Source organism: Drosophila subobscura, chromosome E (assembly GCF_008121235.1).
Source record: "Drosophila subobscura isolate 14011-0131.10 chromosome E, UCBerk_Dsub_1.0, whole genome shotgun sequence".
NCBI classification, from domain to species: Eukaryota; Metazoa; Arthropoda; class Insecta; order Diptera; family Drosophilidae; genus Drosophila; species Drosophila subobscura.
This window is the reverse complement of record NC_048531.1, coordinates 2,510,611-3,035,625: the sequence shown is the minus strand read 5'-3', so window position 1 is coordinate 3,035,625 and position 525,015 is coordinate 2,510,611. Positions and strand designations below refer to the sequence as shown.

General features: G+C 46.3%; 89 protein-coding genes across 139 annotated transcripts; 38 read left to right on the top strand and 51 right to left on the bottom strand.

The window, feature by feature from the left end:
- Positions 1-13,402: 13,402 nt before the first annotated feature.
- LOC117891171 (protein scabrous) lies at positions 13,403-27,131 on the bottom strand. Its single transcript, XM_034796493.1, has 4 exons — positions 26,156-27,131; positions 23,119-23,515; positions 15,408-15,953; positions 13,403-15,299 (listed from the first exon to the last, which is right to left on the bottom strand). The coding sequence occupies exons 1-4, from the start codon at positions 26,638-26,640 to the stop codon at positions 14,379-14,381; spliced, it is 2,349 nt and encodes a 782-aa protein (XP_034652384.1). The 5' UTR covers positions 26,641-27,131; the 3' UTR covers positions 13,403-14,378.
- A 15,845-nt stretch (positions 27,132-42,976) lies between these two features.
- Positions 42,977-44,564, bottom strand: LOC117891179 (zinc carboxypeptidase). Its single transcript, XM_034796505.1, has 4 exons — positions 44,355-44,564; positions 44,161-44,297; positions 43,335-44,107; positions 42,977-43,269 (listed from the first exon to the last, which is right to left on the bottom strand). The coding sequence occupies exons 1-4, from the start codon at positions 44,520-44,522 to the stop codon at positions 43,073-43,075; spliced, it is 1,275 nt and encodes a 424-aa protein (XP_034652396.1). The 5' UTR covers positions 44,523-44,564; the 3' UTR covers positions 42,977-43,072.
- Positions 44,565-45,719: 1,155 nt separating this feature from the next.
- LOC117889761 (mitochondrial folate transporter/carrier) lies at positions 45,720-50,927 on the top strand. The gene is made up of 5 exons (XM_034794208.1): positions 45,720-46,554; positions 48,495-48,648; positions 48,727-49,081; positions 49,288-49,433; positions 50,471-50,927. The coding sequence occupies exons 1-5, from the start codon at positions 46,401-46,403 to the stop codon at positions 50,634-50,636; spliced, it is 975 nt and encodes a 324-aa protein (XP_034650099.1). The 5' UTR covers positions 45,720-46,400; the 3' UTR covers positions 50,637-50,927.
- Positions 50,928-51,241: 314 nt separating this feature from the next.
- Positions 51,242-59,649, top strand: LOC117889760 (ras-related protein Rab-32). 2 transcript variants are annotated; one of them, XM_034794207.1, is made up of 4 exons: positions 51,242-52,504; positions 58,235-58,630; positions 58,704-58,847; positions 58,912-59,649. In XM_034794207.1, exons 1-4 carry the CDS (start codon positions 51,995-51,997, stop codon positions 59,023-59,025), a joined length of 1,164 nt encoding a protein of 387 aa, XP_034650098.1. In that variant the 5' UTR covers positions 51,242-51,994; the 3' UTR covers positions 59,026-59,649. The 2 variants fall into 2 exon arrangements, with proteins under 2 accessions (XP_034650098.1, XP_034650097.1); XM_034794206.1 differs by lacking the exon at positions 51,242-52,504 and adding an exon at positions 56,127-57,868.
- A 1,096-nt stretch (positions 59,650-60,745) lies between these two features.
- On the top strand, positions 60,746-70,154 carry LOC117889982 (dnaJ homolog subfamily C member 13). Of its 2 annotated transcripts, none has more exons than XM_034794564.1 (22): positions 60,746-60,874; positions 61,211-61,461; positions 61,518-61,658; positions 61,717-61,861; positions 62,019-62,217; positions 62,286-62,790; positions 62,855-63,033; positions 63,102-63,309; positions 63,372-63,782; positions 63,849-64,190; positions 64,249-64,457; positions 64,518-64,686; positions 64,746-65,513; positions 65,573-66,151; positions 66,211-66,322; positions 66,386-67,559; positions 67,628-68,171; positions 68,230-68,723; positions 68,784-69,159; positions 69,221-69,343; positions 69,412-69,670; positions 69,727-70,154. In XM_034794564.1, exons 2-22 carry the CDS (start codon positions 61,270-61,272, stop codon positions 69,840-69,842), a joined length of 7,245 nt encoding a protein of 2,414 aa, XP_034650455.1. In that variant the 5' UTR covers positions 60,746-60,874; positions 61,211-61,269; the 3' UTR covers positions 69,843-70,154. The 2 variants fall into 2 exon arrangements, with proteins under 2 accessions (XP_034650455.1, XP_034650454.1); XM_034794563.1 differs by having other exon boundaries at positions 62,016-62,217.
- Positions 70,155-71,159: 1,005 nt separating this feature from the next.
- LOC117891204 (ADP-ribose glycohydrolase OARD1-like) lies at positions 71,160-71,635 on the top strand (the record flags this gene model as incomplete). Its single annotated transcript, XM_034796542.1, has 2 exons — positions 71,160-71,366; positions 71,430-71,635. Coding segments are annotated over 2 exons (363 nt in total), but the record flags the coding sequence as incomplete, so codon positions are not given.
- A 2,271-nt stretch (positions 71,636-73,906) lies between these two features.
- LOC117891308 lies at positions 73,907-77,071 on the bottom strand. 3 transcript variants are annotated; one of them, XM_034796718.1, is made up of 6 exons: positions 76,926-77,021; positions 76,095-76,111; positions 75,489-75,561; positions 74,996-75,302; positions 74,338-74,930; positions 73,907-74,266 (listed from the first exon to the last, which is right to left on the bottom strand). In XM_034796718.1, exons 4-6 carry the CDS (start codon positions 75,123-75,125, stop codon positions 74,072-74,074), a joined length of 918 nt encoding a protein of 305 aa, XP_034652609.1. In that variant the 5' UTR covers positions 75,126-75,302; positions 75,489-75,561; positions 76,095-76,111; positions 76,926-77,021; the 3' UTR covers positions 73,907-74,071. The 3 variants fall into 3 exon arrangements, with proteins under 3 accessions (XP_034652609.1, XP_034652607.1, XP_034652606.1); XM_034796716.1 differs by having other exon boundaries at positions 75,489-76,111; positions 76,926-77,053; XM_034796715.1 differs by lacking the exons at positions 75,489-75,561; positions 76,095-76,111 and having other exon boundaries at positions 76,926-77,071.
- Positions 77,072-77,620: 549 nt separating this feature from the next.
- Positions 77,621-78,284, top strand: LOC117891362. Its single transcript, XM_034796798.1, has 2 exons — positions 77,621-77,747; positions 77,808-78,284. Exons 1-2 carry the CDS (start codon positions 77,668-77,670, stop codon positions 78,253-78,255), a joined length of 528 nt encoding a protein of 175 aa, XP_034652689.1. The 5' UTR covers positions 77,621-77,667; the 3' UTR covers positions 78,256-78,284.
- LOC117891361 (DNA repair protein RAD51 homolog 4) lies at positions 78,225-79,427 on the bottom strand. The gene is made up of 3 exons (XM_034796797.1): positions 79,171-79,427; positions 78,600-79,117; positions 78,225-78,529 (listed from the first exon to the last, which is right to left on the bottom strand). The coding sequence occupies exons 1-3, from the start codon at positions 79,425-79,427 to the stop codon at positions 78,252-78,254; spliced, it is 1,053 nt and encodes a 350-aa protein (XP_034652688.1). The 3' UTR covers positions 78,225-78,251.
- A 2,587-nt stretch (positions 79,428-82,014) lies between these two features.
- LOC117890107 (neogenin) lies at positions 82,015-118,429 on the bottom strand. Of its 4 annotated transcripts, none has more exons than XM_034794773.1 (10): positions 117,636-118,429; positions 87,546-88,742; positions 86,112-86,892; positions 85,709-85,991; positions 85,435-85,644; positions 84,031-85,367; positions 83,720-83,973; positions 83,476-83,662; positions 82,671-82,804; positions 82,015-82,602 (listed from the first exon to the last, which is right to left on the bottom strand). In XM_034794773.1, exons 1-10 carry the CDS (start codon positions 117,718-117,720, stop codon positions 82,373-82,375), a joined length of 4,698 nt encoding a protein of 1,565 aa, XP_034650664.1. In that variant the 5' UTR covers positions 117,721-118,429; the 3' UTR covers positions 82,015-82,372. The 4 variants fall into 4 exon arrangements, with proteins under 4 accessions (XP_034650664.1, XP_034650666.1, XP_034650665.1 ...); XM_034794775.1 differs by having other exon boundaries at positions 86,112-86,331; XM_034794774.1 differs by having other exon boundaries at positions 82,373-82,602; positions 83,476-83,659.
- LOC117890109 lies at positions 82,901-83,440 on the bottom strand. Its single transcript, XM_034794777.1, has one exon. The coding sequence runs from the start codon at positions 83,321-83,323 to the stop codon at positions 82,916-82,918; it is 408 nt and encodes a 135-aa protein (XP_034650668.1). The 5' UTR covers positions 83,324-83,440; the 3' UTR covers positions 82,901-82,915.
- On the bottom strand, positions 100,130-100,731 carry LOC117892443. Its single transcript, XM_034798685.1, has 2 exons — positions 100,360-100,731; positions 100,130-100,306 (listed from the first exon to the last, which is right to left on the bottom strand). Exons 1-2 carry the CDS (start codon positions 100,729-100,731, stop codon positions 100,130-100,132), a joined length of 549 nt encoding a protein of 182 aa, XP_034654576.1.
- Positions 101,201-101,814, bottom strand: LOC117892442. Its single transcript, XM_034798684.1, is given in 1 exon segment — positions 101,201-101,814. A coding segment is annotated over 1 exon segment (612 nt). The 5' UTR covers positions 101,813-101,814.
- Positions 118,430-121,102: 2,673 nt separating the features above from the next.
- On the bottom strand, positions 121,103-121,739 carry LOC117892559. Its single transcript, XM_034798878.1, has 3 exons — positions 121,713-121,739; positions 121,303-121,620; positions 121,103-121,249 (listed from the first exon to the last, which is right to left on the bottom strand). Exons 1-3 carry the CDS (start codon positions 121,737-121,739, stop codon positions 121,103-121,105), a joined length of 492 nt encoding a protein of 163 aa, XP_034654769.1.
- Positions 121,740-124,092: 2,353 nt separating this feature from the next.
- Positions 124,093-127,894, bottom strand: LOC117891378. Of its 2 annotated transcripts, XR_004648622.1 has the most exons (4): positions 127,480-127,894; positions 126,655-126,877; positions 126,328-126,582; positions 124,093-124,103 (listed from the first exon to the last, which is right to left on the bottom strand). XR_004648622.1 is itself a non-coding variant. In XM_034796814.1 (3 exons), exons 1-3 carry the CDS (start codon positions 127,745-127,747, stop codon positions 126,480-126,482), a joined length of 594 nt encoding a protein of 197 aa, XP_034652705.1. In that variant the 5' UTR covers positions 127,748-127,894; the 3' UTR covers positions 126,314-126,479. The 2 variants fall into 2 exon arrangements, 1 of the variants encoding a protein (XP_034652705.1); XM_034796814.1 differs by lacking the exon at positions 124,093-124,103 and having other exon boundaries at positions 126,314-126,582.
- Positions 127,895-129,335: 1,441 nt separating this feature from the next.
- Positions 129,336-134,901, bottom strand: LOC117890431 (sister chromatid cohesion protein PDS5 homolog B). Its single transcript, XM_034795260.1, has 14 exons — positions 134,654-134,901; positions 134,206-134,332; positions 133,761-134,146; positions 133,496-133,703; positions 133,256-133,424; positions 132,452-133,193; positions 132,126-132,389; positions 131,970-132,063; positions 131,072-131,911; positions 130,878-131,014; positions 130,731-130,810; positions 130,387-130,652; positions 130,018-130,305; positions 129,336-129,948 (listed from the first exon to the last, which is right to left on the bottom strand). The coding sequence occupies exons 2-14, from the start codon at positions 134,284-134,286 to the stop codon at positions 129,856-129,858; spliced, it is 3,648 nt and encodes a 1,215-aa protein (XP_034651151.1). The 5' UTR covers positions 134,287-134,332; positions 134,654-134,901; the 3' UTR covers positions 129,336-129,855.
- Positions 134,902-135,695: 794 nt separating this feature from the next.
- Positions 135,696-137,843, top strand: LOC117890510 (metallophosphoesterase 1). Of its 3 annotated transcripts, none has more exons than XM_034795412.1 (6): positions 135,696-136,102; positions 136,323-136,446; positions 136,521-136,630; positions 136,705-136,967; positions 137,017-137,524; positions 137,600-137,843. In XM_034795412.1, the coding sequence occupies exons 2-6, from the start codon at positions 136,421-136,423 to the stop codon at positions 137,785-137,787; spliced, it is 1,095 nt and encodes a 364-aa protein (XP_034651303.1). In that variant the 5' UTR covers positions 135,696-136,102; positions 136,323-136,420; the 3' UTR covers positions 137,788-137,843. The 3 variants fall into 3 exon arrangements, with proteins under 3 accessions (XP_034651303.1, XP_034651302.1, XP_034651304.1); XM_034795411.1 differs by having other exon boundaries at positions 136,163-136,446; XM_034795413.1 differs by having other exon boundaries at positions 135,701-136,102; positions 136,163-136,446; positions 137,044-137,524.
- Positions 137,844-138,057: 214 nt separating this feature from the next.
- Positions 138,058-140,082, top strand: LOC117890509 (tyrosine-protein kinase-like otk). The gene is made up of 3 exons (XM_034795409.1): positions 138,058-138,615; positions 138,682-139,175; positions 139,237-140,082. Exons 1-3 carry the CDS (start codon positions 138,555-138,557, stop codon positions 139,969-139,971), a joined length of 1,290 nt encoding a protein of 429 aa, XP_034651300.1. The 5' UTR covers positions 138,058-138,554; the 3' UTR covers positions 139,972-140,082.
- A 3,677-nt stretch (positions 140,083-143,759) lies between these two features.
- LOC117890504 (tyrosine-protein kinase-like otk) lies at positions 143,760-159,124 on the top strand. The gene is made up of 7 exons (XM_034795399.1): positions 143,760-144,585; positions 148,464-148,604; positions 148,675-148,836; positions 155,023-155,909; positions 156,398-157,845; positions 157,915-158,251; positions 158,324-159,124. Exons 1-7 carry the CDS (start codon positions 144,525-144,527, stop codon positions 158,417-158,419), a joined length of 3,132 nt encoding a protein of 1,043 aa, XP_034651290.1. The 5' UTR covers positions 143,760-144,524; the 3' UTR covers positions 158,420-159,124.
- A 1,905-nt stretch (positions 159,125-161,029) lies between these two features.
- On the bottom strand, positions 161,030-161,461 carry LOC117890512. The gene is made up of 2 exons (XM_034795415.1): positions 161,333-161,461; positions 161,030-161,265 (listed from the first exon to the last, which is right to left on the bottom strand). Exons 1-2 carry the CDS (start codon positions 161,439-161,441, stop codon positions 161,066-161,068), a joined length of 309 nt encoding a protein of 102 aa, XP_034651306.1. The 5' UTR covers positions 161,442-161,461; the 3' UTR covers positions 161,030-161,065.
- Positions 161,462-168,709: 7,248 nt separating this feature from the next.
- LOC117890507 (glycerol kinase) lies at positions 168,710-171,334 on the bottom strand. The gene is made up of 4 exons (XM_034795407.1): positions 171,125-171,334; positions 170,875-171,003; positions 169,440-170,805; positions 168,710-169,376 (listed from the first exon to the last, which is right to left on the bottom strand). Exons 1-4 carry the CDS (start codon positions 171,200-171,202, stop codon positions 169,159-169,161), a joined length of 1,791 nt encoding a protein of 596 aa, XP_034651298.1. The 5' UTR covers positions 171,203-171,334; the 3' UTR covers positions 168,710-169,158.
- Positions 171,335-172,293: 959 nt separating this feature from the next.
- Positions 172,294-174,321, top strand: LOC117890511. Its single transcript, XM_034795414.1, has 3 exons — positions 172,294-172,601; positions 172,810-172,935; positions 173,019-174,321. The coding sequence occupies exons 1-3, from the start codon at positions 172,529-172,531 to the stop codon at positions 173,825-173,827; spliced, it is 1,008 nt and encodes a 335-aa protein (XP_034651305.1). The 5' UTR covers positions 172,294-172,528; the 3' UTR covers positions 173,828-174,321.
- Positions 174,322-174,399: 78 nt separating this feature from the next.
- Positions 174,400-178,669, bottom strand: LOC117890505 (heat shock factor protein). 4 transcript variants are annotated; one of them, XM_034795400.1, is made up of 8 exons: positions 178,437-178,669; positions 177,889-178,114; positions 177,173-177,281; positions 175,950-177,097; positions 175,385-175,894; positions 175,214-175,267; positions 175,039-175,114; positions 174,400-174,974 (listed from the first exon to the last, which is right to left on the bottom strand). In XM_034795400.1, exons 2-8 carry the CDS (start codon positions 178,096-178,098, stop codon positions 174,817-174,819), a joined length of 2,265 nt encoding a protein of 754 aa, XP_034651291.1. In that variant the 5' UTR covers positions 178,099-178,114; positions 178,437-178,669; the 3' UTR covers positions 174,400-174,816. The 4 variants fall into 4 exon arrangements, with proteins under 4 accessions (XP_034651291.1, XP_034651294.1, XP_034651295.1 ...); XM_034795403.1 differs by lacking the exon at positions 178,437-178,669 and having other exon boundaries at positions 175,385-175,490; positions 175,572-175,894; positions 177,889-178,098; XM_034795404.1 differs by lacking the exons at positions 175,214-175,267; positions 178,437-178,669 and having other exon boundaries at positions 175,385-175,490; positions 175,572-175,894; positions 177,889-178,098.
- Positions 178,670-178,951: 282 nt separating this feature from the next.
- On the top strand, positions 178,952-183,609 carry LOC117890503 (polycomb protein Pcl). 2 transcript variants are annotated; one of them, XM_034795398.1, is made up of 5 exons: positions 178,952-179,125; positions 179,386-180,938; positions 180,995-181,167; positions 181,235-182,312; positions 182,380-183,609. In XM_034795398.1, the coding sequence occupies exons 2-5, from the start codon at positions 179,427-179,429 to the stop codon at positions 182,767-182,769; spliced, it is 3,153 nt and encodes a 1,050-aa protein (XP_034651289.1). In that variant the 5' UTR covers positions 178,952-179,125; positions 179,386-179,426; the 3' UTR covers positions 182,770-183,609. The 2 variants fall into 2 exon arrangements, with proteins under 2 accessions (XP_034651289.1, XP_034651288.1); XM_034795397.1 differs by having other exon boundaries at positions 179,381-180,938.
- A 1,860-nt stretch (positions 183,610-185,469) lies between these two features.
- LOC117890506 (polyadenylate-binding protein) lies at positions 185,470-191,362 on the top strand. Of its 2 annotated transcripts, none has more exons than XM_034795405.1 (6): positions 185,470-185,625; positions 186,170-186,354; positions 188,517-188,989; positions 189,052-190,081; positions 190,152-190,461; positions 190,526-191,362. In XM_034795405.1, exons 2-5 carry the CDS (start codon positions 186,189-186,191, stop codon positions 190,403-190,405), a joined length of 1,923 nt encoding a protein of 640 aa, XP_034651296.1. In that variant the 5' UTR covers positions 185,470-185,625; positions 186,170-186,188; the 3' UTR covers positions 190,406-190,461; positions 190,526-191,362. The 2 variants fall into 2 exon arrangements, with proteins under 2 accessions (XP_034651296.1, XP_034651297.1); XM_034795406.1 differs by lacking the exon at positions 185,470-185,625 and adding an exon at positions 185,999-186,102.
- A 1,201-nt stretch (positions 191,363-192,563) lies between these two features.
- Positions 192,564-193,243, bottom strand: LOC117890513 (essential MCU regulator, mitochondrial). The gene has a single exon (XM_034795416.1). It carries the CDS (start codon positions 193,149-193,151, stop codon positions 192,861-192,863), a length of 291 nt encoding a protein of 96 aa, XP_034651307.1. The 5' UTR covers positions 193,152-193,243; the 3' UTR covers positions 192,564-192,860.
- Positions 193,244-193,817: 574 nt separating this feature from the next.
- LOC117890508 (ankyrin repeat domain-containing protein 13C) lies at positions 193,818-196,707 on the bottom strand. Its single transcript, XM_034795408.1, has 2 exons — positions 194,414-196,707; positions 193,818-194,382 (listed from the first exon to the last, which is right to left on the bottom strand). The coding sequence occupies exon 1, from the start codon at positions 196,641-196,643 to the stop codon at positions 195,039-195,041; it is 1,605 nt and encodes a 534-aa protein (XP_034651299.1). The 5' UTR covers positions 196,644-196,707; the 3' UTR covers positions 193,818-194,382; positions 194,414-195,038.
- A 372-nt stretch (positions 196,708-197,079) lies between these two features.
- Positions 197,080-199,401, top strand: LOC117890319 (WD and tetratricopeptide repeats protein 1). 3 transcript variants are annotated; one of them, XM_034795107.1, is made up of 3 exons: positions 197,080-197,161; positions 197,233-198,004; positions 198,070-199,401. In XM_034795107.1, exons 2-3 carry the CDS (start codon positions 197,236-197,238, stop codon positions 199,206-199,208), a joined length of 1,908 nt encoding a protein of 635 aa, XP_034650998.1. In that variant the 5' UTR covers positions 197,080-197,161; positions 197,233-197,235; the 3' UTR covers positions 199,209-199,401. The 3 variants fall into 3 exon arrangements, with proteins under 3 accessions (XP_034650998.1, XP_034650997.1, XP_034650995.1); XM_034795106.1 differs by having other exon boundaries at positions 197,095-197,160; positions 197,224-198,004; XM_034795104.1 differs by lacking the exon at positions 197,080-197,161 and having other exon boundaries at positions 197,181-198,004.
- A 446-nt stretch (positions 199,402-199,847) lies between these two features.
- Positions 199,848-203,476, bottom strand: LOC117890320 (longitudinals lacking protein-like). The gene is made up of 4 exons (XM_034795108.1): positions 203,384-203,476; positions 201,230-201,496; positions 200,879-200,965; positions 199,848-200,812 (listed from the first exon to the last, which is right to left on the bottom strand). Exons 2-4 carry the CDS (start codon positions 201,329-201,331, stop codon positions 200,618-200,620), a joined length of 384 nt encoding a protein of 127 aa, XP_034650999.1. The 5' UTR covers positions 201,332-201,496; positions 203,384-203,476; the 3' UTR covers positions 199,848-200,617.
- Positions 203,477-203,977: 501 nt separating this feature from the next.
- On the top strand, positions 203,978-205,910 carry LOC117891258 (nitric oxide-associated protein 1). Its single transcript, XM_034796630.1, has one exon. It carries the CDS (start codon positions 204,009-204,011, stop codon positions 205,890-205,892), a length of 1,884 nt encoding a protein of 627 aa, XP_034652521.1. The 5' UTR covers positions 203,978-204,008; the 3' UTR covers positions 205,893-205,910.
- A 163-nt stretch (positions 205,911-206,073) lies between these two features.
- LOC117890029 (uncharacterized protein CG10915) lies at positions 206,074-210,090 on the top strand. 2 transcript variants are annotated; one of them, XM_034794645.1, is made up of 5 exons: positions 206,074-207,184; positions 207,249-207,435; positions 207,504-207,637; positions 207,778-207,816; positions 208,205-208,323. In XM_034794645.1, the coding sequence occupies exons 1-4, from the start codon at positions 206,311-206,313 to the stop codon at positions 207,792-207,794; spliced, it is 1,212 nt and encodes a 403-aa protein (XP_034650536.1). In that variant the 5' UTR covers positions 206,074-206,310; the 3' UTR covers positions 207,795-207,816; positions 208,205-208,323. The 2 variants fall into 2 exon arrangements, with proteins under 2 accessions (XP_034650536.1, XP_034650535.1); XM_034794644.1 differs by lacking the exon at positions 207,778-207,816 and having other exon boundaries at positions 208,205-210,090.
- A 49-nt stretch (positions 210,091-210,139) lies between these two features.
- LOC117890028 (nuclear pore complex protein Nup75) lies at positions 210,140-212,626 on the bottom strand. The gene is made up of 6 exons (XM_034794643.1): positions 212,493-212,626; positions 211,273-212,435; positions 210,862-211,207; positions 210,608-210,798; positions 210,401-210,548; positions 210,140-210,344 (listed from the first exon to the last, which is right to left on the bottom strand). Exons 1-6 carry the CDS (start codon positions 212,517-212,519, stop codon positions 210,216-210,218), a joined length of 2,004 nt encoding a protein of 667 aa, XP_034650534.1. The 5' UTR covers positions 212,520-212,626; the 3' UTR covers positions 210,140-210,215.
- A 115-nt stretch (positions 212,627-212,741) lies between these two features.
- Positions 212,742-215,136, top strand: LOC117890027. The gene is made up of 2 exons (XM_034794642.1): positions 212,742-214,155; positions 214,216-215,136. The coding sequence occupies exons 1-2, from the start codon at positions 212,814-212,816 to the stop codon at positions 214,905-214,907; spliced, it is 2,034 nt and encodes a 677-aa protein (XP_034650533.1). The 5' UTR covers positions 212,742-212,813; the 3' UTR covers positions 214,908-215,136.
- An 855-nt stretch (positions 215,137-215,991) lies between these two features.
- LOC117891617 lies at positions 215,992-216,705 on the bottom strand. Its single transcript, XM_034797153.1, has 2 exons — positions 216,486-216,705; positions 215,992-216,429 (listed from the first exon to the last, which is right to left on the bottom strand). The coding sequence occupies exons 1-2, from the start codon at positions 216,659-216,661 to the stop codon at positions 216,177-216,179; spliced, it is 429 nt and encodes a 142-aa protein (XP_034653044.1). The 5' UTR covers positions 216,662-216,705; the 3' UTR covers positions 215,992-216,176.
- A 1,519-nt stretch (positions 216,706-218,224) lies between these two features.
- On the top strand, positions 218,225-219,222 carry LOC117891616 (thyrotroph embryonic factor). Its single transcript, XM_034797152.1, has one exon. The coding sequence runs from the start codon at positions 218,464-218,466 to the stop codon at positions 219,112-219,114; it is 651 nt and encodes a 216-aa protein (XP_034653043.1). The 5' UTR covers positions 218,225-218,463; the 3' UTR covers positions 219,115-219,222.
- Positions 219,223-219,776: 554 nt separating this feature from the next.
- LOC117891801 lies at positions 219,777-220,680 on the bottom strand. Its single transcript, XM_034797476.1, has 4 exons — positions 220,436-220,680; positions 220,290-220,381; positions 220,069-220,231; positions 219,777-220,005 (listed from the first exon to the last, which is right to left on the bottom strand). The coding sequence occupies exons 1-4, from the start codon at positions 220,542-220,544 to the stop codon at positions 219,932-219,934; spliced, it is 438 nt and encodes a 145-aa protein (XP_034653367.1). The 5' UTR covers positions 220,545-220,680; the 3' UTR covers positions 219,777-219,931.
- Positions 220,681-220,786: 106 nt separating this feature from the next.
- On the bottom strand, positions 220,787-222,412 carry LOC117891796 (aquaporin-11). 2 transcript variants are annotated; one of them, XM_034797470.1, is made up of 4 exons: positions 222,302-222,412; positions 221,733-221,913; positions 221,238-221,651; positions 220,787-221,179 (listed from the first exon to the last, which is right to left on the bottom strand). In XM_034797470.1, the coding sequence occupies exons 2-4, from the start codon at positions 221,908-221,910 to the stop codon at positions 220,950-220,952; spliced, it is 822 nt and encodes a 273-aa protein (XP_034653361.1). In that variant the 5' UTR covers positions 221,911-221,913; positions 222,302-222,412; the 3' UTR covers positions 220,787-220,949. The 2 variants fall into 2 exon arrangements, with proteins under 2 accessions (XP_034653361.1, XP_034653362.1); XM_034797471.1 differs by having other exon boundaries at positions 220,787-221,149.
- A 133-nt stretch (positions 222,413-222,545) lies between these two features.
- On the top strand, positions 222,546-223,405 carry LOC117891799 (transmembrane protein 186). Its single transcript, XM_034797473.1, has 2 exons — positions 222,546-222,621; positions 222,680-223,405. Coding segments are annotated over exons 1-2 (618 nt in total). The 5' UTR covers positions 222,546-222,620; the 3' UTR covers positions 223,297-223,405.
- LOC117891793 (organic cation transporter protein) lies at positions 223,330-226,769 on the bottom strand. The gene is made up of 8 exons (XM_034797465.1): positions 226,582-226,769; positions 225,093-225,773; positions 224,330-225,035; positions 224,167-224,260; positions 223,840-223,940; positions 223,703-223,783; positions 223,536-223,646; positions 223,330-223,475 (listed from the first exon to the last, which is right to left on the bottom strand). Exons 2-8 carry the CDS (start codon positions 225,632-225,634, stop codon positions 223,446-223,448), a joined length of 1,665 nt encoding a protein of 554 aa, XP_034653356.1. The 5' UTR covers positions 225,635-225,773; positions 226,582-226,769; the 3' UTR covers positions 223,330-223,445.
- A 259-nt stretch (positions 226,770-227,028) lies between these two features.
- On the bottom strand, positions 227,029-227,704 carry LOC117891800 (UPF0587 protein GA18326). Its single transcript, XM_034797474.1, has 2 exons — positions 227,392-227,704; positions 227,029-227,338 (listed from the first exon to the last, which is right to left on the bottom strand). Exons 1-2 carry the CDS (start codon positions 227,642-227,644, stop codon positions 227,100-227,102), a joined length of 492 nt encoding a protein of 163 aa, XP_034653365.1. The 5' UTR covers positions 227,645-227,704; the 3' UTR covers positions 227,029-227,099.
- A 240-nt stretch (positions 227,705-227,944) lies between these two features.
- On the top strand, positions 227,945-228,433 carry LOC117891802 (COP9 signalosome complex subunit 9 homolog). Its single transcript, XM_034797477.1, has 2 exons — positions 227,945-228,105; positions 228,191-228,433. Exons 1-2 carry the CDS (start codon positions 228,028-228,030, stop codon positions 228,335-228,337), a joined length of 225 nt encoding a protein of 74 aa, XP_034653368.1. The 5' UTR covers positions 227,945-228,027; the 3' UTR covers positions 228,338-228,433.
- LOC117891798 (F-box/SPRY domain-containing protein 1) lies at positions 228,425-229,925 on the bottom strand. The gene is made up of 3 exons (XM_034797472.1): positions 229,405-229,925; positions 228,969-229,333; positions 228,425-228,896 (listed from the first exon to the last, which is right to left on the bottom strand). Exons 1-3 carry the CDS (start codon positions 229,710-229,712, stop codon positions 228,802-228,804), a joined length of 768 nt encoding a protein of 255 aa, XP_034653363.1. The 5' UTR covers positions 229,713-229,925; the 3' UTR covers positions 228,425-228,801.
- Positions 229,926-230,041: 116 nt separating this feature from the next.
- LOC117891794 (transcription factor Dp) lies at positions 230,042-235,528 on the top strand. 3 transcript variants are annotated; one of them, XM_034797468.1, is made up of 10 exons: positions 230,042-230,862; positions 233,140-233,294; positions 233,355-233,397; positions 233,492-233,556; positions 233,625-233,683; positions 233,751-234,084; positions 234,156-234,391; positions 234,467-234,549; positions 234,610-234,693; positions 234,760-235,528. In XM_034797468.1, exons 1-10 carry the CDS (start codon positions 230,781-230,783, stop codon positions 234,915-234,917), a joined length of 1,299 nt encoding a protein of 432 aa, XP_034653359.1. In that variant the 5' UTR covers positions 230,042-230,780; the 3' UTR covers positions 234,918-235,528. The 3 variants fall into 3 exon arrangements, with proteins under 3 accessions (XP_034653359.1, XP_034653357.1, XP_034653358.1); XM_034797466.1 differs by having other exon boundaries at positions 230,043-230,862; positions 233,355-233,421; XM_034797467.1 differs by having other exon boundaries at positions 230,044-230,862; positions 233,355-233,421; positions 233,754-234,084.
- Positions 235,529-235,678: 150 nt separating this feature from the next.
- LOC117891795 (probable peroxisomal membrane protein PEX13) lies at positions 235,679-238,163 on the bottom strand. Its single transcript, XM_034797469.1, has 3 exons — positions 237,289-238,163; positions 236,769-236,998; positions 235,679-236,620 (listed from the first exon to the last, which is right to left on the bottom strand). The coding sequence occupies exons 1-3, from the start codon at positions 237,924-237,926 to the stop codon at positions 236,193-236,195; spliced, it is 1,296 nt and encodes a 431-aa protein (XP_034653360.1). The 5' UTR covers positions 237,927-238,163; the 3' UTR covers positions 235,679-236,192.
- Positions 238,164-238,270: 107 nt separating this feature from the next.
- Positions 238,271-241,098, top strand: LOC117891792 (WD repeat-containing protein CG11141). The gene is made up of 4 exons (XM_034797464.1): positions 238,271-238,569; positions 238,691-238,975; positions 239,035-240,116; positions 240,179-241,098. The coding sequence occupies exons 1-4, from the start codon at positions 238,351-238,353 to the stop codon at positions 240,705-240,707; spliced, it is 2,115 nt and encodes a 704-aa protein (XP_034653355.1). The 5' UTR covers positions 238,271-238,350; the 3' UTR covers positions 240,708-241,098.
- Positions 241,099-242,347: 1,249 nt separating this feature from the next.
- Positions 242,348-246,110, top strand: LOC117890897 (inositol-3-phosphate synthase). Its single transcript, XM_034795991.1, has 5 exons — positions 242,348-242,704; positions 244,156-244,854; positions 244,932-245,174; positions 245,238-245,705; positions 245,782-246,110. The coding sequence occupies exons 1-5, from the start codon at positions 242,576-242,578 to the stop codon at positions 245,935-245,937; spliced, it is 1,695 nt and encodes a 564-aa protein (XP_034651882.1). The 5' UTR covers positions 242,348-242,575; the 3' UTR covers positions 245,938-246,110.
- A 1,756-nt stretch (positions 246,111-247,866) lies between these two features.
- On the top strand, positions 247,867-252,857 carry LOC117890641 (dihydroceramide fatty acyl 2-hydroxylase FAH2). The gene is made up of 4 exons (XM_034795593.1): positions 247,867-248,005; positions 249,340-249,719; positions 251,979-252,206; positions 252,268-252,857. Exons 2-4 carry the CDS (start codon positions 249,366-249,368, stop codon positions 252,754-252,756), a joined length of 1,071 nt encoding a protein of 356 aa, XP_034651484.1. The 5' UTR covers positions 247,867-248,005; positions 249,340-249,365; the 3' UTR covers positions 252,757-252,857.
- On the bottom strand, positions 249,740-251,416 carry LOC117890640. The gene is made up of 5 exons (XM_034795591.1): positions 251,249-251,416; positions 250,711-251,161; positions 250,353-250,651; positions 250,135-250,293; positions 249,740-250,074 (listed from the first exon to the last, which is right to left on the bottom strand). Exons 1-5 carry the CDS (start codon positions 251,304-251,306, stop codon positions 249,908-249,910), a joined length of 1,134 nt encoding a protein of 377 aa, XP_034651482.1. The 5' UTR covers positions 251,307-251,416; the 3' UTR covers positions 249,740-249,907.
- Positions 252,858-253,537: 680 nt separating the features above from the next.
- Positions 253,538-256,282, bottom strand: LOC117890639 (NF-kappa-B inhibitor-interacting Ras-like protein). The gene is made up of 2 exons (XM_034795590.1): positions 256,127-256,282; positions 253,538-254,258 (listed from the first exon to the last, which is right to left on the bottom strand). Exons 1-2 carry the CDS (start codon positions 256,238-256,240, stop codon positions 253,746-253,748), a joined length of 627 nt encoding a protein of 208 aa, XP_034651481.1. The 5' UTR covers positions 256,241-256,282; the 3' UTR covers positions 253,538-253,745.
- Positions 256,283-256,560: 278 nt separating this feature from the next.
- LOC117890913 (60S ribosomal protein L11) lies at positions 256,561-257,768 on the top strand. The gene is made up of 4 exons (XM_034796028.1): positions 256,561-256,671; positions 256,847-256,978; positions 257,049-257,346; positions 257,568-257,768. Exons 1-4 carry the CDS (start codon positions 256,666-256,668, stop codon positions 257,696-257,698), a joined length of 567 nt encoding a protein of 188 aa, XP_034651919.1. The 5' UTR covers positions 256,561-256,665; the 3' UTR covers positions 257,699-257,768.
- Positions 257,769-257,939: 171 nt separating this feature from the next.
- LOC117890912 (ADP-ribosylation factor-like protein 6) lies at positions 257,940-259,038 on the top strand. Its single transcript, XM_034796027.1, has 4 exons — positions 257,940-258,341; positions 258,422-258,553; positions 258,620-258,748; positions 258,808-259,038. The coding sequence occupies exons 1-4, from the start codon at positions 258,062-258,064 to the stop codon at positions 258,972-258,974; spliced, it is 708 nt and encodes a 235-aa protein (XP_034651918.1). The 5' UTR covers positions 257,940-258,061; the 3' UTR covers positions 258,975-259,038.
- Positions 259,039-259,041: 3 nt separating this feature from the next.
- On the bottom strand, positions 259,042-259,951 carry LOC117890914 (elongin-C). Of its 2 annotated transcripts, XM_034796030.1 has the most exons (3): positions 259,933-259,951; positions 259,654-259,865; positions 259,042-259,336 (listed from the first exon to the last, which is right to left on the bottom strand). In XM_034796030.1, exons 2-3 carry the CDS (start codon positions 259,863-259,865, stop codon positions 259,195-259,197), a joined length of 354 nt encoding a protein of 117 aa, XP_034651921.1. In that variant the 5' UTR covers positions 259,933-259,951; the 3' UTR covers positions 259,042-259,194. The 2 variants fall into 2 exon arrangements, with proteins under 2 accessions (XP_034651921.1, XP_034651920.1); XM_034796029.1 differs by lacking the exon at positions 259,933-259,951 and having other exon boundaries at positions 259,654-259,922.
- A 929-nt stretch (positions 259,952-260,880) lies between these two features.
- Positions 260,881-263,538, bottom strand: LOC117891074 (solute carrier family 35 member F5). Its single transcript, XM_034796251.1, has 7 exons — positions 263,365-263,538; positions 262,450-262,793; positions 262,251-262,391; positions 262,143-262,196; positions 261,485-262,082; positions 261,002-261,413; positions 260,881-260,941 (listed from the first exon to the last, which is right to left on the bottom strand). The coding sequence occupies exons 2-7, from the start codon at positions 262,582-262,584 to the stop codon at positions 260,893-260,895; spliced, it is 1,389 nt and encodes a 462-aa protein (XP_034652142.1). The 5' UTR covers positions 262,585-262,793; positions 263,365-263,538; the 3' UTR covers positions 260,881-260,892.
- A 13,256-nt stretch (positions 263,539-276,794) lies between these two features.
- LOC117890593 lies at positions 276,795-308,562 on the top strand. Of its 2 annotated transcripts, XM_034795531.1 has the most exons (6): positions 276,795-277,179; positions 277,210-278,348; positions 289,395-290,273; positions 303,166-303,818; positions 303,892-304,049; positions 304,121-308,562. In XM_034795531.1, exons 1-6 carry the CDS (start codon positions 276,978-276,980, stop codon positions 305,233-305,235), a joined length of 4,146 nt encoding a protein of 1,381 aa, XP_034651422.1. In that variant the 5' UTR covers positions 276,795-276,977; the 3' UTR covers positions 305,236-308,562. The 2 variants fall into 2 exon arrangements, with proteins under 2 accessions (XP_034651422.1, XP_034651421.1); XM_034795530.1 differs by having other exon boundaries at positions 276,795-278,348.
- A 2,711-nt stretch (positions 308,563-311,273) lies between these two features.
- LOC117890274 (beta-galactoside alpha-2,6-sialyltransferase 1) lies at positions 311,274-313,229 on the top strand. The gene is made up of 6 exons (XM_034795033.1): positions 311,274-311,488; positions 311,550-312,086; positions 312,213-312,310; positions 312,445-312,724; positions 312,781-312,878; positions 312,965-313,229. The coding sequence occupies exons 1-6, from the start codon at positions 311,320-311,322 to the stop codon at positions 313,127-313,129; spliced, it is 1,347 nt and encodes a 448-aa protein (XP_034650924.1). The 5' UTR covers positions 311,274-311,319; the 3' UTR covers positions 313,130-313,229.
- Positions 313,230-317,498: 4,269 nt separating this feature from the next.
- Positions 317,499-347,848, top strand: LOC117890916 (matrix metalloproteinase-14). Of its 8 annotated transcripts, XM_034796040.1 has the most exons (8): positions 319,805-320,283; positions 322,898-323,133; positions 329,714-330,117; positions 330,182-331,103; positions 331,164-331,335; positions 334,426-334,608; positions 347,492-347,502; positions 347,836-347,848. In XM_034796040.1, the coding sequence occupies exons 2-6, from the start codon at positions 322,963-322,965 to the stop codon at positions 334,587-334,589; spliced, it is 1,833 nt and encodes a 610-aa protein (XP_034651931.1). In that variant the 5' UTR covers positions 319,805-320,283; positions 322,898-322,962; the 3' UTR covers positions 334,590-334,608; positions 347,492-347,502; positions 347,836-347,848. The 8 variants fall into 8 exon arrangements, with proteins under 8 accessions (XP_034651930.1, XP_034651931.1, XP_034651934.1 ...); XM_034796039.1 differs by lacking the exons at positions 319,805-320,283; positions 347,492-347,502; positions 347,836-347,848 and adding an exon at positions 317,499-317,680 and having other exon boundaries at positions 334,426-335,098; XM_034796043.1 differs by lacking the exons at positions 347,492-347,502; positions 347,836-347,848 and having other exon boundaries at positions 331,164-331,242; positions 334,429-335,098.
- Positions 335,128-337,393, bottom strand: LOC117890919 (protein painting of fourth). 2 transcript variants are annotated; one of them, XM_034796047.1, is made up of 4 exons: positions 337,054-337,393; positions 336,093-336,989; positions 335,823-336,017; positions 335,128-335,763 (listed from the first exon to the last, which is right to left on the bottom strand). In XM_034796047.1, the coding sequence occupies exons 1-4, from the start codon at positions 337,319-337,321 to the stop codon at positions 335,606-335,608; spliced, it is 1,518 nt and encodes a 505-aa protein (XP_034651938.1). In that variant the 5' UTR covers positions 337,322-337,393; the 3' UTR covers positions 335,128-335,605. The 2 variants fall into 2 exon arrangements, with proteins under 2 accessions (XP_034651938.1, XP_034651939.1); XM_034796048.1 differs by having other exon boundaries at positions 335,128-335,733.
- Positions 337,677-338,567, top strand: LOC117890922. Its single transcript, XM_034796052.1, has 3 exons — positions 337,677-337,821; positions 337,883-338,245; positions 338,309-338,567. The coding sequence occupies exons 1-3, from the start codon at positions 337,745-337,747 to the stop codon at positions 338,505-338,507; spliced, it is 639 nt and encodes a 212-aa protein (XP_034651943.1). The 5' UTR covers positions 337,677-337,744; the 3' UTR covers positions 338,508-338,567.
- Positions 341,337-342,981, bottom strand: LOC117890921. Its single transcript, XM_034796051.1, has 2 exons — positions 342,657-342,981; positions 341,337-342,536 (listed from the first exon to the last, which is right to left on the bottom strand). The coding sequence occupies exons 1-2, from the start codon at positions 342,823-342,825 to the stop codon at positions 341,656-341,658; spliced, it is 1,050 nt and encodes a 349-aa protein (XP_034651942.1). The 5' UTR covers positions 342,826-342,981; the 3' UTR covers positions 341,337-341,655.
- Positions 347,849-354,232: 6,384 nt separating the features above from the next.
- On the top strand, positions 354,233-355,764 carry LOC117890920 (odorant receptor 45b). The gene is made up of 6 exons (XM_034796050.1): positions 354,233-354,795; positions 354,851-355,038; positions 355,109-355,284; positions 355,345-355,443; positions 355,504-355,656; positions 355,714-355,764. The coding sequence occupies exons 1-6, from the start codon at positions 354,266-354,268 to the stop codon at positions 355,762-355,764; spliced, it is 1,197 nt and encodes a 398-aa protein (XP_034651941.1). The 5' UTR covers positions 354,233-354,265.
- A 530-nt stretch (positions 355,765-356,294) lies between these two features.
- On the top strand, positions 356,295-358,162 carry LOC117890918 (membrane-bound alkaline phosphatase). Its single transcript, XM_034796046.1, has 3 exons — positions 356,295-356,449; positions 356,545-357,698; positions 357,764-358,162. Exons 1-3 carry the CDS (start codon positions 356,374-356,376, stop codon positions 358,097-358,099), a joined length of 1,566 nt encoding a protein of 521 aa, XP_034651937.1. The 5' UTR covers positions 356,295-356,373; the 3' UTR covers positions 358,100-358,162.
- A 4,136-nt stretch (positions 358,163-362,298) lies between these two features.
- LOC117890915 (CCR4-NOT transcription complex subunit 1) lies at positions 362,299-373,060 on the bottom strand. 5 transcript variants are annotated; one of them, XM_034796035.1, is made up of 11 exons: positions 372,313-373,060; positions 370,968-371,174; positions 370,360-370,905; positions 369,816-370,299; positions 368,729-369,738; positions 368,479-368,626; positions 367,572-368,384; positions 364,884-367,510; positions 363,640-364,811; positions 363,207-363,566; positions 362,299-362,779 (listed from the first exon to the last, which is right to left on the bottom strand). In XM_034796035.1, the coding sequence occupies exons 1-11, from the start codon at positions 372,415-372,417 to the stop codon at positions 362,671-362,673; spliced, it is 7,581 nt and encodes a 2,526-aa protein (XP_034651926.1). In that variant the 5' UTR covers positions 372,418-373,060; the 3' UTR covers positions 362,299-362,670. The 5 variants fall into 5 exon arrangements, with proteins under 5 accessions (XP_034651926.1, XP_034651922.1, XP_034651923.1 ...); XM_034796031.1 differs by having other exon boundaries at positions 368,479-369,738; XM_034796032.1 differs by having other exon boundaries at positions 367,572-368,360; positions 368,479-369,738; positions 372,313-373,059.
- A 3,502-nt stretch (positions 373,061-376,562) lies between these two features.
- On the top strand, positions 376,563-378,258 carry LOC117890834. 2 transcript variants are annotated; one of them, XM_034795917.1, is made up of 2 exons: positions 376,563-376,704; positions 376,783-378,258. In XM_034795917.1, the coding sequence occupies exon 2, from the start codon at positions 376,797-376,799 to the stop codon at positions 378,102-378,104; it is 1,308 nt and encodes a 435-aa protein (XP_034651808.1). In that variant the 5' UTR covers positions 376,563-376,704; positions 376,783-376,796; the 3' UTR covers positions 378,105-378,258. The 2 variants fall into 2 exon arrangements, with proteins under 2 accessions (XP_034651808.1, XP_034651809.1); XM_034795918.1 differs by having other exon boundaries at positions 376,623-376,708.
- On the bottom strand, positions 378,206-379,872 carry LOC117890836 (NSFL1 cofactor p47). Its single transcript, XM_034795919.1, has 5 exons — positions 379,699-379,872; positions 379,443-379,627; positions 378,949-379,374; positions 378,535-378,882; positions 378,206-378,466 (listed from the first exon to the last, which is right to left on the bottom strand). Exons 1-5 carry the CDS (start codon positions 379,798-379,800, stop codon positions 378,334-378,336), a joined length of 1,194 nt encoding a protein of 397 aa, XP_034651810.1. The 5' UTR covers positions 379,801-379,872; the 3' UTR covers positions 378,206-378,333.
- An 821-nt stretch (positions 379,873-380,693) lies between these two features.
- LOC117890448 (aldehyde dehydrogenase, dimeric NADP-preferring) lies at positions 380,694-388,507 on the bottom strand. Of its 7 annotated transcripts, none has more exons than XM_034795282.1 (13): positions 388,416-388,505; positions 388,319-388,357; positions 386,282-386,376; positions 385,919-385,977; positions 384,307-384,487; positions 384,025-384,246; positions 383,807-383,970; positions 383,507-383,737; positions 383,247-383,444; positions 382,200-382,315; positions 381,571-381,706; positions 381,343-381,502; positions 380,694-380,859 (listed from the first exon to the last, which is right to left on the bottom strand). In XM_034795282.1, the coding sequence occupies exons 1-13, from the start codon at positions 388,468-388,470 to the stop codon at positions 380,842-380,844; spliced, it is 1,674 nt and encodes a 557-aa protein (XP_034651173.1). In that variant the 5' UTR covers positions 388,471-388,505; the 3' UTR covers positions 380,694-380,841. The 7 variants fall into 7 exon arrangements, with proteins under 7 accessions (XP_034651173.1, XP_034651177.1, XP_034651176.1 ...); XM_034795286.1 differs by lacking the exon at positions 382,200-382,315 and adding an exon at positions 382,958-383,073 and having other exon boundaries at positions 380,704-380,859; positions 381,352-381,502; positions 388,416-388,506; XM_034795285.1 differs by having other exon boundaries at positions 380,705-380,859; positions 381,352-381,502; positions 388,416-388,503.
- A 7,417-nt stretch (positions 388,508-395,924) lies between these two features.
- LOC117890063 (protein wech) lies at positions 395,925-398,923 on the bottom strand. The gene is made up of 4 exons (XM_034794701.1): positions 398,611-398,923; positions 396,546-398,550; positions 396,332-396,484; positions 395,925-396,250 (listed from the first exon to the last, which is right to left on the bottom strand). The coding sequence occupies exons 1-4, from the start codon at positions 398,823-398,825 to the stop codon at positions 396,080-396,082; spliced, it is 2,544 nt and encodes an 847-aa protein (XP_034650592.1). The 5' UTR covers positions 398,826-398,923; the 3' UTR covers positions 395,925-396,079.
- Positions 398,924-403,343: 4,420 nt separating this feature from the next.
- On the bottom strand, positions 403,344-405,304 carry LOC117890954. Its single transcript, XM_034796095.1, has 2 exons — positions 404,694-405,304; positions 403,344-404,435 (listed from the first exon to the last, which is right to left on the bottom strand). Exons 1-2 carry the CDS (start codon positions 405,172-405,174, stop codon positions 403,594-403,596), a joined length of 1,323 nt encoding a protein of 440 aa, XP_034651986.1. The 5' UTR covers positions 405,175-405,304; the 3' UTR covers positions 403,344-403,593.
- A 723-nt stretch (positions 405,305-406,027) lies between these two features.
- LOC117890956 (mesoderm induction early response protein 1) lies at positions 406,028-408,485 on the bottom strand. Its single transcript, XM_034796097.1, has 3 exons — positions 407,550-408,485; positions 406,904-407,478; positions 406,028-406,844 (listed from the first exon to the last, which is right to left on the bottom strand). The coding sequence occupies exons 1-3, from the start codon at positions 408,313-408,315 to the stop codon at positions 406,422-406,424; spliced, it is 1,764 nt and encodes a 587-aa protein (XP_034651988.1). The 5' UTR covers positions 408,316-408,485; the 3' UTR covers positions 406,028-406,421.
- A 199-nt stretch (positions 408,486-408,684) lies between these two features.
- On the bottom strand, positions 408,685-411,816 carry LOC117890951 (DNA replication licensing factor MCM4). Its single transcript, XM_034796092.1, has 7 exons — positions 411,681-411,816; positions 411,298-411,608; positions 410,311-411,233; positions 409,868-410,239; positions 409,436-409,802; positions 408,913-409,365; positions 408,685-408,855 (listed from the first exon to the last, which is right to left on the bottom strand). The coding sequence occupies exons 1-7, from the start codon at positions 411,757-411,759 to the stop codon at positions 408,760-408,762; spliced, it is 2,601 nt and encodes an 866-aa protein (XP_034651983.1). The 5' UTR covers positions 411,760-411,816; the 3' UTR covers positions 408,685-408,759.
- Positions 411,817-411,820: 4 nt separating this feature from the next.
- On the top strand, positions 411,821-420,270 carry LOC117890948 (unconventional myosin-Va). Of its 5 annotated transcripts, XM_034796087.1 has the most exons (19): positions 412,134-412,332; positions 412,401-412,531; positions 413,050-413,863; positions 413,928-414,166; positions 414,227-414,715; positions 414,803-414,896; positions 414,967-415,193; positions 415,342-415,365; positions 415,649-415,762; positions 415,826-416,712; positions 416,776-417,305; positions 417,367-417,502; positions 417,656-417,753; positions 417,840-418,020; positions 418,090-418,602; positions 418,661-418,792; positions 418,858-419,386; positions 419,442-419,666; positions 419,721-420,270. In XM_034796087.1, exons 2-19 carry the CDS (start codon positions 412,502-412,504, stop codon positions 419,862-419,864), a joined length of 5,406 nt encoding a protein of 1,801 aa, XP_034651978.1. In that variant the 5' UTR covers positions 412,134-412,332; positions 412,401-412,501; the 3' UTR covers positions 419,865-420,270. The 5 variants fall into 5 exon arrangements, with proteins under 5 accessions (XP_034651976.1, XP_034651977.1, XP_034651980.1 ...); XM_034796085.1 differs by lacking the exons at positions 412,134-412,332; positions 412,401-412,531 and adding an exon at positions 411,821-411,907; XM_034796086.1 differs by lacking the exons at positions 412,134-412,332; positions 412,401-412,531; positions 415,342-415,365 and adding an exon at positions 411,821-411,907.
- Positions 420,271-420,489: 219 nt separating this feature from the next.
- Positions 420,490-422,206, bottom strand: LOC117890957 (elongation factor Tu). The gene is made up of 3 exons (XM_034796098.1): positions 421,746-422,206; positions 420,919-421,684; positions 420,490-420,841 (listed from the first exon to the last, which is right to left on the bottom strand). The coding sequence occupies exons 1-3, from the start codon at positions 422,151-422,153 to the stop codon at positions 420,642-420,644; spliced, it is 1,374 nt and encodes a 457-aa protein (XP_034651989.1). The 5' UTR covers positions 422,154-422,206; the 3' UTR covers positions 420,490-420,641.
- Positions 422,207-422,278: 72 nt separating this feature from the next.
- Positions 422,279-424,243, bottom strand: LOC117890955 (zinc finger protein 615). The gene is given in 4 exon segments (XM_034796096.1): positions 422,279-422,736; positions 422,738-423,322; positions 423,382-423,744; positions 423,812-424,243. Coding segments are annotated over 4 exon segments (1,767 nt in total). The 5' UTR covers positions 424,193-424,243; the 3' UTR covers positions 422,279-422,298.
- A 39-nt stretch (positions 424,244-424,282) lies between these two features.
- Positions 424,283-426,548, bottom strand: LOC117890952 (zinc finger protein 69 homolog). The gene is made up of 4 exons (XM_034796093.1): positions 426,071-426,548; positions 425,761-426,012; positions 425,337-425,702; positions 424,283-425,268 (listed from the first exon to the last, which is right to left on the bottom strand). The coding sequence occupies exons 1-4, from the start codon at positions 426,404-426,406 to the stop codon at positions 424,420-424,422; spliced, it is 1,803 nt and encodes a 600-aa protein (XP_034651984.1). The 5' UTR covers positions 426,407-426,548; the 3' UTR covers positions 424,283-424,419.
- Positions 426,549-426,564: 16 nt separating this feature from the next.
- LOC117890953 (gastrula zinc finger protein XlCGF48.2) lies at positions 426,565-428,661 on the bottom strand. The gene is made up of 3 exons (XM_034796094.1): positions 428,121-428,661; positions 427,705-428,058; positions 426,565-427,645 (listed from the first exon to the last, which is right to left on the bottom strand). Exons 1-3 carry the CDS (start codon positions 428,610-428,612, stop codon positions 426,689-426,691), a joined length of 1,803 nt encoding a protein of 600 aa, XP_034651985.1. The 5' UTR covers positions 428,613-428,661; the 3' UTR covers positions 426,565-426,688.
- Positions 428,662-428,697: 36 nt separating this feature from the next.
- LOC117890950 (GPI ethanolamine phosphate transferase 2) lies at positions 428,698-432,059 on the top strand. Its single transcript, XM_034796091.1, has 8 exons — positions 428,698-428,943; positions 429,010-429,388; positions 429,444-429,623; positions 429,684-429,814; positions 429,877-430,091; positions 430,144-430,358; positions 430,414-431,144; positions 431,208-432,059. Exons 1-8 carry the CDS (start codon positions 428,780-428,782, stop codon positions 431,989-431,991), a joined length of 2,799 nt encoding a protein of 932 aa, XP_034651982.1. The 5' UTR covers positions 428,698-428,779; the 3' UTR covers positions 431,992-432,059.
- LOC117890949 (origin recognition complex subunit 1) lies at positions 431,929-435,220 on the bottom strand. The gene is made up of 3 exons (XM_034796090.1): positions 433,753-435,220; positions 432,799-433,689; positions 431,929-432,727 (listed from the first exon to the last, which is right to left on the bottom strand). Exons 1-3 carry the CDS (start codon positions 435,077-435,079, stop codon positions 432,132-432,134), a joined length of 2,814 nt encoding a protein of 937 aa, XP_034651981.1. The 5' UTR covers positions 435,080-435,220; the 3' UTR covers positions 431,929-432,131.
- A 189-nt stretch (positions 435,221-435,409) lies between these two features.
- On the bottom strand, positions 435,410-436,646 carry LOC117890594. Its single transcript, XM_034795532.1, has 4 exons — positions 436,483-436,646; positions 436,305-436,430; positions 436,104-436,253; positions 435,410-436,048 (listed from the first exon to the last, which is right to left on the bottom strand). Exons 1-4 carry the CDS (start codon positions 436,561-436,563, stop codon positions 435,536-435,538), a joined length of 870 nt encoding a protein of 289 aa, XP_034651423.1. The 5' UTR covers positions 436,564-436,646; the 3' UTR covers positions 435,410-435,535.
- A 506-nt stretch (positions 436,647-437,152) lies between these two features.
- Positions 437,153-445,217, bottom strand: LOC117890878 (zinc-type alcohol dehydrogenase-like protein C1773.06c). Of its 2 annotated transcripts, XM_034795970.1 has the most exons (4): positions 442,981-442,995; positions 441,514-441,616; positions 438,176-438,997; positions 437,153-438,100 (listed from the first exon to the last, which is right to left on the bottom strand). In XM_034795970.1, exons 2-4 carry the CDS (start codon positions 441,561-441,563, stop codon positions 437,683-437,685), a joined length of 1,290 nt encoding a protein of 429 aa, XP_034651861.1. In that variant the 5' UTR covers positions 441,564-441,616; positions 442,981-442,995; the 3' UTR covers positions 437,153-437,682. The 2 variants fall into 2 exon arrangements, with proteins under 2 accessions (XP_034651861.1, XP_034651862.1); XM_034795971.1 differs by lacking the exons at positions 441,514-441,616; positions 442,981-442,995 and adding an exon at positions 445,038-445,217.
- Positions 445,218-449,855: 4,638 nt separating this feature from the next.
- On the top strand, positions 449,856-451,705 carry LOC117890335 (cytochrome b5). Its single transcript, XM_034795127.1, has 2 exons — positions 449,856-450,028; positions 451,040-451,705. The coding sequence occupies exons 1-2, from the start codon at positions 449,909-449,911 to the stop codon at positions 451,325-451,327; spliced, it is 408 nt and encodes a 135-aa protein (XP_034651018.1). The 5' UTR covers positions 449,856-449,908; the 3' UTR covers positions 451,328-451,705.
- A 117-nt stretch (positions 451,706-451,822) lies between these two features.
- On the top strand, positions 451,823-454,104 carry LOC117890333 (glycerol-3-phosphate dehydrogenase, mitochondrial). Its single transcript, XM_034795124.1, has one exon. It carries the CDS (start codon positions 451,843-451,845, stop codon positions 453,997-453,999), a length of 2,157 nt encoding a protein of 718 aa, XP_034651015.1. The 5' UTR covers positions 451,823-451,842; the 3' UTR covers positions 454,000-454,104.
- Positions 454,041-455,448, bottom strand: LOC117890334 (ATPase ASNA1 homolog). Its single transcript, XM_034795126.1, has 4 exons — positions 455,265-455,448; positions 455,056-455,173; positions 454,539-454,979; positions 454,041-454,479 (listed from the first exon to the last, which is right to left on the bottom strand). Exons 1-4 carry the CDS (start codon positions 455,375-455,377, stop codon positions 454,141-454,143), a joined length of 1,011 nt encoding a protein of 336 aa, XP_034651017.1. The 5' UTR covers positions 455,378-455,448; the 3' UTR covers positions 454,041-454,140.
- A 6,610-nt stretch (positions 455,449-462,058) lies between these two features.
- LOC117890424 lies at positions 462,059-479,433 on the top strand. The gene is made up of 14 exons (XM_034795244.1): positions 462,059-462,193; positions 470,406-470,510; positions 470,591-470,822; positions 472,480-474,043; positions 474,103-474,272; positions 474,333-474,662; positions 474,722-474,819; positions 474,890-475,290; positions 475,351-475,677; positions 475,745-475,928; positions 475,992-476,151; positions 476,229-476,355; positions 476,430-476,575; positions 476,627-479,433. Exons 2-14 carry the CDS (start codon positions 470,422-470,424, stop codon positions 476,936-476,938), a joined length of 4,140 nt encoding a protein of 1,379 aa, XP_034651135.1. The 5' UTR covers positions 462,059-462,193; positions 470,406-470,421; the 3' UTR covers positions 476,939-479,433.
- Positions 479,434-480,430: 997 nt separating this feature from the next.
- Positions 480,431-481,429, bottom strand: LOC117890425 (ribulose-phosphate 3-epimerase). Its single transcript, XM_034795245.1, has 3 exons — positions 481,137-481,429; positions 480,887-481,069; positions 480,431-480,813 (listed from the first exon to the last, which is right to left on the bottom strand). The coding sequence occupies exons 1-3, from the start codon at positions 481,320-481,322 to the stop codon at positions 480,517-480,519; spliced, it is 666 nt and encodes a 221-aa protein (XP_034651136.1). The 5' UTR covers positions 481,323-481,429; the 3' UTR covers positions 480,431-480,516.
- Positions 481,430-482,049: 620 nt separating this feature from the next.
- On the bottom strand, positions 482,050-482,811 carry LOC117890101 (LDLR chaperone boca). The gene is made up of 2 exons (XM_034794765.1): positions 482,602-482,811; positions 482,050-482,543 (listed from the first exon to the last, which is right to left on the bottom strand). Exons 1-2 carry the CDS (start codon positions 482,749-482,751, stop codon positions 482,154-482,156), a joined length of 540 nt encoding a protein of 179 aa, XP_034650656.1. The 5' UTR covers positions 482,752-482,811; the 3' UTR covers positions 482,050-482,153.
- A 1,102-nt stretch (positions 482,812-483,913) lies between these two features.
- LOC117891972 (vacuolar protein sorting-associated protein 13) lies at positions 483,914-498,327 on the top strand. Of its 2 annotated transcripts, none has more exons than XM_034797845.1 (29): positions 483,914-483,929; positions 484,252-484,503; positions 486,529-486,615; positions 486,674-486,871; positions 486,934-487,512; positions 487,583-487,719; positions 487,792-488,020; positions 488,089-489,610; positions 489,682-490,330; positions 490,411-490,566; positions 490,633-490,975; positions 491,036-491,181; positions 491,253-491,511; positions 491,578-491,850; positions 491,922-492,128; positions 492,190-492,296; positions 492,365-492,961; positions 493,028-493,591; positions 493,670-493,828; positions 493,891-494,478; positions 494,553-494,680; positions 494,740-495,582; positions 495,644-496,016; positions 496,091-496,912; positions 496,971-497,071; positions 497,137-497,275; positions 497,341-497,624; positions 497,689-497,827; positions 497,892-498,327. In XM_034797845.1, exons 2-29 carry the CDS (start codon positions 484,404-484,406, stop codon positions 498,141-498,143), a joined length of 9,981 nt encoding a protein of 3,326 aa, XP_034653736.1. In that variant the 5' UTR covers positions 483,914-483,929; positions 484,252-484,403; the 3' UTR covers positions 498,144-498,327. The 2 variants fall into 2 exon arrangements, with proteins under 2 accessions (XP_034653736.1, XP_034653735.1); XM_034797844.1 differs by lacking the exon at positions 483,914-483,929 and adding an exon at positions 484,030-484,047.
- Positions 498,328-504,129, bottom strand: LOC117891974. 2 transcript variants are annotated; one of them, XM_034797847.1, is made up of 4 exons: positions 503,997-504,129; positions 502,150-502,414; positions 500,199-500,507; positions 498,328-500,130 (listed from the first exon to the last, which is right to left on the bottom strand). In XM_034797847.1, the coding sequence occupies exons 2-4, from the start codon at positions 502,199-502,201 to the stop codon at positions 498,482-498,484; spliced, it is 2,010 nt and encodes a 669-aa protein (XP_034653738.1). In that variant the 5' UTR covers positions 502,202-502,414; positions 503,997-504,129; the 3' UTR covers positions 498,328-498,481. The 2 variants fall into 2 exon arrangements, with proteins under 2 accessions (XP_034653738.1, XP_034653737.1); XM_034797846.1 differs by having other exon boundaries at positions 503,906-504,127.
- A 959-nt stretch (positions 504,130-505,088) lies between these two features.
- Positions 505,089-506,477, bottom strand: LOC117891975. Its single transcript, XM_034797848.1, has 4 exons — positions 506,321-506,477; positions 506,059-506,155; positions 505,733-506,000; positions 505,089-505,669 (listed from the first exon to the last, which is right to left on the bottom strand). Exons 2-4 carry the CDS (start codon positions 506,151-506,153, stop codon positions 505,220-505,222), a joined length of 813 nt encoding a protein of 270 aa, XP_034653739.1. The 5' UTR covers positions 506,154-506,155; positions 506,321-506,477; the 3' UTR covers positions 505,089-505,219.
- A 919-nt stretch (positions 506,478-507,396) lies between these two features.
- LOC117889872 (anillin) lies at positions 507,397-512,930 on the top strand. 2 transcript variants are annotated; one of them, XM_034794381.1, is made up of 12 exons: positions 507,398-507,622; positions 507,707-508,024; positions 508,177-508,653; positions 508,735-509,098; positions 509,162-509,536; positions 509,603-509,774; positions 509,981-510,119; positions 510,190-510,381; positions 510,441-510,662; positions 510,735-511,122; positions 511,198-511,496; positions 511,561-512,930. In XM_034794381.1, the coding sequence occupies exons 1-12, from the start codon at positions 507,605-507,607 to the stop codon at positions 512,278-512,280; spliced, it is 3,684 nt and encodes a 1,227-aa protein (XP_034650272.1). In that variant the 5' UTR covers positions 507,398-507,604; the 3' UTR covers positions 512,281-512,930. The 2 variants fall into 2 exon arrangements, with proteins under 2 accessions (XP_034650271.1, XP_034650272.1); XM_034794380.1 differs by having other exon boundaries at positions 507,397-507,622; positions 508,177-509,098.
- A 132-nt stretch (positions 512,931-513,062) lies between these two features.
- Positions 513,063-523,865, bottom strand: LOC117889873 (feline leukemia virus subgroup C receptor-related protein 2). The gene is made up of 10 exons (XM_034794382.1): positions 523,534-523,865; positions 521,595-521,896; positions 520,515-520,626; positions 520,076-520,178; positions 519,765-519,989; positions 515,173-515,314; positions 514,911-515,107; positions 514,729-514,853; positions 514,419-514,529; positions 513,063-514,365 (listed from the first exon to the last, which is right to left on the bottom strand). The coding sequence occupies exons 2-10, from the start codon at positions 521,758-521,760 to the stop codon at positions 514,083-514,085; spliced, it is 1,464 nt and encodes a 487-aa protein (XP_034650273.1). The 5' UTR covers positions 521,761-521,896; positions 523,534-523,865; the 3' UTR covers positions 513,063-514,082.
- Positions 523,866-525,015: the final 1,150 nt, after the last annotated feature.

The following is a 525,015-nucleotide window of genomic DNA, read 5'->3' as shown; positions in this document are numbered from 1 at the left end:
CCGGCGGCCGTCATAAATCAGCCGCTGCCTGTCTGCCTGGCAGACACGATGTTGTAGTACACGATGGGCAACAAATTGTCGGTTTCTGCGGCAAGTTGATAAATTTGCTCGACAAACTGCAGGGAGATCCTCACCCGTCTTGGGCACGACCACTGGTACCTCAGCCGCCTTAATTATGGCCAACTTACCGGCATTTGTAAACTCAACCCCATTGTGGGTTTTCCAAGAATTGTCTTAGACGCACGGAGAACATCTCTAGACTTTCACCTGAGAGAAGGCTATCTAAAGTCACGAGCATAGCCCACAGTCGAGCGGAAGTGCTACTCTTTTTCGCTCACCCATCTGCAAACTAATACTAATGCCAGCGGAAGTGAGCAAGACAGGCTGATAGACAGACGGAAACATAAATTCGGTCAGGTTCGCCATGAAAAAGCACTCCAAAAGGCGGACAGAAACTTTGAATTAGTGCGAAAATCGTTGAGGGGCATTTCGAGCGCAGTCCGGCTGCAGGGGAAATAAGGAAAGTGGAAAGCAGACTCCAAGTGCCACAGTGGCATTGAAAATTATGCAGTAAAGATGAAAGAAAAAATGCATTTTTTTTTCATTTTGTGGCGATGGAGCTGTTGGAGAGCAAAAGCCAGGGGGGGGGGAGGGTGTATTTGGGGATGAGAGAAGTGATCTTCTTGTGCCCTCTCGATTCGAGTGCTAATTGCCGGAAATAAAAATGAAAATCGCATCCTGTGCTTCAGCTGGCGGAAACGACGACAGCCGCCGCGCCATCCACATCATCATCATCCTCGTCCTCATCGCTGTCGTAGCAGTCCTTTCTGCGAATGAATTTTCAATGCGTTGCGAATGAATTTTCCTTTCTTTTTCCATTGGTTCTTGTTGCTGGTTTGCTGGGTGCAGGCTTTCATCCATTTGTTGTGCAGTTTTCCGCTACGTTTGCGACGGCATTCGCAGTGCATAATACAAATAAAAAAAATAATAATAATAATAGTCGGAGGTCTGCCGCAATGGGGTTGAGTGGTCGGGTAAAGCCCTTTAGTTATGTATTTCTCGTTCTCGTATTTGTGACTGCTGCCTCTCATTGCTGTCGCCTAATTTATTTCGCTCGTGCTGACTGCCATCCGCCCATTCCCCAGCCCAGTGCTTTTCGTCTTTCCTGCAGGATTTCGTTCCATTTTCCAATGTAAAAGCAAAGCCTGCCACTCTCATTTGGATATGCAGAACACACAATATTTTCAGGCATTATTGCCGCACGCATAAATGAATCCCGAAAAGCAGTGAAGTAAAGAAGTGTATGCACGTAGACCGAAACATGAAATACCTTTTGATGAATGAATTCTGAAGGTTTACGCTTTTTGCTCTAATAAAACCTAATTGGAAACAAAAATAAGTCTTCGTCATTTATGTTATTAAATGATTTACAATTTTTTATTTAGGAAAATGTTCTATCGAATTGTAAATGAATACAAATTAGTTTAGGTCTTAAATTAGCTATCGAATGAGCGTAGTTTCATGGCCGTAATGCACTTCTTGCTACCCTCTCTTCGTTACATCCACGCCCCAACCCAACACCACACCCAGCTCAAAATTGCGTACACGCCGCGTTGCCCAATCCTTTTGGCAATCGACTCTCCATTTGCGATTGCTGTCTGGGTTCTGTTCTGTGTTTACTCATTGCCTAATTGCATGAATATTGTTGTGCATGGGCGCCATTCGTGTATTATTATTATTATTATTATTTGTAGCGTTTCTGTTGTTGTTGACTTTCGTCCAAAAATACTATTCACAGGCCGAATACCAACAAATAAATTGTGCGTCAATTTGAAATTGCAATTCAGTTAAATATTTACACTTCATTTGGCTCACTGTTTGCTGTTAATTAAATACACATAGCGCCATCAGCCGCTAGCCGTCTGCCGTCTAATGAAAAGAATGAATAAAATTGTGCAACTGGTTCCGAGCTCCTAAATTGTAAGTTGATGACATGTCCCTTTGTGCCTATCTGGGCCAATCATTTTAATACCAGCTCCTGTTATTATGGCAGAGTAGGAGTAGAAAGAGACGCTGGGTAAAGATGGACCCCGGCTTGTTGACAGCCTTTGAGCTCAAGTAGAGCGGACACCTAAGTGGCCTTTGCCTCTGCCTGCCTCTGTTAGTCACCAGCTCTGCCATCGACAGCTGGAGAGTGTCACTCTCGACCTCCGGCTGTGCTTTCCCCTGTCCATCTCCCTCCACGTTTCCATCTATTTTATATTTCCTTGTGGACTGGAAAGTGCATTTTCCTCGCAGAAACACTGAACCGCATGGACTTTGCTTAACTCACTCGTGGCCCTGTTGGCTGGGGGCAACAAATTGCTTCTGATTTCTTATTTGGCTCCTCTTTCACTTGTATTTTGTATTTTTATACGGACCATCTTCTGGCTGTCAGTAGGTGCGTCTGTATGTGTGTGTGGTATTTTATTTAAATTAATGCCATTATAGTGTTAAAAGCATTTCTAAATTGTTGGCACGTGCACTGGCAAAAATTTGTTATAGAATTAACAGTGCATGAGATGATTTCTGCTTGCCAGCCAAAAAGTAAAAAATAAATAAAATGCCGCACGTATTTAAGCTAATTTATAATCGTTTTTGTGGCATATAACCTCATTAGAGCGTGCATGTGTTCCATAAAATTCAGTTTTCGGGTCGGGTCGGTACTTTTAATGACCTTTTTTTGTGTGCGTGGGCGCGTGTGTGTGAGGAATTACAGGAACAATTAAATGATGATGCTGGAAATGAGGCTGAAAAGTGATGTTCCCAGTCCTTGCCTCAGTTCCAGCCCCAGCCTCAGGGGCCATGGCAATGTCATTTAATTGTTTTTTATACTTTCCTTTTTCATTCCGCATCTGATCAGCATTCTCACTTAATTTAACCTCGAGTTGAACATTTTTATGGTATACTTTTCAGGGCGAATTTAAGCAGCAATAAAAAGACAGAGGATAAAGAATTTCTTTGTACAAATGTGTGCGTATGTGTGCTCCAACATGATGTGAAGCTGTCTCCGTGGCAAGAAACGTGTCAGCTATTCACATTTGTCTACTTGTATGTGTACATGCATACATACATTTTTATATATGGCCTGTTCGAAGACGTCCTCGTGTCTGTGTCAAGACAAAGCCATGCATAAAATATATATGGTAGAAAAAACCTTCCAACGGGATGGACTGCTTGGACGCTTAAAATACCCTTTAAAACAGAGGATACAGGAAATGATTTTCGAAGCATATGCTCAGAAATGTATAGAATATAGTAGCCTGGCAAAGCAAAGAGAGAATAGCGAAAGAGAGTGAGATAGTGAGAAACAGGGATCATCAAAATTGCGTCGTTTTAATTGCTCAGCATAGGAAGGTGGAGACCCTAATGGAGTTCGAGTGGGTGCCTTCATTTTGAACCGATATGCATAAAGTTTCAGATATATTTTCAGTGGATAAAAATATATAAATCAACACACTGACAGAGTTAGATTTCCTCGTTATATTTTCAACTTTTTCGTGTGCTGCAAGCTACTAGTTAAATTTAGAATACACCCCAAATGGGCCAGGATATGTAAATATGTACATAAATATGCGTGGGAAAATTTCAAGTACTTGTAGATATACATAAGTACATAGACACTCATATAATGCATTACATGATGCTTTGGTCTACGAAGCACTTTCCCTCGCGCTTTCACTCTCGGAATTGTCCCCTGAGTGGCTTCACCAGATGCATATCATATTATTTTATATTATAACTCCCACACACTTACATGGTTTTTGATTTTCGCCTCTTCAACATTTCCTTCCACTCGTCCTTCTTCATTTGTAGCTGTTTAATCTGAAAATATTAAATGGTTGACTGTTTACTTTTCCTGTTTTTTTTTTGTGTTTGTTTTTCTTTTTTGCAACATTTCACGGCTGGGCCCGTGTTGAGTTGAGGCTTTAAGTCCGGGAGCAAACAAAAAAGCAAGTCGAAAAAGTTTCTCGCTGCTCAATGTCAGGGACTAATTGGGCATCTTACGAGTGGGTTGGCCGCTGTTCCTGTTTACGAGTTGGCTACATTTTTTGGACTCATTACGAACGTTAATTCAACAGAAGTGACTACATTGTGTTCCGCCCCAAACCGACGCTGCCTGTCGACTAATTAAGCTTCGATTAACTTTGCCACGAGAACAATAGAGCACTCTGACAGCAGCAGGTTCCCCTTCCTCGCCACAATCCTTGCTCTAGCACATCCCTCTCATTCCCAGCCAGGGTTATGGCCTAAGGAACATTTCTAGCCAGGCAGAGTACGTAAGGAATCCCAATTTGAATCGCTTTGTATACATAATATAATCGAAATAAGGATGAGAAACATTTCAAGTGCTTTTGGCCAGAAGTTTCCCCTCAACATCAGCCACAAGATGCGGTATCATTTCAGTTGAAACTATGGAACCATAGAGTAATGGTTATAGCCCCGAGTGTTCAAAAGTTCAAGATTTTGCACAATTTCAACAATGGAATAAAAGTTTTCATGTTGAATGGGAATTAGAGTAGCGTAGAAGCCTCGAAAATGTTTACGCCGTGGGCCAAGTCAATGAAAATTTCAGTATGGATCAAATATTGAAGCAAGGTTTATGTATGGCTGAAACCAAATAAGTGTAGAGTACAGTTGGCTCCAGGGTGGGGCGGAGATGGGTATTAAATTGCATGCATTTTCACTTAAACTATTGGGGAAATTATTCTGTGAATTTCGCAAAACCACAAAAATCTCGACAGAGTTTCAACGAAAATTAAAGGCATTCACCAATATCAAGTGTTGACTGTACCATATAAGTTTGTTTAAAAAATCATGACCCATTTATATGTTGTTGGTTGAGGCAGACGAGGCATCGCTGCGGGGGATTTCCGATCGTTTTGTCAGCGACACCGATGCCAATTTCAATCAATTCAATTAATGCCTCAATTCATGGTTTTATCGCCCAGCTCTCTGTCTGTGTAATGCCAGTGAATCCAAAAAAATATAAAGCAGAGCAGAGCAAAAGAATACTGAACGGAAATCCCGAAACAAACCGCACTGGCCGTCAGCAGACAATGCAAATTGTTTGAGTGCTGCTCTGCCCCTCTCCTTCACTCTCACTCTCACTCTTCGGCATCCGTATCTGTTTTGTAGCTGGCATATCTGTGCTGTATCTGTGCTGTATCTGTAACTGCGGTTTCCGTTTTGGCCTTCTTTTTGTGTTTGCGATTTTATTTGCATGTGAAGTATTTGGAGTATTTGCGTACTACGCTCGAGTGTATTCATTCTCTTTGGGTCGGTTTTTGGGTCGAAGTGCACAGAAGAGGGGAGGGTGAATTTAATGTACTTGCAGTTCATTCCGTATTCATGCACTTTACAATTTCTTGTTTCCGGAGCAACGGCTGGCCACACTGGTCGACCAGGGGATGCAGAAGGACGTTCCTCATTCATTCGGTGTCGTGTGGGGCAATCATCTGCTCTTGAGTGCATGAGTATTCTTTAAGCTATCCTGCATGCAGATGATGGAGTGAGCCTTGAGTGGGTGGAGGGAAGACTCCCTCCTCGGGTAGCTGCAGCTATAAGCTTGATTTATGTGCGCATCTTCTCATGCGGCCAACGAAGCAAAGAATTGGTTTTCTTCTGATCCAAATTTAAGCACAGCTTTAAGCGAATGTGTATGCAAAATCCACACCCACCCGATGAAGATGGAACAATGCATCCACACATCGAAGCGGAAACACGTGCAGCCTGGCGACAATCATTACAAGGACGATGAGCATAGGCGACACAACAGAAACATCATGGCGGACGGAAGCGCAAGCACAGCACACAGCAATGAACTGTCATCGGTGTTTTGTCTGTGTGTGTGTGTGTGCGGCATTTACATACCACAGTACGTGTCACGTGTATGTGTGTCACAATTCATAAAGAGGTCGGACACATACGACAGAAAAATCTCTCCCATTATGTCAAACATTTTGTTTATCTTTTATGGAACATGTTCTCCCCCGCCGAATGACTACCCACTGCTGCAACTACGTGGACATACGTGCCTGTTGAATTGGCAGCGCCACGACTCCGATTTAGTTCACATTTTTACGGGGCAATCGAGCACAAATTAAACCCGGATCAAAGGCTTGAGAGTTCCACAAAGCCACTCCACTCCATTCCCCAAGCACTTTGGGCGATTTTTTTCCACTCGAACTTCATTCTCTTTCTCTCTCTGGCTGAACTTGCAGCCAAAGTTTTTCCTGTGTCCGTCCGGAAAGTAGTGGGAGCCAAGTAAGTAAAAGAAGTGAGCACAATTAGGTCAATACTCTGCCAAATTGTTTGTGCACGAGCAGGGTCGATGGTGCTGGAACCAAAAGGCAGCCAACTAATCCCAGTCCGGTCGGAGCTCTTAAAGCTGTTCAACTTGAACATTAAGTCTTGTCTTTGTCTTGGGCCATAATTAATACACGGAAAATAGTTATTGTTCATCCATAGAGCTGGTCCACACTCACACACACGGCCGCTCCATTGTTCGGGAGTGTAATAAGCCTATTATTATGGGAATCCCCTCTGCGCTGCCATCAATTATACTCGAACTAATAATGTTATCTCAATAGTACTCATACGCAGTGTTAGCTGCAGCAAATCGAAGCTCGCAAATTGCCGTTTCCTACACATACAAGCGTACCACGGGGTTGCAGATATCTACAGAGGCGTACAGGGGCCTTACCTTAAATAGTAAAGAAATCCAAGGCAAGTCTGTTCCACTTTGGGACAGGCATGTACAAGCAACAAATATATTTTTAAGCTTATTTTTAAGGCCAAAAACTTCTGCCAGACAGTCCTGTCCCCGAAGCAGCAGCCCTGTTGATGGCAATAAATCCTGAAGTTCATTAAAAAGTATATTTAGATTTTAGCGTGCTGCGCGGCAAGTGTCATGAAAAGAAGAGCCCAGGATTGCCGACAAATTTTTGTTTGGCTTGACCTTGACGTATGACAGCTCATAATAAGGCAATTGAAGAAAGTTGTCCCTAAGAAACGTTAACGTTTCGGCAGAGTGGAAGTTGCCTTACAGCTTAAAGATAAGATAATCGAGCAGAGGTCGATGGGGGGAAGATATTTGTGCGAGTAGCCAACATTATTATGCAGCTGTTGGCAAACAACCTTCGATGAAATTTCCTGAAAAACAAACTCCAGGCAAAGGTACACAGCTTCTACACTTTGTTAATTAATACAGGAATAAGATACGACAAAAACAACATCGAGAGCGTCAACTGTGGCCAAATATGTAGGAAAATGTACACACATATCCATTCACTGACTTCATCCAACTAAAAAGTGGATCCCCATTGAAGAGTCAGCCAGAGCGACATCAAAAGGAAGCGCTCCAATAAATGTGAATAGCGTCACGATGAACACGAACCATGCACATACCCATGTATGTGTGTGCGTGTGTTTTCTTTATTGTATATTTTATTTGCATGTATAGCCACCCGACTGTGCTTGTATTAAACTTTTAGCCACAACATTCTGCAGTCAGCTCGGGCTTTGATTGATGTTCTGCAGGGACATGAGAGTGCAAATTGACTGATAACATAAAAATGCAAATGGTTAAAGCCTCAATGGTAATGGCCCCTTTGGTCAATTGCAAAATGATAATTTAATGAAATATTTTCTTGTTGTCAAGCAATTCATCGCAGTTCATGCAAGCCTCTTTCATGCCCCACTCATGCCTCACTCGTGCAGCTGTGAAGCACAGAGGACTCGAGTCAATTAAACATCAATGAACAAGTATCTGGGCACTCACCCAATACTGATTGGCTCCATTAGCTCTGTAGATTATGTAGAAAACCAATAAGGACATATAGATGATGATTATGAGCAGCAGCAGAATGATATAAACGATTTTCCAGCGTTGATCGATCTTGTGGCGCTCCAAGCTGATATTGCGGCGGGGAAACATCTGAACTGCATTCGATTTGACACACAATATATACACTCTATATATAGAGGAAACTTCTTTAGCTGATGGATATTAATCTTTGGCTTCAGCTTGAACTTTGTGGCTAAAATCTTGCTTTGGAATCTGTTCGTTAATTGATTAGATTGTCTCGGCCAACCCGGACGAGCAGGCAAAACAACAGAATGTTAACATTTTATTGAAATTACTTAACCATTCCTCGTCTCGCAGCCAGATTCAACTCAACGGCAAAAGTTTTGGCTAATTATTTAAGTTAATTGCCCTTTGTCCGCAAAGAGCCGCCAGCTGGGCTGCCATTTGGAGTTGGGGGTCAGGCCTAAAATATTTGCTAAGAGCCCACAAAATGTCTCGCAAATTTGTTCAAATTACTTCAAACACACAACAAGAGTTGCCACAACTCAACGACATCCTGACGGGCGGGCCAGAAGTCGGCAGCAAGCCGGCATCAGCAGCAGCAGCATCAAAATTTCATGCATAAATAAAGACATCTTCATGGCCCACTCGGAGAGTGTTGATGGCAGAGGAGATTGCTGTGGAGTGTGAAGTGAAGTCCATGGAATGGACTTTTGTTTGCGGTTGAGAGATGAAAAGTCATTTCTCTCCATTATTTGGGAACTAATTGGTTGTAGGAGTTTTCTGAAATGGACAGACTGCCCACAGAATCTGGTATTTCCTGGAGGTGCTAAATTGGTCGGCACTCTTGTTTGTGGTCTGGCTATCCTGCTGCTCCTGCTGCTGCCGCTGCGTCAATTATATGCAAATGGCCCAAATGAAGAATGCAACTTATTAAGGCAGATTCGAGTGACTGCCACATTAAGTGATACTCGAAGTACACAACACAACTGAGTGGCTGACTGGCTGCCTGACTCCGTGGCGTGGGTGGAATTTTGATTGAACGAAAGATTGAGGTTTTGGGGCCTTGTATGTATCCCTTGTGGCTTGGCGCGTCTCTTTCTGTTGCCGCTTCAATTTCAGTTTCTGTTTGATGTTAATGAAAGTTTCCGTCATGCAAATAGGGCCAAAAGCATGGAAATCAGTGAAACAAATTGCAATCTGCTTTTTATCGCCTTTCGCTGCATGACAAGGAGCGAAAGGCTGCCGACTGCTTCCTTGGGCCATCATCGATTGCCCTTGCTCTGGCACTCTGGCACGAGTTTTTTGTATCCTGCGTTCATTCCTTCCTTTCGCTGGGCAGGCTATTGACTTGCTCATTATGGCCCAGGCCTGATGCTGACTGCTCTTCCTCCAGCTCCTGACTGTCTGTCCTGACTGTCTGTCCTGAGTCTCGCTGTCTCTCTGTTCGGTTCGCCTCGGTTCGGTTCGCTTCACATGGCTTCGTTTCATTTTCGATTCATTTTCAATTTGCTGCGAAGCACAGCACTATCCATTCCGCATACGTACCGTGGCAATCAGAATCAGAGACCATAAATTGTTAAAATATCTTAACGGATATTCAATTTCCCGTGGCTCGGCGTAGTGGCCCAAAATACATTAAAATCATAACAAAAGCTAAGCCGCCGTCGCCTCAGCCCGACAGTCCGATCCCACTAAAGATGCCAGAGAACTGCTCCGCTCGAGCATTCTATTATTAAAAATTCAAAGTCGTTATAGAATGGCAAACTTTCTCAGACGATGGCCCTCCGCACATAATAATAATACAGTAAAGGCCAAAAAAAGAAGAAATAATATAGCGAGAAAAGTCAAGGCAGGGACAGCAAGGAGACAGCTACTGCACAACTATCTACTCGTACTATGAGCCATAGCTATGAAGAACTGAAGAAGAGATGGCAGAAGAGCTCGGCAGCTCAGGGGGAAACTAAGAAACTGCGAAACTGAGAAGTTGAGCGACTGCGAGGGAGCGAAAGAGACTCAACTATGCCCAAGTTGGCTGTCCAACTGTTTATTTTCTGTAGAGTTCGCCTTCCACTGGCTTCAGCCCTATTACGCTTGGTGGCGCAACCCATTATCTGCATGGCTAGCGGGTGGATAGGTGGATGGATGGGCTCGGGGGCAGCCGTAGGAGGTAAGTTGTCAACCAACTTTGCAACAATAATCGCCAACGCCAGGGAGGCAGCAACATTGGCAGAAGGACCAGCTGAAGGAGCATCACAGCAATGACAGAACTGAAATAGCAAGTCCATAGATAAAAACAATAGCTCTACCAATCTACATTCTCGACCAGAGAATACCTTGGTATAACCTGTATACCCTGTACCCTTTTTTCGCTTCAGTAAGTAATAATTTAAATGGAAATTGACACATCTGCTAAACGCACACAAAGTGCAGTGGCTGCAAAGTCTTAATGAGATTAAATCTGAGCCCACGAAAATAATATACACCTGTTGTACCCTAAGTGTAAAGTGGGCCTGGCCAGGAAACAATAGGACTTTAGGCTGAATTTCATTCTGCCCTAGACTGCGACTTTCAGCAATGTTTCACCAAAATAAAAAATAAAACAAAAAAACAAAAGCAGAAAGGTCCTCCTGAAAGGAGCAAAAGGCTGAGCATATTGGCTGAGCCGAAGCCAAGGATCTCTTCAGAATTTCAAGTGGGCCTGCACAAAGGCGTGTGATTACTTTCCTTTGTGTTTGGCCAGAGAGAAAGGCAAGTGGTGGCAGGGGAGGGGATGTGAGTGCATATGACATAGTTGGGATACCAGGAAAAGAGAGCGCAGGAAGCCAAGTTCCGGGATGAGATTACTTATGAAACTTAATCGTATTTGAAGATTATTATCAACCGACAACTTTTAGGTTTAATGAACTCTTCGATTGGCACTTCAAATGTCATCCTTTGTCTTTGTGTTTGCCCTTTCCCCACCACCACAAGAGACACAAACATGGCAGCCAGAGATAGTGTGTGAGTGGCATATGTAGGTTTCATGCTAATTAAAATTAGCATATTTCCCCTACGTATTTTCCCAAACTCTGCACAGCAAGAGCAGGGTCTGGTGTGGTTGGGTTGTGCTCCACAGTCACATTATCTGGCTCCAGCCACACGAAGACGGGGCAAAACTACGCGCCGAAAGCTGATTAAAAGAGAAGGCTAACAAGCGTTCCACAGCCACAAGCCCCATATGTCGCCTCGTGCCATTTGTGTTCGGGTCCCATCTCTGCCATTAGCTGCTGTGCCATTCTGGGCACTGCCTTAAAGCCGTAAAAATGTATTAGAACTTTTTTGTTGCTGAGCTGTAGAGCTCAAAAGGCATTATGCCTTTTAATTAAATCGTTGAGACGTGTGTCAGACATTAAATAAAATGGAATTAGCTATGTACATATGTATGTATGTATGTGTGTATTTAAATATATATTTAAATTGAACATATCTGCCCTGAAGGGGAAGGTTTGATTACATGATTTTATTTTAAACATCATATTTATGTGCAAGCCTTTGGTGCTGACGCTGTAATTGCTCTTACGCCGCGCTGCACATTTATTATGAAAAGTGCAGGGAACCCGAAAGGCAGAACAATGGGAAAACAGCGATAATTTCATAATAAAAAAACAATTAAATATTATACAAGTTACAATAAAAGCGCAAACATTTTCCATTGAGCATCAGCCAGGGCTTACATCATTTCGGAGCTTCCATTCCGCTTGGCTTGTTTTTGGAGGATGCATTGTCCTTGGCCAAGTCAAGTGGAGTCCGAGTCCGAATCAGAGCCCGAGTACTGCCTCGAGCCCTTTCTTAATTGCCGGAAATGCAAATGGTAGTGGTGGGGCAGCCATTTCGACCATAAATGATTCCCATTTTAAATGCGTGGGAAACGCTTTTCCTTTTTCCATTTATTTACTTTTGGAGGTGAGCGGTCTTCCGTTTTGGTCCCACTTTGTACGCAATTTCCTTTCCATTCTCTTTGCCACTTTTCACATCCTTAAATAGGGTCTTATGATTTCGAGCAGATGTTTGTAACGATTTAAATTTTGAATTTCAGATTATTACCTGGCTGTTTCTGCAAGTTTTAATTAATTAGCTGCCATGGTATCAATCGGTTGAGAAATTGCTGAAGCAACTATAGGATAGAGAGGATGGACAGAATGTCTCTGGAAATGATCCAAAAAGTTATAGAGATAATGGCTGTGCAAGTGTATCTAAAGCTTCGGTCCTTAGGACGGCTTTAGATTCTTTTTTTGTGGGTTGGTGGTGGAGAGTTCTCACTCCAAATTTGATTTTATTCGCAAGACGCTCTTAGGTTAAATGGAGCAGAAACTCCTGTTGACTGTCTGAAAAGCCGCCGAACCCAAGTAACATCTCGAAATGAATTTAAAAGCCACTTCTCGGGGCACCACTCACCCAAGGAGCAGAGCCAGAGACTCATTCGTTTGTTGTCTGTCTAGAAATAAATGTCGCAAATCTAACATTTCAATTCAAATGCCCAACGTACACTGCGTATCCTGTCAATTTGTATGCTCTCTGGCACATTTGCATAACAAAATTGCCATGCATTTCTCATCCGGCCACGATTTTTTCGAATATATATGTTCGCTTTGAACTTTACCGGATTCCGGAGTCGAAAGCCGAGATGGAGTCGCCGTCACAGTCACAGTTATCCATTTGCAGCTTTGGCGAGTTTTGACTGCAGAGTGTCAACAAAATAAATGCATAAATAAGAAGATCAGCGTGTCAGGCCATGGCCCCAGGCTCCATGCCCCCTCAAAGCGGATTCAATATAACGAGAAGATGAAAAATGTCAGAGCTTTGCATTATTAAAGTTCAGCTTGGCTGGTGGAAGTTGGCTGGCAACTTTTCCCGTGCTGATAAATGGCCCCAAGCTATACGAAAGAAAACTATTCCATCTTACTCCTTCAATTGAAATATATCTTCCATTTTACGTACATATATGGGGATGTGTATGTGTGCGTGTGCATGACTAGGCGAAGCTCTCCAGCGTAGCATAAGAATAGTGATTGAAAGTCGATGGTCGGGGCAAATGGAACCCCATGCCTCAGAGTCGATTACTTAGACTCTGCTCGGATTGAGTTCTTTCTGCCAGTTTAATTAATTACATGCTCACGAAGTCTCTCCATCCGCTTGCTCCCCGCTCTACTCTTAAATTAAAACTCACAAAATATTTATTCTGTTCTTTTTTTGTGTGTTTTTTTTCAGCGAGTTTTTTTCGTTCACATCAATTCATTTATTTGTAAAATAGGGCCGTGCCTTGTGTGTGTTTTAGTTTCGAATTTAAGTTTCCTAATGTACAGGACATAAAGTTAAGGTATACAATTATTGTATACATATGTACATATATGTCTGTATATGTATACATAATATAGTTCATAACTTATATTCTAAATGCATGTTTTTAGCTCGTATGTTTCGCCCTTCCATCCATCCTTCCTTCCTTCCGTTCACTTCATTTGTTCTGTTTTTGGTATATGCAAAACTGCAGAAAATAGTTTTTATTTTTTACGTTTTCGTTCTTTCGTTTTTATTTCGTTTTGTGTGTATAAATTTGCATACTTTTGTAGGTGTTTTCGGTAACTATTTCTGACTTGATCTCTTTGGCATGCGACTCCGTTGGTTGGTTGGTTGGTTTGCTTAGGGGCGGGGGCTTGGTTTGGTTGTTCGATTGGGGGGGATTACAACTCTGAAGCAGACACTTAGTAAGCATTAATGGGGGGTAGGGGTGGGAGCTATATATGTAAGACCCAACATTATACATATGTTACAACAATTACAATTACAAGTACAATTACCAACGCTATATCTAGATATCTTTACTGTTTATGACTGATATGGGGGGCCCTAAGCTAGATCCTTAAACTGACGCTGAAAGTACATGTTTTCCATGTCCATTTCCATATTCTGTATATTTATTATTTGTCTGAGATGAGCCTTAGCCTAGAATAGGTCGATAGCTGCTGCTCTTAAAGGTAAGAACTAAGTTACGTGGGATGGGGCAGGGGTGGACTATGTCTAGACATTCACTCCACTCGGCTTCTTCTCATATGATATTCCCGCTCTCACCCTCCCTCGAGAGCTGTGTGGGACTTAAGCCTCTATGAGATCTGCTTGAAAGACCAAAGAATTGAATATTTATACGTTTTGCTTGGGTTTACGACGACACAACTGATGGATCGACACTTTGACTACGCGCACACACGTCTCTAGGGAAAGCTCCATTTGACAGATTAATGCTACAACTTAGGGCTGTTTAGACTATGTACAAGGACTGTGCGTCCACTTTACACTAACATAATTAGGATTAGGATTAGGGATCTTTTAGAGCTCCACTTCCACCATCCACACTCCATTTCCGCCAGCACTCCCACAAACGATCAGTGCACTCCCAACTATAGTAGGCCTGGCTCTGGTGGTTCACTGTAGCCGTTCCCTGTACCCGTTGCCCGCTTCACGGGTCTGGGGGTGGGTGTTTACAGCTCACTTACGCCTGTCCGGCGGCAATGAACTGCACCACAGTACTGGGCGTACTGGTGGATGCCGCCAATGCCACCGACACCGCCTCTGGGTTTGTGGTTGAGGTTGCACTTGTCGCAAACGGCGCAGCGCCCGCAGCGCTTGTTGCTGCCGCCTGACACTCGGCGGCAGGTACGCGCTTCACCAGCATCCGACTGGACTTGACCGCTATCCATTCGTTGCGGGCGGCGTCGAACCAAGTCAGCCCCAGATTGTAGCGCCCATTCAGATTGGCGTGCTGGCAATGAGAGAACCACCAGCCCCCCTCATAGTTGGCAGCGCAGTGCGTCTGTGAGATGTCGCGGTCGTCGTCGATGGCCGAGAACTGCATACCCTGCTGGTAGTTGAGTGCATCGGACGCATTCCCGCTATACTCCCCGATCTGCAGGCGGAAGCCATCGGCACGCGACGAGATGTAGAATCGGGCATACTCGGCCACCCACACGTTGTCGTAGATGTCCTGCATCTGCACCCTCAGGCGGCTGCAATTGTCCAGCGTGAGGTGATGCAGCTGCTCGTTGCCGATCCAGAATTCGCCGCCGGGCGTGCCGAAGCCATGGGCATAGTCCGCCCAAGTGCGATTGAAGTCGGCACTGCCGTCGAAGCGTCGCTGCACCGTGGTCCATCCATCCGCGGTGCAGTGCGACATCAGGGGGTGGTGCTGGCCGGCGGGCGCAATCAGATGCAGGCCATCCGCCTGTGTGTGCACCTCGCTGCAGTCGTGTGGCAGCTTGTTGATGATGGCCTCGTACTGTGCCTCGACATTCTCCAGTTCGCTCACGAGGGTCTCTGCCAGGGCCGAGTCGATGCTGGCCTCCTGTTGCAGCTGCTGTTGCTGCTGCTGCAGCTGATGGTGCGGACGCTTGTGGGGCTTGTTCAGGTGGGAGAGCTGCAGGAGACGACATAAAGGAAAAAGAGGGAAAAGGATATATAGAATGTGTGCAAGGAATTTCGATCAATCTGCATCAAAGAGATCGGTAGGAGGAGCGGGACCTACCTTGTTCTTCAGTTCATCGTTCACCAGCGACTGCAGCCTGTCCACGTTCGTCTGCAGGCTCTCCACTGTGCTCACGAGCTTCCGTATGCCATTGCGCTCGTCCTGCAGCACGCTGACGCTGACGGCCATGGCCTGGAGGGAGCGAGCCGCGTTCTTGCCCTCCTCCCGCACCAGGCTCTGCTCCGAGGTGATCTGGGCGTTGGCAAACTCCAGCTTGGAGATCTCATGCCGCAGCTCCGGTATACTCTTGTCCATCTTCGTCTGCAGCCCCTCCACGTCCTCGAGCAGCTCCAGCATGGAGGTGTGCAGCTTGTCCAGCGACGCGATTTGGCTGCTCAGATTGAAGTTGGCATTGGCAATGCGATGCTGCTCCACCTCCAGGCCGCGCACCCGCTCATCAATGTGATGGAATCGCAGCTCATTCACCTGCCGCCGAAGTCCACGATGGGCCTGCTGCAGTGCGTGGATCTGTTGGCTCTGGAAGCGGCAGTGACGGCGTTTGTGGTCGGCCAGAGCGACGTTGGAGCTGGAACTGGAGCCAGAGAGCTGTAAAGAAAGGAGAAAAGGGGTTACATATGGAGATTAGGAGGAGCTTGCAAGAACCAAATGCTTTTTATAGTATCTAAAGAGTACTCCAAAGCTCCACGAGATTCTTTTGTTGTATGTGTCGTGCGCTGGGATTATGTGCTGGGAATTGAATGCTAAATCCATTTATTATAAATGCATTTCATAACCAGGCAAAAGCCGCGGCAGTGTGACATGAGGTTTGTGTAGGTGTGGGTGTGGGTGTGGGTAGGAGGTTGCAAGATGGAGACTGAAAAGCTTGCAACAATAATGTCAGCACCAGCCACAGCCACGCCAAAAGCGTGTAAATCCCCGAAGCTTCCGCTGCTGCTGCTGCTGCTGCTCTCAACCCTCTAAGGGAAAAAAGAAGCTGCATAAATTTCCACACACCCACAATATGCATAGAAATAATTTCGCAGAGTGACAGCCTCGCGAGCAGCTGTAAGCTAAAGGTAATGCCATTTGGGTCACATTCATCTACCGTCTCCGAGCAACTATCTGCGGAGTGCAGTGAATGGATTTGCATGGCCGTGATATCTATGTGTACGAGTATCTACGCCCTCTCACTCGTTTCGTTATGTTTTCCTTTCATTAGATGGTTACTTTTGCTCCGCTGCCATCATTCATAGAAAAGTCTCTCGTAATTGACTAATAAAGGACGACGCTGCTGGGGACAAAACTCGACTGAAAATGTGCTGCTAATGAATGCAATGAATGTGTCAACCCAGAAGGAGGTCCTGCCTGGGGCAAAATTATGATATATGTACTTGGAGTATCTGCTTTAAAAAGGGTCGAAATCAAGAGAAAAACGAATACCATTTCGTGTTCCATTTAAGGATTTTCCCTGCTTTCACTTTGATGATTTTTTTTCTGCATTGCCAACTTTTTTATGTTCTTTAAGGGGGTTATCTCTGGGACACCAATACGTACAGAAAATAAATGTAATTTCTCTCGTCTTTACATTTCATACGCCAAAAAAGTGAAACCCAAATAATATGAGTTTTTTCAGACTCCATTGAAAGCTTTTATTTAACCACAGAACAGAGATTTGCACATTGAAAATCACTAAAATATTTTAAATTCAAATAAAATGCGGACAGTTCTTTATGGGAAAGCCCTTTGCATCGAAGAATATAACTGAAACTCATTTTACCTTCTCCTTTTATTCAATTATTACAACAAAATGTGAAAACATATTGCTCCACTGGCTTTATAATTTTCTTGTTTTAAATAACAATAAATCTGTGCAAAAACATTCATTAAATATTGGGCCATCCCTTTTAATTGACAGACTGTTTGACTTTTTCCCGAAAGATATACAAAGTCGGTCTTTTAACAATTAATTTATTTTCCGTAATTTGAAGGAATTTCTCTCCTCGAATTCAATTAGTCGCCGGGAAGTGAAAACAAACAGAAAGCCAACAGTAAAAACAATATGGAAAATGTGTACGAATTCATGAATATTTATGCCAAAGTTGCGTTTGGGCCTCATCGAGGTTCGAATGGTTCGGAGCGGGCACATTGCTGCCACTCTTACTCCCGCAGCGTAGGGAGTTCCTTCCTCTCTCTCGCACGCTCTATCGCTGTTTGCTTTGCCCTCACGCACGTGCCGCAGTGTGGTGCGGCAGTGGTGCTGCACTCGCTGCTGTGGGTTGTGGGCGGCACCGACGTTGTTTTATGCGAAAGGTCACGAACGCAGCTAATACGACACGTTCGCGTTTTATATGAACTCTGGACGAGACGCGAGACGGGGAAGCGGCCATCAAAAAAGGAGAATTTCCTCAATATATATTTGTCCGTGTCGGTGAGGTGGCATATAAATTCCGGCCATCAGCGCAATAATTAAATGTGATTTATGCAGCTAAAATATCTTGTCTGCCCCGAAATGAAAATGATTTCTTTACGGGGATGGCTCGCCGATGGCCGCGTTAATTGAAATCGAAATTAAAGCATAAATATTTGAAATGGATAACGGATCCCGAGAAGAGTGGCAGGGCAGGAGGAGCAGTCAACTAATTAATTTCCAGACACACACAGACACCGCGCAGGGTGAGTGGAGCGAGAGGCTGCAGCATCCAAAATCCCCAGCTTCTTTCGTGGGTTTGTTCAAGGATTAAAAGTGAAAATTTTACATGTTGTACTTAAGTGAAAGCTAACAAGGATTTGCTATTAGCGTGACAGCTATTCCAGAGGGCCAGGGGGGGTGAAGATTGTTGCATTGCAAAGGGAAAAAGAGCAAAAATCTGCTGCTGCTGCCACTCCATCAGGACCTGCTTCAGCTTGTGCTTTTGCTCTACGGCGAATTGTCGTAAAAATGTAATAGGACTTTTGTGCGATGCTTGAAAAAGTTACGCTCAGTCGGAGGGGGTGGCGGATTGGTGGAAGACTCCTAGGGAAGCGGGCGCCACAAAATGCCATTAAGTTAATGCGCATTTGGGGGCCCGGCCCGGTGTTAGGGCGACCTCAACCTCCAGCCTGAACCCAAAGGCAACGTCAACGTCAACCTTATCCTTGGCGAACAAAAAATAAAACTGGCAGACGTGTGCATAATTTCCTACTAGAATTATTCCCACAAATATTCCGCCGAAAAGCACATTTAATTTTCTTGTGTAAAGCACAAAGAGCACAGCTCTGGCATTTTCAATGCATAAAAAACTCTTTTTGAAATTGAAAAGCAATTCGAGTCATGCAGATCCGCTCTCCCCCATCCCCCCAGCTAGTATCAAATTGCCATTCAAGCAGAACCGATTCCGATTCCGATCCCAGCCCCAATCATGTCTCAAGTGCATGCCAAAAGTTTCAATAAAGATAATTCGACTCATGAAATAAATATCAAGTATGTACAGCTGTAGGTATTACTCTTATAAACATACACATAAATACATATGTACAGGAGTGGGAGGTGGTGTGGGGCACCTTAGGAGCAGCAGCAGCAGTAACAACAACCTCTAGAACAATCAAACAAATTGCCAGCAACAACAGCAGCGGCAGCAGCAGAAGAAACAACAGCAGAAACAGAAACAATAGAGGGCCAAGCAGTGACAGGACGGCTACACTGAGAGAAACTAGCGATGCAAGTTTCCGTGCCATAAGAGAGACCTTACAATCAAACAGATTATAAATCCTTTCTTAAGTGAGCGGACTGGGAGATTTCAGTATTCTCAGATTGAAGAATGGATTGGAACACTCTTCGGCTTAAGGGTGAATATTTGCTCGCAGTGTAGCGACCAGGGAGAGAATGGAACGTAACATGAAACAAAAGCAAAACAAATATCAACATAAATAAGGTAAAAATGCCTGAGAACGGAGTGTGGTGTATGTTATGGGGGCGGGGGAGCAAACGCCGAAATGCCTGCCGTGTCTCAGGCCTGCTCATGGGGCTCGTTCCTTTTGTCTCGTTCTGCTCCTTCCTGTTTCTGCTTTAGGATGCTGCTGCTGCTGCTGCCTCTATATACACACACACATGTACATATGTATATACATACATATATCTGTCTATCTGTCGTGTTTGTCTGTCTGTCTGCCGGCCGCGCATTTGTTTGCTTTGCTAATTTAACAGCAAGCCCCTCATATGAGCTTGAGCATGTACCAGATTCCATTCTTTCCGACTCCTTGTGGCAGTTATGGTAGCATCAATAACCAATGATAAACATTTGCCTTTTCCTTTCTTTTTTTTTGTGTCTTCTTTTGGGCAGGAGTTTGCCTCTCTCTCTCGACAACTGTTGCCAGTGACAGCTTTCATCAACGCGTTTTGTTGTATAACATATGTACATACATACATATGTATGTATGTATGTGTATGCATATGGGCATGTTCTGGTGCCTGTGCTTAGACATATCTTTGGCAGAAATTTGCAATTAGAGTTGTCAGATTATAGCCAATGCCATGCTGTCACAGGCAGATGTGCCCTTTGTTCAGACGCCGACGACCCCTGACCAGGGGAATCGATTAGAGCTCAAACGACAGCACCTCTGATGGGTAAGTGGGTATACGGTTACGAGAACGAAAGCGAGAACGAGAACGAGGTCGAGGAGTAGTATGTATGTACAAAGTCTTAGATTAGGGCCAATAAGGGTACCTATGCCCTGGTACATACCCAACAAAGGAGTTGACTGCCATCGAAAGAGCAACCACAACCAATTTAAGAGGAATTTCATTTAATTAATTATTTACTCGAACGCTTCGTAATCTGACCCTTGGGTTAAGAGTTTAGGTTCGCTTTAATCTGCAGAGCTTTAAATGGTTCCCTTTTTATTTTTTGAGATGCTATGTACACAGTTTCTGTAAATTATTTTTACATATTTCTATTATTTATTGCGCATTTCCATTTATGGATTTTCTCCTTAGCATTTGACTCTGTCCTTTCCCAGAATTTTTGCCACAATTTGCCGCCCAATCCAAAAAGGTTCTCTCTGGTCATTTTTCTGCATATTTCTTTTAATTTTCCTAATTTTGTCTACTTTCCTTCCCACACATTTCCCTTAATTTCTCTCTCTCTTTGCCACATTTTCCATGTAATCAAATAAAGAAAAGTTGATTAAATTTATCCAGACACACAACGAATTTTGAGCTTTTTCCCAGCCACCTGTACAATTTTATTGTTGTTGTTTTATATTATTTTTATTTATTTTGCTGGTGGTTCTCCTTGAGCTGCTTTCGGTTCCCCAGCTGCCATCCCATCCTCTTCTCTGCTCTCAGTTCTCGGTCCTCTCTGTGTGCTGTTGCCTGCTCTTTGTTCTAATTTAACCTAATTTCTGCTTTGTTGCGCTTTTATAATAACAGTTTCCAAAAAATTGCTCGTGGTTCTTGTCTGTGTCTTATGGGAAAGTTTCAGGAACAGGTTTCGATGTTCATGTCCGTCCTGCTCACCTCCAACGATTCCCCGTCTGTCTGTCAGTCGGTGGGAAGCAGGTAATGTTGGTTAACATCGAAAACCGAAGCTATTGATACACTTCATTCATTATGCATTACTTTGCAGGCAGATCAATAAAGTGCAATCGAGTTCTAGCTTGTGTTCTAGCTTTATGTAAATCGGAAAGTAATATTCCTCATGGGATCTGCGTGGTTGCTCCAAGTATTTCTTCCGAATCATAGTACCCTTTGCTGCCCATTAGAGTACTTTCCTCATAATGGAAAGGATCAAATCAACAGAGAATGAAAGGACGGGGGCAGAAAAGGAAGCCAGGCAGCAAGGGAGAAAACTGATTATCGAGACACTTGAGAGCATCTGCCGTTGCTGCTAGCCCTCCTCGCTCTCTCTCTCTCTCTCTCTTTCAGCTGTCTGACTCTCCTTTTTTTTGCTACTCCCTGTCCCTCTCCCACTCCTTCGGTTGACTCTGCCAAAAGTTGGTAAGACAAAAGGCGGCAACGACAAGAGTCCGTCCCTCAGAAGCCAGTTTCTGAAGCAGCTGGCCGCTGGACCACTTGCCACTGACCAGCGGGAGGGGAGGGAACCTCCGACTCTGTGTTTCCCCCTCTGTGTTGCTCCCTGCTCATCCTAGCCATTCCCATTGAAGGCGATTAAAAGGTGATTTCCTGCTTTTTGTTTTGCAATTTTCAGCAATTTCGTTATATATTTTTGGCAGAGAGCACCCCTGCTCCCATCCCATTAATAATACGAGTATATAGACACACACACATGCATCCTGGCACACACATAGGTTAACATTAACACACACACACACACACACATAGATGGAGGCCTCATTGATGCTTGCGTGTGCGTTGAAGGTCCGGCGAAAGCCGCTTAAGCAGCCTGGCTGAGCATTTAATCCCCCATTTGATATACCCCGTGCACGAGGAGATCCAGGGTATATGGGGTTATGAAATGATGTGAAGGGATAGACGTGCCTTCTTTTGTGCCAGAAGATCATCCTTCATCAATTTATCTAGGGTTCTGCCTAGCTTCGGATCCAATTTCGATTGGATAAGGATTATTTTCATTGGAGTTAACGGGTAAGCCAAGGTTGGGATGTGCACCAAAAGTGTTCCATTTTGTTGTTTCCTTATGATTTAGCTTGAAAATTCTATTTCGCCTTTCATTCACGGGTAATTGCTTTGGCTCAATGAAATTTCTTGGCTTTTGTGTGTGGCGTACACAAAGGAAGACAAAGTATTCGTCTAAGCAAACAAATTTCGTTCAAGCTGAACTTCAAAGTGGGGCACGCCAAGAGCAAGGGAATGGGTGGGGACAGCAGCAGCAGCAGCAGAAGCGATGCCAACAGAACAGGTGGTGGCAGATAAACCAGTTTTAAGCTTTTCCCCAAGGGAAAAGGGCGCCACTGACATATTTTGCTGACGGTCGTTCGACGCAGCGGCATCCTCATATTGGGGCTGACCGACGCGCATAATCCTTTTAATGAAGCAACTTGGGGAGCTTGTTGCCCCGTTGCCCCGAAACCGGTGCACACCAACAGCAACAGCAGCCCGGCAGCCCTGCTTTTTGGTTGCCTCTTTACCTGTTGGCAGCTGCTTTTGTTTTTTGCCATTATTGTTGCCTCCTTCACTGTCCTGTCTGTGGTCGATGCTGCTGCTGCTGCTGCTGCTGCTTCTCCTGATGTTCTCCTGAATTAACAAGGTGCAAGGAAATCGACTGTCTGAAAATTCCAGCTTCATCGACCCTAGATTTTCAGTTGCATCGATTCCCCCATTCAGGATTCGTTCTCTGCCTGCCATACTCCCCCTAGAAAGTGAAAGATCCTCAATTTCAGTCATCTCTCCAAATGATTCACATGGCCAATAAGGGCTTCATTGGCTTAGAGGGGGTCGCTGAGTGCCACGCATTAAATATTAAATACGACTACGTCCTGCGGTGCGTATGAGTAATTTGGGCAACGTATGTGGCACTGCCACAGCCAGGCCATTAAAACAAGAGGCAGAGGGCTGGGCCTCGGCTCTCGACCCGTCTCAACGCGACTCGTTAGCACATCGTGCCGCATGATGATGGGACACGCCACAGGCCACCCGCTCCACCCCATCCGAGCTGGCTTCGAGTATAAAATAAGGCATAAAACGGCCAGATAATGCCCCACCAGGTTGGTGGCGGCTTTATGGGGCCCGCACTTAAAGCGAGGCCCTAAACCAGGGTCCTCCACCTGGACGGGCCCTGCGTGCTTATCTGATCATTAGCATAAAGTGTGCACCCACCTCCTGGCTGCTGCCGCTGCTGCTGCTGCTACTCTCCTCCTCGATGCTGGCAGAGTTTGGCTGGGGGTTTACCTTCTGCTGGCGGGAAAGGGCGTGCTGGTAGTCCTCTTCCTGCTGGAGCATCTCCTCGCGCAGCTCTTGGACGAGCACCTCGGTCTGTTGCTGTCGCTCGTGCTGGGCGGCCAGCTCTAGCTTGATCTGCTGGAAATCGTTGCGGATTGTTGCCAGATCCTCGTAGCCGGCGCTGCGCTGCTGCACGTCCTTGGCCACGGTGCCGGCAGTATGCTGCAGCTCTGCCAGCTGTTTGCGTATCTCGGATATGGCCTGCTGCAGCCACTCGACGGTGAGGCGCTCCTTGTTGCTGCCCTGGGAGCCGCGCAGACTAGCCACCTCCTCTCTGTGGAATGCACAAAATCGAAATTCAAGTATTAAAATCTCTCTCTATCTATCGGAAAGTACGTTTAATTAGCAGCGTAGGGAGCGGCAGGAGCACGATGCCTGTGCGTAACATTATAATTGCGGCTCTGTCTGGCCCCACGCCCGGGAATCTAATTTAAATTGACAATTTCAAGCGGACAGGCGACCTAATTGCCTGTGGTCCGCTAATGGGATTTTAGCCGCCATATAATCAAGCTCCACCGCCCCGCTAAAACCACTCCGACTCCGAACTCCCCCCGATCATTGCGCATTTTCTATTTTCAATTTTCGGAATAACTCCAGTCATAGCCAGACGGCGCCCGACATCCGTTTGCAAATGGAAATCACAGAAGTCATATAACAGAAAATATCGCTAGCAAACACAAAACAAAACAAAACAAAACGAACTTTAACCAAAAATCCAAAACACGAGATGAGAGTGGCAGCCACAAACAGCAGCAAAGTGGTGGGTAAAACGATGTTTAAATGTTGAAAGCGAAAATGTTGTAGCACTTGTGGCAGCTATTGGCGAAGAACGAAGAGCTTGAGCGCATTTTTGTGGCAATTCAGACAATTAAAGAAGTCAGCTGGAAGGAAACGGAAGTGGAAGTGGAGGCAGAACCAGCAGGAGCGGCAGCAACAGAACAATTCTAGAGTGTAGGTAAAAAGTTTTGTTTTTGGTGGCTTTGCTGCAGCTGCCTTTCCGGCCTGCTCTGTCTTTCCTGCTGCTCCTCCTTTTCCTGTTTCTGGTTCCCTCTGTCAAAGGAGCAAAGCCACATGAAATTTTCATCAAGAAAGTCACGACACAAAAAGAAAATTCGGGTAGCACTGTTCTTCGCTTCTTTTCTCTGGCTTGCACATACATAATATTTGGTTGAGTTTTTATTTCCGCCTGCGTATACGCAATATTTAAAATTGTTTCCATGCGTGTGTGTGTGTTAATTTTATGACTTTGAAAACTTTTGCTACCCATGTGGTAAAAGTTCTGTTGCTGCTGGCGAAGCTTTCACAATACAATTTTTATCATAATTATTTTAATATTTAATTAAAAAAGCGGGGGAGGGCTGTTGCTGGGCATGGTCCAGTGTTGGGTGTCCGAAACTTTTTCGGGAGTTTCCCAATGGATTTCCCAATGTTTAGCAAAGTAAACCAAAAAAAAGAGTTGCCTTTTAGTCCTTTCAGTATTTGAAAACAAAGGATGGAAGGGTGGAGTGATGGAGTGGCGGAAGCACCCTTACGTCTGGAAACTGTTGTAATGTCAAACAAATTGGAACATGTATTGGGTTTTTCGCTCGACTGCCACACGGAGTTTCCATCAGCCATAAGACGATGTAGAAAAAAACACAGCCAAACAGGGCATGCCATTCAGGTGAAAATTGAAAATGCTGTCAATGACAAGCGAGCAAATTGAAAACGCAACATGCACTGCTTGGCTGACTGCAGCTGGAGCTGCGAATGATTTGACGATGGCTGATGGTATCGACCGCCACATCCACATCCACAGCCACAGCCACATTGGATTTCGCATCAGCCTCGCGATTACTGGTCACAATTTAATTACCAAAATTGGGGGCCCAACTCCGCTGCAGGTCTCCAATCGGGCAACTGCGAAACCTATCAAATGTAACCAAATCTACTCAACAGAAGAGCTCAGGACAGGACACAGGGCGCACATCATAAAGGACGCACCACACAGTCGCATCAGATAATGATGTGGGGCTGTGGCACTGTACAACAGCTACTGGGAACTGGCTTAGTGTGTGGCCAGTGTATCACACAAACCACAGTTGACATGACGTTTGACTGGCGGTTGTCCTGAGAGCTCCTTCCCTGCCTCTACATGGCACATACGAGCCATACGAGTGCGTTCCGTGTGCGTGTGCGCGTGTCCTGAATTATTTACGGTGTCACTGACAAAGTTTACGATGTCCACGACAGCAACAACCACGGACTAACCTTGGCTATTTGTACAGTAAATTAAGAGTGTGCCATCTTTCGTATTTTTTACTCCGGATACGGACACGGATACGCTACGGCCAAGGGAACGGAGGCAGCCCAAGGAGAGATGGGGCACTGATGTATGTGTGTTCTGCTCGATGAGACAATCATTATTAGTCAGCCTCAGTCCCCGGACAACAAAACAAATCACGAATACTACGCAAACTTGGGCAGGGCAGCACTGAGCTGGGCTGGGCTGGGCTGGGCTCATGGACAGACGAATGGGCTCCTTGCTCGTTGTGGCTCAGCTCTGATTAGATTTCTCAGCTCCTTCCCCCCTGTCAAGATTTGTTTGCATTAGCAGGAGACAATCCTGGCATTCCATTCGCATTTTGCACACCAAAACTTGGGCAACTGGAAAAATTTAAAGTCAGCGTAACGTGAAAACTGTTGCCTACTTTGGAGGGAGACTAATTTCCCAACTAGACGATTCAGGTGGGGAAAAAGTTGCACGACAAAGTTCTACGTGACTCGGGGCAAGTTGGTTCAGAGTTCTCCCTGCGGTCCACAAATTAATGGCAAAGACATTGAGCAACTGCACGGACTACTAATTAAAAATTCAAATGCAACTCGGAGTTATCCTGATTAATGTCTTGGCTGTACATAAAGATATTGTATGTACCTGAGTTTGTTCAGTTCAGTCCGCATATCGGCATCAGCGCTGGCCGCGTCCGTTGTGAGCCTTAGGGACTTGCGTAGATTGTGCTCGAGCATCTCGTAATCCTCGCGGCGGCGCATTATGAGGGCATTTAGCTGCTTGGAGAGCAGGCGCACCTGATCGTCCAGCTTGAAGGAGGCGGTGGTATGCTGGGCAGGCTGGGGCAGGGTCTGTCCGCTGGAGAGCATTTCCAGGGAGCTGAGGCTCTCGTCCTCGCTCTCTACGCCCTCCTCGGCGTCCTCCACAAAGCGCAGCAGTTCCACACTGGAGGGCACTGTCTGCTCCTTCCTGTCCTTCGCTTTCTGCGGGTTCTCCGAAGTGGTACGGGCGGCGTCACGCAACATGTTGTTCACGTCGCTGAGCACCACGCCGGCGGTGGCAGCTGCAACAACGGTACGGCTCAATGCCGCCGCCAATAGAATTAGCCGCAAAATGTTGGTGGCAGGCATTGTTGCAGGGGCAATTTAAATGCTTATTTATGCGAAACTTTCTCTTGCTTTTTTTCTGGTTTCTGAAATGTCTGGCAATTTCTCATTCACACCGCGGAAAAGAACTCGAAGTCAGACGTGGAATTTATGCAAATGGCTCTCACGCATGCCGACACAAACGACTTTCGGTTGGGGTAGGAGGCGATGGGGGAAGGGCGTGAAAGTTAAACACCCTATAAAGGCGCTGGCAAACAATGTTACAATTATTTCTGCCGCCAAACACCGCACTTGTTTCCTTCTGTTTCCCTCTTTTTCGCTCTGCTCTGCTCTGCTGTGCACTTTTTGGCCACCCGAATCGAGGCACAACGAAGTCCACTAAAAACCAAATAAATGTACTCTTCACTCGCTTCACTCTTAATACGTTTGGTGTATGGTATGGTGGAGTCGATTAGCTCCAAGGCAAACGAACTAGTCAGCGCGGCGGTCGTCACAGGACTTGGGCGCCGCGTCGTCGGATCTTCCTTTTATACGCGGCCGGTTCGTGCCCGAAGCCAGGCTTCGGCTGGTGTGCTAAGAGAGCCGCACACGAGAGAGAAGTGATGGCTGAAGAGCATGCAACAAGCAGCAGCACAGCAGCACAGCAGCAGCAGCCGTTCGTTTCGTGCCAAGGTGTATTTAATCAAGGGCTGGCCTTTGCAGAGAGCTCTCATCACAGCTCAATGACAATGGGCCACTGGAAGAGCGGAAATACACCTTTTAGGCCTGCGTTCCTGAGCAAGCAACTTCACGAAGCGTGGGCGAAGAGAGCCAGCTGCTGGCACACTTAAGGGAGAGCGCCTAACTAAACAAAAAGAGCAAAGCAATCCAACTGCGAAATAGAGGCTAGGTCTCGCCTCCTCAACTCTATGAAGATCTGTAGAGTATGTTTCGTTCCGGATTTAGCTTGAAGACTTCCTTTCAGTCAGAGACCCAGCGAAAGTAAGCAAAAATGGCGAATGCATATGGTCGTTGCTGGTCGTCCTGCTGCTGCTGCTCCTGCTTCTGACACATGGCGCGCTTGCGGTGAATCAACATTCAGACAGGACAACAACTCCAGCCGCAGCAACGAACGGCAGATGTTAGGCCACGGCTGCTGCCCCATAGGCAGACGTAAAAGTGCGAAAACATGTTGAAGTGCTCCTTTGGAGTGCGAGTGGGACACGGGGGAAGCGGGAATGCTCTGGCTGGAAATACAGTGTGAAATGATAGCACGAAATGCCAGGTTGTGGCTGGAATGGAATTAAGATTTGCTTGGATGGGGGAAGAACATTTACAACAGAGCATCCTGGATGTGTCTATGGTTCCTATACCTGCATCTAACTTTCTCTGTTGGTGCTGTTAAAGAATCTATTTATACTTCAGAAGTTTTTTCATTGAAACTCCGCAATCGAAAGGTATCTCAATAATCCTCTATTTATTTCCATCCCATAACTTGTGTCTCCAGTTTTGACAGGGAACACTTCGGATATGCCCCAGGTTATCTTCCATTCTACCAGCAATCTCTATTATTCTGGCTTCTGTTTTTTTTTTTTTTGTAGTTGTCAGAATGGATTGTTATCCTCGCAAGGATTAGCTGATGGCCAGATGTTCCCTTTTCGTAGCCAATGGTCTGATATTCTGCAGCCATAAAAGCCGGAAAAGCTTTAAAGTGGAAATGGGAGTGCAGCTGAAGTCATTCGACAAAAACACCAAAATGATAGGCCCGTGGCTGCAGAATTTTTGTTGCAATGGAGCTGTAGTTGGAGTGGAATGTGGAGAGCTGAGTTTGGAGTTTGGATTGTTGCAAAAACTATGACAGAAATGGTGCCTTACGCACTGTAAAAACGTTACAGGCCATGCATTCTTTTATTGCTCGTACCTATGCATAAATGTGGCTGGAATTGTGGTGTGGTGTGGGGTGGGGTCAGCTGAATGGAATCCGCGCATCGCTGAGCACAGATAGGAGTCGACTGGCCATTGTTGCCACTTGCATGAGCTGCAATGCAATTTGCAATATTTTTTCGGTTTCGTTTTTACTTTTTAATGTACTTGTATGGGTCATGGAATAGGGTAGAGTCGGGTTATGGGGTACGTGCTCTTAGAGAATACAAACCCCTTTTTGTGGTGGCCATCACCAATGGATGCATAATCAACTGCTGGCCACATGGCTATCTGGTTTCCACCCTTCGGGTACTTCGGAGCTGTTTGTACATATATTTTGAGTGGACGCAGTTTAGTTTTTAATTTGATGCCTTTGTTTACTGTCATTCTGTTCTAGCTTGTTGCACACTGCCGCTGCTACCACTGCCACTGCCACTGGCAGGTTGCAACAGGGTGGTTCACCTGGGAGTGGTTGTTGCGCGCCATTTGCATGGCTCCCTCCCCTCGCTGACCATTGCCCCTACCCCGTTCACATTTGTTTCATTGTCGCCCGTTAGTGCTGGCTCTTATGCTCTTACTCCCTACAGCTCTCGCCTGCCTGGGAATGGCTCGCTTTATGGTCAGCACATTAAGGTAATGGCCTGGAAAGTCAGACTGGTCAGTTGGCGTCCCCAGTCGCGTCCCTAGAATGGAGTTCAAATTTCGTTTGTATTCATATTCAATGGGGGACTCAGTGCAACCTCATCCCAATGGCATGGCACAGGGCACATTTAATGCCGGTTCTACAATCAATGCCGACTCAATGTCGAAGCGACAGTGGGGGCAGCAGGTGTCTGTGGCCGCTGACAACCCATTCCATTCCATTTCACGTTTCTTTCCCTCTCTGATGATGAGGGCTCATCAGGCGGCCCAGAGGCATTGTCAGTCAAGCTGCACACACGAGCCGAGCCGAGCTGAGGACAGGCTCCGGTTCTGTGGCATGCAAGCAAAACTCAAAATCGAGCACGCGATATTACTTAGTCCAGCGACAGTTTTGTTAAAGCAAAAATATACGTGTGCACTGAGAAAAACCATTGTTGAAATCAAAGAGAAGCCCTAAAATGTTCTGGTTTTAATCTGTTCTTTTAACCCCATCATTAGCTCTCTAAGTGGGTCGCACTACCCTAATGGATGTAGTTTTAGTTATATATCCTTTTGTTTGGTTTTTTTCTGTCAGTGCACCAAAAAAAACATACGAAAAGAAAAGAAAGAAAACGTGCATGTCTCCCATAAAGGAGCCTCGAGAACGCTGCGCAGGCGCAGTTCCAGGCTGCGCACTAATCATCTGGCTGACAACTGCAACAACAACAGCATCAGTCTTGAGGCAAGCAACAGCTGAGGATGAGGCAAACGCAAACCGGCTGCCGCTATTGCTGCTGCTGCTGCTGCTGCTGACGGCAGCAGACTAACGGCAGGTGCAAAACATTTACCACTCGAACGAAAATTTCCTACCTGATTTAATCTGCTGTTGTTGCCGCTTCTCGCCTTGCCCTAGTGTTCTCCTTGCCTTCTTCTTGTTCCTCCTTTGCGTTCATTTTACTGTTCCAGGCTGTTGCTGTTCCTTGCATTTGCTGTTGTGGCTGTTGTCTGCGCTGGCAGGGCTTCGTTACGTGCTGTTTCAACTAGCACTCGGGGCATGGCATATCGTGGCATGTTGCTCCATGCTCCACTGATCACACACATGCACACACACACACACACACACACGCGTCAGAACAGGCACGGACACGTTGCTATCACTCAAGGCTGTTGCTGTTGATGCATTGCACGGCTGCCTTCACTTTACGCCGTTTCTCTCCCACTTTGGCTTCTCTTTACGCTTGCGTTTGACTTTACCCAACAGCAACAAACAAAATAGCGAAGAGCGGCATAGATGGCATTCCAACTACAACTGTACGCTCTAGTTGAGAACTGCATTCGATTCACTCCATGCAGTATACCCTTTTAGTTAACGAGTACGGGGTACAAGAACGCATCAGAGGCAGGAGGAGCGCAGTCTGTGGTCTCTTTGGTTTTGCTTTCTGCGCTCTTTTTTTGCGAGGAGAGAGAGAGATAGCGACATCCAGCGGACACGCATTGACGTGCAATAAAAACAATCCCCTAGGAGCCGTTATCGAACAGTGGGAGGGGGCTAATGCTGACCAACAAAACGACACAAAAAAACCATTGAAGATGAAGCAGAAGAAGGAGAAAGACAATTGGAAGAAGCGACATCTGCAACGACAACCGTGTACATCTGCATCCCGCAAGCAGAGCAGCCGACCAGAGCAGTGCAGCGCGGAACGAAACGGAACGGAACGAAACGGGATAGACAGAGCATCAGGCAAGCATGTTTTGTGTCGTCGCAGCTGTCCTTCCCCCGTCCTAACCAACACTCTTGTGACCATTCAACAGATTTTCGGTTTTCGGATTACGTATCTCAGCCGGTGCAGCATCTACTGCTGCTTTGCAATGCTTTCAAATTGGTTAATAGACAGGCCGAAGGACAGCAGAGCGCTCAGCACGAGACTGTGCCGTGCCTTGCCCTTCTCCTCTCCACCACCGACTGCAGGACAAACAATGTAGGAGGCATATGAGTGAATGTGCGTGGTACCATATAAGGTGTCAGAACGTGCAGCTGTCAATTCCTGCACCCCTCAGGGGTTCGGTTCTCGTACTCATTTGGAGCTACGACAGACACTAATATCGAATTCTGAGACGTGTCAGATTTGCGAATGATGGCGCGCTCAAAGGCAGCCAGGGCTCAGTCCATTCAGGCAGGCCTAGTTTTGGATCCAATTCAGAGGTAGAACTTGCCGTCAAATAGGACCAATGGACGTTGTTTCAACTTTTTCAGTACCGTTTTGTATTAGTAATTTGAGGATCTAGTACTAAATATGTACATATGTACATATGTATGTATGTATATGTCATTTATTGTCTGTTATTATTTTACCGAATACTTTAAGATCCATAACAAATCTCACAAAATTCGTAAAATATGTACTTATAGAGAGAAAATACCACTACAGATATTCGCTTTGGGTTTCCTTTGTTGTCGCCGCTGCATATTTCAAATTGATTTTAGCTTTTTTTTAAAGCGTTTCCCATTTACATTCTTGAAGGTACGGGACCTTCATCTATAACCTTCAATTAGAGTCAAGTCGAGTCCAATGATACAGCGCTTAAAGCCTTCAGCTATTCTGGTTCACATTCTGTAACAACAGAAGCAGCGAGGGGCTCATTGAGAGTAAAGGGAGGTCAGATTCCGGGCATTTAAGCAATTAGCACTTTTACAGCTCTTTCCATTTAAATCACGAACCTCGCTGCTACATCTGCCGTCAGCCGAAAACGAACAACATTTCGAAAGAGTTAATAACAAGCTGTAAACAATGCCAAGTCCCTCGGCCCCCCAGCGCACCACTTCAGAATCCCTGCAATCGTCGTCGAAATATTGAAAAAAAAGAGCAAAGAAAAACAGAAAAAAGCGTCCCTGTTGCTGCTCCTGATGCTGTGTGCAATGCACAGATGTCGCTCAGATTACGAACTTAATTGCCCCAGTGCAGGATATGAAAGCCCCAGCGCCAACCCCAACCCCAACAACAGTCCACGTCCCGATCCCAGTCCCGTTCACAGTCCCTGAAACAGAGCAAACCCATTGCAAAAGCAGGGCAGCCAGAAGAGAACAAAAAAACAGTGCTTGGCTAGCCCAAAGCTGCAGGCCAGACCAACAACAATCTGTCCAAAATGTCAGGGGCCAACCATTGAATGTGAAACATTTCAGTTCGAAGAGAAATAGTGAAAAGCCTGCGTTAGGAGTTCCCTTAAAAAATCCAATGTATGTATGTACTTATGAGCGTGTTTGTGTGGAAAGCGGCTTTTGCATTTTTTATGGAGCAGCTTAAAGTTATTTAGATCGGGGCAATACATTTGAGGCTATATGAGCAGCACTTAACTCGCTGCTATATGTATGATACATATGTATGTACATTGTACATACATACATATGTGGTTAAAGCTAGAAAATAAACATGTTAAATGCATTCTGCAATCTCCTCCAGAGCATATGCAAATGCAACTACAAGTAGTGTGCGCTTCAAACAGAATTTCAAGGTCTTCTAAGAACATATTCCTCGAACGCCTAAAAAGGAAACCTACAAAAACTCCGTTAAAAAAATGAAACCCACTCGCTGTGATTTTCAAGAACAATGTCACATATTTACCAACATTTGTAAATATGTACGCACATATATCGTTTACATTCGCTGCAGATATTTCTGGCATATTCAAGGGCCGTGAATGTCCTCTATCGTTATTGACTTTAGCTCACAAAAAAACACACAAATGTAAGTACATGCCATGTATGTACATATGCCATGCTTGAAGCTACTTGTGAATTTAAAGTCCTTTATTTTGTGGGGGTCTTATCGGCATTTGAGTCAAGTGGTTGAGTGGTTGAGTGGTTGAGTGGTTGAATGGTTCCTTTGCAATGGAGCCAAGCCTGCATTTATCCTTTGTTTCGCCTGCCATTCGGTGCACGTAAATCTTTTCAATTTGAATCAGCCGAAGCGTTTGTCATTTTGACTAATGGCTTATCAAACAAACACAAACAAACGGGCCCGAAGCCGAAAAGATGTTTGACAAAATTTATTGTATCGTAAATTACGTACAAGAAAAAGAAGCGGGCCAAAAGTGAGGCAGACCAAACGGAAAGTGAAAACTTTTCTGGCTTACAGCTCGTAAATTCTTTTGGAAAATGTATGCAAACTTTTCTGTTACGGCTGGTTTTCCTTTGGCGCCTGCCCAGGACGATTGTTGGACCCTTTCTGGCTTACGCTCAGCTTCTTCAGGTGACTCCCTGGATGTGCCTCGACATGCAAGAATGCTTCAACTCCAGTCGTCTGCAATCTAATGACCGGCAGCAGGACTCGGAGCAGGACCTGGAGTATCACTTGGTGCTGGACAGGTCATGCCCCCGCCCCAGGAGACTGTGTTTGGAACCTTTTTCGGTTGTCATTATAAATTAACAATGGGTCTGAGACCAGAGCAGCGCAAATATTTCAGCGTGCAACGACTCCAGACACGCTCCGTTCAACATTCTCGCCCACCAAATGGTGGAGCATTCACCATTTACCGCTGCAGGAACAATAAAAGTCGCAGGAGACGAAGACTAAGGAGATGCTGGCCTAAGGATGACAAAAGTTTCCGTAGTTGTTTGTTCGTTCATTCATTCGTTTGGCGGCATCTACTACACTGCTCAAAAGTTTCCACCTACACAATATCCAACTAAAGGCAGGAAATCGTTTATCCTATTGCATGTGTACATCGTATACACATGTATGTACAGTGAAAGCTCTTCTGGGGCACTGCGAACCCATTTCTAGTTCCTATTAATTTATAATGAGCAGCTTATAAGCTCCCTTCGAGAGACATGCCTCTTGTCAATCTTGAGAACCTAATAGGACGAGGAATTAACTGATGGAAACGAGTTGCCATGTTCAGATTTGATAGAATTACAAATGATTCGGTTATTCTCTCTTATAAGCAATAATTCTCTTCTAACAGAATTTCTTATAAGGAACTTCCCTCAAGCTTATTGCAATCTTTTCTTTGAGTGTACCCTCGTCCACCTTGTTGCTGCATTGTGTCAACTGGTCTCTCCACTTAGTCCCGCGCCGCAGCCCTGCCCCTGCTGTGCCTTCCACCCCTACCTACCCCTACCTCGTGGGCATATGAAACATTTTCTTTGGGACAAGGAAATATGAATTGCGTGCCGAAGAACAAAAAGCAGCTAAGGAGGAAAGAAAAGTTTCGCTTTTGTTTTGTTCGTTTCAGTTCTGTTTTCTGCTGCCTTCTTTTTTGTCTTTTTTTTGTTTGCTCTCTTTATTTTCTTTTTGTACGGGATACCCGGTAATCGTACAGGATAAGGGTATCCTTTGTTGGTGGAAATCGTAAAGGAAGCCAACCTGCCACTCGGAGGCTAAATGAGTGAATGAATTCATATCCAAATGAATTGGATGGTGTCCGACTACAGAGTATCCTTTTGTCGGAATGTCGACTGTCCCGCGTTGTTGTTTGTGTTTTATTATTTTTGGTTTCCTTTTTCGCTCTTGTTGCTGCTGCCGCTTTTTTTCGTGTGCTATTTTTGTGTTTTTCTGCTGGCGCTGCTTGTTGTTTGTGATTTATTTATTTTGTTGTTTGCCGCTTTGTTGTCACTTTACGCTTTTATTGTGCCACCACCCCTCAGCCCAAGAACCATTCATCCACCAACCGCCCACCTTCCAGTAGGATCCACAGCCGCAGCGAGTATACGCCTCGTTGTGCTTTGCTCTAAGCCAGAAATCATAAAGTTAAACTTTGCTGATTACCCCTGCTCCTGCCCCCGTCATCTAAGCCGTAAGTATAATGGGTTGTTGCCGGGACACCGGGCTCAAGCTCGGTGCCGTGCCGCTGGATAAGCTGGTAACCAGATAACCCCAACCCCATCCCCGGTCGCAGGCCATGCCCAGAAGCAAAAGGCAGAAGCAGGCATCAATTGAAAGTCAAATCATAAGCCGGAAATCGTTATACATATCACCTGCTGCTGGTGCTGCTGCTGCTGCTGCTGCCACAAAAGAGAAGGAAACAAATGCCAGGATCAGAGCGAAATGTGTTTTTGCTTGGGGTTTCCTGCACATCCGTTCGATTTTGCTTAAAAGAAATGCGGTCGGGGCATAACGACTCTCGACTGTCAGCTGCCGCTGCCGAGTATCTCGTTTCCGCTTGCAAATAAAACATATGCTGGCTCAATGATTCCGATTCCTGACTCTCTCTCCCCCAATTTTAAATGTGAATAAAATTTCAGGTAAGGCCACTCACAATCTCAACACTCAGCCTTTACATATGTAGTTGTATTGGTGTCGTTTCATCTCCACTTTCATAGAGCGTGCTCCCTTGTGTGCGGGGTTCCTCAATCATTTCGATTCTGCATATTTTCCGTATTTATTTCCGTAGCTTAAAGGCAATGGGATGAGCATCCCGCCCACCTGAGTTCCGTCCAAGTGGCTTGATTTTTATTTATTTTTAATTATGCAACATTTTAAGGAAAATATTGCCGTGTTCAAAATAAACAGAGAAGGGAATGGAGGGGCAGAGAGAGAGAGAGAGAGAGAGACAGCGAGAAATGACACAGAAATCACATATTTGTTGACTCTGAACTTTTGATTTATGCGCTCGAGGCAGAGCCTGTAGGGGGGGTTGTGTTGGGTAGTGGTAACTTCATCAGTTGGCATCCGAGTGTGGCAGCCACTCCACACACCCTCCCCCCATCCATCCAGCCACCGCAGGCACTGCTGAGCATGCAAAGGATGCAGTCAGGAGGCAGACGGGCACTCGCTTACCGCATTGTCCTGTCAGCGTCATTGAGAATGAAATATGAACAGGAGCAGAAGCGTTGGTTAGAGGAGGGGCTATAGCCAGAGCCGGTGCCGGAGCCATGTGAAAAGTGCGGACATTGAACGGCAGTCTCTGTTGTTGTTCATTTTCAGGATTGCCACAAACACAGTGGCCATTCCTCACTATTTCCCCACTCTTTTTTGGCCGGTATTCACTGTGTTTGTGTGCCTGGCCAGAAGGTGGCACTGCAAGCGGCAAATTGCATGCGGTGCCAGGCATGGAAATCATTTCAAATGTTGCATCCGAAATGAATGGAGCCCACCGCACGGGCAGTCTGGCTCCGACCCGCCGCCACCCACTCATTTGTTTTCTCCACCGCAATTTAAACGTTGACAGCGGTCAGAGCACACGGAGCCCGAAGCCTGAAGCCAGGAGTCAGGAGCAAGGAAAAACCAGGAAATTATGGTATGAGCGAACAGTGTAAATCGCCATTTAGCTCTGGCTTCAATTAAGCAGCTGAAAATCCCGACCAGAGATGATGCTCCAGGCAGGGGAGGAGTGAGGTGCGGCGTGGTTTCGCTTTCAGGTCGGTGGATACATGTATACTATTTTTTTTGCTTATTATATTTCATTTTTTGCTTTCCTTTACATTTTATTGCTGGCCACACGCAAAAGTTCCACTTCGTTAAGCAAAAAAACGGCCAAGCGAACATTTTATTGGGGTGCCAAAAGGACTCTTGACTCGACTTGTCATGTCCGCTCGCGTAGAAGCGGACAAGCGGAGAGGCAGAGAGACTCACTCACGGACACGCTCAGGCACGCTCAGGCACGCAGACAGCGTAACTTTGGCATTGGCATTGGTCTAGCTACCAGTACAGTCAATTTCTTGTTTGGCCTTCTGCCACCACTCCCACACTCTGCCACTCCTCCACTTCTCTGTTGTGCCACTCATCTTTTGGCGTTATGTTTGCTTTAGGAAAAGGAAAGAATGAAGCGAATTGGTGGAGGCGGCAGGGATTGGAGTGGATGGATACTCTGCTATGTATATAAATTCCATAAAATTGTAACAAAATAAAATCAATACAATGGGGCAGTAATGCCCATCAAATTTAAAGAGCTTGTTATTCAATTTGTTTCATTCTGCCGATGAATGATGGATTGAAATTAATTTGAAATTGGATAAATGGAAATATTTGTGGAGTAGCTTGCACTCATGATTGAAAAATTCAATTTGATTTAGTGAATCCACTTCCCTTTTGCTTTAATGAATGATTTAAATGCTTTCTACTCTTTGCTTTCTATACATAAATGATACATGGGTAAACCACACTCCAATCCGACTTTCTGTTTAGTTGTTGTCTCAAACTCTTTGGATCCAATTATCGTGATAATCCTCCTCCCTTTGCTTCTGTCTTTGCATCTGCTTTAAATTGTGTTTCAGCTGGCTGCAAAATCATTCCCGATCATCTTTTTGGAGGCATGCTCTCAGATGTCTATCGCAGACAACACACATTTTGCCGCATTCAGCGGGTATTCAATTAAAATGGATGAAAAAAGTAGCCCTTGACTGGCAGATCGCATAACCAGAGGAGCACAGGAGCACAGGAGCAACGGAGCAACCCCTAAGCGAGAAAAGGGAGAGCAGCTGCTCCCCGTGGCATTGCTTTGGTCCTGCTTGAATCCGTACAACAGTGTTGTGGGGACTGTCGACCCTACTTGGCAGATGCGGCAGGAGCTTCATTAAAATTAACAAAACTTAATTGCAGCTTTCGTGGCACGTCGCATGTTGCAAATGCGTGTTCCAATCTGTTGGATGGGCTGCCCCGTCGAGGGAGCCCAGCACCTGCTGACGATCGGCCAAGCTGCCAAAGAATTTTGATATATTGCTATTGGGGTTGATCCTTAATACTGGGATCCTGGCTGATTGCAGCTGCAAGCGCTTGGGGCAGCATTAGTCGGGCCTCGACAGCACACAGCCAGTCACTGCTTGTAGCTCTGAAATGGAAATTTGTGAACTTTGGCATGTCATTTGACATTTGCATGCCACACAGACCTCCAACACTGGTGGCCCTGGCAACCGTGGTAATCCGAACCGCCCCCAAACAATTACCCAAAAGTGTACCAAAAGTTCATTGTGCCTTCGGCGTTTATTCAATTCCTTTCAGCTCGGACATTTGTCTGGCTTTTTTGCGCCTGCCCCCCGAACAACTTTCCAAAAACTGCCATCAATTTCTGTGTCCAGGCTGGTCATTAATTGAATGCCCCATGTCCAGCGCTGCAGTGCCCTGAATAGCCAGCCGCCTGCTGTTGTGCCTCGGCCTCGGCCTCCCCTTGTGAAATCATATCCATAAATTGTCAGCTCACACTTGTGGCCAACTATTTAACATAGCTGGCCGCATATGGCGGAGTGAGTCGCCACCAACGCGGCCAACGTCGCTCTGTGTGTGTGTGTGGTCGGTGGTCTGTGGTATCGATGTCCTGGCAGCAGCTCCAACATCAGCAGCAACAGCAGCACCGACAACAGCAGGAGAGCGGCAGTTGTGGCTGGTGTGGCAGTTGTTTGAAGTGTGCCTCGATAAGCGGCCAGTTGGTCAGCAGCACAATCGAGCGATCCGGTTTCAAAACAAAAGTTTATGGTTACACCCAAAGCGCACCCATGTGGATGATGATTAAATGTTGGAGGGAGCCAGAGATGCAAGAGGCAGAGGGAAAGAAGGCCACTCTGCCGCGCTGCCTCTGCCACTCTGCCGCGCTGCCTCTGCCACTCTGCCGCGCTGCCTCTGCCACTCTGCCGCTCTGCCACACCCCATTGTCTTACGACTCGTATAATTCCCGCATTAATGACGTCGATTTCAATAAAAACAGCCAACATTTTATGCCTGAGCGAGCGCGTTTTAATGCGAAAGTCAAACAGACACGAGATAAAATAAATATAACTCATACGCCCCGTCTGCAGCAGGAGCTACCATGCATAAGCCATGCGGCACCAGGAGCCAGGGCCAGGGCCAGGGGCCAGGGGCCAGGGGCCAAAGCAGCCGCAGAAAGAGCAACAGAAAGAGCAGCTGCCCAACTATATATGCATATTTCCGGTCCCAAACGGAGCTGTGCGTGACCAATGTGCAAGGGCCTGGCCACATTTGCTGACCAACTCCCAGGGAACTGCAGCAACTGCAAAAAAGCCAGGGGAATGCACTTGCAGAAATAGTTAAGCTGCAGACAGGTAAATAACTTTATTCGATCTGCAGTCCGATGATTTTCCATCAGTTCAAACAGCACACAATACCAGTTACCTCTTGATATACAAATATTTTAATTATTAATCGCACTTTAAACTACTTCCCCGTACAGTGTTAAACTATCTCACAGTGCAGCAAAAGGATAGGGGGCAAGGATAGTGAAAAAGTCCGTTGAGTCCATTACAATAAAAGCGGTAAACTATGTTGCATACGCTCTCTCTCTCACACACTCTCACTCTGTCGCTTCTCATGCGCTTGGGACAGGACAGGGAAGACCGTTGAATACTTGTGAGTCGCGTTTTTGCATGGAGCATAATTTACAGGAGCTACGGGTGTAGGGGGTTCTCGGCTATATGTAATTTAGATCTGCAGATAAACAGAACTAGAGTAAACTAATTAAGGATTAAATGCTGCCCTGGTATTCGTTCGAATACATACTCGTAGTTCGTGTATGTACTGACGGATGAATATTAATGGCCATTTTTCTGCTGCTCTGGCTGCTGTTCAGACAACAACCCATCCATCAATCAATCAATCAATCGGATTCGATCAATTAATGGCCATCAAATGAGCATTAATCATGAGCGCACAAACCCAAGCTCGCCAAATGCAGCGCACTATAACCTTATTGTTCCGATAATTAAAATTCAATGGACTCGAGAGCAAAGAACTCTGTGCTGAGGCAAGCTGCGCATAAATGTTGCAGCACTCGTGCATGCAGCATGTTTGTGGTCTATACCGTGGCCTAAAGTACGAGTTTTACACTTTTCAGTAGATATTTTCAATGCAGAAAAGCTGCTTGCAAAATAAAATAAAACCTTTCCTTTCGATGTAGATTGGTTCAGCGTTTAATGTATATTTTTTTAGAATCATTCTATTGCTCCTAAAGGTAATGATTAAGAACTTATTACCCAATTAAAGATATACAAGGGATTTAATGCCTACTGCCAGATACATATGATAGCCATTATTCCGTGCTGACATTTGTCCACTCTGCACTCTGCATGGTGCGGCCTCTCCTCCGTGGGTAGCTGTAAATCAAACAGTTTCCACCCCATGCCCACACACCGCCAACCCAGCCAGCGCGTGTGTCCCTTCGGTCTGGTCTGGTGTGGCCTTTTGCATAAGCAAATACGCGCAATTCACAAACACGTGACGCCGCTCTGCCTGCCACTCTTTTTCCATCTCTCTCTTTGTCAACCGACTGGCTGCATGAAGGAGTAGTAGTCGGATGGTTGGGCGTGTGGATGAGTGAGTGACTGAGCGATGGCGATGGCGACCAGTTCATGGTTCAATGACAAGCAACTTTTCGTTGGTGCTGGTTCTGGCTCTGGCTCTGGCCATTCCTCTCCCGTGTCCCCCCCCCTTCACTCTTTAGCACTGTTTTGCTTTGTTTTGCGTGTGCTAACTGGCGGAACTCTCCACTCCCACTCCGTCTGTGTGTCCTGCCATCGGCTATTTGCCTGCGGTTTGACACTCCCCATACTGCCACGCCCACATGCATACGCCCGACGGCCTCTTGTTACATTTCTTTCTGTCTTTCTTTCTCTATTTTTTTTTTTGCTTGCGGCTTTTGTCTGGACAATTGTTTAATTATGTACAACATTTGGGCGGTTTGGGGGTTGGGCAGGTGGGGATTATATGCATAAGTATGGGTATCGTTGGGCAGGAGAGCACTTTAAGTACAGTACATACATACATATGCACATATATTTATATCCGTCTGTTTTTGATATACTTTTGAGTGGAAATATGAGCCAAGAACACATCTCATAATTGTTTGCCTCACTTTGTGGTTGTCTTGTTAAATACCGTTATTATCCGACAGATTTACTGACCAAGAGCAGGTTTGCATAACGCCAGTTGGCTTTGTTTAATTGTATTTGAAGATAAGTTATATTAAATTGAGTATCTACAGCCCAGAACTAGACAGCACAGATGAATAATCCTCCTATCACACGAGAGCCACTTGCGCATGGGCCAGCCATCAATGGCCATTAAAATCTAATCTGAATTAAGGGGGTGTGGCTGGGGGAAATCAAGGATTAAATGTGCTATCAGTAATATTTTTGGCATGAAATCAGTGTTCGCTGAGCTTAAATACCGACTGAATATAATAATATCGCGCCAGTCAATTACACAACTTTCGATAGCATTTGAATCACCCATTCAATCTAATCTGAAGAGCATTTATAACCAATATTGACCCGCAATTAGGCGCAAAGTAGTTTCCCCTACCCCCAATCCTCCTCCTATCACCACCACCACCACCGACACCGACATTTCCAATTACGATTTTGATATGAGTTGAACACGCCAAGTTTCCAACTTCAACATTGATTTGTGCCCCGTGGGACTGGACAGGACAGAACAGTAGAGGGATATGGAATATGGTATATGGGATAGGGGGAGGTGGCGCACAGAATATTTTTGGAATTGGATCATAGCATAAACATAACACTACCGATTCATGGTCGAAGGTCGAGGCTATTGCACTGCGCTCCTGCCAGAATAAACATTTGCATAACGAGCCGGCCATTTTATGAGCCATATAACCCCCAAACGATTTCCCGCTTTTCCGGCCATTCCGCTTGCCACGTGACAGCAAAGCGTTAAAGGCCATAAAGGACTCTGAGTGCTGTGGGGCAAAGGGGTGACTGCCAGTCGAGAGTTAATTGAAAATGGCGATGGAAAACAGCAAATGGAAGAAGCTGTTTAGCTGCGTTAAAGCTTAAGCAGCAGCACCTTTGGAGTTTTATTTGCTTGGCATATTTGATTACAGGCTCCGCTCTCACACATACACGGAGTAAGTACTGGGAATATCGGGTGTCAAAGCTATTTCCTGGCGCACATTTTAGCAGCATTTCCATGTCAAAGCATTCAAGCAGTGAGTGGAGCAAAGGAAACCATTGAGACATACATCGTTTGCTGATGCTGCATCAGTTTACTCAGAGAAATGCATCTTCCAGCCTTAGTGTCTGCCGTGGAATGGGAGTGGAGGTCCCGGCAGGTCGCGTTTCTGTGGCGGACACGTGAAGCCATCATCAATCTAGGAGCACTGGCAACGACACTTTTAACGACTTCTTGTGGATTACTTCAAACAAAATAACCACTTTGTAGTAGGAAATTTTATGTTGCCCCGGTTGGTGTCGATGGCTTTCGGCTTTCGGCATCAGCCACGTCTACGGCCACGGCTTTGGCTTTGGCTTGGGCTCTGGATATTTCACTGCATTTTGGCCAAAGTTTTGCTGCGTGCCCCGAAAGTTTACCCTTTACCCCACCTCCCCCCACACATTGTACACACTCGTATCTCCGTGTCAGTCGGCAGCCGCAGTGCAAATTGTTGGACTCAGCCGCCTGGCTTAAAGGAGCAACAGCCGCAGAAGGCGGTGGAGATAAATATTTATTGATACTGCAGCAACGTGGCGTAATTTGCGTGCAGTTATCGTCCACTTAGATGCAGTAATTCTGGTCTTCTGCTGTCTTCTACCGAAAACTGCAACGAGCGGCGCATTTGTTTTATGTGCAGAAAGTTTGTGTGTCCAAAAAGGTGCAATGCAGCTGAATACATATAAACTCTTACAACATTCTGCCGAGTGGCTGTAACTTCATGCCTAAATTATTAATAAGTTTATCATCAATTTTCGCACGTTAGTACTTGTGGCAGGTGCTACGGAACAGTGCAAGAAATCTATATGGTAGCTTCATCCATTTTTGCAACCCGCTTGGCGTCCAAAGCTCTACCGCAGGAGCTTTCTGCCTTTTAGTGCAGGGAGCTTTCGAAACCCGTTAACCTTTGAAAGGGATCGATTGAAGCATTTCAGGCATCGTTTTGAATGTTCATCGGAATAAATATAAATGCATATATTTATTATTTTCTATAGCAGCCTATAAGCAGAGGTTTTCCATCGCCCGGACTGATCTTTTTAGTCGAAGATACCTTCCTCGGCTGCCTTGTTGACGAGTCCCTTCAGACCGGCCGTAACCTCGACGCCGACCTCTGTGATCTGGTTGGAGGGCAGGAAGAAGCCGAAGGTGCCCTTGTCGCGCAGCTCCACGGTGCAGGTGAAGGGAATGTTCTTCACACCGTAAGCCCAATCCTTGGCAGCGCCAGAGACGACATCTGAAGGGGAGTGAAGTGATGCCATTAGTTGAGAAATCAGTGGGGAAATCACTCGTAAAACTCACAGTTGAGCAGACCGCTGGCACCGTAGGTGAATGCAGAGCCGTAGGGCTCGGACGCAGCATCGGAGAAGGCGGCGGCGATACGCTTCATCTGCTCATAGTTGGGGGGGAACTCGGTGTTGCTGTGGCCATAGGGCAGGAGCACATACTGGCCATAGGCGTGGAAGGCCATGTAGGAACGGATGTAGCCATCGTCGAAGGAGCTGACGAAGGACTGCAGGGCGAGGATCTCGATTTCGGTATTGGGCTCGTCGCCGCCGAACCAGTGGTCGCAGGGCTCATCGATGTTCCAGCCAGCTCCGCCCCAGTGGTAGTCGAAGTTGCGGTTCATGTCGATGCCATAGCAGAGGCCGGAGGAGTTGGTGGCGCCATTGGGGCGGCGGTTCTTGCGCCACAGCCGCTCCACCTCGTGGGTGTAGACGAACCCATCGGGGTTGACCATGGGAACCACAATCCAGTCGTACTCCTCGCTGAGGCGCTGCATCTCGGGGTCCTCGGAGTTGATCAGCTGGTTGAGCAGGAAGGTGACGGTGGCCGAGGAGATCCACTCCATGGCGTGGATATTGCCCTCAAGGAGGATGGCCTTGTTGCCCTCGCGCTTCGACAGCCTGATGCTCTTGATGTCGCGTCCCTCGTACGACTGGCCAATCACCTTGCACTCCAGATAGTCGTGGGCGGCGCACTCCTTGTCCACCCAGTCGTAGATCGTGTCCAGGGTGTGATACGACTCCCACTCCATCTCCGTGTCCTTGTCCACAGCTGACTTATCCAGCAATCTGAGTAATGGAATTTTTAGATGCGATCTATTGATCAGTTCCGTGCCACTTACTTTTGCAGATCATCGACAATCACTTTGTAGACTATCTCCAAGTACTCCAATTTACTCTCCACGTACTTCTGCAGCAGGGGACCCACAATGATGTTGTAACTGTTACCAGGGCCAGCCAGTTCGTTGAGGAAGTGCACCTGAAATGAGTTACGGATTGCACCTGTTGCCCTACAGAAGATTTTTGTGTCTCTTACGGATATTTCCTGGCTGATCTTCTTTAGCTCCTCCATCTGATCTTCGTTCTCAATGAACAAACTGTAGATCTTGAAGTTGTCGTAGCGAACGGCATAACGGCCCACGGCCGACTTGGGCGCGGCCAAGGCCAGCGGCAGGATGGCAAGGAGGAGGAAGAGCAGTCTCATTTTGGTGTCTTGAACGATCGAACGTTCACTGTGTCGCCAGTGGATACGGACAGGGCTTTTATTAGTCTCAGGAGTGGCCACTCCAGATGGTGTCGTTATCTAATGCAACGCTGATAGTATATATTGCATGTGGGAATAGAGGAAACAATTGATCAGTCATCTGGCGTGTGTCTTTCCTTTGCTTATCGGTACCTATCCAACCTACCACAAAGTAAAGAGCGAAGTGAACTTTGCTACTCCCGGATCAACACTTAGAAAACTGCGTGCTCCGCATCGATGACGATATGGTTCTATCGACAAAGTCAAGTTTAGGAAAATAATGAAATTAATGCACCAAGCGGGAAGACAGACACTCTTGTTATCAGGAAGTGCCACTCGTCGCCAAATATGCCAATTTAATTGGCAACCGTCTGCGCGTGAAAGAGCACTTCTCAGGGAATGCACTCGGCACCTAGGGAATGCGAGAGTTTATTTATTCATTTAATCATCATTGCAGTTGTTTATGAAATATTTAAGTGCATCTTATCACTAGCTTGATAATCAATGCAGGCCATTTCCTTCATTTGAAATTGTCTTTTCAACGCGCCAATTGCGGCCAATGCGGCCACACTTAATGGTGATGCACACAGGGTTGGAGCACCCCAAAACGAATTCATTTTCTCAACTGACCGTTTGCCATGAAAAAGAGTTAACAAACTTAGAGTAATTAATGTTTTAGTTCAGCAGTATTACATTTCTACCTCGCTATATTACGAAAATCAGAAGGTACATTTGAGCGGGTCAGATGGGTATATTTTCTCGTAAAATCCGCGGTCACACTAAAACGAGCGTGTAGGTAATAAGTATGTCAACTACTTAGCAAAAGTGTAGTTATCGTGTAGTAACCATGTACAAAAGTAAACATTTGTGTTGAGCAGTTTTGAATAGGCCTTATTTTCTTAATGATCCATTAAAAAGCTGTCGTTAAAATTCGCTTATCTAGTAGAAATATAATATATTAAGTGAATGAAATTACATTTCCACTGATGAAAGACCGAACTAGCTTGTAAAATTAAATGGAATCTGAAAATTGAGGAATATAATTTTCATCAGTATATTTTCGGTATATTTTAAAAATTATGTGGTATATTTCCGATGGCCAGGCGGTATAAATTATCGATAAGTCAGCCTTCACAACAGCTGTTCGTTCATGTGTATTGATAGGCCGCCCATACAATTTCGTTTTTTCGCTCAGCTCGCGCGCTAGAAAAGTCTTTAATAGCTAATCGCTCCCACACGTGCCCAACTATAATTTGCAGTGAGATAATACATTACTTGAGCTTGGCAGAGTCTACAAGAGAACGGCACAATCTCCGGAAGAGAGATATGCATTTGACATTACATAAGCAGCGATGAGCGAATACAATTGAGAATCGGAAGAAAATTGAAAGCAGCGCTAGCGAACGCTGCCCGTACACACAATTGAAGATATTTCATCAGCAAATAAGGAGCGCAGCCACAGCAAGAGTTTCAAAGTGAAGAAAAATCTTGTGGAATTGGAAACAAAGCAAGAGAAAATATGTGCTGGGCAACAATAAAGCAAAGGCAGGAGTGTATCAACTGTAGCAGCAGTGACGCCGCCAACAACAGCAACAGTAACAACAACAACAAAAAGAGCAGCAACCAGAACCGCAGAGAATTTGCGCCTAGCAACAAGATCGATTTGGCGAGCGAATTTCTTTGATTTGCGCCCATTTGTTCGCAGAAATTTTCAAGCCAAAGAGTGTAAATAGTAGTACATAGTACATAGTAGTTATAGCACAATTCAGTGAACGCCGCAGAAAGAAGAACTTACGATTATAGCAGTAATACAAAGATACAATAGAGATCGATCCCAAAATGAATACCAGCGCAGTAGCAGCCAAGGGCAGTCCCAAGAAATTCAATGTGTTCTCCCACTTCAAGTACGAGCATCTGGTGGCCGGAATATCCGGAGGTGTAGCGTCCACAATTATACTCCATCCACTGGACCTCATCAAGATTCGATTTGCTGGTGAGTAACATTTCATTCACTTTACGCTGATTCGTTTCCACTGTGCCTGGGCCCGCCAGCTGTTGATAGTGGACGCCACGGCACGTGCAGACGCTTCTACAGCGTCGCCAGCTTGGCTGGAGATTGCAATGTGCATCGCGCCTACCCCCCCCCTTCGCTTGTGGTTGCGCAGTGCAATTGGAAAATTTCCATGGAAAATTTGAGGCCTGCAGAAAAGCTTCGTCCCTCCGTAAAGTAAGACGATGACGGCCTGGGATGATTCTCATTTTGTGTGTGGTTCCTTTTTTTGCTGACTCGTCCGATAGCTGGTCGAAATTTATTGATTTGTTGACAACTCTGTATGACTGATTATGCTCCACTCCATTGCTGGCTAAATTTACTCTAATCTAGAATTCTCGAGAAAGAAATAAAAACACGCCCTCAAATGGTTTTCGTTTGCCGTACAAAGATCGATATTAGCTGTTAACCTGCCATCAACAGTTACAATTGCAGAGAAAACGAACAGCTGATTGTCATTCTTTATCAGCTGATATTCGCTGTTTTCTGTTTGTTTTGTGGAAAAACATTCAATGAATCATATCCCCAACATACAAGTATAAATGTAGTTGGCCTCGTTTGCGCTGCATGCGCAAAATATGTGTACACGAGCAATATTTCCGTATAGTCGGGTTCAAAATAACAACAACAGGAGCGGGTTTATTAAATATTATTGTTGTATTGCTGCTTGCTGCTTGAGATCAGCGCTAAAAGGCGACCAGCGTAAGAGTCAATATGTAAATTCAGCAGAAAAAATGTTGAGTAAACAACAACAACAATGGGAGTCCCAGCAAATTAGGTTGTTTATGCGAATAAAAATCACACCATGCAAAATTTCGTAAACTGATAAAGCAGCTCAAAGACCCAGACGGTCTACGGTACGGGTAGATAGCAGCCCAGCTTTCAGCTCTCAGTTCTTCTATTTCTATGTGCTTAGTATCTCCGAGTAATATAATTCCAGTACGTAAAGCTTATCCAGTTTTTAACAGCTGTTTTCTATTGCTTGCGCAAGGCCTTCCACTTTTCTGCGGTGACGCATTTGCCTCAGAGACACTCACAAAACTTGTTTGGTTTTGCTCTTTTGCTCACGTGACCACGCTGCTGCTGTTCCTGCAGCTGCTGACTGTACATTCGCTTTGTTAACGGCAACTTTCGGGCGCTGACAGACGAGCTTTGGGCAGTGTCCGGTTTATGTGGCACAAGCAGCCGCAAAACGAGTTCCAGCCTGTTGCCAAGCGGGAAGCTCGCTGAATCAGCACCACCACTTGATGTGACCTTATCGGGTGCGCTGCTATCGAGTGCACCATCAAAAACTCATTACTTTGGCCCAAAACTCGATTGTGGCAGTAGATATGTGGCTTTGTGATTTATAGATCATCATCCGGACATGCTGCAGAGCAGCAGTAGCCAGTTAGTGCCATCGCTCAAGGTCACTCGTGGGGCAACTAAAAATAGCTAAGAAATACAAAAATTGAGAATACTGAAAGATCTGACGACAGACGAGCCCCCTTTCTGGCTTGTGGCGCTGTTGTCAGGCCAGCTTGGCCCCCACTGTGGTCGTACATACATATTTTCATATTAATAGATGCTAATGGACGCGTAAACATGTAGAGCTCATTTCGACTCTCCCTTCTTATCGCATCCGCTGGCAATTAACGCTATCTGTTTGGCGAAAACAACTTTGGCCAGGGCCCGTTGGAGTCAACAACTGATTTGCCGTCCGTTCCGGGCCGTGCTGTACCCAGCCGAGGGCCGTACAGTTGCCTACGGTAAAGAAAAACACAACCACCGGAATGACGTATCCTCGCCTTACCGCTCTGCCCAATTATCCAACATGATCACACGATTTCTATTGCACTGTCTAGACGTATTTATCACTAACGGTTTGCTTTGTCTACTTTCAGTTAACGATGGACGGACAGCAGCGGTTCCCCAGTATCGGGGACTGGGCAGTGCCTTTACCACCATTTTCCGGCAAGAGGGCTTCCGAGGCCTTTACAAGGGGGTCACACCCAATATCTGGGGATCGGGCTCCTCCTGGGGGCTCTACTTCATGTTGTAAGTCGCTCAAAACTCCCAATTGGCTCGAAGAACTAAACGATTAACACTTGTCCTTGTCTCCCTTGTCTTTTGCAGCTACAACACCATCAAGACATTCATCCAGGGCGGCAACACAACGATGCCCCTGGGTCCCGCCATGCACATGCTGGCAGCCGCCGAGTCTGGAGCCCTCACCCTGCTCTTAACCAACCCCATTTGGGTGGTGAAGACGCGCCTTTGTCTGCAGTATGACTCCTCGGCCAGTGCCGAGTATCGGGGAATGGTGAATGCCCTGAGCCAGATCTACAAGGAGGAGGGTATCCGCGGATTGTACCGAGGGTTCGTGCCCGGCATGCTGGGCGTCTCGCACGGAGCCATTCAGTTTATGACCTACGAGGAGTTGAAGAATGCGTACAACGAATACCGCAAGCTGCCCATCGATACGAAACTGGTGTGTATACAAATCAGTGGGGAACAGCATCACATGACCAGGTTGCTCGTGCCGTTGCCATCTCATTTAATACATATTCAGATATAGGCACTTCCATATCTGTATATATCTGGCTGCGGCCGGTATTTGGTGACGTCTGAGTTATTTGGCAGCTGTCCAAGAAAATTCATTCGCATTTCTAACCGTTGCTCGTTTTCCTTCCACAGGCCACCACCGAGTACTTGGCCTTTGCGGCCGTCTCCAAGCTGATTGCCGCTGCAGCCACATACCCGTACCAGGTGGTGCGTGCCCGCCTGCAGGATCACCACCACCGCTACAACGGCACCTGGGACTGCATCAAACAGACTTGGAGGTACGAACGCATGCGCGGTTTCTATAAGGGACTTGTGCCGTACCTGGTCCACGTCACCCCCAACATCTGCATGGTCATGCTGATTTGGGAGAAGCTGACCAGCTAGATAGAGTATTAACCAGAACCCAAAATCTAGCATCTAGCATCTAGAATCTGGAACAGAATTTAAGCACCTAGAATACACGAATCTTTCTAGTTTCCTCCAATGTGCAGCAATCAGCAATGAGCAGCAAAAAAATGACAACATGTTTTGTATTATTGTTATAATTCGATTAAGTGCTAGCCCTAAGTTAATTCCATAATTAGTTTATTTTACATACTGCGCCGCTTCACTTTTAAAGTAATTGTTGTGATGGTCTGTAAATTGAATGAAATGATGCATTTCTTGCACACTTCACCGAAGCAACACACACACACAAACACACATGCTTACACCCACATTTAGTTGGTAGTTTAGTTAAATTATTTATTTTGTAATGGATTGGAATTGTAAACGCAGCTGAAACCAGTTTCTAGTTTAGTTGAGACAAAATTTCGTTTTGGCAAAAAGATTCTTCATAGTTTCGCAAATGGTTTATAATCTTAAGGATGAAATGAACCTTGACACTTATGTAAATAAGCATAAAACGCATTGTGAACCACCAACTAAGCTACTGAAGCAGAACAATCCCAATCAAATCATACAACCAAGAGAAGAAAATACAAAATTAGTTACTTACCTACCTACATTAAAATGCCATGATGGGCAATCCATAAGGAACAAGAAAAACTAAGAAAAACCAGAAAAACTATAAACCAGAATGTCTCGGGTCCAACCAGAGTCTTTTAATTTGAACAAGGGCTATGGGCTTCGGCTTCAGCTTCAGCCGTACGCTGTGTTGTAAGTAGTCCGTGCACCTTCCTCTCTCTTTCCCATTCTCGTAACTTGTGGAGAATCTCTTTGCTAAACTGAAACAGCCAACTCGTTGTACTGTAAGTAATTGTAGCCACCTCATCACAGTCACTAACCCCCCTATCCATGCTTCGTTTCATTGCAGATTCGAGGGCGGAAGGGGCTTCTACAAGGGACTGCAGGCCAACCTCACGCGTGTGATACCCGCTTGCATGATCACGTTCCTGGTGTACGAGAACGTTTCGCATTACATGCTGGCCAAACGGAAAAGGGCCGAGGCCGAGGCTGAGGCTGAGAAGGACGACCATTAAAACAAGCTTGCAGATACTTACGATTCAGGATTCCTCTAGTTAATAGTTGAAGAAGTGTACCTCTATATCGCATTACATTGTATCAGGAGTCGCAGGACAGCTGCGCACGTGTTGAGCACGGGAAGGTGTTCTTTGTTCTGAGGCTGTTGAGCGATGCTTTAGTCTATAAGTGGCTGGTTTTACAACACAAAAAACATCAAATTTTGTTCCTATGGTGTTTAGCCACCCAATTAAATTTATTGTGTAGTCCATTATTTAAATGTCAATAAATTTTGGACTAAGTTAAAAATACTTGCAAAAACAGCCTCCATCAGGCATCGTACATTGTCAGGGGAAGCTTATAAAAAGCACTAGTGGTTGGGTGAATAACTAAATCATTAACAATGGTTTATTTCAAAGAAAATTTTGCCCGTTTTCGAGCTTCAATCGATAGCTTGTTGGAATCAATACAGACCCCAAATTAATCGCTAATTGCGATTTCCAATCGCTATCAAATTGGAGGCTGTTCAACGGTTGTTTGCGCAGTGCTTACGAAAGCTTCGGGCGAAAGCTTTGCCTCTGCTTTCGTTTTCATTGCTTTGCCTTGCTTAACCGTTCGCCCGGTTCATTTTTACCGTAAAACTCGTCAAAGGCGGACGTTGACACGCTGCACTGCTTTTGTTGTTATGTTCGTCGCTGTTTGTTTGCGTATGTCGTTCGTGTGTGAATTCCATTACATTTCGTGATATAGAATTAGCGCCAAGAGCCCCATCCCATAGCACAATCCGAGCAAAATCGAAGCCGTTTAAGCTTATGCAATAAACTCGGTGGTGACCACCAAAACCAAAGTGATCCACTTCTTCCATTTGCATCGTAAACGAAACCAGTTTCGGCTGCACTCACGCCAAATACACAAGCAAATTGTCCAAAAAGTGCACAGTCGAGTTCAATAAACCTCCCCCTGCAGCGATAACGACAACCTCTGGCCCCCATCACCATCAGGCCCCGAAATTGCAGTGAAATCGAGTATAAATACTTGATAATTCTGATAAGTTCAAGTGCAGACATAGAACTTTGTTTACCGTTGTCACAGAAGCGAAGCTTGCGAACAAAGCGCGAGCGAGCAGGAGGCGAAGAGCAATTAGAGCTGGGAGAACAGAACCACATGTTGCCGACAGCTACGTGATATGTACGAGTGTGAGTGCGCGACAAACAAACCATCGAAAATCCACTGAAGACAGACAAAGACCAAGCATAGATAGAACGTGTGTGAGTGTGCAGAGCGACCTTGACCTCTGAGGGAGTTGGATAAAAGAGCAAAAGAGTCAGCCCGCTCGTTTTACAAAGTCTAAAGAGCATTTATCCGCATCTGGAGTTGCATGGCAACCAGCGTCATACGGAGCAGCGTTGTCTCAACATCCGCCGGACGCCGCAACATCTGCGACTGCCTGGCCAAAGAGTCCTCCGGTCTTGTGAGTCTTGAACCCAAGTCCCAATCGTACAGCAATCTCAGTGGGTGTGCCTGTCTGCGGTGCCACTATCTGGCCAGGAAGGTAATCGAGACCACAACCTCTTCTGACGACACGTTGCCCGTGGAGCATAAACATCATCCCCTCAGTGCCATTTCCTTGGGCACCCTGAGCGCCAAGGAGTCGCCCATCTTTGTGCGCCGCCAGCACTTGATCTTGCCACAGGAGGAGCAGCAGCCACCGCCGCCTGTACTCTACTCCCCGCCGTTCTCTCTGCGCAGTGCGTCCCCCTCGTACATAGAGCGCCAGCCGGAGATCGATCGCTGCGCCGTCGAGGCGCTTCCCCTCGCACCGGACATGCCCGCAGCCACACGTACCAGCATGGACATCAACCGAAACAACGGCTACCTGCACAACGGAGTGAGTATCTCGATCAGTAGTACACAACAGTAGTCATTCGAACACACATGTAAAACGCAAGCTTAAGCCAGGTATTGTGAAATAGGGGGATTGCCAAAAAAAACCTTTACCAAGTTTAGCAATGATTTGCGTTTTGTTTGGCTACGCAACTGATGGCTTGTAGATTACCCTCATTTGGCAGTTAGTAGTCATGGAGAACTCGGTAAACTCGTTAGCTGCCCCCAGCTGGGTTTTGTAACTGAAACAGATGCCTAGAATAGGAGGGCGTCATCGTGGAATTTCCCGCAGCTTAAGGGAACTCAAGTGCTGCTTACAGTACAACAAGTTTATACCCGGCAAGTGTAGCAAATATCTGATATCTCATAGCTGAAATTCTAGACTACAGACTGTGCAAAATGATGCCAAAATATTCACCCCCTCGGCTCTAATTTATGGTCCTCGTTTTCGCAATCGCTTTGTGTCTTATCTTGGCCAATATAAATGCCGTTTGCCCCTGCCATTAACCGACCAATTAAATGGAAATGAAATTAAATTGAATTCGTTGCCACATTTGAGACCGAACGCGGTATATATGTACATATGTATGTATGTATGTATAAGCAATGCGATGAAATCAAAACAATAGCAAGCTGAAATTTGTCGCCAGTACTAAACGGCGACCGACCACAAAAGGGGGCACCACAAAAATTTCACTCTCGTCACGGCATGCCCCCCATACGCAACATCGACGGACAAGCTGTCACAGCGACAGACTCGAAGACAGAGAAGACTCGGATGGAATAGTCGGGGGCACACCATGTGGGTGTGCCCTGCTACTTAAGTGATTGCTGGCTATAGCTAGACATAGACATGGATATAGATATCCGCTGGCTGCTGATGGGAAATCGGAACGAGAATGGGAAATGGGAAGGGCCATGTAATGTCTATGAGAATGAGTTGCTACCGTTTTGCATATTGTCACGTTTTAAGGTCAATTAATTATTGAACGAAGAAAGCGAGAGTGTGGAGGCGGAATCGCACGTGGAAGCAGCCAGTATCTGTGGGGGAGAGTCTTAATTAATGCAAGACATTCAAATAGCTTCAATTACGAATAACATCCAGTCAATGAATCACAAGGTTGCAATGCATTTTCGGTACAATCTAATCAAACGTTGCTCATATTTTTGCTGGTGACTCCTCCTCCGCCTGCCAGTGATAAGATATGAGCTGGCTGGCACACCACTCCAACTGCGATGGGAGCGGTGGAGCGGGGGCTTTACTCTGCGTGTGCAGAGTCCATTGAGGAATGGGGTGGACGCGTGGTGTCCGGGGAGATATCATCTCCCTTATGTAATCTCCCTCACTCTGGCCCGCTGGCTAAGGCAATGCACTTTCTGTTGTGATGCGCTGCTGTTGTTGCGGGCTGATTTTATTTACATGACAATTGCCAGAGCAATCGCGCCTGATAAGCAGCCTCGTATAAAATCCATAATGGTGGAGAGTCACATAAATATGTGTGCCCTGAAATCACGCAAGGTGAAACGCGCATTCGAAGCTATCTTTATAATAAGTATCATTGGGTAAAGCCATACAGCAATTGTGAGATGCAGTTAGCCTAGAGGTGTTAAGCCAGCAACAAACTAAAGTGGCCAAACAGAAATAGCTCTCGCTTATCGCCGGTCTATATGGTATTTATAAGACTTTTATTATCCAAAAATCTGGTGGTAACTTTTTCAGCTAGTGAGCTATTACAAGATCATGAACCCGCCACTCCCCCGCATGCCGAGGGAGAATTTCATAATTATAACAATCGCATTAGCCTCACCCGAACTGCATCACAAAACGAAGAAAATATCATAGCATAAATTCAGGGTAAAAATCTGTGTTGAATTCATGTAGAATACATGTACTTTTTCCAATAGGTTAGGGTTTTATGATTGTCTCCTTTTATTCGAAAACACACAACAAAATATTTGAAAAGAGCGTAAACGACATGGGAGAAGAGATTGTATCTTTATTGATAATTATATTACGTGAAGGCAACACATTTGTTGTCTTATTTGCAAGGATTTACTATTAACAAACTATTTTAATAGTGTAAATTTAAATAAAAGTAGGAACAGAGTTAAACTATAAACCAGTTCACGTGTCGTGTGTCGTGTGGCATGCAACTGCCACCCCATCCAGAGACTTGTCCACGTGCTTAGTGTTCCTGTTTTATAACACACAAAACACAAAACATTTGATGGCTGAAGCCTAGGGGCGGAAACTTCTTGCATGGCGTTTATTTCTCAACGTTTAGCAGAGCTCCACGCCCATCCATCGCCTGTGGCATCCGTGCGGCTTTTATGCGGAATGGGGTCGTTGGGGTAATTGCAGACTCCGCACATGCCTGTGCCCTGCTCCTGGTGCGGCTGTCGATTGCGTGCAAACATTTGCATGGACAAAAGGGGATTGCATGCCGATCCCTTCTCGTCCTTCGACATTTATGTGGAAAGTGAATTTCTAATGCTTCTGCTTTTGCTTTTTTGCCTTCCATGGCCTGAAAAGCTGTAAAGAGGTGCCTTCCTCGACTTGAGGTTTTCTGTAATCTCCCATAAATTATGTAAGCTGTGTGCGAGATTCGAGTGTTGAAATAGTTGTCCCCGATTTCCATATGTGCATATCGAGAAGGCACAAATCGTCCTCCCCCCAGTGAATACCTAATGTAACCGCAGAGGTTTGCCAATATGCGACAGAAGGCTCCTCCCGCAATATAAGGAAATGTAAATGAAGCAAGCCAGTCCCAAGTTCCGTATGTCTGTCCGAGATCTATCTCGATATGTGCCATTCAGTGTTCGCTTATGGGTTTATACTTGTGTAATCTTTCTTATATACTTACTTATGTCGCCTCTCTGCCTCTGCCTCTGCCTCTGCCTCTGGCTGCTCCATGCATTGCGGCTAACCACGTTTTGTAATAAGCGTAATTCTATATACTCACGTTGCAGCAACAGCAATCATTCAAAGACACCATCAGCACCACACCCACCCACTTCATTGATGTGTCTCGCACTTAAGTTAATGCTGAGCGACTCTTTTGGGGCAAGTTGATGCGGCAAATCCTCAACTTAAAGGAAGCCACCAAAGTGCGTGAATGAACACCTCTCATACGTGGGCCTGGGCCTGGGGCTAGGTCAGGTACGTCCACTCCAGAGCAGACCATTCCATTTCGGCCCAGATATGGACAGTACGCTTGATCGACTGTGTCGACTTATCAGTCAGTTGCACATCCGACGATAGAGTCGATTGATTCGGGAGCAGGGCCAGCCGGTGGACAGACAGGCTGATCCATTCAGTCGGGCATTTGGCTGAGACGGACACAGACCTGGCTTTGTCCGAGGATTGCTAGATAAGCGGCTGCCCCAGACCCAATCGCGGCATTCAAAAGCCGCCGCTCTTCTCACGATCATTTCGCAATATTTCGACTGTGCCGGATCAGTGTTGGTAAGCGCAACAAGTGCTGCACTGTTTTGTGTAACTGTAATGTAAAACCAACCACAAGAGGAGTGGGTGCTGCCGGGGGAACGGGGACAGGGGACCCACAGACGACTGGGCTTGATGTAAATTTATAAAAGGCTAGACGTCAACAAATTTGATTTCAGTGCGCGATTGTTTTGGCTGCACTGCAGTTGCTCAATTCGCTCAGGAGATCGAGTTGAGAGTCCTTGCAGGATCGCAGGATAGACAGGATAGGATATAGTACCCGACACGACCCCATGGAAGAAGTTTAGCCACGAGCTGGTACCAGGTTTAGCGCTAGGTGAAAATATGCAACACGTTGAACAGCAGCGGGGAAAAGTCAAACAAAAAGTGGAACCCGAGCCCGAAACAGAAGCAGAACGATTGCCAGCGGAGAGGGAGAATTTGGTGTTAGGAAAGGACAGGGAGGAGGCAAAGGAGCAGGAGGAGGAGAAGGAGAAGGAGGAGGAGGACACCAGCTCCAAGATCAAGACCCGTTCACGCTTCTCGGCCGCCTTTCGCAGCCTCTCCAAGCCAAAGGCCAAGAAACAGAAGGAGCAAGAAGCCAAGAGCGAGGAGGAACCCACCGCCACGCAGCTGGAGGACGTGGACAGCACTGACAGTGGAGCCGCTGGGAAGACGCTTAAGAAGAAAAGTCTGACCCGCCGCCTGCTGCTGGGCGGTTTAAAGAAGACCCCAAAGGCTCGACCGCATAGCCTGGCCACCAGCGATGAGATTAGCGTGCTAGACAGCAGCCTCGAGCGGGTGGAGACAGCCCCAGACCCAGACCAAGATCCGGACACCCCAGACACCAATGCACCATCCGCCAGCAGCAGCGCCACCCTCCTCCAGATAACCATAAGCGGGAAGAAAGTCGAGCCGGCCAAAGGCAAGAGCCGCAGCAGCAAGAGTCGCACCAAGAGCTCAGCCAGCGAGACGGATTACCTGACACCAGCGGCAGAGGCGTCGGCGGGGAGGGGGGCTACAGCGGGCGGGAAGAAGAAGCCGACCACGACCACAACGGTGACGACCAAAGACACGAGCAGCACTCGGACGACAAAGCTGATTGTGGCCAAGAAGAAGCAACAGTCGACCCCCAAGCCAGCAGAAGCAGCGACACCCAAAGCGGCGGCAGAACGACTCGCGACGGCAGCAGAGACTGGAGGGAAAATCGCTGTCACCGAGAGCACACGAGATACGCCGCCCAGAGAGCGGGCCCCGGCCAAGCCGAGTCGCGTTCAGGTTCAGTCTGCCAGCAGCACCGGAGCCGTTCGCAAGTCATCCGCCAGCAAGAAGTTGGAATTGCTGCAACAACAGCAGCAGCGCGGACACCGCCTTTCCCGACAAGTCGCCAGCAACGCCACAACGGTGGCCACCCCAGAGAGCAACCAAGTGCCGGCCCTAGAGGCGCCACCCAGTCCAGAGCCGGAGCCCAGTCCGCCCACGTGTCCGCCCCCACCCCCGCCAGTCGAGGACGAGCAGGCTGCTGACGACGCCGTGTCCTCAGCGGAGAGTGCCCAGAGAGAGAGTGCCAGTCCATCGCCCGTTGTCCGTTTCGCCGTTGGCAGCGCCGTGCGCAGTCCGCTCAGTGCCTACGAGGCTGCCTTGGCCGCGTTAGCCAATCAGCCGCCCAGCTCCAGCGAGGAGCCCAGCGACTCCAGCCTCCGGCGCCTCAGCTTTGCCCAGCAGCAGCTCGTTCTGAGCGACCACGACAGCATCGAGGGCAGGCGGGAGACCCTGCACTATCACTCCGTGGCCAGCGAGTACTCGAACGAGGACGAGGCCGCCGTGTCCGAGGACAGCGAGGAGCAGTCCGTGAAAGATCCAGCCACTGCGAACCCCATGCCGGCCTTTGGTGACCTGACCATGGATCAGGAAATGGAACCGGTAAGGTGTCGCCCAACTGTTTACCTCGCTGATTTACCACCGAAGCCGCATAAGTGTCGTGTTGCTTCTGTGTGCCTGTGTTGTGGCCTGCCCTCGACGGCTGTTCATGTTCATCGGCCGCCCCCCAACCACCCTTTACGTGGGAGGCTCTCTCTGTGTGTGTGTGTGTGTTTGTGTGCGTGTGCGTGTCATTCAACCGCTGCGGATGAGGGCTCTAGACAATCGACTATTCAATCACAGTCTTCATTTGAACGATAGACAATCCGCACAGCATAGCCAAGAGGTTCGGATTGAAGTGCGGACATAGATTAATACAAACTACTGAGATTCCCTTGACTAAAGTGCATTTAATTTGAATATTTGCAGGCCATCATGACGTCCACCAGCGAGAAACGGGAACATCTGTACAAAATTCTAGTCATCGGTGAGCTAGGCACAGGGAAGACGTCCTTCATCAAGCGCTACGTGCACCAGTTCTTCAGCCAAAACTATCGGGCCACCATTGGCGTGGACTTTGCCCTGAAGGTGCTCCAGTGGGATGGCAACACGATAGTGCGCCTCCAGCTGTGGGACATTGCCGGCCAGGAGCGGTTCGGCAACATGACGCGGGTCTACTACAAGGAAGCGGTTGGAGCGTTCATCGTGTTCGACGTCACGCGCAGCGGAACCTTCGACTGTGTGAGCAAGTGGAAGGAGGATCTGGACTCGAAGGTGCAGCTGCCAGACGGGAGTCCCATACCCTGCATACTGCTGGCCAATAAGGTGAGCAGAAAGCGTGGCTCTAGTTGCTCAAGAGAGTTTCCTGATTGATACCTTTTCTTTGCTGTTTTTGCAGTGTGATCAGGAGAAGCAGGGCATCGTCACGAATCCGGAGAAAATGGATGAGTATGTGAGGGAGAACGGGTTCGCCGGCTGGTTCGAGACATCCGCCAAGGAGAATATCAACATCGATGAAGCCTCCCGCGCTCTTGTGAATAAGGTAAGAGAGACCCCAGCTAATGGATAACCATCTCTTGACTAATGTGTTCGTATGTCTGGTACAGATACTCATCAACGATAAGCTGATAAGTGGCGACCTGGCCGATGGTGACAAGTTCAACCTGAACAACACCAGCGATGCAACTGGCACGGAAACCAAGAACAAGTGCTCCTGCTGAAAGCAGAGGCCCGGACAGCCATCTGTTATATTCCAACAATCACTCCACCACTTTCCTCTCCCAGTCTGCGCAGCAGTTCTAAAGCTAAACTGGAATATGTCTATGTTCATTCCATTACGACGATCACTATGCTTAGGGTTTCAACTTAACATTTGTCTAAGACTTAGCATCCTCATCGCCCTATCCTCGTGTTTGTTTGCACCGACACCGACCGACCCTGGCTGGCAGCACATGTGCCCGTAAATTCTGGATAAGACCACATTGTTGCCGCGAGATCGGGGTCAGTGCGTGAATTTATATGGCAGCACCTTGTCCACACATACATACCATTATCATAAACATTATCTAAGCTACTTGGCAGCATCCATGCTGCCCATGCCCGTACCCACCCCATTTTTGGGTCTACATTTGTGTAAAATACGAATCGTTGTCTCGTTTTCTCGTTATTCTGTTTGCCTTATTTGCTTTTGTGGGCGAGATTGTTTTATCTTGGAATTCTTATACAGATATACATACACACACACACACACACATTTTGCCATCTTTATTTGCATTTAATTTAGATAAAAATACGCTCTATGCAATACGAAATGAAAAATAAAGTTTTAATTGTAGTTAAGCCAAGTGAGGAAGTGTTTTATTGTGATCATAGAACGGACCGACAGTGCTCCCTCTCCTTGTTGTGATAACGCATAACGATTGGGTTTGAATTTCCCGCAATCTAATTGTAGGTACTGTAAAGTGTTTCTTTATTTACTGGAACCACAGCTGAACAGAACTATGTTATTACACTGTTAAGTGAGGCAAAACAATACTTTCCAGCACTGTTGATGTTTTGAACAATTTTAAAAGTTGAAAACGCGTACAAAGTCGGAAAAAGTATTAAAAGTATTTATTTTTGAGTATTTATTTTAAAGTACTTGGCGGGAAATAGGAAGAATCTTAAATATTAAGATCTTTAAAACAATACGTACTTGATTTAAAGCAATACACTTGAGAGGGAAATGGCATAAAGCTATCGCCTTCAGGACAATAAACGAAATAAGCGACGACAACTTTGATTAAACCCATATCTGCAGGAAAGAAACCAGGACGGTCGTTGTCCATTTTTGAGTATCAATCATATTTATCATATAAATATGTGTTCATCGAAAACCCATGAAACGATACTCTTTGCATATTCCGCAGTTTGAAAATATTATCGTCAGACTTTCTAGATTTTTTCGGCCTGTTTTTTTGTCGATCTGAGTACTGCCACTAACCAAATAGTATACTATTATACTATTTGGTTAGTGGTACTAGGCTTTAAATCGAGAAACATGATTTCAGACTATGGTATATTTTCGGTATATTTTAAATTTTCAAAGATAAATTTCAGTATATTTTTGAGGGTCTGTCGGTATATTCTATCGATAGTTCCGCGGTCACACTGTTCGTTACCCATAAATTGTTTATTGCAATAATCCGAAAAGTATCTGCAAAAGGAGATTTTTAAACATTACAAAAAAAGGATGTCGTGAAAACTAACCAATCTTGTGGAGATTTGATTGATAAATTATAGTTTTAGCGCTGAGACTCCTAAATAGCTAGTAAAATCAAATAGAACATCAAAATCTAGGAATGGCATTTAAGACTACGGTATATTTACAGTATATTTGTACAAGGAAAGGTATATTTCGGTATATTTCCGAGGGTCTGTCGGTATATTCTATCGATAGTTCCGCGGTCACACTGTACGTTACCGATAAATTGTTTATTGCAAAAATCCAAAAAAAAAAACTGCAAAAGGAGTGATAGTTCAACATTTAATTGGTTTTTGCAAATAGGGGAAATGTGCTAGATGTTTAAGGTGAGCTGCAAACCATCCGGTCGCACTCCAGAGCGCCTGCTTCACTGGATGAGATCCATTTTCGTGGGGCATCTCGTGTTACTTGTCACGTTAACTCCCCCTTTTCGGGTCTTTGTTGTGTGCTACGCGGCGTTGGCACTTCTGCTGGCTGATAAGTGCCAGGGCGAGACGCAGTCAACTTAATTAATCAGTGCCCCAGCAGTGGGCAAGTCAATTGGATATTTTGGACGCCGACCCGACCCGAGAATCAGCTGAGCGTCGCCGCGCACCGACCGTCTGCAAGAAATTCCAATTAAGACAATTTTCCCACACTCTCTCTCTATCTCTCTGTCGCAGTTGTTGCATAGTTGGAATTTAGTTGGATTCACTGGCGAGACAGCTACAAGACAGACACGATGTTGGCGCAGCGGGAAAACGTCGACCTGGAGTGCTTCCTGGTGACCAAGCACTCCTGGAAGGGCAAGTACAAGCGGATCCTCTCTATCGGCACAGCCGGCATCTCCACCTACAATCCAGATAGATTCGATCTCACGAACCGCTGGACCTACTCGGACATTGTGGCGGCAGCCCCCACCAAAACATCAAATGTAAGCGATGATTGGCTTTTCTGCGAATTTAAATAATTAAATTCCATCTCTTTCAGATACCCAATGAGTTTGTGCTGACCATCAAGAAAGATAAGAAACTGGATACGATCAAATTGTCTTCCGAATACCGCAATGACATTCTCAGTTCTATACTCAAGTACTACAAAGAGTTTGCCGATAAGCCGAAAAACACTCAGGTTTGCCCAAAAATCCGTTGATGAGTCATGGAATCGTATGGTAAATGTTTGTTTGCAGCGCTTCAGTGCGTACAAGTACCACTGGTCGGGCATCAGCCTGCCCACTGTGCTGGAGGTGACGCCGTGTTCGCTGGACCAGCTGGACCCCACCACCAACGATGTGCTCGCCAGCTACATGTACAAGGACATTGAGGGAATAATAGGTAGCTATAAAGACTCGGCTCGCTTGCATCAGATATTGTGCACTGTTCGTTTTGTCGCCATGTTTCACAATTTTAATTCAATGTGTACGCTTTATTTTCGTCTGCTCTGGCACTCATCTTTATGGTCTTTGTTTACGTTTGCGCACGTTTTAAGCAGGCATCTCGGACTATGAGGGCGGCATTGTGATGGCCTACGGCGGCTTCAGTCGCCTGCACTTGTTCAAAGCCTTGAATCACCACGAGATCGTGCAGAACATTGCCCAGAGGTCGGCCCAGTTCCTGGGCATCGAAACCAAAATACTCAAGAGCCAGATAACACTCGAGCAGTTCGAGAGGCAGCGATTTGGCAAGTTCAGGTTAGACAGCGAATGGAGAAAGTGTTTGTTCTTTGCAGTAAAGAAAGATTCTTCTGTTTCATCCGCAGTGACGATCAATTTCAAACGTCGATGACCGAGTTCACTGTGCAAAAGATAACGCACCGCCATCCGGATCCAGTGAAGCGCATACTCTGCCTTACCGAAGTGACGCTGCTGGAGAGGGATCCCCAGACGTACAGTGTCTGCACCTTGCGCCCACTCACCGATGTGTTTGCTCTGGTTCGCGACAAGGACAGTCTGCAACGGTTCAGCATCGAGTACAAGAACGGAGTCGTGCGCAGTTATAGTACCAACGACAGGGACTCCCTGCTGGCCACTCTGCTGGATGCGGTGCGCTCCAGCGGCAATCAGGATGTGCACATACGCATCGGCAACACACCCAGAGGCAAGAGATACGTACCCCTGAGCAGCTCCGTGGACGAGGAGACGGAGGCCAACTTGTTGCGCTTGGTAATCAACAATTTCCAGAATCCCTCCAAGCGCTACGAGATCCTGGAGCGTTTCAATGCCAATGTGCCGCACAGTGGACTCAACTACAGTGTGACGCAGGACGTGAGTAGCCCCAAAATAGTCATTTGATCACCACTCGCTACATTCATTTAATTGCCCACTTCAGAGCCTGTTTGCTGAGAACAAGGAGAAGCTCATATTGAGTGCCCTGCAGGCATTGGCACAAAAGGAGCTGGACAGCCCCACAGCTCAGCTGAGCAACCTGGAGCTGGAGGCTATATTCCACGCCCTAACTCGCCTCCTGGCCAGCAAAGTGGGCTATGCTGCCTTCACCAATCTCACGGGGTAAGCATTCCACCTGGAAAGTCTTTCATCTTCAGCTTTAATTTTATTCCCCTTGGATGCGTTTTTAGATTTCGTGAGATTATTGGTACCAAGGTTGTGGCTGCTTTGCGGCGCAAGGATCTGGCTGTTACATACTCTGCTATCGACATGATCAACTCGCTGATGCATTCGGTGAACACTGACCATGACTTGAAGCAGGAGCAGCTGAATAAATCCTCCATACTATCATCGAAATCATTTCTGGAAACACTGCTCAATATGTGGACAACGCATGTGGTAAGTGCAGCAAAACGATTCGAAACTTAAAGGAATTTTTCATGAACCCGTTTACTTTGCAGAGCCATGGCAGTGGGGCCCTTGTTCTGTCGGCCATGCTGGACTTCATGACCTTTGCCTTATGCGTGCCTTACAGCGAGACCACCGACGGCAAGCAGTTCGATACACTCCTGGAGCTGGTCGCCGATCGTGGTCGCTACTTGTACAAATTGTTTCAGCACCCCTCGCTGGCGATCGTTAAGGGAGCCGGCCTGGTCTTGCGAGCCATCATCGAGGAAGGGGAGCTGCCGGTGGCTCAGCAAATGCAGGCTCTAGCCCTGGATGAGGCGGCCTTGTGCCGGCACTTGCTGGTGGCGCTGTACACTCCATCCAATGATCCCACGCTGACGACTCATCGCCAGCTGTCACGCCATCTGATTGGCCTGTGGCTGACGGACAGCGAAGAGGCCCTGGAGCTGTTCAAGCGCATTTTCGTGAGTTGCTCTCTTCTGCCAGGAGAGTTCGGCCAGAAAGATTTACATTTAACTTTATTTGCCTAGCCCGCTGGCCTCTTGACCTTCCTGGAGTCCGAGGACGGCGTGCCGGAGACAGATGTGGAGGAGGACAAGCTCAATTTCCGCGATAACCTCAAGTTTGCAATACAACATTCCAACAAAACTCGCAAGAATGTGATAGAGAAGCATTTGCAAGGCATCAAGCATTGGGGCATGAACCTGATCGAGCAGCAGGATGGTGCAGCGCAGGCCCTGAAGAATCGTCCAGTGGTTCTGCGCAATCGGCGGCAGAAGAAAAAGACCTCCGATGCCATTGTGAATTTGCCGTACTTCTTCTACAGCTTTGCCAAAGATCACAGTCTGCCAAATCTCATCTGGAACCACAAGGTGAGAGGAACACCAAGCACTCAAGCACACTTTTACACATCTGTATCCTTTTTTTCAGACGCGAGAGGAGCTGCGCATGTGCTTGGAAAATGAGCTAAGGCAGTTCCTTAACGATCGGGACTTGGCTGGCCAGATGATTGTGGCCTGGAACTACCAGGAATTCGAGGTGGCCTATCAATGTCTGGCAGATGAAATCAAAATTGGCGATTACTACATACGCCTGATACTGGAGAAGGACGACTGGCCGCAGAATTTGGTGAAGGATCCGTGAGTGCACATCAATCAGGGATCAGGATTGGCTTCTGAGTCTCATTTCTCTTCTTGTAGGATTGAGCTGTTCAATGCTTTGTATCGGCGTGTTCTGTGCCGACAGCGAGTGAACGACGATCAGATGACCGTGTTCTCTCTGCAGGCGCTGGCTAAGGTCTACAGGCGCTACCACCAAGATATTGGCAAGTTCAACGACATGTCATACATTCTGCAACTCAGCGACAGAGTAAGTAAACTGAATATTCATTTGGTTAGAGTCTCTCTCACTGGTTACCTCCACTTTAGTGCCTTTCCCCGTCAATGCGCGATGCACTGATAAACCTGATTTCCTGCCTGGTGCTGGAGAAATCCAATTGCCGGGCCCTCATCGATCACGTACAGTGCCTGGTGGATCTCATCACCCTCGCCCACCTGCACAAGGGTCGAGCCCAGCTGAATACGAAAACAAATGTCATTGAGGCCGGACCAAACATGGCGGCTTACGAAGAGAAGGATTGGTATTACAACATCGAGAAGGATGGCCAGAAACCGGAGCGACAGGGACCCATCACGTACTCGGAGCTGAAGGAGCTCTGGCACAAGGGACTGATCACACCGAAGACACGTTGCTGGGCCATTGGCATGGATGGCTGGCGGTCTCTGCAGCAAATCCCACAGCTCAAGTGGTGCCTCATAGCCAAGGGCACGCCGCTCTACGACGAAACGGAGCTATCCTCCAAGATACTCGACATACTGATCAAGTGCACCAGCTTCTTCCCCAGCCGCACCCAGAACGGTGTGGCTGTGCTCATTCCAGGACCAAAGCTGTCGCGAAAGCTCTCAGAGTTCATTTGCCTACCTCACGTGGTCCAAGTTTGTCTCACCCACGACCCCGGACTGCTGGAGCGTGTGGCCACGCTGCTGTGCCAGATAATGGAGGACAATCCCGAGATGCCCAAGGTCTATTTGACCGGCGTCTTTTACTTTATGCTCATGTACACTGGCAGCAACATTCTGCCCATCACGAGATTCCTCAAGATGACTCACATGAAGCAGGGATTCCGCAGCGAGGAGGTAAGAACAAAGTTGCTAACTTTTGTTCGAATTAAACCAATTAAAATTCTGATTCGCAGACTTCGCAGTCGGGCATTATGCACCGCAGCATTCTGGGGCAGCTGCTGCCCGAAGCTATGGTCTGTTTCCTGGAGAACTACAGCGCCGAAAAGTTTGCCGAAATCTTCCTCGGGGAGTTCGACACACCCGAGGTGATCTGGAGTTCAGAGATGCGTCGGCTGCTCATTGAGAAGATTGCAGCACACATTGCAGATTTTACACCGCGTCTGCGAGGCCATACGATGGCCAGATATCCCTACCTGGCCATACCAGTCATCAGCTATCCGCAGCTGGAGAACGAGCTCTTCTGCCACATCTACTATCTGCGGCACCTGTGCGACACCCGCAAGTTCCCCAATTGGCCCATCTCGGACCCGGTGCAGCTTCTAAAGCACACCCTCGATGCCTGGCGCAAGGAAGTTGAGAAGAAGCCTCCTCAGATGACAATCCAGCAGGCATACCTGGATCTTGGCATTGACCTCACCAAGACTGAAAAGCCCGACGAGAGCATGATACGAAAGAGCTACTACAAGCTGGCCCAGATGTACCATCCGGACAAGAATCCCAATGGCCGCGAGATATTCGAGAAAGTCAATCAGGTAAGACTCGAGGGAATCTAAATGAAATCTTAATCCTAATTGCTTTGCTTCCACAACAGGCCTATGAATTTCTTTGCTCCCGAAACGTATGGAGTTCGGGCGGACCGGATCCCAATAACATTGTGCTGATCCTGCGCACACAAAGCATTCTCTTCGAACGTTATCCGGATGGTGAGGGCTCCCAAGTCCCCAGGCTTTCAGGGATACATTATCTCATCTGATCATCTCTTTTAGTTCTGAGGCCGTACAAGTATGCTGGCTATCCGCAGCTCATCAAGACAATTCGGATGGAAACGCGCGACGATGAGCTCTTCTCCAAGGAGGCCCAGCTGCTGACAGCTGCCTCAGAGCTGTGCTACCACACGGTCCACTGCTCCGCCCTGAATGCCGAGGAGCTACGACGGGAGGAGGGCATTGAGGCTCTGCTGGAAGCCTACACGCGCTGCGTGTCCATACTGGGAGTCGACTCAAAGCCGGAATCGTTGCACTATCAGGTCATATCGAACGTGACGCGCTGCTTCGAGGTGGCGTGCAACTTTGAAAAGTGCAAACAGAAGATCATTCAGCTGCCGCAGCTGCTGTCCGACGTGTGCCGCGTGGTGTACTTCAAGCACACGCTGTCCGTGAGCCTGGTGACCAGTCTGGCGGCCAATAACTACGACCTGCAGTGCAATCTGTCGCGGAACGGCGTCCTCTGGTCGCTGCTGCTCTTCATCTTCGAGTATGACTTCACGCTGGACGAGAGTGGCGTGGAGGTGAGTGACCAGTCCAATCAGCAGCAGTTGGCCAACAATCTGGCCAAGATGGCTGTCCTGGGATGCATCTCCCTGGCCGGATACAGCATGGAGCTGCGCCAGAAACCCATCACAGGCAGTGAGTCAAACTCGCCAGCTGCCAAGCCCCCACCAGCCATCAAGCCCAAGCCAGTTGGTGGCGCCGGTGCAACCAACTCGGCCTACACCCAGAACGCGCATAATCCGCTGCAGAGCAAGCAGCTGGCTATCACAGGCGGCAAGGAGAAGGAGCCAGACAGCTCATCCGGCAGCAGCGACACCTCCAGTTCCACGCCCACCGACAGCGAGCAGCAGAACCCGACCAAGAGCAGCTCCAGTGCCATTCAGCAGAAGTACATCGTGACGGGCGAGGCCAAGAATTCATTGGTTAAGCAGGTCCTGGACCGCCTACTCACCCGCTACATTGCCAACCAGCTTGCCACTGCTCGAGACAGTGACGTGCTCAAGCTGCTCACGGCGAACACGAGGAATCCCTACCTAATCTGGGACAATGGCACTCGAGCTCAGCTCAAAGACTTTCTCGAGCAGCAGCGCACATCCTCCGCCCGAGAGACCCATGAGGACATTGCCCAGGTCTACGAGCTCGTTTCCAGCTTTGAGTTCGATGCCCACAAGTGAGTCCCACCACTACCAACTGGAGGAAAGAAGCTTTCCTTTAACCATTTTTGTGTTCCTTATTTAGGGAGGAACTGCAGATTGGCGGAATATTCATACGCATCTACAACGACATGCCCACCCACCCGATTGCGCAGCCCAAGCTGTTCATTATGGATCTGCTTGAGTACTTAAAACACGCGTATCAGTTTCTGCAATGCAAGAGGAATCCGGAAGCGGCCGCCGCCGCCGCTATGGCTCCTGCTGCCGCACCCAAAATGGGCAGCGATGGCATTCTGACCCCAACCCTAGCGCCTAATCATCCGCAGCTGCAGCAACAGCAGCAGCAGCAGGCGATGGCCAATCCGGGCAGCACCTTTGACGATGTTCTGAATGCCTATAATCGTTCGAAGAGCCGGAAGAAGCTCGAAACCGATGCCCAGACGGAGCAGAAGCTCGCTCTCCAGCAGAGCAAATATGACTTTGCCAGTGATGGGAAACTAGAGATGCACATAACAATGGTGCTAAGGGCATTGATAGCAGTAATCAAGGCGAATGCCGAGGTGGAGATCCAGTGCATTGGCAACTTCGATATGATCTTCGGCTTCCTGGCCAACAACATATTCTCCGATGTAAGTGAAGCGCTTGGATATCCCCAAAGCAAATGTAAATCTTAATATTTTCTTACAGAGCTCCACGGTTAAGTCGGTTGCCCTCGAGGTCGTCGCCTTGGTCTCGCGTAACAAGGAGTGCGTTTCAGAAGTGGCCTCCTGCGAGATTCTGGGCAACTATCTGGTGGCTCTCAAGGACCCAGAGCTGCGTGCCAGCCAGGTGAAGGTGCTGGAAACACTCTCGGGTCTGATGAATGTCCAGGAGATGATCAAGGAGGCCCAGGCCAAGGGCGCAGCCATTTATCTCCTGGACATGTTCTGCAACTCGCGAAATCCGCAAATCCGGGAGATGTGCGCCGAGATTCTGGCCAAGATGACAGCAGATCGTTTGAGTGGTCCGAAAGTACGCATTACCATATCGAAATTCCTCCCCACATTGTTTATCGATGCAATGGTGGAATCACCGGCCACATCCGTGCAGCTCTTTGAGTCCATACACGAGCATCCAGAGCTCATTTGGAACGACAATACTCGATCAATTGTGTGCGAAGCGGTCGCGGAAGCCTGCGACAGGTGAGTGGCAGTGGAAAGTCTCAGCTTTCGAGTTATACTGATTTACCAATGGGCTTGCAGATTTTACCAGCTGCAAAAAGCGAATGCTAGGCATGTGTGGAAGGACCCTGAAATACTTAAGGACATCGTCTCCAATGAAATTGTTGTGGCAGGCGTTTACCTCCGCCTGTTTGTCAGCAATCCCGCTTGGACGCTGCGCAAGCCGAAGCAGTTCCTGTCCGATCTCCTGGACTTTGTTGTCGAGCAGATAAGTAAGAGCTCCTCCGAGCAAGATGTCCTCGATCTGTCCACCACCGCGCTCGTGGAGTTGCTGCGCTCGCAGCCGAATCTGGCAGACGACATACCAGTGCTTGGCCACATACCAAAGCTGTTCAATCTACTCTCGGTGCAGCCAAAGAACACGCTATCAGTATTACATCAGCTCTCGCTGTCTGAGGTTAGTTCGGTGATGCGGGAATACATCACACAAGCTTATCTGATCCCCCATTCCATTGCAGTTCTGTGTAAGTGCCATCTCGCAGACAGAGTGCGTGGCGCCGTTGAAGAAGTGCATGGAACACAATCGGGATTGCATTGAAAAGGCCTGTGAGGCGCTTAGTCGTCTTTTCAAACATCAGCACGTGAGTATTTGAATCACCATTAGTCATTCCGCCAGCTTCTTAAATTCATTCACTGTATGTATTCCCAGGACTCATTGATCAGCCAGTCCTTGGAGGTGGGACTGATACCGTTTTTGCTTGGTCTGCTGGACAGTCGACTGGAATTTGTTGACAATCCATCTGCGGTTAAAGCACAAATCGTTGCGGCCCTCAAAGGGATGACGCACAATCTCAATTATGGCGACCGGGTCACGCAAATCCTGCTCAAGCATCCTGTCTGGGCAGAGTTCAAGGATCAGCGCCACGATCTTTTCATTGCCGACACTAACATACGGGGCTATCTGACGGGTAAGTAAAGTGTCTCAACATACGAATCGCAGATCTCAAGTGACTTTCCATTCCAGGCATCAATCCAACGGCTGGTTACCTGACGGCAGGACCTGCGCAAAGCGTGGAAGTGCTCACCTCGCCCCCGCCCATTGATCGGGACGATCCTTCGGCTCGTCCTCCCATAGACTAGCGAGCTTTCGGCATGGTTTCGCTTATCCCAGCTTTCGATTCGCAAATGGACACGGATGACCATGCACGGGGAACTACCCAATTATTGTATTAAACTTTTGCATATTTTGTACACACGCAGCAGGGCGCGTTCTGGCTGTCCCCAGCCGACATATTAACGAACTGTAACAAAGTTTCATTTTTTTATATTTATAAAAGCTGTATAAATAATTAGAAAATAGTTTATATACATACATATATACACAACCAACACCCAACCTAACTAGAGCATGCATAAAGTGATTATAAATATATTATGGAATGAAGCATTAAAGATTCATTAAAAATGAATAGTCAGTCTTAAATATTAGTTTGTTTACTTGTGGCACTAACCAAATAGTATAGTAGAAATCCAGCTTAGAAGAAGCAAAACGTCACCGCTAAATGTGAACTGCTGAACTGCGATGGAACGAAAATTCGTTTTGATGATTTGATTTTGTTTTCGGGGCTTGGCGTATGAACCTGACCTGCCGCAACATGTGCAGAGTGAGGGGTTGGTGGCCAGACCCTTGGGGGTTGGAAAAAAATAAATATACCAATAAAAGTTGTTATTTTATTTAAATGCTGTAATTGTTTTAAATGCAGATTTTATACTGCTTTATTCAAAATTGTATGTATATTATGGAAACGCCGTCGCTTCTCGACTTCGTTGCTTCCGTATTATCAACATTGTTACCAAATCCATATTTTACAGACAAATCTTAATGTTAATGTTTGAAACCTTTTGCATTTTTATACCCGGTACTCGAAGAGTAAATAGGATATATTGTATTTGTGCGAATAACGGTTGTATGTAACGCACAGAAGTAAACGTTTCCGACCCCATAAAGTAAATATATTCTTGATCAGCATCAATAGCCGAGTCGATTGAGCCATGTCTGCCTGTCCGTCCGTTCGTCCGTCCGTCTTGTTTGTCGGCTAGTTCTCAGAGACTATAAGAGCTAGAGCCACCAAATTTTGGCACCAGACTGCTGTATGCTCACACTGAAACCAGGGTATTTCAAAAATGGGCCCAGCCTTCCGCCACCGCAAAAGGCGAAAACCTCCCAAATCTACAATTTTGAAGATAACAGAAAACTAAAAACGCCATTCCGTAGGGAATGACCATATCTATCAGATCACCAAATTGGGATCCGATTGGATCATTATTATAGCCACAATGATAACTGGTGATCTATGCGCGCTATTTTTCAAATTTTTCAATATTATCACTTAATAAACATTTCTCTCTTAATAATTTACATACATTTACATACTGTAGACAAAGTCTACTGACTTGGCCATGGGCGCAGGCATAGCCGTGAAGTTCAAGGAGGTCTACGGCAAGGTCGATGAGCTGCGTGCCCAGAAGGCGGCCAGCGGTGATGTGGCTGTGCTCAAGGATAATGATCGCTACATTTACTATCTGGTGACGAAGCCACAAAGCTGGGGAAAACCAACATACGAGTCGCTGCAGTCATCTCTGGAGCAGATGCGCGAACACATGGTGAGTGGCTTGCGCTAACTTTTAGATCAATTCTTTGCCTATGCATTTCGAACCTTTTCGCAGCGCAAGAACATCGTTAAGCAGCTGGCCATACCGCGCATCGGTTGCGGTATTGATGGCTTGGAATGGGACAAAGTCAGTGGCGTTCTGGAGTACGTGTTCGGGCAGGAGCAGCTGGAGATTGTCTTCTACCACTTTGTGCCTCCACCAAGCAATTAAGAATCAATTCTAGGCGAAGATATCAAATAAAAGAAGTATACATATACATACATATACCTAACATCCATTGTATTTATTATGGGAATGGGAAATATGTGCAATTGAATCCTTAATCCTTGATGTCCTTGAAGCGATAGAGATTGAAAAGGATCGGGGAAGTTGTCCTGATTACGAAAAGGTGTGGCACATTCTGATCGGCCCACAAATATAGGAGAAAAGAAGAAAACAAAACTGTTCTGTCGTTGTTCTCAAAATTTGTTGTAAAAAAAAAAACTTGTACATCAAAAGATGTTTTGTTATTGTTGTACAACAAACACTTTCTTTGTAGTGAACCAACCACGTAGTTAGCACAGTGGCGTCCGCGATCACGACGGCCATTTCTTAAACTAAAAAGGCGTTCGCACAGTGGCGCCACCGTGATTATTACGGCCATTTATGGAACTAAAATATCGTAGTTCGAGAGTTGGCCGCTCTGTGTTGGGGCGCCACTGTGAAATTTTGAAATTGGTCCACTGAAATGGCCGAAAACAGGAAAATTTTCAGACAAAGTACCAGGCGAACAGAAGTCAGCAGAAGGTAACTGGTTTTCATGTTTTTTCACTGTGTCAAAATCTGGATTGACATCTGGATCTGGTCTGAAAATGTTCCAGTTGTTGGCCATTTCAGTGAAGCAATTTTAAAAAGTTCACAGTGGCGTCCCAACACAGATCGGCCAATTCTCGAACTACGTTATTTTAGTTCCATAAATGACCGTCTTCATCGCGTGGGCTCCACTGTGCAAAGAGGTGACTGTCAAAATTTGACAAAAATAACAGGAGAGAGTTGTTTTGTTGTTTTCTCCTTTATTTGTAGTCCGTCCAGGATGTGCCACGCCCCCTCGTGATCGGCACAATGTCCTGGATCCTTTGCGACCAGTTAGGGTGCAAGGACATTAAGGATAATGCCATTTTCATGTTGTTTTTTCTTTTTAATCTCTACAAGGCTATAGCTCAGCTGTTTCCTGTCGAAAAAGGACATGTCACGCCTCCTCGGGATCGGGAAAATGTCCCGGATCACTTCGGGTGCTAGGACATTAAGGATAATGCCATTTGAATATTGTTTTTCTATATAATCCCCTTCAACGCTATAACTCGGCTGTTTCTTGTCGGATCAGGACATGGCATGCCTCCTGGCGAAGGTACGAGTCTCCTGTATCGCTCGAGTCCATCAAGGACCAGAAGGACTGCAGGATATGGCTGTCCTACGCTATTTTGTAATTGGGAACTTTTCAGCCTGAAAGTATGCTATACTTTTGAGAACAAAAGCAGCCCCCAAAAGATACTTCAGTTTATTGGCCTCTGCCCCTGACACGTCTCTGCCGCTGCCTCTGCCCAAACTCTGCAGTGTGTGTTTCTAGGGGAGGGTGGCGAGCTAAAGGAGCGTGTTGGCGTGAGTAGTGTTTGTTGATGTAGATAACAGATGAAGTAAAAATGTAAAATTTGACAAATAACCGCTAAGTTGCAGATGTAGTAATGAGTGCCGGGTATAAAGCGTAAGAAGCGTCTCACACGTCCCTTCTCGTTTTTGTTGCTTGTGAGCTCACATACCATTCAAAATGAAAACCCTCAAGACTATGAAAAAGATTGCCCCTCAATATCAAAATAAATTTATTTTTTGTGATCTTTATATGCTTTATATAATTTAGGATGAAAGGGGTAACGGACATAAACATCTGAATGTGTATACAAATAATGAATTACGGCAATTGACTTTGCGTTGCAGATATTTTTCATTAGAGTATTCAGAGTCACGGTGTGAACAAGCATGGAGCTTTGACGGCACGGGACATGGAGACATGTTTGCTGGCAAGGCGGCTGCCTTGCACATGTACACACACCATCGGCAAATCGAGATTTGGACAACTGACCTCAAATTTGATGCCCAAGCATGGCACTAAAATCAGCATAGACCCACCGCGTACCTATTTTTTTGTTTTATTTGTGTACATAATTTACATATATATTGTAGTATTAATAGTAATAGATCAATAATATATATATACTATATTACTACTATTACTATCAGAGGTGTTGCCCTTGCCCAGCACCTCGACGCCGGGCAGAAACTTGAGACTGTCTGGATTCGGTGTGTCCAAATTCAAATTGTAGCAGAGAGTGTACGCCAAATATGTGTTTGATCCTCCACCTAAAATGAAGTAAAATGCGACAAAATGGAAACTATTGAATGCACCTTGCACGCTGGAAGAGCTTACAGAAGACAGAGATTAAATTCAAAATTTCACGTTCAATATTGGCTATTGAAATTATTACTTAAAAAAAAAAAGTTATAATTATGCTGTGGTCCTGGTGTGTCTTGTGCAAAGCTAAAAATTGATGGTCGCAGAGTGTTGTTAGGATTTGTAGGATCTGCTGAGAGTGGATACACTTTGAATGAATAAAATGTGAACTTGCTATACATAATTGTTAGTCTGATTGATGTGATGTTGCTCAATACTCTTCATATTTGAAATTGGTACAGAACAATGTGTTGCAAACATTGACGGCCACATTGCGACGTGCGATTTTCTTCGAGCGCCCATTGGCCGTGAACTCCTGGTTGTCAACAATCACGCCAAGACACTGGGGCACGTTGGGCTTGTCGCCAGCGTTGCCATAGTCCACATACGCAATGCCAGGACGCATCTAAAAAAGGTAACAAAAGGGAACATTTGTCAGTCGAGTTGGACAACGAACACTGATCTCAGTGAACTTACAATGCAGAGCAATGTGGCTGGGTGCATGGTATCCCAATTGGGTGGTAGTTCGGCACGCACTGGCGGCTTCTTCGGCTCCTTGGGCACGACAGGAGTTGCTGCATTGGTGTCTCCCTGCTGCGGCTGTGCATTTGCCGATGGATGCATTTCGGGCACAACGTAACCATCACGCTCCCACTTGCTGAACAACTTATAAATGGCAAACGATGCCAAATTGAGCATTGGCAATTCATCTTCGGGTGACTCAGTGTCGCTGCTATTGGTGTCCATGGGTTCGGGGGCAGTCGATGGCTGTGTCTCCTCAACGCTAGTCTTTGCCTTGCGCGGCTTTGGCTTCATTTTGGCTATGATATAATCACGCAGAGCATGCTCACAGGCCAGATTTTTGGCTGACATCTTGGACAGCCCCTTGCCCTGGTATTGGTTCGAATTGACCGTGACTATGGCCGTGAATCCGCCATCAGGATTGCTATTGATGGTAAAATCACTGATATTAACGCCCTTGAGTTCGTTGAGTGCCATCAAGGCATTTTTCGGCAACATCGACTTGCGCAGCTGTCGATTCTGGCGCTGCTTCTTGTCGCGAGTGCGTTCTGTCAAGTGCAAAGAGCTTTAGAAATGGCAAAAGGTTTGAGTATCTGTGATTCTGGATGCTTACCCGATGACTTCTTGCGCTTCTGGAATATCTTCTTGAAGGGTATCTTTCCCCCATTGCCATTCTCGTTGCTAATGTCAATGTAAAAGCCTTCGCTCGCGCTCTCGACGGGCGACGACTTGTCCTCGATCATCGCATCGGGATCTTCCTTGTCAGATATTGGATGTGGCAGGCCACAAACTGCTGGCAGTGCCTTTATCTGCACTGGAGCCGGTACTGGAATCGGAGCTGGCGCCGGCACGACTGGCGCTTGCACCAGAATGTTTACTGGCGGTTGAATCAAGGGTTTTTTATCCGTGGCATTCGGATTCTAAATTAGGAAAAAAGTTCATTAGTCATCAATACGATACAACAATGGGTAGCTGATTTGTTTATTTTCTTTTGTTTTGAGGTTTGTTCTTCTAAGAACGAGTGGAGTAGATAGATATCCAGTGAGTGCCTGAGCCTGAGCATAAAAAAAAACAAAAAACTTTTACCAATCAAAAAATCATCTTACATGCCAGTCAATCAATCGATCTACTACATCAGAAGTGGGTGGCTTGCGGGAGGCTCACGGGAGCTCGGTCCTACTAAAAACCATAGTTCAGGAATTAGCCATGACCATTCCTGCAACCAAACTGACCCAAAACGAGACTCTGCCTCAGCGAAAGCGTGTGACCAACCAAAACCAATGGACCCCAACGCTGGCGTTCGGTGTGACCGACCGCCATGTTGGCTCGTGCCTGGCCCCTTGGCTACTGGTGTTTCGTGTTTCGTTTTGGGTGCCATCAGTGGAGTAAATGAGCATTGCTATCTAGCGCAAAACTAATAATTTTAAGTTACAATTTCGTGTGATTGAATTTTCAGTAGCCATAAAAGTCTGCGAAAACCGCAAGTCCAGTTCTAACTCGTACTTGCTGGCCACTTTCTGTACACATACATATGTATGTATGTATGTATGTATGTATGTATTCACTAATGCGTCGAATGCAGCACCGAACACCAGCTGATAGGGAAAGAATGGGATGCTGGATACAACTCGGATACCGGGTGCCTGCACTTTCGATTAACACGCTTTTATGGCTATTGCAAATAAAATCGCAATTGGGGGCTGAACACACACATTTTTCATATTGTGCGCTGCAAATTATATAAATAAAAAACAGAAATACAGTTATTACAGTAAATGTTTGCTTGAGTTGTTCTTAAAAGGAATTCAACGGAATTATTTATGTGTGTATGTTTTAGTGTGTGTGTGTTTATATGCGTATGTATTTGCGTGTGTATTTAAATATGAATATTGGAGTAGGTTTTTGTGTTTTCGTTTTACCGCTTGTTTACCACGAGTGTCACTTTTACGGTTAGGTATGTACATATGTACACACATGCATTTTTAATGCATTCTTTCCTCGCTTTCCTGCTACTGTCTAGGCAGACGTGGGCTTAATTTTTTGTACCTCTCAAATGAAGAGACGCAGCATCTTATTATCTGTTTAGTATGCCAATTCAGCAGTTTCCAGCCCCAGAACGATTTGCACTGATTTGATGTATGTGTGTATGTACATATGTATTGTATTACATGTTGTTGCCTGGCTGCTGCTGTCCCGTTAAAACGGACATTTTCTACCGTATTTATACAAGAAATATATACATTTGTATGTATGAAAGATGCTGCCCTCTTTAAACGACTGCCAATTGTTGTTTTGATACATATACATATGTATGTATGCATGTTTCATGATGCCACGACGCTATTAAGCATGGAGCAGCGGTGGGCACGATTTTTGGGATCAGAACTCAGTCCAAGAACAGAACAAATAGGCCCATGAGCAAGTCACAAACTGTATTTCTATTTCACAACAATCCAAGTGGCGTTTTTGCGACTTTGTTCGTCCCTGCCCACCGCTGAACCGGAGCATACGATTCATTAAATTTAATATTTAGGCAAACTTACATAGACTCCTCCGGAAACAAATGGCTTGTTCATAGCAGTGGTTGCTCGGCGTGAACGATTCATACTTTTACTGTATTTTATACTGATAGCCCCAGCGAATTTTTCAAAATGAGTCAATTTTTGGTTGTTATGGATTTTTGTCAAATGAAGAGTGTGACCGCGGTATTATCGATCAAATATTCCGCAAAACCTTTAAAAATATACCCAAATATACCTTCTCAGTTTAAAAATATACCCTTAACTTAGATCAAGTTCCTCGATTTTAATGTTCCATTTGAAATTACTTGCTAGCTAGGAGCACTAACCAAATAGTATAGTATATATACTATACTATACTATACTATACTATACTATACTATTTGGTATATATACTATACTATACTATACTATACTATTTGGTTAGTGCTTGTGGTAAGCTTCTTCCGTAACCCTACCTAATTAGTTATTCCTTGACACAAATTTATCGATAGATGTATTCAAAAAAAATCATAAACAATGAATGGAACCTTTCACAAACCCAATAAAAGCGATTCTTTAAAGCTATCCAATCTTCCAAAAAATTGACTCTTCTATCCTATTTAATTATATAATCAGCGCAGAGAGTCTGAGCTGGCTAGTAATATTAAACAGAATCGAGGAATTTGACTTCCAATCATCGATAGTATATTTCCGATATTTAGTATCACTTTTGTTTGCATGTATGTCGTGTATATCGATATATATTAAACAAAAAACATAAACAATGTCGCTTGTGGCGGATTATAGCGATTCCTCCGAGTCAGATGATAGCAGTAAAAAATCCGAAAACGAAGAGATAAATGGGTAAGTAAGCACATTTGATAATCCATGTGTGAAAAGAAATATATAAGGCCTCGTTCACAGGCCGCCGCCACCCGAAAAGGTGTCACCAAAACTGCCGAGCGCGAGCCAGGCGCTGGGTAATGCTGGAGCTAAGAAGACGGGCGAGGTCTTCTCCAATCCATTTCTAGAGGCGGAGCTGCACAAGACTGCGTCTTTGGAACGGCATGTTAAAATGGTCAACAACGACACGCATTTGCAGCTGAAGAATGGCCGCAAGATCTGCTGGAACTTTAGAAAAGGACGCTGTCGTTTTGGAACCAGCTGCCAATACGCTCACGACTCCGATTTGGCGATGACCGAAACGATTGCCCCTAAAAATAGTTTTGAGGCGCCAGTACAAGCTGTGCAGGCGGTGAAAGATTCTGGAAAATCCAACTCACGCAAGCGGCCCGGCCTGGGCGATGGCTTGGAGCCGGGAAAACGGGTAATGAAGTCGTACCAGCAGCAACATGTATCTAGCCGTCGTTAAACCATCCCAGCATCTGTGATCTGCAGCAAGCACGTGTCTCCGTCGGGACCGTAGCTGTTCGTCAGTACATTTACCATTCGGAGGCCGTCGTCCTGGCTTTCATTGTATACAATGCCATCGTCGCTGTCGCCGCAATCTGTAATCTCTGGTATCTCCAGCGACAATCTCAGCGTGCACACTGAACTCCAATAGGCGCCTAGCGTTGGTTCAATCTGTTGTCGGGTAGACTGCTCATCACTGTTGCCATCCTCCACGCCGTCATCGTCAGAATGATCTGAAAGTAGAACAAACGAAGTAAATAGAGTTATGTACATAAATAAATAGTCCTATAATATAAATTATACCTGCATCCTGGTCCGCGAACGATACGTTGCCGATGACAAAAGCTACGCCCCTCACAGCTAGCTTTCTCACTCTGCATGCGACCTCTGTCAGCATGCAGTCCCTCATCATTCGCATATCGCTGCTCCCGCGAAGATCAACAAAGCAAGCGGCCAGAGAGTCGACTACCACGACTCTTGTCTGCAGTGCAGCTTGGACGCCATCGGCCATTTGCCGATCAAACTCTTTTAGTACTTCAATAAGCTTGTTAGCCGTGAGTACTTCTACCACTTGAATGTCCGCCATTGCCTTCTCACTTGTCTCCTGATCCACTTTACGCTCCAGCAGCATGTCTTGTATCCGTTTGGTGGAGAAGTCTTGCTTGCTATCAATGAAGAGCACTTGCCGTTTGTGTTTCCATACAAAATTGAGTGCCAAAGTGTACAGTAGTTGGGTCTTCCCCGCGCCAGTCTCTCCACAAAGTTCCCAGACTCTTCCTCTCCTGAACGGCTGCCCAATGGCGTTCAAGAGCTTATCCAATCTGAAACAAGTCAGTCAGTATTTACAACTCTGAATATTTGGCATTTGACCTACTCTTCTATGCCTGTTTCAAAGTCCGACTCGTAAACTGTTTCCACAATTGTCTCCGAATCCCTGTGCAGCAGCGCCAGCTCATTCTTTATCTTCACCACTGATTCCAGTTTGATGGCCAGCAACTTGTGCAGTTGCTGATCCTTCGCATTGTGGAAGTCGAGCATTGTCTCAATATGGTTTTTGGTCAGTAAATTCAACTGATACTCGGACAATAATTCTTTTCCCGTGGAAGTCTGCAAAATTTTCTTAAGATCCATGTAGTTGATGGGAAGAACACAACAATCTATAGATTCATGTATGTATGTATGTATTGAAAGTACAGAAGAAGCGGCCGGCGACGAACAAAACGACCAGCTGTCTGGTCTGCGTCTGAGAGTGTGTGAGTGTGTGAAGAAGTGATATTCTTCGATTTTAGTCTTCGGTTTAAGAGTAACAGCTAGCCATGACTTTCAGCACCGTAAACATAATTTTATCAGATATATGTATTCATTTGCTACAAGATGGGGTAGTTTTAATGACTCCTTTTTATTGGATTTGTTGGAAAATTAGGTTTAGACAGATAACATCAAAAGACGTTAGTGGGAATAGAATGTAACGCGAGAATGAATTGGGCGCGTTCGTCGCAGCGACGTAGTAAAAACCATCGGCTCCGAATCGTTTGCAAATCATCTCTGTCCACCGCCGCCACTATTCCTAGTCATATCAAATTCGAACATTTTTTCCATAAAAACTAAGTATTTAGCGGAATTTCTGACTATATTTTTAAAATATGTCTTTGTTAGCGTTCTTCATCTTATGCGTGCTGATGTCGTTAAATCAGCTGCATCCTCTGGACACCTGTGCTTATTGGCTGCCGAGATATCTGAGCATGTTCTGCAAGGATGCATTTGTTGCGCAGAGAAAGTCTGACCATGTGTTGAAGATCCTCATAGATACCGGCGGCGAGCGGGACTTCTTACGGCTTCTGGGCTACGATTACGATCCACTTCAAGCAGCGGAAGCTGAACCGCCAGATAATACTCTACTACACCATTCAGACAGACAGTGAACGCCAGGAAACAATAATATTAGTCATGTTATGAGACGTTTTATAGAAATAAAAGATGTAGCATACTTTCGGGATGATCTGATACCACCGTCAAATTTATAAAGTAACTTTTGGGGGCTGGTTTTGTTCAAATAAGAATGGCATCCTTTCAGGCTGAATCAATCCCTATTACAAAATAGCGTAAAAGAGCCAGATCCTGCACTCCTAAATGTCCTTGCATCCGAAGTGATTGCAAGCGATCCGGGACATTGTTCCGATCACGAGTAGGTGTGGCATGTCCACAAATTAAGGAGACAACAACAACACAAATCAGTCTTGTTGTTGTTGTCAATTTATGTTGTAGTTGAATAAACGCAACCCCCAAAAGATACATCCATCTTTAACCTAAAGGGAGCCATAGGCCAAGGCCAGCCCCAACAGTTGACTTCCAGAATCAGTCCCAACTGATTTTTGTAAACCCGCACTTCTGCCATACGTTGAGGATCTTGATCACATAGGACAACGTGCTCTGCGCAACCATGTAGAATCATTGTAGAAAATGCTCAGACAACTCTATAGCCAATTGGAATTTGTTGGGAGCGGTTGTAGTTGCGTTTATGGCATTGCAGCCAAGACGGGATCCCTTTAGAGGGTGAGCGGAACAGCTCATGCGAAGTTCCGACTCATTTCATTCACTCATTTGCATGCCATCCAAATTTGCCAGGAGGCATCATCTATTTTAGCCTACTCATCCACACATAAATATATCAGCGGAAGGGTGCGGCTCAATGTCTGTTCCGGATCGCCCTAGAGGCCAATTGTAGATAGCTATTTGTGAACCAATCTGGTCGTGCTAAATCTTTCCCAGTGGAGTGGTAACATTCACCGCAATGGCTGAGGTCGTTTCTTTTCTACCCTGAACTTTATAGAACTTTCCTTCTTCAAAAGTAAGAGCCAGAGCTCAGATTATGTTCCACAATTTGGTCATATATTTATCAATTTCACTTTTGATTACAAAGATTTACGTTCAATACATGACAAATTTCACAATTTTAAAATGTTTTTCTTGTGCATTTTGCATTTTTTGCTTTGTAGTTTTGGTTTTGATGCATATATTTTCTCTTTCTTTTTGTCGATTTCGCCATTATATTTCCAATGAGATTATAGTGTGAATTGAAATGTTGAATACAATTTAGTGAACAATAAATAAAACCACGCACATAACTTTTTAGGCAATACGCATTTTGAACATATCAAAATCTCCTAAAAGACAGTGTGTTAGACATATGTATATAAATGCTATCAATAGTACAGTTGAAATCGTAAATGCTTTACTGGCTTACAGTTTAAATCTATGTAGATCTTAACCTTATAGCTTAAGTAGGGGTGTGTAGGGAGAGGCGACAAATCAATAAATGGCACGTTTCCAACTTTATGCAAAAGTTGAAGCTAAGAGGATAAAATACAGAAGACACTTTAAGATACAAATTGATTTCGAATGTTTTGATTGTGTTTGTGAGTGTAATACATATGTACGAATATTAGCATAAAAGTTACGTTCTTAGGGTACGCATTAATAGTATGAAAGTTAGCTTAGACGTATGTATGTATATAGATGCAGATGCATATGTATCTAGAATGGCATATGTACTATACGTGTGTATGTATATGATTAAACCGAATCTGCATGCGTATGAAATGAAGATGCTGCAGTGTGATAAATATGTTATGTCATATGATAAGTGGGCTATAGGGTCAGGGTCAGTCAATCCTGCCACACAATGAACGCACTTCTGCTCTGGCTTTTGCTTTTTTGCTTTTTACACAGTTGCTGTTGTTGCTTAATGGCTAACTAACTATGCTAGAATGCTATTTATAGTTATGAATGTGTGTATCTAGACTTAAACGTATATATGGCGGCGTCGTTCGTATTTACAGTTTTCATCATTCGATCGTTTCATTCGTTTGTATCGCACATGGTTTGTAACTAAAACTAAATGCAGACCTGGCCAATGCTCAAACCAACTCGATTGCTGCCAGCGGATGTGTGGTTTGAGGTTGCTTGTTAATCGATAATAAAACAGAAACTAAAAAACAAGTAACATAAACTGTTCTGTCGACTAATACTTGTGCAGTGGGCGGGGCGGGGCGGGAGTTGCAGTAGCAGCTTCACTGTTAACACTCAAATTCGTTGGCCGTGATGGCGCTCAGATCCTTCATGAGACCCTCCAGATTGGCCATCTCCTGGTTGAGCTCCTCGGTGGATGTGCTCGGTGCCAGTCTCTGGATCTCATCGGTTGAGTGTGCCACCGATCCACCGCCCTGCAAGCGATTGGGCGTGGCGGCCGAGAACGATGGCTTCTTGTAGGGTGACTGATTCTGTGGACGAATTGTTACGGCAGGAGCTGAAATCGAGAAAGGTGGCACAAGCGTCAGTCCGGACACAAGATACAATTGCATACCAAATACTCACTGTGCTTATTAATGGGCGTGGCTACCCCGGTGGGCGGTGGCCCTGGCACACTGAAACTCTTGAGCGGATGCCCGCGTTTGGCACTCTCGATGGTGGACACACAGCCATTGCCAGCAGCTCCATTGCCGGCATTGCTGCACAATTTTGTTGGAGAGGGAGAAAGCAAAGACAAAGATTTAGATCTAGTTAAAATCAAGTTATTTTTTCTATTTCTAACAAATTTATAAAATCATTCGAGCGTTTGCTCAGTTTTGAGCCAGGGCCCTGCTGGGGACTATTCGACTAACGCTGTTGCCCTGAAAGTAGAGTTTGCGCGCATTCTGAATCTCCCGGGCTTTCATGGCCAGACGAGTGTAGGGCAGACGATCGCTAGCAGACATGATTTTCCACGTGTAGCAGGCCAGCTCCGTAACGGTGGCCGAGTCGCGCATGCTGAACACCCCACGGGCCTGATGATTGATCAGAATCTCGTCCAGGCGGAACTTGTTCATGAAGTTGACAAACGGCACTGGAGAAGACATCAGCATCAGCTGATGATCCACGCGTCGCTCCAGTGTCCGTCGATTCAGCTTCATAACACCCATCGATGGCTCTCGCACCAGATTGACCGTCACACGGGCATCAATCCGTCCCCATCGCGATCTTGAGCCCATGCCTGTGCTTCAATTATTATTATTTCCCAAAACAGGGGACGCAAAAACTGTTTCGAATTTAGCTGATAATTTTGTGGTGCTACTCTGAACAAACTCGGATTGAAGGGCAGTCAGGGATATGGATACTAGATCTAGCCAGGAACTAAACTTACCAGAAGTTGGCATCGTAGCCCCCATAGGGGTGCTCGGGCGTCTGGGCCAGCGAGCCATTCTGATTCGGCTGCGAGAGACTCTGCTGCGAGAGGCCCGTCTCCATGGTCATGTGCGAGCGGTTCTGGTGGTTGTACTGGGTCCTCGGATACTGCGGACGCTCCATCGTAGAGTTCATCGAAGTGGCTGCTGGGGGGGAACGGCATTTGATGAGTCTAACCAAGGACAAAGGGTTGAGCTACTCACTCATATAGCCGGGCACATAGGAGCGCTTGTCCAGCGAGTTGGTCACATGTCCCGGTACTCCGCCAGGCGTCTCCACCTCGTACTCGCTGTGGACCACCGAACGGGGCAGGGTCAGTGCACCGCTACTGGAGGCACCATCGCTGCAGACGGGCGTAACTGTGTGCAGACCCTTGTCAATGTTCTTCAGCTCCATTTGGTCGTGATGTATCCATAGATCTGGAGGCTTTGGCACTCCCACGTTGTTCTTTTGATAGCTGCAGAAAAAACACAATTAAAAAGTGGCACAGGGACATGAGACACTAAGACTTTACCTCTTCTTTGTGTGCTCTGGTGAGGATTGGGGCTTGCGGCGACACAGAAGCAGTATGCCAAAGAGGACAACCAGCAGCACCACGGCCGTGACTCCGATGATGATGTACAGCAGCTTCTCGTTGTCGATGCCCTTGGCAATGGTGTCCGCCTCCTGCATGATCACCGCGGCGGTTGTTGTGTAGGACACCAAGGCGGAGAAGGGAGCATTGTTGTTGCCCTGCTGCTTGGTGGTGCGCGCCTGCACCTTGAAGTAGTACGTGGTGTAGGGCTTCAGGTTGGACAGCATCAGCATGGTCTCCTCGCCGGCAAAGGCCTCAATGGACCAGTCCCGATCCCGCTTCGTAGTGTCCGTTGTGTAGTAAATGTTGTAGCCGGTGATCTGGCCAACTGTGTGCTTCGGCGGCATCCACTGGATGATCACCGTGGGCGGGTTCTCCTCATCCAGGCGTACGGTCACCTCGCGTGGTGGCGTCACTGGCACATTCTGATAGGTGCTGTTCAGCACGGACATGGACCAGGCTGACTCGCGGCGGCCCTTCACCACTTTGACGGCGAACTCGTACTGGGTGTTCGGACGCAGGTCGTTGATCATGCAGTTGAGATCGGTGGTGTTGTGGTAGCGGTAGCGGCTGGATCCCGTGATGCCATAGCTGATCGTGTAGTGGCGGTTGTCGGTCACGTGCTGGTTCTTGTTCAGCATCGTGTCGATCCAGTAGACAACGATGGAGGAGCTCGACATGGTGATGGCCCGCAGGCCCACGGGCACCTCCAGCGGCACGGGCACATCGATGGGCTCCTCGTCGCGCGTCTTGATGTTGTCGTATATCGGCGGACCGTCGCCCTTCACATTGCGCGCCCTCAAGGACACGACGTACTCCGTGTTGGACTCGAGATTCTTGAGCACGTGGTAGCGTTCGGTCTCCTTCAGCTCGATGGTGTTCTCATCGGGTATGCCCCGTCCCCAGCCCAGCACGTAGTTGCGTATCTTGATCTCCGGCTGCTGCGGCGGACCCCAGTGCAGACCAATGTTCTCCGCTCCGGGCTGTATGTTGATCCAAATCGGTTTACCCGGCACCTGCGTCTCGTCCAGATCGTTCTCCAGCGTATTCACGCGATACCACTCCGTGAACGGTCCCGATCCATTCACCGTCATGGCCGCAATCTTCACCTGATACTCGGCACTACGATCCAGTCCGCTCAGCTCGAAGTAGCGGATATTTGCCGGCGTGCTCTTCACCTGCGGTGCATCCTTGAGCTTTCGGTAGCGTATCTTGTAGCCAGTTATCTGGCCATTGCGATCCTCCTCTGCGGGTGGCTCCCAGTGCACGGTAATGGACTGCAATGGCAAGCATGAAATTGTTAAAGCGCTCTTCATACACTCTAAATCCAAGGGGGATACTTACACTGGAACTGGTCACCTCCAGGGTCACATTATTGGGCGGCTCTGACGGCGTTGAGGAGTATGTCTTCACCTTGATCTCGGCCGAGGGATCGCCCATGCCGTTCCGATTGAAGGGCACCACACTGATCACGTAGTCCGTGTAGGCACGCAGCTCGGTGAGCAGAGCATCCATGGTGGTGCTGTCGTGGTACAAATCGGCCCCGCTTTCATTCTGGAATTGAATTATGGGATTGCTTTAGCTGTGGCTTAGCTGTGGCTTTGTGTCCGTGTCCTACCTCCGAGTAGTAGACGCGATACTTGAGTATCTCCCCATTCGTCACTGCTGGCTCTTCCCAGCGCACATAGATCTCGCTGTGACTGCGCGCATGTCCCTCAAAGTTGCGCGGGGGTCCGGCTATGTTCACCTCCGGCTGGGTGCTGACCTCCAGCGGGGCAGAGGACTCGCCGCTGCCAAAGTTCGTGCTGGCCACCACGCGGAACTGGTAGGTCCTGCCGGGCAGCAGCGATTGAATGTTCACCTGCAGGTCGTCATGTGACTTCGTCACCATTTTCTGCTCTCTAAAGCGTCAAAGGAGAAAAGAAAACGTGTTAGGTTGCGCCTCAGGATGCCAGGCAGACAGACGCGAATTCATTTCCGCTTGTCAGAGGCAGGAAGCAATCAGAGCATCAATCACTCACCTCTCGCTGTTGTTCATCTTGTAGTAGACAGTGTAGTAGACCACTTCCCCCGCATTCTGGAGGGGCTCCACCCAACTGAGGGTGACAAAGCGCGGCTTGACTATCTGTGCCGCCAGGTCCCGCGGCTGGCTGGGCAATCTGGCCAAGAGTCCGCTGCCCAGACTCTTTACATTTCCACTCCCAGCGGCGCCTGCTACGTTGTCTTCCTGCTCGCTTATATCTGGGGGGGACGCAAAATTGAAGGATGGGGGCAGTGGCAGTTGCAATTTCTGCTGCTGTTGCTGCTGGGATTTCTTGTGTTTGTTGCTCTGCCATGTGGACAGTATTTTCTGTGGATCATCGCCATGCTTGTAGGCAGCTATCAGTGCCTCCTTCGTCTCGTCATCGTCATACTCATCATCGTCATCGTCGTCGTCGTCATTGTCATTGTTGGCGTTTGCCCTGTCCCCAGTGCCGCCTTCCCGCCGCAAGGCGCTGGCCTCGTTCCGCTCAAAGTTGCGATCGTTGAGCGGCTGCTCGACACGATGAAGTCTACCCGTGTGCTGCAGACTGTCCAAGAGGGTCTTGGAGAGCAGCATGAGCGGATTATTGGGATCTCTGTCCTGCGAGTCGTCGTCTTCGTCCTCGTCCACGTCCTCAGTGGAGCGCAGGCTGGCCCCCGATTTGGTGCGCAGCTGCTGCTGCTCCCCCGAGCTGTACAGTCGGCGTCGCTTTACTGGATTGTCGGAGGTCTGTAGGGACTTGGTGGACTGGCCTTGGGATTTGCGTTGTTTGATTTTCACTTTTGGGACAGGATTGGGTTCGGATGTTCGGATGATATGTCGAGGAAATGATAAAGTAAGGAAAAGGAAGAAGGAAAACAAAGAAAGGAACAAATGAAACAAAACAAAAGTTAATAAATTATATTGATAAATTAATTGTAGATCAGATTTGAGTTGATATATACTCGTATATTGATTATAATAATAATTATTCAATGTTATTGGTGAACTATTTTGCGATTTAATGGCTGGAAATTGGAGTTGCATTTGGTAAAACTTTTGGTAGGAGGGATATGCGCCTCCTGGGAGTTACTTTTTACTGGGTATTCCTCCATCATTGAATCGCAAAATAAACTACACAAACAATAGATACAAATGTACAAATACAATTACACGATACACACACACACAGACACATAAAATCAATTTACAAAAGCAGGATAACACGATGAAAGGATGAAGGGAAAATGTTTGTACAAACTGAAAGGTCTTCCAGGTAAGTATTTAGAGAGGTAAGTGGGTAAGTGGGACAGTGGCACTAGGCGTTTAATTTCGTAGAGTCATTTTACAGGCCGAATCGAGGCGCCAAAGCGGCTACAGCTGCACAAATACTGGACACCAAGGCTAGGACTACATACAGAGAGAGAGGAATTGTTAGAGGAGAGTCACTTACCTCCTGGTGGGACGACACGTAGACGGGCTGCTGCCTGGACACTGCCAGCGGCATTGGTGCCGACGCACTGGAACATCCCCGCATCGGAGTGGAGCAGGCCGAGGATGCGCAGATTGTGATCGGCCACCAGCTGCATGTAGTCGTTGGGGGTGATGAGATCGCCGTTCTTTAGCCACCTGATGATGGGCTTGGGCTTGCCCCGGATGGCGCACTCCAGCTCCAGTTCCTCCTTCTCGTGGGCGGTCTTGTCGCGTGGCGCCTGGATGAACTTGGGCGGCACCTGGACCTGCACCGTTGCCTGGGCATCCAGGGAGTCGACGGTGTTGCTGGCGCGGCACTGATAGTTGCCCGAATCGATGTCCTCGGCACTGGAGATCTGCAGCGATCCGGTCCCGATGATGGAGAAGCGCGAGTCGAGATCGTTGAGGTCCAGCTCCTCGCCGTTGCGCAGCCACTTGATCTGCGGCTTGGGCACTCCATTGGCCACACAGTCCAGGGTGACGGTGTCCCCCTCGCGTACGGTCTTGGGCGACGGTCCGACCAGGAAGGAGGGGGCCACCGCATGGTCACTGCCCGGCACCTCGGACGCCTTCTTGATGTTCAGGTTGGTCTTGCTGCTCAACCGGGAGACGCTGCCCGAGGTGACGTTGCATTGGTAGGCGCCGCGATCCGAGGCACCCACCTCATCGATCTCCAGTGCCCCGTTGGGCAGCACCACCATCCGCAGCTTGTCCAGGGGCAGAGGCATGTCGTCCCGGAACCACTGCACCGAGTGCCTCACGCCCTCCTGCCAACTGGCCTCGCCCACCATGCACCGGAAGTAGGCCGTCTGTCCGGGCAGCAGGTACGTCTCGATGAAGTCCTGGTTGAGATCCGGCTGGCGGGCAATCGCCACCAGCGCCGGGCGGCTGAGCACGCTGCCCACTCCGTCGGCGGTAAGGAGGCACTGATAGGCGCCGGTCAGGCCGCGGTTCTCCTCCACCGAACTGATGTACAGCGATCCATTCTTCAGCTGCGTGCGGAATGTGTCCCCCACGATGCCCAGATCCTGGCCATCGGGTCCCCGCCATCGTACGGCTGCAGGAGTGAGCATAGCCTTGCCCTTGCCGCGTCCAGGGGCACTGCCGGAACACTGCAGCAGCACCGAATGGCCCTCGGGCACAACAGCATCCTGCGGCTCCAGGGTGAACGAGAGAGCTGCAACAAAGAGACATTAATGGGGGTTGGCTCATCAGAAAAATGGGGGCGAGTAGGGTAGGTATCTGGGGCCGGCACTTCAGGCCAGGCATACTGCAATCTGTCAACTTGTAAACATGACTGAATAATTGATGCTGCAAAAGCCAACTCACTCCGACTACCAACATGACGGACAGAGATGGGAATGGACAGGGCAGGGCATGCCCGGGGACGCCACGAGGGCATGCAAATATTTGCATTTCCACTTTGGCCCCGACTCGACTACGTGGGTGGTGGGTGGATGGTCGGGTGGTTGGGTGCCAGTCGAAGGTAAGAGGGGGCAAGGCCTGCCAATGAATAAGCTGCTAACATGCTTCAGTGTTGGCTGAAGGAAGAACTCGAGCCCCAAGCCCCGAGAAGCCATGACCAAGAGATGAGGTGAACGAGTGCTGACACTTTCAGTCAGTAAAAAGCTATAAAAATAGCCATACTCGAAGACAGCTATTTTCAGCGCAACTAAAGCTAGAGTATCTAAGAGTGTGTAATGTTAATTAATAAACATAATTAAATTGGAGCCAGATTCTAGCCTGGAATTTCCCTTCTTCTGCTCCGTTCCTATTTTACGCATCACAATCATTTCTAGCTGTTTATTTTTGTCATCTCTGACACTGTACAGTTATTCTGCTGTTGGTTGCTCCCAATACAATTCCTGTAAACAGCAGGAACTCTATGTATATACATATGTATATATTTGAGCAACCCTAATTAGGCATCGAATCCCATGACTGACAGTATTAACGGACCAAACATTCATCGAGGAGCGGTGGAGGAGTAGCCAGAATGTTGATGACTTAATTTTCAAGATTTATCCAGCTGTGCAAATGATTTCCGTGTCATGAATTACGCATCACCTTTGCGTTCAATTCAATTCATTTCTGTTGCTCTTGATGTTTCGAAATGCTTTTAAGGAGTGTATCCTCTGCACCTGCATGTTGTGTTGTTCTTACCACAAACGGAGTGAGTTTTCTGCACATTGACCGCACGTGAACTCGAAAGGAACCTCCGACCGACCAGAGCATAAGGCTAATACTCAAAGAGCAGAGTCAAGAAGTATGCCTGCAATTTATTCGCATTGTTTTCCATTCCCCCCCGCAGTCTGCAGTTTACCCAAAGTTATGCGAACCGTGTGCAGTGATGGGTGCAGGGGATTGGGTTCCTGGTGTTGGCTTTATATGAACTCTCCACTCTCCGAACCGGGAGTTTATTAGGCTCTGCTGCGTATGCGAATGAGTGAGAGGAGAGAGTGAGTGGTTGAGTGAGTGATTGAAGTATAAGCTCCACTTTGCGAACTCCCCTTGCTGGATGGAAAACAACAGCCGCAGAGGCCATTGATTAATTCTGCTTCGTTCTGTTGTTTTGGAGAAATGTTACCTTAAGTACGTCCTACAATACCATCTGTATTTGGTGCATAATTTGAGTAGTGTATTCCCTCTTTTGCTCTCAGTGTACGCGTAGTTTTATTCGAACATTTGAGCCTCGAGACGTGTGGTTTTATGGTTATTGCTTTCGGCTCCTGTGCTCCGATGGAGCCGAACTCAAAGAACTCTTTCTCCCCAACCCATGGGCGGACAGATGTGTGGGTGGATGAAGAATGTTTGGTTGGTTGAGTGCCACACACATTCCACTTGATGAAATTGTATTTTTATAAACATATTGCTCTCATTTCTCTTTTTACAGTCGACTTTTAGGATCTGTTAAGGCAGGAAAATGCCTGTAATTGATCCATATGTGAGTAGATGCACTTTTTTATCCATGCATCCTACCATTGCTGGACTATGGGTACTCCACTTCTATTGCCATTTAACGTTTGATTGGTAAGGTAAGATGCTAAATCTACTTCAATTTCAGCTGGATTTCCCTGTGTCCTGCCCTGCAGCTGCAGTGGAGTGTGCACGAGAGCGAGGGTACCTGCATTATTACTCAAACATCTCAATTCAAGAGACTGACCCGCATTTGCAGCTTAATTTTTTAGTTTCGGGGTTGGTTTTTTTTTAGCATATTCCATAATTATTCTAAAGAGAGAGAGAGTGAAGAATTTCTGGCCATTAAGACTGGCATTTGGCTCTAAATCAAATGGAGACATCTCTTGCAGCAATTTCAATTTCAAATTTTATGGCCCGGCCTCGGCAAAGAGCCAGCAGGGAGCTGGATCCAATTAAAAACTTTATTGCTCGAATTGATTTTTATTGTGCACTTCTTTGGCATCTGCCCGCGAGCAGGAGAGTGAGAGAGAGAGAGAGAGAAATACGAATGAGGGAGTGGGATTGGGGCGAGAGGCAGAGATACATAGATCCGATTTCGAAAGTCCAAAAGGGAAAAGAGCCAGAGTGTCGAGAGGAGATAGTGCACACAATGAGGTTATCTGTGCTCCCAAATAGCACAGAAATGTTGTCAATTGATTTTATTTCTCTCTTTCTTTATCCACTTTTGGGTCTTCTCTTTCTTCTCTGGTTATCTATGGAATGGGTTTAATTATGAAAATGTGGGCACACCCCCTCACGCACTGCAATACGATTGACTCCAATAAATAAAACCAATAATTAATTAATAATTATTAAAAACTGTTCAAATAGGAATCGCATTCAAGTGGTAATTGTGCATGGAAATTTAATCAGCTTTTCGCTTTATGAAAGCAGCCACAATTATAGCTGTCATTTCATCCATCCTTTTTGATTCATCCCTCTCATATATCAAAATTGAATTTGAGGGCTATTAACCATTAATGGAGGGGTTTCTCAATTATGGGAACAATGCTAATGATAATGAACAAATGACAAATCGGAATTGCAAAATTTGTATTACCTTTTCTGGCTCTAATAATGATCCGTTCTTCATGCTGATCTTAGCTGTTCCCAACATCTGCACGAATATAATATACCCCATCAGAGGGAACGACCGTTCTCTTGGCCTACAGGTTGGCCGTCTGCAGGGAAACATTTTAACACTGTGTTGCTGTACATTCTGCATGCTACCCCCATGTATTTTTGTCCAAACTGTCGTTCGCTTTCCTTTCTTTTGTTTCCTGCGGCTGTACGTGCAGCAAAAACAACATCAACGTTGGCGAAAAAGTTGCACAAAAGTGAAATAAAATAAAAAACCCTTTTGCATTATGCACGTCTCTGCCCACACCCACACCTTCCCCCATCCAATGCAGCGGCTGAATGTTCAGCCTGAAAACACTTTTTATTCAACAAAAAGCACTCGCAGGCAAATGAAAAATTTAAAGTAAACGTATTTAAAGAGCGAAACAAGAAAAGAGTTGAACGAATATTCATATGAATTAAGTAAATTATTAAACTGTTTGTCTGTGTTTTTGGGCTTCAATTGAGTTTGCCATTTGCCTTAATTACTCCCGAACGGTCTCGTTCATTGAATCAAATTAAACGATTATAATTTAGTCAGATTTGAGCGTTCGCTTTTCCTAGAAATTCCAACTTTTAAATGGAAGAAAAAATCATCGGATGGGGCCAGACGCAGCGAAATGGCTTAATTGAGTTTAATTGTTGCAACAACGGACCTACAACCAGATATCGGTCGAGTCACGCAACATCCATTTACATAAGATTAACAAATACAAAAATTTAAACAACAAAAATGTAAGCCATGAAAAGATGCTGGAGTTGGGGCATACAAAAAAGAAAAGAGTGTAGGAGATATGTACTTGTAGAGATATGTTTGTACGAGTTACATGAATATTTATGATATTCCAATGAATTTGCATATTTTACGATTTTTGAAGGAGGAGGAGAAGCACCAATGGCGACAGTTTGGTGTCTAGTATGCAAATGTTGTGTCTCTGCTGCTGTTGTGCTGCTGATGCTGCTGCTGCCGCTGCTACATGCAACAAGGAGTCGATAAAAAATTAGCAGTTGGCCAGAGTAAAAAGAGACATTGTAAACATTGCGCACATCTCGTAAATTGTCTTTGCAACTGGATCAACTTGCTCCACCCGAAAAGCCTGGGAGGGAAAGCCTGTACGCATATTTCCAAGCCATAATTTACCAGTGAAAGAGCTAATTGCACTCACCTTTCGATGCGATGCCGGGAAAGCCAATCAAATTACCATATGGCCAAAAAAAACAGAGACAATTCCCTAAAAGGAGGGAGGCTAGCAGCAGCACGCAAAAGACGCGCACAATTAGGCAGAAATTTCCAATTTCCACGTTTCCTATGAAACCAGCCAGCCAGTCAGCCACTCAGCCAGAAAATATCTTAAACGAGAGGAAAAGCCACAGAAATTTCGCATATCATTGGGCCACGATCGAAGGAGAGGAGCGCAGCAAGTTGGAGTAGGAGTAGCAGTTGGCCATTAGAGGCAGCTAATGGTAGCACCTTTTAAGGTTAAATTGGGCAAGCGTCCAGGCCAGAAGAGCCTCCTCCTCCTCCACTCTCCCACTGCCGACTTTCGACTGCCTAGTGCTTATCGCCTGACTAAATTTATGCACAGCAAGCAGACTAAGGGTTAAATGTGCCAATAAGCCAAATGCAAGTAGCAGCGAAGGAGACGGAAGGAGAGGCATCTGGACCGGGAAACACCCTGCACTGCTTACACTGCTTACACTGCTTTCACTGCTTGTTTCCAGCCTTATGCCGTTCTTATGCACTGAAATGGGTTACATACAGTCATGGGAAAAATAATAGAAACGGCATGCGCTGCGGCATATTTGAATTCGAATTCTTAGAGAAAATGAAAAAACTGTGCTTTATTTCAGCATAACGGTGCTTTAAGTTGGATTCGCTATAGCGTGTCATCGGTCGCAGTATTTTCAGATTAACTTCAAACTGTAATCCGGTCGACTTTGATTTACATAGGAGGATAAATAAATAAACAGATCACTCTGCCATGGTACAACCCTTGGCAGCCATGAATCCAGGGTATATATATTTAAGCGAAAATCGCCATGGAAAAATCTAAAGACTTTGCAGCATTTTGCGGCTGCATTTGCATTTGCATTTCGGCGAGGAGACTTTTGCGACTATCAAAATGTTGCATCGCGAGCTCACGCCACCGCGATGCGGCGCTGGGACCCCAGAGGAGCAGAATGGCTGCTGCGGTCCCCCATCCACTCGCCATCGATTGGCTTGCCAATGTTGATTTTCCGTTTGGTTAGCCACCACCACCACCAGCCCACTGCTACTCCTCCCTGGCCTCCCTTTGCGTGGCTGTGCAACCAAAGGAAATACCCACAAAATAAGAAGGAAAAACGCAAATGTATGCAAAGAGAAAAGAAAAATAAATACAATTTTGCAACGCGAACGGAAACTGCATCGAAAACGACTCCAGCAGCGTGACCTCTTTTTTCCCTTTCGCCCGCAATTGCAATTCCACCCCCCACTCCCATTCTCTTGTGCGTGCGAATTCGCAGTCGCGTTCGACCTCAGTCCCAGTCCCCCATACAAAACCTCTTCGTTGCTGGCGGAGTATCCGCAAAGGCAAACTCAGAAGATAAAGGAAGGAAGCGAAAATCGAATGAATATTTAATTGGAGAGTGACTTACGACTTACGGGATATAGAAAAGCTCCAAATAGCAGAGAGAGTGCAACTCAAACACTAGAAATCGTGGAAGGAAATATACACATTGCTTTGTTCACTCTTTTATATCCTTGCCAACACAGCGAATATCCTTCTTATGCTGGAGTTTCTGAATGTCTCGACATCCGCAGATATCCCAGAGACATTCCCGAACTGAAATGTTCGCAGCAATTCACACATTTGTGTACAAATATTTCCCTCGATTATAACAAATTGTGTAATCAAATATTTACGATTGTAAAACCCCACCATAATGCAATGCTCAGCTCTCCAAATTCGAACCAATTCAATTTACGTGCCCCTCAGTGCCTATCCATTATATGATTTTGGCCTGTCATTCAGCGTTTTCCCCATTGTCGATCGATTGTCACTTTCGTTGCCTTGATTAACACCTTGTGCGACGCGACACTTTTTCTTTTGCCGCTAACGAAGCCGCAAAATGGCCAGACGAGTCGAGAGCGGATGCAGAGAGCAGAGAGAAAGAGGGAGACGAAACTGCTGCCCTGGGCGTGAAAATCTTTTATGTTGAGTGGAAGGAGGGAGAGACATGCAGGGGAGAGGATGGAGCCGGCCATGACACTGAGAGCAATACGGATTTAAATTCAAAAAGCACCAGGATAAAGCCAAAGCCGCAATCTCGCCAATCCCTCGTCCTGGAAACGCACACACAAACACACACACACACGCGCGCGGACAGAGATAGAGATAGGACAGAATGCTGCACAAATATAATTATAAACGTCTGCCTGGCCATTAGGTGCCAGAAGCCCCAGACCATGACCACTCCCTGCTCCACCCACAGCTTCCTGGAAGTGGCTGCGAGCCCACACCACACCACTCCACCCCAGTCCACCTCCTGGGTGCTGGCTATATATAGCCTCTCTCTGCTCTGCCTATCTGTCTGGCATTTTCATGGAAATTGTCGCATTCAAGTGAAAAAATCAATGGGCATTGAGGCAGGGGATGGTGGCTGGAACTTGGGGCGGGAGTGAGCTTTGATTTTGATTCTATTTTTTTTCCACTTTATGGCATTTCGATTGGCATTTGGCTCCACCCAAAAGGCAATCACTTTGATGACTTTCCTGCCCTTTGCACCCCACCAAGCACTCCACTTGTGTGGCTACATTTCAATTATGCTAATTACAAGCAGCCATCAAAACACCTAATAGCCAAGGGCGAGGATTTATGCATGTCCTACTTGTCCTGCCCCCTAAAAACCCACCAGGATAACTCCATTTGCTTGCCCTTACACGTTCCACCAGCTGCCACCTTTCCACTGCCACTTCTGAGTGTCTGTTTGTCTGTCTGCCTGCCCGTCTGTTTTCTTTGTTTTGTCATTGAAGTATTGCGGTTCGGCTGTTAATTTATGGGTTCTGGTTGGGAGCCCACCTCCCAATCCCAATCCAAATCCCAGGAAAGTACATACTTATGCTCTTCCCCCATTCTGAGAGGTTGTAAAGATGTCCAAACAAAAGGTTCCTTTTCTTGGAGTTTTTGCTTGTGAAATTTCAGGCAAAAAACGATGCGCAAAAAGCAGACACTACGGAGTACAATACTACTGATGTCCTGTCCTTCCATTGTCCTGACAATGAAGTGCTCAAATTACAGGAGGATACCAGATACAGTGCACCAGTATGTACCAGTGTGCCATGAAGCTGTCTACACCAAACCGATAATCATCTAAGGAAACAAAAAAATTTTATTATGCAGAAACGAGAGAGATTTCTTTTCCCTTTTTTTTAGAGAATAGTTTGCCGCAAAATGTCATAGAGTGTAGGATATGTAGATGTCTTGTCTAGATATAACGACAATAAAATAAATCATTTCTTATTGTTCCTGGCTGCCAGAAGATGATGCTTCAAGGCCTCTGTCGGGGATAAAGACTTGTTCTGCATGCAAAATGAGTGTGAAGTCAACTCTCTGCAGACAAAAGATAGCAAGACATTCGCTTTCCAGACTAAACCTGCAGTCTTTTCAGTCGCCTCTGGCCATAATAGTGGTTAAACCATGTAATAAACGCAGATTTTTGTGCTGCAGTTTTTTGGGTAAGCAAAATCTCAAGGAGTCAACTCTTGCGCAAGTTTCGCTAACAAAAGCCGCAGGAGAGTGGCTTAGAAGTGAGCTCCTTAGAGGCCATGGATACGCGCTCCTCAACTTAATTAAAGTTTTATCAAGGCACGCAGACATCTGGCTCCAAGAAGGCGAAAGAGTGAGTGAAGGTTTTTCCCGGAATGCAGCTGCCTTGCCTGTTGCCTGTTGCCTGCAAAAACTTCATCTTTTATTCAATTTGTTGCCGCTGTTGTTATTCTTTGCGTAACTGCGTAACCAACTAAGCGTCTGTCCCAAGTAGGAATTCCCATCCTCAGGAGTCCCTGGAAGTGCATTTCTCTGCTGTAATTGCAACTGCAGCCCATGGTGGACCCGTTCTACGCACATTTATGTATGTATCATCCCTATTACCATCGTTATTCATCATCATTCAATTCAAGTTATGTCATTCTGCTCCACTCCGTCTATCGGGGCTTCGTCTTCGATTTCAATCAATGTGCAGCAGCTTATTGAACAGCAAAAGCTCCTATTATTTTGCCTTCTCTTTATCTTTCTCAGCCACCTTTTCTCATTTTCCTTTCCATCGAGTCTTGGCTTTTGTTTTCTGCTCGTGTGTATGTATGTATTCTTTTTCGCTGGAAAACCATTGAAGCCTTTAAGCCTTCACCAGTTTATGACGCGTCGGTTTCAATGAGTTCGTGCCTCAATAGAAGCCGCTATTGCTGCCACTGCCACTGCCACTGCCTCCTACTGATGATGATGATGTTGCAGCTGCTGTTGAGTGCAGATTAAATGGTAAATTGCTTGGAAAATACAAGAAAGGATCAAGTTTGCTCGACTCGCAGATTACACAAGCGTTGCCATTGGAGAAGAGCAGAAATATTCAATCAATGAATAATGAGGGGCCTTGATTAGGCCTTAGACCTTCGTTTATGCTAAACTCCAGGAAACAGGAGGACTCCAGGAAACTGATGGTACATTTACCTAGAAATAAAAGAAACGTAAACAAGTCATGAGTGAAAGGTAAAAACTAAGAATTTACTTAACTAAGCCTACAAAATATCAACTAAATGTGCGATGGATGAATATTTAAAATCACTTCTGAAAGTAACTTCTGACTACCGTACCGAGTGCACCCACAGATGTATTCAAATAGTTATCCCTCACCACATAAGGTATGTACTTATGGTATGTAACCTCGATTGGTTTCCGTATAAAAATGAGTGCATAACATAACCTCAATTACTCCCTTACCTCAATCACCAAAGAGCATTCATTTTGTTACATGGAAATCGATAAAGAGTGTTCGATTACATGCCTGATAAGATATGATATTGGTTGAGATATGTTTGGGTGTTTGTACGAAGCTATAGCCAAAGCCACACACATGTACGTACGAGTATGTACATATAAGTATGTACAAATGTATGTACATATGTACATCTGAATGCATGTACCATTTGGGGCGGTACAAAAGCTGCAGCTGTCGACGATGATGATGATAACGGGTATCAAACTGTGTCAAAGAGCAGCTGCCAATGAAAAAGGAAAATTATAAATCAATTTTCAGGCCTTCGGTGCGCTCTCTGATCACGATAAGCGATAAGATTGTCGGGGCAGGCAAAAGAGTTGACCAGTCAGGCAGGGCTTTAGCATAATTACACGGACACACGAATCGGAGGGGAAGGGAAAATGAAAGCATGGAAAGGGCAACTTAAGCGGCTTACCATAGACTACATAGAGACTACTGTAGAGACAGAGACCCTGTAGTTTGCCGCCTAATGCATCACGAAAGACGACTATGTATGTGTGTGCCTGTGTCTGTGTGCGTTCCTACGTGATGTTTTAATTAAATCGACAAAGCCACAGACGACGACGACTGTCCGGCCAATGTGTCGCCAGGCAGCACAGGCCCCCCAACTATCGGTCATTAACTTGGCTCATGGCACGCGCTGTACTCTACAGTTGAGCCTGCCTCAGCTGAAAGTATTGAGGAAAACATTTCTGAACACACAAGAGATGTCCAAAATTTGAAAGTTATTATATTGGTAGAATCATATCAATGGGTTCTATCTACCTATCTGAACAAAATCAACCGTTACGAGCGTTACTGCAAAGAAAAGAGAGTGCTCAAGAATTGTTTTTATTGTTTTTCTTATGTAGCCGGAGGTTAGAGTGTACATAGATGTCCAGCAGGATAGTTATGTGTGTACATACTCAGGTCTGCATCAAGTTGATGTTCTTTGGCAACAGGTCGGGGCATAAAAGAGTTTCATTGCTGGACAAACTAAGCGCAAATTGAATTTTATTCGTCATAGTACATATGTACATACAAACATATGTACATACAAATGTACGTTTGTGCATATATCTAACCCCAAAGACCATTCAATTTAACGAAGACAAACGAGTAGTTTGCATGACCAGAACACGACGAAGGCACAATGAAATGGGGAATCCGTTATCCTGGGAGTGGTACCGCAACCGCAACTGAAGCCCCACGTTCCGTATTTAATTGCGGCAATCAAATGGGGTTTTCGGGGCGTGGCCACCTGGGAAATTTTCGCGCTGCCTCGCCATGCATCATTTCGTTTGGCCTTTAATTTGACACATGATGTGGCAGAGGCAATTCCTTGCACCCCTCCCCTTCCCCACGCAGTCCATATTCATTTTCTTATTTGCAAAATGGCCGACACCGTCGCCGCTTCTAACTGTTGTCTAACAAAATGGCCGCACGGTCGCTTCCGCCTCGCCATCCTGCTCACACTCCCCCCACAAAGTTCATTGGTATCTGAGCGGCATTTTTCACTTGTCCTGGCAAATGACTTTGGCCACATGCTGGGACTCCTTAACAGCTCCCAACCCACTAGGAAAAGTCACTAAGCTGGGGCTAAGTTGGTCGCTTTTCCGCTGGCAGCGCTGCCTTTGCTTTGTCCTTTGGCATCCTGCGACGACAACGGGCTCCCTGCTTGTTGCTCTGCGAAACTTTTGCATTATGAAATTGTAAATGTACCCACCAAGCACCCACCGCCCAGCACCCTGCCAGCCACCAGCCAGGCCAGGGGGAGAACAAGAAATGTATGTACACTGTGCAGCCGGGTAGGGGATTATCTCCACATATGTGGATAGTTTTGTGGAGTCTCGTTGTTACTGTTCTCAACGATAACTTCCCAAGATCTTGCACATTGTAGATGACTTACACTCTCCACAATTCGCACTACTTGTTGGCGAGTGTTATTACGCATCACTCCCGCAGGATAGGACCGTCCAAGCGGTGGAAAGGAAAAACGTTTTAGAAAAATCGCTTTGCAGTTGGGAAAGGAAACAGCAAACTTTTCACCCCCTTGCAACGAATTTTCTCAATTTTCTTTCTGCTTGTGTATCTGTGTATGTGTGCATGTGTGTGTGGAAAAGGGAATTAAAATCATTTCTTTTGTTCAAAGTTTTTGCGCATTATATATCGAAGGAAGTTCGAACGGAACTGCGATCTGTTCGGAGTAGTTGGAGTAGAAGTACTCCAAAAATGGACTTCGATATTACTCTAGTCTCATGTACATAGATATGTATATTTGTTTTGTGTTCGCAGTTGTTTAATGACTGAAACTATCTAAAACGCTATTGGAATTGATGTAAACTTTTGAATCGAAACAGACCAGTCAAGCGCATTATAATAATCGTTAACAGTCGCCTCCGATTCTAATCCCTCGCTGCCCCATGTGGTCTGTGGCACAGAAAAGAGCTTTATCGTGACAATGTGAACAATATCCTATCCAGACTTTATACTGGGAGCATCATCCACATTAACGTCCAAGTAGTCGTAGATGGTGCCCCTCCAGACTCCCTCGGAGCTTATTTTGATCATGAACATGTAGCTGCCCTTCGGTATGGGAACTCGGTTGAACATTTTGTTATCCAAAACGAAGTTCTTTAGAATAATGTCATGCTGCGAGGAGCAAAAAGTGAGTCAATCTTGTGGAGGACATTCGATGTACTCACATTGAAGGGACACGTGTGATTCACATTAATGAATGGCAACATGGCACCGTAGAAGTAGTAGAAGACAGTCAACGGATTCGGGTGCTGCATGTAGTGGCAAAGGTCAACGGTGACGTTGAACAGGAACGGATGGTAGCCGGATAATTTCCTCCACACGCTATAGTTGATTTGAACCTTCCGAATTGGAAGATTTAGGGCTTTGAGGTGGACATTAGCTCCGATAATGCCACGTCCCAGCACCTTCAGGCGGCAGACAAGTATCTGCAGGTACGTTTTATCCGGAAACTCACACTTGAGGTTAGTATGCCGGGTACTAACGTCTCCCCAAGCCAACGATATTCCAAAAATCACTGCTATAAAAGCGAACTTCATCGTTGTAAGGCCTCCTCACTAATGGCCCTTTTTTAATGGCACATTTTAAAGGCCAATTATATTTAAATAACGCTTAATCGGTTACCCCTTTCCGAATGCAGTCAACCGTCACTAATAATTCCCAAAAATGTATTCATTTCCCCACCTTAAACTGTCTGTTCAATGCGAAATGGGACCTGACCTTTGGCAAGGGTGGCCCTCCAAGGGATATTTTTGTTGGCCGATTCGTCTCGCACCCCCCAAATGTGAGGATTTTATGGATTCTATTGAGTTTGTTACTGATCTTAATGAGATTTTATTCTATTTTTAGAAGGGAAAGGTGCAATGCAACCCTCAAACCTCAGACTCAATCACTTTACCAATACAAAATATTCCACCCCCCAAATATGCGCGAGGGTGGGTGCAGCATCCAGCTGTGATGGAAAAAACAAGAGAGAGCCGAGAGTTTCATAGTTGGAAAAGTAAAGTTCTAGCCCAACTTCAGACTGGGACTATCGTCTACATTTATGTCCATGTAGGAGTAAATAGTCCCTCTCCACACATCCTCGGCTAGTATTTTGATCATGAACATGTAGCTTCCTATGGGCACGGGCACTTTGGAGAACATTTGTTCATTCAAAACGAAATTCTTCAGAATTATATCGTGCTGCAAGGTGCAAAAGGAGGAGAGTCAATCTCATATGTATGATGGGAGATGTGTACTCACATTGATGGGGCAAGTGTGATTCACATTAATGTAGGGCAACAAGGCAGCGTAGAAGTAGTAGAAGACGGTCAACGGGTTCGGGTGCTTCATGTAGTGGCAAAGGTCAACGGTGACGTTGAACAGGAACGGATGGTAGCCGGATAATTTCTTCCAAACACTGTAGTTTATTTTTACTCTCCGAACTGGTAGTTTGAGAAGTTTTATGTGGATATTGGCTCCGATAATGCCACGTCCCAGCACATTCAGGCGACAGATAGGCGCCTCAGCATACAGCGGATCAAAGACTTCGCATTTTATGTTTGTATGCCGTGTCCTGATGTCCCCGAACGACATAACAGCACATGCAAGGAGCACCGAAAACACTGACAACTTCATGGGAGAAGTGTTATTCCCAAAATGAATTAGTATTTCCCGATCGCAGTTAGGTATTAATTTTCTAGTAGTAATATCATTAGCAACGTACCAGTTCGATGACTCTCGGTCGAATAATTAATTATTGAACTACTCGTATGAAATATTATTTGAAAGAAAACAAAAAATCATAAATCGATCAGTTATTTGAATTTATTCCTCCTTTTCAGACTACATTGTGTACAGTTTACCCCATTTTAAAGGGATGCTTTGCATACGATATTTTGGGTTGTTTCTTTTCTTTTTGTACACACAGCGAAGCTTATGCCACGCTGCGCTTTGAGAAACACAATAATCCACAGACTGTAAAAATATGGATTTAATTTAATTTTCCACATTTTATGGCCCTCCAAAAGGGAAATGAGAAATAGTTCTCCACAGTGCTAATGGCCAGTTGTTAAACTTTCAAATTGATCTATGAATTTCACAGTCGAATGCCACGCCATGCCCCATGCCTCTCCCTTGCTTCATTTTCCACCATCCCAAGTTCGTTTGATGTTACGCTTTTGAGAATGGAATGGAAAGGAACGCTCCCTAGAGCCGTGTGGAAAACGCAGTGTCAAAGAGCGCTGGAGAATTTATATTTATGATTTATCGAAAGCATATGATGTGTACGCGTTACCTCCTCTACAGGAAGTTCCCCCTCGAATGCCACTCAAATGGGGAGATTTTTTCCAATTATTATTAGCATTTTACTATCGCTGGAGCATGTTTTGAATAGTTCTTTAGCGTTTGTGTGCATCTAAAGAGATCAGGGCAGAGCAGATCAGATGCCATCCCCCGCTTGCAACAGATGAGAACGAATCAGAGAACGAACCCTGACAGATGTGCCCGAGAACAGCTGTCCGTAGTCCTGTGGGATGTGCCTGCAGTCAGGTTTAATTTATGGCCATTTGTGACTGCTGACAGAGTCAAGGATTCGAGTTGGAAACTCGGGAAACGTTAACTTTAATAATATTTGTTATAATTAAACAGATATTAGGTGGGAAACCAAGTCGGAAGTTCGACAGCTGTGCCATAGGTGTCTGGAGAGCGCAGAGTGCAGAGAGAGTGAGTGAGAGCGAACTCTAAAAATAAAAGCAAATTGAAAATTAATGCCTGCCCGCCTGACACTTCGACGCTGACTTATGTGAGGGTTAAGTGCTGCTGACAGATTTTGACACATTAAGCCAATGACAGAAAGGGACAGGGCACACATCCATTATGCAGTTAGAAAGAAGCAGAAATTGAATTCGCTGTTCAATAATTACACTATCCAACAGCCAATAGGTTCGTTTATTAAGCGCTCTCTAAGATATTTTTTATACGTATCTAGCATATTATAGATAAATTTCAAATCAGATATAATTATTATAAAAAAATTATTTTAGAATTCCAGACAAAAATATTTAGATTTTGTTGCATGGTGTGTATTGGTGACTTTTGTTGCTCTCCAAGTAAAGAGAGAGAGAGAATAGCTGTACTTTAATTAACATGTGCTGTTTCTTATTGCATTTGTTGTTCTTGTTGTTGTTGTTCTTTCAGCCACTGTTCACAATCGACAGACAGAATGAGAGCGCGGGAGCTGGGCAGAGTAACAGCTGCTGTGGCCTGCCAACTTTTCCCAAACAATATTTTCCTTGTTTTTGTTTGTGTGTGTCTGTTGCTGCCTTTGGTGGTTGCCTAACAAATTAATTTCATATTATGTTGGCTGCTTCCTCCCCCTCCTCCACACCTATTATCACTCTCCGCTTCCCTTGTATGATGTAGTCCTGTATTACAGTTAATTTGGCTCCGGTTACATGTGAGAGTGTACGCATATGTCCGTCAGTCGGACCTCCTTCCCAACATCGCTTTGGCAACAAATTTCCAATTGAAATTAATGTTTTATGGTTTCAACAGAGACCACACACACACAAACAGACAGACCGACAGTCGTACCATAGACAGAGATAGTTAGATACGTAGATAGTCGAGAAAAGCGCTGGTTAGACGGAGAGAAGGAGAACGGAGCTGGAGCACCAGCTGGAGGAAACGTTTTGTGCCTTCTGCTAATGCCAATTTGCTATTGAGTTTCCTGAAAGTGACAAAAGAAAACACCAATCCTCCTCTTTCGTTGTCTCTGTATCTCCTTCTCTGGCTCTTTGTCTCGCCTTTGGCCATGGCAAATTGGACATTCTTCTTCAAATTTCCTGTTTATGCTCCATAAAATCCATTGATGCGTTTAATATTGGCAACTTGGCCGTTCTGTCGGTCGTTCCGTCCGTTCCTCTGTCTGTCTGTCCGTCTGTTGGTCTGCCTCTTTGATGGGGCGCTGCGCAAAGGAAGTAGCCAAGGAAGGAACAACGTGCCATGTACGTGGTCTGGGATTCAAATTGATTGTTGGGGTATGCACAGAGTAGAGGAAACGTCTGGCATGTGGATGGCTTCTCTTCTCCAGCAGTTTTTTCTCCCCATCAGATTTTCCCCTGCTTGAGTCACCGTCAATGGCACACAGCTGTTGAATAATCCTATTTGTTCTCCCTCAAAATCTTTTGACATCCAAGGAGAGCAAAGCAAAGAATGGATCTTTAGAGCACTCATGACACCTGCAGTATAATGTTTGATGTTGAATGCGCTCCGTAATTCCCCTTAACACCCACTATCCACCGCTGCTTCCGAGCATTTATTTTGACCAAACTTTGCCACAGAAACGGCAGCTCCAAGTGTAACTCTGTGGATTTTTCTATCCACTATCCACTAGTTTGATGCATTTTTTCTTTTAAATTATGCAATCAAAAGTATGACTTTGCAGTTCAAGGAAAGAGAGAGGGGAGAGAGGGAGATTTGCAAATGCAACATCATAATTATTTATTTTTAATTTGTTTCGCATATCAGTTCAAGTGGGCTCCGGCCTGCTCCGGGTCTGTGATTATGCAACTTGTGTCTGTGTGGCAGGCACCTGGAAAATATTGCAGCAGCAGTAGTGACATCCCACGCATGCTGCATGCTGCATGCCGCAGGCCCCCGACCGACTGGCGCCTGCCCACCACATTCGATGCTGGATGCTGGGGGGAAGGGGCGCTGTTAATTGAATTTTTCGCCTAACTATGTGAATAAACTTCGTGAATATAAAATAATAATAACAGATATCACGACAGACATTCCCAAAACTGTGCTGGCAAACCGGTTCGGTTCTCTTTCGATTTGATCTGATCTGAAATTTATGTCAATTTCCGAAAGTGTTAATTGCTCTTGACGTGGATTTATGTGCGGCATTACTTGTGATCTGCTCTATGGATAATGGACAGCCGTCTATCGCTGCCACAAGTGCATACTTAGCGGGGCACAACGGGGCTAAAACACAGACATACCACATAACACAGTACATTTTTACATTTGTACATTTGTGGGGAAAAACACTCTAAAAAGCTTAGCTAACTGTAAATGCACATTTCCATTTGCATTTTTAGAAGGGGATGCATAGATGGGATGGGGCACAGGACTCCTGGGCTTGTTTGCTGAACAGAATTACATTCGTCTGATTTATGCTGGAATGAATATTCAAACTATTTATTATGACATTAAGTGGATGAAAATAGAAAATAGAATTCAAAATGGGAATAAAAATTCAAATGGGGAAAGTTTTCCCCAATTTATGATTTGGTTGAAAATAATTTCAAATGATTTTCATATCATTTTAATGGGTTTTTTTTTATATTCCATTCCTACACATGGCTAAAGGGGTAGACGAAAGTAATTAAAAAAAAAAACAATTTGATTGCCAAAGATAATCGGCACAAACATTTCTGTGATGTGATGCAGTTTAGTATAATTTTATGATATTCTATTTGGGCTGACAATTAACAAATAGTCCTTTAATATGCATCAATTCCCACGAGAACCATTGAATGTTTTTCCATTTAAGTTAACTCACTTTTTCACATAATCAAATCCCACTTTGAGGCAACTTTTCATTCACTCACCTGCAAATGGAAGACAAAAAGAAAAATATAATTAAGGAATATCAAAAGTAATTCGTTTTTTTCCAACAAAAACTTAATAAGTTTTAAGGATGAGGACCATCATATTCACGACAGACAAAGAAACACTGAATTTTATGCCCATTCTTTTTCAGCTGAAACACCCACACACTTCTGTTGGGTGTGCCAAGGTGGAGTGAGAGGGCCAAAGGGGGAAAATTCTGATAAGACTGAGCCCCAAATTTGTGCACTTCGCTTGGCAACAAATTATGAAAATGAAAAATGCCATCAGAGCAGCGTAAATCATCTGATTTTGACACGCATTATTATTTATCGCCTGGGTCGCTCTCGAAAACAAAAAAGGGGGGAAAACAGACATAACTTTCGACTGTCAAGAGCATATCAGGTGGCAATAAAGGGCTAGAGACTTACGGAAGAAAGATTATGGGGACAGTTAAGCCTGAGAAATGAATATACCCTGGCAAAGGTTATTGGAATATTTCCCCTAAGCTCTCAAAATGTAGCAAATATTCAAAAAATATGTACATACATAGATCGTAAAGCAAAAGATCGTAAAGATTTAAAGTTCTAGCACTATTCATATATTTTTCATATATGTACAGTATGTATGTACATATGTATACTATTATAATTGTTAATTGAATTTTGTTATTTATATTAAAGCCAGGGTATCCTTGTCGCTAAATAATCGTATAAGAGAGAGGGAAAGTTCTTAATGTTCTGTTGCGCACCGTATGGCAGATATGTTTCAAGCACTCATCGTTCTCCCATTATGAATCATCCAAAGCGTAGAAATGCCATCGTAGCAGTAGAAGTTGGAGCTGGAGCAGGAGGCAGAACCACAGCAGGAACAGGAACAGGAGCTGGGAAAAAAAACGCTGAAAGCATTTGCCATGCCATCTTACTTTTGCCCCGAGTTCCCTTTTTTTCTGAGTTTTATGGCATTCTATTTTAGCTCTAGTACTCCCTACAGATCACCCAGCCCGCAGCCAAACCCATACTCAACGAAAGCCCTCGACGTCTCGACGTTTGGCCCCGTCAAAACAACATTTCTGTGTTGGGCAAACCGCAAAGAGTCAAACAACCAGCGACAACGACAAACAGCCACTATGTATGTATATCTATGGATATATATGTATATATTGTATGTATGTGTATATATATAATAAAGTGAAGCTGTTGAAAGCCGCGTTAGATGGGGGAGGATGAGGATGAGAACGAGAATGAAAGAGAGGGTGCTGTGCTCTGGGGTGCGGCAGCAGGGGAGGCTGATGAGGAAAATTCTCTGTATGGCAAGCGTCTGTTGCCAAATCGAAAAAATATTGTGCGTCCAGGGGGCAGGGAGTTGGAATAATGGACTGGGCCAACACAACAGTCAGCTGAGCGAGCGAAAAGCCAGCCGTTCGAAGGGTGGATGGCAGGGGGGAGGACGACAAAATCGATAAATGCTTCGAATGTATGAATTATGTGTCTGTGTCCCTGTTCCTCCCTTCCGCATCCCCGCCTGCCTGCTGCCATGGATGTGTATCTTTGAGATTCAGCTTCGACTGTTTGCCTACTGCCGAGTGCTGCCTGCAACGGGTTAAGTTCAAGTGGCAGCTCATTGCACTCCCAGCACGAGATAGTGAGAGGAGCATTTTCGCATTTAATTTTGCACAGCAGTCCGGGGCGTTCGGCCGCCCACACGCAGTCCGCTTGGATTTATCCGTTGTCCAGAGTGACTGTGGCACTGCCCACACAGCCTTGGACAGGCGTGGACCACCACTGGCCGCATTAGATACCAAGAGCCCAGGGACGGCGACCAGACCAGACATCCCCCCACCAAAGTGCTGGAATGTTTTTGGCAAAACAACTCATATGCAAATATGTTACGAGCAACTCGTCTATCCGTCACCGCAGGGCAGAAAAAGGGGGGACCAGCCAGGTCTCTCCAGGAGAGTGAGTGTTTGGAAGGTAGTAAATCAATGAATGAATGTTGTTGGACTATTCTGTGGCACAGGCACTGTGCCTCTGTCTCTGCGTGTTTCCCATTGTGTCATCAAAATACCCAAAACAACATTTGCAGGGCATCCCCCATGTGTTGTACAAGTATTTACCACAAACCCGAATCTCAGTTGTGGGAATTCAGGCGACACACATGCGAGCTCTCAAAAGGGGAATACCAATTTAGTCAGCGGGTTAGCTAGAATTTAGCAATAACATGCTCTAAAGGAGTTTTTAAGTGAAATATTTCCATAAATAATCCCTCTATGCACAAGAAAAGAAAACTTGATTCATACAATTAAATAATTTTAAACTATTTGGTACTTTTTTGAACATTCCAAATATCTCTTTTCTTTGTCAGCATTAAAGTTGAAATTCAATACCATTCGCCTACGAATTTATTATTCCGAATATTTGAATTAAAATTGAAATGTCAAAGGAAATGCGAATCTTTGGGGGCATTTATTTGTTGATTATCTCGTTTGCGGAGCCGCAGGGTGAGGAATACAGAGAGAGAGAACTGTTGGACCTATAACCTCCCCCCAGAGAGCTGCCACAGAAAACTAAGCAACAAGAGGCAACTTTCATAAATAGAAAGCGCTTTTTGGATTCATTGCATATCCAATTGGTGGACGGACAAGCGGAGATATGCCTGAAATACACAGTACTTACTCATATTGGGGAGAAGCAATAAATTCGTTATGCACACACAGATGCACGCACACACACACACACTCATATATTCATACATATTTATGACAGCACGCACAGAGCTCAAACTGCAGGTCGAGCCCCAAGCTGGATTCCAAAATTGACCCCCGAAAAAGTTATCTATAGATCGTCGACGTCTGTTGTTTTCCCCCCTCTCCTCTCACCGTCTCCCTGTCTCCCTCTCTCCTTCTCTGTTGATAAATGAAAATTGAGTGCAACGTAAAAGCGACGTTCGATCCGATTCGATTCGATTCGATCCGTTTCGAAGTTTGAGTTGGTGATAAGGCAATCAATAAAGCAAACAACTCCAGTAGGTTTATTGAACCACCGCCCTGCCCCCGCTCCTACCACCTCATCGTGGGGCAAGCCCCCTGCCGTCTGGTCGAAATGCAATTAAGTGCATTTTCTTTCATTTATTTATTTTTTGGAGTCCACTTAGATTTTTGTTTATTTCTTACTTAATGGTGATTTATGTTGCAGCGCGGCACGGTCAGGCTTTTGGTAAATTGCCAGTCGAATGATTGGAATAAGTTTACTTTTGAATCAGTTACAATCACATTTTGGATATGATAATGCGGTCAATATTTGCAAGCGACTAACGGAGAGCCGTTTGAATCAGGGCCCCAAAGAGAGAGGGGTGGGCGGCCACAAAGAGCGTAAACTTACCGGAGAGCAGGAGAATTGTGTGTTGGGTAGTGGGATGGATATATGTATGTTTGTTTGTTTGTATGTGCATACCTGCACACACACATCAGATTGGGTGTCAAGTTAAATATTTGTAAGAAAATATTTACACAAGACTAATGCCTCAAAGGGCGAGAGCGAGAGCGAGAGCGAGAGAGTGAGAGAGAGACAGGGACGATGGAAGACGAGATTTCAAAGCGAATACTTGTGCGTGTAAACAAATGACAAATGTATGACGATAATGATGTTAACGATGATGATGGTTGATGGCTGTCCCTGAACTTGTTTTCCTCTTCTACTATAACTGATTTAAATTGAAATTCATTCGACATACGAACGACCCAACGATTCTGATCTCTATAAATGATTTGATTGACATCAATAATTGCGTGTGTACATATGTACATGCGTACATGTACATACTTACATACATATCCATGTATGTAGATATATTCTATGGCTACCGTAGGGCTAGCGGGTGGGGAGGAGCAGAGTCTGGAGGGGGCAGAGTGTGGACAACGACAGTGCTTGCATACAAAATAAACAGAGCTTTCCTGATTGACGTTGAACCGTCCCTATACGAAGCATAATTAAATGCATTTGCTTCGTCTCAAAGTACTCTGTAGTCTATAGGAATGGTACAAAATAGTTGCTCCATTTGTAGGAACATTTGCTTACACTTTGAAATTCCAATGTATTCTACACAAAATTCTCCCAACTCGCTTCAACACAGGTTTAAGTGATTTAGAACAAGGCTTTAACTATGTATCCTTTCGGGATTTTACATCAACAATATTTTCCTCATGCCTGGGTATTCCACAATTCGTTTCCACTCTTTATATTGGTTTCTTTTTTCCCCCTCTCTGCTATTCTCTTTCCAGATCTCGTCTCCATCAATCACGTTTTGGCAGGTCCACATGCTTTCTTTCAGTCTCACTCTTCCTCTCTCTCTTGCACTCTATCCCTATTGCTGTCTACGTGACTTCCGTCTTCTAGCTTGCCCATCAGCTTCGACATTCTCTCCCCATCGCTCCACTCTTCTCTCTGTGGGGGGCAATGGTTCAACTCTTCCTTTCAGTCTGCCTCCCCACTGTTGTCATGTCAAACACTTTCTGCAAAAGTTCAAGTAGTAGAGGGTTTGCTCCCTCCACGGTGTGCCTCTCTTCGGGCAATTTCACGCCTGTCAGGATTCTCAAAAACACCAACAACAACCACTAACAAAAGAAGAAAAGCGTCGACTCCCAGTCGTTATGTTCTTACCACTACCTTTACTTAACTTTTACCGCTGCTATCGGCGACAGACGACGTGCGAAATTTATGAGTATCAGCAGCACCAGCAGCAGAAAAGTTCATTTCGTTGAGAGTGAAATTCGACTTAGAGGACGGACGCACAACACAATGCAGCTAAACAGAACTTCCCAGTCTTCCCTCCCTGCCATCCATCATATCGGACATAACAGCATAATTGGATGAATGTGTCGGAGTGCCCGACAGTTTTCCCCAGTTATTTTTCTAATTGTAAAATGATCTAACCGCCCACATACTCCCTCCAAACTATCATCATCAACATCATTGTCATAAGAGTATTCCTCCCTCTCTATGCCCCCACCACTCTCACAACTGACATAATTTTATGCTCGACATTCAATTAAGAGAGTAGGTTCCGCCCACCCTCGTCTCCTCCACCGTAGAAAATCGCTCACTTGTTCCCTGTCTGTGTCTCTCTCTCTCTCTTTCTCGGTGCTTCTGTCCTCCGCTTACTTTGGCAAATGCAAATTGTGAGCAGGCAGACAACAGCAATTTGTGTCATTGCCAGCAGGCAGAAGTGGGAGCTCAGAGAGAGGGAGAGGCTCTGTGCACTGTGATGTAGTGTGCAAGAGAGAGATGCAGAGGAAGAGAGACGTGTATTTTACCACCTCATTACAAGATTTGCATATTTGTCTCTCAGAGTACTTGGATACCACCAAGCTCTGGGGCTGCATTGTCTGACGATGGGGAGAAACAAAGCCAGGCAGGCAGGCAACGCACGTCAACAATGACAACTCGACTCAAGGATAAAGCTAGACCTGAATATGAAAAACCCCTGAGAGCTCTAAAGCAGTATCCAACCAACTGTAGGCCCAAACCATGACTTCCTGTTCCCGAGCTGGACGTAGGAGCCTTTCTTCAGAGTCAAGTGTTTGGCCACTTTCAAGCTGAATCTTCAAAGCGTCGGATGATTTGGTTGCCCCATAAAGTTGCGAGCCTAATGGCTCCCACCACCAAACCAAAGTGAACCGAACGCCGAGCCTCCCAGCTGAAACCATCTCTGGCTGGTCGCATTTTAAGATACTTTATGGCAAATGTCAGATGTCTCCTCACCCCAGATTCCCCCCACAAGACAGACAGCTCAATTTGAAGACGCCACCCAGCTGTGGGTGCTTCGGTTGCCCCGACGGATAATTGCCATTAATCAGGCAACTCCACACATGGACACGGCGCGTCATAAGCCGCCACATCTAATCCAGCCATTGCGATTGCCATTGCAATCATTTCCAGAAACACAACTGCGAACAGCAGCAAATGTTTGCCGCGCTTTGCGGAATGCGGGATGGGGTATGGGGCTGGGCAGAGGGCCTGCCTGCACAAGTCTATGATATATGCAGCACTTAGTACCTACTTAGGTTGCGCGGACGCGGACAACAGTTGAGATAAGATCTGCTGCTGCTGCTGCTGGAACACAGAGAAGAGCTGCCAGAGCCGTTTGCGGTCGGGTCGGTCTGGGCCATGGCTTAAAGCTTGCATAGTGGGGCAGAAGCTACAGCTAACCGAAGAAAAAACATTATCGCAAATCCACTTCTGAGTTTCAAACTTTTCTTAGAAAACTTATAAATCCCCTTTTAAGCTTCTTAAATAATTTAGCTAATATTCCCATTGCGGTTTTTCAATTATGAGCTGAGTGCTAAATGCTAAAGTCATTAAGTAAAGAGCATCCCCGAAAATAATGAGAAACTGGGAAGCTGGGTTCATATGGGGAGTTGGGTCCCATATTTGCACCAGCAATAGGCCTCAGCGATCCCACTGTGCAGTAACCACAACCACAGACTGCAACCACACGACCAACCGACTACTGTGGCTGCAGCCGCCTTGCTTCGCGTCTCGGCTCGTAAGTGGTATAAAGTACGTGCATTTTGTAGATAATAATAAAATAATAACAACGGACGGGCTGCTTGCTCATTCAGCTGGAGCCAAGACTCTTGGCGCTTGGATCAGATCGAATCCGATCGTATTGGATCGCATCGAGAGACGGAACGAAACGAAACGGAACAGAATGGATCGGAACAAAACGAAACTCGCGTCTGCAACTCTGTCTCTGCGTTTGCCCCTTGCGACCGTCGCGTCGTTAGTCTTGTGGCCTGTTGTAACAAATTACTTTTGGCTGGGCCCCCGATCACCTCTGCCCCTGCCACCACTATTCAACGATCTTGCAGACATTGTCGTCGCCATTGTTGTTGTTATTGCTGTTACTGTGGCTGGTCTGGTCGAAGCTTGGCTCGTTTTTCATGTTCTATTTTTTCTGTGGCAATTGCAGGCTGCCGCTAGATTAGCTCCGAAGATATGTAAGTGGAGGAGGGAATGGGAAAGGGGACGGGCGGCCGCTTTTCCGTCGCCAATCAAACGATCGATCTACTTTAAGGCAGTCATGGCCGCAGTTTATCTCGGGCACACTGCCCAGCATTTTGTTGACCGATAAGCCCCAACATAATGGAAGGGGACCGCGGGCAATGGCACGCCGGGGACTTGAGTTTGGATGGGAAGTCCAGTGTCCAGTGGAGTTTGGAGCTGCTTCTATTAGTACACAGGCCTGGCCAAAGCCAAGACCAACTTAATTTGCTTGCTAACCAAAGCCAAACGAGCGACTTTTTTTTCAATTAATGTAGCCCATGGGCACACGGGGAAACATGAAACCCGAAGAGCAACTTAGCTGCGAAAATGCAACAAGAATAACTAAACGAAAGCGTTGAAGATGGTTATAGTGGAAGTTTCGACTAGATGATATCCCTTAACCAGTTAAGAATTCAATCGAAACTGATTAGTAAACAGAAACCCAACATACCCCAAGTACCTCTAGTACTAGGTAGTACAATAATGCAAAAACTTTTGTTTACTTTGTTGCCTTGTTGTCTCTTGTCTCGCGCCTTGAGAGGAGGCGCTGAGCGGCACCCGGGACCCGACGGTGGCTTATCGCTCGCTCCACTGGGCTCAAAATAATTATGAAGCTCGTTTTCCTGGGGAATTTTCGTTGCTTGTTTTGTAATTGAGTTCTTTTTTCCAGCAAAGGCGTGGCACTGGTGGCACAGCTAAGATCTTCATGCCTAGAGCCTCCTGGCTGGCACTTTAACTAAATGACTGCATTTAAAAAACTGTTGCCGACTTCCGTTTCACTCTCTCTGTCTCTCCCCTATGTCTTTGCCTCTCTCGCTCTTTGGCACTCTCATTGCCCACTCCCTGACAGTGCGAAAGGTGATTAAGTGCGATTCGAGGCGTGGAGGCAGATAATTTCTGATATTTTATAGCTCCAGTCTGGCGACAGAGGAGCTGGAAGAGTCGGAGCTACGGCGGTGGCTCTGGCCCCGGCCCCTGAGAGGTGTGAGATTTACGAACTGGAGTGGGGACAGGAGGACAGGGAAGGAAACATAGCATTGGCATGTTTTAACGGAACTTTGAGCCACTAAAGCACTATCCAATAACAGAAGAGCTACAACGGGTAAATAAAGTACAGATAGCGAGAGGTAGAGTCGGTTTGGAACTGGGACTACTTCATTGAAATTGTGCATGGGGATTAACCACGTTCAGAGTCCTTTGCTACGCCTGTTAAACCTCAAGTAGATCACACCCACGCATACGCACACGCCCACACACGCATGCACTACGCCCCCACAAAAAAAGCAGAATGCAAATTTAAACGCATTTCTGGACATTTCCTGTCCTCTTTTTCTGCAATTCCTTGAGAACGAGGACCCGGTCTCAGCTCTGCTTTGGCCTTTGCAAGATGTATTAATGTTGGGTGAGGCATTCCTAAGGATCACAAGTCTCTAAAACTACAACTTGAGTATTTCCTCTGACTGGCTCTCTTCCTCCTTTGCTTTCTTAAGATCACCTGGCTGTCTTTTGGCCTTTTCGCTTTTCGCTCTTCTTGAAGTTTGTTGAACTTTGAGGCTTTTTGGGCCTGCAGCCTCAGTTTTGGGCAGCTTGCTGTTGTTTTTCTTGCGGCAGTGGCAGTTGTGGCGGGTTCAAGTGAATTATTCATGTTGTCATGTCGAATTGGCAGAAGGAAGAGGCTTCGAACGAAATTCGAAATTGCATTCTGCCAGCACCGCAGCAGCAGCAGTCAGCAGGCAGCATCACCAGCAACGCACGCAACCAAAAGAGGTGGGAGAGAGATGGCACTCGAAGGGGTGGGGTGAGAGCTTGCGGGAGTTTTTACTGTTCTTCTGATGTTCTCTTTTCTTTTATTTTGTTGGTTCCTGCATTTCCCATACCACTGCTCCGCAAATTCCCGCAACATGACTTGCCCAAAAATACAAACATTTCCTCTGTTTCTGTTTCTGTGGCTGGTTCTTTGCAAAATAAATTAAAATAAAACAGAATTGATTGCAATTAAAACCAAACAGTACACACAAAAACAGTACAGCTGGCTGGACTAACAAGACCCAACTTTTGTTTGCGGCACAAAAGTTTCCATTGTGTTGACCAGCCTTGAAAGAACTCAATGCAAGTCCTGAACTTATATTCATATTTGTGTACATCTGAGAGAGGGAACGGGTGACGAATGCATCCATCGACAAGTGCCCGTCAGAGTGAGACATTTCGAAAGTATTCGAAATCCTTTTGAATTGCATTAGCATGTTGTTCATGTTTCCGTGGCGATCAGATCAGATCAGACACAACCCAAGGGACGAACCATTTCCGCTTGCACTGTCAACACTTCTACTCCCCGTTCCAGTTCCTGTTAATGCCTTTCCCTCTCTATGTCTTTATTCCTGTGCCCTGTCTTATTCCCACACAGCTCAGCTCAGCTCATAATTGAAAGACTTTGCTTCGGACCGTAATTAGTCTGCATTCAACAGTGAAGAAGAGTGACCTCATTTCGAGTACCGTCCCTCAAAGCACTCTTTCTCTCTGGCTCTCCCTTTGTGGCACATTGCGACACATCGCCCTGGGCCCGGGGGCTAGAGCTACGACCATATGGAAATGTTTATTTTGACAAGCGCACCCTCGGAGGAATAAGAAAAGCGAACTGGGAGAACATGGGAAATGACAAAGGGGTGCGAAATTAGAATAACATGTCGCTCATGCTCTTGTTCATATATTGTGTCACGTAATGCGGAGTAAAAGCCACGGCAGGACACGAAACAATTGCCACAGTTGTTCCCACATTCCAAAGAAGACCAAAAGCGAACGAAATATGACCAGAAAAGTGAAAATAAAGCATAAGAAATGGGAGCAGGACCTCAGCACGTGAGCTCATAGATTCCGCGCGTAGTTGTAGCTCCCGGGTATGCTGAGATTCTTGAGATAAACAATGTTTCCGCCTCTTATACACGTGTTATTCAGTTCGGGAAGCAACTTCATTCAGAGAGTAACTCCCAGTCGAGTTTTCTGATACTTTCTGTGGCATTGTGTCACCTGTACTCGTTCTTTTTTTATACATACTGTGTCCTGCTGGCTCACACACCCATGTGGAAGTGTGGATATGTGAATATTTTTAATTACCGCGCGACCGCATAAACTTGGGTGAAAAAGCTTTTAATTAAATCTGGGGGAAAGTCCCTCGACTTATGACATGCCATGACCCAAATTGGTTCAAAGATTCCTGTTTTTTATTTCGTTTCCCTGACATTTGCATGGGACATGCCCCACCATCTAATTTTGGTGTGTTCCTGGGGCTCCCTTGGAGCTTCTGGCATTGATAAATGCCAGTCCTGATAAGAGAGTGCTGCTCTGCTCTCCCTCTTCTAAGCAGTCGTGCTTCGGCTTTAGGGGTGGCTTTTTTTCGGGCTTCACAGGAGGTCGGTGGTAAGTAAAAGGACATAAAATTTGTTTGCATTATTTGCGCATTTTGTGGGGATTTCCCGTTTCCCTCCCTCATTGTCGTTTTGTTTGCTCTTCACCCAACTGAAATGCATAAAATTCATAAAAGAAATTTGAAATATGATGATAAGCCCCTAAGCCAGAGCACAACCTTCCTTCAATCACTAAATTGTGCATTGTGCAGCTGCCAATGAATTCTGCTTTTGTAATCCCTGCCTGGACCCTATATCTGACCTGAAACTGTGTGCAGGTCCTAATTCTAATTGATTTTTCGTTTACCTGTACCTGCTTCTGTACCTAGGCCTGGGCCCAGACACTTGTTGGTCCGGGGGAATTATTCCACTCTTTGGCTAATGATAATGACTTCTCTTGCCTGTTTGTTGTTTGAGGTAAATACTCCATTTTGTGTGTTCTCTAATCTGTAAATTTAAACTACTTTTCACTCGAACTTTTAGCAGCAGCAAACCGATTAGGTTTCATTTTTGTATTGCTCTAATATAAATTTTTTTACAGCCTATTTCCTAGATCTGCCTTTCTGTCAATCTAGTTTATTGCAGTTCTGTTTTCAGCCACTTTATACATAAGTTAAATTATGAGTGCAACCAGCATATTTCATTTTAATCTGAAAACTCGGTCGTAAACTACTGCAGCTGGAGTACTTCTGGCCCTTTCTTTTAATGCAAAATGCAATGCAATAAGCTTCTGCTGTTGTATTACCATGAAACCATCAAAGCTGACTGCTCTGATATGTTAATTTGATAGCCTTCTGCTTATGGTTGTTACATAGCAATTAGGTATGCCAGCGAGCATCCCGTTTCATGTTTCTTGAAGTGCAGTGCCAGCATTTGATAATTATTTTATTTTTTGATGTCGAGGCTTGGCATTTCTTGTAGTAAAGTGTCAAGGCAGTTTATCGCTTTCAAGAGAAGCTCATTAGGAATGTATGAAATTCAAGCACTGACGAGGAGATAACTGCCTGACTGCCAGCCCCTCTTGTTAGTGGGCCTTATCTATCGAAGAGCAATTATGGTGAATTACCCAAATGATTGCCAAAGGCTGTTCCGCGTGTGGCTCGATCTGGGCCTGGCCAACTAGCTCGCATGGCCATATGTTCACTCCCATGCACATAATATCTACATGCGTCAATTGGGTGAGTGCGAAAAAATAATATATAGCGGACTCTTATCAGGCTGCTGACACAACCCATCGAACTATGAGTAGTTTCTTCCACCCCAATACATGGTTTCGGGCACGTCGGCTAGACTTTCCGTCACCTCTATATACATATGTATGTACATATGTACATAGATTGCATGGACTGGGGTACGAGTAGTACTTGTGGTAATAGAAAACAACATGTGACATTTTCCTACCTTGACTGCCAATTGAAGGTTGCAACAGCTGCAGCTGGATCAGGCATATATCCAGAAGCCACATTGATATCGTCGTGCGGCGCATTTTAAGGGTAGAGTTTCGACTGGTGCTTTGACGTGAGAGTTTCTTTTACGCGGTAATTTGACTGCCAGAGAACTTCGTTTACGATCCGGCGGCGTTTCGCTGTCGATGCATTTTTCTGGCCTTACTTGGGGCTTTATTTGATTATCTTCTAACTTCTCTTCTCCTTCAATCGCCACACACACACAGAAGAACACTCACAGGAGCACACACGCACAACTCACTCCACTTTTGTTGTGTATTCTTTGGCGATTCTTTCGCTTTACGAGCGTTTCTTTTCTTTATTTTCCTCAATCAAATTGGCGTTTTACGTTTGTTTTGCCGGCGTTTTTGCATCACGCAACAACAAATTTCAGTTCTTTTTGTTGTTCCCCCGCATTTCTGCACAACAACACGAAATACTACATCAACAAATTGCACGCAACACACACACAGAAAGAGTAGCGTTGTCTCGCTCCAACCAGCACTTGAAGAGCGCGTCGCCAATTGTAGCTGCAGTTTTCCGATCACATTTTTCGCGGTTTTCTGTATTAAATTTGACGTACTTTCGCACTCATGGCTTACAGTTTCGATTTATTTATTTTATAATTACCACTCCCGCTGTTTACTCATTATCATTTTTTGGCAAATCGACGAAAACTTCGAAAATCACAAAAAAATTCGACACGGAGGCGTTGTTTACGGGCTCGCGCGATATTTTTAGTGTGGCCATACATCCAGTGTGACTGCTGACTTATCGGTCAAATATATTGCAAGACCTTCAAAAATATACCAAACTTTACCATCTTACTAATAAAATATTCCAAAAATATACCGATGAAAATCATATTCCTCAATTTTGATATTCCATTTAATATTACAAGCTAGTCGTGACTCTAAACACAAAACTTATAATTTAAGCCGACTAGTGAATTAATTCTCTGTAATTAAGCTAATCCAAATTGTTTTGTTTACATACGTGTAAACACGAATTTAAATGTTTCATCCAGTGAAAATCGTCAAAAGAATCGCACGGGACTCATTTTTGCGTTTCAAATATGGGCACAGAAATATTCCCTAAATAATACACGTTCGCATTTTTTAAATATACCATAATCTAGATTCTAGAAGCATGCTAAAAATACCAGAAATGTGTTTACAGAGAGTAAATTCAAAATGCGACAGTTATCAGCTGTTAAGCTTAACAGTTTTGTTAATTGCTTTTAAATGTTTAGTTGTTAACTTTTAAATTTTAAAGTTGGTTGGCTTTGATCTGTAAAAAACTTTTTCATATGCAAATGCTGTAGAATTAGAGATAAAATCATCTTTCCTTGGTAGCCACACAGCAGACGGTTTGTGGCTGAGAGTTTGAGCAAAAACAAAGTACATAGTTGATTTTCATTATAGATTATTTCCTTCCCGCTCTTTCTCCACCAAAATATCTCAAATTAATGTGGAGAAATTATAATTTCACTCAGCGAAATGTTAAAGTTTAAAGCAATAAAAAATCATAACTGAGTCGACAAATTGACGATGCGATGAAGATGGGTAGGTGTGAGGGGACGGGAGGTGTGGCAGTGAAATGATAAATTTCACATTAAATGCCAGCCGCTTAAAGGAAAAGGCCATAAAAATAACGATATGGTGGGGCAATCAGCGAGACCCCAAGAGAATGAACGGGGGGATGTAGAAGTAAAATAAAATAAAATTCCCTCCCGGCGACTCGAAGGGAATGGGCTTCATTAGCGTCCATCCTGGAAGTGGGTCAAGTTTCTCGTGGATTTATCAAATTACATTACCCAAGTGCCAGACCAGAGATTTTCGTTGGTTTGTCTTGCTAATTGCAGGTTTTTCGAAATGACTGTCGGCAGCAGAGGACGGCAGAGACCCCATGGAGAAGGGTGAATAGGATATTTCCTTGCCAAAACGAAACTGCAAATTTTCAGTTTTAATTAATACCAGTTCGCCTGTCAGTCCCTGTCTGTCTCTCTCTCTCTCTCTCTCTGGATTTGTTTCGTTAGTTTGAGGCGACAGAAGGAGCAACTTCCGTGCGGCTTAAAACGCCCACAAACCGCCAGCCACGTGGAACGGTCGATGGGGGGGAGGGAGGCGTGTGAGGAAGTTTGTTGCACTGACATGAAACTCGAATTAAAATTGTGAGAAATGAGATTTATTATGTGCTCAGAGTAAAATTTGTTAAATTATTTAAAGTAAATAAATAAGTGTCTACTTTTACGTCCTTCTGGACCCGAGATACCTAAACTATACCTAACTATTGCTAACCAATAAACTTATAAAATTCATTATGTGAAGGCAAATTAAATACTTGAGCAAAAACTTTCTTTCACTTGTAAATCAATCCAAAGCCGCACACACCACTTCCATGCGCCTAGGCTTAATTGGAAACGACAGGAACCGCAGAGCTGGCGCAGGCAGCAGATTGAGTTGCAAGTTGCAACAAAAACAACAACAAGTACACGCTCATTGACAGCGACAACCACTGCAACAGCAGAAGCAGCAGCAGCGAGATTTCAATTGAGTTAGCGGCGGCTCTACCAGACGCCAAGGCAAGGCAAGGCAAGGCAAGGCCGATGCAAAGGCGGCAATATGTACATACATATCTTCATATGCAGATGTATGCATACATTTGTATGTACATATGTATGTATGTATTTCTCTTATTGCACATAAATCAAAATCAACTTGTAAATTTAATATGTCGCCGTGTTTTTTCTTATTCTCTCTCTCTTTTTCTCTGTGGCGCTTGCCAGAGCAGAGATCCGCTCTGCCAATGATTTATGTTTATTTATTATGAGCGCCAACAAATACGAATTGGCGACAAAAACAAAAGAGAAAACAAATGCAGGCGACTACAGAAGCACAGGCGACCATCTCGACAATCCGGTACCCCTTACTGCTGCGATAGATCTAACCAACTAAATCGATTCAATCTTACACCACCAACGAGGAAGATGGCAAATAAAAATAGTTCAAGGAAGAGCAGTTTGTACTTCATTTCGTTCGAATTATGCTGCCAGCGACTACCGATGGAATGGTTCCGATTTATATGTTTAATTACCGATTTATGCGGGGAAGATTAAATGAGAAAATTAAGCGAAACTGTGTACAAGGTGTACTTCTTTGCAATTAAACCAAATTCGTATGCAAATTGTAACTAAACGCAGATACTTGACAGTTGGTTAGATTGGGAGTAATTCGCTCCGATGCAAGTCGCTATATTAATGTAATATAATATTCGCGAATTTTGCTAATTTGCATGCGTCACGTTGGATCATGTCGAAAAGAAACATTATCGTAGGGTAATTATTAGCAGAATTGGCAATCCATTGAAACGGTTGAAAAGTTTGTTTATTTCGTTCATATTCGACCATACGATACTCCTCATCTAAGGGTCCTCCACAAGGGTGAAGTAGACATTTGTTGCAAACTGCGGCTTGGCATCAAATATCCAATTCAACAGAAGAAGGTATTCCCCAGATGGCATTGGAACGGGAATTTCAGGCCGGTGGAAATCGTTTAAGCTCTGCAATCCCTTTAGAACCATTCATCAGAGACTGAAGCGAAAGAATAAGACTCAACACATACCACATAAGGACAGGTGTGATTCACTGTGGACACCTCCTTGATCATATTCCAGAATATCTTGGCAACCGGCTGATTTCGTTTCCTCATGAACTCGCAGGCATCAAAGGTGTAGTCCCAGAGAAACGGCTTGTACCCGTTGGCCCTCTTCATCAATTTGAGTCGCAGGTGGATGTTATTTGCCGTTTCCAGAACTGTTAAATTCACATTCAAACTAGTCTTGTTCCGGGAGTAGGCCTTCAGGCGGCAATAGTGAATCTCAACCCACGATTTGTTGTACGACTGGCACTTGGCATTTGTCATTTTTATAAAAGGTGCCTCCTGGAAGCGCCTACTGATTAGTATATAACTTATTTACATTACGATCCATTGAATCTTACACTACCAACGAGGAAGATGGCAAATAAAAATACTCCAAGGGAGAGCAGTTTGAAGTTCATTGTGTCCAAGCCGTACTGCTTCAGCTACTAACGACTGCCGCTGGAATTGCACCGATGCTCACCGAATTGGAGGAAATAAAGCGAAACGATCTGATCTTCCAGCCAATTGAGCACCACATTTGTTCTTGCAACCTGTTCATGCTGACACAGCCCGAAAACAACGGAAAATAAAACAGTTCGAGCTTACAATTCGTCCTAGCAACATCATCTTTCGTGGTCCCACGATCCTGATTTATTCTTCATCTGCGGAATAGAAGTTCCTTGACTCGAACGGAGCATACCCCTCATTTAAGGGGTATTTAAATCCAATTGGAAAGGCAGAAAGCCACAGCAAGAAAAGTTTGAACAGAACCAGAGAGTTGAGCTGCATTGATGTGGGCAAATCGTGACTGTGGGATGGATGACATGGGCCTGGGGGCTGGCTGCGATTGACAAACTAATTGATAGAGAGTGAGATGCCCGGCTGGAAAACACCAAATTTAATTTTCACACATTAAAATTAGTTGGAAAACCGGCCCCATTCCCCTAGTGCCCCCCTTTATGAAGAGCGACCTGCAAATGAGGCAATAGACACTGAGTAATGACAATTTCAGGCCCTGGCGACAGTTTGACAGCTCTTGTGCATGTGGATCTAGGTCTCGGTCTCAGTCTTGGACTCGGTCTCGGTCTTGGGGAAAGGGCGGCGTACCAACATTTTCCTTGTGCCGTTTGCTGGAGAACAGCGAACATTTTGCGCCTGACTTAACACTACGCTGACAGCAAACGGATGTGGTTGCAGTTGCATGTGTGTGGAAACGAAACCAAAATTAGGCTGCACTTGGGGAGGGAGTGGGAGAGAGAGTGAGAGGCGCACGGAGCAGGAGCAGCCCCCGACCGCGTGTAAGTATGATGTATGTGGGCATGTCTGGGTTTTGAGTGCATCGAGCTAAATAAATGAGTTTGTCAGCCGGCAGCGACATGATTTGATAATTGGTTTTAAATGAAATTCGAAAGCTCAAGCGCTGCAGTTGAACGTTGCAGGCCGGAGCAGGAAATGGTAATGGAAATGACTTTCTGGCTTACTAGTTGTGACAGTCAAAGCCAATTTGCATGTCCTAATAAACCATAATGGGTTCACTTGTGGGAAAATAGCTATAGGGAGAATAATAATCACTAAAGTTTGACTAATTTTCATAAGCCTCAACATTTACGCTGATGTATTTATGACCTTGCTGAGGGGACAAAACTTTTGGCCATTGACATTCGGAGTTGGGACTTTCATCAGATATCAGCGGAGAGCATGACTCATTGAGCTGGAGCTGGGTGGGGTAGCAGTCACTCACACACTCCCTAACTCCCTCCCTCCCTCCAAAGGCGACTCATTTTCGCGGCCTGCCAAAACTTTGCTCTTTGCTCAAGATATGTCTGTATGGCCGTGACGCATGGCCAGAACATGAAAAAAGAAATCCCGATCCAAGCCACAAACAAAATCCGACACTTTGGCCAGTTTTATGCCTGAAGTTAAGCCGCCTATAAAGCGGTGGAATTAGTAAGCGGAAGGAATTTTAATTAAACGCTCCCCATCTAGGGCTTTTAGGTGCCCCATAATGGACTCATTACCGCAGCTGGCAGCAGGCAGCAGGCAGCGCCTAGGGGGCTCTGCTTAAATGCAATCTGGCTGCAGGCAGCTGTTGCACATGGCACTCCACACTCCACACTCCACACTGCATCTCAGCTCATCTTGTTATTGGCGGCGAAGCGTGCAGTGTGCACTTGTCGTTGCACATAAATTAAAGATCTTCCCGGCACCCTTTAGCCCTTTTGTATCAGGCTGTGCGAAATATTTGTCGCATGCCAAAAAGTTTTACAAGCGACAGCATTTTCCACATGTTGGCGGGCGGATGAAATTGCATTTCTCCATGGGGTAGGAGGTGGAACGGAGCCTGAACCGAGCTGAGTTGAGAGTTCTGTCGTGATTTCATTGTGGAAGCGCGTTCTGACAGCTGTAAGAGCAGCGTAAAAGGATATCGGAGGGGCGGAGATGCAGTCCCAAGTCGACACTAAGGACAGAAAGCCGAAAGCTGACGCCGTCTAAGCAGCTCCAGTGGCGCCTGGCCGGGCAGCAGCTGGAGAGTGGAAAGTGCCAAAGAAATGGAAGGAATTGGTCACAGCAGCAACACAGTTTCGGGCAAAGCCATGGAACAACAATCCTAATCCAAATCTATATCAATGTAAAAGGACACCACTTTGATTATGGGAATATTAACAAACATCGACTCTATTCACATAGCCCGAACTGTACCATTTCCTACTTCCCATTTGCCAGCCAGCACATGTATCGTCGCTAGCTGACTGCCTTTCGGTCTTCTGGCTTCTTCGGCTTGGCTTTGACAGCTCTTTTTTTGGTATCTTTGCGCAACAAAATTAATTAAGAAGATCCTTGCACTTGTTAGGCAATTGTTAGGCAGCAACGAGGAGCCAATAAATCCTTGCTGCCTGTCACGGCTACGCACACGACAGGCAGCACACGAAACTCCTTCGAAGAAGGATGAGTACTCTGTCTTTTGACAGAACGTACCTGAAAGGTACGCGATAAGCTAAGGCGGAGTGGGAGCTGAGAAGAGGAGAGCTGAGCTGAGTCTCCAACCAACGTAGACAAATTACTGAAGCCAGGCAATTAGCCAGCGACTAACTTCATTATGAGCTGATTACTGCAGATTTTAATAGACAGTCGGCAGATAGGAAAGTCCCTCAAGCCACTTCTGTTGCTTGCCAAGTTAAAATCCAACAAAACTAACGCCCAAAATCAATGTTGACTTTCGCAGAACATTTTTAATTAGAACTTGCACTTGTCTGAATTTTCCTTTGGCAAATATGGAGTGGCATAAATATTTTCACAACTGAAGCAAGGCCAAAGAAAATATTTGATGAACTCTTAATTATAAGTGAAATGGGAGCAAGGCTCAGTGTTTGGTCTTAAGTCAATTAAGTGGCCCACAGAAGTATTGAAAATGTATCCCAAAAATTATTTACAACTTCTGTGTGCGAATGTGCATTAAAGAAAGCCAAAGATAAATGCAATGTATATCCTTAATGACCATATTCCCCACATGAAAGTGGTTACTCCGTCTCCCTGTGCGTGTGCCTATCCTTATCCATACATTGTACATATGTATGTACATTTGTGTGTACCAGCATAGCTCATCAATCATCCACTTCTGGGCTGTGTGAAACTTTTAGCGAAAACGTTTAAACGTGACTTCCGACTCTCTGGGGGCAGAGTCTCGGACTCTGTCGGAGAGTTGAACCTGACACTAAGCATTATTCGTGTGTTGTGTGCCCCCTAAGTGAAATATTTATTACAGCGATATGTCTCTATCTAAGACCAGACCTGCCGACACCTTGCTTGCGCTGAACGAGGTGTGAACTCTTTTAGCTTGTACTCTCCCCCGTAACTGCTGCGCTTCTGCCCATTTAGAGCGGTAACCGTAATCGTAGCCCAAAAATCGTTGCCTCAACGCAACATAAATCAATTATTTTTGTGTTCGAGGCATGCCACAGCGCTTAACGGGCCTGCATTGCATTCATAATCGATTCCCACTCACTCTCCCACATCGATTGCGTTCACATGGTTGCCTGCACTCGTAAATTACATGAACTGAACCCTTTACACGCTTTGGCCATTCGAACTGACCTTTGGCTGAACTTTTTGCATGCTGTCAGCCTTCTGGGGGCAAACACGTTTTCGAGTCTAATTTGGCCAAAATAACAATAACATTAGACTGCATTTTGAAATCTAACGCAAAAGCCCTCGAAACTCGTCAGTATTTAAACGCAGTTGTACTTGTGGTCTTATTTGAACTAGTGCTACTTGGGCGGCTGTAGCGGCCGTAATAATGCAAATAAGACAACTTTTCAGTGCAAAGTGGCGCCGCCTCTTCGGCGGGTGATGATACTAAAATTGTTGCTCCCAGCCCACAGGTGGTGCTGTTTAGAGATTTTTTAAGTAGAATGTAGCGTTGCCGTATGTAAACATTGCAATTTTACTGTAAAATGTTAAAACTAGTGGCAGCACTACGGCAACGCTGAGCCGGAGCTGCCAACCATCACTCTATTTGAATGAGAATCTGGTGATAACATTGAGCAAGAAGAGGCTTGCCATCAATGAGAAAAAATCTGCACCATTTCACCCGGCGGACGAGCTTGCTGCATTGCCAAGGTACAAAAACCGATGAGCAGTTCTATATTTGCATTTATCCATCTTCCTGCATCGTGCTTGGAGCGTCAGGAGCGTCATTTCAGCAACCACTAATCCTTTATGGACTGATAAAAACTTGTGCGCATAGAGAATTTTCACCACATTTATTTTCATAAGTAGAGTGTTTATAGTGTATTGGGGATGTGTTCCCCAAGCCACTTAGACCAGAGAGCAGTTCTGCAATTGAGAGCGTTACCTGTATGGCCTGGTCCAAGGGCTTTACTGGATAAGTTTCATTTTGTACTATGCAAATGGTATAAATACTAGGATTAGTTTACCTAGGAACTAAATGGGCTTCCAAATGCCTCGATGTTTCCAATTAAATTAGATTGTTAACTTCACTTGGCTGACTCCTCGAGAGCCTTACACATTTACACTTCAGTTACGAACATATAAAATAAATAAAAATACAGATTCCACAGGAAATACAAAAGAAATAAAGTTACATCTAATACTGTTAATTGATTTTCTTAATGGAAGGAGGAGAGGGCTTTGCTCTGATTTTAATCATAAAGATCAAAGTAGATAAAGATCGTCACCAGCAATCCAGAGAATAGAGCGCACAGATAGCCCAAGTGCAGTGACGCACTCTTTTGCTGCCGGAAACTAAAAATGTGAAGACAAGCAATGTCAATGTAAATACCCCTCAAAAGGTCGTGTCTCCCCAATTGAGCTTACCGCTGTTTCGAAATTGGCGAGAAGGGCGAGGGAGGCGTCACGCCCGGCACTACGCTGTCCAAGTAGACCATCCCGTAGGCGAATGTGGCCACAATGAGGCCACACAACAGTGGGCTCAGCTTGCAGACCAGTTGGTGGCTCTCAGTCCATTCCAAGGCCTCGCTCCATTGACCCTGCACATAGCCCGTCAACTGTTGAACGCTGCCTGCGTTGATGTACGGCACTGAAATTCGTTCAAATCAATAAATTGTTTTCGGTGTTATCAGTTATCAGCGTCACGATAAACGCGCCTAATAATAACATCGTACTGCGGCAATTCAAGTTAAAGTTTCCACAGAAGGGCAAAAAAGAGTTCTTGGCGGATTCTCAGCGATATTTCGGTGGTTTACATGTAACGGGACATGGGCAGGAATATGCATGAATGTGTGTGTGTCAACCCGCGACCCGTTAAGAGTCATCCATCAAAGTATGCATACAACAAAGGCCGAAGAAGGCAAACAATTAAGAAAACTAATCACTCTGCCTGACTGCTTGGCTGGCTTATTTATGCAAATGGGACTCTAAGGCCAAAAGGCAAATGCGCAACCATTTGCGGTCTTTATTTAGATGCTTAGAGTATTGCAGGGGAGTGCAAAGGGGAGCGGTGGGCAAAGCAAACGGAATGAAAATGGCTATGAGATCACAAAAACACGCACACACATTTGTTGGCTATTAATATATTGTACGGCAAACACAAACAAATGAGCTAAGAACGACGTCACCGACAATTGCAGCCTTGAGAACGCCCCTCCCCCTTCTGCTGCTCCATCAACTTGACGCACTTACTGCTTAGAATGACGCTCTTGTATCCAATGATGAGTATGCCCAGAAGTAGGGCCGCTTTCTTCAGCCGTGGGTCGAAGGTTGCCAGTGTCACGCCCACGCCACCGCCCTTGTCAGCCGCCTCGACTGCACCTACGCTGTTATAGAAAAGTGGCGAAGTAATTTCCGTGCGCTGACGACTATTTGTTGGGGTGGATGTGAATATTCGAGTGCTCTGCTGCGCGTTGGTTGTTCGAATGGCGTAGCCAGCAGCGGCGACGTTTGTTTTCATTTTGCTTTTGTTTACCGGGAGCAGGTTTAGTTCAACGCTATGTATGTATGTGTATGTATGTATGTGCAGGGGCCTTGCAAATACGAAAGCAAAACACTTTTTACTCACTAATTGATTTACAAACACAAATTCAAATTAAACAGCGCAACAACAACACGACACCCACCCAGCGTTGCCAATTTAGCTATTTTCCCACTAGATCTAGCGTTTTTCAAATGACAAATGAGGGATAAATTTGAAAATAGCGGGTTGCAATTGCGATTTTTTTCAAAACATCTGCCTACTTCCGGTGTTTTTATGCTTTACGATGCCAAACATAAGTACTGTTGTCTTTTGAACGACAAAAAGAATCACAGGAATCTTTTGTTATACCATTACTGACAAAAAATTTCACAATGTATGGTTCTAATTTCTGGAACGTTTTGTGTATTGCCTACGCAGCCTAGCCATTTCAGTAGGAGCTAATCAAAAACTGGGGGTCCCCGAGCAATTCGTGGTGTTTCAACGCTTGTTTAAATGAATGTCAGATGATGACTAAAGGCCAAATTACAAATTACCAAATTTGACTCACTTAAGTTCAGCTGGAGAAGACGATATCATTATATAAATATAAATAACGTTTCAGTACTCAATCGTTTTGTTTTTTAGCTGCCATCAAAATTTTCTGGCTATTTCTAGCTTTTTTCAAAAGCTAGTTTAGCTTTTTATGACCCGAAGTGTTGGCAACACTGCACCCACCCAGTGTGACCGCGGAATTATCGATCAAATATACCGGCAGACCCTCAAAAATATATCAAAATATACCACATAATTTTAAAAATATGCCTTTTATATCATATTCCTCGATTTTGATGTTCTATTTGATATTACCAGCTAGTTAGGAGTCTCCGCGATAATTTTAATTTTATACGATTCATCAAGAATTACAACGATATAATTCACCAAAAACGCCTGAAAAGTGTTTTAAGTGTCGTTATGTTCGTGGGTAACTTGAAATACCCATCTGGTCGACAAAGGGTTAAACGTTGTCCGTTCATGAACGGAAGTCATATTCCCTAATTTTGATATTCAATTTGAAATTACATGCTAGTTAAAACTCTAATCACCTAACATACAATTTTATCCGATGGATAAATTAATTTTCTAAAATACTGGCTAGTTTTTGGGACTTCTATTCATTGCAATGTTTATAAAAAAAAGTTTAAACGCAAGTGTTCTTCCAATCCATATTTACGAATTTACAGTGTTGCTAAGTGTCATCAGATGGCGGGCCTATTGAAATGCAAGCGTGCAAAACAAACATCAGTAAGCAGCAATAACTATGTGTGTGATTTCTTATTTAAATAATATTTAATTTGTGTTTAATTTGTTTGAAAAACAGTTAATAGATAAATTTACATTTTTGTTTTGTTAAATGATTTGTTTTGTATCTTTGTTATGCTTTCAATATCCTTAAAACATATTCGTCTCATTGTTTTATGCATTTTGAATGCATTCTCGTCTGATAAAGGTATGAAACTGTATGTATTTATAACTAAATTTCAACTGCGATCATAGAAAAGTTAATTTTAATTTCTTAATAAGGCTCTTTTTACGTTTTCATTACTTTACTTTCGCACTGCACTCTAATTTTCAATACACTCGTCGTCATTTATTCGATAGGGGGCCTACGACTAAAGGTTAAATGAAACCAAAAGGATGTGCAATACAAAACACGAAACAGTTTAAAAACGTGAAATAATTAAATAGCATAAAAGGTTACAGATAACGTTAACAGAATAATCGACACATAATCATAAATTTTGGGCTTTGCATTGGTCTGTGATGGTCTTCTTCCACAACTTCAATATTTTACAGCAGCGGAGCGGGTTCGAAACACAATCATATGATGGTGGAAAGGAGAGGGGATGGTGGTCCATTCTCTGCAGGTTGTTGGGTTTGGTTTGAGTGCGTGTGTTCTTGGTTGGTGTTGTGATTTGTAGGTAGTGTCGGTTTAACAACTATCGTAGTTCCCATCCTACGTTACGTCTTACATATTTAGTTAACTTAGGCGCCTAGTCTGACAGTAACTAAACTAACAAGTACGCGCTTGTTCTTTTCTCCGTTCTCTACGATTTGGCTGCGCCGGCTCCTCCACGCGTTCGCTTGGCCGTAGGCTCCGTTGTGTCTGCAGCTCGGATGTTATCAAAAAGATTGTTCTCCTGGGAAACGAAACATTTCATTTCAGTTAATATTTCACTATCCGCCAGTCTCTCTGGTCTTTCTCTCACCTGTGGATCCTCATCATCTGAGAGGGACGGCTCCGCTGGCCTTTTCGGTACAGCAACCGCTCGAGACGCCATCGCTGTTGTGGTGGCTTTATTTGCTTTGGCGCCCAACGTATACACGTCCAGCGGTATATAGACCTCGTTGTTCTGGAAGTTTGCAGCGGCGGGCTGCTTATAATACATTTCTGGCAGCGCCAGTGGCATGGAGAATGTGTTCGAGTTGCTTTCACTGATGTGACCCATCTTCGAGTCGATAATGTACATGGCGAGATCGCAGAGTGCCCACATTTTCTGATAATTTGAAAGAGCACATGGTTTTGGTTATAAAAGAGCAACGGGTGACAAGAGTCTTTTTAGAGGGGATTTGCATACATAGTTATCGCGCTTGTCTGAGCCTTGGCTGAACTCGCGGTGCTTTATCAGGTGGAGCAGTTGCTTGTAGAAGCCATAGACAAACGATTCACGCTTGGCCATCAGCGGTTCGAGTATGAAGCGCAGACATTTCTCCATTTTGCGCAGTTGAACATAATCCTCGTGATTCGTATAGCCAGGATCGTGGACCAGCACGGGAATGGCAAAAGCCAGCATGTAGTCAGGTAGAATGTGCAGCGATTGCGATTCCGTTGAGCTGTCGGGAGCTGGTTGATGGAGATTGTTGTATCGTACACAATTAGAAACCATTTTGGATCGCTATTAAACTACTAGAATACACTTACATGTCATGGCAACAGTCTTGAGATATTCCCGACGTTTGTTCACATCCGTGTCCACATAGTGGCGCACCAAGTCTTGCAATCTGTTGAAAAATCGAATTTAATTTAGTATTATTATAATTTACGCAATACTATTGTTAGATATCTCACTTTCTATCGGTTTCCAGACCAGCCAGCACGTACAAGCCCATAAAGTCTAAGGGTAGGCAATTCCTTGGCAGGCTTCTGCCCAGTCCTTTGTGCAGCTTGCGAGCAAAGATTTCCCGTACCTGTGGCACTGGATCAGTCTGAGAGACAAAAGAGTTGACAGCGACAGTTATTTGATTATATGTAGCAACACTTACCATAAGCTGAGAGAGCTGCAAATACTGCTCGGCACTGTACTGATCACCCACGCCCTTCTGTTCGCACACCTTGAGCATCGCACAAGCAGCACCCAGGCGTAGCCAGGACTTCTCAGCTCCACACAGACGATTCTGGGCGAGGAGATCGCCCCGCTGATTGACAAAGGCGGCCAACATGCGGAATGTCTTCTGGGCAGCGTGCTCATCCGTGCGCAGGCCGAGCAGCCAGCGGGCCATGGCCTTGAGGGCATCCAGCTTGCAGAGCGTGTCTGGTGGGAGATCTTCTTCGGCACACCAATCGCCATCCTCGGGCAGATCGTAGTCCCGCTGCACTGGCACCTCCTGAATGAGCAGCTCCTTGACAATGCGGCGGGCAATCATGTTCTTGATGGGCGTGAGGAATGCCTGAGGCATGTTGTAGGCAATGTGGCCCAGCGCCACGATTTTCGTGCGCTGGTGCTCACAGTTTGGTGTCAGCTTCAGACGCAGCGCCTCAATGATTTCGTTGAAAATGGGATGCACAGTCTGTGTTGTGGTTGACGCACTGGCTCCACCCCCAGCTCCATCTGTGGGCGCCGTGGATTGACTGTTGACGAAAATACAGCGCACCGCATGCTTGGCCTGCTTGGGTGTGCCAATTAAGGCAAAGTCTCGGCAGATTGGCGCCAATTCATTGAGAATCGCCGGTGTGGCGTCAATCAAAGGCTGATAGCGTCCCAAATGCGTCAGGGTCTTCAGTACCAGTGGTGCCACATAATCATGCTCATAGCTGAGCAAGGCGATCAAATGACGCAGCGAGGTATCGGTGAAAAAGTGAGCCGAGAACACATAGGAGAGCATCTGAAAGGCAATCAATAGGATCAAATTGTTTTATATAGAGTTTTATATTTCAGCTTACACTCAAGAGCTTGAGCCCGCGCTCGCCGGCCTCCTCGGGCGATATGCCTATTTCCTCGCATATCGAACCACCCTGAATACATTGATCGATCAGTCTGCCAGAGAATAGAGAAGGATTAGGTGTCTTCTTACAGAATCAATCTTGACTTCGGCTTACCCTATCAGCACACCAATGGACTCTTTATCCACCATCACGGAGGCCACGCGCTCAATCAGCATCTTGACCGTGTTGTAGTACAGGTTTGATTGGATGTGCGCGCCCAGCTTCTTGAGTAATGTGCCCATGGTGTCGGCACACTCCCGACAGCTGACGTCCCGTTTCAGGACAATGTTGATGCAGCGCAACAGTTGGGCATCTTTGCGTAAATTGTTACTGAACTGTGTAAGATATTCGGCAGCTTTCAAAGGATCAGGAAGCAATCTACAAGCGACAACACACACAATTAGTCAAAGGTTAATAATTGATTGCATTATTTTACTTACTTGGCAATGGTGGCCTGTTTAACAGCCAGTTGATTAATCACCCGTGGGGTAAACTCCTTGGAGTGATGCAGTTTGATCCAATCGCTCACCGTGTTGCGTGTCTTCATTTGATTCTTTTGCAGTTCAACAAAGGCCTTGGTGGCATTCGCATCCAGATCGCCCAACAGATGGTAGAGCTTCTTCATACGATCCTCGGGCGCCAGTTTGTACGGCACCAGCGAGGTGATGAGCAAGCGCTCCACCAGCAAGCGATCCTCTAGACCCACCTTGTAGTAGCCGTGCAGGATCTTGTTCTTCACCCAATCCACTCTCTGCTTGAGCTCAGCACTCAAGTCATTTGGTTCGCAGATGGCCCGCTTGTAGATGTATGCCAGGCCATTCATGGCGTCCCGTCGAATCTTGTACTTCTTGTCCAGCGTCCGCTCGCGCACAATCTCGAGCAGAGCGGGCGTCTCTAGCACTACGCTGAACTCCCGCTTGGCCGTCGCCACAATGGCCATGACCACTTCGTGGCGCACAGTTTCATCCAAGTCGTGATTACGCAGGCGCAGCTTTTCCGTTATATCAGGTTGCAAGTGTGGATGATTGAGAAGGAAATGCATGGATGACTGCACGCACTTGACACGCACTGCCTCTGAGATATCGCAGAAGCGGCCCAGGAAGGTGCGTAACAGATTTTGATATTTCTGCGACAGCTGCGAGTCCTTCTCGGAGAACATGCGCGACAGCAACGTGGTGGCTTCTGTTGAGTCAGGAATAAGGTTAAACATATTTATATTACGGCTGCATTGTGGCATCACTTACTCAGCCTTTCAGCAATGTCATTGGACAGCAGCTTGTTCTCCAATTGGGGCAGCACGGAATACAGAAGATCGGGATTGATGCGATTAAGCTCATAGATGATATCATAGATCTTGTTTGTAATCGACAGTTTGTTATTCGGCTTATCCATGACCAAAGCGCGGTTAAAGAACTAGCAGTACAGGGAGAAAGAAAGGTCTTTAGTTGGTATACAATGTGGAACCAACAACACCATTTTCATACCATTTTGATTGTAGACTCTAAAGCGTCACCGGTCTTGGTGAGCAGTTGCTCAGTTAGCTGGCCGGCGCATCTGTTGTTTGATTTACTTGGTTCCACTATGTTGATCAGTATTAGGTCCAGCAGTTCCACGGACAAATTGTCAGCCTCGGTTATCAGGGGACTCAGCACATCTAGGAAAAAGTTTGTGACCTTGGCACTGTGCTGATCACTGCAAGGGAATTTTGGTCAAATGAATTGCTTGGCTAAACACAAATTTGGCACTCACTTCACAATCTTAAATATGGTACTGAAGAGGTCTTGGAAGATTTCCTGGCAGTCCTCTAGCTCGAAGCACATGTTGAAAGACTTGACAAAGGCCAAGTTCTCCAAGAGATAAAAGTACCGCTTGAAGGACGGATCGCGGGGATCCTTTAGGCCGTGCAGTTGTTTGATAAAAAACTTGAAAATGCTTTTGATTTGCTCTTGCTCTTTGTAGGGTGCCTCAGGGGCATATACGCGCAACACATCCGCTATGCAGCACGCAATCAGCAGTTGGACATCGCGGGATGGGTGCTGCATAAAGAAGTCATCCAGCAAGTGGAGCGCCAATGGTATATACTGCTGGTAGAGATTGTCATCCTGGTCCATGGTCTGCAGCACATTGGCGAGAGTCTGTCGGCGAATATAATGATATTTTAAATCGTGGCCAATCGCAATCCAGTACAACTCACCTTAAGGCGGCGTATGAGCTCGTCTGTGCCCAGATCTTCCACCAACGGCCGACAGCCATTGGGATAAACAATGTCCGTCATCCTCACCTACTGGAGCCGGACGGGACGGAACGCGGCAGGCGCTGATCTGAAAGTAAAAGCGTTTAATCGTATGTAGAAGAATTTCCACATCAAGCCACATTTTCCAACAACAATTTCAGGCGACCCTCAACTCAATGTAGAAATAGCAGTGCCAAATCGGAGGGTGGCATTGCCAGCCTCACACACGCACACGCTCTCACGTACACGTACTCCACTCACACTCGCCCGCTTAGCAGTGTTTTCCCCGTTTCGACAAACAAAAAAACATTTAACTTGCATGTTCACTGCGCGTTTTCACAATGCTTCCAGTGCAAATCATGGTTCGAGCAACATGGCCGAGAGGAAAATTTGTGATGTGCAATCTTACTTTTCTTCACAACGGCAGGCGGGCAGGCGGCGGCGGAACAATTCCTTGCCAATTTTCGGGTTGCTTCTTTTGGGTGCACACAAACCGATGCACTTAAACACTGCACACTACAAGAACTTTGGAATGGACGTTTATTTACACATGTTCCACCGTCCTGTCTTGGTTTTCTTTTTACGGCGCGGATGTTGTTAAAAAAGAAAAACTTTTGCAGCGCATTTATGCGGAGTGGCACGCCATTTCCAGTGTGACCCTTTTATATAGTATATACCGCCCGAAACTCTGAAATACACCGAAATATACCATTTCGATTTCAAAATATACCCAATTAACCCCCTAAATTTAAGCATGTGAATACTAATTAATAAATTATTGTTTAAGATCTTCTTTGACTACAACTAAATTCTAGCAGTATATCTGAACTGCTCTTAAATCAGTTAATTTTCGTGGTATTTGTAAGTAAATTCAAATACCCACGAACTCGATAATGGGTTAAATCGTTTTCCGACATTGATTGGATTTCATATTACTCGATATTGACATTCGGTTTAATATTGGTAGCTAGATAAAACCCTCAGAACTAAGTACATATTTTTATTTTTTTAGTTTGGGCCTTATTTTGCAAACAATCGAACAAAATTAAGTCCTGAAAACCACCCAATATTGTTAAAAACTTACATATCTATGTGATAAAATCATATGTTCAGTTCTACAAGGCCTAGCCATCTGTTAATTTAAAAACGAACACCAAAATCGAGTAATTTGTTGCCGGATCAAAAAAATACCTTAGCTCATTGCAGATTGCAGACCAGGGAGATTTTAATTATACACACGAACATTATAAAACTGGAAGAATTTTAGCGCAGTTCAGGCGAATGTTATCGCGGTAATGTTATTTTAAGTAAACAGATAAGATGGATCTAGAAGATGAATTTAGAAAATAGTATCATTTCCCGCCGTTTAATCAAGATGTTCACATATTTAAATAAAGGGGGGCTTATTGGGTTAAGTTCGTTTGTTTCCTCGCCCCATTCACAGCATGCAGTTCAAAACAACAACAAACACTTTAGAGAACACCATTTAAATCCATCCTTCCACAAATTCCATTGAACATTGAACATTGAACATCCAGGACATTGGAAAACTTTTTAGTGACTTCAAATTGAAAAAGATCCAGATCTGCGTACAATCGAATAGACCAGGGTCAACTGGTGAAGCTTCTGCGACACATCAGCCGCTGCCATGTCTCATGGCACGCAGGAGAACATCAGCGTTGAAACTGGGCACAGAAGCTTCCTGCACTTGGATCGGAGGCGATAGTCTGTATTTTATTGTAATACGCTATAATTAAGGAAATTGTCAGCGCTTTTGCCGGTCCCTGCACCCTCTGTGCATTTGTGCATTTCAATTCGAATGAATCAATGGCGCGCACAGCCACACCAATCGGTTCAGGTAGGTTTACTCTTTTCCAAGTCGCTTCTGTCACATTCTGTCAATTTGTAATCCAATTAGTGAGCACAGTGCAATGTATGCCGAGGCATCGATGGCAAAGTAGTTGACTGCTGCCCGCGGCGCTGTCGAAAAGGGAACGCCCAGATAGTCACAGCTCCACATTCGCATCATTATGAGCAGACTTACGTAAATATTGCATATGCAACACGTTTAATTATAGACGCCACGCCGCAAACGCAATGCCACGCATTTGTAAGAAGGAGGAAACACAAAGTATTAATTGAATCGATGTAGAAGAGCGCACAGCTCGGCTGGATTATGGCTTCTTTGCGCGTAGTAAATAGGTATGTTCCTCTTAGAACTTGAAGAGAGTAATTTTAATTTATTAAAGCCATCACTTCATTTTCCCCGTCTCCAGACTAGTGTGCCGCGGCTTTGTAGTGCTAACTCTGCTGTTGATATTCTTCAATGAGTTTCTCGTCTACTACACGGCCCAGTCCAGCTGGCACCAAATCGATTGCAAACTGGGTAAGCTTCTTAGCCCACTTCCTGATGAGATCTAACATAATTTACACACACACACACTACCTCTTCTACCATAGATAATTGCACGCGCCTGCTGCTCATCGCTGACCCGCAGATCTTGGGCACCTCCTACGATCGCTCATCCCACAGCCCGCTGGCACGCTACGATTCGGATAGATATCTGCGAAAGACCTTTGAACGCGCCGTATCCTTTACGCAGCCGCACATCATCGTCTTTCTGGGCGATTTGCTGGACGAGGGCAACATTGCCACTGCACAGGAGTATAAGCAATACGTAAAGCGCTTTCGGCGCATCTACCAGAACAAGAAATTCCGTAAAGTATGACCAAAATGCGCTCCGAGTGTGTCTTGCTGGCAATACCTTAAAGTTCCGCATGATCTCTGCCTATTTTCAGAGAGTCCATGTGCCGGGGGATAACGACATTGGCGGCGAGAACGGCGACTACATATCCAACTCAAACCAGCGACGCTTCGAGAACGAGTTCATGAGCGAGGACCTCTTTGACTATGACCATCGCATCCGCTTCTTTAAGATCAATCGCATGCTATTGGACTTTACAAATCCCGACAGGGACAACAATGCCGATCGGCTCCGTATTGGGGTTTCGCACGCGCCACTGCTCATTGGCGGTGGACCGCTGCTGCGGGCCGTAATCAGCGACTTGGATCCACATATCATATTCTCGGGCCATTGGCACGAGTCCAGGATATTTATTTACCCCTCCACAAAGGTGATCAACTTCTATGAGAATGCAGTGCGGCATTTCGACCTGAAGGCGCTGAAGGAGCAGGAGCACAGCTATTTGGAGATAATGGTGCCAACGTCATCGTACCGCATGGGCAAGTCCAAGATTGGCATGGGCTATGCAGTGCTGGGTGAGTACACATCTTCAGATGTGACTACTGACTGCTTCTAAGCTGATCTTGAGTCTACGTTAATTTCTATTTTAGAGAACTACAATCTCAGCTACACGGTTCTGTGGCAGCCGAATCGTTTTATTCTGCTCTTCACTTACGTCTTCTGGGGCCTGTTTGTGCTCTGCGGGGCGGTTGTCTACAAAATGATGACACGCTGTCCATTCCGTGTGGCCAAACGACAGACGCACTATAGCCGCGTCTCCAATATACCTCAATTTTAGACTGTATCCCCCTCAACCTACCTACTTCTGGACAATAAACAGGAGATTCTCAACGATAGTAGCTCGAATAATTAATGAGATTGCAATGATATACACATAACGTTAGGTAGGATATTCCAATAGTTTCTTATACATCAATTGTTAACTTAAAGTGATTATATCTGTTAATGTTTATTAATTTAGGTAGTAAAATGTATCGCTCTGCTTAGATTTGGCTGCTCTTTCGATTTGGTAGTAGAAAGTGTAGTAGACACCAACAGGGTTGCATTCGCTTAGAGAATAGTGGGAAACACTGGGTGCAGTCGAGTGCGCATGCGCAAACCTTGCCGATGCCTGCTGCCAGCCGCTTCCAGCTGAAAATTAGCCCGATGCCGCGTCATTTTCATTTTTAAACTCGAACCAAGAGGTCGCTCGGTCGGTCGGTCGGTCTGCGTCTGCGGCAGGATAATTAAGCGTGACGCGTGTGCGTAACATAAAAATAACCATAAAACGAATACCAGCCAGTCAGTCAGACAGTGTTTAGTGTGAAGCGAAATTAAGTGAAGTGAAGTGTATCTGTATCTGTATCTGAGTCGAGCGGAAAGGAAAGACGAAACGAAGGTTAAGCCAAACCAAAATTCGAAATTCCTTTCAAAAATCGAGGGAAGAGCACGCACACCGGTTTTGTGCGAGAGAACAAAAAGACCAAGACGAATAAAAAGAAAAAGAAAAAGAAAAAGAAAGAAAAAGAACCGAGTGAGCCCCAAAGAAATTTAGCCCCTCGCGAGATGAACGGAAGACGATTGTTTAGCAGCGGCCTGGCACTGAGCCTGATCTTCAGTTGTTGCGGTGAGTTCACACACAATGCCAGCGCTGACTCATCCGAGCATCATGGAAATCATCTTCCCCACACAGCCTCCCCGGTGTCTTTGGGCGATGTGAGCATCACAAAGGGTCCCCCAGCCACGCAGACCGTGAAGGAGCAGAGCGGCCTACAGTTGCCCTGCAATTATCAGCTGCCCGCTGGGTATCGCCAGAGCAGCAGCGTCACCCTGCGCTGGCGCAAGGACAACAAGACCCTGCGGCAGGCGGAGCTGGGCCAGGCGAGCAGCACCACCAGCGAGCCCCAGCTGGAGAGCATGCTGCGCGAGGATGCGAGACTCACGCTCAACAAGCAGAGCGGAGCTCTGCAGTTTGCCAGCGTTCTGGCCAGCGATGCTGGCAAATACCAGTGCCAGTTGCTGGTCGAGGGCGAGATGGCCGCCAGCTCCAGCAGCGGCCTTCTGGAGGTCATCGAGCAGCTGAAGTTTGTGCCGCAGCCCACCTCCAAGAATCTGGAGCTGGGCTCCTTCAGCAAAGTGCATTGCAAGGCTCAGGGAACGCCGCCGCCGCAAGTCAAATGGATGAGGGTAAGTCGTGAACGTCTGCCGTTGCTCACTCCATAGATTACTTATGGGCTGCTCGTTTCAGGAAACCCAGCTGCCGCTACCCACGAACGTGACCGACCAAAATGGAACGCTGATCTTCAGCCAGGTCAGCAATGACCAGCGCGGACAGTACACCTGCTTGGCCTCGAACAGCCAGGGCCAGATCAGTGCCACAGTGTCCATCGGTGTGGTGGTGGCACCCAAGTTCAGTGTGCCCCCGGAGGGACCCATTGAGACCACGGAGCAGGGCACTGTGGTGATGCACTGCCAGGCCATTGGGGAGCCCAAGCCCACCATACAGTGGGACAAGGATCTGGCCTATCTCAATGAGAACAACACGGACGGAGAACGCTTCACTCTGATGGAGAACGGCACCCTGGAGATACGGAATGTCCAGGCCGAGGATGAGGGTCGCTATGGCTGCACCATCGGCAGCAGTGCTGGCCTGAAGCGCGCGGAGGTCCTGCTGGTGGTCAAATCTGCCAAGTCGGCCTCCAACTCCATTGTCACCCGCATCATCATTGTGGTCATCTGCCTGGCCTTCCTCTACTTCGTGCTGGTGCTGGGCCTGAAGGTCTGGTATCGCTATCGCCGGCACCTGGGCAAGGTGCAGCTGGAGGACGCCACCCATGCGCCCAACTGCGACGGACATGAGCATGCCGAGCATGAGCCCTGCCTGACGGAGGCCAACACCTCCAGCAAGAATCTGAAGAGCAACAAGCTGCGGGAGAGCCCCATCCTGGAGCAGGAGTCGCAGGTGGCCGATGAAATTGTCTGAGTGCCATGCCCTGCCGCCCTTTGCTTCGTCTTTCAATGATCTCGTCCCACCAAACCTTTTCCCACTAAAATGTTATTCCATTTTGTTGTTGCGTGTAAAAAAAGAAAACGAAAAAATTGAAGAAAATTCCCCATAAATCCTATTTGTATTTATATATTATATAGTACATACATATATTTATGCGTGTCTGTCTCTGTGTATATATCCATGTACAGTTATTTTGTAGTAGAATAAATATTTTATAGCTCTCATAGAGCCACCATTTTATAGCGCAATCGTTTCAATATCCCTCCTTTCGGTTGCGGAGTGTGGGATTCGAATTCGAATTTGGATTCGGATTCGGTTCGGGGAGTGGGTGGAGTTTGCCTCGTAAAATGCTCCTCTTTTTACCATCATAAATTGCGTTGCGTTGCGCTGCCCACTTGGCGCGGCCGTAAACCTCACAGAATGCTCAACAGTTTTTTATGCGCTTTTTATGGCGAAAGCAGCCGACGAGGCGTCAGCCCCCACCCCCACCCACACCCCCAATAGAAAGAAAGTCGTAAAGTTTCTTGGGAGTGGAAGGGAGTATTTTTTGGTTAAATGAAAAGGAAATGGTTGGGGTTTGTACATGACAGAGGAACAATATCTAAAAGATAGACCAGAAAATATATTTTTCATAGTTTGGGGTACAAGAAAAATCTCTGAGCTTCGATGCTGAATATTCATTCGAAGGCATTAGGGTTCCTGCAGTTGCAGCTGTGATTCCCTCCCCCTCTATATCATCGCTTGTCATGTGCCCTTCCCATCAACATGAATTCCCTTGCATTGGCAGCGACAATTCCATTCCAATTGCCAGCGTCTGCACTTAATCGCTTCATTTGCATTTCCATTTCTGTTTGGCTTCAATCGCAGTTCGCCTTTTGGCTTTCCCCTCTGTGTGCCTTGCCGAGGAAAAAGCTATGCGTTTTATGCATATTTTATGGTTTTTTATAGCGCTCGCATAAACATTATGCGCCAACCGCACATCAAAGGCAACTACACATGCGCAGGCCAGGCCAGATAAAAGAAAACAACAAAAAAAGTAAGCGGCAAGTGCAATTAAGCGACCAACCCACCACCCCCCTCCTACCACCACCCCTTACCTATGCACACATAGTGTTCCAGTGGTATCCTATCCACTGCCGCCTCCATCTCCATCTCCATCTCTGCTGCGATTCGCCTTTGATCTGCGGCGACGACCGACGACCGACGACATCGACATGCATTAAAAACTTGTTGTTGGCGGGGCCGTGGCCCTTCCGCCCATGTGCTGTGTGTTCCTTCTTCTCATTTTTGGTACTTTTTCGCCTCATTTGTTTATAGTGGATCTCCCCTCCCCCCCTACACTCGGGACAACACGAGAAACACCTTCAAAAGTTGAATATGGGGTGAGCGGGTGAGCGGGTGAGCGGTGGGAGCGGATGGATGCTGTTTAAATGTTTATTTTGTTTAGTCTACGCAAAGGCCGCGTTACTTTACTAAAATGTATTTTAATGCCTCCAAATGTTTGATGTTTGCCAGCGCAGAGGATTCGATATGCATTCGATTCGGGGCAGGTTTTGGCTCGCGCCATAAAATTAAACGAGTCAGAGGTACATAAGTAGAAGAAAATAATAACTTAAACAACCAAAGATGAGACTCTAAAAGGGGAGAAAGATGAAAAGATCCGAGGCTAATGGCTAATGAAAAGATCAGAGGAACAAGTACTTGAGGTGGGGTTGGGTTGGGGAATCCTCGGAGACAGTTGAAAGAGTTCTTTGGAGGCAGTTTAAACTGTGGCTATGGAAGAGGATCATCTTAGGATCTGCACCTTCCGCTCATGGTTAAACATTTCAAATTATTAACACACAATTTGGCCCGTTTTCAGTCGCACGATACTGATCCTCTCCACCCCAATGGCCATGGTGTTGTATAGGGGAGAAATCCGAAAGGCAAAATAATAAAACATAAGCCCAAACATTCTGGCAGAGCATGGCATAAATCTTCAACTTTATGACATCAATAACTGTCGTGCGTTCGGGAAGTGGAAAATGGAAAAAGCGCAGTGTTGCCCGCCCGCTCTCTCTCTCTCTCTCTCTTGTTCTCTCTTTCTGCTTTCGTTTGATAACCGCACACAGACACACAGACACACACACATCATCACAAAGGGCTGTTAATCAGGGGTGGGCAAGGGCACCACCACCACCCCTCGCTGACGTGGAAGGGATACATAGTTTATACAAATGGCAACGGCATTTTACGACTGTGTGGATGTCAGTCAGCGCCGCTGCGCGCCCAAAAGGATCTGCTGCAATTGTTTTTTGTGTGGGTTTTGGGTTTTTGTTTTCCATTTCCATGGCAAGCAGGGGAGGGGAGTTGAAAGGCCTCGTAAAAAAACAAGCGGAAAACTATAAAATGGAAAGCACACACAGGCAGAGGCTCACGCACAGTAGCTCCTCGGGTGTCTCGGCCGGAAGCCTCTTGCAGTTTCTACCAAGCGTGTGCGTCTGTGCTCGTAAAAGCAGCAAGCAACCAATGGATATTCCCATCCCCTCCGCCTGCCCACCCACCCCTCTGCACACTGACACTATCTAGTCCGCGCCATCCCCCCCACGGTATGTGCTGCCACTGGTTGGGTCATTAAGGAGCATTATTGTTTGGATTTAAAATGAGGGAGAAACCACAGCAGGAGGAGGTCGAAAATGATCCAGCGATGATTGCCCAGCGACTCTTGGTTGATTACTGCCAGCTGATAGCACAAGGAAATCCCTCGTTTCAATCAAACTTTGAATAGCATTTAGAGTAAATAAATTCACAAATGATGAACAAATGAATAAGTGACGTGCATCGGATTGATTTTTAATACATTCGAGAAACATGAAAAAAGTCTATTAATTATCTCCTCGTATCAATATTAAAAGTGCGAATTAATACTAAGAACTTCTTTACAGAACTTTTCCATCAAAGCAGGTCAAGTTGTTAGGTGTTCAAATCCCCGAAAATCTGTTTCAAATTCAAACTGTATTGGCGCGCAGCTTCAGCTGCACAGCAACACTGCCCAAACAGGCAAGAAATACTGGTTTGCACGCATAAGTTTACACTGTGCCCAGTTTTCTTTAAGTTCTCTCTTTTCTCTCCACGAAATTCGTAACATAAAATGGAATTAACAGAGTCTGTTAGGAACCAGGAATCGTTATGTCTCTTGGATTTACTTATTTGACCATAGACTGGTCCGATTTGGATTATATTTTATTTGTTTTATAGATATACATAGATATAAGTGTGGATTTGGGTTGCTCAACCAATTTACTCTGTTATAGCAAACAGATATAAACAAGCTCCCACGCACACTGTCGTTATCTTCTGTTCTTCTACTCTACTATATTACAGTCTCTGTTTACATACGTATATGCCGTAGAAGAAAGAGTAAAGCAGCACACGTACTTGCACGTACAAAACAGGGAACAGAATGGAGTTTCAGCCGGCAGGCAAGCCATTTCGATACCGACTGTCGGCGCAAGCGGTTGGCTGTTGGCTGTTCCGTGTTTCGCTTTCGTTCCGTACAGATAACTCGAAAAACCCCCTTTCCCGAGAAAACGTTGGGCAGCGGGGAAGCAGGCAAAATCACCCACCAAAAGCCGGTTCATTTCGAGTTTCGTTGCCCAGTGCCAAGGATGCAGCAGATGCACAACACAATACTCCTCTGGCAGTCTCTTTGGGATACAAATTAAGTTGATTTGCTGCGCTCTGTTCGGTTCGTCTTGGAATTGGTATCGGTTCGCATCATTCCCTGGGTAATTGAACTCCCGGTCCGTCTTGCAGTGCATTTTGTGTATCTAGATGCCCGTCTTTGTCGGCGTATCCGTATCGGTGTATCCGTAAACTGTTAGTGAAGTGCAACTCCGTCTCTCTGCCTGCCCCCGGTCGCTTGTCGCTTGTCGCTTGTCAATCTAGGCACTGATAACACAAAAAATAGTAACCACGAAACGAAACATAAACCAACAACAAGAAACCAACAGACAGGCACAGACACAGACACCGACACCGACACGGCAAGTGGCGTATCTCTTTGAGTCGCCTCACCGTGTGTTCGTTGATAAATGCATTTCATGCGTTCCAGCTATGTAAATAGCAATTTAATTTGAGTGTCCACAGTAAACATAAAAAGACCAAACCAAACCAAACCCAACCCAACCCAACCCGGCATATACACAGCTCCTACGAAAAGGGCAGTCAGCAATTGGACTCGTCGCTGTCATCTGCAGTCGCAGTCGCAGTCGTCTGGCAACCAAATATTGAATATTTACAAATGCGTTGAGTGGATTTTCGAGTGGCCCGGCACTTACTTGGCAGCAACACTCCATACCCCAACCCGAAGCACTCCCACTGAGCCGCTGGATAGTCGCCTGGCTGTATCAACGGATTGAATTGTCAGCATATAATAAATACCCCTCAATCCGATTCGTGAGTGTGACTCGAGTGCGTGTGAGTGCGAGAATCCCCCGCTAATTGGCCAGAAAGGAAGAGAGAGCGAGCGATAAAGGAGCACAAACATGGATATGGATGTGATGATGATGATGATCTGGATCTGCATCCTGGCGAGCGCTTTGATGGGTAAGTGTCCACTGGGGTAATCCCTGACAAATGCCATCAAGATTCAATTGCAAATCATTGGGGGTGCTCTGTGCTCAATGCTTGTCAAAGTTGTTTTGATGTTTGGAACTGGTAAATTGCATTAATAGACGTACAGAGAGAACTTCAAAGGATTCATTTCCATAGAGTCTTGCGAGCTGTTTCCGAATGGAAACCCCGTATCCCAGCCTCAGCTGCCAGTTCTGGGTGGGCTGCCAGGGTAACCATGGTGCCTGGCTCGCCTTTGTATCTGCATTCTACAATTGAATTCTGAATGGCAGAGGCGGCGTGCAAAATGACTCAATTAGAAGCCGGACAGGAGTGGCTGTGGCTGTGGCTGTGGCAAGAGTCTTTCTTTCATGTTCAAAGCGAGGAGCAGCGGGAGCTGGCATACTTGTGAGACCCAAAATAAAGAAGTCCTGGGGCAAACAGAAGAAACCAAACAGCAGCTCATTCGAAGTAAAGGACATGACAGGCGGGCAAGGATCTGTGCCTTGGCCACTTGAAGTGGGACAGAACAGGCAATGCCCGAATTTCAGCTAATCAAATATAGTTTATGGCAAGGATCATGTGAGCAGAGGGATCTCAAGAGGCACACACACACGCACACGCACACTTGTGTATGCCAGCTGAGGTCCTTGGAGGGAACTGCAGACGGCGGACGGCGGACGGCTGACGGTTAAGTAGCACAAAGGCAAACAGCCGCAAACAAAAGGCGTCCCCGTCCAGACGACAGACGACAGACAGGGAAAGAGAGTGAGAGAGAGAGAGAGGGAGGGAGGAGGCCGGGGCTGGCCATATACCATATTTCAAAATCTGTGCAACGGTCGGTCGGTCCATTATTTGTATGGCAAATAATATGCCATGGCTGTCCTGTCTCTCCGTCTCCCTGCGCTGGCGCTGGCTCTGGCTCTGGCTCTGGCTGTGTGTGTGAGTTCCTTTTGTGTGGCAGTCATAATTTGTTATTCAAGCATGCAAAATGCTGCATGCAACATGCCCAGCCCAGCCAGGGCAGCTGTGGCAGCTACAACTCAACTCTCCTGCCACTCCAATGCCACTCCCACTCCCCACCCCCACCCCCACTCCCACAGCTGCCTGTCTGCATCCCGAGCAACCTTAAAGCCTTCAAGTTGAAAGTTCACTCGAGAGCGCTCGCTCTCATAATTGCAAGAAATCAGACGGGCCACAGTCTCAGATGGAAGTTCGTTTAGGAAAGAACTCGCTGAGCCGAGAATGATTAGCAGTTGGAGGAACGGAATCCCTTATGAAACGAAACGAAAACCTCCTTTCTTTCACCTCCCCCAAAGGACAGAGCCCCAGATCAAACTTTTTGACGGGCAATTGTCAGACGCAGTTTCCGCATTTCCATTTTCCCCCGTTTTCGTTCCCATGTTGACTTGCAGTTTCCCCCCTGGATAAAGGTCTTCCCAGACAAATGCCACAGATTCCAGAGTGACAGTTCAGTTTCGTTACTCCATCTGCCATCTACCAGCCAACATCTCTGGCTGTCTTCTATATCGTTCCCCCCCACTCGAGTGAAATCAAATCAAAACGCCACCACCCATGGGGAGTGGTGCTGGGGCTGGGGCAAGTTCAAGTGGCGATGCCACAGTGGGACTCCAGATTATTACAACAATATTTCGCATTCATTGTGCTTAATCGACAAATGTTGCCGCACAATTTGTGGCAGTTGAATGTGTATCTTAAACTCAAACTGAATCTGAGTCTGAATACGAATCTGAAGCAGAAGATGCTGATGCTGAAGCTGACGAGCAGGAGCAGAATCAGCAGAGGGTCTGGGTCTGGGTCTTCGTCTGCTGACTTGCTGATTTCGGTTATTTGAGCCAAACAAACGAACTAATTATCACACACAGAGGGGGCGAGGGAGCACAGTTGGAGGAGAAAGGCAGCTACTATATGGACAGATCAAGATGGGATGGCCAGTCGCTGGTGCGATGGACTACCCGCTGCTCTCGCCTGTGCACTGCGAGAAAAGTAAATACCCTGCCTGAGTGAGGCAGGTAAAAATCGCACAACATGGAAAAGGCAGCATGGGCTTATCCCTCTTAATCGCTTAAGATTATCATTTCACGCATTGCAATGGCATTTTAGGAATTCTTCTTTGCAAAGAGACACAAAATGTAGCTCTTATTTTGCGCTCAGTGTGTCCTCTTGGTCTCTGTCTGCAGCATCAACACTTTTTGTTGCTTTCCCCCCTCACGCAGTGGTCCCTCGTCAGCGCAATCAACGCTGGAGCCGAGCGGAGGGGGGCGCATATTTCTTTAATCGACGCCCAGCAACTGCCCCGCAGTTTGGGGCAGTGGAGGGAACTTGCCAACTTGTTTTCTGCACAGCAAATTAAATCGATGCGACTCGCACGCACAGAGGGACCCAGACCAGGGACCAGGGACCAGGGACCAACTGCCATTGGGGCACTCGCTCGCTTGTATCATAACACGTCGCCAGGCTATGTGACTGGCATCTGAATACATAATACACCGCTGTGGCCCCACAACAGAGACTCGACGACTCGATTCGACTCGACTCCAACTGCCTTAATGATGTTGTTGCTGGTGTGTGTTTCCGTGTGTCTGCTTATTGATTCCTTGTCGTGGTCGTGGTCGTGGTTCCTCGGTCTCGTTCTGGGTCTGGGTCTCCGCTTGAGTCTGAGCCTTTTGCTTTGTGGCCCCCACAATCTGAGGTGTTGTCTCAAATTGCTCCAATTAGTGGCCAAATATAATGGTTGCCGTTTTGTAGTTCTCCTCGCTGTTTTCTCCCAAAACCCGTAATCAAGAATAATTGCTTTTGAATTGCTTGGCGTTTTAGCTGAGGGATGCTGAATGACGCTCCTCTGCTGTGGCTGCTGTTGCGGCTGCTGCAGGTGATGTGCCGGTGGCGCCTCCCCAAAAGTTGTGGCCGCTTAATTCCCCACCTTTATATACCAATTCTTTTGATGCATTTCATTTCTGGCTCATTAAGTAATCCCATTAACATTTAAACGTGTTTTCGGACGCTCCTCGCAGCACCCCCGCAGGACAATTCCCATAAATTGCATTTTTGTGGCTGTTGATTCAATATGCGAGTAAATAATCAGACAAAGAAATATTTAAAAAAATGCATAATAAAATAAATAAAAACACATTTTCCCTTTGTACATTCAGACTCGTATGTGCAGCTCTCATTTATACTTTTTGCATGCGAGTGCGTAGTCCCTCTCGCCTGGCTTTTAATTATGTTGGCACACAGGCCGTGATCTGTAAATGTTTTTGGTTATTTTATTTTATTTTTTGACCATACGCAGCCATGGAGCGTGGAAGCCATTGCCATGATGTGTGCGTGTGGCAAATGCTCTGCTAACAACGGGCATTCTGGCTTCTACCAGAAATATGATAGAACCTAAGGATTTCTTTAGGGCTTATGGGAGTAGCTTCATAGAGAACTGCATACAGAACTTGCCATGAAAATGCAGAAATTTCATGCAAGTTTTAGTCAACAAAAAGGAACATGTGAATGCTTGAAGGAGCTTATGATTAGTGTTTACTTTCCCTATAATTTGGCAGAGTATTGAACCCTCGGATGTAGCATTTTGGCATTTTGTTTAATCTTTTTTCGCTTTTTTGTTGCTGCTCCCCTTTTTTTGCGCTCAACAAAATTACATTCACCTTAAACACTGTTATTTAAGCAGCTTAAGCGCTCAGTAATACGTTTTAAACGCTTTAATTATGTGCAATTAGGCTTAGTGCTGGGTTTTTTGGTGTTGCTGTTTGTTAATTGGAAGGAAACTCTTTTTTTCATGTAAATTGTAAATTGTTTCAACTTTTAACTAATTCTGCATCGTTTTTATTTGAAAACAATTGCAGCTCCTGGCTGGGCAGAGGCGAACACATCGCGCTTCGTTCGATTGCCACAGAGTCAGTCCATTGTGGAGAACGAGGCCGTTGACTTTGACTGCGAGGCGACGGATCCCTCCAGCTATTTGCACTACGAATGGCTGCACAATGGTGAGAATGGCCATCCACTTCACCATATTCACTTCTGAATATGCTAATTCGATTTCTATGCACTTTTCAGGTCGTGAGATTGCGTATGACAAGCGTGTATACCGCACTGGCTCACATTTGCATATCGAGGCGGTGCAGCGGGAGGAGGATGTCGGCGATTATGTGTGCATTGCCACCAGCTTGGCCAGCGGCGCCAGAGAGGCTTCACCACCGGCCAAATTGAGCGTTATATGTGAGTAGTCCTTGCAGCCATCAATGCTCGTAGCTGTCGCTTAAACAAAGCAACTACGAGGCAAATTAATTTGATTAATGCTGGGCCTTAAATGGCATTCCAGCCACCATCCACCAGTGGCCATGCCCTTCCCAAGCCCACACTATCCACTCTTTAGATCGGAGCTAACCACAAGCCAGACAAAGGTAAAGAGGCATAAAAACTGCAACCGAAGCAAAGGCAAAGGCAAGGGCAGAGAGGCAGTGGCAGAGATACTCGTTCTCGTGCTCCTTGCAACTGATGAAAGATAAAAAGCAAACAGCGAAAGTTTTGATGTGCCTGCGTCGGGGGGCCACAGGAAGTGCACTGCAGTGAGCAGAATGCAGTCCAAGGCAGTGGAGCATGCAACGCAGCCAGTGAAGAAGTTGAACGAGTGGAACCAGCAGCAGCAGCAGCCAGCACTGGGCGGCAGCGGCGGCCTCACGTGATTGATGTTCATTTAGTTGCATTTGCCTTTAAGCAGAAAAATGCATAAATTTAACAAACAACTCCCGCTCCGACCCGCTGCGAGGGGAGTGTCTATAGCCAGGCTGCTGGCTTCCATCCCTTTGCCGTGTAAACAAAACGAAAGTTTTTATGCACAATCTGGACTGCATGTGTGCCCCCTGTGCGATCGTATAGATCGTGTAGATGGTGTAGCTGGTGGCTGGCAGAGCTCTGCTGTCAGCACTGGCACGGCATTCGAGTTGTGATCAAAGCCGCCAACAGCCAGCAGAGAGACAGAGAGAAGAGGATGCCGGCAAGTGGATGCGGAACTCCCATCCATCCATTCAGCTGCAGCTATTTATAGTGCTCTATCTCAAGTGTTTTTAGCTAATTAATTAACTAATTAATTTGTAGTTTTGGGAGTTGATTTTAATTGCTACTGCTGCACCCTCTGGGCTCCATCTGCTGTTGAAAGGCAGCGGGAAATGGCCATTGGAGTGGGCCAGGACTGGGCCAGAGGAAGTCTTGCTGGTGGCTGCTGGCTGCTGGCTGGTGGCTGCTGGCTGGCGCCAGCTGAAACTAAGTGGGTTATGTGATTACACCCCCTGCCCGTGCCTCTATCAATCTCATAATTTCCAAGCAGCAGACAAAAAACTATTAAAATATGCATTGAATGATGCTCCACCTCCCATCGGGCGGTTCGTAATCGTTTCTCTACTCATTCCCAGGCTCCTTTTGTCTGGCTGTCTTTGCCATCCGTTGGTGCCATCTATCCGCTGGATATAAATGTTCAATTAAGCGCAAGAAAAGTGACATTTTCGCTTGCAACATTGAACAGATTCGAGAACAAACAAAAGGGAAAAACTTTGATAGTTTCAGGGGGAAAACCTAACGAATAACTGATGCTCTAGAATCTAGATGGTTACTCCTATAAGTAGATACAAATCTGATAGGAAAGACTCCCAAATTAATGGAATAAACTAAAACTAAATGTAAATTGAAACGCCAGTCCTATAAGCTCGCAAAAGTTATTCAAACTATATGCGAAAATCGTAGAAAAATGCCTGACACTGCCGCGGCACTAACTGATGACTGGAAGGAATTAGGCAGACAGCAGCAGCGAACCCGAAAAACAACCAAGAACCAGAATCTAGACAGAAACAGTAGCCAGGCCAGCCAAGAGCCAGGAGCCAGACCCAAGCCAGACAACTGCCAGCCGTGGGGGAGAAGCATTCCAAACATTTGCACAGTCCAAAAGGGGTTGTTGGACTCTGGCAGCGAGGGATACAGAGCCAGGATACAGTCAGGACTGGGCATTGAACAGCTGAGCAGAGAAATGCTGAAATGTACATGGAAATGAAATGCAACATTAACACGAAACATAAACATAAAATGAGAAATGGCAGCAGCAGCAGCAGCACAGGCGGCAGCGTGGAGTAACAGCAGCAACAATGGCAACCAACAGCCAACAGCAAAGTCATAAAAACCAAACAAAATGCAAAGACAGACGGGAGAGGGTGGCACAGGACAGGACAGGACAGGACAAAAGCAACCCTCAAATCAGCAGAACAACACCCCCACAACACACAGAGACAGCTACGTCTGGGATATAGCTGCTGCTGCTGCTGCTGCTGCTGCTCCTGCTGCTGCTCCTCTGTGGTGTATCTGTGCGCCAGAGCCAAGTTCAAGTTGACTGCAGTTTGCCGGCAAGTCGGTGTCGAGATATGGGGGTGCCGGTCTGTGCCGGGGCAGAACCGGATAATTTTCATTCTGTGAATGCCGGAAAAACGCATAAAATTTTACGAGCCCGAGCTCGGAGAGAACATTAAAGGGGACGATGAGGACGAGCTCGCGCTCGATGAAGGCAAGGCAGACACTGGATATAGGGCTGGTGTGGAAGCAGAAACTGTAGTCAACTTTTTGGCGCGCTCTCCTGCTCTGTCTCCCTCTGATGTACTCCAGCTCTGTCTCTGTCTAAATTTCTGGTTTTTACTTTTTTTTCTGCCCGTTTCTTTTTTGTTTTTCGGAACATTTATTTTACTTTTGGCTTTTCCTCTGCTGTTACACGAGTTGATCATTAGCAACTTTTGGCCATTGCAATGGCGGGGGGCGAAGCTGCGAGCAGGAGCGTAGTCAAGATGTGGCAGAGCTAAAGGGGGGAACTAATATGCCAAGAGCAAGAGCTGTTTATGTGCAGCGGTGGGACATGCATGAAAGTATCTCTAACTCCATTATGTTCACTCTTTCCCAGCGCTTGGTGTAGAAAATCCTAAGACCCCTTTGGGCTCTTCCTTTCACGTATCCCTTGAACCCCCTTTGGGACATACCTCTGCAGGAAGATACTCGAACTGTATGTGAAGAACCAAGGGAACGACAATGTGCGATAATCGAATGTTTAACGTTTTAATTTGAAAACTGTTTGGGTATGGCCAGGCACGGTGGGGTGGAGCTGTGCCAGCGACTGGCCAACTTTAATTAAAGATCGGATGATAACGCACAGAGGAAAGCCCCGCAAAGCTATCACAGAATAGATGATTCTGCGGCCAGTCGTGGCCATAAATTAGCACAGCAAATGGTCGAGAGAAAAGGAGGAGCAGCCAAGGCAAGGCAAATATTCATTGATATTGAAATCAGTTGATGAATCAGTCGGTTCAACGTCAACAGTCGAATCGTATCTTTGGCTAATAGTTGCACAAATGCTTGAATTCGAGACTGAACTGCTGCGCCAATTTGTTAAATGGGTCAATAACTTGTAAGCCGATTTGCTCGAAAATCAATTGAAGTGCATTGGAGTGGAGTGGAGGCTCTGCGCTGCTGCACGAGTCCATTAACGATCCACAATTACTGCCGGCCACTTCACAGTCCATCGTCCACTTCTATGGGCTCTCTCTTTACACCCTTCACCCTCCACTTGGTGTATGACAGCACTGAATACATCTCCACTCGACCTGGAGTCCAGACCCAGCACATCAAGCGAAATAATCTATCTATGATTATCAATTAATTATATTTTCACGGAAAAGGCAGTGGTAAAAGTGCAGCGAATGCAGGGTCGAAAACTAACAAAACTCGTAGCTCCTATCTTATCGCTGCTGAAGGAACTCGCCTACATTCTGAATTCTGATGGCATAAGACCCAGTCGGCACACTTATTCAGCGTCTTGAGGGAGGGCGGCATCGATAAGGGCCGATCTGGTACCCAAAAGCAAAACCGACTCCCGGCAACTGTCAATTTCTATATCTATAATTCTGCTGCTGCCACTGCCCCTGCCCCATGCCGCAAGCCCCTCTGCCCCTCTTTCGACATTTACTTCCACTCTGTTTACTCGGGCGCGCGTTTACTTTGCGTCTATTTTTTGTATGGGTCTCGGGTCTTTCGTCTCTGTTCTGTTCTGTTCTGCTCTGTCGCTGTGCCCCATTCCCGGACATTCCAGAGCTAAGGCCCAGCCCGGCCTGCCATTTGTTTACAGCCTTTTGTGGTTTATGCCTCAGCCAGCCTCAGCGGAAAAAGTTTAACAAATTTATTTTGTTTCGAAGCCACCAGCCATCCAGCCGAAGGCGATGTTGCCTTACTTCATGTCTTTCTCTGTGCTGCTTCTCTATGTTTACCTCGAGCTGCACACGTTCAACGTGTGAATGATGGCCGCGCAGTCCCCCGCCCTGCACATGACTTTGTGAGGGGTGTAGGTGTCAAAAGATCTGGGAGTTGCCTCGCTCTCCCATGCTCGCTGGAGTCGCTGACGCTGCTCTAATGAGGCGACGCTCATTAATTAGCGAGCGGCATGCAACGGCCGTTCTAATTTGAGTTACAGTTAGACGGGGTCCACGAACCCTCAACCTCGCCACAACTCCATCCCAGATGGAACTAGAGCGCTGGAAGTGGGAAACAAAAGGAAGCCCAGCCAACACTTTGTGATCAAAAATGAATCAAAAAACCATTTCTTACTCGCTACACACATGTGATGGCTTCCACAGCTCCTTTCGGTTCAGATTTCACAGATTTTCAGCTTACGCAGCCACTAGGCACTTTTCTTGATGTATCTGTGGGGCCACTTCACCTGCCACTTTTACCATTCAATCGCATGGCATCTCATGCATCCATTCATCCATCCATTAGATACTTTCGTTGGCTCTGCCCTGGGCTCTGGCTGGCTGTCTAAGTGCCAATTAGTTCACTCTCTACTGTCGTTCTGGTCGTAACATATACCAAAAGTTTATGCCACAGGCCGACTCAATGGAATGTTGACGGACGTGCCGCTGCCTTTCCCCAACCCCAAAACACACACACACACACACACAGAGCAAATACAAACACAGATATATACACATACATTTGAAACTTTTGACACTTCCTCGACGGAGAAGAAGATGGACCCGTACTGGCACCCGGAGACCTGGAGACCCAAGACACAGGGCTCTGTCTCTGTTTATTGAGTTGTTGCTGTCTGTCGCTTCGTATTTTGGTTGAGCTTGTTTTTCTTTCCCTCCAAATAAGTGTCTACAAATATTTAGAGGGATTTTTTGTTGTGTCCGGGACTCCTCGGCTGTCGCTGGGCAAACAGAGTCGGAAACCAGAGGAGTCGGAGCCCCTGCCCCACCCGAAACAAGATTTATGTGCATATGTAAATTTGTGTTTTCCAACCGCAGTCAGCAGTCAGCAGTCAGCAGACCTGGCAAACATTCAGATAGGCCAGAAGAAATATCCATAAAACATACATCATACAGAGGGGAAGAGGCATCCCTGCCACCATCCAGTAGATAAAAAAACTGCAGAGGAAAATATCATTTGAATAAATTATCCGCGAGCACAAATGAGAGCTCGCGGCGATTGACAATTATCACCCGGAGATACAAAAGTATCTGCCATGCACATTGCCACAATGTGGAGGCTGCAGCCATGGCCATGGCAGGTTGTCCAGGTTGTCCAGGTTTTCCAGAGAGATGCGATGGCGAGGCACAGATACGGAACACAGCCAGGGGGCATCAACTCTACGCTGACTGTGTGTGTGTGTGTGTGTCTGCAACCTGAGCGACCACGCCCCTTGCGCCTTGAGCTGCCACTAAAACATAAATTAAACCCTAGCATATTCCTCTGCCCCCTTTTGGGTTTTGTTTTCTTCTTGCCTTCTGCTGAATGCTTTTCTTTTCAGCGTTTTTTTCCACCGCTCTTGCCACAAAAGTCTTTTCTCATGCAGCAATTGTTGCAAGTACCGTTTCGTGCCACCCGTCTGCTCTGTCTGAGTGGATGCATGGAGCAGTGGCGAGAACTTTGCTGCCACATATGAGCATTTACATGCATAAAGGTGCAAGAGTAGACACGACCCTCAGTGGTGCCTCTGCCTCTGCCACAACCCCAGCCTCTCACTCGCTCACTGACTGACTGACAGTTCAATTTATGCTTCCTCTGCCACCTTTAAGATTGCAGGAACCGAGTCGAGCCGAGTGGTGGAGCGTCATGTTCCGCCCAGAACTGACGCTAAAATGCACTTAAATGCAGCAAGAAATGCAAAAGGGAAACATCTGAACGGAAAAAAGAAGCGAAAAGAACTGCAAACAGCAAGAGAACTGAAATTGTAGCGCATTAAGTTGAAATTTATGCATCTTCCGGATATGCCGTGCATATTTATGGAATTCCAACAGTCTGAACGCAAGGCTTAGGGGGGAAACCCGACTCGCAGTCACTTATTGATCGTTGCCATCTCGCTGTCTATCCCCGTTTCAGATCTGGAGTCGGCCAGCGTGCAGCTGCTGGGCAGCAATCGGAACGAGCTGCTGCTCAAGTGCCACGTGGAGGGCGCCTCCGGGGACGAGCCGCTGCAGATCGAATGGTACCGCGACAGCGCCAGGCTGAGCAGCTGGGGCAATGTCCACTTGGAGCAGCATCGGCTGCTGGTGCGTCAGCCGAGTGCCTCCGACGATGGCCTCTACCGCTGCACTGCCTCGAATGCGGCGGGTCGGGTGATGAGCAAGCAGGGCTATGTCTACCAGGCGAACATCAAGTGTCTGCCGCGGCTGCTGAAGAAGAACCAGAAGCTGCCCGAGTCCTGGAGCAAGCAGACCTTCCTGTGCCGCGGCAAGCGGGGCGGCTCTGGTGGCCTGGAGCAGGCCCTGTCCCCTGCGCCCGAGGATCTGCGCATTGTCCAGGGACCCGCTGGCCAGCTGCTCATCAAAGAGGGCGATCCTGCCGCTCTCAGCTGCCTGTACGAGCTGCCCGCCGAGCTGCAGAACCAACGCATACAACTCCGCTGGCGCAAGGACGGCAAGCTGCTGCGTCACGTGGAGCTCGGTGGCGCCATTCCCATGCCCGGACACACCCACGACTCTGGCAAGGAGGCGCTGCTGCGCGAGGACGGCCGCCTGGTGCTGCACAAGCAGAACGGCACCCTCAGCTTTGGCAGCATCATTGCCAGCGATGCGGGGCAGTACCAGTGCCAGCTGCAGCTCGAGGGCCATGCGCCGCTCAACTCCTCCCCCGGCATCCTGGAGGTCGTCGAGCAGCTAAAGTTCATGCCGCAGCCCACATCGAAGAATCTCGAGCTGGACGCAGCCGTGGCCAAGGTGCACTGCAAGGCACAGGGCACACCGCCGCCCCAAGTGCAATGGCAAAGGGTGAGTACTCAATGGTGGGGCGTCCTCTCCCTCTCTCTCTCTCTCTCTGTCTCTCTCTCTGTGGCATGCACTTCATTTTGAGTGCACACACACACACACACACCCATTCCGACGCGCAACGCGCCGCTGGGCAAACATTTCGCAACGAATCCCACCATTTCATATGCAAAACTCGATCCAGTCCATGGATTCTATCTGGCCTAAACACCAGATAACCTCCTCCTCCTCCTCCTCCACCCATGGGCACATTCAATTTGCTGCCTGCTGTTGCCGATGGCCAGCCAATTTTGCCAACTGTTTGTCTATTCGAAAGAGAAAAGAGAGACCAGGACCAGGACCTTTCATCAGAATTTGTTTTTTCATTTGGTCCAAAACAAACGTTGAGCTGCGCTCCATTTTGTTGTTGAATTTTTGATGAAAAACTCATCGAACGAGCAGCGTGGAAACTGTTTACTAATCGTCGCACTTGGCGCTCCATTTCCATCCAGGATGGCGCTGGGAACAGCTCGCTGCCCGACCAGGTGGAGGTGGACATCAATGGGACGCTCATCTTTCGAAATGTGCGGGCCGAGCATCGGGGCAACTACACGTGCCTGGCCAGCAGCAGTCAGGGCCAGATCAATGCCACGGTGGCCATCAATGTGGTGGTCACACCCAAGTTCAGTGTGCCGCCGGAGGGACCCATCGAGACCACGGAGCAGGGCACTGTGGCGATGCACTGCCAGGCCATTGGGGATCCCCGGCCGACGATTCAGTGGGACAAGGACCTGAAGTATCTCAGCGAGAACAACACGGATCGCGAGCGGTTCAGCTTCCTGGAGAACGGCACCCTGGAGATTCACAATGTTCAGGTGGAGGACGAGGGCAGCTACGGCTGCACCATCGGCAACAGTGCGGGCCTGAAGCGGGAGGATGTGCAGCTGGTGGTGCGCAGCACCGGCGATGGCTTTGCCCCCGAGGAGACGGGCGGCGATGGCTTCCTGGTCACGCGTGCTGTGCTCATCACGATGACTGTGGCCCTGGCATACATTGTGCTGGTGGTGGGCCTTATGCTGTGGTGTCGCTACCGTCGGCAGGCGCGGAAGGCACGCCTCAACGAGCTCAGCATCAAGGAGGCTGGCGGCGACCAGCCGGATGCCACCACCACAAATGGCAAGGGATCGGAGCAGGAGCCGTGCCTGTCGTCCAAGCAGCGTAATGGCCAGAGCCAGGGCAAGTCCAAGTCCAACGGAGATGCCCAGAAGTCGGATGACACGGCCTGCAGCCAGCAGTCGAGAGGCTCCAAGAAATCCGTCTACGAGCAGCTCGTCCTGCCCCGCTCGGGCCTCGGCGAGCTCCTGCAGATTGGACGCGGCGAGTTCGGGGATGTGTTCGTGGGCAAGCTGAAGGCATCCCTGGTGGCGGCCAGCGCCACGTCGGACAAGGACGGGGACACTGACAAGCAGCACAGCAACAGCGAGAACGGAAGTGGAGGCAGTGGCAGTGGCAGTGGCAACGGCAGCGGCAGCACCACCCTCAGCACGCTGAACGAGAAGCGACGCTCGAAGACCTCCATGGACGACATCGAGGAGATCAAGGAGGAGGAGCCCGAGCAGTCGGCACTCGACCAGCTCGTTCTGGTCAAGGCGCTGAACAAGGTGAAGGACGAGCAGGCGTGCCAGGAGTTCCGTCGCCAGCTGGATCTGCTGCGCAGCATCTCCCACAAGGGAGTCGCCCGTCTGTTTGGTCTGTGCCGCGAGAAGGATCCCCACTACATGGTCCTGGAGTACACCGACTGGGGCGACCTCAAGCAGTTCCTCTTGGCCACCGCTGGCAAGGTGAACACAGCCACGGCCACCTCCTCACCGCCGCCACTGACCACCAGCCAGGTGCTGGCCGTGGCCTACCAGATTGCACGCGGCATGGATGCCATCTACCGGGCACGCTGCACACACAGGTGAGTGCAGACTCCCATCCCACAGCCAGGGGCTATCCACTAAGCTGTGCTGATGTCCTTCTTCCACAGGGATCTGGCCACGCGCAATTGTGTCATTTCCAGCGAGTTCATCGTGAAGGTCTCCTATCCGGCGCTGTGCAAGGACAAGTACAGCCGCGAGTACCACAAGCACAGGAACACACTGCTTCCGGTGCGCTGGATGGCGCCCGAGTGCATCCAGGAGGATGAGTACACCACCAAGAGCGACATCTTCGCCTACGGCGTGGTGGTGTGGGAGCTCTTCAATCAGGCCACCAAGCTGCCACAGGAGGAGCTCACCAGCGAGCAGGTTATCCAGCGGTCGCAGGCCGGCACCTTGGAGTGGACGGTGGCCGAGGCCACGCCCGACAGCCTCAAAGAGATATTGGTGAGTGTTTGATGTTGCCATTGATCCAGTGACGGGAACAGATGCTAATTAATGTGTCTGTTGTGTGTTCAGCTATCCTGTTGGTTGGCCAATCCCAAGGAGCGTCCGTCCTTCAGTCAACTGGCATCCGCCCTGAGCAAGGCCATGCAGAGTGGCGCCGAGAAGTGAGGAGGCCCCAGACTGATTGAGCAAATGCCAAAAAGTAATTTCTAGATTTGTTCCCCAAGTATAACCCTACCCCTACAGGTATTTCCCAACCAAGTATTTTCTTTGCCAGGCTTAACACTAAGTTCTCTGCGCCTGTTTAACATGCGTTCTATATATGGATACGTTTTAACTGTACAAAACATATGATATATATTACACCCCATATAACACACACACACACACACACATATATATTGTTCGATATTCCCCGAGTAATCTTACGATATCTTCGATAATAGTATTGCATTTGCGTGGTGAAATGTACATAGAAACTGCCACAAAATATTTGCATTTAGACCAGTTGAAAGCATTTCTAGTATTAGTGAATATTTTAAAGATCCACACGTCACACATCGGCATTTTATTATAAAGAATAATTAAGATATAACTGAATAATCCGACGTAGGAGCTCTTTCGAACGCGAAAAGTAACAGAGAACTAAGCCAAATTTTAGTTTTTAGCATTGCGAAATATATCCATTTTTAAACACACTTCAATATTTAAATGCATACATCTATAGGTACGTTTTATATAGTGTTTACAGATACAATAGAATAAGGAACACACACACACACACACACACACACATTTATAACTAGTATTTTAAGCTTTGATGCATGTTTACAAAACATTTAAATAAACACGAATAAATAAATTTAACCGACATAAGGAGAAATCCTCTCTGAATTATTTAGAGAAAAGAAATCCAAGCTGTATGGAGGCGTCAGGGGCATTTCATTTGGACTGGGGCAAATTTGTTAAGGGTCCTTTGGGCCAGCGTGTAGAGAGCTCCTTGGCTCATTCACACTTCACTTGATTTGAAAAATGAGCGCCTATTGAATGCCCGGATTGAGTGTCGGCACTGCCCCCTCGCTCTTTCCTCAGCGCTCCCTGCCTCAGCCCAAAACGATTGACAAACAAACATGGCAATAAACCGTAAAGTTGCCTTGGCTTATTGGAGCTTAAAGTTGGCCCAGGACCACTCTCTCCAGTGTGGCTACGATGCCAAAAAGTTTCCTCGTGCGAAAACTTTGGCTAGGCCCAAATCTAGGCCCGAAAACGAAAAGCAATATTTGCATTTGAATCAGCAATGGCAACAGCAGCAGCAACAAGAAAAAATGCCCAACTACAGCACCGTTCCAGAATGAGTTCGCATATTCCTTTTTGGCAGAGGGCTAGTGGAAGTGGATGTGGATGGGCTGCTTAGCTTTTCCTGGCACGTACAAATATATCTGCCTGTCATGAATAGCAAATGCCTCCACCAGCCTCGAAAAAGGTTGATTGAACAGTTGGCTAGCAGGAAGTGCGGCAGGCAGAGCGCAAAGAGTTGGCCAAAAAAAAAGGCAGGAGAAGAAGGAATGCTCTACAGAAGGAGGCTTCCCGTGCTTCCTCTGAAACATCGCTAATATTCAGCTCTGACAAATATGAAAATTTTGCCCAATGGCAAACACTGATTGTAGCGAAAATAAAACGAACCTCAAAACTGCACAGAAAGTCCATTTGTTGGCAGCTGCCTAAAATGCAAAATACACGACAGACACCAGGCCCAGCACACATGGCGTATGCGCAATGTTTGCAGTTTGCATTTCGTAATGGAATGCCAGCATCTGTGCTGCAGCAAAAGAAAGGCCTAAACTAAGCTGCTGCTGGGCAGGAGAACAAACATAAAAATGCCATTTCACATGGCTTTCATTTTATTAATATTTTATGCAGCGAAGCGAAGCGGTGACTGTGGGGCACGGACACTTAAAGTGGGCAAAATGGTGGCCCATGCTTTGGCAATTCAAGCGTAAAATGTGCATTACTCATACGCCACGCCACATAACAGCAGGGGGAGTGGCAGTGGCAGCGGCAGCGGTTGGCTCCCCACTGACCTACACCACATGGTTATGCCTTTTACCTGGCGGCTCATAAATTGCACATGACATTACGCATACGCACCAATGGCCAGACCAGACAAGGCACAAAATAAATTTCGCAGAAAATTTGACTTTTGTTTTCATGGCCCCGCCACTTCCCGAAGGCAGCGCCAACCCTACCCGCAGATTGATGGTGCACCCGGCTCGCCTCGGATCGGATCGGCTCTGCTCGGCACTGGCATCCCCTCAGCGAGTTGCCTCATTATGGAGTCGCCGAAAACATATTTTCGCATTCATCACGGGCCAAAGTTTGCGACACACGGGCATGGGAAAGCAGCAGGCCTGGCATCCTAGCACATAATTGAAGCACATCGCAGACTCGTTTATTACTCAGCCCCGTCAGCCATCTCTCCGGCAATCACATGTACATACATATGTGCATATGAGGCTGTGGCGCAGAGTTTTATAGGTCTGCTCTGGTTTTAATGGCAGCCGCGCTCTGCAAAATATTCGCACAATTAGCGAGAGGGAAAGTTTGAATTGTGTTTTTGGGCCAAGCTGAACATGAGCCGTCGTCTCCCAAAAGGGGGTGGGCAGTAGCCAGTTCATGGAACACCCAATTATGCAACCACCCCAAAAAGTAAGCCTTGATTCCACTCCCGCTGCTCACTCAATTACTTCAAGCACAAACAACACACACACAAAAGTTACGTAAATTTAATAAGAATTTAATGGGAAAATTCCCCCATTATTTGTTGTCTGTTTTCAGCACGTAGGTGTAGTCCCAGCCATCGGTGCAGCATTTGGCAGGTGGCGTGCAGCTGCGATACCTCGAGAATACGCGACACTGGATATTGGTAATTGTTTCATTTGTATCGGGAACGAAGACTTCCTTAAGCGAGAGATCTATGCAGTAGCCTGATCGCATCCCACCATCAATAAGGCAGGCTAAACCCGTACTGATTTTAATACCAATTCGTTTCGCATGGAAAAAATGGGAGCAGGAGACACTCACCTTTGAAGGGAATCTCGCCATAGGGTCTCAAAAGACCCAAATGGAATTCCAGGGCATTCGTATGCTTATAACTCATGGAAAAAGCCAACAAAAGGAATGGAATCTTCATCTCCAGAACCTCTAGATATATTTTTGCTACTGTTTAGCGATTCAGAGCAAATTTAAACTAATTTTCTTGTGGCTCATTACTGGAACTAAAGCATGAAATGGTTTTGCACATGGTTGTAATTGATTTCCACAAACCCTTCAAAAATACAGTGGAACTGTGTCTACTTTGCGTAGGCAGATGTCATTTGGAAGAGGTATATTTGATCGATAGGATCGTAGGCAGGATGGACTCTAGTAAAGTTCAACCAACAAACAAACACCTTTACCATTTCTGCAACCGAAATTGAAACGTAAGACACAAAACCGAATAGCAATCTGAAGGATGGGGTGGTGTCGTATCGTGTCGTGCCTGAAAAAGGGGTGGAACATGCATTAAACAAACAGCTGAGCCTTTTGTGTTGACTCATTAACGCACAGACAGGCGATGGGGGATGGAGAGGGGAAAGGCTGCGAGGGAAAGCTAGCGAAACGACAGAAATGAAACATCAGGCAAGAGCAGCAGCTCCAGAGCTTCCCTTGTTCCGCGTTCTGCCTTCCCTCGTCTAGCTTCAAGTGAAATAAATACCCCAAAGTCATAAAAACCAAACAAACAAAACAACAATGTGGAGAGGACCTAAGGATGGTCGCGTGACACGATATTCGCTGACACGCAGCACGTTTCTCCAGGCAAAGCGGGGCCATTTCGTGATTGAAGCTGGCACTTTCATGAGGCTGCCATCTCTATCCTAGCTCTCATTGCCACCGCACCCCTGCGAGGACAAAGGACCAGGCAGGGTCTGGCAGGCGACACAACACTCGACTTGACTCGACTCGAATGCCATTGAGTTTGGAGCCCGCAGCCGGGAGCTGGAAACTCTGGCTCATTGTGGAGTAACAATTTTCATTTTCAACGCCAAACGCAGGACGCAGGGCGCAAAAAACGCATAAAATTTTACGAGCCAGGCAAATCGAGAGAGAGAAAGCAGAAAAGAAGAGAAGTAGAAGGAAGGGCGGGGGAGTGCGAGTGCTAGTGCGAGAGTGAATTCTTGGCCGGGTTGGTTACGAGTCCCTCGGTAAAAGTTTAGCTTTCGTGTTGGCCATAAAATGCCTGACAGGGCTTAGGAATGCAGTTGATTTGGAATGGAGTCTGGCAAGAAACTCTTACGCTTCAATGGAGTTGGCAGGCAGCCCTTTGGGGAAAAGATTCAAAGTCCATTGGGGGGATTTGCGGCCATTTCTGCTGTTGCTAGAGCAAGGGTTACTCGGAGCAAAAGAGGAAGAGAGAGTGGGAGAGAGAGAGAGAGAGAGAGAGAAAGCGCGAATGCGAATTGTGTTCAGGTGATGTTTTGGTCTTTATCGTCTCTCGTCGTTTATTGAGTCGCTTTGCATTAAGCTTGTGCCAAAAGCTTTCGAAGCTTCCTTTTATAGCCATAGCGGTTAAGCGGCATTAGCTGCCGTTCTCGCTTCCTCGCTCTCCCGCTCGCACTCCTTTGTTTGGCCAAAACGAGATTGCAGCAGTGACAAAATTAGCGGTAAATGAGCAAGGTTAGTGGGCTGAGACAATGAAGCGGAGAGGGGGCAGTAGAAGTGGTGGGCGATGTATAAGTAGGCTCACTGGCAGTGGGGGAGAAATAAGTTTTTCTTTTCCACGGGGCATTTAAGTTCAATTGGGTAATTTGGGAGGTAGTAGGAACCTAGGGGGAGGTTGATGGGGGGATGCTGTCATTTGCAAAACTGTAAACTGTGACACAAGAACTCCGCTGAGGATTGAGGCATAATAATTGAAGAAATTACTTTAAAAATAAGAACTTTAAATAACTTTCAAAATTGACTAATTAACTCTAGAGCAGAGACCCAAAGCCACAGGGGTAACAGGTAAATGGAGTTCACCACTTAAGCCATTACTGCTTTATTCATAATGTTTGATTAGCCGCAAAATCCTTACCCTACAAAGTTTGGCCACAGCATTAAACGAGATTTGGCCCCTTTAGCCTTGAATAAATATTCCCAGAAAATGTGAAACTTTAACTACAGAAAGTGGCTTGCAGAAACAGAAAGAGAGAGAGTGAGAGAGTGTGCAGTGTGCAGTACGTAGTGGGAGAACGTCCAGCAGAAGGGCAAACAAAAAGTAACTGTAAAATTTAGCGCTATGTCAACACATTCCAACCGGCAGGGCGACCCCTCCTTTCTTCTCTCTGCTCTCTCTTAGCACGTGAATGGAAAGAGCAACCATGTGCAAGTCCCGGACAAAGAGGACAATGCAACTCAACTGTTCAGCCAGCAAGCAAGATGTAATTAAGTGAGGTGAGGCGATACCAACGGACATTGACTTTCTCAATAAAATAATGAATCAAAGGTAGAGCCTTCTCTGCTCTTCTCTTGAAGAGACATAAATATTAAAAACCGTCTAGAGTTCTAAATAAACATGGATAAGCCTTGAACGGATTAGAATCGAATAAAATCTCTTGCCGTGAAGACTCTTGCTAAAATTCGACCCTGTTAAGAATTACACCTTGGCAGAAACGGAACGAACAAGTGCAAACGGCGAGGGGTAGCGGGACCATAAGCAGCCGGAGCATACACACATGTATGAGGTTCTCCCACTCAACCCCTCTTTGCTCAGCAGACGGAAGACATTCGTCCACTATTCCCTCCTCCCCCGCACTACCCCAGCGCAACAGAGAACTTTCCCTTGTACGCTGGTGGCAGCCGCATACAAATTATTTTGGCCAAAAGTTGAACTTAACTGTAAAGAATTTTAAAAAGTTTCACGCCACCGCGTCTGCCTCTCCATTAGGCGGGAATTGTCTTGGGGCAGGCGGGAGTGGGCTGATAAATTAAGACTCACTCGGAGCCACAAATCATTGAACTGAACCGCAATGCGACAGATGGGATTGGCACTGGAGGGACGGAACGGAACTGGTACGGGTACAGCCTCGGGCTCAGCTGCTGCTTCAATTCAATCTTCCATCGATTTGCCCCTAAAGGCGACACACGACACATGTGGCAGAGCATGGCTCCTCCTTACTCCGCGCTCTCTATTCTCCTGAGTTTATCTTTTGCTATATTTGTGCACCCTTACAACGGGAAGGTTATGAGGCCTATCATTAGATGTTTGCGAACGAGAGCAGAGCTTGATAAATCGGAATATCTTAGACTGGTTCATAATCGAAATATGATCCCAATCTAAGTGGAGAAAGGCCCTGCAAGGGTATCTAAAGCCTCGGTCCCAACAACTTCTCTTCTCTCTTGTTTGTAATACAATTTCTGGGAACGGAACTTTCGTGTTGCGGCTCGGCTCGACTGCTTCTTGTTCTGAATTTTAATAAACTTTTGACTGGAGGCAGCGGAGGGACTACGACCAGGACTAAAGGGTTTTCTTTTTTTGTGACAACCCACACAACTTTGGTCGAGCAAAGTTGTCAGTTTAACAATTTTTATCAATAAGAAAGAAGCTCCTCCCGTGGCTCCCGCTCCCAAACAAACTTGCGACTTGAAAAATTGTTTTATAATCCTCTCTAGTCGTGTCCTGGCCTAGCCCTGGCACTTGTATTTACTTGGCAATTACTTCAAGTCCTGATTTAATTGAATGCAAATGCAGAAACAGTAACTGAAATAGGTACTCCGCCTCCCCAGAGATTGGGGCGAGATGCCCTGCTGCTGCTGCTAAAGTCGAGACGCTCTCATGTGCTCTCATGAGAATCAGGAGCAGCAGCAGCAGCAGCAGCCATATTTTATGCAACAGCAACAGCAAACTGCAACTGAGATGGCAACTGAAAAGCAGCCAAGGAGCAGCAGCTACCCAAACTCCCCCTATGCTTGCGGGGTGCCGTGCCTGTCTGTCTGTCTGTCTGCCTGTCTGTCTGTTTTCTGGTTCTCAAGTTGCATAATTTTGTTTTCCTTTCAGAGCAGGTACGCGCTTGCCCCCCACTTTGCCACTGACTCAGCTCCTGTGCCATTCGTGAGCACCTTCTTGGCTGCATTCATACTTTTCACACCCTTTAGGATTATTTCGAGCATGGCTTGTGTGCACTGCAAAAAAAACCCATTGACTTTAACAAATGAAAGCTATTTAGTATTGGAAACGTTTCGTCCCTACAGTGATTTGCAGCGATTAGAGCTCGCCATAGATATCCGAGTATCGATGAATCATTTGAGGCATCAAAGCAGTTTCTCCCCGTGTTTGTGTGTCTGTGTGTTGTGCTCGTGCAGGCAGCTCAAGAGGCTGCTGCTCGGCAGGAGCTGCCAACTGCCAGCTCGGAGTTGCTCCTGTTACCATTTGGCCTGCTGAATGAGGGTATACGTAGACGTACCACCCGCTTCTGTTCCCCATCATTTTCCTCATTTCATGTGGCGTGCATTCTGCATTCCGGACTCTCCATTTGCATCTGCACATGCTTTTTTAAAGCAATTTAAATTAACAGCAATGGCGACATCGTCCTGCAGGAGGCATGGGCCTGAAGAGTGACTGAATGTGGCTGGATGGGATGTGTGTGTGTTTGCTCATGCCTCGCGGGATTTGGTGGCTTGGAAGGGGGATACGACATGCAATTGGAATGCAATTTGTTATGGGAAGTTAAGTCTCCACTTGTCAGTTAAGTTTACGCTTGGCTGTTTGCCCGTTGTCGCTGTCGTTGTCGTTGTCGTTGTCGCAGGTTGCCATGCAGTTATGTGCAATGTGCATGCCCCTGGATCGTGGCACTTGGCTTTTGAACGCCCCACTCTGTGCACCCCACTGCCTGTCTGCACGCTGTACCCTCCCACTGGACAGTTAAAAAATAATTAAAGTATTTAAATATTTAAATTAATTTGTGCTGCGCTTGGGCTGACCAGAATGCCGTCGTAATTGGTCTGCAACTTTTGTCCAACGGACTGTGAGTGATATTTGCTGGAAGCTGTCTCTACCCTCCCTCTCCATCCTCCATCCTTTTGGGTAGTCCCCAACTAGGAGAACAAGTTGAAACTAACAAGCCAAGTAAACACCACCAAAAACAATGTCTGGGAATCATCCAAACGCAGAGCACGCAACTTTTCACTACTGGCGCCAGTTCCGGCACCCAGCTCCGCCTTCAGTTGAGACTTTATAGCCGTTTACTTTGACATATCGCAGCGGACTTAACCGAGCCCCAGCCCGTCTAATGGAGCTAAAGAGGGCGCTCCAGCAGAGGCAGAGGCAGAGGCGGCACTCGTACTCGCCTCAAATTATGCTACACATAAGCGGCAGAGTCCCGAAACGGACTCGACGCGGCAAATCAGACGATTTACATGCAGGCAAAATGTTGATTAGAAAATTAATTAAGGTTTTTACGATGGCACCGAGGCAACCGGGCCACGTCCGGGTCGGGCTTTGCCCACGGCTTTCGAGCACAACAAAACTTTCGCTACGGCGAATTTACGACATTTTTATGACGGCCTGCCATGCGAACGGGGAAAGAGAGCCTGAGCCTGAGCCTGAGCCTTAGGCTCGTAAAAAAAATGCGTAAAACTTTCTGTCAGTGGCAGGAGCAGGACCTGGAGCAGCTGATAAAGAGTCAGCCTTCTGTCAAGCCATTGAATGCTTCTCCTGCTGCCTCGGCTCCTGCTTCTGGCTGCTACTCGGGCGCATATGCAGATGAGTTGGGAGCCATAAAACTCGCATGGAAATTTCGTTCAATAAATAAATTGCGCTCTGAATGTGTGAAGCCTTTTCCATTCCCTTTTTCGTTTCCCCTTTTTTGTGTGGGCGCTGACACGCCCAGAACTTATTGGATATGAAGTCCCTTATCATAAGAGCTCCTACCAAAGATCTCCCTGCTTAAACAGATCCTTCTTCGGGCCGTGCCACTCGACAGAGTCACCCCCGTGGTACAGTTGGAATGCAACATCGACAGCAGCTAAAGTTCCAGCGCCGAGGGGAGCAATGCTCTGGCAGCACAATGGCCGGGAACTTGACGAAATCATTATTTCGCCTCGACATTTATTGATGCCATAAACTTGAGGATTTATGCGTTACTGGCAGCCCGCTCCCTTCCCCAGCACACCCCCTTTTAGGGCGAGAATGCATTTGAGACGGGGCGGGGAAACCGCACAGCAAAAACCCACCCGTCCAGGAGGACATTGATACCCCTGGCACAGGGAATCGTCCTAGCTACGTGGCCATGTCAAATTTTAGTTCGTATTTTGGCATATTGCAGCACAGTGGGACGCAGTGGGACGCAGCAGGAACGAAGTCAAATAACCCATCAAGGGGGAGTGGTACACCGATCAGCTTACTCTTTCCCCCGTGTTCCCTTATCTATCGCCCTCGCACACACACAACCAACACCGTGTTAATTTATTTAAATTGACTACGTGCAAGTTTACGTACGTCTTGGACGATGCCACGCCTCCCCCACGAACTCCTCGCCGGCAGAGTTTGGGCAACGAGTGGGGGTGCAAGGGTGGGGGAGTCAATGTTTGCACAAATTTCACATTTTACTGCGCTTCCTCGACGTTTTGTCTTCAAATGCAAACCAATTTTGCAGACTGTGGACCAGGATGTACGGGTACGCGACTGAGATTCATGCTTATCGGTATGCCTGACAGCCCGGATGAGCTACACTTTGAAGGGCACATAAATTGTACACTTTAGCGGGGGCACGAACACTTTATTATCCGATCCGATTATTGCCAACTAGCTATCGAGTTCAGTTATCGAACTTGGAACTAAGATTTATCGAATCATTTGTTCATTTTCGAATTGTGCCATCGCTAAGAACTGCTCCTCAGGCTTAACGCTCACTGATGGGCCGCGTTCATATTTTTGTAGCGCATTTGGCAAACGCTCGCGCATAAAAACTCATTTGAAAGAGTGCCTCTCTCCCTCGACTCCCATGGCCAGCAAAGACAACAGTTGGGGTGCTCGTGCTCCCCAGCAACGACTCGCCTTCTTCCTTCTCCTCTGTAGATGCGAGAGAAGCGCGTTCAAGTGCACATTGGCAGCAGGGACTATGCATGGGCACAGCTGCTTCTTCATCAGGCGAGATGGTCTGGCCTCCGGGCTCTGCCCGCAATTCGCGTGTCAACAATAAGCGCAATAACTTAAGCTGCATTTCTGTGTGGAGTGGCAGGGTAACAAGAGGCATGGCATCCACAAGCAGGTAATGAATGCGTTCCTCCGTCGAGTATGCCTGACAGCTAATTAACTGGCAAATGGATCTCAGCAGCGGAACAGCAACCAGAAAACACTGGCCACTTGAACCGGGATGTTCCCAGCAGTGACACACCGACTGCCTTTGGTGCAATGGCCACTTGAAAATGCATTCTTGACAGTTGGTTTTCTACATTCTTTTTTGGTTTACTCAGTTTTAACAATATATAGATACATACATACATGTTTCAGGAAGCAAGTCCGAAGCGGCTTAGGCTTAGGCTTATTGTGTTCACAGCTTTAAGATTTGTCTTTCGGTTTAAAAATAATATAAATCGCTTGCATAAATAAACATAAACTGAATAGTTCAACAGATCCGAACACACTATGAGTATACGCCAGTTTGTAGACTTATCCATTCAAGAACTGTCTATGGTAAATCACAAAAATTTGATCTACGAATCAGGCAAAGTAGAAAAATGATGAGAGAGTATATACAAAAGAAAGCTAACGATAGGGAGAATTAACTATAAACGACTAAATGCTAAATTAAACAACTAATTTTGAATGCGCATGCTGAACGTGACTAGATTGCACAGGATCGCTCCTCGCCCCACTCCTCCGATGCGCATTAGGTCAGAGGATGGTTGTGCAGGTACCTCGCCAGCAGGAGCACAGCAAACGATGTGACCATGAAGACGCTGCCTGGTATTGATCGCCGTAGGGCTAGATTGGGATCACGTTCGCGCTGCGAGAAAAGCTCGATATCTGCCTCGTATGTCTCAAAGTTGTTCCAGTGCAGGCACCTCTTTACCGCATAGTCCCAGCGCCTGTACAGCACCTCTCGACCTGCGGAATAAAATCCAAATTAGTTCGAGTGTTGCCTGACGTACAGTCCACCCCTGCACTTACGGTTCGGTGTGGTGGTGGGTGAGAAGACGTCTGTCGGTGGCGCATACATCTTTGTCGCATATTCTAGGGATACCACGCCCATGGTGACGCCGGCCGCTATCATGACTCCCAGACCAGCTGGCGAGGCGGTCTGCGGCCGCTCCAGCATGTAGCCCATGATATCCGCTATGAACTGGACCAGGTGTGTGTCCTCCGCGTACTCGCCGCCAAAAGTCAGCACTGGATGCGTGCGCGCGTGATCCCAGTTGGGTGTGTCCCGCTTAAATGCCTCGAGAACTTCGTAGATCTGAAACCCGGTCGCCTCGTACGCGGCCTGTGTGATATTCTCTGCCGTTGTCTGACTGGATAGGCCCAGAATTATGCCTCTGGCATCATACCGCCAATAGGGAGCATACAGACCATGAAAGGCTGGCACAAGGGTAATCTCTGACCGTTTGGCCGCCAAACCGCATTCAGTATTGAGCATGGAGGATGAGCAGGAAGAGGAAATCATTGAGCTATCTCCGATGAACGTATTAAGTGATTCCACCACATTGTCGTTGGAGTTGATCTCGGTATTGATGCGCAGTTTTTCGCGTAGCCAAGTGACTGTGGATCCGGCATTGGAAATGGCTCCTTCGAGGCTGTAGTTGGTCGCCGCTCGGGGTCCCAGCTGGTGCGCTATTCCTGTGATCAGTCCGTTCTCTGATTCAAGCTTCTCTGTGCCCGTGTTGAGCAGGACAAAGCAGCTATCGTCCAGGGTGCACACATTCTGGCCGGCCTTAATACACAGTTGGCCCATCAAACAGGCAGGCTGCTCGCCCATTACCCCTGCTATAGGTACTCCCAGCAGCGGCCCGTCCAGCACATAGCCATATATTTCGGAATTGGAACGTATTCGGGGCAGTATGTTTATGGGCAGCTTAAAGAATTGGCACAGCTTTGCATCCCACTGCTGTGAGGACAGGTTCATCAGCGAAGTGTAGTGCGCGTTGGTGATGTCCGTCGAGTGAACTCCCGCCTGGGCGCCACCAGTTAGATTCCACAACAGCCACGAGTCCAGTGTGCCGAACAGGCACTTGTCCTCTTTTATGGCATCTGCGACAGCCGGAACACTCTCCATCAGCCATCGAATCTTGAAGGCGCTGAAGCAACCGCTCAGCGGGAGGCCAGTGCAATGCCTCACATAATCTACGTTCTGCTTCACGTTTTGCAGGATCCTACGCAAGACTGAGGTGCTGCGACTGTCCGACCACCCAATGGCATTATACAGCGGCTGGCCAGTCTGCTTGTTCCAGAGCACGGTTGTGCCCCGCTGATTAACAATGCCCACAGCGATGATGTCATGCGGGTCAATTTCCAGTATCACCAAATTCTTGTACGCCGTCTACGAAGAGTTATTTATTTGGGTTAGCTTCCGATGATATAACTAACGCAAGAGTTTCCGATACGCTACCTCAATGCACTCCTGCATGTATTTCCAGATTTCCGTGGGGTCATATTCCAGCCAGCCGGCCTGGTGGACAATCTGGCGCAGCTTCAGCTCATGGTAGGCCAAGACTTCGGCGTTTTTTGTCGAGTAAATCTATGGAAATAGATTTTGAGTCAGCTGTCTACCCACACAGGCATACAGCACTCCGTATGCGTATGCGTAAGCGTACCCGCGGGCCTGCATGTGTGCGTTTGTGTTACGAGTGCGTTCTTACCAGGAATTTGCAGTGAGTGCCGCTCACGTACGCAATGCCAATGAGTGCTCCAAATCTGCCATATCTGCCGTTGTTCATATTTTGTGGCCAATGCGTCTGCTGTGGCACAAACGCGTGCTGTTTGATGGTTTAGCGCGGGAGCGGTGGAAAATGCTCAAGCCGTGTTTGTTGTTGTTGCTTTTCGGAACGCGCCTAAACAGTGTGACAGTATTTAGTTTCCACTATTCATACTATCGGACAATCTTAACCATTTAAACCATCGATAGTATCGTTGACGCTATCGATTTTTGTCCCAGTCCTACTGCGCAGCAGGGTGACCATTTAAGGAATATTAACTTTCGGGGTAATTGAACCTCGAAAATTAGTTCAATGTATTTATGATGCATTAAATGAATTTCATCGATTAATTAAAGTATATTTTAAAGGTATTTTCAAGAATAAAGGGTATCGAGGCCGCCATACGCATGTCTTTCAAATGTCCCTCCAGGATTTTCTCTCTTTTCCGTTTGGATTTTTGAGTGTCTTTTGAGGTACATATATGTATCTATTTCTGGGAACATGTGAATTTGTATCCCAGCAATGAGTCTTTATTTATACCCACCGACGTCGAAAGGTAAACATTTATTGTATGGTACCCTTGGGAAAAATTGAGGAAATGTTTGAAATCTTAGTCAATCTGTATTGGAGAACCATTTCAATGAAATTTTGTAGATTTTAGATACTGAGAATCTATACCGGTCGTATTATATACTTATACAGAAAACATCAGCTTGAAAAGCTAAATTTTAATGTTAATTAAAAGACATAGGGTATACAAGACCACATACTACTGGTTGTCCATCAACAAATTGTCAAATTACGTAATACCTATGCCCACTCACGTAGCGTTTTACTACCATTTTTGTCGGTTGACCTTTTTAGCTTGATCCTTATTTTAAAATCAATCAAATAAAAATAAGTCATGAAGCCAGCCAATATTATGCACAACTTAGAGATAAATTGGATAAAATTATAGTTTTAGCTCTGAGATTCATAACTAGCTGGTAATATTAATTAGAACATCAAAGTCGAAGAAAATGAGTTTAGAATTTACGGTATATTTAAAAAATGAGATGGTATATTTGGTATATCTCCAAAGTTCTGACGGTATACTTTATCGATAACTCCGCTATCACGCAGCTGCGCAGAGCGCGTAAGACAAAAACAAGACGAAAGAAAATAAGCGCTGTCAAAACGGTTAATTGTGCACAACAAAATAACGCTCTAAAGACTCCACTGAGAGACTCCCCCGGAAAATTAAGAAGAACCCCACAGCCCATGGCAGTAAATTGAGTTGGAGGGGACCATCAGCGCAGTCAGGAAGAAAAGAACAACCGGATTGAGTAAAAGGACTTGTCAAAAATTATGATAAGTACAAAGCTGGATAACAAAATGCAACGCTATTATGCAGAACGAGAGACCACAGGACCAGAATTCGGTGAGTTTCATTTATGGTTTTGCCAATACACAAAACAGAGAGAGGCGAGAAGCGCTGCAGAATCAAACCAACCCCCAATGCAGGACAGGACGATTGTCCTGCCCGGCCGCGTCTTCTGCGCTTAGGGGTTGTTGCTGGCGAAGAAACGTAGAAAGCAAATGCCTGATTGACGGATTTTAACGATTTTTCCCACAAAAACAACCCACAGACGATCGCTTGATAAAACTGGTGCGCGCCAATCCAGCCATATACGATGTCAGCCATCCGCACTATCGCCGCAATCCAGTAAGAGTCGACATATGGGATCGCATTGCCAACGAGCTGGGCGCCTCCTGTGAGTAATTTTGATGTAAATGGCACCTCCCCACCAAGCAGTAGTACTAATTCACCTACCCTTCTTGTCTTCCCACCGCACAGCCCGTTTCCTGCAGACCAAATGGAAAAACATACGCTACAATTATCTGCAGGAGATCAAGGCCATTGAGACTGGCCAAATAAATCCGAATGTGCGGAAGCGACGTTTTACGGAGGATCTCTCCTTTCTCCAGAACACCGCCCAAACATACAATGTAAAAAAGAACCAAACTATTCCGGCGCCCACCAACAATGGGAGCAGTGACAACGACAGCAACAGCTTCCTCTATCCCGATCCGGAGCACTTGAAGGTCGATGCGTCGGGCAACTATGACATCATTGAGCTGGATAACAGTGAGGATGGATCGCATAGCGACGACAATGAAATCTTGCCCGAGCTCATGGTTATGGAGCCGAAGTTGGAGGTGTCCATTGAGGGGGCCTTGAATGGCACCAACAGCAGCAGCAATAATAGTCGCAACAACACCCTCTATAGCTCACCGGCCTCCTCGCCCCTCCTCACGCCCATGGTGGTCATGGGTAATGGGTTTGACCATCACCAACAACATCACCAGCAGCATCACCAGGACATCAAGAACAGCACCCTCTCGAATGGAGAGGTTACCATTGAACCAATATACAAGCCAGCGGCCACAAGGCGTCCGGCGGCCAGCGATATTATGGGTAATGCTGCCAAACGTAAGGCCGCGATCGCGCCTCTGCCCAGCCTGGCGCCCATCAATGACCCCATTGAGCTTTATTGCCTTTCACTGGTGGACTCTCTACGGAGCATGCCCCGGTCGGAGCGGGAACGGGTTAAATTCGAGTTCGCCAACATTCTAAAGGATGCCAAGTACAAGGACCAGTCCTAAGGGACCACTGCCCGGGAACGGCGATCTCCAATCCATATGCAATACGTACAACCTTCGATTCGAGGCATGCAATCGATTATACAAACCACAGAGGCACACAGACAGGCATTCCCTTTAGACACACTTATACTACACCCACAAACATCCATATGTATTATTCCATTAACATAGAATTTGTACTCGCTGCGCCTGTCCTGTCTGCGTTTCTAGGTAGCATACACATAAGCTTAAGTTAACTTATATTTATGTATAGTTTTAACGTCGTGGCAGGCAGCCTGGTAAATGTCCCCTCCCCGTATCTATTAAGTTGCATGAACAGAAATCCCAAACAAAATGTGCACAAAAGCATGCCAGAAGATCTACATATGTACATACATACATATAAGCATGTATGTATTTCGGGTGCCCTCCCCTCTCCTCCACCTATTTTTCAATCAAAATATATGCCTCACTGAGATTTCAATTGCTGCTCGCGAGGGAGTCAGCACAGAATAGTATGTATTTTATTATTCCATTATTTAAAAATTAGTGTGTAAAACGTATAAACTACAAAAAAAGATAAGGATCTTATGCCTTGTATACAAGTCAGAGTAACATTTAATCGTTATCTTCGTTTAGCGCAAAAACTACAAATTTATCTAACGGAAAGACACAACACGACTCGCATGGGTATGCGTGGTTGGCTCTCCCACTTTTCACCGATTAAAAAATTGAATATCTCGTAAATATTAACTGGTTCTTCTTCTAGTCTATACAACTAGAGTGGGTCTAAGGGTTGCGGTTAGGGGTAATGCTATATATTATATATATAGTGCAAAAGGCACATACAGAGACATCAATGAATATTCATATTAATATTAATGTGATTACAAATATAGATCAACTAATAAGTATAAGAGATATTCAACAAATTGAAAACTTAAAACACATTTTTTGTTCACTATCTGATCAGCTATTGCGGGACTCTAGTCTACTCTAAATTCTCTGAATTAAAAATCGTGACGTGGTGTATTCAAAACCGAACTCTGCGTCTGATACGACTGACGACTGATGGGCTCCTGGCTCTTTTCATTATCATCTGTGTCCAGTATGTCCGAAAGATCGTACGGGCTGGGCTGATAGGTCATAATTTCCGAACCGCTCGAAGCTGCAAAGAATATGAATGCAATTTAGTTCAGGCTTCAAGGAATTGATAATTTTTCCCAGCACACCTTTCTTCTCACCGCTCATGCTGTCAGTTGGAAAAGATAGGCCATAGGTGTCCAGTAGTTCCGAGTCGTTGAATAGCTGAAAAATGCATGAGTAAATAGAGCTAGTTTAGTGCTTGTTTCTTGGAAATGTATTCAACATTTTAAGGCTTTTCAAGTGCCGGACGCTTGCGCTGACCTTTATCAACTGGTCGTCTTCGGTCAGCTGCAAAATGGATGTCCTGGCCAGAGCCTAATCGTATAGAATAGAACGTTTGTTTGTTATAAAATTCAATTCGGACACACGGACACGTTCTCTGGCAGCCCAAGCTAATGAATCGGGGAAGGGAAATGTGATATCAATACTTACACCCAAGAGCATGTTCTGATCGATGGAGACGCCGTCGCCACGCAACAAATCCTTGAGGGTCTCAAGCTCGTCTTGCACATTATCCAAATGGCCATGGACATCGTCACTGCAACAGTAAGAAGGGGAAATGGCCTCTGGATTATATCCTGCCCTTCTAGGGACCAATAAAGGCTTGTCAGCTACTAACACTGAATTTATCCTCATCAGAGGACCATTGTTGCTCCCCTCCCGAACAGCACTGTTTTCGCCGGCATACTTGGCCACAGCCATGGCTGCTGCTGCCTCGCCCTCAGTGGCTGAGGCTGATGCCGATGATGATGCGGAGGCCTTTGTGGCCGCCGCTGCCCTCGAAGTAGAGGCTTGATTTGCGTCTAGCAGAGAGCTGCCGCTGCTAATGGGCACATCAAAGTTGCTGGCAAACTTTCCGCTGCTAACTGTGGACTTGCCAAACGTCTGCTGCTGATTCAGCTTGTTAGCCTCACCCAGTCCAGTCGAGAGCATTGAGGAGTCCTGCAGGTTTATTTTTTTAATATTTATGCCAAATTTAGAACACCTGAAAGCTTACCTCAAATATATTCGACGGCATGTCTTCGCTGATAAAGTTGACGTTGTACATGTCCGAGTCCGAGCCATCCATCAGGTCCAGCAGTCCAGAATCGGTTTCGGGCTCTGTCTTGATGTAAACCGGCTGCGGCATCACAAGGGACTGTGAATCTGTTTTGAGCTGGGAGCGCGTGCGCACAGACTTGGGCGAGGCTTCTTCGACTGAGATGGAGTTGGCAGCGAGCATTTGGTCTCCGGCCTGTCGTCGCTGTTTGTTCTTCTCCTTCAGTTGCTGACGCTGCTGGCGCTCCTCCTCACGTTGCTGTTCACGCACCAAGGGCGTAAGCACATTATGCTCATCGGTGTACACAGGACTGCTGGACACCTCCTGGACATGGGCATCCGGGAGCTCGGTCACTGTGTAGGCGATGTGTTCAGCCGGTGAATGACTCATGCTAGAGGCCAGAGGGGAGGCACCTCCAGCTCCCAGTTGGAGAAGACTGCCTCCTCCATTATTAGTTCGCAGCAAGTCCTCAACGCTCTGATTGGAGTAGTCAAAATTGATTGACTGTGGACGCTCAACGGACTGTGGAGAGGCGCTCTCTTGGTCATGGTGAGCAGAGCTGGCGTATGGAACCGGTGAGGGGTTCATCACTTCGTCGAGCAGCTCCTCGCTGAGTTCGTGTATAACAGGGCCACTGCCCCCATCGCTCTCAGTTTCGCTGGTGGTCCGCGCGCGTACGTTTTCCGGAGTGTCATTTATCATGAGCTGCATGTGCCGCTTGACTCCAGACATATTCCTTGAAGGCTGCACGATCGAAATGAGGAACTGTATCAACTTGTTGACTATCTGTTGCTGCTTCGAGTGCTTCTGCCGGAGGCTGGCGATCTCCCGCCACAGCACTTCGTTCTCCTGCTTCATGGCGGAGAAGCGCGAGTCCATGGTGTCCTGCCGGCCTTGCATCACCTTCACGTCGTTCAATATCTTGGACACTGCCTCCGGCTTCATCACCGCCTTGTCATCCACATTCTTGTTGTTGGATATCTTTCGCTTAATTTGGTCCAGCAGATACGCGGAGTTGCGCTTGAAGAACGGATGGGAGAACTCGATCTCGTCGCGGTCGAACCGCAAGCCGCCATTCTCAATCGATGTTATCTTGTGGAATCCATCTGCATGGGAAAATAAAAGGAAATCCTAGCTTAGAGCCGAATCTTGTCGTATCTTCCTTCATCTCTTGTACTTACACATATTCAGCTGCCTGATGAAGCTGGCCATGTTGTTGTGCTTGTAGTTGAGGGGCAGCAGTTCCCTCGCGAACTGCGCCTGGTTTTGTATGACAAAGCTGTGCCCATCCTGAAATCGAAAGCAATGCGAAAAGTCATGATGATAAGTGGATATCAAACAAAAAGTTGCGGTTAACCAAAAACTACCGATAAGCCCCCTCTCCTGACCACAAATGTAATCACACACATATGCCTGTCCATATGTACATACATATTATGTGAATAAATATTTCTTCAAGTGATTGATTGGGACGCTGGCAGTTATCGGGCCCAGGAAGCAACATCGTACTCTTTGGTAAGAGAACCGATGGGATTTGCTCTTATCTATGTAATTGCAAACCAGAATGACCAAGTCAAATGACCGTGGTGGGGAGGAACATTTTCGATTGACAGCTGGAGCGGGGCGAGGAGCGGAAAATTTTCAGAGGGCACGCACGTACGCACATCAGTGGCCTATGCAAATCGCATAACAACAATGCATACGTGCAGAGAGGCACACTGTAAGCAGCAACAACAACGGCTACGACGACGGAGAGAAAGTCAAATCGTAGAGAGCGTAAGACACCTGCACGCATCGTTGTTGTTGTTGCTGTTGCCATGCTTATAAAAAAAGAGTAAACAGGGAAAGAGAAGAAAACCAAGGTAAATAAACAATATGGCGGCTTTTGATTTTTTACCTTTGTCCAACAAATCAAATGATTGGTGTCGGTGTCATCCACCAGGCGCCACAGCTTGGCCAGAAAGGCGGGCACACCGCTGCCCATGCCCGAATCCCCGAATGAATGCATATTGCGACGCGGAGAGCGCTGCTCGTCTTCGTCGTCCTCCTCCTCGCTGGACTCGTGCCTGTGTTGCACGGCTTTTACAGATGAACGCGGCCTGGACATATAGTCACTACCACAGCTGCAAAAGGGTACCGAAAAACGAATGGGAAACAAATTAAATCAATGAATTTTCAATACGCTCTTGCTCTGGTCCACAGTTCAGTTCCATTAGCGTGTGTGTGTGTGTGTGTATGTTCGAGTGTCTGCATGCGCATATATGGATATGATCATATGTCTGCATGCGAGGAGGGGAGCAGGTACGACACCATTGACGAAGTACGATTTTGTGTGAAAGTTGTTGCAACTTTGATATTTTCAATTATGGCCAAATGCGTCACACCAACTAATATCTTGCACACACATTTAATTCAAGTTCTCTCTTTCTCTCCGCCTACACCTACCTTAACAATTTTCTGGTTTTACACAAATCACTCAATGTTTAAAAGTCTTTTCAAATGTCTTTAGCTCTCTTTACACTTTGCTCCAAGCTTTTTCAACTTTTTCTATGTCTCAGCTTTGTTTTCAGCGATTTTTTCACTTTTTTATGCACGCACAGCGTAGTTTCACGTAAATGTATTTTTTCGTCTTCTCTTCTTCTTCGTCTTGCGGTTATCGCTATCGCTCGTCAGAGTGACAAATGCATATCGGGAATTGCACTGCTGCTATTTATACGAATCGATGCCGTCTGCTTAAAGTATCGTGCGACACTTCGACCAGTCTGGCATATTCTCGCGCGCTACTCAATTATTTGAATTTTGACCCCATTTTTTCTAAACCTAATTATGCATTTTGATTTAGTTTGGCTCTAGATATGCTGTACCGTTTTAACTAATTAATTAAATTAAATCACTATTAATGCTGCATTGCAGTCCCACCGATAACTTCGGTAGTACACACTACACAGCACTGGTCGTTGGGCGTTTGCCAACACAGTGTGCATATGTTGGAAATGGAAAAAACTTTTAATTGCCGCAAGTGATTGTTTTAGTTGATTTTTGATGGTATTAATGCACAACTATACTTAAAACCTGCAACTAAATGTATTTCAATGCATTGCTAATTTAATCCATGTGTTGAGACACACTAAAAGGTGGGTAACATCGCATTTGAAAATGTGTCCCGTCGTGCGTGTGAAAATACGAAGGTAGAAAGACAGAATACAAAAGGGCCCGCTTCTAGACCTCTATACGTGTAATCTGAGTGAGCGTGTATTGGGACGAAGCAACAACAAATTGATTGAAAAAGGCGCCAGATTGCTGCTGAACCTGGTGATAATTAATCAAGCGCAGAAGACAAACTAAAAAGCCGGCTGTACTAACCAAATGATGCTTCTTTTCCTTTTCAGAAAAGACTGCGCACAATAATCCGCACATAAAACTCACACAACAACAATGATGAACAACCATTTTCACATGCAACATGAGCACACACCACAAAATGTTGCCCAACCGTACTTGCAGCAGCAGCAGCAGCCCCCACTCTCAGGACCAGCGCCAGTTCCCACTCCAGCTCCTACCTACAGCTACTTGCCGCAGCAGCAGAATGTACAGGAGCCCCAATGGATGACCTACCAAATCATGCCACCCACTCAGGGCATCGCCACTGGCGGCGACCATGCCAATGGACCGAAGCGATATTATGCAACCACAGCGCAGCCAGCGCATCCCAGAACCATACAGATAAACAACAGCTATGGCCAGCAGAATCCTTCGACTAAGCAGCAGGCTGCCAGCTCGTCCACTTCCGCTTCCAACCCGTTTAAGACCAACAACATACGCATTATATCGACAACCCCCAGTGTGTACAGTCTTAATAAATCATCGCCGGAACAGCGGCAGTTGTATGCTCCCGTTCAATCCTACTACATGCCACAACGCCAGGCCGGAGCACTGCCGCCTCGCCAGCTGAGCCAAGTGGTGGCAGACAAACAGCATACTTTGCCGCCACGGGAACCCGGGACCCTTCCCGCTTCCCACAACCAGCCGCCCACAGTGGTCTTGGACCGCATCAATATATGCATCAACAATCTGTACTCAGACGCCGCCAGCACCAACCTCACCACATCCCTCGGCACTGCCCAGCAGCCTTCACCCATCATCCCAGCTATCCAGCACAAGGCACAGGCCATCCTGCCGCTCATTGACAGCAGCACTGCCGACAGCAGTAGCAGTAGCAGCAGTTCGGTATCCAGCAGCAGCTACGGCGGAGGCACGACAACCTCTGCCGCTGTAATAGTCATAGATGAACCGGACTCCACCACAACGACACCTCAGACGCCGCCAACCACACCGGAGACAATGAGTTCACCGGGAAAGTCTTCGCCCTCGCCCCCACCACCACCTACACCTCCACCACCATCCCAACCGACGCTGATTAAAGTGTCGAGCCAAAAGAAGCCGAGCTTCAAGAGCATCGACTCAGCGCCACCGACACCACCAACGCCACCGCCCCCCGCTATTAGCTACGCCCTACAGGAGGATGTCTTCGTTAAGTGCGACGATGGAAGACTGTATTTGGGAACCATCGTGGGGGAATCACCCGATCAGTTTCTAATCCGATTCGATGATCAATCGGAACAGTGGCACGAGTCGGATAAGCTTCGCAAGCTGGGCGGCGGCGGAACTGCAGGCGGCAGTGGAAAAACTGGCAACAGCTCGGAGTCCTCTAATGCCGCCGTTAGCGGGCCCATGTGTGTGGCCTGCAAGCGCTTGAATCTACAAGATATCGTTGAGATATGCGAACGCTGCGGCCGTGGCTACCATCGTGGCTGTACCACCGAAATAGCCCATGGCAGTGGAATTTGGAGTTGCAAGCGATGCGTGAAGCCCATGAAAATGCAACAGCCATTGAATTATGAAACAACGAAGAAGCCCCCAGGGATTTGCCGCCAGTTGCCCTATCATGTGAGTAGAAAGATTATTGCAAAAGGATTATTGATTATTATTGGCTTTTTTCGCAGGCGGATAAACTCAGCTGGGATGAGAAGCATCGGGTGAACGAAGAGCAAATCTACTGCTACTGCGGCAAGCCGGGAAAATTCGATCACAATATGCTGCAGTGCTGCAAATGCCAGAACTGGTTCCACACTCAGTGTATGCAGAACTTTAAAGAAAAGCTGCTGCGGGGCGACACGTAAGGATAACTATTTACTTTCATTGATTCACCAAGAGCCAGCTTATAATTTAATCTCTTCTTGCAGATTTTTTGTATTCTGCTGTACAGTGTGCAACGATGGCGTGGAATATGTGCGGCGACTGCAAATCGACTGGGTGGATATACTCCACATTGCGCTTTACAATCTGCGCAAGCATCAGCATCAAAAGTATCATCATTTGCTTAAGGACATCTGGCCATTTGTGCTCGAACAGCGCCACAAGCTGCCCATATCCGAGCAGTGGAAGACACTGCCAGAGACGGCGCTTATGGAGCGCATTAAACAAACGTTGAAAGATCGCACAGAGAGATTTGTGTGCGGCCGCGAGTTTAAGCGGGCTCCAAACTTTTTTGCCCTCAGGCACAGTGGGCCACCCGTGACCCCGAAAGTTTGGCTGCAACCTCATGAGGAGGTGTGTGATGAGGTGCTGGTCAACAAGTTCAACATATTGCTAATGACCAGGGAAGAGAGTGGTTCCAAAGATGTGTACGAGTTCCGTACGGATGAGGACGAAGAGGGGACCAACACCAGCGAGGATGAGATACCCATAAAGCAGATCATTGAGAAAGCCAAAAAGAAAGCAAACAAAATGCCTGCAGTGCCGGAGCTGCAGCAGGACCACCGCGTCACAGTGGACACAATTGACCTAGCCGATGATAATGCCAATGATGGTGACCATGGCAAGTTGCCAGCGCCTATTCCACCGCAGCCAAATGCCAAGAGCAGCCGAAAACGCAAGGCCTTCCACTTGTCTAGGCGCTACGACAACAGCCGCAACCACTGTGATCTTTCGTCCGATGAAAATTCAAGCAGCAGTCGGGGCACCAGCTCCCTGGACCTCATTATACCGCCGCCAGTAAATTTTCTGGGTCGCAACAATCCTTTTCTTATGGCCACACCCAAGAAATCGACGCAAGTAAAAAAAGGCCTGTCATTCGGGCTGGGAACGGGCGTTGGCGTCGCGGGCGTCATCAACAGCATTTTCAAGTTAAAGGGAGGCGGAATGGATCAACCGCGCGTCGTGCGCACCATAAAGCGAAGACTGAGTGCCAAAGATATAACCATAGGCCCCAACCAGGAGGTGCGCAAACGTCGGAATCGTCGCATGACCACAGCCGTCGAGGTAAGAGCGAAGAAATTCTGATCTGTTGGAATCATAATCATTTATTGTCTTTTCTCCCACTATATAGATTATCAATACCACGACCATCAATCCTCTTTCCAGCCCATACTTTCCCTTATATGCCAAAGATTTGCTGCCGCCAGCGCCGCCGCCAGATAAGCCCACGCATGGCCGACTGCTGCGCCAGCGGCCCCAAAAATCCGCTCGCAGCTCTCCCAACCAAAGTCGCAGGAATTCCATCAGCTCGACAGCAACCAGTGGGAGCAGCAGTGCTGGCAACGGACATTCGATACTGGATCTAAAGCAGTCTGTGAACAAATACTTTGGAGGCGCCATGAATCGGATTGACGCCGGAGAATCGTTTGCCATTCGTGCCAAGCGCCGCATGGGAAATGGTCAGGTTCAGTACCTTGTGGAATGGGGTGGCGATGCAGCGACAACGACAAATGGAATCTAATCCTATTGGAATTTGATTTAGATCCACCTAGATTATAGTCATTATAATTTTTTTTATGGTTTTCTTTTTTGAATTGTTTGAGACGGAAGGAAATGTTTGCTGCCAGCTTTGGGCCACTCTTTGATTATTTTTGTTACTGTTTAAAGTTGATTTGATTACCGATCCACTGCCAAAATAGCTAAAGAATGTTCAAAATATTGGGTCAGAACTCAGAAAACACACAAAAATGTAATGCTAGAACGACAAAATGCAAAAAACGCAACTGAATACAGGTTTTTATTGTGCAATGGCAGTTAATGGTTGCAAAGAGAAGAGTATAAATTAACCTAATAATTGGCACAGTATTAGAAGATTTAACTGAAAGCGTATGTAAAAATCTTTGCTGAAAGAAAACGTATTAAATAATGTATATTCAATCAGAAGTTGAACACTGTTTAGATGTATCCCGTGTATATTTTCGAAAAATATACATAATCGTACGTGCGTGCATATGTTGGAGGTAAAAGTAAACCACTCACACAAATTATGTTATGCATACAAAAAATACTTGAGGTATACCACACAAAATTAAAGAAATTTAGTAATAATACACCTAATAATAATAATATCCATACACTAGACGAAACTTCATGACTAAGGAATACACACACACACATATACATGCATTCATAAAAAACATAAGGTTTAAGTATTAAAAGCTACACGAAATCAAAATCGAGTTGAACGCAAACTAAATCTCATGCATTCGAGCATTGCAGACTTGCATACATATATTACGATTAGACTAAAATGGAACAAAATGTAAAGTATATAATGCCCAAATAAATGTTTCGAAGAGCATGCTTCTTGTTCGTCGTCCTTCAGTTTTTGGAACCACCCAAGTAGGCATTAATTTGGCATTTTAGTTTACGTCCTGTCAAGTTTGGCTAGGAACCTTCATTAGGTACTGAGCACTCAGTGTAAAAACATAAAAAACAGGTCTGTTGCAGAAAAAAGTACACAAAAATTATTTTATGAATTCGGTCGTTGACGTTTAACTTATTAATTATTTTTTTGTTTGTTTATTTCGTTCAAAAGGGAAACCAAAAAAAAAAACCATAAAATTAGAAAAAACAAAAACTGTCTGAGTGAAAGTGTTAACAAATCCCCCAAAAATAGTGGCTCCCCTGCTATTGTGCGAGTCCTCTAGAAGCTCCCTTTTCCTGTAACTGCTCTATTAGGTAAGTTTTGAACGAGGGGAACACCAAAAAGATATACACACAAAACGCCAATAGCGACAACAACCACAACAATGCGCCGAGTTTTTCGAATTATGTCAACGGCGCTGGCTGTTTTCGTTTGGTCATGTTGGGAAAAAATGTATTTAATTTTAGGAAATTGCCTGGATTTCTGTTAAAAATCCGACCAACGGCAATACCGCCAATTAGGCTTGGGAGAAAAATTGACAGCGCCATCGATTCTATCGATGGTTAAAAAATAAGCCGACCATCAATTGTTTCGGTTCACCTTCGATAGTATCGACCTTCAAGACTGTCCATTTGAGAAAAAAGACAAAATATATGACATTGGAAATGACTAGATTTGTGGTAACACCACAACGACTTTTAAAAACGATATGGGGAAGTCTTTAAAGCACTAGAATGGCTGACTTGGTACATACACATCCGTGCTAGTGTGCGGAATAGCTCGTTTGTGTGTATGAGAATCTTGAATTTACCGCCGAAAAATCAGTAGATAAATGGTGCATTTAATTGTTGTAAAATGTTGCAGCTTTTAAGTGTTGAATTGAATTTTGGCAGGTAAATCGATTCAATGTTCAATTATTAAAAAAGAATGGTAATTTAAAAAAAAAAAAAGCAAAGAAAGCGTCCACTGTATGTACATATGTATATTTCCGCCACCCTAAGCGGCAGATATTCTTTCGGGAAACAGAACATTATTATTAATTATTAAATTGAATATATTTTTAGAGTAAATTAACCTTTTGAGAATGATCTCTTTATTTTCATTGCTTTTGTTTATCCTATGAGTGTATGAAATCCACGAATTATTGTTTTTTTTTCTTACATTTGGACTCTCTTTATATAGTATCGATACTATCGGGGGTTTTCACAATCGATAGTGGAATAATGGATGGTGGTGGCCACTATCGATGTTTTCCCAACCCTACCGCAAAAATCACGAATTTGGCGTTGAAATATACCGTATTTTTGCATATACACATTTCCACGTCAACGTATAAGCTGAACCGTACCACCCAGCTCAGTGAAAGCAAGCAGGAACCAATAGGTTCCGGAGCAATTAAACAATGCAAAACATGTGTTTTTTTTTTTAGCCGACTAAATCGATGTTTTTGCCTACAAGAGCGAAAAAAATCGATTCTGCGAAAATCGATTTTATCCCAGATCTCCTGTTCAGCTTAGAGATGAGCTGGAGAAACATAGTCATTCGGGGTGTTGAAAATATCAATATCAGTAATACGAAATATATACAATATTCTCAGAAAGTAGTAAATATTGTTTAAATGGATAAAAAAAAAACATGAGATGCTTTTGAGTAGCTTAAAATTAGTTTAAGAGATAAGGTATATAACCCATACGTCAATAACTGTCCAATAAACTATCGCCAACCAAACTATCGGCACCAAAAATGTTTAGCGATACATTGAAGTCATCCCTAACGTCGAGTCGTTAGAGTCCGTTTACGTGAGCGGTCGTGGATTCGCTTATAGCACACGGCTTATCACATATTTTTTGTGAAGAAAAAAACCTTAAAAAATAAAAAAAAAATTAAAAACATAAAAAGTAACAAAAAAAATTGTAAAAAGTAGCAAAAAATTCGAGCAAGTGTTTAAGCGTAAGTACCAGGAATAGGGACAGTGAAGAGATGGACGAAGCAGAGGCGCAGAGAATGCGGAATTTTCTTGTGAAATGTGGCTCGTTAAACGTCGACGTCGACGAAAGATGGCGATGTGAAAACGTGAAATTTGGCTTTGAATAGCGTGAAAGGGCCCAGCCCCGTGGTGACGTTCGGATATTTTGATGAAATTTAAGCTAAATCTAATATTTTTGGAGTGGCAAAACGTGTGTCCAATTGCGAGTGTGTGTGTGGAAATTTTTCTACACGAGTGTCTGTGGTAGTATGGGTGCGCTACGAAGCGGGCCAGCAACAACAAAGCACATGCAGTGTTGCCATGTCGACCCATTCTACTGTCACATGCGTCAGAGTTGCCACACACACACACACAGACAGAAAGACGAACCGAAGAGCAAAAGCCACGCCGCTTTTTTTCCTTCTTTCTATTTCTCTGCCCTGCCTCGCCGAATCCATCCGGTTCGAACATACAAAAAAACACGAAATTTATAAGTGAAAGAGTAAAATTAATTTATTTAAATTACAGGTAGACCTGATCACCAAATATGGCCTCACTATACGTCGGTGATCTGCACCAGGATATCAACGAAGCTTCACTTTTTGAGAAGTTCTCGACTGCAGGTCCAGTTCTGTCCATACGCGTCTGCCGCGATGTGATTACCCGTCGTTCATTGGGCTATGCCTACGTGAATTTCCAACAGCCAGCCGATGGTGAGTAATCCGCCTCAAAGGCAGTAAAGTAATGTGCACATAATTGCACTGCACCCCGCAAACGTCACTAGGTTCTCCCTCGCGCATGAAACAAAGAAAACACGTGTGCAATTTTTGCACACACACAAGCAGCAGAATGTCTGACAAGGCGTTTCAATAGGTTACATGCCAAGATTCTTGAAAAAGGAACTTGGGCCACGTTTTAAAGTGAAAATGAACATAGAATTTCCATACGTCTAAAGTACTGCCAGCATTTCATAACTTGAACCCTGATTCCTTGCCTGCTAACTGTATCTGAATGTGTGCTTGTGTATGTGAGCATGTCAATTCCAGTTGTGTTGTAGACGGAAAGAAAGTGAAAAAGGGGAGGCAAAAACAGCTGGCTTTTGCCAATCATATACATCCATTTGACTAGAAACTTCTGAATAGCCTCCATACTGAAAATCTGCAATTATGACTATGGCATAATATGGGGTCCACACAGCACAGCGGGCTTATCGCAGCCCCACCCACCCCGCACCTTAGTTCGTCTAGATTTTTTTCTCTCTGTTTTGTGTTGTTTCCAAGCGGCACAAACCCTCACGCACACAGTCATGCGCCCAATTGTCAATATCTTTCCGTGTTCGTGTGTCTTCGAGCGTGTATGTGTGTGAGCTCTTCCATAAACATGTGTTGATTGTTTAAACCATTTCGACTCGCCATCATTTTAGGTTATATTCCGATGGCTACATTTCTGCATGGTGTCTTTGATTGCCGAATAATTATGTTTTATTTTTGTTTTGCTTTCACTTTCATATGGCACGTATCCATTCATGCCTTTTCCGCTTTTATTCATTAACACTTCCAAATTCTTGACATGTCACTGAACCGAACCGCCTTCCTCTCTCTTTCCCCTTTTCGCCATGGAAATCTTGTTTTTACAATAAGAAAACAAACTTTCACTGCGCATAGCTGCTGCTGTTGCTGCTTCTTCGTTTTGGTTGTGTCGTCCCGTCCACTCACATTATATTTATTGAATTAAGCGCACAATGGACGCAAGGCTGGGGGACGGGATGGCACTGATTACGCGGCTCTGTGAAAGCTTGGCGCATTCCAACCAGTTTACTGAACTTCCATTGGGCGGTTAGGGCGAGGCGGCAATGGGTTGGTCATACTGAATACTAGCAATAAAAAATAATTAGCAACTTCTACCCATTAGTTGGTCAAACTAGTAACCCTCGTTGATCCGACTAAGATTCAAAGTTGCCAGAGAAACTAATGCGACTTACCATGTAGATGGTTCCTTATGCCATCGACAGAAGTAGAAGCATTACATTCAGAACATCCTGTAGTACCTATGGCCTATAGCAACTTCTACCCATTGGTTGGTCAATCTAGTAACCCTCGTTGATCCGACTAAGATTCAAAGTTGCCAGAGGAAGGAAAGCGACTTACCATGTAGATGGTTCCTTATGCCATCGACAGAAGTAGAAGCATTACATTCAGAACATCCTGTAGTACCTATGGCCTATAGCAACTTCTACCCATTGGTTGGTCAATCTGGTAACCCTCGTTGATCCGACTAAGATTCAAAGTTGCCAGAGAAACTAATGCGACTTACCATGTAGATGGTTCCTTATGCCATCGACAGAAGTAGAAGCATTACATTCAGAACATCCTGTAGTACCTATGGCCTATAGCAACTTCTACCCATTGGTTGGTCAATCTAGTAACCCTCGTTGATCCGACTAAGATTCAAAGTTGCCAGAGAAACTAATGCGACTTACCATGTAGATGGTTCCTTATGCCATCGACAGAAGTAGAAGCATTACATTCAGAACATCCTATAGTACCTATGGCCTATAGCAACTTCTACCCATTGGTTGGTCAATCTAGTAACCCTCGTTGATCCGACTAAGATTCAAAGTTGCCAGAGAAACTAATGCGACTTACCATGTAGATGGTTCCTTATGCCATCGACAGAAGTAGAAGCATTACATTCAGAACATCCTGTGTACGAACTAGTAACCCTCGTTGATCCAACTTAGATTCAAAGTTTCCCGATCAAAGTCCAGGCTTGACTTAAAGAATTAAAGTCCCAAGTACACCGAATGTAATTTACAAAATCCTTTGACTTTTAGAAGCCGATATTGAGTTACATTTTCACATTATTTCATTCGCAGCTGAGCGTGCTCTGGACACAATGAATTTCGACTTGGTTCGCAACAAACCCATTCGCATAATGTGGTCTCAGCGCGATCCCTCACTGCGCCGCTCCGGCGTTGGCAATGTGTTCATTAAGAACTTGGACAGGGGCATCGACAACAAAGCCATTTACGACACTTTCTCTGCCTTCGGCAATATCCTGAGCTGCAAGGTCGCCATCGATGAGAAGGGCAACTCCAAGGGTTATGGCTTTGTCCATTTCGAGACTGAGGAGGCAGCAAACATGTCCATCGACAGGGTCAACGGCATGTTGCTCAACGGCAAGAAGGTTTACGTGGGCAAATTCATTCCCCGCAAGGAGCGCGAGAAGGAGCTGGGCGAGAAGGCCAAACTCTTTACCAACGTCTACGTGAAGAACTTCACCGAGGAGTTTGATGACGAGAAACTCAAGGAATTCTTTGAGCCATACGGCAAGATCACCAGCTACAAGGTAAAGTGTACACACTCCAATTACATACTCCGTATTCAATTCTAATTGCTTTTCTCTTGTAGGTCATGTCTAAGGAAGATGGCAAAAGCAAGGGCTTCGGATTTGTGGCCTACGAGACAACAGAGGCTGCTGAAGCCGCCGTTCAGGCCCTCAACGGCAAGGATATGGGAGAGAGCAAGTCTCTGTACGTGGCTCGTGCACAGAAAAAGGCTGAGCGCCAGCAAGAGCTGAAACGCAAGTTCGAGGAGCTGAAGAAGAAGCGCCACGACTCAGTTTTTGGTGTCAACTTGTATGTAAAGAACTTGGACGACACCATTGACGATGAACGTCTGCGCAAGGAGTTCTCTTTGTATGGAACTATTACCTCGGCCAAGGTCATGACCGACGAGGAGGGTCGCTCCAAGGGATTCGGCTTCGTCTGCTTTATTTCGCCCAATGAGGCCACATGCGCTGTGACAGAACTGAATGGTCGCGTGATCGGCAGCAAGCCTCTATACGTGGCCCTGGCCCAGCGGAAGGAGGAGCGCAAGGCTCACCTCGCCTCACAGTACATGCGCCACATGACCGGCATGCGCATGCAGCAGCTTGGACAGATGTTCCAGCCCAACACCACTGGTGGCTTCTTTGTCCCGACCCTACCTCCGAGCCAACGCTTCTACAATCCCCAGATGGCCACCCAAATGCGCAACGCCCCTCGCTGGGCTCCTCCGGTGCGCCCAGCTGCCACCGTGCAGAGCGTGCAGGCCGGCGCTGCCGCCGCCGCTGCTGGAGGCTTCCAGGGTGCAGCCGGCGCGGTGCCCACACAGTTCCGTTCGGCTGCAGCCGGTGCACGTGGTGCCCAGCCACAGCAGGTGCAGGGCACGCATGCCGCCGCTGCTGCCGCGGCTGCCAACAACATGCGCAACACTGGGGCCAGAGCCATCACCGGCCAGCAGACAGTTGCTGCCACCAACGTGCAAATAGCTGGTGCCCAGATCGCTGGCGGTGCCCAACAGCGTGCTCCCAGCTTCAAGTACACATCGAACATGCGCAATCCCCCGGTGCAGCAGATGCAGCAGGCCCAGCCCATGCCGCAGCAGTTGCAGGGAAAGAGTGAGTTGAAAAAACGGACCAAATCGCTTGTGGACTCGCTTTATTATTATCTATTCTCCGATCCTTTTAGACTCCGAGAAGCTCATTGCCTCATTGTTGGCCAATGCAAAGCCACAGGAGCAGAAACAGATCCTGGGTGAGCGCTTGTATCCGATGATTGAGCGCATGCATCCGGCCCTGGCCGGAAAGATTACTGGTATGTTGCTGGAGATTGAGAACTCTGAGCTATTGCACATGCTAGAGGATCAGGAGGCCCTCAAGGCCAAGGTGGAGGAAGCTGTGGCCGTGCTCCAGGTGCATCGCGTTAGCGAGCCCGCAAACTAAGCTCGAACCACAAAAGCGGATGAAAATTTTACAAAAAACACTCGACACACAAAAAAGTATGTAGTCACGGAGTCTTCGAGCCTTGGGGCCGTTTCTAATTTTAATTTTATTCTCTTTCAGTTTTCCTCTTAACTTTCAATTCATTAACAACAACAATTCGCATTCAATGATTCTCGTGCAAAAAACAATGCACGCTTCCAAGGACAACAAATTAATACACAGAACAACTTCGAGGTTGGAGCGTTAAGAGCTCCAGCCGCTCTTTTCTCAATCCCAGAAACCACTTAAAAGAATCATTTAATTTCGAACGCATTTACGCAAGTACACGAAGAAAAAGGAAGAAAAGCAAGAAACACACGAATTCAGCAAATCGATTTGAAGATATCAATTTAGTCCACTTTTACAGAAGAACAATGGAAACGCAAAAAATAGAAAACAAATGCGAATTGAACGTTTATTTTTTGGCATTGCTTAAATTGTTTCAATTCTAATTTGTATGCGCAAAAAAAAATGCAAAATAAACACAATTAAAGCAAATAGATTGGATTGTAGAAAGAATAATCCAATACGATCCAATCCGAGCAAATGCCGACCAGTTTCTAGCTTTTTCAAACCTTTTTTGTCGAACACTTTTTCGTTAACACTTACCAACAACAAAGTACAACACCAACACGAAAGCGAAATGTAATTTTATTTTCTTTATTTCTCAAATCAAAACTTTAAAAAAGCTTTGCGTTTAGAAAAAGCGAAAGAAGCGAAGCGAGAGATCCACACACACACTTTTAAAAAAGTAAAGAAAACAACACAAAAAAATTGCAAAAAATCTTAAAATAAAAAACGAAAAAATGTGAAAGAGAACTGCGATCAGAACCGAAAAGAAAATAAAAGAAAAGAAAGAAGCGCAGTAAAGGGAAAACGCAAGCCGCAAGAATATGAGAGTCAAGTTTTTGCTACTTTCTGCTACCAACAGCAGAGAGAAAATATGTTGAAAAATGAACACGTATAAAAACAAGTGGAAAAACCAACAAAAAAATTGCAAAACTATGTAAAAGCACAAAAAAAAGAAAATATATATACACACACACAAAAACCACACCACACATATTACACAAACATATATGGAAACAAAACAAAAAGAAAGAAATACAAGAAAAGCGCTAAAGCGCAACCCCCGTATGGAGGGAGCATACTGATGGGATGAAAGAGACTACAACAAGTAGAAGTAGAGCCGGATCTTATGTTTATCCGAGAAAAGGGAAGCCCCACACACACACAATTATTACAATTTGCAAAATATTTAGCGAACGATCACGGGCGGGCCAGGCGATCGCCGTGTCCCCAATTGCGTTCAGACTTCTGTTATAGCGAGAAAAAAGATTATTGAATATAAATAAATACTGTTTTTACACCATTCATACGATATATTAAAGCAAACAGATAGGTCAGGTCACCACGCCTCCAAGTGTCGAACGGGGATGTGAAATTCATATTTTTTTATTGAACAAACTAAAAATAAAAAAATCTTTGAAAAAATTGCAAAATACAAAAAACATTTATACGCCATAAATGCAAAATATTTAAAAAACGCAAAACAAAACCAAGAACAAGAAAGGAAAACAAACTATAAAAAAAACACCCAAAAACCCGAAATGGAACATAAATATTTCAGAGTTTTGCTGGAGATTGAAGTAAATCGAAATTGCGCAATGGAAACCTTTTACTTTTCACAAAATAAAAGCAAACCACACAACACACTTATATATATATAGCAGATATATATGTATTCAATTCAAGCGATATAAACCACAATTTGTATAATTCAGAAAATATAATTGTTGAAATTTGAAGCAATCCCAGAAATTACAATTATTTGAGTGCATTGTAATAGTCGCCAGAGATAAAAATTCAATAAAAATAAAACAATTTGTACACCCAAAATTAATTACAATAAAATTCCACTTCGGCAAAAAACTGCTTTGTTTTTCAAATATTTTTCGGGGGACATATACATATGTATGTATGTACATATGTGGGTATATAGGAGGTCTATATGTATAATATACATATATACACATGTTTTAATTAGCCCCGCCCAGCCCACGAATTTTGTGCACAATTATATAATTGGATATTGCCAATTATTTATGGGAATATTTCATTATAATAGTTGAATAAACTTTATTGATTCATCAGCATATCGATCTTATCTAGAGAACATTGAAACATTTTAAAGCAGGATTCGGTAAGTACATACATACAAACAAGAGTATAAAATGCCAGAACTTTGGGAATCTTAAGAGTATAGATTTACATTGAATAAAAAGCTAAAACATAGATGCATACACATTTGGCTGAGTGCACGAATATTCGAAAGAGGAAGAACAACCATTGGTTATGGTTATTCATCCCGACTAGGGCTGACTGCAACTTCGTCAGTGGGGAAGCTGGGATGGATTTAATCCTCATCGTCGTCGTCATCGGATGGCACAAACAGATCATTCTCCTCCAAAAAGTTGGCCACATTCTTGCTTATGGTGGCGCCAATGAAGAGCCCCGGTATAACTGCACAAAATATGGCGAAAATTCCGAAGGGCATCTCGTCGGGCTTTGGTTTTAGAGCTCCACTGCGAAAATATATACCCGACATGTGGCGACGCTGGATGACGATGTTGCTGGGGTTTCCTGCAGCTTTGCGGGCCTGCTGCAGTGCAGCCTGAAGTGGAAATGCCAAGCGCGACACAATCATCTTTAATACGTTCTTAAAAAGAGTGCCGTATATAGATTTTTTTAAATGAAAATATCTAAAATTTGTGCTTTTGCAGATGGATGGTGAGTCAAACAGCTGGTCCAGAGATTAGTGTTGGAAAATTACCAAACGACGTAAATATTTTAGAAGTGAAACCTCATTGCAGAGCACTGGCTATTCAAATTATATTTGACTATATATATTATATTGAAATTCCCCAGTCAGAAATAAAACAATTGTTATTTGGGTTGCACATTTACAGATTTTAAATTTGTGTGTGTATACATATATATTTATATATATTAAAGAGCGTATACAAATGCTCGGTTCAAGTACAATTAGAGTCGACATGTATAAATATATCTTTATCTTTCCTCCACTAAAAAAATACACATACAATTTTTGTTATATCCGTTGGTTTAACAGATTTCTTTAGCTTTTGGTGTGTATTTTGGAATACAGTTTTCCAAATGTTTTACCTAATGTTTCCGTCATTTTAAAAATATTTTGTTCCTGCGGGAAAAGTATAAAAAACAACAAAATATTGTGCCCAAATGAGAAACAATGCAATGGCAGTTGTACAAAAATTAACCAATTTTCGCGGCCTGAAGGCAAACCAAATCGGATAACACTGCCCTTGCTGCAGTACATACAAACACTATTTGAACAGTTAAAAACAATTGGATAATATGGAACTACATTCATGCAGACATCGATATACATTTATGTTGTATCTGTTTGTATTTATTTAGTTTTATTTGATTTGTGAAGCTGCTTTACTCTTTGCGCACTTTTTAAATACTCTGGGCGATTATTTATATTGTTTTGTGAAATTGTGGTGATGTGACGGACGTTTGTCTTCCTTTGTACCTCTTGTAGCATATTTAAAAAATATATGTACATATTTTACTATGCATTCTCGTCCGAAGCAGACTCTTTTTGGTTGGGATATGGGTTGCAGGATAAAGATACATGCTTCGCATTAAGATCCTTAAAAGTATACAGTTAAAATTGAACTAAACATGAAACAGAATGCAAATATAAATAAAAGAATGCAATGTATGCGGAACACTCTGCTTAGAATAGACTTTCAATGATTTGCCACCTTGGTTTTCTCTCTATCATTCTCACGAAAAATTGATAGATAATTTATATTATGCGGCGATTAGTGTATGATAAGAAAGTCAATTTTATAGCACAGAAATATGTGGTTTCCACAAACGAGCAGCTGCTTTAAGAGGCCCCAGCCTGGGGCTCTTTACCTTAACACATTATGAATGATTCATTGCAACTCGCCAAAGTCTTAGGGGCTATGAAACAGTTGCGATTCTATGCAGAATGTTCCAAGTGCACTACAGATGTAACTTACAATAAATACTTGGATACTAAATAATACGTATGTAATACACAGACTTGTGCCCTTATGTAAAACAGGCAGAATTATGGAAAAACAAAATATACATAGAAGTACATAACAAATTGTAGGCGAATAATTGAAATTTTAGGGCAGTTACTTAAACATTTAATTTGGCTAGCGACCCAAACGGAAAATATTCTTAATTTCAGCGTAACGAATGAATTTGGAGCAGACCATAGAGAGCTTTGTTGCATTGCCTTAAGTTCTGCCAATAAAATTCTCTTAAAACTACGAAAACATACAAATGCAAAACGGCTCGAAAGAATCTTAGGTAATTTGTCAGCGAAATATACATCACGATCTAAGCGAGGGAGTGGCCAGGAGAGGGATGTGTTGGGGTTGGGGATACGTATTGCATTGCTCTAATTGTTCAGGTCCACGCACAGTCCAGTTTGGGAACCATGCTGGGTAGCCGTCGGAAATGTTTCGGCTTCACCTTCGCCTTCAGCTTCAGCGTAGCCGCCGCTTGGTCATAAGTCTTGGAAGCGTCTCACATCCTCCCAGTAGTTTGAGGGTATCTCAAACAGCTTATCGGGAATGCTGTTGGTGAACTCGAACTTCTGGAACGTTACCTTGGCCGTCACAGTGTGCAGCACGGGAATCTCAATCTTGACCGGGAATCCAGTGGGCAACTTGAGCGTCACGAAGTTTCGCAGCTTGTTGATGTGCTTCAAGGGAGCCACCACCTCGAGGACGTCCAAAAGCATTTCTACGCTGAGCGGGAAGTCCGTGCTCATGGCGACCGTGGCCCGCAGGGTCTTGGTGGACTGCTTGTTGACGACTGGGCGTCCCAGACGCGGGCACCGCCCCACTGCAGCCTCCAAGTACTGATCCCAGGTGACACCGCTGGCTGGGGGAGCCTGCAACGAGCTGCGTCGTGGCAGCTCTGGCTGGGCATTGCCGTTCCCTGCTGCCGGTGTGCCGTCGTCAGTAGTCGTGGTCGTGGACTGACTGTTCAGGCTGGAGCGACGCCCGTCGGGTTGTACCACTGAGCTCCGCATTGACTCGATAATGGCGCGATTCTTCTGCAGATCCTCGTGCGAGAGATGCTCGCGCCGCTTGCGCTGCTTTATGATCAGGCCCTGTATGGTGTAGAGCTCACACTGATACTGACCGCTGATGAGTTCCTTGCGGTTCGCGCGGAAAATCCAGCCGCTTTGCGCCCGGGTGAAGTTGATCGTCTTGGTAGACATTTGGGTTGCCATTATGTCGGTTGACATGAGCCCATCCACCTCATCCTCCATGTCAGCCTCCTCGTGGCGCAAGCGGTGATAGCACGCCTGCTCGTTGTCAAGCAGGACCAGGGCCTCCCTGGGAGGAGCTTCGCCACGGAACAGAAACGAAATGTCACCCCTCTCCCACTTCATGTCATTGAAGTCAACCAGGGTGGTGTCCAGCCGAATGGAGGCGCCTGACTTGTATAGCCTGCAAATGTCGGAGGGCAGGATGCGGGACACCAGCGGTACCCAGGACTGGAAGTCCCACTTGAACTCCATGTAGAAGTCCTGCATCTGACTGAGAGCCCTCACCAGTTTCTCGCGGCGCTTCTCCATATGCTCCCTGGACTGTAGCTTCAGCATGCGCAGCAATTGAGTGATTGTCTGGCGGTCGCCGTAGCTGATGGCCTCGGACAGAGGAGACCAGCCCTCGTTGTTTTTGATCCTGACGGGGGCGTTGTTGGCCAGAAGCAAGCGCACGGCATGCTTCCTGCCCAGCATAACGGCTAAATGCAGTGGCGTATTGCCGTGCTTGTCTTTGCTGCCAATCTCCTCCTGAGCGGTGCGCAGCAGGAGTCGGCGCTGCAATGTCTTGATGTCATCTTCGAAAACGCTTTGATGCATCGGATACACTGTGTATTCATCTAGGGGCTCCAATGTCGCTGTGGGTGTGTGCTCAGGTGTGGGGTCTTCGCACAGGTGTGTGTTGGTTTGGGGTTGGGGCTGCGGAGCAATTGGATCGGAATCATCACCCTCGCCGGCTGATTGATACTCATCTGAGTCATCGCTGTTAGAAGATTTTCCATCTGCGCCCCCCATTTCCTTTTTTTCGCACTCGTCCTCTTTTTCTTTGGACATTTTTCACTTTTCTGGCCCCCTTTTTCGCGTCGTTCGTCAATCAATTTTTTAGTTTATCCAGAGATGTGTATATGAAACGTTCGTTAATCGATTGGCTTATCGAGCCGTGCTCGTATTCCAACACATGCACTACACTTCAAGAGCAATTAAATTCAAGTCTAGTCTGAGAGGAAGAGACAGCATGAGACACAACCATAAATTAGTGCTGGTAACCGCCTCAAAGTGCTTTCAGTTGAAAGAGCTATTCTGCCTCAATCCCTGCCTTAACTTGAAGTGTAGTGGAATACGAGTAATATCGATGTTAAAATAAATTACACTTTCCACAGACTTGGGTTATTTAAAGTTTATTTTGGTATATTTTGAAAGGCGAGGCGCTTCCAACCAGTTAAACTTACCAAAGTAGGCTCACTTTTGCGTTAGATTGGACGTTACAAAAGTCCGCCAACCATCTGGTAACGCCACGAACAGTTGTCAACAGTGGACGAGGAGGCAAAGGGAACTGCAGGGGTCAGTGAAATGCAAGTAGTATAAAAAAGAAAACAATTCGAAAACAAACAAATACAAGTGTCATAATCTCATCTACATCCAGATAATGTCGAGCGATGAACTGTATCGCATCAAATACTCAAGCTCGCGCTATCAGCGCCACCACAGCGACGAGCGGGCGCCCTTGAATGCCAGCTCCTTGCAGTGGCAGCGCCAACAATACGGATATGATATGTCCTTTGATGAGATGATGCGGCGGCGGCTCCAAGCGTCGCCAGCCTTCATAGATCGTCTGGAACAGGAGATGGTGCTGACTGGTCACGATGGCTGCGTGAACTGCTTGGAGTGGAGCAGTGACGGTCTGTTGCTGGCCTCGGGCTCAGATGATTTCAGAGTTATGATCTGGGACCCATTCCGCAAGCAGCGCGTTCATGTGATAAACACTAAGCATCTGGGCAACATGTTCTCGGTCAAGTTTCTACCCAGGCACAACAACAGCATTTTGGCTACGTGTGCGGCTGATAAATTCATATACGTCTATGACATCAATCACGCGAATGAGACGCTGTTTTCCTGTAACTGTCATACGATGAGGGCCAAGCGACTGGCAACCGCGCAGGACTCTCCGCACATCTTTTGGTCCGCGGGAGAGGACGGTTGCATCCTGCAGCTGGACATGCGAGAGCCACATCGCTGCCGTCCCGAGGAAGGCAATGGAGTGCGCCTGCTTAGCCTGAGCAATCAGGTTGAGGCGACCACAGAGGCAAAATGCTTGGCCATAAACCCTAGACGAACGGAGTACTTGGCTGTGGGAACCAACGATCCCTTTGCCCGCATCTATGATCGGCGCAAGTTGCCTACAAGTGGGGCCAATGGTATCGTATCTATTGCGTTGCTTTGCCTTTTCTCTTCTCTTATAATCAACACACTTTTTTTGTAGAATCCGAAGGGTGCGTTTCGTACTATGCTCCTGGACAGATTGTGAAGGACATCAGCAGGAACATTGTCCACGAGTCGAGGGCCATCACATATCTCTCATTCAATGCAAATGGCACGGAATTGCTTGTCAACATGGGCTGTGAACACATTTATCGCTACGATCTAAACAGTGCCGAGCCTCCTGTTTTCTACGAGCTGCCTGCCTACTCTGCCCAAGCCACACACGAAGAGGAGGAGTTCAAGACTCCTCACAAAAGCCGCTCCTTACCATCTAGCATAGAGGTGCATAAGAAACTGGGCAATGAGCACCTGGAAAATGGAAAACTAGTGGCTGCTATTGAGGCCTATTCCGCTGCATTGGCCAAGTATCCGCGGGGCGAAGTTCTCTACCTGAACAGGGCTACGGCTCTGATGCGACGTGGATGGTTTGGGGACATTTATGCAGCACTACGGGATTGTCATGAGGCTCTTCGCTTGGATCCCACCTATGTTAAGGCTCATTTTCGGCTGGCGCGTGCTCTGCTGGAGCTTCGTCGTCCACAGGATGCGGAAAAGTGTCTTCAGGCGCTCATCCAGCGATTCCCCAGTTTTGCCAACAACCATGGAGTCCTCATGCTGCACAAGGACATCAAGGAAAATCGACGACAATCGGAGCACACTGATGCCCCAAATCCAGAGCCAGTACTAGTTAACGATGGCTCGCGCTATCTTCGCCTGACCGACGAGGAATACAATCTGCGATCCGCTGCCAAGGACTACAAACATCGCTATGTGGGTCATTGCAATATCACCACGGACATTAAGGAGGCCACCTATCTGGGCGTTCATGGCGAGTTCATTGCCGCCGGCTCAGATGATGGCAATTTCTACATTTGGGAGGGCGACACGGGAAAAATTCGAGCCGCCTATCGTGCAGACAGCGCCATTGTGAACTGCGTGCAGCCTCATCCCAGTATCTGCATGTTGGCCACCAGCGGCATTGACCACGACGTCAAGATCTGGTCACCGTGCGCACCTAGCTCCGCTGAGCGGCCGAATCTCATCGAGGATGTGACGCGCACGATTGAGGATAATCAGCAAAAGATGCGAACCGATCCATTTGAACTGAATACACGTAATGCGTATTGCTTCAATAACTAAGGAGAACTCTAGCGTAATGTGAAGCTAGATCAAATCCCGCAATCAATGTCATGGTAATGCATTGTGCTGCGAGATGATATGATCTGAATCCAGCAATATATATCAAATAATAGTGTAATTTATTATAAGGGAGCATATTTTTGTTAATATAAAAACGAAATATGATATACAGAGTGTACACGACGGCCCGACAATTATGTTATGAATCAAATAAAAGCAAAGAAATTTGTCTCAAATGTCCGCTGCGTTCTTCCCTTTCACTGGCTTCTCCATATTCTGCGTCAATAAAGTATTTGAAGATTTGTTTGGGTTTTGTTTGTTTTTTTTTGGAATTATTCTGTTTATTTACCGTAGTTATTTAAATCTATGCTCACATGTATACATATACATACTCGTACATATAAATATTTTACTTTATGTAATAATATTCAAGTATAGTTCATTCTTCTCATCGCTCCTTTCCGTTTTAGTTTAAACTTAGTTGAATCTTCCTTGTTTCGCCTTCGGTTTTTAGTTAAAATATATATGTATGTATGTAGGTGTTGTCTTGTGTATTTCCAAAGTGAATTTTGATAATATTTCATGTCATATTATATCGTAAGAGTCCACACAAAAAATTAAAGTACAATTTTGCATTTGTTTGCTTTTATTCATTAAGTATAGATGAAGGATGTTTCTTTATGGTTTTGGAGTTGTTTGTTGTATCTCTGTCGGTGTGTGTGTGCGGGTGTGGGTGAGTTTTGTGTCTAGGGGCGTGGCATCATCTTAGGGGGCTTGGGTTGTAGTTAGTGGCTTAAAAACTAACCGAATGTGTCGTTATATTCGCGCCCTTTGCGGCATTCTATCATTCTACTTGCACATTTCTCACTATATTTATAATTATCTTTATATAGTTTCAATGAATGAATTCTCCTGTTTAATTACTTTAAAAAAGTGCGTTTTTTGTTTTGCTTTGTTAGGGGTTGTCCATATCTTTCCTTTTATACAGAGTTGGGGGGGGGCTTTTGTTTTGTTTTCTGGTTGTTTTAAATATAATATTTTACAAACTATTTTATGCAGAAATTAAACAAACACACAGTTCAAATGGGCCATCGATAGAGCTTTGCAAGTTGGTAGGTAGATCCGGCATGGATAAGTGGGGTTGGGCAGGTGGAACCATATTACTCTGGTCTGGTTACTACCAATATTACTTTACAGACTAAGCGTTTGTATCTGTCAGCTTTGTGTGGGTTTCTTTTGTTGTTTATTTTGTAGATTTAAATGATTTTTGTATACCAAATGTCGTTTTCGTAAAGTTTTTTCTTTTTTCTCTTGTTGGAATTTTGTTTTCTTGCATATTATATATTTAGGTTTCTTAGAATTTTCTTTTTGTTATTTTGTGTTTTTTTTTGTTTAATTGTTTAATACCATCAACCCTCCCGCTTTATTGAACTGGGTGTCTCTGCTAGGCCTTTCACTTTGAGGCGATCAGCGGTCTTAAGAAATGCTGGCAGCTGCTCTTGGGACACATTCACCTCTCCGGCATACATGAACTCCAGTATAGCCTGTAGGTGTATGTAGGAGACATCTTTAAGTATAATAATCGGATGCTTTGAAGGGTTCTCCTGTAGTTGAAAAGGTTCTTGCATTAGTTTTTATCATTCGGAAAAGCGTATCATGTGAAAACGTACCTCTAAAAGCGCCTTAAAGTAGGGACTGCAGGCGGAAAGCACCATTTTGTGTGCTTTGCAGGTCTGGCCCTCGCAAGCGAGTGTTACCTGTGAGGAAAATATAAAGAAAACTTAATAAGTCAGTTGCTTAATAAACACGAAATTACAAAAATCACCAAATAAATGAACACAAAGAAGAGACAGGTAAAATAAAAGAGGAGACAAGAGTCTGAGGGTCAGGTAGACAGACAAGGTGAGCTGGTAAGCGACCCTCGGACAGAGCTGGTGCAGCGCTAGCTAAGACTCTTGGGAGCCCCAAGACAATTAAATACAATTGGAAAGGGTTTCCCCATTGACGGTATCAGTACTTACATCTGTGAAGCTCTTCTCATCACGCAAGTGACGGAACGAGGTCACCATATTCGTCTGAAAATCGTTCCATTTTAGAAAGAACTGTTGATCCGACGACATCATGAAGAAGCTTAAGTTGGTGGGGTTTTGCGGGACGCGATCACAGCTCCAATGTCAGGAGTTTAATTTGGAGGAGAGGCCGAAATGTTCCCCGTCAGATGGCTATTAATCGGCTAATGCTTTAGGAAAATAGAATCCTCAACTTCGTGGTCACACCGTTCTGCTATTCTGAAAGAGAGAAAAAACAGTATTAATGCCGAAACTGGTGAAAATGCGACAAATAAAAGTTCTCACAACAAACTTGGCGAAATTCGTAAAGCAAAAAGCGAATGGCGCGGGAGATTGCGAATAGCGCAAGTTTGCGGAATTGCGAAAGAGCAGAGTCGCTCAGCGCGGAGCGCAACAGCGCTGACGACGATGTATTGAATACAACTACAAAAACATTCTATGCAGCACCAAAATAAAAGATTCGAGCGCATGTGCAACGGCTAATGGAAATACCAATTCGGAATACGCTGCATGTGTTGGAAAATGTCAAATGTGCAGGCAGAGTTAACTAGAAAAACGGCAGCAATAAAGGTTAAGCGAAAATATCAAAGACAGCGGCGAGACTCGGCGAGTCGAATGCCTTTCACTTTTCAAGGCAACTTCTGCATTTTCAGTTATTTGCTTGCTTATTTGAATTTGAGACTCACTCCCGCTCGCACAGTATCGTAATGTGTATGCACTGTTTGTATTTAGACGTTCACTCAAAACCATCTCTTCAAAATGGCGCCGAAAACTAGGAAACTCTCATCCGCATTTCGACTACAAACACCAAAATACTTTTCCTACACATTGAATCGTTCGATGTGCACCCATCCCACTGTGCAGACAACATGTGTTTTGTTTCTTGCGGGACCAGCTTGACAAGACACACACATGCCCTACACTTGCGACGCTCCAGCCGGCTGATATGTGTAGGCGGCTGGGGGGCTGCAAGGGTGCCGAGAGCCAAGGCAAAGAGTTACAACAGCAATCTCTCTCTTTTTACACACAGACACAGACTCACACACAAACACTAAGCTAAGCGCTCTCAACTTTCAACTGCCGTTATGATTTCGCAATTACATTACAACAACAAGAGCGATACAAAAACCTCGCCAACGAAGAGCAGACATTTGCTGGAAATTTCAACTGCATTTAAGTGTGTATGTGTGAGCAACTGTCTCGCTTGCACTTGTACTTTGGGGTTATCTGTAGCTTCTTCTAGTTGGGCTGTTGCGCCGCAAGAGGCAATAGGAGTAGATGTTGAAATTTGTCTAATTTTGAGTTATTGATTTTTCCCCATTAAGAAATGCCTTCCAAAGCAACTGCATCCGAGCGGATGACGTATAAAGGCAAATACCAGTTTTGCTTAATCGCCTCAGACAACAACAGAATACGAAAGGAACGAGTCTTTCTCTCTGAGTTTTTAGTGAGTTAGCGACAACAACAGTTCGAAACGAGTTCGAACGAAAGTTGCAACATCACAAAATTTGAGCTGCTGCCGCCGCCGACGACGAAGCTGGTGTTCTTGCTGTTGTTGTTGTGGAATTATTACTCAACCCGTGTGCAACAAAAGTGTGGAAAAGAACTAATACGAAGAAATGCGTGAGCCTTGGCTAGACAAGGCAAGACAAACAAGGCAATGGCGGCGGCGGCAACTCTTCGTGGCATGCCATAAGAACAACAAGAACATTCAAGGTTCTTGTTAGGTGTATTGGGCGATGCTTTCATTGCACATATTCCTATATTTTATTTTTTGTACTTGCATTACAAATATTATTGTAATATGTTTAAAATTAGGTCGAGCTTCGCGTTACTTTGTTTCATATACACGCAGCAGCAGCACGCATACAGTCACTACTTCTCACACATACTACCATCACTCACGTACACTTATGTCTTTTTCCACACCACACACTTTCCTAATCACTTTTTGTGCTGCTGCTTTGTATTTGGCGTGCACTCTGTACTTTTACCAATGCGCCAATGAATAATATTGATTGCAAACACACTTTAATTGCGTTGTAGCCATGCGTTTTTCCATATCTTTTTGATTCAATTTTAATACATACACGCCACAAAACTCACCTTCTGCTTTCGCTAATTTTTTTTTCTTTCTGCTTTCTTTTTTCTTCTTCCTTCTGCTTTCGTTCACGCTCAGTGGGACCGCAGAAATATACTGAAAAATGTATTTATATACTATATTATAAGCCGAGATACCATAAATCATGAGTGAGTAAACGAGTTTAACCCACTTGATCCCTCTCTATTTAAGCAACAACTACAGCTAGTTTGCTATAAGAATACAGTTCGGTTTGTTAATCCTTTTATTATCATGATTTCTTTCACCTGACCTGAGCCTACATTCGTTAAGACTTACAAAATACTTGTGAGTATTCTTAAATGCCCACGGGTCGAAAACGGGTTAATGGTTCTATGTCCATATTCATAGACTTTGATATTCTGTCTAATATTACTAGCTAGCGAAGACTCTCAGAGCTTAAAACAGAGTTTTTTCCGATAGATGAATCAATTTTTGACACGATTGGTTTGTTTATGGTCTCTATTTAATTTGATTATTTAAAAATTAAGGTTTCAGCAGAACCCAAAATCAAAGAGAGCGAAGAGAACCATTTGTGGCACTTCTCAGCACCAGACTTACAGTTGCTTTCCAACACCAAATGGGACAGTGTGCAAATGGATAAAAACAAAAATGTTAAAAAACTCGCGATTATTTAAGATTATTAATAATAATGTACCTTTAAGATGGACGCGACTGCACAATTCGGCTACCGATGACACACTGAGCTTCCGCCAAAAGGCATGGCTAACGGCCAGGGAACGTTACAAAAAACACGAGCACGTTTATTACAGCTCTGTCTTGGAGACCAAATGGAAGTCATCTAACCCGCCTGCTGCAATCAACTCACAGTTTCCCCACGATTGGATGGACGACTACGAGTTCTACGAGGGATCCAAGACTTCAGATTCCAAGCACGGCACCCCAGACGCCTCAATACCCCCCTCAACAGTTCCGTGCAGCGGGTGTGGAGCACTTTTGCACTGCTCTAATATCTCCATGCCCGGCTACATACCCAGCGAGATATTCAATGGTCGGTCGCAGCAGGAGTTGAGAACCATCACCTGCCAAAGATGCCATTTCCTGAATCATTACAACATTGCCTTGGATGTAGATGTACCACCGTCCTCCTATGTGGATACAATTTCGCGCATACAAGACCAGTTTGCCCTGGCAGTCGTACTGGTGGACCTTCTGGACTTTCCCAGCTCTATTTGGCCCGGCATGCAGCACGTTCTCGGGACGAAGCGCCCTGTCTTCCTGGTAGGAAATAAGGTGGATCTCCTGCCACGCGACTGCAACAGCTACCTGACTCATGTGAAGCATTGCTTGCAGCATGAGTTCGTCCAGCACGGTGGCGGCGACGGGCTCAACATAAAAAATGTCAGTCTAATATCGGCCAAGACAGGCTACGGCATTGAGGAGCTGATCACTCAGCTGCACAAGACCTGGGCGTACAAGGGAAATGTGTATCTGCTGGGATGCACGAATGTGGGCAAGAGTTCGCTTTTTAACATCTTGCTCAACTCGGACTACTGCCGCCCGGAGGCCAGTGAGCTTGTGCGCAAGGCCACGACCTGCCCCTGGCCAGGAACAACCCTACAACTGCTGAGATTCCCCATCTTCCGACCATCTAACAGCCGAGTCTATCAGCGCTTCAAACGCTTATTCTCAGAACGTGGCGAAAGGGCCGCCCTGGATAAACTGCGTCGGGATCAGGCCCAAAAAACCGGAGCTGTTGCAGCCGCTCAGCCATTTTCTCAAGTGGGACGCAGCTTCGATCGCCTTGAGGTGGTCAATGACTCGTTCTCGATGGCAGCTGGCACCCAGCCCATAACCACCTTAAACGAGCGTGGGGCAGAGTATCGGGACGCTCGCTGGGTGTACGACACACCAGGAGTGATGCATCCCGATCAATTGACTCATCTTCTAACAGCCGAGGAGCTCGCACAGTTGCAGCCAACATCAATGATTCGCCCCAGAGCTTTTCGCCTGCGACCCGAGATGAGTTTGCTGCTTGGAGGCTTGGCCCGCATAGATATATTGGATCTCTCCGGGTATGAAAAGCAATACGATTGGCTTAAGGTTTTTGTTTTCGCCTCACAGAACCTTCCTGTGATGATAGCAGACACCCTAAAAGCAGAAGCAGTATATAAGCGCTATCTGGGAACTCCCTTTCTTGGTATTCCGTCGGCTAGCGGGGATTTAGAGGTTCGATTGAAACGCTGGCCAGGCCTTCAATGCAAAGATCAAGATATTGTTGTTAGCAACAACAATAGCAACAGCGGCGGAAATGAGGCCAGGCTGAATTGTGATATTACACTTAGCTCCGCAGGATGGTTGGGCCTACTCTTGCCCGATAACAGCGAGTGCAGTCTTCGGGTGTGGACGCCACACTCAGCGGGCATATATGTGCGTAGACCGGCTTTAATACCCCTTGCCGATCGCCTGGTGGGTAAGCATATTAGAAACTCGTTAGCCTACAATACCACAAAGCCATTTGTATTTAAAAAATAAAACTACAGTCCAGAAAATGCCATTCTATTCCGCATTCCGGGTGGATTCAAATCTAAAGTGCATTAATCGCATAAAATCATAGTTTCTGGGCTGAAACAACCTATCGATGATGAACCGATCGATGGTCGCCAACTTTTTCAACCATCGATAGTATCGATGGCGCTATCGATTTTTCTCCCAGCCCTATTTTTCACGGCAACGGCAACAAAGAATTTTTGTGTACCAATATTTATTAAATTAGTGCCAATTGCAGCTAAAATGCCCCTTCGAGTGAGCTAAAGACACAGCATTAAAGTGAATTAGAGTCTTGGCCTTTGCCTGCAGTGCAATTCGTATTCGGCAGGCCGCCCCATAACCAACTGCGACTCAAGCAAAAGTCTCGCTAACAATTTTATGCTGTGAAGAAAGTTGGGGAAAAATGGAGCAAAACTCCAATAGCAGCAGTTCGGAGACATTCGTGGAGGAGAGCAGTGGGGGCCCAGCCCGATTCTTGGGAAATTCTAAGGCCGACCCAGATGTAGTCTCCGACGTCACCTATGGAATGGATAACTGTCCCGGGTCCGCCTCTGGCAGTGACACAGTGTGCGCCACACACGAGTTTCAGACCATGAAACCCGGCCCGGGAGGAGTGCAGAAGCAGCCGCCGAGTTCCAGCAGCAATGGACGCACGCGCTCCGAGCTGCCGCACAGCGAGCTGGTGAAGATGCTGTACTATCTGGAGGGAGAGCTGCAGGCTCGGGATGTCTGCATTGCCGCCTTGCGCAACGAGCGCGTGAAGCAACTAATCACACAGTTGCGCACCAAGCGGGTACAGCCCAATGATCCGTATGCGGCAATATTCCGCGATAAGATCGCCATGAATGGGAATCTCATTTCGCGGGAGTCCTCCACGCAGGCGGCGCAGGCAGAGATGGAGGTGCGGCAGATAATCGAGCAGCAGATGGAGCAGCAGTACCAAATGGTCAGTAAGCAGAGGGCCACGCATGTCCGCATGGTCAACATACTCACCGAATCCCTGGAGAACAACCAGCGCATGCTGCAGGAGCTGGAGGAGGAGAAGCGTAAGCACGAGCACGACACGGCCCAGGGAGATGACATCACCTATGGCCTGGAGATGGAGCGCTCCAAGCTAAAGCAGGATCTTGAAAACGAGCGGGCCCAGGTGGCCAGAATGGAAAAAGAGCTGCAGAGGCTTCAAGAGACACTCGAGTACGAGCGCAATCGACAAAAGCAGATTGTCCTCCTCCTGATAGCCGAGCGAAAGAAGATTTTGATGAAGTACATTGAAGAGGGTAAGTGTGGTCGCTGTATCTAAGCAATAAATATAAATCAATCACAAATCAAACATCATTTTAGGCAAGCGCTCTGAGGATTTGGCACAGATCTTGGCCGAGGAGAAGCAGCGCTCGGACACCATCGCTGAGGGCCTCGAGGAGGAAAGCAAAAAGTCGCTTCGCATGGAAGAGGAGATGGAAAAGCAAGCGCAGTCAATGGAGATTGAACGCAAAGCCATAATGGCCAAGCTGGCCAAAGAGGAGCTTCGGTTTGTCCCTGGAATTTTCTTTTGTTAAAACGAATCACTAACCCAAAGCCTACTCTCTATCCCAATAGAGTCAAAGAGCTGGAGCAGGAGCTCAACACGCTGCGTGCCGAGCACGAGGCCTTGAAGAAGCAGCAGCAGCAGCACCAGCAACTGGCAGGCAGCAGCTCAACGGTGGCTGCCAACAAGGCGCGTCAGTTCAGCGGTGAGTGTGGCAGAGCTGGAAGAAGTGGGAGTGTGCTACCCAATCGAACTTGGCTGTTGTAATTATGATTTCCCTCTTTATCGTTTTCTATATGAACTATAACTCTACATCTATTACTTTTTTCGAATTCCTTTCTGAAGCTGAAATATTTTGTTAGAAAAATGTTACGCAATTGCAAGGTGATTTGTTTTTTGTTTTGTGACGTTTCTCCACTGATGTGCACTCCACTGCTGCACCTACAACCAGTCACCCATTGCCCACGCCACGACACGCCATGCCATGCCACGCCACGCCACGCACCTTCATGTCATTGGATCTTGCACTGAATATGCCAGAAATAGCCTTTGGCCATTAGAGAGCTCCACGTTCACGCCAAAACATTGACACCCTCACAGATTTACCCTTGCAGAGGGCATCATTGGCCAATGCTTTCCCCAAGTTTAATTCCTAGTCCTCTCGCCTCTTCTGCAAGGGCGCTCACACTTCGGGAATCCGAAGAATTTCTTTAGGATTTATTCACAACAAGATATTAATACAGTCCACCATTTACATGTATAAATATTGCAGACGACGCTTGTGCCACACCACCAATGGCAAACATCGCCAAAATTGTGCAGCCAACAGCCACAGTAAGCAGCATGCCGGTGTCGGGCCCACAAACCGGAATAGCCCGATCCATAGCGCCCGGACAGAACATACGCAGCGCTGGCATAGCCACGGCGCCCACGGGTACGGCCACAGCACCCACAGTCATCAACCACACCACAGCCAGTAGTAATAGCATTGGAGCGACTAGCACTACGGCTGGAGTCACACCATCGGTGGATGCAGGAGCGAGTGGCGCTAGTGTGAGCGCTCCTACGGTGGCGCCACCATCCCCCTCTCCGGCGAAAATGCAGCCCACGGCCACAATTCAACGGGCTCCGGGTGGCAAGTATGCTGCACTGGCTGCAGCGGCTGCTCTTGACCAGACGGCCACACCACCGCATCCACATCCTGTTCCCATTGCCGTGCCCCCAGTGACGGTGCCACCAGCGGGTGCTCGCGGTGCACCGCCACCCATACCGACCAAGCCAATTGTACCGCCCAAGCGGGAGCCCTCACTCTCACGCCTGGGCTCCATAACAAGCGGCAGTGCCATAGCATCGGTCACGGCTGCGGTGCCAGCAACTGCAGCCCCGCCCGTTCCATCTTCGACGAGTGTGGCAGCAGCAGCAGCCGCGGCAGCTGGAGCTGGCACTGCAAAGCATAATTAATTAGTCTCCCACACCCTCCACTCTCCACTCGCGTCCTATGTATGCGCATTATAAACAAAACAAATATGTATTGGTGTAGCGTAAGCCAAAATACTCAAGCAGCGTATTCAATGATGTCGCTCTATGGCGCCGGCACTAGGCAACAGGATGTAGATCATACATACTCTCAAACTGCTGTCTCTTGTGGGTATAAATACTCGATGGCTACCGACTTGAAAGCCATTTAATAGCCAAATGTTTCGAGGCCTATTTTAGTTCTTTTGTAATGTTTCCATTTTATTTATTGAAAAAAACCTATGTAAAAGGTATTTTATCATTTATATATGTCCAGTGTTCTGCTTAGTTTGAACTCTATTTGAGGAGAATTTGATTGGAATTGATTGTTTGATTTTCTGCCATTTCTGTTGCCTGGTGCTTGATAATTTGGCAAGCGTTTTGAGAGAAGTTGGTGAAGCATACTCTATCGTGACCCACGTCCCCCCTAAAATCGGCTCCTCAACTAATTATAGTTTAGTTTTTATTATTTTTTTATAAGGACCATTTGTATAATGAATGCCAAGCGCTGGCTGGCAGCCACACTTAATTGTAATTCCGAACATTTCTACAAGGCCGTGCGATTCTCATAATGATAAACATCCTCCCCCCACATATACATACATACATACATATATAGTTAATATATACATATATAATAACCACAGATACTATATATCCCTATATACGTATACCTAGTATAGTATATACATATGTGTGTAGTCGTTTGTGCTCTGTGCGTTGTTTAATAGTTGTTAGGTACGCGTGTAAACTTCTCTACCCTCTTCAGTGCAGCTAAAGTCCCCTATAATATTATTTGCCTAGGATTTTAATTTTGTTTCGAACTCGGCTTGGGCAGTGTTGAAGATCCAGAGAATCCTCTCGTATACCATTACAAACCCATCCACTGTTTTACACTAGCTTAGAATTCTGTAATGCGGGGAGATTTTGTTGGTAAGAGATTTGCTCAAGAGATTCGTCGGAATGGATGATGGTTTTTATAAATGTGTACTGTGCAGATCCCTCCAGTCCCCCAAGCAGCTTGGATTGATTTCCATTTAGTCAATGGGCAGCCGCAGCCGCCAGTCAAGGTCAAGAGTAGCGTTGTTGGTACAATAAATAGCAGACAAAGAGGCACAAGAAACAAAACAAAAGAAAACAAAAACAAACAAAAAGCGTATGAATTGCAGATTAGCAATGCAAAACCATTAAGTAAATAACAAATTACGATGTATTGGAAAGAAAATACAAAAATAAATTATACTACAAATGCATTACATTAAATTACATTAAATGCTATGTGTGTGTTCAATGACCAGGGCCCTGGCCAAATTGCGTGCGCAGGCCAAGCGCATTATATTGAGAATCTCATCTACATTTTCCACGCGGTAATCCTTGAGCACGCTCTCTGCGTCCTTCTGCGAATGTCATTGGTATTAAAACTTGCCATTCCCTGAGCTGAATTAAAACTTACGTTTCCTAATTTGTCCGTGTTGCGCTCTATAATGGGAACCAGCTCCGTTTCCAGATGATGCAGGATGGCTACAGTCTCTTTCGAGAAGATTTTCGGATCGTTCGACTCTAGCAACGGAACAGTGTCAATGAGCAAGGAGGGCCAGAAGCTAATGGGGAAGAAGAAACGTTTACATTGCATGGATTGTCTTTCAAATGGAACACTTACTAATCTGGAGTTATTTTGGAGTCTAACAGGTTGACCAGTAGCTCGACAGCAGACAGAAAGTCGCGGTTGCGGTAAAGCTTGTAGAACTCAAAGTACTTGGAGAGGAAGACTAAGCGCGGCGAGATGAACATGCGACTTCCAATGCTGACAATAACATCCGGACAAAGCATATTTCCCGTTTTGGAATAGTTCTATGATGACAAATCGTTTTAACTAAATGCTATTAAATGCGATTAAACAGATGTTGGATTCACCTTCAATATAAAGTCAGCTATTCCTGTGACCAACAGCACATCCTTGGAGCGTATGGCAAACTCTAAGGCGCTGCCATAGCGCCTATCGTCGAAGGATTGCCTGGAGAGTACTTTGCATATCTCCTGCTCCACATCCACCAGGCCCCGCTGTCTGGCCACGCTCATAAGCTTGAGGGCATGCCGGTCGCTACGCAGCGGTATGCGTGGCAGAAGCAGCTCCATGGCTGCTTTCCCCTCCTGCTTGCAACAGTCCAAGTAATCAACTCCCAGCTGCCAAAGGCTGCGTGTGCTCATCAAATAGCTGCCATACTCGTATATCATGGAGTGACGCAGTGCCGGAAGATCACTAAATGATGGCAAAGAATCTTAAATTAAGAAAAATGGAACAGCTTCAAAATGAAATCCACTCACATGTTGTTTTGCTCAAAGTAGCCCTTAAGCTCGCCACAATGGTAGATCAAATCGATCAAATGTGTGGTAAGCCAATGGGTGTCGTTGATCTTCTGGGTATCGTAAATAAAGAGCCTTAGATCATGCTCCATTAGCTGCGAGATCATGCGGTCCATGTTGTTTAGCTGCCTGTCGGGATGGAGCAGTGTCCATCTGTTCAACCAATTGGCGGCAGCGATTTTCAGCTCAAAGGGTTTGCAGGTGGGCTTGGTGTAGAGCAGATAGCCAGGCAGGAATTCGTACCATTCGCTTGACTCCAGGATGCCGGCATCCCATTTCTCATTGTTGCCTGTGACCAGCTGAAGGAGCTCCTCGAGCTCTGGCTCAGAGCCAAATGTATTCGCCCGGATCTTACGCTCCGCATCCACATGCCAATGCTCCCATTGCGAGTGGAACTTCTTCAGTGGAAATCCTTCTTGATACACTGGCATTGATGTGAGTATGAGTTCGGCTGCCTTGAATGCTGGCTGGCTGGCCTTGCGGTTCTGGACTAGGATGGCACGAGTGACGTCCAGTGCGCCCACCATGACTAGAGACTTCAGAACGTCCCAGTAGTCATCATTCTCGCTGGCCCCCTCCGCCATAAGAAGAAAATCGGTGGCTCGATCCTCGATTTGCGGTGCATAAAAGCGTGCCCAGTCAAGCAGCTGGGGCACAACGTGCTGATTTTGCTGCATGTAGAGAATCTCAAAGAGATGCCAGAGACACTCCGCAGCATAGAAGACAATAATGGTTTCGGTGATGCGTTGCAGCCGATCTTCATCGCTCTGCACCTCAGGCGTCTTTTTGGCATGATCCAGCCTCTCAAGGCAGGCACGCACCAAGCTGCGATATGCGTGTGAAACTCCCAGATATTCCGCCCTTGATGCCTTCTGGCCCAGCTCTTGCAGCGTTGCAAATGTCACGTTCGACTCGGCCAGCAGACTTCGCAGAACAGGCTCTTCAAATAGTGTAGTCTCCTGTGCCAGATAGATGAGCACGGGATCCTGGCCGGCTGTTTCGGTGGGGGCATCGCGTGAGTTCCACTTGACGTGACGGTAGGCACTGAGGGCTATTTTTGAGCCCGGCACAAAAACGCCGGTGAGTGTGTTTCCACAGCGTGTGGCCAGAGCGTCGCCCAGCTCCTAGAACGGCGTGTTATTTGATTAACGGTAAAGAGGATTTAACACAAAACTACTCACAAAGGTGGATACTGTGTTATCATTCATTTAATCACTTGTTTTTACAAAATTTACAAAAATACACAGAAAAGAAGCGCAATTCGCAACAAGTGTTGGCAACGCACGATTTCATATAAATTTGTATGCATTTTTCAGCACTAACAGCAGTGCTCGAAAACAGCTCGGACTTAGGGCTGCAAAAAACCATCGATATTAGTCGTAGTCCCATGAACGGAGTGGCAGCCCTCGACCGTCCCGTATTTACAGTTATTTGTTGCCGCACATTTTATCGATGTGATCAAGTTGTTATTACATTTTGCTTATAATAAGAATCAAAAAACGATGGACTTAAAAGATTTCTTGGCAGTAAAGCAGTTGTGTGACAACAACGTAGAAAAATTAAACAATAACTTAGCTAACTTTACGCGGGATTTGGATATTTTGTGCCGAGTTCTGGACGAACGGTGGGTGAACGTGGAAAAAGAGGATAGAGCACTTATCGGCATGCACGATCTCTTGCTAGGTAGCATGAGTAGTTTCAACGAAAACGTAATCAAGTGGAACATGCACATTAATCTGAATAAGCTCGGACCATTGGTCGCAAATAGCGACGAACATCTGCGGCGCAACGACCTGACGCACACGAACAAGCATGGGATTGAAGTGGGAAATGTCTTGGATGAACGTCCGCACGGACGACAGACAATCCAACAAGTGAAGGACAATCGGTCGGCACCCCTAGTGCAAAATGTCGAGTCATCATTGTCTCGTTCCAAGCCTGTGTCGGATACCCTTTCGCGATCCACGCGATCGAGTTGGTTGATTGAGCCTGATGCAGACATCGTAGAGGCAATGCCAAAACCTATAACAGCCACACAGCCCACAGCACAGGTAGACGACAACAAAACCTCTGTTACCGCAACAAAAAGCATGCTGCCAATTTCCCCACGCAAGCAAAGACTCGAGCCTCCGAGTGGCGGAACGACGATATCCAGCAGTGAAATCTACAATCAGATCCTGAAGAACATGGCAGCCTTTCCGGAGGGAAGTGTGATAAATGCCGCCGTGATGCATCTAAACATGGAAGAAAACTGTTTCTTTGTTGGCATGTGGGATTCAAAGCCGCTGCAACACCTACTCGAGGGGAAGTTACTTGTAAAGGAGCTGGACCAGCTGCCCAACTTCGGGGATATCTTTGCCGTGTACGACTGCATGGAACAGATCATTCCACGTGTCACAATCAACGACTATGCCGATGGCGGTGGCTATGATGCCTACTTGATTGATTATGGCGAGCATATACACTTGAATGGCGACGAAAATATATTTTCCTTGCCTGATGACATACGACAGCTGCCGGCGGAGGCCATCAAATGCTTTTTCAGAGAAGGCGATGTGTCCTCCATGACCAAGACCAAATTCAAGAGCGTAAACTTGCGTATTTTGGAAAACAGGATCAACGATCTAATCGTCGAACTGGCGGAGGAGAGCAAAGGCGAAAGTACTCAGAAGAAGACTCCCGACGTGAGCGAGGGTCCACAGCTAAGCGAGGCAGACCTTGCCATGCTAAATGAGATTGATGAGGGCACCAGTGACCCCCTAAAGGCTGTACTGGGCTTCAGGCCCACAGACGAACAGCGCATTTGTCGGCACTACGATCCGAAACTCAATGGCTGCTTCAAGGGTAAAAATCAAATCAAAGCTCTAAGAAAACTCTTAAACCAACTCTTTATTTTCGCATTAGGTGGAAGCTGTCGTTTGGTGCACGAGCCTCTTGCACCGCATGGCGCCACCAAGGACGTGGAGGTGGCAGCCGCTCTGCCAGAAGCCGTTTTTGACACCCCGCTCTCACGACAACTGGGCAGCACTGTGAAAATGCTGATAACCTACGTGAGTAGCACCACGGAAGTGTATGGCCAATTTGTGGACGGCTCTTCTCCACTAGTGTGGACCAAGAACGATGTCCTAGGGGCCAATCGTCAGTTCAAGCAGAAGCCGCACATGTTGGACATTGTCTTAGCTCGCTACAGCGATGGCTGCTATTACCGCGCCCAGGTCATCGAGGAGTCGGACGGAGATTATAAGATATTTTATGTGGACTATGGCAATACGGAGTTTGTGCCATTAAATGCTCTGGTTCCGTGCGGAGATGTCGACCGTCTTCGGCCACATCGCGCCGTTAGCTGCCACATCGAGGGCGTCGAATACAGAAGCTCCTTGCCCCCAAAGGGAGCCACCGAGTGCATGGAGTATCTGAAAAGCAAAATACTCAACGTGGAGGAAGACGTGCTCCTGATCAGACGCCTGCACGATAGCTTTGAGATTCGATTCCTTGGCGTCAATGCAAATCTGCCCGAACAATTGATGAAGCGCGGATATTCCGCCATCGATGATGCCATGGAATTCAATTCTGAAGTTGATCAGATCAAAGATTAGGTATTCATATAAAATGGTTGTAGTTCTTAAGTTTATTTTGTGTCAAATGGGTGTGAGCACCACAACGGCGACAGCACTCGATTCATGAATGGAAATGATGTTTAATTTTCATTTAATTTTAATCAAACATTGACAAGCACCATGAACGTTTCTATCGATTAGGAGAGACAATCGTGTCATATTTAGTTAGATGACTTTGAATAACGGATCCCGTATCATTCTTAAGCTGCATTTTATGTAGTTCCATATCCATACCATACCGAATAAGCTACATATACATAAATGTATGTAAATGTATGTACAGGAGTATGTACACATATTCCTCATTTCTATCACACGTCAAGTCGCTTGATTAATGTTTTTCTTGGGGCTCGCCCAATTGCCGTCGCAAAACAAAGGGCAAAGGCAAAGGCAAATGACAAGCAGCCAAAAGCCTCAAAACTAAAACAATAATAATAATGGCCTCTAATGTGCAAGCAGCGCAAAAAATCAAAGAACACCGAGCTGTAGTCGCGGTCTCGTCCGGGATGCGGAGCGGTGCGGGGTGCTAATAGATTATGCCGCAACGATTAGAAAGGCAATAAATAACACCTGGCCGGGATCACATGCGTGTTTGGCCTGCACATGTGGGTGGATGGGGTGGAGCGCACATTGAGGACAGGTCCTCCGCTCTTTGTCCTGGTGTTGACAATTTAAATGTTTCGGCCAAAAGGGTAATGGCTGAAGGCCCTAGGGTCACCCAGGGCCGGTGCCACACAGGGATGAGCTTCATACTGGACTGTGAATTGCAACAACTGACTGAATGTACTCGTACTCCCTTAAGTGGGAGCTTGGACCTGCTCAATTTTCAGATTCGAATCACTTACAGAAAGGTACCCCATCGAAATAGATAGGCAGAGTCACCTGGCATTCGCCTTGTACCTGTGTCCAACCCCTGGCCATAATTAGGCGGCGGGTTAAGTGTCAAAAGGATGGCAGAGACCCCCGACCGATGCCCGACATATGTTTCCAAGCATAATGATGATGATGGGCACCGAACGAACCACCCCAAGTTCTATGGTTTCAAGGAAATGACACACATCTATTGCAGTTTGATTTGCTGGCCTTCTTAGCATGAATTTTACTACACGGATACAATTTCGATTGCTGTGTGGGTGGGTGTACAATTGTCTGCTTATGTTTGTAGGAACTCAACTCATTTAACGAAACAAGCAACGCAATAAATGTGTAAAAGGGGAGAGTTTAAAGCTCTCCGTCCATCCTCATCCATCAGCAGTTGGATCCGCGCTGAGGGGAATTCCCAGTGTTGGGGGTAGCCTGCGGGCTGGCACCGTGGGGCTTCTGCAGGGCGGCAATGCGTTGCCAGGTTTGGTTGAAGTGGCGCGCAGATCGGGAATTGGACAGTTTCGCAATGGGTCCCAGGGTGCGATACCCATTGTTCATGTAACGTACGAACCCCTTGGCAGTGAGGTCCATGAGGGCGGTCTTCACCTGAGCTTCCAGATCGCCACAGGCAAATGGTCTACGATGATGGTGAATGATTTGGGTTGCTCTGTGAGAAATTTGATCTTGTCTTACTCATTCTTTAGCTTCTCTATGATAGTTAACTCCTTTATTCCATCGGCGTAGTCCGGATGATCCTGAAAGACGCGCACCATGTCCATGATGTAGAGAGGCAAGTGGATGTGGTAGGCGTTGAAGGGCAGACTCGATGTGCTCGGCTCACAGTCGCTAATGGGTGCTTCGTCACACATTCTGATCAGATCTCTATTTACTCGAATAATAAAATGCTTCCTTCACCTGTATCTCGGACAGGCAGAGCAGGACTTACATAGGCAGGGCCTACTTAGTAATGCTCACATGGGCCTTTTTGGGTGGTTGTCTGTCTCAAATCCCCAGCGTTAATGTCATCCAATTAGAGGTGTCATTAACGGTTTGTCGGGGTCGAGGTCCCTTGGGTGTGCGCTCTCCAATTATTGACCCACTAAAACAGAGTACAAATATTGAAACAATTACATGTTCGGGTTCTTTTATTACCTGGTAATTTGCCTAATACTTCTCGTAGAATAGTCTGTGTCCGAAAGGTTTCCTCCCATTGCATTAGTCGAGGTCCTTCAGGGTGGCAGACAATTTATAGATTTGTCTACTCATTTTATTCCCAACGGAAACTTTTTTGGTTTTTCTTTTAAATATGTATGCTAAACCCCTTCTTCTATTAGCTCAGACATGTCACCCCAGCACGCAATCCTCGTATTCCGAATTCCCGATCCAGCCCATCGTTAGGCAAAACCATAGCCATAAAAGACATCGAGTAATAGGCAGAACTCGGTGCCACGGCAGTCAAAGGGTTAACTGTGGCAAAACTTTTGCCCACAGATAATAAATTAGCGCATACCTTATGAAATGTTATGAGGATGCGACTGTTTTGCCGTCTAACTTCCGGCTACGATGCGGTGCCCGGGTCTCAAACTGCCAATTAACCTTTACAAACAGGTGACACTTTCTCAACTGCACGGCACGGGACGTGACGAAATGGGGCACATGAACGGGTTGAACAAAGACACGTGCGGGAAGACACTAAACAGAGTTCGCTAAGGGGGATTGTCACTTCTTGCATTATCTTTGAGTGAAACTCCTCCTCTTTGAAAAATGTCTCGCACGCCACTGCACCAGCACTGACTTGTATGGGGGGTTCCCCCATGTGGGGGGCATACACGTATGCCAATAACACTTGGTTCGGGCTTCTCTGCCATACGAATTCTGGAGAGTCATGCATGATCAAATTGGAGTTGGGATTAGTTTGCTTGATGTCTTCTTTTGAATGCTTCGTGAAATCCGGGTCGTGCCCGTCTGACGGTGCACTTTTTGGGTGTTTCTTGGAGATACATTTCCTGGTAAAGATAGCGAAAGATATAACTGATTGCAAAAATCGATTGGCATTAACTTGAGCGTTTCTAGTCCGCCCATTTTACAGACTATTACAGCCACTTATCGTCACAACTTTCCCCAACAAAATGACGGTCGACATTCGGTCATTCCCATTGGCCAGTTCAATTCAGTTCAGTTCAGTCCTTGCCCCTGCCACAACCTCTTGTGCCGCATAATAGTTGGCCGACTCATATATAACCTAGGGCCGAGGCGGGTCGGTAAATCAGGGCGCCATGTGGTCAACGGACTGCTGCCTGTGCCGGCGGACTGGGCGGGCGTAATCTCACTAACCAGTTATATGAAGTCCTTGTAACCGGGCAGCAATATAAATGCCAGTCGGCGTGGAAAAGTGTCATGTATTTGACGAATAATTACCGTCAACATTGCGTGATTGGTTGAATCAGACGGGAGGGCGTTTTGGCTGGCTTAGGACTTAGCCGGGGTCCCCAACCAAATCGTCCGACTGTGGTGGGGTTGCCAGGGGGATGCGGGTGGGGTTGTATGACAGGAACCTATAATTATCAGACCAGGCAGGTGGTCGCCAGACCAGGAATCCAGCATTTCGAGCTCCGCTCTCAGACACTCCGCGGTCGTTGGCGCGAACGGAAGTCCGAGGCTTATCGCCAGAATGTTGGCCAGGATGCACTCACCCGCAGAGGCACAGGCACCTCCGTCCACGCCCTGCAAATCGCCCATCCTGGACGTGACCGAGACCCTGTCGTTGCACAGCGAGATGGAGCTGGAATTTGAACCGAAAAAATCGTTGTATCCCTTTGGAACACCGCACAGTCATGGTCACAGTCAGGGACTGCGCCTGCCAGGCCTCAGTATTCCAAATCTGATCAATGGCAAGAATTCCGCCGGAGCTGCTGCTGCCTCCACTCTGCCCGCCTTCGAGTACATTGCTCCGCCGAACCACCCGCTGCACGCCCTGGAGTTTCCTCTGATGGAGCTGAATCATCGTGTGGGAGTTGTTGGCGGCATGTTTCCCGGTTTCTTGCACCGACGGTCTCGCGGCGAGAAGCGACCGATTCCGGATGCCCAGAAGGATGCCAAGTACTATGAGCGGCGCAAGCGGAACAACGAGGCGGCTAAGAAGTCTCGAGATGCTCGCAAAATCCGGGAGGATCGCATTGCGTTTCGGGCTGCTCTACTGGAGCAGGAAAACTCCATCCTACGAGCTCAAGTGCTTGCCCTTCGCGACGAATTGCAGACGGTGCGGCAGCTCCTGAGTGCCACTGCCGCCGGTGGCCTACTGTCGATGCCTCGCCAGATATGAGACCGAAGCCTATGTGGCAAATCCCTTGTACATAGAAGTAAAGTGAGAGAGGAGTGATCTAGTTATAGTTGTGTGTCGAGCCAGTTTGTTAATAAATGTTCAAATTGATCTTAATCCTCTTGGCGACTGCCTTCAAAGCTTCACCGTTCCATTGCACATATTTCTGGATCACCGCATAAAGTGCAGTGCTTCTGAGATCCATGGGTTTAGTGTTATTTTCTTATTCAATTCGGAAGAGTAGAAAAAGCTATTTATTGTTTATTTTGTTTCAGTGGCATTGCTACCTATCGACTGTTTCTATCGCGTGTTTCGGTTCTCACTCGATATCGAAATCATCATGATCAATTCAATCTGATGCCATTGCACTCATTGAGGACGTTATTTTGTATATGTACATGGGGCTTATCGTTTATAGTTTAATTAAACAGTCAAAGCAATTCTTCTTTCATTTAAAAAGCCTTCAAAACTACCGTTCAGTATAAGTCTGTAAGCAGCTATCGGCTGAATGGTCATCTCTATGAAAGCCTGAATAAAGCGGCCGCCACTGGTCGACATTTTGAGAACAAACACGTGTTTGGTTTTTTCTGCGCGACCTACACATGCACAGAAGATCCGCCAGATAGGCCAGCCTGCCCACCACAAGAGTAAGAAAAATCTGGAAATACACTGAACAAACTGGTACCCCACCTAGAGATATTATTTGCTAATTAATTTAACACTTCGAGGAAAACATTTCGGCTGGTCTTTTGTGGAGGTCATCTCTGGCATATTGGAATATTGAGAATGGTTTGTTTAAATGAAGTCATTGATGGTCTGCTTAATCGATTGGGGTAGAGCCACCGAGCTTCTTGAACCATGAGTAGACGCAAACCCAAAAGTACGCGGAGATAACTGCAGGCCAAAGAGCAATATTCAGCTTGATAGTTGCCATAATTCAGTTAAAAGCATACTTACTGAACGATATCACCATGACAATAACGGATTCTGTGTGAATTGGTTGGTAATTGAAGATCTTATGCCGCATACCGTAAATCACCAGCCAAATTACACCCAAAAGAAGGACAATGAATCGGATGATACCAGCTATCAAGTAGGGAATCACAAGCTCCATCTTAGGCTGCAAGTGAAATTTCAAATAGTGGTCTATACCTTAATGGTTACTCAAAGGCACATACCACTGCAACGGATATTAAAAGCAGGACACAGGCGATGATGTGCAGAATGGAGATAGTCATGCTAAGATAGTAAACAATATTCACGTGCATTCCTAAACAAATAAACATATAAAGGGACCTATCTGAATACTATGCACTCCACTTACCTTTGCACAACCCAGCGAGTGTGGCACACAGGATTAGCTCCACGATGCCAATAAGCACCATTCCCCATTTCAGCTCCAGAAGGCAGAAAACCTTTTGGATCTTAATCATTTTCACAGTTGATGAAAGTATTTGTTACGTACAAATGTTTTTTGTATGCTATTTTGCCCTGACAGTCAATTTTAAGTCTACCGAGATATATTCTGAATGGAGACCTCTTTTCAGGAGATCCTTTCTTTATTTTGAAATATTTTCTTCTAACTTCAGATGCAAGGCATACTGTGTCGATAATTCTCACCAAGGAACTGTTGTCAACATGTTGTAAAAACCCTTTAAACAGCTCCATTGACAAATACGAGTAACATCAGTTTAATTTGTACAAATTCTCATAGAACTATCGAAATGTTTCAACAAACGTGCATGTGCATTAGGTAAATATTTATCAACGTATTCTAATTATGTAAATTCTCGCTAGTGCCGTCTTTCCCGTTTTCAATTCAAGTCTTGGGGCCGCTTCTAAGCCTGTTTTATCTTCTCCTCGCCGAGAAGGAAGCGTCGAACTATGGGCAGCTTGTAGATCGGAACGGAGAGCACAGCACCAACGCAGGCACCAATCCAGTAGACAATGATGTGCTCGAAATTGGTGTGGCCGCGACAGCCCCACTTGAGCGCGGTGGCCAACACCGGATTGAAGTAGCCGCCGGAGAAGTTGAAGGCTGCAAGCAGGGCATAGTTGAAAGCGTAAACTACTTGAGACCAGATGACAGCAGCTGGAAGGCACGCGTTAAGCGGGCGTACGCTTACCTGCCACCACCAGGCTGGTGCCGATGAAGGAGTCAATGTAGCTGGCGAACTTGGGCTCCTTGTCGCTGAGGGTTTTCGATGCCAGGCGGCAGAGCAGCGTGGCCACACCCTCGATTACGGCCCCCAGGTAGGGGCTGACCTGTAGATCGGCACTGCAAGACTCGAAGGCCCGTCCCTTGTGGGTTTCCGCGAACTCCAGCCACCAGAAGACCTGCACGATGCGGTAGACGCAGCAGCCGCCCATCAGCTCCGCCCAAGTGCGCAGTGCCATTTCCTTGAAGCTGGTGCGCCCCTCCAGCACGTCCTCCATGTGGGTGTAGGGGCAGGCGGAGGCGTCGCCCCAGACCTTGCCCCACCACACCGTAAGCACGAACAGGCAGACAGCATAGGCCGCCACCCCAAAGTTGTCAGCCACTGGCAACGGGAAAACCTTAGCCCACACTCGAGACCATCGCACATGCACCACTCGCCACTCACCAATGGCTCATCACTCACCTATGATCAACTCGAAGCAGCAGGCACACAGCTCGGCGGCGGCAATCGCCTCATTGACCAGAATGGGCACAATTCCCTCCCGGGTCACCAAGCGCCGGCTGAGCAGGCGGGCAATCTGGGCAACCACACAGCATCCGACCATAAAGATCCCGCTGACACCCAGCGATGCCATCGACATGTCCTACAAACATTTCAATAAGTGCAATCAATATCCTGCTACTCCTTGGTGTTTATGATGCTGATCCTGCCACAACCTTGGCCGGGTATGAGGACAACTGCAACGCTTTTGATCTGAGTAAATTGGTTTTTTCTGCACATGCATTTTTATGGCACACACACGACTTTTGTAAGCACACGAAAATGCGCTAAAAATAGATACGATACGGTTCTTTCACTCAAACCCCTTTGTTGCTATTGCAATTTATGTAAATTGACAAAATTTGTTGCTCCGAAATGATTTGACCTCGCTCCCCACACTGCTATATAGTGATTTAAACTCAAGTTCAAGTTTGTTTTTGTTGCATAGGTCGGGTGCTGTGCTATGATGGATTATCTCGGAAAATACATACTACGCAATTGGAGGATTGGATGCAATTCGAGCGAAATGTCTGTGCCACAGAAGGGCCGCCGCGAACACTGAGAACTGGCCGCTGACTGATATTTTGTGCTGGCAAAGTATTTATTGATCATTCTCTCTGCTCGCCGGGCAATCATCTGGCTTTGGCTAAAATTAAACTAATGCTCAATGTGCGCAAGGTTGACGTCACAGATGTATTCATGGCACCTGCTGAGATTTGAAAAAGGCGCCTTCATTTGAGTGGCTGGGCAGCACTGTCCGATACTTGTGTTATCGATAAGTGTACAGCTGATTGCTGCAAAACAAACGCAAGTATGTTTTATTTTTACATAAGTTATTGATATTTTGACATAAATCCTACTATGTTTAGTGTTCCAGCAACTGTGCAGATCTCATTTAACAAAAGTACGATGGCCAAGTTCAGTGCCTGCTGCGATGCAACAGTTAAATCAACGCCGTCTCGGTACTGCCGCAAGAACCACCACAACACCGGACCTCGACCAAGCTGCCTTTTCCGAATGGCGAACCATTTACAGCCTGCCATCAATACGTCTGGTGGCTGCATTTAACAGACTCAAAATCTATCAGGCTGCTCTCACAGCCGCTGGAGCGCCCATTGCCTTTGCACTTGGACAGGCCGGGCACGTTGCATCGGATGCACTGGGAATCTATGCCGCCATAGGTGTTAGCGGACTGATAACTCTAACCCTGGCCAGTTATGCCTCAACAAATCTTGTTGGCTTCATCTACATCAACGAGCAGCAGGACATGCTGAAGCTTGCCTATGTGGATTTCTGGGGCCGACGCGAAGAGACTTTGGTGGAGGTCGATGATTTGTTGCCCAGCTGGGAGCGCGGAGCAACGAGTCGACTGAGATTCGTTCTGCCCATTAGCCTACGGAGTGATGACAAAAGGCGCTACAAGTTGTTGAATCGCTTCGGCAACATTGCCGATCCGCAACTATTTGAGGGTCTCTTTGGCGATTGATAAGCAGAGGAGACTGGCGACTGGAGACACTTGTTACTTGTTACATGCTAGATGTGCAAACGTTTATTTGTACTAATAAGATCAAGCTAAATCTATCAGTTAAGGCAAATTTTTGAGAGATTTTATACGCTAAACTGGCTTCTGCGTCGTTATTTGCCCAAAGCGATGGCCTCTTCCACCTGCAATGTGTATAAGATAAAACATCAATATGGTATTAAAACAGGAACGTGTGTACCCACCGTATCGGGCAGCTTCATGTGGAAGGTTTCCGGCAGCAGCAGCGAGAGGAGACCAGCCATCAGCGAGGCGGCTCCAAAGAGCAGCAGCGGTAGGGGCTCGTAGTATGATCCCTGCGGGGATTGAAACCATGGCAAACAGTGTTGGATTAAATGTGCGAATAACCTACCAGTAGCGGCACAAAGGGAGCCAGCATGGCTCCACAACGAGCAAAGGTGGACATGACGCCAACGCCTCCACTACGTATGACCTGTGGAAGAATAATTGTCAATCAAATTTGAAGCTTTGAAGGTTCTTCTCCCTCACCGTTGGCATCATCTCCGCAGTGTACGTGTAAATGACGGCGAATGAGGACGTTATGCCCAGCTTTCCAATTAGAAAGAGCGAAACAATTAACCAGTTGGCCCCTTGGATGGATTTGGAAAAGAATTACAATTATTAGCTATCGAGAAAATGCAAACATAAACCACAACTACTGCGAAATGCAAAGGAACAAGAAGGCTGGCCCGACACTACGAATATTTACCCTCAGCTCGAAGTCCGCTGGGATTCCCATCTACTTGTACTTTGCGTGCATGCACAGAGATCGCATAAGAATTAGCTTAGGTCTAAATTGTTAAGTACACCACCTACTCATAGTCATGTAGCCGCTGGCCACACAGGTCACCGAACAAAGCAGCAGGGATCCAGACAGAGCCAGGCGTCTGCCAAGTTTGCGCAAGCACACCTAAGGAAATCATTTTGGACCATCAATTTGGGAACTGCTACTGAGAGCTGATGCTCAAACAGAACGTACCCATGCCAGGGTGTAGCCGGGAATCTCCACAAGGCAGACTAGGGTAAAGTTAAGATACTTGTTGCCACTCAAACTGGTCGAGTTTAGGGATAGTCCATAGTAGACGATGGCATTGACGGCCCAAATGAAGAGCATGTTCACATAGCGAATAATCAGAATGTGTGAGGCAAAGACCTCCTTGACGGCCAGCCATATTCGGCTATCTTCCTTTTTCTCCTTCTGATTGGAGTCGGTACTTTCCATGTCGAGCTCCTGCTGCTTGAAGCTGGCCAGCAACTCGATGGAAATATCCCGGCGATTCACCTCCGCCGCTCTCCGAATAATCACGCCAGCCTTCTCCCGCTGGTTGCGAGCCAGCAGCCACCTCACCGACTCTGGCACAATCCAGAAGTATCCCAAAAAGATCAGCGGTGGTATAGACAGGACCAGCTGCAACTGCCGCCAATTGGGCAGGAACACGGACAGCCCCAGCAGGGCCTCGCCCACCGCATAGAAGTAGTTCAGCACAATGGAGGACATCTCCCGCTTCCTCGGACCCACCATCTCCACGCCAATGATGAACGCCAGCGGATACACGCCGGAGGTGCCAACGGCATTTAGGAGGGCAAAGCTCAGGAAACTGACGTAGTCCCAGGCCAGAGCCTGCGCTATTCCAGTCACAGCCATGAAAACGATGCAGAACAGGAATATGCGCTTGCGTCCAAATCTGAAAGTGTCAAATTCCTGAGATGCTGAATGGGTCCAGACTTACGAGCAGACTCACCGATCGGCGAGGTAGCCAAACATCGCGGTACCGATCACCAGTCCAGCAAAATGTGTGGTTCCCACGAAGGCCAGCTTCCAGGCGTTCTCCTGGCACATCAGCTGCCACTCCTGGACAATTGTTCGCTCGTGGCTGCCGTACACGAACTGCAGGCAACGTTCCTGCTCCTTGGTGAAGTTTGCGGCCGTGCATTGACCCTCTGGCAGAGGCTCCCAGCTGAAAGTGCTCGTCTCATTGGCCACGTATCGCTCGCAGGTGGCTGGCTTGAAGGTTCCCTTCTTGCTCCAAGTACCAGGCACTGCTATGTGCACCCAGTCGGCGTGGTAGTCGGGCGCGTCGATGCTGTCGCACCCGGGTACGTAGCAGCGGTAGGTCGGCGTGCCCGCCGTGAACACATACGACAGACTGTTGGCTGCGGCGAAGAGAACGGGCAGACAGATAAGCAGATAGTTGCGCCGCTGATAGCGTCCGAATTCCCCGATTTGTGTAAGTATTTCATCAAAGTCCAATACGTCTGTAGCTGCAGCTGCTGAAGGTGACATTTTATCCTTTGCCCAAAAAGGAAGTATCTCTTGTAGAAATCTTGTTACTTGTTCAATAAAGTGACTCCAGAGTCATGCGATGCAACGTACAGATGTTTATAGACATCAAAGACCTGCTCCTGATGGTTGGCTGATAGACCTAAGAAGAGAGCGTTCTGGTTATATGTGAATGGAAATATACTATAAGTATATTATGTATTTATAGAATGTTTATTTTTAACGGCTTCAAGCGTTACATTCTATTCTATTCTGTTCATTTGTGCACAGCTTATCTAAGACGTTAGCCGCTGTCTATGCGCAAGTCATTCGGTAAAATTATAAGATCGGTTGATACATATATGTATTCAGTTAGAGATTAAAGAATATTGTTTTCATGCTAACCATTGGGTTTTTCGTTATCATTTGAAAGTTAAACAAAAGAAACTGCCAAGCAGATTACCCTAAGGCCTGATCCCACCAGTAACTTCAACTGATATCATGATATCATGATCAATGAATGGTTGCAGCTTCTTGAAGTGAGTACATACATATGGCTGTGCATGCATGCAATCCAATCGTGGCCAATTGAGATGAATTGAGATGTTGCATGCCACACAGCGACAAAGAAAACAAAAGGCTAGATTGCATCGGGAAGGAAAGTGATGCCCCAAGTCCGCGTTGATTGATTGATGCGAGCACGCCATAAATAGAGATTCTCGGATGAATAATGGATGAGCCAAGCCATGTGGGGGAATTGCCCAGCACATAGTGTGGCATCCGTATAGGGTTTTGGGTCTGGTTGAAGTGCAACTACTAGCATTCGCATGTCTTATTAATTCATCGAGTTGGTGGGAACATTTGCCAACTGCTTAGCTGCATTTACCAAGCGTCCAGGGTCTAGGCCGGACGATAAGCTGGGGCCGCCCTATTATCTAATCGGTGCGGTGTCCATTTAACGATGCACTTACGAAAAATAATTGTTCCACTTCACATTTGCTCTGCTTGCCACACGATAACAGGTGTTTTTCTACTGACTATTAATGCTTCACCAGTCAGCGATTAAGGCGCCAATTACACTGTTGTCTGGGTCCGGGATTTTATCCGTTTCGTTTGATCCATTACCGCTCGCTGCAACGTCTCGCGAAATACTGAAATGTCTCAAAAACATACGTGTCGCAAGCACACGAACAGAAGGGCAGAAACAAACGTTTTCTACTAGAACGCAATCTTACGCTGTTCTTTCTCATTCTGAAATCAAAGTGCCGGCATTAAAATCAATACAACGACAATGCGAGAGAACTGGCGTAATGAGCGTGAAACTCTCCCTGCTCTTGCCATCAGAGAAAGCGGTTTTCTTTCATCATCTGTAAAAAATGAGTCACTTGTCTGCTTGCAAAGAGCACATCCTATTTCTGTTGTTTTCCGAGAGTGAGAGCGTATTCCACGTATTTATTCATAATATCGAATAAAGAGAAACAGTCACTGATCACTTCTTGAGCTTGACGAACTTTGAGGCAAACTCGTAGACTCCTACGGAAATGTTATTCTTCTGGTCGTACTCCACCCAGTCGTCTTCCGATAGATCGACATCCTCAAAGGACTGGCCATTTTCGGACGAGAAAACCTTCCAGCCAGAGCGGGGGGAGAAATCAACAGGTTCCAGGCCGCGGCAGTCAAATATGACGATGGTCTTCAGTTTTCCACTATCATCCGCTGTGTAAGGCACTGCAGAGACAGAATCAGTGAATGGACTGGCAAGATAATAGATGGACGCTCACCGTTCGACTTTTCCACAATATCAATGCTGTTCTCACGGCTGCACATTTTGCACTTCATGAAAAAGTTAAAGCCGGCCGCGTTGCGAGTGTCTTGCTGCACCCGCTCAGATTCGGTTATGTCGTGCCATTTGTCTGACTGTTCGCCGCAGTTGCTGCAGGTCAACTTCACGAAGAATGAATAGTCTGGATGGCATGTCTCTATTTTGTCTATGTTCTCCAAGGTGGCGGATATTTGGAGTCCCACGCGCACCATTTCTGCAATATTTATTTGATTTTTAAAGGTGCAAACAGCTGTTTGGCGATGCTGCCAGATTAATTGCTACTGAGCTGCCACTAGGCAGCAAAAATATCGTTCCGTTCGATAATCGTTTGACAGAAATAAAATGATGTGATTTAAAAGTCTAGAATATTATTTACGCAAAACTTTAAATGAAAGAAAATCTTAAATTTTGCACCACTTTGTACTGTTTTTAACTTGTGTTAAAAAGATTTCGATATATCCATGGTTTGGCAGCCAACGCCGCATCCCTGGTATTCTGCGGCAGCTGGTTTTCCATCCCTTGGTTTCTGTCAATTTTTACACATTTTGGTATAAGCAAACGCAAAACAAATCATTTAAATCCAATCTAACCAGGAATGGATCTCAATATGAAGCCTTCACTAGCTGCAGATGAGATGTTTTCAGAGGGCCCCGGCTACATGGAAATGGACGAGGTGAGTTTCCACTTTAAAGCCACCCACGAAGAGAATCTCCAAACAAACAACTAACAAATGAATTATACTATCATGGTCTTTATAGTCGGGCGGAGCTACTGGCATGATGATTGATCATCTTCCCACCAATGACAAACATGTGCATGCGGATTTTTACAACAATTTCGATGATCTGTTTGATGAGGACAATTGGGCCAAAGTCAAGCAAACTGGCGACAATCCCAAACCATAGGTTAAGCACTGAAACTTTGTAACGTTGGGCATCCCCAATTGGCAGATAGTACATATGTGGGAGTATATTAAAAGGGATATGTTTTAGTTTAGTTCAGTATTCTGTTTATTTGGGCAAATGTTTAGGATCGGGATGTACATACAAACATTGCTGAATTGGTTGGCTGCTATAATATATGTATCATTTGGTTCGTATAACTAACGTAAATATTGCCGTTCGAGGATAGTGCGGTGGTGGATTTGAACTTTGGCGTGGCGTGGTATAAACTCAACAAAATGCTTAATTTTTGTACAAAAACGAACCTAGAAACTATATTTAAGATATCAAACTGAGTCGCATGTGGAATGATTAAAAACATAATCGAGAGTACATGTACAGATAAAAGATAAATCTATATGGATCCATTGAATTTGTTAAACAAATTGTACGCAATTAAGGCTGCACTGCATCTGCTTATGACTTAGCTAACCGTCTAAGGGGGTGCCACAATAGACCATAGACACCTCAGTGTTGCCATAGACAGCAGATACTGTGGGAAAAAGCTTTTTATCGGGCAAACCTGAAACCAGACACGAAGAATAGTTGGCAATGAACATCACAAATCAGTAAGAGAACCACCAGATAAGCTCACCTCGAAAGGCCACGCCCAGAAACTCGTAGTTCTTCTCAAACGATAAAGTATTATCATCACAGTCCAATATGACGCGTATCCGCTCGCCCACCTGGTATTTGGGCGCATTGTTCAACAATGGATAACCTCCTTGCATGTCGCCGTTGTGCAGTAGATGGTTCTCGACCAGGTTCCAGCCCCAGCTCTGATCATCGGACCCCAACAGGGCCACATAGCCGTGGCATTGCAGGGCTGCCTCCTTCGTGGATATTCCAATTACGGCTACCGTTCCGAGGGGACCCTCCCAGATCACTTCCCAGGCATGGCGTCCGTGTCGAAAGCCGATTTTTGCCCTCGCAGCATCTGTGCTCTGAGCCACGGGGTTCCTAAAACCGAAAGCCAATGGGTTTTGCAATATTATTGTTTATCGTTTAAGCCCTCGACCACGCTGTCTTACCGATGCAGGGTGAATCCATTCGGCTTAATGTACACATTGCGCGAGCAGTCGCTGGGATTCCAGGAGTGAAAGAACGCTCGCAGCTTTGTCTTGTAGGTGGGGACGGGCGACAGCAGCTCCGACTTGGTGACTTCCTTTGGCAGCTTGTTCAGACAGTGCCACCGCCAGACGTCGCTGTTCTCGTCGTTTAGGAAATGGAACCAGCTTTTGCAGACTTGCGAACATCGGCCCAAGTCGTTGAGGTCCAGGTACGAAAATACTACCTCCAAGACATTATAATTGCACAGAGCTGCCACACGATCGACCATTTTGTTGTTGTCTGGAGTCGATAGTGTCCTCGCTCTGCTTTGGCTTCTACCGCAAGTGCTATAGCTCCTTTAACTCGGTCTTGTTAAATCTCCGTAGGTGTTCTTCTCGGTTTATTAGTGTAGGCTAGCTTAACCATTTTTTTTATCATCAAATTTCTGCTTAATTTATTATTTGACTCGCGGTGGGACCGTAAAAGACCTAGGCGGAAAATACCAGTCGCGGAACGCAGTGTCGGCATTGTTTACATTTTGCGGACAGTGTTGCGAGTCGGTACGGGAACCAGCTGCTTGCAACACTGAGCTCGATTGATGCGTAAATTGGCGCGCACTGTCTGCCATTTCATTCGCACCCGCACACAGGCCTGCTCTGCCTTTCCCACATGAAAACGAAAAAGCAACGACTTGGTGGAAATTTTGTGCATATCGTGCTCCGTTAAAAGTTACAAATTGTTCGAATCTAAACACACCACGCGAAAGAGTGCATTTCGGGGAATCTTTTGCGATATTGTTTCTGAAAATCGAAGTGCGTTTAGTAAGCGAAAATCGCCATCGAAAATAGGCACCAAAGCAATTTTGCGGCCGCCGCTGTGTGTGTGTGACAAGAAAAAATGCTCTTGGGCTGGAAGTGAACAAAAATGCGCTCGCGCTCGCCATTTTGACTCGAGCTACATCGAATATTGTACCCATTAATACCGATCCCTAAGTGCATAAAAGTGTAGGCAAAGACCGAATTTACACACGTGTTTCAATAGTGAAATGCAGTGAAAAATACACACAAACAACGAACACAGCACTCACACTAAGCCACCCATACACACGTTGCGGCTACGTGCTTTTTGCTATTCAAGACTTCTTTTTTTGGCGGCCCTCTAGGAGGTGACAGCCAGAAAAGCAACGCAAAGCGAAGCAGTGCTGTGGGGAGTGAGTGGGCGAGAGGCAACAGTCGGCTATCTGTGCGGGGCACCGGCCATAGCGGCAACGTCGACACTATTGCACCTGCCTACCTGGTTGGTTTTCTATGAAAGGAGTGGAACACACGATAACAATAACAACCAAGCTACTCCTAAAATGGCGCATAACTCTTCAGCAGCAGCAGCGAGCGGTGCAGCTAAAACGGATGAAGTGAATTTCTTCTTTCAAGATGAGCACGGTAAGTGGGGGCCGCCAATTTCCCTCCCGTATCTATCTCGTTATCTCCTCCGTGACAACAGAAGAGCCTTGAGGGTTCTCCCATATTACGGGGAAGGACTTCGAGGCTGCCTTGATTAATGAGCATTCTATTTGGTTGTGTGTGTGTGTGTATTATCAGGGGCAGAGGAACGGAGCAGTAGTACCCACACACTCTTGCACACGCACATATGGAGGCGGGCGCGATACGATACTACAAAGTTGCATGGGGAGCGTAAACGCCATCTTTTCTTTTTCGGGTTTCTTTTGCTGACAATATTCATCGTTTGATACTCTTTTTGTGGCCGAGAAGCAAGCAGGGACAACTGAGAAACAATAACTTGCAGAACAGGATAAACTAAATAAACTAAAGTAAGGGAAAAGCGGCATAGAGAGAGCTGATTTAGGTGTATGTACCAAAATCGGTGTATTCTCTCTGCCCCCACCCCACCTTCCATTTAACTATCGCCCAGTTGGCGCGCTCCCTCATACACACATACATGGGCATATTATTCTCCCCCTTTTATTTTATCGGACAGCCAACAGCTGATTGCAGCCCAGCCGCAGGCGGTCGTGGAAGCGCTGCTACGCTACCTACCACATGCAGTATGAAGAACGTTTTGCATTATAGACCTGCAATATTTGCATTCACAGCCATGAATAATCATGATTTTGAATAACAATAGTAGCAAAAGAAAATTTATAAAAACTGCGTGACATTCCGCAATGTGTCACGCAGTCAGAAAAAGACGGAGCGGGAAAGAGAGAGCCAGAGAACAAGGCTAGAGACAAGAACAACAATGCCACACACACAAATACATAATCGCGTTGGTAAAAAAAAAACTAAACCCCAAAACGGGCAAACATCAAACATGTGTAAGCGTGTAGCGACTGGAATACACGTGTATGTGTTTGATGCTTGCATGAATGAGCATCGAACCACGGTCCCACTACTAATTACAGTGATTCCTTGTGCTTCTTCGAAAGGATTTATTTGTTTGTATATTTTTGCGTTGTATCAGAAGGGTTAATCTAGTACAAACATTTAAAGAATTAAAGTTAGTCGATCTCCAATATGCCCCGCTGGCTGACCCAAGGCGTGTATGCCTGTAGTTAAGCCGCTGTGTGCGTCATTTGAAGGTTGGTTGCGTTCGTGTGAGAGAGTGAGAGAGTTGGCAGATATTTTTATTCGAAGACCCTCGCGGGTTGGCTTGTTCCTGTTCTGGGAGTTTGAGAGCGTAGGCCCTAATTTGGTCTCTCCCTTGACCACTCGCTCTGTTGTTATGGTTATGCAAATATCAGGCGACAGGTGAATAATTATCATATCGAGCGAAGCTGATGTAAAAAAACTTGAATTGCTTAGAAAAAGCCGGTTACAAAGGTAAAGGTGGGAAACCAGGGATGCATGCAACTAATCTGACCCTATAGGCTTTTTATTCTAGTTATTGGTTACATTTTTCATCATTTTTGAACCCCTTTAGGAGTATATTTATCTTTTGCTATGATATTATGTATCAAATTCCAACCAAATACCAGATACTTTTTAAAAATGAGTCTAACCACGACTGAAAAAGTAGTGAAGACGAGCGGGAAAAGTGACTATAAAAATATCGATATTCATCTAGATAATCTAGAACTTCACCTCTTCTCACTTATACCCTGCAAAAATGCATGTAAAAATCATGTAGAAATCATTTGGGGGCGTCTTTGACTCCATATCGAATGCAAATTCATGGTCTGCTTTAAAATCTTTATAAATCCAATAAAAATAAAAAAACAATGCCACCATGTCTCGATCTTGTATACAAAAGAAGATACTTTTGCTTCAAACATTGAATACTTAATGTATTATGTACCATGAATATTTTAATATAACATACAACAACCCTAAGCGATCTGGTTGCGGGTTGCTGCTGTATTCTCGTCCATGCCACAGGAGGTGAATTCCACAGAGTGAACATGATTGTGTGCGTGTGTGATATACACATATGCACCCTTAATATTCTGCTTTGTAAATATGTGCTTTCGCTTTAATTTGCTGTTGTTGCAGTCGTTTTCAGTTGCGCGCGCTCGTTCTTTCCACTCCACACGCCTCACAGCGAGGGCTGCACACCGACGATAGTCGAATACACATACAAACATGCCAATGATGTTTTTGATGTGTATGCATGTGGTGGGGATATTGACACAATCGTGTTATCAAATATATCTTAGTTCTTTGGAGTGAATCCAATCTGAAAGTGCATTTATCTACTTGTAGGACAAATAGCGACAATGCGCAAGCCGGCACAAGTGAAATCCGAAATGAATAGTGGAAAGTCTTCGGTGGTGTATGCCACTAGCTCTTCCGCGCGCAACAGTGGCAATGGCAGTGGCATTGGCACCGTTGGACGCATGGGCGCGTTCAGTCAGATGGTAAGACTACTTTCGATCGTAGTATATCCCCGCCTAACTAACGATTCCCATTCTTTGCAGGGCACCACAAATCAGGGACAGTTCATCCGACTGCAGGACAACGGTACGGTCATTCCAAAAACAGAAAGTAAGCCACAATACACACCCAACCCAACCTATCGGTCGGTACTCATGCGTTATCCATTGAACAAACACAGATACTTCATACACAACTGGATCTGCACAGAAGGGCGCCAGCGTGGGCGGCGACATGTACGACGTGGTAAGTAGCGCGGCACTCCACTCCCACTCCATGCGCCACTAATCGAATGTGTGTTCCTGCATTAACAGATAAAGGAACGCTTCGTGAGGTTTACGCCAAATAATCCAATAAAAATGAAGTCAAAACTGTAAGTTTCCAGCAAAAGGAGAATGCCTCACCGAAACGAACTAAACTGATCGCTCTCTTGATCCTAATAGCCATGCCATACAGAGCAACATGCACTCAACGTCCGCCTCATCCTCGTCAGTACAAAGGAAACGCAAGCCGGACAAGGCCGGCAAGGGTCTGCGCCACTTCTCCATGAAGGTGTGCGAGAAGGTGCAGGAGAAGGGCAAAACCACATACAATGAAGTGGCCGACGAACTGGTCAGCGAAGAAATGAAAAACAATGCATACGACAGCAACTGTGATCAAAAGAATATCCGACGTCGTGTCTACGATGCGCTCAACGTACTGATGGCAATCAATGTTATATCTAAGGATAAGAAGGAAATACGCTGGATAGGACTGCCCGCCAACTCAGCAGAGGTAAGACAGTGCGAGTCAACAGGAGTTCTAGGAATTTGCTTACTAATGCTACGTCCTTGTCAACTCCTTAGCAATTTCTTGCGCTGGAAGAGGAGAACAGTCTCCGGAGGGAGCGCATCAAACAGAAGAACGATATGCTGCGCGAAATGATCATGCAGCATGTAGCATTCAAAGGCCTAGTCGAGCGAAACAAGCGGAATGAGAGCCAGGGCGTGGTGCCCTCAGCAAATGCATCATGTCAGCTGCCGTTCATCATTGTGAATACGCACAAATCGACCAAGATCAACTGCAGCGTGACCAACGACAAGTGAGTCCAGCATTTCTCAGTTCCCGCAACATAGTTCTACTATAACGATGCTCTGCCCCTGCCCTTCTCATTTAGGTCCGAATACATCTTCAAGTTCGACAAGACATTTGAAATGCACGATGACATTGAGGTCCTCAAGCGTATGGGTTTTTGTTTGGGTAAGTAATCTGTAATCAGATTGTAATCAGTAATCTGATTGATTTTCTTAACCATTGTAGGCTTGGACAAGGGTGAGTGCACGCCCGAGAACATTGAGCGTGTGAAGACTTGGGTCCCACCAAATCTAGCCAAATATGTGGAAGGTAAGTTTCATATTGGATCAAAGTCAAGACAAAACACCTGCAACACCATTCCGTTTCTGATTTTAGCGTATGGAGCAGGAAAAACTGGCGAGACCATGTACGATTCCGACGACGAGGATGCCGAGTTCACTGTGTACAACGATTCTCAGAGCTTGTCACAAAACACAACTCAAGGTCTCAAGCTGGAGCTGGACGATGATGAGCTGGAGGATGACATAGATTGAGCTGACGATGCCGCTGACATTGCACATGCAATGGCCGATGCGGAAGGGGATGCAGATGCTGCGGATGCAGAAGATACATTTAGTTTTACGTTTATCAATGCTTTGCTAGGTTTGCCACGACCCCCACCACACGGTTAAACTTGTCGGCGCCCCAACCCTACACCGCCTCCCAATCACCCCACCCACACAGTTGGTTTTGTTTAACTTTCAATGAGACTTTATTAAGTTATACAATATTGCTATAATTATCGTATAAACAACATGGGGAAACCGAACCATAAATAAATGGTTTTGCATACGCATGTCCCCCTTGTATCTTTGAAGATTTATGTTTAAGCTGAAAGGAAGTTTTTAAAAAGTAATTTGCATAGTTAAGCGGAGTGTACACAACACACAGATTAAGCAATCCCCCAGAAAACGAGAAGAAAATGTTATTTCTTAGTTGTTACGAGTACGAGTCTCCCCTTTGCCGCCTCTCCTCAATCCTAAATGAATAATACTAAAGCGAAAGCGATCATGTTATGGGTAAATGTCTCTGGATAATACAATGCACCCCAATTTTAAACAACCAAAATGAACTGCAATTTGTTTTGCGAGTTGAACGAAACGAAGAACATCCCCCTACACATATGTAATATGTTTAATTCTACCATCTAAAACAGTGGGAACGTCCCATGACATTTAACAATGTAAAGACGATGGGATGAATGCAAAATAATCAACCTACCAATTTAGCAATAAAAATAAATACAAGCGAAATATAAATTTTCAGAATTTATACAATCTTCAAGTGGATACAAATCCAAATTACAAATTAGTAGACAAGTCAAATAGAGTGCGTTTAAATGTAAGTGTCGAGCATGTAGTTGTGTAACAAATCGAATAATTAATAATGATTGGATTGCATACAGATGCACGCAATGGGAATAACTGACAAACGAATCGAGTGACGAGTTAATAAAGTAAATTGCATATTGTAAAATATGATATAAACAAAGAAAACATCTATACTTTTCTTCACCCTATTTGCATACCCCTAGACTAGAGGCTAACTCAACCTCTAGTCTAGGGCGATGGAAATGAGTCGTGGAACTCCTGGTTTGTTTGTAGTTTACTTTAGTTCATTGGGATCGGATCGCAGAGCAGAGCAGTCTTACATACAAATTCAAAGGCCTTAAATGGAAATATACTTACAGAAGGCGGAAGTTATCTTAAAATACAACAGGTCAATCGAAGATACTTAAACTACACAGGGGCCAGGCTGGCTGGACCAACTCAAGCGAATCCCTCTTCAAATGCCGATATTGAGGGTGGGCCAAGGGGCGCCTGTTGCTGGGCCGCCAGGTTGAAGTCGTAGTTCATTTGTTGATCCAACGGCGGTGCCGGAAAAGCACCTGCCGACAGATTCATCAGCTCTGGTTGCGGCTGTGGCTGTGACTGTGTGTGTTTCACTTGTTCCTGATTCTCCTGCCGCAGTTGCTGTGGCGATTTTACATAGCTAATAGGAATGATGCCTGAAGTCTGACCATTCGTGGTGGCCAAGGCCCAGCCGGTGTTGAGCAGGTTGAGAGTCTGTTGGATCTCGCGGGGGGCCACCTGGAGCGACTGGCCGGCACTCAGCGAAAGTTCACTCTGATTGCGTCCCGTGAAATCGTATACAGCATTGGTGTGAATCGGTGCGATCCATTTGGATGGATTGCGGGCTGCGAGAATGAAAACGTAAAAGAATTATACCGAGGGCTTATCTCGACATTTCGCACGGCTTATCTCGGCCAGATTACTAGCACATGGCCAGAGCAAAGTGCTCGTGATTAGATAAAGCAAGTGTGCAATGTGCATAAGGCGGCGTACCTTCTTCCTGGGCCGTGTTCGTCACCGTGCCCATTAGCTTCATGATCAGATAGGGGGCTGTGAATATGAAGCTGATGAAGGCTAATACCGGCCAGGGCGAGGTTCTTTTTCGCGGAAGTTGTGGCCCTCCTCCGGCCTGACCATTGTTCTCGTTGAGAGCGTCGGCAAAGGCCCTCTTAAAAGCCTCCGAAGAAGGATCCAAATTCGACAATCGCAGCCAGAAAAGAATTCTGCAAGTATTTACATTTGGGTAATGACAATGTTTTCAATTTTGTTAGTCGTAGAGAACGGTCCTTAGATATTTATGTTAATTTTTGTACATTATTTTTGTATAATAATATTCAAACTAGCAAAGTTATTCAAACATGTCAGACTTCAATTCAACATTCAGCTCTGAGGACGATGTGCCAGTGTCTAAAGGAACGAGCTCTGCCAAAGTTTACACCAAGTACAGCATCCGGTTTGACGCCCCAGGCAGACGCCGAGGCATCCTCAATCTGTTTTCTATTTTGCTACTCACTTTCTGTAGATCCACTTCAGACCACGGAAGATGGCAAATGTCGTCCAGAACTGCGCAAAAACACTGCGCAAACGTCCAAAGTTCGCTGCCACGCCGAGTATGGCCCGAAATGAGCTTGTTAGCGCAAAGAATGTCGAGTCCAGCATGGAGGCAATGTTTCCAATGGCCGATACCAAGGACTCTATACTCTGGAACGCTGGGCGCGAACTTGCCTCGGCCATCTGGATAAAACGCTGCTCCGGATCAATGCCACCCATACCGCCCATGCCGCCAAATCTGTTGTAGCCTCCGCCAAAGTCACCGCCATACGACCTGTACGGAGCACCCCAGCTGCCACCAAACTGGCCCATTCCTCCAAATCCACCGCCGAACCCTGCTCCAGTGTTGTAGCTGCCATAACCACCACCGTAGCTATTGTTTCCATATGCTCCGCCGTATCCGTATTGGGTCTGTTGAAACGGCGACTGTGGGAGTGGTGGGGCGAGGCTTGGTAGAGCGCGCACATTGCCGGCGTAGGGTGTACGCAGCACTGCATCTGGCGGAGGCCCACTGGAAAATCCAGCTCCAGCGATGCTCGTCGGCGGCAGTAAAGGTGTCTCGTTGATCACAGCGGTTCGTAGATTATTGTTGTCGGCCATGGCGACGGCTGAAAACTGTCGTGTGTAGCTCCGCCGTTGGCAATGGGCTTTGTGAACTTTACCCCAAACGACTAGCAATGGGGGAGGTTTGCTTTTGTACTTTTATCTACGCCAGTCGTATAAAACGATGTGGTGTGGTGCTGCTGTGTGGTGCGGGAGTGGCTGCTATTTCTTTACCACTTCTATTTTCGTATAACACGGGTCAGACGGCTATTTCAAATCTTACTTGGCGAAATTTTTTTTTAATAATAAAATGTAAAGCATATCCGATAGACATTGCTATCGATTGTTACTGGCGCTACCAGATGTGACCTTTTTCCGGACACCTGGCAGCTCAGCTAGGAGTGTGTACTTTTTGTTGACAGCCGGATTAGATTAGGACTGAATTGTTTGTTATTCGCATTGAGAGGAGAGCCAGCTGAGAATGGCCAACAGCAAGGAGTTGTGCTCCATACGGGAGTGGGCGCCGCTAACTGATGTCATCGATCGCATTCCGGCACGACTGCAGCGTGGAATCTTTCCGGCCAATCTCAACTTAACTTGCGTCGATGGAACAAACGAATTCCTGGCCGTGGGTAGCGATGCGGGCATTGTATTCTGGTACAATCGCCAAACGGGCGAGATGCAGAAGCTCAAGTCGGAGGTAATCTATGACTCATGCTGGCAATCCATCTGAATGGCCCATCCCAATCCCTTGCGTGTCGTTTACTCATAAAGTCGGCTAACGGTGGCGTGTGATTCCCCCGCACACAATTTCGTTGCAGGTTGCCACACGCATTTCGTGCGTGAAGATAGTCAACTCCGTGGAGTACATGGTGGCAGCAGGATGCGCCAATGGGCAAGTCAGCATATTCCAGATACAAAAGGAACTGCCCCAGGACTTGGATCTGGTGGCGCCCTGTACGCGCAGTAAACCCATCGAACGCTACACCATCCGCGACCTGCACCGGTGTGTGGTCAGCTGCTGCGAGTGGTCGAAGAATGGCATGAAACTTTTCTCCGGCGACCGTCAAGGTGTTGTGGTGCTGACGGAATTCGACTATCAAACGGTGGGTACAATCAATCGAGCATCAGCGGAACACCAATGACCACAGTTTTTCCCATCCAGCACCAAAGCAAATCCGTGGAGATCCTGAGCGAAGCTTATGAAATTGTCCAGCTAAGCGTGCACCAGAGCCACCTGCTAGTGGCCACACTCTACCGCTGTATTGTGTGCCAGCGCGACGTACAAACCGCACAGTGGCACATCACCCAGGTGGGCAAGAAGGATCGCAAGCAGCTCATCGACTGCGGCGGCGTGTTCTTTAAAAAGTTGTCGAGCAGCCAGCCACAACTCATTTGCGGGCGCCCTGGTATGCGCTTCTGGATGGCTGACGCCTTCGGAAATGTGTCCAAGACCATTCTGTTTAAGGATGCTGTGCTGCGCAGTCCCACATGGGAGATCCCCATACTAAACCCGAAACCGCGCAGTGACCCATACACAAGGCCACAACTTGCCGAGCCTGGTGAAGAAGACGGCGAAGTGCCCTACGTGGCTAGCAGCAATTTCCGTCAGTTGTATCTGTACGATGGCCAGGACTCCTTGCTGGTGACCCACGACGATACAACTTTGTATATACTGAACATGGACCGCCTCAAGGTGGAGGCTGTGGCGCGTGGGTTCCGCAAGATTCTCGACTTTTGTGTTTACGGCAAGGAGATCTTTGTTCTGGAAGGCGAGCGCTCCCTGCTGCGACTGGCTCCACTGCCGGAGCCGCCAAACAAGACGGCGAAAGTAATATTTAATCCGTTGATGCCGCCGCCAGTTCCAGTCCTGGGCGCCTCGCACTACTCCCAGCTGGAGTCACCGCTGGAGCTACAAGCGGAGCCCCTGCACAGTGCCGAGGAATGCTTTGAGCTGCCGCCTGTCGAGAAACTCGATCTGAATGTTCCCATTGAGCTGGCCGTGGAGTCGCCGTTGGCTCAGCAGAATCGTCGCCTGGATATCTTTCGTCGCATTGGCGAAATGGACTTCGACCAGTCCATAGTTCACACCACAGGCACGACCTCCACTAGGAAACGCAAGCCATCCGTTGGCAAGCAGAACAGTGGCTTGGGCGTCGTTGAAATCGGTCACGAGACGCACGAGTTGAAGCTGCCACTCACAAGTGCTGCCACTATAATGGAGGCCAGCTACTGTCAGATGGAGAAGTGAGTATTCGTGGATTTTTCCTATTTTTGTGCACCAAAGATATCTCTCTAACCCCGTGCAGCAATGGCCTGGCTTCGCCTTTGGATTTGAAGAGCGCCTTTATGGAACATCTGCCCGACGCCCTGAGCCCGACCACGCTCCAGAAGACCGTGGCGGCAAAGGCCAAGTCTCTGGCTGCCGAGCTGGACCTGCCCGAGGTGCACCTGGCCCCACTCACCCAAGAGGAGCTGCGTGCCGCCCATGCCCAGACGACGCACTTGACAGAGTCTTTAATCAGCTGCTACCCCACCCGACTAGAGGAGGCCAGTATGCAGACAGTTCCACCAGGAATACAACCCATCGACGATTACAATGCGGGCCAGCCGATAGACGGGATTCGTGCGTCTGCTTCGCTGAAGCCCAAAGTGGCACCTCTGAAGTTTGTCAAGAGCAAGCCGAAAGCAACACTGACCCTGCAGGATGATCCGGACGAGGAGGAGTACACGAGCTTTCTACCCGACTTTCGGCGGGCTGGAGACCCGCTGAGAAAGGAAACCCCAGCAACAAGCGATTCCAACACGTCGAGCGAGTGGGAGTTTCTGGACAATTAGTTGCAGTATTACCCATAAGTGATGATTGTATCATTTGCACTTGCTTTCATATTGATTTTGAGCACACTACACACTTTTCTGTGGCCCCACTCAAAGAAATTGTTGTGCGTATTAGAGTGTGATTATCGTGATTTATTCATACTTATTAGTCGAATTAACACAAGTGTACATAACTTTAGCATAAGTAATCCCACTATTCAAAATTATAGCCTTTCCGATATGTAGGCAATACTTACATGAGCACTGTGAACTTATCCTAATTTTAGGATATTTATATTATCCCCTATGTTGCCCAACTCACTCACACATTCGAATGCTTTAGGTATTTTAAACATACAAATGTATATCTACATGGATCGCTTTGTAACACACAAAATACAACTATTTTATACAAATGCAATCGTTGTATGTCCATTCAAGTGGAGGAAAACCCACGCGACAGGAAGTGGATAAGGGTTCCATTGGGGGAAATGAGACGCATCCCACGAGAGCATGTGCCTGATCTGGCGATAGACCCAGACCAACAGGATAGGATACATTTATGCAATACGGCTCTCGTTGTGATTCTATGGAAAACTTCTGAAGTGGACACATACCGATCAGTTGACGGTGATTGTTATGCAATCCCGAACCAAACCACAACTTGGGCTCATCAAAAGAAACCAGACCCACCATATTTATTAAGAAACAATTCGTAATTTGAACTCGGTTTGCATTCAATTGACTGTAACAATGGAAAGTTTTTCATTTATAAGATTCGCATGTTTCTGGAAGATTCTAGGAACAGGAAATTGTATTGGGGAGCCATTAAGAGGGTCATTTCAAAAGTTGTAACCCCATGAACGACTGCTAGGCATCAGATAATAGAATCGAGGAGTATTTTCTAGTCAACTTTAAATATAATAGTCTTGCTGGGGTAGTAAATGGGCCAGGCTGTGGACATAACATATGACTAAATTCCATTACTAATATGTTAAACAAAGATCTTTCAATTTGTTAGCCAATCCATCAAAGATACATTCTGTGCATCTTTTTTTTCTGATTGATTTGTCCAATCATGAGACCATCACTCTCTCATTTTACGTTACCATCGAGAGGGATAGAGAGAGAGTAGGAATTGGAAAATGACGCATAGAGATCTAACCTTTCACTATTACATTTTCCTTAAATACATGCCATGATCTTTTGGAAGGGTTCGTGGCCTGTGCTGAGCTGATTGACATGACCAATTCGCACCCACATTTACACACACACACAAACATACAGCAAATGTTCTCTTCGCAGTCTTTACAGAGCCCGGGAGAGCGGTGAGAGTCAGCACATGGTATTTTCACATACAGTGGCTCCCAGTTTAAATGAACAAGAGAGCTTTTCAAACATAAAAGTGTGAAACTTCTAACAAACCAAAGCTTTTACTCCAAAAACATTAAACATTAAAGGTTAAAGCTTGTTTTGTTGAAGATTTTTGGCTCCAATGGAATACAAATAAATGTCTGGTTCACTTAAGCTTTGCGCTACTGTACGTATGTACACCTTCCTTGCGTCAGACAGAGAGAGAGCGAGAGAGAGAGCGCAAGAATCGCAGAAATTTGTATCACATTTCTATAAAAGCGGCTTCCAATCCCGTTTGGCAAAGCATTCGATTCGCCTTCATTGCCTTCAGCAGAACATATTCCAGTCAGTAGACCCATTGGATTCCCGCGCATGCAACCCGGCAGCAAGTGAGGAAAGAATTCCTGTAACAAAACAAAAAACAACGCGCTAATTGATAAAAACAAGTAGTGTGGGTGTGAAAATTGCCATAAGAATAGGAAGAAAAAGAAACAAAATCACACACAGACACAAGAACATTGAATTTTCTGCTGAAAATGAAGCCCACAAATAATTCGACGCTGGAAATCATCTCGCCCAAGGTGCGGGTGGACGATGACTTTATTGAGACGGACTACGAGTATCAGACGTCCCATGTGAAGCGTACCGCTAGCGGACAACTGCAGGTGAGCTAATTTGTGTGGAATTATTGATGGGTTAGCAGAACAGCATAGAAATCGATGACACCAGTTGCCTAAGGATTTCAAGAGTTCATAAGCTCTTGCAAATACAGTGTGTATGTGCGAGTGCATTCGTCATCATCTTTCAAGAGGTTCATTTTCTCGTGTGTACATTCAATTCCATCTACTGACCTTCACATTGAACTTGCCCGAGTTCCAGTCATCTACAGCTGCACATACACACACTTACAGCCGTGGCCATTTGCTTAGGAGCAGTGGAAATTTTCCATTGTTTAGACAGGGGATGGGAGTGTGGGGCTGTGTTCATAATGAGTGATATCCAATATGTGCGCTCCCGATTAGGCGTAGACCGAAATGGCGTGGGTGGATGGGTACAGTACACAGTCACAATTACAGATAATTGATTGCTCGAACAGTTCCAGAAAACAGCTGTTGATAAGCTAAGCCCTCTGCTGATACCCGATACTGTGGGTGGCGTGGTTCTACGCGCGCAGGCGCCGTATTGGTTTCGTTTGTTGTGTCGTCGTCGTCGTCGCCCCTGTTGCTAGTGGATTGCTGCAGAGCCAACAGAATGGAAACTCGATTCCCCCCTCCCTTTTCCAACAACTGTGTTCGTCGTTTGTGCTCTGTTTACATCTCATCCCCCTTGCAGGAGGGGGAACACTTGGTGCATGAATGTACATATGTATGTACATACGGCGGCGTCGCTCTATTCAAGGTCAATGATAGACAATGAAATGCTCGGGGAACTTTTGCTCTTAGCTGCCCAAGAAAGAGCAAAAGTTTCACGTGCTGCTTGGGGAATATCTAAATCTCTCGTCTCTTCTGTTTCGCCTGCAAATGATAATTATGCCGGCCGGCGAGTGAGTTGACAAAATTCTTCCCGGACTTTGGACGTACACGTTGATAAATTATTAATGCAATCATCGTTCTGTATTCTTTGTCGATTTTATTTTTGGCTCAAATCAAAAAGCGCGTCGTCTGATAAAATAAAGAAACAACAAACGAAAATGTTTATGTTTGGACTATAAAATACCGATTCTTAATGGAAAATTGAATGTTTAAAAGTTTTTAGAGTAGAGTAAAGAACAAATTGGGCATGAAAAAGGAATTGAACCCTTAATTTGCTCAAATTTAGAGAGCTTCCATTGTTACTTTGTATATTTATTAATATTCTAACCCAACCATGCACAATCAGTATACCCCTCCGCTGTGCAATGGTATACGGTATCGAAATCAGGTTCGGTTCGTCGAACGGTAAGCAGAAATCAGGCGATCGCATAATTTATAATTCATGCTGGGACGTGACTCTTGGGTGGCAGCCCGATAAAACCAGAGATAACGTGGCTGGTCTGGGGACCCCTGGTGGGGCTGAACGGGCTGCGCTTGCTGTAGACCAGAAACTAATCAGCGATTCCACCGTCTGATCTTTGCAGGTACACCCCCAGACTACGGCCCTTAAGATACGCACTGGTCGCCAGGTGCCCAAGCTGGGCGTGATGCTGGTGGGCTGGGGTGGCAACAACGGATCGACTCTGACCGCCGCCCTGGAGGCGAACCGCCGCCAGTTGAAGTGGCGCAAGCGGACGGGCGTGCAGCAGGCCAACTGGTTCGGTTCCATCACCCAAGCCTCGACCGTGTTCATCGGGTCGGATGAGACGGGCAGCGACGTGTTCGTCCCCATGAAGGAGCTCCTGCCCATGGTGGAGCCGAACGACATTGTGGTAGATGGCTGGGACATTAGCAATCTGCACCTGGCCGACGCCATGGTTCGTGCCGAGGTCCTAGATGTGGCCCTGCAGGACCAGCTGTACGAGCAGATGGCCAAACTTAAGCCCCGTCCATCGATCTACGACCCGGACTTTATCGCAGCCAACCAGTTGGATCGGGCCAACAATCTCATCAAGGGCACCAGACAGGAGCAATATGAGCAAATCCGTCGCGACATCCGTGACTTTAAGCAACGCAGCGGTGTCGACTCGGTGATTGTCCTCTGGACGGCCAACACGGAGCGGTTTTCTGAGGTGCAGCCAGGTCTGAACACCACTAGCCAGGAGCTGCTTGCCTCTCTCAAGGCCAACCATTCGGAGGTGTCGCCGTCCACAATCTTTGCCATGGCCAGCGTAGCGGAGGGTGTAAGTATTTCAGTCTGTACCTGCTAATAGATTACAAGATGTGACCTTTATTTCAATCTTTTTGACACCCCGGGCAGTGCACCTACATTAACGGATCGCCGCAAAACACCTTTGTGCCGGGTCTTATCCAGCTGGCCGAGGAGAAGAATGTATTCATTGCCGGTGACGACTTCAAGTCCGGCCAGACCAAGATCAAGAGTGTGCTGGTCGACTTTCTGGTGGGTGCTGGCATCAAGCCCGTGTCCATTGCCAGCTACAATCACCTTGGCAACAACGACGGCAAGAACTTGTCTGCTCCCCAGCAGTTCCGCTCCAAGGAGGTAGGTCGACTCTCACACAATCCTTGTGTTGTGACTAACAATATTCCACCCATCCGTCGGCAGATATCCAAGAGCAATGTGGTGGACGATATGGTGGCTTCCAACAGGCTTCTCTACGGCGCCAACGAGCATCCCGACCATGTCGTTGTCATCAAATACCTGCCCTATGTGGGTGACAGCAAGCGGGCCATGGACGAGTACACCTCCGAGATCATGATGGGTGGCCACAACACTCTTGTGATCCACAACACTTGCGAGGACTCGCTGCTGGCCACACCCCTCATTCTGGATCTGGTCATTTTGGGCGAGCTGAGCACACGCATTCAGCTGCGCGGTGCAGAGAAGGAGTCTGCTCCCTGGGTGCCATTCAAGCCGGTCCTTTCGCTGCTCAGCTATCTGTGCAAGGCTCCCCTCGTTCCCCAGGGATCTCAAGTGGTCAATTCGCTGTTCCGCCAGCGAGCAGCCATTGAAAACATCCTGCGCGGCTGCATCGGACTGCCACCAATTTCTCACATGACTTTGGAACAGCGCGTGAGTACACACAGAATCCTTGAAGAGTTTCCCTGCCAGCCCCAATATTACATTTGATTTTTTTTGTTTTCTTCAGTTTGACTTTGCCACCATCACGAATGAGCCGCCCGTGAAGCGGGCCAAGCTATTGGGCCAGCCCTGTGCCGTGGAGTCCATCGCCAACGGCGGCAAGCTGCATGCCAATGGACACAGCAATGGCACCAAAGTGGCCGCCAACGGAAATGGCCACTGAAGGGCTACCATTCGCATCCAACTTATTGAAACGATTTGTGTGTTGAAAGTATATAACTTTGAATATATATATGGTTTTTGATGGATATATTTCAACTTAGTTTTAAGCTATTAATATACTGTAAACATTTAAATAAAGCGGGCTTATCGGAATAAAGCCCAAATATTACAAAAGTTCAATTAAATTTAACTCAGCAGCAATCCAGCGACGGAGCTACAGTTTGAGCACCCCTGCACAGCTTAGAAGTTCTAAGTTAGAACAGTTTTAGTAGCACTGAAGGCGGCTTACAGTTGAGTTGGAGAACCTCGCAATACATTATGTACTCTTGATAGCAATTGGACAGCTCTTGAATTTAATCTCTAGTTTATTCATCGATCAGGGATCATATTTACTTTTCTAAAATTCCATATGAGCCACCGAAGGCATCCTTAAAATGATCGAATCTTTTAAAAATACAAACTAAGCAACCGCCTGAAGGTATGCAATGGAAATATATAAGTATCACACCCTGTACTCTTTGATAAGACGAGCAGATCCGTTAATGTAAAAATCATACCAATGACTCCATACGTTCGGATCTTTAAGGTCTTGGGTGCTGCTTACGAAGAAACAATTTCATGAGTCACTATAGAATCTATATCTTTGGTATCGTATCGTATCGTATTGTTGTTGGCAGTAATAGTTATGTACTTTAGATAAGTACGAGTTTCGTGCGAAAATGTGAACTAAGAATACAAACGTTAGCCAACCCGCGATAGTACTACACGTTTATCAGGCTTCATATGTATATCTAAGAATATTCAAATGGCATTAATGTTTGTACCATCTAATGACAGTCACTCCCCCAATATCACTCACTCTCCTTCCTCAATAATCCACTAGTGGGATATTATGAAACTATACTGAACGGTTTCATTCGGTTGATTGATAGTGATATGTTTAACGAATTGGATTGTAATTAGTTGACCGTTTGACCATTAGCTATCAAGGAGAAGTCCAGCCACTGCAACCAGCCAAATGGAGTTCTTTCGAGCGTTGGGCTTGGCCCTTGGCGCTTCAACGTCGAGTTGTTGGCACAGACTGACACCTTTGGCGTGTGTGTGGCGAGTGTGCTGCCCAGACACCAAGAGTGGACTCATAAATTAACGCGAGAACCAGCGTATTTCCATTAAAAAAGGAATTTAGATGGTGCGAAGAAATGTTTCATCCGGATTAAAAGGGTCAGGACAGTGGTGAAAATTACATTGTAATGGAGAATTGCATTTAGTCTCCCTAGTTCTGGGGCAAAACTGGGCTGAGCCGCGGTTTAGGGTCATATTCAGAAGCCATAGCTGTGTATCTGCGGTTTCCCTCCATCAGCGAGTTGGTTGGAGTTGGATTGATTGACGTTCCCCGGGGGGAAGCACTGAACACGTTATACATGATTATCTCGACACAAATCGAAAGATATTTCTTTCATATCTCTCCCTCTGCCTCTGGGGTTGAGTCACAACTAATAACCGAAATCAAAGTTCCTTGCTCATGGTGATTCATTTGGTATTTACCTTTAGCATAGCTCTGCCAATACAGATAACAAAACTGCTTCGAAGCGGCACCCTCCGTGCGGAGGACATCCCAAATAAAATAGTTAATCTGCCGGTCGCTATCGAAAATCTACATGCACACATCAGGTATGTATTCCGAAATTTGGAGCACTCGGCGATAGTAAATTTGTTGTTCATTATGTCTTGCAAATCGCCAGATAAGACTCTCCGGGTGTGTGCCAACACCATCCAACGCACTTTCACTTTCTGTGGCCGGGAGAACTCAACTGGACTAACTAGCTGGTGCCGAAGACCTAATCTTATCGCTTATCGGCGGCGCTCGGCCCCGGCTATCTTCTGGCAGAGGGAGAATTATACACCACAACAGTGGTACTAATAATACCAAACGGAGTACACGCTGCAGCGGTGTCACTGTCGGCTTAGGCCTGGGTGGGTGGCTCTGTAGTTTAGTTGCCAGTTGCGTTGCATTGCGTGCGGTCGTGGGTTCCCACATTGTTCAAGGAGTTCGTCCGGCCACTTAGCTGGTGTGTCTTTAATAAATAAATAATTTCGCTAATGGTGAAGTAGTCTTTTAAGTTAACAAACACTCTGCAAATAGTTGTGGCTCTTGTGGCGCATTATCTATTTATTTATCCCGTTCAGGTCTGTGGCGAAATACAGTGTGTGGTAAACAGTGCATAGTTACCCTATCTCAAGAAGGAACTGTTCAATAACTATTATAATGATTAGAACAACCAGTGATAAGATAGTGAGACTCACCCTTTGACCGGTAACCACCAAAACCAACCACAAGTACAGAGTCATCAAAGTTATACACCCATATACCCATACCTGTCGAAACTCGAGGACATCAGAGTTCAGTTAATGAATCTACACATGAAATGCGTGTATACACGATGGCGTTCAATAGGGTCTGAGCTGAGAGCAGAGCAGAGCATAATAACCCAGGGAGATATGGCATCTGCTAGATAATGCCAATGTTGTATACATGTCAGATAACACTTTGGCTATTAATCAAAGGTGACGCAGACGCACCGGCCGAGCCGATCGGTTGAGTCAGACAACCTGTGCTGCACGGACACCTGTCTGTGGGTGCCTCCCGTGGGCTTACCCAGGCCGACTTTGACAAACGACCCGACAACTCGTCCTCCTCCACACCAAATCCAGGCATTTACAAGCTTTCCCAATAGACCCAACCCCTTTATGATATCAGTATTATGATAAGTATGTACATATGTACATTTATTTACTCATATACAATGTAGGGTACACATAGTGGGAGAAGTGTTATGGCTACGTTTAGTTTGGCGCGTAGACAGAAACAGAAATCGCGAATTGCAAGGAGAATGGAAATGTCTGTTCGAATTCAGTGCTGCGCTCATCTCTGATCTGAGGAATGCAATGAAACATCTGGCACACTCCTCAGTTGAGGAATGCCAAGTTCGCACGGGCGGCTCCAAGTGCGGCAATTTAATTATATAGATTACCCCCTCTTTGCTTAGGTATCCTGCAAATTGCTTTTCGACTTCATGGTCGAAGCTGCTAGGCCATCAATTAGAGCCTTTACCTAACTATTTTCATGAATATTTTATTGTAAACTGCAGTCCATGCCCCAACATTTATATGGGAGAAGCTCTTGCTTAGATTAAAGGGAAACATCATGGATAAATATTTACTGCAACTAACTACACTTTAATACATTAATTTAAACGTGTCCGATGCAACCGATAAGTGGTTTAACAATATGGTAACGTGTTCTACGATGGCACGCAAAGTAATTATTAAGCTGCAATGGGAGTCTGTGCAAATATTGGGAGCCATAAAGTGTAGTCTTGTCTGACCGCGTTTTGCATTGCAGTTCCAGTCGAATTTAACCCCATTGCAATGGATACGCCCCAGGGATCGGAGGCTGAGTTTATCGTGAAATACCGCCAGGAGTACTATGACTTGTCCAAGTTCATGCACAAGCATCCGGGTGGCATAAACACGCTCAAGGGCCTCAATCAGGCGGATATGACGGCCCGCTTCATGAAGGCCCCACCACACTCGGACGCGGCCATGTATCTGATGAAGGAATACAAAGTGAAACCGGAGGACACTCGTGTACCCAAAACCAAGGCCCGACATCAGGCTCGAAGAGTAGACAATGGCCAGGACTCACAGGAGCAGGAGCAGCAGCAGCAGCAGCCGAGGGAGCCCGAAGACAAAAACAACAATCAATTGGATGAGAGCATGGAGGTGAGTTCTGTTCAGATTAGTTTTTAATGTTAAACTGGTGTTTTGTTTACTAGAGACTGAGAACTTATCGTAATTTTGGTTAACACAAGACTAGCTTACATTTCATAAAAGACTCCTTAAGGCACATGTCATAGTTCATAGTTTTTGGAGTGTTCATGGCACTAGCAGTAAGTTGTTGTCAGTCGGAATTAGTTATTTTTGCTAGAACTAATGTACACCTTGGGCTTGGAGTAGAGGCGTATCTCCTCATCTACGACAGCCAGCTCCTTGTCGATTTCGGACTTGCGGTTGCGCACCCGCAGAGTCTGTGCGGTCATGGGCATGTGATTCAACTCACTGATGAGACCATCGTAGCCTGTCAAGCAAACCATCTTTGGATAAGTGCAAAATTGAGAAAGTATTTTGTAAGACTCACGCTTTTGTGCGCTGTGCAAGTGGTCGACACGTTCCTGCTCCGGGAGCAGAATATGACCGCGTGGACAGTCCGGATCGCGTGCATCGGCAAGCTCCTTGGCAGCGGCCTTTTCGCGCTTCTCCTTCTCCAGATACCGCGGAAGACGCAACTCATCGCGTGCTGTGGAAAAACAAGGCTTAAGCATTGAACGACCCACGTGTTCCCTCATATATACTCACAGCCCAGCTTGTGCTCGCGGCGTTTCGATGTTGTGGACGCATTTGATTCCACTGTGGCCACAGTATAGCGGCTGCGGGCACTCAGCGGAGCCTCCTCATCTGAAGCGACTTCAGTTTTTAGATCATCATCGTGGGCCAAGGGCATTGTGTTAAACTCATTCACGTTGAAGCGACTCTGCTGTTTGCCATTTGTGCGAGGTGACAGCAGATCCTCCTCGTCGTCATACCGATTGGAACGTCTGTAGCCGTTGTCGTATTTATTGGAGGGTTCACCCATCATAGATCCATCAATACTGCATCTAGAAAAGCAAAAACATGGTACGTTAGCGTGTGTATTGCTGCTGCTGTCTCTTCCTACTTTTTCAATGCATTTGTCAGGTATAGTTCATCGGTGATGTCCTCCGTCTGTATGGCAATGCTTGTGGAGCTGCGCTGGGTGCCGCAAGAGTTGCATCGTTCTGAGTAATTGTCCGGCGACTGTGCTGCCTCCACCGACGGTGCATAAAACACAGGATTGCGCTCTTCCAAGCCTTCAAAACGTTCGCCAGACTCTGGAGCACATGCGCCCAATTGGTGATGCGAACGAGAGTTGTTCCGGTTGCGTGTTAGACTGGTTTCCTGAGTGTTTTGTCTGGTTACCGGTGGCCGGCCTGCTTTCGATTCCCGCACCTCGGAGCCTGCGCGGCGCATAGGTGGCATCCATTTGGGACGCACTGGTTCCTTGGCTGCCAGTTTTTCACTTGTTGTTTTCTCTAGCGAGCGCAAGCTCACTTTATTTTCCTTGAGAAAGTTGCGGCCCTGAGTAGCACCTGCATTCACAAAAGAAGACAATATAAAACCCAAAACAAATTGTACCACGGTTGCCATGACCGTGAAAGTTTCCAGAAAAATCTTACGCGGCACTGAAAAAATTCCTTTTAGCGTGGGTATAGGGCGAACTGATGTATTTGACATGATCCAAAGACTGTTTAACTAAACTAAGTGGTGGTGGTGTTCTATTATATATCTTAAGAAACACAAAAATAAGTAGAGCTGCTGAACTGCGTCTTTGAATTGCGTGACCGCGGAACTATCAATATACTGCAAAACCCTCAAAAATATACCAAAATATACCTTCTCATTTTAAAAATACACCGTAAATATACATATCATAATCTGCAAAATTTCATTGAGATAGATCTCGAACACAGATTGATTTGTTTCTGCATTGAGCATGCATTGAGAAATAGAAATAGAGAGAAAGAGAAATTCCGTACGGGAAAGAAAGAAACTCCTCGAGGGAAATTTGAAAAACATGCGTATGCGAGTTTTGATACCCTATATTATTTCATATACCTTAAAAATGAATTTAATAGATGGAAGAACTTCATTAAATATACCATTATGGACCGATAAATAGTAAAGGTACAATGAACTCAATTTTGTAGTCAAAATATCCTGAAAAATATATAATATACCTTAAATGGTCAGGTCACCCTGCTTTGAATGTTTTATTTGATACTCAATAGCAACTATCGAAGTGTCAGCCAGGAAAGAAAGTGCGATATATGCAGTGCTGCCACCCTTTAATACAACATACATTTCCCGCATTTTCCAATATTCAAAAAAACTTTTAAACAATTTCAGCACTTGGTGGACTGGTCAAAGGCCATGCTGCCGCAAATAGCCAACATAACGACATGCTACGATGAGTGGGTGCACAAGCCAGTAGACAGGCCGCTAAGGCTCTTCGGCCCATGGTATTTGGAAATGTTGACCAAGACGCCTTGGTGGCTGGTGCCCACATTCTGGATTCCTGTCATCATGTGGTGTGCGTGGGAGGACATTTACAGCAGTTGGCAAGACAAGAGTCAGGTAGGCATATGGCTGTATACTATTCAAGACAATCTCCTCATCATTGATGTATATATTCCAGCTTGCAGTTTTCATTGGCTACTTTTTGTTTGGCGTGCTCCTGTGGACATTTCTGGAGTACACTCTACATCGTTGGGTGTTTCACATTAAACTGGAGAGCAACAGTGGACCGTGGATATGCACGTTTCACTTCATGATCCATGGACTGCATCACAAAGTACCTTTTGACCCCATGCGCCTCGTGTTTCCCCCACTACCAGGAGCATTCCTTGCCATGCTTATTTACACCCCACTAAGTTATTTCCTCATCCAACCGCGAATTGTGCTGTCAGGTGCCCTCGCCGGCTATCTGTGCTACGACATGATGCACTATTACCTACACTATGGCAATCCGTCTTTCAGGCATATCGTCCATATGAAACGATATCATTACCAGCACCATTTTACGCATCAGGACCTGGGATATGGTATCAGCAGTCCGCTGTGGGATGTTGTCTTCAAAACGCGCATTCATTTGAGGAAGCTTAAGTACCAACTGCGTTGGTCTTAGCCACTGTAGAGGTTGGCCAGATCTTGCTATTTTAGAACAAATTGTTTAGTTGTAAGAATAAGCTGTAAGATGTTTGATACAATGAAAATGTAATGCAGTAATTTATGGAGTTTTAATTTGAATTTCTCGCACCACAAGTGCTGAGTCTTAATGGTTGTCCTCCACTTTGGTAAGTAAATTCCTACCTGGGATCTTTATAATAAATACTAAATATTTAATTTGACACTCACAAAACATAAATAAGAGAACATCTAAGCAGGGCTTGGGCCCACATTAAAGCACGACAATGAATCCATGACAATAAAATAACCGAAAATTTCCATTTTTATTTGAAATTCGGTTTGGGCTATGTCTACTAGTAATAAGTATGCTGTTTGACTCCAGCTAAATGAATTGTTTGGTGTAGTAGTCCTTGGAATGAGTATATCATTCGATTATTTGCTACTAACACCATGATCTGTGCCAATGGCAACTCCATGCAGGCTTACGCCAAACACTTCTACGCTTACCATTGTACCTTCCTACTCACTAAAGTTTCAAAGTTTATATCACAAGTAATCCAAATCATCTACTTTAGCGGTAATGTACTTAAGCGCCATCCATTTTAAGGGCTAGTTGCTTCGGCAGGTGAGTTGTTACACACTCCCTAGCGGATTTGGAATTCCAGGATCACCGTCTTGCTGTTTAAGCAACCAACGCCTTTCATGGTTTCTGCATGAGTTGTTAATTTGGGCAACGTAACATTACGTTTGGTTCATCCCACATTAATTTTTACTTGGGATCTTTGTAATAAATACTAAATATTTAATTGGACACTCACAAAACACAAATATTAGAACATCTAGGCAGGGCTTGGGCCCACATTAAAGCACGACAGTGAATACAAGACAAGTAAACAGTAGAGTAGATAAATAAAGACATAAATAGTACCCCCATACCCATTAGTTGGAAGTCCGCGGACTTAGGCTAAATATAGATGAAGGCTACGGTTACGCCTCGCTCTTTTGTCGATTCTGCATGACCTGCCGCAGTTGCGGGAACGTGCTTTTCGTCGGTGCTGGATGAAGGCGAGCACACAGAGACGTGAATGGCTCGTACAATGACGGTCGTTCCATGCCATTGACTGTGTAGTGTTTGATGCGCTCCCGTTGGCACCAGATGTTTGCCCTATCCATAATCTTTTCGACGGGATTGGGCATTGCTGGTGGCGTGTCCCTTTTAGCCCGGGCCCTCACATTGGCCAGTACAATAACTGGGATTTCCTTCTTTTCCTTATGCTTATCAATGTCTGTCTTGATGTCCGCCAGCATATCTAAGCTTCGTGGATCGATGGGATCGTAGACCAATACGAATGCATCGGGGAACTGTAAGTAGTGGCGAGGCAATTGGGCCGCCTGCTCGCCTTGCAGTCCAGCCGTGTCGTAGATGCGTAACGTCTCCCGAGCCCCACGACCCGTGTCGACACTAGCCACATAGATGTCTTCAATGGTAGGATGTAGTTCCTGAAGTAAAAATAAGTATTGTTTAAAAGCAAATTAAAAGGCAACATGTTTATGTCTCCAGCGGGGCAGAATGGCAACGGGAAATTTCTTTGATAAATTTGTCTTCTAGAATCCGATAGGCCGGGCTCTCAGCTATACCGGTGCACTGGTTCGTATGCATGTTCGTAATCGTGATCGTAATCGTGATCGTGCACAAGCTCGTGCTGATGTGTGCGTGTGGGTGTTGCGACCCCTGAAGCAATTATATAAGGAGGTCGCATCAGCTGCCCGTCTTCGTTCGTTTTATTTTCTTAGAGTTCAGGGTTTGTTTTTGTCACGCGGAAGGTTGGGCGCTGACAAATGTTTCGTTCGCATATATTAACGCACAACTTCCCTACGCACAATATATTTTATTTTTTGCAGCAAGAAAGTTGCAATTTATTTTAGAATTAAGAGCCTAAGAAAACTAATATGTATTAAAAATCCAAAGTAACGACTACTTTTAAGAAGTAAATTATTAAAAATCAAAAATAAAAAGAAAACTCCGTTTCCTGCAATGGGCCATTTTAAACCCCATGCCATCAAAGGGTTAATCAACACACGCCATTGTCGTTTCACTCACACTTACAGCGCAGAGCCCTCTCACTCGCACTTATTGACAGCATTGTTAGGGAAGAAATGTTGTCGACGAGACCTCGTCGTTTCATTTTTTGTGCAAATTTTGTAACTTTCTGTCTGAAAATTTCCATTTTTGTTTGAAATTCTGTTTGTGCCATGTCTACTAGTAATAAGTATGCTGTTTGACTCCAGCCAAATGAATTACTTGGTGTTCGTAGTCTAAATGAACAGCAAAATCCATAACGTTCCGGGAGCTCAACCGGATAACATCGCTCCCGGAAAAAAGTATTTTTAAACAAAATTAAGTTCCAAGAAAACAAAAATTTTTAAACAAGAAAAAACTGAAGAAGCGATTAAATACCAAAAAAAAGAAAACAGTAAAATCCAGCTGGCACTAATGAATACAAGTCCAGTCTTGCCAGTGGATCTCACACGGCACTCTCCGGCTAGAGCACGGCTGTACATCGATCCGCAAAATAGGAACGATCCGGATATCAGTAGGTTGCCCGTCATTGCGGGATTCATTGCTGTCGGAATTAGCGTCATGGCACAGGAGTTGACAAAGTTAAGCTGTATGGCCCATTCCGCATACTTCTTGGCCATCTTCTCCTTGTTTGGTATACGACACCAAGCATGAGCAAGGTCGAGGCGGCCGACAGCTCAGCAACCCGCTGGCCAGCGGCACCACCGGCTCTACCATCTCCTGGAGGGGCCTCATAATCTTCTTAGGGCGTAGTCCAGTCGCGCGTAGAACGAGTGCACCTGTATAGCTGAGAGCTCGGCTTATTGGATCGTCGATGAAAAATTTATCAAAGAAACTTCGATTTGCCATTCTGCTTTTTTTGGTGTTTAAATTTTCAAATTATTTTTACTTTACTTTTACACAACAAAATAATATGTTTATTTGTGGCTGAACTGTTGATACTGAACTGGATCTCCATTTTAAGGGCTGGTTGCTTCGGCAGGGAAGTTGATACACTCTCCTTAGCGGATATCGACTTCCATGATCACCGTCCTGCTGTTTTAAGCAACCAACGCCTTTCATGGTTTCTGCATGAGTTGTTAATTTGGGCACCGTAACATTGCGTTTGGATCATCCCACAGCGCCAGTTCTGCTTACCAAAAGTGGCCCACTGGGCAATTCGTGAAGATGTTTTTGTGTACGTTTGTTTGTGTTGTGAATTGTTTGTATGCAGCCCTCGTCGTGGAGCTATTGGAAAACCAGCTACTGCCCCACTTAAGCGGGGATAAATCTCCTTTGGTTTACTCACTGTGTCCGCATTTAGGTTCCCATACACCAACTGCTCAATAACTGTTGTCTTCCCCACGCCTTTCATGCCACATACCAACACTTTGCCAACTTTACCAATTTTCGCGTTGAGCATTTTTTTTTTTACGTTGGTGTTGTTTATTTTAATATATCGATATATTTTGTGTGTCAATCAAATCTATATTGTAAATGATAGTTTTCCAGGGCTACAAAGCTTGAGCACTTGTATCGATAGTATTGTATGGTACTCCCAAAAATAATAGAGGTACTCTGATTGTAAATACATTTTCTGAAAATATTACACTTCCACTCATTGCATATTATTGTTAAGAACTTAATTAATTGTTTTTGTTAAATACGCCCAAAACTGTGACCAAGGTCGTCAAATCGATCGAAATTTTTAACAAATTGCTGTGGAAAAACATCGATAAGACCCCACGATCTAATCGATTGTAATATCGATGGTTTTGCACCTATCGTGTGTCTCTAGATGACACTGAACTGTAACACGCTTCTTTCCTTTCTTTCCTACATACCATAATGGCGGTAGGTTTATACAAATTTTTGGTGGCGTATAAATTGCGCCCCATCGGCCATTATTTAATAATATTTGTGAAAAGTAGAACTGTCAAGACTATGTGGACGCCTGTGATGTGCCACCCGAAGTTATATTTAACGCGAATATGGCTCCCAAGTAACAGAATTCATTGATTGTTTGCAGGCCGTTGCTAAGAAGGAACCTAAAATTAAGCGCGACCCGGCGAAGAACCCGATGCGGGATCTGCACATCAGGAAGCTGTGCTTGAACATCTGCGTTGGTGAATCCGGTGATAGGCTGACCCGTGCCGCTAAGGTAACTATTAATTTGTGTATACAAAGACTGTTGTCAGTTGAAGTAAACTAAAAACTGTCTTCAAATAAAGGTGCTGGAGCAGCTGACTGGTCAGCAGCCAGTGTTCTCCAAGGCCCGCTACACAGTGCGTTCCTTTGGCATTCGTCGTAATGAGAAGATCGCTGTCCACTGCACCGTGCGCGGTGCCAAGGCTGAAGAGATTTTGGAGCGTGGTCTGAAGGTGCGCGAGTACGAGCTGAGACGCGACAACTTCTCCTCCACCGGCAACTTCGGTTTCGGAATCCAGGAACACATCGATTTGGGTATCAAGTACGATCCCTCTATCGGCATCTATGGTCTGGACTTCTACGTCGTACTGGGCCGTCCAGGTAAGCAAGAGAAAGGTCTCGCCCTCAAGCGAATGTGCACTTAATTAGGTATCTCTGCCAGACTAGGCATTGATACTCAGTAAATGTGCGCAAAGAAATGAAGATGTGCTCAAAGGGATCTGCCCTAATGCGAATCCACACGGTGCAATTTCCACATTACTTAAATCTTGTGTCCAAAACCTTGTTTGCCTGTTACTAGCGTTTTGCTTTTTACGTTGCAGGCTACAATGTGAACCACAGGAAGCGCAAGTCCGGCACTGTGGGCTTCCCTCACCGCCTGACAAAGGAGGATGCCATGAAATGGTTCCAGCAGAAATACGATGGCATCATTCTGAACAGCAAGAAACAGTAGAAGCTCTAATCGTAACAATGTTTTTTTAAGATGAATTCTACAATAAACCTTGGATTCTGTCTAAACGTAATTCATGTTTTATATAAATTATGATTCAGATTGAGCGCAGAAAATAGTCTGCAAAGAAATAGCTTCATAATCTGCATGTACAAACCATACTCAAGCGGTGTTAAATCTGCCCTATCCCATTTGCGGGTTGGCTGTGGGTGGCTGAGAGCGTGGGAGCGTTGTCCAAAGTCAGGCAGGAGGTGAACTTGAAACTGCTCTGGCGATAGGCATGGTAGTAGTAGTAGTAGGTGCTAAAGTTGAAGGCAACCGAAACTTTCAATAAATCGATGCCTTCACACTGAGGATATTGTTGCCATGGCAATCCAAAGTTCTTTGCAGGGCCAAACATGTCAGAACCGTCACCATCGCCGTGAAGCGTATAAACAATTTGCGGCGGATGCCAGTAAAACAGAAAAAATGGGAATGTTGCACAATTTGGCCGATTTGATTAAGATCAAAAAAGACAAAATGACGATCCTAGTGCTGGGCCTGAACAACAGTGGCAAGTCGACGATAATCAACCACTTTAAGAAGCCGGGTGACCAGTCGGCCATTATGGTGCCCACAGTGGGATTCATGGTGGAGCAGTTTTACAGTAAGTTTTGTCTTCCAGTGCGATACTTCCATGTCCAACACATGGCGTTTCATCCAACAATATCTATTGTTCTTGAACAGGCATGGCAGGAGTTAGCATCAAGGCGATCGATATGTCGGGTGCCACACGCTACAGAAACCTTTGGGAGCATCAGTTTAAGAATTGCCAGGGAATAATATACGTTATTGACTCCAGTGATCGCATGAGATTCGGTAACTGTCCATGAATTCGCATTGATTCCACCACCGCCAGTTGCTCAGCTATCCCATCAATTTTAGTTGTGGTCAAAGATGAGTTGGACCTGGTGCTACAGCATCCCCATTTGTGCAATCGAATTGTTCCCATCCTCTTTTATGGCAACAAATCGGACGCAGAGGACTCCCTATCCAGCGTCAAAATAGCAGCAGGTGCTCCCAGCAGAACCTACATATAACAATAGGTGTCAATAACATTTATAGCATTTTAGCACTCAGTTTGGAGAACATCAAGGAGAAACCCTGGCACATCTGCTCCAGCAATGCCATATCCGGCGAGGGCCTCGGCGAAGGTGTCCAGTGGTTGGTCCAGCAAATGCGTTTCGCAATGCTAAGCAACAAGGACGCCTCCAAAGCCAAGTCCAAGCATACCAAATGAGTCTTATTGCCCGTGAATGTTTCTTGAGTTCAATAAAATCATTATTTTGAAACACACATTATTGTCGTCTAGGAAATTAACAGAATTTTATTTTTCTTCTCGCCTACAGAGACAATCATCTTGATTCGTTACAAATTAACACAGGCAAAAATTAGGCTTTATTCAAGTTTGCTTTCCCCTTGTTTAATTGATAATAAAGTATATAAAGTTAACCAATAATTTAGCAGTCTAGGAAGTTAGCCGCCATCAAAAGTTCTAATGCGATCTCTGGTGCAATTGGAAACTCGGGTATTTCAGTGGAACTATTGGTGTAGCGTACTTTGTAAGTGAAGTACATGCAGACCTTTTGTAAGACGTGCGACCTGAAAAGAAGCAACATGGACATCAGCACAGTCGGTGGTTTAATCGGCACAAACGTTAATTGTATAGATCAATGGTAATCCCAGCATCACAAATGTCATCAAATCTTGTGAAAATATATGAGCTTGAATACATTATGCATTTTTTCAAGCGCAGTGTGTTTTACGACTTATGTACATACATGCATGCATGTTTATACATATGTACTTAAGTGTGTATGTATTGTGCAAAGTCGCCGCCGGTCAATAGGTCAGAGTGGGTTATGCGGCCCCAGATAACCCGCAGTTGAAGCGGAAATTGCAGCTTAGATTGAACTTACGGAATCTCCCGAAAGTGCACTTCATTAGCCTCGTTCTCGGCAAATTGTCCTGGGCCGGATAACATCGCCTTGATAGTGCCAGAGGTGAGAGCGTGTTCCCGTTTCACAATAAATTCATGGCCGTCCGAGGAAATTAGCTTGACATACATGGCGTCCGGACCCTCGCATCCGCCATAGATTTTGTCGCTGCGCTGCTCGTCCATTGCTATCATCTTTCGGGGAACAGGTTTCGGTAAAAATCATTCGCAAAATTCTACTTATTTATTTTTTTTATCTTACTTGTCATATATAGCAGCAGTGTGACCCTCGTCTGACCCTCAAAAATATACCAAAAAATACCTTTCCGTTTTCTAAACATACCGTATATTTACGTTGGGAAAAATGTATTTTGTATTCTTCCAATACTTGTATTATATATTAGAATAAGGCATATGGAGAACCATAAAGAATGAAAAAGAACAATTTACCATTTTATCGAAACATTATTATATCCAGAATGAACCAAAAGAGCATTGGTTTTTTCAGATACTGTAAATTCCGGAAACTGATTAATATACCGTAACACTCCGAAATAATACCGATATACCGACTTTATTCACAAATAACGTTATAATGGCATTATCCTTAATGTCCTGGAATCAAAATTGTGTGCAAACAATCCCAGACAGGAGGCGCATATTTTAAATATATATGAATGTAAACCATATAAGTCGCATGTACATATAGGTATCATGAAGGTATGTATATTTATAATAGGCATAATTTCACATAATTTTCTTTTCGGGTTTTTATAAGCTTACTGTAGAAGAATGTGTACATAATGCTAATACGCTTTTTTATCGGAAAAGTCAACAATTATACAGCCAAGCGCAGTAGGGAATATCAGCTGAATACAATAAATTATAGATGGGTTCAGCAAAACATTCTGGACTATCACATAGAATAACACTAAAGCTAAGAGCTAAAGCTATTTACAGAGAATACACTTGTAAGATACATGGTAATAAATAGTTGTACGTAAAATTGCAACATAATATCCAACAGAAAATGCACAAGCGAGAATAACGCAATAGATAGGTGAGATAGGAGAATACGTTGTGCATCATGTTGTCCCTATAGATTAAAGAACGATTCGAAACGAACTCGTGAACAGCCAAGTTTTAGATTGCATTACAATGAGCAACATTCCATGTATGCAGGACAGCTATTTTTCCAAAAAAGCCTCCATCCACCGTCGCTTTAATCGCTGTTGCTAATCAGCGACTCCTGCTGCTCATCGTCATTGACTCTGTAAGGACACAAGTACAGTTAAGGTGGCGACCTTTAAAATGCTGCTCGGAGGACTCACCTAACAATGTTCGGCTTATGGCAACGACAGACTTTTCTATATACAATTTTGAACAATTTCGTAAGCGGATCGGTATCATCATTACGCATCAGCAGCGCAACGAGTGTCAGGGCCAGAAATATGGGTATTGAACCCATATAAAACGTGCGCGAATACGGCTCATGCTTCAGCATTACATCGAATACAATGGCCAAGGGAATCTGCAGCGACATGGCCAGAGTGCCAATCAGCGAGGAGGTGAGAAAGCAGCCCCACAGCCAGAGTGCCTCCGCGAGCACGGTTCCTATTAATCCGTTCAGAAATAGCAGCGCAAATTGCCCCTGATTGGGCACTTCAAAGGTTTCGATCTTGGTGAAATGCAAAATGAAGAAAATCGGCCACAACAGCATGAGGTTCCAGAGGCCAACGAACCCTACAAGAACGATACCAGTTAAGGAGGAGATAACAGATAACAGAGTTTATTTGAAGTTGGCATGGGCTTACCGAAAAACAAAGGTATATCGACCTTTTCCTCAGTATCACTTTTTCGTTTGACGAACACCAGGTACGAGGCGTAGAAGAAGGCGCTGAACAGGGCCAAGAGGACACCCCTTGTCATCTTTGTGTCGTGCAGATCGTTCATTGTTATGGCCACAACTCCTCCAATGTTCATGCCGACAGCAATCACCTTGGTGATGGTCAACTTGTCACCTGTTGCCGAGGGAAAGACCGCGGCCATGCAGATGATAAAGAACGACGACGTAGAGCTGACAAGTGTTATCATAGCAGTCTCATCCATTTCCAGGGCCAGCTGAAAGAAGTAGTTGGCCACAAACCAAAGCAGACAGAAGAGCAACGCCGTCTTGGCTGTCTTGTGATGGGTCTTCTGCCGCCTGAGGCGCAAGCTCGCCGCATAGGAGAGGCGTGCCAGCAGTGCATCGGTGGCCTCATGTGCGGACATTTCCCGTACCTCTGCCATCTTGCTGAAGCGAACACTGCGCACACTTGAATCATCGCTCTCAGTGCCGGACAGTGTGTTACCGCTGGCATTGGCCGTCGAGGCCAGGTGAGCCGATCTGATGGGCACATAGGTAGGATCTCCCTGCGATAGAGCATAGTTTTATATACGTTTCGTAATTAATTGTATTTGCACTGGGCTTACCAAGCCAGCCTGATTGGTGTAGTAGTTCTCATCCTCGGCGTTCTGCTCCATCATCTGCAGGAGACAGGATTTAGTAGTGAAATAAACAATTGAATTTTGAATACTTACAGCGTAAGTTCCATTTTGGCGCTCGCACGATTCTTTCCATGGCGCCAAAATTCCTATAACCAGCAGATAAATGCTGAACATTGACGTTTTGAAATATGTGCAGAAGAAGGGCTTATCGAACTTGGCCTCCTTGTACAGAAACTATGGAAAAAACGAATCAAAATCAATATGAAGACTGCAGATGGTTTAGGAGGGGTACCTTGGTTAGCTCACTGGAGGAGACCCAGACGATATCGACTAGTATCAGTATTGTTATGCCCAGTACGAGCTTCTGTGTGCGTCCCAGCATGATTTGTATATGACTTATCTTTTCGAGGGGTTCGCAAACGTTCATATGCTGCTGTTTGTCGGCCTGGATTTCGCCTCCAATTGGTTATCTAAATGCAAATAACTATTTACGCTTGTGCCGCCAGCTTTTCAGTTTCATTTTGCGACGCTTTCAGGCAGCTGCCATCCTCCTTCCAAAATTATCAAATGTGCTTCGCTCCAGGCGTCTCTATATTTTGGCTTCTAAGCAGAAGGGCGATGTGGTGGTCATTGCAGCTGAAATGGAAATGAGCGGGAGGTTAATGGCAGCTCCAAAGGAATTGCATTTATTGATTTTGTGTGCGCTGGTGGGTGTGTCAGTTCGAGGCGTGAATTATATGCTAACGGTAACACACTTAAGCAATCAATCAACGCAAAAGAGGAACAATTCGATTAACAGGCCAATCACTCAATTAGCGTCTGCTCTTCAGGTGTCTGAACTATAATACCAAGCTAATTGGTTTGCTATTCAAATAAATAGCTGCAATATAAATAAATTACGAGAGATAAGCGACGAAAAGAATACTACTTGAATCACATCTCTATTGGCTTCATTTGTTTTTGTGGTAAATTGTACAGTATGCCATCAGAGGGGGGCGGGATGGGATGGATGGATCCCCCTGCTGATATCAACATCGAACGGAAAAACAAAATCAATAAATGGTCGAAACGAACGTTTTCGATATGGCAGAACAGCAACAAGTTTTTTCTTTGTGCACGCTTCTTCAATTGTTATAACTTGTCACACACTTTCAGATGTGGTTACGCTTGGTTAATTTATGCATTTGCAGTTTCTTCTTTCGTTTACCAGATATTCTATTGGCCTTTACAAGGAAACCTTCTTTTTCTGTCTGCCTGCTGCTGCCACGGCGATAGCTTTGATTGCTTTTTGCCCAAATGTTGGTGGTTGTTTGGTTCACTTTTTTGGCGGCTTTTTTAGGTCGTTCTCTGGGTTTTATCGGGTTTTTATTTATTTAATCTACTCTCGTTTAGTTAATGCTTGGCGAACTTTACAGTTTACAGTTGTTTGTATGCTAGGCCAGCTGTCACTGGACGGCAGCGACGCTGGCAGCGCTGCCTTCCCTGATTTCCTCGATTTTGATGTTCGGTTTGCAAATACTAGCTAGCTGGAGCCCTAAGCACTGGCAATATAAATTTCCACGATACATTAATCATTTTCCAATCTGTTTTTAAGAACTCTTTTTCATTTAGTTATTGATAAATAAAGGTACAATCAAAACAAATAGTTTGGTTTCCGAATTTTGATTTTGCCTCAGTGTGACCGCGGATTTATCGATACAATATACCGACAGACCCTCGAAAATATACCGAAATATACCCTTGCATTTTCAAAATATACTGCAAATATACCGTAGTCTTAAATCATATTTCTCGATTTTGATGTTCTTTCTAATATTACTAACTTGCAAAGACTTTTAACACTAAATCAATAACTTATTCCGATTGAAGAACTATTTTGGCTTACTATAAATATTCTTTTTTATTGGATTGTGTACCTTATGGCCTTATATTTAACAAATATGTATTTGAATTTTTCATTTAAATCAAACCTTCTGGAAGCTAGGGAGGTTTGTGTTCAGTATGTAACATGTAGAGACACATGTATGTTAACTGATATCATGAACATTTTTGAAAAATAGCGCGCGCAAGAGAAGAGAAAGGAAATTCTAATGTTTTTCAGAAAGGGAAAGGGAACGGGAACATAGGTAAATATTATAATAAGCTCGGAGGGGTTTGGGGGCAGTTCTTCTATCTTTACAACATAATCGGGGCCAGACTCCGGCTTATGCATTGTAGTTACTCCTTTCTTTTGCTAAGGAACCGTCTAACTAATCCCCGATTTCTTTGATTTTATTTTTTTCTTTTATTTTTATATACTTTCACTCATTTTCTACTCCTAGTGGCCAACCTTCACAGGTTGTGTGCCGCGCCACACCATTTTCACCACTATTTTTGAGACCCTTCCAGACTTTCGAATCGAACAAGTGATACCTTTTTTGAAAGCCTGAAATGTACACATTAGAACCCAGAAAAATACCAATGAAAACTGCTGTTCAATAAAATAGTAGTTTTTTTTTTTGAAAATTGAAGAAAACAACGAATCTGGAATTAGTGCATATGTTTCATGTTATATACATATGTATGTACATATGTTTCTCGAGGGTTATTATGTAGTTTTTAATCAAATTTGTTTTCACTATGGCCTTACTCCCACCTGTCATGTGTAAATAAGGTACTACCCAAGCTTAAATAGGAAATGAGACCATAATTCTTAAACCACTTGGCAAAACTGTGCTCTGGTTGACGGAATTGTAATCGTAAAAACACATTTCACATTCTACATATGTACAATAAGATTTCGTTGTGATTATACCCGGTACTCGAAGAGTAAATAGGGTATATTGTATTTGTGCACAAAGTGAATGTATGTAACGCACAGAAGGAAACGTCTCCGACCCCATAAAGTATATATATTCTTGATCAGCATCAATAGCCGAGTCGATTGAGCCATGTCTGTCTGTCCGTCCGTCCGTCCGTCCGTCTGTCCGTCTGTCCGTCTTGTTTGTCGGCTAGTTCTCAGAGACTATAAGAGCTAGAGCCACCAAATTTTGGCTCCAGACTGCTCCAGTATGCTCACACTGAAACCAGTGTATTTCAAAAATGAGCCACGCCCCCTTCCGCCTCCGCAAAAGGGCGAAAACCTCCCAAATTTACAAATTTTGAAGATAGAAGAAAACTAAAAACGCCATTCCGTAGGGAATGACCATATCTATCAGATCACCAAATTGGGGCATTATTGGATCATTATTATAGCCACAATGAAGAAATGAATGAGCAGCAAACCCACTCCGTCCCGCCGCACACTGACCGCCGGCCGCTGGCTCTGCCTCTGCCGTGAGTCTGCAGTGTGTTGCTCTAGGCGAGGGTGGCGAGCTAAAGGAGCGTGTTGGCGTGAGTAGTGTTGTAGATGTAGATGACAGATGAAGAAAAAATTTAAAATTTGACAAATAACCGCTAATGTACAGATGTAGTACTGAGTGCCGGGTATAAAAGTTGTGACGCGTAAGAAGCGTCTCACACGTCCCTTCTCGTTTTGGTCTAGAGACTAGGCTAGAAATGGAAAAAGCCACATTGCCACAAATCACGACCAGCATGAACCAGCATGAACCCCTCCTCTCCTGTACATATGAATGTACATATGTACATACATACATATATTGAATTTATTTTTATTCTTATTCCATATTCCATAATTATCAGTTAATACTTAACTGAAAATCAATAAATAAATAAATTCTATAAACCATATATTGTCTATGGTCAAATATGAATACACATATTTTATTTTATATTTAGTTGTTCATTAGTTTTCCCTTAGCAAAGTAAAAGAGCTTTAAAAACTCATTTACCAAAGCAAGGGAGCTTTCATGCTGCGAAATTTGTACCAAAAGCTAGGGTGTCGACAACAGCCAAATACGTCACAAAAATTCCAGTGGCGCCAGGTAAATAACACCGGCGATTTTAATCTTGCGTGATGGAAATTCTTCAGGGAAATCCTCTCCTGTGTCTAAACGGTCAGGGAAATCCTCTCCTGTGTCTAAGCGGTCAGGGAAATTCTCTCCTGCCAGACGCTCTCGCATGCACTATAAGGGATCCTTTCAACAGGTGCGAAAAAGGTGGCAGCCTAAAAAAAGCTCGTCCTTTTTTTACCTGTTTGCCATACCTTGCCGTTACATGCCAAAGAGAGGATTAGGTCAGCAAGAGAGAGGAGAATATTTCTATCGAGTGGTAATCGAATAGAACTAAAGATGCCAGATCATTTTCTGATTGTGCCCGCCATTTGAATATTGGGAGGGTAAACTATTTCTTGGGCCAGGTTATATGAAATTAGCTATGAAAACAAAATCCAAGTTAAATTTCGTCACCTTTTACAAGGAAAATGTATCAGCGAATGCTATTTTTGCCTGTCTCGATGTATCGAATGTCTTGCAATAATACTACAAAAATACGAAGGATATCGAAATCTTATGGCGCTCTTTTTAAATTTATATTTTTCTCTCAGTTACCGAGGAACGAACATTATGTTTGTGTGAGTTTATCGTTCCTCAATCAACTGTTCTACCAGTTTTGCGGGCTACCTAATTTATGCAAATAATGTTGACAAATTACTTCTCTACGCGGGCAATTTACAGTGGAATTATACTGTCACGCCTTCAGGACACGTTCCGGGATGGATGCCGGCACGCACACACACACACAGGCAGAACAATGTTGGCTGTAAATGATATTCAAATACACAGTTGATACTCGAGATTTACTCCAGAGACAATGACATCGCCTTTGGCGGGACAATACAGGACGACAGATATCCGCATGGCCGTAGCCCCGTCTTAGCACCGACAGGACGGACGAACAAACATCCCACCGCATACTTATGGCTCAGTTTCACTTTCATCACTTCAAACCCGATTAAGCACCTCATTTGATGTGTTATTTATCTACTGATTGGATGATGATAAAACGCCCGGCAGACATTCGCAGCAGGGCCCAAGCCCAGGACAGGCCAGGCCAAGCCCCTTCTCCCAGATCAGATGGGTAATACTAGAACCTGAGCAGGCGTGTGGGGGAGCGGGTGCGGATTGTACATTGCCTTTGTTATTTTCCACTCGGCGTCTTCGTTTTCGTCTATTAAAAGACAACAAAAATAAGCGTCTAAATGCCACATAAAACAATACAAAGAATAATAGGCTACAATTTTTCACCCTCGACCCCACAGCAGGCCCGCCAATCTGGAGTCCGGACCACACCCACAGCCCCACTCGCTGCCACTGCCTCTTCTGCCTCTCCTGCCGCATGTGCCCCGCAGTCAGTCAGGCAGCCACTCAGTCGGCGACACCTGTCAAGCTCCTGTCCTCTACCCCCACGTCCTGTGCGCGTATGTGCGTAGGCATAAAATAAATAAATAAAAAATTGACTACCAGACAAGGGGGGAAGTGAACTGGAGACTGGAGTGTATGCCGGAGGAGTGTTAACAGGAGGGACACAGTGGGTGCCCTGCCCTGCCCTGCCCTAGCTCTACATATAGCAGCACAACCCGGACCCAGACCAAGACCAAGACCAAGACCGAGACCGAGGAAATAATATTATGTCGACCCATTGAGACGAGCATGATGTAATTTTCTTTTCCGTTAAGTTCCATTTCTCGTTCTCTCTCTGCTGCTGCTGCTGCTGCTGCGGAAAAATGAAAGTGGTTATTCCTTTATTGACAATGTGTGGAGGAGGCTTGTGCCAAGTGCCTTCCCCTCTCGTTCAACAAAATTTGGCTGGGGCCAGGTGTAGTCTAGCAGCGGCAGTGGCAGTCGAAGGTAATTTTCAATTGTACATTTTCAATTGCACATCGAAAGCGATGTGTGTTTATGTGTGTGTGTGTGTGAATGTGTGTACATGCAGCTTGACTGGCATAATTCGCGGATGGATTCAATTATACCACTGTCATATTACATAAGCCGATTACAGCGATGATAACAAAGCATTAAACTCATTAGGCGGCCACTCAACAAAAAATGTCAAATGCTGATATCGAGGTTGGGGGGTGGTAGGGAAGGCAGGCAGGCAGGCAGACAGGGGGAGGAGTGCGATTAAGAGTGTGTGAGAGAAAACCGCGGGCTGGGCTCGAAGTTCTTACCAATGAAAGAAAAACATGTAACGGGAATAAAAGCTTAGAATCTCAATGCCGATGCTTGAGATACCCTTCCAGATAAGCCTACTCAGCTATATTCAGAGGCAAATAAAAAACAATATTCTGTTATTACTATTTAAAGCAATCCTTAAATATTTTAAACTAATTCTTCGTTTTTTTCGTTAAAGAAATTTTCATGCACGTGGCTGACGTTTGCTAGGTTCTAGCAAGGCAAATAATACCCTCTCGAAGAGTATACAAATGAAGGCAGCAACGAAGAGCGGAAGAGGAGGAACGGAGAAATGGGCCCCACGCCCCAACAACAGCAACTACAACAACAGCAGCGAGGGACCAAAAAAGAGAAAAGAGAAAGACAATAAAGGCAAACAGAACATAAATTGAAGCAAGCCGCGCCAAATATCAACAAAGCTTGGACAGTGGCGTGGGTGGGTTGGGTTGGTGAGCATACAAATACATAGAGAGAAGACGGAAGGGAAACAGAGAGAGAGAGAGCAAAACAATAAAAAAAGAGAGCGCACCCAACAACAACAACAACACAGAAAGAAGAACGATATCGCATATCAAGAAAAATCACAACGAATGACCGCCAAAAAAAGAGGAAGAAAAAAAAAACGAATTAAATGTCCCCAGCGGACACACAAAGCAGTGAAGGACTGCTGGGGACAGGCAGCAGGACGGAGGAAGGAGGAAGGAAGGAAAGCCGGGCAAAGAATGAAAGTAAGGGAAGCAGAGGGATAGGGAGGCTGACGGGGGTGTTTCAGGGATGGAATGAAAAATGATTGACTTTTATGGTGTAGCGCATATTCGGTCTTTAGCATAATATTTGTCATAAAATTAAGGGCTGCCCCACGAATGCAGATAGAGAGAGAGAAAGAGAGATAGAAAGAGATACAAAGAAGAAGGGACTGAGAGACAGAGAAAGAGAGGGGGCTGACATTGTCACATAAAAATTTGCCAAATGTTGATGCCGGCAGGAAGGAGCTGCCTTTTGCCGAAAAGTTCATGCAGTTCACGAAATTTCACACACGCACGCCGGACACCCACCCTCCCATACACACACACACACACACAATACAGCAGCACATATGCGCACATTTCCGGTTAAAATAATAATGCCTCGGATTGAATGGTCGGGGAAATGTGGGGATGGAGGGGCTGGAAGGACGGTAGCTACCAACAAAAGCAATAATTATGGCAAACGAGTTTGCCTCGTCTTACGCCTTTTGTCGCCCATTTTCCTGCTTTGACATAAGCCTTAACCTACAAAGATGTCCTCCTGCCACACATACACACATACACACTCACAGCCACATAACCATTCACGCACCCTCACACACACGCACACACGACAGTCACACTCACACACAGTCACAGACAGTCACACAGAGCTTGTGCTGTCATGTACAAGCAACAAAGCAATCGAAGCTACTACCCATCCTCCTCCCACTACTCCGTTCCTCCTCTGGCACAGCCGACTATTGTTGGCCAAGCCCCAACAGCTACGCTACCAATTCCCCGCTCTACTGCCTCCCTGCCTTCCCCTTCCCGCCACTCTCTCCCTGGGTCCGTCTCTATATCTCTTTCGGTTTGTGTGCAGGAAATTTCGTTTTATGCGCGAGACAAATCGCACCTTATTATGTGAGACGCTCATGTATGGGTGCGTGGGTGAATTTTGTAGATGGGGCGTGTGCAGACATTCAATGCTGTGTCCTTTCTGTATGTGTGTGTGTGTGTGCGTTTCGACTTTGCGACGAGCCATTATCCACACTCATGCACCCACGCCATATCTATGGCTTTATCGCCCAACAACAGAAACAAGCACACACACACTCAAAGGAATTTACATTTTATGTGCTGCATAAACATACATACGCATATGTATGTATGTAAATATGTATGGTGTAAATATGTATTAATGTGTGTGCATGCGGATGGCCAGTGCGCTACACTGCTAAAACTTTGCATAGTTTTGAGAGAAATTGCTTAAAAGAGAAAAAAAAATCTTTCCACGAATTGTCATTCGCATACATCAAGCAGTGCACTGCTTCACTGGTTATGTTAAACCTAACAGCGTGCATTAACATTTACCGCTGGACTTTATTGCACGAGTTTAAACGGTATCTGGCAACAGACGATTATCAGACGGCCAGCCTCCCTCAACCCGCCATTCGTGGGTCAACCGTCAGCGGCGCTGCCGCACAAAACTGAATCGAAGTCGAATCGCGTCTGAGTCAGCGCTGGTGCCGGAATCTGCGTCGTCTCTGCCGTAGTCATCGTCATCATCGATAAACATCGTGCATTAGTTTAGTTTCGTTTCGTTTCCCTTTTGGCTTCCAGCGATTCCAGGAAGGCAGCAGACAGACACCACGCCCGCTACAAAAACAAACAGCAGCTATCATAAAAGAGAAAGAACGAAAAAGAACTCCAGCAAAAATGGAGTTCAGTTTCATTCTATGTATTTACATATGTACATGTTTGTATGTATGTATTTATGTACATAGATTGTATTTTTTGGCGGCATTGTTTGCTTTTGATTTTCTTTTTGGGCGCTCTGTGCATACGCTCGCCGCGTGACTGTCCCGTGAGTGTGGGCGACGAGTTCTTCCTGTGCTGTCCTGTCCTGCCTTGCCTCCCTGTACAGTACATTGTGGGCCCCTTTGTGCCTGCGCGAAATTTCATTCACAAAATCATCTTTGCCTTTGCCCCCTCCTTTGCTACGTTCTCGTCCATCGCTCTGCGTTTGTTTCCCTCCTGCTGTTGGCAGCGCCTTTGGCTTCCTCGCGGTGCGTGTTCTAAAAGAGTGGCAAAACCTGCTGGCAAATACTGAGCACGCACAGGGCATTCGCAACTGCGCAAAATCCTTGCTGCTTCCTTTCGTTACCCAGTTTCGCTTGGCTTCGTTTCTACTCGTTTCGTTTCGTTTCGTTTGGTCATGCAGGCGGCGGCGGCATCGGTGGCGGCGCCCTTGTAACGGTTATCTGAAAAGCTGTGCATAGTCTGCGGCGCTACCTTGGCTCCAATGCTCCAAATGAAACTGAAGCTGTGTAGCAAGCTGTAGCCGACCGCAATTGAAGCGGATGCTGCCATGCGATGCGACGTTCAACTTACCAAACTGTCAGATGGCGTGACGATAATAATGTCGAATGCAACACGGACGCCTGCCTGCCCGCCTGCCCAACGAGACTGCTCCTCGGCGGTGGCGTGCTCCTCCGACGGTTGTCGTTTGCTCTTACGACTGTTGACGGGCGGGCCGTGTCCGTGGTGAGTCTGTGGTATGCCGTGATGTGACCGTGTCATCTGGCCGCAGGCTTTACCGCAGGGACTCTGCAACTACTCGGCAAAATCAAACTTTTTTTTCCTCAAGGAACCAAACCTACTTTTTGTGAAGGATTTTGCATTACAAATTTTAATTGAATTATGGATTTTTTTCTATGGCAGAAGTTTTTATTTAAGAATTTTCAAAACCTTTTTTTTTAGCTAATGCTTTTTTCAGACTAGCGGTTTGTTTTTTCACATAACTAAGATCTTTGCCATTCTGAACGGCTAATTGATGCAGCTCACTCTGTCGTGCTGGCTTTTGGACACACACAAAAACACAGGCACACAGGCACTCGAGGACTCTGAGCCGCAAGTTTTCTTTCTTATCAATTTCAACGAGCACACCGACACATACACACAGCTCGCCATTTGTGTGGGTGGGTTGTGAGCCCGCATAAGTTGACACATTCATATCCATGCCACAGGAGCAAGCACAAGCCAGCAACGGCAGTGGCCGTCTCCGTCCTCGAGCCGGGCAAGCAACCTCTTCGGCATATCTTAGCACTTTCACTCTGTCTCTCCTCTCCTTGTGGCTGCAGGTACTTCTGGCTGGGGGTGGTGCTGCTGCTGCTGCTGCTGGTGGTGCTTCTGGGTGGGTTCTTGTTGTCCTTGCTTATTGCATGTGTCACAGTTATTGATTGGAATGCGCATAAATTGAGCCAGCCTGCTCCCCCAGTCGAATTATGTGGGATTTTCCCTGGATTCCCCTTTCCGTTTTGCTGTTCTTCGAGTTTGTTGTGCTCTGCCATTTCTCCCCCGATCGGCTGGGGTGTGGCTAATGCCGGACCCGAAGCACCCTTTGATTTGTAGTCGCTGCTACTTAAGTTAATTACCAAAAAAGAAAATCCAACTTAATAATTCAAGTGGCAGTGGCATCAACTGTCCAACCCTTGCCTCCATCTCCACCTCCAACACTATTGAGTGAGTGGCTGCTGCTGGCTGCTGGCTGGTGGCTACTGGCTGCTGTCGAGTGTCTGCTCGAAGGTCGGCCTGGCCTTGGCTTGCCCCAGTTGCCACAGTTGAACAGTCAACGAGCCAGCACGAGTCAGCGCGTGGGTAGTGTCATATTGGATTACTTCTAATTGGCACAACAGTTTAAAGAGCGGCAGGGCAGTGGCAGTGGTAGTGCCAGTGTCAGAGGTGGCGCCTCATCATGCTTGCCCCACTTATCCGTCGCGATCTTCTGAGCCCAGGACCAGTGGGTAATTACGATCCCATCCACTGGCCGACTTTGCCGTCACCTCTGCCGAGTCGAGCTGAGTGGGATTAAACGACATTATAGGGTATTACACATTTAGGCCAAGTGAGACAAAGACAAAACGCCGTAACGAAATGCTACACATAAAAAAAGGAACGAAGGAAAGAAGGAAGAAAACAAAAAGGAAAATGGCAAAAGCGCAAAAGTAAAAGTGCGAGTAAAGGTAAAAGCAAAGGCAAAGCCAAAAGCAAAAGCAAAAGCAAAAGAGACCAAAACGAACAGAAAGGCAAAAGTAAGCTGCAGGATGGGACAGGGCAGGGACTGGGGCGGGAAACTCTTGAGTGAGTTTTGGACTTGCTCTCCCTCGCTCTTCTGGGGCAGTGTGATTAAGTGTGCTGCATCAAGCAATTTTTCATACTTCAACGCGAACTGGCAGCCAAAATAGAGTTCGAAACAGCAGCTGCTGTTGGCGCACTGTTAGCCAACAGTCTGGACAGCAGCAGCAGCACAGCCTGGAAGTTCGAAACAGCCTGAGAGCCGCAAAGAGAGCCAGAGAGCAGTGGGCGCTGCTCTCTCTTGTCAGCTGCTGCTGACTTCGCGGCCACCCACTCGTGCTGGTGCGCTCGGACTCGGACTCGGATTCGGTTCGGGTCGGTCGGTATTCCAGTTAAGCGCCATCTGCAATTGTGGCACAGTCAGTGCTTTGGGGCCATCAGCAAGAAGCAGGATTGTACGGTATATATCCTGCGTCGTCGCGTCCACCACTCACACAAAGAAAAATCAAATCAAATCGAATCAAATAATACCACACAAAAAAAAATAGTAAAAGAAAACGAAAAGCACCCCAGAGGACACCATCAAATGTCTTTGAGTTAGCCGCAAGTGAAGAAAAGAAATCAAAGTGCCAATCCCTCGGAATGTGTACGGCAAACGGGATAAATATAGTATGATGCGAGAACTGCCAATCGGGCTAGTCTAGTTGCAGGGAAAAAGGGTGGAGGTGGAGGTGAAGGTGGAGCAGTTGGACAAGGACAAGGGAAGCGGAGCGGAGCAAAGCAGAGCGCAGAAGAAAAGAAAAGAAACGAAACGAAACGAAAGAAACCCAAGAAAATCTGCTAAGCCAAGCATAACTCTCGAGCACTGCCTACAACGCCCCCTAACCTGCCGTGTCCCTGCCCACACGCGAACGAACCGTTACGGCAGTTGATGCTGCGCTCTGGGAAGAACACCCATACACGCACACACACGCACACACACACACACACATACGCTGCCTTATATGCACGACTATATAAGTACACTTCATAGGTACATAAGTATATGTGCAAATAGTTAGTGTATTGTTCAGTGCGGTAACGGTAACGGTAACGCTAACGCTAACGGTAACGACAATTCGAAAGCCTTCACCCACCTTTCCCCGGGGAGCATTCAGCCCCACGCCCCCCCTTTGAAACAACGGGTATAAAAGAAAGAAAGAAAAAAAAACAACGAAAATCCCCTGTGATTGTTATATAATTCGAAAATGATTCCTAAAGCCAGCATATTGTTCAGTTGAGGAATTGTGCAGCAAATCGCTGAAACTATTCCGGGCATAGTGTGTAGACCGATTCGATTCATCGGAATCGAGACAAATGTTTCAGAGTTTTGTGCTACGTTCCGGGCTTATATAAGCGGCTGTTGTACGGCTGAATGGAATGGATCCACCAGCAGCAGCAGCAGCACACGCACCACCACCAAAAAGAAATAAAAGAGAAATTCCCCCTGTACATATACACCTCTACATGGGTGTGTGCGTGTCTCTCAGTGTGCGTGTGTGTGTGTGTGTGTGTGTGCGTGTCTCTCAGTGTGTGGGTGTGTGTGCGCAGTGTCAACGCAGCAAATAAAACAAAAGTGAAAGTTAACACACAGAAAGCAGAAGAAGAAATACTTCGATTGGGAGCGGAGCAACAAAATGAGAAGTGAAGGAGTACAAGAGCCTGGGCTTGGGTCGGGGGTCGGTGTAGGGAGGGTGGGCCAACAAGGATTTAAATAATACAACTGCAATCAACAAAGAAAAGTAATTTCCTTTGTGATACACACGCAGGCAACAAATTCTGCGAATGACCTCAAGAGTTTCAGGGAAATTTGTAATCAAACGAACAGGCAGAATGTGGAAAAATGAGGGGAGAGAAGATTTCAGATTCTTTTTCTTTTTTCCTTTTAACATAATGTGCTGCGCTTTCCACTTCTTGGACTTTAGCACCAATACCACTGCACAACACACAGCCACGCTGTAAACGGGGGAGAGGAGAGACTCGTGGAAAATCTTACCACCAATACTTAGACAGAAGGGCTACAGTGACGACCCCAAGTACGAGATGGGGGCGACCGACTCGGCTTCTGCTTCTGCTTCTTTGCCATCTCTCCTTTTGCTTCTTCTTCGGCTTCTACTACAAAAAAAAATGGCATGCCGAGTGCTTGCCTGGTTGCCCTAAGTAACTACTCACACACAAACACACTTTCAGCGCGAGAGAGAGAGTGGAAGAGTGGGAGAGAGAGCGAGAGAGAGGCAGGCGCGTACACGTACACTTACACCCACGAGTGTTCGTTCTCGTTCTGATTCTCATTCTCGTTCACGTTCCCATTCTCGTGGTGCTCGTGGATGGGGATCCATCCACAGCCATCCGCTGTTTTTGTGTTTGCAGCCCCAAACAGCAGAGCAGAGCAGAGAAAAGCGAGCAGCAGCAGCAGCAGCAGTGGGAGCAGCAGCAGGCCGCTGGCTGCGAATTATATAAATTTCTTTGCGCTCCGTGTGCCTCTGCTTGTGGGTGTGGGTGTGTGTGTGTGTGTGTGTGTTAGATATACGGGATTTCCACGACAATTTTTTTCGGCTTTCTTCTTTTGTGCGGTGTTCGCGTTCGGCTGCTCGGGCCCCAGAGCTTTGGCTGAACGAAGCGCCCGCCCCAAGCCCCGTTTCTGTCAACTGTTTCTATGCAGAACACTCAACAAAAAAACAAAGAAAGAAGAGCAGAGACTGGACAAACTTTAGTTAAATATGTTAAGAAAATGCTCTCCAATTACATTTCTTTAACATCTTCTCAGTGGTTTTTCTCCGAATAACCTTAACCAGAAGCAGGAGTGAGTGGGCAGAGAGTGAGCGAGAGTCAGGCCAGAGAGCGAAAAGGGAGAGCGAGCGATTTTTGGGGAAGCCTGAGAGCGTGAGCGCACGAAACATTTTTGAAACAGTTCTTGTTTTTTTTTTGGTTGAACCAACTAACCAACAACTACCCAAAAAGAATGGAGAATAGATAAATGAAACACAATAACAACAACAATCACGTTTTACAACAATTTCTTTATGTCTGTGCAGATTTCGAAATAATTATGTGAGCCCAAAAACCAATTCAACGAAGCAGCCGAATCTCCACAAAATTTCCAATTACAAGGTTAATGTGCAGCCCCAACAACAACAACAAACAACAACAACAGCAACAGCAACAGCAACAAAAAACAACAACAGAAACAACAACAGCATCCATAACAGCAGCTGCCACAACCCCCCGCCCCCCATACTATAAGCTAACCAATGAAATTCCACAAATAGTTGATAGTCCCCAAAAAGAAAAAGAAAATACAGTGCAAAGAAAACGTGTGAAAAATTGAATCTATGAAAAGTTCGAAATTGTTCAACTTGTGTCGAATGTCGAAATGAGCCGAGGATACCCACACCGGATTAGTCCCCCAGCAGCCGAGGCCAACTGAATGCCAATGCCATCCAGCGACCTGGAGAGCAGCGGGACTTAGCTTTGGAATCTTGTTGAAGGCACGGGACAGGACAGGATTCATGCCTCTAGCAGCAGCAGCCAGAGCCGAAGTAGCAGCAGCAGCAGCAGCAGCAGCAGAAGAAGAACCAGGAGCAGAGGCAGAGCCAGAGCCAGAGACAGGGAGCAGAACTGTTCAGCAGGAACTGAAACTGGAGTCGAGTCAGGATAAGGATACGGATAGGGATACGGATACGGATACGGAACAGGAGCACCAGCAGCAGCAGCAGCCGCAGCTGGATCTGAGCACACCAAGTAGTCCGAATCCCACACTTCTGATGATGATGGGGCCATGAGCCCATCATTACTCGCATTGAATTGGAGTCGCAAGCGCGTCTCAAGCGGGCCTGCACCATGCTAGCACCGCCGAACCCGAGGTCAATATGCGGCCAGGACCCGGGCTGGTCGTGATGGCGCTTGCGTTTATTTCGGGGGCTCGGCGTGGCAGCAGCAGCAGCATCAGCTCAACGACGACGACGACGACGACGGCGACAGCATCCACATCAATAGGAACAACATCAGCGGGAGCAGCGGGAGTAGGAGGGGGAGCAACATCAGGAACTGGAGCAACTGCAGAAGGAGCAGGTGGAACTGGAACTGGAGGTGGAGGTGGAGGTGGAGTTGGAGCAAGAGGAGGTCACAGAGGTGGAGGAGGAGTTGGAACTGCGTTACCGTCCAGAGGCGAGTCGTCGTCATTCATTAGCAGCTCTGGCTCATATCTGCTGCCCATCTTCCTGCCCCACCATCTCGACTTGTACCGTCGGCCCACGCCCCAGGCCATCTACCAGCTGCCACCCACTTACCAGCACGCCCACGCCCACGCCTACGGCCACGGCCACGACCCCGACGATCCGCGTGCCCGCACCGAGGCGCTCAGCGCGAGGCTACAGCTTCGTCGGAGACGCGAGCGCAGCCTCAGTAGCGACATTGTGGGCAGGGCGGGAGGTACGAGAAAGGGAGCGGTGACGGAAACGGGGACTGGGACTGGGTCCAGCAACGAGGAGGAAGAGGCCGAGCAGGAGCAGGAGGAGAGCGGCTTGCCGGTGCAGTATTCATCCTCACAAGCGTTAGACGAGGACGAGGACATCTTTGCCCTTGTGGCCGAGGACGATTTGCTGTCCGAAGAGTCCTTCGATCGCTTGATAAAGCTCAACGAGGACGTGGACGAGGAGGATAAGCTCAACGAAGAGGATTACAATATCCAGCAGCAGCAGCAGCAGCAGCAGCACGAGCCAGTCCAGGAATTGGAGGCGGACAACGAGACAGAAGCGGAGACCGAAACAGAGACAGAGACGGAGACGGAGAAACAGCAGCAGGACGAGAGCAGCCTGATTGATGAGAGTGTCCTGCAGCACAGCGACCACATCAGCCCCAAGGAGTTTCCTTCCACCAGCAGCCAGAGCAACAGCAACAACAACAACAATAACAATAACAACAACAACAACAAGAGGGAAGCTACCGGCAACATCCTTGATGCCCAGGCGGCTCAGCTGATTGGCCAAAAGGATAACAGCTGGTCCGGCGGCACCTTTGGCACCTCCGCTGCAGTGGCCATAGCCTCAGGCTCGGGCTCGGGCTCGGGCTCAGCGGCATCAGCGGAGGCCGGAGCAGCAGGCGGCGGGACAGCGAGATCCCTGCCAGACCCCGTGGAGCTGAAGAAGAGCATACTCGGCACTGCGTCCTCATTAACACGCCTTAATCCTTGGATATCAGCCTGTGATCTGGCACAGCCGGGCACAGGCACCGACTTGCAGGTGAGTGTGTTTACTCTCCCCACTTTTCCCCCAGGTGGCTGCTGGCGTCTTTCGTTGAACTTTAATTTCCCCCAAGCAGCGGGGCAGAACGATTATAAGGCATCCTTTGGGCTACTGTTGCAGGATAATGGCCTTGAGCACAAGCCGCAATCAATTCCGCACAGCAATGCAGTCGCCAGCGACATCTGGGATTGCTTTGTCCTTGGTTCCCTGTTGCAGCCTCCACTTCACCCCCCCTTCACCACTCACTCACTCAAACTGTCAAGAAATTGACAACAATGCACAGCTTAAGTGCATACAAATACTCGCTCACAAACACACACACAAACACAGAGGGAAGGATCAGGACGGTTTGGGGACGTACTCAAATACATGTACAAATTGTATGCATTTCGAGGGATTCTTATTGCAAAACGACTTGGAGGGCTCCCTCTGCCTGTCCCTGGCCTCCTCGACTCGGCAGTATTGAAAGCTTGTACTGCCCCTGCCCCTCCGCTTCCCTTCTCTTCCCTTTTATCCCCACTGAACCTTCACCTGCTTTTTGCCTAGCAGAAAGTTTAGCAGAACTGGAACCTGCGGACAGTACTTGCACAATGGATTGTGCTTATAAATGCTCCTCACTTGATGGACTATTTTTGCTTCTTTTCAATCAATTATTGTTTAAGTTCAACAATAAATTATGCAATAATTAAACATCCTCTACAGAGAGACAGCAGCAACGAAAAACCATTTAAAACCATCCTTTGGCAATTGAAAAAGTTAATTTTTCACCTCATGTGGCAAGGAATTTTGGTCTCAACTGAATATTATGTAAATGCTAAGTTCAGCCAACGGAAACTTTAACTTTTGTCGAGGGAAAATGGGGAAAGAGTCTCCAACAAAGGCATTTCTTACTACCATTATTATTGCGAGGGTTTCTCGCTATCGAGCCGGGCACTTTTTCTCTCTTGTTGGCTTCCCACTCAAGCTGCCAAAGGAAAAAGTGATTTTCAGTTTTTCTTCGTTATTTTCCTTGTGACAATTGCGGGGCCCCCAGCTAGGGCCACTTCAGATTCCACGACAGTTTCATCATCATCGTCATCGTCATCATCATCGCCAGAGCTGGCAGCTGGCAAAACGAGCTGCAAATCAAGGAAAATGCCTTGGCAATTGTGCCGGAGAAGGAGAGAGGGAGAACGAGAGAGTGCGAGAGAGAGAGAGTGAGAGAAAGACCATCCATCGGGCACTTTCAAATTGATTCCTTTTTGAGGTCTTCTTCCTTTTTTGGTTGTCTGCCAAAAATCCTTGCTAACCACTCACCTATGGAATGCAATTCTGCTGCCTCCAGCACCACCTCCACCTCCAGCTCCACCTCCATCTGCACCCTGCACTTCCCCGCTCAACCACACTCAATTGGTTCTGCTCTGCCAAATCTAATTCAGATTTTAATATTTATTAATGCATTCCTGCATCTACCTTTGGCCCAAAATGCAAATTTAATTGAAACCAATTTGGCACTACTATTGGCGTTTAATTCTTCCACGGAGAGACCGCAATCTGATGAGCTTTTATTTGTTGTTCAAGACAGACAGTTAGGCCCGACCTCACATTCCAATTGCAAAGTGCCAAGTGCCCTGTGCCCTGTGCTCGCTCCTATTGATTCTCCCGTCATCAGGTGGCAGGAGAGAAAGTTCTTTTCCTAGCCAAATGTCTGTCATTCTGCCAGCCTGCCGGCAATTAAATAATTAAGTCAATCAGCCCATTTGAAGTCATTTAAGCGGAGGAGCAGCTGTCAGGACTGGCATGGGACTAGCGTGTTTGCCCGCCTGCGGGCAAAGTGAAAAATAATTCAACTTATCGCATCAATTCGATGGATTTCCTAAACGATGCAATCAGCTTCGAGGAGTGCTGGTTCATGGCCATCGCAAGTACCTACAAAAGATTGTTCTTTGATGCATTTTCCTTCATCTTCCTCTTTACTGATTCCCTTGGAACAGTGTCAAAGCATAGCCTCTGACAGCTTATGAAGAGTGCAAAAGAAAGTAAGGGTAATGCCTGGACAGCATCAAAGTCCATCGCTGTCCAGGGCTGTTCCCGAGCGAGTGGCAGCAACAATTTCAATCCAGCCTTGTCCCTGGGCCAGTACCGGCTGCTTTAGAGCTGCAAATTAGCAAACATTCCTCCAATCTCCATGTCAGGAGTGGGCAACGCTTGCCCTCGAAGCTCCTCTTTTTTTTCCCGCCTGCCTCTAGAGTCTTTTTGCCGGAGCCAGTGAAGAAATTATGATGAGGCGAATGGCAAGCGGCAGCATTCAGGCTGCGGCCTGTTGATGTGTTGATGCCACTGCAGCTGGAGCCAGCCTGTCCTGCCCCCCACTCGTGTCGAGTGCTGCTGGGGCCAGGCCTTAGAGGGCTTACGACGGAGGGCACAGGAGTCCCTGTCTGTCCCTGCTGCGTGGCTGCAATGCATAGTGAAGCATGGCTGTTGTGGCACTCGGGGCGTGCCACGAGTGCTTGTCAAGTGCGATTCGAATAAGTCGCCAGGCTGCGATGGGGAGTAGTAGGAGCCAAATGTGCGCCTAGTTCAGCTGATCACTGGGAGGTGGGCCAGGCAGGATCTCACTTCATAAGGCATTTGCCCTTTGATGGCGCCTTGTTCCAGGCGTAATCCCCATGTCGAGTAATCGCCTTTTTGTCCACAGTAATCGCCCTGTCGACATCCCACCTTTCATTTGTTGTTCGCTCTCCTTATGATCCATGGTTTTTGCTCTACCATTTTTTTTTGCGCCGTCTATCCGGTCGCATTCGAGTGGCAATTGCAGCTCAGGAAACAGAAACAGAAACAGCGCTGCAATGGGGCATACAATTTTGTATTGGTTTCATGCAGCTTGTACATGCAACGAGGCAGGCAAACAAGACCCAGTTTCAGTGGCAGTTTCAGTTGCACTTTCAATCCCCTTCAATTCAGTTAAAACAACCTTTGCGCTGCCGTTGTGGAATTTAATGCCAAATTCTATACACCTACGAGGCAGGCTGGCTGGCCCACACCCACACAAACTTTTGCAGAGCGGAGAGGAGAGGAGGAGCCTGGGCGAATGTTTATTTGTGTCAAGGATGTGTACAAAATCAATTATTTTGTAAGCAGTTGCGGGCTGCTGCTGGTACTTTTGGTGCTGTTAGCGCTGCCAGCTAGCTGGCTAGTGATGCTGCTGCTGCTGCTGCTGTGGCAGTTGCAAGTTGCTGCCTCCGATTACATCATTCCCAGCCAGACACAAACAATACCGAAAACTGTCATAAATTGTCCGCCTTCGGGCAAATGGTTTTCAGAGCACAACTGAGGAATAATGCTGTCTGCCAGCCCGTGTCAGAGCGAACTCTCCCTACCCCTCCATCGAACTGATTGAATCTGAATCTGCAGAAAGGACATACACACACACACAAACACACTTCAATTATTTATGTATACCCTTCAGCATTCTCTTGATTTTATTTCGATTAAACGAGGAGCTCCCAATTGATTCCGGAATTTGCCAGATTAATGCAGGAAATAAAATGAAAATAATTTCATGAATTTGAGTTGCGAATTTCCACCTATTTATAGAACTCACTCGATATTCAACTGAATGATTAATACAACGAAAAAGGGTTTAAAATTCCAATAAATAAATGCAGGGAAATATTTATTTGACAATTTATCTGATCCAAATCCATGGAAGGTAATTTATGCGGATTTATTTTGCAAAAGAATGGCCTCAAATGGGGGAACATTAGTCGCTGCCAACGACACGAAGCTGCCAATTAGTTGGCAGCACAATTAGCCAGGCTGAGATGTCTTCGGCTTCAGCTTCAGCTTCAGCTGGTGGGCTGTGGTTCACCTTCCACCCATCCAGTGGGCTCCTGTTTGAGTTGCTTGAAATGTTAATTGGCCGCAATTTGCATTTTGAGCTTGTCAAATGGCAGCAACTTTTTGCTCGGGGTTGGGGGAGTGTGGGAGGTGCATTGATTGGCCCGTTAGGGCAAAAGAGGTAACAGTAACGGGAACGGAACACGCTGCTCTCCTTGCGCCGTCCCTTTGTGATACTTGAATGCAATGTCCAGGCTAAATACACAAAACAATTACATTAGCCCCCGAAGGGTGGCCCCGGGGTCACGGCTTGCCATCCAGCACGGGGCTAATGCAATTATGTCCTGCGTCCACCCGGACTCTCTTTGGGCTCTGGGCTCTGGGCTTTGGGCCCGCTCAGCACGTCAACTGCCAGGGGAATGGTGCACGCTGACTAAGTGGAGCACTGCTGCAGTGCATTCCCATTCACAGTCACATTTCCATTCTACCATTTGCTTCTATTTCATTTGGGTTTTTCATTCCAGCCGGCGCTGAGCGTAAATTATTCAATGAGTATTGTTTGAGCAAAAGTTGCAAAATGAATTTCTACTCAAGAATTTCATTACGAGTTCGAAAGCAAGCGAACAGAGAGGGTGGAGGGATGCTGATAGCGAAAGGGAATATGTACAGACAATGGCCAGGGTCCCCTCGGTGGGCCTGAACCCCAGACCCCCCACAACTCGTGCTCCCCTCACTCCCTGCTTCGTTTTGTTGCCGCCTGTCCACAGTTGTCCACATGTTTACATCTCATTTCATTAAATTCATTCAACTTATTGTTGTCATTAGAGAGGGCGAGGGGAAGAGTGAGAGTGAGAGTGAGAGAGAGCGCTACACAATTACAAGTACACACACACAGCCACATGCCAAAGGCCGGTAAATGTTTGACAAATTAATGTTGATAAAATTGTATAGCATAACGACAGGCGTCGGCCCTTTCTCCCGCGAGTGTGTATATGTGTGTGTGTGTGTGTGTGTGTGTTAGGTAAACAAATATGTGATGTGACATACCGAAAGGTGCGTCCCTTTGGAAGGTTCACACCCTTCACCCTTCAAACTCTGCTCTCTACTTTTTTTTTGGGCGCGGTTTTTTCCACCAAAATTTCGCCGTTGTTTGCCCGATAATGGGGGAGACCACGAACCATATAGATGGATTGATATATGCATAAATAATGAGTGATAAATACACGCGGCGGCGCTGTTTAAATATGATTAAATTGATGGACGCCCTCCATCCATGCCTCCACGCCGACACCCGGCCACCCACCTCTTCAATCTGCCTGCCTGCCCTGGCCTAGCCTGCTGCTCGAGTTGATCGATTGCCTTTGATAATGGGCACATAACATAATTTCTGCATTATTGCATTAGCTTCAAAGCGTAATCAGGCATCTGTTCGAGCGTGTCTGTGTGTGTCTACATGTGTGTGTGTGTGTTTGAAAAGGACACAAGATGCGTAAATATTTACCCCGATAAGGAAACGACTTGACTGTGTAAAAGTTTAAACGTTCAAAGAAAACACACAAAGCAAAATCTGTTGCTGTGATTAGTGCTCGTAATTGCCATCAAAATCAGATCCAAGCTGAAGGAAAAGTGTCCCAAAATCTGTGTAAAAACACTCCGCAAGGACCTGCATGCTCCAGCAGTCTATTTGGCTGGCTTTAGTTGCGTGCTGAAACACTTTGTCTGATTCGAGTAGACCTTGGGGAGCATTCCCTGAATTATGCACGAGCTGTAATTGTCCCGAATGGAAGTGCTGACAGGACGGGACGCTGTCTGCGCGCTCCTGCTCGGGGTTCCCATGTTATTTGTATTTGTATTTGTATTTCTTTTCTTTCTTCTTTCTTCTTTCTCGAATCTGCCACACACAAACACACACTCTAATTTAAGGGCTCAGAAGTGCCAGGAGAGAGGACAAACTAGAGTGTTGAAGTTGCTTGGTGTTGGGCAAACCATTTCCGCTTTATTTGCATTAGATTTCCGCTGGTGAAAAGCTGTTCCCTTTTGCCTGCCAATTGCACATTGAAAATTGTTGCATAATTGTGGAGAAGACCCACTGAGAGGTGGGGTGGGGGCTCGGGTAGGTAGGTCGCTCCTGAGCTGCAGGATTACACTTGTTATGCAAAGCAATGCAGCTGGCAAATGCGTGCAGATCGACTATGTGCAAAACAATGCGAAATGGCTGCGACTGCAACTGAATCTCAACGAGCAGGCAGGCGGCAACAGAGAAAGAGAGGGAAGAGAGCGACAGAAAGAGAGAGAGGAAAGCCATGTGCCTGCGAGTGGGCCTGCTGCATGTTTATGATTTTGACAACAAAACGGCAACGAATCCAACGAGCATCAAGGTGAAATGGCAACGCAAGTGTTGAGAGTGGGTGTGGGTGTGGGCCTGGCACTGGCACTGGCACTGCCATGTGACAAACAATTTGCCTACGCCCAGTCGTGCCCCTCTGCCGCCGCCAAGCGCCTGTCCCTTGCGGCCTGCCAGCCACGTCAACGCGGCCATGTGTCTGTGTCTGTTGCTGTGTCTGTGCCTATGTGTGTGTGTGAGAGTTTGGGTGCCCATCCCTCACCATCTCTCTCTCTCTCTCTCGCTCTCTCGCACTTAGTATCCGTGTCGCCTGTCACATTTTTACGCTTCTGCAGAGCACATCCACACTGCTTGCCCTGCTTGTCCTGCACTGCCTGACACACTGCATAAATACATACGAGTATGAAAGTAACGGGAAAAAGCGGAACTAAACGAATATTTTATACCTACCAGGGACTAAGTACTCACAGCTCTGACTGGTGGGGGGAAGCTCATTTCATCAGGGGAAAGCTTGCTGAGCATCGCAATGTTCGATCAGTCGAATAGTCTTTGGCTCTCGCTGCCCACTCGCCGCTGAAAGTTAGTTCCCCGCTGTCGTATTGCAGGGTATCTGTCATCACACACACTTTTTTGTGTGCATACATTGAAATTTTGAGTGCTGCTTGCGACATGTTCTTGGACTGTTGTTGTTTCCATTGCCAGTTGCCGTTGCCGTTGCCGTTTGCCGTTGCATTCTTTTTCCCCAGCTTGAATTGTTGACAGGCGTTAAAATTTGACACACACACAGACACGCAGGCATAGCGGCATATGTGTGGTGTATCCGTATGGCTGTGTGTGTTTACATTGTTTGAATTGCCCGTCGAGGTTAAGCTGTAACATTTAAAGTGTTGTCGGTTCCGTTTGCCGTTTGCCGTTTGCCATTGCAGGCAGCTCCCCTCGCAGATGCTGCTGCTGCTGCTGCTGCTGCCCAGTAAATGTTGCTGCTGTTGCCGTTGTTGCCGCCTGCCTGTTGGTGTTTAGCTCAAGTGCACTTTGGGTGTTTTTTTGCCCCCTTCTCAGCCCCATAAGTTGACGTTCCTGTTGTTGTTGCTGCCATCCGTGGACATGGGCAGACTTCTATTGCCCTCAAGCCGGCGCCGCGACTTTGCTTTGAATAATACGAGTATGTATTTCCCCCTCCCTCTTCACGGAGCGTATGTGGGTATATTCCCTAATCAAGGCATTACATGTTTAGGCCCATTGGAGGGAAGGCTTCGGAGGGGCATGGCAGAGGTATGTACACCGCCATCCACCAGAATACGTTTGCACGCTGATTGTCGCTTGGCCTAAACTGTCATGGGTCAAGTGGTTGCTGCCAGTGGTACAGCAACAGCCACAGACACGGCCACAGCCACAGCCAGAGTTCCTCCTACGGCGACAACGCAACCTCCTTGGGCCCCCCTCCCACCCGACACCGCCCTGTGGCCTGACATCATTGTTGGGCCAGTCCGTTTTCATTGTCTAAGCATTTAGGAACTCGGCCCCTTTTCGCCTTTGTGGCTTATTAGACATTGTGGCCCCCGCCTTTCACAACCTGGCACAAAGGATCACAGGCACAAAGGATATGCACAGCTATCTATACATATTTACATACATCTAGGTACATATGTACAGCATGTCCGTGTAGTTGTAGGCGTGCGCCATTAGCCATAATGCATACTCCATTGTGCCGGTTCTTTGTTTCAGCTCTTTGCTCCTTCTCCTTCGGCACTTTTTAGTGCTTTTGATGTGTGCAATGTCCTGCAGAGAAAAGAGAAAGAGAGAGAGAGCAGGCCGGATTGGACAGGCGTCTCTCATGCAACTTGTTGTTTCGGCTACAATGGAGGTATACTCCCCCTCTGTCTGCCCTGTCCGTCACTTTCAGCGTCAACAGTCAAATTTAATGACAACTGGAGAAGGTACACTTCAGCCCTTGGTCTCTACCAAGGTTGACCGAAGCCAAAGCGAGAGGGGGAGGGCCAGAGAAATGCTTTGACCTGGCCTCATGAATGTTTCATCCTGCAGTCATGTGTCCTTTGCCATGGTCCTGCTCCTGCTCCTGCTCTTCTCTTTTCTGCTCTGCTTGTGTGTATTGAAATTCTTGTTGCAATTTCAGTTATCCCCAGATCATATATGAATATTTCATGCCTTTCCCCTCTCACTGGCATTCCAACTGCAAGCAGCATGCTGCCCGTGCGTGTGTGTGTGTTCCGTGTCCTTCCCAAACCGTAGCTGCAATAATTTGGTATTGGATTTCAACACATTGCAGTGGCATGAAACAATCAGGAAATATTAGAGCCTGAGCCATAGCCAGGGCCAGACTTAAATGTTTGATTAGACGAGAGTTCGTATTTGTTGGTAAGACACTCAAGATTCATGAGTCATTCACGAGCAGACTCTTCCACACTTCCGAGTGCTGCAAAATTCAAATTAAATCCATAAAGCCCCATCTTCGTTCTTTGGCAATAATCGCTGCGTTCGCTTGTCTTCAAATGGAATATGCAAACATTAATTATTCATCGGGTTTTAGTTGAGCTTCGCCTTGAAATGTTTCTCATTGTCAAGTTTCGCACAATGAAGTGGGAAGAGAAAGTTCTTCCAGCACAGAGTACGGGCGGGGGACTTTGCTTTTGAAACCTTTTTCTGGCACAAAAATTGTAATTTCTTATTTCGCCTACTGCGAATTGAAGGATTTATCTTTATTTTGTTGTTGTTGTAGCCCTGCATTGTGTGTGGGATGGGTCCATTCCGTTCCTCCCTTTCAGGGTTCCCTTCCTTTTCCCCTTCCCGGGGCCGCATTGTTGTGCATTGGGGCACAGCCGGTCGGCCATTAAATCAACAATGGCTGCCTGTACACGTGCTCCTCTATCTCTCTCTCGCTCTCACTAGCTGTCTCTCTGGACTGAGCGGTGTGAGTGTGTGTGAGTGTGTGTTTGTGTGGGTTGGTATGTTTAGCTGTATTAGATTCTCTTTTGTATGATTTTTCATTTGAGTTACGAACCCACACCAGCCTCCTCCATTCGCCCGTAGCCGTGTCCGGGCATACATATCTGTGCGTGCTGCAAGTGGAATTCCCAGCTTATTGTTATTGCCCCGGGGGAACATGAAGCGATTGTGCAGAGGAAATGAGGGAAAAGGGCACGCAGGACACGCAGCAATCGAGAGTTGTTGATTGTTGCATATTACTCACGGCTGGAAAGTTCAAAGGGTCAGAGAGCAGCCCACAGCCAATGACCAGAGGAGCAGACGAGCAGAGCGGCAGGCAAGCAGAGATGCAGACGAGCAGAGGAGCAGACTTGATGCTGAACAAATAGAGTTCGTTGGAATAGGTTTTGTTTCTTACATAAATGCAAACACATACACATGTAGGTGCATACATATGTACTGCAAATGAATGCAAACATTTCTTTGCCTTGGAACTATTGTAACTCTTTAAATGAGTTTCTTTGCACATTTATGAAGGTAGATATGTGATATTGTTAGTGTCTGAAAGCGTTAACGTATCGAAAGGCAAGCCTTCAATGCTGAGAAGCATAAGATTGTAAATATACATACATACATATGTACATACATACATACATATTTACATACATAATGTGGAAAATAAATTGTGTAATCCGGCTAATGCCAAGCCTGCTCGCAGCATCTTATAGTTCATATTTTGCATACATATGCACGACTACATAAGGATGCACCAGACTCCTGCGACTACAAAATTCCCACCATGCCCCCGTCCCCCGATTACCACCCTTAAGCTCATAAATATTCATGCCACAGCGAGGTAGCTGTTTAAATCGAAAATTGTTTTAAGCTTCTTCTGCTGCTGCTGCTGCTGCTGCTGCAAGCATCTGCTGCTGTTGGCTGTTTGCTGTTGCTCCTCGTCATCCTGCTGCCTGCAACTGTAGCTGTTTGGCGTCTCTCAATACAGATGGTAAATGGCCATAAAGTATTTTACGGAAATTCTTCAATGGCTCCGCCTTTGGCAATCCACCGCCAGCACCACACACCACACACCACCTCCTGCCCATGCCAATGCCCATGCCCATGCCATCGTATGGCTGTTGTTCTGTTGTTGTTGTTGGCCTTTTTGCCATGAGTCTTATGCAAGGATGTGTAAAATTCCAACGAAGTGCGGTCATTTTAATAACGAAAAACATCAGCACAGCTCTTTATGCACTGCACTCATTGCCCCTCTCGTTGTTCCTTTTCCGTTGTTCTGTTCTCTGTTCGCTGTTCCCGGCTTTAGCTTCTATTTGCCATTGTTGTTGCTTTCTCCCTCCCCCTCCCTCTCGCTTTGTTGTTGCACTTTATGACTTTCGCTGTTGTTGTTAGTCGGCGTGCAAAAGTTTTTCAATATACCAGAGTACTTTTTGTTTTTGCTGCTGCTGCCTTTTGTTTTGCTCTTACTGTGTGGTGTGGTGTGGGACCCTAGTGCCTGGGGAACTCACCACCGCCCACCTCCCACAACCCACCTCCCCCACGTGTGTGTGTGTCTGTGTGTGTGTGTGTGCACATCACAGTTGGATGGTTTAATTTTAAAATCACACAAAAACAGTTAATTGTGGACGTGGTGGATGGAGAGACCACGAGAATCCGACACGAAATTGTAAAAAGAAATGCGAAAATTCGACAGGAATTAAAGCAAATATTGTAATTATCTCGTTGGACAATCGTTAACAATATTGCACACACACAAGCATACACACATGCATACAAAATGAAGAAATGCCGGAACACGGAGACCACGGAGCATAGATCCCTGCACCGGAAAAGCATTTCCATTTCAGTAGAAAATATTTGCTAGAAATACTTTTTATTTGTAACTCAATCAAACTGTTTTCTTTTTGTTTGCTTTCTTGCAGGGTCAGTGCTCGGCTGGCACACTGCCCATGGCCTGGGTCGATGAGGGACCCGGGCCGCCAACGTGTCCGCGTTCCTGCGCCGAACAGCAGCAGCCGTCACCACAGAAACGGACGGCAGTGGACAGCTCCGTGTCGAAGAGGAGCGTCAGCAGTAACAATAAATCCAAGTATTTCGTAAACTATAAGACATCCCAGATGCGCTTGGGCCACAGCAATCGAGTCATGTCACGTGTGCGCAGGGAGCGGGAACGCAGCGAGGGGGGTGATCCGCCGGTCACGGACATGCCCACTACCACAGAGGCCGACCAGGACCAGGAGCAGGACCCGGAGCAGGAGCAGGAGCAGGAACTGGAGCTGGGGGAGAGTGCGACTGCATCCTCCACCATGGCCAGTCCCAGCAGCGAGGACGTGGAAGTGGATGCGGCGGCGGAGGCGGAGGCAGCGCCAACCTTGGCCTACAGCCATCTGCATGCCCAGCCGCAGATTCACCTCGACACAGCGAACCAGCAGCGGCCACAGCCGGAGCAGGGGCAGGCTGCCGGGCAGGAGGTGGAGGAACAACAGTGCCTTGATTATCTGGGCGATGCCGCCGAATGGAGTCCACAGCATTTGTGCGGCCTGGAGTCGCCCGCGGAGCTACTGAAGCGTCTGCGGACGCTGCGCCTCCGGAACTGCTGCGAGCGGAGCGTGTTCAGTGCCCTGCACACACTGGCCCTCAACGCCACCCTGTCGGATCGGGGCGAGTGCGTGCGCATCCTCAGCGATCTGCTGGAAGTGGACGCCCTGGCCAATCGCATCACCTGCGAGCTGGCCGAGATCCTCTTCCGCTTCGACTGTCGGCAGGTCTACTCGCTGATCAACCAGTGCGACGACTGCAAGGTGAGTTTTGTTCCCCATTTTGTTCTCATTAAATGGTGGCTGTTGACCTCTCGAATGATAACTTGACCCACTCCGCCCCACCGCAAAAGTCATTACAGGTTCAGGGCGGGTAACATTTCCGCACCGCGTGACATTTTTGGTTGCTCATTAATTATTAAAGTTGAGCCACAAGCCAGCAAGGGGAAAAACCGCCTTAAGCAGTAATCTGCACTGAGAGAAATTCACCATAGAGTGTGCTACACTTTTAAAGGGTTTCCATTTGGCTATGCCCTTGCCCTTACTTTAAGTGAAACTATTTAAAAGAGAAGGAAAATCATGCACAGCAAAATGTTGGCCCATTTAGTGGCTGGTCTTTCGCCCAGTGTCAGTCCAGTGGCTCATTGGGAGCTCATTCTGCTGTGGCCCATAACCAGTTTCGCATTTCAGACGCGTAATTATGAGGAAAGCGGGAACGGGGCGGTGCGGGGACAGGGCAGAGCAGTGCCAGCTACCGCAGGCGACAGAGTGTGCGTGTAGTCCACATTGCGGTTAATTTGTGGCACTTAAGTCTGGCTGCAGCTGTTGCAAACGACAGCGAGAGCTGCAGAGAGAGAGGGAGGGCGAGTGGGAGGGGGGAGATATGGGCCAGAGCAATTTTGGTTGCATATTTGATGTCTGTTTCATATAATTGGTAATTATTTGTCAAGTGCTCGCCAAAGATTCCCTTGCCTTAACCTGAAAACGTGCCAAAACGGTACGAAAAAGAGGATTGCGGGTGGCGGGTGCGAGAGTGTTGGCCTGGCCAAAAACAATGACTACGCTAATGAGGGTCTCCACTGTGCACGCAAAGTAAAAACCTTTTGAATACTGCAAAATCTCAGAGAGCAGGACGCAGAGGAGGTGAGGGGGTGCCGAGGGCATGGAAAGGAAGAAAACAGAAAAAAACAGAAATGTGAATTGCGCTGATTAACAAAACTTGAGGCAAATGCTAAGCAGACAGCAACAGCAGCGACAACGTTTCAGGCCAGAAATACACATGATGAGGGGTGATGGGGGGCGGTGGAAGAGTGGGTGGGCAATGGGTAACAGGCAATGGGTAGTTGTGTGGACTGTGGACTGTGGGTGGCTGGGTTGGTTGGGTTGCAGCTGCCGGGAGCAGCAGACATATGTACACACACAAATTTAAATTTAAATTACGCATACGCCTGGTGGCAAACATTTAATGCGCTGTGCAGCCACGAAAGCAACAACAGAAGCGAAGGGTAGGGCTTTAAACTATAGTACAGACGGGGCGGAAACGCAGAGAGCGAACGAGAGAGCAGTCTTAACATGATGCCAGTTCGAAATATTTCTCTGGCGCTCTCTCTTTGCCTGGAATCCCGATTGGAAACCAGCTAAAAGCGGAGAGAGACAACAAGAGATAGAGAGAGCCACAGATGGAGCAGAGCAGATTTTCCAGCAAGAGTGGCTCTCCCTACCTCTCTCTTAGTGTCAGCTGTCAGCAGAGCCTGCTCTCTCGCATTGACATGACTGAAGGCTTTTGGAGATTCTGCAAAACTTTTCCGCAGTTTATATAAGTTTCGTGAAAGTGTGTACTGATTCCTTTTCACTTGCAACCCAAAAAAAGCATCCAGCAGCACTTGCTCCTGCTTATGCAACAATTGAAGCATTTTATTCAATTTAGGAGCAAAAGCGAAAACGAATTTAATGCAATTTATTTGATGGGTTTGTAATTGGGGGAACGAATTCACGTGCCGAAAAGTTTTATTCTGTTTTCCAGCCGCAATTTGTTTCAAAATATTTCAACTGCGCGTGCTGCTCTCATCCGTCCACTCTCTATCCAGCTCTCTCTCTCTCTCTCTTTTTCTCTCTTTTTCTCTGGTCATTCAGCAAGAGGATTCTGGCAAGTGGCAGCCTCGGGCCGCAAAACAGATTCCAGCTTGCTCCTTCGGCCAGAAACACGTTTTCGCACATGGCAAACAGACCAGACCATGCTCAGGGAATCAGGGCTCGAATCAGTTGACGATCAAGTTTTAGCTGATTTCAATTAATTAGGTTGACTTCTCATCAGCTTCGGGCCTTTAAGACTGCACATAAATGTCCGTAGATATTTACATATTTATACGATTTTGACTGATGTAACCACAACTTTGTCTAATTAGTCGCTAAAAAGGATAGACATTGTGGCAAACCGCAAAGGGAATCCTTCTGTTCCGGATGGGCCACGAACCGTACCTTGCCTCAAGGCCACATTTGGTTTGCTTTGCGGTCAGCAAAATCATTTTATGTGGGGCTCACCCCGAATTAAGGCACTCCAGCACTCCAGAACCCAAGGCCCTTTTGATGGTCCCATAAATGCGGTCATTCGATTATCTGGGACATATTCAAGCAAATTTCAATCATTTTCATTGCACCACACTGAATGGCAAAAAGGGTTCTCTTCTTCTCTGAGAGATTCATTTCCGAATTTGGCTTCTTGCGGGTGGATTCTGCTTAAGCTCAACAGAGTCATTTGCAATGCAATTCCGTTGAAGGACTAAGAAGTGCGAAAGTGATAAATGGAAGGTGAACCAGGGAGCGCATAAATTAAGCAGCAAAAACATTCAGAGAACAACGAAATTACGATTGTATTCTCAGTGATAAATAATTGAATAAGCTTGAATTTAAGGAAAATCTTGGCTAATATTCGTACATACTGATGTACATATCTACCACCCATTAAATATCAATTTGAGACTCTTTAAGCTTCAGTTCCTGTTCGTTGTTGGCCCCCAGGCCACGTTTATACACCTCCTCCTGCTGCTCCTGCTCCTACTCTTATTTATGCGAGTATGTAGCGCAGTGTTAGTAAGTTTTTTTCTGTTGAAACACACTTTATTTGTGGGCCATAATCTATTCCCATCGAAGGTTTCGATTTTATGTGGAGGCTTTTTGGTTTTCCTTTTCCCTGCCTGCCTCGGCCAGTCTTCAGCTTTGACGGCGTGTGTGTTTCATTTACTTCACCCACAACCACACAACCACACACCCACTCAGTGCTTTAGTGTCTGTAAATTTGCATTTTACATACACATACACACACACACACACACACACACACACACACACATCACATAACCTTACGTCATCGGTGGAGTGAGTGGGTGTGTGTGGCGAGCGTTTGTCGTTGAAAGAAAATTGTCAAAAGCGGAAGTAGCGTAATTTCATAAATGATTGATTACACAGACTTTACACGCATTCTCACTTATATATGTACACATATGTACAACACCCTCACAACACACACGCACACACACTTCAACACTCACCGTTCTCCTCTCTCCTCTCGTTCATATTTGCTTAGGTGTTTGGGCCATAAACGCTTTGCTGCCGCTGCTGTTGTCGACTGGCGACAGCTGACAACACCCGTGCCACATTACACTACACTGCGCCGTTTTGTTAGCTCCACTTTCCGCACTCTGCATGTCCTTGTCCCCCCAGCCACACCTCCCACCCATTCACATTCTGCGGCTGGACACATGTGCGAGAGACGACAGCCAGAAACAACAGGAAAAAAACACACAGCAAAAAAAAAGCGACGAGCAAAACTTTCCGGTGTTCCAATAATCTTTTTTGTTTCGCCCTCTTTTTTCCTTTTTTTTGGTTAGCTCAACTTTGGCGCTGGATTCCACCTTTTTTTGCATTGCCTTTTCCCTTTTCCCATTTTTTGTTGGTCGCTTCTCATTTGGTTTTGCTTTTGTATTTTCAATCTAATAATTTATCGACTTTTGTGTGGGTGCTGGCTGGCTGGATCCTTCAGATAATCCGCAGAAAGGTGGAAGCATCTGGCGACAGATTCCAGATTGATGGAATCTACTTAGGTTCAAGGAGGATTAAAGGTGGGTTGACTCCGCCTCCCCTTTCCCACGTACATAAAGAAATAGCTGGGGTTTGTGGTGCATGTCACGAGCATTCTAGGCTGAATTTAGGAACGGAGAGGCGAAGTTCGGGGGAATATTTAGACGTAGTTTGATTCATTCAAGATGATCGCCTGTTCCCATGGCTTTTTGTAGTTCTTTCCTTCTTTTTCACACACACATTTTATCCATAGTTGAGCTGGTAAGATCCCAGAGTATTACAACGACGCATAGATGATGAAATTTGCAATCTATTTGCTTTGGAAAGGAAACTATCGATTCCTAATTGAATCGTTTTCCCGGCACAGACATCATCTGGGTCTGGCTTGGGCTCTTGGCTTGGGTTCTCCCTTCAAAGTTTCAGCTCTCCCCCCTCCACATCGCATTCGCAGAAACTTTCGCTTCCAACCCCACCAATAAAAATTGCGTATCCGCTGCGAGGGCGCTTTGTGAAAGTTCCTGTTAAAGCCCACAAAATGGATGGCGCAATGCAGCGCAAAATTGGCCAATTGGTACACGAAGAATAAGAAGAAGTACTCCAAGCACTAGGCAGAGGGGGAGCAAGAGCAAGAAGTGGTGGAAGAGGCGCTAATGTGACCAAAAGAAGGAACAAGAAGCAGCAGCAGCAGCAGCAGTTGGCCAAGTAGCAGCAGCAAACGATTAATCAATAAAACGAAGCCTGATGAGCTAGACGCACAGACAGTCGGACGAACCAGCAGTAGTAGACAGGGAGAGGGAAAGAGAGAGACAGAGAGAGTGCAAAAGGGTATCAGGGAGACAGCAGCTGCTCCTTCTCCTCCCTTGACTGACAATTCTTTGACCAAACAGACAGAGAGAGAGAAGAAGCGTCTCGCTGCTGACACAATATGAAAAATGTTTTTTTTCCCCCTCATTTGAGGGATTTGGAGTGGCGTCCGGGAGGGGGACTGTATAGAGGGTAGGGTAGAGGGAGAGAGAGCCGCTAGCTAGCTAGCTAGCATGTTCGTAATCCACAATCGACAAAGATAAATCGCTTTTAGTGTGCTTCAAAGCATTTATTTAAATTTAAGCTCTGTCTCCTTCGCTCTCTCTTTGTCTCTCTCTCTCTTTTTCTCTCTGCTCTTTCTCTCTGTGTCTCTCTTTTCCTTTGTCTGGCAAAAGTAAGAACAAGTATCGAACCCAAAACGAGACAAAAGGCAAAGGCAAAATGAATTATCTGCTGCTGCATGGCAGGCTGACGTCATAGATGAACTCCACACTCCAAGCACTGCCACCGCCCTACCCCACCGCGCTGACTCCCACATTGACTAAATTCGGTTAGTCCTATTATTGCCACAAACAAATTATTAGCCACAGCCACACTCATCGAGTGGGCATTTAATGAGCTGCCAATGACTCAGCCACAGTCGGAGCTCAATGAGCAAATTAGTTGGTTTTTGGCACCGTGCCGACGCCTATGCAGTCACCGCTCTCTGGCAAAAAAAACGGATGAAAGCCGTTGCCGAATATATTCACAGAAGACTAAAAGACCCACCCCACAAACACACACACCCACTGATGCCAAGGTTGATTGCCTCACACTTGAATGTGTGAATTGACTTGCACTTAATGCTCACATGTTGCACATATCGGGTTGCAAGTTGCTAGGCAACTGTTCCTCGCGTTGCACATTGTTCGATGGCAAATGGCGCGACTTATTTTTAATTAAACTTTCAATTCATACATGCCCATGTCCGTGTCCTGTCACTTAAGCGGCTTTCAAGGAATTGCGCATGCTGCATAACTGAAATATGGCAAGGATACCAGTGCCCGCAATTGAATGTCTTTTGGTCCATTGAATGGGCTCACTGCATTCTTCTGGGAAAGAGGAAAATGTTGCAGACGTGGCTGCCCCCACACACACACACACACACACACACACACCACTCAGAGCTAGACAGAAATTGACTGCCAGGACACATCGCACATCGGAGAACAGTTTGTCCCGCATTTGTTGTATTTACTTGTGCTGCTCGTACGAGTTTGTGCCGCTGGCATTCCCTGCATTGTATTTGAATTGTCAAATCAGAAAGGGGCGGAATGGGATGCACCAGCAGACGTTGGCACAATGGCCGACGATGGGAAGTGCACAGACAAACAGGCGGATACGATTGCGCCTCTGCCTCGTGCTCACGAAGGCTCCGCCCATCCCCCACGTCAAGGCCTGACTGACTTGACTCGACCGGACGGAAGCTGCAAAATACACTAAACTAAGGATTGCATTTACTACAGCGAAACAGGATCTACTATCATTCGCTGAATGACAACTGTCACCCAATGAGGGATTAAATCTGCCACTGGGTAAAATCTGCAAAGGTTAAATCTCTAATTGTAGGATTGGTATCCATGGCAGGGCAAAACTTACATAATTGCGTCATTAGTTATAATATGGGACTCTCAAATGATGTGTCCAGGTTCCAGCTCGGAGCGTGAAAGAAATGCTTTTGCACTGCGACAAAAAAGGAAAGACCCTTGAGACCATCGAAATTCAAGCCAAAAGATGAATTATCTTTGGAATATGTAGAATAAATGTAAATATGTATAATATATGTATAATATTTACATATGTATGTACATATTCACTCTATTTACTATACAACAAACTTAGTTTTGTTGAAGAAGCAAATGGACGGAACAAATGTTCACAACTGGTGCGGCAAAGCTCCTTCCAAGTGACCTTTAAATATCGCTCAGTGTGGCAAGCTGGCTGTGTGTGTGTGTTTGTTTGTATGTGTGTGCGTTTCTGCTTAATGTTTGTGCAGCGCCTGTGTACATAAATTTCAACACTTGTCAGCCAACATATCCGTCATAAACATTCCACAACAGCCACAACGTAAATTTCACTTAAATATGCAAATTTACTCCTCAACCTCATCCTTTGCTGTCCTCCTCAGCATGCAAGCTGGTCAGTTGGGCATTTTCGCGTTGCAGAAAAAAAGGATAACAAAAACAAAGAGTAGAGCCAGAGGCAGAGGCAGCGGCTCGGGCTCCAGCTCCGGCTCAAAGCAAACATTTTAATTGAAATATTTACCCAGAATCTGTGGGAAAAAATAATGTAAAAAATAGTGAGCAAAAAAGATGCATAAAAATGTGTACCCCCTGCACAATGGGAAATAAATGCTTTTGGGCCAGCTCTGACAGCGGCATTTTGTTGGCCAATTAATCCCAGAGCCAGCAGGCGGAGGTGGGCGGATAAATAGATGAAAAGGCAATAGAGTTGACAATAGACAATTATGAAGGGATGTGGCAGGAAATGAATGCGGACAGGAGCAAAACAAATGTGCCACAAATGTTTATGATTATATCCACTGACAGGCTATAGTTTATGGCAGCTACCCAAGCCACTCCCAGTACACTCCCTGCTCCCTCTCACTCCCTCTCTTTGCGCTGTTAAAGCGCCAAAAGCTTTTGACATTTTGTTATGGGATTTTGTGGTTTTAAATTTGTGCATGTTGGCCCAGAGCACGTCGTGGCTGCAGCTACGAGTGCTGTGTGGTGTGGTGTGGCGCTGGGTCTGGCTGAGGTATCGCAGCTTTATGTGCTGCACTCTGCTTGCAACATCGAGTCGCGCTGAAGGTAACACGTGACCGTGTGGCAAACAAAACAAACGAAGCAATGAACCAGGCAGAAACAGAAACAGAAACTGAAGCAGAAACAGCACCAGAAAAAGGGGAACGAGAAGGAAAGTGGCGGCCATAAGATATGCCGGGCAGGGTAGGGCGAATGGATGAAGTATACATAATGGCTCTTGCTACCAGTGCTAGGGTTTGCTCGCTGGTTGCATGCTGCACACACACACACACACACACACACACACACACACACACACACACACACACACACACACACACACATAGACAAAACCCACAATCACCCACACAGACACTCGGGAAATGGTTGGAAAATAAAAGTTTATCCTTGGACCAAAAGCAAAAGCATTACTGAAGCGACGCCCACAGAAAAGGACTTGGAAAGGGCAGAGCTAGGGGAGAGTGTGGGTGGCTGGTGGGATTGTGGGGCAGTGCCTGCTGTGCTTATTGCCAATGCGACAACACGTGCCACAGTTGGTCAAGTGCGTTGCAACTGCAACTGCGAGTGCGACTGGGAGTGCGACTGCGGCCGAGGCACTTTTGTGCTGGTTAACAAAATAAACACACGGACAGCGCGGTACACCCACACACCAGCGCACACACACACACACACACACTCGTCTTTGATGTATCTGAACTGCTGTAATTGTATGTGATCAAATGGATACTTTGGCCTGCAGTGTTTTTCCCCCCCGCCGCAAAAGGGCAACCGGATAGCCTGCCACTGGCGTACGTGAACTGCTGTACAACCCGCGCACTCGTGGGTTATAATTTATTCCGACCTTAAGAGATAAAGCCACAGCGCTTTTTGCACAAATGTTCACAGCGAATTGTTTCTATCTGCCAATTTGTGAGCAAAGCAAGCCAGAAGAATCCCTTTCGAGACAGAAAAATCGCATTAAAAACATTTAAAATGTTACAGAAATGTTTATTGTGGTTATGCTATATCATTTGATCAGTTGTTGTTAATAAATTGCCAACGTGACTGCATATCTATGCGTACATAATTGAAGTATTCACTTGGGCGAAACAATGGCCAGAGATTCGTATTTCGCATTTCCATGTAATGGCTGTAAAAATCATTGTTGATTGTTATTTATGGAGTGAATTTTAATAAATGTATTTTAAATTTGCACACACACACACACACACTTAAGTCTGTGGCACACACACACAGGCAACTTTTCGTGGGCCATTATGCAAATTGGCAACAACATGAGCTACAGAGCCAGGCCCGAACACGAACGACGCACCACGAGCCACGAGCCACGAACCCAAACGAGGCCGAAAGCAGGCATGAAAAAGAAAAAAAAACACAAAAAACAAAAAACAAGTCAAGGCATTCGTAATGGCTGGGGTTCTTCGTACTACTCATAAATTTGCTGCAATGGTACAAATCAAATCATAACTTATTTGCATACATACGAGCGTTACGACTGGGCGGAGGTGGGAAGCTGACCAATCCGTAGATTTGCAGCTAGCATGTGTGTAGAGTGTGCCTGTGTGTGTGGCCATATCAATTACATTGCATTTCGTGTGTGCTGCGCAAATCTTTTGCCAAATTCAGTCACGTTCCCATAACACACTGACCAAGGACCACAACAAGGACCCAAACGCAGACCCAAACGCAGACCCAAACCGTACCGAAACGAAAGTGTATTAAATTTCTGCTGAATTGGTTTTTTGTGTGTGTCCTGAAACTACATAGCAGCGAGGCGAGTGCGCTTAGAAAGTCATAAAATATTTATGCTTCAGTCAGTTTGCGAATGAATTTGAAGGCCGATGCAGAAGCTTCAACTTTGATACACTCCACAGAGCCAATCGAATTGTGAATTGGCTACCCTAAGCCAGCAGGGGAGTAGGTGGAGTGGAGGCAATCGATAAGGCAAACAATATGCGAGGGCAAACAAAGTTGTTCGCATTTGGCTGGTCATTACACCGATGGCACTTCCACTTTCACTTTCGCTTTCGAGAATAATTAGCCAAGAAGCCAAACATGCAAAGGGCAAACTGAAGGCTAAATGGGCATAAATTGTGCCACGATCAGTAATCAATTTTTTGTAGTTTCTGTGGTGTCATTTGGAAGGATGGTTGGATGGCTCGATGGATGGGTTCACTTCAATACACATATTTATGACTATTATTTTTTTATTGCTCTTGCTTGTGTCATTTGTATGGTTCAACGGCTTATGAAATTATGATAGTAAAACCCGACGACGACACCAATGCCCAGGGGCACTGCCAATAGAAACAACAAGCAGCCAAAATGGCAGCCATTTCAAAACTCGTAAATCAAACCCCCACGCAATGTCTGCTACGTTTGGCAAATATAAAAGATATTTTTCTTTCTTTCTTTCTAAAGCAAAACAAAATTTCAATTATTTGCCTTATGAAACGGTCATTGACTGACTGATGATGGTCAGTGGCAGTGCGGTCTTCTGTGGCCTTTTCTTTGTCCGCGTCGAGTGTGACATGACCCTTTGCCCCGGCCAACTTTCACTTTTGCCCCAGCATGACCTTAACCCTTGGGTTAGCTATTAATGTTTACGAGTGACGAACGATGGGACATTGGAGGAACATTCCTTTTGGGCTGCCATCAACATTATTCTCATTGATATTGTTGTAGGGGCTGTAAAAATGGCAAAAATTTGATGAACTCTCGCTGCAAATCTCTCGGGAATTCGAATTCGAATTTGAATTTGAATTGGAATTGGATCTGCCATTGTACACGTATTCCAATTAAACCATTTTTGACCGGGCATTGGGCTGTCTCCCATCATTATCACATATTGAGTTTCCCAATTTCGCGAGACACACACAAGCCGGCTGGCCAAAGCCACAAATGACGGGCTGACACATGGGGGATGAAGCACGAGGGAGGTTCCACATCGATGGACAGGCATAACTCAGCCTGATCCACATGCCTACAGCCGAGTACATGTGAGTGCCACATCCCGGGACCCATCAATGCTGCAGGCTGCATGCTGTTGCTGGTTGCTCTGGCCGATGGTGTCATGGGGTTTTCGTGGGTGTGGAATGACTTTTGCGCCCCGCATTTAAATGAAGGCTGAAGACTTAACTGGATTTTGGCCGTGTGGCCAGAGGAGCTCTTGGGAATGATTTTAAATCCACTTGCCACACACACACCGAGCTCCTTCTGCCCCTTGGTCGGGGATTGACTCAATCACCAGTTTTTGTTGTGGTGGGTTTTGGTTTTTGCAGATTGTGCCATAGCTGGTGACTGTACGGGTCGGCTCCAATTAATGTGCAACAACTGCGACAGCAACTGCTGCTGCTGCTGCTGCGCCCTCTAATTGGGTTCACTTTTATGGCCCAGTGTGGAACTCCACGTGGAACTCTGGCTCCAAGCAGGTTAGCTCATCTTACCAGAGGGAGAGGCACAGGCAGCGCTTACTTTTCGTAATTAAATAATAATTTTGCACGTTAACTACATGAGGTTTTGCGGGGAAGATGTCAAATGATAACGATGCAGACGCCTACGTTAGAGACTCCCCAAACAGCTTGAAGACATATAGTGGCTCTCCTTATATACTTATGTGTCTACATGGAACTTCATGTCGATATCTATACATGCATACACGTGCATGGCTTGCTGTCTGTGTTTGTGGCTTTGTGCATTTGTGTGTTTGTGGTTTAATGTCAGTCACTCACTGAGTTTATGGGGTCGTTGTCTTTCATGGCCAAAACAAAATGAGTATAGTTCTCTGATGAACTACTGACAAATGTCAAGGCGCTGCCACATATGTACATAGCAATACATACATACATATGTACATATGTATATGTACATAGAGCGGTAGGTACACCCCGATGAGCAGTAGATATGTACACCCAGATGACTACATCACACATTGGAATTATTACGATCAGTTCACTGGCACCCAAAGTTGAGTTTCTTGCTGCAAAAAGAGTCTGGAAGTAAATGAAATGTGTTGCTGATACTTCTGCCATGATTCTGGGACGCCTGTGTGAAAAACTTTTGACTTTTCGCTGCTTCATTATTGGATGGGGGTGCTGGCCATAAGAAGCAACGCCTACAGAGCCCAGCGGCGCAAAAACACACACAAATATGTAATTAACATGGCCATTGCAGGTGGTAAAGGTGGTGAGGATTGCTGCAGCCAGGTTGCAGTTACCCGCAGGGGCCGCGCTGCGTATACGTAATTTATGAATGCGGTGCAGGACTTTGCGGTTATCACGGGCATAACCAAACTGGAGCATTATTAAGCCCAAAAGACAGACAGGGCGTGCCGGGGCGTGCAGTGGCTGCAGTGGGTGCAGTGGGTGGGTGTCGAGAGGTTAATTCAATTAGTGTTGTGTTTGCATTTGGCCTTTGCCATGTGCTGTGCTTTGCTTTGCTTTGTGTGGCACATGCCACACACGCACACACTCCGCATCTACACATACAATTGGTATAATTGATTTAGGCAATCAATACACTTTGCTGCACTTTAACTTGAGGCAATCAAGGGCCTGCATAAATGCATACATCGAGCAGCTGCTGCATTGCTCTGCTCTGCCATTTCTCTCTGCGATTGGCTGCTCAGCTGGTCAATGTTTTTCAGAACTAACAACTACATGAATACATATATGTACATATGTATATGCCTTTACATATGTACAGTCTCCCCTAAGCGAATGCAAACATCAATTGGGTCTGGTCTGGTCGGGCGTTGTTTTGGGGGCCAAATGTAATTTCTAGTTGCCACAGAAATGTTGCAAAAATAGCTCAAATTGTAGCCAAAAGCAAAAAAACATCTCACAGGCCTAGCAGGAGAGAGTTGTTTGTTTGGTATTTGGCTTTGACCAACATTTATGGTGTGCCTGCCGGATATTATGAAGTAGTATGAAGGTAGCAAATTCCCCAAAAAAAAACAACATCTGCTGCAAAACTAGATTTTGGCAAAATGGAAAATCACAACAAAAAGTACTACAAACACAGCGACAACTTCGACACAGCAAACAACGAACATCGACAGACAGACTCGAAGGCAAAGTGGAAGCAAAAATATTTCATCCAACTGACAGCAACCTGGCAACAAATTGGCAGCTAAACGAAAAAACAGTTGGATGATTGTTGGGCAAAGGGTTAGACAGATCTAAACCCACAACTTGGGATGGGAGTGGGTTGTGGCTTCAAGGGGAATTTCGGAAATTAATTGTTACGGGTGCTGGAGGCAAACTTATGCAAAAAGTATGCAAAATATTTGTCTGCTGAGGATGAGACTCTATGCAAAACCCGACCCCGTAGTATAAAATAAATGATCAATAAAGACTATTAGATAAGATTGTTAGCTATCTGTAGCAACAATACTTGAGCATGTTTAATTCATTTAATTTTCCTTTACTGATGTACATTTTAAATTTGATTTATTTGTTGTATTTTTACAGGAAGCATATCGTCGCTGGGTGTGCAGCACACTAGTGCCATATTTTGCCGAGCCAAAGGACGTTGCTCCAGACGGGAGTGAGCAGAGCAGCAGCAGCAGCAGCAGCAGCAGCAATGCGAAAATCCCGGGCAAAAACAAACGTTCCGCGTGGAGTGCAACGTGGACTGAGGGAGGAGAAGCTGTAGCCGTGGAAGCTGGTGGAAGTGCTGCTGCTGTAGCTGGAATCAAGAATAAATCTCTGAAATTAATCAGCAATAACAATAAATCAAATAACGGCAATAACATGAACGAGCGTCAGATTAATCAGAAGCCTGACAAGAGCTCGCAGGCGAATCGGAACGATGAGAACGGGAACACGAACAGGGAGGGGAACACGAATGGGATTGGGAATGGGAATCGGAATCGGAATGGGAACGGGGACAATGACCGCAATGTGGAGGATGCGATTGGCAGAAATCTGGCTCAGACATTCTATGATGTTGTTGGCATGTCTAATCCCCACCAGAGCCAGGTGGCGGGAGTGAACGAGGGGCCAGTTGGGGCCATGGCTGAGGCTGAGGCTGAGGCTGAAACACAATCCAATAATTTCATATCGACTGCCAATAATGCGGATCCCAGAGCCTTGGATCCAGTGATATCAAAACTTCAAAAGAGGTAAGTCCACGCTGTCCACACACACAATAATAATATTAATTAACTAATAACATTTAATAATTATTTCTTGCAGATCAACACGCAAGGCAGAGTTTCGCAAGCGCCGACGCATTCGGCCCTGCCTGAGTGTCTGCCAGACTGTGGAACAAAAGTGCCCCTATCTGCTGCCCGCCGATCGCGCACCCGCGCTGCCCACCCAATATGCCGGCGAGCCGACATTTCTCTGCCTAGGTAAGACTCTTCATTCGACTACTATCCATGGAGCACTCTCTCAACTAAATGCTGTTTCCCCTGCGCTGTAGATCAAAATATACCCGAAACTGGGGAGCAGCTGAAGAAGTCCAGCTATGGCCCCAATGACTGCTGCTACAGCTACTGCAATGGACCCGCGAGTGGTGTCTGCACCGTGTGCCAGGAGTTTGCACCGCCGCCGAGGGCAAGCCCGAACGATGTGGCCGCAAATTCCACCCGCCGTGTCCACAACATAACGCTCACGTTGAGCTCTCCCGCCGGCGAGCATGCACGGGCCAAGAGCGTGGCTCTGGCCCTGAGGAACGTGACCAAGGCGCGTGACAGCGAACAGGATGCCATGGAGTCGCTGATGGAGCGACTGCCGTACTATGCGCGCCTCGACAGCATCTACTACTACGACGAGGACGGCGAGATGCCCAAGGCGCCGCTTTCCGGCAACTGTGCGCCCGTGCCCGCCGTCACCACTCGCTGCACCTTTCCGTACTATGCCTCGGGCACCGAGGCCGCGGCGCCACCCACACAGCTGCTCGTCTGGCTGAGCGCTCTGCTGGGGCTGCTCAGCAGCTGTGGGGCCGCACGCCAGCGCTGGAGCTGCAGCTGGAGTGGCGGCTGTGGGCAGCGTGGCCGTGGTCGCCAGTGTGTCAACTGCGAGGCCAGCTGCCACGAACAGGAGCTAATCAGGAGCAGGAGCAACGCCGCCGGAAGTGGCAGCAGAAGCAGCAGGAGCCGCAGCCAGCAAAGCATCGATGGAAAATGCGCGGAAAAGGCGCCTCAGGCAGAAGCCGAAGCTGAGGCAGAGGCCGAGTCCGAGTCCGCCTGGATGTGGGCGTGGTCGGTGAGGCCACAGAATATCCATAGGCAAATGTGCAGCAAGGTGCGGTACTTTAGTAGCCGAAGTAAATTTAAATGCGAATCCAACTGCAGAGACTTGGATCCGTTGAGATTACGAGTGAGGGAGAGGGTGAGGGCCAGGGTCAGGGTCAGGCCCAGGCTGAGGATCGGGTGGGGTTGGAGCTGGAGTTGGGGGCTGTGGCAAACGCGGGAGGGCAGCACTAGGACTATTAACTATCGCTATTTCTACTATTACAACTACAACATCAACGATTGGTGGCGAAGATGGTGGCTGGGGGAGTGGCGGCGGATTGTGGGCAGCGGCGCCTTATAGTGCCTGCAAAACGTCAGCGGACTGTCCGTGTGCGTGAACGTGTACGTGTACTCCCTCATTCCCGTCTCTCTCTGCCTAGGGAAATCGAATGATAGTTAAACCCCAAAACCATAAATAATAGAATTTGAGAGAGAAAGAGAGCAAAAACGATTACAAAATTGAGGGAGAAGCGAATTAAATGAGACATGAAATGAAATGAAATGAAAGCAAAGCAACAAATGGAAAACCACATAAATATTTATGGTCCTCTTTCAAGTGAAAATAAAAACCAAAACAACATGAATTATAAATCTCCATTGAAGAAAACAAAAAAAAACAAAAACAAAAACCAAAATAGCATATTTTATTACAACTAGAACAAAGAATATTAATACTTAATTAAACAAAAAGCAACTGCCACAAGAATAGGTTTTTTTAGATAAATGAAAACAGACACAGAAAAACGCTAAAGAAAGCAAAAAAAAAAAACAGGAACATATAACAGGAGCATGGAACTAAACAATGATGTGTGTGTGTATGTATGTATGTATGTCCATCAAACGGAACCGAAACGAAACCAAAAACCAAACAAAAATATAGTTATTAATTTAATTACTGGCGAACAAGAAATACGAACATTTTAGGTTAGCTAAAAATGAAACAAATAAGCAAAATGAAGCAAACGGAAAAACGGAATAATTTACAACTAGAATAACAAAGAAATTTTCGAAAACGGCATACATAACTACGAGTAATTAGCGGAAAAAAACCCACGACGACAGCTGAGAAATAAACTAAAAGAGAATACAATTTCATTAACAAATTGACGTATAGGCCGCGTATCAAATCAACCACCTTTCAAAGAAAACCAAAAAAACAACAAAACAAAAAAAACGAACCGTGAACTTTACTTAAAATTAGTTTAACGAAATATAAAAAAGAACGTATATACATACATATATGAAATACAATAGTCGAGGGATGGGCGTGAGCGATTAATTAACAAATTAATTAACCAATTAACGAGAGACGATGAAAACAAAGAAAAATAATAATAATAGCAACCGCAAACCGCAAATGTGTCTAAGAATTGTCATTATTTAGTTTTAAAAGCGACGGAAGCAATGAAGGATGGTTCACAGATTTGTATAAACCCTGAGGGAAAAACTCAAGAGAATAAACCTAAGGGGTGGACAGAACAGGACATAAGAGTATGTAAAGCGCACAGTAAAACTTATCTTTAAGGTTCATTCAAAGGCGGCATTAACAGCATATACACATGTAGAGCCATGATCCATTTACATATATGTACATACATATATATGTACGAGTGTATGTACGCATTGATCTGGGTATATTGTATTGTATGTACGACAGGAATACATAGTGAAAATGTGCAGCGTAAACATCAACAGGATGCGACGAGGAGAAGCTCCATAAACAGCAGCAGCAGCAAACCACATACCTACTACGAGTGTATGAATAATAATAATAATAATTTTTGTATTAAAGTGAACTCTATGTAGCGAATACATATAATAAAATACATTTGCGAGGTATATATATTTATAATTATCAATTTATCGTACATAACTTGCAGCAGAAATGGAATAACTATAGGAAAAACAAAACAAAACAAAACAAAAGAAAGGAAAGAACGAAAAAACAAAAACCAAACTTAAACCACTAAGAAATATTCAAATAAATAGTCGTATTTGGTATTAACTAATTAACTATGGAACTAAGTACGAAACAGTATGAGAAAGTCCCTCTGATAGAGCACACTCGCCAAAAAAAAGAAAAACAAAAGGAAAACTCACACAAACATACAAAAACACATACCTTAAGCACTCTTAAACAATATATTTAGTTTAGTTAGTTTCCCACTCACCGCATTTGCATCATCTCTGAAGGCTTTGGACATTTCCCATGTTTTTTGGGTACCTTCTTTCCGAAATCTGTTAACGAGCGGTTTTACCTTTTAGTCCACTGCAGGCAGTGGCAGAGAAACGAAACCGAAACTTCACTATGATGTTTTCTTCTAAATCTTCCCCAACTTTCAGCTCTTGAATTTCTCTTCCGTTTTCAACACTTTCCTTTCCTTTCCTTTCTTTTCCATCTTTCAACACTGACGCATTACTTTAGGAAGAGATAGAATATGTAATAGGAAATGGTATGGATTGTGTTAGCTGTTGTTGTAGAAACGTAAAGGATATTACATACAAGCGAAAAGCAAAAAGTAGTTGCATTCATTAAAGACCTCTCATGCCCTTCCATTTCTTTGATTTCCCCTCCCCCCTACCGCCATATCAATGAATATTTGTAAATAGAAAAGATACAAACTATGAAAAATTCGCCTCAAGGCCCTGGCAACCCGGGGTACATTTTCCATGACAGTTTCTGTCCCACATGAATTTTCTTTTACAAGTTCACAAGTTCCGTTCGCCAAAACAAATTTTCCCTTAATTATAATGTCTGTCCCGTTTGTGTGGAAACTCTTTCCGTAACTCAAAACGAATGAAATTTATGAATTTACATAGCCAAACGTTTGCTTTTTCGTTGCTCGTTTCGTCGTCAGCGAGATAACTGTACATTGATGGCGAATGCAAAACCATTTCTAAGAGGTGCGGGACGACAAGAGGAGTGGCCAACTGCCGTTATCGGGGGGCAAGATGGCAAGAGAGAGTAAGAGAAACAGAGTGGAGGGGAGAGGTAGAGAGAGGGAGAGCCGCTGGCACAAATTGCGCGCATATTGAAATGCAAATTGTTATGAATTATTGTGTACTTTTGTAAAACTTTTTGATATATATAAAATAGTTAACATGAATAGATGCCTAAATAATAATAAATTAAATGTTAATTTATTTAAATGTAAACAATAAATGGACGTGAACAGAGCGTAGCGAAAGAACAGGAGGTCGGTGGACGTAGGCGGAGGCGGGCTGGCTATCCGATCGTGATTCCCATCCCGATTCCAGATTCCCCATTTCCAATTCCCCCATTCCACCATTCCATGTGTCCCTTAGAGTATGAATGTATTGAGCAAATTGTACGCGTTGGACGGAGAAGGAGACAAAAAACTAGTTGAATCGTGTGCGTAGCGGGGGGTAACTCATAGCTGTAGCCGTGGCCTCCGGATCAGGTGGCGATTACTTGAGATCGTTTCGCGAACATTACTTTACCGCAGCGCAGCCGAGAACAGGAAGCAGAAAGTAGCATCTCATGCGATCCACACACACACACACCTTACACACCCACACAATAACGAATTCCAAGCCCCATCCGAATCACTAAAAAGTTAGCACGAATTATACAATAATTTTTGTAATTGTTTAGCAGCTGCCACAACAAACAAAACAAAACAAAAACCAAAATTAATGATACCTATAAATGAAGCAAACAAAAACTCCGCTGCAGCAACAAAATGTATGGCAAACGGTAGCAAATATTTTCTACAAAAAAACCTATTTAAAATATGTAAAAAAAAAAAAAATAAAAAATGAAGAAAAGAGAATTTTAAAAACGAAAACCAAAACTCTTTTTAGGTCAGAACGAAATTACATAATTGTTTGCCATGGCATAGAGGATCGAAAAATATTAAATGTATTTGTATTTGATATCACAAGAAAGAAAACACCGAAAGCCGAAAGCTAATTCGAAGCCGAGAAGTCGAAAGGTCGAATGTTCGCGAAGTCAAGAAGTCGAGGAGCAAGCGTAATATACATGAAAATTCAAGTCAAGTCAAGACAAATTTAATTTAATTAAATGAAACCAAAAAACAATTAAAACAAAGAAAGCCAAGCTGCTAGCCAACAAGCAAGAAAAAAGATGACACTTTCCATTGAAAACGAATACTCGAACCATAGAGTTTTCCGACAAGCCCCTCCCCAATGACACTACCCTAGAAGAAACTGATACAAATAAATACAAAGTCGAACATCTAACATCCCACATGAGACAGCTAAGAACTTTAACAAAAATAAACTGAACTCTTCTGTACTTGTTGTTAAAAAGAAATGGGAAATAAAGCAAATAGGAAACACAAAACAAAGAACAAAAAAACGACAAAAATCCCTACAAATAGAACATGGCAAAACGAAATTTTCATAGTCCTTAAGCTAAAATCTAAATACGAAAAACAAAGGAAAATTCCCCCAGCCAAACTATCTAAAGTAATGAAAATAAATTCTGACTAACGAGAGACGGAGAAATAGTAATACTATGTAATAATAATAATTAAAACTGGCATAATTATGGTAATTGTAAAATAATTAAACAATGACGTAAAAGTAAAACAAAAGCAGAAAAACAAAAGGAATATAATAAAAAAAATTGTTGTTATTGAATGTATTTGTATAGAAAAATTATTATGATTATGACGATGAATAATAAATGATTACAAAAATAATAATTATTGTTCAAGCCGAAAAGCAAAAAAAAACCACATACAAAAAAAACAAATATATATATACGAGAACAAGCTTTTGACTTCCTTCTGGGATCGGCTGAGGATTAAGGAACTGGAGCTGGGCGACTGTCGTAAAAGGAGAACTTTGAAGGCCTCGAGAAAATTCTTCCCTATCTCCACAGCAAACTATCAGAAAACTAAGAAAAAACCCACTTTAAGGCTACTTTTATGTGGAAATGATGATGGCAAACGAGAAGAGCCAGCCAAGACAACTGTTGAACAATGAGATCTCACTGCAATGCAAATTATTTCTATAAAACACTTCGACTTTAGTGTTGGCCAAAATAATCGTTAGCTGGAACTACTAAAGCGAGGGACAGTCGTCAAAACTTGATTTCCCCAAAGGAGAATCCAGCAAAGTGCCTGCAATCGGCAGCTCCTGCTTAGTGGCGACGAGTCGTAGTAAATTCTTGCAAATGGCAAGTGCAAAAATCTCTCACGGATTTGCAATTGGAGTGCCATTTTTTGATGGGGGGGCCCTAGTACTATACATGTGTATGTACACATTATATAACTTTCACTTTTCGCGCCTCGCTCTCAAAGCAGGTGCTTAAAGGCTCTGGCCAAAGGCAGTGGCGGGAACAGCAGCGGCAGTAACGGCAGCAACAGCAGTGGCAGCAGCAACAACACTCTAATTAAGCGAAGCCAGGGGGAAAACTCGGTAGTGGAGTAGGAGAGGAAACCCCGAGGAGCCGAAGGAAGGAAGAATGTTTCGAGTGGGATGCCGCCTCCAATGCCGAAGCTGGCTCATCTCTCGGCTCGTCGGTTTATCGGTTGGGCTCGGCTGACTGGCTGGCTGGCCGGGAAACGGAACTCAGATTCGTTTCGACTGGCGAAAGGGAAAGTTCGAGCAGCGGATGCGAAACGGATGTAAGCGCCATTTAAGCGGTAATTTTTGCGAACTTTTGCGCGTGCCGCCGCCTGTGAACGCGTTTTTGGCGGTATACATACCTACATACACATGTACATTTACAGGTGTGTGTGCGTGTGTGTCGCGTGTTTGTGTTTTCCTCTGGCTAAATATTTGCCAACCATTAAAGTGCGGCGCTACCCAACGGTTAACGGTTAACGGTCAACACACACTTGTGCCCCCAGTATTGTTTGTGCCGCCCTCCCTCACGTGTTTTCCCCGCTAGTTAATTTGCCAGTGGCTGTGCCTCTGCCTCTGTGTGGGTAATGTTTTGTTTGCGGTTTTGTATTGCATGCTTTTTGGCGCCACCCAACCAGAACCAGCCAGAAAATGAGTCGAAAAAGACCAGCAAAATTACCTGTGACTGCAAATCTGTCCATTCGAATGTTGGCCAAACAAATCTGCTTGCGAAATTATTGTGTGGGAACTGACAGCGACATGGTTTCCAACTCAGATCAGTTGTGTGTGAGTGAAAAGTCAAAGTTAACTGAAACTGACATAGCAGCAGACACGACTAATATGCAAATTGAAAGAGACAAGAGAGAAAGTATTAGCGAAACGATGCCTTTTATGCCTACTCCCCCCATTTTTGCTGCGAGTCTTCGAATCATTTATGAGCACCAAAATGTGGCAAATATATTTTAATATAATACTTCCATTTCCTGCAGCTTTTTTACTTAAATATTAATTGAAATCACTGCGGAGAGGTGCGTATTATGAGTGGAAAATGTGGCAAGTGAGGCGCGCATTGTCGGGTCAGTGTCAGACCCTACTCGGCGTCCTGCTTCTGAGCGCCGCTTTAATAATTCAGAGCGTACAAATCGGCGCCACGAAAGCTCAGCCGAGACACGAACCCGCTGCGGCAGAGTCGAATGCCGCGGAGCCGCGAGTGCGAGGTGCGTATGCCGGGGAAAAGCGTTTGCGCAAAGTAATTGCAAAAATAATTCGATTCTACAGCAGGAAGTGAACGCAGACAGCCGCGCAGTGTGTTCCATGTGCGATGGAATCCCAATGAAAAGTTCGTTGTGGAGAGCCGCGAGAGTCCGGCCATTAACTCCTCGAAGCTGGCGCCCCATCCGCGGCTGAAGGTCTCCAAGAACACGAAGCTCACGCTTAGCCCCAAGCTGTACATGTGCCACGACAAGTACTCGGATCAGTGCCACAACAAGACGCAGCAGTTCCGCCAGCGCATTGTGCAGACGTTCGAAAAGTCCATGAGCGAGTCGCTCAACGATTCGCACCCCAATCCCTACCACGTGGACTACAAGCCCGTGTTCGGGGATAGCTTCGAGGAGCAGTACTATCCGTCCACCTGTCTGGTCATGGAAGCGGGCGTGCGAGTGCTCCGCCGCAAAGATGCTCCCTTTGACAAGATGCCCTTCGGCCGACTCTTTCCGCGCCAGAAACTCTTTCGCAACATCAAGAACATCAAGACCTGCGCGATTGTCTCCAGCGCGGGCTCCCTGGCAGGCTCCAAGCTGGGTCGCTTCATCGGTAAGCAGGAGGAACAGCGAACTGCACGCATGCACAATGAGTCGGAAGAATCGCTCATGACCAGTCCACGTCTACGTCTACTCCAATTCCAATTTCAATTTCAATTTACATTTGTTTCGCTCCCAGACACGCACGACATTGTGATGAGATTCAATCATGCACCGACGCAAGGACACGAGGTGGATGTTGGCAGCAAAACCACAATTCGTGTGGTGAATTCTCAAGTAGGTGGCTCCGAACCCGCACTCCGCACCCCGCACCCCGCACCCCGCACCACGCAATCACAACCCAGTTCCGCACTTGCACCAGCCAATTGCATTTGCAGTGATCCTCCTCCCCCCAACTGTTTGCCTCTTAGGTGGTCACCAAGCCCGAGTTCGACTTTGCCCACGCACCCATCTTTCGGAATGTGACGATCGCCGCCTGGGACCCGGGCAAGTACAATGGCACACTGGAGGACTGGCTCACCAGCTCGGACTACGATTTGTTCACCAACTACGAGATCTACAGGCGTCGCCATCCCAAGTCGCGAGCCTTCCTCATCGATCCCCATTCCGTGTGGCGCCTATGGCAGACGCTGCAGATGTTTGCCGGCAACCGTTCCATTCGACGTAATCCCCCCAGTTCGGGTTTCATTGGTGAGTGAGCATTTCGCTTTTGTTCTTAAAGAATTTGCGCACTGTATTGGTTGCAGGTCTGGCTTTGCTCTTGCCCCATTGTCCGCAGGTCGACTTTGTTGAGTATATTCCCTCCACGCGACTCAATGGACGCTGCCACTACTACAGCAAGGAGGTAGAGCCACACACCACACAGCACACAGCAGAGTTTCCATTCAGCTATTGATTCTGTTATGTTTTCCTTTGTGTTTTGTGGTGCAGATGAATGCCGCCTGTACATTCGGCTCTTGGCATCCCCTGGCCGCCGAGAAGCTGATGACACTGGACATGAATACGGCGGATGATATGTCTGTCTTCCAGTTTGGCATATTGCGTATACGCAGGCCGGATAAGCTGCTCTGCGGCTTCAACTTCTTTGGCTATTGAGCAAGGCTCTTCCGCAGCAGCAGCAGCGGAAGTGCTGCCGTGGGACAATCGACATGCATTTAATCAGCGGTTTTCACCAAGTGCAATAAACAATTCCAACTTTGCAATGAATATAAACTGAAGTATTATTTGCCAACACACTCATCCCGTCTGTATCACTGGGGAACAACACCCACGCCAGAGTCTGGGCTTGAGCCTCAAGTGGTGCGGCAGTTGATTCTTTTGGCTCTTGATTGCTTTCTTGTTGGTTTCCAATGGCAACGGCTGGATCCATGTTTTCTTTAGCCATTAAATGCCATAACTGTTTGTCTACACGGCGCTACACGAGTGCAATAAGTATTATTCCAGCCTCAAGGATGTCAGCAGTGGGTGTGGGTGTGGCTGCCGAGAGGGGAGAGAGAGTGGCGGGGGGCGACAGCACTCATTAATACGTGATGCGGCATGCTGAACGTGCAGCGAATGCCAAAGAGGAGTCCGACGACGCAACAAGACAATCAGAAATATGATGGCAATTTTCTGGTCGCTTTCCGCCGTTGTTGTCTCGCTGCTCATGCTGTTGGGGGGAGGGGTTGCACATGCGGCGTATGAGCAATTAAATAAAATATAGCCAATATAAATATTGGCATTCCATTGAACCAGGAAAAGGACATCCATCGAAAGTTATGGCCTCAACAATGGAAGGAAGTGAAGATGCAGATGCGAATTTAATTGAATTTCCCTCGTTTGCATTTTTTGCATTTCGATAAGCCCCGACAGAAAGGTCACCTAACTCGGCTTGAGAGAACACAAAAGAACTGCAGCCCGAATACTTGATTGAAGCTGCCAACTGTGTATTTTTATTTGACAAATGCAAATAGCTGCGAACAATCCACGTGTTTACGTTTATGTTTGCCTCCTGCCAACTCTTTGTTTTGGTAATTGTGCAGCGGCCCAAGCGCGGCTTGCCACCAGGGACCACTGACCATCGACCATTGGCCGTTCAACGTCGTCGTGGCTGGCATTTTAGTCGTCAATTTTTTGGATATTTTTGATTTTGTTTGTTTTATTTCTATGTATTTTCTGTATTTTTTTCTTCTGCTGTTAAAGCTCTTTGCGCAGTCGCGTTCGTTGACCTCGTGTGAACGTGTTTGCAATGCTAATAATTTAAACAAAACAGAATTATTAATTTTATAGCTAAAAGTCATAAAATGATTGCTGATTGTACAAAGGTCTTTGGGCGCTTCGCTATGGTAAGTCAAGAAAGGAAAAGGACGGAGCTCTGAGCTATTCAGTTGGAGATGAATGGAAGAAATGTATGGAGGAGAGAGGAGTACTTTTGTAAGTACCTAATAAGCACGAGCCTTATTATTTATCCTAGATAAGATGTTAGCATATTTTCACAGCGGAACTTAGTCAAAAGCCTCGAGGAAATTGTTGCCTTCGGTTACAATAAATGCATTATGGGAATCTATTCTATTTTCAGCCATTTGTCACATTTCGAATGTATTTCCTCTTGCTTTCCCACTCGCCTCTTCCCGCCCTAGGACTGCAGTTTTTATGTAGCATGCAAATTAAAAAAAAAGTTGTAGCTTTTTTATTGGATTTTTATCAACTGGTGAATGACAGCCCCGGTCGCCGGAGAGGGTCAGTAGCGACGAACATGGAGCATCGAGAAGCGACCATCGAGCATCGAGCTTGACATGGACATGGACATCTGTTTTGAGAATCAAAATCGTCGTCTGTCTGTCTGTCTGTCCCTCTCCATGGCTTGCTTGGCTCTTCTGGCATGTCGATTCGGATGAAATTTAAACCAAATGTCGTCTATCCATGCCTTTTCTCCGTATGATTGTACTCGGGAGAGGGCTGCTGCTGGAATCCAAGCGAAAGACTTGTGAGTCAGTGGGCAGCACTCGAGTGAAAATAAAGAAACAATAAAAATATTATACTCGTATTATCTGTTTTCTTTGCTCGGTGTGGCTGGTTGGTTTATTCATTTGCATTGCACGTTTGCCGTTTGCATAGCCTTTGCTGGCAGTGGTCTGCTTTTGTTTTTAAATTTCATTTTCGGGTGATGGCATTACTCAAGAGATTTCTTAGAACTGTGGGGATAGTCAGGCCGCCAGATGCGATGCCGAAACACAATACAAACACAAGCCATAACATAACTTCTGCACTTGTGGGGCTTGCCATTGATCGAAAGGGTTAACCCAGACTAGTCTCCAGGGTGTGTGTGTGTGTCCAGGGTGGATGTGAGACACCAGGGTGTGTCCTGCGACCACAACACGTAGGACGTAGACAACTGCAGTCGCTTAATCCAGCCAAGATTCAGACAAAAGATGGCTGGAACAGGCAGGTTGCGAGAGAAGTCAAGGTCGGGCTATAACATTATTTGTCTTTCATTATCTTTTGTGGCAGAGCAGATGCGTAGCCATATATTTATGTCTAGGAAACGCCACAAGGAGTATCTTGAACAACGAGCTAAACCTGCTGACTGGTAGGTCTTTATATATGGGGGCACTCCTGGCCACATTTCGGTCAGTGGAACGAACTCCCATATTTCTCTCTGCTACTAGTAAAACAGAGAAATTCAGAATATTGTAATGAAATTCTATATTGAATGGAGTCCATTTGAAGCACATCCGATTGATTGATATGCTGATAAGGAGTGCCAACCTCCCCGCTTATCCAGCCATCAGTCAATCAATCAGACTTCCTGCTTGCATTTGTATCTCTCTTTCTTTTGTATCTAAAATCCTTAGTTTATTTGTTCGAGAGGTTTAATAGCAGCTCGCATACAAAAGAAGACATTACCAGCCCCTCCGCTGGGGGTAGGCGAGGGAGTGGATTGCGGGTGGATAGAGGAAGAGACCGAGAGGACGGCATTCCAGCACGTTTGTGTGCGTATAAATCAAAATATAAGAACAATATAAAATGAAATTTAGCATCGCAACGAAACGAATCAGAATCCCAAACAGAATGAATCGAACGAAACAGAGGAAAGTGGCGGTGCGGCGCCGGCGTGCATTTCAAATGATTCAGCTTGAACTTCGCACAGAAGATACAGATACTGGGATACTCCGGTATATGTAGATGCTGACTTACGCAATTCTGTCCTCTTGGCGGTCTTATCGCTTAGGCTCGAACTCAGGGCGGTCGCGTGACTCATCATCGCATTGATAAAACGGGATCAGGGAGAAATGCGTGAGCGCTTCCCGTTATATGTTTGAGCTCGCGGCATTCGAACTAAACGAGGAAGATCCCAGCCCCACTATGCCCCACTATGCCCCACTATGCCCCACTATGTCCCACTATGCTCACTATGCACCAGAACGGGGGATGTGTTGACAGGGAAGGACGCGGGCGTCAAACTCAGCTGAGCGATTGCCGCATCGGATCGGATCGGAGCGGCTCGGGTTCGTCTCGTACTGATCTGCCTTGCGCCCCGGGCCATATAAAAGAATCTAAGCCGAGCGCTCTGGACCTCAGTCTAGCACAAACAAAAAACGCACAACGAACTTGCAGTTACAGCAGCAGGTGGACGGCTGCAGCAAGGCATATCATTAAACGAATTACAAAATACGAATTTCATTAAGTTGTATTACATTTAAAAAACGCGAAAAAAGTCTGTTTGTTTGTGCTTCCGCTGCGCGTAGAGCTTTTCGTTAGACAAATCGCGAGAGCAGAGCAAATCGCCCTCGAGTGAATCATCGTTAACAGTTGGCTAACAGCCAGACAACAGTGCGTGCTAACAGCTAGACAACAGCGCGTTCTAACAGCGAAAGAAGGAGCAAGCTTGTGGTGAGTTCTGTTCTGTCATGTTCTGCTTTGGGCTAGCTGCTGGCTAGAGCTAGAGGAAGAGCTTTTGTCGTCTGGTGCTCCTGTTGCTTTTTAATCGTATGCAGAGGGCGGGCGGCAGGGAAGGGCTGGGCACTATTTTCCAACCACCAAAACTAGGACTTATGGGTGTTCGTTCGTGTATGTGTGGTACTTTATTATTGCTATTCGCGTGACTCGTAAATAGGAAAAGACACAGACACAGCCACAAGGGGGCATTCATAGGCACAAAGTATAGGTGCAGGTACAGGTTTAGTTATAACCATTAGACACACTCACACACACGCATACAGCAGAGGTAGCAGCAGACATATTTTCGCTGCCACCACAAAAGCAGAAGCAGAAGCAGAAGTAGAAGTAGCGTCTGCCACAGCGAGTCGTTTACGGAACGTGCTTTGAAACGGTCGCGCCGCTCGTCCTCTGCCAGCAAACGACTTGGGATTAACGGTTTGAGTCGTACGAATGTTCGAATATGCAGAGTGAATAAAGTGAATATTCCGCAAGCGTAGCCAGTGTGAGGCAGTGTGTGTAAGTGTGTGTGTGAGTGTGCGATTGCCCTTACCCTCTTATCTAACTACACCAAGATCTAATCGCAATCGGCTACAAGATAACCGAGTGATAAAGTTGAAGACAAATTTAAAAACTTTTTGTGCAATACCCACCCGTGCAGGCGCCTTGATTATTTATGCAAATTGTGTGTTTGCTCAATTAACGAAAGTTTTCTGAGTGTATTTAGTGGTAAGTGGTGAGTCACTCACTCTCCGGGGTAGTCTCCTCCATGGAGTGGGGACTGGCATGGGATCTTCACTATTGAGCACAGAGAAATGTTTTGATCTTTTCTTGTATGCCTCCCATTTGACATTGGCCGATTGTTTGCCTGTTGTTCCAGCCCCAATAAACAATCATCACGTACGTAGACGCATTGTACAATTCTAATTCATAGGCCAGACAAAACATAGAAAGAGAGAGGGAGATATTGACATACCCGTACATACAAGTGTACATATGTCTGTACATTTGTATGTTTGTGTGTATGAATATAATTATGGGTACATCGAATATTTCATATATTGCTTGCCAAACGAGTATCCAGCCTGACCGTGACGTGATTGAGTTTTAGAAATATTTTTTTCGCACTCAAAGTCAAGCCATAGACTCCATCCAATACATACTGTTCAGATGCATATACAAATGTATACAATTAGCATTATCTTTCTAATCTATATGACAATTTTAAACACACACACACATACATACATATGTATTTGTTCTGCTTGGTTTGATTCGCTTCATCATCCACAGTTCAAAAGGCCATTTTCAATGCAAACTTTAATTCGAAAAAGTTCATTTCTCTTCGATCGAAGCCAACAAACTCGATGAGCTGCGGTGCTGAGGGGTGAGGAGAGTGGTCTAAAAATACCATAAATAGTTGTCATTAAAGGCAGAAGAAGCCCATAAATATTTCATTGTTCCTATGTGGCGAGGCGGTGACGGCAGGGGGAGGACACCAACTGGAAACTGCATCACAGCAGGCGGGGTACGACAACTTGTCCATGGCCATAACAGCAGGCACACCAGAGAATATTGCATGGACATGGATAAAGTGAGCCCAGAACAGCAGAGAGTCGAAGCAGCGGCAGGGGGTGGAAGGGAAGAAGGCCAGGCCAGTTCCAGTTGGTCCATGAATAAATGGCAAAATCAGCCCAAGCTTTGTGTCGCTCCACGTCTTGTTGTGTGAATCGTTAAGAATAAAGGGAGATGCGCTGGCAGTGTGGAGCGAATCTACAGATACCCTTGCGAGGCATGGATCGTTGAACTATGTGATACTTTATGGCGTTTTCGTTGTTACAAATCATAATACCCACTGCTAGGGTATGCTAAAATGTCAATTATTAAACGAGTGTATAATTTAGAAGTGAACTGCTCTTTATCTGGCAGCTGCAAGGTCCAACTGAACCTTAGGTCTGTACACAATTGTCTCATCTGAGATTATTAGATATTTTTTGCACTGCTGTAGGTACCAATTTACGTGTAGACAGATGAGTCACTGCAATTGCACACAATTGCTGGCAATGGGAGGATGGAATAGTACTGCACGAACTTTTATTACTTATTGGGTTCTAGGAACACATTCGAAAAGATCTTGTTGCCAGACAGGCGTGTGCCAAGGAATGGGTTAATTAGCACACCCGAAAAGCTTATTTGCTTACGCATTACTCATTCGTTCATTCATTCATTCATTAAGAAATCGATTGGTACCGGGGGATACCAAAGCGGAGATTCATTCATAAATTTTGCCAATAGGCGTGAACCGATTGAGGGGCGTAACCACCACAACGGAAATTCAACAGAAACTGCAAGCGAATTTTGAGTAACAAAAGCTCTTCAGTTTTACAGTTTACCCAGGGACGGGGGAGGGGGAATGCTAAACTTCAAGATAAACTGTCAATCGCCACTGTGGAGGGGCTTCTGCGGCGGCTGCTGCTGCCTCTGTCTCTGTCTCTGCTGGACCCGATCCGGCGGCGACGTATGACACATGTTGATGATTCCAAGAAAACGCGTTACTCATTCCCCCCTCCCGCAGAGACAGTGAGTGCGAGCGGCAGGGCGAGGGCAAAGGGGGAGAGCAACTTCGATTATTGGCAACAGGTTTAACACCACCCCCCACCACAGCAACGGAATCCCCACACCGCACACTCAGCTGCTAGCATAGCCGCGAACAGCGCTCTGCTAAGCGTCGAGCTGCGTGCGTTGCGCCAAAGCTTCCAAAAGCTCTCCCACGAGCGATCGAAGCGAGCAGCGCAGCGCAGCGCACAGCAGAGCAGTCGTTGTCGTTGGCTCCCGACGCTGTCCGAAGATCACTTGTTTTTTGCGCGTTGCCCAGAGCGGATGTGTTGTGTGTGCGTTTAGCGGCGAGAGACCGAAACGAAGTTCGAGTTCAAGAATCCAACGACGAGTAACGAGTATTGAAAACGTTTGAAAATATTTCAAGAGAAGACGAACGGAAAGACCGTATCGAAAAGTGAATCGGTTCACGGTTCAGTTTTGAGTTTTGAGTTTTGAGTTTTGTTTTTTGCGGAAATACAATAGCCGGAAAATGACAGCGAGCAATTAGTGCAGTTTCTCGTCCAGATCCAGAGCCAGAGCCAGACATAAAGAGACAAAAGTAGAGACAAAAGGATTGGCTCACTGGCGCAATAATAAATAATAAACAACGACACATCCAGAGCTGACGAAAACGCCCACAGCGGAATAACGCAGTGGAAACAACGACGACGACAGCAGCAGCAGCAGCTACAGCAACATACAACAAAAGCAACAAAAAGCTAATTAATTAATTTGTAAGTGTTGCAAGCAGCCAACAAAGGCAGCAAATAATAGTTCAATGATCTGTGACTGCATCGAGTGCCGCCAGCAGAAACTACCATCCACAGAGCCCATCCCACACGCACTCGCACACGCGAACGCACACTCAATTGAAAGGTCAAGAAAAGAGACCAAACTGATAAATCAACCCTCCCCTCCCCACCCATCCCCCACCAGCCCATTAACCAGGCCTAATTCCCCAGTGCCCCAGCTGTATGCACTCCACTTGGAAGTGAACTTGAATTCGATTTCGATTCCAGTTCGGATTTTCATTTCGTAATGAGTTTTCTTGCACAATCGAAAGCTAGTTGGGCGCCATATCACTAAGGTCAAGTTCTGAACACCTCGGACACATATTTTATTATTGATTTCGGCGTGTGGACGCGACTCATACACCAACAAATAATTGTTAAACCACTTGGGCGCGAGCATAACTCCCAGCCAAAACCGAACCCAATCATATCTTATCGCGTATGCACTGTGGGCACGGGCTCTTGTTGGGGGAAAATGTCGGCTGATAAGGTGAACAACGCCAAAAGGCTAGAATCAAGTGGAATTTAGTGTCGAGTTGAGTAATGCGAGGGTATTTTACAAACACCGAAAGACGTCAGTGCCAAGACCTGGGCCAAACTGGTTAGAATCTATTAGAAATTTGTGGCTTTTATTTGCTCTTTTTTGCATCTAATTAGATGCCAAGCAACAACAACTACAGCAAGTTTGAGTCACACATTTCTGGATGAAAGAACTTCGAGTCAGATGAAATTTTGAGAGGAAAGAGAAACCGGTTGAAGCAGTTGGCCAAATCAAGCTTATCGGCAAACCTTTAAGCGAACTCTTTATTATGACCCACTTCAGGCGCCTGCACACACACATACACTCGCACATGCTCCACATGTCGTATACGTAATGCTATTTATAAGCCGCAGGCAGGCAAAACTTTCGCGCATAATGCAATTTTCAGGCACTCAAATTTCGCTCTTATTGATCTAACAAACAATGAAATGCGTTCATTGTTATGGCGACCCAGAGCCCCACCCTTCAACCCAAAAACCCATCAACAGAGTTAACCAAACGAAGCCAACCTTAAACTGTCAACGGGCGACCTTCAACCCGCGCGAAACATTTGCCCAAAATGGAAATTGTTTATGGTATTTGTTTAACCAAAATTGTTACAATCAGATAAGTCAAGTTCACCGCAGAGAGAGGGAGTGAGCAATGGAGTAAACGCAAATACATCTATTATATATGTACTAAATATGTAGATTTATAGGCTCATTTGGGCAGATGAAGCCGCTAATTGCCGAATAAAAAGAGAGTTATTGTGTCCGCCCAGCCATAGAGTATATAGAGTGCCAGTCTACGTACAATCATCCCATATTTGCAGACCCTAACCGTTGCCTCTTGGCACATACCTGATATGACTTATCGCACTTTTCCCCCTTGTCATTTCTGCTGATGTCACACTCTGATTCTCCCCGCAGGAGGAGTTGAATGCCTGAGTCGGATCAGCATGCTGGCATGGTAAATCCCGGCGAGCTCGGATCTCGGCCGGTAAACATCGCCATAAACATAAACATAAACGTTGATAAAGCCCAAGTATTAGTCCGATTCTGTTGCCGACTGTCGCTGACATTTGTCTCGTGGCCGTGACTAGGTCAACATCATCTCATCGGGGTAAAACTATTTTTAGCAAGCCAAATATCACATAATAAGTCGAGCTGCCTCTACGCTTACGGCCGTCTTGGTATTTACCGTCTCAAAATAACATTCTAATTGGAGTCTAAACTTACACGAAACGCTTATTGCGTCCAAGAGTTGGCCAGACACCGACCGCATGACCGCATGTCTTGCTCTATCTACATTTATCCTATCAACGGCGGGCGACAGGACAGCTCAACGAATCCGTAATGCTCTTGCGTCTGAGATTAGGACAGAGCCTCTGCAAATATTTGTGACGATAAGAGGTGTACGCCCAATCGGACTCGTATAAATGATGTGCTAAAGTTGGATTTTCAGTTTGTTGTCCCCAAAAAGAAAGGCACTTTTCAGTTCATAAAGATGATGGCAGAAATAATCATAAATGTGCGTTAAGTATAGCAATAAACTTAACAGACCTTCTTTAGTTGCTCTATTCTCCTCTTTCGAAAGGGTATCAGGTTTAAGTTTCTGCTTGTCAGGAGCAGCGTCACAAGTGCCCTACCAGCCAGCCTGCCAGGGCTCGACTCGTGTATTTTCTACTCAGGTTTTACTATTTTTTACTACGACTTTCAAGTACTATAAAGACGAAGGTCTTCGTGTGCTGCGCCCCTCCGGCCATATGCCGGCAACTTCCGTTTGTCGTTCCGCCTGCCAGAGAGAATGTGTGCCACATTTGCCACATTCAACCTGTTGGCACTTGGCAGGGGGAAATCTGGTGGCACGAGTTGGACACGACTTCCGTTCGCCCTTTTGCACTTGTACTTGGCCTGGTCTGGCTTGGGCTGGGCCTGTCTGTGCCTGTCTGTGCCTGGTGCTTTATTACTCTCCTTTTTGCCTTTATGAAATATTAATTGACCTTTTCTCCACCTTCCCATTGTTCCCATTTTGCAGTGATATAAAGTTCAAAGTGCGCACCACCGCCCACCCCAGCACGAGTGCAAGTGGAAATTTTATACATGACAATTAGAAGGAGAATAACAACGACTACCAACACCAACACCAACACCAACACCAACAGCAACAAAATGTCCAACTGCCAAAGTTCAGTGTTCATTGCCGTAGGCACCCTGCTGTCCATTTTGGCGGCAGTGCAGGCGGCACCCGTTTCCACCACCACACAGGCAGAGGTGAGTAAATAACACAAAACAATTCATAGATTCAACAATTAGAAAATCTGTTTGTGAGATTTCCAACTGCTGCAGAATAATTTCCATCAAATTGTACAATTATATCGAACGTTTCTCCAACTCGTTTGCAATTTATGCAACAACAACAAAAACAGCGGCATATAATTAATTTATTTCTGAAATAAAAATAAAAACTTGAATGAAAACAGAGAAAGGGCGCACAGGGCGCCGAAGTTCAGCAACAAATTTAGCAGGAAAAAAATCACGTAATGATTCATTTTTTGTGATAACAGAGCAGGACAGAGGGTGGGGTGGGGTGGGGTGGGGTGACAGTTAACTGCACGGGATACCCGCTTTGTCCAGCTCTCTTACTGTATGTGTTTTATATATAATTTTGCCAACTTTACTTCCGATTTGCATGACAAACGTGCCAGGCGTTCAGAGCTCAGGCGAGCGTTGATTTTGGGGTTGGCTGCATTCGGAAATTATACTTAATTTTACACTAACCTGAACAATATTATATGTGCACAAATACACATGTACATATGTATGTACCTATGTGATATGTGGCTCTATGTGTGACTGTGCAACAGGCTCACGCGCATCGCATGTCAACACAAATTTTTATTCCACTCACATATTGGTCTGGCTGGGCTCTGGCTCTGGCTCTGGCCTTAGCCTTTGTTGCTGGCTTTCGGAAAATGCATTGCACATTGGCTAATTGCAGTCCGTTTATCGTTATCGTTATCGTTCGTGACATTGGTCCATGGAACACGTGGACTTGTGCACCCGCCCGCAGGGGAAACTCTCTCACGCCATTGAGAGATGACTGCCCGTCCTCCCCCTCGGCTAATCGATTCAAATGCATTCCGTTCGACTTAATAGGCAAATCCCTCTGGGGAGAGGCTCTCCCAAGACAACTACTGATAGCTAAGCATTTCATTATGATTGAATTTCCATTCTAAACTTTCCAATGAGCAAGACCTCATCTCGAAGAATGATCAGAACTAGGTTTAGTTCTGCTAGAATTCCCGCTTTGTGAATCTTCTTCCACCGCGAACAACTTGTTGTTCCCAGCTAATTATTATAAATATTTATCGCCACTTAATTGCTTGTCATGACGGCTGCTACCCCACCACAAGTTTCCACTTACAAATCCAACAAACTGCCAAAGCTGCAAGCACGTCTGCACTTCGATCTATCTTCCTATCTATCTAACTATCTACCTGAAGCTAATCACGTTTGGTTGCCACAGACTTGCATAAATTAATGTAGAGTCGAAAGGCATTAACTAAACGTGGGGAGTAAAGGGACTGACTGCTGGCATAAAACACTTTTTATAGGTGCACGGGCACCTGTACGTAAACTTCCTGATTAACCATTTGTGTACACCGCTCATTCCCGGTGACGATTCCCCTTCCCTTTCGTCTAGTCTGAAACTGTTCAGAATCGATTTGATTTCTGCACCAGCACGCATGAGCGCGTGCTTAACATTGTGTTTTAGTTTTCTATATACTTTTTTTCTCAGTTTTGTTGCCCAGTTTCTTCCCCCAGTTGAGCGCGATCTGCCTAATTGATATGTTGGGCGCGTTGCCCAGTAACTTGGCTCGCTGTCGTTGGCCAGTCGGCCCCAAAACCAGGCGACAGGCGACAATCGACTGACGTGCGGCTCCATTTGTGTCTCTGTCCCGCTCTCCCTAGCCCTCTAGCTCTATGTTCTTTGTTCTCTTCCTCTAAGCTGCTTCTAATAAATCTCTGTGGGAATGCAAATGCACAGAGACCACCGATGGGGAAGTCGTGATTCGCTGATCTTTGTTAGCTATTAATATTCCGCAAAGTGCAACAAATCATTGATTAAATCTGATCAAAACAGATCCACACAGCGAACACACTTGGGCTCTACGATTGACTCACTCTGTCTAGAGAGAGAGCAGCGAAATGCACTCCCCAGACCCACATATGTACAAGTCCCACAAGTCTCGCACATAATTTGAACTGTCAAAAGGTTAATTAACAATGAAGGAAATTGAAACGAGCTCAGGCTCGAGGCGAGCAGTCGTCAGATTCGTCATCGGTTTGGTTTGGGTTGTGGTTCTGCACTGCCACTGGGATAATTATAACTAAATCCATGGCAAGGCGCTGGTGAGTCACACCGCCAGTCAGGCAGTCAGTCAGTCAGGCAGTCAGGGTAATTCGCACTTAGCCACACTTTTCCCCACAACATTTTCCCTCATTTCCTCTCGTGTACAACTAATCAATAAACTCCAACAACAGCCGACAGCAAAGTTGGCTGGAATTTATGTACTTTTTGCCCCAAGTTTGATTGATTTGCCTATGAGCAAAGTTGCGTGCGACCTTCGCGAGGTGCTGAACAGCACAGCAAAGCACAAAGGATAGCCAAACACGGTGGCAGGCAGCCAGCAACCTTGCCACAACGGCAAACAAATGATAGTTTTTGCTCCGCCAACATCCTTTTTCAGACAGCACACACTCAGCACACTTCTCCTCTAAGGTCGCGTCGTCTACCGCTTGGCATTTCACGCGTCTCGCCATAAACAAAGCAAAGTAACTACATACCTCTCCATAACAACCCAAACAGGAATAGGAATCCAAAAACGAATCCGATTACGAATAGGAATAGGAATAGGAACACGAACAGCAACAATGAAATCCTTTCTTTTTCTCTCCTGCTAGACTTTTTGCATAAAAACTCAGCTTTCCTCCTTTCCTTTTTCTGTGTTGTGTTGTTTGGTTATCTTTGCATCTTGACGCTTATTTATCGCCAGGAGAATTAGCCACAAAAGGCCACAAAAAACGTGTCAGAAAAAAGGTGGCAAAGGAAGCAGAAGCCTGAACCACCTTCGAGTGATGTGTGGAAATGTCAAACATTTTGTGGAAGGTTTCCCTTGCATTGCCCTCATTCACAGGCCAAGTAAATGTCATAGAGAACTGAGGGCTGAACTGATACTTGTAGATATTAAAAGACATGCATGGAAAATTCATTAGTTATTCCATAAGGTAGAGGAGCTTCGATTTCGATACACTTTTCATGAAAATGTATGAAACACTCCTGAGGCTGAAAGTTTCTTTTTGTCCCATTTGACTTGGAAATTCTTTCAATCAAAACCCATTTCTGCACTCACTTTTTTGCTGCAGCTAATTGAAAATGTTATACAACTTAAGGCTCGATTTAAGTCTCGGTGCTGGCCCAGTTTCTGCTTGTCTTTGATTTTGGTTTTTGGTTTCAGCTTTAGTTTGGAGTTTTCTTTCTCCGTTGGCTGCTCAATCTGCAGGCTATAGAGACCCAAAGCCAGTTGAGTGCGGCGTCAGAGAGAAATGCCGCCCGCCAGCCAAATGAGGCGCCTGCGCTTCGACTGTAGCCCCCCTGCTAGAGGAGTGTGGGGGCGGGGGCATAATGATGTAATCATTAACTAAGAAATAGTTGAGCCAGTTAAGCCTGTTTGCCTGTTGGCCTGTTGGCCTGCGAATTAGAGCTGGGAACTGTAGCTCAGGCTGTGGGAAAAAGGGAAGAATTGTAAAAGGAAAAGGAAAACCTTTACACAAATGTCGAGACTTTCGCTTGTGGCAGGGTATCCGAAGCCCACGCAAATATTTTTGTGCCAACTAGGTCTAGGTTCATTTGCGGTGTGCTGGGGTGGCAGGAGGTGGCAGGAGGTGGCAGTAGATGGCAGTAGCTGGCAGTGGGGTGAAAGTCAACGACCCGAGTGACCCACATTCGGAAACGTAAACTTAGCGAGTGCTAACTGCCCACGCACACCCCTCCACACCTCCACACCCCACGGATAGAGAAAGAAGAACAGAAAGCGTGGGAGTCACCACACGGTGGCCAGCCAGTATTTTCTACTCGAACAAGCTATAATTTGCCCATCAATTGCAAGTTGTTCCTGTACACAAGCACTCGTGCACGACTACACGAGTACACAAACCGATTCTGTTTATAATTTATGCATGTCCTGGGTCTTCCTTGTTGCTGCCGCACACACCCATTCCCAGAGCAATATTATTCGATATGAACCGAGAGTTCATTGACTCCCTCCCCCACATTCATTACCGATTTTCCGACAAGCTTCTCCTCACTTTTGCATTTCCATGCCCGTTTTCCCTGGCGAAATCGAATTGCAAGTTGCAAAAACTTTGCGCTCTGCAAATTGTGTTAAATATTTGAAGGTTGCTGCAGCTGCTGCACAGCGGCACGAGTATTTTGTTGCTTAAGTTTGTACTTTGGAGTTTCTGCTTCAGTGTAGCATACTTTACAGAGCCCACAAAAACACACACACACACACACACACACACACACACACAGGCAGAGCCCCAGTTGGCCCAGTCTTGAGTTGGCAAAAGCCCCTTTGGGCTTCCAGTTGCTCCTACCCAGCAAGTTCAACTTTGTTTTTGCTGTCCAAGTAAACCAGGCAAGCAGGCCAACCTACTGAATGGACAGACAGACGGACACAGACGGGTGAGATACGGACTTGCAACGAGTGCTGGGGCGGGGTTGGAGCCCTCCTTTGTTGACACTTTGGTACAACATTGAAATGCGCTCGTTATTATCCCAAAAGAAAAACAGCGCAAACCCAAACAAAAATCTGTGTCAATGTCCAATAATAAATTGAAGTGCAATTTCAACGCCCTCTGAAACGTGACCCGCAACTGCTGTTGGCCCCTTGGGTGCACCCCCCCCCCCCCCCGGGCAATGGCAACCTGTGTGTAATTTGCAAATCATTTGCATGGTCAGGGAGCACACGAGCACAGCCCAATGATCACATGCAAAACTCAATCCGTTGTGCATGCGGATGCATTTAACTAGTTAATCGACAGATGGGATCGGGGAACGGGGAACGAAGCAGGTGGGAACTGTATCGATGACTCCCAAAAATCAAGAGTAACATTTCCGTTCTGTTTCGTTGCCTGACTTCCGTTCTGTGACGCCTTGTGACGCACATTCTGAATCCACAGAGACCCGTCCAGCAGATGGAGAGAGAGAGCCAAAGAACAATGTGTCACGAAATGAGTCAATTGCTGGCTGACAGCTATGGGCGGAGGCATTGAGTGTCTTTTGTTTGTTGCCAAATGGAGTTATCTTATCGATGGCCCGATAGATAGGCCGATAGTGGGGCTCTCGTTTTGAGCCTCAGAACAATGCCTTACCTTGCTTTGCCCTGCAATGTTTGCTCTATGACAAAATGTGCATCACAGTCGTCACGAACAGACAGAATGTCGAACGGAGGGAACCGAGGTAGCAGCAGAGGTAGAAGCAGAAGTTGCTCTGTAATCAAGCGAAGCGTGCCTGCCCGGGGAGGAAGGTGTTCAGCATACACGAAAGTCAAGCGAATAATTATGTTAATTACATAAAGAGACATTCCTAAGGTCACTCGGGGATGAGTCAGTCAACCGTACCCCAGCTCAAGTGCCAGTCAAAATTAGCTCTGAGCTCGCACATCGATGCTCAAGTGGGAATATGACATATCAAGAGAGAGAGAGAGATGTCACTTGAACCCTGCATTTGTTTACCACAGAGCCAGGAAAGTTCGTTTACCTTTAGGCGAGTACGAGTACGATTCCGAATCAGAGCCAGAGACCGAGCCAGAGCCCGAGTCAGAGCCGTGGACTGTTGTCAGCTGATCGGTGGATTACCCACCCAGAAGAGCTAAAGATTACTGAGCGAGTGCGCCCAGCTATGCATACTTATGCGATAAACCAAATGTTTACTTCCTCAGAACGAATGTACGGGAATAATTTAATTAACAGTCAGCTGGCATTATGCAAGATTCGGCAAGAAAAAAACATTATACAATATACTCGTATACGTAGACAGTGCGGAACATTAAGAATGTGCGACACATGAATGTGAAACGGAATGAAGAAGCTACCTGATCCACATGCCAAATTCAGTCAGCGGCGTAGAATTGTTTTCTCGTTTCTCGGACTCAACTTTGACGCTCGACTTGCTCGCCTAAGCCACTTGTGCCGTTGTAATTGGTCAGACAGCATTAGCTATAAACAAATTAGACAGAACGCAATACATTATAAATTGTACATTGTATATTATATAAAGAGATAACTGTTAAGATAACCTCGCATTGTTCTCCGTGGAGCGACTGCACTTCCCTAATAGGCAGGCTGCGCTTTTTTGTTGGTTTTTATTCTCGATTGCTCAATGTTGCAATTCTCAATTAGTCAGCCGCGGCCAGAGGTTGTAATTGAAACGCTTCCTTAACTTAATGCTTGATGCTCAATGGAGATCAATTAAGAAGTTTTCACACCTCAGTCAGTCACGTCGAGACTGAGTTTCCCCCCATAAACGTATTGAATAATCGTACGCGAGGCATGTCTCTGCCCCCTCCCGCCTGTGAGTCTCTCCATAAATTACAAGCAAGTGTGGCTTGTAAGTCATAAATTATGCAAGTCAGATAGAGCTGCGACAGTGTCACAGGACATGGCACAAAGCCGCAGCGGGTCTAATCGGATTGGCCATAAGTCAAGACACGCCACCCCAGGTGGAGCGGCACCGCAACCCATTGATCTTCAGCTCACCCAACTCCCTCCTGTCTTTATTTCGCAGATGTATCTCTCGCAGTTCGGCTATCTGCCCGCCTCAGCTCGCAATCCTGCCAACAGTGGACTCCAGGACAAGTCAACGTGGCTGAATGCCATACAGGAGTTTCAGAACTTTGCCGGCCTCAACATTACCGGCGAGCTGGATGATGAGACCCTCAAGTTGATGTCCCTGCCCCGTTGCGGAGTGAGGGATCGTGTGGGCACCGGCGACAGTCGCTCGAAGCGTTATGCGCTGCAGGGCAGTCGCTGGCGGGTCAAGAACCTCACCTACAAGGTGTCCAAGTACCCCAAGCGATTGAAGCGCGTGGATGTCGACGCTGAGATTGGACGCGCCTTTGCCGTGTGGTCCGAGGACACCGATCTAACCTTTACGAAGAAGACCACCGGCCCCGTGCACATCGAAATCAAGTGAGTGTTTGCCACAAATTGTTGCACATTTCGGAGCAGTTACTCAATCGAATCTCTGCCACAGGTTCGTGGAGAGCGAGCATGGCGATGGCGATGCCTTCGATGGACAGGGCGGCACCTTGGCCCACGCCTTCTTCCCCGTTTTCGGCGGAGATGCGCACTTCGACGACGCCGAGCTGTGGACCATTGGCTCGCCACGCGGCACCAATCTGTTCCAGGTGGCAGCCCACGAGTTTGGCCACTCCCTCGGCCTGTCGCACTCCGACCAGAGCTCGGCTCTGATGGCGCCCTTCTATCGCGGCTTTGAGCCCGTCTTCAGGCTGGACGATGACGACAAGGCGGCCATCCAGTCGCTGTATGGCAAGAAGACCAGCCAGCCGAAGCCCTCGAATGCCTATCCAGTGACCAGCACGCTGCGTCCCTCGTACACACCACCGAAGGTGCCGCTGGACGACAGCATCTGCAAGGACTCCAAGATCGATACGCTCTTCAATTCGGCACAGGGCGAGACGTACGCCTTCAAGGGCGACAAGTTCTACAAGCTGACCACGGACTCCGTGGAGGAGGGCTATCCCCAGCTCATCTCGAAGGGCTGGCCAGGACTGCCGGGCAACATCGATGCGGCGTTCACGTACAAGAACGGAAAGACGTACTTCTTCAAGGGCACCCAGTACTGGCGCTACCAGGGACGACAGATGGATGGTGTTTACCCCAAGGAGATCAGCGAGGGATTCACCGGAATACCCGACCATCTGGACGCGGCCATGGTCTGGGGAGGCAATGGCAAGATCTACTTCTTCAAGGGCAGCAAGTTCTGGCGCTTCGATCCCGCCAAGCGGCCGCCCGTCAAGGCCAGCTACCCCAAGCCCATCTCCAACTGGGAGGGTGTGCCCAACAATCTGGATGCGGCGCTCAAGTACACCAATGGCTACACGTACTTCTTCAAGGGCGACAAGTACTATCGATTCCACGATGCTCGCTTTGCGGTAAGCCTAATCCATTCAATCCATCACTGGATCGGAACTTATTGTGTGATTTCCTTCTAGGTGGACACTGCCACGCCTGCCTTCCCCAGACCGACGGCGCACTGGTGGTTCGGCTGCAAGAACACGCCCTCGTCCACAGGTAATATTGTCGAGGGTTCGGACTCTGAGTACGAGCAGCACTCGATGGTATCGCATGCCGATGATGGTAATAGTGATTTTGATTTGGACGCAGGTGAGTGGGACCGACGTGGCGGTAGTTTTGTTTGAGCCTTGAGCCTTGAGCCCCAAAAATCGATGCAGAAAACTCTGTAAAGTCAAAAAGATCTCATAGCAATCTTGTATGAGTTGTTACTTACTTAGCGTGAAGCAAATTAAGGAGTCAAGAAACGACTACAATAATATAAAAGAAAGATCGAAAGAACGATCGAATTACGTTTATAGATCCTATCTATATGGTATGTTTAATTAAGTGTCCTAGTATCCTATGTATCCTGTAGTGAAATTCTATTACTCAAACTGAATGTGTTTGTCTTTTGTTACCTATGGAAGAAATACATTTTAATTCTTATTGAAAAACAAACAACAACAAAACCCAAAAAGACTAATTGTGTATGTGCAATGTCTCTATCTCTCTCTCTCTCTCCCTGTTTATACTATATACATACATATACTCTGTGTATATTTTTTTGTACATTTAATTATTATTTTTCTCTTATGTTTTGTGGTGTTTTACTTTAGTTTTGTTTCTGTGTTCTCAGGCTGCGTTCAGCTCGGGCCACAAAACTCTTTCCTATAAACATTTTCTACATTTTCTAACCCACTCAAAGCTAACCTTAACTTTAACTCTCTCATTATGTTTAATTTTATTCCACTTGGTATTCGGTTTTAACTATTTTAATTGACACCAAAACTAACACTGAAAACTGTATTAATTTTGATTTTTGATGTAATTTTTCCATTAACAAAACCTAACCAACGTTTGTCTGTCTTCTTTGGGTGTTTGGAACCGAACTCAATTAGCATACCATGTACAAAAAAAGTCTAAAAACTAAGGAACAAATATAATTGAAATGCTGGGGAAATAATCAAATATTTTGCTTACAGTTTAAAGAGATTATTCAATGATATAAACCAAGAATAAACAGCTACAGATACAACAACAAACTACTGGTCAGTCGGTCTCACTAACCGGGATCTGGGATCCCCCAGATCAAAAGCAAAACCATCTACCTAGCTTTTAAGCCGCAACATTTAACGCCTCGCCAACGATCCCAGCCTGAGCACCATACCATGTATAACTAACTTGATTAATCCATAGAATCTACATTTATAGCAACTACTTATGGTTACTAACACACTCCTAATACTCAAACACTTTTACAACACTATTTGTTGAACACCACAATGAACCCCCTCAAAAAACAAACCAAACTCCCCCTATATATGGTCTAAGCGTATGTAGTTCTATAGCACTAAGTATTTATCTAGATATGTTTATAATAATATTATTTTTCCACTCTGTCCCAGACTAAAATCCCCTAATTTGCTCCCTTTAGTTTATGGTATTTTCCAACACTTTTTGCGTACAACGAAAAGAGTGCAACTGTTTCCTTGTTTTGGCAATACCCCCATCGCACCGGCACAAAATTCAAATGGCTATGGCTTGGTTGAACCACCCGAAAAAAAACCCCCTCCACCCCTATCACCTGTGATCAAATCACACACAACCCAAACACTCACTCACCTTATAAATCTCCCGCCCTGCTACCTGTAATTGCATGAATATTATTCCCACTACTAAACTAATCTAGAGCAACGCAAACAAAAGATTTACACCTGCATGAGACAAAGGCGAGCCACGTTAACCGTTATTTGGTGTGACCCACAAAAAGCGACATGCACACACACACACACTCACACACTTAACACTGCATGCACGTGCCTGGGCCATAACCGTTGAATTTGCATTCGAAAAAAAAGAAGAGCCGAAATTTCGGAATGAAATTCGTATTTGTCATTGTCAATGTTCTGAATGTATGTCTGTATGTACATATAAACATATGTATACATATTTCTTGCAGGCTTTAAGAGACGCGGATATAAAAACAAGAACCATTAACCACCACCAACAACAACAACAACAGCACACAGAAACAACAAAAGCTACAACTGAACGAACCAAAAAACGAACTCCAACTCCGAACCACACACACACACACAGACACTGATACACTCGGCACATCACTTCAGAAGAATTCAAAGTGAATGTGCCGCCGCCCCTCTCTTCTCACTGCTACTGATTCCACCACTTGCTCTTCTCACTCTTCTGCTGTTTCTTACTTTTTTTGTGTACTCTTTTGTGTGTGTAGTCGTGTAGTCGACATGCTGCTGCTCCTCTCTTCCTTTTACTCTCTCTCTCTCTCTCTCTTCCTTAACTGTACATTCATGCGTAGACTTTTGCCGTTGATCGATTGCTTGTTTGCCTCTCGTCATCGTTATCGCCACAAACTGTTGCGTAGTTGTATGAGCACCTTCCTTCCTCCCAACCTCCCTTCCACCACATGCCACGCCCACAGGGCACACGCTTCAATTACGATTGTATATATTTTGTTGCTGAATTGTTAATTTATTACTTACAATTTTCATTTCATTATTTTTGGGAACAACCCAAAAACAACACTCTTTAATTCCTTGCGGTTCCTACAACGTGTAGTGCCGCAAGTAACGAATCAGGGCGTACTGCCCGGCTGGATGTGGAGCCTCACGAACAGGTTCTTCTAGGGGAATGATTATCCTGGTGCTCAGCCATCTGCTCTGTCCAGTCCATCGTCAATGTGTGTGTGTAGCCTGTCCCAGCATTAGACTGCTGTACTGTGAACGGTACAGCATTTGTATATCCATCGCTTGAGTGATCTCTGTCTGAATAAAACCGAACAAACAAACAAACAAATATACATATATAAAAAAAACACACATATAAAACATGCCACGCCCAAGACCTGCGCCGCTGCCGAAACGCCAAGCCAAACCAAGCCAAATAAATGAAACGAAACGAAACGAAACTCAAATTCGTTTGCGCACAAAGTGAAGAGTATGTTGTATCAATTATTATTATTTATTTCTACCCTCCCCCATTAAGTTCACTTAAGTTATTCTACTCTTGAGCTTCTTTCACAAACCAAACAAAAACACCCAATCCAAAAATATCTTTAGCTTAGTTGTAAGTCCACTTGTGCACCTAAGAACCTTTAGTTTTATCTTTAGCTCATTTATATACTTAACTAACTTGATTTTGTGTGTAAATTATCCCCGTTTCACATAGCAGTTGGCGATCATCAGAGCAACGACGAGCCCATCGAACCGGAAGTGGCCGAGAGGACGGGTTCCGGTGCCATGTCCATGTCGCAGCTGACAGGCAGCTCGGCGGTCAACACTGTGATCTCCACCATTCTGTTGTGCTTCATCTCCAAACTGATTGTTAGCTAAAAGAGAGCCAGGCAGAGCAGGCAGCCAGAGACATACATACTTAGGAACAAAACTGAACTCAACTGAAAGCCGAAACAACTCGAGTAAAATTTCTAAAATTTTACCGCACGTTGCTTGAAATTCATATGCGCAACATCATATCATATCGAGTACAGTGAGAGGAAAAGCTTATAAATACCCCCAAGCAAACACACAAATTTCAAACCAAACAGAAGCGATCCGATGCGATGCGATCAGCATGTGAAACAGGTGCCTTATCAAATATATCTTTGTTGTTGTGTAAATAAAATCAGCCTTAAATATATAATACAAATAGTTGATAACATTCCGCATTCGAAACGACAAAGCAAAGCAAAGCAAACCAAAACCAAACCAATCAGGAGTCATGTCATAGCAGAAATTCTTATTGTCTAGCGTCTACCCCGTTTTTGGTAATGACAAATTGCGATATTAAATTTAACGAGCCATATGCCAGGAACTAGATAGAATGAAAACCAATCGGAAAAACATTAAATGAACGATTTGACGACGCCCTATGTTAAATGTAATTTATGTAGCTTAGATATAATTGTTAATGTCTGCACGTGGAACGCGGAATACCAAGAGGTTCTTAAAGTTCTTGGAGCTGTGTAAGCAAACTGTCGTCAGTGTTTTAAGTTGTAAGTTTTTGATTGAACAAACAGTGAATTCACCTTTGACTTGACCTGACCCGTCGTATCATCATCGAGTACATTTGAATATTATATAAGCGATATTTAAGGCAGTCCGTTAAGCGATACTTGTTCGGGTTTAATATTTAAAACCGAAATATTATTTAATTTACGTATTATTATGTGTAATAATTTTATTTTATATACCATAAATGTACGCTGGAAACGAAAGAGTCAAAAAGTGAAAAGCAAAAACGAAAAAGAAAAGAACAAATAAAACAAAAACTAATAATAATAATAATAAAATACAGCAGACTCTTTGTTGTTATTTACATAGCCGAAATTGCAGAGCCCAACATGCTACCATTACGGATCGATGTCGGTTTCCAGCTGAGCGTACAGCTCCTCCAGTCGCGCATCCTTTTCCGGTGAGGCTTGGGTGGCCTTTGATGCCTTGGTCTTGTCTTGGGCGGGTTTTAGGCTTTTGGCGAGACCTGAAAGCAGCCGGCCAAGAAAAAATGATTCTAAGTAGTACAGGAGGAATGACATGACAATGTAAGGGTCAAGTTTCGCTTCATTTTACTTTGGGCCTTTTTAGGATCATTATCCTGCCGCAGTTTGTCAGTGGGCAGCGTCGTGCTCGGCTCTGTGGTGACCTCTGGCAGACCCAAATAGGCGCACTCCGCTTTGATGTCTTGCATGAGGTGGACGGGCGTCGGAATCCTAACATGTGTGCACAATTCCGGAAACGAGTTTGGCTCCAGTTTGGGCGTCATATCTGCGAGAAAACGGTACACAAGAAGGCATTAATTGCTGATTGCAATGCAACAGAATGGTGTCCACTGCTACGCACCTAAAATCTCTTGTTTGGCCTGCAGGGTCTTTATGATGGCTCCATACTCGGCCATTTGCAGCTTCAGTTTTTGAATCTCCAGCTCATGCTCGCTCATTTTACTCTTGCGTTTGCCCTTCTCCTTGGCGGCACCATTCGAGTCCGAGCAGTTTCCATCGCTATCGCTGATTGTGATGGACTCAAGCGGTGGCGGGGAGATAACCTTGCAGTCCACATCCGCCGCATCGTCATCGTCTGTGGCCAATGTGTTGATTGTCACATTCGATGTGGTGCGCGGCAATTTGAGCAGGACGGGACGCTTTTTTAGACGCCGAAAGCGTACGGTTAGGGTGCGGTTGTGTAGAGGAGTGCCCGACAGTTCCTTGAACGCCTCTCTGGCCAGTTCGGTGGAAGCGTAGCGGACAAAGGCGTATCGTGCACGCTTCTCCCTCCTGAGGACGCCAACATCCACCTTAAAGGACTTGGCAAAGAAACCCTTGATGGCCGATGTAGTCATGCTGAATGGTATATTGGACACGTACAGGCACCACGGGTCAATCAATGTAGCCTCCTCCTCTTCGGAAGAGGCTTTGCGCTCTGCCACCAGGAAGCCGTTGCCGAATCGCACCTGGTTGATAGCGCTTATCGTCGTGTCCACATCCGCTCCTGCCTTCAGGTGAGCCAAGCAGTAGCGCGGCTCCAAGTTGCTGGGCAAACCCACATCTCTGATTGCCGGCGATAGTCCAGTCACCATGGATGTCGTTATTTCCTGATCAGGAAACCGAATAATCAGCACAACGGCTGCAGCATCTTCACAAGACTTGGGGACGAACTCGCGCTCCAGCTCCAAGCACTTTAGCGAGTCCTCTTTACGTATCTTAGCCATCTCCCGACGCGACAGTCTATTCCCGTGGAGATCTAACCCGAAGAAGAAACTTTCATTACACGCAAAGGAGCATTCGGACACGAGAGAGTCTGTTACCTTTCTTGTATAGAGAATTCCTATCGAATTCCGGGAGCGAGACTGTGTCGCAGTCAGAATTGATGGACTCTGCTAGCCACGAGCCGGGCTGAGCTCCAATGGCGGCTGAGGAAATGCCGGGCAAGCATGGCGGCAAATTCTGGCCAAGATGTAACGGATTCCCATCGCCCGCCGGCTTCTCGTTGCCGTTTTCCCGGTGGTGGTGCTTCCTAGGTCGTTTGTGGTCAGCTCCGATGTCCGGCATCGGGGGGGAGCGTTTCAAATCCATGAGTTAAAGAAAACTGGAATTTTGTCTATTTTGATTTTTGTTATTTTCGCTCAGCTGTATTTCAGAGTTGTCAGGCTTACGGATCTGATTCAGTTTTAACTTTGACTACCAGTGCTGACAGAGTTTGCCAGAATACAAGCTAGATTTGAAAAAAAACAGTCTTTAATTATCAGTTTACCACTTTAGTTTGAACTTTAATTTGTAAACAATCTAATAAAAGAAAGTTATGAAAACTGTCTAATTTTAAGGACAATTGATACATTATTCGAATAAAATTATATATTTAAGCCTGAAAAAAGAAAATCAAAATCTAGTAATATGATTTTGAGGTATATTTTTAAAATAAGATGGTATATTTCTGAGGGTCAGAGGGTAGATTCTATCGATAACTCCGCGGTCAAGAACAGCTGCTTAAGCGTAAAAATGTTAAAATTATTACGAGCCTCGAAACTTATTAATTCATGGCCCAAAACATCCGCCGGTATCCACAGAAGCCTCCAGTAAGTAATTGGAAGGATGCATCTTTCATAAATTGGCTTTGAACGGCACATTTTCATTCAGGACAAGCTCCCTGCGATGCAAGTGGCGAACTGCGGCGCAGACCCCTGATGTGGAGCGTAAACTTTTGTTTGATGATCAGCTGCCGGAAAGATATAGATTAGTTTACCGTGCTCCCCTAGAAGCCTATGTGAGCTGGACCAAAAACGTGTCCACGGCGACGGTGTCGACCCTGGGCCTGGTGGCCGCCTATCACTTTAGCACCAGCATGAACCTGGAGAGCATAACCCAAAAAATCAACATTTCCATGCTGGTCTCCCACGAAACAGATTTTTATTACTTCTTGGCAGGATTTGCACTGATCAACCTGGCCATACGCACATTTGTGGCCAAGTATCCCCTCAGGATCTATAAGAGTGCCGACAAGTAAGTTTTGCAAGCGAAATATCTCTGGCTCCATGTCTAAATCCCGTCTCATACACCTTCTAGATATGTGGCTGTGTATGGATCCCAGCTTCCGTTTGGCACTGTGAAGCACTACTTCGATAGGGGACAAATTTCAGAGTACAGGAACGTGCTGAATCCTTGGAGCCACATCATGTACAGGCTGGGCAACCGCTCGTCCATGCTGCTGGTCGATTACTTTAAGACGCCGTCCGAGTTTCACCAGCTCTTTGAGGAAAAGTGAAAATGTTTAGCTATGTTTTTGAGTTAAAAACTGTTTCAAATGTTGAATATTTTTTATATATAAATATATTTATATGTACAATGTATGCACATAACGATCCCTAGATACGATGTCCTAGATGCTTGTGTGGCGCCATCTTTAGATCCTGGACATTAGTGTGGCGCTACCTGGTGAGCGGTAGCAGAATAACTATTCTACTTTCTACATGCAGCTAAAGATATGTTATTAGTGTGTAATACTATTTTTACATTCTACATGGCATCCACTACATATCTACTGGTGTACTTTGAAATTCTATCTCAAAAATAAATACTTTTAATACTTTTTTCCGACTTTGTACTCGTTTTAAAATTTTAGCCAATCAAATTGTTTGAATTCAGAGCCAGTGTTGTGTAAGGACTATGCAAACGGATTTCCAATATTCAATCTCATAAATCTGAGTCCATATGGTAGGGTGTGTGACTTTGCTTTGGCCATGAACAAAGTCAGAGACTCCTCTACGCCCCTCTATATTCTTTTGGCAAGGGTATTTCGAGTATTTGGCGAAATTTAATAAGACCTGGTACAAAAATTCAGTACTGCTTGCATGTTTGAATGAAAATCTTCCCCATAACTTCGTTTTATGTGGCTGTAAATATGGTTGGTGAGGGTGGAGAATGGAGTATGTGGTATGTGGAGCACAATGACAGCTGCCCTATAAAATATTAAATGAGAAAGGGGCGAGTGCGGGTGTGATGTTGTAATTTCATATTGCTGAATCCATGTAATGGTATAAGTCTCTACATTGTGGATGTAAATCCATACATGCATATGTATGTACATACATATGTATGGATATGTTTATATGTACTTGCATGTACTTAGAATGTTACATCTTTCTGTAATGGCGATTACCAAGAGGCAGGCTGTGACTGTAACGATGGGAAAACCGAAAAAGCTCCTTGGTGGCCAACAGCTACCCCCAGACGCCAGCCCCAATTCCCATTCCACATCACCGCCCCACCATTTGGCGCATGTGCTAGATTCCTTCCGCAGCTGCTGCTGCTGCTGGTGCTGCTGCCCCTGCCTCTCCACTGTTTCCTCTTTTATCGATTGACCCAATTCGAGTGTACATACATACATATGTACATACATACATATGTATGTACATATCTACAAATGTACATAGTGGGGCTGTTTTTTATCTCCCGCCAGTTGCTGGCCTGCACCATTATCTGGGCTGCGTATAATGTTTATCTGCCCCCGCACAGTTCCAGTGCCTTGTTTTTCTTGTCCTTACAACGTCCTTTCCAAAACGGGAACGAAACGGCAACGGCAGCCACAGCTCCTCTCTAACTCTATCTAAGCCTTGAAGAGGCCTCCCACCTCTTGAAACTCTTTTAAGTTATCATCTCTTTCTCCCTCCTAGCCGCCCTTCCACCGACACATACATATGTAGGAAGATAAACAAGAAGAACGCCCCATAACACGGTTTGGCCTAGAAACGAAAGATAGACGAAAGAAATCATGGAGAGCATGCATACATACATATTACATATGTACATAGCTCCGATGTAAGCTTTTTTTTCTTTTTTTCGATCAACAAAGAGCTGGAATGATTATGCTGCCTAAGCATAAAACGTCTACATATACATATATGTACATACATACATATGTACATATTTATCTACATACTTTTGTATGTACATATGTACTTACATACATATGTAGGTATGTAGTAAAAGGCACAGAGCTGTACCGATTTATGTGAATACATACACAGGTATTCATGTGCACACGACACGTGTAACTACTTTCCCCACTACTGTACCACCGCGACAACTACAACTGAACAATTTAACAGCTGTGGAACAACCAACTTTGATCAGCGTTATTAATTCAAAATGTGTACATTGGGCAAACGAACAATTAAAATATCATGTACATATATGTACAAATGTACATATGTATGTATTTATGTATGTCCATATGTATACATACAACCATATGTTTCGCTGTTACAGAGAAAAAAAGTACATAAGCTGCAAGAGCTTTTACAGCTTATCGAAACTTGAACACGAACACAGGCATATGTATGTATGTACAATGTATGTATGTATGTATATTGTGTGTAGCGTGTCGCTGGGGGAAGCAACAAATAAACTAGTTTGTAGCTTGTGTGGCTCTGTCGCTTTGTCGCCAGTTGCCAGCGACCTATTTACTAGCTACATACGCAGGTACACACAGCAGATGCATACATACACAAGTACATCAGTATCCACTAGCAGCTAGTAGAACAAATAATACTTATTGGAATGCAGCATGGAACAATGCAAAAAATGTGAAAATGAATCGCCCCACCGAAAGGCAATTACCATGGAGTCTCCCGGCTGATAACACTGCCTGATATCTGGCCTGGCCTGGTCGGGTGATGGTGGGGGCTTTTGAGATAGTTTCGTTTGCTCTGTGTCGCGGCGACACTGATAAAGTCAATTAGCACTGAACATGAAACAAGCAAACTAGAACCACAAAAAAAAGGCAAAGGGAAGAAAAGCGAGCAACTTAATTAATTAGTTTCAAGTGAAACGCCCCTAAACACTCCCACCCAGACAGCCAGAGGCCACATCATCATCATGATGAGTGGATTTAATTGACGAAAACTACAATCGGGAAAGTAGTGTAGTTGTGGCCGCGTTTTAGAGCGAGTCAGCAAATTGCTCGACGGTTGTTAACACGGCCGTTGGCTATTTTTACTTGCTGATGTAATCACCTTTTCTCTCGCCCATCACCGTGGCCGCGCAGAGTTGCATCTACCCAAAGGTTCACCCAAAAAGCAAAGGAGACGACTGCTACTTGCGAATGTCCAAAATCAGTTTTGATTTATTTTCGTCAGTCAACAGGGATCGGGTCGACCCACAAATACCCTACATATGTAGTTAAGAGAGCATACAGAAGAGAAAACAGGCATACATATACACAGGAATAATTATGTACAAGGAAAGCTCTTTTGGGCGGACACCTACAAAACAGTTCAACCTAATGTATGAACACATCCCATCACTTGGCAAAACCTGGTCTAGTAGTGTCCGCTCAGGAGAGCCCTCACTGTATCACACACGAGATACATTTAGCTTAGAAATAATCAACTTAGAGCGGAATATGGGGGCTGTCAATCAGATCTTTCGGGACTGAAGGCAGTTTCGGCCGTAAAGTTCTCGCCCTTTGGTCCGAGATCAGTAGCGTAAACGTGGGCCGGCGGCTTGAGCAGATCCTCGCGCCTCCGTTTCAGTTCCTGACGCGAAGAGTTGACTCTCTTGTTCCGTTTCATGTTGGTGAACCGCACGTAGATCTTGCCACGGCGTTCGGTTCGGTAATAGTGCAGCTGCTCCTTGGGGAACAGTTGCAGGATCTCGCGCTCCAAAAGGTGGCTACGTTGCAGCGTCAGGTGCAGCTGGTTGTCCTCATAGTAGCTGCATATAAGCTGGATTAGCAGCAACCGCTGCACTGCATCTAGAGCCTCCTGCTGGCCCAGGCGTTCGAGCAGCGACTGGCTTTTCATTCCGCTAGCCTGCAGGATGCCCAGAACAGTAACCACATGATCCTCGCCCGGCACTTGGTCGCCGCTGTCCTCCTCCTTCACGTTGGTGACAAGCGTCGAACTCAGGATCTCGCTGGGCTCCAACTGGGACTGCATGGGCATGTGGAAGGTCGCTTGTACTGCCTCGCTGGGATCGGTAAGTGAGACGAGTGGCTCAGACGGCAGTGTCTTAGCCAGATCATCGGACTTGCCACTGTCCCCGACGCTGTCCGACTGCCCGCCTATCTGGGGTTGGCAGATAATGGACGGTGCTGCCGACTCCGCGCAACGACAACCCTGGCAATGCGTTTGACTCTGTCCCTGTATACCCTGGAGCGGCACGTTTAGCCAGCGCCGCCAGCGCTCCAGGTGATGCTCGAAGCGTATGCGGGTCCCGAAGCGAAAGTTGCTCAGAAGCTCAGCCAGGTGATGCCGTTTAATCATCTGCAGTTCGTCCACATTGATGGCTTCATCTGTGAATGTTAGAGAGAGGCGGAAAAATGTTACAGTTACAGTTAATGTTACAGTTAAACACGCTATTGCGTCTCCTCGTCTCCTCGAAAGCGCTCTCTAGTGCTCTCTTGGTTTGTCACCTTGCAAGTGTGGAAGGAGATCGGCAACATCCCATGATTGCAGCAGCTCGCGCAGCTCCTCGTATTCTTGCTCCTTGGCCATTTCCAACTGTGTTGCTGTGGGTGTGTGTGTGGAGAATGTTACTGTCTGCCTTTGCCCTGCGCAAGGAATGTACGGATGTAGATTCATACGGGCTACAGCCGGGCGTACATCCTTTCGTCACGAATGAGAGCGCAAGAATGAATTTTGCAACAGGCGCGTCTGTGTCTGTACCTCTACCTCTCCACCTTGTGCCGGGCCATAGAGCAAACACTCGCACACACACGCATACTCTCGTTCGTCGCTCACACACGTTTGTATTTTGTGTGTATGTTTATGTACTGTATGTACAGTCAGTTTCATCGTTTCGTTGTTTTCGCGTTTTATTCTTCATCGTTTGTTTCGTCGTTTCGTAGTCGCTCGTCAGCTGCTGCGCTGCTTGCCAAGCAACTCAACTCAACGAATGCCATACGTACCTATGTATGTATGTATGTATGTATGTACATAGTATGTATGTATGCCTGTATGAATGTATTTATGTAAATGTTTGCACAGTATGTATTCGTAATGTTTGTTGTGGCCGTTGCATGCCATATACGTACATATGTACATACAAACGTGTGCATACATAGACTTGTTGTTTATTGATAAATATTCGCACTAACTAAGCGGGGCGGACTTGGCATCAATAACACCAGACAACGTCGATCGCTTGGTACTCTACATTCTGATAGTTACTGACTACCACAACCACTAACTATTTCTTCAACTGCTGCTGATCGAATGTTTGTTCCAGTAGGCAAGCTTCATTGACTTTTAATTATTATTCTAAGTACAGTAGAACATAAGCTCTTTGCAGCCTGTGGAGGTCTGAAGTGAAGTTGACATTTCTCTCCATTTCTTTTTGGTTTGTTTGGTTTCTCTTGTCTTGCCTCTCCTCTCGCATTGTTCATGTGCAGCCTGATCAAAAATGCAACCTCAAGACGTCATCAACATCCATGGGATGCGTCGTCATCATCATCTTCTGCCGTCGTCGTGGCTCGTAAGTAGCCACCAACGCTAGGGTTCAATGGACTCCGCTTTTGTAAATGTTTTTCTTTCTCCGCTCCCTCATTCTCTACATCCCTCTTTCTTTCTGGTTCTCTTTTTGTTTACTTGTCGCTGTCTCATTTCATTTTCTCTTTCTCTCTGTATTTTTTTTTGGGCTACGACTTTCCGGAGTGGAAGTTTCTTTCGGTTTCCTTTCAAGAGGGACGGGACTGCAACTTGTTTAGCTCGAAATGCCTTCATTAACGCAAACACACACACACACTCGGAACCCAACACTTAGTATCAGAGGAGGGAAAGAGGAGAATCTCTGTCAAATGGAAATTCCATGTAATGGCGCGGATATGGATATAGCACATGGGGTAGGGGAAATGCTCAGAAAACGACCTCCTACTTGTCCCACATCCCTCCACAGAGTTTCGGTTTACAGTTTTCGCAATCCCTACCTGGACATGACACCCAGCACATTTCCCAAACCCAATAAGGAGCTCACTGATGTGAAAACCCAATACCCTAACCACAAATCGAAATCCAAATTCGTAACTCAAGCATTAAGACCTTCTAATTATCGTCAGGTATTTGGGTTTCAATTAAGCGCAAATTGTGTTCCGTTGCCAGGAGGAAAAATACACCAATTAATAAGACTAAAATATGATAAGCAGAAATGCATTGATTACACTCGAAAAGGAATCCCCTTTGGGAGGATATCGTTTTTTAAAATGTGGATTCTAAGAAGTCATTTATGCATTTGTGTGTGACTTGATGTACATATGTAAATAAATATGTATTTATGAAACTGTACATAAATATGTATTTACGTACATACATATACATACATATATGTATGTATGTTCGTCCGATCCGACCTTGACCCTTATACATGTACATACATATGTACATACAAATATTCATATGTATGTAAATGCATACATATGTACATACATATGTATGTATGTACATATGTACATTCATATGTTTTTTCTATGTTCCCCACAAATATCACTATAATGGGTCTTCGCTTTATGCAACGTATTGATTACCCCTATCCCTAATCCAACATTTTGAACTGGAACGATCAAGTCACTTTTTGACCCATTTGAAACATTTTCGCACCGTCGAGTTCCAGGCAAGAGGCATGCTAACCGGTTCAGATTTCCATTGGCAATTGCATTCTCGAGAGAAACCGAATGTGAGATGCAGCAAATGGAACCGTTGCCACAGCACCCAACTCAAGGCAAAGTTATCATTCTAATAAAAAATTCCTTCACTCTCAGGTAAGAAAATAAACTAAGGAAACAATGAAACTTTCCCCCTCGTATGCAGGACGCAAAGGTGGCACAAAAGCAACAGCAAAAACATGCGCAGTAGAAAAATGTGCGCAGTGGTCCGGGTCCGACATCCAGACATGGTTTGAGGCGGCGGGAAAAAGCCCATATAAAAATGGTTGCTTGTTCAGAGGGGCGCACATGCATCGGCATTTGTTTGACAAAAATTCAGCTCGGTTCCAGTAAACGACTGATAAAGGCAGCCAGACCAGACCAGGCCATGCCTTCCAATCAATTCCATTGCGGAAGTAGGAGCGAAAATTCTCTGAGCTGGAAGTGACTGCTTCTTCTTCTCGTTCTCCTTATCAACGCTGCGCAGTCAGCAGCAGCAGCAGCTGGCTGGCTTTCCTGCGCACTTCTCCCACTCCCGCCCCAACCCAACGACCAGGAGTTGAAACGCAGTTTCAAGCGACATCAGAGGATCTCTCCCTCCGTTTGTATCTCCCCCGTCCCAACCAATCTCTTTAACGATGCTGCAGACATTCTGGGGACTAAACGCTTACGGCATTGCTTCGCTGACGTCGAAGCTGTTTGACCTACACAGGCACACCCCCAACCCCCTTGTGCATGACATAGTATATGAAAAAGCTTAAATACAAAGTTGTATATACAGTTTTATGAGCAGGCAGGGCCGTGACTGTGTGTGTATGTTTCCGCGTGTACATAGAAGCAATTTTCGATGAAACTGCGCCAGGGCAGAACAGAAGCAGAGCAGCAGAGACAGAAACAAAAACCGAAGCGGAGTCAATTCGCCAATCTTTATTCGCTGTTCGCTGGCAATAGACGCGCGTTAGTTTCTGCACCTAATTCCAATACTTTCCATATGTCTCAGTGTTACTTTGAGAGGGAAAGAGCGCGCGATAGATACTATTCCTTATCAACAAAATCGGAATCGACAGTTGCTGGAGATTCTTGAATAAGTAAGTAACGTAATGTGAACGTGTAAAGTCCACTTTGGAGCGCTGCCAGATGTTGCCTCTAATCGGGCCCATTAAATGTTAATGGCCATGCGAAAGCTACATAAGTAATTGTATAAAATTAAGCAACAAAAGCTTTACTCTATCGCTGAGAAGCGATCTATTCCCATCGATCTCTATACAGAGGCTCTCTAATTAGTCATCTGAGTGGGTTATTCAAGGTTTTCCAGTTCTTCCCATATGTATTGGAATTTAAAGTTCAAAAGCTCAACTTGCAAGGCGGATCAAAAGTGATTTAATTTCAAGGCATCAAACACATTTCTGATTAGAGTGGAACCAAAAAATAAACAATTAGAGTTGAAGTCTAGAGTAGATACTTACATACATATGTACATGTTCTAAACATTTAAATGGAAGATATTCGTTCCCTTCCTCAGCATTTCTTTCAATGATTTCAAAAGCATGTAGCCATGGGAAAGTTGTCAGTCCATTTGTGCGTGTAGATTGTAATTGAAAGATTGTATGGTCAAGAGCTTCACAGATGGAGAAGTACCTACAGATTCGTGCCTGGAGCGCATTAACTTTTAACCAAAAAAATAATACATGTTTTGTTTCTGTTTTGTGGTAAACGTAAACAGAAAAGAGCAAAAGACGAAAATTAAATGGAATCACATGCAACACACGTTCCATATGAAAGAGAGAGACAGACACAGTCACAGAGAAAGAGATCAAAGCAAAGAAAAGAGGAGTGTAGGAAGCTCTGGTCAGCTCGGTTGTGTGTTTGTGTGATGGCTGCGTCTCTCTTTTTAGCTTTCGATCGTGTTCGTGTGGATATTTATGCCCAAGCATAAAACATAAAACGCAATAAAAGAAAGAGCAACAAAGTAGCAGCAAGAGCAGCTGTGGCGTCATCGCCAAAAATTTGTTTCACTTTCGAACTGGTTTGGTTTTCTTTTGATGTCGTCATCAGCAAAAAGCAAACACACAATTAGTCATTTGATGCAATTTCAGCCCCCATCTTCCCTCTGCCCCCTCACAACGTTGCTAGGCAACAAAAAAATAAGCAAAAAGCAGGCAGCCATGGCGAATTTATATAAGGTGAGGCAAAGTTAATTGGAAACATGTAAGACGGCTAAGGCCTCACCCTACAAACATACAACTTGGCTGCTGCAGCTTCGCGTGCCAAGGTGGAATTGCAGCAAGAAAGGGAGAATGTGATCAATGATGTGCAGGGGGAGTAGAGTGGGAGAAGAGAGAGAGAGCGAGAGAGTTGAAGATTCGCGCGCGCAATTGCGCCAATAACCCAGTTTTCTGTTTCTAGTTGGCACTCGTCGAAGCATAACAAAAATGTTGTCCCTGTAGTTGTAGTTGTCTGTTGCTTGGAAAAAGAAGGAGAACAAGAACAAGAGGAAGTGCAGCCGCTGTTTGTAAAAACATATACATAAGTATCTATAAAAGACTTTATGTGTGTGTGTGTGTGTGTGTGTGTATAACAAGTTTTCTAGTTGTGCAAAGTGATGACACACTTTTTCGCAGAAGTACATATGTATGTACATATGTATGTAAAGAAAAGTTCCGTGCAACAAAAAAGAATCAGAGACTTTCTTTAGCCAACACATCATACTGATTTCTAATTGGATTTTTGATTTTACAATATCCCAGCCCCAACCCCCCCCTCCCCTCCGGGGGGGAAAAAAAATCGTATCTTCTGTAATTTATCTTGGCACAGAGTTAGCGGTTTTACATGGTTACGTGCTTGAAAATCCATTGTGTTTCGATCGAAAGGCGGAAAATTTCAGCCAAAGTGCGCCGCGCCACAAAGCTGCAATACTACAGGCACCACATTTATGTGGAAAAGGAAACGACGACAGAAAAAAAGTGAACAGCAACTTGAATGTGTGTCAGCGACAAAGCAAGCCCACACACACACAGCCAAGCCGAAACGGCCATGTACAATTGCAAAAGCTTCAAAGTGCTCGCTCTCACTCACACCACAGGCAGAGCAGGCATATGTATGCATATGTACACGCTTATATACACTGTACTTGCGCGCGCGGGTCTACATATATAAAACTGGTTTTGTGGCCGCGTCGCGCCGCTGCTTGTAGCCGACGACGGCCGCCGCACAAAGCACTTTACACGCGTTTTTCTATTCTGTGTTTTATTCGTGCGCCTCGCGTTGCGCAGTGCGGTTCGCTCAACGCTTGTGCGCCTTTCTGGTCCCAAATCCCATCCCATCCCAACCCCAAGTGAAACGGAAAAGCAACAAAAGGAGAACACACATAAAAGAGAGACCGAAAGCAAGAATAAAACACGCTGTTGCTAACGTCGAAAATAGTCGGCAAACAGTGGCGAGACGGAGACCGGACCGTTTCTTGGTGGTGGTTTTTTCCCCCCAGTGAACTTTGCCTGGAACAATAAATCATGTGGGAAAGCCAGAAAAAATAGAAACGCGGAACGGAATATAAAACACGAAGAAAAAAAAAACGCGGATTACGTAAACAGCGATAATATAAAAAGTATGGAACCAAAAAAGAGGGAGATGGAAGCAGGAACTAGCCACAAATACGCGGCAACTGGATGACACATTTCTCTCCTTCTTTTCGCCTATTACGCAACTTCCAAGTAGCGCAAAGTATAGCGAAAATGCGATGCTGTCCTGCTCTGGCAGCCGCGTCGCCCTGTTTCTAAGGGTCTGTTTGTATGTGTGAGTGTGCTTTAAGTGTCGAAAGACATGGCAAGTCGGAAAAAAAATACACATGTCTACATACTTTTTTCACCCAAATTCATCGAGTGAGAGCGGAAAAGAGCGAGAGAGAGAGAGAGGGGAAAAAGCTCTGTCAACGTCATATTTTTTATGGAACAACCAACACATTCGCGCATAGACACGAACACACGCACACACGATGACAAAGGCGCGCGCGCGAATCTCACTAAACGAACAACGCTTTCGCGTTCGTCGAGTTTGCTTTGTCGTCGTTAAGTTTCAGTCGGCATTTTGCAGCTTTCGTTCATTTGTAGCTGCACACCGAACCGAGTTGGCCGCGTTTTCTCCGCTGCTGTCGCCGCGACAACGACGACACCAAATCTAATGGAATTTTTTTCCGCTCGCGTCTCTCGCGCTTCTGCAATTGTTTTACAAGTCTTTACACGCCTCCGCGGAGTGCGCGGTGGGTTTAGGTTCAACCTTCTATCAACGTACTGCATTCATGTGGGAGCGAGACGGGGACTCACTGTGCTTTTGAAGTAGTCAGTCTTTTTCTCTCTCCTATACAAATTGCGGGCGTATCAACATGTTGAACCGACCAAAGTGCCCGTCCCTGCCATAGTTAATAATAGTTGTTAATCCAGAGTGCCTCTATATTCATAAGCTGCCTTTTCTATGTAATTGAAATAAATAAATGCTCTCTTCCAACAGCGCTCAATAGGAAAAGAAAATGTTCGTTGGCACTTTCCAGTGAACTGTGAGCTACTACATGACTTCATTACACGTTTCATCGTTCCATTCCGCACGCATCGTTCATATTTCTAGCTCTGTCGCACGCAAGCACGCACACACAATTTTCGAAGCTCCCTCAAATATGTTTCGTTGTGTGCTTTGCTCTTCCACGAAACGTATCGTCACAGGAAGGGACGCAGCGGGAACGGACATCAAACCGTTACGACTGTTGTTCTGGCTGTCTGTTGCTAAGTCAGTCAATGATATGTACGGGGCTGCATGAAACGGAACGAGAGAAACGGAGAGACTCGAAATGAAACTGTACAATGAATGGGCAAGAGGAATACAACAAAAGCGAAACTTACGTAAACACGCATGAGGAGGTCTGCATACATGCCCGTGTGTGAGCGTGAATAATATTTCTAGTTTTTGGTAAAGAAGAAATCAAGTTTGCCCTCTATCGTATGATTCACTATGGGAACTGGAAAGAGAATTGGACTTTCAAATGCCCAGCCCAGCCATTTTACATTTGCATGAGTGTAACGGCACGGCGGCAGTCGTCGTGTGTCATGGGACTTTTTCCCATTCGCATTCGTCAAAAATATAATTAAGATGAAATGACTAAGAGATGCTAAAAACTAAAATAAAAACTGCAATTGCCCCTGGTGATGCAACTTTTTCCAACGCAAAAATTATATAAATTGGTTTTTCTGAGCGCGTAGGAGGGCGGGTGATGAAGGACGGGTGGGTTGGGTTCAGGTGTGCGCCCCTGGCGCTGCCCCTGCTCATTACCCGAGGCATTCGGCTGGAAACATGTATTTGCATAGTCGCCGAGCTGGAGGGAGCGGGCGGGCGGGACAAACGGACAGCGTGTCATTCCAGTTAGAATGTGGCATGTTCACAATGAGTAGATATAACCCAGCTATCAAGAAAAGATCCAAGTAATTGCGTTGGCTGCCTTGAAGCTATGGAGTTTGCCGACAGCACAACCACAGACGGGATATTAGTATTACTAACAAAGCACTAAATAATACGTTTTGCATTCAAAACTACAGCTCGGCTCGGCTCGGCTCGGAGTTTGTTTCTAATGCCTGCAACAGAAGATGACCTTGGGAGCCAAGAGCACAGGCAGACAACTCTCAAGTAAACAGACAAACATCTCTTATATATGTACATAGATATGTACATATGTATGTACATACGTATGTATTATATGTTTTATCGTCTAAGCTGACTTGCTACTCATTAGCAGCGGCATTCCCCTCACGCTGCTCCACCGCTTCGCTCTACCGTTGTACACCACGAATGACGCCATCTTGCATTTGGCGGCGATCTGTCGAAGCTAGTTTTACAAGCGATATTCGACTTTGACGCCGTTGCCACTGGAAGCGTCAGCACATGTGGCTCCAGATCAAGCTCCAGCGCCACAGTTCCCATATTGATGCCGACCCTCTCTCCACATCCTAATGGCTGTCGCATTTGATCTTTGGAAGAGCTGTAATTACGAGCATAATCCTGTCCCTCGGCCACTGCTTGCCACACATTTTTGTTGTAGCTGCGGCTGGCTGCTTGGGCTCGCATTTTGGCATTTAACAAGAAGTTAGCCTTGAAGGCAGCGAGTTTCGAATTTGGATTCAGCTTAAGTCTCGGATTCTGAATCCGAGCCCAGCAAAGACCAGCCCCGAGCCGAGCCGCACTTCACTTCACCCAAAGTCTCATATTCTAGTGCTCTTCCATCTGTGTGTGCGTGATGAATGTGTTTTTTTGTGAGCAGAAATACAATGCTTCGTTCGGTTAGCTTTGTTTGACTCACAAGCTTGTCTTGGAGCTCTCTCTTTAGTTTTTAGTCGTCCATTCTGGGAATAGATTGGTACATAGTTGTAAACCCCTATCCTAGATACAGATGTGGACATATCTTCGGTTCGGAATGACTTTCCACTTGAGAGTCCCATCTATGAGGGGTACCTGGTATGTCATCACTGTTCATGGCTTGTGCGTGGGAAGATTGACTCTTTAGCTAAAGGGGAAGCGAATGTAATTCAAACCCCGAAGCTCGCAGCATCATCGATCCATTGCTAATTGTCATTAAGCAGTTGGGTCTGGGGGAAGTACTTTGTATCTCGTTTCCCCGTCAGCTGACAGCTCCATTCTCAATCGACAATTATCGTGTGCACTATTGACCGCACCGACTGACTGACTGACTGACTGACTGACTAACTGAGTGTGCCGCAGTCCATTAGTTTAAAGATCTCTGGCTAAGCTAACACAACCCAACCCAACCACGTTCGTTCCTGCACAACCGCAGCGCCACAGTTTGCTGCACTGCTCCGAGTGTGCCTCTGCCTGTGCCACACATGACAGGCCAAGCGGTTTCAATTTATCCCCCAGCAGCAGTGAGAAGGCGATTCAACAAAATTTAAAACAATTTAGCTTATGTCACGTCTGTCCAACGGGTAGCATGGGCAGGGGCTACGGGGCGGGGTACAGGGTACTGGGGACAGGGTGGGGCTAGAAACGAAGAGTTTCAAGCGCTTAGAACAAAGCGCCACAAATTGTATTGTGTCACGCTCGATCTGTGGCCATGTGAGCATATGTACATATGTACAAATATGCTATACATATGTGCATGGAACTATACATGGTACTTGTTCGCATTCGTATACATAAGATAGATCTAATGCCAGCATATAGCCCGACATGAAACTCATACTCATAGATTGGTTCATTTATTAGTTTGGCTCTTTTAATTATAATTAACGCCGCTTTGTGAATTAACAAAGGAGAGAAAAATGCAGCCAATGGAGGAGCTAATATGTAGATAGACAGATAGTCCCACCAAATGATTGCCGTCCCAGCGGATACACTTTATTGGCAATCCCAGAGTGCTCATGGAAGAGCCAGCTGCAGTCATTAAAGCCTTCCTTTGTTCCCATCATGCATCTAAATCATTCACTGGTCTCCTTGTCTAGAGCCAGACATGTCCATTGACAGATCTCTGCTCCCTTGAGCGCTTCCCTCGAGTCGGCAACACACAATTGAGTGTGGACATCCCGAGCAGGTTGTCAGGAAGCGCAGCGGCCGACCGACCAACTGACCGACCAACTGACCGACCGACCGACCGGCCGGGTTGTGTTTCAATAATTAATGATGATGTCGAGATCCACAATCCTCCCATCCATGGCCGTACATGGCCGACATCCAACTGTGCCATGACGTGCGGCAAACGCATCCGAGCCGTAAGACCTACCAACCACGGCCACGGGACGCAGGAAGCGTGCGAAATCCCATTTGGCTAATGGCCAGCGGCGTCAGCAGGAAAATCAACCTGTTTCGGTGGGGCTCCCAACACGCTCCGCTCCGCTTCGCTCCCTCTCGGGCCCACTGCACCTTTCACCCAATGAGGAAAACTCGAATTCATTTTCCACAGCGTCATCCGAAAGTGGGGCACAAGCACAGAGCACAGAGTATGTGTGTGTGTGTGTTTTTGTGTCTGTGTTGAGTGGGAAAACTGGTTTTTTCGGTCGGGTTCTGCAACTGTTTTTGGCGACGAGCGACGAGCGACCGACTCGCTGACTCGCTGACACGTTGGCCTCCTTTCCTCGCCTTCCAGCTGGCACTCCTTGATTTTCCACTTGCTGCTGGCCAGCTACCCTGCCTCCCTGCCTCCCTCCCTCCCTCCCTCTCTCCCTCGTGCAGGATCAGGTTCCACTCCAACAGCAGAGGCGAAGAAATGTGAAAAGAAAATGTTCTCCTTGGCTTAGGGCCTTCCAGTGAAAAGCTCTCAGTTTCCCTTCCGCTGCTCTCCCCACTGGGAGGGTGGGCTGGCGCTTACGTAAGCTTACGCTCTGCCCCAAACAACAGGGTGTGTCGGGGTCACCTTTGTTGAACGGCTGCTCTGCCTGTTGGGGGAGGGTGGTGGTTGCCCGTTTGGAGCCGTTTGGGGGATGGATGCGATGATATCAGCTTGGGCGCCCCATTGCCATTTTGAGGGTAGCTGTTTCCACTGGCAGAGGAGCTTCCAACCCCCCCGCACCCGCACCGTCCCATCCTGCTTGGCTGGCCAAAATGTAATCAAAACTTCTTGCGTGGAAATCAATACTGAAAACTGGAGCCAGCCACACTCTGCTGATTGCTCATACGCAACGTGAGCCCAGGGAAGAACTCAATTAAAAGTGATGTATCCCCCATCCCCCCACCCCCCTATCCCCATCCCATCCGTCCGATCCGTGTTGCATGCATCAACATAAATCTGTGGACAAACCTTATGGAAATGGCAAATCTCGGGCCAGCATGGCGGAGGAGGAGGAGGAGGAGGAGGACAAAGAATGTTTCTGGCTGCTTGCTTGACCCACATCGCGGAGCTGATTTGAAATTCGAATTGCGGCGACGAGTTCATTCGGAGTTCAACAAACTTCCCTCCCGGGGCAACCCAGAAAGCGGAATACCCAAATTTCTGTATGGGAATTTATGCTGAAAAGACAAAAAGACCAAAAGGGGAGCTTCAATTGGAGACACTTTTTGGCACACATTTATGCAGCACAACAAACAAAAGAATCGTTCAAGGAACCACTGGACGGGTTGATTGATTCATTCACCATTCAAATTTGATCAAGGGAGTCTCAGGCAAAGGCAAAAGCAATTACCGCCAATCAATCCGGTCGCCTCAGCCATATAATGACATAATTGCTGGGTGGTCGCCCACTCAATTAAACGCTTTGTAATCCTGTTATTAAACACAGCACAGGACAGGACAGGACACCTGGCCGAAGCGAGCGAAAACAATAATTAAGCAATTAGCAACCAAAACAAAGGCAAACGAGTGGCTATAAAGGGGAGCCGCTCCGAATGAAGTCCCATTAGACATGTACCCGCGTTTCCTGGACCGCAACTATCCGCTGGCAAAGCACCTGTTCTTCGTGCCCAGATACTCGTTTGGGCTGCTGGGTCTGCGCTTTGACGATGCCAAGTCCCAGTCGTGGATCTCGCTGGCCTGGCTGGTCTTTAATGTCGTCAATTTGGCCCACTGCTGCCAGGCGGAGCTCGTCTTTGGCTGGCACTATCTGCGGATCAGTCCCGTGGATGCCATGGATGCTTTCTGTCCGCTGGCCTGCAGCGCCACGACGCTCTTCAAGCTGGCCTGGATGTGGTGGCGCCGCCAGGAGGTGTTCGCTCTCATGGAGCACATCCGCAGGCTAACGGAGCAGCAGGCTAAGCGAGGCGATCCCAGGAAGAACGGAGTGCGAAGGAGCTACTACCTCACGGCCACGCGCTTTGGCATGCTCGTCTTCACCCTGGGCAGCATCACGACCTGCGCCTTTGTGCTGCGATCCCTGTGGGAGATGTGGTCCCGTGGCCTGGCCGAGTTCAAGTTTGATATGCCCTTCCGCATGCTGTGCGTCGTCCTCCCGGTTTCAGTTCTTCCCCCTTTTTCATCGATGCCTTCCTAGGTTCCCCGACTTTGCACATCGAATGCCTTGGTTCCCGCTGTTCTACTTGTACTCCACGTGGAGCGGACAGGTGACGGTCTACGCCTTTGCCGGCACCGACGGCTTCTTCTTTGGCTTCACCCTTTATGTGGCCTTTCTGCTGCGATCGCTACGAGTGGATCTGCAGGATTCCCTCAAGTCCGTGGACAGTGGGTATCCCTCGAGGCGGCTCCCCCATAGATCCATATGTGAACCCCACCCCCCTTTGACACTTTCCAGATGCCACCCCCAGGGACTTTGATCTGTGCTGTCGGCGGCTGGCCAATATTGTCGATCGGCACAATGAGATTGCGCGGATTGTCCGCCGCTTCTCGGGGATCATGGCGGCACCGACTTTTGTGCACTTTGTGTCCGCCAGCCTGGTGATAGCCACCAGTGTCATAGATATCCTGCTGGTGAGTAATCATCAGCATAATGCTCGCAGTTCTGTCCAAGCATCAGCGATCCTCTCCTAGTATTCGGGCTACAACATCATCCGCTATGTGGTGTACATGTTCACGGTCAGCTCGGCCATTTTCCTCTACTGCTATGGCGGCACGGAGATGTCCACCGAGGTGAGTACTCCCTCAAAGTTTCCCAATTTCAAATTTCCAACTGAAAGTCTCTCCTTGCAGAGCCTCTCTTTGGGGGAGGCGGCGTACAGCAGTGACTGGTACGGCTGGGATCGTGAGACCCGTCGGCGTGTCTACTTGATTATCCTGCGCGCCCAGCGACCCATCACCGTCGATGTGCCCTTCTTTGCGCCCTCCCTGCCGGTCTTCGCAGCGGTGGGTATTCCGCAGCAGTTCCTCCAGCACATCTGTGATCCCAAAATCCCTTTGCAGGTCATCAAGTTCACGGGCTCCATTGTGGCGCTGGCCAATACCATAATGTAGTTCAGAGTTAGCGATTTCCTCTGGCAAATAAATTGAGGGTGAAGCTGGTTGGTGTTTGAATCGGTTTGATTTGGTTTGGTTTGGATTCCCGAAAGTATGCAACTCGCAGACTTCTTTCCTCTTTCTTCGTTCTTATGCGCGGCAAATGTTATAAGACCAAAAGTCAAGCATTGGTCGGTGGTCAGGGCAGAGTAGAAGGGGAATGGCTCCAGTTCCGCAGTCACTCTTGGCTGGAGGAGCCTCAGGTAAACTTTGCCCATTTGCTGGCATTTATTATGAACCCAAGAAAGTCCTTGAAGTGCTTCTTGCCAGTGCCAATCCTTGAGGGTTACACAAAGCAACTGCGACGGAGTCTCAGACGGTGGGGCCAGGCACGTGCTTGTTTTTTTCAGGGAATTTCTTAGCCCTGCCATAAATGAAGGTTTGATTTAAACGCTAGATTATTTTTGGTTGAGCTGATTAGATTTAGCTCTTGATACTGCCCGATAGGGCTGTGGCCCGTGGTCATTTGGGTGCTGGTGCTGGCCATCCAGCTCAGTCGATTGCCAAATTCTGGCACCCAAGCAACTCGCAAGCAAGTGAGGCTCTGAGGCAACACGGATAGGCGGAATGGACAGAGGATTGATTCTACTGCTGCTCTGCGGCGTCGCTGTCTGGCTGAGCGCCAGTGCCAGTGCCCAGCGAGGTAAGCCACGTCCAAGTGATAAGAGTTCACAGCTAGTCCCCTCGATGTGTCCAGCCACAACGATTTATGGTCGCGTATTCTGCTCCTGTTTGTAGATCATCAGCGTAAGTGGGGCAGCGGGGAGCCGCATCCCATCAAGCATGAGGAGGAGCTGCTGACGGAGTATTGGGTGGCAAGGGCACAGGAGACGCTGCACGCCAAGCTGGCCGAGACGCAGGCGGTGCACACGAATGTGGCCAAGAATGTGATCCTGTTCCTGGGCGACGGCATGTCCGTGCATACGGTGACCGCCACGCGGAATCTGCTCGGCGACAGTGCCGAGAAGGTGTACTTCGAGCAGTTCCCCCACACGGGCCTGTCCAAGACGTACTGCGTCAATCGGCAGGTGGCCGACTCGGCCTGCACGGCCACCGCCTACTTGGGCGGGGTGAAGGGCAACTACGGCACCATTGGCATCAATGCCAACGTGCCGCGGTACAGCTGCGACGGCGCCGGCAAGGTGGAGAACCAGGTGGAGGGCATCGCCCAGTGGGCGCAGGAGGCGGGCAAGGATGCGGGTCTCGTGACCACAGCCAGGGTGACGCACGCCTCTCCAGCGGGTGTCTATGCACACATCGCCGACCGCAACTGGGAGAACGATTGGGAGGTGACGAAGCGCTCCTGTGATCCCGAGCAGGCGCCGGACATTGCCCGTCAGCTGGTGGAGGGGCGGGTGGGCAAGGCCCTGAAGGTGGTGCTCGGCGGCGGACGGCAGCAGTTCATCAACACAACGGTCAACGATGAGGAAGGATATCCGGGCTACCGCACCGACGGACGGCATCTCATCAAGGAGTGGCTGGCGGACAAGCGGGCGGCCAATGTCTCGGCCAATTATGTGTGGAGTCGCAAGGGTCTCAGCCTGGTGGATCTCGACAAGACGGAGTATCTGCTGGGCCTCTTTGCCAGCTCCCATCTGCCGTACAACGGCGATCGGGCGCGCAATCGCAGCCAGCTGGCGGACCCCTCCCTGAGCGAGCTGACGGAGGCGGCCATCCGCGTGCTGCAGCGCAGCGAGAAGGGCTTCTTCCTGTTCGTGGAGGGTGCCCGCATCGACATGGCCCACCACGACACATACGCCCGACGCGCCCTCGAGGACACGGCCGAGTTTGCTCAGGCTGTGCAGAAGGCTCGCGAAATGACCTCCGAGGAGGACACGCTGATCGTGGTCACCGCAGACCACGCACACACCATGTCCATCAATGGGTATCCGGTGAGTGGAGCTCTGCCCCTCTCCTGACTTAGATTCTGAACTAACTTCTCGACTGTCTGTCTTAGTATCGCGACCAGGAGATCCTTGGCCTGACCGAGGACGACACTGACGATGAGCTGCCCTACACGATCCTCTCCTACGCCAATGGTCCCGGCTACAAAAGCGCCTACAATCAGGCCCAGGGTCGGATACACCTTACCGAGAAGCTGACGGACAAAACGGACTTCCAGTATCCCACCCTGGTGCCGCTCGACGCCGAGTCCCATGGTGGCGACGATGTGGCAGTCTATGCCTCGGGTCCCTTCGCTCAGTTCTTTAGCGGCAACTACGAGCAGACGAACATTGCCGCCATGATGGGTCGGGCCGCCGGCATTGGACCCTACGCCAACGTTCAGCCATAGGTAGCGCAGGAGGCGGTGTATGATGTGATGTGTCGTCTCGTGTCGCGTCGTGTTGGGGATACAAATTCAATTAAAATGCAACACAGTTAAATGAGTTTGAAACGGGGATTGGGCGTGGGCGTGGGCGGGGGCGGGGGTAATCCAATTTCTTCTAATTGAACGGCAAAGCCAATCGGCTGTTCTGCTCCACATGCTGCGATCTGCCAGAGCAGCGCAATTTCCTGCTGAATGCTCCTGCTGAATGCTGTGAAGGAGCTTCAGCTCCATCTCTGGCACTCGCTCTCGCTCCTGGTTGCCACCTGAAAGCGAATTCAATTAACGGCAAACCGGTAAATCGTAAATGGCAACTGGCAGGCAACCTCAATCAGTCAATCACCACTCAGTCACCCAGTCACTCACTCCTCACTCACTCACTCACTCACTGCAATGACAGAACCAATTGGTTAGGTGCAAAAAACAGGAGTAGGGGCTCTAGAATGCCTGGAAGACCCACCATCTGTGCCATCTTTCTGTCGTTATAAATCTAAGGAGATTTATGCGAATCTATGCCAAAGGAGTGATGTACCACCCCAGAGCGCCACACTATGTGTTGGATACATAAATGCGCTCCAGTTTATTTTTTATTTGCTGTTGCCAAGCCAGTTACCAGTCCTTCCCCTTCCCCTTCCCGTCATACCCCTCCTGTGCACTTTTCAAATGCAATTGGGTTGGAACAACAGCAAATAGAGCAACACTGCGCAGCGCATCTTAAATTAGAAATTACCGTTGGCCCCCAGCATGCACAGCACGGTACGGCACGGCACAGCGGCATCCCCTGCCTGGCTGATTGAATTATGTTTCCCATCAAGGCCCACAAGGAGCACTGAAGGTTCCACATGCAACGCTTAACTAATGCTAATGGGTGCTGGGATGCGTAATGGAATATCTGCACATCGATTGTCGCGTGCTGGTCATCGATTCTGGGCGGAAGAGAAAGTGCGCTTCGGGGTCACCAAATGCAGAACATTCATCGAAAAGGTATGTACATATGTATGTATGTATGTATGTATGTGCATATGTAGGCATAACTGTTAACGATTGACCAATGCGGGAGGGGGAGTTGTTCTTCTTGTTTTGGTGTAATTTCCGTTGCCTTTACAATTTAACGAGATTCTGTTTCAAAAGGGGGACAACGAGATGAGATTGGACTGGCCATAATCATAGGGTTTGCCTGCTGGAAGACAAGACTCACTGCAGCAGCAGCAGCAGCAGCAGTGTGGCAACATTGGAGAAGCAGAGACGTCCGTTCATGCGAAAGCCAAGAGCAGCGCGCCCGATGACAAGTCGGCTGGGTCGGTGTCGGTGCAGGCCTAGAAAACTGGGTCAGAGAGTGTGGACATTCAATGGGGCAGGGAAGTGCAACGGGGGGCTTGGTGTGGCTTGTGGGAAAAATAGAAAGAAAAGAAAAAAGAAATCTAGTTGTAGCTGAGGAGCGGAGCGCTGGGGTCTGCGCACACATTTCAGAAGCGACAAATCGAACGGGCTCCTCCGCAGAGGCTAAGCGAAGAATTATGTTTTTCGAGCAGTGTATGTGTGTCGTGTCCATGGCCCTGTGTGTGTATCTGTGGGGCTACAAAAGAGTCGGGGAAGAAGCAGAAAAACTAATGGCGCTGCTGCTGACTCAGGCCCGCTCGCCAACACACACATGCAGCGGACAGATACACACAGGCCGCACACGTGACTGTGTTGGGCAGAGAGCTTCTTAACGAAACCCAGCTGTCTCTCTCTCTCTTTAGAGCGCGCGCGCACTTCTAAGCACAATCAAATGGCCATGTACACGGAACGCTGTGTCTTTGTAGCTGTAGCTTTGTAGCCTGGCCTGGCCTCGCAGCAGTGGAATTTTTCGCAGCGACGCTGGCTCAGCGTTGGCGTTGGCGTCAGCGCTGCGCTGCGCTTAAGTGTGCCACAATAATTTTTGTTCATGCTTTTCCCCCGCGCGCCCTTGTCAATGTGGTTGCCAAGCGCTAACAAAAGCTACAAAAAAAATCAACTCTTTGGTCATTCTTTTTATTTTTTCACTTGGCTTTCTTCTCTTTTATCAGCCTTATGACAAATTCATGTGAATTGGCAGCCAAAACAAGACAAGTCGGGGGGCAACGGGGAAAACGACTGCGATAACTGCAGCATTTCAATTAATGTAGCTATGTTTATACATACATATGTACACACACATGTACATAAGTACTTGCATATGTATGTACAAACAACCAGACACATTTTAGTTTTCAAAGCTGTAAAATTGTATGTACATATGTACATACATATGTATGTATGCATGTGCTTTTTCTCTCTCGGTGTAGCTGGGCTCTCTCGCTCATGCACGGTCTGTGCATTTATCGACATTTCGTTGTGGCTCTGTTTACTTAACCCAAATGCTCCCCACCAATGTACATACCTCAAGCGAGAAGACGGTGGAGGAGCGGAGGTGTCTATGTATATGGTGGGGCAGCTTATGTTAGCCTGCGGGTGCGGAAATGGAATCCATACATATGTACATATGTACAAGGCAAAGCGGGTGGGTGCTGAAGGGTCCACGGACACCCGCCCTTTTACTCCTTTAAAGGAGCTTTTTTATATGGGGCCACGAACACGCACCACCCACTCACACCACACCACACACTCTTACAGATACACACAAATGGAAACGTAACGGTGAAAAGCTTAGGGAAAGATTTAGGAAAAGCAAGTTTAGTTTTTTTTTATAATTTTGCAGTTTATACATTTTTTATTTCTTAATTTATAATGTAATTGTAACGGATTAGTAAATATTTCTTGTTTTTTGTAAATGAATAAGTGTGGGGCATAGCGTGTAATCGGTGAAGGAATGCCTGCATACATGTACATATGTACATACATTATACATATATGTACACACATACATCAGAATCGAATTCCTCAGCATGATCATAATAATATCCGTTTTATTCTTTAAATTAATGGCGCCTCTCTGCCCCGGCCTTCCGCCCTCAACGAGTATGTCCTTCCACCATTATCCTCTCGGTTTGCTTTCGAATAGATCAGATCCGTTTCGATAGATGCTTCAATTCAGTTTAATTCAAAATACAATTTAACGTGCGTAAATACAATGAATGTTCTTGTTGCTATTTATATGTATGTATTTATATATAATGTATGTATAATATAAACTAATAAAGTTGGGCTTTGCTCGCTGCTGCAGTGGGTGCGTGAGAGAGAGAGGGGGGGCGGCTGTATGTACTGTTGCAATAACCTTCAAAATAGTCTTAACTGGCGTTCACTATCTCTTCCATTGCTTCCATCCGCTCCAGTTCCAGTGGCATTCCAACGACCACAATCAACACCGATTTGATTTACACATTACGTATTTATATTTAGAAATACAATTTTTATATATTTATATATAGATAATTGCTACGACTCTTTGCCACACTCTCTACTGCATATCGGTCCTCTGATCTCACACCAATATCTTTATCTCATTACCTCTATTCTCTACAAGGGATGACGATTACACGACTTACAATCTTAAGTTCTGGAGTTCAATGCATATTCCCATTTCAGTTAATAAGTGTAAAAATATTAAAAAACAAGAACGTAGTGTAGTAGTATACAATGCATATAAGATCAGACATGGGATTGATTATTGTGGCTTTGTCGGCACATTTTAAAAATAAAAGTACAGTACACGATGAGAACTAACTGAAGAACCTCTTGGTTAAGGTTTAGATGTGACAAAACAATATATATCATAGAGTTAGGGGATAATTTACGTTGACTTGAGAATTATACAATTACACTGCAACTGCTTTGCGTATGCTTCGATTTATGTCTATCAGTATTGCCCGTTTGAGAGTGGGCGGCCATAGGGTATATCTTCTTTGTGTGGTTGTTCATGAATGAATGTGTATATATAAAATGTTGTTGTTGCTACATCCCTTTATGGATTTCCCGATGATTGTTTTTTATAAGTGTGTAGCAACAACCATCTACATATTTACATCGCATTTGTTAGTTTTTTCACATTTTCATTGTACGTTTTGCAATTTTTTTGTTGAAAATATTTTTCATTTTTCGTTTTCTTTTCTCGATTTTTTTCTCATTTTTTTTTTTTTTTTTTTCTCTTTTGATTACTTTACAACAGTTTTTTTACACTTCTATTAAAAATTTAACATTCTCATTTTTTTGTTTAGTTTTTTTTTCTTTTGTGAGAGGGTCATTTAAAATGTTACAATCGTTTCTTCTCGGGCTCGAGTTTCGGGATTCGTTTCTTATCGACGACCACAGCAGTTAGGCGTGGCCTGCTGTTCTTATTGTTTCGGGTTCTGGTTCTGTTTTTGTGGCTAATGATCTTGTTTGCTGCGTAATTTGACTGTTTCCTTAAAAACGATTTTCTAAAAACTAAACAGAATAATATAGGGTAGAAATCAATTACGGTTGGTTGCTGCTGGGGTCATGGGGTCATGGGATGGGCATTGGGACCTGTGCAGCTACTGCCTGCGTCTGCCTCTAAGGGCACAGACCTGCTGGCAGAAGCGGCGAACCGTAGCATTTTCTCAGTTAATATTGGCCACCTCCTGGCTCTCCCCATCGATGGCGGCCATGTTCAGCTGCTGGGTGACATTCGACTTGGCCAGGCAGGAGCGAGCCACAGATTCGAAGAGTCTAAAAAGAGAGATTCAATTTATGTTAATTTATCAAACCATTTTTCGATGCCAACCACCATAAAAAGTAATCAAATATTAGAGTTTCTTTTGTATACCAACATTTGTGTATATGTAAATAAAAAAGAAACATAATTATAAAATAAATAACATGCAAAATGGCGTGGGGATGCACAGGTTTGTGTTAGTTTGTTTGTAGTTGGGAATCTTGATAAAATATTGATTGGAGAATTGCCCAAATTATGTGGATAACCCGCTTACTGATTACTAAACATTCAACTAAATACCTGAAAACAAAATGGGTAAAATTAATGGAACATGAATGAGATGGGATGGTTAGAAACTAGGATGTGGGCATACGGCAAACATGCGGCTCTCACTACAAAAGCTACAACGAAACAAAGCAAAGAATTCTCGAGCCAACTTACTTGGTTATCTCCGGAGCACAGTGCACAAAATCGTGATCCCAGAACTTGTAGATGGGGTTCTTGATCAGCTCGATGAAGGTGATGAGCAGTCCCCACGGATGCGGGCGGTTCACAATCAAACGCTCCAGCAGCACTCGAGTGATTTGTTCCTGAATGGCCTCCGAGTTTGCCTCGGCAAACAGGTGCAAGACGGCACAGCTAAAGTAGTGCGTGTGGCTGTTGGGATACCGCAACTGATTGGCAATCGCATTGAGGAACAGGTAGCGACCCTCCGTGTCCAGGTCAACGGCCAGATTCTGGAAGATATCCATGTGCGCGCTGTGTGCAATGTTGGAAGTGTTCGGCACAAAGTTTTTGTTCCTGCAACGAATTATAATCAGTTGCCTCATTAGTGCCATCAATCAAACGGGGATAAATGTGTAAAACCGCCTACCTAATGAGTGCAATCGCTTGTGTGCCCACATACATGACCAGAGCATTCATCAGTGTCATGTTGTAGCGGGTGCCCGGCTCGGTGGTCACCTGCAGATGGCCGCGCAGCTCCGAGAGGAAGGTGACTGGGGCGCGTGCCTTGAGGTAAGAGTCGAGGTCCTTCTTAAAGTTCGGCGGTTGGATGTTCACGATGTAGCTGCTGAGCACTTTGGGGGCGTTGCTGCTGTCCGAGAGCATGTCCACCTTGAGGTTGGGCGTGAAGGGGTCGGGCAGGCGCATATTGCGCGGAAACGCAGACAGTATGATGTTGCGCATCTGAACACAGTTGGGCGGTATGGTGTCGCAGAACCCGAAATGATAGTCGCACAGGAACTCGGGGAAGTCATGCAGCAGCACTAGGAGAACGCGCAGGGTTCCCTTGTAGAGCAGCTGCACGGGCTTGCCCAGCTCCGTGTTGCGCAGGAACGGGGCCAGATATTTGAAAAGATCCTGCAGCAGCGTGGCGTAGAGCAGCCAGCCCTTCTGGCCGGGTATCTGAACGAGTATCCGGCCGAGGAAGACGCGATGTGAGATGAGCTCCAGCCAGGCAAAGCAGAAGCCGGGCGCCACACTGGGACTGAGCAGGTGGTACGTGTAGGCAAAGGCCGACACAATGCTGTGCATCAGCGAGTCCAGGTTGACATCGGCCGAGCACAGCTCCATGAAGAGCATCATAAAGAAGCGATGGTAGCCCACCTGCTGAAAGCTGACGCCACGCATCTCGTGGTCCTTGAGCAGTGTGCCCAGCACAATGCCCAGCACCTTGTTCAGCAGATTGATCTTCGTCGTGGGGTTTCCCGGCTCGCCCGAGTGTCGCACCAGCATCGCAATCAGATGCACAAACGCATCGATCCACTGGAATATCTTGTTCTTGGCCTGATTTATGGGCATGCTCGGGTCCGCGAACATGCGGTACACCACATCCGTGCAGATGTTCGTCGCCTGGCGGAAGAAGCGCGTAATCAGATCGTCTGTCTTCAGTATTCCATAGGTGTTCATCTTCTGGACAAAGGCCCCAAAGTTTCGGGCATCGCGTGTCGTTTGTTGGGTCTGCTGTGCGTACAGGGCCACCCAGTCCTTCAGCAAGAACTCGGTCTTCTCCTGCAAGCCTGGCGGATCGTCCGTGTCGCATGACTAAATCATTAAAAAGCAGCAATTAGTTTTTCGTTGAAAATAGAGAGAGGGAGGAAGTGGAAGGGAACTTACCCTCACGTGATGCATGCCGGAGTGGATGTAGTGGGAGGCTCCGGACAGGGATCGCTCGTTGGAATTGAAGGGACTGTAGTCAGCGGTGGAGTTGAAGTTGCCAGACCACAGGGTATCAATGGCATTGACAATGCACTCGGGATACCGGTGACGGTGCTGTGTGAGTCGGCCGAGCAGCTCGACGGTGGCCATGAACTCGTTGTCGGACACAATGTTAATCGCACGATCCTCCACAATGAGGCGCTCGATCAGACCAATACCGAACGAGATGGCCATGTAATTGTTGCCATTGTCCATGCAGTCGCGCAGCATGCCATCGAACTGATTGAGATTGACAAAGTGCGCAGTGATCAGGGCACGGGCGGCCTCCACATTGAAGCGGACTTCCTCGCGAATTTCGAAGAAGCACTTGGTCACCGCTCGCTCGGTGTTGGGGGCCCCAAAGCTGTTGTGCAGCAGACTGAGGATGCGCAGATGGATGTCGCGGTAGAGCTTCATCTGCTCCATGTGGTCCTGGACGTTGACGAGTCCCTCGGCGAGACCCTCTACGGCACGGGTCAGCAGAGTGAACGCAGACTCCTGGTCGCGCTGACGACGCGTGGCCATCAGTGCGTTGAGCAGCATGTGCATTTTGCTGGCCTGCAGCTGCAGCGTCGGCACATTGATGGCGGTGTTCATGAAGGCCTCCATCTTGGCGGCCACTTCGGCATACACCATGCTGCTGTCGTCGTTGGCAAACACATTCGGCGGCGGCAGATCCTGCGGCTTGGGAGCGAACAGTGCAATGTCTCTGTCGCTCATCTGCTGGAAGCCCGGAATGGTGCGGGCAAACTCCGAGTATACCGCATACAGAGTGGCCGGAGCAGCGCCCACCTTGATGCGCACAGCTTCGGGCAGGCGCTCCTGCTGATAGCTCAGGATCTGGGCGTCCACGAAGCGACTGCCCTCCTCGCGGGCTATCTTGCGCGTCTCGATGTCGGTGGAAAGGCGCCGATCGATCTCGAGGGCTGCCTTCTCGGCCGATGTCTTCTGGATGAAGGCGCACACCAGTTCCACATTCTCGCTGGCCAACTGCATGGAGGCGGCCTGAATCTCCGACAGGCTGGGCATTCCCGTAAGCGCCGACACAAAGGCTTTGTGCAGATTCTGGCTGATGGCACGCGCGATCTCATCTTTGCCGGTGATCATGGCCATGCCAGCAGCCAGATTGCGCACCATTTGGTGGGCAGCAGTGCGCATGCGGTTCTCATCCGCATCCAGGGCAAAGTCCTTGCGAATGATCTGCTCTGTGGTGGCGCAGGCGATGCGAATGCTACGATCCACGACGGGCTGCAGCCAATCTGTGATGGTCCGCTCCACGGCATTGATGACGATATGCTTGATGCCCGGATTGGCATGGAGGAAGGGTATGTTGGGGGGCAGCACCAGCTGCTGGGCAATGAGCTGGAAGTTGGTCACATTGACGTCTACGTACGAGTAGCGTGGCTCTGGCGGTGGCAGGGACACCTGACTGGGATCGATGGGCAGGCTGGGTGAGGCAACCGATCCCGATGTGTTGTTCGAGCCTCCTCCTGCAGCGTTCATCATCATGGCCGCGGCCTGGGCGGCATCCACCTCCGCTAGAGGCGGTGGAGGAGGTTGCTGTTGTTGTTGCTGCTGCTGCTGTTGTTGTTGTTGTTGTTGTTGCTGCTGAGGCGGCGGCGGTGGCTGCTGCTGTTGTTGCTGCTGCTGCGGCGGTGGCTGTTGGATCGCTTGAATCGCTGCCGGCGAGGGCACAGATTCCGTCTGCTTGGGCTTCGGCTGAGACATTTGCTGCTCGATGAGAAGGGCACGGGTGGAGTCCTTCAGGTAGATGACTGGCCGCAGCTTGGCCAATTCCAGGTTGAGCGTTTTGCAGAGCACTTCGATTTCGAACTTGAGGTTCAGCTTGAGATCCGGCTCCTGATGCAGCTCCCCCAGCACATACATGATGCCCATTGTCCAGGGATTCGGTGAACGGAAGATTTTCGACTTTGCCGACGACTCCAGGATCTTTGCCACAAATGGCACAACAAAGAGCAGCTCCTGCTGCCCCTTGTGGTAGGCCTCGGCCAGCAGCGACTTGAGATCGAGATCAAGCTGCAGAATGGGACGATTGCGACCCAGGGTCATCATGCCCAGCCAATGGCCGAGATTCTTCAGCAGACTGCGGTCCGAGAAGTTGATGACACCCTTGTCGGAGCGCAGCAGCACCTTGATGTTGCGCAGCGTCTCCTTGGTCACAAAACGATTGATCTCGCCGTTCTTAAGGGCATCCAGGAAGTTGTAGTAGAGCGTGTGAAAGTTAAACTCCATGGAGGCACGCTTGAGGACGAGATACTGGGCCAGCCATGGCCAATACTCCTTGGTCATAATCTCCTTGATCTCATCGCACTTCTGCGGTATGTTCAGCTGGCTGAGATTGTTGAATATGAACGCTGTCTTGTCCTGCACCGGCTCCGGCGGCACCGTCACCTTCTCCTCCTGGTTGGCCACCAGCAGAGTGTCAATATTTGTGGCATTGGCAATCGACTTCATGCGCGTGGCATGCGACACGGCCACAGTTGTCTTCTGGCCAGAGCTGGGCGCTGCAGTCGCCGGTACATGGCCTGCAGAACGAAAGAACATTCCATTAGCTACGATACTGTCTACTGCTGGATCGGGGCTTACCTTGCATAGCGCTGGTGCGATAGAGCGGCTCCGATGGTTGTCCTGTGGCCAGGGCCGAGATTGTGTTGCTCAGGCCCTGCAGCTTGTGCGGCGGCGGCTCCTGGCCGTGCATGCCAAACTCCACATACTGGATTAGGTGCTGCGGAAAGTCCGAGAAGTGCGGAATGGAGCGTATATGCTCGCAGTACTTGTTGTATGTGTGCAGTCGTGTCTTGAACCGGTCCAGGGCCGTGACACCAAAGTAATAGAGCTTGGAGCCGTCTGGCTTGCGGAGAGCATCCAGCACGCAGCGCAGCGAGAGTCCGAGCGCCACGAAGGTAGGCACCAGGTTGCGGTCTATGATGCCGCCAAACAGCTGGGCGGTGATCTGCAGCTCCTTTTCCGGGTACTGGCAGAAGAACCGATACTCCTCGAACAGATTGCGCAGCATGCACAGGAAGACCTCCTGCTCCCGCCGATTGCTGGACTCCTTAAAGCGCTGCAGTATGTCCAGCACCTCGTCGATCGAGAGCGTGGGATTGGGCTGATGGTTGTAGATGCGTTGGAAATACGAGTTGACCTCGTCCTCCACCTCCTTGGACACGGGAATCTGCAGGTCGGCCATCACAGGATTGTTTGGATTGGGTGCCGTTGGCGGTGCCGATGATGGTGTCGGCGGCTGCTGTGGTCCCCCGGGTAGCATCCGGCCCAGATTACCGACATTCGGTGGCGGCGGCAGAGGTTGTGGCATCTGCATGGGATTCAGCGGATAAGGGCTGCCACCGGGACCCATTAGACGCGATGGAGATGCTGGAGTAGTAGAAACCATGTTATCTATAGATAATGTAAGTCAAATTACACACACAGCACACACACACAGGAGAGGGATAACACAGAAGAGGGGGAGGGAGATGGAGCTTCCACTTACTCAACATATTTCCAAAGTTAAAGGCTCCATTCGGTCCACTCAGATTAAGGCCTGCCAGATTGTTGGACATATTGGTGAGCGGATCCATGCCGGGCCCGAACATTTGCTGCGCATTGAGGTTGCCGGAGAAGGGCTGCTGCTGCTGCTGTTGCTGTTGCTGCTGTGGTGATGGTGGCACAATGCCACCGGGTAGATCCATACCGCGATGACGCAGAATACTCGGCGGCGGTGGTGGCACCAAACCGGGCTGCTGCTGTTGTTGCTGCTGCTGCTGTTGGGCACGTGCCTTGTTCGCCATAATGGCCACATTGGCGGTCATCTGCATGATCATTTCGACCATCTCGGGCTGCATGCAATTGTTGATGCACGTCTGGAGGCAATTGATCATCGTCGTCACCGTCTCGGGCAGCAGCTGAGCCTGTTTCGGTGGCATCTGTTCCTCCGGCACCTTGGCATTGGCCACCTGTGGGCAACGCCGGAGCAGCACCTTGATCATCGCCTGCATGAAGGGCTCGCCATGGTCGCGGATCTTATCGGTGAGCCATTTCTCCAGCTTCAAGTACTCCCGCCTGGAGGCCAGGCAGGCCAAATCGATAATGAACAGAAAGGAGCGGGCATTGAGGAGCGACGAGAGCGCCTTCAGGTCCTGGGCGAGATCGAGAATGCGCGACAGTTTCACCTGGTCAAAGTCGCTGCTGCGCAGATACCACTCGGACATGGCGTTCATAATGTTCGGACGCAGCGGGAAGTTGGTCGAGCTCCAGGCGCTGGCCAGGATCACATTCGAGTTGGGATGATTGTTGAGGAACGTTGGAATCAACAAATTGAACAAGTCCTGCCGCAGCGGCGTCAGTGGTGGATTTATGTGCAGCAGCGCCAAAAACAGAACGTCTGGGCAATTCTGGGCAGGGAACTTGAACAGCTCATGGACCTGCGTGTAGTAGCCCTTGTCCGCAATGGAGAGCAGCACCTCGACTAGGTGCAGTGACTTCCAGGTCGTAATCTCTTTGTTGTCCGCATCCGGTGCCGTCTTCAGGACATCCAGCGTTGGCTGACTGAACACAAAGTCGGCAAAGGAGAACAGGTCGGGGTTCTTGAGCAGCGTCGAGATCAGCGACAGCTGACCCTCCGTGTTGGCCCAGTGGCGATAAATGCATTCTGGATGTGGAAAGATGTTCGACTGTGTGGCCAGTCGCACAATCGTAAGCAGAAGATCCAATCCGATGCGATCCTTCAGCACGAATTCGGGATGATCGAGTTCTGAAATATTTGTCATTTTTGTTGTTGTTATTGAATGATTGCTTTGGTGACGTTTGCTCAGTTCTAAGTTCCCTTACCCATGCACACGTCCTTCCAGTTGAGCTGTGGCACCAGTTCCTTGAGTGCCTGCACAAAGACATCTGGCTTCCAGGTTTGTGTGGCATCTGTCGTCTCTTTCTTGTCCTTCTTATCACTGGACGAGCTGCCCCCTGCATCGCTGGCTCCATCGTTGTTGTTACTGTTGCTGCTTGAGTTCTGTCCCTGCTGGGGTGTGGCGGCTTGGGCTTGGGATGAGCCGCTACTATTGCTGCCGCCGCCCTGTCCCTGTCCTGGCCAGAAATTTGCTGGTGTCGGTAGATTTACATTACAATCGAGCAAAGATGAGTGCCGCCGGCACATGAGACCAACAATTTTGGCAACATCTTTTGGCTGAAGCTCGGTGCGCTCTCCTCTTTCGCGAGAGCACAGATGATTTTTACACTCTTCAACGCTCGATGTAAATTCGTAACCGATTTCAAGGATTAGATTAATCCAAGATGTGTCCATAATATTATTTTTGCCCTGCAAAAGTTAAACCAATATTATAGCATAGGTTTGTAATGTTTTTCCGGCTTTACCCACCTGGTTTGTGAATATTATTTCGCTTAAATGGTCATATATGTCTTCAATTCCAACCTCATTTAAAGCATCCGTGTCGGAACTGATGCTGCTGGCCGTCTCTGTCGTTGTCGTTGCCTCAGCCTCTGCATCAGTTTCGCTGGCGCTGGCCCCAACTGGATTCGAGGTCGCCGCCGTCGTTGAGCCGTATAGGAACGGCGCCAAAATCAAAGGCACCGCCTGCCGCGGAAACTCTTCACGTAATTTGATCAAAAATTGCCCCTGCAGCTTCGGTGTCACGTATTGGTTGAGACAACACAGCAGATACTGGAGCAGATCGATGGATATATCTTGCAGTCCACTAGTGGCCGAGGAGCTGTTGCTGTTCCCCAAATAGGAGTCGAGCAGCTCGCTTATGGAGCCACGCAAGACCTCTTTGGCCGAGTCCCGAAGTTCTGGATGCGACGAGTGGGTCACCGCCAAGGCAATTATGCACTCGCAGAGCTTGTTTACGCCGGTCAGTCTGCACACCTGGCCAATGAACTCTGCTATCTCTGACGGCTTCAGCGACTGTTCAAGAAGAGGGAGAAAGGATGTTAGGAGGAATCCATTTAGATGGATGGTGTACACACCTTTTGGCTGTTGGCAAAGTGCTGGTCAAACGCGAAGCAGATGTTGGACACAAACGAGGAGCTTTGCAACTGCCGCTGCAACTGAGCGCCCAGTAATTTGGCCTGCAACTGGGCGGAGACGCTCGGCGATGGGTCACTGAAGTTGATCGCAGTGAACAGATAGCGCAGACTGCTACGATCCGCTTCCAGGCCGTGGTCTTTGATGAACTGTAAGAGAGGGAGAGAGGAAGGGTGGACGAGTGGTTAGAGAATCATTTTAAAAAGGATTCAGCTGGTACCTGGGCCGGAAAAGACACAGCTGCCCGCGAAGCAGAAACTCTATGCGATTTCAGACTCATTTTATTTATGGGAAATTGTGAAAATTTGTATTGAAAACTTTGGATTTTGACGAGCACTAAGGCCTGTCGTGTCGCTTTGATAATTAAACTTGATATGATTTGATTTGATTTGAAACTCCAGGCCAGTAGGCTCCTTCAAGTGTTGTGTTTCGTTTCAAACTTTACGTTTGCACGAACGAGTACGGGGGAACAGACAGACGGACGGACAGTCAAGGTTTCATTTCATTTCAGCTTTGCTTTGAAGGTGCGCGCAGAAGCGAGACAACAGCTGTGACCGTGTGTCGTCGCAGCTGCTGCACAACAAAAATTACACACAAAAGTACTCGGGACACTCACATTTGCACAACTTCCGACGTTACATGGGAAAAGAGACGAAGCGGATGACGGTGCGGGAGAGAGGAGCGATTGAGCGAAAAAGACTGCCAGCATATTGTATTTTCAGCAAAAAGAAAGTGGTCCGCGGTTGCAAATATTATTCACCTTAACTTAACAATTATTGAACTTACAATTTCCACTGGCTTGGTCAACTTATGCGGCCAATAAATGGAAAAGAGGGTGGGAGGGTATAAACCCCTTGGCTTGGGCTCTAGTTTGCCTTTTCGTTGTTCGTTTTTTGCAGCTCGGTTTCGAAAAAATTACATTCAGAAATTCACAAGTTTCACTCCTTGCAGCAGGCCGTACTCACGTACACGGAGGACTCTAACCAGTTCTTTTAAATTTATACATTTTCAATATATTTTCACTTAACAAACCGGGAAGAAATCGCACAACGCTGTGCAGAGAAATTTTTTCTGCCTACTTCCACAAAAAACTGTAATGGCGTCGGCAAAAATGCACGAGCGAGTGAAATGGCACTATATCGGCACTGAATCAATTGGCAACACTGGCCATGGGCCGATATATGCCAACCTTCGCAACACTCACATCGGTTTCTTGTTGTTTTTGTTGATATTTTATTTTATTTCCATCCGAATTGGCTATAACCATATGAATAAAACTGAACGTACCTGGTTTATTTGCTCGCTGGTTTCATTAAAATTGCGCTTGTTTACGTGTTTGACCAAATTACGAAGCTGCGTTGGCGGTGTTTTCAATTGGTTCTCTACGTTCATAATTCTACGTATCAATTGTCAATTCTTGAACGGATGTCGGGGGAGTTGTCTTGTTGTTGTTGTTGTTTTGTGGGGCAGCCAGAAATTTCGAATACGCGACACATATAATGCCACTGTATTGGTGATATTTGACGTATGTTTGTTGCTTCTTCTTGCTGCTGATTTTCTTTTCAATTGCGGCGTAAAAGGCTATCTAGTATACCTCTGTGTTCTCTTTTTTTGCGTATTTTTGTTATATGCAGATGTATTTATTCGAATTGCTATGGCTGGGCCCCCTGGTGGGAAGGGGGCCGTCAGCAGCTCTACATCACAAAGGGCATCTATTTACACAATTTGAACGACAAAAAGACCTAGATGTTTAGACGGCCTTCGCTGGTTAACTAAAACTGCCTCGTCCTTGCCGAAATATTGTCAGTGGCTCACGTAATAAAATAATATGAATCAATCTGCACGTACAGCAAAAACAGAAATGAAAAAATACTACTACTACCTAAATCGCGCACACACACAAGCACAAAGAAATATATTGTATTTCTCTGCTCCGGTTCGTCACCTCCTCGCCTTGCTGTCCACGTTACACTTTGTATTAAAAGCGGATTCGTTCGTTTAACAAACCACTGGGATTTGTTTGCAGTCCTCGTTGATTTTGTAAATGATTTCCGAAAATGTTTTTAACACCTAATTTTTTTTTTTTTTTGGTATTTAATCGCTGACGCGATATTTGATGGTCGCACGACGATGAGTCCGCATTGACCAGGTACTTCAGTTCGATAATGGGGCTGTCGATATTTTCTTGACTATCGATGGTTGTTAGTGAGACCGTGCATGGTGTTGCATTGGCAATTCTTATAATTTAAACAACATTCTATTTCTAGTGTTCGTTCGGCAAACAACTCTTTTTTGAGTTCAAAATTTTCAGTAACTTTTTTATAATATTCAACACAAAACTGAAGTACCTGGTCAATGCGGACTCATCTCTGCGACCAACCAATTTCGCAGTAGCGATTAAATATAAAAAAAAAAAAAATAATTTAAACAATATGATGCTTAGTTTAAAGTGTGGTCGTGTGTAAGAGTTTAACAAAATATATAGTAGTGAAATGAATTGATGTGTATGTGTTGGTGTAGGTGTGTAAGGCAACAGAAGGTTGCCTCAGAAAGTAGGAGCAACAGAAGGTTGCTCCTCAAGGTGACTTCCGTTGGCACCGAGTTAACCCGACCTGAATAAAATTCAGTGTGTTTCGATTCACAACTCCAAATTAGCCTCATTAATAAATTTGGCCAATTCTCTCAAAAAAAGAGGCTCCTTTGTGAGCAATAACTCCTTAAGATCTTTAAAGCTATGCAAAATTTTATATTTTTTCCTGATAATAGCATGTCGTTGGCAGGAGAAGATTTCATGTTCCGCATTGTCGAGAACTTTGCAAACTTCGCAAATGTTGGTGTTTCTTTCTTTGATTTTGTGTAAAAAAACGTTATCATTGGTTCGATTAATTAACAGTCTATTTATGACCTTTATGTTTTTTGCACTCCAGTCGAGAGCCCAGTGCCATGGTTTGACTGGAATTTCATTGTAATTTGACGCAAAATAAGTTCCTTTCGTTTTTGATATTTCCTTGAATTCATTGTTCCAATCCGTCTGAACTTTTATTTTAACTTTTCTTATTACTTCATCGAATGTTAGGGGTAAATTAAATAGTTTGCCTACATTAGTGGCGGATTTGGCTAGTATATCAGTCTTTTCATTAATGGCAATGTTCTTGTGACCGGGTATCCAGTGCACAATAAAGTTGCTCGTTAAGGAATTGTCCATGTTGAGGTGGATTTCGTCTGTTAAGTATGAATTTGATTCATTTCTCTTCAGAGCTTTTAAGGCGCCTTGAAAATCGCAGAGAATTACAGTTTTACTGTATCTTTTTATATTAGATACCTTAACTGCCGTTAAAATACCCACAAGCTCTGCAAACACAGATGAGGAACTACTTTCAGTCCTAAACATATAGCTAAAGTTACTAGGGTAATCTAAGATACCCATACCTGTCTTATCACCATTGATGGATGCATCAGTGGAAAGAATGTTCCATCCACCTGACACCCATTCTTCAAGCTTAGCTTGATATATCGCATTGCATTCTTCGTTTGAGATGTCAGTTTTTTTCCTGTTAAAGACTGACAGACAAATTAAGGCTTTGGAACTGTGTTTGTACTTCTTAGCTTCATTATAATTGTCGAAAAGACTACTATATTCTTGAGTCCCGCTTTGATGGTAGTTACAGCATTCAAAAAAAGCTCACTTTTGTCTGATTTGTCCCTAATTTTTTTAATGTGCAATTTGTCTGACATGTTGGCACTAATGACCCTGCCTAGGAAGGTAATTGACTCCTTTATTGGGAAAGTGATATTATTACATGTAACTGCGATATTATCACGTCTTCCCCTACTGCAAAACATAACTGAGGATTTGCTGGGGTTGAAATTGAGGCCTAGATCTTGACAAAGAAGGTGAAAGTCGTTGATCTTTAACTGTAAGTTTTTGCTAGCATCATTTATGTTACCTGTTGAGATGCAAATTGAATAATGGACGTATGTGAATCATTAATTTGATGCAGTCTTTGCAGATTGAAAAAATAGAGGTGAGAGACAGGAGCCTTGCGGCAACCCACCATTGATTTCTTTAATGAAGTTACCCAGTTTTAGGAATCTAGACGAAAAGAAATTAACAATCCAGTGAGTATATTGCGTGGGAATGTGTTCATAATCCATTAGCATTTGTAGAGTTTGTAGATTAACGCAGTTATATGCATTATCGATGTCTACTACTACAATTGCAACGAATTTTCCCCTTTTCTTCTCACAGGTATGATGGTATTGATGAGATCATTTATGCACATGGCTGCTGATTTACCCTTTTGGTAGGCATAAGATCGTCTGGGCATGGTGTTACGCTTTTCTAAGAACATGTCTATGCGACTCTTGATCATAAGATTAAGAGTTTTAGCCAATACCGAGATGAGTGAGATAGGTCGATAGTTTTGATAGATATGGAGATCCTTACCCCTCTTTGGGATGGGAATGACTTTGATTGTACGCCATTGATCAGGGACTCTACATTCTGTAAATAACCTATTGTATTCTTGTAAAAGATTACTCAGTGCTGGGCTCCTGAGGGCTCTTATCATGTCATATGTGATTCTATCTATTCCTCCCGCAGTGTTTCTGCCCCTATTGAGAACAGCAGACAGATCACTTAAGTTAAAGGGATCAATGTTGAGTGAAGCTGGCCTGACAGAGAAGGTATGAACTTTCGCCACCACAGAGACTTGGCTTTTAAGAAAGTCAAGGTAAGGCAGGGACCATTCTGCATTAAAGCTGGAATTAACGAGATCATTAAAGGACTTAATGTTCCTTAAGAAAAGCCAGGCTTTCCTTGAGTTTGGCTTTCGATTAAGTACATCGATCTTGCGGGCGTAAGCGTTTATTTTCGCAAGTATTACTGCCTTCTTCCATTCTACTCTGAAGTTAACTGCTTTTATGTAGCTTGACAGACTTGGAACTCTTTGTGCCTGAATCTGTGCTTCGGTATATTTAGAATACAACAGTTGCAGTAACACCTAATTTGTGCTACAATATATGATTCCGATAGTATCGATATGTGGCGACCTAAGCGTTTCCACTACTTTTGAAATCACATCCATGGCGACTAATTCAACAAAAGTGAAACAAAAATAGGTATTGTACTTAATAGATAGAGATAGAGCGTTAGTTCGGCAAAGAACTTTGGACCTATTTGTCCTCCATTATATGCTGTAGCTGCAAGCTTTTGTCATACGGTTTTTATACCTTCTAAGTGGGCCATTAGCAGGAATTTATGGTAAGTGTTAGTTTGCGCCACACATATTAAGACACTATCGGGATCGAGGTGCTCTTGAGGTGGACCCTCTAAATATATAGTCTACATCAGGGTGACCATTTAAGGAATTTAATATACTTTCCAGGATATTTTAACTACAAAAATGGAGTTCAATGAATTTCATCGGTCTATTAAATTCTATTAAATTACTGTATGCAGTATACTTTATTACTAGTGGTACTGGGATAACGGTATATTTTGAAAATGAGTAGGTATATTTCGTTTTTTAGGGCCGTGCCGTATATGTTATCGATAAATCTGCGGTCACAGTGCTGTAAATTAAAAAAAACAACACAAATTAAATATTAATTTAGGAATCTGCGACTATTTGCGTCAGGTTGTAAGTTCGGTTCTTAGCCCCCCATAGGACCTCAAATGTAAGTATGTAACTCACTTCGCGATTGCGTGGTGTTCCACGCATGATCTGCCTTTTAATTCATGCAATCCGTCCATAGGAGATCTAAGGAACATGCGTAAATATCAACAGCTGGTGCTGTTGCTCATCTCCTGCTTGAGCGTGGGCATACTCTTGATGTACAAGACCGAGAACAATCGGCTAAAATATGTTCTCAAGTATGTAAACTTCTTTGGGCGCAGCGACGTTGCCGTATTGCGCCGCTTGGAGAATGGAACCAAGGAAGATCTGCCACAAGTGGCGCTATGGCGGCCAATGCCAGTGTGGCAGGTCATTGGGGATTCCTTCCATGCCTACTCCGCCTACTGGATGCGCAAAGAGTTAGTGGCCGGCGGAGAAGCTCACGTTCTCGTTGTTGGCAAACAGGGAGCTGTTGTGGACTTCCGATGTAGCCTGGCTTTTGGCGGGACGCGTACTGTTCAGGGAAAATTTCGATTTCAACTCGATGGCAAGGTGAACGACTTAAGCACAAACTTTACCAGCTACCATTTCTTCTGTCAAGTGAGCCGCGATTTCGGCCAGCCAGAGAGCGTATCGTTCACGGATATCACGTCTATCAAGAGCCCAGTCAAGTTACGTTTGCATCATCTCAAGCGTGCGAGTGGGAATACAGACGTCAAGGCAGCAACAGTGCCAGCCCGCTTACCGGCGACAGTCTGTGTGGATCTTGTGGGTTTCAACATGACATCGAGATTCGGCCGCAGCGAAAATGCCCTGATTCAGTTCTTTCTGATTCATAAGGCTCTCGGCATTGAACACTTTCTAGTATACAACTTCGATGAGCTGCCGGAGAACATAATCCGCGTTCTGGATCGCACAAATATCCACCTGTACGGGCTTCCCTTCAACTTTCCCTTCCAGCAAAGCAACGAAACTGCTAGGCGAGTTCGCGAAATCATCCACACCGATTGCTTGCTGCGGAATGTTAACCAGGCCAGCTTCACCATACTACTACAGCCGAACGAAGTGTTCTATCCAAATTCACGCTTTGCTGCCGAACGTTCCCAGAGTTCGCTTCAGCAGCAGCTACGACACTTCTCCGCCGACACAGCGCGCTTCGAGCTGGCCACGTTTTCCGTTTGCTTTGACGAAGAGAAGAAGCTGCTGCTCGACAATATTCAATATGACCCCGAACGGAAAGCTTCCTACAAAATGCTCCTACAGCGCCTAGAGCTGCCTCCGACACAGCTTCTGGCGAACACGGCGCATGTTGAGCTTTCGCTGTCCACCGGGTTGGCGCATCGCTATGTGGACTGCTCCAATGTGGGTGCGGATGGTCTCCATGACTGGCGCAATGGAGTGCGTGCAGACTTCATGGAACATATCAACACTCTCCGGAATGAGGTGGATCTTCTGATTTAAGCTAAGCCCTTCCTTTGTGTGCTATTCTAAGTTTAAGTTTTAGGTTACATGTAGCTCATCGTTTGAGAGATTACTTGACTGCCATAAAGAGATTGTCCAGAAATTGTATATTGGATATATAATTGGACAATTATACACACTGAATCCACTATAACTTCACCGATAATTTGATAAGCCAGATGCTCCCCACGGGGAAAACGTAGCTTTGGTATTCTGGTAACTTAAAACTCTACTTGAGACGTTGCATGAGCGCGGCATTCTTGAGGCCAGCCTTCTCGATGGTGGAGCTATCATCGCTCAACTCACGTGTAGGGAACGAAGAGACCAGGGTGAAGTTGCTGGCCGAGTATTGTGGACGAGCTCTGAAATGAAAATGGAGAATGTTTCCAGAGGTGAATGAAAGCCTTCAAATGTTATTCGTGCGTATTACGTTTGTATGAATCGACGGATGTCCGAGACGGTGTGTGTCAAATTGAACTGTGCAGCCAGACGGGAGCCGTCTGCAAGACGAATCTGCAGTGTGGTCGACGGAGCTTCCGAGTTTAAATTGATGGCATCACGAGCATTGGCCTCCTGTTGGGCGGCCTCGGCGGGAGGCACAGCTGCAGCGACTGCAGGGGCTTTTGCGGTGACAACATTTGCCACGGGGCTGCCGAGCTTCTGGCCGGATCCTTTGAATGTCTGAGGTGCTGCCTGGCGCTTAAAGTCCTCATGTCTGTGATCCTCTACATCGACATTGACCATGCGACCCATTTCCAGCAACTCCTGTGGTATTTCCCTAGCAACCAGAAGCTTTCTCAATAACATTTTCTGTTCGCGAATGTGGAACGTGATCGTTGCTTACCCGCGCATGACTGTCTCTAGGAATTCTTTGTTCTCTGGATCATCGTAGTGACGCAGTTCTCCCCCATCGATGGAGAAACCCTGGCTCCAAAGTTTAAGTACCACTACAGGTTTGTTCCCCGACGTCTCAGCTGTACGATTTATGCCCACGGCTGTGTGATCGCTATCAGTCATGCCCAGACGCATTCCCTGGCCCCAAACGTTGCCGCTGCCAGCGCCTCCAGAAGAGCCACCACTGGTCGACGGACCAAGATCGCCAGCGTTCTCCTGAGCGGAACGCATCATATCGGAAAGCTGTTCGCGAAAGTTCTTGCGTTTGGGTGGACCCAATACCTGTTGGCCAGAGCGGTCCGAGCCCCCTGCATAGAATGCCTGATGCTCCTCGTCGTCTGAGGGCTCCTTCGACATGTCGTTTAGTGTGGCGAACCTACCAGCAAATAGTTGTTACTTTCAAGTCTTTTAAGGGTTTCCAATCCAAATAGCTACTGCACTTACTTTGGTTTGGCCTTTGGGACCTTTTTCCCTGCATCAGCGCCAGCGCTTTTGGTGGCTGCAGCGGCGGCTGCGCCACTGCTAGAAGTTGGTGCTACTGGTGTAGTCGGCGATGGTTCATTCGACTGCCCCGTTGTCGGAGTGGGTGGCATGTCACTTTGGGTGTTCCAGTAGTTGCCCAAAGCTTGCTAATAGGGCAGAAATGCATTAGTATTTGCTGCATCATTGCTATGAATCCGCCGGCTCTTGCATGTCTCACCTCTATGTCCCACTCGGAGCTGTTCAAGTAGAACGTGGCCGTGTTGTCGTCGGTGCCGGTAATTTCAATGAATTGTGCAATCATATCGCCGCGAGCGGCCATTTTATCAATTTATTTTTCAATATTTTCACGTAAATGATAGACAAAAAATTCACACACACGTCAGTGTGGCCCTACGAAAATATTTTGTTGTGAGCAGTGTGGCCGCGGAAATATCGAAAATATATACCGCTAAACCCTCAAAAATATTCCAAAATATACCTTTTCATTTAAAAAATATACCGTAATATTAAATGTTCCTCGATTTTAATGTTCTATTTGATATAACTAGCTAGTTAGAAGTTTCGTCGCTAAAACTGTAATTTTACCAGATTTATCAATAAATTCTCCACAATATTGGTTTTGTTGGAAAGTTTTCACTTTATCTTCTTTTGTTGGAAGGAAATTAAGTTTGAAACTAAAAAGGTTAACCAAAAAAGTAGCATAAAACGGTGGGAATGGACATACAACGTTGCCAGTAACAGTAAAATACGTAAGTGTGAATGGAATTCAACGTAAGTGGGGATGGAACAAAGACTCATTGGTGCGAGAGAGAAAATTCCCTACGGAAAAGAGAGAAACTCCTCGAGGGGCATTCGAAAAACATTACACATTGCATTACTGAATATACCTAAAAAATGGAATTTAATAGACGGCTGTAATTTAGTAAATATACCATTATATGCCGATATACCGTAAACTCAATTTCGTAGTCAAAATATCCTAAAAAGTATATGAAATATACCTTAAATGGTCAGCTTTGTCACTAACCATAGAGTATAGTATATATGGTAGTTATATACTATTTGGTTAGTTATTTAATACATCTTTCGGTATATTTCAACCAGTTTCAGTATTCCGAAAAGTATGTTATGTAGGTGCAAAGTTGTAAAGCTTTCGCCAGATTCCGTTGAACTCAAACATTTCGACCCACTAACCAGAGGAAAACAACACCATGCCAATTTGTTTTGACGTATATTGTAGTAAGCATTCACATTTGTATAAAATAGCAACTAAATAACAATAACTAATATGTGTAACACGAAGTATCCAAAGCTAGACATGACCCACCGATATGCGTATAAAAAGTATAAGTTTAGACCTTTATTCAGTTGAATTTTTCTGAAAATAAAAATGTGGGTACGGGATAAATAATACAACGCTCATTTGGGCAATCGGTTTCCAATCCATAAGAGCACACATGCAAAAGCGTCGCTCAATATTCTGGGAGTAATTTAATGTACGGGCGTGTGTGTGGGTGGTGATGGTGGTTAGTATCAGCAGAGCATTAAACCCAGTAAAGAAACTAGTCTACGGTTATACATTTATTTCAAACAGATCCACATCTAAATTGGTTGGCTCCACTGGTTAAGCTCTCGGCGTGATGGTCTCTCGCCCTCGCTCCTAACGCGACAGCAGCTTACCCTAGATACGGCGGACAGTAGCAGTGTATGAGTTTGGTAGAATGCGAGTGAAGGGTGTTGTTGTTGTGGTGCAGGTTCAAGTGTTGTCCCAGTAATGTGTGATGTCCCAGTAATGTTGGAAGATAATCATACATTTAATATACACAGATTCACGGTGAGCGTGATGACCAAGCATAAATACCCTTCTTACCTGTAGGTAATAGTTGGCCAGAACCGTCAGACCCACGCCCAGGCCGACGGCCAGCACATGTGTCAGATAGAAATTAGGCAGTGGTCGGCGCTTGCGCAGCAGGAATGACAAGAACGATCCCTTGCGATCGGAGTACGGAGGATAGCGAGCTCTGCGGAAATAAAAACCGTGAATTATTACACGCTGCTTCCCAACCGGCAATGGAAACTGCAAACTTACGAGGCCAACTTCTCACCGACCGCTGACAGATCCTTGCCCAGGCACGACTTTTTGTGTGTGAAGGTGTCGAAGCCGTACTTTCCGTGGTAGGAGCCCATGCCGCTCATGCCAACGCCGCCGAAGGGCAGCACATCCACTGTGAATTTGAGCAGAAGCCATGTAAACATATGGTATAAACAACTATTTAGGGCTACCACCAAAGTTATGTTTAGTAATCTTAGTTACTCTTTAGACTACGTGTATTATGTACACCAAGCATTAAATTGTTAGGCCAAAACCCCCAAGTTATTAAATCCAAAAACATAATCCCAAACCCAAACCGAAACAAAAAGCTTTGGTTAAAATTAATAAGGTTGTGCTGCGGCGTGTTTGTCTCACTGTGCTGTGCTGTCTGTAGTTGTGGTGCTGCTCTTTGTCTCGAGCCAAGTGTCAGGGAGTGGTTGTGCATAATTTGCAATGCAAAAATTGATTAATTGAGTGGTGCAGTGCGCAGGCCACATTAAATGGATCACCAGTCGAACGGGTCCAACTTCCAACGTGGATGTACTACATGGACTTGGACTACGTGTGTTACCCAACTACGATCTCTTATCTATATCTAAACATATGTACATTAGCATAGCAAATACCTCCACAATGCATTATGGTTTCGTTGCTGCAGAATCCGCCGCTTGTGGTATTGCTCTGGAACTCTTTAACGAGCTTGTTCGAGTTTGAGAATACGTAAATTACAAGAGGTTTTTCTCTATTTACCGGGAGTAAGGGAGAAGGAGAAGGAGAAGGGAGTAATTGTTAAACAGATTAAGTGAAAGTTTTCAACAAAAGAGTGCAGTGGATGTGTCGACTTCTTCGAGCCTCAACATCAACCAGACCTAAAAAAGAGAGTTACACATAAAAGACAAACCAAGGAATATTCGCAGATCTGTTGGAACGTTTTCCGTCCTAATCCACAGATCTGCAAACATTACATCAATGACATGAAGACAAAAGAGATGAAAGACAAAAGGATGAAAAGTGTCAGGGATCGTTTGTTGGAGCGTTAGAGCTAGTCCTTGCTGCCCGTGCCCGAATCAGCCGACGGGTTGGATTGTGAACAACAAACCATACAACGAGGGGGAGCATAAAACGAGGGGGAACTAAGTATTTACAAAAGTATTTGTCACCAACACCAGATATAAATGTATAAATTTAAAAACAGTTTAAAGTTGAGTGGAAAAATAAGGAGACCAAAACCGTACAGGGACTATAGCAGGACTATTTATATAAAGAAAGGCGGAACGGACTACTTGGGGTCGTATTGTTTGAGCCGTAGCCGCTAGCATTATCCACATCCAATAGCATCTTTATTTGTTTGATTTGATTTTTGACCTTGTTGGGGGTCTCTTACCGGCATAATGCATTATGGTATCATTCACGCACATTCCGCCCGATTGTGTGCCGTTTACGAACAGATTTTGAACCTCTGTTTCCGATGTGAAAATATACAGGACAAGCGGACTCTCTCTAAGAGAAAAACATTTCGAACCGGACATTGGTATTGGTGTGTTGTTGTTGTTGTTTGGTGTATTGTGATATTGTGTGGCAGATGGAAAAGACAAATGAGAAAAAATGTATCCAGACAGGGACAAAAGGGGCAGTCGACGGTCAGCCTTTGGATGGCACACAGACGGACATACCTGGCATTGATGAACTTGATTGCATCGTAGGCACTCTCCACGTTGTAGATGGGCAAGATGGGGCCGAAAATCTCCTCCTCCATTATGGGGTCATTCGGCTTGACATCGACCAGGATTGTGGGCTCAATATAACGCTCGCTGGCATCGTACTTACCGCCCACAGCGACGCGTCCCGACTTCATCAGCCCAAGCAGGCGCCTGTAAGGCAACAAATTGTGTAAATAATTAGTTGTTCGTGGTCCTTTCTGCTTTCTGCTCACTGGAAATTGTTGGTGTTGATCACACGGCTCAGGTCGGGGCTGCTCTGAATGTTTTCGCCATACCACTCCTTGAGCACGTCCTTGGCTTCGGCCACGAACTTGTCCTGCATCTCCTTCGAGCAGAGGATGTAGTCGGGCGCAATGCAGGTCTGGCCGCAGTTGATTAGCTTGCCCCAGAGGATACGCTTCACAGCTGTACGCAGCTCCACCGACTTGTCAATGTAGCAAGGACTGGGAGCAAGAAGTAGAACACAAATAAATCCCCGCCCCCATGGGATGCTGTCCGCGTGGAATGCTCACCTCTTGCCACCCAGCTCCAGGGTGGTGGGCGTCAAGTGCTTGTTGGCCGCAGCATGAATGATTTTGCCGACGCGGGTGGAGCCCGTGTAGAAGATGTAGTCGAAACGCTGCTTGAGCAGCTCAGCCGTCTCGCTGGGTCCACCGCAGACTACTGGATAGCAGTCCTGAAGCAAACTTCAGTTTAGTATTAGCAAAGGAAGCTGGCATTTGGAACTCACATTGTCCAGATATTTTGGAATGACTTCGGCAATAAACTTGGCGCAGTTGCCGGCGATCTCGCTGGGCTTGATCACCACACAGTTTCCGGCGGCAATGGCAGAGGCCACGGGGACCAGCAGCAACTGCAACGGATAGTTCCAGGCACCAATCACTAGGACCACACCAAAGGGATCGTTGTAGATCTGCACATCATCCATCACATTTATGATCGACTTGGAGGGCTAAAAGAGGGCGAGATAAATGGCAGAATGATCTGGTAATTTCAGTAGATTGGAGCTCACCTTCTCTGCCTTGACCCAGTCACTCAGATGGTATAGAATGTGCTTGATGTCATTCTTCATGAATTCTGTCTCCACGATCAGACTCTCCTGCTTGGGGCGACGCAGATCCGCCTCCAAGGCACTGATAATGTCGTTCTCGTTCTCCTCATAGCAACGCAGTAGATTCTCCAACTGCTTGCGTCTGCGAATGTGAAGCCAAAGCCACAAATAATTAGTAGATGGATAAATGGTGATGATGATAGGATGAGTTCCGCGGCAAAAGCGCGAAACAAAGACCAAAACAAAATCAATGCTCAATCACCGCTGCACGAGAGACGACTCTTGGGGAAGGTCAATGCTAGTTTTATGGCCAGTTATGAAAAATTCTACGCGAAAAGTGACTCAACGCAAATTAGGGGAATGGGCATGAACGGACGGGGACTGGAGTGGGGTGTGCTAGTCGCTGTTAGAACTGTAAAACCGGCTTGAGAACCAGACTAAAACCCGATCCAATTGAACCGGTACTCCAAGCAAAGATCGCTGCGGATCAATCCGATTCGGGTGCGAGTATCTCAGCGGTAGTCAGGGTCAGGTAAACAGCCTCTGACAGTGCAAATTGCAATTGCAATTGAACACCATTTGGCTATGACAAACATAAAGCCATAAACATAGTCTCAGATATCCAAAACAATATATGTCCAAGCATTCGCCGTGAATATAAATAAAGCAATTAGCGCCCCGCACTGGGCGACGTCGACTGATGACCAGTCAAATTGTTCGTATTGGAATTATCAAGCAAATGTATTTAAATATAATCAAAGCAACGCAAAGCAAAGCAAAGAGTAGAGAATCGCTGCCGGAGGAGAAGTTGTGTTGCCAAAGGCGAAAAATGTTCATAGAACGTGTTCATTTGTTCGAAGTGGAGCTTTGGAAAGATCATGAAATTAAATGGCCAGGCCAGCAGCCTTGGGCGCAGATTCTTCCGCACTTCCGTTTCACACTTGGCACTTGGCACTCAAAACTATCGGCATATCGCCTGTTCTCCATGTGTCTTTGTTCTTCTCCTCTTATATGTGTATTTTGTTCGTTTATTAACATATTCATAAATTTGTTGTGTGTGTGTGTGTCTGTACCTTTGTCTGAGTATTCGTGTGACTATTGTTGGACCGAGCTGCTGCTCGTGGGGTTTAATGATAATTATTCCAGTTACATGCCCGGACAGATAGAACAACAAGTTCAGGGCTATCTAATTGCATTCAAAGTACAACCCCAACCACTTTCCGATGCCAAAGGTCTCATTAAACACTCCAGGGGGTCGTGGAGATCATTAATGCATATCAGAATGTACATTTCTGTAGACTTTGCTCGCATTTGGACATTCATACATAGGACGTCCCAAAGCTCAGAGTTCACCCTCCTTGCTCGGGAAATCAGTTTCATAACCACAGAGCTAAGAAAACCCATAGCATAACAATTACTACATTGCTGAAACCGAATTTCTGTAATGTAACGTAATAGCAATAATAACATGACCAACCTCAGCCTCAGCTGGTGGCATAAATACAAACAGCTTCAACTACAGCTCCATCTACAACTACAGTTACAGGTCTTCCCAGATTCCCATTCCACTTACCGAAAGTTTACGTTCCTGGTCTTGCCGCTGGCGAATGCGAGGCGAGCGCGTTGCAATGTCTGGTAGTAGTTGTTGTTGTTCATCGTAGTTGGTGTGGGGGGGATTGTATTCGGCGGCGTTCAGTTCAGTTCAGTTGTTGGTTTTTCACATTCGTAATAACCGAGAGTGATGTGATGAGAGCATGCAACACGCATACAGAGGGGAGGTAACGATGTCGACGAAAACAAAAAATCCAAAATAAAAATAAAATCAAACACAATGAGGCATAATGTTCGTTACGTGCACAATACAAAAAGTTCGTTTGTGTGCTAATAATTGTTATATATTTTTTTCTTATTCGCTGTGCACTGGAACAACACTCACATCGTCGAAATTGGCCATTATGTCGGACTCGGACTGGATCAGTGATGTAGATGCGGGTGCGGGGACGTTCGGGGATTCTCTTTCAGTTTCTGGTTCTGCGAGGTGGGAGAGATGAAGACGAGACACACAAAAACATAAGCAACACTTTGTTTGTTTGACTTTTGCACATTCACTCCGACCGGACCGACTGTTTGGTTTGCTTTCGTTTTTCGTTGTTGCTGTTCAGACTAAGAAGAGACTCTTTTCACGGAAGCATACATGCACGCCGAACGCAGGCAGGCGGAATAAAACGCGATGTGGAGCTATGTTTACTGTTGGCTTCGAAGTTTTGGCTCCAAACAACAAAAGCTAATATTCATGGGAGCCAGCCGGACCTATCGATAAAATCTACCGTCAGGGCCTCGTAAATATACCAAAATATACCTGTTCTTTTTCAAAATATACCGCAAATCCTGAAACATTTTCCTCTATTTTGTAATTCTGATTAATATTACCACCTATTTAGAACTTTCAGCGCTAAACCTAGAATTTTATTTGACAAATCAATCAATTCCACACAAGATTCACTAGTTTTCAAGACTTTGATTTGTTAGATGTTTAAAAAAAATAAGGTTAAAGCTAAAAACAAGGTTCAACAAAAGAAGGCATAAGACGTAACGCAAGCGGGACTGGAATTTTACGTAATTTGACTACTTGTTGCTTGTCAACCGGTATTTGTACAACACATTTCCCTTAGTTGGTATGGTAAAATTAAATTTAATTTAATAATAAAGAAGCCTCTTTTAAGAAGACTTTTTGGATTGAAAAAATCAAAGGTCTGCGAAATTTTCTTTTTTTTACACGGCACCTGCCTGGTAACTACGCGCTTGATACATATGTATCAGAAACATCTTTTTAGGTACTTATCGGACTATCGATTGTAATCGGATAACAGACGCACTTCCAACGGATTTGTGTGAAAACACTTTTCAAGCGTTCAAATTTTGCGCTATTCCACGAATATTAATTTTTAAGGCTGTTGATACTAATTCTTTATTTAGTTGAGTCAGTTGTTCTGTTTAATTTGACAATGGCCTGCGCTGCTTACTCATCTGTATACTCAAATATATACAACTCGCAAAAAAGAGCAGACATGTGGCTACCGGGAAAATAGGTACTGTTTTCTGGAAACACTTTTCTAGTTTATATCACTTTTTTGTTTATCGCTCACTCTAGAAACACACCTTTCCAACACAAATGCCGGCCGCTACTGAGTAAACTGTTCTACGACGGGCCAAAAATATATTCGACAACCGGCTCTTATCAGGAAATACACAAACGCTTGGCTATGGCCATACATGTACTTATTATGTATGTACATACATACATATGTATATAAATATGTACATATGTGCGAACATACATAAGTACTTTTGTTGTGGTCGGATTTTGAGCTGATAACAACTAATCGGGCTGCATGTTTGGAGCATTTAAAACTTTATTCTCGTGCAAAGTGAGTTCCATCTATTACAGTTTAGGCAGCTGTAAAAAGTATTCTCCTTTCCCCTATACATATGTACATACATATACATATGTATGTACGTACATACATACATATGTGGTTTAATTTTTCTTGTGCTTTCCCTTTAATTATTGCTCCCTAATGATGACTGCGTACAAATTCTGACTGATAATCGACAAATAGTCAGCATGACATGCGACTTTGAGCACTATGCAAAGGTACACATGTACCAGATACAGAAAAACATTTTTCATTTTGTGAATTAGCGCAACGAAGGATAAGACAAAATATTATTAAAATGAACCGTTACTTACCGGACGTGCTTTGTTCATGTGTTTGTTTGTTTTATGACTTCGAATTAATCGAATTTTTCTATTCTATTTTATTTTATTATATCCAGTATTCCGCTCGGATACGATAAAGATAACTGCATAATTCCCCCATTTACTACGATTCTGGTTAATCTTAGGTAATAAACTTTGATGCTTGACCATTACTGTGGCCTTCTAAAGTAATTATTCATCAATCACACTTACCAATTTCAATCACCGTCGATATCGTCCTATCTCCGGCAGCTACAATGGGAAATCAATATGAATATACAGCATTCCGCTGAAGAAAATAATTGCTTACCATTTGTTGATTGGTCGGAATCGCTGTCAGATGGCTTTGTCACATTGTCCCCCATTATTGTCGATGCAAAACACAAGACAGTTGCCTTGCAGTTATTAAATCAGGAAGTCTGTTGGTATTCCCATGCAAAAAGAGAGCCAAAGCACAGATGAGTAACGGTGGCAAATATTAAATAATTAATTTAGCATATAAAATCAGTTCTCGACCACTGACGGTAATGGGAAAATCAATTTAAGGTGCACACATTCCGAGACACCTGTCTAGGTATTGGCATTGCAGGACCTCGAGGCGAGGGTTGGCCCTAGTTGACACGGTATTCCGGTTCCTTTACTCGGTTTCAAGTGAATCCAAGTGCTCTGTGTATAAGAGTATCAACACCCTATAATCAATTTCAAGTTCAAACATGGCACACTCCGAGCCACACGAAAATGTCGTTTGGGTCATTTACTATTGCACAATATCCACTCCAGTAAATGGACGGCACGCATTTAGCACTACTACGAGTGTTCACCACTTTCATTTGGGTCCCGGATCACGTTTCTGCATGACAACACAATCGCACTACATATGTACATATGTACAAAATTATATAGTAGTACGTATACGAATACTAGTTTTAGTTTTAGTTCCAGTTTCACTTTCGTTGCAGCATCTCGGGCCAATTAATTGTCAACTCTGTGTGTTGCCTAATAGCCAAGGCTGCCCCGCCCAGCGTTTGCGCCGATTGCAGCCCCTTTTACAGTCAAGTCAAGTTACTAAGAAGATTAAATAATATGCGTCCGGTACTTGGGAATTGGCTTAATCTGTTCAAATCTGCGCGCACGATAACAGCCAAAGCAAAGGCCAGTCACAAACTAAGTCCGCGCTGCCAGCAACTGTTCCGCAGACCCCTGGACAGAGGTGGTATCGGTATAGCACCGTACCGGACCATTGCACTCGCCAACTGTTCGGCCTCGGCACCAACTTCAGTGGTGCAGGCTTACATAGAGCGTGCTTTAATTAGACTCTGGCGGCTGGCCGTTCCTATTGGTATGCGCAACCTGTCGCCATCGTGGCCCACGCTCCCGCCCGCTACTGGGAAACAAAAGTGGTTCGAAACCAATCGTATTGAAATCTTGGAAGCACGCACCAGGCTAGTCGATGGCGATGAGAGACGCGCTGTCCGATTCGAATACTCATAGATTCACTTGACGCGGCCACGCTCGAAACACGTATGCGCCTGGTTGGCTCTGGCCTGAGTCGGGAGACCAGCTAATATTATGATCCAATCTAACCCGTACCCTGTGCACACTGGCTTTCTCAGAGTTGGCTGCGAGTGCGAGTGCGAATGCGAATGCGGCCATATGGGGGCTTTTCCAGTTTTCTTTTGATGTTTGTTTTCTCAAGAGACCACAACTTTGATTCGACTGATTCTGCGTAGGGCTGCAACTAATTAAATGACGAAAGGTGATGATGATTGATGGGCATACAAAGTGGTGTGCCTGCGAGTTGAGGTGGGTTAAAGATCATCCATCCCTTCGGTAGTCATTTGCCTACTCCGTTCCCCGTAATAGCACACCAGTGAATAGTAAAACTAACAAATAACCGGTTACGGATAATAGCTTATTTCTGTTTGAGTGCTACTCGTATTGGACGTCGCGTCTGACAGCATCTATGACTGACCATGAAAGCCGGCGTCTAAGGCCATCTGCCCGACATCAGATTATAGGTGGAGCAGATTAGCGTGTTCCCCGCCAGGGAGATCATAAATTGCTGCAATGTAACCCCCTACGAACTGGATTCTACAAGTTCCAGATATCATTAATTAACCCAGCTTGGATCTGGACTTGTGCTCAGTTTGCTCAGCTTTATGCCCGGCAAAGCAAATGGTAACGAAAAAGTGAATTGAAGTATTTCCAAATGAATGAAATCCCCCACCACTTTTCAAGACACGCAACGTCCAAAGCTCAAACTACACGTACTGCAGCACACTTTGTTCTACGTACTCCCGCTGCTCACCTTCTCACTTTTTTCTCCCAGTGCAGAGACAATTGACGCGCACCTCATTCGGCTTTATTCATAAAAATCTCATTATGCACGAGTGCTTAGCTTAGCTCATTCCTTTTGAAATTCTAATGGACTTTCAGCTCATATTTGACAATGACAGCATCTTATTTCTGCGACGCACATGGATGGTACATATGTACATATGTACATGCATATAATGAAATGTATCCAACCTTGACCTACGCTCTGGTTAGGAAATGTCCCTAATTTAGATGAGAGCATCGGTAAGACTAGGCATACAAATGCATTTCAATGGGTGCAAAACAGTTGTTAGATACGCTAATGGCATAATGGGATTAGTTGAAAACGGCTACCTACGTAGGGCATTGCATTGCTGGCTGTGCTGAATATTGTCAAGTATTGTCAGAGTAGGAACTGGAACAAAATATATCTGGAATTGCATTTCCTTTCCCCCACACAACTTTCCAATGAGTCCAAGCAATGCAGAAAAAAGAACACAGGATGTGTCCACAATTATTAGTGTATAATTTATTATTAAATATGTTATAAAATTTGTTTATCGTATAAAATATACTCTTACTCTTGTCTTACCCAGATCTATGCATGTATATAGTATATATACATATATACATATATTTAGGTATATAAATATGTATGTGTATGCGTGTATATAGAAAAATGACAATCCACGATGTACATATATGGTATTGTTGTTTCCCTTTCCGCTTTTCACTATTCGACAATTACAATTTTAAACTGCAACTCTTTTATTGTATTACAATCTGTCGCTTGATTTTGGTAGATTTTCCTTAGACTCTTTCGCCATGCGGCTTAATTGTCTGCTTATAATGTATATATGCATGTACGATATATGTATATATACATGAGTATAATTATGTATGTATGTATGCATGTACCTAGTACATATTTATGTATGCATGCTATGGGTGAGAATGTTTTTGAGAAATTGTGTTTGCATCTCTGTGTTTTCTCTATCGCGAAGCAAATAATAATTAAAAGGTTTAAGGAGGGATTTTTGGTAATCGTTTTCTCGTCTGCTCTACGTTTAGTATATTCGGTTTAGTCTATGTTTAAGTAACTATTTAAGTATTATTTGTTTGCATATGTATGTATGTATGTACGTGGCTAGTAAGTTTCTCGCTTAGCTATCGCATCGATTTTGTTGTAGATCTTCCATGAAAAGAAGATGCAAGTCCCATCCTGACCTTGATCCTATCTACCATCTAGTACCCTCTTCCTAAATACTCGTATGTATGTATTTAATTAGTATTTCGTATGCGAAACCAGTATCTGGCTTATCTTATGCTTCTTGTTCGATTCTGTTCGTTCTGCTCTCTCTCTCTCTCTCTCTCTCTCTCTCTCTGTTTTTCTGTGAATTCTGTTCTGTTCTGTATATAATTTTAATTTTTAGTTTGATGAGTTAAATAAAATTTCAACTGTAGTCGCGTCTGTAGTCTAGTCTGGTCAGGTCTGGTCTGGTCTGGCTTAAAGTTTAAATTTGTACTCGTTTTGTACTCAATTGCTCCATAATTATAACATATGTTAGTATTTATTTATGTATGTATGTATGTATAATTCGAATTTTGGAAATGTCCAATCTATTAGTAAAGTAAGTTAAATCAATTTTGCATTGCCAAATAAGAAATGTTCTCGATTTTAGATACAATTTTTTGTTTGGATTTTGTTTTTGCATTTTCGAAGTTTGTTACAAACTTAAATGCTAAATGATCTTGACAAAATATGCGCGATGTATGAATGTAAGTATTTATGGGGTATTTAATATGTAAGTAGATTGATTTAAGTATAGTTATGAAATCATTTCTCTGCGCTAACCGAGAATGGCATTGTCACTAAAAAATTTGACTCAAAATTGTATTTTGATATAAGAGTTCATTTCATTTCTGGTTGCTTTAGCATCAATTTCACAATCGATTTGTTCAAAAAACGGTTTTTGTTTATACTTAAATATGTCTTCGTGTCGAATTCTTATTTTGTGCTCGCTTTTGTTTTCTTTTTGGAAATCGAATCGTCTAGCGGTGTTTCGCTTGGCCGCACATATCGAAGGATCCTTAGTCATTGAGTCATTTTTTGAGTTTCGCTGTTCTTAATCGCTAAATATGTACGTAATACCAAAAAAATGAATACCTGATTTAAGTTTTGGATTCGTTTTTAGAATAGTATACAACATATACTTTAGTTTAGTTAGTAGCTACGTGTATATGAGCAATTTTTGTTGTTTTGCTTTACAATAGAATTAGTTTTAGGTAGGTGTTGGTGTTGGTGTTGATGTTGGTTGGGGCAACTTGTTTGGTTTTTTGGAATATGTCAAAATAAAATACCTGACTGCAAGTTAAATGTAGAATTATTTTTTGGTATGGTAATGTTGTAAAAGTTTTAATTAACTCTTGTTGTATGTGTGTGTGTTTGTGTGTTTGTGTGTTACTTGTGTATTGTGTATTACTTTTACGCTCCCTCGTTTTGATTCTTAAGCCTTTGGCAAATTGTTCAGTATTCTCATGACTTTTAGTGTTCTCTTCATTTTCTGTTTAACATACTTTAGTACGAGTACTCTATAGATATAGTATATATGTATATGTTTAAATGCTTTTTATTTTAAATTATGGCATTCTGTATTCGCTTAAATCTCAATAATTGGATTCCTTATTCGGTTCGTTTGTTTGTTTTTTGTTTTTGTTTTTGTTTTTGTTTTTAGTGCAGTTTCATTTATTTTTTACACAATTTCTAAACTGTGGCTTTTAGAAAACGGCGTTCATTTGTAATGATATAAGTATTTGTTCTTTAGTATTTGTTTTAGTAAACCTCACACAAATAGTATAAAATATGGCATTCTGAAGCGTCGCTAGACGCTATACTATATGTACATATATGTATGTATGTTATGTACATATATGATATATACACACATACACATGCAGGTGTGGTCTGGCGTGAGTTTTTCTTTGTTTGTGTGATTTGTGTGTGGTTGGCTGTGAATGATTCGATCTGGATCACAAGAAATGAACGGCGCGTCAAGGTATGTACGATTGAATAAAATGAGGTGAGGTTGTGTCATGTTATGTTATGGCAATTTCGTGTGGGCTCGAGGACTCAAGGACTCAAGGACTCGAGGGGGCTGCCTAAACTAAGGTGTAAAATAATTACGATCTCTATTCTATATAGCTCTATATAATAGGTTTCCCTTTGTTCTGTCGTGTATATATGTATTGTATATGTATAAATATTGTATAAGTATATGTTTTTGTTGCCTTTCCTCTCGTAGAGCAAATCTGGCATTTTTGCATCATTTTTTTAGTTTTTTTTTTACATTATTTAAAGTGTATTTGTAGGGATTTTTTAAATTATTTGTTTTTTTATGGGTTTTCACTTGTTTCTTGGTTTTTGCGCATTTTATGCAATGTTGCTTTATACGTGGAAGGAGTGTTAGCTATATATCTCTCCCTTGCACACATTCTGGTACTCTTTCACTCTCTCTCGCTGTCGCTCTCTGTCTCTGTCTCTAGCTTTCGCTTTCGCTTTCGCTCTGGTTTGATCAGGTTCCGAATCCGGGTTAAAACACAAATATAATAGAATTGAACGTTTTTAAACATTGAGAACATAAAAATAAACTAAGTAACTAAGTTGGCTAATACATTTTAAGCGCCTTTCTAATCACGCATTGCAACTTATGCCAGGTTTCAGGTGCCAAGTATAGATCCAGGCCCACCCAGGATCTTTTCTAGTCGATTCTATGTGTGTACTGTACTATATATTTGCTATTAAAATCTCATCTCTCGTCGACACAAAATTCAGCTAATCCATGCATTTACCTTCTGTTGTGGCTTTACATTCCCTTTCCTTAAGTTTCATTTGTTTTCTTGTTATGTTTTTGTTTGCGAGGAACATGTCACCTAAATGTGTATTCAATACGCCCATATATTGCTCCTGGATTCTTCATTTGCCTCCACTACGTCGTCACGCCTGTTAAATCTACTAAATGCTAATGAACACATTGAGTCAAAAATTATGATAATTTTTTTCATTTTGTTTTTCCTCCTTCCTTCCGCAAGCAACCCCTCCCGCTCTCCCCTCTCTGTTGTCATTCCTTTAGCTAACTCTAACACTCTTCTGGTTGTACCCTGCGGGGGAATCATTTCATTCGAATCCGAAATCCCTGTGATGAGTGTAGGATGAAATGATTGCATGAAATGTACATATGTATGCATGTATGCGAATGTCAGTTAAACTCGGTTTAGCTATGCCTATAATGATTCATGATGCGACCGTGACCGTGACTGGATGTGGATCTCTCTCTATATATATCTAGATATATATATATGTAATATATGTACGCTTGTATTTATGTATGAGTGTTATGCTAAGTTAAGTTACTTTACGTTATCAATGTCATTGCAATTTGTCTGTGTGTGTTTTTGTGATTTTCATTTCACTTTTTTTTGGCCTCACCATATATGGCTCTTCAGTTGGCTCCGAAATTGCGGTTTAGTTAATCAGTCTTTGTTAAAAGTTCAACCAAAAAGTCAGCGGGTTTCCTTAATATTTGTTTTTGTTTTGTTCTTGTTTTTCATCTCTTTTCTTTTCTTTTCTTTCGTTTCGATTTTTTGTTTGTTTTGTTTTGCTTTGTTTCCTTTTACAAAGTTTCGTGTACTCACTTGCTCAGTCTCAATTATAAGAAAATTATTTGTAAACTAATCAATTAAAAAAACGTTTAAAAAACCTATAAAGGTGCATATGCACAATAAATGAAAAAAATAGCTCTAAACGGAACTAAACGAACTAAGATAATAATACAAACATTAATACCATACCAAACAATTTGTCTGCAAACTAATTTATAGTAACTCTCGTAGAAACAAAAATCTTATTTAGTAGTTCTAGTTCAGCTAAGCAACCCCCGATAAAAACGCACTTCCCCTCCTCTCGATTGATTCCTCCTTCTCCCCTTGACCAGCTAGAGAACTGCTTTTCAGTCTAACTAACAGGTAGTAATATTTTCATCTAGTAATCCTTATTGTTGTGTCCTGCTCTGCCTTCATTATCTGTTTGGTTCACTAGAGTCTACCGCACTGAACGCCTCGGATCCTTCACCAAATAATGTTTTATACATTTATGTATCTCCTACATATTTATGTATGTATTTCCTGCCCATCCGCGGTTGCTGCTGGTCTTCGCTTTAGACCCTAATTGGGTGGCAGGGTTGGGTTGGGTTGGGTTGGGTCGGGTCGGGTCGGGTTTTTGTATATTCGCTAGATACATATACGCTTAAACACGCATACAGATATACAGATATATGTATATATCCATATCTGCATACATACATATGTGTAATTCGTATAGTATTTTGTAAATTACCAAATCGTAACCATAACTCTTAAGCATTATCGAGGTAATCGTTGTAGCACTTAAGCTAAAAATTTTTTCTAATTTTCCTTGCTCGCAATTCAGATTTACTCTTTTTCTTTTTAGTTCTTTTAGTTTTTTGTTTTGTTTCTTTTGGATTGGATGTCTCTACTACGCTAACGTTTAGCTCTTGTAAATGGTCTAAAAAAAGATTGGTATTCGTATTCGTATTCGTATTCCTATTCCCCTCCCAGTCCATTTGACGGCTATAAGCTTATTTAGAATACGTGCACAAACCGCTTGTAAGGGTTAGACCCTTCCTTGGAGTCTGGCGACAGTTCAATGAGGAATACTATGCGACCGTCTGGCATCATGGCCACGTCGCACGTTCGATCCTTCTCGTCCAGCGTCGGTGGCATTAGTGGATTGATAGAGGGTCGCACCTCGATCTGAAAAACACAATATACATACATCAGTCAGACCAATTAGGGTAGAAAATGAGATTAGATGAGATATGGATAGCCACTTACATCCCACATAAAGTCTAGATTTTGGTTGAAGACCAGGATGCGTTGATTCTTGGAATCGGCCACTATAATGCGGCCCTCGTCGTCACAGCACAGCCCCGAGGGCCTATTGAACTCATGGAAGCCTGAGCCCTCGTGTCCCTTCACGGACAGAATCTGTTAAAGAATTAAAATCATGAATATTCATTTCTTAATGGTTCAGCTTAAGGGCACTCACGTCATTGATGTCGGGATCGATTAGATAGAGGCAATGGTTGTCAAAATCGGATACAATGATGTTCCCCGTGGGCGTATAGCAGACACCGCGGGGCGAGGCGATGCCCTTCGTCTGGCCATGGTTGTCGAACACAATCTGGCGTATGAATCGTCCCTCGGAGTCGAACTGCTGGATGCGATGGTTGCGCGAGTCGGTGACCACGATCTGGCGGCGCGAGTTCACTGCCACATCCCACGGATACTGGAACTGGCCGTACTCCTTGCCATAGCTGCCGAACTTGAGCAGAAAGACGCCGCTGGCCGTGAAGATCTGCACGCGGTGGTTGTCCTTGTCCACCACAATGATGCGATTGTCCACGTCCACACAGATGCCGGCGGGCAGGTCGAACTCCCCGTTGCCCACGCCCTTGCGTCCGAACTTGAACTTGAGCGAGCCGTCTGGATTGAAGACCTGCACACGGTTGTTGCGGCGATCCGAGACCAGAACATGACCCATCTTGTCCACGCACAGGCCCCACGGTCGGCTCACCTGCCCATCCTCGTGTCCTTCGGTGGCAAACGACAGCGACAGTGAGTTGGAGTTTCGCACTTTTACCAGATCCATGCAGCCGGGTATGGCCTGCGTCGTTCGAGGAGCGCTGAAGTGAAGGCCTGGCGAGCTTCGCAGTCCGTTCAGCTCCCAGTCCAGTGCGGCGCTAGTCATGCCGCAGGCACTGCCGCCACGCGGCTGCATTATGGGCGACGGTATGCGGAAGCTATTGTCCCGCAGCAGTGGACGACGCACATTCGAGGAGGCCACGCTCAACGGATTGTTGGCAATGCTCCCGATGCCAAAGGCCAAGTCCATTCCATTGCCAGGACCCACGCCGACACCAACACCGCCACCGACGCCGACATTGACTCCGACATTAACACCAACGCCATTTCCAACTCCGACTCCGACTCCGATTCCTCCGATGCCCACGGAGGCGGCGGTGACGGCGTTAACATTGGAGACGCTGGGCACGATGCCGCTGGTACTAGTGACGATGGGCAGGTTCTTGTCGTCGACCAGTATGACGCCGCCCTGGTTTCGGATATCTTGCAGCAGACTGTAGTCGGGTGGGGCAAAGGCAAAGACCTCCTGCTTGGGCTGCAGATCCTTGTAGATGCCGGCAAACTGCTCCATCTGGCGCTGTCCATTGGTGAGCTTCATAGCTATCTCGATCTGGTCCATGCTCAGCGCATTGTCCGCTACTTTGCTGAGCATGTCGGAGGTCTCGGAGAGGCCGGCCAGGGCGGACTTCAGGCCCGCCATCTGGTCGTGGAGGATGGCCAGACGACGCATGCGCAGCTTCTCCACAAAGTCGAGCAGGAAGCGCTCGCGGTCCTCGATGGCAATGATGAACTGACGGAAGGCCTTCCGTATGTTGTCGCTCAGCTCGCTGCAGTTGCGCTCGATGAGCCGGATGAAGGCCAGGGCCTTGTCAATGCTGCTCTTGATGCAGCGCGTCCCCACCTGGCTGCTCTCGATAGCGCCCTCCAGCTTCTCCTTGGAGCCGACCATGAAACTCTGGATGGATGCGTAGCTGTGCTCCTTGTGCTCGTGCAGGGTGCAGCACTGGCACACCAGCTTGCGGCAGTAGTCGCACACGTAGCGTAGCATCTCGTTGTGAATATCGCAGATGAAGTTGGAGCTGGGCGGCGTGTGGGCGTTGGTCGAGCTGCCGCCTGTGGGCGAGGCCCCGATGGGTGTCGGCAGCGACACGATTGAGTGGTTCGAGGAGAGCGGACTGTTGCGGTGCTCCCTCAGGCAGTCGTTGCACATAAACTCGTTGCACTCGAGGCAGCGTATGGAGGCGCTCACCTCGCACCAGCCGCAGCTGATGCTCGAGTTGTTGGAAGACTCTGGCGACATCTTCGGGTTGCTGCGCGGCCCACTGCCAATGGGTCCGATGCTGAAGTCGCCATGTGTGTCTAGTCCGCCCAGAAAGTTATTGATGAAGAAGTCCGTGCGAGGTGGCGAGCTGCAAGAAGCACAGAGATTGTTACTGCTGCAACTTTTGTCTCACTGTTCTGGTACTCACCTCTGCCCCACATTGGGCAGCAGTCCCACGTTGAGGTCCCAGGCGGGAAACGACTCCAGTATGCCTGCCAGGAGGCGCTCGGAGGAGTTGCTGGCGTTGCTGCTGACACTGCCCCCGCTGCCGTTGGCATTTGAGGACGCAACACCGTTGGCGCTGGCCGTATTGCTGCTGGCCATTTGTTGCGGAACCGAATTGTTTGACAAGAGTTCCATCATAAGATAGTTTGAGATCACTTTTCTAGCACAAGCGTAATGGTAGTCCTGGTCGTAGTTGCAGGCGTGGCCCTTTGCAGTAGATGAGTGACAGTTTTACGCTGCAAATATCGTCGCGAGATGAGGAAAATTTAATCGAATTTCCTAGACGTTTTACGTTTCAATGTGACAGAGATAATGGTGGTAGTCTTTGATTCGGCTTCGGTTTCTAACTGCGTTTGGAACGCGCGAGACGTTGTCAGGAGACGGGAGGAGGCAACGAACTAATTTGGCCACAGCCGATGACGTGCATTAAGTAGTCCGAAGAGAGGAGAGAGAAGGCATCCTTCAGGATTTCTCAGTTGCAGCTGCATCAGGGTCTGGGCCTGCAGCTTAGGTAGCCCGGAAAAACTCAGTCTCAGCCTTTTCGTCTTCAATTTTCCTGTCCTGTCCGTCCCTATTGTGCCTACTTACAAGGCGCTGATCCTTGATCCCTTTTCCCCTGTGCCGACCCAAATTCGTAAAACGAGACCCGAGCAGATGTGTGGCGCGATCTGTAGCGGCAGCAGGTCAGATTTTTTTTGCTTGCCGTGCAGCCCTATGATACATACACACATACATACATATGTATGTACATACATACGTACATGCACACATACATACATATTATGAGATATCCCGCTGTCGGCACGAATCCAGGAATTGGAATTTAGAATTTAAAATTCGCCACGCATATCCCATTTATGAGCCCTTTTGTCCTGAAGAAGACCCAAAATGGCGCGCAATCCATCGATTTACGTGCAGTCCTGGCTGTACTCCCAAATCGCAAATTCTTTCTACTCCTACTGCTACTCTTACTCCTTGTGTGCAAGCTTGGTAACCCAAATAAAGGAGACCAAACCCCACCATCCCCCAAACAAAAACAGGAGAGTGTGAAAAGGAACTGAACTGAATTCAACCCACCCCCATATACTCGCACTGTGCAGTAATCTCAAATCTCATTGCGTAGTTCTAGCATTTTCCCGTTCTTTCGACCCCACCAACACCACCTCTTCCCCATTCCACTCCAATCCTACACACCCTCCTGTTCATGCTCCTGAAATGCGCCAGCTAGCGGCTTTTTGTGGATGGAAAAACCAAAACGAAAACGCAATAAAACGACGAACGACTGGTTGCCATCTTCAAGACGGGGCCATCCACATCGTACGCCCAATCAACCGACCCGACCCGACCGACCGACTTTCATCCCCTCTCTTGGTAACAGCCGGACGAGGAAGGGCTGGAGAAGGGGCAGAGCGGCAGAGTGGCATTGGGAACGGTTACTTACTACACTCGAAGAAAACGGACTAAGAAGGAACTTGTTTTGCTTTTTCTGTTTTTATGTTTGGTAATTCGAGTTAATTTATAGCATAACTGCAAGGGTTGGCGGGGGGTGGCTAATAAAAGTAAGCTTGGACGGGTTTTGGTGGATTTGCCATCAACGAAAGACGGATGTATGTATATATGTACATATGTGTCTACATATGTGCATACATATGTATGTATGTAGACTCAAGTTCATCTGGTTCTTCCGATGCATGCAACGCCCCGAAATGGGATGCATTTCAAGGATATTTTTGTGCCGTGTAGACGAAGAGAAACTACCCTTGTCACCCTTGAACATTTTCCATTGAAAACGGGTCTGTCGCAGTCGCAGAGCCTCAGAAGGGAAAAAAACATGACCAAGAAGTTAAAGTCCTTTCACAAACAGACACACCACTACAACGACTGTATCATATCAGTGTGTGTTTGTTGGGGTGTACGTATGTGTGTATGTGTGTGGGTACGACGCAAAAACGTGCCGGGATGGGGATGAGGGTTGTATTTATACAAGAAGTCTCTATATATGCAAGTATCTACATATGTACTATGTAGGTGGTTCGTTTTCGTTCCTGCGGCACACACACACACACTCGCCACACAGAAAACCCATCGAGATGAGAGAAGTCTTGAGAATCTTGATATTTAGACGAATTAAAATCAATATTTTCATTCAATCCAAGGCAATAGTTTATACATAATTATTTGTATAGTTGCTGTCACCCTTCCTCCCGCTCCCACTCCCACTCTCACCATCTTTAGCACTCTCCTCTTCTCCGTTATTCGTACACACCTTTTTCAGCAGCCACATCCATGCAAGCCGCTGTGGAACGGAACTGCACACCTTAAATTCAATGGGTCGCTTCAGTCTCCGGCCCGACACAACCGACAAACCCGAATTTGACTCTTCGCTGATTCTGATGTTAATTTTCTTTGATTCGATTCGGGAATTGATTCTATTAATTCTTATTCGCGATTTTCCCGTGGTATTCTTTGCGATTTAATATTGTGCAAGATTTTGTCGCTTTTCTTTTTCGAGCGAGTCACCCAGAGATCTTATGCGTAATTTGCTTGCCCGTGCACATTCATTCGCTCCGACATTCGTGTATTCCTTTTTCCGACTAAACGATACATTTGACTAAAAACACAACAAATACTGTGTCAGTGCTCGACTCTCTTTCTCTTTCCCTCTCTATTTCTCTCTTCTTCTCTGCGAGTGCGTGCTGCTCTTTCTGTTCTGTTGCTTTTGCTTATTCTGATTCTGATTCCGATTCAGATTCAGCTTCTGTCTCTGCTGCTCTTCATCTAGCTAAACAAAAAATAAAATAAAACAAACCCCAAATGTATCTCGCAGATAGTTTTTGATTTTGATGTGCGCGCGCAATTCCTCTCTCACGCTCTTATTCGCTTTTAGCACAGCACGCACACCAGCGCTGCCATTTTAGCTTTATTGAATCTCCAAATTATACATATGTACATGTCCAGTGCACCCGTCCCTTACAAATATTTCTATCTCATGGCTATATCGAATTTAATATATCCCTATATGCTTGTTTGCTTGTGAGTATACTAATTTTATTTAGCCTTTTTGAAGCTAGATTTTGTTTCTAAAATCCTTGTACAAATCTAGCTTTATTTGAATACAACAAATATTATCAACACTGACGCACACAACTGGGGTCTTGTGACTCTCTCGCTCTCACACTCTCTCATTTATGCTCATGTGCACATTTTTATCTTTTATTTATTTTCACTTATGCCGCAAAGAACTGCAGCCAAATGCGCCCCACATACAAGAGGGTAGTGCCTGATGTTAAAAACTGGCCAACAGGGAACAAAAAGAGGAGCTGTTTTATGAAACAGTCACATCAACTTACAAATAACTTCCCGCTAGGGACCCTTAAGAAGTCGATTGGATCATGGCGTCTGTTTTTCTACAGGGTACTCTTGTCGATAGAGGGGTATATATGTAATACTCGTTGAGATTCATGCACATCGCATGTAGCAGCGAGAAATACAATCCAAAAATCTCATCACTCATGCATAATTTCCTTCTCTACTTTCTCTACACAGTTCCCAAGTCAGCAACTCGCAGGCTTTTCCACTGGCAAACAAATATTATTTCACTTTCTCAGACCCGACACAGAAAACAGGATATCGATGCTATCGATATTGTTTGAGAATGTGTGACACGCTCAAGCCAAGAACTATTTAAGTACACTTTTCCCGAACTTAGTTGTTGTTTCTAGATGCTAGTTGTGGTGACTACTGTGGAAATACCCTCGTGCAGCCGTATACAACGCACATCATGTATAAATGTTTCTTTTCTTATTAAACAATTTGCGCGTCCGTTCTTTTTATTACTTTGGCGTGCTTTTTACTTGAAGTTTCAATCGCTGCGCGTGGTTTTGTTTAGTTTTCCGAATGCTTTTTCTGACCCACTTAGCGTGGCGAGGGACTAGGACTCCTCGAAATCTACAACCTTCACGCTCAAACTGGATGCAAACTCTGTCTCCGGCGCAGCAGTGACGCTGCTGCCCTTCTGGCGTGCTCGTTATTGTTTTCATTATATGCTCTTTTACGGCGGCCATAGCCAAAAAGTTGTCCCGTTTGTGACTTGCTTGTAACACAACGGTACCGCTAAAATATTGTCAATTAAACCATTGAATGAAAAAAGCAAATCGAAATATACTACCGTAGCTATATATGTGTTGTATAAACAAATCCCTAACCTCTTATTTATTCAATATACCAAATCTTATGTTCGATTTAGGGCATCCCAAAGTCGTAGTCGCCGCCGATTGGAGCACTCAAGAGAGCGAGAGAGGAAAGCAAAGCGAGAGAATTCTCTTTACACTAACGGCGCATGTGTGTGGCGGGAAAAGACTGATGAAGACAGATACCAACGGCAGAGGCAGAGGCAAAGGCAGAGGGTAGACCAGACCAGAGAGAAAACCCAAACACCCTTAAGGAACTCGTTTTGCACTGACAAAAATTTGTAGCCTCCTGTTTCCGTAGTGGATTGGCTGCAGCACTATTATAGAATTAAGCCCGATGTTTCAGAGAACTGCGGGCAGCGTACGCAGGTCGCTACCTGCGCAGGTGCGCCCGGACCATCCAGGCCATGCGCGACAGGTAAGACATGAGGCTATCCTCTGACACAAAAATAATGATGCTGGACGATCTATCGCTTTGCTGAACGTTTGTATATTTTCTGTTCGCCTGTAAAAGTACAAATAATACGGGTCTATGAATTTTAGTACATTAAGTGTACATATGGTGTATCTGCGTGAAGGTGTCTTAAATGGAGGGCAGGAGTACTGGTTACATGCTAAGTATGAATGCAGATCCACAGGGTTAGTCAGTCGCGTGCTTATAATACTGTAAGCTAAGCTTAAAATGTACAGAGCCAGGCTAATGAAGAAGACTAGGATTAGCCAAACTCTAACTCTTCGATGAGGACATTTTGGAGCTTCTGGCGCACACGCAGCTTCCGCCGCTCGTCCAGCTTCTGCAGGAAGGGCATCAGGCTGAGAAGAAACATTCGATCGGCATCGTCCTGTAGCTCTGCCAGAGAGGACTCGGTGTTGGTGGCTGCATCCATGCTTATGTACTTAAAGGGTAAATCGGATGTCGGGGACTGGGACTGGGATAGCGACGGTTTGACATCGGGCTCACTTCTCTGGCTATTGATGGAGGTATCATTAGTCTTGCATTTGACATTGGAGCTGGACCGCTCCAGTTCCTCCTCATCGTCGTCCAGCACTTCAATGGTGAACAGACTCGGGTCCGGTGTGTTAACCGCCTCGCTGCGTTTTGTGCGTTCCTCCTCGTTCTCCGAGGCCGCATCCTCGTCAAAGTCGTCGTCATCCTCTTCTTCGGCGGGACTGGGCTCCAGTTTGATTCGCTTTGATTCCGGAGGCTGAGCTGGCAGGCAGTCTCGGTCCTCGAAGAAGGAGCTGATGTCGGAGAAGCTGGGCTGGTGGAGCTCCGAGTCGTAGCTATCGCTCAGTTCACAAATGGGCTCAGTAGCCACGGCGGGTCCGTCATATTTCTCGTCCATTATATTGTTGTTTTCCGTCCAGTGTCCTGGCGGGTGCTTCTTACTGCTGCTGCGTGTCTGCCGCATGATGTTCTCGTGTACGGCGTGCTCCATGAACCGCATGTCATTGTAGAAGCGCCAGGTCGACGGTGTTTCGTTGGACAGATTGTTTCGAATGTACACCTTCCGAAAGTTGTCCCTGAGATGGCCCCACTTGATCCGGCAAATGTCAGCTGTAAGAAAGGTAGGGAGTTGTAGTGATAGTTGAAGGGAATGAAATGGGGGAATAAGGGAACAACAACTATCGTGATTAAACTGAGTTGGCATGTCTATGTGGGCAGCACCAAACATCAAGCCACATTCGTTCATATGTTCATACACATGTGCATTTGTCTGTATATGTATGTATGTATTGCCATGCACGAGGTACATACACTTATTGTTCGCTCTCCATCTCTCTCTCTCTCTCACTCACTCTCTCTCTTTCTCACCTGGTAAGTTCACATCCTGGCCAACCTCAAACCAAATTGGCGTAATGTCGCTGCGCTTTTGGCCACTGACGTTATTTCGCAACCAAAGCATTGGGCGGCGAGAGACTGCCGCAATGAGACGCTTCACCGTCTCTATTGGCAACTTGGCGGTGTTCGTGAAGGCGAAAGAGGAGGAGAACGCGGGCGGCGAGGCCGAAGATGATGACGCATTGTTGTAAGCTGCCTCCATACTGCGACGACGAGTCGAGAAGCGACGCACGCAGCTCAAGCGCAGAAACAGCACTGAAAACTGAAAAATACGGGTACGGTCCAACCAGTTTACGTGCCGTGCCTTTTGGCTCTCAGGCGAGGCACTGGCAATGGCGAAGGCGAGTCCAAAGAAAACCGAGAAGAGAGCGCAGGCAGAACGGGCGCACAGCAACAGGCTTTGCCGCAAACTGGCATCAGCAATATTGTCCGGATGTAAAGCTTCCGCTGGCATGGCAGCTCGCGGCGGCTCGCTGCGCTTTACGGTTGTTAACTTGCGCTGTCGTATACACTGATGTAAGGCCGTAGCGAATCCAATGTGCTCTGCTCCGTCAACTCCCACCCAGCCAAAGCCAATCACCTCCTCAAGCACACAGTGCACACCTCCTCCAGTGCAAATCGATACCAGTGGACACTTGAGAGTCCTGCAACAGGAGACACTATTATTGAGACCAACGGTCCTTTTCGGGCTGTCTTAAATGCTTACAAAACAAAGTGTAGCGTACTTGTTGCGCTTTGTTTATTTTTATCAAAACTGGATTTTACTACGGTCGGCTGGACTGCATGGAAATGGAGATGGAGTGAACGTAAAATATTCACGCTACGGAGCGGAGCGCTGTCGGAAAAAAAGAGAGAATACGCACACACAAGAATGTGCCAGCTTGCTAGTATACCGAGTCGAAAGCCCCATCTTCGGTTTGCTGGCACGATCGGGAGGTATCCCAGGGCCCTGGGACGGCATGTTGTCTGTCTGTTTGTATGTCTGTCCATCCTATCCCAGCTCACTGCCTGTGCATGTGTGTGTGTTTGTGTGTACGTACGTTTTGGGGTTCGGCTCTTCTTTTCATGCTAGCTTCCAGCGAAAATGCAAGTGAAGCAAACATGGCAATTGGCGACTGGGTTTGTTTGTTCTCTGACATTTGATCCTCGAATCATATCTAAAAACGAGCCGAAAGCTCATGTATGCATACATACATACATTTAGATTACATTTATTGACACATTCAACGAAACTTAAGGATTAAGCGAAAATACAAATATTGTATTCGTACATATGTACATATGTAGATATGTATGTACATACATACATATGTACATATTTAATAAGCCATAAGTACTCGGATTTCGCAATCGATTAGGACTCGTAACAAATAGACATTCATATGATTAAAATTACGAAATTCATTAATAGTTATGAGAAATATCGATTTAAGAATCTGGAATAATGTATATTTTTAGATATACATACATACATATGTATGTATTGTATCCTACACGTACATATGTACATACATATATTTTTTAGTGAACGGTAATGGAACCTTTTGCTTACTACTACGCCTTCCCCTACCCTGCCCTGCCTGACCCAGACGAAAGCGCCTGCGCTCAAAGCTAGATGGATGATGTCGGAGTCAGTTCCCTAAGCTAGCTGCCGATTTTCCTTAGACCTTCCTGCCCTCTCTGCTTATGTACATATTTCACTTAGATGGTAACCTGGTTTGCTTCCTCCTCTTTATCTTCTCTGTCTTCCGGGGTCATGGGCGCGGGCGTTGCACGCTTGCTAATTGTCCCGCCAGCACCACCTGCAGGTTGGGGATGGCCACCAGTCATAATGGAGTAGCTCTTCGAGGAGGTCTTTCGCGACGAGCAAGTGGTATCCTTATCCAGTGCGTGCTCCCCATTGCTGTGGCCGTTGCTGCTGTGTGGGGAGCAGCTGCCGTTTCTTTTCCCGTTGCCGTTTCCATTGCCATTGCCGTTTCCGTTTCCACTGCCAGTGCCAGCTTCGTTGAGGAATACATCCATGTGATCGATGGTGTCGTTCAGCGCAAAGCTCTGATCTCGGCGCTCGCTCTTTTTCCACAGGTAATAGAAGTGGACCAGTTCGCGCATGGTTCTTGTGCGCACCTGAAAGACCCCAACCATCCCACTAATTAATCGCTAGGAGACGGTGAGCAGCCCTTTACCTGATTCTGGCGTATCTGATAAAAGTCCTTGCCATACTTGTGTATTCCCTCCTCAAACTTGAGGCATTCCTCCTCGGACCAGCTACTCATGGTGTCGCTCAGGGGCAGCACATTCAACCGCTTGCGCCGCAGTGCCTCATTGAAGTCATAGCCACACTGGACCAGTAAATGCAGGGCCTGTTCGTTGTCCTTTACCACAGCCAGCGTCTCTCCGTCGCTGGCAGCATTTGGCGCTTGCTGAACTCTTGGAGGAGCCAACGGGGCGGGAAGTGCTGAGGGCTGCTCGTCGCTGGCCAGAGCTTCAGCGCCCTCTTCCAGCGGTGGCAAGGCTCGGGTCTCTTGGATCTTTGCCAAATATTCCTCCACTTCCCTCTCAGAGACTTGGCTCGGCTCCCAAATTAAAAGATCCTCATTTTCGTACGGCAATATGTCTCCGTACTGCGAGAGACCCTCGGGAATGTCAGCTTGGTAGTCCGTTCCAACCATGATAATCTTCCTCGCGTCATCTGATTCGTTATCCGAGTCTTCGTCGTCGTCGACCTCCACTTCTTCGAAGAGCGCCTGAAGCGGCGTGACTGAAATGAATACAACACAACAATGAAATCTTCGATCCAGCAATCAGACATTAGCCGAATCCAAAACTTACATCTTTCCAGCTCCTCCAGGGATCCGATAAGTGGGGGACTTTCCCCGAAGGACTCATCAGGATAGAGATCCAGTAAGTGGGAGCGATGCTGTTTCTTGGTGACATCAGGCGATAAAATAGCCTGCGGTTCATCTGTCTCCATGGGACTCTTATTGCGCTGAGAGCTGGGCGACGTGTTCTCTTTTGAGGGGCCAACTCCTGGGTCCTGCGACTGATCAAGGAAATCGTCGACCTTCTCCTGCTGTGCTGCAACGGCGCAGGATGTGGATGCATGGGCTGTTTCTGTGTCTAGCTCCTGGTACTGCCGCTTCGTGGCTCGACGCCGCCTTGAGCCGCCGCTCGAACGCTTCGAGCTGCTGGCAGCCGGCGAGGGCGCCATGCTGTATTTGGCCAGCAGTTCCTCAATGGGCATTTCGCTCTCCTCCCTGAGCGTGGCAATCTCGTCATCTGGATTGAGCGCCTCCAAGTTGGCCAGCGCCTCTTCCTCGTTCAATGTGGCCTCGTCGTCAAAGTCATTCACCATCATGTCTATGGTGGGCTCGAACGTTGTGTCCGCCAGCGAGGATGTCGGCGACATGGGAGCCTGAACGCTGGTACTTGTGTTATCAGAGCTGGTGGCTGGCGATTTGCGCCGTTCCCGCTTTGTGGGCGTTAGTGTAAGCTCGCGGCCCGCCATTGCCAGATCACTGTTCAGCAGGCTCCCGGAGTCCGCCGATGCCTCGGAGGCGCTATGTGACGAATGCTCTGACGACTTTCCACACTCCATTCCAAAGTTGCTTATTTTACCTTTCAGTTGAATTGCCTGCCTCTAGTTTTTTCATATTCACACACCTTAGAATGTTTGAACAAACTTATGTCCCGCTTGTTACACACGATTGAAATGAATGAAGCAGAGAGAACGATAAACTAAACCACCAAAGGAAAAACGCCAAAAAAGAGTTGTATCAGCTGTTGGGCTATTGTGGTCGTCAGACCAATCGATAGCCGCGATAGGTGTATATATATCGAAACCCACACAATTAGTGATGGGAGACACACATCGGCACAATTTGCGCCAAAACATGTTTTTTTTTTCCCAATTCGCATCTGTAAAAACAGGGTACTAAATAGCCGGTATGTTTTTCGAATTATTTTTATTTTACGTTTTAAATGATTTTGAAATGATGCTGGGAATGAATGAGTTTAGTGATTGGCATTAACCGACAAATAATTAACAAATGCGAATTGTATTTTTTCCCATTACAACAATTGCGCCTTCATCCTGCACTTCCTTCAGGGCATCCTCAAACTGTTCGCGTGTGATTAGCTGAAAGGGAATACAATTATTATAGCAAAAGCAACCAACAAGTGGCGTGGCACTTACAATTTGGGAGCCCTCCTTTATCTCCTTGAACAGTTTTTGATAGGGAACGGTAGGAACTTTGCCCTTCTTCTTCAAGTTCTCCTTAATGGCTGCCACTAGATCTGCACGCTTCTTGCGCGCCGCCGTAGAGAGACCAGTGGTCAATATGCCGACATCGATTTTGCCAGACAGAGGATCCGTTGCCGATTGCTTCAGGGCCTCGCGATGCAGTCGCCAGGCCTCCTCGACGTCCAGCAACTCAACCTCATTGCTGAGCCGCACCTTGGCATGGGCTTCCGACAGCCGTATTAGGCTCTCCAGCTGGCGGGGGTAGGCCGAGATCTGTCCACGACCAGCACCAACCTTCCGCATGTCAACGTAGGCTTGGATCAGGCGCTGCTGCGCCTCGTCCGACAAAGTGGGTGACAAATGTTCGCGGGCATAGGCAATGTAATCGCGCAGCACACTCATATCCTGGAGACATGAGACACAAAAGCGTTCAAAGCTGGCACAAAAATACAAAATGAAAAGATAGTTTGCTTACAAACATGGTATCCTCTTCTTCATGCCTGGTCACGTAGTAGAGCGAGACCAAATGGCTGGCCAAACGCTTGTCGAATATCTCGTCCTGTGGGTCCAGCACCAAGAAAATCAAATCGAACCGCGAGAGCAAAGTGTGTGGCAGCTGTACGTTGTCGATGATGTTCTTGCGCTTGTTCCACTGCGACTCGGCGGGATTCGCCGCTGCGAGTATCGAGGTGCGTGCATTCAGCTGACAGATGATTCCTGCCTTGGCAATGCTCAGCGTCTGCTGCTCCATTACCTCGTGCAGAACACTGCGGGTCGAGTCGTTCATTTTGTCGAACTCGTCGATGCAACAGACACCGTTGTCGGCCAGCACCAGAGCGCCCCTGCAACAACATTTATTTACATTTATTTAGCACGCAGCCAGGGGCCAGGTATGAAGAATATTTACGTCTGCAGAACCAGCTGGCGTGTTTCTGGATCCTTGGTCACATAGGCGGTCAAGCCGACGGCAGAAGAACCCCGTCCCGAGGTGTACTGGGAGCGCGGCACTAGATTGTAGACGTACTGAAGCATTTGTGACTTTGATGTGCCCGGATCGCCGCAGAGCAGCAGGTGGATCTCCGACCTAAAGTTCTGGCGTCCCAGGGTCGCGTGTTTCTTCTTGGTGCCACCGAACAGCTGCAGTAGGACTCCCTTCTTGATGTCGTCGTTCTCATAAATGGAGGGGGCGATGGCCCTGGCCAGCCGGTCGTAAATATCCGGTTTCTTGGCCAGCAACTGCAGCAACTCAACGCGCTCTGGAGGGAAAATGTGATCTTTCCTGCAATGGAGAAATAGTTACACAAAAGTGTGTCAGCTTGTGCATTGGGAAGACAAGATCATGCAGCGTACCCTTCCTCCTCCTCGTACAGACGCTTATTGTCCACTTTACGGAAGTGCACAACATCGACGTGGGTCTTGTAGACGCTCTTCACTTGATGGCCACTGCCCCTGAGGGGGGTGGCCCGATAGATGCCCGTAACTGTGACACGATCGCCGGGCTGGACCTTGTCGACGAGATCGTTGTGGGCATAGAGAAGGACATTGTGGGGCGTCTGGCCGGCAGCCATGTCGTCGGGCGATTCCTGCAGCTTGATCAGCTGCTTGTCCGTAAACTCGGACCGATTGTGGATGAGACGAAAGCAGTGATTGGTGTTGCAGTTGGTGCACAACGTTGGCTGCGAAATGCGACCGCGATCCACCTCGACAGTGGTGCTGAAGGAGCAGATGTTGCAGCTGAAGAAGGCTTCCCGCATCTCTGGTATGATGTTCGAGGAGCGGATGACCATGCCGCAAATACTGATCAGTTGATCCATGTCCTCGGGATTAAGGGATCGCATGTTGCGCGTCTTGTCGGCATTGAAGGGGCGCACCTGTATCTGGTGCTCCAGTAGGGCGGCCGGGTACAGTTCGAAGAACATTTCGTTAATGGCCATGTCGAAGCCGGGAATCACCTCCTGCGGATAGCAGATTAGCTGGCGGTACAAGTCCTGATCGAAGGTCTTCAGATGGGCACTGTTCAGATTCAGATACGGCTCCTCCAGTGTGTGAATCTCCTCGAGCTTTTGCAGATACAGCGGCTGATTGACGTCTATGTTCTCTGAGATTTCATCCTGCTCGGCGGTCGGATCGATGAAGCGCATGATGAACGACTTGAACTTCGACTTGCACTGGCTCACAACCACATTGGTGCCCCAGACCACTAGCTGAGGAGCTTGCGAAGACTCCGAAACGGGATCAGTGGTCTCTGAGCCCTTTTCGGGTATTGGTTCCAGCTGCAACGGAAGTAGAGTTTCAGAAGATTCACAGAAATGTCACCTCCTGACATGAGCTACTCACTCCAGAGCCGCCGCCAATGGCCACTTGACGGATTCGCTTGTCTGTCCGGATGTCGGGACGCGCACGTAGTGGAGTGCCGCGAATGCCCGAACGTGGCGTGCGAATGGAGCCCATGGAGCTGGGCGTGCCGTAGTTGAGGGGCGAGCTCAGATCAATCTCACTCATGTTGGCTCCGAGACCACGCGCGGGACTCGTTGCTGGCAGGCTAATATTTCCCGGCGATGTGGGGGGCAGACTGATGTTGTCCGATGGCCTGGCTGCACGGCCAGGACCCATTCGCATTGGCGTCTCCACATCCTGCGAGGCAATTCCTACAATTGGCGGGAGTATGGCATTAATGGAACAGTCGACTTGCTGGCTGGCTGGGCTGCTGCTCTATTTACCTCTGGTTGGTGTGCGAACTCCCGCTCCTTGCTTTGGGGTAGCAGATCCAACACTGGGCGATCGAGCGGGGCTTGACATTTCAGAATAAGTTGCTTTTCCTTTTCTGTTGTTTGAAAACCGAAACTGGAGCTTGTTTTAATATATTTTTTGTGCTATGCCTCGCTGGTTCTTCCAGACTAAAACGCGGGAAAAATTAGCTGTTCTTAGTGCTGGAAATTACATTATGGTAAGTACGTCAGTGCTGGGCAACGTGTGTAAATTCCTGTTCGCGCCACATTTGTGTTCGTCCTATTTAATTAAATAATTAGTTTTTAGTTTAACAAAATAAAATGAATTTAATTAAATAAGTAATATTTAAATGCAGCAAGGAAAATTAGCCGCTTTTGTGAATGTGGTTGAGAGCCGCGAGCCCTTTGGCAACACTGCACCAACAACAACAACAGCAACAGCAACAACACATTGATTGTCAGCCAAGTAGACGGGTGGCAAGTTATATTTGCTTTTCTTATTTATTTTCGTTATCGTTGAATTACCAATGTAGTAAATTTACTACACTAAATTTAAAAATTAAGTTTCGGCTGCAAAATTAAGATACCTAAAAGAAAAGGCGAACCGAAACATGGTCATCTGAGAATCGTGTGCACACAAAGTGTTTGTTTGAAGTGGAAGGGAATCCAATTGGAATCACAAGGAACGTGCATCGTATCAGAAAAATCCAGCGCATTGGCAGCTTCAGCCTGATAAAGCTAACGGGTTTTTATGCACAACGAAGCCAGTGCTGTGGATTTGTGATTAGTGCAGAGGAGAACGTAACGGAACCATGTCGAGCGAGGAGATGCTATATGCAAAGGTATTCCATTCCGCACATTATATTGATGCCCTACAAGTGCATTGTTGGCAAATTGCGGCGGTGTCGTTGTCGGTGTCGGTATCGGTTTAGGACGCCAATAGTGCCAAGAATGGGGGGCTAATAAAAATGCATACATAACGTGAATGTGAATTCTGCTCTGCCAGTGTGTGTGTACGTGTCTGTGTGTTCTCTCGTGTGTTTGCGCCATTTTCGTTTTTCACATTTCTTCATTCTACAAGCGGTGGGTTCTTGCTCTATTAGCCCTTTCCATGACAGGTGATGGGTATTGATGTCACCCAGTCAGTGACTGCACCAAAAAAAAAATATTTGGGAATGAATCACGAGTCTTATCAGTCGAGTCTCTGATAAGCGTCGATAAGTGCACACAAACAGAGCTCTGTGCGTGCTAGCACAGGGGCACAGGTACACAGATGACGCAGCGGACGAAGATGAAGCCAGGAGGAAACCGGTTCAAGACAACCATGCTTAATGACGTTCTCTCCATTCTCTTTATGCAGGGGGCCAAGATCTGGGTGACCCATGCGGAAAAGGTGTGGGAGAGTGCCACCTTGGAGGAGAGCTACCGCAAGGGAGCGGGCTTTCTGAAGATCTGCACTGAATCGGGCAGCCTCAAGGAGTTCAAGCTAAAGCCCGATGGAAGCAACCTGCCCCCGCTGCGCAATCCGGCCATTCTGGTTGGCCAAAATGATCTCACAACCCTCTCGTACCTGCATGAGCCCGGGGTGTTGTACAATCTGCGCGTGCGCTTCTGCGAGCGCCAGATTATCTACACCTACTGCGGCATCATACTGGTGGCCATCAATCCGTACGCGGAGATGCCCCTGTATGGGCCCAGTATAATCCGAGCCTATCGCGGTCAGTCCATGGGGGATCTGGAGCCGCACATATTCGCCCTGGCCGAGGAGGCCTACACTAAGCTGGAGCGGGAGAACTGCAACCTGAGCATCATTGTGAGCGGCGAGTCGGGGGCAGGCAAGACGGTGTCCGCCAAGTACGCCATGCGCTACTTCGCCGCCGTTGGCGGCTCCGAATCCGAGACGCAGGTCGAGCGCAAGGTGCTGGCATCTTCGCCGATCATGGAGGCCTTCGGCAATGCGAAGACCACGCGGAACGACAACAGCTCGCGCTTTGGCAAGTTCACCAAGCTGCTCTTCAAGAACCAGATGGGTGTGATGTACCTGCAGGGCGCCACCGTGCACACCTATCTACTGGAGAAGTCGCGCGTGGTGTACCAGGCGCAGGGGGAGCGCAACTATCACATCTTTTATCAGCTTTGTGCGGCGCGGGCCAAGTACCCTGAACTGTTGCTGGGTAAGTGGAGAGATCTCACTTATGACAGACTTATCTGACTGAGGAGTCAATCCTCCTCCCACAGACCACCAGGACAAGTTTCAGTTCCTGAACATGGGTGGCGCCCCGGACATCGAACGGGTCTCGGATGCCGATCAGTTCAACGAGACGGCCCAGGCCATGACAGTGCTGGGCTTCTCATTCCAGCAGATAGCGGAGATTGTAAAGATACTGGCTGGAATTCTGCATCTGGGCAACATTGAAGTCGCCAAGAAGTACACCGAGGGCAGCGAAGAGGAAGACACTGACTCCTGTGAAATATCCGTAAGCGGATACTAAAACTTAACTTGAGAAACATCTCACTTCTGACATCTTTTTGCGCAGCACAACGACATTCATCTGCAGATAACTGGGGATCTGCTGCGTGTGAAGACGGAGGATCTCCGCCGCTGGCTCGTAATGCGTCAGATAGAGTCGGTCAATGAACATGTGCTGATACCGAACAGCGTTGAGGCCGGGCAGGCGGCGCGCGATGCGTTGGCCAAGCACATATACGCCAAGCTGTTTCAGTATATCGGCGGTGTGCTGAACAAGAGCCTCAACAACGGTAGCAAGCAGTGCAGCTTCATTGGCGTGCTCGATATCTACGGCTTTGAAACGTTTGAGGTGAACTCGTTTGAACAGTTTTGCATAAACTATGCAAACGAGAAGCTCCAGCAGCAGTTCAACCAGCACGTCTTCAAGCTCGAACAGGAGGAGTACCTCAAGGAGGGTATTACCTGGACCATGATCGACTTCTACGACAACCAGCCTTGCATCGATTTGATCGAGTCCCGTCTGGGTGTACTCGATCTTCTCGACGAGGAATGTAGGGTAAGATTTACCCCCACAGGCTATGCATTTATCATACTTAATGGCTTTTAAATTGAAATGTACCATCTATGAATGAATCTCCCTCAGATGCCCAAGGGCTCCGACGAGAGTTGGGCCGGCAAACTCATCGGCAAGTGCAGCAAGTTTCCGCACTTTGAGAAGCCTCGTTTTGGCACCACCAGTGAGTGCTCTCATAATTCCATAATTCCGGAATTCCCAATTCCCAATCACATTCCCATTCCACATTAAAGGCTTCTTCATCAAACACTTTTCGGATACCGTGGAGTATGACGTGAACGGATTCCTGGAGAAGAACCGCGACACTGTCTCCAAGGAGCTCACATCCGTAATGGCCATGTCCAGCATGTCGCTGGTGAAGCAGGTCATGGCTCTGGAGGACATCGACACCCTCGGAGTCGATGCCAACACAACGTCCACATTGGGCGGTCGTGTCGTAATTAGCGCTGGCCGAAAGCAGGTAGGTTTGTGGCCAGCATCAGCTCATGGCTGCTGCCATTTGCGAAGCTTTGTAAACGTCCACAGTGATTATCCCTCTTTGACTATTGCTAATTCGTATTTTCCATACGCTTGTCGTTCACCACCGACATCCCTGGAACGTCCAACAGGAGCTCAATGAGACCCGTCGAAGAGTTAGTGCTACCAAAAGTATTTGTATTTATGTTCTCCCCGCAAATGACTAACCCAAGAAACCCATTTGACTCGCGCATGATTAACTCGGGTTTTTGGCGCTTTTTATTTCGAGTCCCAGCAATGATTTCGAATTTATTGAATTGAATGCACACGGAAGACGATTCCATCGCTTTGAAATCGAAGCCTAAATTCATTTTTAGCCAGCACATCCCTTAGAGGGAGTACTTTTTGTGTGTTTCTCCTTTCAATTCCACCCATATTGATGCAATTTTCTTTTATTAGGTTGTGCCATCCAAGCAACACAGGAAAACTGTTGGCTCACAGTTCCAGGAGAGTCTGGCCTCGCTTATATCAACGCTGCATGCCACCACGCCCCATTACGTGCGCTGCATCAAGGTAAATTCAATTGAAAGTAGTGTCTTAAGACTTGCTAATAACACTCCAATATTTCTGTGTTAGCCCAATGATGAGAAGATTGCCTTCAAGTGGGAGACAGCCAAGATCGTGCAGCAGCTGAGGGCCTGCGGTGTGCTGGAAACGGTCCGCATCTCGGCCGCCGGCTTCCCCTCGCGCTGGCTCTATCCGGACTTCTATATGCGCTACCAACTGTTGGCGCATCGCTCGAAGATAGACAAGAACGACCTGAATCAGTCGTGCCGCAACATTGTGTACAAGTGGATCGAGGACGAGGACAAGAGTCGGTTTGGCAACACGCAGATATTCTTCCGCGCCGGACAGGTTGCCTTCCTCGAGCAGGTGCGTGCCAATCTACGCAAGAAGTACATCACGATTGTGCAGTCGGTGGTGCGGCGTTTCATCTATCGCCGACGCTACCTCAGGCTGCAGATGGTGATCCGCGGCATACAGCGGTATGCACGTGGCTACATGGCCCGCGAGCGCGTCCAGAAGATGCGCGAGGTTCGAGCCGCCCTTATACTCTCGAAATATGCCAAAGGATGGCTGTGCAGGCGTCGCTATCTGCGCCTGCGGCACTCCATCGCTGGGATACAGACCTACGCCCGCGGCATGCTGGCACGCAGAAAGTTTTACGCCCTGCGTGATAACTATCGAGCCGTGCAGATCCAGCGCTTCGTTCGTGGCGTGCTGGCGCGACGCGCCTACCACCACAAGCGGCGCAACATCATCATCTGCCAGGCGGCGGTTCGTCGCTTTTTGGCTCGTCGTAAGTTCAAGCGCATGAAGGCCGAGGCCAAGACCATATCGCATATGGAGAACAAGTACATGGGCCTCGAGAACAAGATCATTTCCATGCAGCAACGCATCGATGAGCTCAATCGCGACAACAGCAATCTGAAACACAAAACCAGCGAGATCAGCGTCCTAAAGTTAGTAACGGTCGGTGGGTGAATCCTCCTGAATTATCCGCATAACACATTTTTCCCTTGCAGAATGAAGCTGGAGATGAAGAAGAACTTGGAGGGGGAGTTCAAGAACGTGAAGGCTGCCTGCATGGACAAGGATATGCTGATTGCGGCCTTAAATAAGCAGCTGGAGGCGGAGCGGGACGAAAAAATGCAACTGCTTGAGGAGAACGGGCACTCGCAGGAGGAGTGGCTCAGCCAGAAGCAGAGCTACTGCCTGGCCAACGAGGAGCTGCGCAAGCAAGTGGACCAAATGATCGAGATGGCCAAGAATGCGGAGGCCACACAGCGCGACCAGAACGTGCGCATGCTGGCCGAGATCGACAACGACGAACTGAACGAGGCCTATCAGCGTGCCATCAAGGACAAGGAGGTGATCGAGAACGAGAACTACCAGCTGAAGGAGGAGCTGAGTCGCTTTCAGCAGAACGGCGTGTACAGCCAGCGCAATCGGTCCGCGAGCAACGCCTCCAGCCAGAACGAGGAGGACGTTGGCTATGCCTCGGCCAAGAACACGCTGGACATCAATCGGAGCTCAGATCTGCACAGCAAGAGCCGTACGTGATGGTCGTACCCCAGATAAAATGGATACAACTGATGGACTCTCATTTCTTGCAGATACCTTTGTGGACTGCACCAGTCTGGTGGTGAAGCTGCGCTCCATCTTGGAGGAGGAGAAGTCGAAGCACAAGGTCCTGCAAGATCAATACATAAAGCTGGCAAGTCGCTACAAGCCCACGGAGGACTCGTTCCGGTAAGTGTGTGAAAGCCATTGAAAGCCATTGAAAGCCTCCTCAAATGACTGCTCAAGAGCGTGATCGATCGATCGATGTTGCCATGTTACAACGACAACTACATTTATGTATTATTGCATGCCACACACTGCTTACCACACCACACACCATAGCGTCTCCGAGTTGGAGGTAGAGAACGAGAAATTGCGCAGCGAGCACGACCAGCTGCGAACGAGCATTAAACATGGTGTTGAGATCAACGAGCTCAATGGTAACAGCCTTCGCATGCCGGCCGCTCCACGCAGCTACCTTACTAATTCGTTTCGTCCCCCTGTGCCCCCCTCTCTGCCATTGCAGCCCAACATGCCGCCCTGCAGGAAGAGGTTCGTAGACGCCGCGACGAGTGCATCCAGCTGAAGGCGGTCCTGCTGCAACAAAACCAGGCACTGCGATCCTTTGAGCCGGAGAGCATGCACCTGCGAGGCAGCGATGTCAATGAACTTCTGGAAGCCTTCCAGTCCCAGAAACTGGTCAATCGGTGAGTCTCCTGGCAGTAGAATCTATCGACAGAACAGCTTTCATTTCCCATTTCCATTTCCATCGACAGACAACTGGAGGACGAGTTGAAGGCCATTACGGAGGAGCACAACAGCAAGCTTGTGGAGATGACACAGGAGATCGAGCGTCTGCACAACGAGCAGGATGAGCTGCAGAAGGTCATTTTCGAGAGCATCGATGCGTCGGAGGACGCCAGTGTGGACACGCTCAAGCAGAACGACCGATACCTACGCCGCGAATTGCAGAAGGCTGTCGCCCAGTTCCTGCTGGTGCAGGAAGAGTTGAAGCTGGCCAACGCCAAGCTCCAGGCCTACCGCCAGAACGGTGGCCAGCTGGAGCACAAGTTGGAGGAGGAGATGAGTCGCAGCAAGGGTAGCGGCCTCAGCAACGACGTGGGGGCAAACGTAACCAAACAAAAGTCTCAAAATCCCCAAGGCCTGATGAAGTTCCACAGCATCGACCTGGACAAGATACTGCAGCGTCTGCTCAGCACCATGACGCCGCGAACAGTGGTTGGACTTTTACCTGGGTTTCCAGCGTATCTCATATTCATGTGCATTCGGTAAGATCCAAAAGTCTGCCTTATTTGATCTATTATAATATCTACTTTTACGATCAAGGTACACTGATCTAACCAATGCCGATGACGATGTGCGCGAGCTGCTAAGCAAATTCGTGATTCAAATCAAGAAAATGCACCGCACTCCGCATCCCATTGAGAACCGTGTCATTTGGCTGGTTAACTCCATCACGTAAGCCACAAAAAACCTTCAATTGCTTTGCTCAAAATAACATACTTCTCTCTCCGTTCCCACAGGCTGCTTAATCTGCTCAAGCAGTACGGAGACGTGGAGGAGTATGTGAAGCTAAATACTGAGAAGCAAAATCAACAGCAGCTAAAGAACTTCAATCTCTTTGAATACCGTCGGGTCATACTTGACCTGATCGTGAATCTGTACCAAGCCTTAATAATGCAGATCCAAGGACTGTTGGATGCCAAAATAGTTCCTGCCATTTTGAAGAACGATGAGATTCAGCGGGGCCGGCAGCCGCACGGGATGCGCGGTCGCACGACTTCAATCGGTGCGGGATCCTCGCCGGAGCACGGTGGAGGGCCAGCCTGGAAGCAGCTGATCGGCCAGCTGGAGCACTTCTACAAGCAATTCCAGCACTTTGGCCTAGACAATTGCTATTCGGAGCAGATATTCCAACAGTTGCTGTACTTTGTGTGTGCAGTGGCCCTCAATTGCCTGATGTTGCGCGGCGACATCTGCATGTGGGAGACGGGCATGGTAATACGCTACAATATCGGCTGCATTGAGGACTGGGTGCACAGCAAGAAAATGGTAAGAGTGGGTAACCTGTATCGAGCATTCCCCAACTAACGCTTTGCTCTTTCAGTCAAACGAAGTGCTGGCTCCGCTGTCGCCGCTCAACCAGGTATCCCAGTTGCTGCAGTCCCGCAAGAGCGAACAAGATGTGCAAACGATCTGCGATCTATGCACGTCGCTGAGTACAGCGCAGGTCCTAAAGGTAATGAAGTCCTACAAGCTGGATGACTATGAGAATGAGATTACCAACGTGTTTCTGGAGAAACTCACCAAGGAGCTGAATGCCCGACAAACGGTAGGAACATTAAGCACTTCTTTGAACATTTCATCAATCATTTATTCCTTACAGCAAAAGAGCAACAGCGATGAGTTCACCATGGACCAGAAATTCATCCAGCCCTTCAAGGTGGCTTTCAGGTACAGTGACATCAAGCTGGAGGACATCGAGCTGCCGTCGCATCTAAATCTGGATGAATTTCTGGAGAAAATATAGGTGTCTCCAGATCTGACTGCTGATTGCCATTTAAACTGACGAAGGAGCCTTTTCTTTTAGTGTATTATAATTAAATTATAGAAATTAACAATGTTCTTAGCCAATGCATTAGTTAATATGAAATGCTTAGAAGATTGCCGAAGCGAACCCCCATTTAGTTCCTGATTAGCTTAAAATGTCCAACACGTGATCCAAGCCCATTCCAATGTGCCCTGGCATCCACCGAAGATTGCAAGGATTAGGTTATTATTATACAAATTGTTTGTAGTGAAAGTGATCGAGAGGTTCGGAACCGATCGAAAAGCAATTGTGAAATGCAATAAGTGCCGGGAGTAAGACTCCCTCCAACCATAAAGAGCAGTCCTTGCTACAGCCTTGTACCTTACAATAAAATATGATATGTGTAGAATACAGCATGAATTTACTCAAGCGATGCCTTAAAGTGTGGCCCGCAATACAGACCACATGCGTTAGGATAAGACTCATGATGAACATCGATACTTTGCCTTACTATATTTATTTATGAGAGTACATCTCGTTTCCTGTGTAGTTTCTAATTTTGTGTTTCTCAACTGTCGCCATTACGGATCGGAGTGATCCGAAGCAGATTAAACATCCGTTGGCATTTCTTTGAACTACATATTTATAATAGTAAGATTTACCCTACTTATACACATATGTACAAGAACAAATGTATATCAACTTAACAGATGCGCGTGTACAATAAAATACAATATATCAATGTGTACAAAACTGATGGAGGAAGGAGGATCCCCCTCAGCAAGGGACAACTGCCTTTGACAACTTGTTCTTTGGCAGATCCAGGGGGGGCATGCGCTGAGTTATCATGCCTGTGGCTACAGTTGCTCCGTTCTCCCGAATGGTGAATGGCTGACCCGTTGTCATGACCATTTTGCGCAGCAGCGTAACGCGAACCTGCCCGTGCTCGCCCGGCATCAGCATGGCCTCGTTGGGCACTGCAAGATTCGTTATTAATTGGCAATTGGGAACATCTCAAGGTTAAGGCTCCTGTTAAGGCTTTAATCCTCCTTACCCATGTCAATGCGCGCTGGGACATTCCACGTCATACTGAACAGTTGCTGAATGTACTTCGAGAGCATCGGCTTGAAGCGGCCACCCTCGGCACGCGACAGCAAGTACATGGAGCCCTCGAAGTGGTTGGACACATCCTCGGAGCCCGATGCACAGAGAAGCATGCCGCGCTCCACGGCGGATATTTTAATACCTCGCAGAAGAGCACCGACATTTTCGCCGGCGAGGGCCTGGGGCACGCTCTTGCGGAAGATCTGTATGTCACTGACGCTCGTCTTCAGGTTCTGATTGAAGCCCAGCAGATCTGCATCGGCGTTGCGCAGAATGGTGCCCCGCTTGATGGTTCCCACCACCACTGTGCCACGGCCTGGAACAGTAAATGCATTGTCAATTGGCAGGATGAAAGGAGCCTTCATATCGCGCTGTGGTGTTGGTATATAGTAGTCACAATGCTGCAACAGCTTCTCAATGGCAGGAACTCCAAACTCCGATTGATCGTCGCGGAGAGCCAAAAGGGCCGAGCCACAAATGACTGGGCTGCTGACGCCATCAAAGCCAAAGTCACTCAACATCTCGCGCATTTCGATCTCCACCAGCTCCAATACTTCCTGATCCACTAGATCGGCCTTGTTGATAAACACCACAATGCGTTGTATGCCCACTTGCTTAGCCAGCAGCAAGTGTTCGCGGGTTTGGGGCATTTGTCCATCTGTCGCTGCCACAACCAGGATTGCACCATCCATTTGGGAAGCTCCTGAGATCATGTTCTGCATGCCATAGAGAAGGAGAGTTAGTTGCTAGTTAGTTATCCGAGTTGCGACACTTCACCTTTATGTAATCCGCATGGCCCGGACAATCGGTGTGGGCGTAGGTACGCTCCGTGGTGGCGTACCCAATGTGGCACGCATTTATGGTTATGCCGCGTGCTTTTTCCTCTGGCGCCCGGTCGATCTGGTCGTAGGATAGGTATTCAGCCAGTCCTTTGTTGGACTGGATTTTGGTAATGGCAGCAGTGAGCGTCGTTTTCCCATGATCTACGTGACCAATAGTTCCCACATTACAGTGCGGTCTCTCACGTAAGTTAGTTGCCGGGTTCTGTCCGCCACTAGTGGCCAAGTGGCGGCTGCTCCTGCAGCCCCAGCTGCTGTTGATTCCTCTGACAACATGTTTCTTGGGTACTGTCGGCCGAAAAACAGCATCCAAATGGTGCCACAACTTCGGAAGAAATCCTCTCATCGCTCAGCTCAGCAGTCAAGAAACGGAATCGACGTAACGTGTCTGCTCAATCAAAACAGAAACAGCTGCTCGTGCAGTGCTGTACAATGCCATAGGGACGGACCGTTTGAATAAATTCCAGCAAATTGCAGTTTAAAAATGTATTTTATTTGTCTGAAATCTCGCGAGATTGTGGGAATGTGTTTCTAAGAAGGACGTCGTTGGTAGTCTCAGCGCCTTTCAAAGTGTTTTTAATAATCTTATGGGTGCGCCTCATGTGAACACCCAAGCTAACCCGCTCGGAAAAACGGGTGCTGCAGAGGGTGCACTGAAGGGTCTTCTCCCGGTGTACGTGCCGATGTTTGACCAGGGCGTTGGCGTTGGTGAAGGCTTTCTGGCAGACATCGCACACCTTGTCGCGTATATTTAGGTGCGCCTTAACGTGATCCTTGAGATCGCGCTTAGTAAAAAAGTCTTTGGGGCACATTGTGCATTTGAATGCACGAATTTTGGTGTGCACGGCGGTTACATGGGTGCTCAGCTGAATCTTCTGCCTGAACGATTTTCCACAGAATTCGCAGATGTACGGCTTGGCCACATGTTTTTTCATCATGCGAGCGCTTGTGTGTGGCCAGTTGGCTGGCAAAGGCGAAGCTTCGACTACAAATGTGGCAGGTGAACGTTTTGCTCATGTGAACACGTTGGTTATGCTGCTGCAGATGGCACCGCCGCTCGAAGTTCAGCTCACACAATGGGCATTTAAACCAGCCACCATCGCCCAGCTTGTGATCTTTGAACTGATGCGCCTGCAACGCATGGTCAGTGCTGAAACTTTTCTGGCAAAGTGTGCATTGTAATTTCTGGCGGAACGTCTTCGTGGGCATAAAGCTCTGACACTTCTCGATATACTCTTTCTCAGCCGTTGACAGGCCGACCGTCTGAACCTCAGTGAGAGTCTTCATTTTTCGAGAATACCACTGGCGTAGACTTAGAATACTGTCGTAGACGTCGTAGTGGGTGATCACTCCCAGTGGAACTTCTGAGGAGAGAACATCAGTCATTTCTATGTAAGCATTTTTGCGCTCACTTAGGTTCGAGAAGTTCTTGTTCGCCGGATCGTACAGATGGGGAAATTTGGAATATAGTTTAATAAACAGACTCGTCAACAGATTTTCCTCTGTAAAGGTGAGCTGCAAAAGGGAAAATGATTAAATATTGTGTTTTGCATATTCTGTTTACTAAAGCTTACCTTTATTTTACCATCGCCGCCATCATCATCGCTGTCACCTTCCTCCACAATTCCTCGTTTCGCTAGAAAGTTGTACTTGGCATGATAGTACAGCGGGACCTTGGTCAGTTTTTGTATCTTTTTTTGCCGCGTTATTGCTGCGTATTGAGAGTGCAGGCTGGCTATGGACTTCTTCAGCCTATAGATGGTCAGATGAATGTTGACAGAAGTTTTCAACTTATCCATCAATGACTCGTATGCATCTGTGCGCTTGTCTTTGTTTTTATAGGACGCATCTGAAGGATCCCACAGGCACGGATGTTCTTTATAGAGTTCGATGAATTGAGTTATTCGCGGACTTCGGCGGTAGAAGGTTGGATTAAACTGAAAATAAACCAAACAAAGATTTGGATCAAAGTTTTGCACTGAAAACATGACAGATGGTGCTCACCTTTACTATGGGCGAGAAGTCTGCTGTCTGTGCTCCTTCCAATTCGCATGCTACCGGGATTGTAGGGCAGTCTTCTTCATCGGCATCCTCCTCATCGGATGACATGGGAAGATCCACAATCATTCCCTCGGCCAAACAATCTTCGGCATCCTTCACATCAGACAGGTCAGGCTTTGTCTCTGTTAGGAAATTGTCGCTGCTTGCACTGGCATCGAAGTCGCTATCACTCCCTTGGTCCTCATCTCGATGCCGCTTAATGTGCAGGACGAACTCCTTCCACCTCTCAATGTCCATTTGCACTTCGCAGTCATTGCTCAGCCCGCAACTCAATACGAAATGTTCGTAGTTGCTCCGTGCCAGAATGTTTCCACAAATCACCATAATTAAATCACATCAAACCACAACACAGTAAACCAACATAGTGAAACAGCTGGTCATGCAGTGCTGGGAAACGGAAAAAAATTGTCGATATTTGTTGTGTTGTATTTATTGTACGTTGATACTTACAAATATAGTTTCTTATTTTGAATAAATTAACATTAACATAACAACAAGAAACCCCTTTCGGCAGTTTTGTGCAACCCTTGAAAATGTTTCAGTACACAAGACTAGTTCTCTTCGAATTTATTTCTATGGTTAAATCTACGATGTCGGGATAGCGATGAATGGTCGTAAAATGTAGCGTCGCATTTGTCGCATTTCTTATCACGAATATTTAAATGTCCCTTGAGGTGATTCATGAGTTCAAATTTCTTTCGGAAACTTTTCTCGCACATACTACACTTGAATGGCCGTATATTCAGATGGACACCATTTACGTGGTGATCCAGCAGCAGCTTCAAACGGAACCCCTTTCCACACATCTCACACACATATGGGCGCTCGCCGGTGTGGACCTTTAGATGCACCTTTAGATCACACTCAACGGGAAAGAACTTATCGCAAAATTTGCATTGAAATTTACGCTCACTGTGCGCTCTCAATATGTGCTTCTCCATGTCGTGTTGCCTTTCGAAGCGCCTGGGGCACTGGGAGCAGAGGTATGGCGGTTCACCGATGTTGTGCTGCTTGAACATGTGTGTCCGGAGGTTGTAGTCCCCGTGGAATCGCTTTCCGCAGTTTTCACAGTACCATACGTGACCGTCCGGTTTGACGGGCAGAAAGCTGCACATTTGCAGGTACTGAAGCTCCTGTGGGCTGCAGGCTTTAATCAGCTCCTTCGCCTTCATTCGCCTCATGGCTTCGTATGCCCACTTCCGCAGTTTTTGGACCGCAATATAAACATCCGTATCGTTGGCCAGAACCACAGGTCTAAATTCTTTGGCCATCCTTATGTAGGCTCTTGTGCGCTCCTCCACCGAATCAAAATGAGGGTGCGTGGTATTGTAGAGCACTGGATAGTTTGCATATGTTTCTATAAAAGCGCTGGTTACCTCGTTCTCCACTTTGAAGTTGAGCTGAAGCGGAATTTAAGATTTGGATCAGTCAAGACGACATATTACACTTCTTGTAAAACCGTACTCACCTTAATGGTATCCAGTTGGACTTCCTCCTCGTCGTCGTCGGATAGGGTTGTACACGGTGTGGAACGCAGGAAATCACATTTGGCAAAGTATCGGGCCGCCAGCCCAATGAGTTTATTTTCGCCTGCCATTTGGGCTGCAAGTGTGTATTGGCTGTGCAGCTGCTGGATGGTTTTCTTCAACTCTTCTTCGGTAAAGAGCACATTGGCTTTTTCGTCCAGTCGCAGTATCATCAGGTGGTACGCCTCCGATCGGGCTTCCTCATTTTCGTAGTGCTCGTCCAGGGGATTCCATAGGCAGGGATGCTCCCTGTAAGCTTCTATTAGGTGTAGCACGCGTGGATTGCGTCGAATAAACGTCACCTTCAACTGCAAGGATGAACAAGTGTTAGTATGGGGCCAAAAAGCGGTACATTGTACATCGTACTTTAAGAACTTGTCCGGGACGTGTTCTTTTGGGAGGACGGCCGAATCTTTTTGGCCACTCTTCTTCGTGTTCATCATACGAGAAGTTATCTAGATCATCAAACGCTGAAGCCTGCTGAGAACCATTGCTAGAGAAACCGTCGTACACATTTGCGTCGGATGAGGCCTGCGCCATTTCTGACGATTCCATTTCTTGATATGTGACTTCTGTGTTGTTATTGTCATATACATTATCCTCCTCGTATTGTATATTCTGCAAATTTTCGAATAAGTTTAAGTGATTCGAATCACCTTATGAGGGATTTACATACATTCTCATTTGTCTCGTCGTTGGTCCAGTCCTCGTCTTCGAGTATGCAAAATGGCAAGTTACTCTGGTCATCCCCTTCTTCAATGGGTTCCGCTTCGTCTAAGACTTGAGGGACTTCGTATTGGATTGTGGAGTCCATCTCCTCAATACGTGTGTCCTGCTCGTTCCAACATTTCTCAATGTTTTCATCATCCTCCTCCTCAAAGTAGTGGGCATTTCTCACATGAAACGTGAACTGCTCCCAATCTTTTAGGTCGCTTTCAATTGTGCAGTATATGCATTTCAAGCGGAACTGCTGATAGTTGTTGCACACCAAAACGCTGCCGCATACCTCCATTATGGCGGCTTTCAAATGAATTCTGAATAAGCCAATGAGTTTCTATTCAAGCGCACCGCGTTTGTAATGTTTACGAAGCCAATTTTTTATTTTTTTTTGGTATTTAATCGCTACAGCGAAATTGGTTGGTCGCAGAGATGAGTCCGCATTGACCAGATACTTCAGTTTTGTGTGCATGGGCTCTCGGCAGATATCGATATTGCCTATCGAATGGATGGATTACATTACTGATTTCAAATTAAATATCGGCCGTTTACTTATTGATTACATTTTAAATTCTTTTTAGCTAATTTCAGTCTCCACGATTTCTGTTGCCTTTTGTGAATTGTTGCGAACAATATTATGGGTGCGCTTCATGTGGGAGTTCAGGCCAACAAATTGCGAAAATCGTGCATCGCACAGTTTGCACACAAATTTCTTGACCTCGGAGTGTATTTGGCGGTGGCGGATTAGCGAGTGGCAGCTCGTAAATCCTTTTCCACATGTTGTGCATATTTTGTCTCGGATGTTCAGATGGCCCTTGATATGATCTGACAAGTCGACTTTTTTCACAAAATCCTTGGGACACATGGTACACTTGAAGGCTCTTAATTTCGTGTGGATTGCAGTGACATGCAAATTCATCTGCGACTTCAGTCGAAATGCCTTGCCACAGAGCTCGCAAACAAAGGGCTTGTGTCCAGTATGCGTACGAATGTGCAATTGTAGGTCCGACTTGACGGCAAAACTCCTCTCGCAATGGCCGCACTGGTGCGTCTTGCCAATGTGAACTCGCTGCATATGGTTGGCCAGTTCGCCCCGTCCAACGAAGCTCCGATCGCAGAGTGTGCACTTGAATGGCAGCTCGCCAATGTTGTGAGCCTTGAATATGTGCGACTGCAGCACGTGATCGGATGAGGTGACTGTATGGCAAATTTCACACACAAGCCTCTGCTTGAACATTTTCGGAGGCAAGAACCCACAGAGTTTCAAATAAAACTGCTCTGCCTCATTGCCATTGTTGATGGCAAGTTTCGTGCTCTTGTAGTACCATTGTCGAAGGTTTTGGATGGCCCGATAGATGTCATCGCTGTTAATATCCACATTCGGCACTGAGATTTCGACAGCCAAGCTCTCATAAGCCTGCTTTCGCGAATTCATGCTGCAGAACTCGCTGTGATTCTGATCATAGAGTTGCGGAAAATTTGCGTATAGCTCTATCAGCTCTGTAGTCAGTTTATTCCTCTGGGTGAAGTCCAGCTGTAAGCAAAAAAAAGCGATCAGCACTTGCAGATTTAAGTTTGAAGACTAATTCTTGCCTGTATTTTTTCGTTTTTGTACGAGTCTCTCTGTACCTCACAGTCTTGCAGAAAGCTGCAGATGGTGTAATGGCTGAAAGCAACAGACTTGGCCTTCTGGGTGCCACAGAGCACTCGCTTGTGCACGGTGTTGTATTGCAGGTGCATCTTTCTTATGGCCGCTCTTAGCGAGATTTCATTCAGAAACATTGCTACCTTTGCCTCCAAATCACTAATCATCTTCCGATAGGCCTCCTTGCATGCACTGGGGTCCTTGAAGCGGCCATTTCCCGGGTTCCAGAGGCACGGATGTTCCTTGTACAGCTCAATGAACTTCAGTGTTCGAGGGTCCCGGCGAAAGAACGATGGATGAAACTGAATCACCAAGGTAATGTTAGTTAGGAATACGTCTGTATCAATGTCAGTTATCACTGTACCTTGTATATGGGCGTAGCGAGTGCAGATGCATCCTCGTTTTCTGCAGACTTATTCGATTCAGCCTCCAAGTCCGTTTCCTCAAACTCGGATTGACTTGCCTCCGAATCCGAATCGTCTACAGAAGAGACTGTCCGCGAAGGGACAGCCTCGATTTCCAATTCTACTTTTGTGCTCTGCTCCACTGCATTGGCCTGTTGCAGCCCATCTTCCAGATGCGCGGTTTGCTCTATTTCGTCTTCGTTATCACCTTCCTCCTCGGACATTTCGTCCTCGTGGTAATCTTCATCCAGAAACTCCGCTTTTGAGCTAAAACTGGCGTCCACATCCATGCCAGTGTGGTCCTCAACCACTTGCAGGGCGCTGTGCATATTGCGATAGTGCACCACAAATTCCTGCCACTTGTCCACCTCAACGTCTGTGGGGCAGTATGAGCACCTCATCAGAAACGTTTTGTAGTCTCTGCTCACATAGATAAGCCCACAAGATTCCATTTTGCTAAACTCAAACAAGTCAAGTCAATTGTTTACATCCCGATCAGCTGCTACGTAACGTAATCGATAACGATAACGATAGCGGTTTGTTTATCTCCTGATTCTGACAGGCGGCACTTTCCGAGTTTGCTTGGGTGGGAACAAGAAATATCCAATGCAAAAGCGAAATGGAGCATCACAAGAGTCGGATGGGGTACACGCTCTGCATGCTAACATTGTTCATCTGCGGGGCGGTGCTCTTCCTCATTGGATTCTTTCCAGCCTCCTACACGGCGTCGGAGGCAGAAAACAGCATACCCAATGACCGTCCAACAACGATCCATGGCGTAAGGTAGGTGTACCCTATCGGTGTGGGCACGCGAACAGATAACAATCCGATAACGTGTTCTCTTTTCAGGCTTGAAACGCCGCCACCGAGCTACGACTCCCTCATACTATTCCTTGTGGATGCTCTGCGTGAGGACTTTGCCAGTGCCACGTCCATGCCGGTGGCATTTTCGAGGGCCTGCGAAAAGTTGACGCTTCAAGTAGACATACCGACGGTGACGATGCCACGACTGAAGAGCATCACCACCGGCACCCTATCCAACTTTATCGACATAGCACTCAACGTGGGCCACACGGAGCAGCTGGAGGATTCACTGCTGCATCGGCTCAAGCAGCGGAACCGCGTCGTGTCCTTTGCCGGTGACCACACTTGGATAAACCTGTTTCCCAGCGAGTTTACACGCCATGCGGAGAACAACGATTCCTTTTTTGTCAACGACTTCTACGAGGTGAGTAATTGTCGGACAACATCTGGCCAAAACATAAAATATTCATATTGCGCAGGGCGACAGAAATGTGACGAGAGTGCTGGAGTCGGAGCTGGAGCTGAAGGACTGGTCCTTGCTAATACTGCACTATCTTGGCTTGGACCACATTGGCCATGTCGAGGGCAATGCCAGCCCAAAGGTGCAACACAAACTGAAGGAAATGGACGAAGCTCTTCAAAAGATACTCGAGCATAGGGTGAGCGACTCGAAAAGTTCATAAACTTCTGCTAGATATGAACATATTTTGAAACCGCAGAACTTTCCAAACTATCTGGTCCTGCTGACTGGCGATCACGGCATGGCTGAAGGCGGTGGACATGGAGGCAATACGCCAGCGGAGACTCTCGTACCGCTGTACTTATACTCGAAGAACTGCTCCAGGCCAAGGCAAGCCGCTCATACTCTTCCATGTATTTGGCCACTATAAACCCCTCTTCAACTTTCTTCAGTTCGGGCTCCAAGCGATACAACCAAATCGATTTGGCACCCACCCTGGCGGTGCTGCTCTCCGTTGAGATACCTTCCCAGTCCATTGGCTGCCTGATACCGGAAATGCTGCAGTCATTGTCACTGGAGCACGAGATGTACGCCTACTTCTACAACGCCCATCATCTGCTGAACAAGGCCAGAGTAAAGTTCGGCCATGAAACAGTGCGCCGCAGCGGTGCGTATATCCCCTTTTCATATCAACTGATGAAGCCATAGAATATTTGTAGATTACTACACCTGGTACCAGAACGCCACTCTGCTGCACAGGCAGCTGCTGTTGCCGCTGCGGGATGGGGACGGCAGCGGGGCCAGCCAGGTGCTCTATCAGAACGCCAAGTTGAATTACATACGGATGGCTCGCGAGATTTCCGGGCTGCTCTCAGAGTCGCTGGTGAGGTTTGACTACGGATTCATTGTCCTGGGACTGTCGCTGACAACCGCTGTAAGTTCTTGCAATTAATCTCGATGTGCAGCATTCGTTAACATTAGTTTTCCAGACATCCCTTCACATTGTGCTCAGCGTCCTGTTCTTGGACCTTACCGAGCAGCTCCAATTGGACAGGCTGAAGACGCGGCAGCTGCTGATCTGTCTGGCTACGGCCGCTCTGCTCAACGTAGCCAGCCATGTACTCGACATAATCTTCACAAGCTCAATGTTCTATGGCATTTTGCTCGTCGTGCCCCTAGCCCTGTCCATTTATCTGACGTTCGATGTGGCGCAGGCTCTGCTGAAGATAGCCCTGCCACCTCTGTACACTCGTCGCCTGAAGCTCTCCATTCCATTGCCGCTGCCACTGCTCGTGTGCTTTGGCATCCGCACCTTCACGCTCGGCTCCTCGTCATTCATCGAGTTCGAGTACAAGACCTGGTACTACCTGGGCAACACTCTCATCCTGTTGACCGCGCTCAGGACTTTGCGCCGACGTATCACCAAGGCCAATGTGGAGCTGGACGGACGGCACCTGCACAAAATTGCCTCTGCCTGTCTGTGGCAGCAGCGCAAGATCTTTGTGGTCCTCATTCTGCTCACGCTCATGCGTTACCTGCACAGGTTCCATGCCATCCGCAGCACCCTCTTGCTGTTCTCGCTGATGCTGCTTTGGGCACGCCTGCGCAAGTTTGCCCAACTGCCGCAGAGCTGTGCGAGTGCAGCGGCATGCCTTGTGGTCTACTGCTATCGCGGTCTCAACGGCCAGGTGCAGTTCTTCGAGCTGCCCTCGTACCTGACGTATGCGCCAATCGATCTGCAATTCGAATCGACTTCGACTCTAATTATTTCCATGCTTTTCAGATCTCGTTTGATGGTCCCCACTCTGGTGGTCTTCTGGTGCTGCCTGGCGCTGGTCTTGGTGCTGGGATACCGGGCGGCGCTGCCACAAACTCTTTTCGACAAAAGCTTCGGCGAGAAGCCGATGCCGCCGAAGAGCGTTCTACTGCAGCTGCTGCAAGCGAATCTGACCAGCTCCCTGCTGCTGGCGGCTCTGCTGCAGAAGGTGCAGAACGTCGTACTCCTGCCTACGCTCCTCATAGCGCTGGACGAGACGTACAAGCTGTGCGATGCCTTCGGCACCAGTGCCAGGAAGTTCTCTGTGCGTCTGCTGCACGTTTACAAGATCATCATGACCATATTCGTGGCCAGAATGTTCTACTTCTACCAGGGCAACTCGAACAGCCTCTCGACCATTGACCTCACACCGGGCTACATTGGCCAGACGAGCTACAATCCGGCCATTGTCGGCCTGTTCGTCACCCTCAACACGTACAGCGCGGAAATACATTCCTTCCTCTTCCTTATTGTACACACGCTCCGCTCCGATCTGCGGAGTGTGGGCATCATGCAGCTGCAGCCGCCCTATTCGGTTGCCGCGGACTCGCTGATAGCTCCGCTCTATGCCAGCCTGGTCATGCTGCCCGCAGCCTTCTACCTCTGCCTAATGGTTGGCTTCCGCTACCACCTCTTTATCTATTCCGTCTTCTCACCGAAGGTGCTCTATGACTGTTACACGGTGCTGGTGTTCTATTTTGTATTTGTAATAACGACTTTGTACTTTAAATTGTTTAAACGCGACGCTTAAATAGTAATTACATTTAAAAGTTTAAAAACGCTTAACCTGGCTACAGCACAACGTGGATGGGGACGGGGATGGGGATGTGGATCGATAATGAGCTATAAAATTGTCTATGCGGATATAAATTATGAACATTAATATATGAATCAATTGACGGACGCAACCTCTCCCACGCGGAGCGCATAGTGGATATCGTCCGTGCTGACGTTGAGAAGAATTTTCTGGAAGAGATCGTTGCGGGAGTGCTCGCTGATGATGAGCCGCTCGGCGCCCAGCTTGGCGCAGAGCCGCAGGGCTCGTCCGGGCGGTGGCAGGGAGACGCCCATGAACGCTGCAATTGTCTCCACCTGGGTGTAGACTCCCATGAAGGTGGATTCCTCGACGCCAGTACGCGTGACCTCGGCGGCCACAGCTTGCAGGAAGATCTGCTCCAGGCGCGAGCAGTTCTTAATGGCCTGCACCTTGGCGCTCGCTATCATCTCGCCCAGCGCCTGCTGCACGTGCAGCATTGTCACACACTTGTCCTGTGCGGTGTCAGCTATTTCCGTGGCCCGACGGCATATGTCCAGCGCACGACGGGCATCTCCCGACACTGCGGCCACCTTGCGTGCCACCAGCTGGACAGCCTCACCCTTGAACGCCTCCGAGCCGCCCAATCGGGCGGTGACTATTTCCTGCAGCTGCTTGTGCGTATATGGCTGGAAGGTGAGGCGCGTCAGCCCCAGACGGGAAGTTACTTTGCCTGCGAAAATGTCAAAAAGCGTGGCCGCTGTAGTGGAAGCTCTTGGTGGCTGTGCAGGATTGATGGCTTACCCATTAGCAGACGTTCGGGGAGGTCCATTGTGTTGGCTATTGTGACTACGACCAGTCTGGCAGCCGCCTTGGTGGGCCAATCAAGCAGATTGTAGACGACATCTTGGCGCCTGTTGCACAGAATGTCCAGCTCATCGACCAGCAAAACTGTGGTCACGCGCCTCGGAGCCGGCGTGGTAAATCGCTTCTCCAGCAGCGCGTGGGCGTGCTCCCAGGACACAGTCTTGCCCGTTAGCTGCTTGTATATCTGGACATAGGCCTGCCGGGGCTCGGTTAGGCGCATTCCGTTTATCTCAAGAAAGTCAAAGCCGGGCAGCTTGTCCTGGGCCACCAGTCGCTGCAGAGTGCGAATGACGCCTGTGACGGTGGCAGTCTTGCCAGTGCCGGGGACCCCAGATACATACATGCAGCCACCGCACTGGTCCTGAATCTTGCCCTCCAGGAAGCTGTAGATATTTTCGAACTCCTTTTCGCGACACGGCAGGCTCTTGGGCACAACGGAGACGTGCAGCTGCTCGCGTGCCAGCTGCAGCTTGGACTTGAGCAAGTCATCCACGGGCTTGCCCGAACGCTGCTGCATGCTGGGACTCAGTTCACCGGAGCGGATCTTCTTCAGCTTTTGCGAAGGTGTCATCGGTGCAGCTGAAGCTGCAGCTGCCGCTGCAACGGTGCCATGAGTGGGTGTCGCTGTTGACTTGGTAGAGGCGCTAATGCGACGGGGTCGTGTTGGCGTTTTCTGCACTGACTTCCTAGGCGAATAGTCCGCGTCCGCGTCCTCAGTGGACTTCTTTTTGTTGCCTCTTTTGGGGGTGGATATTATTTCGTCGTCTTTGAACACTCGCTGCTCCACAATGTTGGATAGTTGGATGCTTCGTCTGGGTGTTCCCTCAGCTGAAGAGAAGAGAAGAGAAGATGAGCGTGCGTCTCCAGAGAGGGGATTAGCTAACGACTTACCCAATCGACTGGTGGCTGACTTGAGGATGCTCTTCCGGCGTGTCGTGGGAGTCAGTTGAGCGCCGGCATTGGTGTCCAGCGGATCCCTCGCCTTCTTGGTGGGAGTGTGATAAATGTCCCCGTTACTGACACCAAGTCGCTTGCGTCCCTGTGTAGCTGGAGTGTCTTTGGCGTCAGAGTCAACGGAGAGGGGATCGTGATCTATGGATGCTAGGCGCACAGACTTTCTTCGCTCCGAGATTCGCAGCTTGATTTTCATGTCATTCGAGGGTGTCCTCGGGTCAGGCGTCTGCTGCACTATTGAGTAATTCAGGCAGTCCGAGTCCGCCGTGCTGTCAGCGCCTCTGTCCAGACTCAGATTCAGGTTGCGGCGTGCAGCCGACGCCCGGGACTTGGGCGTCTCCACCTTGGCGTTCTTTTCGGTCAGCGGGGAAGCCGTCAGATAGTTGGCATTAATCTCTGCCTCAGCGGCAGTGGTCTTTTTCTTCTCCGAAAGCCGCACCACGCTGCGGCCCCCGACTATCTTGATGGGCGACACCTTGTTCTCGCAGCTGAAGTAATTGACATTAACGAACTCCAGCGAGCTGGCCGCGGCCACAGAGGCCCGCCTGCGCTTCTCAGTGGTGGCTGCTTCCCCAGCAACAGCCAGCAACTTGGCCTTTCGCGCTGATGCTGATCCCTTTTTGGTGTCATTGTGGCCGGTGGACAGCGATTTCCGGGACCGGGATGACGACTTGTCTTCGGGCTCGTCCAGCTGGATCTCCAGGGGTATCAGGCGATAAAGCTTCTTTACCTTGATGAACTTGTATCGGCTCACAAACATGGGGCAGCCAGAGGATTTCACTTTCCTTGAAGCGCTTTGCAATATCTGCTCGGCAGAGCGTTGTGCTGTGCTTTCCAGTACCAGACACTTTCGGTAGATGGCCCCCAAGGCCACGTCGTTGTCGTAGGGACGATGCTCTTCGATCACTTCCACGCCGAAGTCAATGGCAATGTCGTCTGCATCAAACTCCTTGTGGGGAATGGCGCTGGGGCGTGAGTACCACTGGACTATTGCGCGACAGGTCTCCTTGTGGGTCATTTCGCGAAGCTCGTACAGATGAAGGATCTTGGCGACATCGCAACCGTCGACCGTATCTGGCTCTCTCGCATCCGCATTCGACACCAATATGTAGTCGCCCACTGTTAGTGTCAATGGGCCGTAAATGCACTTTTCGTAGAAGTACACGTTTTTGTGCTCCAGATTTTTCACAAACTTGCTGGGGTCGTGGCTGCCGATCCACTTCACCTGCTGGCAAGAACTAATTGCATTTTCTTTGTTAACCATAGCGTTGTGGACTTGTGTAGAGTCAAGCGAGGCGTTTTAGTTCAGAAATTCTCCTTCGTCAGCTATTTAAATGGGGTTGATTTTTCTCTGAGCCACTCCAAATTCTTTGCGTTGATTCGTTTTGGCGCAATTTAACTATCGATAGTATCGATGGTTTAACCCAATCGATGATTTTGCAGCCCTGGACTGCTTTTCAGTACTGTTCTTCGCGTCTTTTTGCAGCACTGACCAGCTGTATTTAAATAAAACGTTAACAATAAATTACGCTCAAAGACATTTTATTCGTATTTAATGCAATTGAATCGAAGCACTTGGATAAACGCGTGAACCCAGTGCACTGCTCGTTGTAATCTTCGGGTTCATTTGTATGTTTTATTTTGCGTGTCTGGCTGATTTTAGCAAAACGTAATCAAAACTTTTCTCGCCTTCCTCGCTAAACCTTTACCTCTGTTGCACTCAACCCCAATTCGCCCAGTCATCATCAGTTGTAGTTGTTTCATTTGGAGGCGTAGTTTTTTTAGTTGCTTTCGTACTGGTGGTTCTTAGCTTAGTGGTTTTTTTAGTTTTGGTTGGTTTGCTCCTTGGTGTGGTTCTTGGTTTTGTGATTTTGCTCGTACGAGTGGTTCTGGGTTTTGTGACCTTGGGTGTTTTCCTAGTTTTGCTTGGTGTGCTCCTGGGAGTGGTTTTGGGTCTTCTAGTCTTTCTTCTAGTGGTTGGTTCCGGAGTACTTGAGACTGGAGCAGCTGGTTCCTCAATGTCATCGTCTTCATAGCCGTTGTCATCGTAATAATACGCAGCTGTCGTGGTGGTCGGGGATGACTCTGTTTTGTTAAGGACCTGTGGGTAGATGGTTAGCATGTAGAGGATGATGAAGTCGTTGAAGAGGATTAGCGATGCCAGCAGATAGTCCTGTATACGCATCTCCGCAAAGCGGCCGCCATTAATTGTCTGGGCGTGGTACATCACGAACTGAGAAGGATAAGGATAAGACATACTATATCCTGGGGATGAGCCCTAGACCTACCATCAGCACAATGAGCCCAATTAAAATCATATAAGCATAAAACGAATATGGCACATCCATAATTTTGTGCATCATGCTCATGAAGACGGTGATGGAGAGGAAGAGGAAGGCCACCACAAACAGAATTACCACATTCAGGGTAAGGTCTTGCTATGAAAGATTATGAGGATTATGAGATGGACTATAGCTGGATATATTTACCGGTAAAACGGATCCGATTAGTATGAAAAGATATGTGAAGAGCACACAGACGAAGAACCAAGCGAGTAAGTTCTTCCAATCAGTTTGGGCCGAAAGGGCGAATAGTCCGATGATCAGAAACTCCACCTAAACGGGGGTTGGGAGCATGAGACAGCTCTAAGAGATCAGAACTACTCACAATCAGCATGCAGAGCAGCCAGTTTAGGCCGAGCACGAATCGCAGCCTCTCGATGAATATGAACATCGTGAAGAGAATCATAGCGCAAATAAAGAATATCAAACTTATCCAATAATATTTGTTGAGGGTCACACGCAAGTCTATGCTGAAGATTCAAATGAAAAGGTGCATCTGGAGGCAACTAGACCTCATCTCAACAAAACTCACACCAAGCAGACACCCAGCCACTGCAATAGGGCCAACAACATCCAAACCGTGGTAATAGCATACACAATGGCCGAGAATTTTCTACGGGACTTGCGGTAGGCCCGGAGTCTCTGGCGACGCTCTTGCATGATCCTGTTGCTCAATTCCTATCCGTATATGGGCTTGCGATTCTTATACATTTAATACAAACGAACAAATCAGATTAGTCAATGAGCGCCTTCTATGATGTGTTGCCTACAATCTGTCTGGTACAATGGCAGCGAGGAACTAACTCTGTAGAGCTGCTGCACTGCTGCACCAGTGGCATCGTTGTCATCATCCAACCATAGCTATAGAATTGGTATTTGTTATGCTTTTATTTTAATGAATAAGAGTAGAGTATAATGTTGTTCTGGGTACGTACGTAATGAGTATAAACATCAAGCAATTGAATCAAACATTTTGCATCGCATGCGTAACAATTTTGTATATAATATTCATAACATTTATTCTGTAATCCGCTTCTGCGTTGGGTCTTGTACGTAATAAATCATTAAAGAAGCATAATATCCGACTACTGAATCTCGTTTTGGGATTTGCTTGGTGGCTTATGTTGGATGATCTGCACTCATACAGTACGCAAAAGTACGAGCAGGATCTAGGGTTCGATTTGGTTTGGTTTGGTTTGCTTACAAATAAAATAAATCACAATCTATATGTACATACAATAATACTCAGAATGCTTACAACTCTAAATCAATGAAAGGAAACGAAACGAAACGAAACTAGAAACTAGACGTGGAGAAGCATCACTGGTTTGGCTGCAGTCCAAAATAAAAGTACAAAACAAGGGCCAGGCCAACAACAAATTAAGCACAATTGATTACGCCTCGAGAGTGTTGCAGGTTACAGGTTGTTTTGTGGTTGTGTGTCACTTGAATACATCTAACAGATATCGATATTGAATGAGTTAATGTTTGATAGCAGAAATACGCTTGGCCTCCGCGCCGATGTCTACTCTATGTCGTGGAAGCGGAGAATGGCGCGTCCTGGTATTTCGGAGTTACACAGCTTCTGGATAACCTCGGCGGCCTGTTCGCAGGGGAACACTGAGTGTGGCGGCGGCTCAATCTTTTTGCTGGCCACAAGCTCCACAAGTTCCGCCAACTGTTCGGCGGTGCCATTCGAAATTGGTGTAATCTCCTGCTGGTACTCGTTCGAGAGCCTGGAGAACTTGGGTAGCAACTTCTCGGCCACCTCTTCGCTGATCAAGACCACACCACCCTTGGATAGGCAGTGCATGGAGCGGTGGAGACTTCTGGATGTTGTTCCAAAGTCAATTACCACATCGACGGCCCCACCGCACACATCCTTGGTGCGCTCAATGAGCTGTGGTTCATACAAGCATTCATTCCACTGGACAACGCTGACACTACAAGCAGAAACAAACACAAAGAATTTCCATTTTAGTAATCCGCGTGTGGCAGCAAAATCGGGTTCCACTTACTTCTTGATCTCTGTGGCCAAGCGGAAGCCCTCGTCCCGAAGACTGGCCACTGTGATGTCCACATTGTCGGCGCCAGCCAAGGCAAAGTGATAGGAAGCGATTCGCACGGCCCACAGTGCAAGGCCGCCAGTTCCGACAATTAGGATTTTGCAGTTCTTCTTTTGATCGGAGCTTGCGCGCTGAGCGAGGATCTGTGTGACCACCGCCTGTGCCTTGAAGACGGCGTTCATGGCCAACAGGGCGCCCGTGGGCAGCATAGCCGCCACTTCCATTGGCAGGCTGTCGGGTATGGGCACGATGTGCTTTAAGTCGGGCACAACCAGAAGTTCGGCATAGCCGGCGGGGGTCTCATCGAACGGATAGACAATTACGCGCTGTCCGATACGCAGGCCGCAGTTGGTAGTCTCTGTGACATCCGAGCCCAGTGCCTCAATTACGCCAGCCACCTCGAAGCCCGGAAAGAACGAGCCCTCTCGAATGCCCTGGTGAGCGGGCGACGACATAGAATTCACCGACGGACAGTAGTCGCTCAAATCCGAGGACACTGAAGACATGCTGGTTATAGAGTTGGAGCGATCCCGACGACGATAGCACGCGCCGGCGCACACAATCCTGATCCGAGCACCCAGTGCTGGCGTGTCCTCGATAGGCACAAAAAAGTTGAAGACGCAGTTTTTAGCCCCCGGCCCGGGAGACTCAATTGACACTTGGCGACACAATTTGTTCATGTTGTGTTTCGTATGATGAAGATCTGAATCGGTCGGCGGCAGAACAGACGACAGGGATAATGAGTTCAAAGACAGCGAGGTATCTGTTGTTCCGCTGCAAATACACGAACGACAAAAGATTTTAATCTCGTAAAAAAGTATCTCATATTAAGAATACAAATTTGTATTCAGCCCAAGTTAGCCTAAATTGATTCATAAATAGAATCCAGCTTTTAATCATATGAAATCTTGATCTGAATGGTTGGACTGGCTGTACATAAATCGCATTCTCTTCAGCACTTGATATGCTATCAAAAACTGATAGTCTACGTCCGATTTTCCTATGTACAAGCCCCAGCACAAACGATAACTCTAGATTTCAATGCCAACAGCATTTCAACATTTCCCATGTAAATAATATTCAAGTAATTTGTTTTTTTCGTGAACTAACACCATATGGGGTGCGGCAGCTAAGGCGTATCTGAAAGGCCAAGTGGGCAGGCCAGATAAATATTTGTTATTTGTTACTCGGAACAGAAATTCCTGTTTGATATGGATCCCTATCCCTATCCCTTCACCTCAATGACTTGAAAATACTTTAATTATAAGAACCGCCTCTCATTAGATTTGCTTAATATACGAAAAGAGCTGGAAAAATATTTGCTCATAAAAAGATGTAATTTTGTTTGCCTCTAGTATGTACAATATATTTGCCCCGTCTGGCTCGCCAATTAGGGGATATTCCAAGCCAGAGAGATAAGAATGACTGGATAATCGACCATCGCCCAAATTGCACCTATGTATGTACATATGTATGTATGTTTGTAGATAAGCTACATATACATACATACAGTTGTGTTCAATGAAATAGTAGTGCCGCACCCCATCACTTTCACAACAATTTTTGAGACCCTTCCAGTCTTTCAAATTAAACAATTTATACCTTTTTGAAAAGATTGGAAAGTAAGCATTATAAACCCGATGAAATCTTATTCCATTTGTATTCCATCTTCTTGTTTTACATGAATTTAGAAAAATACCCATGAAAACTGCTGTTCAATAAAATAGTAGTGCTGGGTGCAAGTATTAAAAAAAAATTAAAAAACAAATTAAATCAATTCAAAAGAGTTACCATCAGTAAGCTTAGTTTATATACCCAATATTTTGATGAAAGAAATGTTTGAATATAGCGGTACTTTTGTTTTTGGAGCGTAGAAGTAATCATTGAACGGTCCAATATGGAAGACTTTAGAATTAGACTAAAAACTAAAATCAGGAGTTATAATGGAATTCAAAACTAATTTGAATGTGCTTTTACTGCTATATTTAATAGTTTAAACTAAAAAAAGCACCCTGAAAAATGATTTTTTATGCGAAAAAATTGTCTTTTAGTAGATGGTCGAAGATGGTCGAAGGCAAGGTCAAGGTCTTCAATATCCTCAAAAATTATGAAAACAATTTTATATCACACTGTAAGTGTTATGACAGCTCGTTGACGAATGACTTCATATTATTTAATTGCAAGAAGTCCCAGAAAGCTACGCGTTTGTCTCTGAGAGTAAAGGAGTATACAGCTAAAGTTTGCAAGAACGCATGTGGCTGAGCTGTGTCGCAGTAACAAAAAAATACTTTTGACTGATGAGTGTAAAGTTGTATAATATGGTAAGAAATAACAAAAAGAATAGGTTTGGCGTTCACAGACATCAGATTACTGTTCAAATTCTTGAAAAAAAACGGTGTTGGGCATGTTGGGCTGATCCTTATGAGCTCCAGTCCACATGAAGTGGTACTTCCTAGCCTCCTAGTTGGAGCATTTTACAAAAATGTGTGGGCAAGCATGCTTTTTCATACATTACATTCATATTCCAGTTGAAAAAAACCTTTGAAAAGGAGCTTTCAACAAGATAATGATCCTAAATACTCAAGAAAGCTCGCCAACTGGGTGGGGAAATTGGGTTTCATCTGAAAAGATCGGCGTTTTTCGATGTTCAAATCAGTCCCTGGATCTGAATGTTATCAAAATCTTATGGGGAAATGCCAAATGCATTATAATAAATGCAATTCCGGCATCCAGAGTAAGGTTAGAGCCAGTGGTTGAAAAAGGATTGGCTAAAATCCTATTGGAGCTTGGGCAGGACCTTATTAATTCCTTCCAGGCGGGAGCAAGGAAGTAACTAAATCAAAATTATTAAAAAACTAAATTTTAAACCTCAAGAAACATGTAGCATATGAAAGATAGGTATTAACTTAAGTGTCGGTTTTTTTTCGATTTTCAAAAAATTCACTACTATTTCATTGAACAGCAGTTTTTATGGGTATTTTTGTAAAGTCATGTAAATCAAGAATATGGAATGCAATTAATCCAAAATTCCTTCTGGTTCGTAATGTGTATATTCCAGGCTTTCTAAAAAGGTATCACTTGTTTAATTTGGATGATTGAAAATGTCTTAAAAATAGTTTTGAAAGTGGTGAGGTGCGGCACTACTATTTCATTGAACACAGCTGTATGTATGTATGTCACCCCTGCCACTTTCATTCAGCCACAATTTGCATGCACATACATACATACATACATATGTACATTTGTGCACATGGATGTACAATGTGCATCCATATGCCTATTTAGTTTACCTTCTTGAACTATGCAAGTTGTGTGGTTGACTGCAGATATCGACCGGCATTGTGTATTCTTCTCTTCGCTTTTCTGCGTTTACACTTGCTTCGATGGTTGTATCTCAATTATAGCTAAATGTAACACCGTCTTGAAAATTACTACTAGCACTTTCACTCAACACTTTTTCTCTTATTGTTAGACGGATCTTTCTCTTTGCTGCACTTTGTTCAGATTTTCGCGTCTTGACCAGCGCACTTCCAAAGAACAACTCAGTCGTAAATGCGCCGGATCGGCCGCTAAAAAGCAAAACAGGCCGGCCGGGGGTATATTAATGAGACGGTAAGGTACGTCGAATTAGGGCACTGTTGGTTTATTATATTATATGTGAGAAAAATGCGAAGATCTGTGCGGAGAATACGAGAGTATTTGTGGCAAACAATATACATACATTTAGGAAATTGTTATCCTATGGAGTCGACTGCCATACCTTATGCATAATATGCCCAGTAACAACAACAACAGATGTTGAGCACGCACTGACTGCCTGATAAATAAAGGCCATGAGTATCTCGTTCTTCTTCTCTCTCTCTCTCTGCATTGCATTACTCTCTCGCCTACCCTACCCTTCTCTGCTGGACTATAAAATCTGTAGAAATGCATTTGGTATATGTACATACATATACATATGTATGTATATGTACATACGTTTATAAAATGAAATATTTTGTGAAATGAGAAAATTTGCATATTCATTTATACTATGAATTTTATAGGGTAATTGCACCAGGAACTACCTCACCACACAATATATGTATGTATACATACGTACATATGTACATATACATATACATACATACATATGTATGTACATACACACATTTCCGAAATGGAAGACGCAGGAGGGAGAAAAGCCATAATAAAAAATAATACAAAAATATTATTAATCAAGAACAACAAATGCATTTGGCCAACGCGTGTGACAGATTTATGCCCAAAACAAAGTCCGAGCTGGTCAGAAACCCCTTGTCAAGGTGTTGGCGATTGTGTTGCCGGGTGGCGGCCACCAAATTTGTTTTTGATATTTCTGCGACAACATTTGTATGTATGTATGTATGTACATACATATGTACATATCTACGTATGTGCATATGTATGTATTAGTTCAACAAAAGGATGGGGTGATGAGGATGCCCCCATTAGTCACGTCGGAGTCTCTGTTGAAGCGCATCGTATCACATTCTGAGCTTTTAGGTCTAATTCTGTTTCGGCTATAATCCAATGCACTAGAACACTCTAAACATTGCAAAACAAGCAGCAAAGCAATTTTGGATAAGGTTCTTGTACACAGTAGATCACAAAAGTCTTTCAACGATCGCTATCATTATCATATCGACTCCAGTTCGTTAACAAATAGCAATGTTGCCCTAGGTTGTGGCTGCATGTATTTCGAAACTAAGCTAAAGACAACGAAAATATGTACATACATATGTATGTATGTATGTTTCGAGCATTTTAGACTCAGCAACTGAGGCAAACAAATAAATGTTTATGTGGTATGTACGTATGTATGTAGGTGTGTAGGTGAAGTGGATGTTTGAATGAGAGTGGAAGAGGGTAAGAACAAACCCAAAGCACGTGCTGGATGCGTGATAATCACGCACAAGTTGGCTGACAAGGTCTCGACTCTCTCTCTCTCTCTCTCCCTCTCTCTCTCTCTCTCTGCTTCGGTGTGTCTACATCTCCACTGCAGTGGGTTGGAAAAAATGCGGCAGACAAATGCGGAGATGAATGAAGAGTTCTTTGTACGTACATATTTTGTTTTTCTGTGTTAGCCATATGTACATACATATGTATGTATATATGTATTTATATGTAAACATTTACATACGTATGTATGTACATATATACATACATATTTATAGATAAATATTCGTTTATTTACAGGAATGTTTTCGTGAAACTTACATCCCACTTACTTTTAGCCTGTGTTCAGGAGCTTTACCCAAAATTAACAATCATAATTCAAGATTAAAGGCTCAGAAAACCGATTCTAGCGGAACAACTGTTCGTTGGAAAGGCGAAAGTACAATTTAAAATACATACAACGAATTTATACACTAATTACGAACAATAAATGTACATACATTTGTACATAAATATGTACATATGTATCTTCAATTAAGTGCTCGGACTCGGCTCCAATTAAAGAGACAAGAAGAACTTTGGACATACCGAAGAGATCATGATCCTCTCTCCTCATCTCGATCAGCGGCACACGAGCTAACTATTTACTGAATTATTTATTTATTTGTTGTTCTTGCTATTGTTGGACCGACCACATTTGTTGCCGTTCCAGTTAATTGTATTTAATGGGTTGGAATCAATCAAATTTAATGATCGATCGGGAATGCAAATTTGTCGCATCGTCGCGCCGAAAAAATGTGGGCCACTTCCAATGCATCTTGTGGCTCGCAGCAGATTTACATATGTATGTATGTACATACAAATGTACATAATATGAATGCACATATGCAGCAATGAGGCATAACATTTTATTGCACTCTTTGACAGTCGACCGCGATGAACTGGGCTATTTTTAGTCCCTTTGTGTGCGAAAGCGATCAACGGCAAACGCAATCATGTACAGATCGTCCAGCTTTTGTTTTTCCTTGTGGGTTCGCTCCACCCGAACCCGAGTGGCATATACTCTAATTTACTATCATTGATTGTGCAATAATCTTAATGCTCAGTAACCGGTGATATTTCAGGGGTATACGAGCATGAATTAAGTTGTTTTGTGACTTCGTAATGATCTGATTTCGTGAACACACAGATCAGAGAAATCGTGTTATTAATTACTGTTCACAGAACCAGGTAAACAATTTTAAATTGAATCTATGTTGAGGTATTATATCATTTTCGAGCGTTTTGGCAACACAGGGTTGGCCCAAATCATCAAGTGCTGATAAGAAAGCGCTCTCTAATGATGGCATGGGCGAACGCGTGCTATTGTACTTGTAAATACACAAACAAACTTTTTAATTTACAAGGGTGCTTGAGTTTACTTTTGTTGGTCGCTTAAAATGTTGTTTACTCTGTGATTCGTAGCACCAATTAAACACGCTCATGGTTGAAAATATAAAATATGTATGTACATATGTATATACAATGTAAATATTACGGTAGGTAAGTAAGGATACAAGGACGATGCACGAACATACATATATGTATGCATACATATGTACATAGATACATAAATGTTTGTATGGAAACGCACACATATGTATGTATTACATACATACATACATATGTACATACATAAACGAGAGAATATTCCGGCAAAAAACGCCCTGACTGGGGATCAAATTACGCAGCAGAAATTCACAGAGGACGAAAAATCGAAACAGGAACGGTGCCGACGCCAGTAAAATGTGAGTAAGGTGGAGAAAAATGGAGCTTCCTTAACCTGGGGCTTACGTTCAATTGTTCTCATGCATGTCAAGAAAGTAAATTGCGTAATGTGAATTAGTTTCCAGCTTACCTTGTAAAAAAGTTAAAAGTGTCGGTACTCCTCGATTATAGATATAAAATTATTTAACTGTTCGATATCAAAATATGTTCTGTGTCTGTTAACTTTATTTGTAATAATTATAAAAACGCATTTGCAGCGTCGCAATTTGCAGTAACTTTTTGCCACTCTTGTTTTGCTTGCCAATCCTTGTCTACTGTTTCATTTGTGAAGCACAGCGTACTGCAGGATAGGTTTGGTTTGACTTTGAAGTCTCCTTTGCTAAATACAAACAAACCCAGGGTGTACGTTGAAATGTAAGAATTGAGATTGCGCAGAAACACCCAATGATTTTTGCAGTTCAAATAAAGCCGTTATGGATTGGTTCGCCGGAACTAGTTCACTATTGGTGCAAATTAACCTGCAGATAGGCTACGAATTTAAAACCGCTTCAATTTAACAGAAATCGTGTTAACATGGACAGTGGAAAACACTCCCTTGATCTAAATAAAATCACCAGTAGAATTGCATTCTTCAAGTATTGAAGGGGTCAGATAAACCTTACCTTGAATAAAAATTATAAATAAAACGGTTTTCAACATTAACTAAATCCATCATTGAGGATTGGCAACTCGGTTTAATTTACATTTACACAGGAGGGCACCTTGCTCCTGAAGGGTGATTTTGAATGGATGGATTCTTTTCGATTATCTTCGAACGAGTATAATTTTTTGGGATCACTACTTAAATTTTTACCACATTGGGAAAGACATAGGTTATAAAATTTCTTATTGATAGTAAGAATGTGAGAGCGAACAGAAGAATCTTGAGCAAAGACAAAGACAAAAATCCAGTTATCTGTTACTTTTTGTAGCGCCGGGATTTTTACTTTTTAGGTAGGGCAGATACTTGGAAAACCCGGGAGGTTTACAGGAAACATATACGATCGGAGACAGAAGAGTTAAGCCAGGTTTCAGTTATTGCGATAGCGTCGAATCCAAAAGAGGCACTGTCCGTATGTATTTTGGACAATTTACCTAAACGACTGCGAACATTCTGATATTAGATGGAGAAATGGTTCCTTAGTTTTTTGAATTCATAGGGACAGTAGCTCTAGGATTTTGGATGCTGTTGTGGATGGCATCACTGCCAACCGAGTCCGAAGTTACATAGATTGACAGGGGTATGGGCTAGGCGTGAAAAATGCTGGAGGCTCCGACGGCGGATGGACATTGTGACATCGCTTCGGCCGGGGTATGCTCGCCGTTCCGGATTCACAGAAATTTGTAGGTTTCTGGATGTGGTAGCTGAAAGAGAGGTTTCAGTAGGTTCAAAAATTAGGCTAGGATTAGGCGGTGATAGAAGTATCGTTCTTTATTGGTGTTAGTTTTACAGAGTTTTGGATGTGGGGGCCGTCGGTGGGTCCGGACGGATGTCTTCTAGGTATGTGGGAACTAATGTTTTTGCAGTGGCTTTGTTCTCTTAATGTTTAGTCTTATATCCTGATTGATCCTAATTATGAGTAATATGAATTGTGACGCCGGCGCTTGGTGCTGCGGCGCTGGGCCTCACACTCCCCCCTCCTCTTCTAGGAGAGCGCGGTCGGTGGGGCCTTCTTTTGGTTGACCGCGAACCATTTGCCGATGCTTACGTGCCCGGTTCGTCCGATCTTCACCCAGCAATTTTCCGCTTGTTGTGTTCGCCGCCGAATCTTGAACCTTTTTTGCTCGTGGGCGCGTCGGTCGGCACACCGCTTCTTTAGCAATGTGATGTGGGCTTTGTCCAATTTGGTTTCGGCCGCCACCTCCCACAGGTCTGGGATGGTGCTGCCCTCTGGTGTCCGTCGTCCTTCGGGTGCTGCTGCGTCTTCTTCTGTTGGGCGTCTGTCAGTGCCGAGTTCTAGGACGTCGAAAGTTTCGAATTTCTGCACTTCCGTTGCGATCCATTTCTCCGTTTCATTGTCCATCGGCTCTGGCTGTGTGTTATCTGTTTCCGTCCTGTCCAAGTCCAGGGCTATGTTCTTACCGATGACTACTTTGGCCTGTCCACATGTCATTGAAGTGCCCGCGTCTCTTAGAAAATCCATTCCTATTATCGGGGTGTCTGGTACTCCGTTCATTATTAGGAACGATTGTGTGGTTTCTTTTCCCCCTAGTTCCACCTTGGTTTCGAACCTGCGGGTTATTCTCCGAATGCTGCCGTCTGCTAGTTTAATTAGCCTCCTCTCTATTCCTTCCACTCCTTCGTTTCGTAGTTTCCTGGCCGTCTCTTCGTTGATCATGCACCTCGTGGCCCCTGTGTCGATTGCCACTTTCACCATTTGTTTGCCGATTCGGGCCCATCCTAGGAGTTTGTTGTCCTCGTACTTTAGTTGGGTTGTATCCCGCTTCCCTTGTTCTGGGGCTCGAGAGCATCGCGGTGCGACTCCGCACCTTGCGCGTTTCCCTGCGGCCTTCTGCAGCAGTCTATTGTGCGCACTCCTGCTATATAAAATGGGTTTTCTGTTGCATGTTGGGGATTCATGCCCATTCTGTCTACATCTACGGCATTAGCTTTGCCTGGCTTGGGGCCTCTGCCATGTTGATTCGTGCATCTCGAATTCCTCCAGTGTCTTCTTCCTTGCCGTTTTTGGTTCTCCTTGTTGGTCCTTCATTTGCGGCTTGGCTTGTGTTGACTTCGGCGATGTTTGCCTGGGGCTCATATTCCTTGCTTGTCCGTTTCCCAGCTGCTCCAGTCTGTCCAGGACCGGTTTTGGCAAATCCGCCCTCTCTGTAAATTGTAGTAGTTGTCTCCTTAGGATTTCCACTCCTTCCGTTTTATCCAGACCGAATTCCTCGCAGAAGCTTAGTAGTTCTGCCTTCGTTGCCTGCTTAATCCACACTTTCGCCATCTTGACCATACTTGGGATTCCAATTTCTATGCTACCACAACCTGCTCAGGCGCCACTGTGACGTCGCTTGGGCCGGGTTCACAGAAATTTGTAGGTTTCTGGATGTGGTAGCTGAAAGAGAGGTTTCCGAAGGTTCAAGAACTAGGCTAGGATTAGGCAGTGAAAGAAGTATCGTTCTTTATTGGTCTTAATTGTACAGAGTTTTTGATGTTTTGATGTGGGGGCCGTCGGTGGGTCCGGAGCGATGTCTTCCTTCGGTTGGATGCTCGGCCGCACGTGGATGCGGAGGTCAGGGCCCGCTCTGAGCGGAGTCGGCGATGCGGAGGTTTTGGATCCGCTGCCAGGAGAAGATATGGATGCGGAGGTTAAGCACTCTCCGAGGAGAAGATCGATGCGGAGGTTAAGCACACTCCGTGGAGATAAGTTTGTTGAGGAGGTTAAGCACACTCCGAGGAGACGAGTTTGTTGCGGAGGTTAAACACACTCCGTGGAGAAGGTCGATGCGGAGGTTAAGCACACTCCGTGGAGAAGATCGATGCGGAGGTTAAGCACACTCCGAGGAGACGAGTATGTTGCGGAGGTTAAACACACTCCGTGGAGAATTCCGTGGTTAAGGCACACTCGAGGGGGGTGGTGAGGATTCCGAGGTTGAAGCACACTCTGGGGGGAGGATTCCGAGGTTTAAACACACTCTGGGGAGGAGGAGGATTCAGAGGTTGAAGCACACTCTGGGGGAGGATTCCGAGGTTTAAACACACTCGGGGAGGAGGATTCCGAGGTTTAAGCACACTCGGGGAGGAGGATTCAGAGGTTTAAGCACACTCGGGGAGGAGGATTCAGAGGTTGAAGCACACTCTGGGGGGGGGGGTAGGTATGTATAGCAGACCGATCGGCAGAGTAGAATAACTACCTTGTCGTTAGTACCGCTTAGAAAAGTTGGGATGTTACTCCCAGGCTATCGTGATGGATTGCCAGGCTGTCCAAGATGAACTGCCACGAGTTGGTCCGGCGGTCCTCTTTATATTGCCGGTGATCAGCTGTTGACGTTTAGGATTTTCGGGCTTGGCCCTAACGCGTTCTGCGCCGAGCTGTTAGTGTGGCCGTTCTTCCAGGGGGTGTTTTGTCTTCTATATTAGATATGTATATACTTAGATCTTATAAGGAACTTATGTTTTTGCAGGTGCTTTGTTCTCTTAATATTTATTCTTTTATCCTGATTGGTTATATGTACATATGTATATGTACATATGTATGCGAATAATGATTATGAGTAATATGAGTATATGAGTATTTAGGTGTTGCGGCGCTGGGCGTCGGTGAAGGATGGCCACTTGGAGTAGAAAAAAAGTGAGAGTATATAGAAATAAAAGAAAAGAAAGAAAATCAAAGAAATCGGTGATTAGTTAGACGATTATGCTGATTTTTCGTCATTATCCGGTAATCCTTAGCAAAAGAAAGGAAAAAAACCACTCCAAGCTTAAAATATTTACTTATGTTCCCTTACAATTGAACGCTTTGTGCAATTTTTAGGAAAACAATAGAATTTCTTTTCCTCTTTTGTTCCGCGCGCTTTCACTAATTGTCAATGATATCAGTTAACATCTGAACATGTGTCTCGGTTAATAATTTACATACATTTACTTGATTGGAATGACAAATTTCAAATACAAATTTGTAAAATATAGGGTCATAAGGTATACAATCCAATAAATAGGAGCCTAATAAGCCAAATTGATTCTTCAATCGGATTTAATTATTGCTTCATTAGTGAAAGTCTTTGCAATCTAGAAATATCAAATAGAACATAAAAGTCGAGGAATATGATTTAACAGTACGGTATATTTGGAAAATGGTAAGGTACATTTCGGTATATTTCCGAGGGTCTGACGGTATATTTGATCAATATTTCCGCGGTCTCACTGGCGACCATCCCATTTGCTGTAGCCATTAAATATTTTTTACACACATCAAATCAAATCAAACGGCGTAGTAACAACAATCAACAAGTGAGATCATGTCGGGCGATGGAAAGAAAACTTTTACGCGGGCCGAGGTCGCCAAGCACAACACAAACAAGGATACCTGGCTGCTCATCCACAACAGTGTCTACGATGTCACCGCGTTTTTGAATGAGGTGAGAAATCGACAGCACGCACTGCGGTGCCAAAGACAACAAAAACAACAAAAGGATTGGTACACGTCGAATCTAGGACGGCACCACCTAATCTGGGTCTATCTACAATGATAAAGTGTTAGAAGAGTCGGGCCTACATGTGCACATGTAGAATGCACCCTGCGTGTGAAGAAAAACAGTTGGAACTAGATCTGTACTTTGACCCGTGAACGTTGATTGACCTGTGGCTGATGTAGACGATTATATTTCGAGTTTCACAGAAATTTCTAGTAGTCATGGGCACGTTGCTTTTTCTGTGCTCGCCACTTCAATCCGAGTCCCCTTTTCGCTGTTGCCTTCCTCTTTCGCAGCTAAAATCGTTTGACGCTTTGAGTTTCGAAACTATTCCCTCGTAATAATATTCATAAATATGTACGTACATAGATACATATGTATTATATGGCCACATGGAGCGAGGGTCAACTGTTAAGCAAAGCCAGGGTCCGCATCTGCATATCATTTGAGTGGCTAGACAATTTTTGTACGCAATTCCGCTGTTATTTGGTGTAATTTCGAATTATTTACACCGTCAGCCCGATGAAGCAAGTCGAAGAAACCGCCCCCAACCCACTGATATCATTGAGATTGCTTTCGTGCTCTTCTGATAAGCTGCAGGGAACTTCAAACTAACGATGACGCTGCATTTCATGTCTGGAAAATAGCAATAGTGAGGATGACAATGCTTCGCACTTCGTACTTGTTTTAATTCTAATTCAAATAATGTCTTCCGATGCCGATGCCGATGCCGCGGCCGCTGCCGCTCCCAGGAAACCACTAGCCAGGTCATGTTTTAAACATTCGCTCCATCTGCTGTGATCTTCGCTGTGTCAGTTGCCTTTTTTCGTTACTTGTGGATGTCTTTTTTCAGGGTCAGTCGCCCATTAGCATATCTAGCATATTTCCAATACCAGCTGCGAATGATGTATGCGAATATTTACTTTTCCCTTTGCTTTTTCTTGTTTCCCTCTGCAGCATCCCGGAGGCGAGGAAGTGCTCATCGAGCAAGCCGGCAAGGATGCCACAGAGAATTTCGAGGATGTGGGACACAGCAACGATGCCCGTGAAATGATGACAAAGTACAAAATCGGAGAGCTGGTGGAGAGCGAACGCACCAGCGTGGCACAGAAGTCGGAGCCCACCTGGAGCACGGACACGCAGAACGAGGAGAGTTCGGTGAAGTCCTGGCTGCTGCCCCTGGTCCTCTGTCTGGTGGCCACCCTCTTCTACAAGTACTTCTTCGGCAGTGCCAAGCAGCAGTAGACGACACCCAGTAGCCAGAGGAAACTACGCCTGCTACAGCGGAACAGCCGTGCGTTTCTCCCACTTACCACTTACCACTTAGTTAGTTATACACGCAATCTACAAACCAAATTCGGACTTGATCCGGACTCTTGTAGAGGATTAGTGAATGGAATGGGATCGGATGGTTGCAGGAGCAGGGCGTAGCGATAGTACATTTCTGCTAAGTTTTTAAAGATAATTCATCTGAATGTTGTTTAGCATTTGACCTTCTTTTGTACTCTTACTCTTTGTAATTCCGTCAGGCGGTGGGGCTTGAGTTCTGTTATTAATGATATTCTTACTTTGCGACACAAACTGAAAACCAAACAAAAAAATAAATCATCAAACATGTGAGTGTACGTTAAACATATTCCAAAAAGAAACAAGAAAAAAGTGTTTAGTTTTAGTTCGTCAGGGAAAAATCATTTATAAATGTATCAAATTTTCTAATTTTTTCTCTAAATTGAAGTAGAACACCAAAAACATTTCCCACAATGGCCAAGTTTATTCAGATGGCAGTGACGTTTGGCAGCTCCAAGTTAGCCAACAGCAATTACAGATTTGACGATGTGTCGCCCGGAGCGGAGCAGATTCCACAGATGAAGCGGGAACTGCCCACGCGTAAGATGTGCCTTGACGCGTTCAAATCGAACCATTACGATGTCCTCATCATTGGCGGCGGCGCAGTGGGAGCTGGCTGCGCACTGGACGCGGCCACCCGTGGCCTCAAAACGGCCCTGGTCGAGGGGGACGACTTTGGCAGCGGAACGTCTTCCAAGTCCAGCAAACTCTTGCACGGCGGCTTCAGGGACTTGGAACAGGCAATAAGGCGCTTCGATCGAGCAGCCTTTCGACGCGTGCAGAGGTCTCTGATGGAACGAAGCAAAATTGGGAATCTGGCGCCGCATCTTAACCAGCCAGTGCCGATCATGCTTCCAATACATCATTGGTGGCAGGCCCCGCTCTACTACCTGGAGCTTAGACTCTACCACATGCTGGCTCCCAAGGGAACAAAAGACTTCCAGTACGTCAGCGCCGACGAGGCCGTGGATATATTTCCAATGATGCGAAGAGGCGATCTCTTTGGAGCATTCGTTTTCTACGAGCGACAGTACGACGATGCGCGCATGTGCCTCTCAGTGGCACTCACGGCTGCCCGCTACGGAGCTGACATCTGCAACCATATGAAAGTGGAGAGGCTGCTCAAGAACAAGGATGGAAATATTGGCGGGGCCCAGGCCGTGGACCAGCTAGCGGGCAAGTCGTACACGATCAGGGCGAAGGTCGTCATAAATGCCACCGGCCACTTGAGCGACAGCGTGCGCCTGATGGAGGATCCGATGGCAGAGCAGCTATGCACCAGCAGCTGGGGCTCTATTGCCGTCTTTCCGCGCTTCTACTGCCCGCAGCATGTGGGCGTGTTTGATCCGCACACAAAGGACGGTGGATCGATATTCTTCCTTCCCTGGCAGGGCCACACTCTCGTGGGAACCAGCAACGAGGCCTGCGATGTGCCCGGAAATAAGGCCGCGTTGTGTGCCCCGCCGCAGCCGTCGGAGCGAGAGGTGCAGTGCCTGTTGGAGGGAATCCGGCACTTTGTCAGCCCCAGCTTTGATGTGCGCCGGTGCGACGTTCTTGCAGTGTGGGGCGGCTTCAAGGCAATGCCCGTGGAATCGGCTGCGCTGAATAACACCCCATTGAGGAATCATGTCGTCAATCTGGGTCCCAGGAACATGGTGTCCATTGTGGGCGGCACTTGGTCTTCGTTTCGCATGCTGGCCGAAAAGGCGGTCAACGCTGCCATTAAGTACGGCAACATAGACGCTCTCCGGCCTCGCTCGGTGACGGCGGACACTTGCAAGCTGGATGGTGCCAATGGCTGGACCCCGAGAATGTTCATACGGCTGGTGCGGGACTTCGGTATGGAGCGCGATGTCGCCGAGCATCTCTCGAACACGTACGGCTCCAATGCCTTCAAGGTGGCCGTCAACGCCTCGAATAGCGGAAAGGGGTGGCCCATTGTCGGCAAGAGGCTGCACTCGGAGTTTCCCTACATAGAGGCCGATGTGAAGCAAGGCGTGAGAGACTATGCGTGCACACTGGTGGACATGGTGGCCCGTCGGCTGCGCGTGGCATTCCTCAATGTGCAGGTGGCCGATGAGATCCTGCCGCAGGTGGCGAACGTAATGGGCCGCGAGCTGAAGTGGTCCAGCGAGCGAAAGGCCAAGGAGATTGACGATGCGCGCAGATTCCTCAGCACCCAAATGGGCCAGCTGAGCGGGGATCCCGTCCAGCTCAGTGTTCCCATCAAGATGTCCGTTCGGCAGGTACACAAATATGTCACCCATTTCCGAACCTTGGACGAGAACAACACCGGCTATGTAACGATCAGCAACTGTTGCAAAGCGATGAAGGCGATGGGAGTCAAGGAAGTGCCCGTCGATCTGATGCACAACGTTCTGCGCGACATCGACTGCCACGCTCAGGGCAAGGTCAATCTGTACGAGTTCCTTCTGCTCATGTCAGCCGTGGTACAAGGGGATACTGAATACCTGCGCTACGCCAAGATATGCATGGACCAAAAGCTCGTGTCTGTGAGCAACCAGCAGCCCCGTGCAGTGCCAGTGGAGCGAGCATGCGGTGGACCCTAACACTCTAATGGCGATCCTTGTAGAGCATTTCACGTAGGAACGGATCCTTTGGGACCGAGACCATAAATATAGTTTATTTTTTCAAGCATTCCAATTCACACACAATTCGGTTTGTCACAAGCCAACTTGCGGCAGTTTATCCTAATCCTTTGGCTTCGCTTTGGGGTCGTAGGGCGTCATGAGGTTCTCGGAGAAGGCCTTGATGCTGTCCGGACCGCGCACTTCCTTCTCGAGAAGCGGCAGCTTGGTGACATGAAAGTCTTCGTACAAATCGGCGATCTGGTCCAGGTATTTCTCTTGTATCTTGAAGCGGGAGGCGCACATATTGCAGGAGCTGTGGGAGTTGTTCAGGAACAGCAGCTGATTGACGATTATGTTGTGTACATCGATGCCACACTTGGTTAGTTCTTGCACAAGTCGCTCCGTCTCGTACAGGGAGAAGAACTCGGCAATACACACGCAAACGAATGTGGTTTGATCCTGGCAACAGAACAGAAGTCAGTCCAAAGTCTAAATGATTGCTTCTTAAAGCTACTTACAGGATTCTTGAACTGTTCGTTGACCTGGGTGATCACTCGCAGCATGTCGTCCAGCTTCTGCGACAGGGTGTCTGCATTTACGTCTGCCATGCCCAGCATGGAGACGAACTGCGTTAGGAGAGGCGCCACCTTCATCTTGAGGCGCAACAGCTTGCCCAGGCCTTTCTCCACCACCTGCGGGAATGCAATGAGGCGGAGCGTGTGTCCGGTGGGCGCTGTGTCGAACACCACCACTGAGAAGTTCATGCCCTTCACCAGCTTCATCACCTCGGCGTAGCTCATGGCCTCATCGATTCCGGGCAAAGCATTTATCATTTCCTGCATAACGCCCTTGCTAACGCGTAGAGCCTCGTTTTCACCCTCAAAGTACTCCTCTGGAAGCTCGTTTAGGCCCGCGTTTGGGTCTATTTCCATGGCAAACAAATTGTCAAAGCCATTCACCTGGCGGATAGCAAAAGCAGCATCAAGTCGAATTAGTGGAGAGTGGGACAGTTTACGACGGAGTCTGAGGGATTACCTTTGTGGGCACCTTGGTGAATTTCTGGTCGAAGGCATCGGATATATTATGTGCTGGGTCTGTCGAAATTATGAGCACCGACTCGCGCACCCTTGCCAACTGAACGGCCAAGCTCGAGCTGAGAATTATAGACAACCAAACAGAAATGGGACTGACGTTCTGTTGTCATGTGCACCTTTTTGTGGGTGACCGTATGGGCTTTCTCTTACCTGCAGGTTGTCTTGCCCACGCCACCTTTACCGCCAACAAAAATCCACTTCAACGAGTCTTGCTCCACGAGATTTTGCAGGCTTGGGGGCAGCGGTTCCAGGTTGTCGACCATATTGTCAAATCAATCAAGGCGACACGCGACACGTAATAAAGAAAAGTTTACGAATTTTTATATTATAATTTTTATATTTTGGACATCGGTGAGTGTTCAGTGTGCCTGAGCCTCCGAAATATATCAAAATATACTTTCTCATTTTCAGAAAATACGGTAAATATACCGAGGAAAACACCGAGCTTAACACACTCAGCCCCCATCTACAACACGAGTTAAACCACTAACCATGGTGTGTGGGCTGATTTTAAATTATTCTTGTAACTCCATCTTTCCTCTTTAATTAGAAAACAAAAATGACCATGATCAAATTATCTAGAAAAGTCGATATATATACCAGACCGTGTCGCTCTAACTATCGCCAATCGACTTGTGCTGCTCTTATTGAATATAAACTAGATCCGGCTCGAAACAGCTGCGAACCAATCGAACTTGTAAATTCGAAATAGTTCACAATATTACCGCAACTGCCAAATTTGAATAATCTAATGCCCCCATAATTTAGTGGACAAATCAAATGGCTTTCAAAATGTACATAAATGTACGTGCTTGGTTTAAGATCATCGTCAAGTAGCCATCGCGCCAGAATTGCGTGAATGTTATTGCGACCAATTTCTCAGGGCTCTGCTTCTTTCTTTCGTGCCTATTAAATGCACAAAAGCGGTCGGCGCGCAAGAAAATCACAGTAAAGTGTCACGGATGCTTCGCGCCGCTGTCTCCGACCCCTCTACGGCCAGCACTGTTTATTGAGCAAATCGCGAGCTTATCACAAACAAGCCCTAGAAAGCGAAAAGAAACGAAAAATAACAAAAAGAATACATAAGCTGGCTTCGGTTATTAAAAATATGTACATAAATAGTTGAGGAATTACCTATAAACTTCGTGGACTGAACATTTCTAATATTCCAAACCTCTCAGGCTCTGAATTTGTATAGGAATTCCATTCTCGCACCTCGCCGCCAAGTTTCTGTGCCGTTTGTCACTTCGGACCGGTCCGCCTAGACTACTTGTCTCGACTAGTGCAGATGGACTCAACCACACGTAGTAAGTGAAGCAACGTTCTTTATCGCGTCATACGGATGCTGTGCCCTCCTCCGCCAACCCACCATCAACGAGGGTAAGTCAAATGGAAATCTTAATGCACACAAAACGACGCGATAGCTAAAAAAACTCTGGCGAGAGCGCATGCTGAAAACGCTGAGCAAATAAACTACGCCTGAAAATACTACAGTGGAAATCGGATATATGCAAATTATGTACATATATGAATGATAGCAAGAAAGGCCCAAAGTATTTTATATCTACACATATCGATCGTTGCTATCTATAAGACATTCCATTCCGCTTAGCAAAGCGGATACTTATGCCATAAATGATTTAATTTGGTTTCTTATAGATAATACTCCATTTGCGTATGTATCAAATTCAAAATTCATTGTCTTATGGTGCTTAAGAACAACGTACAATATCTCACCATTTTTAAACCATTCTGATACGAATGCTGAAATATTTGTAACAAGAATAGAGTATTGGAAATTCCTTCCAGTCATGATAGCTAGTAAATTAAATACTCATCAATTAATGGTAAATATATAATCTTTGACAATTCCGATTTTTAGATATTGGCCCGTTGTTTTTGCTGCTCTAAAAATACACTTGATATCGCGCCATTAGTTACCATCCGAAAATACTTTAGGCCGGAAACATTTCAATTTCAATCACTTTCAAAGTTAGTATAAAATGAAGTGATAAGTTCTCAGATGATTTATGTGCGTGCCTAGACCTTCTTCCACAAACAATGAGCGCATTCAATTTTATGATGTTGCTTAGGCCAGGCCGTTTCAGCTTTGGTCCAAGAGCACGCACAACACATACAGCAGTCACACAAACACACAAACACACATACATGCATGTACATACATACATTCGCTCTCCCTTCTGGCCGGGGCTTGCATGGACACAAGCGAAAAGTTGAAAGTTAAACAATAACACTTCCATAAACAAAAACCCAACCAAAGCCCAGCACCCCTACGCCCTCACACACACACACACACACACAAATAAAGCAACACCGAAAACCGCAGACTTTTTCCAGGGAATGCCAATTTTGTTGAAATAAGCGTTTCAATTACCAGGACCTACAACACCTCTCTGCCCCTGCCCCTGCCCCTGCCCCTACCCTTACCACATACCATACTCGTACACACTCAACATTCAAAGACCAACTCTGACCCTCTTATCTGGCGCGTTGTGCTAGGGAAATTTCCCCACCACTTCCCACTCCCCACTCCCCGCCACACTAGTGCCCTGCTACTGGGCATGTGAGGGCTTAACTTTTTCTGTTGAGTGTACTTTATCATAGCTTAGCACCTGACAATTTGCCATGAGACATGCGGCCATTTCTTTTCCTTGCCTCTTTCTCGCTCTTCTTCGCTGGGGGAGGGGGAAAGTAGTGCCGTGGAGGGGCTTTCTGCCCTTGGCTTTTGTCTCTTCTTTTCTTTCGAAATGTGGGGGCTGCTCTGCTGCTAACTGCGCATCGTATGAAACTGTTCCCCGGCTGCCGCTGGATGATGATGGGATGGTGGGTCCTGCAGCTGGTGTGTTGCCATTGTCGCCCGTCTCCTGCCAGGCAACACCATTGAGACTCGAAGCGCAGCGGGAACTAATTATATTAAATCCGCTTAGTGCGCCAAGCAGTGGAAACTTGTAGAGTCCTTATCGCTGCTCTTCTTGCTGCCGTTGGTAACGGCTCCTCTCCATCCCTTACCATAACTCCTATCCGCCACGTTCCATTTCTGCTTTCTGCCGCATCTCTGGTGTGCCGCCCTTAAAACGGAATTAAATTAAACATTTTGGGCTTTGCAGCAAGTCACTCCACTCCGTTCGGTAAATAAAATCAAAAAGAAAGGTGGCGCTTATTAAAGAGGTTGTGGCACCGCCACGTGCATGCAACAGGCTCCATCCTTCCGCCCACGCAGCGCTGGCTGTGTTTTTGAGTTGACAGCCCCGTCAGTCATTCGCAGAGTTTCCGTTGAATCACAGGCCCTTCCCAAAGTACTGCATAAAAAACACGAAGGCGGGAATTTCCAACGCAAGGCGAAACCTTTTCTGGGCCATGGCTATGATTTTGAGTGCTCGACTCGACATTCCCAAGCGCACTTCAGCTGGCGGCACTTCGCCAGCAGCAGCAGCAGTTTGGATTCCACAAAGGCAAAGGATTCAAAGCAAGTCGGTAAGTAACTGTGAAAGCTTAACACTGCTTATTGCCAAAGACTGCATTTTCCGGGAAACTAGTAGAAGAGTGCAATGTACCGTCTAATTAATTTCCTGATTATTCGCTTGGGAAGTGGGAAAGTGCTTTAGGTAGAGATTAGCTGCTGGCATATACAGCTATGTACATACATACATAAATACGTAAATACAAATCGTCTACGAAGGCGATTATTTCAAACCTTTTGTTAAATTTATGACTTCCTTTTGAGAGCGCCAGGATCCATTGTATGTGCGAGAATAGAAAATGCAGATGCAAATTTATGTATGTAGATATGTACACATATGTACATATGTATGTATATTGCATACAACTGTGTTTAATGAAATAGTTATGCCGGAACGTACAAAATTCGAAAACTTTATCATACTCGTACGAGCCAGGGGAACAGAGCGTCAGCTATCGTATCTAAAGCTTTGGGGCCCAAGGCTATCCTTCCTTTCTTATTTGTCCGTAGTTAAATGTTTGTGTTCTCCCAGGTACAGACATATGTATATACATACATACGTACATATGTTCACCTGTGAAAGCCGGATATGGCTGTGAGGGCGCCATAAACCATATAAACAATGCGAGGCAACCACACACAATGTTAATTGCATACAAAGGCGCATTATGCAACAGGATTTCCAGTTCTGCAAAGTCAATGCACGGGGCTCATACACATTCGTAAAGCGGACACCTTCACCTTGTCTGAGCTCTCTGCAGTCTGCTCTCTCCTCTTGTGTGGCAAAAAAAAGCCAAGAATTGGTAACATCATAGAAGGTCTCATAGGCCTCTTTTATTTTTTTTGGGTAGACAAATGTCAATACTACTCTCTAGGAATTTTTAAATATTTTCATTAATCCATTAAATTACATTGTTTAAGGAATGTGAACGTTAGAGGTTTCTTGAATTTTGCCTAAATTCTCTAAATGAACCGGTTCCGAATCGTCCGGAGAGCTGGACTTTCTCTCTTCGTGGTGGGTTTACTCTGCTATTCGTAGGGGACTTTCACTCTCCTTTCAGGGATATTTCTCCCTCGCAACATGGGAATTTTTTATCGCAGCAAAGTTCTGTGAAGGTGAGCAGCATTGTTCCCCAACATGGGCATGAGGATTTTTGTTTGAATATCAAAGCGAATTTTCTCCAATTTAGCGGAATAAAATAGTACGCCTTTAGTTTCAAAATTTTGCATGTTTAATAATAATAATAAAAGGTGTTTTTAGAAAAGATTAGAAGACATTTTTGTTGAATAATTTAAATTTTCTTTTAAATACAAAACATTTTTTATGTGTTATTTATTTTTTGATGACAGTAGAAAAAGTAATATTATTTCATAAATAATTTACATAAATTTTACTAATTATTATGAGTTTGGGCTTCACTTAACACGGCCTATTAAAAAGAAAACCATGCAGTCCAAACTTCAGAATTACACATACTAAATAACAGAAAACAATCGAGTTTCAGACAATAAAACAAGCCCACAGAGGCCACAGCCCTTATTTGAATACTCAGTACTTGAAGAGTAAATAAGGTACATTTCATTTGTGGGGAAAAATGTAACACACTCAAGGAAGCGTTTCCGACCCCACACAGAACGTGTATATATTTTTGATCAGTATCAATTGACGAGTCGATATGGACATTTCTGTCCGTCCGTCCGTCTATCCGTCTTGTTTGTCGGCTAGTTCTCAGAGACTATAAGAGCTAGAGCCACCAAATGTTGCTCACTTCTTACGCCAACACGCTCTTCCAGCTCAACCCCCTCCCCTCGAGCCGCACAATACACGAAGCAGAGTGGGGAATGAGGGAATGTGCAAAAAATAAAAAAAGCTGCTGGTCGGGGTGGGGTTAGCCTCTGGCTTTAAAAATAAACCAATCCAATCCCAATTCAGTGATCTGATGGAAATGGTCATTCCCTACGGACTGCGTTTTCAGCTTTCTCCTATCTTCAAAATTGTGGATACATCAGATTTTCGCTATATGGTGGAGGGGGGTGGGGTCACAGACAGATAAAGACTCGGCTATTGATTCTGATCAAGAATCAGAATCAAATATCGGATTCGTACTAATGTATTAGTGACCGAATCCAAAAAAAACAAATTTCGTTATTGGTAAATCAAAATTTGACTTGAATTCCGCTAGATTGGCAGTTTTGCCCAGTGTGTATCGTGGGCAACATTTTCGAGCAACTTTGTGCACAGTGCAACATTTGAAATATCCCTGGGGGTATATGTCGTGGGCTCCCTGTCGTGGGCTCCTCTTTTGATTTCTCTATGTCGTGGGCAACAGCACGTGCTATCCGAGTGCGGCGCGTGCAGCAGCAGCTGTTGTGGCCAGCAGCAAAAACAAGGAGCGCAGCGGCATCACCATCCTCGAAGTAGGAGCACCAGCAGCAGCAGCAGCAGCAGCGGCAGCGGCAGTGAAAGGAAAGCAACGGAAATTAGGAGGAGGCTGGGCTAAGAGGAAGTGCTGAATCGGCGCGTTTATGTAAAGGAAGGAGAAGAACAAGGTGAAATTTGAGACACATAATTAGAAGAGAAAGCAGAGGTTCGTCAAAAATCACAACAGATTAAAGAGAAGCAAAGGAACGAACGCTTTATTTGAATTGAGGAGTGTTTTTCCCTGAGAATGTGACAATAAATATTAATTTGCCTTAACCTGCACCTTGTTATTCGCACCTGGATTATACATACACACACATACTCGTTTGTGTTAGCTGCTGGAAGCCGTTACTTTTGGATTGCAGAGAAAGAGAAGCCAGCCACAAAAGCCATTGACAGCCAAACAGCCCAGCGAGTAATCAAAGTTAATTTACCAATACAAGAGCATTGAATGCTGCGTGCTACATATACAAGTATCAACGGGCACAACGTGTCGAGAACACGTAAATTCTATTTACGCAAATAATACTAAACAAAGCAACAACAGCGACAAGAAGAGCCAAGCCAAATAAGAGGAATACCAGGCTTCGAGCGCCAGAAAGTAGGCAACAGAAGCCACAGCATCAGCAGCAAAGCAGCGCAAACAGGATACTTAAAATATACACACGCACTTTGCAAGCACACAAGCACACAAACACACACGCATATATGTATATACCGTCGTCCTGGTGCCTGCTCAACGTCAACTTAAATTGTATTGCCTGTGTCTGTGTGAGTTCATATTTTTGCACATGCCCTTGCCCCAGCCCTTGCTCCTCACCACCCTGGCAAGCAGCCACCCAGCCACCCAGCCAACCGACACACACACACAACTGGTGAGCAAAGCACGAAATAAATATAAAATAGACCCGAAACAACAACAGTCACTGCTGCGCGCTGCCGCTGAGGTGTTTTGGCCCGAGGCGACGGGCGCAAAGCAAACACACAGCAGCGAAAAAAAAGATACAGACGAAAGATGCCCGAATGCTGGACAGAGATTGATGCTGGCTGCCGCCGTCGTAAAGCAACAAAGCCAACAACAGCAACAGCAACAACAACAACAACAACAGCAACAACAGCAACATCAACAACAAGAACAACGATAAAGATAGAGACAACCGACGGCAATTGAGAAATGTAAGTAAAAATTCCCAGTTCTGGTCCCAGGATCAAGCGGAGTTGAAGTGAAAAACAAACGGGGCAACAAGGCAGATACACACACAGCCAACCACTAACACGGACACACACACAGGCTACAAGGAATCACACTTAGAAATCAGGTTGCATGATACACAACTTGTATCAGCTTGTGCCTGTCCATGTCCTGTCCCACTTGCGCAGCATTCGAACTCAATTTGGATGAAATAAATATATACACACACACACACTCACACACACAAGCAAACACAAGAACAGGGACAGACACACACTGAGGGACATAATATACTCTCTGGGCAGGAATTGGTATGCCAAAAGTTTCAAAAATCGATGAGAGGGAACAAAAAATGAATGCCAAAGAAAAGGCCGGGCAACCGATAAGAGGAATACAATACAAAATTTCTCTTGGGTCTCTGTCCAGCAAATACTCACCATTGAATGGGTACGCTATTGTACACTGGGTCTGATCCCATCGCGAGGGCGGACTCTCTAAGGTATGCAACACATTGCCAATACTGTCGGCATTCTCGATAAAGGGCGCACATCAATTAGCAATGTCTGCCCCCCCAGCAGCGACACAGCAGACACATTTTACAACCAGAGCAGACCCTGCACGTTAAATGGGTTCAGGGAACCCAAAGACACGACCAATTCGTTAAATGAAGTGAGCTTGTTCAAAGGAACTCACAGAGATTCAAACAACATAAATTAACTGCGCTGACTTGCTGTAATATCAACACAGTGAACTATGATTTGTATTTGTAAGTCTTTCCTGCTGCGCTTTGAATTCGTGAAATTTTTAATCGATTTTATAATAGTTTTAACCATCTTACATACCCCAGTGTGGCTTAGCAGTTAACGGTGCATATAGCTTTAGCCTAACAGAAAATATTCAAACAAATGCTCTAGAAGTAAGCTATTGGAATGCACCCATCCGAGCAGGGCCATGACGTGTGATGATAATTTTGTGATACGTTTTGATAGATATTACTGACAAAAGAGAATAAATTCTCCGTAGAATGCGACACACCTAAATTAAAATTAAATCAATTCTGACAGCACAGGAAAGAAAGATGCAGTTGTTCCTACAGATACTTGGAGATGTATTTAAATTGAATTTATTCGCAATTGAGTTCTGAAAATCGTATTTTTGTGATATTTTGCTTGAATGAAATTTCTGGGAAAGCGCACTGAGACACAAAAGAGCTTGTAACATATTTAACCCATTCAAAAGTTAATCATAAAGAAATGTATTGGGACTGCTCCCAGGACTGGCCCTAGAAATGATGTCCCAAGCAGCCGAAGGAGTGGTGGGAAGAGATGGCGATGGGCTGTCAGTCCAATGGGATAGATAAATTGCTTCATCCGACTGCTCTGATTTGATTTTAATGAAACTCCCGGTGCCCGGGAAACACTCCAAGCGAATTAAATCTGAAGTGGGAGGGAGGAGTATGGGAGTTGAGTGTGGAATGTGGGACAGGGTGTGGTATCGAGAAAGGATAATTTAATGAAAGTCTGGGAATTGCGCAGTGGCCACAGACACACGCACACAGACAGCCCAGGCCTTTGCCGATTGCAGCCGCACCGCAGCTCCTGAAGCCGCCTGAAGCTGCAGCCACTCTCAGAACTTTCTGTGTCCTTGACATTCGGAATGCAACCACCCTCCTGCAGGGTGGAGCGGATTGCCGAGTGGGAGTGGGAGCTCACCTCAGCGAGGGCTGCCCTGCTAACTGATATTAAGTCAAAACTATGGTCAAATTCTTCGCAACTTCTGACTATCTGATTCAAATCTGAGGTGAAGAAGCTGTCCGAATGTCCGCTGTGGGACATAGTAGAGCTGTCCGCCTGCTCCTCCATGGGGAAAGTTATAACGGACAACCCGTTGCAACGGGAGGGGCAGAAGAAGTGTTCAAGAACGAAAATCAATTTCCGTATAACCCGACGACAATGCAAACGGAACAAAACGGAAACTGAAATCGAAATGATGGAAGGGGAGGGCGTAATGGCAAGGGCAGTGGAAGGGGCGGAAAGCGAACGCTGTCTTTCTTTTTATACCCTGTACTTAAAGAGTAAATAGGGTATACTCGAATTGTATTGGTGGTAAAAACTGGATGTACATACATATGTATATAACGCGCAGATGGAAACGTTTCCGACTCCATAACGTATATACATACATACATACATATGTATGTACATATATGCTTGACCTGCATCAATAGCCGAGTCGACATAGCCCCGTCTGTGTTTCCGTCCGTCTATCCGTTTGTCCGTCCGTCTTGATGAGCGCCTGGATATCGGAGACTATAAAAGCTAGAGCCACCATATGGGATATCAACTAAACCTGCAATTCCGTAGAGAATAACTATATCGATCAGATCACCGAATAGGGATTTAATGTAAATTTAGATGACGTATGTAGAAAATATGTAAAATGTCAAAATCTAAAAATAAACCACTGAGATAAACCACAGGTATGCACATATACTGACTGAGTACCGGGTATAAAAGTTGTGACGCGTACGAAGCGTCTCAGAAGCGTTCCTATCTATCCACTGAATGCTGCATATGACTGGCCACTGGACATACGAGCGCTACTGGCCCCTTGCCCTACTGCTCGCTCGGCCAACGTCTACAGTTAACGGCTCGATGCGCACGATATATGTATGTACATATGTGTGTTGTACACTCTGCAAACTGTATCTCTCTGGCTCTCTCTCTATCTCGAGAGAGAGAGACCTCTCTTGCCATTTAATACGCACACACACAATTCTAGAGAGACACACGAGTAGACACCCATCATTGCAATGGCAGGCAGCATAAGCCGCAGTCTGGCACGTGCGCCCAGCGAGACGTCAGAAACAAAGCGCCAGTGTCAGTCAGCGCTGCCTGGCCGCATTGACTAATGAAAGTAAAGCATGTCAACTCAGGACTTACGACTCAGGACCCAGGACTTAGGCCCCATTCCCCATTCCCCATCTCAGCTCCCTCTCGATCAAAATGTAAACTGACAAAGAGGACAATGGCGTTGACGATGACAGTAAATATTGTACGTACAATGTGTACAATGTACACCCCATCCCCATCCCCATCCCCACACCACCCCATCCCATCCCAGAGAACACATCTACTGCTTTTACACTTGCAAAAAGGTCGGACCTGTTTCCCATACATATGTACATACATTCATATATGTACATATATGTACTGGCATACATATGCACATATATTTATTTCCGTTTTTTGCTTCTTCTATAAAAGCGCAATGCCCTTTTGCAAGAGTTCGGTTTCTTGTGGCCTCCTGACATTTCAAACGGACTCCCCTCTTTTCCTGAGTGTAAGAAAACAAATTGCTCAATGCTCTCTTTGTCATTAGCTTTTTTGTTGCATTCCTGGCTGCTGCCTGTCCTTGCACCCCGCCCGAATATTCTTTTGTATACATTTAGATATGTTCGTGTATATATTTTACATTTGTGTGTTTCTTGTAAAGCCTAATTGGATTCATTATTAATGAGGCAGACTTAGTTCTTTTCTTTCGCGGTAATTCACTTTTGCCACAATTGCATTACAATTTTACAGGAAGGGTGCCCCTATCAGACAAAGGGCCTGTCCCATGCCAGCCTGTTCTGTGGTAGTCAGAGAAATGCAACCAACTGAACGAGAAACGATTACATAAAAGCCTTAATGAAACGGATGCAACATCTCGCAGATAGAATTCGTAGCACGTGTGGACTCCATCCTCCACTCGCACATCGACCATCATTGGCAGTGTCTTGGCAAAACTTGGAACGCTTGTGTCTATGCCAATACGAGTATAAGTATGAGTATAAGTATGAGTATGAGTATGAGTAAGTTGTGTAAGTTAGTTGAGGTACCGCGCCGGAAACTCTACTCGATGGTACACCCGCGCTACAAATCAATCCTGACAGCTGAGTGGCAGGCAAACAGCAACCAATTGCAGGCAGTGCTCCGTGTGCCGACCGGGACGAGTACTATGAGTACTCATACTCGTTGTCGTACTCATCTCGTACTCGTATCCGTGCGTGTGCATCGCAACTCATGTGGCCGATCAGATGGCAGCGGAAATGAGACGCATTGGGATGGAGACCAATCGACTGGGATGAAATGGTCGGAGGGTAGAGCTCCTCCTGCCCGACAAAGATTGTCAATCAGTCGAACGAAGTGAGCGAAACGAACGCCCTTTGAATGTAAAATGGAAATGGAATCAAAATAATGAATGCTGGCAAAAGCGGAAACGCACGCCGCATGGAAGCGAGCAGAGCCGATGTACTCATGTAGATACTCGCATGAGATTGTAGATACTCGTTCTTAGTACAAATTTAAATAGTTGAACAACTCGCTCTGTTCCTGGTAATATTTGACTTTGAAGTCATCCCCATCCCTGCCCTGTTCCGCCCCGCTAAAAACCCTTTGTAGCACGCGCACCCACACCTACAGCTATCGATACTCGTACGTTCACAATCACATTATATGGCACACCATCGCATTTTTGATAGCACAACCACGAACAATGGAACTCTCTTGTCTTCGCTTCTCATTCTCTGTCAGCGATATTTCATTTGTTAATTGTGTACCCAGCAACAGCAGCCTTTTCCTATCCCCATCCCCATCCCCATCCTAGCCGCTGCTAGCGCATCCTAGCTATGGCTACGAGTAAAGATTTAATATCTGTACCTATTAAAAAAGGTGGTCTTATCATTTGTATTGTGTATTCTGCTTATACCTCTGTGTGAGGTTGCGCCACAGGACCCAGTCACTCTAGAAATCGCTGTTGCGCAAAGCTGCGCAAATAGGGACATAGATACATAGGTGTGTACATACATTAATGTACGAATTAATGAATAAATATTCAGTTTACTTTTGGTGGATTGAAAGACAGATTCCAGTATTTGAGTAGAGAAACTAAAGCGGAAGCCACTGAACAAGTTGACAACTTTCTCCTAGCTCTTAAGCCCTGGAAATTTCTTACTCAGATGCTTATATTCATTTACTCGTATCGGTGTGACGACTGTCTGAAGGCCTTTCTGTCACTCAATCCGATGAGCGTTAGACACTATGTGATACATGTGACATACATGAGGACCCGTGGGTTCTTGCGACTCTGTTGGTCCCCGATGTTGGACGGGACGGACGAGGCAGCAAAGCTACCTGAAAGGCTGTTGCCGGCTGCTGCACAAACTAATTAAATGCTCAGCCATAATTTATGTGTGGCGGTCCCGACAAATGGGAAGCGGGAGCATAGGCAACGAGGCGGTCATAAATTTAAATTATGGCTGGAGCCAGAGACACCAACTCAGGGTGAATGCATAACAGATAGGACAGAGAGAAGTGCTTGGAAAAATGGCCAGGACATTGTGGGCACAGCTGAAGAGGTTACCCTCTGCATCTGCTCATCCTCTCTCTCTCTCTCTCTCTCTCTCTCTGACATAGCTGACCAGGACGTTCTTGTAATGAAATTCCGAGAGTTCTGGCTCAAACGGGGAACGGTGAGTGGGGAGCGGTGGTCTCTGGATGGGCTGTGATAAGCTCTAGGCAAATATGCCAAGGGCGATAAAGAAACCCGAATTTGAAAATGTTACATATGCCTAATCTGTCTCACCCATGTCATGTGATCCTGATTGCACACTCTTGCCAGGATGTAGGATGTTGGTTTCTTCTCAGAAATGGCCGCAAGACCTTCTGCCCGACCCTCGATAATTGGCTTCTTTCCGCTGGGTCACGGACAATGGACAATGGACAGAAGTGTTGATATTTCTATGATTCTGGGGAAAGTTCAAGCCCGTTGTGAAAGGTGGAAATTCTTTAACTCCTTTTACGCAACTGCTGGGAGTCGCTGGGAGAGTGCTATGCCCTGGACTCTCGGTCTGGGCATTTTCTCGTCTGCTGATTAACTCGGAATTCCACTTCCATACGCAGTACTTGGAGCAAATACTTTCGACTCCCAACAGGAGCAAGAGGAGTGGGGCCAAAGGCATCCGCACAACTAGACGTATACTTAATAATGTGTACCAAGGCTATCAGGCGCATAAGGAACAATTGCTGGCGTTCTGTCTGCACTGGGGCTGTGGAATTTCAACCTTTTCCAACTTACATAAGTGGGGCTGATGCTGGTGCTGGTCCCAACTGACATCACTGAGATTTCAGATCTGTGAGTGGAATTTGAGAGGCTGACACTTGGCAAATGCGCCAACAATTTGGATAATAACCCAAAGGTCAGCGATAGATTGGTGAGAAAGTATGGGGAATGGAAATGGAGGCCAGGTCCTGGTCCTCGTCCTTGTCCCTAATATAATTTAAAAGCATCTGCTCCCGTTCCCATTCCTTCCTTCCTGGGCAAGCCTGATTGCTTTTGCGTTGCAAATTCGTTGTAAAACTTTTCGTGGCAGGAACGGGAGTGGTGCGGAAAGGAGCGAAGAGGAGAGCAGAGTGGGGGATTGGGCGACACAAAAGCAAACAATTTATGGTTCGTATGAGTTTGGAGTTGCTGTTCGGCATACAAATGCCGAGCAAATAGAATTTGTGTGTTTATCCTGTCTCCATTTGCATGTGGGTGTGTGTGTTCATACTTGCTATGTGAAATGTATCTGTGTATCCTGCGAGTGTGTGTGTGTGTGTGTGTGTGTGTGGTAATAGCCAAATTGTATGCACATCCATGTGTGTCGTGTCTACCTATTTGCTTAAAAAATGAGGAAACGCCCGATTAATGAACGTTCAAGAATCGTTATTGTTTAAGAAAATAAATCTTAGCAACAGGGAATATCCATCAAGTATGTACCCACATATGTACATACATATGTACATATGTACAGAAATGCCTGGGTTCGATTCGGACATGGACACGAACACAGGTGGTGTAGGAGATGGAGACGACGATGGCGATGGCGCCCTCTCACCTGTCAGGGTTGATTGCATCCTATTAGTGTCAATACACGTCCTTGACACATCATGAACTCTGACAGCTCGGCTCTGGCCTGCTCGACTAGCTGGGTGGCCTGCAGCTATCAGGAGGATGTATGCAGTGCGTAGGGGGTGATTTTTGATTGTTCTTTGTGTTTGGCCACCCCAAGGCACTGCTTCACCTGTTGCCTGTCACGCTCTGGCATGGGATTTCGGGACTGTGTGGAATGCCTCCGATTTAAGTAGGTCACACCTTGATATTGACGAAATCTCTTCTTGGTTTGCAGACTCATAGACAGCCGACCCCCAATTACTGCCATACTCCACTCGTGCAGATTGTGGGTAGGTAAAGTCCGCTCTTACAAGTCCGCAAAGCCGCACGGAAAACGCATATGCTTGGGACATGCCCCAGGACCCACAAAGAGGCGAGCGCGATTAATCCGAAATGGCAGAGTGATTTTGCAATAAAGCAAACAGCTACAAATGTGGAAATATTGCGATAATGAACTACGCGGAACCATGATGCATGTGAAAAGACGAGCTCGGTATTCCGAGAACTCCTTTTTTCCGATACTTGCCATTCGAGAATCCGATAAGCCACTTGGTGTGGCAGTGCATAATCTGACTGACACTCTCTTTGGCCAACAGAATGAAGGGAGAGCAGGGTGGGACAGGACAGGGCAAGAAAGGGAAGGGTAGCCAGTGCCACTGTGTGGGACAATGTCTGGGGCCGGAGGAAGCGGCCACTCTTTGTGTTATGGGCCAACTAATGGCATCCATTAGACACAAAAGGCCAAATTGCGTGGCTCGATGCACGATGGCATCAATACATTCCCTTACTCCATACAAGAGTACATATGTTGTGTGTGTCTGTGCGTTTGTGTGTACGAGTATTGTGGGATCTATTGTCACGTGTCCGTGTCCGTGTCCGTGTCCGTGCGAGTATCTCTCCCTCGGGCTTACTCCCAAAACCCAGTTTATCTGTATTCCATATTCAGTGTGAGCTGTGTCATGGGTTCGATTGTATAACTGATTCTTATGTATGATTTGCATGACTTGCACATTCCGCCGGGGGCCGAGCCAAACCCAAATCTGTTTGTGTGTCGGAATGCGAATAGTTCGATTTGGATATGCATGGCGGGCAGACGGGCTTGGGCTTGGGCTCGGGGACATCAGTTGGTAGAATGCTGCAATTGTTTTCGTATTTTTTTCGATTTGCATGTGGATCACATACGCGTTGTGATAATCGATTCCGTTTCATTTCCCATTGCAGCTTCAACGAATAAGCCATGAACGCACTCGACATGAATAAACAATTCCTGAGCGTCTCCCAGGAGCAGCATCCGCACTCGGACGACGACCAGCACAGTCGCTCGCGGTAAGTAGGTGCCGTCACATCATTCAATCCTGCCTCCGGACTCACCCGAACAAGTTTCCCTTCCTTTCCTGTCTCTGCAGCTCGGAGCGTGCCTCCAGCCTGGCGCTGCCTCTCAACTCCCTGCTGGACTTTTACGACAAGCAGCAGGAGCAGTGCAAGTCCGTCACCCTGCTGCCACTGCCCAGCAACAGCCACAGCAGCAGCAGCAGCAGCAGTAGCAGCATCGTGCGACGCCACTCCTCCCACTACTACCCCATGCTCGAGGATAAGCAGAAGCCTTCGCAGCTGGCTCACGAGGCCAATGAAATGCTGGTAAGTCCAACCATCAGAAAAGCAATTGGAAGGACGGTCTGTCAATAAGTATTTAGTAAATTCCTCAGCTAGAGATATTTTCTTTGAGATTTTAAATTGTAAGTTTAACTTTCCGCGCTTTAGTGCTGTAAATCGTAAAGTGAATCTATTAGAGCAGAATTGTGTAATGGGAGTTACAGTTTTTACCATTTTGACACACCTCTGGACGACCTCTATTACTGGTGCTAAAGTCGCTAAAGTTTTGGCCAACCATTCACCTTCGAGGTTTCGGCAAAAAACGAAGCGATTTGCACGGGACAAGAACGAAGGTGGTTTCGCGGCAACTTTTGAACCACTGATCTCTATAAAGTTGCTATAAATATAATTAATACCTCGGTCGCACTCCATTTCGGTACCAAACCTTAATAGTGGGAGGAGTGGCGGTTTGTTGTTAACACTTATTAAATAGTTCAAAATATGCAAAACGAGGAGGAACGTTGTGTGACGCTTTGTACACGTCACATCTTTTATAACCGCTACTCAGTTCTACATCTGTATCTTAGCGGTTTTTTCTTCAAATTTTTAATATTTTCTTCATCTGCCATCTACATCCACATAACATTTCACGCGAACACGCTCTTTTAGCTCCCCCCCCCCTCCCACAGAGCCGCACACTACACGAAGCAGAGTGTGAGTGAGAGAATGTGCAAAAAACAAAAAAAGCAGCTTGAAGGGGTGGGTATAGCCACTGCAAATGAATATCGTCATTCTGGCTATAATATTGATCCAATCTGAGCCCAACGGTGATCTGATAGATGTGGGAATTTCCTACAGATTGGCGTTTTAAGTTTTCTTCTATATTCAAAATTGTGGCAGATTTTCGGCCTTTGTGGGGGAGGAGGGGGCTAGGCTCATTTTTGAAATACTCTTGAAACAGTGTGAGCATAAAGAAGTCTGGATGCAACATTTGGTGGCTCTAGGCTTTATAGTCTCGTAAGAAGCGTCTCACACGTCCCTTCTCGTTTTTGCTCTTTTCATTCGCATCAGAAAGCGAGATTTGGACAAGTGATTTTAAAATTGATGAGCAAAGTATGATACTCTAAACTGCATAGACCAATACTGTACCTATTGGTGCCAGCTGCCTTTTCTACTTTCAACTGAGACAGTTTGCTCGTACGAGCTGACACATCTTTGTACATATACATATGTATGTATATGTATACTGTATGGGGTTTGTGATTCGGCTTAGATAAGCTTGAAGACTGCTGATGTGTCAGCTCTTGATATTTCATGCAGCCATTTCATTTCCCCCACGCCACCATCCACCTGCCGACAGTCACCTGCCATAACACTTTGTCATCATCGACATCATCGCCGGCAACGCAGAGGGGGAAAATCCGGAACGCCACTAAAATCTCTTTTGCCGCTTTTCCGCGTTTTCGCTATTTTCCATTCGTGCAAAATCCACGACGGAGCTGCGTCAGGTTTTGTGCAGTCGGCTTAGCGGCTTAGTCCGTCCGCCTGGATGGCACGGCATCCATGCCCAGGGATCTGGCTCCACGAGCTTAGCCTGAGCCACAGCTCACGGGATATTGCTATTTGGCCAGCTATATGTAGCCATTTGTGTGCGTACACCTCTGACCCAGAATCTGCTGTCTCTCTCCCTTCTGTACGGTAGGACCTGAAATACGGCAAGTCAGCGCCGATGGGAGGAGCCATCGGGACAGCCAAGGCCAAGCAGCAGCTGGTACGTGTGGATACGCCAGTCACGCCACCGCCGCCCATACCGCGCCGCATGCTGCGAGGCAAGTCCGGCTGGCCGCCGCAGCCGAGTCCAGCCGGACCGGAAGGCGCCCACGGCATTGGCACCGTGTTTGTTTATCCGCAGCCAGCAAACGTGACCACAGAGGCGGCCGGGGTGCAATCATCACTCCTTGTTGACGTAGCCACACGTCCGGCGTACGGATATACGGATGCCGATGGCATTTCCGATGACGACCGCACGAGCCTGGAGAACTCCGTGTTCGACGAGTCGCTGACCTCCACACCTGTCAAGGTCGCCGGCTACCATGCCAGCCGGTACGCCGGGCTGGGCCACATGACGAAGCGGGCTCAGCGCTCCTCCAGCAGCACCGTGGACTCCGCCTACGGCTCCTCGGGTGGGCACAGCGAGCGCTTTGCCTCCAGCTCGACCAGCGTCGATTTTCGCAGCCGCTTCTCCTCGGTGGACACACAGTCCTCGCTCGACGAGAAGCCTTCGTCCATCTCCATTGACTCGCCCCTGGCCAAGGACACGTTCCGGCTGGAGCGCGACCGAGAACGAGCCGTCGTCGGCAACGATGTCATGCACAAGCTCAACAACAACAATCTCAGCCTCGGCCCCGGTGTCGAGTTGGCCAGCAACAACAATATCGTCGTCAACAGCAGCAGCAGCAGCACCAAGCTACCGACGGTGCCGGCCCGAAAGCAGCCACCAGTCAAGATTTCTACTCCATGCAGCGGCAGCGGCAACAGCAACAACTCTGGGGGCGAGTCCAACAAGGAAACCAGCAGCGTTTCCGCATCGGCCTCCACATCGTCCGCCGCATCGGCTGGCTCCAGTACCATATCCAGTGGAACCATGTCATCCATGTCGCTGGGCTTGGGCATCGCGCCCACGGCCGCGTCCGCGTCTGCGTCCGCGTCCAGTCAAGTTCCTGTGGCCGCTGCTGGCAATTCAAACATCAGCCAAAAACGTCCAGGGCCACCGGAGCCACCACAGCGAATGAACAGCTCTTTTGATTCCGTGGACAGTGCCCCCAGGGTGCACGCGGCACCGCCTTTGACAGTGCGCAACAAACTGAGAGGCAACAAGCCGCCACCGATTGTCTACCCGAAGATGCAGCAGCGCCAGGACTCGACCCTGTCCAGCGACAGCTACTCCATCAGCTCCAGTCCCGGCTACAACTCGAAGCTGATGGAGGTGCCGCTCCTGCCCTTGGCAGCGTCGAGCCAGAGTGGTCGCAAGAGCAACAATCCGGGCGTGGCCCAGCGCCAGCAGACTTCGCTCATGGACATGGCACCCACACGCTTCGGCAAGCACGCGCAGCCGGCAGTGCCGCCGCCGCGCGGAAAGATTAATTTCCGCCAGGACTCGACCATTTCCAGCGATAGCTTCAGCCAGACGTCCAGCCCCGGCTACAACTCGAAACTCATGGAAGCCCCACTTCTGCCCTCCTTGTCGGCAAAGCGCCTGTGCAGCGGTAAGTACCGAGAACCACAGCCAACCGATCAGCAACTGACCTCTGCCTCCGACTGCTAGCCCCGGCTCCGATTGTCTGCCGCCAGGGAGTGCAGCACGAGCCCATCGAGGAGCTGGAGCCACCGCAGACGCATTCGCCGCTGAACAAGGCGAGTGCACCGCCCAGCAGCCTGCAGACGATTGTGCGCTTCCAGAACGGAGCACCCCACACCATGTCCTTGCAGCACCAGGTAGCCGCATCCCCTGCCCGCTCTGCCTCAAGTTGCCGCTCAAATCAATGCCTCTTGCAGATAATCAACCGACGCAAGAGCTCCAATCCGTACATCACCAACGGACGCTTGAAGTTCCGCCTGTTCCAGATCCTGATCAACGCCTTCGCCCTGCTGGCCATTGCCGGGGGCCTGGCCGCGTACTTCAATGCCTATCCGACCATCAAGTTCGTGAACAAGACCATCATCAACACCATCCACGTGGAGGAGAACTCGAGCTTTGGCAAGAACCCCGCCCCAGGCACCTGTCTGCCCATCATCGTGCGCTTCTGCCAGGGCTCCCAGATACCCTACAACTACACGGTCTTCCCCAACTACATCGGGCACTTTGGTCAGCTGGAGACGCAAGTGGTAATTATGGGGCGAGCTCCTTGCCATTCCATTAACCCCTTCCTCCCGCACTCTCGCAGGACCTGGACTCGTATGAGGCCCTGGTAGACGTCCGCTGCTACGAGCTCGTCTCCCTATTCCTGTGTACGCTCTTCGTGCCCAAATGCGGTCAGAGTGGGTAAGCTTAAACGAGAACAGAGATGGCCTTGAGGACGGCAGGAACTGTGACTAATTATTCGATTCCTTAGTGCCACAGTGCCACCCTGCAAGACGCTCTGCACAGAGACCATGCGCCGCTGCGGCTTCTTCTTCGATGTGTTTGGGCTGAGCCTGCCGGAGTATCTGAACTGCAAGCTCTTTAAGGACTTCCCCAGCGCTGAGGACTGCGTGGGTCTGGAGGAGGTGCGTGACGTTATGATAGCGGCCTCGAATCCCAGATGCGACGGCTTCCAGTGCGACCAGAACCGATGCCTGCCGACGGAGTACGTCTGCGATGGCCACCTCGATTGCATGGACCAGACGGACGAGGGAAGCTGCGACCGGTGCGGCCAGGACGAGATCTACTGTGGCGACAGCCAGTGCATTGGAACCAAGCACATCTGCGATGGCATCATCGACTGTCCGTACGGCCAGGATGAGCGCAATTGCCGTGAGTACAGGGATCCTCTTGAGTCTCACGGAAGCTCCGATTGATTTGTTCCTTCTGCAGTGAGGCTGAGTGAGCGGAATGGGGATGTGGGCGCCGGGGTGCTGGAGGTCTACCGCATCGGTCAGCGCCAGTGGATGCCGGCCTGTGTGAAGAACTGGGATCGGGCCGTCTCCCCTAGCGCCGTGTGCTCCATCCTTGGCTACTCGGCCGTGAACGCCACCAGTGTCCTGACTCAGCGCACCCATCGTCCGCTGCTGGCCTCGGTGAACGTCTCCACAGACATCTGGAAGATGTACGCCAAGCGACGCTCCACCCTGATGCAGGAGTTCGCAAACTGCAAGAAGACCGAGGACTACCCCATGGCCGAGCTAACCTGCTCCAACTATGGTGAGTCGAGGAAGGGTCCTCCAGTATGGGAATCCCATCTGACAGGGTACTCTTTCCACCTCAACAGAGTGCGGCAGGGTGAAGCGTGGACGCCACAAGCCCTCCAGGCGGATCATTGGCGGCAGTCAGGCCAATCCCGGCAATTGGCCCTTCCTCGCCGCCATTCTGGGTGGACCCGAGAAGATCTTCTACTGCGCCGGCGTCCTCATATCCGATCAATGGGTGCTCACTGCCTCCCACTGCGTGGGCAAGTAAGTATCGCATCGCCCTTGTCCGTGTCCCTTATGCTTATCTTACACTTCCTGCGGTTGCAGCTACACCGTCATCGACCTGGAGGACTGGACCATACAGCTAGGGGTGACGCGCCGCAACTCCTTCACGTACACTGGCCAGAAGGTTAAGGTGAAGGCGGTCATTCCACATCCGCAGTACAACATGGCCATTGCCCACGACAACGACATTGCGCTTTTCCAGGTACTTGGGTTGCAGGTCTCCCGATCGATCCATCCATCCATCAATCAATCCTTTCGGTTTCATTTCCCTTCCTCCAGCTGGCCACTCGTGTATCCTTCCACGAGCATCTGCTGCCCGTCTGCCTGCCGCCGCCGAGCGTGAGGAATCTCCACTCCGGAACACTCTGCACCGTCATCGGATGGGGCAAGCGCGAGGAAAAGGACCGTAAGTACAGGCCCTCACTCTCCCTGACGACAGGAATGCTTCACTGACTTATCCCTTATCCCTTTACTCCACAGCCAAGTCAACGTACGAGTTCATAGTCAATGAGGTGCAGGTGCCCATCATCACGCGCAACCAGTGCGACGAGTGGCTCGACAACCTCACCGTCTCGGAGGGCATGGTATGCGCCGGCTTCGACGACGGCGGCAAGGATGCCTGTCAGGTGAGTGTCCCCCCTTCGCGGTGTGTCCGGATAAATCGAACTTATTTGCAGGGCGATTCGGGCGGTCCTCTGCTCTGTCCGTATCCGGGGGAGAAGGACCGCTGGTTTGTTGGCGGCATTGTGTCGTGGGGCATCATGTGCGCCCACCCAAAGCTGCCCGGCGTCTACGCGAACGTGGTGCAGTATGTGCCGTGGATCCAGGAGCAGATGCAAAAGCATGCGCGACCCATCGCCGAGGAGCGTGTCAACAAATATGATTTGCATCCGGGCGGCCCTGACATGCTCTCCAAAATAGCCACGGATCCCATGCGGAACGGGAAGCCCTACTACTACACTCACGGCAAGGTCATGACCCATGACTAGACGCAGACACACATATAACAGATGTCATGTATATGATGGGAATAAGGAGCTCGATGAGACGCACGAGAGACATTAGGGGACAGAGGCAGGAAATGCTTGAGTACAGCATTTGTGCATCAGCGGTTGCTGCACACTCTGACGAGTGGCGGCGAGTGGCGGAGAGGATATATTTTGCTACTGAACTTACGGTACCGTAAACCGATTGGGCAACATAATCATGTGTCAATTTGCCGAATTTATTTGTCAATTTTTTTACAAAGAGATTTCTATGAACCCAAAAAAGAGCAAGCAAAGCAAAACCAAAGATAATCCAAAGCAAACCAAACCAAACCAAACCAAAAAGGCGAAACTATATGTCAATAAATATTGAATACCCGATTTATATATTTACACATAATATAGACACACACACAGATATAGAGTGTACCCTAAAATACAAATGTATGTAGCCGATTAACAGGTGTCTAAAAAATGTGTCTAAATATCCCAGTCGTCCCGGACAATAAATCAATTTCATAGCTGAATTTCGTGTTGGAAGGTCCTGTAAACGGAAGCCTTTATATAAATAAGAAAACGGCAAGCAAAATCATTCAATTAGTCCCCAACAAAAATGTATGATTGCCGCAAAATAAACACACAAAAATATATATCTACGTGCGTGTAGTACATAAATATACATATATAAATAGAGAGAAAAGAAAACAAAATATGGTAGATACAAGACGATTAAGTGTTAAAAACCGAAATGGAAAATAAGTGAACAAATTGAAGTGAGAATCTGAAAAGTAACTAAATGCAAACAAGCGGAAACTTGTTGCTGATCTACAGGTGTTCCTGTTGCAGAGTCTTTTTCCCAAGAGCTGTTCATATACCAAAGAATCTACAAGGTAAACCAAAAAGAGAAACGTGCAGTTGACAATAAAGATAACAACAAATGCACAATAAGCAAATGATTGCATTAGTCTGTAAGTAATGAAAATACTAACTACATATAATGCGTGGGTTTCAGCTTTAAAAACACGAAAGAACAAAGAGAAATGTCACATGGAACAGTACAGAATATAAACACAAACACAAACATACACAAAAACAAAAACAAACATGTATCTAGATTCTAGATTCTAGAATGCGAATCTTATAATAGCATAATAAGATGAGCGATAAAAAGATGTGCTTGTATTACATATGTATTTACCATTCACACCACACACCCGGTGATGTGAATAACAGAGTGTCTACATGCTTCTGGCTAGGAATTAGACATACTAAGAATGTAACTAAATATTTAGAGCTATTTACATATCGACTCAACTCGTTTCGCATGTGCCCCAACAAAGACTATCACCATGATTTTCCACTCATCCCATGCCTCGAACCTGAACCTATGCCACGCTTCCCTTTGGCGTAGCGTAGCCCTTAGTAGACAGTACTAAGGTAAAGCTACATATTTTGCTAACCGAAAAGGGGAGAAAAGAAACGTAGGGAAATGTAATGTAAAATATGCGTAACTAAAGACTCAAAATTGGTTGTTTCAGCTGACAGAATCCACACACCAAACACCACACACCACACACAAAGAAACATCACACAAAGTTGAGCTTCGATAATTGTACAGCTTTGATACTGTTTTCAATGGTAAGTAATCGGAGCGAGAACTTCATGTGCTCGATCGGTTACCAAAACCAACCTATGATTTTTAGCTAAAACTTGTTGTAATGCTTCGGACAAGAAATGCTAACCTATAACCGCGTTTACTAGTAGCTCTAGTTGGCCTGTATACAAAAATATAGCTATACATACATACATATGTGTATATACATATATTATATACATGCATGTTTTGTACAATCAGTTTACAAGTGGAAAAACGGTATAACTAGTTTTAATTGGGGGGTTATGAGCGCATATTACACAAGGCACAACAGCATGTTTAAGAGGAACATGCACAGAGATAATAAATAAACAAAAAAACTACAAGTCATGTAACAGAACATATATACAAGAAATATACATATAACGGAATATATATATTCTATATATATATACACATAATGTAGCTGTAGCTTGTAAGCAGATGTGATGGTGTCTAAATTTATACATACATATACGCATATTACCACAAGTGGAAAAGCTTAGTTTATACACAAACGAATCTGTGGCTTTCGTAGAATGAACCGATGACAACAGATGAGATAAAGATATATCAATGACAATACAAACATACCTACATATTAATATATTCATATACACATGAGTACTATGCTTATTTCGATTTACTGCATTATATATGGAGAGTTATGTAAATGCACTTTATGTTTCACCTTTTCCACTTCAGTTTCTCGATCTTACTGGTATTCATTTTGCAGTTCTGATCCGTTCCATCCGATGGATGTGGATGGATCGTCCACTTCGAGAGGAGCTATTTTTATACACCCGTGCTAGAGGCATGCTCCAGGCTACTATCAAAACGCTTAGCTTTATGTACAATTAGTCTACAAAGAATTACATCAATATTGTATAAATGTAAAAATGCTTAGCATTGTCGTCAAGTGAAAATGAGTGAAATAAGTTACATGCGAGGGTCACCCCCACTGACAGGGGCCCACCATGAATTAGCCGAATAGATAAATACTTACTAAGTACAATATGCATACAATCGCGACAAACACTCCCACGCACAGGGAGCCCGCACGCGCAAGCCCCAGAGTCCTAATTGAATTGCCGTGCTTGAAAGTTTCGGTTATTTTCCACATGCTCCATGACACTGAAACAGAAACCGAAACCGAAACATGAAACAGGCTAAGTACATACATACATATAAAGAAGAAAATCAAGAAACTCTAGCAAAACTTTGAATGAAAATGTAGCAAAATTAAAATACACTAAAATTAAAATCCAGGAAGCTGATTAACAAACTAGTTGAATTTACATGTGTCACAGCAGCAGAGATTAAGTATAAAAACAGACATTACATACACAAACAAGTATCAGAATATCAGAATATACGAGTATATATACAATATATGTTTAAAGATGATAACTGGATGAGAAGCAGACGCAGCACTTGTTATTTATGCACAGATGGAACTTTGTGAAGAATTTACAAGATCAAACATTGACAATAAAATAAAAACTGAATTTTTTCCATTGAGCGCTGGATGAGCGCAGCGCATTGGAAGCATTGAGAATTTATGAAGAGTTTTACATTACAATTTTGATGGAAATCCGTGAAATTGTTGAACATTTATTTTGGAAAAAAATAGAGAATAACTTTGACTTTGACATAGCGGCGGTCGCTTGAGACTGGCCATACAATAACTGGAAGAGTGCAGAATCCTACATGTAACTACATTTAATACACACAAACACGTATAACCAACTAAATGCTAAAAGCAAATGTCATACATATATACATTATATATACCTACCAACACACAAACTATATACATACATACATACATATATATATATATAAATGTTAGAAAATAAATGTATAAAAACATATATTTTATTGTTGCACATGTCTTTTACTCCACACTATGTCCTAACAGTTTTATTTCCTATAGATAAATGCAGCTTCATTTGAGGTAGCTCTGTACCACATCCCGCATCTCCCTGATGACCTGTCGCTGATCGGTGGCGCCCACCACGGCTGTGCCCGAGACAATCATGTTGGCTCCCGACTTGGCACAGCATGCAATTGTCTTTGGGCCCACACCGCCGTCCACTTCGATATCTAGATTGGGGTAGTTTTGCCGCAGCCATTCCACCTTGGGCATCATGTCGGCCATGAATGATTGACCCCCGAAGCCCGGCTCGACCGTCATTACCAGCACCACATCGGCTATGCTGATGTACTTCTCCAAGTCCTCCACCTGTTTACATCCGTAGTAGGGGAAACATTTGTTACAGCGTTCATTTGGAACCATCAACATAACCTCAACTGACCTTGGTACCCGGCTTAATGGCCAATCCCACCTTCATGCCGGCCTCCTGCACCAGGCGACTGACCTTGCACACATCGGCCACTGGCTCTATGTGGAACGTGTAGAGGTTAACGCCAGCATCGGCCATGGGTGAAATCCATTGCTCCGGATTCTGAACCATCATGTGCGTCTCAAAAAACGCGGTCTGCGGGTTAACACATTAGGAGTAAGTTGATGTCTCGCCTGGTGCAGCCAAAACAGAGCCAAATTACCTTGATCTTGTTGCGCAAGCTCTTTACCATATGATGGCCAAACGTGAGGTTCGGAACAAAGTTGCCATCCATAACGTCCAGGTGCAGGTAGTCTGCTCCATTGTCCAGTAACTTCTGGGACTCCGCAGCCAGATTGGCGAGGTCAGCATTCAAAATGCTGGGACCGATTTTAGCTTTGACCGACATTTTCTTGGCGCAGCGACAGAGTGATCGAACAAACAGTTGGGGGCTTGAGAACGCCGTTTTGCCTCGTTAAGGTCAAACAGAGGAGAGCGGAGCTGGAGTTACATTTGGAAATTTGATAAATTTGAGAATTTGTTGAGGCAGCAAGCAGCTGCAGCTGTTGTTTGAGTAAAATGTCATATTCTTCAATTTTGATATTTGTTTTGGTATTACTAACAGACTCGGAGAGTCAGCACAGAACATTTAATTTTATTCGAGAAATTCATAAATTTTGTAAAGGATTTGCTACTCTTGATTACTCTTATTTATTGGGTTTGCTTAGAAAATATAATTTCAACAAAAAAGGTCAAACAAATAATCCATGCCTTTTTTTCTACATGGTACCTACACATTTAAAACATGGCAACTACATAGGAATGGAAGTCTCTCTAAAACGTGTACATACGTAATGAAACGTAAGTATGTAACGTCACGTATTTAGAATAGATGTTCGTGAACCGGCAAATAGGAGAATTTTATTTCGTTTAATTAATGTAAACTTGTTTTCCAAATCTCGTTGCAACCAAAATAATACATTTTTCCATTTCTTTTCTTCATGTAGCTGGAGCACCCACAAAATCAACGGATCTGATCTTAATTCGATTCACAGCGTGTGCGACCCAGACGAGGTGTTATGATAGCTGGGAGTTCCAAATATTCAAGTTTCTGATTTTAATAATACAAATCAGAATACAATTTGTATGATACAAATAATAATCCTAATGATCGTTGTTTTGTTCATCTTTGTGCTTAAAAATAGGAATGAGAAATGTAAAAGTCTAATTAACAGCGTGTCTAGAGCTCGTCCTTTGCGTGTACGCCAGGGTATTCCTTGTTCTCGATGGAAACGCCCTTGCATCGGTCCTGCTCGACCAAGAAGTCCTTTGCCTCCCAGGCTTGGGCACCGTCTTTAAAGAGAAATATGGCACGGTTGTCATCGACCATATACCGCTCGGCTTGAATGTGGTTATTCCATAGGCTGGTCTGCCAGAGCTTGGTAATGGTTTCGCCTTCCTCACGCGTTGGGTTGCCGGTAACGGAGACGAAAGTCATGAGCGTGCGTCCCTTCTTCGACACTTTTAACAAGTCTTCGGGGTTCTTGCTGTCCAGATTTGAGAGATCCAGTTTTGGCTGCGGACGCAAGTGCTCGGGCAGCTCGTCCGGCTCTAGGGGGTCTTCATCTTCCTGAAAACAACCAGTATCATTATGAGGGTTACTTTTTGTACATTTTTATGAAACTTGCATCCCACTGGTCCAGCAATCGCTCTAGATCCGCTTCGCTGTAGTCCCGTATGTCTTTCTTGGCCCACGCCGGTTTTTCCTCGTCGGTGAACTTCTTGGCCAGCACAACAGGCGCCAGTGCCAGGCACAGCAAAATAAGCCTTGTTTTCATTTTAATTTTACTTTGTTTCGCACGTAGGAAACCAAAACACGTCACACAATTATCGATTGTTTGCGATACTATACTCGAATGAACTATCGAAACGTAACAGTACCAGTGCTGCCAGAATTCCAGGGCCATTATAAGCTATTATCGAAAACTAAAGGGGAAAATTGGATAAAACAAAAACTAAATAATCTACTCTATTTGGTCATATACCAGGGTGTTTTTTTCGAAAAAGGTCATCAAGTGCGTTCACAAGAAATGGATTTTTGATTGGTGATCAAGCTGTCCTGTGGACCGCGTCCAATCGGAGATCTATCTTAACAAAATTTCCCAGATTTTTGATATCGAGAATGAATTTATGAATGTACTTATATATAGCTTGGTATATGTGTATCTAAATAGATCAGAATAAAACGTCAGCGGTTCAAATGCTAGTGATGATAATTGCTAATACTGATAACTGAAAAAAGATTGCCAAGTACCCAGAGAGGAAATTTAATAATTGTCTGCGAAAAAAGACAGATCTTAAATAAAAGTTAAAAAATGGCTAAAAAAAAAAATTAATGGAAATAGGGTACAAAAATAGGTGTACCATTTACTGTACCTTTCGATTGACAAGCAACACATTTTCAAATAGGAACATTACATTTTTTTTTCGGTGACCTTTTTAGCTTGATCCTTATTTTGCAAACAATCCAATAAAAGAAAGTCATGAAAAGTAGCCAATTTTGTGGAAGTTTGATTGATATATCAAATAATTCAATTCTACATTTTTGCACTGATAACTCTAATTAGCTAGTAATAATAAATAGAAGAGCAAAATCGAGGAAAATGTTTAAGCTATACGGTATATTTGGAATTTTTTTGAGGGCCGTGCGGTACTTTTGATCGATAGGTCCGCGGTCACACTGCTGTCACACCAAAAATAAATTAGCTAGAAATTGTGCTGAGTAGTGATTTTATTATACCAGCTCTACTATAGCAACATTTTTAACTTTTCGAATTTAATGGTCGTAGCTGTGACAGCTACCATCAAAGCATCACAACAAAACAGCCTTTTTGTGTATGAAACAAGCTAAAACTACAGCTCTGAGCCCCACAGCTGTTGAGTGTCTGTGCCATCGGAAACGCAACGGACAAGAATTTGGTATTGCGTATTGAAATGCCGCACTCTACGCTGGCTGGTAAATGGTGTTTGTAAATAGAGATATCTAATCCATGAATGTGCATATAAAGTTGAAAGTGAAGCAAAAACACGTGCAATAAATGGAAACAATGGCCGCTGGTAGAGGGCTTCGGAAGGTGTGGAACATTGGAGTTTAGCGTGCCACTGCTTCGCGTCAATTAACGTGAAATATTAGAAACAATGCGGCCTAGTAATAAGTGCCAAAACATTTGACTGTTCTCTGAAGTGGTCGGTCGGTCGGTACTGCCGATGACATCATCTCCATTGTGTTTATGTGATTCCCTCGTTCCATCTGTTTTGTTATGTTTTCGTAATTTTAGAAAAATCTGTATCCCCACAACGAAAGCGAGTGCAAAAGTGTTTAACGCAGAATACCCGCTAGAAGAGCGCGGCGGCCTCTCCCACAAATTGTTTAAACAAAAAGGAAGAAAAATCAATAAATAAAAACAACACCGCCAGCTGCTAGGACAACATGGTCTTCGAGGCAGTGGTTGCCGATGTCCTCAACAAGGTGCTGGGAGACTACATCGAGAACTTGGATCGTAACCAGCTCAAAATAGGCATTTGGGGAGGTGAGTTCTTAGTTTTGTTTTTCCCCTTCCCCCTTTCCCAAAGTATGACACAATTATGCTCCACCCGAACGCGAGTCTCGCTCCCTTGGCTTTTGTTTAATCCATTTAATATATCAGCCGCTATTTTATTGCTCTATCTGCACGCACTGTTGGCTTGCGGCCCCCAACAACCTAACCGATGACCTTATCCTTCGCAATTCATGATTACTCGTAGTGACCCAAATTCAGCCTTCGCCAACGAACAAAACAGAGACACATTCTCATGGGTCTGAGAGCAGCACAGCTGAGAATATTTTGCACACTCTCAGAGGCACTCCCATGGTTCGGATTCGGATGGATGGGTGGATAGGCGGGGAGCGGCCAACTGTTGCGTCTATTGAGAGCCATGTGTTCGTAGCGCCCGACAGGCTACCCGGTGTTGCAAGCGTCGGTAACAGGAAAATGTTTTTGCGGCTTCTATTTACACTCGGCTGCTTGAGCCTCTCTCCACAAGCTCGTTTTTTATTTACATATGTACATACATACATACATACATATGTATGTACGTGTACATATCGGATGGCTGTGAAACTGTAAACACTGAGGCTTATCAAACGCTGACCACATTGAAACAGTGATGTGATAAACCAAGTCGTTCGAATGCACATTTATGTATGTACATGCATATGTATGTAAGTAAGTACATACTATGACAACCGGGCAAACCCGTGGGGTCCACATCACCAAAAAATATCCAAGTTCAAGGGTCTAGGAACTACTAATAAAACTCCACCAAACAACGAAAAACAAACTGATTTATTTCAAGCCTGTTTTATATCATTTTTTGTACATGTTTCATCTTGAACTTGATGACATAATGCCAACCCGGGCGGCGTCACGAATTAATTTCGAACCCAAAAATATTTTGAGCAGAGTGTATCGAAAGACAAGCTAACAAAAGGCATTCATTCATTCTACTACGAGTAGAGGCGTAACCCTGATACTATTGATGTAATGTTACACCAATGAAGAGGTCTTTGAGGATCAGTTTTTGTAGGGATTCCCTTTCTAATTCAGATTTAAAAGCATCATTACAAAAATGAAATAAAAAATACGAGCATTCCCCCTCATTTGTCATCACTTGGTGGGTGATTCGTTTGAGGTCAAGAAAAATGGCACTCCTTTTGTTTGTATTGGAAAAATACAAATCTTATCTTGAGTGGCCTCAATCGTAATATTTTCCCAATAAATAGAATTAATAACTGATTGCTTTACTAAATATTTTGCGATGAATCGATTCTTTGATAAAGAAAATAGCGTGTATCGCCTATTAGTCGTATTTATTTCAAAGATTTCTAACTGAGCTTTTCTGCTGATATTAGAGCAATCGAATCTTCTTCTTTGGGTAATTCTCTTGCCAATCGGGAATCATTTGTCAGCCTCTATTGATCAGATAGCATGTCTTTGAACTCTGCTCGTTTGTGGGTCTTATCAGTGGCTGCTCTATGATGTCAGTTTTATTTGATTTGCGTGGTTAAGGAACTTGGTCGTCGGACGATTGACCCACAAGCGTATACATACTTAATTCAATTAAAATTCACCGTCTTCCTCTACTCATATAAAATTCAAAGCATTCAAGAAAACACTCGACAAATAAAATGCGGCATGCCCAAAAGCCAGACGCTCTTAATCGGAATTGATATATTGGCAGGGGTGTGCTGTTGTGCTGTCTCCCTATACATAGATACAGCAATTTCTTTCTCTACTCAATGGCACTTTCTTTCCGATAGTGGAATTTGTATCCCTCTCTGTAGAGGTGTATGGTATCGTCACGCACTGTACAGCTATTTGTTTATCGCCGCTTCGCTTTTGTTAACGTGCATCGCAGATTGAAGCAATAAATCAAAAAGTTGACTAATTACTGGACATTTCTAAGCCAATGTCATGAAAAATTTATTTACCTTTATACAATATTCATACATAAATATGTACATAAAAATGTGAAATTACACGAATATTTAACAACTCTTTGTTCCGTTTTGGCAGGCGATGTGGTCTTGCAAAACCTAAAGATACGCGAGAATGCGCTGGATGATTTGGACCTGCCAGTGCAGCTTATCTACGGCTATCTGGGTGAGGACTCTTCATTTCCTGTGGGTTTGAGCTGTAATGCAAGTCTTGTGTTTCTTAGGAAAACTGGTGCTGAAGATACCCTGGAAGAATCTGTACAGTCAGCCCGTGATCGTGAACATTGAAGATCTGTATGTCCTGGTCTCGCCCAACAACAATGTCAAGTATAATGCGGAGAAGGAGGCCAAGTACGAGCTGGACGCCAAGATGGCGGCGCTGGATGCCCTCGAGGCGGCCCGCAAAAAGGAGCTGGAGAAGAGTGAGACAGAATATAAATAGGAAAATTGGAATTGTTTGTTCATTTGTTTCTCTCTTTCTCAGTTGTGGCCAAGCCCGATGCTGGATTTGCCGAGAAACTAACGGCGCAGATTGTAAACAATCTGCAGGTGACGATAAATAATGTGCATTTGCGATACGAAGACAGCACAACGACGGGCAGCCCCTTCTCCTTTGGCATATCGCTGCACAGTCTGGAGCTCTTCACCACGGACTGCAACTGGGACAAGACCTACATGACGCAACAGGCCTCCCAGGTGTTTAAGATAGCGAATCTCTCCTGCCTTTCCGCCTACATGAACTGCACCGCTCGGCTCTTTGCCAACGAGACGACCCCGCTCACGGAACTCTTCCAAACGAGCATAGCCCGCAAAGACTTCAAGCCAGTGCACTACAACTACGTGTTGGGGCCCATCTCGTGCAATGCCAAGCTGAAGCTGAACATGAATCCCGAGTTCGATAGCCCACCCTTCCAGATACCCAAAATAGATCTCTGCTTGGAAATGGAAACCCTGAATGTGGGTCTAACCAACACCCAGTTCGACAACATCCTCAAGCTGGGCGATGCCATGAACCGCATGCAGTTGGGAGTTCCCTACCGCAAATATCGACCGTACGACCTGCGTAAGAATTCCCCATTGCTACATATCAAAGCCCCAAATACTTATGCGTTTGCCTCCTCTCCAACATATAGCTATCAAGGGGCATGCCAAGGAGTGGTGGCAGTTTGCAGCCACTTCCATACTCGAGGAGCACGTGCGGAGACCCCGACGCTGCTGGACCTGGGCGCACATCAAGCAGCATCGCGATCGCTGCAATACTTATGCCCAGGTGGGTCTTCCATGCGTTTCTCTATTATCCCGCTTACATTGATTAAACGTGTTATTATTTTGTCCACTGCAGAAATACAAGGAGCGAGAGCTGAGCAAAAAGCCTGCAGCCACTCTAACAGAGACTTGCAGTCTGCTGGAACAGGAACTGGACGCCTTCAACCTTCTGCTGATCCGACAGCGCGTTAATATCGAGATAGAGAAGCTACGAGTCGCAGCGCCCGTAGAGAAGGCGGGCTGGTTAAGTGGCTGGTGGGGCGGCGGAGCCAAGAAGGAGAACGAAGGCGCCGATCAGAATTTTGGCAAGAAACCCTGCTTATATGAGTGCGTGCGTGGGCACGGGTCTACAATCTATATTTTTCTTTTGTAGCACGAAAATTCGAGGCTGCCATGACGACGGAGGAGAAGGCCAAGATGTACAAGGCGATTGGTTACCAGGAGAACGCAAAGCCCCAGGATGTGCCCGAATATTATGAAGCGATCAGAATGAACTTTAAGCTGATTGCCTTGGAGGTGGGCCTCTACCAGGACACGCGCTCGGTCGCCGACACGAAGGTGTCGTACGACTACCAGGATCTGCCCTCGCTGGTGCTTCTCAAGTTCTCCATGGCCACGGCCTCGGTGACCCAAAGACCAGCTGCAGAAGCCCTCAGCATTACGGCTGGCATGAAGGAGCTCAAGGTGACAGGCCTCGGACGCGACGGCCACACCCCCACACTGGTGGAGTCAAAGATCACCGACGAATTCAATTTGCTTGACATATTCTTCGAGACGAATCCACTGGACGGGCTATGCGATCAGAGAGTCAAGATCGTGGCGCGTCCTCTGCAAATCATATACGATGCCGAAACGATTCTGAAACTCATCAGCGTCTTTCAGCCGCCCAAGGATGTGACACTCTCAAGGTTCGAGAACGCTGCCAGCGTACAGCTTACAAGTATCAAGGAGCGCTCGGCCACGGGCATGCAGTACATGATTGACATGAAGTCCATCCTAGATGCGGACATCCTGCTGATGCCCAACATTCTGGTGGTGCCCCACAAAGGGCTATATGTGGCTGACGAGTCCTCCCTTGTGGTCGTAAGCATGGGACAGGTGCACTTGACTACGCAGACCAGGCGCCGTGCGTCGACCAGCCTGTTCAGTTCCAGCGAGGAGCGTGGCGAGATTCTCAGGAACGTCATGGAAAACGCATATGACAGATATACGATCAAGGTGGACGACATTCAGCTGCTGGTGGTGCGACCTGGCGAGCCATGGGACCAGGCGCTCAAGGCCGCCGTCTCCACGGACATGCATGTACTGCAGCCCGCCTCCCTGATGGTTACTGCCGCCCTCTGTGTGGTGGACGATGACCCCCGCATGCCCAAGATGAAGGTTGACATTGAGTTTGCCACTGTCCAAGTGAACGTCTCCGAGGATCGGGTGATGGATGCCATCTCAGTGGCCACGAGCATACCCCTGCCAGCCGCCACCGAGCCAGCAGCGCAGCTGGTAATGACGCGATCCCGTAGCTCGCTCTCCAATTTCATCAACAAGGAGGTGATCAAGTTCGGCAGCAACGTGGGCAGCAGCAAGGCAACGGCAGTGGAGGAGATCATACAGTACACAAATCTGGAGGTAAACTTCTCACTGAAAGAGATCTCCTTCGGCCTGTACCAGTCCAACAGACTGTGCGAAAACGATTCGGATGTCACCGTTGAGTTTCTGACACCAGAAGGAACACAGCTGCCGTCCCCTGTGGATGGGCCACAGACGACAACAAGCACGGCCGAGACGAGCCCGGAGGCGTCATTTGCAAGGCGTTCTTCGCCGCAGATTTTGTCCGTTCAGATGCACCAGCTTGAGGCGACTTTGGCTCAGCGAACATACGAGACAGTTGCCACAGTCAAGTGAGTACATTCTGTCAGTTTCGTGCAGAGAATTTGGGCCATACCCACCCAACATCCACTCTTACTTTCAGGCTGGGGGGCGTGAAGATCAAACAGTTCGACTGCCAGGACAACAACCAGGAGGTATTGGACATAATTGACACGCCTGGCTACACAGAGGGTCAGGGCCTGGGCGAGGACGTCAACTACCTGTTCATCATCTCGTGTACGATTGCTGACAAGACGTCGCCAGAGTTCAGCACTAAATATAACTCCACCGAGCAGCTTATTGTCGCCAACTTTGAGGTGCTGCAGATTGTGCTGCATCAGGAGTGTCTGCTGCGAGTGCTGGAGCTGGTGAGGGATTTCCAGAAGAGCCTGGACGATTTGCTGCAGCACGACAAGCCGCAGGACCGGTATGCCCTCGCTGGTGCCGGCGATGGGCTTAAACAAAAGCTCAATGTCATCCTGGAGGACACTGAGCAAATACTGACCACCAAGCAGACCAGAAATCGGCGGATGAAGGAATCCCAGCGGCGTGTAGAGAGCGTGAAGCTTCGCTTGATCGCCAATCTCAATCAAGTGGGCTTGACGCTCACCTCGAGATCTCGCCCGCTGGCGGAGATGAACGTAAAGACATTCGTAGCCAATTTGACCATGAAGAGCTCCTACACTGAGCTGAATCTCGGCCTCAAGGATATCCAGATCATTGACCTAAACCCCAACACAATTCACGACAATGTAAGTGGCTCTGCATTGGCTCTCGTGCATTCTGCGGCGCGGTGCAAAGGAACTAATTGTCTGATTCTTTCCGCACACAGATATTGAGCATTGTCGGCCAGAATGCCTTCAACTGCCAGGTGGTGCTCTACAACAAGCCCGAAACTGTCGACTACAATTCTGATGACATGAAGATCACAGTGGATATTGGCTGCATGAAGATTATCTTCTTAAATTGGTTTGTCGCTGGCGTGCTGGTAGGTCTAGGTCTCTCTCGATAATTGATGGACCCTCGATTGCTGATGGCTTTGATACATTTGCAGAACTTTCTCAACAATTTCCAAGCCGCCCAGCAGGCGCTGTCCGAGGCCAGTGCTGCGGCAGCTGAATCCGCCCGACAGAAAGCGATGGATGCCTACGAGACGGCGACGCGCATGAAGCTGAATGTGCGGATAAAGGCGCCCATCATCATTATACCCATCGACTCCAAGAGCAGGGATGCGTTGTCCCTCGATCTGGGCATGCTAGAGCTAACGAACAACACCGTGACGGTCGCAGTGGCCGATAGAACCGAACGGGCCGTCATTGACGAGATAAAGCTGCAGCTGAGAGACGTCAAACTGTCCAAGGTCGTCATATTAACTGGCAACGAGTCCATGATAGATGGTGAGTTTTAAAGCCCATTCAATCTGTTGCTCCATTTACTGACTGCGCATTCTGCCTTAGACGTGGATGCTGCCGTTGGCTTTAAGTCCAAGTTTAACATGATGAACCCCATGAGCTTCACTCTGCTGGTCACTCGCAATCTGTCGAGCACCTGGCACAAGGAACTGCCCGAGCTGAATCTGTCCGGTCGCCTGAAGTCCATAGAGGTGGAGTATTCCTTCAGATCAAATTTATGTGTATAGATCCGCTAATCAATAATACTGAATCAATCAATCAGCTCACACTTTTCGCTGACGATTACGCTCTGGTCATGTCGATCTTGAACCGCAATCTCAACGAGGGCGTGCAAGAGTTCCCGCCACGTGACGACCCACCGCCCACTCAACCATCACCGACGCGGGCAAGCGTACTCACCGATGGTCGCAGCACCCGTAAGCCTTCCTTCCAAGCCCCGACGTTGCTGAAGAACGAAAAGATCTACGAGGTGCTCAAGTTCAATTTCCAGTTTGACGGCGTGATAATAAATCTGATGGAGGGTAAGTGTGAGAGGAAGAGAGAGGGTACGATCCTACGAGTCACTCAAAAAAAAATCCCCCTCTTAGACGAAAATGAGGGACTGGCGCGCTTTGGCATATATTTCCTATCTGTCAAGGGCACTAAGCTGGTCAACAACACCCTGAGCACTTCCCTGGTTCTCTGCAACATTCAACTGGACGACATGCGCACGAAAACCAAGAGCCAGATAAGGCAGTACTTGAGCCGCAAGGACTGGGTGCAGGCAATGCTGCAGACGGACGAGATCATTGACGCCTGCTACAATGAGCGCAACTTTATGGTTGATGTCACAGCCATAGTCAAGGAGAACGATATCTTTGGTAATATTCATTCCCGCCAGCAATCCAAAGCCCGAGAAAGATATTTAATTGTTTGCTTTTGGCATTTTCAGCCGAAGTTCGTGTGCGTGGCTTCGATTTGATCGTCTGCATCGACTTCCTGCTCAAGCTGACCAATTTCCTGATCCTGCCGCCAGATACCACACCGCGACAGTCTTTGGAAGTGCAGCCCATTTCGGAGACGGCTCAATATGCGCAGAATTCCATCCGAGATTCAGCCGCACTTGCAGCCAGCGAGTTTATTGACAAGGAGTCAGTGGGTATGTACTTGAATGGGGTTCAACATCCGTCACCCGACAATAATCGATGATTCTCTTTTAGCTGCTGGTCCCAACAAGAAGATAAACCTCATACTGCATATCGATGAACCGGACATAATATTGGTGGAAAGCCTGGACGATCTGAACACAAATGCCATCATCTTCAATGTGAGTCGAAGAAAATTTCAAAACATAAACTTGGTCCCCGATAACCCCGTTTTTTCGTACCCTTTCAGGCTCAAGCTCATCTCAACTATCGCGCCATAGATGACAAACAGATCATCAATGGACAAATCGATGCACTCAAGATTTACATGAGCGCCTTCCTGCCGGAGCGGCGGGAGCAAACGCGCCACTACATTTTGCACCCGTGTGTGATCAGCCTGCAGGGTTCCACACCCGAAGAACAGGGTCTGCACATTAGCCTCAAGCTAAGCGACATTATAATCAACGTGTCCCCTGCCACCATCGAGCTGCTGAACAAGGCTATCATGAGCATAGCCAGCGGTTCTGCCGGCAAGGCAGTCGTGGAAAGGGAAACTATAGACTACTCACAGCTCTGGTACCCGCAGAAATTCCGCAACCGAACCTATTGGTTCACCAGGGTGGACCAGGGTTTCGATGCCCTGCAATTTATGACCAACGAAATAACGGATGCCTCGAAGCAGAAGACTGAGAAGTGTGTCATTGAGCTGCCCAGCATCACGGTCGTGATTGAGTCGGGCGTGGGATACTACACCAAGCCACTCATATCCTTGGACACACGCATCACAGCCGTCTTTAACAATTGGAGCCGTAATCTAAGCGCCCAAGGATCCCTGACCCTCAACATGGTAAGCAGGGCATCACGGCATCACGACGAGAGGAGCCTTTAATCGAATAATTGAATTTGTTTGCAGAACTACTACAACCAGTGCCTCGCCGAGTGGGAGCCAATCATTGAGCTGAACGAGGTGGTGGGCCGCAACGGAGTGAGCGAGTACACTCCGTGGGAGCTGAAGTTCGACCTGGCCACTGAGAAGGTGCAGAGCGAGACAAACGATGAGTTGCAGCAGCAAACTATCAACATGGTGATCCACTCGGATGAAAATCTAGAGATAACATTCAGCAAGACAAGCCTGGCGCTGCTCGGCGAACTGAGCGAGGCCTTCTCGCAGGCCATCGACCAGAAGGGTCTGGCCAAGCCGGACATTGTGGCGCCCTATGTCGTGGAGAACGACACGGGCTTTGAGCTCACCATCGATCTGCGCAGCGGCATTTTCACCCTACACGAGGTGCATCGTGGTGGTGTTCATTCGGTCAACAGTTCATTGGTTATGTCCTCAAGCGAACTCTCGTCCGAGGTGGACCCCAATGACATACATATTTGCACAATTTCACCAGGCGGGCGAGCCTATCTGCAGACCAAGGATCTGAGCACATTAACCGATGAGCAGGCAGAGGACTACAATATCTATTTGCAGGTATAACGGCATAGACTCGCATAGTACGATGGAAATAGTCTCTAATGATTTTTTTGTTCTTCATGGTATCTGTTTTAGATTGGTTCCATCGAGAAGGGAGTCGTGGTGCCTGTGTCTAAGTCCGACACGCGATACTTCCCCCTGATGCGAGGCATATCCCATGATCCCTGGGGCATTATTTCCGAAGTGAAGCAAGACTATGGCACCACCACAGTGAACATTCATGGAGTCGTCAGCGTATGCTAATGAAAACCATTCTTGTCTGTTGAATACGCTTGCTAATTGGATAATCTTTGCAGGTATTTAACCACTTTACCACCACCATTAGCGTGTACCGCCGCAAGGCGACGGACGGAAGTGATCTTTTAGTGGGCAACGCTGGTCCCGGCCAAGTGTTTCATGTGCCCCTGCACGCCATCTATGCGGACTCCAAGGAGTTATTCTTCTCCTTGCCGGGCTACAAGACCTCGGTGCAGGGTATCTCCTGGAACGCCAGTCCCTCGGACCTAAACTACTCGCATCAGCTGCAGTGCGACCCCGTCTCCACATTCGAACCGCTGTACATAAATGCCACAAGGCAGAAGGATGAGGTCTACCACGAGAATACCAACAAATTCAAGCTGCTGAGTGCCTTCTACACCATCCATTTGCGACCGCCTCTGTACCTACGCAATGCCCTGCCCATAAACATAATGGTTTCGGTGGCTGGTTGCTCTGTGCGAAAGGACTCGCTCGAGGTCAGCTCCACCGATTTGGTTAGGAAGCATAACAAGGAGGACTTCCTGGATTATGGCGAGAAGCAAGTGAACCCTGGCGACGTGCTCCATTTGCCTACAGTCCGCCTGTCGGAGAAGGGAAGGGACGGCAAAAGCTTTCTGGTTGTGCGAGTGAGTATTACGGCGTTAAGACTCTGATCAAACCCATTCCCAAGAGCCATTTGATGAGCCTGTATGCTTCCCAGCTGCTGCAATACCTAGAGAAGGACTGGTCATGTGCCACCGAAATCGCCCAGTACAACGGAGACCTCACGACCTGGACATTTTCCTCATACGATTCTGAGATGAAAGTCGATATGGATCTCAATGTGCGGTAAGAAAACTGAATTCAGTTCTCCGTTCGATCAGATATTCTGATTTTCTACCCCGCAGACCAGAGAACCGACACGGCAGCACGATGCTCACGCTGTTCAGCCCCTTCTGGATGATAAACAAAACGGGAGAGATGCTCACGTATAAGACGGACTCCACATCCGTAGAGGTGCTCTACCATCCGCCGGAGTACAGTGGACCCATACTCCTTACCTTCCGCGATAAGATGTTCTTCGATAAGAAGAAGGCTTCGGTTCGCTGCGACAATGGAGACTGGAGCGAGAAGATTCCCCTCGACGTGGCTGGCTCGGTGGGAGAGGTCACCTGCTATGCCAACGATCAGAACTATCACATCGGCGTCCACAACCACTTGACACAGGACTCGTTAACCAAGCAGATTACGTTCATACCCTTCTATATCGTGTGCAACAGATGCCCCTATAAAATCGAGCTTCAGGAGCAAAGCCGCCCGGGCGATCCGTGGATGACTCTTAAGCCGAATCAGTTTGAGCCCCTCTGGCCGAAAAACGACCACAAGCACAAGCTCGTGGTTCGGGTGGACGACAAGGTGACGCCTGCCTTCGACTACACGGAGGTGATCTGTACCCTGCTGAAGCTGGAGAACAGCATACATGGAGGCGTCAACGTCGACGTGCAGACAACGGAGGGCGGCGTGTACATAACCTTCACAGAGTACCAGAAATCCGATGCACCGGGGCTGCTCATCAATCACACTCAAAGGGAAATCGCCTACCACGAGAAGAACACCAAAGATCAGAATATTCTGTATGCCAAGAGCAATATAATGTTCGCGTGGAGTGATCCGACGGGGCCCAAGGTTCTTGTTTTTGGCAAAAACAAACAGGAAACCGATCTGCGCCGTGACGACATTGGTGAGGTCGTGTAAGTATCACATCGTATCCATGTAGCTTTGGTCTCTTCTAACGAAAATTCAACTTGACAGAATGCAAGACGGTACCAAGGTGTTCTGGGTCTCCTTCCTGGACGGCCTGCAGCGTGTGTTGCTCTTCACCGAAGACGAGTCGATAGCCAAACGTACGGAATCCACCGCCGCCCTGCAGACGATTACGCAGAGCATCGATCTGCGCATCCATGGCATCGGCCTGTCTGTGATAAACAATCAGACCGGTCTGGACATACTGTACCTGGGGGTCACCAGCTCTGGCATCATTTGGGAGTCGAAGAAGGAGAGCAAGAAGCGCTTTAAGGAGATGACCATACACGACACTGATCTTCTGGAGGCCGAGTACCAGCGGTATCTGGTGCACAAAAGCGTCAACGATGTCCAGAGCTACAGGCTGGACAATAAATTTCCGGTAAAAATCACTGACTCACTCACTGACTACGCTCCGCTCTTCACTGTCTACAACTTCACTTTGTCTTTTTTCAGATCGATTTCGATAACATGGTGCTAAAGAAGGCCTCTGATCGACAGCTGAGGCGCAGCTTCTACCCGGCCATTTGGGTGTCGAACAAGTCGTCGCCATTCCAGAATCAGCTTCATATCAAAATAAATCGCGTCCAGGTGGACAACCAGTTCATCGATCCCATATTCCCAGTGGTGCTAGCCCCGATACCGCCGCCCAAGAGCGTGGCCAGCACTACGACCCTCAAGCCGTTCATTGAGTGCAGCATGGTGCAACGCGTCATGCCCAACTCGACGGTCAAACAGTTTAAGTACGCCAAGATACTGATCCAGGAGTTCCACTTCAAGGTGGACATATTGTTCCTGACGGCCATTGCTGAGATGTTTGCCAAGGAGGTGTCCGACGAGGTGGCAGCCAAGCAGTTCCGCCAGGACGTAGACTCGATTGAGCAGCCGCTGTCCGCCTTCTTCGAACTTCACTCGCAGCAGGAGCAGAAAAACTTCTACGACAGTCTCCACTTGGGCCCACTCAAGATACACGTCAGCTTCTCGATGGCTGGATCGGACACCACTGCACTGCCCGGATTTCTGGGCACCCTGGTACAAGGCGTGGGCGTGACCCTAACCGACGTGAACGATGTCGTGTTCCGACTGGCCTTCTTCGAGCGCGAATATCAGTTCTTCACCCAGCAGCAACTGATCAACGAGATCACCTCCCACTACACGGGCCAGGCACTGAAGCAGCTCTATGTCCTCGTCTTAGGCCTGGATGTCCTTGGCAATCCCTATGGCTTGGTAATTGGACTCAAAAAGGGCGTAGAGGACTTGTTCTATGAGCCATTCCAGGTACACCTACCATAACACCAAGCATTCCATAAACAATAACAAATTTTCCCTTTTTTAGGGGGCTATACAAGGGCCTGGTGAATTCGCTGAGGGTCTAGTGCTGGGCGTTAAGTCCCTCTTCGGTCACACGGTAGGCGGAGCCGCTGGTGCCATGTCCAAGTGAGTTGAGACTGACATTTAGCTCGTGGATTTACGCAATCTAATTTAATATGAACATCCATTAGGATTACTGGCGCTATGGGCAAGGGACTGGCAGCGCTAACCTTTGACGAAGATTACCAAAGGAAACGGCGGCAAGGCATGAACAACAAGCCGAAGAACTTCCACGAGGGATTAGCGCGAAGCAGCAAGGGCTTGGTGATGGTAAGGCTCTAGAGTAGAGACAATAAGCCATTGAACATTTTGAATAACATTTACCCCTCACCTAGGGCTTTGTCGACGGTGTCACTGGTGTTGTAACCAAACCTGTGAGTGGAGCTCGCGACCATGGCGTTGAGGGATTCTTCAAAGGACTGGGCAAGGGAGCTATTGGTCTGGTCGCTCGCCCCACCGCTGGCGTGGTGGACTTCGCCAGTGGCAGCTTTGAGGCGGTAAAGCGCGCCACAGAGGCTAACGAAGACGTTAAGCGGCTGCGTCCCACGCGCTTCCAGCACCATGATCATGTGCTGAGACCCTACTGCTACAACGAGGCCATGGGCAACAAAATGCTGAAGTAAGTTGCGCGCATCTGTCGCTACAGATCAACTGACTTAACTAATTGCTGTTTCGCGCTGTAGGGAACTCGACAAGGGAAAATATGCCAGCACGGATAGCTTCGTGCATTGCGAAGAGATCATTCAGAAGGCCGAGTATCTTCTGGTCACCAACTACCGCCTGGTGTATATCCAACGTAACGAGATGTTCGGCATCTGGACGGTATGTTGTACTTCAGAACCATGAACCTTTAAGCATGAATTAATGAGACTTGTCTCCATTTTAGTCGCTCTGGTCGTACCTATGGAATGACATTAGCTCCGTTGAGGCGACGTCTCGCGGTGTACAAATCACTGTCAAAGTGGAAGGCAAGAAGGTGCTCGGCTTTTTCAGCTCCAAGGAATCACCCCGCAAGCTGGTGCTGCTGGGAGATGATCGCAAGAGACGCGCCCTCAAGGAAATTATCGAATCTCATTTAAGGGACAGCTTGTCCAACGTCCCAGGCACATCCTTATACCCTGATCAGCTCAATAACTAAACTTGAATTTATCACCCAACTGTATTATAATCCAACACATACCCACGGTGGCATCAGTGGCAGCTACTACCTCGATCCACCCCACCCTCAGTCTGCCTGCGGCTACTCTATCTATGCTTTGAGAGTAAATGCAAAGAATCCACACACCAATCCACACGCAATAATGAATGCTTTTCGTACAGCATATGTTAACAAATATGTTTTTATATTAAAATTGTATGCCATTCTAAAAGTGTGACATCCAGAGAGCGGTTTCCACTAGCTTAGGGACTAAATCTACAATGCATCTGGAGATGGGGATGGATGGGATAAAGCGAGCGCAGAGACGAACAAGTGGCCTACACCTTCTTGAGGAAGCTGCTGGGCGGTGTGGAGAGTGGCATGATGGGCTCGTAGTTGTTGCAGCTGTCGCCGTCGCAGAAGGAGGTGAGCGAGGCCAGCGCATTCGCCGCCAGCGCCTCCACACTGAACATGGTGGACAGATGGCCGCTGCTCTCGAACTGATTGATGATCATGTTCACTTTGCTCTTGGCCTCGGCCTTAAGGCAGGGGGAGGTGGGCTTGCTGTTCGACAGACTCGGGTCGCGTTCGCCCGAGACCCCGCCATCAAAGCCGTAGCCCTCTCCGAGATCCGGATCTGTCAGCAGATTCTCCTTCTCGCTCTGCTTGCACTTGGTATTGCCGGGTGCCGCGCTGGCCGTGGTCGCCGTCTTCTGGCCTGTGGACTTATTGAGGCGACTGAGAAACCAATTCCTCGCCAGTTTATCACAGTCCTTCCCGGGCGTGGTCGTCGTCTTCTGCGGACTCGTCTGTGCGGATGTCTGAGACTTGCGTTGCTTCTTCTGCTCCTTGTTGTTTGGGCTTTGGGCAGGATTCGTCAGCGACAACGATAGCATTTCCGAATCGCTGCTGTTGCTTGCGCATGAGTAGCTCTTCTTCACAGCCTTTTTCAGGCGCTCCGGACTGGGCCCACCCGCCGTCAGCTGACTAGACAGCTCATTGTGGACGGTCTTCACTTTGGTCTGAAAGTCCATTGCCAGACTGCCGTGCAGACTGGACGCTTGTGGCTGTGGCTGTGGCTGTGCTTTGGGTTCGCCCTCACTTAGTAGCACCATAATTTCCGCCTCGCCGACGGATTTGGTCGCCTCCTGCAGCGGCTGCGGCGGGCACTTTGGCACGTCATACTCGAAGCGCCTCGCCAGAGAGCTGGGACTGTGGGTCTTTTCGGGCAGTCTGGGTGGGGTCCCCGATAGATCCACGCCAAGGTTGTAAATGGGCGAAGGCTCCTCGTAAATGCTATCCGTCGCCGTGGGCGTGGTTGGGTAGTTTGTCCTCTTCGTGACTGGCGGTGTGGGCAGCTTGCGTGGGAGCGGGCTCTTCAGGGACTGGTGCACAGTGCTGGTGGCATCGCCACGTATGGCCGCCTCAATGGCGTGGATCCACTCTTTGGCATCGACCTCATTGTTGGCCTGGTAGACGTACTTCATGTTGGGATCGTCGGTGGTTATCTGGAAGCAGATGTCGCGCCGCTTCCCCTCGCCAAAGTGCTCAATCTCTATGGCGGAGCTCTTTAGGTAGAGACAGCTGCTGGGCCGGCAGGCAGTCGGACCGTCCGCATAGCACAGCATCCACTCGTTGAGGATGCCGCAGTAGCACTTTCTGGTCTGGTCGAAAAACAACCGCTTGGGCACGATCCGCTGAAGCTGTCCGTATTTATTGGATCTCTGCAGGGCCAGGTGTCCGGCGGGAAGGTCGGCGTAGGGACAGTCAATGATCAGCTCATGGCTGAAGGGTATGGCCTTTTGCGCCTCATCCTCGACCTGCTCCTGGCTCTGGTCCTGCCTCTGGCAGGTCTCATACAGCTGCTGCTCCCTATCATCCTTAGCCGCTGCTCCTGGTCCCGGTTGTTTGGCGGAGAAGCGAAATGTCTTGTCGCTGTCCAAGGAGCAACTGCTGCTCAGATCGATATACTCCCGCGAGGCGGATACTGCAATTAGGGGTAATTACTAATTACTGGAGGTTCCAGGCAAATAACTCTGCCCCTTCTTCACTCACGCGAGTTCTTGGACGACGGTGGCGAGGACAACATCTCCAGATAGCAACTAGGACCGGTCTCCGCGCCCACTTTGCTATCGACACAGTCGCCCATTACATTCCCATTCCCATTCCCATTTGACTTGATGTTTGGGGCTGGCACCTGGTCGTCTGTGTTTGCGTCTCCATCTCCGTCGGCGTAGCCCGCCAGCAGCAGCTCGCAGCGCTCCAGCAGCTCCGCCGTCTGCTCGGCGGCCGTCATGTGGAAGAGATTCGAGGTGTTCTCGTACTCTGATGTCTCCAGCGATGCACGAAAGTGGGCGCGTACATCTGCAACGAAAAAGATCACCGCCATGAGATCTAATGTTCTGTTCTTGCTAAATATGGTGGCGGCCTATTAGCCATTAATTTCGAAACGCATCATTGGCCTTAATAGGCTGCCTCTGCCCCGCCAGCCAGTGAGCCGTTGAGCAATTGAGCAAGAGCCAAGGCATTTCCATAGACGCTGCTGCTGTCTGCGGAGGGCAATTAGCTTGGGGCAGTGTCTTGTGCAGTGACTCAGCTCAGAGCAAGGCAGGAAGCGGAGAAGCCATGGTTCAGTTAATTGCTCTGGACTGGTATCAGTACCAGTACCAGACCCAGTCCCATGCCCATACCCAGCCCAACAACTACACATGAATGACCTCATAAGCTCTCGCTCAAGAGTCAACTGCGAATTGACCGCGGCAATTAAAAATAATTTCACTGACCAAGAAAGTTAACTCTACGTCTGCGTTTTTTATTATTTTGTTCTTCTCTCCAACTCCTCCTCCTCCTCCTCTTCCTTTGCTAAGCAGTTTTCGTGGTACTTACATACATATATATGTACATACATATGTACGGCGTACATAATTCATATATATATTAATTAGTTAACTGTAAGCCGAGAAGGAAAGAAATTTGCAAGAAATCTTGTTAAAATTTGAGCACGAAAGCTCTGGAGAAGTTTATGGGAATAAGGCACCAGCCCCAGTTTGGAAGTTTGTAGATGAAGAATCGAACAAGAGATTCTCTTTTAAAAATAATCAATGGAAGTTGCGGAGATGGCTCATGAAACAGTCTTTCTCGTTTATCCTGAACTCCTGGAGCCGATAAGTATATGGAATTACTCATGAATATGTATGTACTCAAAGAAATATTTCCATTCGACTTCTCAATTCGATAGTATAAATCTTTTGCAGTTGGGAACTTCCACTCTTGCTTCCACTTCCAACTTGCTTTCCTCGCACTGCTTCAACTTTTGATATGGTTCCCTAACTACGCCCTTCATCTTTCTCAATGGCAAAGCACAGAACTTCAAATTAAGCCCAGAAACGGAGGCTTAAACAAGCGCTTTGAGCTTAGTTTATCCTCTTTTTATTGTACTAATGTATGTATACCTTGAGGGCATCCGAACTTGTATCCGAATGTGTAAGTATAAATGTGTACATATGTATGTATGTATGTATGTATGTATGTATATGTTGCGATGGAACAGCGTTCAAACGCCTTCGTTAAAGTGTACACAATACTCGTATGCCGCAGAAAAAGAACAAAAAACAAGAGCATGAGGAGCATGAGCTCGATCCAGAGAGCCAGAACAAAAGCGTATTTAAGCGTTGGCCCCTTCCAACGCTGCTGCGGTGGGGCGTCGTGGAATGAGTCAATACTACATTGGGTTATTATTAAAGTTTGTGGATTGAAGATTCAGTTGGATATCGCTTGCTCTGCTTTCCTCTGTTCTCCTCTGTCTGGGGTGTACCACGCTCCGGGCGGGCAGGCTCAAGGCACGAAGTTTCCGCTTGATCATACATACATATGTACCCATGTACATACATATGTATAAGAAATGTTGTTTAACTTTTTTACCATGTATACTTTTGTAACAAAGATTTAGTGTTGAATCTGCCAGTAAGTGATTTTAATTTTTTTGCTCACTTTGGTTACACCTTACCCAACAAAAACTGTTCCATTTCGGGCCGTTTAGTAGTTGCCATTGTATCCATTCTGTTTTTATGTTTGTTTTTTTTAGTGTTAATTTGAAGCGTTTTGCGTTAATGTGCGTTGAATGCTTGTTCTGTAGATCGTTTGATTTCTCGCTCGGGTTTTATTGTGGCTTCTTTGGCGGCTGTCGTTTTATTTTTATTCGGATCTGGCATGTTCATCGAATGCACACAGTTTTGCTTTTTTGCCTTTTTGCCTTTGAAATTAACAGTTTGCTGTCAAAAGTAGATAACACATTTTATAAGATCACATGCACTGTTTATATCGGGCTAGTGCTGGGGAATTTGGGGGGTTTCACGAAGGGAAACACTATGGCGCTACAGTGGGCTGCACTGCCAAAAAATATAGACAGTATTATGGTGCACAAGTATTTATGGAGACACACGACACACACACGCACTGGCAGAGACGGAACTGACAAGCTACTGAAGGTGTTGCTGGATGATCTCTACCGCTCCGATCTCCCCGTTGAGATTACATCTCCCCCAGGGCGCAGGCGAGCAGCCCGCTGTGGTCGTTGACTGCATTGTCTGCTTGGCTTGGTCTATTAATAGATGAACTATCGAGCCTCGGGAGCACCACTTGATTATATCGCTAACAGCTACGCGTCGAAGCACAATACAATTTGTAATGCGCTCAATCGCGTTTTTTTGTTGTCATTTTCATTTTAAATTTGTTTTTTTTTGGCTTGGGTTGCACGCTTGGGTTGCCGCCTCATGGAAAATCAACGGCTGATGACGTTATGCTTTCCGTTTTTCATCCCCACTTAACTATGCAGTGTATACGGCGGATCGAGAGTGTACATGTGTATATACTTATACATATACTACCTATATTTTCGTACTCTGTCTGTCATTAAACGCTATTACGAAATCTGTTTCGGGCGCCCAAAGCCACGGTGCACTTGTCTGGGTGTATGCCAAGTAAGTCTCTGTATCTATCCTATCGTATCTCTATGTATGCCTCCTCTGTCACTTGCGGTTTCCACTGTTTTGTGGCCAAGAATTGAACACAGTTATATGTACATATGTATGTTCATCAGATACACGAACAAATACACACACATGCACACGGGGCAGTAGCTTGGCCTGGGCCTCCTCCGGCCAAGCCTTTTCATTGTGACTCATCTGAATGGGGCGACGCGTGTCGTCGCCGGAAAGCAACAAAGAGCTTCGCCAATGCCATGAAAATGAATGCAGTGTCAAGTGCTGACCGTCTGACCGTCTCTCCCATCGCACAGCACTTGCTGTGGGTACGAGCTTTTACTTTTCAGTTTTAATACCACTGTAAAACAGAAATTGTAATATTATTTGCCACTGGCGGCCGTGAAGTGTTGTTGTTGCACGATGGCATCGCAATTTATCGCCGCCATAAACATTTTTATTTATTGATTGAACACACTTTTGAAACGCAACCCTATACTTCTGTTTGTTCTGGACAGAGATATTCTATGAAATTGGCTAGGCTAGACTGTGGCTTTCCGACGAATATTATCCCCACACATGGTTAGTATTCGTGTTCTTAGAGGCTTTTCCGGCATAGAAACGGGGTAATGGCCTGTGCGCAGGCGTGTCTGTCTGTTGGTCACGTCGTCGTCGTCGTCTCTCTCTCTCTCTATCCAGCTCCGAGTGCATTTCCGGTCATTTTCCGGCTCGCCTTCCTGCAGCCCCGGACCCACAATTACGAAATGTTTCGTATCCACGCACAAATTTTATTTTTTCATCCGGTTTTCCGATATTTTTGGCTTTTAAGCACACGATTACACTTTGTGCTTGTTTGCACTGACTACGTTGACACCTTTTCGTTTCCGTCCTCTGTTACTTTTTCTGCAAAAGCCTAAGAACGAGCGTCGGCCATCATCACCCCGCTCTGACCGCGACGACACTGAGTAAAGAACCAGCTTGTTCGGTGCGCGAGAACCAACTGACAACTGCCGCTCGACTTGGCTGTTGACTGCCTCGCAGTTGGAGCAGCCCCAGAGCCGAGCGCACGACGAGTGGGGCCCAGTCGGGTCTGGCTTTCTTCTCTGCGAGAGAGTGTGTTTTTGCAAATCATTTTATTACGTTTCGTTTCGTTTTATAGAAGCGCTGGACACGCAGATGGAAAGCCGGCCGGCACGTTAGTGGATGCCAAAGCTTAGTTTGGGCCAGTCCTAGTGCGAAGCCAACATCCATCTACTCTACCCAAACAATCTGCTTTGCTGCTCCACGCCTCTGATACCATATTTTAGAGCCCATCATGACCAAAATCGGTGCGACCAAAACAGGCTCCAATACCCATGCCAAAAGCAACTAAAATAAAAATAACCAGAAATCTTCTAATGTGCGCAGCCAACAAGAAAGCGGTAGCAGGCAGATGTTGTTGCCGCAGCTGCTGCTGCCTTTTCTCTGTGACCAAGAAGAAATCCGAGAGCCTTCTTCGAATAAGCGGGGAAGCCAATCTGCGGCTGTCCGTGCTCTTTGTGCATTTGGCGGTAGATAAAGATTCGTGGCGGAGCTTTGTTGGTTGCCTTTTTTGGATGCACCATGAAGGACGTGGACGAGGAGACAAGGCTATAGCAAACAACTCAATTTTAATTAAATGTTTCCCTCCGAGAAATAAATTAAATATTCTGGCCCTGTTCGCTGCGCAATACCTTGGCAACCTTGAGTCTGGACGTCTTGATGGTAGTGCCAGCAGCAGCAGCAGCAATGTTGCTCCAACTGCAGCAGTGATAACTCCATTGCCGTTGCGTGACTCGACCCAGGCTGGGCTGGATAACAGGTTCCCACATTGAGCTTATTTTTATCAAGAGGCCAGCCAGACAGTCGCTTGCTAGCTCTGGTTCAATAATGGGGCCTGCCGTGGCAACCATCGATTCGATCTCTGCCCGTTCAGCACCACAAAGACTCTGATTCATGCCCCAATGGGTTTAGTATTGTGCTAACGCTTAATTATGTGCAATAACAAGTATTTTCATTCAACTAAACAACAATCTTGTGTACTTTAGTCCATTGGCAAGTGCTATTTAGCTTGGCACGCTACTTGAGGAACGCTTGCAAGCGGTTCTGCTGCGACTTGCTCGCGTCTTTAAACGCGTTCGACTTCAGCTGAGCCGCCAGATGCAACAGCGCGTTTTGTTTCTGCGTTTTCGAGCCTGGCGCTGACTGCGCTGCTTTCGTTTTCGTTTTCTTCTTCTGCTTTGGGGTTTGGCGTTTGGCAGCGGTAGACTGGATCGATTTCGAGGGGCGTGCTGGAGTTGTAGGCGCCTTTGCTTTTTTCTGCTGTGAAATCTTCGGGTTAATTGCTTTCATTTCCTTATTCCGGACCTTCTTCTTGTTCCCTTTCTGTTGGTTTGTGGCTGCATCCATTCCAAGCGCCGTCGCCGTTGGGTCTTCTATTGTTTCATCGTTTGCTCTCGCCCGTTTCTTCCCTTTTCGCTTCTCGAGTGGCAGCATTGTCTTGTGCTGACAAACGGCGCAGCCCACAGCCTGAAAAAGATTTTGATTTAGCTTTAGAAAGAGTTCCATCCATTCGAAGTTTCTGCCACTCACAATGTTACTGGCCATGTGCTTCCTCAGCCACTTGGCCCGATTCCTCGCTGCAGTGCTCAGCATGCCCTTCTGTTGACTCGCCTTGACCGTTTCGAGCCTTGCGATGAGTCTTTTTCTTTTGGCAGTGTCCGCCAGGCGCTGGGGCTGCAGTTGGAGCCGGTAGTTGCCATCGGTCCACGGGCTTCCACAGCGGGCGCATAGCCGTGCCGCTCCAAAGCTGTCTTCGGGCAGTTGCACGTTGTGCCTGGCGAACTTTCGGCAGGTGGTACTGCAATCAATGCGGATTGGGTTCAGAATTCGAAATAAGATCATGGTATACCACTTACATGTAATGGGATTTTACCAACTTTTCGGCGTGTGATTGTGCGCTCAGTTTGTTTGCGCAGTTCCATAGGAAGTCTACTGTCTTTTGCTCGGCCATATCTGGAATGGTTTGCATTTAACACAATTTTTATGTTAGCTTTTTTCTGCTATATCAAAAGCCAAAATAGTCATCACTGACAGGGGTCATATTTGATTGCTTGCAGTGAAACTTGCTTTTTTTTTTGTTTTTGTGCAACGTTATACAAACCACTCTACGCTACTTACCTTACTTTACTTGTCTATAATTTGTTACATATTCCCTCTTTAATGGAGTTCACTTTGTCTGCATTTCACTGATTATTATTTTTTTTTTTATATTTAATCGCTACAGCGAAATTGGTTGGTCGCAGAGATGAGTCCGCATTGAACCAGGTACTTCAGTTTTGTGTTGAATATTATAAAAAGTTACTGCAAATTTTGAACTCAAAAAAGAGCAAACGAACACTAGAATTAGAGTATGAGTTTCTGTATTAGTAAAGTCGAAGGCAGCAGCACATGCGTTTGTTTACAAGTGTGGCAGTGTGACCGCGGATTTGTCGATCAAATATATACCTTCTTATTTTTAAAATATACCAAAATACCGATGTAAGTCCTTTATCAGGAATATTATTCCTCGATTTTGATATTCGGCTTAATATTCCCAGCAGGTTAGGATGCTGAGCCCTAAAAATATAAATTTATCGGATTGATTAGTTAATTTTTCACAAGATTTAATTATAATACATCGCTACTTGGAATGGTTCGATACTCGATAGCAATATCGATAGCAGTAAAATAATCTCATAATTCCGACTGCTAGTTCTTTTACGAACTGTTTCAGGACAGCTTGCTCACCAAACCATGTTCCATTGCATCGACCATGTTTTGAGTTCTGGTGATCCATACGGTAAACGGTTAGTGAAGGAACTACTCAAGACGAGCAATACGATTGTGAAAGTGTTAGTGGCGAAATTACCTAACTATATAAGATATGAAACAATTCACTGCAACCACATTTGGAAAGAAAATTATGCAATAATATTTGTACCTAAAGAAAGTATAATTTATTTTTATGATCGTGGTTTTTTGAATAAAACGGCGCATAACTCTTATCGCACAAAAATACCGATATATTGTATAACTAGCTCTGTGTATCGATAAGTATAAACAAAAGTTGGTATATCTGATATGTCAATGTGAAACAACTTATAAATAGTGTAAACAGCAAAGTAGTTTCGTTGATTTAATATTTCACATACAAACTCATTTCAGTCCAAAATATATCAGCACAACAAAAAGAGTATATCGATATATTTATACCTCATCCCTATTCTACCGCCGAAAAAAAAAGCGACGCGCATAATTTCGAACACAACGGACGCGTACAGCGTCAGAAAAAAAATATACAAATAATAATACAACACGGAAAGAAATAAAATTGTTTAGTGCTAGTAGAACAAACAATATTTGAAGTGCGCGCAATAAATCTTTGCAATCACAGCATCGTCAGCAGCAGCAGCAACAACAAAAATGGACCCCTTCACTCAGGTACAAGGTTTTGGCCGCGCGTGCACACAATGAAGCCCTTTGTCTAACTGCATTTGCATTTTTGTTTGTGTTGCAATTTTCCAGCACATGCTCGAAAAGGCAGAACAGCGCAGTCGCGCGCTTGGCATCAGCAACGCTAGCCAATTTCCCTTGACCGAATGCAGTGTAGCGTCATCGTCGGCAGCCACAAATTTGAGACCCACGAAGCCCACGCCCAACAGGAGTCGCTCACCAGCAGGCCAAAGCATCACCAGCAGCAACGGCGGAGGCAAAGTTGTGATCCTGGACAAGGCAATGTTGGAGGCATCGCCGACCAAGCCGGTCCGTCACTATACGGCCGTCAACAAAGAAAACATGGAAATGGGCATCGAGATAAACATAACGTCAGCCAAGGCAATTGGGGTAAGTTTTTCACTTCCTCAGTCCTCATTTCCTCGTCTTCACTCCCGTGGCCACGTCTGTGTCTCGCGGCTATACGTTTGGCTGGTGGCCTTTGTCGTTGAACTTCCTCTTGCTGCTTGATGTTTCACGCATATGTATGTACATTCCACTAGGTTCAAGTTGAAATTCAAGAGCAAGATGTGACGGACGACGAGGAGGCGCCTGGCGATGCCGTCGATAATCAAGTTCAGGCCATCAATCAACCGCTGGCACGATTGCGGGACACCTCGAGGAGTCAATTGAAGCGCATGGGTGACTTGTACTCTAACACTGCCGACCTGTCCTCCCCTATACATCGAACGGAGGCGCAGTTCCATGCAGGTGACGACGACGACGACTCAAGTCGTCGCTGTCCCCGTCAGGGCAAACAGCGATTAGGCAAACTGGCTGCCCTCGCCGACACCATCAACCAGTGGGAGGACGACACAGCACATCACGATGTGCACCGACCCATTGAATCAGGGGCGTTGGCCCCACCCAAACCTGATTTGCCCAGCCGGCGGGGAGAGAAAGGACCCGCCCCGCAACCGCCTAAGCGAGAAGAGATCGACGAAGGCGGCAAAACAAAGCAATTGAAATGGGACCCCAAGGTACTGAGCTCATTGGAGGCACAAGGTTTTCAGCGCCGTGATTCCTCCACCATTAAACATACCTATGATTATGCCAAACAGGGAGAGGCGGCGCCCACTGCCACTGTTACCACCAGTGCCAAGCCGCCAGTGCCGGAAAAATCGACGACGGTCAGCAAAGTGGCCAAGACTTTCGGGTCCACAACTTCGGCGCCGGTACTTCCGAAAGTGGCTCCTGCCTCTGGGCCCAGCATCAAGTCTGGCTTGGTCTCGGGGCGTGCAGCAATCTTTGAAAATAAGACGGGGCAGATGCAAGGAGGGCACCGCTTCCAAAAAGATCCATGCGAGTTGTCGCTGAAGGAGCGCATGAAGCTGTTCGAAACCGGCAACAATAAGGCCATGCTGCCGAAGGCTCCAATAGGATCTGCACCCAGCATCAGTCAGATGAGACCCGAGGAGTCGAAGGGTGAGTGCGCTTTCGGTCGAATGATACTTCCAACTTCCATTGCAACTTCTCCTGAACCCATAGCCCATGTTGCTGCTGTGCATCCTGTAACAGCGGCTGCTGTCTCTTCCACTGTGAGCAGTGTGGCGGCTCAGAAGCCCAAGCCAGAGAATAAGCTGCGCGACAAGGTGGCCGCCCTGGTGGCCAATGCTCAGTCCAGTGCGGAGAGCCGCATCAAGGATATTGATAGGCAGCGCCAGGAAGACATGCAAATCATTGCGAATCGCTTCAACAAACAGAAGGAACTCTTTGTTCCACAGCCAGCGTCGAGGACGACAGCGACACCAGCGTCATTACCGGTGACAGTTCCCAATAAGGTGACACGGCCCATGCCGCCGCCGCCACCTCCGCCAATGTCCGGGGTCTCTCCTGCCCTAGCCAGCAGCAAGAGGCGCTCACGTAAGCCACGATTAACGTCAGGCGTCCGTCCAAATAACATTCTAGCTGACACTCTTGTAATTTCAGCTGGCGATACGCCAACTATTGACGAGGAGTCGAAACGGGCTCGCAAATCGAACTCAGAGCGTCTCTATCCTGCACTCTCCGACCTCGACTCCAGCGAGGACAACTGCTGTGCGACGGTAACGGCCACAGCCACCGACGACAGCGATCATCAGGAGGAAGACGAAACTGAAAGGTGCGCTGACAAATGCTACTCCTGCTTGCTTTTCTTTCTCTGCATTGAATAGATGGTTGTTATTCACCCCTTTGACTGATTGACTGATTGACTGATGCAGCCATAGCCCGCCCTCTCATCTAGCCCTCACATAGCTTTAATTCCCTCTAGACAAGGCCAACAATAAAAATATTGCTTAACTAACCGCTTATCTTTGATTCGTGCAGTTGCATGGATGAGTCGGAGGACCAGTCGCAGACTGAGGACAGCAGCACCGGCATGTGCAATGGCAGCTTGGGTCGCGAGATAATGAACGCAGTGCAGCGCAATGAAGCGGATATCCAGCAGCAGCAGCAAGGCAAGAAGGTGAGTACAGCACAGGTAGAAAACTCTTGGCCCAGCGGGTGGTGTCTACTTATCTCATTGTCCTTTGCAGACTGTGCGCTATGCCGATCAGGACTTCTACTACAACCACGACGGCCAGGAGGACAGTTCGCTTAACTCGTCGCAGGTCTCAGCGGGCATTGATGACTATCTGGATGAGGCGCTGGTCGAAGACTATGGAAGCACTCAGGATGATGACAGCGATGGCGCGGACGGGCACAACTCCAGCCACCTATCGCTGGGTGTAAGTTTTCCTCAACGTTTGCATATTTGTTCCCCTCTTACTTTTAGTCGTCTTTACAGAGCAAGGGTACAACTGCCTCAAACAGCTTCTCCTTCCGCAAGAACTCGGCTTCAACGACTTGCCTGCCTATTAGCGAGCAGCAGGAGCTGATGGACGTGCAGACGCCGCTTTTAAGCGGAGCCCAACCGGTCAGGTCGGAGCTGAGCGTGAACCAGGATAACGACAATCTGGTGACACTGGTGCACACAGTGAGCTTCTATCGCCGTCAGCAGAGTGCAAATGTGCGTTACCTACCCCTACCCATACCCATACTCTTCGCATTAACGTGTGCCCAATCTTTGATTCTTCTTCAGAGTTCAAGCTCCACACCAGTCCGCAAGATATGTCGCGAACAGCAAGTGATGCGATCGGCTTTGGCTGGCGACTGCCATGCCAAGCACAAGCTGGAATATGATTCACCCCAGCATGGCTCTATGGCGGATGCTGTCGACGGGGCCGGGGCCGGGGCCATCATGGATGACCCCACAGATGACGACGACGATGACGAGGAGCAGCATAATGCGCGGGACTCCAATGACGCCACACAGGCCCAGGACAAGATCAAAAAGTTGTTGAGCGAAGTGTGCAAGCAGCAACAGGTTATGGGTCAGGCCAGCCAGGCTCTGAATTTGTGCGCAGCTACCGTGGAGTTCTCCGGCTCCACAGAGTCTGTAGAGGGAGAGCGGTATCTGCTGCTGGCAAGTGAGTCTCGTTTCGCGTAGATCTTCTATGTGCATAAATGTGAATGTCCGCCACTAAAGCCCGCCATTCTTACAGCCCATCGTCGACAGTCCTGCCTGGATGAGGTGCAGCGTTTGCGTGTGGAAAACAGCGTCCGACCCGTGGGTGCACCAAAGGAAAAGGGTCTGCTGACTGTCAAGGACATTACCATTCCCCTGCGGCATGAGTACTTGCGCAAAATGGCATCGGGCAGCATCAATGGCCATCATCTAGTGTGTCTTCTCAAGTACAACGAGCACGTGCTGGCCACCAAGACGGTGCCGACCATGCCCGGACTGGTGTCCGTTAAGTTTCCCGATGTTCTCCAGCTAAACAATGTCTATGCTGACTTTCGGGTTAGTTCGAAGCATTTTCTTTGGCATCGATCGAGCGCCTTTAATTGATGAATCCTCATTGCAGATCACGCTGGAAATCTACGGAATGCTGGCCCAGAGGGATCAGCTGCCACACGACCTCAAGTACCACATAAACCTGAACAAGAAGGGCGGCGTGAAGACGCCAAAGAAGAAGGGAGGCGAGAATCGATTGGTCATGCCGCCAGTGCAGAGTCCGGCCGGGCCGTATGTTGTGCGAACGCCTCAGCTGGTGCAATACGGGTTCGCCATTTTCTCGCTGCGAGAGATACAGCGAACCAGCTGGACGCTGACCCAAGTACTAGGCGTCAGCCCTCTGGAGGGTGTCGTCCACATGAAGGTCAATTGTGAGCTGTCCGTCAGCGTGGAGTACAAGGGATTCCTCACCATGTTCGAGGACATATCCGGCTTTGGTGCCTGGCATCGTCGCTGGTGCTATCTAAATGGCTCTGTGCTCAACTTCTGGAAGTACCCGGACGATGAGAAGAAGAAGACGCCCATGGGCAGCATAGATTTGCATGCGTGCAGTTCACAGAAGGTCACCACCGCGCCGCGCGACATTTGCGCCCGCCTCAACACCATGCTGCTGGAGTGCGAGCGCCCGGCCAAGGACACGGATCAAGAGTCGCTTATAATAGTGCCCAACGGACGCACCACCACAGTTCGCCACCTCCTCTCCGCCGATACCAAGGAGGAGCGCGAGGAGTGGTCCGCTTACTTCAACAAGGCTCTGACTCTGCTACGAGCTTGGGGGCCCACCCACTGATGCTGAACGGGACCACATTTGACATGGACCACCCCCAACATTTGCAATTGCTTTCACAACTGACCACTGCCCCTGACCCCTGACGCAGACAGGGTGGCCTCTTTAAAGTTTTGTCTTTTTAAGTTTTTTAATGTTCTAATTTGCATTGCGTTTGGCTTCCTTTTTTGTTTTTGCGTTTCCATGTTCTGTATTTGCAAATCCTTCGTATCTTACTGGCACATGTTTGTGTTCGAGTTATATTTATTTAAATCTATAAAGCATCGGTCGGCACCCAGTCACTCGCATGTTTTGCAGGGCCTTTGTGTGCGGAACGGAAGAATTTATTGGTGCCCAGCAGGAGCATTTCCAATGAACATTAGATAGGGCCGTGCCGACCCCTGCTGTAAAGCATTGTTCAAATCCCTTTTATATGTACGACTAAACCATGTAGAACGTATGTAAAATGTACTCCGTCTTTTGGATGTGTCTCAAAATATATATTTAAATCCCAGTAAAATCTCTGTTACACACTGATAACTTTATTGGTTACTTTTAATATACACATAATAACTATTGCCTCTAAAGATGTGGCTTCTATCCTTTGCCATTCGCTATCTAACGTCCAGTGAGAGTTAAAGCTTGCGTGTCATCGCCATCTCGGCTGCACTGTTCATCACAGGCGGCCATCTTTTCTGTGTGTACGTACTGTGTAGGTGGTTGTTGGTTGTTCTGTTGGTAACAGCTCATGTCAGGTAGTTTAGTATGTGTGCTCCTACATATGTTTCTGTCTCTGCCTCTGCCACTTGAATTGACGCTAGTTTTGTTGGCGATTAGGTTACGTACATCCATACATACATATGTCAGGTGGCCATTGGCCTAAAGGCTATCTACAAAATTTGAATACACTTTTCCCTCGTAAGTTTTTCTCTAGTTCACAACGATATCATATTTTATATATGTATATATATTGGATATATGTATATGTAGGTATATTGTGTGTATATTGTGTTTGTTTGACTCTAATCTGTCTGTCTGCTCGTTGCAGGTTGCAGGCCAGACGCTTGGTGGTTGTAAATTCTCCAAAATGATTACAGTTTGCCAGATATGCCAGATATTCGCAGGATATTCTCGTGCTTTGTACAACGATAGCGAGTGTGCTCTTCTGGATCGGGTCGGTGTATTGAAGTTCATATATTTTGGGGGAGGGGAAGCTAAAGTCCCCAGCCCGCTACTGTTTGGTAATAGTTTTGCCTTGGCCACTCAAACATAACTAAGTAGGTTTGGGTTTCCTCAACCGATCGATACAATACAAGTAGTTCTCTACAATATTTGGTGGCTATAATACTGAGGGGGATAGATATTTGCTATTTAACAGGGTGTGTGACAGTATATCTTGTGGTATCCTCTGTTTAGTGTGGTGGGGCATGGCCGGTGCAGTGGCAACAGAAGGGACAAAGCGAATTTCGTTGCAAGTCATTGTATTGCAAAAGTATTACTGACTAAATCTTATGCCTTGGCCAATATAAAATTTAAAAAATATTTGTCTAACCTTACTCATAGTGTGTGTGTGTGTGTGGGTGGGTGTGTTTTTGTGCATCTTTAATGAACATTTCATAATTCAACACTTAAGGCTACAAAGGAAGTGTACATACAGTAAACAATGAGTAAAATAAATTAAAATGTTAAACAATTGATATGCGCAGAATACTCGTACTATACATAAAAACAGTCGACAGATCCTGTCTCTGAGCTGGTGTGGTTGTGGTTGTGGATGTGGCTGAGGATAGTGGGTTTGGGTGTGGGTGTGGAGGTGGATGGGGTATTTATGGGTTGCCAGCCGCACTTCCTGCGTGGGCATTCTGGCGCCTCAGATCGGATCGGGTGGCGGCCGTAATAATTGTGCCTACAATCAGCATCACCGCCATGGTGGTGTTGGCGGCAATGTCCCCGAATGCTGTGAAGATCTCCGAGTAGAAGAGTGTGAAGCAAATGCCAAAGGTCTGGGCCGAGGCATTTAGCAGCCCGGACGATGTGCCCTCCGGCTCGGGGAACGTTAGCTCGGCGCCAAACTCAAAGCCCACCGGCAAGTACCCGGTCATGAAGAAGCTGTAGAAGAGTAATTAACTTGCTAGTCCCTTGTCCGAATGTATATGACTTACCCTAGCAGAGATGCCGTTAGGTACACCACCGCAATGTGTCCTGTGTCCAGGGTGAAGGTAAATATCCACATGCCGACCATGGAGAGTGCATACACCGCCAACGTCGTCTCCCTGAAGATAGAGAGATAGGCAGGAAAAACAACACCATTGAGTGGCGCTCATTAGTCATGGAGTGGAAGAGGCCTACATTTAATTAATTTGAATTTTTGCTTCCGCCTGTGCAAACTTTACCAGACCACGAATGCGAATGCGTAATGAGTTTTCATCGGTTTGGATGGGGCTCTACTTGGCCCTTTGCCGCTTTACTTACTTGAACTTGTGCGTTTTGTCCAGCACAATGCCAGAGACCACAGATCCCAGCATGCCAGCCAGAACAATGCTAAGGCCAATGCGGCCAGCGTCCACCTCATGGTTGGGATAATACTTGAGAACAACCTGAAAAGCAGGGGTTCGTTAGCAAGGGACTAAAGGCTCTCGAAATGAAACTCCTACCGGATTGAGCAGCGTTGAGATGGCGTAGAAGACACCCACGTTGATGCCGTAGGAGAGCAGCAGTAGGATGAAGTTGCGATTGGTAATCAGATTCTTCAGCGACTGCATAAAGCTGACCTGCTCCGCTTCGTTACCCTCCAGCCGCTGGGAAGCCTCCTGGGCGGCCGACGGCGGGGTCGGTGGCTTGTCCTGGAAGACTGTGAGAGCACAAAATATTCCTCCTGCATTAACAATCCTCGCAACGTTCAAGGGTTTCTCTTACATAGCACCATCAGGACAAGCAGAACGCTGGTGAGTCCGGCCACCATGTAAAACATCATCTGCAGGTCCTTGCCCACCGTTTCCAGATCTTCGGAGTTCGGTACCAGCATCGGTGGCAGCACAAAACCAATCGCCACGCCCAGCTGGAAATAAAATGAGTGTCCATTGTACATTTTGCTCCAAACGGCAACTTTTTCCGCTTTCGATTCGCTCTGATTCGGCTCTGGATTCCGCTACTATTTCTGGTTTCCTTCCGGCCTTTCACTTTCTCTACCAAACCCAGGCCCAGCCCCAGCCCCGTTATAGTCCCCCTACCCGTCCCCATCTCTCAACTATTTTATTTACGGTGGGGCGTTGAGATTGATTTATTCGTAGCTGCATATTCCAGCTCACGCTACCGCTCTCTGCAACTGCTCCTGCTTCCGCTTCTGTTTTTGTTGTCGTCAAAGTGTGTGGCGCCATGTCGCGGATGCACACGCCGGGCTCTAGGTCAGCCTGAGTCCGGGTCCCTGCTGTAACAGCTCCGCTTTTTTCACACGCCAAGCACAAAGTTGAGCTATGCATTTTTTTAAAATGTTTTTCTCTATTTTTACACTGGCCATCTGATGATGTAGTGCTTTCCGCTGAATTTTGTCAGAATTTGTGGGATTACATCCTGTGCCCAGTGCTCTGAGAATTAAAGCAGTTGGATTTATTTCTGTTTGCGGTTGCATATCTGGGGGAGAAATCAGCGAATCAGGGTCTAACAAAATCCTATTCAGCTTACTCTACATGAAAGTCACTTGAGTAGGGGGTATCGGATAGTCCTCACACTACATTTTAGCGTTCTTGATACATATTTTGGTTGGCATATTTTTTGGCCAGCTATAAATCGGATTTAATGGCAGTTTCGGAGTATTTAAGGCCAACTGACATTTGACAGACGGGTGAATAAATTGGCCCACAAAAACACTTTTTCGAGTGAAACTATTCGAGCGAATCTACCGTTAAATTCCACCGTCCAGTAGCAGATGATGGAGTAGTTTATCTTGCATTTGGCCAACGATTTGTATCAATATGTACATTGATTCCCCTCCGGTTTATCTGTGGTTTCATGATTGCATGCATTCAAATTAAATTAAATTTAATTAAATATAATTTTTACGGTGCTGCTTCAATTGTTTTTATTCAAACAAACAATGGGAATATCAGTTATTTGACCAGACCTCGAGTACAATGCACATGAAGCACTTTGTTCCGTTTTAAAATTGAATGCGACAGGACAAGACAAAAGTCAAAGGCATCGGTGCAGCGGGAACTCTACTGTAAAAAACCATTGTCATGACCACACTGACCAACGCCAGATTGGCTCCTTCCAAGCAGCAGGGGAGTGAGACAATACATACATACATATATACATACATACATATGTACATACATTGGAAATGGGACATTTAAATGAAATCAATTTGCATTCATACAAATCTTTATTTGCCTGAAACGGGTTCGGGATTTCGGTGCTTTTGATTGGTTCGATTTGATCCAGATTATAGCACATACAGAAAAACATATTTATCTATAATCTATAATTTATTATATGGCAGAGGCAGTCACTTCCATATAAAACTAGTTTATCAAATGCTAAAAAGGAGAGGACTGTGAAGAATTATACTGTAAAAATAATAATAAATACAAAAATGAACTCTCAGCATAAGTAAATAATCACAGAAAAGAAACAACACAATTGTTATTTAACTAAGGGAAAACTCGAGAATGGACAGTAATATTTCCATAAATGTGTACATATGTATGTAAATTTCTACACGTATACATACGTAAATACATAGTATGTACATACATACATACATACATATGTTTATGTTTTTTTACCATCAAAATATATGTACATATAAAGTCCATGAAAGTAAATCGATTTGAAACAATGAATTGCATTGAAAATGCCGTTAACAACAATATGAATACAAATATGAATAATTTTATTGGATTGGGCATAAAATCGGCTGTTCTAGGAAAAAGCGAATTATGATTTTGGGAAACAATTTGGGCAAGAAATTCATGGAATTGCAATACTCGTAATTTGCATAAATGGAATCGAGACGCAAGGCTGGCCCAGAGCTAAACGCTGTCGCCCGGATTCCGTTTTGAGTTGCTATTTGGAATTATTATAAAGAGCCGCGAAAGGATATTCGCGTGAGACTTAAAGCCACTCCTTCCCCTGCTCTTAATCTCACAATGGTATCGAGAATACATATTTGAGCTGACTGGAGACTTGGCTCAGTCTTTGCCTGGGTTCCCGTCTCAGTCTGGCTCTGGGTCTGGGTCTGGGTCCCAACGGTTTTGTGCAAATTGAAAGAGCAATCGTCGAGCATCGTGCGCGGCCATGAGCCGTGTGCTGCTTCACGGCAGCGGCTGGAATGGCCGCTGGAGAACATTTCCTACTTGATGGCGGAATTCGCTCTTGCCGTGTTTACATGCACCTCGACACGGCGCGGCAAGCTGTTGTCGTGGCAACTACGTAAAAACGTAGAAAAAACACCGAAAAAAATAGAGGAAAAGAAACTATGTTTGCGCAGCACTCTGGCAACAATGGCAAGCCCCATGCCCGGCACCGACCCCGACCCCGGCCACGACCCGAAGCTGTTTCTCTGCCAAATCCGCCGCCGCTGAGCTCAGGAATCAGCGAAAGTGGCTGTGGGGGCAGGGCGCAGTGTGTGACGCGTTGTCCTTGCCAAATAAGGCGAAGACGAGACGAGTCGAATCAGCAAAGCCAAAGAAGCAAAGCAGGAGGAGGGTGCGAGTGGGGCCCAGCGAGCTCATTCAATGCCACACCATGTGTGGGCCATCAATGCACCCCCCGCTGGCGTGTTCATGTGAACGTTGCGCGAGGGTTTTTTTGGGGACAAGTTTGGCTTGCACTTTCTACAAGAGATTACACTGGCAGACTTAAAGCCTTGCCTGCCTGTCGACCCATCGCCCCATCGCCACATCGCCTCATCGCTCTTTGCGTTTAATTTCTCTATCAAGCAACTCAGTCGTGTCGAGCCAGGCCACTTGACCTACTCTTCCTTTCCATGGGGCTCTTCGTTGCTCTTGCCAAACATCGACACAGACACAGGCACCTCTCACCTCATCATCACCTCGTCTCATATTGTCACATCCCATGGTGACTTCCTCCTGGCTTCTGTGTGCTGGTGCTGGCGAACAACAAGCGGAAATTATACGCCTTTTCATCTGCGCTCGAGTGAAAGGCAAATATGACAATTCTCACACACACACACACACACACACACCTGTCCACGCACACACGTGCTCGTACAATTACAGGTTAGGCTGCAATGCGTCCTGCCAGCATGTCATTCGATGTTTGAGTCACATATTTGCACTCGCATCCAGCCAGAGAGGCAGCATGCACACTGCACATTGCCTCGTAAATCAACACTGAGAGCACACCCCTGACATCCCATCCCATTAGTATGCCTCACCTTTCACGACCCGAAACCTCACCCGACATGGCATTCTAATGGCTGAGCAAGCAGGCTAATTGTTTTGCGGTGTTATAAGCCCATAAAATGTCCTCAGCAAGAGCCACATCCGGTTGATATTGAGCTGTGCAGGACACGGCAGGCGGAGTTGAAAAACGAAGCTTGAATGCTCTTTGGATGGAAATGGCTCTTGAGCAAAGGAAATACAACTATTCCCTTGGGATATATCATTTATCCTTTGCCATTGTCCCACATCTCCTATTTACTTCGTAATTAGCTTGGGGTCTGCTTGCGGCTTGCGGCTTGCGGCTTGTTCGAGTGATTCGAGTGCAGTGAGTGGAGTGAGTGAAAACAAATATTCAACTCTTTGGTCAGCCACAGTCTCAAGTCATCCATTCGATCTAGCCGCACAATGCATCATTGGAGCGCAAACGCCTCAGTGGCATTACAATTGTCCCTGCCCCGTCCCGGGTCACGGCCCCCCAGGAATACTTTGGACCGTAGTCCTGCCAATCACTTAGCCGTTGAGGAATTTGAAGAGGTCGTTCCGTTTGTTTTCATTGCAGAATAAATTGAACGTTGTCTCCGGGCAGATGCAGTGCGGCAAATCAAAGGACCCTTTCGCATGCATTAGCAACGGGCAGGGGCGAGGCCTGCTGCTGGTGTCCACTGATGTGGAAGATGGCATGGCCAGGAGGAGGCAGGAGCGTGCGACCTTGTCGCTGTCAGTTTTGTTTAACTTGTGATGCAGTTCTCTCGTATTTTCCATGGTTTTTCCCCAATTTCGAGATTGCCAGCCAACCACCAGAGCGGACCAGAAATGAGAGAAAATGTCTGAGTAAGCCACATCCGCCAAGCCGGAAGTGGGCAGGGCTCGCTCCTGCCAGGCATCAATCTGCCGGCTGCGAGTGCTGCAGGGTGCAGCCTCTTCTGTGTTAATGCAAATTTGCTCTCGGCTGAGTAAGTTACTCTTACGCAGCAATGTCCCGAGACTGAGTGAATTTTACGAGAGATGTTTGCGCTGGTTTACATCGCCATATTCCCTGTGCAGATTGCTCCACCAGTAGCAAGAGCAATTGGAAATTGGAAATGGGCTTGCCTGGTTACTCACCTGGTTGCCAAACACTCCCACACTGGTGGCCGAGGAGCACTGATCGGGTCCGAACCAAACGGCGGCCAAGCGGGCTGGCAGCGAGAGGATGCACACCTGGGCAAGGGCCACAATCGACTGGCCAATGAAGCTAACGTAGAAGAGCGACGGATCCACCGAACAGACCTTTATCCAGGCCCCTATGCAGGTCCCAACGATGCCGACTAGGGCGGTTATACGTAGACCCTGTGGAGGACAACCAAACAAATGGAGTGACAATTAGAACTAGGCGAAGGACACGCCCCTCGGCTGCTAGCTCCCTTCCCACTTACCACTTTGTCCAAGAACCAACTGCCAGGAAAAATAAGTGGTATATACAGGATCATATAAATCATGGACGTCCAGTCCACCCACTTGTCGCTAATGCCATAGTAGCTGCGGAACAGAGAGGAGCCCCGATTAGAATTCAAAAATCGTACCAAAATGCACTTGACTGGATGTGGATGTGGATGTGGATGGAGCCCGATTGGCCTAGTCCTTGCTACTGCACAGCGGGGAATAAACTCTTTGAATTTATTAAGCTTTGGAAACTGCCCCAGAGCAGCAGCAGCTAGAGCTCTCAAGCAGCTTAATGAGCATTATGAAAACTTTTAATTAAATATGATGCACGATCCTAAATTGCATAAGCAACAACTCCCCCTTGCTCCCTTGCTCCCTTTCTGGTTGCTTCCTCGAGCCTCGCTCATAGGAAACATTTCTTTACTCTCTTACCGTGTGATTATGTTGTTGATGATGGTGTATTGTATCCATTGCATGGCATTCGAGGCTGAATATAAGACAAAGAGAATGAGCACCGCCCAGCGGCGGGCGTAGACTTTGTAGCCTGCAAATAGAATGGGAACCAGGTGAAAGCCACTTGAAATGCTCTTTGGAACCGCTTAGGTGTAGTCCTGTAGTCATGTAGTCATGCTCAAGGCCACCACACGACAGCCCACTCCCATCCTCAGGCAGCAGTCGCACGGGATTAACTGTATAAGGATGGTGGCTTACCCAACTACTTACTTACTTGGTTAAATATAACTAAGGGGGTTATAAACGCAACTAAACGCTAGGGGGTCACAAACCAAGTAAAGAGTCTTCAGATCGATTACCTTGCTTAAACAAACTATTATTTAATACAAGAATTGATGTTCTCTTCTTCGTTTATCCACTGACATCCTCTCGTACTCTCCAGCTGGACAATTGTTTATCTAAAATCACAATCCGATATTTGTCTGTTTGCATGCACTTTGATATGTTCGCTTTGGTTCCATTTATATTTGCAGCTACTCTCTCCTTTAAGTGTGCAAGTTTCCATTACATCTTTTGTGTCGATTCAATGGCGCTGGATGCGCTGTCACTAACCGACTGGCTGACAACATTTTGGTATGCATGGCATTGAAACACACACACACACACACACTAGACGCTTTGAAGTCTTTCTTATTTATTTGTTTGCTTTACATGTATTATGTATGTATGTATTTATGTACATACTAGTGGCATATGCCGTATGGGGATGCAGCGAGGAGTGCATTTAAATGAATGTGTGGCTGGGGCCTGTGCACAGCCGTGGCTTTGGTTGGGCTCTTGGCCACGTGCTCGTGGCATTGCCTCCTGCATGTGTGAGTGTTCACAAGTCCCAGCCATGCCACACTAACTAAAGCCACTAAACTATTGCCTACCTCGAGGTGCAGTTAAAGTAAAGAAATACATCCATCCGAGCCTTATGGATCGCCTCTTTTAATGGCTTATAAATTCAGCGGATTGCAGATGTATGCCACTGGATGCACCCTGAAATGTGCCACTCACCTTCTGGAGGAGCGTTGCCCGATCCCGTTCCCGTTCCCACGCCCACTCCCACCTTGGCCCCCTTACTCTCCTTCTCCTTGGGCGAGATCATGTCTGTGGATTTGCTGGCAGCCATATAGGAATCAGTGTTCTCAGCGGCTCCAGTGCCGCTGTGCTTCAGATCCATCGTGCTGCTGGGAGTTTGGGCGATTGTGCTGTGTGGCAGCTATTGCTGTGATCGGTGGTGTCGTTGACAGTGGTGCAGTGGTGCAGTGGTGGCTCGGTTGTGTAGTTCTTCTCTTTCCCAACTAGCCCTCGTGGTTCTGCAAGCGACATAGACATAAAGGTTGACAATTATTGTAAAGGCGCAAACCTAATCTTGCAATGCATATGTTTGTGGTCACATATGGAAACATGATACATAAGTATCTGGATATGAGACAGCCTTGAACTTGGAAATTCTATTAAAACTCGTTTCTCTCTGGGCAGTTTCGATTGATTCATAAACCTGAAGACTTACAGCTAAGTCAGTAATGGGATTCGCCATTAAATGGGAATATGGGATATGGTTAGCCATATGGTAAGTATAAATAAATTATAAAATTCTGTTTAGTGGAATGGCAACAGTAAGGGTCGTTATGGTTGCAGCTATTATTGAAATTGCTTTTCGCTTTTGGAAGCCAGACCAGACCAGTGTAATACCCTACATTAATACGGCTTAATTAACATTTTGATGATGGTTATTACACGCAAATTCCCATTTATTCAAGTGGCATATTTGTTGCTGCAGTCGCTGCTGCTGCTGCTGCTGTTGTGACATTCCAATTTGCGAACGCTCGCTCATCCATTGCTTAAATCAAGTCATTGAATCAAATTTAAGCACAGCATTTACCCTCACGGCCACTTGTTGCTCACGGACTGACACTGACTCTGCCTCTGGCTTTGCGTTTGGCTTTAGATTTGGATTTGGCTTTGGCTTTGGGCTTTCGGCTTTCGGAAATGCAATCATTTTGTCTCTGACTGACTTTAGCTGCCTCTGGCTCTGGCTTTGGCTCTGGCTATGGCTCCACCTCTAAATAAATTGAGCGAATTTCACCCAGCAAGCACGCTGCAAAATTGGAATGTCAGATTTGGGTTCTGCGCTGATTTTGTCTCATTCTCACTGACTGATATTGGTTTCTCTTGGCTCGTTTGGCACGTGGCCGCAGTGCATTCCGTGCAAACTTTAAATTCCATTAGCTGCACTTTGGATAATCCGAATCCGAATGGAAAGGGGAATGCTGTGTTTTCCCATTTGGCATGCCGAGACCATTGACAAATTGTTCAAATGAATGTCATTCCTCATTTCCATATCGCCTAATTAGATCGCTCACTGGGTGGATAGGGTGGGCTAGGTCAGGTCTGGTCAGCAACTGCACTGCCGTCTATCGTCTATCACTATGCGTTAGAGCTGCGTGTGCCCCGTAATTGATTTTAAAACTGATAATGAGTCTGTTTAAATCAATTTGCCTCATTAAATGCCAGCCCAGGGAAATTTTACCCCATTCAGATTCAATTTCGCACAATAGCAGGGCCGGCGCTGGAACGGTCGGAGATAATTGCTGGCTTGACTTGACCTCGATGGGGCGGATTGTGTTTGGAGAAGAAGTTCTATCCTCTCCTCCTAGTCTTCTCACAACCTTCGCCATTATCTTGGGACTGGCCACCAATGTGGGGGAGTCTCCATCAATATGAGTGTACTCGTAAATGGTTCGAATATTCGCGTTCCACCTGCACTCGATGAGCTGTTGTGAGCGATAAGACCAATAGCCAAGACCTAGACCGAGCTAGACCCTGGCATGACTAAGAGCAAATCACTGTAAAATTCAAACCGAACAGGCTGAAGGTAGGAAATTGCCTTTTCCCCACAACACCCCCTTCCTATAACTATAACCGTAACCATAACACCACCTCCACGTACATTTTTGATTTAGCCTTGCACTGAACCGAGGGAAATCGGGCCAAACCAGAAGGCTTAAAGGTTAGGCCACACAGACACACAAACACTCCACGTTGGCTCTGACAGTTGATGGAGGCGGCACAGGTGGAGCACGACTGATGGTGGGGGAAGACGAGAGACGAGACGAGAGACGAGAGACGAGACGTAGTATTGAGAACGCAATCGCGAACGGACAAAGCGGCACTGAAACGGAATCCGACGAGCGCTCAACTCTCGTCATAAAGCAAGCAATGTTGATTTGCAAAACGCTTTCGGCTCTCCGCCGCTGTTAGTATTTGCCGTTATTGCTGTAAACAGCTGATTCGATGGCAGCGCGCAGAACGCTACAAACTAACCAACCAAATACAATACCCTCACTTCGAGTGGGACCGGGGCCCACACCACAGTGAGCGCGATTAGAGCAAAGTGATGGACTACACCACGGTATCTCACGATCCCACCCCCTTCAAGTGGCACTCTGAAGTGTCTGATCATTTGCTCTGATAATGCGAATACTCGTACGTACGGACGTAGGCATTCGTAATCATCTCAATCAAGGGTACTCCACCGTCGGAACTTGGGATTTATGTTCTCCACAAATTATCACAAATCATTTGGGGTGACAAAAATAAAAAACAAGTTTACGACACAGCCGTTGGGTTAGGCGTTTGACGAATTTTAAGTTACACTTTTCGGTTGCATAACTTTTGTCGAGCACTGTTGGGATGGACCGACGCTTGGACTCATATCTGTTGTGAAAGAGACTCGCTCATAAAAATATGTATATCCAGCTGTAATGAATCAGCATACAGTAAGTCCCCGCTTTGTGGAACCATTGCATGTACCGTGTAATGGTAGTTGTCAAGGGCAGGGCTAAAGTTTGGCAGTCCACTGCACTGTTCCCTCACTGTACTCTCACATAACTGCAGTTTTGAAATGTACTCTTTGCTCTGCTCTACCGCCTCCTTTATCGCACTTCCCTATTACCCACCTTTCCTCGCACTGACTGCAGCACGTGTGTTTGGGCTGCCTGCTCTCTTCCGACACTCTCTTCATATTTGATTTACGTTTTTCTCTGGCTTTTTTTTTGTGATTTGTTTATTGAATAATCTGCCAGCGGGAACTTCCACTTGCACTTCCCTGTCCCGAGTCCCAGACGGGCTTTGCTCTGGCAGGGCTCACAGCGTGCCAGCGACGCCACCGTCACCGTCACCGCCACCGCCACATCACCGTCGCAATGTCGACTGGATGGCAGGGGGTCATTATTCGATTAAGGAAAATTATTATGTTTTATTATTTATAATGCAAATGTTAGCACAGACACAGACAGGGAATTGGGCCAGATGTGGCGAGGGGCGGGGGCTGGACGAGAGTACCCGTACCTTCATTTGTTTCATTCCACTCCATTCCACACTTATCTCCATTTGGTACACTGTCATTCTGTTCTGGGAAATGCGAAATGGT

Coding starts and splice junctions, on each gene's coding strand:
- LOC117891171 (XM_034796493.1), bottom strand. CDS start 26,640: ATGCCTGCCACCAACATTTTGCGGCTAATTCTATTGGCGGCGGCATTG. Junction 15,954..23,118: donor GCAGCGGCAGCAGCCAGGAG/GTGGGTGCACAC, acceptor CTTTCTTTACAG/CTCTCTGGCTCCAGTTCCAG. Junction 15,300..15,407: donor ACGATGAACTGAAGAACAAG/GTAGGTCCCGCT, acceptor CGTCTCCTGCAG/CTCTCCCACCTGAACAAGCC.
- LOC117891179 (XM_034796505.1), bottom strand. CDS start 44,522: ATGAGACTGCTCTTCCTCCTCCTTGCCATCCTGCCGCTGGCCTTGGCC. Junction 44,298..44,354: donor AGATCAGCCAGGAAATATCC/GTAAGAGACACA, acceptor AACTCATTTCAG/GTGCACTTCCTCAACGAACT. Junction 43,270..43,334: donor TGCCAGCGGTCTGCTCAACT/GTGAGTTTTACG, acceptor ACTCCCCTTCAG/ATGTCGTCTCTGGCGCTGCC.
- LOC117889761 (XM_034794208.1), top strand. CDS start 46,401: ATGAATACCAGCGCAGTAGCAGCCAAGGGCAGTCCCAAGAAATTCAAT. Junction 48,649..48,726: donor TGGGGGCTCTACTTCATGTT/GTAAGTCGCTCA, acceptor TGTCTTTTGCAG/CTACAACACCATCAAGACAT. Junction 49,082..49,287: donor TGCCCATCGATACGAAACTG/GTGTGTATACAA, acceptor TTCCTTCCACAG/GCCACCACCGAGTACTTGGC.
- LOC117889760 (XM_034794206.1), top strand. CDS start 56,291: ATGCAACACGTTGAACAGCAGCGGGGAAAAGTCAAACAAAAAGTGGAA. Junction 57,869..58,234: donor TGGATCAGGAAATGGAACCG/GTAAGGTGTCGC, acceptor GAATATTTGCAG/GCCATCATGACGTCCACCAG. Junction 58,848..58,911: donor CCCGCGCTCTTGTGAATAAG/GTAAGAGAGACC, acceptor TGTCTGGTACAG/ATACTCATCAACGATAAGCT.
- LOC117889982 (XM_034794563.1), top strand. CDS start 61,270: ATGTTGGCGCAGCGGGAAAACGTCGACCTGGAGTGCTTCCTGGTGACC. Junction 61,659..61,716: donor ATAAGCCGAAAAACACTCAG/GTTTGCCCAAAA, acceptor GTTTGTTTGCAG/CGCTTCAGTGCGTACAAGTA. Junction 64,191..64,248: donor ATCTCATCTGGAACCACAAG/GTGAGAGGAACA, acceptor CCTTTTTTTCAG/ACGCGAGAGGAGCTGCGCAT.
- LOC117891308 (XM_034796715.1), bottom strand. CDS start 76,988: ATGAATCGTTCACGCCGAGCAACCACTGCTATGAACAAGCCATTTGTT. Junction 75,303..76,925: donor TTGTTTCCGGAGGAGTCTAT/GTAAGTTTGCCT, acceptor TTCCTAATTTAG/AATCCGAATGCCACGGATAA. Junction 74,931..74,995: donor GAAGCGCAAGAAGTCATCGG/GTAAGCATCCAG, acceptor TGCACTTGACAG/AACGCACTCGCGACAAGAAG.
- LOC117891362 (XM_034796798.1), top strand. CDS start 77,668: ATGTCGCTTGTGGCGGATTATAGCGATTCCTCCGAGTCAGATGATAGC. Junction 77,748..77,807: donor GAAAACGAAGAGATAAATGG/GTAAGTAAGCAC, acceptor CCTCGTTCACAG/GCCGCCGCCACCCGAAAAGG.
- LOC117891361 (XM_034796797.1), bottom strand. CDS start 79,427: ATGGATCTTAAGAAAATTTTGCAGACTTCCACGGGAAAAGAATTATTG. Junction 79,118..79,170: donor TTTGAAACAGGCATAGAAGA/GTAGGTCAAATG, acceptor GACTTGTTTCAG/ATTGGATAAGCTCTTGAACG. Junction 78,530..78,599: donor GTTCGCGGACCAGGATGCAG/GTATAATTTATA, acceptor TTCTACTTTCAG/ATCATTCTGACGATGACGGC.
- LOC117890109 (XM_034794777.1), bottom strand. CDS start 83,323: ATGGGCTCAAGATCGCGATGGGGACGGATTGATGCCCGTGTGACGGTC.
- LOC117892443 (XM_034798685.1), bottom strand. CDS start 100,731: ATGAAGTTCGCTTTTATAGCAGTGATTTTTGGAATATCGTTGGCTTGG. Junction 100,307..100,359: donor ATCACACGTGTCCCTTCAAT/GTGAGTACATCG, acceptor TGCTCCTCGCAG/CATGACATTATTCTAAAGAA.
- LOC117890107 (XM_034794773.1), bottom strand. CDS start 117,720: ATGCGCCGCACGACGATATCAATGTGGCTTCTGGATATATGCCTGATC. Junction 85,992..86,111: donor AAGATGAACAACAGCGAGAG/GTGAGTGATTGA, acceptor TTGACGCTTTAG/AGAGCAGAAAATGGTGACGA. Junction 82,805..83,475: donor GGCTACGATGCCAACTTCTG/GTAAGTTTAGTT, acceptor AAAATTGTGCAG/CAATGCCGGCAATGGAGCTG.
- LOC117892559 (XM_034798878.1), bottom strand. CDS start 121,739: ATGAACTTCAAACTGCTCTCCCTTGGA. Junction 121,621..121,712: donor TCAAACTGCTCTCCCTTGGA/GTATTTTTATTT, acceptor AGGCGCTTCCAG/GAGGCACCTTTTATAAAAAT. Junction 121,250..121,302: donor ATCACACCTGTCCTTATGTG/GTATGTGTTGAG, acceptor ATGGTTCTAAAG/GGATTGCAGAGCTTAAACGA.
- LOC117891378 (XM_034796814.1), bottom strand. CDS start 127,747: ATGAAAACAAACGTCGCCGCTGCTGGCTACGCCATTCGAACAACCAAC. Junction 126,878..127,479: donor CAAGAGCGTCATTCTAAGCA/GTAAGTGCGTCA, acceptor AACGAATTTCAG/TGCCGTACATCAACGCAGGC. Junction 126,583..126,654: donor TCGCCAATTTCGAAACAGCG/GTAAGCTCAATT, acceptor TCACATTTTTAG/TTTCCGGCAGCAAAAGAGTG.
- LOC117890431 (XM_034795260.1), bottom strand. CDS start 134,286: ATGACGGACATTGTTTATCCCAATGGCTGTCGGCCGTTGGTGGAAGAT. Junction 134,147..134,205: donor AGCTCATACGCCGCCTTAAG/GTGAGTTGTACT, acceptor ATTCGCCGACAG/ACTCTCGCCAATGTGCTGCA. Junction 133,194..133,255: donor TGACATTGCTGAAAGGCTGA/GTAAGTGATGCC, acceptor CTGACTCAACAG/AAGCCACCACGTTGCTGTCG.
- LOC117890510 (XM_034795412.1), top strand. CDS start 136,421: ATGGCTTCTTTGCGCGTAGTAAATAG. Junction 136,631..136,704: donor CCAAATCGATTGCAAACTGG/GTAAGCTTCTTA, acceptor CTTCTACCATAG/ATAATTGCACGCGCCTGCTG. Junction 137,525..137,599: donor CATGGGCTATGCAGTGCTGG/GTGAGTACACAT, acceptor TTTCTATTTTAG/AGAACTACAATCTCAGCTAC.
- LOC117890509 (XM_034795409.1), top strand. CDS start 138,555: ATGAACGGAAGACGATTGTTTAGCAGCGGCCTGGCACTGAGCCTGATC. Junction 138,616..138,681: donor CCTGATCTTCAGTTGTTGCG/GTGAGTTCACAC, acceptor TTCCCCACACAG/CCTCCCCGGTGTCTTTGGGC. Junction 139,176..139,236: donor CGCAAGTCAAATGGATGAGG/GTAAGTCGTGAA, acceptor TGCTCGTTTCAG/GAAACCCAGCTGCCGCTACC.
- LOC117890504 (XM_034795399.1), top strand. CDS start 144,525: ATGGATATGGATGTGATGATGATGATGATCTGGATCTGCATCCTGGCG. Junction 148,837..155,022: donor GGCCAAATTGAGCGTTATAT/GTGAGTAGTCCT, acceptor TCCCCGTTTCAG/ATCTGGAGTCGGCCAGCGTG. Junction 158,252..158,323: donor ACAGCCTCAAAGAGATATTG/GTGAGTGTTTGA, acceptor TTGTGTGTTCAG/CTATCCTGTTGGTTGGCCAA.
- LOC117890512 (XM_034795415.1), bottom strand. CDS start 161,441: ATGAAGATTCCATTCCTTTTGTTGGCTTTTTCCATGAGTTATAAGCAT. Junction 161,266..161,332: donor TGGCGAGATTCCCTTCAAAG/GTGAGTGTCTCC, acceptor GTACGGGTTTAG/CCTGCCTTATTGATGGTGGG.
- LOC117890507 (XM_034795407.1), bottom strand. CDS start 171,202: ATGAACAACGGCAGATATGGCAGATTTGGAGCACTCATTGGCATTGCG. Junction 170,806..170,874: donor ACATGCAGGAGTGCATTGAG/GTAGCGTATCGG, acceptor AACTCTTCGTAG/ACGGCGTACAAGAATTTGGT. Junction 169,377..169,439: donor ACCCACCACCACACCGAACC/GTAAGTGCAGGG, acceptor TTTATTCCGCAG/GTCGAGAGGTGCTGTACAGG.
- LOC117890511 (XM_034795414.1), top strand. CDS start 172,529: ATGATAAGTACAAAGCTGGATAACAAAATGCAACGCTATTATGCAGAA. Junction 172,602..172,809: donor GACCACAGGACCAGAATTCG/GTGAGTTTCATT, acceptor AACAACCCACAG/ACGATCGCTTGATAAAACTG. Junction 172,936..173,018: donor CAACGAGCTGGGCGCCTCCT/GTGAGTAATTTT, acceptor CCCACCGCACAG/CCCGTTTCCTGCAGACCAAA.
- LOC117890505 (XM_034795400.1), bottom strand. CDS start 178,098: ATGTCCAGGCCGCGTTCATCTGTAAAAGCCGTGCAACACAGGCACGAG. Junction 177,282..177,888: donor ATTTGATTTGTTGGACAAAG/GTAAAAAATCAA, acceptor TTTCGATTTCAG/GATGGGCACAGCTTTGTCAT. Junction 175,895..175,949: donor TGCCGTCGAATATATTTGAG/GTAAGCTTTCAG, acceptor ATAAACCTGCAG/GACTCCTCAATGCTCTCGAC.
- LOC117890503 (XM_034795398.1), top strand. CDS start 179,427: ATGATGAACAACCATTTTCACATGCAACATGAGCACACACCACAAAAT. Junction 181,168..181,234: donor AAGCTGCTGCGGGGCGACAC/GTAAGGATAACT, acceptor CTCTTCTTGCAG/ATTTTTTGTATTCTGCTGTA. Junction 182,313..182,379: donor GCATGACCACAGCCGTCGAG/GTAAGAGCGAAG, acceptor CCCACTATATAG/ATTATCAATACCACGACCAT.
- LOC117890506 (XM_034795405.1), top strand. CDS start 186,189: ATGGCCTCACTATACGTCGGTGATCTGCACCAGGATATCAACGAAGCT. Junction 186,355..188,516: donor TTTCCAACAGCCAGCCGATG/GTGAGTAATCCG, acceptor TTTCATTCGCAG/CTGAGCGTGCTCTGGACACA. Junction 188,990..189,051: donor GCAAGATCACCAGCTACAAG/GTAAAGTGTACA, acceptor TTTCTCTTGTAG/GTCATGTCTAAGGAAGATGG.
- LOC117890513 (XM_034795416.1), bottom strand. CDS start 193,151: ATGATTGTGTCGCGCTTGGCATTTCCACTTCAGGCTGCACTGCAGCAG.
- LOC117890508 (XM_034795408.1), bottom strand. CDS start 196,643: ATGTCCAAAGAAAAAGAGGACGAGTGCGAAAAAAAGGAAATGGGGGGC.
- LOC117890319 (XM_034795107.1), top strand. CDS start 197,236: ATGTCGAGCGATGAACTGTATCGCATCAAATACTCAAGCTCGCGCTAT. Junction 198,005..198,069: donor GCCTACAAGTGGGGCCAATG/GTATCGTATCTA, acceptor CTTTTTTTGTAG/AATCCGAAGGGTGCGTTTCG.
- LOC117890320 (XM_034795108.1), bottom strand. CDS start 201,331: ATGATGTCGTCGGATCAACAGTTCTTTCTAAAATGGAACGATTTTCAG. Junction 200,966..201,229: donor ATGAGAAGAGCTTCACAGAT/GTAAGTACTGAT, acceptor TTTTCCTCACAG/GTAACACTCGCTTGCGAGGG. Junction 200,813..200,878: donor ACTTTAAGGCGCTTTTAGAG/GTACGTTTTCAC, acceptor TTTCAACTACAG/GAGAACCCTTCAAAGCATCC.
- LOC117891258 (XM_034796630.1), top strand. CDS start 204,009: ATGTTAAAAAACTCGCGATTATTTAAGATTATTAATAATAATGTACCT.
- LOC117890029 (XM_034794644.1), top strand. CDS start 206,311: ATGGAGCAAAACTCCAATAGCAGCAGTTCGGAGACATTCGTGGAGGAG. Junction 207,185..207,248: donor GATGAAGTACATTGAAGAGG/GTAAGTGTGGTC, acceptor ACATCATTTTAG/GCAAGCGCTCTGAGGATTTG. Junction 207,436..207,503: donor CTGGCCAAAGAGGAGCTTCG/GTTTGTCCCTGG, acceptor CTATCCCAATAG/AGTCAAAGAGCTGGAGCAGG.
- LOC117890028 (XM_034794643.1), bottom strand. CDS start 212,519: ATGAATGATAACACAGTATCCACCTTT. Junction 211,208..211,272: donor TACTTTGAGCAAAACAACAT/GTGAGTGGATTT, acceptor GCCATCATTTAG/TGATCTTCCGGCACTGCGTC. Junction 210,799..210,861: donor TAGCTGACTTTATATTGAAG/GTGAATCCAACA, acceptor TTGTCATCATAG/AACTATTCCAAAACGGGAAA.
- LOC117890027 (XM_034794642.1), top strand. CDS start 212,814: ATGGACTTAAAAGATTTCTTGGCAGTAAAGCAGTTGTGTGACAACAAC. Junction 214,156..214,215: donor ACTCAATGGCTGCTTCAAGG/GTAAAAATCAAA, acceptor TTTTCGCATTAG/GTGGAAGCTGTCGTTTGGTG.
- LOC117891617 (XM_034797153.1), bottom strand. CDS start 216,661: ATGTGTGACGAAGCACCCATTAGCGACTGTGAGCCGAGCACATCGAGT. Junction 216,430..216,485: donor ATAGAGAAGCTAAAGAATGA/GTAAGACAAGAT, acceptor CCATCATCGTAG/ACCATTTGCCTGTGGCGATC.
- LOC117891616 (XM_034797152.1), top strand. CDS start 218,464: ATGTTGGCCAGGATGCACTCACCCGCAGAGGCACAGGCACCTCCGTCC.
- LOC117891801 (XM_034797476.1), bottom strand. CDS start 220,544: ATGATTAAGATCCAAAAGGTTTTCTGCCTTCTGGAGCTGAAATGGGGA. Junction 220,232..220,289: donor TTTTAATATCCGTTGCAGTG/GTATGTGCCTTT, acceptor TTTCACTTGCAG/CCTAAGATGGAGCTTGTGAT. Junction 220,006..220,068: donor TGTCATGGTGATATCGTTCA/GTAAGTATGCTT, acceptor TTTGGCCTGCAG/TTATCTCCGCGTACTTTTGG.
- LOC117891796 (XM_034797470.1), bottom strand. CDS start 221,910: ATGTCGATGGCATCGCTGGGTGTCAGCGGGATCTTTATGGTCGGATGC. Junction 221,652..221,732: donor CTGCTTCGAGTTGATCATAG/GTGAGTGATGAG, acceptor TCCCGTTGCCAG/TGGCTGACAACTTTGGGGTG. Junction 221,180..221,237: donor CACCAGCCTGGTGGTGGCAG/GTAAGCGTACGC, acceptor GGTCTCAAGTAG/TTTACGCTTTCAACTATGCC.
- LOC117891793 (XM_034797465.1), bottom strand. CDS start 225,634: ATGTCACCTTCAGCAGCTGCAGCTACAGACGTATTGGACTTTGATGAA. Junction 225,036..225,092: donor TTTGGCTACCTCGCCGATCG/GTGAGTCTGCTC, acceptor TGACACTTTCAG/ATTTGGACGCAAGCGCATAT. Junction 224,261..224,329: donor CCGGCTACACCCTGGCATGG/GTACGTTCTGTT, acceptor TGATTTCCTTAG/GTGTGCTTGCGCAAACTTGG.
- LOC117891800 (XM_034797474.1), bottom strand. CDS start 227,644: ATGGTGCGCGTGGGACTCCAAATATCCGCCACCTTGGAGAACATAGAC. Junction 227,339..227,391: donor TATTGTGGAAAAGTCGAACG/GTGAGCGTCCAT, acceptor CTGTCTCTGCAG/TGCCTTACACAGCGGATGAT.
- LOC117891802 (XM_034797477.1), top strand. CDS start 228,028: ATGGATCTCAATATGAAGCCTTCACTAGCTGCAGATGAGATGTTTTCA. Junction 228,106..228,190: donor GCTACATGGAAATGGACGAG/GTGAGTTTCCAC, acceptor TGGTCTTTATAG/TCGGGCGGAGCTACTGGCAT.
- LOC117891798 (XM_034797472.1), bottom strand. CDS start 229,712: ATGGTCGATCGTGTGGCAGCTCTGTGCAATTATAATGTCTTGGAGGTA. Junction 229,334..229,404: donor AATGGATTCACCCTGCATCG/GTAAGACAGCGT, acceptor TTTCGGTTTTAG/GAACCCCGTGGCTCAGAGCA. Junction 228,897..228,968: donor TCTGGGCGTGGCCTTTCGAG/GTGAGCTTATCT, acceptor GTCTGGTTTCAG/GTTTGCCCGATAAAAAGCTT.
- LOC117891794 (XM_034797466.1), top strand. CDS start 230,781: ATGGCGCATAACTCTTCAGCAGCAGCAGCGAGCGGTGCAGCTAAAACG. Junction 234,085..234,155: donor TGCCCGCCAACTCAGCAGAG/GTAAGACAGTGC, acceptor TCAACTCCTTAG/CAATTTCTTGCGCTGGAAGA. Junction 234,392..234,466: donor TGCAGCGTGACCAACGACAA/GTGAGTCCAGCA, acceptor CTTCTCATTTAG/GTCCGAATACATCTTCAAGT.
- LOC117891795 (XM_034797469.1), bottom strand. CDS start 237,926: ATGGCCGACAACAATAATCTACGAACCGCTGTGATCAACGAGACACCT. Junction 236,999..237,288: donor CTGAAGTGGATCTACAGAAA/GTGAGTAGCAAA, acceptor AAATACTTGCAG/AATTCTTTTCTGGCTGCGAT. Junction 236,621..236,768: donor GAACACGGCCCAGGAAGAAG/GTACGCCGCCTT, acceptor TCATTCTCGCAG/CCCGCAATCCATCCAAATGG.
- LOC117891792 (XM_034797464.1), top strand. CDS start 238,351: ATGGCCAACAGCAAGGAGTTGTGCTCCATACGGGAGTGGGCGCCGCTA. Junction 238,976..239,034: donor CGGAATTCGACTATCAAACG/GTGGGTACAATC, acceptor TTTCCCATCCAG/CACCAAAGCAAATCCGTGGA. Junction 240,117..240,178: donor AGCTACTGTCAGATGGAGAA/GTGAGTATTCGT, acceptor AACCCCGTGCAG/CAATGGCCTGGCTTCGCCTT.
- LOC117890897 (XM_034795991.1), top strand. CDS start 242,576: ATGAAGCCCACAAATAATTCGACGCTGGAAATCATCTCGCCCAAGGTG. Junction 242,705..244,155: donor CCGCTAGCGGACAACTGCAG/GTGAGCTAATTT, acceptor TGATCTTTGCAG/GTACACCCCCAGACTACGGC. Junction 245,706..245,781: donor ACATGACTTTGGAACAGCGC/GTGAGTACACAC, acceptor TGTTTTCTTCAG/TTTGACTTTGCCACCATCAC.
- LOC117890641 (XM_034795593.1), top strand. CDS start 249,366: ATGGATACGCCCCAGGGATCGGAGGCTGAGTTTATCGTGAAATACCGC. Junction 249,720..251,978: donor AATTGGATGAGAGCATGGAG/GTGAGTTCTGTT, acceptor AAACAATTTCAG/CACTTGGTGGACTGGTCAAA. Junction 252,207..252,267: donor GTTGGCAAGACAAGAGTCAG/GTAGGCATATGG, acceptor TATATATTCCAG/CTTGCAGTTTTCATTGGCTA.
- LOC117890640 (XM_034795591.1), bottom strand. CDS start 251,306: ATGTCAAATACATCAGTTCGCCCTATACCCACGCTAAAAGGAATTTTT. Junction 250,294..250,352: donor CCGCGAGCACAAGCTGGGCT/GTGAGTATATAT, acceptor GTTTTTCCACAG/CACGCGATGAGTTGCGTCTT. Junction 250,075..250,134: donor CTTGCACAGCGCACAAAAGC/GTGAGTCTTACA, acceptor TTTGCTTGACAG/GCTACGATGGTCTCATCAGT.
- LOC117890639 (XM_034795590.1), bottom strand. CDS start 256,240: ATGCTCAACGCGAAAATTGGTAAAGTTGGCAAAGTGTTGGTATGTGGC. Junction 254,259..256,126: donor GGAACCTAAATGCGGACACA/GTGAGTAAACCA, acceptor TTTTTACTTCAG/GAACTACATCCTACCATTGA.
- LOC117890913 (XM_034796028.1), top strand. Junction 256,979..257,048: donor GGCTGACCCGTGCCGCTAAG/GTAACTATTAAT, acceptor CTTCAAATAAAG/GTGCTGGAGCAGCTGACTGG. Junction 257,347..257,567: donor CGTCGTACTGGGCCGTCCAG/GTAAGCAAGAGA, acceptor TTTACGTTGCAG/GCTACAATGTGAACCACAGG.
- LOC117890912 (XM_034796027.1), top strand. CDS start 258,062: ATGGCAATCCAAAGTTCTTTGCAGGGCCAAACATGTCAGAACCGTCAC. Junction 258,342..258,421: donor CATGGTGGAGCAGTTTTACA/GTAAGTTTTGTC, acceptor GTTCTTGAACAG/GCATGGCAGGAGTTAGCATC. Junction 258,554..258,619: donor CAGTGATCGCATGAGATTCG/GTAACTGTCCAT, acceptor CATCAATTTTAG/TTGTGGTCAAAGATGAGTTG.
- LOC117890914 (XM_034796030.1), bottom strand. CDS start 259,865: ATGATAGCAATGGACGAGCAGCGCAGCGACAAAATCTATGGCGGATGC. Junction 259,337..259,653: donor GTGCACTTTCGGGAGATTCC/GTAAGTTCAATC, acceptor GCTTCTTTTCAG/GTCGCACGTCTTACAAAAGG.
- LOC117891074 (XM_034796251.1), bottom strand. CDS start 262,584: ATGAACGTTTGCGAACCCCTCGAAAAGATAAGTCATATACAAATCATG. Junction 262,083..262,142: donor ACACCAATCAGGCTGGCTTG/GTAAGCCCAGTG, acceptor GCTCTATCGCAG/GGAGATCCTACCTATGTGCC. Junction 260,942..261,001: donor CATAAGCCGAACATTGTTAG/GTGAGTCCTCCG, acceptor GTGTCCTTACAG/AGTCAATGACGATGAGCAGC.
- LOC117890593 (XM_034795530.1), top strand. CDS start 276,978: ATGCGGCCAGGACCCGGGCTGGTCGTGATGGCGCTTGCGTTTATTTCG. Junction 290,274..303,165: donor ACCAGTGCGACGACTGCAAG/GTGAGTTTTGTT, acceptor GTATTTTTACAG/GAAGCATATCGTCGCTGGGT. Junction 304,050..304,120: donor GCCGACATTTCTCTGCCTAG/GTAAGACTCTTC, acceptor CCTGCGCTGTAG/ATCAAAATATACCCGAAACT.
- LOC117890274 (XM_034795033.1), top strand. CDS start 311,320: ATGTGGCAAGTGAGGCGCGCATTGTCGGGTCAGTGTCAGACCCTACTC. Junction 312,725..312,780: donor CCCCAGTTCGGGTTTCATTG/GTGAGTGAGCAT, acceptor TATTGGTTGCAG/GTCTGGCTTTGCTCTTGCCC. Junction 312,879..312,964: donor GCCACTACTACAGCAAGGAG/GTAGAGCCACAC, acceptor TTTGTGGTGCAG/ATGAATGCCGCCTGTACATT.
- LOC117890916 (XM_034796040.1), top strand. CDS start 322,963: ATGACAATTAGAAGGAGAATAACAACGACTACCAACACCAACACCAAC. Junction 330,118..330,181: donor CCCGTGCACATCGAAATCAA/GTGAGTGTTTGC, acceptor TCTCTGCCACAG/GTTCGTGGAGAGCGAGCATG. Junction 331,104..331,163: donor TCCACGATGCTCGCTTTGCG/GTAAGCCTAATC, acceptor ATTTCCTTCTAG/GTGGACACTGCCACGCCTGC.
- LOC117890919 (XM_034796047.1), bottom strand. CDS start 337,321: ATGGATTTGAAACGCTCCCCCCCGATGCCGGACATCGGAGCTGACCAC. Junction 336,990..337,053: donor GAATTCTCTATACAAGAAAG/GTAACAGACTCT, acceptor TCTTCGGGTTAG/ATCTCCACGGGAATAGACTG. Junction 335,764..335,822: donor TGATCCTAAAAAGGCCCAAA/GTAAAATGAAGC, acceptor TGTACTACTTAG/AATCATTTTTTCTTGGCCGG.
- LOC117890922 (XM_034796052.1), top strand. CDS start 337,745: ATGTTAAAATTATTACGAGCCTCGAAACTTATTAATTCATGGCCCAAA. Junction 337,822..337,882: donor GGTATCCACAGAAGCCTCCA/GTAAGTAATTGG, acceptor ATTTTCATTCAG/GACAAGCTCCCTGCGATGCA. Junction 338,246..338,308: donor ATCTATAAGAGTGCCGACAA/GTAAGTTTTGCA, acceptor TACACCTTCTAG/ATATGTGGCTGTGTATGGAT.
- LOC117890921 (XM_034796051.1), bottom strand. CDS start 342,825: ATGAATCTACATCCGTACATTCCTTGCGCAGGGCAAAGGCAGACAGTA. Junction 342,537..342,656: donor TCTCCTTCCACACTTGCAAG/GTGACAAACCAA, acceptor TAACATTCACAG/ATGAAGCCATCAATGTGGAC.
- LOC117890920 (XM_034796050.1), top strand. CDS start 354,266: ATGTACCCGCGTTTCCTGGACCGCAACTATCCGCTGGCAAAGCACCTG. Junction 355,039..355,108: donor TTCCCTCAAGTCCGTGGACA/GTGGGTATCCCT, acceptor GACACTTTCCAG/ATGCCACCCCCAGGGACTTT. Junction 355,657..355,713: donor CCCTGCCGGTCTTCGCAGCG/GTGGGTATTCCG, acceptor ATCCCTTTGCAG/GTCATCAAGTTCACGGGCTC.
- LOC117890918 (XM_034796046.1), top strand. CDS start 356,374: ATGGACAGAGGATTGATTCTACTGCTGCTCTGCGGCGTCGCTGTCTGG. Junction 356,450..356,544: donor CAGTGCCAGTGCCCAGCGAG/GTAAGCCACGTC, acceptor TCCTGTTTGTAG/ATCATCAGCGTAAGTGGGGC. Junction 357,699..357,763: donor TGTCCATCAATGGGTATCCG/GTGAGTGGAGCT, acceptor TGTCTGTCTTAG/TATCGCGACCAGGAGATCCT.
- LOC117890915 (XM_034796031.1), bottom strand. CDS start 372,417: ATGAACGTAGAGAACCAATTGAAAACACCGCCAACGCAGCTTCGTAAT. Junction 370,906..370,967: donor ACTTTGCCAACAGCCAAAAG/GTGTGTACACCA, acceptor CTTCTTGAACAG/TCGCTGAAGCCGTCAGAGAT. Junction 370,300..370,359: donor AAATAATATTCACAAACCAG/GTGGGTAAAGCC, acceptor TAACTTTTGCAG/GGCAAAAATAATATTATGGA.
- LOC117890834 (XM_034795917.1), top strand. CDS start 376,797: ATGCGTAAATATCAACAGCTGGTGCTGTTGCTCATCTCCTGCTTGAGC.
- LOC117890836 (XM_034795919.1), bottom strand. CDS start 379,800: ATGGCCGCTCGCGGCGATATGATTGCACAATTCATTGAAATTACCGGC. Junction 379,375..379,442: donor GTCCCAAAGGCCAAACCAAA/GTAAGTGCAGTA, acceptor ATTTGCTGGTAG/GTTCGCCACACTAAACGACA. Junction 378,883..378,948: donor CTAGAGACAGTCATGCGCGG/GTAAGCAACGAT, acceptor TCTGGTTGCTAG/GGAAATACCACAGGAGTTGC.
- LOC117890448 (XM_034795280.1), bottom strand. CDS start 388,470: ATGGGGGACAATGTGACAAAGCCATCTGACAGCGATTCCGACCAATCA. Junction 384,247..384,306: donor ACTGGGTCAAGGCAGAGAAG/GTGAGCTCCAAT, acceptor GCCCTCTTTTAG/CCCTCCAAGTCGATCATAAA. Junction 383,971..384,024: donor TTCCAAAATATCTGGACAAT/GTGAGTTCCAAA, acceptor AGTTTGCTTCAG/GACTGCTATCCAGTAGTCTG.
- LOC117890063 (XM_034794701.1), bottom strand. CDS start 398,825: ATGATGGAACTCTTGTCAAACAATTCGGTTCCGCAACAAATGGCCAGC. Junction 396,485..396,545: donor TCGATCCCGACATCAATGAC/GTGAGTGCCCTT, acceptor ATTCTTTAACAG/ATTCTGTCCGTGAAGGGACA. Junction 396,251..396,331: donor ATCTAGACTTTATGTGGGAT/GTAAGTGGCTAT, acceptor TGTGTTTTTCAG/ATCGAGGTGCGACCCTCTAT.
- LOC117890954 (XM_034796095.1), bottom strand. CDS start 405,174: ATGCCAGCGGAAGCTTTACATCCGGACAATATTGCTGATGCCAGTTTG. Junction 404,436..404,693: donor CCAGGATGTGAACTTACCAG/GTGAGAAAGAGA, acceptor CCTTTCTTACAG/CTGACATTTGCCGGATCAAG.
- LOC117890956 (XM_034796097.1), bottom strand. CDS start 408,315: ATGGAGTGTGGAAAGTCGTCAGAGCATTCGTCACATAGCGCCTCCGAG. Junction 407,479..407,549: donor CCTGGAGGAGCTGGAAAGAT/GTAAGTTTTGGA, acceptor TATTCATTTCAG/TCACGCCGCTTCAGGCGCTC. Junction 406,845..406,903: donor ATCAGATACGCCAGAATCAG/GTAAAGGGCTGC, acceptor GGGGTCTTTCAG/GTGCGCACAAGAACCATGCG.
- LOC117890951 (XM_034796092.1), bottom strand. CDS start 411,759: ATGTCAAGCCCCGCTCGATCGCCCAGTGTTGGATCTGCTACCCCAAAG. Junction 411,609..411,680: donor AGTTCGCACACCAACCAGAG/GTAAATAGAGCA, acceptor CGCCAATTGTAG/GAATTGCCTCGCAGGATGTG. Junction 411,234..411,297: donor CCATTGGCGGCGGCTCTGGA/GTGAGTAGCTCA, acceptor CTTCCGTTGCAG/CTGGAACCAATACCCGAAAA.
- LOC117890948 (XM_034796085.1), top strand. CDS start 411,836: ATGCCTCGCTGGTTCTTCCAGACTAAAACGCGGGAAAAATTAGCTGTT. Junction 415,194..415,341: donor TTAGCGCTGGCCGAAAGCAG/GTAGGTTTGTGG, acceptor AACGTCCAACAG/GAGCTCAATGAGACCCGTCG. Junction 415,763..415,825: donor ATTACGTGCGCTGCATCAAG/GTAAATTCAATT, acceptor TTTCTGTGTTAG/CCCAATGATGAGAAGATTGC.
- LOC117890957 (XM_034796098.1), bottom strand. CDS start 422,153: ATGAGAGGATTTCTTCCGAAGTTGTGGCACCATTTGGATGCTGTTTTT. Junction 421,685..421,745: donor GCCATGCGGATTACATAAAG/GTGAAGTGTCGC, acceptor TATGGCATGCAG/AACATGATCTCAGGAGCTTC. Junction 420,842..420,918: donor CCCAGCGCGCATTGACATGG/GTAAGGAGGATT, acceptor CGAATCTTGCAG/TGCCCAACGAGGCCATGCTG.
- LOC117890952 (XM_034796093.1), bottom strand. CDS start 426,406: ATGGAGGTATGCGGCAGCGTTTTGGTGTGCAACAACTATCAGCAGTTC. Junction 425,703..425,760: donor GTCCCGGACAAGTTCTTAAA/GTACGATGTACA, acceptor TCATCCTTGCAG/TTGAAGGTGACGTTTATTCG. Junction 425,269..425,336: donor TCCAACTGGATACCATTAAG/GTGAGTACGGTT, acceptor ATTCCGCTTCAG/CTCAACTTCAAAGTGGAGAA.
- LOC117890953 (XM_034796094.1), bottom strand. CDS start 428,612: ATGGAATCTTGTGGGCTTATCTATGTGAGCAGAGACTACAAAACGTTT. Junction 428,059..428,120: donor TCGCTACGCCCATATACAAG/GTACAGTGATAA, acceptor TTGGTGATTCAG/TTTCATCCATCGTTCTTTCG. Junction 427,646..427,704: donor ACAAAAACGAAAAAATACAG/GCAAGAATTAGT, acceptor TTTTGCTTACAG/CTGGACTTCACCCAGAGGAA.
- LOC117890950 (XM_034796091.1), top strand. CDS start 428,780: ATGGAGCATCACAAGAGTCGGATGGGGTACACGCTCTGCATGCTAACA. Junction 429,815..429,876: donor AAGAACTGCTCCAGGCCAAG/GCAAGCCGCTCA, acceptor AACTTTCTTCAG/TTCGGGCTCCAAGCGATACA. Junction 430,359..430,413: donor GACTGTCGCTGACAACCGCT/GTAAGTTCTTGC, acceptor TTAGTTTTCCAG/ACATCCCTTCACATTGTGCT.
- LOC117890949 (XM_034796090.1), bottom strand. CDS start 435,079: ATGGTTAACAAAGAAAATGCAATTAGTTCTTGCCAGCAGGTGAAGTGG. Junction 433,690..433,752: donor GTCAGCCACCAGTCGATTGG/GTAAGTCGTTAG, acceptor TCTTCTCTTCAG/CTGAGGGAACACCCAGACGA. Junction 432,728..432,798: donor CCCCGAACGTCTGCTAATGG/GTAAGCCATCAA, acceptor ACATTTTCGCAG/GCAAAGTAACTTCCCGTCTG.
- LOC117890594 (XM_034795532.1), bottom strand. CDS start 436,563: ATGATTCTCTTCACGATGTTCATATTCATCGAGAGGCTGCGATTCGTG. Junction 436,431..436,482: donor GGCTGCTCTGCATGCTGATT/GTGAGTAGTTCT, acceptor ACCCCCGTTTAG/GTGGAGTTTCTGATCATCGG. Junction 436,049..436,103: donor TTGGGCTCATTGTGCTGATG/GTAGGTCTAGGG, acceptor TATCCTTCTCAG/TTCGTGATGTACCACGCCCA.
- LOC117890878 (XM_034795970.1), bottom strand. CDS start 441,563: ATGCCGGTCGATATCTGCAGTCAACCACACAACTTGCATAGTTCAAGA. Junction 438,998..441,513: donor AACTTGCATAGTTCAAGAAG/GTAAACTAAATA, acceptor GTGTATTTGCAG/CGGAACAACAGATACCTCGC. Junction 438,101..438,175: donor TTGGCCACAGAGATCAAGAA/GTAAGTGGAACC, acceptor TTCTGCTTGTAG/TGTCAGCGTTGTCCAGTGGA.
- LOC117890335 (XM_034795127.1), top strand. CDS start 449,909: ATGTCGGGCGATGGAAAGAAAACTTTTACGCGGGCCGAGGTCGCCAAG. Junction 450,029..451,039: donor TCACCGCGTTTTTGAATGAG/GTGAGAAATCGA, acceptor TTCCCTCTGCAG/CATCCCGGAGGCGAGGAAGT.
- LOC117890333 (XM_034795124.1), top strand. CDS start 451,843: ATGGCCAAGTTTATTCAGATGGCAGTGACGTTTGGCAGCTCCAAGTTA.
- LOC117890334 (XM_034795126.1), bottom strand. CDS start 455,377: ATGGTCGACAACCTGGAACCGCTGCCCCCAAGCCTGCAAAATCTCGTG. Junction 454,980..455,055: donor TCACCAAGGTGCCCACAAAG/GTAATCCCTCAG, acceptor GCTATCCGCCAG/GTGAATGGCTTTGACAATTT. Junction 454,480..454,538: donor ACGAACAGTTCAAGAATCCT/GTAAGTAGCTTT, acceptor TTCTGTTGCCAG/GATCAAACCACATTCGTTTG.
- LOC117890424 (XM_034795244.1), top strand. CDS start 470,422: ATGAACGCACTCGACATGAATAAACAATTCCTGAGCGTCTCCCAGGAG. Junction 475,291..475,350: donor CCAGGATGAGCGCAATTGCC/GTGAGTACAGGG, acceptor TTCCTTCTGCAG/TGAGGCTGAGTGAGCGGAAT. Junction 475,929..475,991: donor GCCTCCCACTGCGTGGGCAA/GTAAGTATCGCA, acceptor CTGCGGTTGCAG/CTACACCGTCATCGACCTGG.
- LOC117890425 (XM_034795245.1), bottom strand. CDS start 481,322: ATGTCGGTCAAAGCTAAAATCGGTCCCAGCATTTTGAATGCTGACCTC. Junction 481,070..481,136: donor GCTTGCGCAACAAGATCAAG/GTAATTTGGCTC, acceptor GTTAACCCGCAG/ACCGCGTTTTTTGAGACGCA. Junction 480,814..480,886: donor CCATTAAGCCGGGTACCAAG/GTCAGTTGAGGT, acceptor GGATGTAAACAG/GTGGAGGACTTGGAGAAGTA.
- LOC117890101 (XM_034794765.1), bottom strand. CDS start 482,751: ATGAAAACAAGGCTTATTTTGCTGTGCCTGGCACTGGCGCCTGTTGTG. Junction 482,544..482,601: donor GATTGCTGGACCAGTGGGAT/GCAAGTTTCATA, acceptor GGTTGTTTTCAG/GAAGATGAAGACCCCCTAGA.
- LOC117891972 (XM_034797845.1), top strand. CDS start 484,404: ATGGTCTTCGAGGCAGTGGTTGCCGATGTCCTCAACAAGGTGCTGGGA. Junction 486,872..486,933: donor CAAAAAGGAGCTGGAGAAGA/GTGAGACAGAAT, acceptor TCTCTTTCTCAG/TTGTGGCCAAGCCCGATGCT. Junction 496,913..496,970: donor TGTTCTATGAGCCATTCCAG/GTACACCTACCA, acceptor TCCCTTTTTTAG/GGGGCTATACAAGGGCCTGG.
- LOC117891974 (XM_034797847.1), bottom strand. CDS start 502,201: ATGGATACAATGGCAACTACTAAACGGCCCGAAATGGAACAGTTTTTG. Junction 500,508..502,149: donor AATGGAACAGTTTTTGTTGG/GTAAGGTGTAAC, acceptor TTTTCGTTGCAG/ATGTACGCGCCCACTTTCGT. Junction 500,131..500,198: donor ACCGTCGTCCAAGAACTCGC/GTGAGTGAAGAA, acceptor CCCTAATTGCAG/TATCCGCCTCGCGGGAGTAT.
- LOC117891975 (XM_034797848.1), bottom strand. CDS start 506,153: ATGGCCGAGCAAAAGACAGTAGACTTCCTATGGAACTGCGCAAACAAA. Junction 506,001..506,058: donor TTGGTAAAATCCCATTACAT/GTAAGTGGTATA, acceptor CATTGATTGCAG/TACCACCTGCCGAAAGTTCG. Junction 505,670..505,732: donor AGCACATGGCCAGTAACATT/GTGAGTGGCAGA, acceptor AATCTTTTTCAG/GCTGTGGGCTGCGCCGTTTG.
- LOC117889872 (XM_034794380.1), top strand. Junction 510,382..510,440: donor CCAGCCACCTATCGCTGGGT/GTAAGTTTTCCT, acceptor TCGTCTTTACAG/AGCAAGGGTACAACTGCCTC. Junction 510,663..510,734: donor GCCGTCAGCAGAGTGCAAAT/GTGCGTTACCTA, acceptor ATTCTTCTTCAG/AGTTCAAGCTCCACACCAGT.
- LOC117889873 (XM_034794382.1), bottom strand. CDS start 521,760: ATGGATCTGAAGCACAGCGGCACTGGAGCCGCTGAGAACACTGATTCC. Junction 520,627..521,594: donor GGGCAACGCTCCTCCAGAAG/GTGAGTGGCACA, acceptor TTCTATTTGCAG/GCTACAAAGTCTACGCCCGC. Junction 514,530..514,728: donor GACAAAACGCACAAGTTCAA/GTAAGTAAAGCG, acceptor CTCTATCTTCAG/GGAGACGACGTTGGCGGTGT.